We start from the raw sequence: 501,358 nt of genomic DNA, 5'->3' as shown, positions 1-501,358 counted from the left end.
ATCTTGGACAACACTCAACCCACTTTACAAGACAGAAGTTACAAGACATTATTTCATACTTTTGACAAAGAATCAGCTCCATCATAATATGCTGAAAAGAAAGTCAGATGTGTTATGCTCCATCATGATATTCTGAAAGGAAAGTAAGATGTGTTATGCGCTGCGCAAAATGTGGCACTGTTTTTTCCCAATTTGTTCTATTGCCACTACAGTTTCAACCAGGAAATTTAATCAAATTCATCCATGGTCATTATTTTATTGGGCAGAATTTGCCCTGTGGGCCCACATATTCAATTTTCAATACAGCTGTATTGGCAAAATAATTGATTTGCCTCTGTGTCTCTTCAAACACAATCTCTCACACCATTCATACCCAGTCACACACATTGGCCAACACACACTCCTGTGACTGCTGCAGCAGGTTCTGCTCTAAATACGGAACTTATAATTTTAGCTGTGGAATGCCACAAGGTCTGATCAGGTCAGCACAACTATGTCCAATCACTATTGAGAAGTTTCCATGATCATAAGGTTTCTGTTTAACGCCGGTATACAAACCCTTTTTTCTTTTTATAAACTCTAACATCCTCTATATTTTAGAATAATAGGCCTAGTTGGTCTAATTTTTCTTTCATTTTATTTTTGTCTTTGCTCATGAGCTGCTTTTAAGAAGAAATTTGGAGATCTCTGCATAATTTTGGATTCTTGGCCAGTAACATTTCCAACTCATTATCCCAGTTTTGACTTTTGTGATTTTATAATTTTGGACTTTTGGAGTAACTTTTTCCTCCAATCTATCTCTAGAATTTACCAAAACAAGATGGAGTGACCAGTATCATTGCTTTGTCAACAATAATAATCAATAATAATCATGCTTTTACAATAATAATCATGCTTTGACATTTTGTCTATCTTTTTCTTTGCCAGAGAATAATTCTATCATGCTTTTAGCCCTATAGTTGTTTAATCTAATAGCCCTCACTATACCAAATCCAGCCTCCGTTCTAATTATTTGGTGAGTTTGAGCACCCACTTCTGTCTGTCAACATATTTTCTTTTTCTTATAGGGCTGGACTTGTACCTACTGAAAAAGCAGAGAGGGTTAGTTTAGCAGAGAATATAAAGAATTGCTCTTAGACCAGTGAATAATCAAAATGAATAAAGTTAATATAATAATTAACCAACTTTGAAGCAGTCTCTAGAGTGATCATTAGTTGCCACACCTGTGGTGCCCGTAAAGGTCAGTTCTTCTGTTTTCATCAGTCCGTTGAAGCTTCTTGGCTGTCGCTCTGCATATGTCGTCAGCCGATGATGTCACTCAAAGGCCTGGTGTTAGGCTCTGCTGTTTCTCTGCCTCTTCTCAGTTTGGGCTTTGAAGTTGATCCTGCCTGAGTTTTGCATCTCAGGATTTTCTCTTTTTCCTTAGGAAAAGTCTCAAGTGAACGTTTCACCTTTTCCAGCATTAAATCAGTCTTTCTCCTTGAGCTTTCCAGAAAGTCAATTTCAGGAGGGGAGCAGAAAGCCCCTCACCCACTTCTGTCTTCTTCTTTCTGCAGTCGTGTCTTTGACCTTTGGCCTCATTCGAAACTGTCATTGAAGCCATCTGAAATTTGAACACTCAGAGATCTGCATGAATCAAATTTAACTTTTAAAAATACTAGGTCCAATTGTGCCTGAGCTATTAGCTCTTTTAAATTTCACTTTTTAACCATCTTTTTAACTAGTTCTTCTATATAAAAATCTCACTGGTTGACAACAGCAGTTCTTCCATTCTATTTTTAGTAAAGCAAGTTCTTCTTTGCAGGAAAAAGCAAGCTATTTCTGTTCTTCAATATCAGCAATAATCTAACTTTGATAATCTAAGTATAATTAACTTTTCCCTATCATAAAATCAGCTTTCAATCTTTATTCTATTTTTGCATGCTGTGTTCAAATAATCTAGCATGGTGAATAACATTTTTCTCAACCAACATCAAGGAATTCCTCTTATCTTTTCTTTTTAATTATTGAATCAACAATATTTACTACAATTCTAAGATTCCTAATGTTTATGAAACTTAGTCACCCAATCTTGATCACCTAACACTGCACAACTTATTTTTTCTTAACACAAACTTAATAATCTGCAATGGAATAATTTTTCCACTCTGTCTTCAGGGATAATGAGATACAAATTTAGACGTCTTCAGATATAACATATTAAGCACGTGCAATCTTATTTATATTGATCTATTCATATATATATATACAGTGCTATGCATAAGTTTAGGCACCCATGCTAAAGTTGACTAAAAAGAGGAATAAAAAATCATCTTTTGGAAATTGAACTTAATGCCTTAATTTAAAAAAATAGGAAAAATCCAACCTTTAAGGACACCAATTTTCTTTGTGAATGAATAATGTATCGTAAATAAATAAATGTTCTTCCTTAAAATACAGGGTGCATAAGTTTGGACACCACTATGTTAAATTCCCATAGAGGCAGGCAGATTTTTATTTTTAAAGGCCAGTTACTTCATGGATCCAGGATACTCTGCATCCTGATCAAGTTCCCTTGGCCTTTGGGATTAAAATATCCCCACATCATCACACACCCTTCACCATACCTAGAGATTGGCATGGTTTTATTTCAGTTAGCCTAACAGCTAGTTTGATTTGCATTGAGAGATGATCTTATGGAAAGTACTCCATGCCAATCTCCAGGTATGGTGAAGGGTGTGTGATGATGTGGGGATATTTTAATCCCAAAGGCCAAGGGAACTTTATCAGGATGCAGAGTATCCTGGATCCATATAGTAACTGGCCTTTAAAAATAAAAATCTGCCTGCCTCTATGGGAATTTAACATAGGGGTGTCCAAACTTATGCACCCTGTATTTTAAGGAAGAACATTTATTTATTTACGATACATTATTCATTCACAAAGAAAATTGGTGTCCTTAAAGGTTGGATTTTTCCTATTTTTTTAAATTAAGGCATTAAGTTCAATTTCCAAAAGATGATTTTTTATTCCTCTTTTTAGTCAACTTTAGCATGGGTGCCTAAACTTATGCATAGCACTGTATATATATATATATATATATATATATACATATATGTCTTCCTTTACTTTTTGTTAATACACCATTTATTTCATGTCTCTAAATCTCATTCACACATTCTTTGTCCCTTTTCAAGTGACCAGGGTCAGGGGGGGGGTCACTATTTTTACCCACAGGCACAGTCAAGCAAGACACAGGATCCCACAAACACACACACCCTATTCTGTACTCGATTCCCTGTCAGATCTGAATTATTCGCTACTTCTCAAATTTTTTTTTTTTTTTAAAACACTACATTAAATATTCACTGATTCACTTCCTCAACACAGCAAAAACAATACCTCTTTAACTATAAGATTCACTGATTCACTTCCTCCAACACAGTGATACTTTTAAAACGATAACTATACTATAGGATTTAGCCTATCCGAGCAGACCCTTGTTAAACCCATAACAAGGCGGTAACCATAGGCTAAAACTATCCTATTCTACAAGATCTAACCTACCTGAGCAGTCCCTTGTTTAACCTAACAAGGCGGTAACCATAGGCTAAAACTATCCTATTCTACAAGATCAAGCCTACCTGAGCAGTCCCTTGTTTAACCTAACAAGGCGGTAACCATAGGCTAATCTTCATCTGTGCACATGCTATTTACTGTATCCTTCAAGGCCCACTTACAAGTAAAACACAGATCACTAATAACTGATATCCTTATCAGTACGCTTGTCATCCTTCCAGGCCCACTTGACAAGTCCAAAATAAAATTAACTTTTATCCTTATAAATCCTCTGTGTGCATGCTTTTTGCGTAATCATCCATCAAGGCCCTCTTGAAACGCAAAAACACAGATAAATCAACTGATATCCTTATCAGCCACTGATATCCTTATCAGTAAATACAAATCATCTGTATGCATGCTCTTGCCTATTATCCATCGAGGCCCACTTAATAAAGCAAAACACAGATTCTTGCATATTCGTACAACAAAACCTTAGCGCCAAATCAGCAACACCAGTGTTCATAAAATCCACACAGGATCATATAAGCACTGGTAAACACTACTGGGAGCTCCCCCGCGCTATTACAAACTACTTGATATCTACAAGGCCTTCTTATTAGAAATCAAACTGCATGCAATCATTTCTGGAATCAAAGACCCCTTTTTCAATTTTGTTTTGGTTCTTTTAAATTTGAAGAAGCTTTTCTTACCACTTCCGGGCAGCTGGTGACCAACACATACTTTACACAAAAGCAAAAATGCTCACCTCAAAGTACAGTGGCCACTGTTGTTTGTGCCGGTCACCAGAGATGCCCTTTGTGGTTCCTTCAGCTCCTAACAAGTCCCTGTTCGGGCGCCATTTGTTGTGGTTTCAATCTTTCTGTGAAATCACTTCTCAGAGATCTTTGATGCCAGAAATATTTTAGACTTTATTTAACAAAACAAAGCCGAGCAACCTCCCGCAGGGAGGTCCTGCAGGAGATGACTCCCCGCAGGAGATGACTCCGGAACATCGGTTAGTTTTTTTACATATATACATACATCGCCTCCAAAAATGGTCATACATCCTATAGATAGGGTCTTGCACCATGTGACACACTTAAATAGAATCATCTGCTGCATCAGCATTTTGACCTTTCTGTAAGCCCCCCAAAAGTCAAACCAAACAGAGAGGAAATAATGGTGTACAAATATATAGCTGAATTACTTATTTCCTAAATAATAAAATCTTCAACAAATGCTGCAGCTAGAGTGGTCTTCAACGAGCCGAAGAGAGCACGCGTCACTACCTGAACTCATTACTTCAGACTTATGTGCCATCCAGAAACTTGCGCTCTGCAAGCGAGCGGCGTCTTGTGGTGCCATCTCAAAGAGGCACAAAATCTCTTTCTCAGACCTTTACCATGACTGTTCCCTGCTGGTGGAATGATCTGCCTAACTCAACCAGAGCTGCTGAGTCCGTAGCCATTTTTAAGAAACTGCTGAAGATGTATCTTTTTCGGCAGCACTTGATCCAGTAATATGAACACTTTCTTCGCTATCTAACTTATATATATATATATATATATATATATATATATATATATATATATATATATATATATATATATATAGCACTTACATACTGTTGTTACATACTTACATGCTAGTTTAATTGCTTCTATTGTTTCTCATTTGTAAATCGCTTTGGATAAAAGCGTCTGCTAAATGAATAAATGTAAATGATGCACTGATTCTGGATGTACTGGCGCTTGTTGTATATGTGTGTATGCAATGTATCTTTCCCCGCTTTCGGGGCTTGCCGTAGATGTGCATGGGTCATGTGCACTTGGTACTGGAGTGTTGCAGGTTTTCTTTAAAGTTAGTGATCTGACGTGTTCTATAATAAAGTGGAGAAGACTGCTATCATTTATAGTTTTCTTATTTCTGAAGTGTTAGGCAAACCCTGTATGAATGCTTGGTCACATTGGTGGCAGCAGTGTTTTGATTTTTTTTTTGCGTTTACTTGGTCCAGTGTTACGACGGGTGTTTAACTAGTTAGTTTAGTGGAAAGTTCTTAACTGAGTTGGCACGCGCGGGTTCAACGGCCATCATGTGGTGTAAAGGCGATGATGATTTCTATTCGAGACGGGACTGCAACAAGATCCACAGGCACGTGAAAATCAAGCTGCCGCTGTTCCCTGCTGACGAGAAGCAGAGCTTTCTGTGCTGGGCACGGCAGTTCTAGGTCGCCGTCCGAGCGCTCACAGATGGAGATGGCCCTGCGTCGGTTAATTATGAGCTAGTGAGGATTCTGCCGACACGTTTAAGCAACGCGCCATTTCTTCTGTGGGACAGCCTTCCTAAAACTGTTCAGGCTGACTATACAGCTGTAAAGGATAGACTAAAGGAGGCTTTCGGGCAGAGGCAGTTTATGGGTCACTTCAGAGCCAGTTTATCAGCCCGCCCTCGTGCTCTGCGGGAAAGTTTAGAGTGGTATGCGGTGGAGATGAGCAGGTTAGTGGACGAGGCTTTACCTGAATATGGCGACAAGGCCCAATCTCTCTGGAAGAGTTTCGTTGTTTCTTGGCCAGTTTTGGATTCTGTGGTCAGAGCTAAATGCCATGAGCAGGGAGCAACAGATTTGGAGGAGGCCGTGATAATTGGTAATAATGATGGTGGTGCAGTGGCTGCTGTTCACTCTATTACTGATAATGGAGGACTATACAGAGCAGTGGATAGATTGACAGAAGAAATTAGATATATCTAATTTCTTCATCCAAGTGCCTCAGTTCCATTCTTATATCTAATTTCTTCATCCAAGTGCCTCAGTTCCATTCTTATAAGAATGGAACTGAGGCACTTGGATGATTGAAAACCAAAGACTGTAATCCAGTGTGAGTTCTAGAGCAGGGGTTTTCAAAATGTGGGGGGCGCCAGAGCATGCCAGGGGAGGCGCGGAGAGTGGTAAATGATATTAATAATAAATTGATTCTATTGCACAGATGGATGAATGCGAAATATGCTTGATGCTAGCTTTGCGATTATATGTGAAGTTCGCCAAACATCATGATTTTGAGGCGGAGGATGACGAAAAGTGCCATCATTGCAGCCTGCGCATATGCTTCAGTTATTGTGTGCGAGAGAGATCTCAGGACTGGCGGGAGCATATTGTTTAAATAATGGCTTTAACGAGGAGTAGTGGGTCTGAAATTTTGGGTAAGTTGTGTCAAAGGGGACTTTGAAAACCCCTGTCCTAGAGCAATGGATGAGTGGAATGGAGGCCACTCTGTCGAGTGGAATGTGTCTTTGGGGGCCGTGGATGCCAGTCACGTGTCCTTGACTCGATTGCTCCTGTCTGCCTCGCTGTGACTGCTGCTGGCTGTGAGTTTGTTTGCTTCGACTAAGCCTCGTATTAGCTTCGTATTTCCTTCTGTTTTGAACCATCATTTACTATAATTTCTAGTTGTTTATACTACTAAATAGTTTACCCAACATTTCAGATTAAACTGACATTGCTAGCTTCTGTTATTGGTAGCACAACACGCTAGTAACTCACTAGCCTGTTAACGCACCACCCGTGCGCCCAGTTATTTTCTCTCGCGCTCCTTTGAGTTCATATAAGCCCAGGTGAGTAAGAATCAGTCAACAAACACGGTGAATAATGTCTTGTCCTGTTATTGTCACATGCACTTCATGTCACATGTTTACCATAGCCTTCTCTGTCGGCAATATAGGATTTATATGTGATAAATGCAAGGAGACAGTCAGGCTGACGAAGAAGATTTCAGAACTAGAGACACGCATCCAAACTTTAATCGAGAATAGTAAGAAGAGTGCTAGAGCTTTAGATACCATTTTGGATGCGCCTAGCCTAGTGAACTCTTTACATCATTTGGTTCCGGCTGAAGTAGAGCCTGTGCAGCAGGGCAGATGGGTGACAGTGAGGGATCGCTCTAGTCGCGGATCAAAAAAACACTTTTCCGTTCCGATAACAAATCGATTTCCCCCGCTCAGTGAAAAACCCACTGAGAATTATGCTGATTGTGCCCTGGTAATTGGTGATTCAATCACACGGAACGTGAAAATAGACACCAGCCACTAGTCACATGTTTGCCGGGAGCCAGAGCGCCTGACATCAAAGCAAATTTAAAAGTGCTGGCTAATGCTAAACGTAAATTCTCTAGGATTATTATTCACGTCGGCACTAATGATGTTCGACTCCGCCAGTCGGACATCACCAAAATTAATATTAAAGAGGTGTGTGAACTCGCAAGTACGATGTCAAGCACTGTAATTTGCTCTGGCCCCCTTCCTGTTTGCAGGAGTGATGAGATAGTTAGTAGATTGTGTTCACTCAATGGCTGGCTGTCTGGGTGGTGTCCTTGAAATAATATAGAATTCATAGACAATTGGAAAAGTTTTTGGGGCAAACCTGACCTGTTGAAAAGAGATGGTATTCATCCCTCCTGGGATGGTGCTGCTCTTCTCTCTAGTAATTTGGCTCATAGTCTTAAGGCGGGCGTACACAGTGCGATTTTTGCTGTTTTTACGAGCTCGCAGATAATTTTTCACTCGGGAGAAATTGAGTGGAAATCAGTGATGCTCGCATGGTCGCGGCTCGCAGTGTGTGAGAGGAATTACGAACCGAGCCGAGCACGTTACGAGCACCTCTCAACCTCCCGATCATTTTTAAACATGTTTAAAAAATTCGGGGAGTCGGCCCCATTTTTAACCAGTTTATAGGCTGTCCCCTATTGCCAAATCATACTCTCTCTCTCTCTCTCTCTCTTCTCTTCTCTCTCTCTCTCTCTCTCTCTCTCTCTCTCTCTCTCTCTCTCTCTCTCTCTCTCTCTCTCTCTCTCTCTCTCTCTCTCTCTCTCTCTCTCTCTCTCTCTCTCTCTCTCTCTCGTTTTTATGTTGAACGGAATGGCTGCTGTTATCTGCTTTTCAACAAATCATTTGCACACACATTTGTCATTTTTCTATCTTAATCTATTGCCTGCAACATTGAAAGCTTCGGTCTCTGTGTTTAGCGCGAAAGCTCACGTGATTGCCGCCGGCTCGGGATAAAATTTGTGCAGGACAGTTGTGCCGTGTACCAGCTGCTTTGACGCGATTATCAGTTTAACTGACTCGTAACGTGTGCAATATCTCACGACCTCCCGAATGTCCGAACCGTGTATGCCCGCCTTTAGAGATAAAACATGACAATCTGGGGCTCAGGTCAGGAAGCAGACAGACTGGCTTAACCCAACCGTCTGCTAGCGGCCTCACGTCACCAAGGTCAGATAAATCCTATCACATAGAGACTCTTTCACCTAAATATAGAGACTCTGTCTGTTCCCCGAATTTGGAAATCCAAAAAACGTTCAAACCCATCTAAGGTTAAAAATTTAATTGATGTTCAACAAATAAAAGACGGATATAATACAGATGAGCAAATGATAAAGCTTGGGTTGCTGAATATTCGATCTCTTCAAAAGCGCTAATAGTTAATGATATGATTTCAGATTATAACCTAGATGTGCTGTTTGACAGAAACCTGGCTAAAACCAAACGATTACATTACGTTTATAAACATGAACCTCGTCTGAAACGCAATCTTGTGGGGTTGACTAAATTACAGCAACACCTCCTTTGCTTTAAATTATAGTAATATTTTCAAAACCACTAAGAAATCTAGTTTTAAATATAATTCTTTTGAAGTGCTGGTGCTTAATTTAAAAATATATAGTGTAAACAATGAATCACGTTTGAAAATTCTGCTGGCTACTGTATACAGGCCACCAGGGCACCATACAGACTTTATCTGCAGCCAAGACTAATTCTGATAGAAAGTCCACAAATTCTTTGATAAAGTACTAATTGTTGGTGATTTTAATATACACATAGATAATGAAAAAGATGCATTGGGTTTGGCATTTAAATACATTGTAAACTCAATTGGAGTTTGACAACATGTGTCAGGACCTACTCGTTGTAATCATACTCTAGATCTAATACTATCACATGGAATAGATGTTGATGCCGTTGAAATACTGCAGCAGAGCGATGACATCTCAGATCATTATCTAGTCATGTAAATTACATTTAGCCAAGGCTGCAAAGCTGACTCTGTGTTATAAATACGTTAGACCTATAACTTCTGCCACTAAAGATTGCATTATCAATAATCTTCCTAATCAGTTTCATCTCAGCATCCCGGATAGCTTAGAAGAACTTGATATTGCAACAGAAACTTTTAACTCTCTCTTTTACAGCACGTTAAACACAGTTGCTCCGCTGCGCTTAAAGAAGATTAAAGAACATAGTCCAACGCTGTGGCACAACGAGCACACTCAGGCCCTTAAGAGAGCAGCCAGAAAAATGGAGCGAAACTGGAAGAAAGCAAAACTAGAGGTATTTCGCGTTTCATGGAAGGAGAGCTCGATTGCTTACAGAGAGGCTTTAAAAGCTGCTAGATCTGCTTATTTTTCAACCCTATTAGAAGAAAATAAACACAATTCTAGGTATTTATTTGAAACAGTGGCTAAACTAACGAAAAAGAAAGCTTCAAGCCCAGAAGTTTCCAAACAATATAGCAGTAATGACTTTATGAACTTCTTCACTTATAAGATCGATAATAGCAAGGACAAAATTATAACTATGCAACTGTCTAATACTAGCCTGGGAAAACCCAGACCACTTCCGGCAAATTTAGATTTGCTCTGCAAGTGGGTCTGGCAAAGAGCCCATTGAAACCCATTTCCAATCCGTCGAAATCGCAGCACCAATCAGAAACGTTGGGCCGGGCTTTACACGATGACGACAGAGCAGAGACGGTGACGCAGATTTTGTACATTACAAAGATGGATGCCGCCGTGGAACATCACAACATCACTCGTTCGAATCAGCTATCGCGTCTGTTTCAAGCGTTTTAAAATTGTCATTTTCGTTAACACAAACGGAGTATTGCTGAGAGTCTCGATGTTTCTCCGTCGCTCTGCATACGTCATGTCATTCATCGCTCTGATTGGTTTTAGATCTATTCGACGTCCGTTGGTGACGCCCCTGTGGAAATGAATTTTCTATGGAGCTTTGCCAGACCCTAACTCAGTTACAACTGAGAGTGGTCTGGGTTTTCCCAGGCTAGTCTAATACAGTATCGCATCAGGAATTGCATTGTAGTCTCCCTGAGGTAAAATTTGATTCATTTGTTGCTATAGGAGAGGAAGAATTTTGCAAACTCGTCAAACCATCTAAATCGACAACTTGTATGTTAGACCCTATACCGACTAAGCTGCTGAAAGAGATGCTTCCAGATGTCATAGATCCTCTTCTTAATATCATTAATTCGTCTGTGTCTCGATACGTACCAAAAACCTCTATGATTAAACCGATTGTTAAAAAAACGCAACTTGATCCTACAAAATTTGTCAATTACAGGCCGATCTCGAATCTGCCTTTTCTGTCGAAGTTGTGAGGATACTGCTTTTTCTAATATCTGTTTTTTTCTGGGAGACACATCTCTTTGACCTAGCATTCACATAACTGTTAGGCTGCATAGATTAGGTCAGCCGGAACTGGGAACACTTCCCATAAATTCTGATGTACTCGGTACATCATAAGAAGAAGAACATCTACGCTAATTTTAGTGTCTTTGTTTATCCCGAGGTTTTCCCGCAGCCTGGCGGATCCAGGCCGTATCCAGATCTGACGAAGGACCTTCGCCTGGACCCGATGACAACGCAGCACTGAAGTGCCAACTAGCCTCTCCCTATGGAGGATCCCTTTACCACTCTACAGATAAAGCATTGTTGAAAATTTGCGTATCTACCCCGTAGTGATACAATAAAATTCTGTATCAAATGTATAGGCAGGACAAGTGGTTTGTATAGGCTTGGTTTGTAGAGAATTACAAACATGCGCACATATATTCAAACGCACATAACTATAGAATTCATTCTTGATGCGCACGTGAGCGCCATCAGCGTTTCTCACAGATTCGCGTTTAAAGTCTGTAGAGAGAACGGTGTCGTCTTAGCGGCCCCTAATTTAATAACAAATTATCCTTTCGACGGAAGTGAATCAATCAAAACTAACTTTAGCTGGAAAGTAACATTATTCAAGAACCGCTATAAAGCCAAAACAATCTGTTACCTTAAATGATACGTTTATCTCTGTAAAGCAGCTTTGAAACAATTTACATTGTTAAAAGCGCTATATAAATGATGACTTGACTTGACATAAAGCATTGTGGAAAATTTGCGTATCTACCCCGTAGTGATAATAAAATTCTGTATCAAATTTATAGACAGGACAAGTAGTTTGTTTAGGCTTGGTTTGTAGAGAATTACAAACATGCGCACATAACTATAGAATTAATTCTTGATGCGCACGTGAGCGTCATCAGCGTTTCTCACAGATTCGCGTTTAAAGTCTTTGAGAACGGTGTCGTCTTAGCGGCCCCTAATTTAATAACAAATTATCCTTTCGACGGAAGTTAATCAATCAAAACTAACTTTAGTTGGAAAATATCATTATTCAAGAACCGCTATAAAGCCGAAACAATCTGTTACATTAATTTATACGTTTATCTCTGTAAAGCAGCTTTGAAACAGTCTACACTGTTAAAAGCGCTATATAAATGATGACTTGACTTGACTTCCCTACTATATAGTAGGGGAAAAGAGTAGGCGAGTGAAAAAGTATGTACGAATCATAAGAGTAGGCGAGAATTACCTGGGTGACGTACTAATTATCGCGAGATTCGGACGTACATATAGTAGGAGAAAACAGTGCGTAAAAGAATAAGTATAACAGTATGTTCGAAACATCAGTATTCATAAAAGAGTAGGCGAGAAGTTCCCGGATGGCTTACTGCTTCAGCACAGATTCACGAGGGCAGTCCGAGGAGTACTCTTCTATCCCTGGAGGTCACGGGAGAGCATACGTCATTATCAAACATCGCAGAGATCAGCGGTCTCAGGTCGGTTTCAAATGGGAGTAAACGCGGTTCCTTTTGTTAAAATTTCATGTGTTGAACTACTGTAGAGTAAACTGTTGAATTGTTGAAGGTGTGAAGACGTTACACAGTATAGTATAATTGTGATTTTGCTATAAAAATACGTTTTATTATGTATAGCTAACAGGGGAGCTCCAGTAAGGACACGTAAGTTACGTCTCTAAAGTGGATTTACATAAACATATTAAAGACGCTTATTTTAAATGTCTATTTACATCTGACGTGCTCTTCTGCAATACTTATTGAAGATTTTCCTATCACAACATGAAATAGATATCTGAGTGATGTATGTGTGGGGGAGACCGGGGACAGTTGCAACTCTTTTTGCATTTGGCTCTGTTACTCGGAGACGGTTTGGATTAGACAAACCAATTTTTTATACAATAAACTTACATCTGTCGGGGACAATTGCAACACTGTTTGGGGATGGTTGCAACATGTTACAAATAGGAATATATGTCAGTTTTAGCTAAATGATTATTATCAAATATTTATTCATCAGCTTTGATTAATGTCAATTATAGATTTTTCTAGATGAATAGGCCTTATGTGCAGATGTAAATTATTCAAATTGATATCAAATACAGTAGGCTTTTAGTAAAATAAGAAGAATGGAACGATTTGTGAGGCAAATCACTTTTATTTAGCCTGACATGTAAAACGTTTTTTTAAACTATATTTTTTATTATCATTTTTCATTTTAGCAAAACAAAGGTTAACAATGTAATGTCAACAATATAACTGCATCTGGCATCTACTTTAACGATAACTTTACAGCAATAACTCTCATTTTAACAACTGTCAAAACTGTAATATCAACAATAATATAATACTCTGGATTCAGTCAGTCACAGTTGTACAAATTATGAAAGAACTTTTAAAATGTTAAAAATACTGCTATGTGGTCTGTTTTTATATTTATGCATTGTACGGGTTGCAACTGTCCCCTTACCTGTCAGCCATGATAAAACCTCATGTGCTAGCTTAACAAGGTGGCATTGAAACATGTTAACCATATTAGCTTAAAGTTAACATATCACTCATTTAAACCATATAAGTTTGAACTGAATCACAAAAAACAAATTACAGCATTTTAACAAAAACAAAGCTCAAGAAAATAAATACTTTCATACCCCAAAAACAGTTTTTTTTTAATAAATCCTGGAGCAGCTCAGGAATCTCCTTGATGTTTCTCTGCAAGGGAGGGGCATCCAACTGAGCATGTGCAGTGTGAGTGTCATCACTCTAGCTTCTTTCTGATTGAAGAAAAATGACATGTTGCAACTGTCCCCGGTCTCCCCTGGTATTATGTAGAACAAATCTATAAAGTAACTAAACATAAGTTATCTATTTTATTTGTCCATTAGTATTGTTGATAAATTGAGGAACATTTATGTTGGATAAAAAGTTAAAACAACCTCAACATGTAAATGTAGTGTCGAGCTCATAAATCACAGAGGTTACGGGAGTCTTGTCTGGATGTTACAGGGACAGAAGAACAGATGTGTGTTTATCCGGTGGAGAGTGGCTCATGAAGCTGAATGCTGCATCAAAGGCTTTTGAGTGAGTATACTACAGAAATGAATAACTATTTCAATATTAAGTTGTAGTTTATTTTAATTATTGTAATTTCAAACACTCCACCGGCCCTTATTGCCTCAGATTGTGAAGCATAACACATCACGCAACAACTTCAGGCACGAAGGAACGGCTCACCTCTGGCGGTCCGCTGGTTCATCAGAATAAAGCCGCAGAATGGGAACCGCAGTGCTTATGGCAGTAGATGTGGTTCAGTGCCTGTAGCCATGATTGTAGTTTAAATAAAGCTTTGTTTCATGTGTTGACTTGTATATGCATTTGTTCATTGTATGATGGATGGTGACTTTCATTCATTCTTTTACTCATTTATTAATATTTCTCATTGTTGTCAGTAAATAAAATATAGTTATTTAATTAATTAATGCTTTAATTGTTTGAATGAAAATGTAGATATGTACACATCTAGAGTGTATCCATGCATAGCTATGTCATATGACATACATTACATTTTGTTTGTTTTATTGAATTATATCATTGTCAGTAAAAAGTAATACAACCAAGTATTGGTCAGCATTTATTGTTGTTATTATTGTATGTTTTGGGGTGGGATAGCAATGCAATTCATTCTGGGGTAATATTAATTTTTAATATTAATGATACGAGTATAAAATCAAAGGAGAATACACAGCTGCCCAACGTCTCTTTTTCTGAGGATGTTTTTTGTTGTTTTATTGAATCCATTCTTTCCTTTGCCTTTGTGAGTTGGTTTGGGCCCCTTACGCTTAAAAATAAGAACTGGCTGCAATATATAGTTGGAGTGTGTGGCAAAATTTCCCACAACCCTCTGACAGACTTAAATTCTATACATGAGACAAGGACCCTCAAGAAAGCACAATCAGTCTTGGCTGACCCAAGTCACCCCCTGAACAGCTGCTTCATTTTGTTGTCGTCGGGCCGCAGATTTAGTCTGCCTAAATGCAGGACCAACAGATACAAAAACTCTTTTGTCCCTGCTGCTATAGGTTGTTTTAATAAGTCAATGTGAGCTGTGGACTTCTGTGTAGTATATATTTATTATGTTTTGATTGTATGGTTGTTGTTTTGTATAATTTGTGTGTTACTTATGTCTTATGTCTTATGCTGCTGCACAACGAATTACCCCATGGGGATAATAAAGACACCTTGAACCTTTGTGCAGACATTACAAACGCTGAGGAAAACCGTTCTAGGGCTGTTGAGTTACTGATGTTATGAGGTATATTATATATCATGGGTTTGCATACATAATGAGATTTTATACACAGGAAAAAATAACCTACAAGGCTGAATATCTTAATATATATTTTTTTAAACAATTCATTATAATACATTTAAAAAAATGATTTATTTTTTGTTATTTATAGGCCTGAGGGATGAAACGAGAATTAAATTCAACAAGAAAAAACAAAAAGCAGTAAGCCACTTTTGCTTGTGGATGAAAATGTTTGGATATAAAATAAATTAACATATTCAAGAGATGACAGTTTTGGGATTTCGTTATAAAAATAAATAATATCGTTAAGGATAAAACGGTGGGTCACATTAGTAGGGTTAAATATAAGAAAATCAACCCTAAATGTATTCACAAAATAAATGGGCAGCAGTTTCTTCAAAAAGACCATAAAATGAGCAAGTTTAATCAATATCAAGATATTTACAGATAGATGAATTAAACGTGTCATTCAAATCTTTTAAGTTGTTGCACTTGTGATAACGCGTCGTAGGTCACATGATAACGTCAACTGGCAGATGTCCGGTTCGCATTCATACTTAACGAGATCAGGCTATAAAGTACCTACTCTTTTAGCGCTCGTTAAAGTAAGTACTTATTGAAATGAAGTACCTACTCATTGAGTATGCGGTTTCGAACGCAGCATATTGGGTTTCAATTCACTAGAATAATCGAATGTATCCAATGATACAAAAACCCAAGTGTAAACTATTCAGCATGGACTACTATAATAACATCTTCAACACAGTATTTAATTAATGGCAGTTTATTGTCCAAGTAAACAGGGTTGTTGTGATCAGAAACTACCAACACAATGGACAGTGCATGTTATCACGCTCTCTGTACTAAAGTTATAGATAAAATGCATTGTTACAACATGCCTATTTCAAACCTCCCACCCCAAAAAAATAATAATAATTTGACCAATAGAATTCTCTTTGCCCTCTTTATTTGAAGATCCATACATGACCCTCAAAACAGATTTCAAACATCGTGTTAAAACATACAATAAATCAAAGTGTGCACTACCTAGTAAAAAATAAATTACTGAGGAATGTAACAAACACAGAACATGTGTGCACTGTAATTGCTTTTGACTAATAATATCAGCTGGATTAGCTAAAACATCCAGCTCTGCCATAAGCAAAATAAACAGTACAAATGAAAGTAATAATATTTTAAACAAGACAAAGCAACTTTATTATCTGAAAGTGACTAATAGCAGCAGTTGTTGTTCTCTACTGGGGGAAAGAAGGGGGCATGGGGAATGGAACCATGGGCTGTGGTGGCTGCTGGGACGGTTGAGGAGGATTAAATGGGTACTGTGGGTGGTTTATCCCATTCTGGACCTGAGCCAGATTACCCGGGAAGGACTGATTCTGGAAAGTTTGATTCCCAAAGGCAGAAACTGAGTTTGCTGTGTTGTAGCTGGTCTGTCCATTGCCACCATAGCAATTACCATAGCTACTGCTGCTATTGTTACTTTTGTCATAGCTGCTGCCTCCATAGCCACCATTCTGCACTTTTGGTCCACTACCATAACCCCTGTCACAATCCTTATCTCTGTAACTACTGAAATCTCTCCTACCCCCACTAGAATACCTATCTCGACGATCGTCCTTATAGCCACTGCGACCACCACGGGATCGACCTTTAAATTGAGGGGGAAAAAGGGTAATTATTATGTCATTAATCTCAGGTTTCTAAAATGTTCTGTGTTAATTAGCAGCCTCACCTCCTCTGTCCTCTGCCATCTGGATCAGTTTTGGGTTGATGGCCTGGTTTGCCTCTCGGAGGACAGAGATTAGGTCGTTGGCCTGTTTCATGTTGTTGGGAGTAAAGAAGGTGTAGGCTGTGCCTGTTTTTTGACTGCGAGCTGTTCTTCCAATGCGATGAATATAGTCTTCAGATGAGTTAGGGTAGTCATAATTGATGACAAATTTGACATCTTCCACATCTGTAAAATGTTGCAGTGTGGCAAAAAGGATTGCAGCAAGATTTTGCACACCACAACAGCCAGACCAAAAAACAAAAAAAGTTAGCAATGAGTACATTAAACAACTGAATGGAATCTGGGCTGAAAAAAAAGTTAATAAATAAATTTAAACAGATGACACTTTCTGACTCCTTGGGAAGACTACTGTGAGAAGAGAGAAACGATGCACACTCCATTTACAAAAAATAAACAAAAAACAAAATGAACCTAAATGCGTTCCACCCTCCCATTTTTTACTAGGGCTGCACGATAAACCACAATTAACATGAAATCGCTTAGTGCGATTATGAAATCGCAAATGCTGTGATACTTTTTTAAGCACAGCTTGTCAATGAACCAGGGATCTGTGATCAGTACTAAATGCTGCTCCATCTGAAAACACTGCGAGTTTTGAGTTGCTTATAACGTACATATTAAAAAGCAACATGCATCAAATATCTTCCCAAACATATATGAAGCATTTATGAACCTCTTGTCCAACAAGAGACAACATTTACATGTTTCACAAGTTTTTACTCCAAACTCACTTCATAACATCAGTTGAGTGTTTGAAAATATTCTTTAGTGAGATGATGCTTCTTACACAGAATAAGACACACAACATATTTCTATACAGTAATAAAGGCCATGTCGATCAGCATTGAAGTATAAATATACTTTATCATCATGAAAATATGAATCAACTCGGATAAACCATATATTGTCGTAGTTGTGTGTTTATTAGTCATGTTTAATCAAAGCGTTGATTCAGCTACAGCGATAGTATGATCCCAAAAGGGATTTCCTGGAATGGCGTGCGTTATCATACTTCTGCGGTGCATATTTGAAGTTTCTGTGCGAGAGCGCCCTCTGGCTTTAAGATGGAGCATCATTTACTACTGACTACAGAGCAGTGCTTCACTGAGAAATCGCAAAACTAAAAGATTGCAACCTTTGCCAAATCACGTGCGGTTTAGTTTCGATTATTTGTGCAGCCCTATTTTTTTTTTTACAATAAGTTTTTTAGTTTGTTGAACAATGTCTTACCATTAAGGAGTATGCCACAATGTGCACAGTCGCCTCCTCATGTGACGATTGAGGACTGTTGGGTTGGTTTTGGTTCTATAGGTCCTTTCTCAGCAGCACACTCATTAGAAGCTTGCTAATAAAGGCTGCACTGCTTAGTCTTGCCCAGACCCAAAAGACCAGTGCAAATTTCATGGCACCCACAAAACCAAAGTTCAAAAACAAACAAAAACCTAGTGATATCCAACCCATCTGCACAAGCTATCAAAGACGTATCATCATATCCCTCATCACAGTCTCGTCTAGGCAAGATCTTCCCAGAAGCCAGTGTTCACTTGAGAAAATGTCTCTCGTTGGCAGGTCTCGACATGACTTTTTAAAAAACGCAGGCGAGGGAGGAACATCCAGCTTAGAAAATTTAGCTGAGCATTTTGTTTAAAATAAAGCTTTATGCTCCACTGTCTACAGGCGTCCCAGAGCTCCTCACATGTGCCAGTTGTCACCAATTGCGGTAAGAGGAAAATAAACTAGCTTTCTCCATTTCATGAACACCAGTGCTTTGTATAAAGAAAAAAAGCAACTAATTGGAAAAGCTTTTTTTTTTTTTTTTTGCATTTTGCTAACACCCCATGCTTGGACAAGCTCAGAACGAAAGAATCTGCCCAAATCTCAAACAAATGTCTTGCCATTCAGTGCTTTTACAAAATGCATGCGAGGCAAAATGGTAAAACCAGCAATAAGCCTTTTTTTTCATTATTTTTGTAATTTGAGATGGAACATGACTCGAGATGGTACTGGTGAACTTAAAAGGCATAAAATACATGGACAGAGAACAGAAGTATATATAAACGAGTTATAAAAAGGCTTAGCCACACTGCCTTATTGAAGATGATACTGGCACACAGAGCTCAGCTTGGACACAGTCACCTCTCTATGCGACTGGGTGGCAGCCAGTCACCAAGTTCCAATACTCCTCCTTCCTGCTCTGCTGGCCTGGAGTTGTCATGCCTAGGCCCTGCCACAAAGACTCCACCTTTAGGTGAGAAAAACTCAGAGAATGCATAGAGAAGTTAAAGAAAGCAAAGCACTTTCTTTAAAAGTAAAACTTTGTTGGCTCTTAAGAGAGGACGCTAAGAAAGGTGTCATCTTGGAAGGTACTGACCTAATCCACGTGAAGCTACATCTGTTGCAATCAGGATGCAGGCCTTCCCATACTTAAACTCTAGAGAGAAAAAAAAGAGGTAGGAAAAAAGAGAGGAACATTCAGAGGTCAAAGACAGTTTTACTTGATATACAAATTAACCCTTTAATTTCTAAAATTTAACAAAATATAGAGTGTAGCATTCATTGGTGTCGTCAAAAGTACCATTACTCTGGTACCAAGTTGACACCGAATTTGTACAAAAAAAAAAACAATGTCTATCAGCCAGTAAAAGATCCAGACCATAAATGTAGCTGGGGTAGATTCTGGGTTGAGCACTAGCTTAAGCTACATGGTTAATATAATTAATATACAATTATGATTATCCTGAAATAAGACAAAAGACTTATGGTTTTGGAATAACCTGAGGGTGAGTAATTGACAGAATTTCCATTTTTGGGCAAACTAACCCTTTAACTAATACTGACAAGTTTGTTTGTTTCCCATGAATATTTTAAAGGTAAATTGTATAAGGAAAAAGACTACATAAAAAGGTTCAAATTAAAATGAACAAATTCACGCAAGCCGACATTGCAAAAAAATGTCAGCAGCAAGCAGCAATTTTATTTTGAGGCCAAGCACAAACACGATAAGTCATGCTGTAACGCTGTAGATAGACGAAGCAGGATCCACATGCAGCAGCTTTATTAGCTCAACTCAAAACTAGACAGACTTAGACTTGGGAACGGGAACGGGAACAGGAACAGAACGAACAAACAACATTACAAAGTCAAGAACCCACAAACACTGAAACAAGACACAGGGTTTAAATACAGAGACTAACAAGCTAAACAAGATAACAAGGGGGCGTGGCTAATCTGAAACACCTGGGGAAACTAATCAACATGACAGGGAACTGCAAAACATGGGACAAGACAGGGGAACACAGGTTGAAATCATAACATAGCCCCCCACTTAAGGAGCGAATTCCAGACGCTCCTCAACAAAAAAAAACAATAGTCCAGGAGGGTGGTGGAGCGGAGGCGTACCCGGGGGTGGGATGGAGGGCCAGGCCCGTGGAGCGGAAGAGGGCCTGGAGACTGCGGTAGGATGGGAAGCCAGAGCGGAGCAGGCAGTGCAGGCGGCCAGGGAGGAGACGACCCTTCAGGCGGCCAGGGCGGAGACGACCCTTCAGGCGGCCAGGTCGGAGACGACCCTTCAGGCGGCCAGGGCGGAGACGACCCTTCAAAGCGGCCAGGGCGGAGACGACCCTTCAGGCGGCCAGGGCGGAGACGACCCTTCAGGCGGCCAGGGCGGAGACGACCCTTCAGGCGGCCAGGGCGGAGACCACCCTTCAGGCGGCCAGGGCGGAGACGACCCTTCAGGCGGCCAGGGCGGAGACGACGGTTCAGGACTGCAGGGTGGACCAGACAGTTCAGGAGGCCATGGCAGCGCGGCCTCCATGGTCCTGTCAAGGGACCTCCTGCCCCCACCCAAAATTTCCTTGGGGGCGGCTATGGAGTTATGGGCAGGAACAGACACCGGCTCTGGAACAGGAACAGACAGCGTGGCGGTGGCCATCTTGTCCGAAGACTCTGGAACAGGAACAGACAGCGTGGCGGAGGCCATCTTGTCCGAAAACTCTGGATCGGCAGAAGCGACGTGAACAGTCTCTGGATCGGCAGAAGCGACGTGAACAGTCTCTGGATCGGCAGAAGCGACGTGAACAGTCTCTGGATCGGCAGAAGCGGCGTGAACAGTCTCTGGATCGGCAGAAGCGACGTGAACAGTCTCTGGACTTTTCTTGCAGCATGCAGGGCTGAAATGTGCTTAGCAACCCATTCACTCTTGGTAGTCCCCTCTAGACCCGGTGCTTTGTCAATTAACACTGAGGGCAGATTAGGATTTTGCCCAAACACCAGCTGATGTGGACTGTAGCCATGGACACTTTGCATACAGTTCTTTGCCATCAAAGCCCAGTCCATTGCAGTGCTCCAGTCACATTCAGTACTAGCTTTCACTTTCATTATGATCTCAGTTAGGGTTTGATTATGGCGCTCCAACAGCCCATTGCTCCAGGGGCTGTAGGCAGGTGTTGTCTTAACTTCAATATTAAAGTTCTCAGCCATGTCTCTCATTTCTTCATTATTAAACTCGCCACCATTGTCACTGAATAGCTTTTGCGGTGGGCCATGTACACTGATCCAATCGTGGATAAAACGCTTGACAATTTCAGAAGCCCTCTTGGTGGTGAGGACACTACCAGCACTAAAACGAGTAAACTGGTCAATAATGTGTAGGTACCAGACCCCTGGCTCAAGCTCGTGCAAATCTATAGCAACTGTTTCATTATACGTAGATGCCAGTGGTAATCCGACAGCAGGTTTTGGTTTGGTTCTACAGTATTTCTGACACGCTTCACATTGGTTTATGATCTTTTGCAACAGGCTGGGGCATTCTGCATCCTTGTTGCCAGAATTATTCATCAGTCTTAGTAGTTTGTCTGCAGAGGCATGCCCGAACTGTTTATGAAGCTTTTCCAAAACTTTCATCTTCTCACTTGTGTTCATCTTGTCTGTGATTGACAATATTTCATCTTCAACCGTTAATATCTGATCAGAGTGAGCAGGATTTTTATTTTCATTGTCCACAATGTTCACACAATAATGTCCAGAGCTTGTAAAGTCTAGTTTGACCAGCTGGTTGAACATTACTGCACTGTCATTTTCCATGTCCAGAACGGTCCCTGCCCTTTTTAATGATGTCTTACTCAAAAGCAGGGGGATGTTTACAGGTACCACTTCTGTTTCAATATTACACTTCATGTTGCCAATCTTTGCAGAAATCTTGACTCTTTTTCCTGAGTAAACTACTTTTCCATCTCCAAACTTGAAAGGCCTGTGACTTTCTGCTTCTGTTTCTTTCATCATCTTTACACTTTTCTTCTGTAACACAGTACTGTAGTTGTCAAGCCACTCTTGTCCACAGACTGTCCTAGTACAAGCAGTGTCTATTATCGCTGAGCCAAAACATTCGGTCATGAATATTTCTGCATCTGTCGGTGATTCTTTGGTGTACAGAGTAATATTACACTCTTCCATGTCAGTTTTGTCTTCTGTAATCTTAACACTCTCACCTTTATGTGGACAATCTTTGACCCAGTGATATGTACTTTGGCACACTGCACATTTCGATCGCCGTCCGTACTTATCTAGCGGGTTAGTACCGGGCTGTGGAGTTTTCTGATGAGCGCTTTGCTGCCAGGACTTACTTTTTTGCCGTCGCTGCTCTGTCACAAACACGGACTCCTGGCTAATACTTTGTGCTGCCGCGCTCGTTTTTCCGCCAAATATTCTCTTCAGAGCGGACTTCATCGAGGCATAAGTTAAGTCAGTGCATGCAGTTATAGCCAACTGCCTATCCGTCGTATCCAAACACGCAGTGTCCAAAAGCTTAAAAGCTAAAACTGCGTCGGGTAGCTCCATGTTGTACTTTTTCATCCGAGAATAGCGCTGTTCGAAATCAATAATATAGTCCGCCATGGACATGTTCGCTTCTTTCATAATCCGGTCGAAATCTGAGTAAGCATCGTAGATCCTGTCCTTTTCCTCTTTAAGGAACAAAGCAACCAGTTTCGCTAACAAAGTGGTCATTCCAGTGTCTTTATTTAGATCATCTACCGGGATTTCCATCGCCGTATCCCACGCCCTTCCTGATAGCACCAGGGTGACGGCAAGAGCTTGTTTTTTTTACTCCAAATCGGTAACTCTGGTCCAAATGTTGACTTCATTCTTCCAGCTTTCGTAGGATTTTCCTTCTTCAAACGTTGGTGGAACCCTGTAGTTAGCAGCCATCCTCTGCTACCAATGTTAGCTCGAAAGATAACTCCACGTTTAGTTCAATAACATTTTTATTCCATCACCGCCATGGGCACACACTGGTACAAAACAAAACTAAAACCACTCTTCTTCGCTCCCCCGAAGAGGGGAAAACACCCCACACTTCCCCCGCAACAGTGCCCCCTTATGGCGAGATATTCCGTTAACATAACACACAGAAGTAACACCCACCATTCAGAACCCAGTCTCTTTCCTGCTGATTCTTGTCTCCATGAATCCCCATGGCAGGCCAGCTGGAAGACAGAATATTCCATCATAAGATAAAGTGACTAAGGTCATCCACAAACCCTCATAACTCATGCAGTACTGTGGTCTCTTACCCATCTCTCCTCATCCTCCTGGTCAACTCATCACATCTCCTCTTTGTCTCCACAAAAATTATTGTCTTATTCTCCTTCTCACTCATTATCTCCTCCAATAGCCGCAGAAGTCTGGAGAAATAAGTAACACCAATAATATTAATACAGTTGTTTTTGTAGTTTTAAAAAAAATGACACCCAGAATATTACTACAGTAACATTATACTATATTATAGTATATTATAATAATATAATAATAAATAAATGTAGAGCATCAGGCCAACTGCAAAAATTTGTATAAACTGCGGAGTGGAAAATTAAGTATACACCAGGCCTAAAGAGAGAGAGTGTACAGCTAGCAGATTGTTATGCAAAAGAAAACTCTTCAGGGTGATACTGGCGAGCAATGTGTCTCCGGGGTAATGCTGAAACCGACGCTTCACTTCATAGTAGGACTGTGCAAAAATATCGATACAGCTAACTATCCAAAAAAAAATTAACGATAGTGTATCGATATTCCAACCAATTTGTATTGATATTTTTTAATTATGTTTTAAAATGATGATAACATTTCATCAGATGTGTGTCAAACGACCTCCTCAGATCCTGTAGATCGCTGATCTACAAAGCTAACAGTTGCCCGTCATATACATTCAAATGGCCAATGTCTCAGAAGTAAGCGGGAGCGATCATGGCGGAAAATATAAGAGTGCCTCCAGCTTGCTGAGCCGACGTGTGGGTGCACTTTTGGCGCTTTTCCACTGCATGGTACGGTACGGCTCGGTTCGGTACGGCTCACTTATGGCGCATTTCCACTGCATGGTACGGTACGGCACGGCTCGCTTTAAATGGTACCACCTCTGTTGAGGTTCCAAGCGTACCGTACCGATACTAAATGTGACGTGAAAACACTGCAGATCACCGATTGGTCAGACAGAATCGTCACTTCAGCGTCATTGTATTTGCTACACTAAACCCGCTAGATTTAAATAGCCAGACAACAGCCAACGCAGTAGCACCTGTTTTTAGAGTATTTACTTGACAAAAGAAGTAAAAAAAATCAAACAAGAAATGACTGAATCGTGGTCAGTGGACGAGGTGCAGACGTTCCTCTCGTTGGTTGCCGAGGAGCGGATCCAGCGAGAGCTGGATGGGGCAACACGGAATGAAAAAGTGTTTCAAGAAGTAGCACAGCTCTTAGCCGCACACGGCTACCACCGGACCTACAGTGTAGGGACAAATTAAAAAAAACTAAAAAGTGACTACCGAGCCAGTAGAGGCGGCAACTATTAACGATCAGTCCCACCCACTTTGAAGCGGTACTAACTGTAGTGGAAAAGCAACCGAGCTAAAGCGAACCGAACCGTGCCGTACCGAGTCGAGTCGTACCACGCAGTGGAAAAGCGAAGCGAGCCGAACCGTTCCGCGCCGAGACGAACCGTACCGAGCCGAGCCGTATCACGCAGTGGAAAAGCGCCATTAGGTTTTAAAATAAGTCAGGGATTAATGAAATAGATAAAACAAATGTTGTTTGTAAGCTTAGCCAGGCTACACTAAAATATTCAGGAAACAACCAACTATCACTTAACACCACGCATATAAAATGTCGACACTGCAACCTCAGCTAAAATCAGTTGATTCAATGCAAACTACGCTGGATAATAAACACCAACAAGCTTCCGTCTACCTTAGCTCGTGCAAAGATAACGATGGTGCATTTCATTTGTAAGGATTTGTGGCCGTGTAGTGTGGTTGAAGTTACTGCTTTATTTGCTCATTTGTTATGCTGTTCAGTTCTTTGCATTTTGCATTTAAAGGTGGGGTATGTGATTTGCAAAACGGCCGGTAGATTTTGAAAATACACAACTCAAATGGTCCTACCTTCTTTCCTTTGACTCCACCCATTCAAAGAACATGGACCAATCAATGGTACGACCAATTGATTGACGCACTTACTGTCCAATGATTCTAGGTGGTCTTGGAAATGATTGGCTGGAGTTTTTTGAGTCCTGCCTGCTCCACAGATGATTAAATTGCTTAATTTTTATTTCAGTGCTTCTAACTCAGTGGCTGTAAGTGGGTTAGGAATAGGATTTTAAGTGATTTTGAAAAAATGCCCAAAAAAGAGAATTACATACCCCACCTTTAATAAAGTTAGTAACTGAAGTGTAGATTACATTTGTAAAATTATATGAAAAAGAAGATTGAAATAAATAATTAACTCTAAAAACTCAACTTTTATTTTTTTCAGGTTTGATTCTAATCATAATGTAACATTATTTGGGGGGGGGGGGGGGGGGGGGATCAGTACAAAAAATGCTAAACTTTGACAAAAAAATTTTTTTTTATTGTTATAATTGTGATTTCATAATATTTAGATATGAATCCAACTGGAAAAACTTATATTTGAAAGATATATTTCAGGTAGTCAAATAGCATATAGTGGAGCTCTATAGCCATCTAGAGGCTAAAATTATAATTTTTTACTTTTAAAACTACATTTTCCAAAATATGGGCAAAAATGTTACACTAAACCATGTAAAATTATCCATGTTCTCCCCATAAATTAAATTTAGAAATGTGGGTCTTTTATGCTCAAACAGCTCAAAAAGCTGTCCTCAAAAAACTGCACAAATGTGGAGTAAAAACATTAATAAACAGAGTAAAATTACATTTGTAATAAATCCCCCCAATATATCGCAATATGTATCGTGAAACATGTATCGCGACTTATATCGAATTGTGAGGCCCTTGCCAATACCCAACCCTACTTCATAGAGATCAATATATTGTTCAGCGCTGATGACAGTCATCTGAAATCCCCTTAACTGTGAATGGACACTACAATTGGGCTGGTTGATATGTAAAAAACATTGTGATATCCGATTATATTGTCTACCCAAGCCCCACACCCATCACATTATGGCGTTATTTTAATGACAAATGTTGAGAGCACATTGTTGTAATGCGAGAGCACATCCATGTAATGCACAAGCACAAATCTCTCCACTCACACTCGGATTTCCTTCGCTCTGACATAAAACTGGATGGGCGCTCTCAAATATACAGTGCTCTCTTATGAGCTGCCTCTCCTCTCACTCAGATATTGCATGTGCGCACCACTCGAAAATCTCTCCGTGTTCTTGCACTTGTAACACTTTCTATGAATCATGTACTTATAATGCATTATAAGGGAATTCTTAATGCATTTATAATACATGCATAATGCCTTATAAGCAACATTATAATATGTTGTATCATCTGATAAATTGTCATAACAAGTTACAATACATTATAATACTTACCTATTTGTGGTTATAACTTTTAAGAGTATAATGCATTATAACACCAGATGAAGGCCTTTGAAGACGTTTTTTTTATTCTTGAAGCCCTTCTCTCGCAGATGACGTCTTATGGTATTTTGGCTACAGTCAGCATCAGTAAGGGCCTTAATTTGGGTCGAGGATCGACCTGTGTCTTCACGGACAACCCGTCAGATCCTGCGGCTCAGTGCAGGTCAAATTTTTTTGGGTCTACCACTTGACTTTTTTGTCCCATAACTCTCAGGATCTTTTAAGAAATGTAAAATGACCGTCTTACTGCGTCCAACCTTTGCAGTGATGGCGCGTTGCGAGAGGCCTTGCTTGTGCAGCTCAACAATCCTGCCACGTTCAAAGAGAGAAAGCCTTTTTGCCTTTGCCATCAGGAGATCATGACAGTGTGACTGCCTGAAGAACAATGACACGAAAGCCATATTTTTGTGCAGATTTGACCTTTTTATGCCTATGGTCTTAAACTTTTGATCAGCAGATGAACAACCTGTTTAAGTTTAAATGCAGTTTTCAATAAATTGCCTACTCTATATTTTTTTGTGTCTTGCTCCTGTTTCTTCTTTTGGCATTTTGAAGCAGTGCTTACAACCCGGTTATGATCCACCAGCACGAAATGCGAATACTTGCAATGTTTCCCCGGGTCATGATTTGGGTGTTGAGAGGCTTCATGTACAAGAACTCACTCAAGTTTAGTAAAAAGCACAAAACAATTGTGCTTGTTGTATTCTACTAATTGAGACCTTTCAAATGACATATGACACACCACTATCTGAGCTGTATGATGTATTTTACATATTGCATTATAAAGCAAAGTACATACAACAAAGTATTTCATAAATTATGAAAACATTTTTTTCTATTTATCAGCTAATAACTCAGCACTACTTAGGAGCAGAGCCGGACAGTAACGGAGTACATTTACTTGAGTAGAGTACTTAACCCCCTGGGGTCGGCAATCACGCCGGCGTGATTTGCGCGATTTTTTTTACACAGCAGCTAAATAAACTTAAAATACTCCGTCATATATGGTCATACAGACTTAATAAATATGAAAAAATAATCTGTGAGATGTCTACTTTTGTATGTGTCCACTTACAATCAAAACAAAACGTTGTGCTTTTGTAAAATAAAGAAATTAAACAGGGTGTGCTTTCTGTCTCTCCGTCTCGTGAACTTTTTTTTTCTTGAGCACATCTCTAAACATAAACAAAACTCAGCGAATACTTGTCACACATTTGTGAGCTCTATATATTTATAAACATTTAAGTGTGTAGTTTTAAATGATCTGATTCAAAACGAAAACAAATATTCTCTGTTTAAGTAATTTGTATAAAACCAACAAGATATCCAAGTTCTCTAATCCTTCCTCATTAGTTTTAATGTGACCACACCCACACGCGCAAAACATATAGAGATGCAAATCGTCCACGCGTCGCGCGACCGCGCCCATTACATCAACAACAAAGCGCCGCCAAAATTCATCAGTCCTGCAGTCGTCGAGTTTGGAAGACATGCTGTGAGATTATTGGATTTACCGAAGAAGAAGAACGCGATTTGAAGACAAGAAAGATTTTAAGGTAAGAAATAATTCTGAATTATATTAGTTAGTATTGTTGCATAAACTTCACATTGCAGTCGAACTGTTGCTCGATGCTTCAGTGAATGTTCTCAGTCGCGCTGTGTGTTTGAAATAGTTCGACCCGAGCCCACATCAGCGCGCCATTGAACATTTTATCTTATTATGTAGGTAGCCAATGTGCCTGATGCTTTCACTTGATGCAACGTTCGTTTTTGTGATTAAAATACATGTAAAATATTACCATAACATCTGTCTTCCTGTGTGCGGAAATTTGTTTATGTAGCCGTGACAACGAGACACGTGAATGCGCGCCGGTGTTAAGAGCCTTGTTGCTCTGTGCGCTGCTGCGCTCATCTGTTGACATTTCCGAATAATTTCCACACAAACAAACGTACATGTGTAATTAGTATGAGAAAAATATATATTTATGCCTATCGGACGCGGGCCGGGCTCGGACAGAAAAATCCGCAAAACGCCCCAAACATAGGCTTCATGTTTTTACTCCAATCTCATTTCATAACGTCATATCGATGTAACGTCATATCGATGTAAACATTTGAAGTAACATATGATAATAAATATATTTTTCTCTAGTGTAGTGTTTATATATATGTATATGTATATATATGTGTGTGTGTGTGTGTTTATGTGTGTGTGTGTGTATTTTATACATTTTAAAAAGCAATTTTAACCAGAACAAATCTAAAATGTATTCCCAAAATCGTGCAGCCCTAGTTTCTCTTGATATCAGCATGTTCACAGGTTTTTTTTTAATTTTTTTTTTTAGGTATAGTCCTGCTGACTTCAACACGAGCAGAACATGGTAAAGTGAAAAATCAAACATCTGGGATGTACAGGTATGTACTATGTTTCAGGAATGGCACAAAGGTGTGTGACTGGTTAAGTCTCTGTCTTTAGTTCAGTGTGTTAAATAATGTGCTTTTTTGCCATTTGTTGTGTATCTTTGGATTATGTTGTGTTGTAAATAAATCCAAACAATCAAAAAGCCGTTCTTTTTAAAATCTCCTCATTCTTTGTTCACAGTTCCTCATAGGCCCTGAGAGCTCCTAATAGGGCCATTATGGGAGGCTCTTTGTCTCTCTCAAGTGTGAAACACTCAATATTCATGGTGGTTAACGCCTCCTCGCATAAAGCTTTCTTACACAAGTCATGTCATACAAATTTTAAATCAATATATTGTCTTATCTGAATGAGTAGTCAAGGTGATTTTCACATAGTTTTGGAGCAAATATTCTAGGCTACGTGATACAATTTTCAAAAGTCTTGTGAATAAATAATCAGTTTGGGTTTCATAACCTCATTTCAGTGACTTTTTTTTGTGTCATTTTCACAAACCACGCATAAATGTTATTATCTCAAAACTACAAACTTTTACATACATGCTGCTGACATATTATTGTAGCAGAGTTTTTGATGAATGCAGTGTAATAAGACTTTAGCCATGAAAATATCACAAGTAACAGAAATAAGCACAATTATCAGAGCATGTCAGAACACCTCCAGGACCCAGAAAACACCTCAGACCCCAGGGGGTTAAGTACAATTTTGAGGGATCTGTACTTTACTCGAGTATCATTTTTGGGGAGTACTCATGACTTTACTCAAGTACATTTGAGAGGCAAATATTGTACTCTTTACTCCACTACATTTCTATCCATAACCGTGAGTACTGAGTAGAGTACCCGTTACTACTTCCCTCTCAAACGTGACTAGATTGTGCAGGCGCCACTGATTGGGACAGCCTATCAGCAATCAGCTTTCAGAGGTGTGGTTCAGAGGTGTGTCAGAACATTGCTATATTGCCTTCTTTGCTGGTTTAGGTTTATTGATTTGATTGATGAAAAACAGAGAAACTCACATGTACACACAATTGTTAGTTCAAATGTGGGTGCAAAAAATCCATTAAAACTCTAGCAGAGGTTTGTCAGAGCGTTGCTATTGTGCTATTGCCTTGTGGGCAAGTGCGAAATGTTAAATAAAGCAACGTGGTAAAAAGATGAAAATTACTTGATTTTACTTTAAATTCCTTTTACATTCTTTGTATACAAGTAAAAGTACATTCTAGTACTTTTACTTGTACTTGAGTAAAATTTAGCATGGGGTATCTGTACTTTTACTCAAGTAATGAAGCTGTGTACTCTGTCCGCCTCTGCTTAGGAGTTAATTAAATTGGCTACATTCATCGTAAACTTCAGACTCTACGCTTTCAAATTACACCTATTTTGAGTTGATCTATGTAGTAGCTTTGAAAAATATGATTATAATTTTTTTGCAGCTAGGTCTCGCCTGCAGGCGGTACACTCCGTTTTAGAGGGACTACTCAGCACTTGTTAAGAGTTGGTCAAAGTGCTTGGATGTATTAAAAAACTGAGATTCTAAGCTTTAAAATGATACCAATTTTATATATAAAATATATATATATATCATAAAGTTGTGAGGAGAAGTTGAAGCATCAAGAAAAATTAAGTGCCTATGGACCTCTATTGGATATATGTGGTCATTGCACTTTCTTTAACTATAATTAGTATGAAGTTTTTCCATAAACCTGCAGATGGCAGTATTCTATCCCTAACACAGAGCAATGTCCAAAAACAATTGAGATTTTAATTAAAGCAGCTCTAGGTAACTTGTCAACCTTAATAATATATTTCCAAGTCTCTTGTGATGGTACATCGACTTACAATAGGTTGAATGACACGTCTGCCATAGCCTGACGGGGTCTGTAGCGTTTTTAATCGTACTTTTAAACTTTGGGTTTCGGGTAGTAACCGGCGAACAAAGAGAACTACAAAATTCGACTGCTTTACGGCATATACGTCACTTCCACCACCACCCCTACTTCCTTAAAATCGGACGTGCGGGCCAAACTAGCGTTTGTTTGCCAAATGTTATAGTCATGGACGAAGCAGCACAGAAAAGCAAGAAAGCAAAGGTCTTGTCGGAGGAAAGCAAAAAGAGGAAACGAGAAAGTGATCACATTAAAGGCAGAACAAGGATCAACATTGGGCCAGCGTTTCCTTGCTGGCGTGAGCTGAAGGAGGAGGACGGAGGAGGAGTGCCCGATGCCACCCGTCCCGGTTCTCCAGGGATTGTTCTCTTTTTTGAGCAACAGTCCCGGAAAATGTATATTCTTAAATTCCGTTTTTTTGTGAAAATGTACTTCTAAAGTAGAATTTCCTGGTTTCAAATTAAACCGTTTCCGTCTACTGTTACTGTGTTTTCTTCATAGTTGTGTACAGTACATCCAATCCTGTGTCCGTAAACGGGTAAAAACCATGGTAAAAACGGGTAAAACAGTGGATTGGCCAATGCCAGGCGTTTACTTTTATTTGATTGGAAGCTCAACTTATCGCCTAGCAACTGCCTGTGCTGTCGCGCGCATCAACACACATCCAGGATGAAACAGCGTGAGTTTAGTTGCTAGCTATCTTTTTAAAAACTGTCTATTTACATCTAGGGCCCTATCTTGCACCCAGCACAATTGACTTTGAACACTGACGCATGTATCATTCCTATTTTGCACCCGCGCACAGCGGACTTTTCCCTCCACAGACGCACGTCGGTAAATTAGGGAATGAACTTGCGCTCGCGGGGGGCGGTTCAGCGCAAAGAGGAGGCGTGTTTCGGCGCAAAACTTCCATGGTGCTATTTTCCAGTTTTATAAAGCAATTGCGCCACTGACCAGGGAAAAAACAGTCTAAAGACAGTGGCGCGTTGCGCGTTAGTGATATGGTATTTTAAGGGCGCGTGCTTGGCCATAATGTTAACGCGCATCCACTTTGATTCTTTAATATAAACAGAGGCAGCAGTTTTCATTTTTGCAAATCATACATTATTACAAGGAAAAATATTGACACACGAGGGAAATCATTGTTGTGTCCGTGAAGATGTGAAAAAGAATCCGCCGTTATAATAGCGATCCGCCATGGAACAAGCGCGCCGGCTCTTAAAGGGAATGTGAGAGGACGCTCTGATTGGTTTATTTCACGTTAGGCCCAAACCACACCTATGAATAATGAAGCTACTTCAGACCAACCCCTTTTACATTTGTGCCAGGCGCAAGAGTCATTTATCCCGCCGGGAAAATAGCAACAGCGCCGGGATCCGCCCACAAAGTTACTTGCGCTTTGACACTTGCGTTTCAGATCGTTAAAATAGGGCCCCTATTGTGTGAAATGGGGGGAGAGACGGACGAGGAGGATAACACAACAAAATCGGATGAGCCACCAGTGTCAATGAAAATACTATTTACAACCTACAACTCAGACCCCAACAAATAATAATAATCTGAGTGTCCCGTTTTTTCACAAATCAAAGGTGGCAACCCTATGCCCGACCGATGCGGACTTTCAAATGTCAAATGAAAGCCTATGTCTAAAGGGTGTGTACAAGTTTGGTAGAGGCTACATTCTTGCAAGTAAATATATAAGACGTACAAAATCATATTTTAGGATACCTAACATGTCTGTGATATTTGTTTATTTGTCTTGCCTCAAGCTATAATGCGATTTGTAAAATTTGCAGATTTATCTATGGTAGCTTGATATTATAATATTGACGATATATGGTTATTATATCTACCACTCAAACATTGCATTGAATTATCATATAGATTCAGTAAAACGGTAACCAATAGACTAGGCTACTATAATGATGCTGGCTTGTAAACGTGAGCATCGCGATCATTTGTCGTTTGAAAAAAAATAAAACCCATGAAATTATATTCATATCATGACATGCTGAAATATATGCCACTGTACCTGGGATGAAGACATTTCACACGCGACGCAAGCAGAACACCTGCATGTGAACTCCTCCTACAGTGTTCTGGGCTATCATGGTTGTCAACAAATGCACGTGCATGTAGGATGACAGAGTTTACGACAGTAGTAGAGGACAATACTGTTTCCCAACTCTAGGGGGACCCCGAGAGCAAAAGTTACCTGGTGTTACTTTAAGATCATCATTTAAGTGATTTTGTCATAAAAAAAAAAAATTAATGAGCCAATTTATGGCGTAGTTAAGTAATTGTGCAGTAAATGGGTAAAAAAAATATACTAAATATCCACAGAAACACAGCATAAATGTATAGTTGATAAGTCAATAATAAAAAAAAAGGACCCCAAACACGTTATTCTTTTTGAACACTGATTAAGGGTTAAATGAAGACTTTTGTCACTTTCCTTTAAGCAGTAAAAGACCACTAATAAGATGTAGTATGATACTGTGCAGATCTTAAGAAAACAATGTAAAGATATGAGACTTGGGAAAGTAAAAGATATAATTTTATCCTCTTAATTTATAATATATCCCTTAGTTTCATGTTCGTTGTGTGTTATAAATCTCTTCATATCATACTCATAATAGTTATAACCACAAATAGGCAAGTACTATGGCCTCTCGTAACAATTATTGTTGTTACGATTATTCATGAGATGATACAACACATTATAAGGTAATATATAAGGCATTATAATGCATTAAGAATACCCTTGATGCAGTATAAATCCAGACCTCTTCTGGATTAACCCTTAAAGACAGATACAGCTGCCCACACTAAAAATAACTATTGTTCTTAAATGTTTAATAACGTAATTCAATCTGTGGGCGACAATCTGAGAGCCAAAAGAATTTGTCGGCCGAGAGGCTGAGTAGGGGAGACTAATTTGCTAGACACGCTTGCTCAATGATGATGAATCCAAAGACTGCGTTTTGTAGATTTATTTGCGTGAGAAACAAACAAGGTTGTGTATCCAATACATTCCATAATTGTTTCACTTGCATAAGAAATGGTGTCCAAACGACATTGAACAGCGTTAGAAGTGCGTTCTACAGCGGTCAACAAAAATAAGACTTCCCTCGTCACCCCCTCTCTGCCTCACGAACCACACAGGTGAACAGATTATATGCTCTTACTTCCTCTAGCACCACTAGGTGGCTTAATTACCGTGAGTGACCAAAACATTTGTTCAGAATAATAGAACCATACCTGGCTCCTACACAATCTGTATTCTTTAAAAAGTCTCGTCAAGAGGAGATTCCAGCTTTTCAGTGGCATCACGTTTGTCTCAGTCATACATTTAAAGGCTCTGAAGTAAATGTGATTATGTCATCAAGGGCCCTATTTTAACAATCTGAAACGCAAGTAACTTTGTGGGCGGATCCCGGCTGCTGTTGCTATTATACTGGCGGGATAAATGACTCTAAAATGGGTTGGTCTGAAGTAGCTACATTATTCATAGGTGTGGTTTGGGCGTAATGTGTCCATGGCGGATTGCTATTATAACGGCGGATCTGCCAGGCGAACGCCAGGAGCGGTTCACAGCCGAGACCAACGACGTTCTCGTCAGGGCTGTAAAAGACAGAGAAGTGACATTGTATGGGGATGGGAGAAACCCACCCAAATTAGCTTCGGTTAAACAGCCGTATAATAATATGGGTACCGTATTTTTTTCATAATTTAGCTGGTCCTGCGACTTATAGTCAGGTGCGACTTATAGATCAAAATTAATTCATACTGACTGAGATGAACCAAGAGAAAACATTACCGTCTACAGCCGCGAGAGGTTAGCGGAGTTGTTCAGAAGCGACACCGAGGAAGAACTCAATGGATTCAGTGTTGTGGAATGAGATCGCGGGAGCTTGGTGAACTTGCTTACCGGTAACTTGTTGGACTCGCTGGCTTTAGGGTTGTAACGGTATGAGATTTTCACGGTATGATAATCGTCTCAGATAATATATACAGATATACAGTATAGCCAATGTGACATCTAGTGTATATATCTACTTAGGGCTGGGTATCGTTCAAAATCTTTCGATCCGGTGCCAATTTCGATACCTTAGTTTCGATACCGGTTCCTAACGATACTTTTTTCGATACCAATTTTATGAAATCCATTTTAACAAGATTACATAACATTACCTCAGAAAAACTTTGTTTTTTTATTTTAGTTTTAGTTTTTCAGTTTGACTCATGCTCCTTAGCCAGTGCAAAGGAACAAAAAATGTTTTATAAAGCGCTCATGCTCACCAAAGCTGAATTTTTTAATTAAAAAATACAGTAAAACTTTAGTAATATTGTGAAATAGTATTACAATTTAAAATCGTATCTAATATATTTCAAAATGTATGAGTGATGAGTGAGTTCCGCGCGTCTCGTGTGTGTAGAGTTTGCGTGTATGTGATTTGATTTGATTTATTGCACAGCTATATTTTAGATGTATTCATCCATCGATCAAATCGCGCATTTTACGTGACATCTGCGTTATTTTGTAAATTCCCTCAGCAACACGGAAATAATACGGCCTTAAGTTATAAATGGAACTTTTTCTGCAGGGAGGGATGGTGTTCGCGAATATTGGAGAACATGTTCGATGCATTCCCTCCTTTAACAGCCATTCTTCGTCAACATTTCTGGACACAACTGGATATCCATCTTCAAGGTAAAAGATTTTCCTTTTCCTTTTGGCTCATTATAACACATTATAAATGTTAGAAATGTATTGCTAAAACATATTACAAAGACTGTGAACTGCGAAGTACTGAATTGTGGAGTTAGACCGTTAAACAGTTTTTCACCATTGCTATTTTCCGGATTTTTTGGGCGGGGCTAAAACGGGGGCTCGATGACGCACTGGAGCCCCTGAGCTCCTGGACACGCCCCTACTTGATGACGCACCGGAGCCCCTGAGGCTGGCGCTGGCCGCTCTCTAACAATATAAACAGAGCACATTCGCATCAGTTTGGCGCTCAATCGCGAGTTACTGTAGGTACTATTATTACTACAGCCTACAGTTTGCTAGTTAGCTATGCCTTCGTCACGGAAATGCGTACTACCTGGATGCGATCATGTACGAAACAGATCGGTGTCCTTATTTAAATTTCCTAAAAACGATCACATCAAGAAGAGGTGGATTAATTTTGTGAAGAGCCACCTTGATGGAGAGCTGAGGATCACCACCAAAACCCGCCTCTGTAGTGATCATTTTACACGGGATAGTTTTATAAACTTTCGTCGGAGACAACTGGGATTCACTGATAATCCGCTGTTACTGGTGAATGTGGCCGAACCGACTATCTCTCGCCTCGGCCTTCATCCTCCCGTCGCGCCGACACCTGGTGCCATCCTCGGCAGTGCGTGCCCACCAATGAGGGTAGGCTGCCTTGTGTGCTTATGTTATAATTATAGTAGGTAGTCCACAGTAAGTAGGCTACTAAATTCTGCAACACTCTAACGTGATTTTTTTGTTTATTTATATGATCAATATGATTCCTTAGCCAAGTAATTTAAACTATTATCTGTTCACAAAGCAGTCCCTTCCGACCACAAAAGAGACCGAGTCTTTCATGCATAAAGTCACTCGAGAAGTTGGATGTCAGTCAGACAGGTTTCAGCGCAGCCGGCGGACACGCCCCCAGCGTTTGAGAGCAGAGACCACTGCTCATTTTTTCAAGATTTTAATAGCTTATTTTATGTACTTGCCGGCTTTTTTTATCATTCAAATTTGGCTGGGTGGCTAATAACACATTTTTCTGTGATATGACAAACTCAGAACACATACTTAATTTTGACTTTACAGGGACTTTAATAATTCCTAAAAAGCTGACATCAGTTCATCGCGATCTCATACATCTCTGTTATTATCAATGAAGCTGACTGCATAATGAATCTTTCATAATATCTTTTATAATCAGAGGATTTGCCAGCATGCAGAATTCAGCACTGAACAAAAAGTCAGTTTTGAGCGGTGAGGGGATTCTATCTTAAATGCTTCTGATTGGCCATTGCGTTCAAGAAAAACACATATGTCTGTGATTGGCTACATCGCTCAACGCTGCAAACATGTTACAAATAGAAACTCTGGCCTGTAAATCGTTTCTATTTTGTTTTAGTTATTCTTGTTGCTTTTCTGCAACAGATGAATAACAATTTATTCGTTTTTATATGTTTTATTCATAGATATTTCTATTTAATCGTTTTTTTCTCCCGCAGCCCGCACACACAGCGTGAGTGCATTAGGCTACCGCTCGCACTCGGCCATCAAATCTAGTCCCGTGCCGCACGTCTCTATATAGCGGCGGGAAATATTGGGCTCGGGCAGAGAATATAAGCTCTAAACAGGACAGAGTAACATATCGCTCATATACATTTTTTTTGACGACATAGTGAAGGCAGCAGGCGTGTTGCTTAGGCGGCCGCCTTAGTTCCAAAGTGCTGCGGGAAACCCTGATGACTGTTACGTTAACATGCCGGACACCTATTCAGCCTGTTGTTCTGTGTGCTATTGTGTAGTTGAATAACTTGCCTTTCCAGATTAAATGTCTGTTCTTGGATTTTGTGAAATAAATTTCTAAATAATACGACTTATAGTCCAGTGCGACTTATATATGTGTTTTCCTCTTCATGACGCATTTTTTGACTGATGCAACTTATACTATGGAGCTTATAGTCCGGTAAAAAAATTTCACATCTGGACACAATGATTTCCCTCGTGTGTTAATATTTTTCCTTTTAATAATGTATGATTTGCAAAAATGAAAACTGTCTGTTTAGATTTAAAAAAAATCAAAGTGTATGCTGACACTGACTTTAGACTAGGTTTTTCCTGGTCAGTGGCGGAATTGTTTTCTGAAACTGCAAAATAGCACCAGGGAACGTTTGCGCCAGAACACGCCTCCTCTTTTCGCTGAACCGCCCCCCTGGGAGCTTAAGTTCATTCTACCTAAATTTACCGACGTGCGTCTGTGGAGGGAAGTCAGCTGTGCGCGGGTGAAAAATAGGAATGATAAATGCGTCGGTGTACAAAGTCAATTGCACTGGGTGCAAGATAGGGCCCTAAGTGTTGATTAGCATTAATTTGTCAAAGAAACCCATGCAGTTAGTTCCTCTTAGCCAAACAGGAACGGTTGATAATGCGTAGTCCCACCCCTATGCACAGATTGGTTGAGACTATCATCTAATCAACCAATGAACATAGGTTTTGGTCTTTTGAAATTTAAACGCAAAGTGAACGTAGTTGCGTGCATGAAAACAAACACAAAATAACAGATTTGATTCCACAACAAGTGAAATGAATCAGAATGGGGCGTTTGGATGATTTGTACATATAAACTTAACTTATAATGTAATAGGCTATAATGTATAATATAATATATATGTAATATAACTTAACTGCATCACATTACAGGTCAAACCCCTCAGAACGATCTATCTAAACAAACAAACAAAAAAGTATTTGGTTTTGAGTACACTTTTGTGTTCACAAATCTCTTCTGATTTAAGACAGAACTATTTAAATCAAGGTCAGATCATCATTCCCTAAATACTTATAATTCATTATTATTATTTAATTATAATTGTCATTGATCCGGTTGAGAATGCATCACAATGATTTTAAATTCAGTTGAGGTATTTGACATAACAGAATTTTTATATGCCGTGTCTTAAAGGTCCCATGACATGGAGTTATTTTAATATTTTATAATGTTTCCTGGGTTGCCTTTATAATGTTAGTATGTTCTTTAGATCAAAAATAGTCATAATTTAGAAATAAAAGGCATTTTCCTAGCCTGATTTTAGCCTCCGATTTGAACGCCAGAGCGTTCAAAGGGGCGTGTCTGCTGTGAGATTCAGTGTAACTGGCCACTGCTGTGATTGGCTTACATGCTTGCATATGAAATAGCTACGTATTACATGTGAAACTCTCTGGAATACTTTTACTACAGCTATTATACGTTTTTACTATTACAGCTATCGAGATTAACGAAGATTAAGAAGTTTTTAAAGTATTTAGATCTATTCCCATCACATAAAATGTTGCCGTGATGAGCATTGAGCAAGCAGATGACAGTCTGTTGATCGCGAGAATGAAGATCTTATTGCAACGCAGTTTCTGCACTCTCTCTGCTTTCACCAATGCAAACACGATGTAAATACAGTAAGAGCTTCGCTGTGCAGTGTAACGTGCGCCATTGATTTCATAATGAGTTTGGCAAGTGTCCAGATAAACTCGGGATGTGTGGAAAGATTGTTATTTGATCGATTTCTGTATATAATTTATTCACAATTTAAATAAGCTTATTTTCATCCTACTAAAAGAAACTATGTGAAGTTGATATTTTAGTCACTGGCTTGACTTAAAGGTAGGGTAGGTCAGAATTGTCTGTCTTTATATACCAATACATAATTAAAATGCAAGTACTCTGAAATAGAAAGTATAAAAAACTGAGTGACTCTAGTGTATTTAATCTTCAATAAACACAGCTCATTAATTCCATTCACTCCCACCTAAAAACGGGTGCGCGACTGCGCGCACGTGGGCAGAGCCAATAATAGCGGCGGTAGTCATGGCGACGGAGAGTGACAGTCGCGCAAGCCAATCACTTGTTTCGTCCCGAATGGAATTAATGAGCTGTGTTATTTGAAGAATAAATACACTATAGTCACTCAATTTGTATACTCTCTTTTTCAAAGTACTTACATTTTAATTATGTATTGGTATATAAAGACAGTTTAAGCCAATTTGAAAACAAGTTCTTTAGACAATTCTTACCTACACAACCTTTAATGATGCATAAACAGTATTAAACGATTTTGAGAGAAAGATTACCTGTCTGAACTTGAACAATTACACATCAGAAATTGTTGCTTGGTAGCTCGATCGATTTATTTTCAGACGTTCATCGAGGCCAGCTCTGTATTGGCACAAGTTGAGGAAACAGTCGTCTGTGAAATTTTGGACCATACAAAACTTTGGGAAGTTGTGTCGGCGCATTTTCCAGAGAAAATAAAATGAACCCATTGTTCCTTCAGAGGCTGAAAGGAACTAAAAAATACTTTTGTGTTCAGTTGCAGTGTTTCCTCTAGGATTTTTTCCAGCTGTGGTGGCAGGCCCATTTCCCCAGGGGGAGGGGGCGCCGCCCATGAGTGATATTCCCATGGGCCAAGCCCCCTTGCCCCAGGTGTTTAACCCTCTGGGGTCTAAGGTGTTTTTGGGGTCCTTGAGATGTTTTGACATGACCTGATATTTGTATTTTTTTCAGTTGCTTATAAACATATTAATGGCAAAGGTGTAATTACACTCTATTTAGCACGAACATGGCTATCATAATATGTGAGCAACATGTATGTACATGTTTGCATTTTTGAGAGAATATTATTTATGCGTGGTTATTCAAAAAACTCAAACTTAAATTGTCTGATATAAGACCACAAACGACCAACTTCACATATTCCCACAATACTTTTGACTAATGGATGTTGTCGGCTAAAGTGTTTACTTTAAAATGATCTGAAAATCATCCGGGCTAATCGTTCACATTAAACAATAGATTGATTTAACAATAGATTGATCTGTTTTGGGAGCGACCTAGGCTCTACCGTGCAGATGGCCTGCACCCCAGCAGAATCGGAGCGGCTGTTCTGTCGGACAACATCTCAAAGACGTTACGATATGACTAGTAAGTCAAAGTCCTAATCACATTCTTTGCTGTCCCAAATTAATTGATATAAGTACCAGTGTAGAACACTATATAGAAACTGTGTCTATTCCTCGTTTAGTGAGGCCAAACAATAAATCTACTGCAGGATCTAAGAAAAATCTAATTGTGATTAAACCAGAAAATCTCAATATTAGTGAACAAAAACAATTTCTAAAGCTAGGTCTTCTAAACATTAGATCGCTTACACCTAAGGCAGTTATTGTAAATGAAATGGTCACAGATAATAGCTTCGATGTACTCTGCCTTACTGAAACCTGGCTTAAACCAAATGATTATTTCGGTCTTAATGAGTCCACTCCACCAGGATACGGTTATAAGCATGAGCCCCGTCTGATTGGTCGTGGCGGCGGTGTTGCAACAATCTATAGAGATATTCTTAATGTTACTCAGAAAACAGGTCACAGGTTTAATTCGTTTGAAGTACTTGTGCTAAATGTTACGCTCCTAGATGTAAGAAAGAAATCCCTATTATCTCTAGCCTTGGCTACTACTAAGACTAGTAGTCTTACTAACCTTACTAACCTTACTAACTTACTAACCTGGCGGTCTACTATAGACCGCCAGGGCCTTACGCTGATTTCCTAAAAGAGTTTGCAGATTTTCTCTCAGATCTATTGGTCAATGTCGATAAGGCAATAATTGTTGGAGATTTCAACATACACGTTGATAACACAAATGATGCGTTAGGGGCTGCGTTCACAGATCTACTAAACTCCTTTGGGGTCAAGCAAAACGTTAGTGGTCCCACTCATCGTCTTAATCATACTCTAGATTTAATTATATCATATGGAACCGATCCAACCGATATAGATATTATACCGCAAAGTGATGATGTCACTGATCATTACATGGTAACTTGCATACTACGTACGGCTGAAATGTGCCATGTTGCGCCGCGTTATCGACCAGGCAGAACAATCCTTCCAACTACTATAGATAGATTCTTGAATAGCTTACCTGATCTATCTCCGCTCCTCAGTGAACCCAAACTAACAGATGAGCTAGAGGAAATGACTAGCAGTATGAGCACCATTTTTTCTAGTACATTAGAAACTGTTGCACCAATTAGATTAAAAAAGGTTAGAGAGAAAACTAAAGCACCATGGTACAACAGTGCTACGCATGTTATCAAGAGAGAAACTCGTAACTTAGAGCGCAAATGGAAACAAACTAATTTAGAGGTCTTTAGAATCGCGTGGAAAGACAGTATGTCACGTTATAAAAAGGCTCTAAAAGCAGCCAGGGCTGAGCATCTCCGCAAACTAATAGAAAATAACCAAAACAATCCAAGGTTTTTATTTAACACTGTGGCTAGATTAACAAATAAACAGACATCACCTGAACAAAATATTCCGTTACATCTTAATAGTAATGATTTCATGAATTTCTGCATGTTTATTAGATCCAATACCCAGTAAACTACTGAAAGAAGTGTTACCTGTAGTGGATGAGCCTCTTCTCAATATTATTAACTCGTCTCTATCTTTAGGACATGTTCCAAAAACATTCAAGCTGGCAGTTATAAAACCTCTTATTAAGAAACCACAATTAGATCCAAATAACCTAGCAAACTACAGACCCATTTCAAATCTTCCATTTATGTCTAAAATACTAGAAAAAGTTATGTGCGCTCAATTGTGCTCTTTCTTGCAAGAAAACGATATCTATGAAAAATTTCAGTCAGGATTCAGGCCACATCATAGCACAGAAACTGCGCTGGTTAAAATTACAAATGATTTACTTTTAGCTTCTGACCAAGGCTGTATCTCAATACTAGTTTTACTCGATCTTAGTGCTGCGTTTGACACTATAGATCATAAAATACTCTTAGATCGACTTCAAAATTACACTGGTGTACAGGGACAGGCATTAAGCTGGTTTAGATCGTACCTATCAGACCGTTACCATTTTGTCCATTTAAATGGGGAAAAATCAAAGATAACGTCAGTAAATTATGGAGTGCCGCAAGGATCTATGTTAGGCCCTCTGCTATTCTCAATTTATATGCTGCCACTTGGTAATATTATAAGAAAACATGGAATAAGTTTCCACTGTTATGCTGATGACACTCAATTATATATTTCATCACGACCAGATGATAACACTAAATTATCTGAAATGACAGAGTGTGTTAAAGATATAAAATATTGGATGACGTGTAATTTTCTTCTATTAAATTCAGATAAAACGGAGGTATTACTGATTGGTCCAAAAAACTGCCCACAAAACCTCTTACAATACAACCTTAATCTAGAAGGATGTCCTGTTACTTTATCCTCTACAGTAAAAGATCTGGGTGTTATACTAGACCGCAACTTGTCTTTTGAAAATCATATTTCAAATGTCACAAGAACAGCCTTTTTCCACCTTAAAAACATTGCTAAGCTATGTAATATGCTATCAGTTTCTGATGCAGAAAAGTTAGTTCATGCATTCATGACCTCGAGACTAGATTACTGTAATGCTTTATTAGCTGGTTGTCCTGCATCCTCCGTAAACAAGCTACAGTTAGTCCAAAATGCAGCCGCTAGAGTTCTTACTAGGTCAAGAAAATATGATCATATAACCAGGGGTGCACATAACTTTTTCAGTGAGTTACTCAGGTGAGGACCAGAAGATGGTGTTTGGTACTCACCCCATATGTAGCGTGGCCACAGTTGTCAATCATGACGTCACATTTCCATTTTTATAGCATAAAATAACTAACTAAAACCAAACTTATAAAATAAAAATAAACGAACACTTAAATTTACATCAGCGTGAAAAGAACGACCTAAAATGATAGAAAAAAAATTTATTTGAAGTGTTATTTGATTGTTCAGATATATGTATTTGTATAAATTAAATATAATTAATCCTTATTAAAGATATTAAAGAGCAGTGAATTTTCTCTTTTTATTTTGTTGTTTGATCAATATTAAGTGTACAGAAGGCATTAGGTTTATTTCGCACTGTCACTTTAAGAGTGTGCAGATCCAATTGGCACTGATGCACTGTACGTTCTGTAAAGACATAACCGACTGTGTTTACGTGAATACTCTCCAAAACGGACATTTAGACATAATGTTGTGTGTATTTGTCCATTCAGACGCGAAAGAGAGCTCGATTCAGTCCTTGCGCGCAGCGTCTATGTGCGGGGCTGCACGCTTCGGGTCGTGTGTGTGTGTGTGTGTGTTCGCACAGAAAAACATACCGAATGAAGCTGTCTTTCGCGTCGTCACTCTTATTCAGATCTATCCATATGTCTGCTCTTCTCTTTCTCCCAGACGTTTACATTTTTTAACGATTTGAGACATGCATGAAGCGCATGCCGACTCGGTAGATCAGCACGTTACAATTCAAATGTGCGCATCTTCCACAAACGCAAATCAGTTCTGACTGGATCACTTCCCCAATCGTCCCTCCCTTACATTTCCGTCTAGTTTTTATTCGTCATAGTGGTCGTCATTTAAAACAAGGTTTTTATTTAGTTATCGTCTCGTTTTCATCTGTGAAAAAATGTAATTAACACTGCCTAGGTTGCATTTTGGCGACAGTACGCAAAGGCGCGTAGTAACACAAGTGGCATTACGCATTCCTGATTTTTGTCACGCATGCGTACCAGTTATGTGCACCCCTGCATATAACACCAATTTTATCATCTCTACATTGGTTACCTATTAAGTTCCGTATCAACTACAAAGTATTGTTACTGACCTATAAAGCCCTAAATGGTTTAGCTCCTGTGTATTTAAGAGATCTTCTATCGCCATATAATCCATCGCGCTCTTTAAGATCGCTAAATTCGAGGCTTCTGGTCGTACCTAGGATAACTAAGTCCACTAAAGGAGGGAGGGCGTTTTCACATCTAGCTCCTAAACTCTGGAATAGCCTTCCTGATATTGTCCGAGGCTCAGACTCGCTCTCCCAGTTTAAAACTAGACTAAAGACGCATCTCTTTAGCCAAGCATTCACATGATGCATCTCATACCTTTTATACTACAGTTAAATCAGATCAAATGCATTCATATTATGAACAGCAGCTACGCTAATTATTTCCCATCTGCCTTTATTTGTTGTTATCTCGGGACGCCTGTCCCGAGATAACTCAAATAGAGTTCGTCAGCTCCAGTTATGTATCCAGCCTCTCATGGAGACTTCAGATGCCCCAACGCCTGTGATGAGATGACTCGACGCCTGTGAAGAGACGACCCAACGCCGGCAATATGTTATGCCCTAAATTTTATGATTAACTAACTGTATTTTGTGTGTATATTTTTGAAATGCATTTTCTGTAAAGCTGCTTTGAAACAATATGTATTGTGAAAAGCGCTATACAAATAAACTTGAATTGAATTGAATTTAAATTTTGTAAGACACTTTTTGTTTGGAAAGGCAATATGCAGGTGGGCGTGAATGATCCAACAAGGTCATGAATAATGTCCTCATTCACACCTGAAGACAAAGACCTGCTAATGCTGCATACTAATGAGCATTTCATAGGTGTCACTGAGCCACAAGAAAGAATGCAAAGACAACTAGGGATGCGCCGATCCGATATTCAGTATCGGTATCGGCTCCGATACTGACATTTTTGCTGGATCGGGTATCGGTCAGACCAGGCCGATCCAAATCCGATATTGTGCGTATACTATTCTGTGCTATTGTTAAGCCCCACAAAAGGCACAAAAACATTATAAAGCACCATAAAGTTGTCGTGCACTATACGTGTTCTGAAGCCATTATATAGTATAATGTGAGATATAAATTAATATTTAAGTCATTAAATTCAAGATCACGTACACTTTTCCCTCCGCTGCGGCTGTCAGTCATTCTCCATTCAGCATCAAACAGCGCGTCGCGTTCGGTTACGACAGTCAACACGATGAAAAACTTTCTCCAAGATGATTCAATGTTACTATAATTATACTTGATCTGTAGATAAAGGTCTATGGTTTTGCATTAAACAACTTTATCTTGCTGGACTTTATTGCTGTACCTTAACTACTTTCTACCGGGTGTCTGTCTCTCACAACACTGGAGTCAGAGCACTATAGCAGCTAACTGTTCTTCACGCGCACAGTAAATGACATTTAAAACTGTTAAAAGAAAATAATAAATAAACTATTGATTAGATAGATACTGTATAATACTCTACGCATCAATATGTCTTTCCTTCGTGCTTTGAAATCTTCAATGTGGACTCGACGCGCTGCGCGCTGTGACTCGCGTTGCTTCAAGCGCATCATTCTGCGCTCGGGATGCGCATAAGCGCTGTGTGCCGCTTTTCATATCATGTTGCTGCCTCATTAAACCGCTGTGCTATACATTTAAAACATGTCTCAATTTTATAGTAGGCTATAAAATAATTAATCTTTTTGATTTTTGTTATCTTGTTTTTCATGAATGTATTTTACAACAATACAAAGAGCATTGTGTAACGTTTTACCAGATTTAGTGTTACACTTATTCTCACATTTGTTCCCCACTAAATGTTTTTTCATGTTCAGATTTAATACAATTATTGAGCACTTGTGATTTTTCTAGACTAAATTTTACTGCTTAATTATCCACTATTCTAGTTTATAATAGCATTTTTTGTCATAGATTATGGTCATATTTTTTTTGATTTGTTGTTTTTCTTTGTATAATGAATTTGTCTGTATTGAGTAGATTGTGTTTAACACACAAAAGAGTGATTATCAGTTCAACACACATAGTTATAGAAATTCTACTTGATAAAAAAAAAAACTGCCCTGGTATCGGATCGGTACTCGGTATCGGCCGATATTGAATTGCAGGTATCGGAATCGGTATCGGAAACAAAAAAGGTGGATCGGAGCATCCCTAAAGACAACACACACACACATATACACACACACACACACACATATATATATATATATATATATATATACACATACACACACACACATTGGGTCTCATTCATGAAACATTCGTAAATATACGAGTAAATATGTGAGTGATTTGCGCGTAAAGAGACCTTCCCGAAAATTCTTCTCCTGATTCACAAATACTTCGTAAACGTCAGATGTGATAGTGAAACGTGTGTGTGTGTGTTATGAATTCCAATCTGTCGTAAATGGGACGCGCGTTCACGCTCATTCTCAATTACCATAAATCCCGCCCATTAAATCCGACTGACAACTATATATGGGCATCATATTATGACACCAAACGAAGGATTTCAACATGTCTTCTTAAAAGCGAATGAAAAATAAAAATTTCTCATTATCAGATAATATTTTATTATCAGAAGTTCATTCAAAACGCCACGTAACAGGGCCGGATTAACCATTGGGCAATTGCCCAGGGGCCCAGGACATCTAAGGGGCCCTGGGCACCGTCAAATATTATGTCAAATATTATGATTAAAATGTCTCCACGATCTGCTTTTGAATAAATATCGTAGGATCGTGCATTCTATCAGTTTGCAGTTCTGGCGCCTCCGTCTCAACATACTGTACAGCGCGACGTATATTCACATGAAATGCAGAGGAACGGGACACTGTAGTTTATAAAAATTAATTATTTGCATGTGCTTTAAAGCCTTGCCGGTTAAACATGTCATTCGCTGCTGATGTGCTGTTCTAACGGGCGCTTTTCTGAGCGCAATAACGTTACACCCGCCGACGCGCACATGCACTAAAAGCCTACAGCGCCTGTTATTTCAAGCGTACATAGTGGCGTATCAGGTCCTAAAAAAAGCAAGCTTGGCAGATATTACAGATGCAGTTACTGGAGTTTCATCTGTTAATCGAACAGTCCCAGAAGTGAAGAGAAAATGGTTCGACATGAAGCTCGACTGCAAAAAACGAATTAGTTCACTTCGAAAAAATATAGCCCAGCCCTATTGAGCAATTAATTATGTGATTAAAGTGTTCCGTTTGCAGATGCTATTACTGGCTCTTATAATAAAAGTAAAAAGAAAAAACATATGTAATTAATATAATAGCTATTTTTTCAAAATGCTGTGTAAATATGTCCCCGATTAAGGTGAATTAAAATGCAGCCTTATTAATGAGCAAAACGTTCGGAAGTTAAACGCACTATTTACACGTGGTTGGGAGCAGGTGTAGATTTCTTTCGTACCAACTAACATTTGGAAAATACGAACATTTTAATGAATACGAAAATTTACGCCAGAACCACTTTACACACGATTTACACAAGAATTCGTTCTGCTCGTGTTTCATGAATGAGACCCATTGTGTGTATATATATATATATATATACACACACACACATACACATACATATATATATAACTACAGAATTGGTTCAGAGTTGGAAACATCTTGAAAAAAGCCTTGGTTATCTCTAGGCTTGATTACTGCAATGCTCTTCTGGCCGGTCTTCCATCATGTGCAATTAAACCTCTACAAATGATCCAGAATGCTGCAGCCCGTCTTGTCTTCAACGAGCCCAAAAGGGCCCACGTCACTCCTCTGTTCATCTCTCTGCACTGGCTACCACTCGCTGCTCGCATCAAGTTCAAGGCATTGACTCTTGCTTACAGATCGACCACAGGCTCAGCTCCCTCCTACTTTCACTCGCTCCTACGAGTCTACATCCCTACCAGAAGCCTGCGATCGGTCAATGAGCGACGGCTCGTGGTACCATCACAGAGAGCCACAAAATCACTCTCCAGAACATTCTCATTCACGGTTCCTTGCTGGTGGAATGATCTCCCTACCCTCGTCCGGAATGCAGAATCCCTGACTACATTCAAAACACAACTGAAAACTCATCTCTTCCGTGAGCACTTGACATAAAAAAAAAAACAAAAAAAAACCTCTCTTTAACCCTCCCTTGTTTTGGCTTATGCTACTCTGAGCAATGCCATAACTTTGTATTTTGAGCACTTCTTGCGTTATTTTTGCCTCTTCACGATGACTCGCTTGCAGTAGTCCTCAGTTGTAAGTCGCTTTGGATAAAAGCGTCTGCTAAATGACTAAATGTAAAAAAGTGTATTTTTTCCACAAACTGTGTAGGCTTGCAAATTGTATAATATCCAAGGTAAACATTTCTAGTAATTGTGCATTTAATTCTCATTCGTATTTTCAGAAAGTTTTGGATGAAGGCTATCCTCTCCCCAAACTTGTCACTAATAAAACACAAAAATAATTTAAAGAGAAGGCTTATATTGATCTTTTAAGATTTTGTTTGCACCTTGTAAATTAGGTTTTGATGTGGCAGTAAAAACGTTATAATCTATCCAAAACTAAATGTTGTCTTTCATATTTCGTCTGTAACATATTGTCTTTTATAGGCTAATATATATTAGCCTAGGGCATAAATGTTAATTTGAAGTTTAATATGTTGCTTATACAAAGTCATTTTATTTCAACGTATTCAGTCGATTTTTACTCATCTCAGTAGGCAAGATAGTTTCATTCACACACAGACACGCGCGTGCTGTAGTAAACAACATTCAGGCAGCTTGTTCTGCCGTAAATATTTTACTGCTTGCCATCATAAAAGTGCTAAAACAATACAATAATAATGCTATTTAAGTTATTCTGTCTCTCTCTTATATAGATCTCTGTGTGCTCTGTAATACTCCGCTCCATTCGCTATCTGTCTCATTCTCCGTCCACATGACGCTGTTTGTTTGTACATGTCGAAGGCTACAGAGTCCTCTGATTGGCTAGAATACGTCATGGTAACCTTCCTCTGATTGGGTAAAAAAAAAAAAGTTATAATATGAAAGGTTCCAATTTACAGCGGCAAAGCGATTATGCGCATCCCGTGCGCCGAATGATGCACTTGAAGCAACTCGAAGTCACAGCGTGCAGCGCTTCGCATTGAAAAGTTAAAAGCACAAAGCGAAGAGATATTTGATGCTTACTGTATTATATCTATGCAACAGTTTATTGAGCCTTTTCTTTTAACAGTTTTACATTTCAGTTACAGTGCGCATGAAGAACAATTCATAGTGCTCTCTACTCCAGTGCTACAGAACAGAACTAACGCAATAAACTTTTAGATAAGACCTTTGTAGCGGAAATGACTCTGTTTAGGGGATTTATTAACTCAAATGAGATACGATATTCATGAGATATGAATATTTATGTTGCATACATATATTAAATTATTTCCAAATATGGAATGAGTCAAACGTCGCCTTATATTAACAATTAATACGATTACTCGTAATAACCATTAATATAGGTAGGTAAATTTATCTTTAATCAGGGGAATTTGGGTAGAAACACCATTCAGTTATTTTGCACACGTATGTCCAGCAGACGTGCACGCGAAATTTGCATAGGGAATCACCAGTCTGTAACACCGTCAAATATTATTTCTGTGGCCACTAGAAATCACATTTGCGTGTTTTAGACAATTTAAGTATTATATTATAATAGGGTAGAGCTTGGTAACTTGATCTTTTACGCTTTCAGTGACTCAATAATGGAACATAGGCAAATTTTAATTCAAAAGATTAATGGAATTTAATGTAACACAAGCTAACGGTTATAATGTACTAAATCAAAACACACATGAGTAAATATGCATAATAAACAAACAAACTAAAACGAAATTAAAAATGATCGCGATAAGAAAGTCAAGTTAACTTAGGCTTAGGCTGGTATTCTCTTAGGAAAAATACCGCTTTGAGTTAGAGTATCAAGAAAATAAAGACTTAGAATAAAAACGAAATGAAAGTAAACGAAAAAGCTTGCGGTGAGTGAGAAGGGTCTCTCTCTCTGCTGGAACACTGCACACAGAAGAGAGCTCCGCGCGGCATTTTGAAGAGAGTGAAGTCACGCCTCCCTCCGGTGTAAGGACCAATGGCTTTGGGGCAGGCGTGACCAAAACTCTCGTGGTTCGCTAAGAAACGCCTCCTGGGCGGATGCGCGTTGGAGATTTGATCTGTTATAACCTGATATAAATGGCAGAATACATAATTTCGTAATTTGAGTTAAAGATTCGAAATCAGTAGCCTTCCTGGAATAAAAGCATACCAAAGATTGCGTTTCTGTGATTTGCTAGCAAGAAATTACATGATTCTATATGATTACCTGAGGCTAAACATAAACATTTCCATTCTTGATTATACAATACACTTAGTTATAATCGGTGACACACAATACAAATACATTTTAAAATACATTGGAAAGGGTTGATTTTGATCACAATGTCCATGGATCAGATTGTCTGTGTATGTGTGTGTGTGTGTGTTTGTTCAGAGTTCGTTCAGACCACGTGTTTGAACTTTTATGCTGAGCTCCGGGGAAATACAATGTATGTGCGTTTTCTGAAATTGATGTAATTAGCAACTCGTGGACTTTGGGGTCACCATCTGCTAACAATCCAGAGTTTGTGAGGTTTCTCTGTGAGTGTGCGTATGTATGTGTGTCTGAGCTGATGACATCAGCAGTTAGGTACCACAAAACAATGTCCTGTTGTCTTAAAATGGTTAATCATTTGTTAATGATCCCCTGATCGCTGTGGACCCCCCCCCCCCCACCCCCCACCCCACCCCACCCCATAGGGGAGTCGTGAAACAGACTGGGGTTTGTTTATTTCTTACAGAGCGGTCTGTGAGTGGGTCACATGTCCGGCGCCAGGTCTCTTGTGTTGCAATCCAGGAAGGACAGAGTCGTGTGTAAATTAGATTTGATTAAATTAAATCAGAAGCAAAAAGGTTCATCTGACATGGGCTACACCTTTATCTACAAATAAAGTATAATAATGTGAACATTGATCTTGGAGAGTGTCATCGTGTTACTTGTAACCGAACGCGACGCGCTGTTTGAGTTCTGAATGGAGAATGACTGTTTTCATTAACTTTAACTTAACGACTTTTACCTCACATTATGCTATCGAATGACTTTAGAAGTCTTGGAATATAGTGCACGAAAACTTTATGGTGCTTTACAATGTTTTTTATGCCTTTAGTGGGGCTTAACAATAACACAATAGTATGCACAATATCGGACCTCACTGAGAAGCTGCAGCCGTGGCGGGAGGATTTTTGTTGGGCGGCAGTGGCTCAGTGGTTCATGTAGGTTGTCTACAAACCGAAAGGTTGGTGGTTCAATCCCCGTTTCCACCTGACCAAGTGTCGAGGTGTCCCTGAGCAAGACACCTAGCCCCAGCTGCTCCCGACGAGCTGGATGGCGCCTTGTGTGGCTGACACCGTCGTCGGTGTGTGAATGGGTGAATGTGAGGCAATATGTAAAGCGCTTTGGTGGCCATTGGGTCTGTGAAAGCGCTATATAAATGCAATCCATTTACCATTTTGGTGTTGCGGTCCACCACGGCAGAATGAATGTAGCGGAAACACTGAGTTGTACATCCAAACACTGAGCAACTGCCATGCTTCGCTCGTTTGCAAGCCATGATGTCTCTCGAGGAAAAAACAATATCGCGCTCACGTAGCTCATTTTCTCATGGGCGGGCCAAATTCTCTGGGCGGTCAAAGCAGAGAAAGGGGAGGTAACCTTTCCCCTGTATGACATGATATGGGGAAGATTCAAGATCAGGCCGTCTGGCCAACCAGCAGAACGGCTCATGAATATTAAGTAGACAGGCCAAAATCAACCTGTTCTTGGCAGAGCTCCTGAGAAAGGAGCTGTAAAAATATATTGAGATGGTTTTTGGTACTTATACCGCATATATATTCTTAAGGACATCAAAACCTAAAATAAAACTTCAGAAAGGTGTACAATATGGGACCTTTAAGGTAAAAATGCGTATAGGTTGCCAAGTCTGAATATGATGTGTAGGTCAGTCAAAAGTATTTGTAACAAATTCTTACTTGTCATCCTTTTCTCCATCATTGCAGACGTCCACTATCTGCAGGATATTGTGGTTGGCACTAAGCTGCAGCGCACCTATATTGATCTGAACATACTCTTTCAGAAAGTCCTCAGCCAGCTGACGCACCTCTTTAGGCCAGGTAGCACTCCACATCAGCGTCTGTCTGTCAGGCTGTCAAACCAGAAAAAAATAAATAAATTACTTTCCAGATGTACAGCATGATTCACTTGACCTTTATTAAAAATCTGGGGAGTAGGGTTGCAGCACCATACTGGGTAGGGGTGGGCGATATGAGCAAAAATACATATCACAATATTTTTCGATGTCCGGACGATATCGATATTATATTGCGATATGAGAAAAAAAATTCCACCTTAGTTAAATGACAGGCAAAATATGCATTTAAACCCTATATAACTAGAAAAAGGAGAGATTTCATTGGACATAGAAATTAAAACTCTTTTACAATTTCAATGGGGGTAAAATGTTTACATGGTACCTACAATTTCTGGTAAGCTATGGTTTTGTATTATTGCTTGACACAAATTTCACGATTTCAATTCAATTCTTGTGATTTGATAATATTGACTCATTTGGATAAATATTAGGTACACAAGATGGGTGTTAATTTTCACAAGAAAAAAACCCCTCACCTAATGTTGTAAACACAGAGAGCCCTATAACAGCTGGTAGTAGCCTATAATTTAAATATAATGCGTTTATTATAACAACTTTATTTACTGAAGTAAAAAAATAAATAATAAATGTGTAATATAGTGCACATATTTAGCTAAATACTCTATATAGCCGTTTTTTCTAGCCAACTAACATTCTATATATGGTCATTAAATGGTTTTCCTAAAGGTAAATGTTATGTGACATAATTGTTCTCCAGCTGTTATTGACCTCTTACCGTGGTTGAAAAACACTGATTGATCGATATTATGTATGAGTATGAGGAATATACATTTCGGTAAGTTGTATCTCTCAACATTGTTCATTCGTGTTTATTCACTAGTAGCAGAGATGATCGGTTCACGTGTCGCTTGAACTGATGCGCTTCACTATGATGAACTGATAAGTCACGTCACATTTACAAGCGGAAAAAAATGTGTTTGAATTTTGTAATAAAATTGACAGAATCTGAGAGCTGAGACTTTTTATATCATAAGTAACCTGCTCTGTCTTGTCTGTCGGTCTCCGTGTCCTCTTTGCTTCGCGATTTTTCTGTGCGTGAGAAAATGGATGTGTGTGAAAGTGTAATGGTGCGTTCACACCGGACGCGAATAGCACGTCAGGCGCGAGTGATTTCAATGTTATAGTCAATGCAAAGACGCGTTACGCGCGTAAAAAATTCCTGTGGTGCGAGGAATGCGTTGGCAGCTCTGTTAAATCTCACGCGTTTGCAAATATGCGCGCTTTCTTGCTGTTGTGTTTATTAAGGAGGTGGGTTTGTGCTCTATTAACTTGGATGCTCTCGGTGTTTGATTAATGCCTGTGCATCCCGCGAGTTGGACACAGTAGAGGAGAAGGTTAAACGTTCAGTTCAGCCTCGATTCTGTGTCGTCATTAGTAGGCCTAGTGTTAAAAGTTGTAAAAGAGCACCAAATTGAACAAAACAATATAAGTACAAATTTTGAATTCATGAATATCAACGGTATTCTCGGTATCGCAAAATCCATATCATGGCACAACATAATACGTCACGATAATGTCACGTTCATACCGGTATAGCGCCCACCCCTAATACTGGGTTCACTGTATTTCAAGGTATGAAAATGGAGTTGGTGTACAAACTTCCGCCGACACGCACATATGCAGTAAAGAGAAGGTCAAAGTGAGGTTGACTCAACATCACATGAAAAAATAAAGGTGAACTACAATGTATTGGGCATTCAAGGTGAACATAATGGCATCAGTTTACTGATTAAATAGTTTCCAGTGAGGGGGTTCTTTCTGCCAGTCTCTGATCTTCCTACTGAGAGCCAAACTAAGTTTGAATGTTGACAGTCTTAATTCTTATGACCAGGTGGTGCTCAAACCATTGGGGTTTAGGGTTGTGCTGATGGAAGATGATGGCTGACCGACATCACGATGGAGAGCCACCATCGTAATGCCACGCCCCCCGTTGCGAGTGCAACACACTAATTCTAGTCTCTTCTATAGTTAACCTAAAAACTTTGCAGGGATTCCTCTGTAAATTAAATTGAGAATATAAATAATGCAAATATGCTATTTTAAATACTGTAGTCTATGCCAGAGACATGACGTGTTAGTCTGTGAAAATACCGTGTCAGGCAGGCTACACAAATATTGATCTTGACATTATTAGCCTCTTGTCTTTTTTACATGTCTTACACTGTACATTTAACTTAAAATATAAAATTTTGTACAAGAAAACAGCCCTAATTGATGAATTATTAGTAGACTATTGTAGTGTCTCAGGAAATATTACGCATATGTCCAGGGTTTCCCATACATTAATTAATTTGTGGCAGGGTTCACTGTATGGGTAAAATTTAATATGGGTAAAATTGTATTTAATTGTAGAGCTGCGCGCAGCGTGCTCCCTCCCTCTCCCTTTCCCAAACTGACAACGGAGGCGCGAATAGCCCCTCCTCTTCGAGCACGATCTGAATAAAAACATGCTAGCATGCGTTGGAGGCGGAGGACGGATTGTTGCCGGTGCTTATTCCCCCAGCGAAGATTCCAGAATCAATCCGGAGTTGAATGGTTAGTTTAATGAACACATGCTCCGAGGTCTTGATTGTGGCATTTCTTTGAGGTTTAGAATCCAGTATTCCAGTACCTAAACCTACCCATACTAGGGCGTAGACATACACGCGGATAGCTCAAAATGCGTACAGATAACACGCCACGTATGTTTACGCAAAGTCATGATGTCATGTTACGCAGACACGTCTATACGCCGGAGCGCTATCAGGCCTGTACTCACCCTCAAGTTGTTTCAAACCTGTATGAATTTCTTTCTTCTGCTGAACACAAAGGAAGATATTTTGAAGAATGTCAGTAACCAAACAGTTAACTGGACCCATTGACTTCCATAGTATTTTTTTTCACTCGACAAAACGGACGGTAAATGTCCGTTTTGTCGAGTGTCCTCATAAGAGCAGTCTTAAATTATTTAAATAAAGTCTAAAATAGAGATTTGTGAGAAAATAGGACGCGTGTCAGATCGCGTCTCTGTCAGCAGCGGCCGGTCTTAAAGGGGTCATGACATGAGAAACCAAATTTGCCTTGATCTTTTGGTATATAAGAGGTCTTTGTACCATTAAAACGTCCTACAAGTTTCATAGCTTAAGACGTCCTCCCCATTATAAACGAATAATTTATTTAATCAAGCTTTAAATACAGCTCGTTCTGGATCCATGGTAAGAAGTGACGTCACGGTACGAAGTGACGTACCAGCGAGTGCACACGCACTCTCTTGCGCTCACTCACTCACACAAACGCACGCTCACTCAGTAGCGCACACACACTCTCAATTTCGGTAGTGAAAGCTGCATATTTCACTTCATTGTTTACATGGACAGTACCTGAGTATCTGCACTTTATTTCCATGTTTTTTTTTTTTAATTCAAGCTCAGCCCCACATAACCTCAGTGAGTTAACTTACCGTAACTGTGCACTACACTTTCATTTAGTTTTAAATATCTAATGCACTTTATTTTAACGTTTTTAATGTGTCCATTGTTAAAAGTTCAAGTCTATTTTGTTATGGCAGCTAAAAAAATAAATTGGAAAGGAAATTTTGTAATATATTGCTTTGACTCAATTCTTCTGCTGATTTATCAATGTGATCTGATGTAAGACTACTCAGATGGCACACACCGTAACTTGTATTTTATTTTGGTTTTACATTTTTAGTTAACCCTCAGGGGTCTGAGGTGTTTTCTGGGTCCTGGAGGTGTTCTGACATGCTCTAACATTTGTGCTTATTTCTGTTACTTGTGACATTTTCATGGCTAAGGTCTTATTACACTGCATTCAGCACAAACTCTGCTACAATAATATGTCAGCAGCATGTATGTAAAAGTTTGTAGTTTTGAGATAATAACATTTATGCGTGGTTTGTGAAAATGACCAAAAAAAAGTCACTGAAATAATGTCATGAAAGACAAACTAATTATTTCGTCGCAAGGCTTTTGAAAATTGTATCACGTAGCCTAGAATATTTGCTCCAAAACTATGTGAAAATCATCCTGAATACTCATTCAGATAAGACAATATATTGATTTAAAATTTGTATGACATGTTTTGTGTAAGAAAGCTTTATGCGAGGAGGCGTTAACCACCATGAATATTGAGTGTTTCACACCTGAGAGAGACAAAGAGCCTCCCATAATGGCCCTATTAGGAGCTCTCAGGTACTATCATTACATTACCTTGCACAAAGAATGAGGAGATTTAAAAAAGAACGGCTTTTTGATTGTTTGAATTTATTTACAACACAACATCATCCAAAGATACACAACAAATGGCAAAAAGCACATTATTTAACACACTGAACTAAAGACAGAGACTTAACCAGTCACACACCTTTCCTTTCCTGAAACATAGTACATACCTGTAATTTCCAAGGTGTTTGATTTTTCACTTTACCTCCTCATGCTCATGTTGAAGTCAGCAGGACGGGTAGCTACCTAAAAAATATATATATATAAAAAAAAGCTGTGAGCATGCTGATATCAAGAAGAAACCAGGGCTGCATGATTGTGGGAATACATTTTAGATTTCTGGTGAAAATTCCTTTTTAAAATTTACAAAATACACACACACACACACACATATATATATATATATATATATATATACATATATATATATTTGTTGTGCCTTGTAGGCATATACCTGCACTGCAAAAAATGATTTTCTTACTTAGTATTTTTGTTTTGTTTCCAGTCCAAATATCTAAAAATTATTAAAGGGGTCATGACATGGTTTTTTTTATTTTATTATTATGTTCCCTTAGGTGCAAATATAGTATTACTATAGTTTTTTTTACAAAAAACTTTTAAAATGTAGTGATTTATGACCTTTTCCCACCCTGTTTCTCATCCTCTGATTCAAACAGTCTGTTTTGGGGGTGTTTCCCCTTTAAGAGTTCAGTGTTAACGCCCACTGTTATGATTGGCTAACGTCAGTGCCTATGCATCAATTATTAACGCCCCCAGCCAGAACCTGTGCGGATTCGGCGCAACTGTTTAATAGCAGGTGATGCATGCGAAGCGATGGCTCTTGCAATGATAAAACCTTATTATGTTTGAGCCGGAATCAGATGAGGAATCAGAGGAAAATGAACGATCACCACAACAACGAAGACTGGATCAGCCCGTGTCCACATGGAAAGTGAAACTATTTTGAATTAATAAAAAAAAATTAACCCGAGACACTTGAAAACGGATTATTGTTACATAATTTTCCTATAGCTTAATTTGCTAACAGTTTAACATTATTTAACTAATTCCAATGAAATGATAGGGTGTACCACGGACAAAAATGCATGCACAGGCCATATTTGAAGATGCAGCATTGATAAAGGCAACATTTTTAATTTTCTATCACATGTAGGCCTACTAGAAAGGCGACATATTTTCAAGATTCTCTTATACAATTGTGTTTATATTAGCCATGGTAAAAAGTAAGTTTGCGTCGTCGTTGTTGAGCCCAGAATATTCGGCACGGACTTATCTTTGAGCAACAGTTTTCTGGCAAAGCCAAGCATCATATTGGGATTTTTTCCTCAAAACAGTCATCCTTAAATGTATAGAACACTGCCGTGACTGGGACGTCCGCAAAAAATAAAGTGCATCCATTTTCCCCTGACGACTGGATCTTTCAGCGTATTTAAAAAGTAGTTTAAAGTTTTAAATACATTACTTACAGTTTGCGTCGTCGATGTTGAGCCCAGAATAGTCGGCACGGACTTATCTTTGAGCAACAGTTTTCTGGCAAAGCTCAAAACAGTCATCCTTAATGTATAGAACAAACGCTTAAACTAACACTGCCGTGACTGAGACGTCCGCAAAAAATAAAGTGCATCCATTTTTCCCTGACGACTGGATCTTTCGCAGCGTATTCAAAGATGTTGTTTGTCCACAGCCAGGAACAGCACATCTGCGGCGTCGTAATTTCCCTGTACACAGACCCACTCGCTCTCCGTCGACTGAACACTTGTGAGGCGCGCGGCAATACGAAATGAGCGTAGTTGTCTTGCGCTTTAAGCGTAGTTGTCTTGTGCTGGAGGCGGTCATATGCAAACGCTGGTACGTCACTTCGTACCGTGACGTCACTTCTTACCATGGATCCAGAACGAGCTGTATTTAGAGCTTGATTAAATAAATGATTCGTTTATAATGGGGAGTACGTCTTAAGCTATGAAACTTGCAGGACGTTTTAATGGTACAAAGACCTCTTATATACCAAAAGATCAAGGCAAATTTGGTTTCTCATGTCATGACCCCTTTAAATCAAGAAGCATTTACTAGAGAAGTAAAATGACATAAGAAATTCTTTTTTGTTTTAAGATAAAAATAAAGTAATTTAAGTAATTTTTGCTTAAAACGAGCAAAATTATCTGCCAATGGGGTAAGCAAAAAAATCTGAATTCGAATAGAAAACAAGAAAAAAAATCTTAATTCAAATGGAAACCAAGATTCAAATGGAATTTTTTGCTTACCCCATTGGCAGATACTTTTGCTCGTTTTAAGCAAAAATTACTTAAATTACTTTCTTTTTATCTTAAAACAAAATAGAATTTCTTATGTCATTTTACTTCTCTAGTAAACACTTCTTGGTTTAAGAATTTTTAGATATTTGGACTGGAAACAAAACAAAAATACTAACTAAGAAAGTATTTTTTGCAGCAGGGCTGAATCAAATAATAAGAACAGTATAGCAGGCATAGTTAAAAAGGAACACTTCAGTAACACTACACTAGAGAAAAACATATTGATTATCATATGTTACTTCAAATGTTTACATCGATATGACGTTATGAAATGAGATTGGAGTAAAATCATGGTTTGCTTTTCAAACGCACGTCGCGCGACTGCGTTTTCAAACTCTCACAGCGCGTGCAGGGATCATTCACTGAAGCATCGAGCAACAGTTCAATGGCAATATGAAGTTTATGCAACAATAACACTAACTAATATAATTCAGGATTATTTCTTACCTTAAAATCGTTCTTGTCTTCAAATCGCGATCTTCTTCTTCAGATGTAAACCCAATAATCTCACAGCATGTCTTCCAAACTCGACGACTGCAGAGGACTGATAAAGTTTGCCGCTTTGTTGTTGAGGTAATGGGGGCGTTCGCGCGACACATGGACGATTTGCATCTCTATATGTTTTGCGCGTGTGGGTGTGGTCACATTAAAACTAATGAGGAAGGGTTAGAGAAACTGAATATCTTGTTGGTTTTATACAAATTACTTAAACAGAGAATATTTGTTTTCGTTTTGAATCAGATAATTTAAAACTACACACTTAAATGATTATAAATATATAGAGCTCACAAATGTGTGACAAGTATTCGCTGAGTTTTTTAAATGTTTAGAGACGTGCTCAAGAAAAAAAAGTTCACGAGACGGAGAGGCAGAAAGCACACCCTGTTTAATTTCTTTATTTTACAAAAGCACAACGTTTTGTTTTGATTGTAAGTGGACACATACAAAAGTAGACATCTCACAGATTCTTTTTTCATTTTTATTAAGTCTGTATGACCACAAATGACGGAGTATTTTAAGTTTATTCAGCTGCTATGTGAAAAAAAACGCGCAAATCACGCCGGCGTGATTGCCGACCCCAGGGGGTTAACTGTATGGAATATCGCAATATTTATCGTATCGTGATGTATCGTGATGAAATCGTATCGTGATCCATGTATCGTGATGCGTATCGTATCGTGAAGTCCTTGCCAATACCCACCCCTAATGTCATGACCCCTTTAAAGTGTCATCAATGTTAATCAAAGAACAAAGGTAAGAGAGTAAATTACTCACTCAGACCCAGCGCCAGGAGGATTATTATACCAGTAGCCTAATAATCATGAATGCACTCCAATCTTTTAACACATCTCCGGCGAACGCAAAAGAAAAACTCATCATGAAGTGCAGTGAAATTCAGCGACCTATGTGGTGTTTCCTGATGGATCGAGGTTGTTCGTTAACTTAATTTTATATCTGCAATTCACACGAGCTCTAAGCGCATGCGAGACTGCTGCGAGTAGTCAAACTTTATTAATGAAATAGAAAATCAGAGGGAATAATTTCAGTTTTTTTTGTTGTTTTTTTTTATCTTTTTTGGGGGCTGGTCACACGGCTTTCATAGTTTTCAGTTATGTGACTGGTGCGGAGACCTGGAGTGTTACTTACATTTTTTATTTAGTTTTATTCATATTTAAATTTGTATTTTTTTTACATCGCTCCTCCCACTCGATGAAACCGATATTACCGGTGTTGTCACAAGTCGATTAACGGTGGGAGAATATTATCACCGTCACATCTCTAATCCGCACCGCACCTGGAACGGGTCACCGGACCGCATCCGCGTGCAGTGTGAAAGCTCTAACCAGTTAACATGGGTACGGAAAAAAATACGCACTGCAAGAGGAGTATGTGTGAAACGGGTGTAAGGGGAGGCTCACATTCACCCAATTTGAAAACCTGTTCTATAATAAAATCAATTAATCAAAAAGACTAGTGGTTAATGGCATTTTTTAATAAGCCCTTCAGAACGATTAAACTTGATTTTGTCCATGCTCCTGTTAAAATTGAATTCATTTCCGTTTTTTGTTATTGTTACTTAAACCGATTTAGAGTCCTGATAGTAATATACCATACAGTTGGGAATGAAAAATATGGGAACGAAAGTTGGGACATGTTGCTGAAAGAATTTCAAATGAATCAATATGAAATCAAATTATGTAATACTATGAAATTCTGAGGCATAAAAATCTCATACTGTTGCAACCCTACAGGGGAATGACACTTTTAGAAGAACTCACACGAATCTGATCAACAACTTTGCGAATTTGAGGTTCAAAACCCATGTCCAGCATACGATCTGCCTCATCCAGGACCAGGTAGGTGCAGCGGCGTAGGTTAGTTTTCCCCGTCTCCAGGAAATCAATCAATCGACCAGGAGTCGCAATGCAAATTTCAACACCTGTTTAATAAAAGCACACAATGGTTTAGGACTGTACTACCATGGAAGGATTTTTAAACAAGAGTATCTGCAGGCTTTTAAGAACTGAATATAAAATGACAGTAAAAAAAAAACTACTATTTAAAGGGGACATGAATTGAGAAATCAAAAATGTCTTTGATCTTTTGACATATAAGAGGTTATTGTACTATAAAAATATACTGCAAGTTTCAGAACTCAAAACTTCCTCATTAGTCCAAAACCAAGCTGCCCAAATGACTCATTTTGGATTTTAGTTATGTAAATAGACATAATAGTGTGACAAAAATGTTTATACTGTTATAAACATGAACCTCGTCTGAAAGACAAAGGGGGAGGTGTTGCTGTAATTTATAGTAATATTTTCAGAATTACTAAGAAGTCTAGTTTCAAATATAATTATTTTGAATTGTTGGTGCTTAATATAACAATATCTAGTGTAAATGATAAATCACGTTTGAGATTTGTGCTGGCTACTGTATACAGGCCACCATACAGACTTTATCAAATAATTTGGGGACTTTCTATCAGAGTTAGTACTGACTGCAGATAAAGCCCTAATTGTTGTTGATTTTAATATACATGTCGATAACAAAAAAGATGCATTGGGATTGGCATTTAAAGACATTCTTAACTCTATTGGAGTTAGACAACACATGTCAGGACCAACTCATTGTCGTAATCATTCTCAAGATTTAATATTATAGATATTATTAGTTAGAATCAGAATAACCAATTGGACTGAACAATACAGGGCAACATAATTGCATAACATAACAGTATGTACAAACACAGCGTCAGTGGCCTTGGCAACAACGACTGTGAATCTAGACTAGAATAACCACTTGGAATGAAGAATACTGAAGCCATTGAGCAATATAAGTGCATATCAGTGTGTGTGTGTGGGGGGGGGGGGGGGTCAGAAGCTCGTGTCCGCGAGCTGACAGCGTCGAAACTCGTCTTCGGGTGGGGGAGGGCCCACAAGCGGCTCGTTGGCGGCAGTGTGCCTGAGAGCGCGCACTGGGCACGTTGTCGTCCGTGAGTGCCGGCGTGGGCGAGGCCCAGGCAGGTGACACAGAACTGGAAATATTGAACTGGAATTATTAACGGGGGACTGGTTTATGTCGGTGGATCTAAAGGACGCATATTTTCAGATACAAATAGCGCCCCGTCACAGGCCATTCTTGAGATTCGCCTTCGAGGGCCGAGCTTAGCAGTACACTGTCCTGACGTTCGGCCTGTCTTTAGCACCACGTATGCTATTTCTAACGTATGCTAACTGCTATTTCACAAAGTTTTGTTACTCAGTCATTTGGAAGAGCTGGGTCTCAAAATCAATTGGAACAAGAGTTTGTTGTTGCCCAGTCAGAAAATCTCTTTTCTGGGAATAGAAATAGACTCTGTGTCAATTAAAGTGCGGCTTACGTCACAGCGCGCGTGCTCTCTATCCAGCGCCTAGCGGCGTCATTCAGAGCCGGCAACGTCACTCCTCGATATGGTAATTATCTCAAAGCTAAAAGTAGTCTCGACAGATGCATCCAACCTCGGTTGAAAGCGGTCGAACTAGCTCTGTATTTTTTTCTCCCATGCTTGAGGGGTCACCACATCCTAGTCCGATCGGACAACATGTCGGTGGTATCCTACATAAACCACCAGGGCGGTATCAGATCCCGGAGCCTTTTTGCCATGGCCAAACGCCTTCTCGTGTGGGCTCAGCACAACCTGCGCTCGCTGAGAGCGGCGCATGTGCCAGGCATCCTGAACTTGGGTCCAGATATGATATCCAGGGGCAACGTTCCTGCAGGGGAATGGTCCCTTCACCCCCAGGTGGTTCAGTTGATATGGAGCATCTTCGGCAGGGCAGAGGTCGACCTCTTCGCCTCAGAAGACAACGCTCATTGCCTAACATACTTCACAAAGAGCAGGGACGCGTTGGCCCACAACTGGCCCAATCGCCCGCTCTATGCTTTCCCACCGATTTCGTTGTTACCACTGGTCATCAAACGGATCAGGGAGAATGCGTGCGCTGTGCTCCTAGTCGCCCCGCTCTGGAGGAACCAAACGTGGTTCCCGGAGCTGACGCAGCTAGTGGGAACAGCCCCTTGGCCGGTCCCAGTGAGGAAAGACCTCCTTTCTCTCAGGCCAAAGGGACGCTCTGGCATCCCCACCCCGAACTGTGGGCCCTGCACGCATGGGCTCTCAACGGGTACCCGTTAACCTCCCAGAGGGAGAGTTAAACACTATCACAGAGGCTAGAGCACCCTCTACCAGGCGACTTTACGCTTTAAAATGGTACGTTTTCTCTAGCTGGTGCTCAGCACGGAACATGGATCCGAAAAACTGGGGAGTAACGGAGTTACTTTCCTTCCTCCAAGAGCTTTTGGACGCGGGGAGATCCCCCTCCACGCTCAAAGTATATGTGTCGGCCATTGCGGCTTTTCTATTGCCAGCATCTGGTCAGTCACTGGGGGAAAACGACCTAGTCGTCCGTTTCCTCAGAGGAGCGAGGAGATTAAACCCTACTTGACCTCCGTCGGTTCCCGTTTAGGACCTTTCCACGGTCCTAGAGGCCATGAAAGGTGACCCATTTGAACCAATGCAGTCCATAGACTTAAAATATCTTTCCCTCAAAACAGTCTTGTGGGTGACCTGCACGCGCTCTCCGTGAGCGCTACCTGTCTTGAGTTCAGGCCCAATGATTCTAAAGTCATCCTCAAACCGAGACACGGTTATGTTCCCAAGATACTTGCCACTTCGTTCAGGGCGCAAGTCATTTCCCTGTCTGCTCTCCCTGTATCTGACTGTGAGAGGGATGTGAATTTTCTCTGTCCTGTCAGGGCCCTGATCATTTATGTGGAGCGCTCTGCTGTGTTCAGACAAACAGAGCAGCTCTTTGTATCCTTTGGTGGCCGCACTAAAGGGCTGGCTACCACTAAGCAGAGCCTTTCACGTTGGATAGTCGACGCTATTTCACTGGCTTATGCATCCAAAGGCCTCTGCTGCCCTCTGGGTGTCAGAGCTCACTCTACTAGAGGCATGGCCTCGTCCTGGGCTTGGTCCAGTGGGATTTCACTACAGGATATCTGTACGGCGGCAGGCTGGGCCTCTCCATCTACATTTATCAGATTTTATAACCTAGAAGTTCCCGCGCTACAGGCTAGACTGTCTAGCCGCGCTATAGCAGTTATCCTGCCCGACTTAGGTCCAGCATAATTATATTTTAATTTTGCTAAAATATCTGTTGTTGGACGTTAAATTTAGGTTTAAAAGTGAACATTAAAGTATTTGTAATTCAAGTATTTTATGAGAGTGGTAACTGTAAAGGGATAACTGTGTGTAGTTGAATATAAATGTAAGACGTTTTAAACATTTACAAAATAGAGAAATGACAGGTAACAGGTTACTGTGTCCAGAGTGAATGTGTGTGTTCCTGCAGAAAATTCTTCTTATCTGTTAACACAGAGTTTGGTTTTTATTTTTATTTATTATCTTTATTACCATCTTCATTTTTAATGTAATGATTTAAACTCTCCTTTTGCTTTATAGCACTATTGCACATACCAGTGGTCTTCACTATTTTGTTCATGAGAGCCACACTGATATGACAAAGTCAGTAGGAAAGCCACTTCTACCGCAAAGTGTCAAAAGTTACATCCAGACATAAATACCATGTCTGCTTATCAATCTGTCATCCCTGAACATACAATATGCAATGCAATAAATACAAAAGGGTGAAAAAAAATATTCGGTAACACTTTATAATAACTGCACGCTATTAATCATGAGTTAAGCATTAGTAAACAGTTAATTCATAATTTATAAAGCATTAATAAGCAGTTTATACATACAGCTATAAATGCTTTATTATTGCTTTAAAAGCATATATATAATGTGTTTAATAATTGTATTTTCATACTTTATTAATTATAAATGTATCATTTCTAAATGAAGTATCACATTACTTAGACACCAGTTATTTAGGGGTTGTCAGTGGTTCATAAGATCACTTAGAAAGTGTAAGTAAATGATTAATAAACTATTTAAATGTACATTAATACATCTTATTATTCAGACGTATATTAATAGTTACTTAGTGTGTTAATAAATGCTTTATTAACATGAATTTCTACTGTAATTCATGTTTAATTCAGGTAGTTATAAAGCATTTAGTAGTGGTCAGTTAACTATTTATGTGAGCTCATCTAAAGTGAGGACTAGTTATGACTTGTAAAGCATTTATAAAGGAGATTTAAAGGCATTTCATATTTCTATGTTCTGTATTACTGTGTTGTGTTTGTTTATTTTTTCTGTTTAGAAGACAAATGAGCCTTTAAATCTCATTTGTAAATGCTTTACAAGGCATAACTAGTCCTCACTTTAGATGAGCTCACAGAAATAGTTAACTGACCACTACTAAATGCTTTATAACTACATGAATTTACTACATTTACGTACACTTTCTAAGTGATCTTATGAATCACTGACAACTCCTAAATAACTGGTTTGTAAATAATACTATACTTCGTTTAGAAATTATAAATTGATCATTAATAAAGTATAAAAATACACGTATTAAACACATTATAGAAATGCTTTTAAAACAAGAATAAAGCATTTATAGCTGTATTTATAAACCACTTATTAATGTCTATGAATGCTTTATAAATGATGAATTAACTGTTTACTAATGTTTAGTTAATGATTAATAGCGTGCAGTTATTATAAAGTGTTACCCAATATGGTTTATGATTTACCAGTGAAATTTGTAACTGAGACAAGATGCTTCACTTAAAGGATTAGTTCACTTTTAAAATTAAAATTCTGTCATCATATACTCACCCTTAAGTTGTTTTAAACCTGTATGAATTTCTTTCCTCTGCTGAACACAAAGGAAGATATTTAGAAGAATGTCAGTAACCAGACAGTTTCTGGTTCCCATTGACTTCCATAGTATATATTTTTCCTACTATGGAAGTCAATGGGAACCAAAAACTGGTTGGTTACTGACATTCTTCTAAATATCTTCCTTTGTGTTCAGCAGAGGAAAGAAATTCATACAGGTTTGAAACAACTTAACCCCCTGAGGTCGGCAAACGCGCGGGCGCGTTTTGCTCGTTTTTTTTTTACATAGCAGCAAAATAGACCTAAAATACTCCGTCGGTTTTGGTCATACAGACTTAAGAAATATGAAAAAATAAGCTGTTAAATGTCTACTTTTTTATGTAACATCACTTCTCTAAACTCAAACAAAACTCAGCGAATACTATTCACTCAGACATGAGCTATATATCTCTATAATCATTTAAGTGTGTAGTTTTAAATTATCTAATTCAAATCTAAAACAAATATTGTCTGTTTATGTAATCTATATAAAAAGAGCGAGAGATCGACTGTGCTCATTATCGTTCTGGCACCTCATTACTCCGCTAATGTGACACGCCCATCGAGAGCGCGCGCTATTCAAACACAGATAATCTGAAGCAACACATGCAAACCAGTCAACGCCCACAACAGCTGGACAACACACTCGCTGTGAGGAATAGCTCTGCTAATAATATCGTGATTATCCTGGAAATTTTACCTCAAACGTGCTGGAGTAGCCGAACAACGGATCCAGCAGCAGATCATCAGTAAGTGCTTTGTTCTAATCGCGATATAAAATGGTGTCTGTAATCCGCAAAAGACTGTTTAAATTTAAATCGCGTTTCTGTGTTTGAATGAATGAACGGCACATGTGCATGCGTTTGTTTACTAACGTTACAGCTCGCGCGTGTCTGTGTGTGAATGAAATATCTATTGCCTACTGAGATGAGTAAAAATCGACTGAATACGTTGAAATAAAATGTCTTTGTATAAGCAACATTTTAAACTGCAAATTAACATGTATGCCCTAATATAGGCTATATTATAAAAGACGATATGTTACAGACGAAATATGAAAGACAACATTTCGTTTTGGATAGATAGGCCTAGATTATAAAGTTTGTACTGCCACAATAAAACCTAATTTCCAAGGTGCAAACAAAATCTTAAAAGGTCAATATAAGCCTTCTCTTTAAATTATTTTTGTGTTTTATTAGTGACAAATTTGGGGAGAGGATAGCCTACATAATCCAAAACTTTCTGAAAATACGAATGAGAATTAACTGCACAATTACTAGAAATGTTTACCTTGGATATTATACAATTTGCAAGCATAGGCCTACACAGTTTGTGGAAAAATACACTTTTTTTTCAAGATGTTTCCAACTCTGAACCAATTCTGTAGATGTGTGTGTGTATGTATGTGTGTGTGGTTGGCTTCAACCAGGGCGTGTGACGCGTCAGTGCAGCAGTGTTGGAGTAGTAGTGCTTGTAGTTAGGTATGCACGTTGCATGCTGCTTCTGCTTACCACTTTCTGCTTTCAGCTACTGCCACCGGATAGCCCCTTTTTTCTCAGGGGTGAAAAGAGGAGCCGAGTGTGTAAGTCTCCCCAGCCGGTACATAGCCTCTCCACTGCCAAGATCTCGTACACGCCTCCTCGTGGCACACATGGTAACTGGTCCCTTGTGGTTCCAGGCTAAGCTGTACGGGATCTCGGAGCAGCAGTGGGCCCCAGAGACGTGGCATGCAGGCCCATCGGTGAATGGAAATGCCCTGCTGCCCGTCAACCACTGTTCCAGCTATGGGTAAATAGCCCCAGCTATGGGTAAATAGTGAAGACCCCAACGGCGACGCAGGCGGAAGATGGTGGTGTGAGACCCTCCACAACGGCTGGGAAGGCGGAAGAAGGCAACCCCACTGCCACGTGGGCTAACTCGGGAGGGTACAGTGGCTAGGGGAGTAAACCCCGACGACAAATCTGCACTTGGGGACAGGCACAGGCGGAGTCCAACTGACCGGACCACCGGCAGCCCCCTGCAACTTCCTGCCAGACGAAGGTCGTCATGGGTTCCCTCATGCCACTGGAGGTTTATCTGGCAGGAGTGAAGATGGTGGGAGTGAGGTCTGCGCACCCACACCTTCACCTTAATCCTCACCTATGCGCAAGCTTCTTGCTCCCCCCCCCCCCCCATAAAAGTCCTGTGGCGATGTGGAATGGTGGCGGGCACAGGCCAAGGATGTGGCTGGGAGTGTCTAGCCAAACCATGCACACAGGCGGCAATGGAGTGATGGTCGCTAGGACTGCGGGATGGAGCAGCGCGTCCTTTCGGCAGCTTCCACTGCGACTGAGCAGCCCCACACTGCTCACCCCTGTGATGGGGAAGGACCTGGAAAAGGTGGTCCAAAAATTGTCTGCTCCCTACACTCCGGGCGGTAAGCCGCAACCGTCGGAGCATCCCCCTCGCGGTCGAAAAATCAAAGTGAAAAATAAGCTAAGTATTGCTTCGTGGAACGTTCGTACACTGCTGGACCTGGCCGTAACTCCTGACAGGCCCCACCGCAGGACAGCACTGGTGGCCCTGGAGCTCGCAAGATATAATATCGACATTGCAGCTCTCAGCGAGACCAGACTACATGGGGAGGACTCCTTGACAGAGGTTGGTGCTGGGTACACCTTCTTCTGGAAGGGGGTCCCCGAAGGCATTCGTCGCAATCATGGAGTTGGCTTTGCTGTGAAGTCTAAGCTGCTGCAGCGCATTCCGGAAACCCCTATCGGCATCAATGAAAGATTGATGACATGGCGCATTCCCCTGGCAAAGGAATGCTTCGCCACTCTCATCAGTGCATACGCTCCAACTCTTGATGCCGAATACAACATCAAAGAGGATTTCTACAGAGCTCTTGATGCCATCCTACAGAAAACCCCGGCTACGGACAGACTCATACTCATGGGAGATTTCAATGCTAGAGTGGGCTCGGAGCATCTGGTATGGAGTAAAGTCATTGGCCAGCATGGTGTGGGGAAAATGAATCGCAACGGGCTCAGACTCCTCTCCCTCTGTGCAGAGCATCAGCTGGTCATTACTAACACCATCTTCCAGATGAAGAACAGGCTCAAGACCACCTGGCAGCACCCCCGCTCAAAGCATTGGCATCTCCTTGACTACGTGATTGTCCGTCAGAAGGACAGACAAGATGTCCTCACTACCCGTGTCATGCGCGGAGCTGAGTGCTGGACTGACCATCTCATGGTCAGATCCAAACTACTCATGAGTATTCAACCCCGTGGCCCAAGGACAGCCCCAAACAAGAAACTGAACTGTACAGCACTGAACAGCCTCATCACCAAAGACAACCTCCGACGGCTCCTTGCTGAAAACCTCAACATGATCCCGGAGGAATCAGCTGACTGGCCAGCTCTGCGCCAGGCTATTCATAACGCAGCCTCAGAGGCACTTGGCCAATCAAGGAAACATCACCAGGACTGGTTTGACTGTAACTCAGCTGAGATACAGTCACTTCTTAAAACCAAGCATGAAGCCCACAAAGCTCTCCTGTCCTGCCCTGGATCTCCCACCCATATAACCACCTTCACTACTGTAAGAGCGGAAACGCAGCGAGCCCTTCGGACTATGGAGAACACCTGGTGGGTGCAAAAGGCCCAAGAAATCCAGCACCTGGCAGACTGCAACAACACTCAAGGCTTTTACGATGCCATAAAAGCATTGTATGGCCCAAGGAAGCGGGCAATTGCCCCAGTCCGATCAGCTGACGGGTCCACGCTCTTCAAGGACCGCCACGAGATTCTTGCCCGTTGGGAAAATCATTTTGAGAGTCTCTTCAACCACACCAACCCTGTTGACCCACATATCCTGGATAATCTGCCAGACTTGCCACCAATCATGCACTTGGACACTCCACCACTTTACTCAGAACTTCGGCAAGCTATTGCAGGGCTGAAGAACAATAAAAGCGCTGGACCCGATGGAATCCCTGGAGAGGTTTTCAAACATGGAGGATACATCCTCACGCGTCGTCTGCACCTCCTGATCCAAAACATCTGGGAACATGGGACCCTCCCACAGGACTGGAAGGATGCTAACATCGTGGTCATCTACAAGCAGAAAGGAGACAGAGCAGTCTGCAGCAACAGCCGCGGGATATCTCTCCTCTCCATCGCAGGGAAAGTACTGGCCAAGATTATGCTCAGTAGACTGGTTGAGCACATCTCGGAAGCTGTGCTTCCGGAAACGCAATGTGGCTTCCGGAAGACCAGATCAACGACAGACATGGTGTTTGTCTTGAGGCAGCTGCTGGAGAAGAGCCGAGAACATCACAAAGACCTTTACGTAGCCTTCATTGACCTCAGCAAAGCTTTTGACACCATCAACCGTGAGCTGCTCTGGAAATACCTCTCCAAAATTGGGGTACCACCCAAGTTTCTCAGTATCTTACAGCAGCTGCATGAGGGGATGCAAGCCAGAGTGCTCACGGGAGAACTCCAGTCAGAGCCTTTCGAGGTAAATGTTGGGGTGAAGCAAGGCTGTGTCTTGGCTCCGATGCTCTTCAACATCCTCCTCTCTGCCATCACCTGCCTCTTCCATCGGGTCATGGGACATGAAGATGGTGTCCATGTGGAATACCGACTTGACGGAAGCCTTTTCAACATCCGTCGGCTTCAGGCCCGCACAAAGACAAAGACCCGCCAGATCTGTGAGCTTCAGTATGCTGATGACTGTGCAGTCTTAGCCCACAGCCCGGACTCTATGCAGCACGCCCTGAACACAATATCCAACCTGTACCAATCTTTTGGCCTACAGGTTAACACTCAAAAAACCGAGGTCATGTCCCGTCTCACCACCCCCGCCCCCACACCCCCCAGTTTTCACATAAATGGTGTTCCACTTAAATCAGTGGACCACTTCACTTATCTCGGCTCCACTTTATCCTCATGTAGCTCCCTTGACACGGAAATACACACTCGGATAAAAAAAGCCTCATCATCTTTTGGACGCCTACGCAGCAGGGTTTTTGAAAACCGCAACCTGAAGCTCAGTACCAAGGTCGCTGTTTACAACGCTGTATGTCTTTCCACTCTGCTTTATGGGGCAGAGTCATGGACCCCATACCGTCAGCACATCATCAACCTAGAGGCCTTCCATATCCGCTGCCTACAGAAGATCCTCAGCTTGTCCTGGAAAGATCGAATCCCCCATACAGTCATCCTCAGCAACACTGACTCAATCTGTATGGAAGCAGCTGTGGCCAAAAAACACCTGCGTTGGATAGGGCACACCCTACGCATGCCTGAACACCGCCTGCCCCGCCAAGTCCTATATAGTCAACTAATGGGTGCAAAGCGATCTCCCGGAGGGCAAAAGCGCCGTTTTAAGGACTACACCAGGGACCTCCTAAAGCGAGCGAACATTCCTCTTACGCAGCTCGAATTTTTGGCATTCGACAGATCCGCCTGGCAGGGCACCTGTGCCACTGCTGTCTCTCAGATACACCAAACCAACCAAGACCGACGATCTAAGAAGCGAATCCAGAGACACCAGAGGGCGGCTGGCACCCCCCTGGTATCTGGTTTCCCCTGCTCCATCTGCGGTCGAGTGTGCGGCTCACGGATCGGACTCATCGCCCACGTGAAGTGGCACCAGCGGCAAGGTTGCTGAAATTATCCCCCCCCCCAACCCCCATCCCCCATCCCTGGAGCAAGCGTCATCATCGTACACGATGGACAGCTAAGAGATATATATATATATATATATATATATATATATATATATATATATATATATGTGTGTGTGTGTTGTCTTTGCATTCTTTGCATTCTGTGTGGCTCAGTGACACACTCAGTGAAAGGCTCATTAGTATGCAGCATTAGCAGGTCTTCTTTGTCTCCAGGTGTGAATGAGGACATTATTCATGACCTTGTTGGATCATTCACGCCCCCCTGCATATTGCCTTTCCAAACAAAAAGTGTCTTACAAAATTTAAATCAATCTATTGTTTAATGTGAACGATTAGCCCGGATGATTTTCAGATCATTTTGAAGTAAATACTCTAGCCGACAAGATCCATTAGTCAAAAGTATTGTGGGAATATGTGAAGTTGGTCGTTTGTGGTCTTATATCAGAACATTTAAGTTTGAGTTTTTTGAATAACCACGCATAAATAATATTCTCTCAAAAATGCAAACATGTACATACATATTGCTCACATATTATGATAGTCATGTTCGTGCTAAATAGAGTGTAATTACACCTTTGCCATTAATATGTTTATAAGCAACTGAAAAAAATACAAATATCAGGTCATGTCAAAACATCTCAAGGACCCCAAAAACACCTTAGACTCCAGAGGGTTAAGGGTGATGATATGATGACAGAATTTTCACTTTAAAAGTGAACTAATCCTTTAATGATAAAGATACGCACTCAAGAGCACATTCAGCGTTAAAGGCGCTTTTCCACTGCATGGTACGGCACGGCACGCTTTGGCGCTTTTCCACTGCATGGTACGGTACGGCTCGGTTCGGTACGGCTCACTTATGGCACATTTCCACTGCATGGTACGGTACGGCACGGCTCGCTTTAAATGGTACCACCTCTGTTGAGGTTCCAAGCGTACCGTACCGATACTAAATGTGACGTGAAAACACTGCAGATCACTGATTGGTCAGAAAGAATCGTCAATTCAGCGCCATTGTATTTGCGATACGAGACACTAAACCCGCTAGATTTAAATAGCCAGACAACAGCCAACGCGGTAGCACCTGTTTTTAGAGTATTTACTTGACAGAGGAAGTAAAAAGAAATCAAACAAGAAATGGCTGAATCGTGGTCAGTGGACGAGGTGCAGACGTTCCTCTCGTTGGTTGCCGAGGAGCGGATCCAGCGAGAGCTGGATGGGGCAATACGGAATGAAAAAGTGTTCCAAGAAGTAGCACAGCACGGCTACCACCGGACCTACAAACAGTGTAGGGAAGGAACAAATAAAAAAAAACTAAAAAGTGACTACCGAGCCAGTAGAGGCGGCAACTATTAACGATCAGTCCCACCCACTTTGAAGCGGTACTAACTGCAGTGGAAAAGCAACCGAGCTAAAGCGAACCGAACCGTGCCGAGTCGAGTCGTACCACGCAGTGGAAAAGCAAAGCGAGCCGAACCGTTCCACGCCGAGTCAAACTGTACCGAGCCGTACCATGCAGTGGAAAAGCGCCATAAGAGCTGGAAAGACCACCAAAACTGGCAACTCTGCAGGGAGTCACTGGCATGTCCAACTTTTGTTTGCAAAAGTGTTTAACAAGTGTTTACATGAACAATAAACAATCGGGTTGATGTGCGTGTTTTTGTCACAAGCTTCAAATTGGAATTAATTTTTTGACATGTGCACATTGCACAAATATACAAAGTTTCCCGCTGTTTGCGCTTAATAACCATTCTCCTACATTGGTTCTTTATTTGTTTTAAACTGTAGACTTAATTTGTATCCATTTCTGGTCATAATTTAAAGACAATGAGCAAATTAACCATTGTGCCATGCTGCTTACATTTATCAAGCAGTAAAAATACCCAAAACCAGTCGTCTGTGGATGAGAATCCGAAACAAGGACTAGTGCATTGCTCTGCTTCACTTCACAGACACTGAGGGAAAGGAGAATTTTAGAATGACGGGACACTCATTTTTATGACAAGTAACAGGAAGACTAGCTCGTTCCACGCATCATACATCGTCCTTTCAGTTTCGGTTTTCAACCCGATCAAGAGTTGACATGTTCTCTCAATCGGATTAGAAAAGGAATAAACCACACCTTTCAATCCGATCTAAATTATTTGTAATAGAGCAGACCAGACACCAGTTTTTTAATGGGTTATGTTATATAGCCCTATTTGTTTTTAATATTTTTATGAAATATCTGTATTGACTGCATGATCATATCACCGTATTATTTATCGCCATGCAATCTACAAATTGAAGCTTGGCAAACCACAGGAGGCTCGCAAGCCGCGCAATGAGTAGCACTGGTACATAGCATAGATATAAATATATTCACTATGTTTTCATAGCAATCAGTTGGCAAATTTGTTTGAAGGACAGCTTTGGCCAGGACAGGACAGAGTTTTTTGTCAATAAAAAGAAAATTGGGCTTTTTAATGGCCCTAACCCTAACTATTATCAAAATAATCATTAGTGGCAGCTCTACATTTAAGATACTTAGGATTATTTATTATCTTAAATTTGATCAAACTAAAGATATGTTTGATAAAACACAGTACCCCTTTCCAAATCTCGGATCTGAGGTCCTTTGGGTGCTCCGCCATAGATGCAAGTAGACTTCAGCCGGGAAGCTCTTCCATATTCTGCAGCAACCTGCTGCACCTGCTGTGCCAGTTCACGAGTGGGGGCAAGCACTAAGCACTGAGATTATAAGAACGGACAGTCACACATCTGATAAAATTGGGAGAAAATAAAGCAATTAAAAAATAAGGTTAGGGGACGACTTACAATAGGACCATCACCATGTCCCAGGTAAGGCTGGTTGTTAATGTGTACAATGGCTGGCAGGAGATACTGTGGGCACAAATATATGAGAATATTGGACAGCAGCAACACAAATCAAATATGGTAATTCAAGATATTCTGAATAATACATTTATCATAATGTAATAATCATTTAACACTTACAGCCAGGGTTTTCCCAGAACCTGTCTGAGCAATGCCAACCATATCTTTTCCACTGAGGGCTAAAGGCCATCCCTGGGCCTGGATAGGTGTGGGCTCAGACCAGGATTGTTTAGAGATCACATCCATCACATAATCTGGAATGCAACAATATATTGTATTATATACACACACCATATTTATTCAACAGATTTTTTATTAGGGCTGGGCGATGTATCAACTTTATATTGATATACAGTAGGCTTGCTGCGATAGTCGTGTTGATGGTGTTACTGGTGTTCAGAAGCAACACCAGTTACATCATTTAACTTGTGCTTTACAAAGCAACTGTTTGTTTAGTTTTTTTTTTTCCGTTTTTAAAATGTAATGTTTATTTCAAAATGTTTTGCACATAATGTACAGTCTAGCTTACATGGATACAGTCGCAGCATTTGTTTTCATAGCCTTCAATTTGCGCATTGTTTGAAGGACAACATTGGGCAGTATGTGGAATAACTTTATTTTTTTATATATATATATATATATATATATATATATCATTTAACAAAAAGTTTTCTGCCCTGAAACAAAGTGCTTCGCAAGATTTATTTAACCATTATGTTCCTTAAAATAATATTTAACCTTTAGCCCACTAGTAGAAAATATTGAGATATGATTTTTGGTCCATAAAATCCCAGCCCTACATTTGATTATAAAAATGTTTACATACTTGGGAAATTTGCCTCATGAAACTTAATGATGGGTATAGGACAATCTCTGCCTTTCACTGTCACCTCTTTGTCTCTGCGGTAGTGTTCCACTTCTTGCTGTAATTCAAAAACATACCAAAGTGATTTACAAAGAAAAAACCCTACACATTTAAGACATTCACATTCATGTAAATATGTAAATATGTCCACAAATGACCATTGATCTATGTGTGACATCAGAGTGCTCTTTGTAGAAGTTTTTCTCAAACTTGGGGAGCTCATCAAGGTTCCAGTGTCTTTTCCGCAGTCTCTCACCGGGGTTCCCAAACTTCCCTGAAGGAGGAACATTGCAGCCACCGCTAAATCGAGGGGCACTGCTGCCATACCTATAAAAGAACAGTTCACACAGCAGCTTCATTCAATGCGCAGTTCACCAGCTTCTTTCAAGGACAGTAAAATATGAAGATATCTTTAATGAAACCAAAGAGATTAAGCAAGTATAATTGAGCTTGTTTGTTTACCATTTTTGAGCTATTTGTATAAAACTGCTCAATATATAAACCAATCATGTCTCTTCAGAAGTCTCGGATTAACCTGTCCATTAATATGGACACTTTAATTGTCTTTATAAACATTTTGATGTTTCAAGTTGTGGCTATGTGGACTTCCAATGGAAGGACAGAAATCTTTCTAGTTTGATAAAAAAGATATCTTTGTGTTTCAAAAATGAACGAAGGTTTAAAAGGGGTTTGAACTAGGGCTGCAACAACGAATCGATAAAAATCGATGATCAAAATAGTTGGCAACGAATTTCATTATCGATTCGTTGTGTCGCGCGACGCGGATATGTTATATATAAAAAAAAAGTTTTTAGTTGAGCGCAGAGCTATGAGGCGCCAGACTAGACAAAAGCGAACTCCGCGAGCGACACTGCGCTTGAGACACGTGTGTTTGCGCGCAAGTGTGTCTGCACGCGCAAGAGAGAGTGTGTCCGAGAGCGCGCGATATAGTGTGTGAGCAGCACTGAATTTTTCATTCTTTACTCTGTCTAAATGACTCAGAGAAACTTCACTAAATGCTTGGAAAGGATGAGCTGCAAAATACACACCATACGAGGTGGTCAATCCATTGTATTTTTTTGTGAGTGTGTGTGTCTGAGTGTGAGAATTTGTGCGTCTGTGAGTGCAGTGTGGAGAACAAGTTCTGACGTTTAAACAAATCCTGTTATGTTTTCTGATTTGTATTTACTCTTAATTTTTTTTTTTTTTTTTTTAATATCTTTTTGTGCACTTTATTTAAAAAAAAGTTAAGATGTAAAGCACATGTGTATGTTTTTTGTGTAAGTCAATAAAAAATTTTTTTATTACTTTAACAGCTCAGGGATGTTCAAGGAGCTAACCTGTTTGTGAACTTTCTGAAGATTTTTTTTGCACTGTGAATTTGCACTGTCAGTTCTGTTTTTGAATAAAGGGTTGGAAATGAATGCTTTTTTATTTGTATTTTTATCCGATTAATCGAAAAAATAATCGACAGATTAATCGATTATTAAAATAATCGTTAGTTGCAGCCCTAGTTTGAACAACATGAGAGTGAGTAAAGGACAATTACAGAGGTGTAAAGAATACCTGAAAACCAAACTTAAGTAAAAGTAGAGATACCTTGCAGAAAAATGACTCTTTCAAGTCCCTATCGGTAATTACAATACTACTTGAGTAAAAGTCAAAGGCCTGGTTTCACTGACAGTTCAGAATGGGGCACGGTTCGCATTAAAAATTGTTAATGTGAAAGCTGTCATGCGGACCGGGTGCACACTGAGGTACCGAACCCCAGACTACTAGTTCAGTTGCACTCAAACTGTGCCGCAATTCGCGTGAATGTTAAAGCAACACGGACTCGGGTGCACGATTGTTCAGGAAGTAAAGTAGCCTAACCTGCGCATGCGTTTTAGCTGATTACGATGTATTTAGTTCAATATAGGGCTGGACGATATGGCCAAAATTTATATCACAATATATTTCTTAATTTCGGTCGATTTGATATAATTCCGATATCGATATGAACAATATAAAAAACCTCAGGAAAAACTGCCAAGAACGCCCACAATTAATGTCTGTACCTTCTATCTTCTGAACAATTAATTTCCCAAGTCTCTGAAACCTCCTCCTATAAAACTATATAATATTTTAGAAATAAAAATGGTACAAATAAATTGTTAATATTTTATTTGTATTTAACTTCATACAAGAAATGTGAAATCACTGTCAAATAAACATAAGTTAATAACTCAACGTATTAATATACTTTAACTTTAAGCTATAGGCTAACATAGGTTGATTATATTATTCTTATAGATTGAAAAAAGTGCTTCAGCCAGGATAAAGAATATGAAAAGTGCTCAGAGTTGCTGCAGAACACAAACCAAAAAAAAGTGAGCAACAACAAAAACACATGCTGCTGAGGGACATTGAGTGTTGATGACACCCAGAATTAATTTTGATTGATGAGACAATGAACATATGAACCCTTGTGCCGTGCTGCTTATATTTATCATGCAGTAAAAATTAAAACGTAAACGTAGCCCATGCCTGTTAATGTATATCGAAATATCGGAAATGTGTTTAAAAATCATATCACCATTATTGAAAAAAATAATATTGCGATACATATTGATATTGAATTATTGTCCAGCCCTAGTTCAATAGAACACATGTAAGCATGATAGTGGTGATGATTTACTTTAGATACAAGCGAGAGTGAGCCTGCAAGTGTAATCGCGCATAGCGAGTGCAATCATGGCAGCAAATTGGCAATCTACTGTCTCCTCTAAAGAGTCTGTTTGCAACAGACATGCGACACATACAGTTAACCCAAGTGTGAATAACTCAGCTGCACATAATAAATTAATAAAGGATCATTAATAAAGTGACACAAACATAATATATTGACCCACATTCTGTTTTCTATCATGCGGCGTGCACGTTTGTGATGACGTACGATGAACGCAAATGTACCAGGATAGGAGCCTAAGTCCACCATGGGACCTTATTTCGGAAAAATATTGTATGGTAGTCAATGGCGAGAGACAACAAATATTTTGATCTCGTTTGAATTGTGCCCTGAATGACACATATGATGTTTGTCAATTTAAAAGATACATTTTGAAGTCAAGAAAGTCACAGTTTGATGTAAAACTGTTAAGGTGTAAGACTGTGAAAATACGTAATTAATTACAAAGACTACAAACCCAAAAGGCGCATATGTGACGTCATACCTTTTCTCTCAATGAATGAAGCTAACGTCTGTCATTTTTTCTATAGTCTTATGTTATAATCGTAACGTTACGCAGTCATGCCTCAGTGTTTTGTACCAGACTGCACACATACGAGCTAGGGATGCGCCGATCCGATATTCAGTATCGGTATCGGCTCCGATACTGACATTTTTGCCAGATCGGGTATCGGTCAGACCAGGCCGATCCAAATCCGATATTGTGCGTATACTATTCTGTGCTATTGTTAAGCCCCACAAAAGGCACAAAAACATTATAAAGCACTATAAAGTTGTCGTGCACTATAAGTGTTCTGAAGCCATTATATAGTATAATGTGAGATATAAATTAATATTTAAGTCATTAAATTCAAGATCACGTACATTTTTCCCTCCGCTGCGACTGTCAGTCATTCTCCATTCAGCATCAAACAGCACGTCGCGTTCGGTTATGACGGTCAACACGATGAAAAACTCTCTCCAAGATGATTCAATGTTACTATAATTATACTTGATCTGTAGATAAAGCTCTATGGTTTTGCATTAAACAACTTTATCTTGCTGGACTTTATTGCTGTACCTTAACTACTTTCTACCGGGTGTCTGTCTCTCACAACACTGGAGTCAGAGCACTATAGCAGCTAACTGTTCTTCACGCGCACAGTAAATGACATTTAAAACTGTTAAAAGAAAATAATAAATAAACTATTGATTAGATAGATACTGTATAATACTCTACGCATCAATATGTCTTTCCTTCGTGCTTTGAAATCTTCAATAAAACATGTCTCAATTTTATAGTAGGCTATAAAATAATTAATCTTTTTGATTTTTTTTCATGAATGTATTTTACAACAATACAAAGAGCATTGTGTAACGTTTTACCAGATTTAGTGTTACACTTATTCTCATATTTGTTCCCCACTAAATGTTTTTACATGTTCAGATTTAATACAATTATTGAGCACTTGTGATTTTTCTAGACTAAATTTTACTGCTTAATTATCCACTATTCTAGTTTATAATAGCATCTTTTGTCATAGTTTATGGTCATATTTTTTTTGATTTGTTGTTTTTCTTTGTATAATGAAGTTGTCTGTATTGAGTAGATTGTGTTTAACACACAAAAGAGTGATTATCAGTTCAACACACATAGTTATAGAAATTCTACTTGATAAAAAAAAAAAAACTGCCCTGGTATCGGATCGGTAGTCGGTATCGGCCGATATTGAACTGCAGGTATCGGAATCGGTATCGGAAACAAAAAAGGTGGATCGGAGCATCCCTAATACGAGCAACGGATCTTGCTTGTTGTTTCGCTTCCCATGGTGCAAGACGAGAGATGTAGTTCATTGAGCGATTTTCACATAAAACTAAATGTTACTCTTCTGTTTTATGACAAACTGCGACTTTCATAATTATCTTTTAAATTGACAAATATTATGTGTGTAATTCAGGGCACAGTTCAGACGGAATAAAAAGATAAGTTGTCTCTCGCCATTGACTACTAGGGCTGTAACGATACAGCAAACCCACGATTCGGTTCGTATCCCGATTTCTGACCCACGATTCGATACAAACCGCGATTCTTGCGAGGAGGGAGGATTTTAAAAGCCAAATAAATAAATAAATAGCTAAAGCTATAACTCTGTTTTCTTGTAACAAAATACTTTTGAAAAACAAACAGAACTATACTCCATTGTGGAGATGATTCGAGCATGTTAAAAATTCTTCTGAGGTAACCGAGGCTTACTGTCTGTGCTGTAAACCACAAATAATATATTGCCTATTCCGCATGACCCGCATCTCAATCGCAGGAATAACGCTTGCCACAAAGTGAACGCGCCTATATAGAGAAATGCACACTTCCTACGAATTAGCCTAAGCCGCCATTTCTTTATGTTTTGAATTAACGTTAAATCAAGTAAAAGTATTTCAAGCTTTCTAAGTTTCGATTCGTTTATGAGGTCCAGTTCACGCGCGCGCCGGTGCCACACACACACACACACACATACAAGCAAACACCGCGCGCATCACTTGCTCTGGTGTTTGCTTGTGTGTGTGTGTGTGTGTGTGTGTGTGTGTGTGTGTGTGTGTGTGTGTGTGTGTGTGTGTGTGTGTGTGCTCGCTCGCGCGCGCGCGCGCGTGCGTGTGTGCGTGCGTGCGTGTGGGGGAGAGGTGCGATTTTTGAATAATAATCAAATGATACCCAGCGATCTTCGAATATTATTTTTGCTCGAAATTCCCATACCTAATATGTAAAAGACCCCGTCACAGCCCTAGGAGCTATTCTGGATGAGAAAGATAAGTCTGGGAAGGGGTGTGTCGATCGCGATCTGCCTTCTCATACCGCGACACAGGTTCGTGGATCTGAGTGTCGCGATTTCGGTTTAATATCGTAAATCGTTACAGCCCTATTGACTACCATACATATTTTTTTCCGAAATAAGGTTCCATGAGCCGGAAGCGGAGGGGAGGGACCTAGGCTTCTTAGATTAAAACCTTAGTTCAATTAGGACACTTAAGTAGTTTTTAATAAACATCCCTTAAAAAAATTACTATATGTTGTATTCCTTTAATAAAAAGGAGGTCAGAATCTGAGGTTTTCTGCTTGTTACGTACAGTAGTCTAAATAAATGCTTGCGCACTCTCCTTTCAATCATGGAATGTGTTGGGATAACATTTTTATTTGTGTCATCATCATACAAGATTAATGTTGGGAAATTTGGGAAAACCAAACAGGGGAACATTTCACAAATCTGAGTTAGAACATTCAAACATTTGTCATTTTTATTTCAGTAGTATTAGCTTGAGTTAGGATGCAGATTTACTTTATACAATTTATGTTCATTAACAAAAAACAGTAACAACATTATTTTTATTTGGTAAAATGTAATATTCTTTAGTTTTATTAAAATTAACCATTGGTCATCCAGCATCATGCATTTAGATCATGATAACCACAGATAAAATTTAACTCAATGGTTTCTATGGTATTTATGAAAACGTACTCGGTTACTAACGTAACCTCGGTTCTCTCTAGAGAGAGGAACGAGTACTGCGTTGTCGTAGCAACGCATTGGGGAAAATCCTTTTCCACGAGAATACTGAAGCAAAAAATTATCCTTAATTTTGTATCAATGTAAAACGCATTGCCACAGCATACAGACCTAGGCGAGACGGCTCGTGCGCCTATTGGCTGCTGTGCGGCAAATGCTTAAGCCAATGGAGCGAGCCCATGAGTGACGTCACACCCAATGAGGGCACTTCGCGCCCTCCTGCGTCACGTCCCGCCGAAACGGGCGTGGCTTAGGGCTATATATTTCGCTCACAGGCTTATGAACTCTGATTTTTAAAACGAAAGCAACCAGAGCGCATACACGGCAAGAAACGCAGTACTCGTTCCTCTCTCTAGAGAGAACCGAGGTTACGTTAGTAACCGAGTACGTTCTCTTACGAGAGATACTCTCGTACTGCGTTGTCGTAGCAACGCATTGGGGAACACCCTGTAAGACGCCGTGTGTGCAGTGATCCGACACCATAGACCCAGAGCACTGAGCTGGGGTTCATACAGTACATAATCACCTTTAGGACTCACAGAGAATCCTGAAAGAGGTGGGTTCTAACCACCATCTCCCACAAAAGTGACTGCATCCAGCAGATCAGTATATAGATGACTGCACTTAGCAGATCAGTATAAAGTTGACTGCGCTTAGCAGATCAGTACAGAAAAAACTGCGCTCAGCAGCTTCAGCATAATTATGCCATAATAGACGACTGAAAAGTCAGTCTAACAAATACGGCTATTTAAACCGAAAATATCTTGGCCTGTAAGGCGGGTACCTCAAGGTTATAAAACCTGATAAATGTAGACGGTGAGGCCCAGCCTGCCGCCATACAAATATCCTGTAAGGCAATCCCACTCGACCAAGCCCACGAAGAAGCCATACTTCTCGTGGAGTGCGCCCTAACACCCAAAGGGCACTGAATGCCTTTGGATGCGTACGCTAGAGCTATAGCGTCCACTATCCATCTGGATAAGCTCTGTTTCGAAGTGGCCAGTCCCTTGAGACGCCCACTGAATGAAACGAAGAGCTGCTCTGTCTGTCTGAAAGCAGACGAGCGTGACACATAAGCTCTCAACGCCCTAACCGGGCAGATGAGATTTTCGTCCATACTATCCCCGGTGACCGGAAGGGCAGACAGGGAAATAACCTGCGCCCTAAACGGTGTGTTTAGGGATTTCGGAACGTAACCATGCTTAGGTTTGAGCACGACTCTGGAGTCATAAAGCCCAAATTCCATGCACGACGCGCTCACCGAGAGCGCGTGTAAGTCCCCAACGCGCTTCACTGAAGCGAGAGCCAGGAGAAACACCGTCTTGAGCGACAGGTGTTTCATATCAATCTCCTGAAGAGGCTCGAAAGGAGGACCCTTCATGGCGTCCAGCACCGTGGAAAGGTCCCAAATGGGAACTGTGGGAGGTCTGGGTGGATTAAGTCTCCTAGCTCCTTTAAGGAACCGAATGACTAAATCGTTCCTTCCTATGGACTGGCCGTGCGCGGTTTCAGAGAAAGCCGCTATAGCCGCCACGTATACTTTGAGTGTGGAAGGGGATCTCCCGCTATCCAACATCTCTTGTAAGAAGGATAAAACCTCTGTCACTCCGCAGTCTGGGGGTGACACGCCGCGAGACGTGCACCAGCCAGAGAAAACTGACCATTTCGACGCATAGAGCCGTCGCGTAGACGGAGCTCTAGCTTGTGTGATCGTGTTTAACACTCCCTGAGGGAGGTCAGCGGATACCCGTTGATGGCCCACACATGAAGGGACCATAGCGAATAGCCTTCTTTTATGATGTTTATCACCCATTTTGAAACCCCGGGAAGCTTTTCCCATGCATCTGCACGTGTAGCTAGGGGTTGAGTGAAAAGCGCGCTCTGATCGACTCGCGATACAGCGGCTTTCGCGAGCTGCGACATAAGTGTCTTGCTCGTAACATCTGAGGCCGGGGCCGCGCTTATGAGAGCGGGCAGAATGTCCGCGCTCGACCCCTCGACAGCCTTTAGGCGGGAGAGGGAGGGCTGGACGGGTTCCATGGGAACCGTAGTGCTTGTGTGGGAACGCGGGCACTGGGGACCGGGCACGTTTACCACCTTTATAGCATCGCTCGCCAGAGCGGAGCGCCTGCACGCAGGTTTCGTTTTTACAGAAACCGTGCGATGAGCAGGAGGTAGCATTAGTGGGCACTGGGTAGTGGGCACGTGTGCTACTTTTAACGCGCAATCGAACTGTGCCGATTTTATGTGCGCGGGCCCTGCATGTGGAGCCGTGTTTGTGTGTAGGGATGTGCACATTACAGCGTGCAGATTTACTACACAAGAAACACCATCGGCCGTGGCACCAGAAAATGCACTCTTTAATGGATTTATCTGGGTAGCCGTGAAAACGGCTGTTGTGTGCAGGCAAGCGGCCATTGAGACGCGCCTGTTGACTGCAATAATCGCAGGTACAATCACTTCTCTTGGGACTGCACGAGCGGTGAGCTTCGGTGAGGGTCCGGCCGCAGCGGGACTTGAACACCGGCGCTTCCCTAGCAATGCTAGGATGGCTTCGGGGGCTCTGGCTTCAACGCTACCTTCTGTCGCGGGCCACGCGGCGCGGGGCGGCGACCGGAAGAGCGAGAGCGCGGTCTCGAGCTCTGGGTCTGGCGGCGCTGAGATGAGGAGCTGGGCGGCGGTCTCGGCTGTGAGCTCTGAGCGGGCGGTTTCGCACGGCCTGCTGCAGAGCTGGAGCGCTTCGGCAGGAAGTGCTTCATAGCCTGGGTCGCCTTCTGCACCTCCACATACCTGTCGGTGAAGTCCTTCACCGAAGTCCCGAAGAGGCCAGCAGGGGAGAGCGGGGCGTCGAGGAACGCGGTCCGTTCTGCTTCTGGCATGTCTGAGAGCGTTAACCAGAGGTGCCTCTCAGACACGGTGATCGCCGCCATGCTGCGTCCGATGGCTTGGGCCGCAGACTTCGAAGCGCGAAGAGCCAGGTCTGTAGCGCTTCTCAGATCCGCCACGCAGATCGCATCGGGTCCGTTCTCGTCCAGCTTGCGGAGGAGATCGGCCTGGAATATCTGCAGCGTCGCCATGGAGTGCAGCGCTGACGCGGCCTGTCCGTTGGCGGCATAAGCACGACGGAGCAGGGATGACGTCGTGCGGCAAGCCTTTGAAGGCAGCGCCATCTTAGCCCGCCGTCCAGCGGAGGGTGGGCATAAGTGGGCCGCGATAGGCTCTTCGACTGGCGGGAGGGAAAGGTAGCCTCTGTTTTTAGCGTCGTCGACCTCGGAGAACGCTAGGGAAACAGATGACCTCGTCCTCGTAGAAAACGGGGAAGTCCAAGCTCTCGCGACCTCCTCGTGAAGCTCAGGAAGGAAGGGGGCGGGCTTTGAGACAGGTGTCGACTTCTCCCCGGGCAGAAAATAGCCATCCAGTCGGTTTTTAGCGGGCTGCTCGGGCGAAACCCACTCAAGGCCAAGGCTCGCCGTGGCTTGAGTGAGAACGCGCATGAGCTCCGCCTCGATGCTCGCTCTTTTTCCTTTCGGCGTGGGGGCAGGGGGCGCGAGGTCCGCAGAGCTCGCCCAATCCTCGCTGCCGGAAGCCAAAACCGAGCACGAGTCCTCGTCCCTCAGCAGGTCGTCGATAGCGATGTCATCGATGTCGTCGACGGAAGCGGCGGCAATCTGCGGTCGCTGTCCGTCGGGTATCGGCGCTGAGGAAGCCGGAGACACAGTTCGCGGGCGCGCCGGCGAACTTTGACGGCTTGACGGAGGTTCGGGGTTCCGCTGTGCACGGCGCTTTTTACGACGCGGCACAACAGCGGAGAACACGGGCTCCTGGAACGACGCCAGGCGAGTCTGCAGAGTCGCCAGAGGCAGTAGTTCGCAGTGATGGCAGCCGCCATCCGCGAGGGCGATAGCCGCGTGTTCCTCGCCCAGGCAGGAAGAGCAAATCACATGGCGGTCCCCGTCGCTGAGCGTGGTTCGTTTGCACGAACCGCAGAGAGGCATCTCGAAGAAGACGCCGCTCTAGATACAAAAGAGAGAAAAAGTGTGAGTCGCGCCGGCGACCTCACACACACTCAAATACAGTGAAAGGATATTAGCGCCGGAACGCGCAGCTGGAAGGCGACGAAGGCGGCGGTGCCAGCAGCTTGTCGTGACTTCTCCCGCTGATGTGCTCTCTCGACGGCGCCGCTTCTCTGCTCGGATCAGCGATGAGGTGCTCTTCGCTGAAGGATTAAAAATCAGAGTTCATAAGCCTGTGAGCGAAATATATAGCCCTAAGCCACGCCCGTTTCGGCGGGACGTGACGCAGGAGGGCGCGAAGTGCCCTCATTGGGTGTGACGTCACTCATGGGCTCGCTCCATTGGCTTAAGCATTTGCCGCACAGCAGCCAATAGGCGCGCGAGCCGTCTCGCCTAGGTCTGTATGCTGTGGCAATGCGTTTTACATTGATACAAAATTAAGGATAATTTTTTGCTTCAGTATTCTCGTGGAAAAGGATTTTCCCCAATGCGTTGCTACGACAACGCAGTACGAGAGTATCTCTCGTAAGAGAACCAGTAGCCTAAATACATTATTAAAAACTGTAATTATATTCCATTAGTCCTTTAATACATTGTCTACATTAATAATATTATACAATTCAATATATATATCCCACATTTCATGGTGCAGTTAATATTACTAGGCTAACGTTACAGTAACGTTAAATCCGTGGTAAATGATGGGAATGTGTAGACGGAAAGCTTCTGACTGTATCGTTGCGCACAGTGTTTCTCCTGTTCGTCAGCGCTGTTTCATCTGCCTTTAAACTGGTTTAAATCACTGAGACATTAGTGTTCCTCGCTGAATACAAGCGCTTCTCACTGGATCCCGTGACCAAGACCGATCTGAGTAAACGCGTCTGCTCTAGTGAACTCCATAGGTGAACTCGCGCTACGCTGCCGTTTGGACTTTGAGCCGAGCGGATAAACGGTCCGTGTGATGCGCGGTTCAAATGAGATTCGTTCCGCTTTTGGTGCAAAAACATCATCGAAAATTTATCGAACTCTTGATATCGTTTTATCGAGAAAAATTATATCGCGATAATTATCGTTATCGTTTTATCGCCCAGCCCTAGTGTCATGATTGGCTGATGATCCGATCTGCTTGTTTGGATCACAGTGATCGCAAGTTAAAGGCACACTATGTAGAAATTGTACCTTAATATAACAGCTTCAAAGTCATTTCGGTGATAAACAAACTCATAGTTGGGCGAATTATCCTGGTAGTAAAGCTTGGGGGGGACGCCGCTGGAAAAACCAGCAATGCAAGTTTGAGAGGAGCGCCCCCGACAAATCTCGCGAGAATCACGACTTGCTTTACGGCAACAACGTCACACACATCAACAACAACATATAAAGCACAAAGACACTTGCACGCATTTCAGACGTGATACTCGACGATGGAAAAAGCAAAGAAAACGCGGTCGGAAGAGACTAGAAAAAGGAAAAGAGAATCTGACCGCGTGAGGAACCGGACAAGAGTCACTCGGTCAGGCTTTCCCTCGTTGGCGCGAGCTAAAAAGCAGCACTGGGTGCAACAGGGATGCTGACCTGGCAATCTTGTTGATGGACTAGTAAATAAATCTCTTATTTGTAAACTTGCTTGCGTTCTATGTTGTTGCGCTTGCTTGTAGTATGTCATTTTTTTTTACGATGCTGTTCATTCATCCATTATATCAGACGCTGTTGACGTTGATTCCTGCAATTATCATGAGAACAGTTGTCAATATCTCCAGGGAACTACACTGCGACCAAAATGGTCGCATATGCGACCTTTTGAAATGCCATTGCGACCCTAATTTTTAATGGGTCGCAAATGTATCACTGATTATTTTTGTACCTACCTTATGTTTTAGGCAATATGCTATGATTTACTATGAGCATTTATTAAAACAGAAATGTGTATTTTAAGAACACGTTTTATAACGTGCTTGCTCTGAGCATTGAACACAAAGTTGGCTTCAGCCCCGCGACTTATAAAGTAATCGGGTTGATGAGCGCGTTTATGTCACACGTTTCCCGCTGTTCGCGCATAACTATTCTCTATTGGTTCTTTATTTGTTTTAAACAGCAGACGTAATATTAATCCGTATCTGGTCATGATTTGGAGACAATGAGCATTGAACCGTTTTGCCGTGCTGCTTATATTTATCATGCAGTAAAAATGCCCCTCCCCGCGGCCAAAACCAGTCGTCTGTGGATGAGAATCCAAAACAATTAGTGGGACGTTGTCCTGCTTCACTTCACAGGCGCTGAGTGAAATGAGAATTTTAGAATGACGGGACACTCATTTATATGACACTTTATTCAACAGGAAGAACAGCTCGTTCCGCGCGTCTTACGTCAATGTACATGCGCAGTCCTTTCAGTTTCGGTTTTCAATCCGATCAAGTGTTTACATGTTCTCTCGATCGCATTACAAAAGGAATAAACCACCCCTTTCAATCCGATTGAAATTTCATTCGGATCGAGCTCAATCCGATCGATTAAGGTGTTTACATGAAGATTTTTTAGTCCGATTGAGCCGTCAATCCGATTATAAGTGTCCATGTAAACGCAGCTTCATGTAAATTGAAGCTTCACAATGACAGTATGAAGCACGCGAAATGTATAGACAGGTACATATCCCGTGACGCAGCAGCACTCCGCACTGCATTTCGGCGTCAAGCAAACAGAGCAAGTGAGGAATCTGAATTGATAATTAAGTTCAATGTAGCTTATAATATAGCCTTATTTGTGGCTTATTATATTTCACTTAATTGTGAAGTGGACATGCATTGTTTGTTTTTTTTGTATCTCTAATACCGAATAGTCAATACTGAAAATCTATTATTATATTATTTTATGGATTATATTTATTTTATTTTATTTTAAGAGTTCAGGAGTCTGCCCATCTGTGCCAACCATAGCATGTTGAAATCCAAAAGAAATTCATTTTGCACATTATTGTGTACTGTATTTTCTATTACAGTATATCTATCCCAACCAATGTTAAAGAAAACAAGGCGGCATGTGGTTTAAAAGATGGAAAGTAAAATAAAAAGCACATCTGTATGCAATACAGTTCCATTATTGTTCATTATTACCCAGAGCGGCTAGAAAATAGAAAATACAGTACACAATGTGCAAAATGAATTTCTTTTGGATTTCAACATGCTATGGTTGGCACAGATGGGTAGAGTCCTGAACTCTTAAAATAAAATAAATATAATCCATAAAATAATATAATAGATTTTCAGCAGCTATTGACTATTCGGTATTAAAGATACAAAAAAAACAATGCATATCCACTTCACAATTAAGTGAAATATAATAAGCAACAAATAAGGCTATATTATAAGCTACATTGAACTTAATTATCAATTCAGATTCCTCACTTGCTCGGTTTGCTTGACGCCGAAATGCAGTGGGGAGTGCTGCTGCGTCACGGCATATGTTCCTCTCTATACATTTCGCGTGCTTCATACTGTCATTGTGAAGCTTCAATTTACATGAAGCTGCGTTTACATGGACACTTATAATCGGATTGACGGCTCAATCGGACTAAAAAATCTTCATGTAAACACCTTAATCGATCGGATTGAGCTCGATCCGAATGAAATTTCAATCGGATTGAAAGGGGTGGTTTATTCCTTTTGTAATGCGATCGAGAGAACATGTAAACACTTGATCGGATTGAAAACCGAAACTGAAAGGACTGCGCATGTACATTGACGTAAGACGCGCGGAACGAGCTGTTCTTCCTGTTGAATAAAGTGTCATATAAATGAGTGTCCCGTCATTCTAAAATTCTCATTTCACTCAGCGCCTGTGAAGTGAAGCAGGACAACGTCCCACTAATTGTTTTGGATTCTCATCCACAGACGACTGGTTTTGGTCGCGGGGAGGGGCATTTTTACTGCGTGATAAATATAAGCAGCACGGCAAAACGGTTCAATGCTCATTGTCTCCAAATCATGACCAGAGACGGATTAATATTACGTCTGCTGTTTAAAACAAAGAACCAATAGAGGAGACTAGTTATGCGCGAACAGCGGGAAACGTGTGACATATAAACGCGCACATCAACCCGATTACTTTATAAGTCGCGGGGCTGAAGCCAACTTTGTGTTGAATGCTCAGAGCACGTTATAAAGCGTATACTTAAAAAATACACATTTCTGTTTTAATAAATGCTCATAGTAAATCATAGCATATTGCCTAAAACATAAGGTAGGTACAAAAATAATCAGTGATACATTTGCGACCCATTAAAAATTAGGGTCGCAATGGCATTTCAAAAGGTCGCATATGCGACCATTTTGGTCGCAGTGTAGTTCCCTGAATAATCATTTCTAATGACATCATAACAGCCAATGTTATGAAATAATGCAACGTACATTTAACTTTATTGATGTCATCTGGCATTTTGTAATGTTTAAATTACAATCAAAAAACAAATGAAATTATACAGTAGGCCTAGACTATAGGCTATTTACTTGTGATTTAGCTGCAGTGCAATCACGTAAGAATGTCAAACGTGGTAGGCTACTTTATTATTATAAAGTAATCTAATAGGCTACTTGACATTAGTAATGGGCGATATAAACAATATGCGATATAAACGATACAAAATTGTCCTACGATAGAGATTTTAATTCAATTGCACTATCGCGATAATGCATGTTGATGACGCAATCTACCCACGAAATTTAGAGCCACGAGCTGCAACCGGCTGAAACGCATCATATTCGTTGTCATCTTGAGTAAACATGGCTGAAAGCGAAACGGAGGAGCTGGTGAAAAAGATCGATGCAACATCCATTATTTGGACTTGGTTCGGATTTAAGCCGTCCGATGAGCAGCAGCAAACTATACAGAATATACAGAGTGCGTGGGGCAACAGTTCAGTAACACACACGACTAATCTGTTCTACCACCTCAAAACGAAACATGTCACTGAATACCAGCGCGTATTCACAAAATAGTGGTGTAAACACAAAATCTCTGTTACCCCTTTTCCACCAAGGCAGAGCTGGTGCTGGTTCGGAGCCAGAGCCTAGTTTCAAATCGGTTCTTTGTTTTTCCACCGCCAAAGCACCAGCTCCGAACCAGTAAAAGTGGTTCTTAAGTAGCACCAAATCATTGCAGGGTCTAGAACGGAGCCAAGTAAGAACCGCTTGCGTCAGGGGCTGGGGGCGGGGTTACCGTGACCAACAAGACGAATAGAAACTTGTGACCGCCATTTTTAAATAATACCAGCTCGATTATAATACCAGCTCGATTATAATATCCGTCTATGTAAGTTACGGCGCGCTGCACGGACGTGTTGGATTCCGATGTATTTTTGCAATCCCATGAGCATCCATAGTATTGCAATGTCCGTTATTGTTGATGGCTTGTTCGAGATGCATCGGAGCGCGAGGACCGATCGGAGCTGCGGTAGTGTTTGGAGAGCATACGACTCCTTGTGCTTTTAGATCGCTATCGCAGTGCTTTGATGTCATCTGCAAGAAGCCGATGCATCTCGAACAAGCCTAGCGTGTTTGTGTTTGGCGCTACCGCACTAGCGATTGCTGGGCAACATGAGACGTATACAGTGACGTAAGATCTGGCTCTGTTGTGGCTCTCTAGCCGGTGGAAAGGCAAACCGGTTCTCGTCAGTCGAACCAGCTCTGGCTCTGGCTCTGAACCAGCACCCGGTTCTTGTTGGTGGAAAAGGGGTAAGAGTGTGCCCGATGTTAAGATTCGTTGTGGTGTTGCTTTTTAACTGAGAAGATTTTTTATAAGCTGCTAGCCATAATATAAACATTAGGGCTACTTAAAGTCTCTGCAGCTAGTGTACTTGAATTTTATTTATCTGCAACATTATGTTGTATAATTACAGTTTTGCACAATAAATGTTCTCAAAACTACATACACTGTTTATTTCTTTAAAAAAAAAAAAAATTAGCAGTTGTTTGGCTTTCCTCTGTGTAACCTGTTCTGAAATGGTTTTATTATTATTTATATATCGTGATATGGATTTTAGGCCATATCGCCCATTCCTACTTGACATAAACATATTATTATCCTATTACCATGATCAGCAGTAGTTCAGTAGACTATGCAGTAGCCTAATATTTGCATGAAATCGTGAAACATTACCTGGTCAATACCATGCCCGAGGCTTCTATCCTACCGAACAGGCACTAGTGTACAGGTGTAAAATAACAGTGGGTATTTACGACAGTGCAAGTATTCCACAGCGACTCTAGGGGTCGCTGTTTGACAAAAACACAATTTCTACATAGTGTAACTTTAATGCCAGGTGTAAAAGTATCTTTTTTTTCATATTAACAGGATTAAATTAAGCGGAGCAGCCACTGCTGCTTTCTTACAAGTGTACCCTGATAAACCATGATTATAGTGAAACCTGATAGTGGTGTTATACAGAGGAGATTTGCAATAAGCATTTTGTTACATCATTTATTTCAAATATCTAACGTTAGGCCTATATCTACAACAAAATGTGCATGTGTGTCCAAGCATGCTTCGTATCTATTAAGTACTATTGTTCAAGCCTTTCATTCTTTTTTGCATGCGTTTTAACATATTCACAATCATGGATAGTTATGGCATCAGACTGTCAGCCCTACATTTCGGGTTGACCTAGATGGCATGAAGGTCTTAAAATGCTTGAACCCTGATAATTGCTGCTCGCAGCTATATTTTGAAATACGCGCAGTAATCTTATTTTTAATCAATATCTGCAGATTAGTTTGAAGAACCAAATTAGCCAGAGATCAGTTTATCAAGATTAGAAGATCTGGCTTTTGTCAAATCATTTCAGATGTATTAAGCGACGTACGAAGTATGAACCCCTGAAACCCGCACCCATATCGCCTAAAAATCACAACACTAAAATAAATAGGCCTAACGTTACAACAGATTATTTGAAGTGTCCAAGTGCATTTGGATGGATTATTTACTAGTGGTATTCGCATATAGAGTGTGTAGATGCAATAAATGGATGAAGTTTAAAGGTGGTTAACAAAGGTGTGCTGTTTTGTCATCTGCGAGGATTTTAATAACGTTAGCAGCTAACGTTAACCCGAAACAGCACGATTTTACTCAGCGCTGTTTAAATACATTACACGACAAAAGAAAAAATCCGCTTACCCCCTGTCTCTGCCGCGATCTCTATCTGAATATCCAGGCATGTTGTAAATTGTAATGGCAAGTCAGACAATATGAAAAAAAAGATGTTTTCTTATTTAAGGAAAATGAATCCGATGTTGGTCGACAATGCCGGAAGGAAAATGCAAAATGGCCGCTGAAATGCCCCTTGACCGCGTGCTAGAAATATCAATGCGCAGAGGCACTGGTTTTTAGTTAGTATTTGCCCATTTATTAATTTTTATTTTAGGCAGATCAAAGAATAACATACTAAATTAACAGAAACAATACACGAATACTGTATTTTCTCTAAAATACGCAACATAGGAACTTGAGGACCTATTTTCACTGATGCAGCACACGGGTGTAAGGATAAAGAAGATTCTCTTACGAGAGATACTCTCGTACTGCGTTGTCGTAGCAACGCATTGGGGAAAATCCTTTTCCACGAGAATACTGAAGCAAAAAATTATCCTTAATTTTGTATCTATGTAAAACGCTTTGCCACAGCATACAGACCTAGGCGAGACAGCTCGCGCGCCTATTGGCTGCTGTGCGGCAAAAGCTTAAGCCAATCGAGCGAGCCCTTGAGTGACGTCACACCCAATGAGGGCGCTTCGCGCCCTCCCGCGTCACGTCCCGCCGAAACGGGCGTGGCTTAGGGCTATATATTCCGCTCACAGGCTTATGAACTCTGATTTTTTATCCTTCAGCGAGGACAACTCATCGCTGATCCGAGTGAAGAAGCTGCGCCGTCGAGAGAGCACCTCAGCGGGAGAAGTCACGACAAGCTGCTGGCACCGCCGCCTTCGTCGCCTTCCAGCTGCGCGTTCCGGCGCCTATATATCCTTTCACTTATTGAGTGTGTGTGAGGTCGCCGGCGCGACTCACACTTATTTCTCTGTTGTATCTCAAGCGGCGTCTTTCTCAAGATGCCTCTTTGCGGTTCGTGCAAACGGACCACGCTCAGCGACGGGGACCGCCACGTGATATGCGCTTCCTGCCTGGGCGAGGAACACGCGGCTATCGCTCTTGCGGATGGCGGCTGCCATCACTGTGAACTACTGCCTCTGGCGACTCTGCGGACTCGCCTGGCGTCGTTCCAGGAGCCCGTGTTCTCCGCTGTTGTGCCGCGCCGTAAAAAGCGCCGTGCACAGCGGAACCCAGAACCTCCGGCAAGCCACCCAAGTTCGCCGGCGCGCCCGCGAACTGTGTCTCCGGCTTCCTCAGCGTCGATACCCGACGGACAGCGACCGCAGATTGCCGCCGCTTCCGTCGACGACATCGATGACATCGACATCGACGCCATGCTGAGGGACGAGGACTCGTGCTCGGTTTTGGCTTCCGGCAGCGAGGATTGGGCGAGCTCTGCGGATCTCGCGCCCCCTGCCCCCACGCCAAAAGGAAAGAGAGCGAGCATCGAGGCGGAGCTCATGCGCGTTCTCACTCAAGCCACGGCGAGCCTTGGCCTTGAGTGGGTTTCGCCCGAGCAGCCCGCTAAAAACCGGCTGGATGGCTATTTTCTGCCTGGGGAGAAGTCGACGCCTGTCTCAAAGCCCGCCCCCTTCCTTCCTGAGCTTCACGAGGAGGTCGCGAGAGCTTGGACTTCCCCGTATTCTACGAGGACGAGGTCATCTGTTTCTCTAGCGTTCTCCGAGGTCGACGACGCTAAGAACAGAGGTTACCTTTCCCTCCCGCCGGTCGAAGAGCCTATCGCGGCCCACTTATGCCCACCCTCCGCTGGACGGCGGGCTAAGATGGCGCTGCCTTCAAAGGCTTGCCGCACGACGTCATCCCTGCTCCGTCGCGCTTATGCCGCCAACGGACAGGCCGCGTCAGCGCTGCACTCCATGGCGACGCTACAGATCTTCCAGGCCGATCTCCTCCGCAAGCTGGACGAGAACGGACCCGATGCGATCTGCGTGGCGGACCTGAGAAGCGCTACAGACCTGGCTCTTCGTGCTTCGAAGTCTGCAGCCCAAGCCATCGGACGCAGTATGGCGGCGATCACCGTGTCTGAGAGGCACCTCTGGTTAACGCTCTCAGACATGCCAGAAGCAGAACGGACCGCGTTCCTCGACGCCCCGCTCTCCCCTGCTGGCCTCTTCGGGACTTCAGTGAAGGACTTCACCGACAGGTATGCGGAGGTGCAGAAGGCGACCCAGGCTATGAAGCACTTCCTGCCGAAGCGCTCCAGCTCTGCAGCAGGCCGTGCGAAACCGCCCGCTCAGAGCTCACAGCCGAGACCGCCGCCCAGCTCCTCATCTCAACGCCGCCAGACCCAGAGCTCGAGACCGCGCTCTCGCTCTGCCGGTCGCCGCCCCGCGCCGCGTGGCCCGCGACAGAAGGTAGCGTTGAAGCCAGAGCCCCCGAAGACATCCTAGCACTGCTAGGGAAGCGTCGGTGTTCAAGTCCCGCTGCGGCCGGACCCTCACCGAAGCTCACCGCTCGTGCAGTCCCAAGCGAAGCGATTGTACCTGCGATCATTGCAGCCAACAGGCGTGTCTCACTGGCCGCTTGCCTGCACACAACAGCCGTTTTCACGGCTACCCAGATAAATCCATTAAAGAGTGCATTTTCTGGTGTCCCGGCCATGGCCGATGGTGTTTCTTGTGTAGTAAATCTGCCCGCTGTAATGTGCACATCCCTACACACAAACACGGCCCCACACACAGGGCCCGCGCACATAAAATCGACTCGATTGCGCGTTAAAAGTAGCTCACGTGCCCACTACCCAGTGCCCACTAATGCTACCTCCTGCTCATCGCACGGTTTCTGTAAAAACGAAACCTGCGTGCAGGCGCTCCGCTCCGGCGAGCGATGCTATAAAGGTGGTAAACGTGCCCGGTCCCCAGTGCCCGCGTTCCCACACAAGCATCACGGTTCCTACGGAGCCCGTCCAGCCCTCCCTCTCCCGCCTAAGTGCTGTCGAGGGGTCGAGCGCGGACATTCTGCCCGCTTTCATAAGCGCGGCCCCGGCCTCAGATGTTGCGAGCGAGACATTTCTGTCACAGCTCACGAAAGCCGCTGTATCGCGAGTCGATCAGAGCGTGCTTTTCACTCAACCCCTAGCTACACGTGCAGATGCATGGGAGAAGCTTCCCGGGGTTTCAAAATGGGTGATAAACATCATAAAAGAAGGCTATTCGCTACAGTTTCGCAGACGCCCTCGCCGCCACACGGCGCGCGTCGAGACTTCGGTAGATTCGAATGTAGCACACCTACTTCGAGCCGAAATTCAGAAACTTCTGAGAAAAAGGGCTATCGAACCTTTATCTCAGGCTCAGAGCGAAGGGGGGCTTTACAGCAGATACTTCCTGGTACCCAAGAAAGACGGGGGTCTCAGACCCATACTAGATCTGAGGCAACTGAACAGAGCGCTTGTGAAACGCCAGTTCAGAATGCTAACGACCAGAAAAATCCTCGCGCACGTTCGCCAAGGAGACTGGTTCGTGTCAGTAGATCTAAAGGACGCGTATTTTCAAATACAGATTGCGTCACGTCACAGGCGATTTTTTAGATTCGCCTTCGAGGGCCAGGCATACCAGTACAAAGTCCTGCCGTTCGGCTTGTCTCTAGCACCCCGTACATTTACGAAGTGCATGGACGCAGCACTCGCTCCCCTCAAACTGCAGGGTGTTCGAGTGCTGAACTATTTGGACGATTGGCTCATTCTAGCCCAATCTCATTCAGAGATAGTGGCACACAGGGCCCTGCTGCTGAGTCACCTCGAGAGTCTCGGTCTCACAGTAAACTGGGAAAAGAGTTCGCTGTCCCCCAGTCAGAATATTTCTTTTCTGGGACTGGAACTGAACTCGCTGTCGATGACAGCGCAGCTGTCACAACAGCGCGCGCTGCGCATCCAGCGCACAGTCAGCTCATTTCGCTGCGGCGCTGTTCTCCCTCTAAAGAGCTTTCAGAAAATGCTAGGTCTGATGGCCTCAGCATCTGCAGTACTGCAGCTGGGTCTGCTGCGCATGCGCCCGCTGCAGATATGGCTCAAAGGAAGGGTGCCATGCAAAGCATGGGCCATCGGTCGGCTTCGCCTCAAGGTCAATCAAGCTTGCGTTGCAGCTTTGAAACCATGGAGGTCAAAAGACTGGTACCTGTCAGGTGTAAGCCTAGGGACTTCCTCGAGTCTGAGGGTGGTGTCTACGGACGCATCCAACGCAGGATGGGGAGCGCTGCTCGAGGGCAGACCGCTGTTTGGCCTTTGGTCAGAGCGAGAGAAGCTCTTCCACATAAACTGCCTCGAGATGTTAGCGGTGTGCAAAGCGCTCACTCGCTTTCGTCCCCTGATTATGGGCTGCCATGTACTGATACGTTCAGACAACATGTCAGTGGTGTCATACATAAATCGCCAGGGCGGCCTCAGGTCCCTGTCATTATACAGGCTGACCAAACGCCTCCTGATATGGGCGCGCTGCAACCTCCTTTCACTAAGGGCGGCGCACGTGCCGGGGCACCTGAATGTTGGACCAGACGTACTGTCCAGGAACCGCGTTCCGGCAGGAGAATGGTCATTACACCCACACACAGTACAACTGTTGTGGAAGAAATTCGGCAGAGCGGAAGTGGACCTCTTTGCGTCCCCAGAGAACGCTCACTGTCTAGAATTTTTCTCGAAAAGCAAGGACGCGCTGGCTCATCAGTGGCCACGCCGCCCCCTATATGCTTTTCCCCCTGTCTCCCTCCTGACTCAGGTGGTGGAGAGGATCAGGGAGGAAGGATGCTCAGTGCTGCTAGTAGCGCCGCTCTGGTCGAATCAACCCTGGTTCCCAGCTGTGATGCAGTTAGCCAGCACCGCCCCGTGGCCAGTGCCTCTGAGGAGAGATCTACTCTCTCAAGCGAGTGGCTCGATTTGGCATCCTCACCCGGAGCTATGGTCCCTTCATGTGTGGGCCATCAACGGGTATCCGCTGACCTCCCTCAGGGAGTGTTAAACACGATCACACAAGCTAGAGCTCCGTCTACACGGCGGCTCTATGCGTCTAAATGGTCTGTTTTTTCTGGCTGGTGCACGTCTCGCGGCGTGTCACCCCCAGACTGCGGAGTGACAGAGGTTTTGTGACAGAGCGCGTCGTGCATGGAATTTGGGCTTAATGACTCCAGAGTCGTGCTCAAACCTAAGCATGGTTACGTTCCAAAATCCCTAAACACACCGTTTAGGGCGCAGGTTATTTCCCTGTCTGCCCTTCCGGTCATCGGGGATAATATGGACGAAAACTTAATCTGCCCGGTGAGGGCATTGAGAGCTTACGTGTCGCGCTCGTCTGCTTTCAGGCAGACAGAGCAGCTTTTCGTTTTGTTTAGTGGGCGTCTCAAGGGACTAGCCACTGCGAAACAGAGCCTATCCAGATGGATAGTGGACGCTATAGCTCTAGCGTACGCATCCAAGGGCATTCGGTGCCCTTTGGGTGTTAGGGCGCACTCCACGAGAAGTATGGCTTCTTCGTGGGCTTGGTCGAGTGGGATTGCCTTACAGGATATTTGTATGGCGGCAGGCTGGGCCTCACCGTCTACATTTATCAGGTTTTATAACCTCGAGGTACCCGCCTTACAGGCCAAGATATTATCGGTTTAAATAACCGTATTTGTTAGACTGACATTTCAGTCGTCTATTATGGCATTTTTATGCTGAGACTGCTAAGCGCAGTTAATTCTGTACTGATCTGCTATGCGCAGTGTATTCTGTACTGATCTGCTAAGCGCAGTCAATTCTATACTGATCTGTTAAGGCAGTCATTTTTGTGAGAGATGGTGGTTAGAGCCCACCTCTTTCAGGATTCTCTGTGAGTCCTACAGGTGATTATGTACTATATGAACCCCAGCTCAGTGCTCTGGGTCTATGGTGTCGGATCACTGCACACACGGCGTCTTACAGGGTGTTCCCCAATGCGTTGCTACGACAACGCAGTACGAGAGTATCTCTCGTAAGAGAACGTACTCGGTTACTAACGTAACCTCGGTTCTCTCTAGAGAGAGGAACGAGTACTGCGTTTCCTGCCGTGTATGCGCTCTGGTTGTTTCGCTGTTAAAAATCAGAGTTCATAAGCCTGTGAGCGGAATATATAGCCCTAAGCCACGCCCGTTTCGGCGGGACGTGGCGCGGGAGGGCGCGAAGTGCCCTCATTGGGTGTGACGTCACTCAAGGGCTCGCTTGATTGGCTTAAGCTTTTGCCGCACAGCAGCCAATAGGCGCGCGAGCTGTCTCGCCTAGGTCTGTATGCTGTGGCAAAGCGTTTTACATAGATACAAAATTAAGGATAATTTTTTGCTTCAGTATTCTCGTGGAAAAGGATTTTCCCCAATGCGTTGCTACGACAACGCAGTACTCGTTCCTCTCTCTAGAACCGAGGTTACGTTAGTAACCGAGTACGTTTTTTTTATTTTTTATTTTTTTATTTTTTTATTATAACAACAACATTTCAGTCTTTCCAGTTCACATTCGTTATAAAGGATAAAGAAGATTTTAAGAGAGGTTGTTGGTCTTAATTACGTCAGCAACCAACTTTTTGGGAAAAAACAAATATATATAAAAACAAATAAATAGTCAAGTCAAGTCACCTTTATTTATATAGCGCTTTTTACAATACAGATTGTATCAAAGCAGCTTCACAGTGATAACATGAAAATAATACAAAAAACAATTTCATCATCGTCCACCTTTAAAGCAGATCTATAATATTGTTGAATATTAAATGTCCCCAACTAAGCAAGCCAGAAGGCAAGGCAACAGCGGCAAGGAATCAAAACTCCATCAGGTGACAGAATGGAGAAAAAAACCTTGGGAGAACCCAGGCTCAGTCGGGGGCCAGTTCTCCTCTGGCCAATGAGTGAACAGTGTATGAAGTTCAGAATGAATCGGAGTATTTGTCCAGTTCCGGTTTGTTGAAGTTGGAGTGGAGAGGAGGAGAGACCGGTTGACACTTCAGGTCAGCGGCGTCGTCGTGTCCTGGCGCTGGTCCTTCATCAGATCTGGATACGGCCTGGTTCCGGTGGACAGCGGTAAACCTCGGGATAGACAGAGAGACTAATATTAGCGTAGACGCCATCCTTCTTATGATGTACCAAGTACATCAGGATTTACGGGAAGTGTTCCCGGTCCCGGCTGTTCTAAACTATGCAGCCTAACATTGAATTATATAAGTCTATAATGTGTTATGTGTATGCTAGGCCGAAGAGATGTGTTTTTAGTCTAGATTTGAACTGACAGAGTGTGTCTGCTTCCCGGACAATGTTAGGAAGACTGTTCCAAAGTTTTGGTGCTAAATAGGAAAAGGATCTACCGCCAGCAGTCGATTTTGATATTCTAGGTATTATTAACTGGCCGGAATTTTGAGATCGCAGTAGACGTGAAGGACTATAATGCGTTAAAAGCTCGCTCAAGTACTGCGGAGCTAAACCATTTAGTGCTTTGTAAGTGATCAGCAATATTTTAAAATTTATACGATGTTTAATAGGCAGCCAATGCAGTGTTGACAGAACGGGGCTAATATGGTCATACTTCCTGGTTCTAGTAAGAACTCGAGCTGCTGCGTTTTGAACTAGCTGTAGTTTGTTTATTAAGCGTGCAGGGCAACCACCCAGTAGAGCATTACAATAATCTAGCCTTGAGGTCATAAACGCATGAACTAATTGTTCTGTATTATTCATTGAGAGCATATGACGTAATTTAGATATATTTTTAAGATGGAAGAAAGCGGTTTTACAGATACTAGACACATGACTTTCAAATGAAAGATTGGTATCAAAGAGCACACCCAGGTTCCTAACCGACGACGAAGACTTAACAGAGCAGCCATCAAGTGTTAGACAGTACTCTAGGTTATTACGTGTGGAAGTTTTTTGTCCAATAATTAGAATCTCTGTTTTTTCAGAATTTAGTAGTAGGAAATTACTAGTCATCCATTTTTTTATATCAGCTATGCATTCCGTTAATTTTGTGAATTGGTAGGTTTCGTTAGGTTTTGAAGAAATGAGTAGCGGAGTATCGTCGGCATAACAGTGAAAGCTAATTCCATGTTTCCTAATGATATCTCCTAGTGGTAGCATATACAGAGTAAACAGCAGCGGTCCTAGTACTGAGCCTTGTGGTACGCCATACTGAACTTGTGATTGATAAGACATCTCTTCATTTACTGCTACAAACTGATAACGGTCAGATAAGTATGATTTAAACCATGCTAGTGCAATTCCACTAATGCCAACATAATGTTCGAGTCTATTTAAAAGGATGTTGTGGTCAATGGTGTCAAATGCAGCACTAAGATCAAGTAATACTAATAGAGAGATACAACCACGATCGGATGATAAGAGCAAATCATTTGTGACTCTAACGAGAGCTGTCTCGGTACTATGGTACGGTCTAAATCCGGACTGAAAATCCTCGCAGATATCATTTCTTTCAAGAAAGGAACACAGTTGTGAGGATACTGCTTTTTCTAATATCTTTGACAGAAATGGCAGATTAGAGATCGGCCTGTAATTGACTAGTTTTGTAGGATCAAGTTGCTGTTTTTTAACAAGCGGTTTAATCATAGCTAGCTTAAAGGTTTTTGGTACGTATCCTAGAGACAAAGATGAATTAATGATATTAAGAAGAGGATCTATGACATCTGGAAGCATCTCTTTCAGCAGCTTAGTCGGTATAGGGTCTAACATGCAAGTTGTCGATTTAGATGATTTGACGAGTTTGCAAAATTCTTCCTCCCCTATAGCAATGAATGAATGAAATTTTCCCTCAGGGAGACTACAACGCACTCCCTGATGCGATACTGTATTAGACGGTTGCATAGTTATTTTTTTCCCTGATATAATCGATCTTATAAGTGAAGAAGTTCATAAAGTCATTACTGCTGTGTTGCTTGGAAACTTCTGGGCTTGAAGCTTTCTTTTTCGTTAGTTTAGCCACTGTTTCAAATAAATACCTAGGATTATGTTTATTTTCTTCTAATAGGGTTGAAAAATAAGCAGATCTAGCAGCTTTTAAAGCCTCTCTGTAAGCAATCGAGCTCTCCTTCCATGAAATCCGAAATACCTCTAGTTTTGTTTTCTTCCAGTTGCGCTCCATTTTTCTGGCTGCTCTCTTAAGGGCCTGAGTGTGCTCGTTGTGCCACGGCGTTGGACTATGTTCTTTAATCTTCTTTAAGAGCAGCGGAGCAACTGTGTCTAAAGTGCTGGAAAAGAGAGAGTTAAAAGTTTCTGTTGCAATATCAAGTTCTTCTAAGCTATCCGGGATGCTGAGATGATGAAACTGATTAGGAAGATTATTGATAAAGCAATCTTTAGTGGCAGAAGTGATCGGTCTAACATATTTATAACACGGAGTCGGCTTTGCAGCCTTGGCTAAATGTAATTTACACGAGACTAGATAGTGATCTGAGATGTCATCGCTCTGCTGCAGTATTTCAGCGGCATCAACATCTATTCCATGTGATAGTATTAGATCTAGAGTATGATTACGACAATGAGTCGGTCCTGACACGTGTTGTCTAACTCCAATTGAGTTTATAATGTCTTTAAATGCCAATCCTAATGCATCTTTTTCATTATCTATATTTGTATATTAAAGTCACCAACAATTAGTACTTTATCTGCAGCCAATACTAATTCTGATAGAAAGTCCGCAAATTCTTTGATAAAGTCTGTATGGTACCCTGGTGGCCTGTATACAGTAGCCAGCAGAATTTTCAAACGTGATTTATCGTTTACACTATATATTTTTACATTAAGCACCAACACTTCAAAAGAATTATATTTACAACTAGATTTCTTAGTGGTTTTGAAAATATTACTATAAATTACAGCAACACCTCCTCCTTTGCGTTTCAGACGAGGTTCATGTTTATAACCGTAATCTTGTGGGGTTGACTCATTTAAAGCAATGTAATCGTTTGGTTTTAGCCAGGTTTCTGTTAAACACAGCACATCTAGGTTATAATCTGTAATCATATCATTAACTATTAGCGTTTTTGAAGTAAGAGATCGAATATTCAGTAACCCAAGCTTTATCATTTGCTCATCCGTATTATATTTTATTTGTTGAACATCAATTACATTTTTAACCTTAGATGGGTTTGAAAGTTTTTTGGATTTCCAAGTTCGGGGAACAGACACAGTCTCTATATGATGATATCTTGGTGAAAGAGTCTCTATGTGATGGGATTTATCTGACCTTGGTGACGTGAGGCCGCTAGCAGACGGTCGGTTAAGCCAGTCTGTCTGCTTCCTGAGGCCCAGATTGTCATGTTTTATCTCTAAGACTATGAGCCAAATTACTATTACAAATTACTATATACCATCTCTCTTCAACAGGTCAGGTTTGCCCCAAAAACTTTTCCAATTGTCTATGAATTCTATATTATTCTGCGGACACCAATTAGACAGCCAGCCATTGAGTGAACACAATCTGCTAACTATCTCATCACTCCGGCGAACAGGAAGGGGGCCAGAGCAGATTACAGTGCTTGACATCGTACTTGCAAGTTCACACACCTCTTTAATATTAATTTTGATGATCTCCGACTGGCGGAGTCGAACATCATTAGTGCCGACGTGAATAATAATCTTAGAGAATTTACGTTTAGCATTAGCTAAACATATACAAAATAACAAACACAAGGATGTTGAAAAGCTATATACCACTGATTTTTGAGATAAAGGACTAAACATATACGCACAAAAGCCCTCTTTAAGTTAAAAATAAAAGACATTCTTCTAACTAAATAAAAAGTTAAATCTAAAGGAAATCTGCATACTCAGGGCATTCTTTGCTTTTATTTTTTAAATAATTTAGTATTATTTTAGGGCCATTCCACCGAATGGGTGACATTTGCTTGTTGTTACTTTTCAAAATTAAACTTTATTTTTTATCTTGTCAACGCTGAATCTAATACTACACTTAACTATTCAAAATGTGTATTGTTCAATCTCAGGCAATTTTATTTTATTTTTCACAAGGTTTCTAAGCAAAAGATGGACGCATGTTTTCTCAGTCCCGAAACTCATGTGCCAATTAAAAAGCATGCCAATTAATTCCTTTGTTTTCCCCACAAGAAAGTGTTTACTTTAAATAAATTGTTGGTTATGTTAAAATAATTAATATTTGTGACAAAAAAGCACTAGATATTAAGGCTTTTTTAAAAACAAAAGGCATAAGGCATTTTAACAAAAAAAAAAACCAGCCATTTTTTTCTTTTTAAAGGTGCAATGTGTATTATTTCTGAGGATCTATTGATAGAAACCCCCTTCTATGAAGCTCAACATATTGTGACGTCATGTTTCTACAGTAGCCGACAGCGAACAAACAGCGCTACAGAGCGTGTTTCGTCACTAACTTGAATGAGAAGCAGCAGAAAAAGACGCCACAGAATTCCGGGAAAATTAATGACCACAGATATTGTATAGAAAAATAAGGGAGAAATGAAGGCAAAAATCACGGGTCAACATCGGTGTGGCTTTTTGTAATATCCGTTGGTGCATCATAAATGTAGAGACATGGAGATAACTTAATGGAATCTTTATTAACAGGTGCAGCGCGGACAACGTGCCTCTCGACACCGTCTCAGCAGATGACAGACTGACTCTCCACCACTCTACTTCTGTGCATACAGAGAAAAGGTAACTTATGCAAACCCATGCCGCCCTCTACTGGACAACCTTGTCTATAGCATCCCATTTACTACATCCCCTTTCCCCAGATAACATTAGCTTCAAATAGTTATCTTCTTTACTCTTTACAACATATCACATGTTTTATAACTATGTAAATTTAACCCATTTTTTATATATGTAAGAAAACAACGCAAACCCAAAACATCTATGCATTTACAACATAACTAGGGACTTCGGGTGGACTACCTCTGTCCCAGTGAGTTCCAGGACGCATTCTTGCCCTGTGGCTGGGGAACTCACTTCTAACTACTCATAGTCCTGTAAGTAACTCGGAGTCTTCTTCTGTCTCGTCGACCTCCTTAACTCTAAATTGTCTTTCACCAAAGGAGTTTCTGACCTTAACATCTCTTTGGTCGTTTCCTCTGTCTGCTCCACATGATTGTCTTTGGAGAATGTGACACCCGCGATTGATGTTAATGTCACGGGGTGACTTTTCCTGGGGCGGAACCATAGTGGCAGAGATTTGTTCCGCCCGGATCAAACACCACCACTTCCTGTTGACCTTCCCAGCGTCAAAAATCAGGGTTAATCGACGGCAGGTGCGCCAATGAACAGCGCGATCCCCGGATTGGATGAAGGGGAAGCAGGAGGAGTATAAGGAGGGCTTCCAGAAACCAGTTGGGGCGGGTTGTTGCGGCGGTCGCGCACCGCCGCGGCTGTTGGTTCCGGGTCGGGTTCAAGCCAAGCGTGGTGGTAACCGCTTCCAGCCGTCGCGGCGAGAGGATCTGGGCATCTGGGCAAAACACGAAGGACAATACTTGGTGAATATTGTGGACTGAGCGAACAAGGATCTGGAGAACTGCGAAGAAAAAGGAAGAGACGGGGTTGAGTATAATACAGACCGTGTTTTGCATTGCGATTCAAGTGTCAAGTGTGTGTTCGCTGTTGAGAGGTTACCTGCAGGACAGCTTCCCGGAAGTGCCGATAACCGAATCCCTTTGGGAGAGAGAGAGAACGGCGGCCAGGACCCGAGCCGAGCGCTGCAAGAGAGCACAAGACGAGCATACGAGTTGATTCATGTGTGAGTACCCTGAGAAACCTATGCAGTAACAAATTCATCGAAAGTGTATCATCTGTGAGCTATGTGTAGTTGGATCTGGGAACACGAGTGGCCCCACTGTGGTAAGTGAGTGTGGGAGAGCCAGAGGTGGTGGACAGGAAGGACGCCGGAGTGGTGTGGCAGCGACGTCTCTCTTGCTGGTCCTTCGCTAGAACAGCGCTTCAGCGATCCCCCCGAGATAAACGACGTAGGAAAAAATGGTCTCTGGACCTTAAGTGCACTTGGATTACGTGTGAAGTGCCGTGGGTGAGTCAGTGTCTTGACTTTGAAAGTGTACACTTGAAGTTTGCCGTGTTGTGTGCGTGTTGTCACAAAGACCACTTTCCAGACCGGCTCCCTCTCTGGGGAGGATAGGATCCTGGAGTTGGCGGAGCAGCTGGCCCATATATTTATGCCGTGAACATCACACCACTCTCTGTCTCTATAAACTCCTATGATCAGAGCCAAGTAAGAACCCCTTGAGCAACTGTATTAATACGTTAGCTGTGTTGAAGGAACTTGTGTGTGTGTGTGCAGTGCCGGAGTGGAGAAGAGGGGAACGCTCCCGCATGCTCCGAGCAGACGCGTCCCGGGCGGATACACTTACCTGTGTGGAGTCGTCTGGAGAAGCGCTCGATCCAGCACCGCCGCCGTGTTCAAGCCCCCGAGCCATCGCTATCACCGAGCCTGAGACGAAGAGAGAAACGGACGCATCGCGCCTACGAAGTTTGTGAGTGAGACCCATTGAGCGAAGTTATACTTACCTGTGTACCAACCGAAAGACCCAGAGTTGACCAAGATTGGGCACCTCCCATGGATGTAAAGGTGCACAGGGGGATGAATTTCTGTTCTCTTGGCATGTGGCACACGTTTTTACCATGCCTTCTATTTCTGCGTCCATCTGTGGCCACCACGTGTAACTTAGTCCCAACCCTTTCATTCGGGTTATTCCAGGGTGATTGATGTGTAATTGTTTCAATAGAGCTGCGCGGCCCGGCGGGGGAACCACCACACGCGCTCCCCACAGAACACAGCCTCCCTGTACACTGAGTTCCTCTCGTTTCCTAGTATATGCTCCAAAAACGGACTCGTCCGTTCTCTTTGGCCATCCTCTGAGCACATACTCTCGCACTCGAGTCAAAACTGCATCTTTGTCTGTCCATTTTCTCACTTGTTCTGCTTTGACAAGGGGCACATAATTTTCTTCAAGCAGAAGTACTCTCTCTTCCTCCGCTTGAGTCTCAATTCCTTTCTCCGTTAAAGGCAGTCTGCTTAGTCCATCAGCATTTTGATGTTCTTTTCCAGCTTTGTAAACAATGGTGTATTCATATCCACACAATGTCACAGCCCATCTCTGTATCCGTGGCGTTGCCATTTGTGGCACTTCTCTCAGTTCATTGAATAATGATATCAACGGTTTGTGATCCGTTACAATGGTGAACTGCCTCCCATACAAATATGTGTGGAATTTCTTTACACCAAAAATGACAGCTAGACCTTCCTTCTCTAATTGCGAGTAATTCTTCTCAGCTGCATTCAGTGTTCGTGACACAAATCCGATCGGCCGAATGGCTGACGACTGCAGAAGATTTTTTGACTTCTCGAAAGCTTCTTTTTGTTCAGATCCCCATGTCCATTTTGTTTCCTTCCTCAACAGTGCATGTAATGGTGCTAACAAGGTGGATAGACTAGGCAGGAACTTATGATAATAGTTCAATAGACCTAAATAAGCCTTCAGTTCACTCATAGACTGCGGTGTGGGGGCTTCCTGGATCGCTTTGACTTTTTCTGTGACTGGTTGCACACCTGCGGCACTGATTGGCCAATAAATACCACCTCCTCTCCAAGGAAATCACACTTGCTGCGTTTCAACCTCAGCCCACTTCTTTTTAGCCGAGACAATACCTCGTCCAGGTTTCTTAGATGTTCTTCCTCACTCGTCCCTGTGACTTTGAACCATCATTTATTATCATTTCTAGTTGTTTATACTACTAAATACAGCTTACCCAACATCTCAGATTAACCTTACATTGCTAGCTTCCGTTATTGTCAGCACAACACGCTAACTCGCTAGCCTTTTAACGCACCACCTGTGCGCTCAGTTATTTATTTTTCTCTCGCGCGTCCGCGCCTTTGAGTTCATAAAAGCCCAGGTGAGTAAGAATCAGTCAACAAACACGGTGAGTAATGTCTTCTCCTGTTATTGTCAGCTGCACTTCATGTCACATGTTTACCATAGCCTTCTCTGTCGGCAATATAGGATTTATATGTGATAAATGCAAGGAGACAGTCAGGCTGACGGAGAAGATTTCAGAACTAGAGACACGCATCCAAACTTTAATCGAGAATAGTAAGAAGAGTGCTAGAGCTTTAGATACTATTTTGGATGCGCCTAGCCTAGTAAATTCTTTACATGAGTCGGTTCCGGCTGAAGTAGAGCCCGTGCAGCAGGGCAGATGGGTGACAGTGAGAGATCGCTCTAGTCGCGGATCAAAAAACCATTTTTCCGTTCCGATAACAAATCGATTTGCCCCGCTCAGTGAAACACCCACTGAGAATTATTCTGATTGTGCCCTGGTAATTGGCGATTCTATTACACGGAACGTGAAAATAGAGACACCAGCCACCATAGTCACATGTTTGCCGGGAGCCAGAGCGCCTGACATCAAAGCAAATTTGAAAGTGCTGGCTAATGCTAAACGTAAATTCTCTAAGATTATTATTCACGTCGGCACTAATGATGTTCGACTCCGCCAGTCTGAGATCACCAAAACTAATATTAAAGAGGTGTGTGAACTTGCAAGTACGATGTCAAGCACTGTAATTTGCTCTGGCCCACATCCCGTTCGCAGGAGTGATGAGATAGTTAGTAGATTGTGTTCACTCAATGGCTGGCTGTCTAATTGGTGTCCGCAAAATAATATAGAATTCATAGACAATTGGAAAAGTTTTTGGGGCAAACCTGACCTGTTGAAAAGAGATGGTATTCATCCCTCCTGGGATGGTGCTGCTCTTCTCTCTAGTAATTTGGCTCATAGTCTTAGAGATAAAACATGACAATCTGGGGCTCAGGTCGGGAAGCAGACAGACTGGCTTAACCAACCGTCTGCTAGCGGCCTCACGTCACCAAGGTCAGATAAATCCCATCACATAGAGCCTCTTTCACCTAGATATCATCATATAGAGACTGTGTCTGTTTCCCGAACTTGGAAATCCAAAAAACTTTCAAACCCATCTAAGGTTAAAAATTTAATTGATGTTCAACAAATAAAAAACAGATATAATACAAATGAGCAAATGATAAAGCTTGGGTTGCTGAATATTCGATCTCTTACTTCAAAAGTGCTAATAGTTAATGATATAATTATAGATTATAAACTAGATGTGCTGTGTTTGACAGAAACCTGGCTAAAACCAAACGATTACATTGCTTTAAATGAGTCAACCCCACAAGATTACGGTTATAAACATGAACCTCGTCTGAAACGCAAAGGAGGAGGTGTTGCTGTAATTTATAGTAATATTTTCAAAACCACTAAGAAATCTAGTTGTAAATATAATTCTTTTGAAGTGTTGGTGCTTAATGTAAAAATATATAGTGTAAACGATAAATCACGTTTGAAAATTCTACTGGCTAGAGTTCTCAACGGGCCTGAAAATTACAACCCGACCCGACCCGGCCCGTGGCTTTTAAAGCCCGGACCCGAACTAACCCGACACATCAACATGAATTATCTGCCCGAACCCGGCCCGACGGCCGTGTATTTTTTTTTTCTCATACACGTATTGACCAGCAGACGGGAATTCAAATCAACCTTTAATGTCCACGCCTTTTAACAATACAAACAACTGAAACAATAAACTTTAAATATATAAATAGGCTATATAAATATGCCTTAGTCTAAATAAAAATCTTCACACAATAATAAATAAAAAGAACTCAAACATGTACCAAGCCAGTGGGCGGGCTGTACATAACCTGTAGAATTTCCATCAGAATCCAGCACCAGTCCAAACACTTTCCAGACCTCTGATTTCACACTCCTGTAGTAGCGATGGTGAATTCACCTGCAGCAAGTTTACTTTTCACCAACTCCATCTTCTTCTCCCGGCTAAAGGAGACGCAGCGCGCGCACGCAGGCGTCAGGTCTGCACGCACCCCTCTCCATGATGCACGCCACGTTACACGCACACGCAGCAGCCAGACTTTTTACGGTGAACAGCAGCGATGATTAATAAATGTTTTGTTTTTTTCACTGAGCGGAAAAGATTAAGCCCGAGTTCCGACCCGACCCGAGTCATTTGCTTATATTTTCGACCCGAACCCGGCCCGACCCCGCGGGTCCCGTCGGGTTTGTTGGGCCGACCCGACCCGTTGAGAACTCTAAATACTATCACATGGAATAGATGTTGATGCCGTTGAAATACTGCAGCAGAGCGATGACATCTCAGATCATTATCTAGTCTCGTGTAAATTACATTTAGCCAAGGCTGCAAAGCCGACTCCGTGTTATAAATATGTTAGACCGATCACTTCTGCCACTAAAGATTGCTTTATCAATAATCTTCCTAATCAGTTTCATCATCTCAGCATCTAAGCAGATAGCTTAGAAGAACTTGATATTGCAACAGAAACTTTTAACTCTCTCTTTTCCAGCACTTTAGACACAGTTGCTCCGCTGCGCTTAAAGAAGATTAAAGAACATTGTGACGGCCTGCATACATGTCTTTGCTGTCCTTGTGTTGCAGTGGGGTGGGGCCGTAGTCCTGAGCGCGAATGGAGGACACCTGTGTTTTGAGTATCTTCCGGATAAGGGCTTCCTGCTTCCTGCCTAGAGGGAGAGAGAGAGGGTTTCTCTCTCCCGCTTGTCCTTCTCTGTTATGCTTTATGTTTTGTTTGTTTTTGCCGGCATTTTGTGTTTAGTTTGTTAAATAAACTGGTTATCCTTTGATTACGTTCTTGCGTCGTACCTTTTTGTCACAACCTACGAGCCGGGTCGTGACAAATGGGGGCTCGTCCGCTTGTTTATTGTCTTTTCACTACGTATTAAGTCGAGCATTTCGCGGGGATAGAAAGAGAACGCGGATGTTGGCGCAGACGGCAACCAAGGCGGCAATGCTGGCAGACGATTATGTGTTAATGCACAAACGTATCTTTGATCAGTATGAGTACCAGCCAAGTTACAGTGTGCCAAGTGTTAATGTGTCTGACGAGGGTGGTCCGCGCCAGAGTAGAGGATTACAGTCAGAGAATAGAAATAATAGTTTGCGTGACTCAGATAAATTTTGTCAATATTGCCATAGACGGGGTCATTGGAAAGCTGACTGTTATGTGCTTAAATCTAAGCCTACATTTTTTTCAGGTCCTTCGGCTAAAGGTACGGGTTTGGCAGCACCCGTGCGTTCATCTGACGCAAGTTCTCTTGGTGGGAACACTTCTGGACAAATTAAAACCTTGTGCTCGCTCGGCAGTGTTGAATTCGTACCAGCCTTTTGTTCGAACAGGGTTTGTGTCTTTGGTAGGCAGTGATACAAAAGTGCCTGTTAAAATTTTGAGGGATACGGGGGCATTTGATTCCTTTATTCTGGCCGAAGTACTACCCTTTTCTCGGGAGTCGGAACTGGGTAGCTTAGTGCCAGTTCGGGGTATGGGATTAAATGTTCTGCATGTGCCATTGCATAAAGTGATGCTTGAATGTGATCTGTTTCAGGGTGAAGCCGCATTGGCTGTGCGTCCGGCGTTGCCGATGGAAGGAGTTACCGTTATTCTGGGTAACAAACTAGCAGGTGATCGGGTTTGGCCTGATATCCCACCGTCGGTGGCGGTGGAAGATAAACTTTGGTTAGGTCAAGAGCTGGATGAAGGCAGGTTGGATTTTCCTGAAGTTTTTACAGCTTGTGCGGTAACGCGTGCCATGTCGCGTATGAAAACTGATGAGGAGTCTACCGCACGGTCTGTTGCGAATAAGCCTTTGAAAAGAATGTATTGGCCTTTGGCTGATTTTCCTTTGTCTGTGTCTTGCAGTGAGTTGGTCTCAGAGCAACAGGGGGATGCCTCGTTATCGGAGCTGTTTCAGCACGTGAAGTCCGATGCTGAGATAGAGGATAGTGTCAGCGGATATTTTCTCCAGAACTCATTGTTAGTGAGAAAGTGGGTTGATCATAAAGGTAAAATCCTTGGGAATCCTGTTTTTCAGGTTGTGCTGCCATTAAGATTTCGTGAGGCGGTTCTGAAGGTGGCGCATAATGAGTCTGGGCACGCAGGCGTCAATAAAGCGTATGACAGAGTGTTGAGGCATTTTTTTTGGCCTTGTGTAAAAAAGGATGTTTCCATTTATATTAAAACTTGTCATACGTGTCAGCGTACAGATAAACCGAATCAAACGTTAAAACCTGCGCCACTTTTCCCGATTCCTGCAATGGGCCAGCCGTTTGAACATCTTATAATTGACTGTGTAGGTCCGTTGCCAAGATCGAAGTCGGGAGCAAATTATTTACTAACAGTGATGTGTCAGAGCACCCGTTATCCTGCCGCATATCCTTTACGCACGATAACTACTAGGTCTGTGGTTCGTGCACTGTCTCAGTTCATTTCGATTTTCGGCATTCCAAAGGTAGTTCAATCAGATCAAGGATCTAATTTCTCCTCTCATATGTTTGGTCAGGTTTTAAAACAACTTCGTGTCCGTCATGTCCAATCCTCGGCCTATCATGCGCAGAGTCAGGGGGCGTTAGAACGTTTCCATCAAACGTTAAAATCCCTGTTACGGGCGTATTGTACTGAACTAGGTGGGGACTGGGAGGAAGGTCTTTCGTGGCTAATGCTTTCGGCTAGAGAAGTTACACAGGAGAGCTTGGGGTTTTCCCCGAATGAGCTGGTGTTTGCGCATAAAGTGCGGGGTCCGTTAGGAGCATTGGCAGATGTTTGGAAGGATGTTGAACCTCCTGTAAACCTGATAGATTTCTAGATTTCGTTAATGGTTTTCGACATCGCCTTTATACAGCTGGGATGTTAGCGAAAACAAATTTGGTGTCGTCTCAGGAGAAAATGAAATCGTGGTATGATAGGCATGCGGAGTTACGCACGTTTAGCCAGGGGGACCAGGTGTTGGCTCTGTTTCCCTTAACTAATTCTCCGTTTCAGGCAAAGTTCGCAGGCCACTATACGATTGTAAAGCAGGTGTCAGAACAAAACTACATTATTGCAACTCCTGAACGTAGGAAAAGTACACAGCTTTGTCATGTGAATTTACTAAAGCCTTATTTTTCCGGTGTACGTCAGCCTTCTGTGTGTAGTGATCCTCCTACAGTAGTCTAACCTCATGCGGCATGTGTCGCGGTCTCTGCGGGTTCAGTTAAAGCTGACAGTAGAGACATTGAAAAAACATTGGATGAGGTAGAAGAAATGTCTATAGGTGGTTTTAATAACACGCAGACTTTGGCTGAATTGGGAAAATTGGTCGCTCATTTGTCGGCGGCACGTGCGGAGCAGTTGACAGAATTGATTAGTCAATTTTCTTGTTTATTTTCCGATTCACCTACGCGCACTCATCTGATAGAACATGACATTGAGGTGGAGGATGGGAAACCAATAAAGCAGCGATTTTATCGGGTAAATGCGGACAAACAAAAGCAAATGGAGGAGCAGTTAAAATATATGTTGGAAAATGACATTGCTGAACCTAGTTTTTCTAGCTGGGCTTCTCCCTGTATACTTGTTCCTAAGTCGGATGGTACTATGCGTTTTTGCACTGATTTCCGTAGAGTTAATTCTGTTACAAAGCCGGACTCGTTTCCCCTCCCGAGAATGGATGACTGCATCGATCAGGTGGGTGCTGCGAAGTTTGTCAGTAAGTTTGATCTTCTTAAAGGTTACTGGCAGGTGCCCTTGTCGAGACGTGCTCGTGAGATTGCTGCATTTATTACTCCAAAGGGATTATATTCATATAAAGTAATGCCGTTTGGTCTTCGGAATTCGCCTGCGACCTTTCAGCGTCTCATGAATTATGTTGTTGGTGACATGCAGGGTTGCGCGGTATATCTTGACGATGTAGTCATTTATTCAAACACCTGGGATAGTCATTTGGAGCGCATGCGGGAACTTTTTACTCGTTTGGCGGAGGCAAAGCTCACGGTCAACCTTGCAAAGTGTGAGTTTGCGAGGGCGACCGTGACCTATCTTGGCCGAGTGGTTGGGCAGGGTCAGGTGCGTCCGGTGAATGCAAAAATTCAGGCGGTGGAGCAGTTTCCAGTTCCCATAACTAAAAAAGAGTTGATGCGTTTTTTGGGCCTGGTAGGCTATTACAGAGCATTTTGTAGAAATTTTTCTAGTGTCGTGGCACCTCTCACTGATTTGTTGAGGGATAAAGTAAAATTTTTCTGGTCTCCTGTTTGTCAAAGTGCCTTTCAACTCGTCAAAACGCTCCTATGTACCGCTCCGGTGTTAGCGGCGCCGCGTTTGGACAGATCATTTAAATTGTATGTGGATGCGAGCCAGGTAGGGGCTGGGGCAGTCCTCATGCAGGAGGATGACTGTGGTATTGAGAGGCCGGTTAGTTTCTTTTCAAAGAAATTTAATCGTTACCAGGGGAATTATTCTGTCATCGAAAAGGAGACGCTAGCTTTGATTATGGCTCTAAAACATTTTGATGTGTATGTTAGTGGCAGTGCTCCTGTGATGGTCTTTACCGACCATAATCCTTTGACCTTCCTAAATTCCTTGCAGTGTCCGAACCAAAGACTGGTTCGATGGTCATTATTTTTGCAGTCCTATTGCTTGGACATTCGCTATGTGAAGGGAGTTGACAATGTGATTGCAGACGCGCTGTCCCGAGCGCCGCTAGGATAATTGTTTTTGTTCCTGTAGTTGTTTGCCTTTTCTGGATTCTTAACGTTGCTTTCTAGGTACATCGATTGCTGAACCAGAAGTAGGAATGAAAGATGCGGAGGATAGGAATAGTAATTGCTAATGTTAAGTATCCATTTCTTTATTTTTCTGAGTGTTGGTAGGGGATAGTTGTTTTGAGCTTAATTGTCGGGTTTCCTGCTGGGGACCCTTTTCTTATGGGGGGGGAGTGTGACGGCCTGCATACATGTCTTTGCTGTCCTTGTGTTGCAGTGGGGCGGGGCCGTAGTCCTGAGCGCGAATGGAGGACACCTGTGTTTTGAGTATCTTCCGGATAAGGGCTTCCTGCTTCCTGCCTAGAGGGAGAGAGAGAGGGTTTCTCTCTCCCGCTTGTCCTTCTCTGTTATGCTTTATGTTTTGTTTGTTTTTGCCGGCATTTTGTGTTTAGTTTGTTAAATAAACTGGTTATCCTTTGATTACGTTCTTGCGTCGTACCTTTTTGTCACAACCTACGAGCCGGGTCGTGACAACATAGTCCAACGCCGTGGCACAACGAGCACACTCAGGCCCTTAAGAGAGCAGCCAGAAAAATGGAGCGCAACTGGAAGAAAACAAAACTAGAGGTATTTCGGATTTCATGGAAGGAGAGCCTGATTGCTTACAGAGAGGCTTTAAAAGCTGCTAGATCTGCTTATTTTTCAACCCTATTAGAAGAAAATAAACATAATCCTAGGTATTTATTTGAAACAGTGGCTAAACTAACGAAAAAGAAAGCTTCAAGCCCAGAAGTTTCCAAGCAACACAGCAGTAATGACTTTATGAACTTCTTCACTTATAAGATCGATAATATCAGGGACAAAATTATAACTATGCAACTGTCTAATACAGTATTGCATCAGGAAGTGCATTGTAGTCTCCCAGAGGGAAAATTTGATTCATTCGTTGCTATAGGAGAGGAAGAATTTTGCAAACTCGTCAAATCATCTAAATCGACAACGTGTATGTTAGACCCTATACCGACTAAGCTGCTGAAAGAGATGCTTCCAGATGTCATAGATCCTCTTCTTAATATCATTAATTCATCTTTGTCTCTAGGATACGTACCAAAAACCTTTAAGCTAGCTATGATTAAACCGCTTGTTAAAAAACAGCAACTTGATCCTACAAAACTAGTCAATTACAGGCCGATCTCTAATCTGCCATTTTTGTCAAAGATATTAGAAAAAGCAGTATCCTCACAACTGTTCTTTTCTTGAAAGAAATGATATCTGCGAGGATTTTCAATCCGGATTTAGACCGTACCATAGTACCGAGACAGCTCTCGTTAGAGTCACAAATGATTTGCTCTTATCATCCGATCGTGGTTGTATCTCTCTATTAGTATTACTTGATCTTAGTGCTGCATTTGACACCATTGACCACAACATCCTTTTAAATAGACTCGAACATTATTCAATTCAATTCAAGTTTATTTGTATAGCGCTTTTCACAATACATATTGTTTTAAAGCAGCTTTACAGAAAATGCATTTCAAAAATATACATACAAAAATACGGTTAGTTAATCATACAATTTAGGGCATAACATATCGCCGGCGTTGGGTCGTCTCTTCACAGGCGTCTAGTCGTCTCATCACAGGCGTTGGGGCATCTGAAGTCTCCATGAGAGGCTGGATACATAACTGGAACTGACGAACTCTATTTGAGTTATCTCGGGACAGGCGTCCCAAGATAACAACAAAAAAGGTAGATGGGAAATAATTAGCGTAGCTGCTGTTCATAATATGAATGCATTTGATCTGATTTAACTGTAGTATAAAAGGTATGAGATGCATCATGTGAATGCTTGGCTAAAGAGATGCGTCTTTAATCTAGTTTTAAACTGGGAGAGCGAGTCTGAACCTCGGACAATATCAGGAAGGCTATTCCAGAGTTTAGGAGCTAGATGTGAAAACGCCCTCCCTCCTTTAGTGGACTTAGATATCTTAGGTACGACCAGAAGCTTCGAATTTAGCGATCTTAAAGAGCGCGATGGATTACATGGCGATAGAAGATCTCTTAAATACACAGGAGCTAAACCATTTAGGGCTTTATAGGTCAGTAACAATACTTTGTAATTGATACGGAACTTAATAGGTAACCAGTGTAGAGATGATAAAATTGGTGTTATATGATCATATTTTCTTGACCTAGTAAGAACTCTAGCAGCTGCATTTTGGACTAACTGTAGCTTGTTTACGGAGGATGCAGGACAACCAGCTAATAAAGCATTACAGTAATCTAGTCTCGAGGTCATGAATGCATGAACTAACTTTTCTGCATCAGAAACTGATAGCATATTACGTAGCTTAGCAATGTTTCTAAGGTGGAAAAAGGCTGTTCTTGTGACATTTGAAATATGATTTTCAAAAGACAAGTTGCGGTCTAGTATGACACCCAGATCTTTTACTGTAGAGGATAAAGTAACAGGACGTCCATCTAGATTAAGGTTGTATTGTAAGAGGTTTTGTGGGCAGTTTTTTGGACCAATCAGTAATACCTCCGTTTATCTGAATTTAATAGAAGAAAATTAAACGTCATCCAATATTTTATATCTTTAACACACTCTGTCATTTTAGATAATTTAGTGTTATCATCTGGTCTTGATGAAATATATAATTGAGTGTCATCAGCATAACAGTGGAAACTTATTCCATGTTTTCTTATAATATTACCAAGTGGCAGCATATAAATTGAGAATAGCAGGGGGGCTAATACAGATCCCTGCGGCACTCTATAATTTACTGACGTTAACTCTGATTTTTCCCCATTTAAATGGACAAAATGGTAACGGTCTGATAGGTACGATCTAAACCAGCTTAATGCCTGTCCCTGAACACCAGTGTAATTTTGAAGTCGATCTAAGAGTATTTTATGATCTATAGTGTCAAACGCAGCACTAAGATCGAGTAAAACTAGTATTGAGATACAGCCTTGGTCAGAAGCTAAAAGTAAATCATTTGTAATTTTAACCAGCGCAGTTTCTGTGCTATGATGTGGCCTGAATCCAGACTGAAACTTTTCATAGATATCGTTTTCTTGCAAGAAAGAGCACAGTTGAGCGGACACAACTTTTTCTAGTATTTTAGACATAAATGGAAGATTTGAAATGGGTCTGTAATTTGCTAGGTTATTTGGATCTAATTGTGGTTCTCTTACGTAGAGTTCTCTCGTACTGCGTCGAAGAACGCTACGGGAAAGATATTTCTTTGTCGAGATTGAAGCCTAAAATTAATCCTTAATTTTGTAATAATGTAAAACGCTTTTCTGAAGCATACAACCTAGGCGGAGCAATACAGCTCACCCATTGGCTGCTCTGCCAGAAAAGCACAGCCTATGCGAGGCCAGGACGCTGACCAATGAGGACGCTTCGCGCCCTTCTGCGTCACCTCCCGCCCAAACAGGCGTGGCCTAGGCCTATAAATACGAGCATAGCTGTCTAACACGCCGATTTTCTTAAATTCAACGAAGCTACACGCATCGCTGGATTGATTCGAGCCGCCACAGCCGTTTGGAACAAGCACCTCAGCAGGACGAGCCCTTACCTGAAGCCGCTGGTCATCGCCGCCTTCAGCCGCCGTTCCCTGCTGCGCTTCTCCGGCGTGGAATATCCTTTCAGTTTTGTGTGTGTTTTGTGTGTGTGTTCGCCTACCGCGGCACACATTTTTTCCTCACAAAAGAGCAACGAGTGTCTTTTTAAAGATGTCTCGCGTTTCCTGCGGCTCCTGCCGAGCCGTGCTCATCGACGGGGACCACCACGAACTGTGTGTTTCCTGCTTGGGCGAGGAACATGCAGCTCTCGCTCTCGGTGATGGCGGCTGCCATCACTGCGACATGATGCCAATCGCGACTCTGCGGACTCGCCTTGCATCTTTCGCCGAGACTGCTCAACCGCCCCCTGTAGCGCCGCGCCGTAAGAAGCGCCGCGCTCAGCGGGTCCCGGAACCTCCCTCCACGAGGAGCTCGCCGCCGCCACCGCCGCTAGCTCCTCTCAACGTGTCGCTTGAGTCGCTCACCGACGGACAACAGCCGCAGCACGCCGCTTTGTCCGTTATGGAGGACGACCAGCAAGCCGTATCAGAGGGGGATGACGATTGCTGTTCGCTTCTCGCTTCGGAGAGCGAGGGATGGGCGAGCTCTGTGGACCTCCCCTCCCCCGCCGTTCCGGAACGTCGAGGAGGGAAGATCAGCATCGAAGCAGAGCTGATGCGTCTGCTCACACAGGCCGTATCGAGCCTCGGCCTCGAGTGGTCGACGCCCGAACAACCTGCACTCAACCGGCTGGATGGCCGCTTCCTCGCTGGAGACCGCGCTGCGCCCCCCTCCAGACACGCACCCTTTCTTCCTGAGCTTCACGAAGAGGTAGCGAAATCGTGGAAGGCGCCATTTTCAGCCAGAGTACGTACTTCTGCCTCGCCAGCATTCTCCGTAGTGGACGGTGCTCGAGACAGAGGCTACCACGCTCTCCCTCCGGTCGAGGAGGCTGTAGCGACTCACCTTTGCCCACCCTCTGCTGGACGGCGGGCTAAGGGAGTCCTACCATCTAAAGCTTGCCGCACTTCGTCAGCTCTGAACGGCCGCGTGTATTCCGCCGCCGGACAAGCTGCATCGGCGCTGCACACCATGGCGGTGCTCCAAATCCACCAGGCTAACCTCCTCTGCAAGCTAGACGAGGAAGGCCCGGGCGCGATCAGTGTTCCGGACTTACGTAGCGCCACAGACCTCGCTCTTCGCGCTACAAAGTCCGCCGCACACGCCATCGGCAGGATTATGGCCTCAGCTACTGTTTCCGAGAGACATTTGTGGCTGACTCTCTCCGAAATGGCGGAGTCGGAGCGCTCTGCGTTCCTCGACGCTCCCATTTCACCGACTGGCCTCTTCGGATCCTCCGTGAAGGACTTCGCGGACCGATTCGCCGAGGTACAGAAGACTTCGCAGGCCATGAGACATTTTCTGCCAAAGCGCTCCAGTTCCGCAACAGGCCGCCCTAAACAGCCGCCTGCCCGAACTCAGCAGCGCCCCGCGCCCGCCGCACCGGCCCAGCAGCAACAGGCCCGAGAGAGACCACGGTCTCGCTCTGCCGGACGCCGCCCGCCACCGCGTGGTCCTCGGCCCAAGATCTCACTCAAGCCCGAGGCCTCGGCGCCATCCTAGCCCTGCTAGGAAAACGACGGTGTTCGGGTCCCGCTGCGGCCGGACTTCCACCAAAGATTTTCGCTTGTACAGCCCTAAGTTCCGTGTTTGTACCAGTGTATTTAGCAGCCAACAAACCGGCCGTAAAGCCCGTTTGCCTGCACACAAACGCCGTTTTCACGGCGACCCAGATAAATCTAAAAAAGAGTTTAATTTCTGGTGTTCCGGCCAAGGCCGATGGTGTAATGTGTGTAACTGCAATGCCCACCCAGTGCCCATTCATTCACACAAGCACAGCCCCGTTCAACACAGGGTTTGCACACATAAAATCGGCTCATGCCGGTTGTGCTTTACATGTAGTGAGCGTGCCCACTATCCAGTGCCCACAACCACTACACACTGCACGTTCCGCGGTTTCTGTAAAAACGAAACTAACGAACGGTCAGTCAGTACACAAACACAGTGTCCCCGGTGTTATAAATGTGCCCGCCACCAAGCGCCCACGTTTATTCACAAACATAACGAGCCCCGTAGGGCTCGCCCCGCGTGCTCTCTCTCAACTCAGAGAGTCGAGCGCGCGCGGGACGCATACTGTGTTAAACATGTCCCCCGCCTCAGACGCCACGGCGTCCATGTTACAGCACACGGTTGCTCTCGTGTCGCCGCCATTTCGCGACCAGGGCCCAGATTACATTCAACCCCTAGTCACACGTGCACATGCATGGGAAAGACTTCCCGGGGTCTCAGAATGGGTGCTAGAGACTATAAAAAGAGGCTATTCGCTACAGTTTCATCGACGCCCTCCCCGTTTCACGGGAAAAGTCGAAACCACGGTAAAAACAGAAGTAGCACATCTACTTCGAGCCGAAATAGCGAAGCTATTGAGCAAAGGGGCCATAGAGCCTTTATCTCAAGCTCAGAGCGAAGGGGGTCTGTACAGCAGATATTTCCTGGTACCGAAGAAAGACGGGGGTCTCAGACCCATTTTAGATCTAAGGCGTCTGAACAAAACGCTAACAAAGCGGAAGTTCAGAATGCTCACGACCAGAAAAATCCTCGCGCAAATTCGCCGAGGAGACTGGTTTATGGCGATAGATCTGAAAGACGCGTATTTTCACATACAAATTGCGTCACGTCACAGGCGATTTTTGAGATTCGCCTTCGAGGGCCGGGCATATCAGTACACAGTCCTGCCATTCGGCCTATCCCTAGCACCTCGTACATTTACAGTGTGCATGGACGCGGCGCTGGCACCCCTGAGACTCCGAGGCGTTCGAATTCTGAACTATTTGGACGATTGGCTGATTCTAGCTCAATCGTCGTCAGAACTCGCTCACCACAAGACGCTAATACTCGATCACCTCGAGTGCTTAGGTCTGAGAGTCAATTGGGAGAAAAGTTCACTGTTTCCCAGTCAAAGGATCTCCTTTTTAGGACTGGATCTGAACTCACTGTCTATGACAGCACGTCTGTCATCACAGCGCAGGCGAAATACCCTGCAAATGGCGAAATCCTTCCGCAGCGGCCACATAGTGCCGCTCAGGAGATTTCAGAAAATGCTGGGCCTCATGGCCTCAGCCTCTACAGTGCTGCAGTTGGGCCTGCTGCGCATGCGCCCGCTACAGTTCTGGTTGAGAACGCGCGTACCGCGCCGAGCATGGTTACACGGTCGTTATCGCCTCAAGGTCACTCAGGAATGCATTTCAGCCCTGACACCATGGAGAGCGTCAGACTGGTACCGGTCAGGTGTAAGCCTGGGGACTTCCTCGAGCCTGAAGGTGGTGTCCACGGACGCGTCCACCTCAGGCTGGGGAGCACTGCTCGACGGCAGACCGCTCTTTGGCCAATGGGCAGAGCGAGCCAAACTACCGCACATAAACTGCCTGGAAATGATGGCAGTGGACTTTGCGCTGAGGCGTTTCTGTCCCCGGATAAAAGGACACCACGTCCTGGTCCGCTCGGACAACGTGTCGGTAGTAGCCTACATAAACCACCAGGGTGGCCTGAGGTCCCGAAACCTATTCAGGTTAGCGGAACGCATTCTGGTGTGGGCCCAGCACAACCTGCGCTCGTTAAGAGCAATACACGTGCCAGGCCACTTGAACGTAGGCCCGGACAGACTCTCACGGAACAATGTTCCTACGGGAGAGTGGTCCCTACACACACAGACAGTGCGTCTGCTGTGGAAAAGGTTCGGCAGAGCGGAAATAGACCTGTTTGCAAACCAGGAGAACGCTCACTGCCCAGAATTCTTTTCGAAGAGCGCGAACGCGCTGGCCAGAGTCTGGCCCCGCCGTCCGCTCTATGCCTTTCCTCCTGTCTCACTCCTGCCTCAAGTGCTGGAGCGTATCAAGGAGAGCGGATGCTCGGTACTACTGGTTGCTCCATACTGGACGAATCAGACCTGGTTCCCAGCTTTGATGCGACTGAAAAGTACTGCCCCGTGGCCGATTCCAGTGAGGAGAGACCTCCTCTCACAGGCCAAGGGCGCGATTCTGCATCCTCACCCCGAGCTTTGGTCCCTACACGTATGGGCCATAAACGGGTACCCGCTAACCTCCCAAGAGGAGTGTTAGACACGATCGAGCAAGCTAGGGCTCCGTCTACTAGACGGCTCTACGCTTCCAAATGGTCGGTGTTCTCTGGATGGTGTTCAGATCAAGGTCTGTCACCACTTCAGTGTGGAGAACCGGAGATTCTCTCCTTCTTGCAAGAGCTATTGGATAAGGGAAGAACCCCATCCACGCTCAAAGTCTATGTGGCTGCCATATCAGCGTTCGTTAATCCAACGCTTGGCCGTTCACTAGGCAGGAACGACCTGGTGGTCCGCTTCCTGAGAGGCGCCAGGAGGTTAAACCCTCCAAGGCCTCCTTCAGTCCCCGTTTGGGACCTTTCTACAGTGTTGAACGCTATGAAAGGGGCCCCTTTCGAGCCTATTCACTCAGTTGACATGAAACACCTGTCTTTCAAGACCGTGTTTCTTTTGGCTCTCGCTTCAGTGAAGCGTGTGGGAGACTTGCAAGCGCTCTCAGTAAGAGCTTCTTGTATGGAGTTCGGGCCAAACGACTCTGTAGTCGTATTGAAACCGAAGCATGGGTACGTGCCTAAGTCCCTCAACACACCGTTCAGGGCTCAGGTCATCTCCCTGTCGGCCCTGCCGGCTTCAGAGGACGGAAATAGCTCCCTTTGCCCGGTCAGGGCATTAAGAGCTTATGTGTCCCGCTCCGCTGTTTTTCGACAGACGGAGCAGCTCTTTGTTTCGTTCAGCGGACGCTCCAAGGGGCGAGCCGCGACGAAACAGAGTCTGTCTCGATGGGTAGTGGACGCCATTGCGCTAGCCTACGCATCTAGAGGTTTGGAATGCCCTTTGGGCATCAGAGCACACTCCACGAGAGGCATGGCCTCTTCATGGGCTTGGTATAGCGGAATCTCGTTACAAGATATCTGTATGGCGGCAGGCTGGGCCTCCCCGTCTACATTTATTAGGTTCTATAACCTAGAGGTTCCTGCGTTGCAGGCTAAACTGCTCTCGGTCTAGATGACTATGTATTAGTGTCCTGCCCCGCGCTGCGGCCCAGGTCACTTCAGTGTTAATATGTATATGTGTTCCTGCCCCGCTGTGCGGCCCAGGTCACTTCAATGTTTAAGCATCACTCACTGACAATGTGTCCCATGAGCATGCTATTACCCCTCATATATATCTATATTTACATATATATGCTATTATGCCTTAAGAGGCACTACTATAAAGGGATGATGCTAATTTAGCCGCTCTCCCTATACTTCTTGGGGTAGGCACTTGTATACCAGGGCGCGCGCGCCCTTAGGTGTCTGTGTCGGTCCAAGAGCACGCACGGCGTTTTACATGGGGTTCCCGTAGCGTTCTTCGACGCAGTACGAGAGAACTCTACGTAAGAGAACGTACTCGGTTACTAACGTAACCTCGGTTCTCTCTAGAAGAGGGAACGAGTACTGCGTCTCATGGCCGTGCGTGTCCGCGCTGCGTCGCTTCATTGACGAAAATCGGCGTGTTAGACAGCTATGCTCGTATTTATAGGCCTAGGCCACGCCTGTTTGGGCGGGAGGTGACGCAGAAGGGCGCGAAGCGTCCTCATTGGTCAGCGTCCTGGCCTCGCATAGGCTGTGCTTTTCTGGCAGAGCAGCCAATGGGTGAGCTGTATTGCTCCGCCTAGGTTGTATGCTTCAGAAAAGCGTTTTACATTATTACAAAATTAAGGATTAATTTTAGGCTTCAATCTCGACAAAGAAATATCTTTCCCGTAGCGTTCTTCGACGCAGTACTCGTTCCCTCTTCTAGAGAGAACCGAGGTTACGTTAGTAACCGAGTACGTTTCTTAATAAGAGGTTTTATAACTGCCAGCTTGAATGTTTTTGGAACTTGTCCTAAAGATAGAGACGAGTTAATAATATTGAGAAGAGGCTCTTCCACTACAGGTAACACTTCTTTCAGTAGTTTAGTGGGTATTGGATCTAATAAACATGTTGTTGTTTTAGATGCAGTGATAAGTTTATTTAGCTCTTCCTGTCCTATAGTTGTAAAGCGCTGTAGTTGTTCTTGAGGGGCGATAATTGAGGCTGAATCATAAGACGCTGTCAAAGATTGTACATTTACAATTGTGTTTCTGATGCTTTCTATTTTCTCAGTGAAGAAATTCATGAAATCATTACTATTAAAATGTAACGGAATATTTTGTTCAGGTGATGTCTGTTTATTTGTTAATCTAGCCACGGTGTTAAATAAAAACCTTGGATTGTTTTGGTTATTAGGGCCCAAGCCCTGAAAGGGTGCAGAGCCCTATTGTTCTTCTAAGGATTTTTAGGGCCCAAGCCCTGAAAGGGCGCAGAGCCCTATTGTTCTTCTAAGGGTTTTTTGTTATTAGGGCCCAAGCCCTGAAAGGGCGCAGAGCCCTATTGTTCTTCTAAGGGTTTTTTGTTATTAGGGCCCAAGCCCTGAAAGGGCGCAGAGCCCTATTGTTCTTCTAAGGGTTTTTTAGGGCCCAAGCCCTGAAAGGGCGCAGAGCCCTATTGTTCTTCTAAGGATTTTTTGTTATTCTTCTTCTTCTTCTTCTTTGTAATAAATTTTTTTTCAAGGTTTTTGCCACTTTTGGGGGCCTTAACGTGCTCAAAAACTCTTGAAACTTTGCACACTGGTCAGAACCCGCGGCCATTAGAGCCGGACTGAAGCTGGTACCCGGGCGTGGCAGGGGGGCTCGACAGCGCCCCCTGGAACGGGGTCCGAAAACTTGGTCCATAAATCAAACACGCTTGCATGAAATAATATGAAACTCGGTACACTTATAGATCTCATCGGTTCATATATCCTTCATGCTCTGACTTTTTACCCCAGCCCAACAGTAAGTCGGCTATTTGGCGTAGTTTAAAAAACTCCTAGACGATTCAACCAATCACCACGAAACTCGGTGTGCATGAAGTCAAGACATGGAGGATGAAAAGTTGCGAGGGGATTTTTGATATCTCGAACGGTTTGGCCATGGCGAGGAAACGAATTTATGGCGAATATTGGAAACAGGAAGTGTGTTATAACATCCTCATACATTAACTGATCTTGATGAAACTTCAGCAGTGTGTTCGCTGTAAGAGGCCGATCACATGGATGTGACTATTGTGAGTCAAAGTTATAGCACCACCAACTGGCAGCAGGAAGTGTGTCACTTTCAAAATGCTTTGAAATCACCCTCTTATTTTTACCCGATTTGCTTCAAACTTCATCTGTATAATGTAAACACACGGCAGATGTAGACCTGTGAAAGGATTATTGATATCTTTAATACTGTCGCCATGGCAACGCTTTTTGGATGCATTTGAGGCTCTTAACATGCTTCAAATTGCATGAAACTCAACATGCATTTGACATTTATTGCCTAGTACACTTGTGCGAAGTTTCAGAAATGGGCGTGGTAAGGGGCTCAGTAGCGCCACCTTTAGTCAAAAATGGGGTATTAGTTTTACCTACAGTAACCAAACTCGGTACGTATATTCTTCTCTTCGATCCGGACAACTTTCTAATTTACAGTCATTAGCTCCGACCAACAGGAAGTCAGATATTTTGGTTTGAATGTGTACTGTTTGGAGCATTTTCCCTCTGCCCCTCTGTGTGTGTGTGTGTGTGTGTGTGAGGAGGGGGGCTAGTTTAGTTTAACCATTTCTCTGCTGTGTGCAAAATCTCTGGCACTTTTGAGGGCCTTAACGTGTGTAGCGGTGTGTTATCTGCGTTGTGTTAATAATACACTCGTGAAGTCTGGAATTCGTCTCTTCAATCCTCTTTTATTTCATCTGAAGTAACAAACAATTGATGAGGACTCGTGCAGCACTTAAAGCAGCGTGCGGCAGCAATGCACGACGCGCGCTATGAATGCTCATGCAGACTGGGCATAGACTTTTACATAAACATATTTTAAGAACACACAACAATAATTAATGTACCTGAAGTAACAAACAATTGATGAGGACTAGTGCAGCACTTAAAGCAGCGTGCGGCAGCAATGCACGACGCGCTGTGAATGATAAAGAATAAAATTAACTTAAAGAAAGAAAATAATTAATAAAACATACATGTCCATTACAAAGGGACTTAAAGTCACAATTACTCAAGTATAAAACAATAATGTACAATAAATATGGCCTTCTTAAATCAGCACGTAAAATTGCATGACCTACCGCTATGAATGCTCATGCAGACTGGGAAGAAGCAAAGTGCGTCACCACCCCAAATCAGCATGGCGGAAAACCCAAAAATGGTCATGCCAAGTGGAATCACAAAATAAATGTTCTTAATGCACACCTGCTACATTCCCCCCTGCCGACTTCCACTTGCACATGACAAAACAAAAGAACACAAACATAACCCAACAAAATGCTACAAAGTCACCCAAACAAAACAGGTACATTTAACCACAGAATAGAGGACAGTAAGAGAAACAAAATATGTTCCGCAGTACCAAGAGATAATACTGTAAATCACATGACACACCAAACTCCAGTCGTAAGACTATTCTTATAAGAATTAGTAATGTAAGAGGGTTGCAAAGCCTCTAAACACCCAAAGGAATAACATGCCTGTTACATATTACATACATCTAGTGGTCATTTTTGCACAGCATTTCATAAAGAATGTTTTATCTACTTTTAGATCACTCGTACATTCCCTTCCTTCAAGGTACTACAAATCACAGATATGCACATTTTAATCACACTATTCAATCATTCTCATGTGTGATACCTCTACGAACAGGAGAAAAAAAGAAAAAGAAAACTACAACCCAGACATAACTTTCTGATGCATATTCTGGATCAGTCTAATGACTGGTTTAACCACCCTCCCACATCTGGTTTTGACAGATAATGACCCACCCAGAGTTGAAGGGGCTCTGGAACACTGCAGCAAATGGTCAGTGGCTACGGTATCCGTATTTACATCTGCATCAGCCTGATCAATGCTCCTATCAACATCAGGTTCGCATGTCAAAGATCTGCCTTCCGTCTGATCATTGAGACATGTAGCATGAGGTACAGACAGGGCAGTAGACCGTTCATCTGCAATTAGCTGGACAGAATCAAACTCAGAAAGATTAACTTCAGAACCTGGGAGTTCCGACACCCACGCCACAGTTCTCTCGTCTGGGTCATTGACAGGCAATCTCAACTCTGCATTTCCGCTCACAGACAGACTTGACCCACTCGAGGCAGCATTCTCAGAAGAATCATCTCCTGAAATTTTGTCCTGAAGAGGTAGGAAGTTCACTGGCATGATGAGATTTCTATGAACAACCTTCTCAGTTCCAGTCACACAATTTCGGATACGAAACGTATGGACCTCATCGTTCATTCCTGTCACTATGTAGATGTGACTCTCCCATCTATCAGCGGTTTTCCTCTTGCCACGCTCGCTCTTATTGGCCAGTAGCACTCTATCACCGATGTTCACTGGAGCACCTTTCTGCTTTTTGTTGTAGAGATTTGCTTGCCTCTGTTGTTGTTTTGAAGCTGAACATTGTGCCACTTTCATCGCTTGTGCAAGATCATCTCGGAAAGACTGCACATACTGGTTATAGTCGACCACCTGGTCATCAAGCATCACAGAATCAAACATCATATCGACGGGCAACCTTGGGGTTCTTCCAAACATCAACTGGAATGGAGGGAAACTGGTTGTCTCATGGATCGTTGCATTATAGCAAAAGGTGAGAGACTTCAACATTTGAGGCCATTTGTGCTTTGCTTTAGGTGGTAAGGCACGAATCATGTTGCCCAATGTTCGGTTGAATCTCTCAACAGTCCCATTTCCCATTGGATGGTAAGGAGTCGTATGAGATTTCTGAACACCAGCAAGCTGAAGCATTTCAGAAATCAGGCTGCTTTCAAAACTGGCTCCCTGATCTGAATGTATTCGCTCAGGAAAGCCGTATATGCAGAAAAAGTTGTCCCATAGCTGCTTCGCAACTACCTTCGCGGATTGATTAGGACAAAGGTAAGCCTGTGCCAGCTTAGTAAAATGGTCTGTCAAGACTAATACATCCAGAGACTTATTGGACGAGTCTTCAGCTGACCAAAAATCCACACAAACCAGCTCAAGTGGTCTTGATGTTTTGACACTTTCAAGCGGAGCTCTGGCGACTTGCTGACAACGCATCTCTTGCAGCATCTCACATACTCCTATACATCCCTTTCCAACCCTTGCCAGTAGAACCGACGTCTAGTTAGGTAGAGAGTTCTGTGTTGCCCCTGGTGTCCAGCTTCATCATGTACTCCCTTGAGGACTACATCACGGAGAGCAGCAGGCACAATAAACTGAAAAGTCTTCTTCCTTGTGATGCCATCTTTGGAGACTCGATACAATAAACCTGTTCTTACTGACAGTTTGTTCCAGTTTCTCAAAAACCGAAGAACACTAGGTGATTCCTTGTTTCTCTCTCTCCTAGATGGCCTACGTTTGCGCTCCACGAAGAAAAGCACTCTGTTCAAGTCAGGATCAGCATGTTGTAAACCGGTCAGCTCCTGTTTTGACAATACCGGATCCTCAGACAACCGAGATGGAATGATTGACCCAACCAGCTGTGGAAGCAGGTAAGCATATGGCTGAACATGATTTTCCGGTCTACTGCTATGCAGAATGGCAGAAATGTCCTCCTGAGAAATACCAGACTGCCTTGATAAACCAGCATTATTCACCTCAATATCTGAACAGAGCTTGTCTTGTGCTTGCTTCTCAAAAGGATGACATGACCAGCGGAACACATCTTGGACATTCTCCGTGTTCACAGCCCGAGACTCCTCCAAGAGAGCACCATAGGGCACTCTGGTAAGTCGGTGGAACACACTGGGTCGCACGAACGGTTCTCGACTGAGGGCGTCTGCAACTACATTCTTAGGCCCAGGAATGTATTTGATGTTGAAATTATACGGTGCAAGCTTTATGACCCATCTTTGCTCGCAAGCATCCAACTTGGGTTTTGTAAGAATGTAGGTCAGAGGGTTGTTGTCTGTCCATACGGAGAATTGCTGACCCTTGAGCCAGTGACTAAATTTGTCACAGACTGCCCATTTGAGAGCAAAAAACTCTAGCCTGTGTGCTGGATATCTTGATTGGGCATAATTAAGTGACTTGCTAGCAAAGGCTATGGGACGAGCAACCTCTCCACCCGCCACCACTTGAGAAAGGACTGCACCAAGCCCATTACTAGACTGTTACGACCCCTGATAGTCCAGGAATTCAGGGGTCCAACATTTTGAAATTTACATTAAAGAGGAATGTATAATAGTCAATCTGCTGAAAGAAAAACCACCAATCCAAGTCACTGTCCAAAAAGCCAATACCTTTATTCGAAACAAGAACTAAGGTTTTGGGCAAGATTGAAGAAAGACAGTATGTATGAAATATATATACAGTGAATACAGTCGTACTGTATGGTCAAAATGGACAATAAAGGGAAAGAGGGGGACGTGGGCGTCGCCAAAGAAAAGAAAGTAATAAAACAAAACGAAATCTAACTCTTAAATAACCTCTAATCCTAACTAAGAAAATAAAGAAGGAAAACAAATATCTTCAGCGTCTGTGACGCCCTAACTAAACTATCCTGACTACCGTAAACAAAAGTACATGGAGTGGCACTCGCCCCTAACCTACTGTACTAGACAATCCAAAACGCTACGTGTTGCAATGTATGTCACGTGACATTCTTACCTGTCCGCCTCTTTCAGGACTAGTAACAATGAGAACACTATCTCATGTTAAACACAAAAACGAAAGAAACGAAGACCAGAAGAACGTACCATACACTCAAATCAAAGCAACACATAGACATAATGGCAATAACAAAACGGCAGATAGTCTGTATAATGATGACAACACAAGAAAAGCCACGCGGGCTGGAGAACGTCTGGCGTTCTCTTTTGACGGAGGTGGTCTCTTCCCATTGGCGGCAGGAATGATTGATGACGTCAGCGCTGATGATGAGTGACAGGTGGTTGAACCAATCACGGGTGCCTGCAAAAATGAAAGTAAACAAAAGAAACAGGGAGAGAAACGTAGAAAACACACACGCACTACAGAGACGTAACACCCCCACCCATAAGAACAAACATATGATAGAGTTTGTTACAAAAAACAAAACAAAAACACAAATACATATAAACTAACCACACCTAGAGAGGGCATCAGCCACAACATTTTCTGCTCCTTTCTTGTGACGGATTTCCAAATTATAATTCTGCACAATCAGAGACCAGCGCATGAGCCGCTGATTCTGATTGTACATACGAGAGAGGAAAACTAACGGATTGTGATCCGTATAAACAATCACAGGGAGAGAACTGGAGCCTACATAAACTTCAAAGTATTGAAGCGCCAACAGTAATGCCAGAGCCTCCTTCTCAATGGTCGAATAGTTAACCTGGTGTTTATTAAATTTTCGAGAAAAATAACACACAGGGTGTTCGACGCTATTTTTGTCCTCTTGAAGGAGTACCGCACCGGCACCTACGGCACTTGCATCTACCTCAAGTTTAAAAGGCACGGCAAAGTCTGGAGCTGCCAAAACAGGAGTACTGCACAGCAAAGCCTTCACACTCTCAAATGCATGTTGACACTCAATTGACCAAACAAATTGTTTGGATGGACTCAGTAGACTAGTGAGCGGGTGAACCACGCTGGAAAAATTTCGACAGAAACTGCGGTAGTATCCAGCCATGCCCAAAAATCGGCGCAACTCGCGTCTAGTGGTGGGAATGGAAAATTCGGCTATAGCGGAAACCTTAGCTGCTACGGGTCGAACTTGACCTTGTCCAACCTCCTTGCCAAGATAAGTGATCGTTGCTTGGGCAAAGTCACATTTGGCTAGATTGAGTGTTAATGTGGCTTTGGCTAGCCGTTCAAAAACAGTTTGTAACAACGAGACATGTTCTGACCATTCTGAAGAGTACACTACCAAGTCATCCAAATATGCATTACAATTTGGCACACCTGCCAACACCAGATTAACCAACCTTTGAAATGTTGCGGGTGCGTTGCGCAGCCCGAACGCCATAACCTTGTATTGCATAAGGTGATCAGGTGTTACAAATGCAGAAATATGCGATGCACGAGGAGTTAACGGCACCTGCCAGTATCCCTTTAACAAATCCAACTTGGTAACGAAACGTGCTGAACCAAGGTTATCAATGCAATCCTCCATACGAGGAAGAGGAAAGCAATCTGGCATAGTAACAGCGTTGACTTTACGATAATCCGTGCAAAAACGGAACGTTCCGTCTGATTTAGGAACAAGCACACACGGCGAACTCCACGGACTATAACTAGGAATGGCTAAACCATTTTCTACTAAATACTCGACTTCTTCCTTCATAATAGCTCGCTTGTATGCATTAACACGATAGGCATGTTGTTTGATGGGAGGAGAATTGTTAACATTTATGTCATGTTGTAACACCGAAGTTCTAGTAGGTGTGTCATTGAAAAGAGTGGGAAAATTTCGAATTAGCTGTATAATGTCCTGCCTTTGAGATTCAGATAGATGAGTAAGATATGAAGACAGTTCCTTCAACATTTCTGAATTACTCAGTCTAGCACATTGCTGAGGGGCATTACGCAGCACGAGACCATCTTCATCAGCCCCAGCGTTTCCGACTGAAGATGAAACCTTGCCAACTACTGCAACAGACGACACAACAGATACTGCTGTTTCCTCATCAGGTTTTTCCTGTGGATCCTCCCTACAATGATATGCCTTCAACATATTAATGTGACAGACCCGCGACTTGCGTTTCCTATCAGGAGTGCAAACTACATAATCTGTCTCACTCAACTTCTTCTGTAATACATAGGGACCAGAAAACCGGGCAGACAAAGCTGACCCTGAAGTGGGCAGTAACACGAGCACCTGTTCACCAACATGAAAAGAACGAGGGACGGCTTTTACGTCATACCGACGCTTCATGACCTTTTGTGCGGCTGTGAGGGACTCCTTTGCCCGTGCCCAAACATCATGCAAGCGCTCCCGGAAACGACTAACGTAATTCAACACATTAGTCTTAGGACTTGCATCAATCTCCAACATGTTTTCTTTTAGGAGCTTAAGTGGCCCCCTAACATTGTGCCCAAAAACGAGCTCAGCTGGACTGAAACCAAGCGACTCCTGAACAGTTTCGCGCACCGCAAACAACATCAGCGGAACGCCCTCATCCCAATCTTTACTAGTGTCAGCGCAATATTTCCGTAACATAGACTTAAGCGTCTGGTGGAACCGCTCAAGGGAACCCTGACTCTCCGGATGATATGCACTTGAAACTCTGTGGGTTATGGAAAGTGATTGCAAGACCTGATTAAAAATCTTAGACATGAAATTTGTCCCTTGGTCGGTTTGTACAACTTTCGGTAAACCAAATGTAGCAAAGAATTTAACCAATGCTTTGATGATAACAGACGCAGTAATTTTGCGAAGTGGTACTGCCTCCGGAAACCGGGTGGCCGTACACATTATCGTTAACAGGAACTGATTTCCCGACTTTGTTTTAGGCAGTGGCCCTACACAATCGATAATTACATGTTCAAAAGGTTCTCCAATAACCGGAATAGGACAGAGCGGAGCCGGGGGAATTACCTGATTCGGTTTCCCTATGCACTGGCATGTATGACAGGTGCGGCAAAATTGCACAACATCTTTCTTTAACCCAGGCCAAAAGAAATGTTTGAGAATCCTATTGTAGGTCTTTGTGATGCCTAAATGACCTGACAACACATGATCGTGCGCTAAACATAATACATGCTTACGGTAACCAGAGGGAATAACGACCTGGTACACAACATTCCAGTCACCATCTTTTTCCACATTAGGACACCATTTGCGCATCAACAAATTATCCTCCACAAAATAAATAACCTTTCCCTCGCTGCTCTTGTCTGAAGAAACAACAGAGGTAAAGCATTTAACCAAAGACTCATCCTCTTTTTGCGCAGCAATGATCTGCCTACGAGACACAGGCAAATTTAACGTATTACTGTCTAACCTCAAGATTTCTGATTTCATAAGTTCGTTAGAAGGGCTGATATTTTCCATAGGTTGTGGAAACACATTTTCAGCAAATACAGGAGCAATAAACGACTCTGATAAGTCAGCAACATCATCCACTTTCTTTGACTGGGCGCGCGTCAGAACGCACGCAGGGAAAGTATCAGGGTAGCTCAGAGACAGCTCATCGCAAGAGACAAAGTTAGGCTGATCAATAACCTCCAACACAGGCATCACTTTACCGCCAGCCAGATCATTCCCAAGAATAAATGAAACACCTTTAATAGGAAGAGAAGGACGAACACCGACCGACACAAAGCCGGTTACTAGGTCACTCTTTAAATGTACGCGATGTAACGGTGCCTTTACGAACCCCATTTCAATGCCCTGAACTAAAATACTAGAGCCACAAAATGAGTATTCGGACAAAGGTAAAACATTTTCCACCATAAATGAGTGAGCAGCACCGGTATCACGCAACATATTAATTTCCTGCTGATCTTCCAGTTTACCGGTCAGCGAAACTAATCCCTTAAGCACAAATGGACTATAGCCAGGATGACATCCCGGATGACCACTATAGCCAGACTCAATACAGCTCACATCAGATACAATCTCAGTATTCGCGAGAACAGAGTTTACAAACCCCACACTTTTAGAATTAGACGGCTGTTGCTGCTGCTTGCGTTTCAGCGTGAAACAATCTGCAATTACATGCCCTGGCTTATGACAGTAAAAACATTCCCTTACCTCTTTAGATCGCGGGGAATTAGACATCGCACGAGGAAGCTGCAAATGGGTAGACTGAACCTGAGCATCGACAGACAGCAAGAAAGGTTTACTAAAATCTGGGTGTGCCAATGTGACTCTTTCAAGCAAAGCCTGTTTCAGTGAACTCAATGCATCTCGACACTCCTGGGTCCAGTCAGAAGAGGTAAGTTTTCTGCCTGCCATCACACGTTTCTGTCCTTTGCTGTACCTCGGTTTCCTCATGCCTGATGTTAATGCAAATAGGGGTCTACCAATGCGAGAACAGCCTTCAATATACTGCTGGTAGAAAACCACCATCCCCAGAAATGACCTTATTTTTGTTTGTGATTAGGGCTGAAACGATTAGTCGACGTTGTCGACAACGTCGACAAAAAAAAAATGTCGACAAATATCTTTGTTGTCGAGTAGTCGTTTGATCTCACGTGACCTAATGTAAGGGCCTGCAATATCGCGATTTGACCGCTACGACGCTCTAGCGCTAGAGTGTAAAGCAGCCCTTTTATACTATTGCGGTAGAAGAAAACAGCGCGAAATATGCATAGACCGTAGCTACATATGACGGAGTGCAAAAGAATCCGAGTTAGCAAGGTTTGGGAAAGTTTCATAAAACTTCCAACCAAAAATGCGGTTGTGTGCAATATATGCAAGGCAGAACTTGCCTTTCACGGGAGCACAACCTGCATGTTGGAGCATTTAAAGAGGAAACACCCCGGCACAAGAGAAGCTGGTGAGAGGTGAGTGTTTTCCAGCTGGAGCTAACTAACGTTAACTAACTTAATTGTACATCTCTTTATTAGAGAATGCAATACTACTAGTAATAATATCAACAATAATAATATAATTACAGTAATGTGATGATTTATTTAGCATAGAATAAAGCTTGATCGAGCTTAGGAGTCAGGGCTGTTTTTATTATTGTAACACTATTACCGGTAGTTTTTATAGTCTTATCACTTGCCTGTATTTTGTTCTATATTTATGAAGACTTAGAAAAGGAGATGATAGGAAGAATATCATGTCAGCTACTTTTTCATACTGTTAATTAAATGGTGAATGAAAATGTATGTCAGCTCAAATTTAATTATTCTATACTTATAATAATTGTTTGCAGATTCATATTTTACCATTCTTTGTGAATTGTGTCCTGAACTAAATGTCCTTTTTCTGTTTTAGTTCTAAGAAAAGCAGTGGGCGAATTGATGACTTTTTTCTGAGGAGGAATTCTTGTACTCCTCAGCAAGCCACTGCTCTTACAGAGTCCATTCTAAACATGATTGTTAAAGACATGAGACCTCTTTCCCTGGTGGATGGAGAAGGCTTTCGTGAAATGGTTTCTACATTCAATCCTGGATATATCATTCCATCAAGAACCTACTTTACAAGATTAATGGAGCAAAAATATGAAAAAACCTGTCAAAAAGTAAATATACACCTAATGCAAAATTGCAAATACATGTTTCAGGAACAATCTATGATAACACAAAATAAGGTTCAATAGTTAATGTTGGTTAATGAACATGAACTAATAATGAACTGTACTTCTACATCATTTAGGCATCTAATGTTAACTTCATTTACTAAAACATTTATTAACATAAATACACTGAACATAAAAAAAAAATGAACAGCTGTATTTTCATTTACGTTAACAAAAATGAATAAATTCAAATGTACTGTTCATATTAGTTATACATTAATGTTTACAGATGAAACCGTTACCTTAGTCCTCTGAAACTAAACACCAAGTAAAGATGATGATGACTAAACAGTTAATGATGCTGAGTTAAAATTAAAAAGTAAAATGTTCAACTAAAATAATCTGATGTTTTTTTTTAAAGGTTAAGGAAACTATTCAGGAAGGAAGAAGCTTCATTGCACTGACCACTGACATCTGGACTAGCCTCGCAACAGAAGCATACCTAGGTGTCACATGCCACTTTATAACTGAAGACTGGAAAATGACGAGTCTCACTCTTGCAACCATGCCTCTTGAGGAACGACATACTGGTGTCAACATAGCCACATGGCTTGAAGAGGTTGTCACAAAATTCAACATTTCCGTAGACAACATTAAAGCAGTTGTTCATGACAATGGATCAAATGTTGTGGCTGCACTGAAATTGCTGGCAGAGAAACATAAGTGGGTCTCCGTCCGCTGTACTGGACACACACTTCAGCTTGTTGTGAACAATTCCCTAAAAGAGACCAGCATCAGCAAAGCTTTGGGAGCTGCAAGATCCTTGGTTGAACATTTTAGGAGAAGTGAACTGGCCAATAATAAACTGAAAGAAAAGCAGCAACAGATGAACACACCAGAGCATAAGCTGATACAAGATGTCACAACCCGGTGGAATAGCACCTACTTTATGGTGGAGCGACTGCTGGAGCAGCGCTGGCCCGTTACTGCCACGCTTTCGGATCCTGAAGTGACACCAAGGGGCAAACATTACTTTGATTTGAAGCCTGATCAGTGGTCATTGCTTGAGGAGCTGACCCAGGGCCTACAGCCTTTTCAGTGTGCCACTGAATTTCTTAGTGGCCAAGAGTACACAACATTGTCATGCCTTCCTCAGCTTGCAAAAGGCCTACAGAGGTCTGTGCAACAATCCCTGATCTTTGAAACTACTCCTGGAAAAGCTTTTTTAGCCAAAGCTTCTAAAGAGTTAACAGAGAGGTGGGGGGATATCAGCACTTTCTCCAAGGAGAAAGATAACACCGTTCTTCTGTCAGCAGCCCTAGATCCAAGATTTGGAAAACTCAAGTTTATGCCTGCTGAACAGAGGGTAGAGGTTAAAAGCACTGTTGAAGTCCTTGCTATTAAAGCAGGAAAAGAGTTCTGGAAATCTACAGAAGAAGGGCAGCTTCAGTGTCACAGTGTCACTGTTCCTAGGAGAGATGAGTCAGTGCTAGAAAACCTCCTCCAGTCTGACACCGACAGCCTCAGTGAAGAGGAGGAGTCGCATGAGGAACAAAAGATTCAGATGGTGAGAAAGGAAGTACAAATGTACTTCTCAGAATCGCAAATAGCCAAACAAGAAGATCCTTTAGGTTGGTGGAAGGAAAATGAGGGACGCTACCCTAACCTATCAAAGCTGGCAAGATCTTTTCTTTGCATTCCTGCCACATCCACTCCCTCAGAACGGATCTTCTCTGCAGCAGGAAACATTTGCTCACAAAAAAGAGCAAGTTTGTCACGTGAGCATGTGGATATGCTGACCTTTCTTCATTTTAATTCAGCACTTATTTAAAGATCCAAAAAAAGGCCAGTGCAGTCCTTTCATTGTTACTTACTGCCAAGAGATGTTTACATTCAAATATTTTTTTTTCTGTAATGCAGCTGGTTCATTTATGTTTCTTTGTTTTTCTATTGAAAGAGAACAGAATATAAAAAAAAATGCTTAGAGAGCATTTGTGTGTGGTTTAAGTTGGACAAAAATCTGAAAAATGTAAGAGGAATGACCTGTTTAGTTGGCTCATTAAGTTCATTAAAACAAACATTTCAAAAGCTGAAGTGAAATTCTTTTTTAATATTTTAGTTAGAATATGTATAACTCAGTTTTTTTAAGTAATTGAAAAAGCTGAATAATCGTTCCAAGCGTACTGATTAGTCGGCGGAATAATCGGTGATTAGTCGATTAATCGTTCTAATAATCGTTAGATTAATCGATTATCAAAATAATCGTTTGTTGCAGCCCTATTTGTGATGGAATGTCAGTGCCATCCTCCATAAGATCCTGTTCTGTGATGTCAACAACAGCCTTGACCTTTTCAGGATCTGTTGTCACGCCATCACTACTCACAATGTGGCCAAGAAACTTAACGGAAGGCTTCATGAAATGACACTTCTTCTGAGACAGCTTCAGATTGTGAGTTCGAAGTCTGTGGAATACCATCTCTAGTCGTTCCAAAGCAAGCTGTTCATCAGGAGCAAAAACAAGGATGTCATCGAGATAACACAGCATGCTCATGAAGTTCTGATCTCCAAATATGTTCATCATCATCCTCATGAATGTCGCAGGACTATTGCATAGGCCCTGCGGAAGCCTATTATACTCATAAAGACCAAATGGAGTAGTAAATGCTGTTAATTTTCTGTCACTCTCATGCACTTCCACGTTATAATAACCAGATGTTAAGTCCATTGTGGAAAAGAATGCGTTACCACCTAGAGCCGCAAGCACATCCGCTTGATGCGGAAGAGGATGTGCATCTTTGATGGTGCGTGCATTCAGCCAGCGAAAGTCCGTGCACAGTCTCAGATCACCATTCCGTTTCCAGACTAACACCAAAGGTGATGCATAATCACTCATCGACTTTCTGATTATGTCACGCTCCTCCATGTCGTTCAAGGCCTCTCGCAGCTTCTCATAGTGTGACGGTGACAACCTTCTGTAAGGAAGCCTGAAAGGTTTAGTATCACTTAGACTAATTCTGTGAACAAAGCCTTTGGCCCTACCACAGTCCAGTCCATGACGCGAAAATATCGACTCATACTTGATCAACAGTTCAGCCAATCTTGCTCTCCAGTAAGGTGTCAAACAATTTGAGCTTATGTCGACATCATGGAGTCCCAGGCTAGACAGCGTCGAGCCTGCCAGACCATGTGGCGCACAGTGTTGACTCTCAGTACCACACTGCTTAGTACTGCATTTTGTCTGGCTTTCAGTCTCCAAGTCATTACACTGCAAATCTCCCATCTGTTGATAAGACATGCCAAGACAGTCAACATCAAAATCTTCAAGAGCCATGCAGGTGTACACATCAGCCAGCTTGCAGTTGCGTTTTAGACAGACAGGTTTGTTCGATGGGTTGATAACTTTAACTGGTGTACTGCCATCCCCCCATAAGGACACAACTATCCTGCCCACCAACACATTTCTCGGTGCAGTGCGCGCTGTGCTGGGCTCCACAACAATTGTACTGCCTGCAGACAGGATTTTGTCACTAACTAACTTTCCCCAAACTATATGTTCTTTCATGGGCTCCAGAGTGACAGCATGTTTCAGCTTTACAGTTCCGTCCCTTTCCATGACTCAACATTGCACAATAGTTGAATCAAAGCTCTTGTATCAGAATCTTGTCCTTGGGAGTTAGAAACTCTCCCCCAGAAATCACTTGATACCTTCATGTCATGAATGAGATGTTTTATAACATTACTTCCCAAAATTAGGTCAGCATTTTGTCCATCAACAATTAAAGCAGGTACAGAGAAGGTGCAGTCGAACATTTTCATCTGTAGCTCACACACTCCCAGTGGGCTCGTTTTCTGACCACCACAGCCAATCAATGTTATCAGGGTTGGAGATATATCATCTGAGCTAAGCACTTTTGCTTCTATGAGTTTGGACAGAGCCTGTGTACTCATAGTACAGGCCATAGACCCACTGTCAAGCATGGCTTGAAGCAAAACAACATCCTGTACCAAAACATCAGTAAAGAACAGATCATCATTTGTGTTAAGTCTCTGTACATTTTGAAAAATCACATTTTTTTTGTCGTCAACAGTACTGCAAAACTCAGAATAGACAGATGCCAAATCGATATCCTCACTACCAGGGGACATTATGCATGGCCCACCACTAGTCCCCTCCTCATGTGGGCCATCTAGTTTCCCAACTGACCAGAGTCTGGACTGCTCTGCTGAACTTGTTGCGAGGCGCCGGTCCCGGCAGAACAAGCTGATGCTCTGTGGCCAGGGGCATGACAGTTAAAGCACAAGCGGTTTATTCGACAGTGCGAAAAAGTATCATGACTTCCATCGCCATACACTTCGCATGCAACATTTTGTTTGGTCACACCACTCCGTACTTTATGTTGAGGTCTGTTCACTCTTGTTGCCTGCTGGCTAGGACCCTGGTCCAAAACACGTTCCAAAAGCCTGATCATGCGACTCAAAGACTGATCCTGAGTACAGTGCTCTGTATCCTGAGGTGGCGCGACTGCTGTATTTTTCTCCATACCACGACCATGAGCACACAACATGTCTGTTGACTGGGCATGACACGCAATGCCACCTACATGTACATTAGACTTGCGTTGTAGGAGCTTCATCTCCCTCTGATACTCATCCAGTCTAATTTGCACATCAGCTGCAGTCCATTCATCCAGCGGCTTACACTTAAATATTAGAGCCAGCTCTGGATCAGGGCAGTTCCGGATAAACATTACAGTGACCTCACGCAAGGGGTCATCAAGAGTTTTTCCTTGTCTCTTCAGTCCTTCCCCAGCAATGTCAATAGCATTATGCAGCCTAATCCAGTAATCAAATGGTTTCTCATTTTTCAAAGGCAAAGTGGCGTAAAAATCTGCCAAAGGCATGCAAGAATACACAATATCACTGCAGTGTTGTTTGAGCAGGTCAAAAATAGGCTTTGGACCCTCACTGAGGTTAATCAGTGGGTTACTTCTCAGTCCAACCTTCACTACATCACGTGCTTTGCCCTTTAATTTTGTCAGTACTTCATCGGCTTGATCTTTCAAGGGCACTTCACGTTTTCTCAAGCACACTTTTACTGTTTCCACCCACTCGTCAACAGAAATTTTCTCTTCCCCATCACCTCTGAAGAACGGGGGCTCATTAACATCTTGCTTAACAACTAAGCTGACTTTTGACAACTCACTCATACTAATAGTGGAATCACTATGCTTGTTTTGGCCAAACCCCCCAGATTCAAGACAGGTAATGATGTTTTGGCCAATGCTGCTGCCTATCTGTTTTACAATGTCAGTTATCAGATTCACAGGTACAGCATTTAAATCAGAGAACTGCACAGAATCATCAGAAACAGCACAAGACTGAGACACCGTGGATGTCGGCACATTATCATGTCTTGTGTGAATAGGAGTTGAGGAAAGTGGACTAATTCTATCAGCTCCGCCTGTCTGATGTGCTTGAATGAACCTCAGTACACCCCTCCCTCTTCCCATATTCATCTGACCATTAAAACTCTCCATGTCATTATCCGACATTCAAAGTAGAATACCACTTCTGATTTTTTTTTTTTTTTTTATATATGTAAAACAAAAATAAAAAACTAAAATTTAACTTCAATTATCAAAATATTTCAGTCCCTGTAACACTTCGGAAGTTTCCTGGAATCAGAGATCTTTCAGTTCACATCACATTATCAAATGGCGAACCTCTCGTCTCATCCACTCAGTCACGTTCCAGCGGCGCACTCAGTCACGTTGCAGCGGTGCGCTCATTCGCCTATCACCCCGGCAACACCTTCACTCGCGTGAAACGGCCAGGTCCCACGAAGAGTGAAGCAACGATCACGGCACCAGTTGTAGCGGTGTGTTATCTGCGTTGTGTTAATAATACACTCGTGAAGTCTGGAATTCGTCCCTTCAATCCTCTTTTATTTCATCTGAAGTAACAAACAATTGATGAGGACTCGTGCAGCACTTAAAGCAGCGTGCGGCAGCAATGCACGACGCGCTATGAATGCTCATGCAGACTGGGCATAGACTTTTACATAAACACATTTTAAGAACACACAACAATAATTAATGTACCTGAAGTAACAAACAATTGATGAGGACACGTGCAGCACTTAAAGCAGCGTGCGGCAGCAATGCACGACGCGCTGTGAATGATAAAGAATAAAATGAACTTAAAGAAAGAAAATAATTAATAAAACATACATGTCCATTACAAAGGGACTTAAAGTCACAATTACTCAAGTATAAAACAATAATGTACAATAAATATGGCCTTCTTAAATCAGCACGTAAAATTGCATGACCTACCGCTATGAATGCTCATGCAGACTGGGAAGAAGCAAAGTGCGTCACCACCCCAAATCAGCATGGCGGAAAACCCAAAAATGGTCATGCCAAGTGGAATCACAAAATAAATGTTCTTAATGCACACCTGCTACACGTGCTCGAAAACTCTTGAAATTTTGCACACAGGTCAGAACCCGCGGCCATTAGGGCCAGGCTGAAGCTGGTACCCGGGCGTGGCAGGGGGGCTCGACAGCGCCCCCTGGAATGGGATTCGAACACTTGTCCGTATATCAAACACGCTTGCATGAATTAATATGAAACTCGGTACACATATAGATTTAATCGGGCCGAACAACTTTCCCTGGGTCAAGTTTTACGCCAGCCCAACAGGAAGTCGGCTATTACGGGTTGATTGGAGAACGCTTGCTCTCGCATTTGAAACACTTCTCCTAGAGAATTCATCCGATGACCACGAAACTCGGTCAGCATGAAGTCAAGACATGGAAGATGATAAATTGCCAGGGGATTTTTGATATCTCGAACGGTTTGCCCATGGCGAGGAAACAAATTTATGATTAAAAAAGGATGCATAAAGTGTGTTATAACTTAGTTATAGTTTTACCTACAGTAACCAAACTCGGTACGTATATTCTTCTCTTCGATCCGGACAACTTTCTAATTTACAGTCATTAGCTCCGACCAACAGGAAGTCAGATATTGTGGTTTGAATGTGTATTTTCTCTCTCTCTGTCTCTCTGCCATTCTGTGTGTGGGTGTGTCTGTCTGTGTGGGGAGGGGAGGGGGGATGTGTGTGTGTGTGTGTGTGTGTGTGTGTGTGTGTGTGTGTGTGTGTGTGTGTGTGTGTGTGTGTGTGTGTGTGTGTGTGTGTGTGCGCGTGTGTGTGATTTTGGTTGGGTGACAGTTATAGGTTACAGTTTGACAAGAGTTTATAGTTTAACAAAAGCACAATGTTGTGTTTCATTGCGAGTGTACACAAATATAAGGAAACACTTTGCATTTTGAATGATGTTCTGTATGAACAAAATGATGGAGTGTGTTTTTATGTCTCCATTGTTCGATCGAGCCTCACACACACACACACACACACACACACACACACACACACACAGCATTCCAGCATTGCAATCTTGACATCGCAGAATGTTCATTATAGCCTTAATAAAATATAATAATAAAATAGTCAACCTTACATATAAAAATTACACTGCTCTGTTTAAATAGTCATTTGTACAGTTTGTGCCGTTCATAGTAAGCACCGCTCCACTGTGATGTTTCCAAGCACATTTTTGCGCATTTGAAGAGGATCATTTTTTAATTATATATATATAATTAAAGCTGCAAGCAGCACCCGGTGCCACCGGCTTGGGCCCGCAATCGCTGCTTGCAGCTTTAATTAGGGCCCAAGCCCTGAAAGGGCGCAGAGCCCTATTGTTCTTCTAAGGGTTTTTTAGGGCCCAAGCCTTGAAAAGGCGAAGGCCCTATTGTTTTTCTTCGGATTATTATTTATTATTATTCTTCTTTATTATTATTATTTTACTACCTTTTGGGCACTTTTGGGGGCCTTAACGTGCTCAAAAACTCTTGAAACTTTGCACAAATGTCAGAACCTGCGGCCATTAGGGCCGCGCTGAAGCTGGGACCCGGGCGTGGCAGGGGGGCTCGACAGCGCCCCCTGGAATGGGATTCAAAAACATGTCCATATATCAAACACGCTTGCATGTAATAATATGAAACTCGGTACACGTATAGATCTAATCGGGCCGAACAACTTTCGTGCTCTAAGTTTTACGCCAGTCCAACAGGAAGTCGGCTATTATGGGCTGTATGGAAACGCATGTTCTGGCATTTGAAACACTTCTCCAAGAGAATTCATCCGATGACCACGAAACTCGGTGTGCATGAAGTCAAGACATGGAGGATGCTAAATTGCGGATGGATTTTTGATATCTCGAACGGTTTGGCCGTGGCGAGGAAACGAATTTATGATTAAAAAAGGATGCATAAAGTGTGTTATAACTTAGTTATAGTTTTACCTACAGTTACAAAACTCAGCGTGTGTTTTGATCTTATCAAGCCGAACAACTTTCTAATTTACAGTCATTAGCTCCGACCAACAGAAAGTCAGATATTGTGGTTTGAATGTGATTTGATGGGAATTTTGCCAGTCTCTCTCAGTGTCTGTGTGTGAGAGAGGAGGGGGGGCTTTATTTTAACCCTTTCTCTGCTGTGTGGGACTTCTCGGGCACTTTTGGGGCCCTTAACGTGCTCAAAAACTCTTGAAACTTTGCACACAGGTCAGAACCTGCGGCCATCAGGGCCCGACTGAAGCTGGTACCCGGGCGTGGCAGGGGGGCTCAACAGCGCCCCCTTTAACGGGGTCCGAAAACTTGGTCCATATATCAAACTGAATATTGCATGAATTAGTATGAAACTCGGTACACATATAGATCTCATCGGGCCAAACAACTTTCGTGCTCTAAGTTTTACGCCAGCCCAACAGGAAGTCGGCTATTATGGGTTGTAGAGGGAGGGCACACACACAGACAGCCCCCCCCCCCCCTTTTCTGTGTGTGTTTGGAGGGGAGTAGAAAGACTCACACTGATACAAGCTCTAAAGCAGACTTCTTCTCGACAGTTAAAGCGGGGTTACGTTATTGCCCGTCGTGCACAGGAACCCGAAAGGCAACGGGGTGGCGGCTTTTTATATATATATATATATATATATATATATATATAAATATAGCTGCAAGCAGCGATGGAGGGCCCAAGCCGGTGGCAGCGCCAGCCCGGTGCCTTTAGTGTAACTAAAGGCACCAGGGTGGCGGTGCCACCGGCTTGGGCCCGTAATCGCTGCTTGCAGCTATATTTATTTATTAGGGCCCAAGCCTTGAAAAGGCGAAGGCCCTATTGTTTTTCTTCGGATTATTATTAGGGCCCAAGCCTTGAAAAGGCGAAGGCCCTATTGTTTTTCTTAGAATTATTATTTATTATTCTTCTTCTTCTTTATTATTATTATTATTTTACTACCTTTTGGGCACTTTTGGGGGCCTTAACATGCTAAAAAACTCTTGAAACTTTGCACAAATGTCAGAACCTGCGGCCATCAGGGCCCGACTGAAGCTGGGACCCGGGCGTGGCAGGGGGGCTCGGCAGCGCCCCCTGGAATGGGATTCAAAAACATGTCCATATATCAAACACGCTTGCATGTAATAATATGAAACTCGGTACACATATAGATCTCATCGGGCCGAACAACTTTCGTGCTCTAAGTTTTACGCCAGTCCAACAGGAAGTCGCTATTATGGGTTGTATGGAAACGCATGTTCTGGCATTTGAAACACTTCTCTTAGAGAATTCATCAGATGACCACGAAACTCGGTGTGCATGAAGCCAAGACATGGAGGATGATAAATTGCGAGGGGATTTTTGATATCTCGAACGGTTTGGCCATGGCGAGGAAACAAATTTATGGCGAATATTGGAAACAGGAAGTGTGTTATAACATCCTCATACATTAATTGATCTTGATGAAACTTCAGCAGTGTGTTTGTTGTAAGAGGCCGATCACATGGATGTGACTATTGTGAGTCAAAGTTATAGCGCCACCAACTGGCAGCAGGAAGTGTGTCACTTTCAAAATGCTTTGAAATCACCCTCTTATTTTTACCGATTTGCTTCAAACTTCATCTGTATAATGTAAACACACGGCAGATGTAGACCTGTGAAAGGATTGTTGATATCTTAAATACTGTTGCCATGGCAACGCATCAAACTTTAATATTCTTTTTAAAAGTTTTTGAGACTCTTAGCATACTTGAAATTGCATGAAACTCGACAGACACTTTACATTTATTGCCTAGTACACTTGTGCAAAGTTTCAGAAACGGGCGTGGTAAGGGGCTCAGTAGCGCCACCTTTAGTCAAAAATGGGGTATTAGTTTTACCTACAGTAACAAAAATCGTTATCTATATTTATCTCCACGAGCCGGACAACTTTCTAATTTACAGTCATTAGCTCCGACCAACAGGAAGTCAGATATTTTGGTTTGAATGTGATTTGATGGGAATTTTGCCAGTCTCTCTCAGTGTCTGTGTGTGTGAGAGAGGAGGGGGGCTTTATTTTAACCCTTTCTCTGCTGTGTGGGACTTCTCGGGCACTTTTGGGGCCCTTAACGTGCTCGAAAACTCTTGAAACTTTGCACACAGGTCAGAACCTGCGGCCATCAGGGCCGGCCTGAAGCTGGTACCCGGGCGTGGCAGGGGAGCTCAACAGCGCCCCCTTGAACGTGGTCCGAAAACTTGGTCCATATATCAAACACATGCAAACGCATGTAATAATATGAAACTCGGTACACATATAGATTTAATCGGGCCGAACAACTTTCGTGCTCTAAGTTTTACGCCAGTCCAACAGGAAGTCGGCTATTATGGGCTGTATGAAAACGAATCCCCCTGGAATTTTATATACTCCTCCTAGAAAATTATTTCGATCGCCACCAATCTCGGTCAGCATGAAGTCAAGACATTGAGGATGCTAAATTGCGGACGGATTTTTGATATCTCGAACGGTTTGGCCGTGGCGAGGAAACGAATTTATGGCGAGAAAAGAGAAACACGATGTGTTATAACGTCTTCATACATTAACTGATCTTGATGAAACTTCAGTAGCGTGTTTGTTGTAAGAGGCCGATCACATGGATGTAACTAATGTGAGTCAAAGTTATAGCGCCACCAACTGGCAGCAGGAAGGGTGTTACTTTCAAGATGCTTTTGACTAAAGTGGGGGGGTTATTTTTACCTACAGTCACAAAACTCGGTATGTATTTTGTGCACATCGAGCCGGACAACTTTCTCATTTACAGTCATTAGCTCCGACCAACAGGAAGTCAGATATTTTGGTTTGAATGTGGTTTTGTCTCTCTCTCTGACAGAGTTCCCCCTGCCATTCTGTGTGTGTGTGTGTGTGTGTGTGTGTGTGTGTGTGTGTGTGTGTGTGTGTGTGTGTGTGTGCGTGCGTGTGTGTGCGTGTGTGTCCGTCTGTCTGTCTGACACCCCCCCCCCCCCCCGTGTGTGTGTTTGTGTGTGTCTGTCTGTGTGGGGAGGGGAGGGAGGGCACACACACAGACAGCCCCCCCTGTCTCTGTGTGTGTGGGGAGGGGGGCAGAAAGACTCTATTAAAAATAGGTATATTGTGCCATCTAGTGTTTTATACTATGTATACATGTGTTTTTTCTTTTAAACAAGTGTTTTAAAGTACAGTAATTTCAATGAATATATATACCACACTTCATAGGAATTTTCGGTGTTGTGTACTTACAATGGCTGCTGATTTCATGTGTCCGTTAAGTCCATGAGACTGTAGGGTGTCTAATTTGTCATTTTACGTTTCAGAAGGGTGCTCAAGCATACTTTGTGGTTGATATGTGCCCTCGATGCGCACTTTTGCAGAACCCACACTGATGCAAGCTCTAAAGCAGACTTCTTCTCGACAGTCAAAGCGGAGTTACGATATTGCCCGTCGTGCACAGGAACCCTAAAGGCACCGGGGTGGCGGTTTTTATATATATATATATAAATAAATATAGCTGCAAGCAGCGATGGAGGGCCCAAGCCGGTGGCACCGCCACCTCGGTGCCTTTAGTGCAACTAAAGGCACCGGGGTGGCGGTGCCACCGGCTTGGGCCCGTAATCGCTGCTTGCAGCTATATTTTATTATTATTATTATTATTATTTTACTACCTTTTGGGCACGTTTGGGGGCCTTAACGTGCTCAAAAACTCTTGAAACTTTGCACAAATGTCAGAACCTGCGGCCATCAGGGCCCGACTGAAGCTGGGACCCGGGCGTGGCAGGGGGGCTCGCCAGCGCCCCCTGGAATGGGATTCAAAAACATGTCCATATCTCAAACACGCTTGCATGTAATAATATGAAACTCGGTACACATATAGATCTCATCGGGCCGAACAACTTTCGTGCTCTAAGTTTTACGCCAGTCCAACAGGAAGTCGGTTATTATGGGCTGGATGGAAACGCATGTTCTGGCATTTGAAACACTTGTCCTAGAGAATTCATCGGATGACCACGAAACTCGGTGTGCATGAAGTCAAGACATGGAGGATGCTAAATTGCGAGGGGATTTTTGATATCTCGAACGGTTTGGCCGTGGCGAGGAAACGAATTTATGGCGAATATTGGAAACAGGAAGTGTGTTATAACATCCTCATACATTAACTGATCTTGATGAAACTTCAGCAGTGTGTTTGTTGTAAGAGGCCGATCACATGGATGTGACTATTGTGAGTCAAAGTTATAGCGCCACCAACTGGCAGCAGGAAGTGTGTCACTTTCAAAATGCTTTGAAATCACCCTCTTATTTTTACCCGATTTGCTTCAAACTTCATCTGTATAATGTAAACACACGGCAGATGTAGACCTGTGAAAGGATTATTGATATCTTAAATACTGTTGCCATGGCAACGCATCAAACTTTAATATTCTTTTTGGGTGCATTTGAGGCTCTTAACATGCTTCAAATTGCATGAAACTCAACATGCATATCAGATTTATTAGGTACTAGGCATGTGTGAAGTTTCAGAAACGGGCGTGGTAAGGGGCTCAGTAGCGCCACCTTTAGTCAAAAATGGGGTATTAGTTTTACCTACAGTAACAAAAATCTGTATTTATATTTATCTCCCCGAGCCGGACAACTTTCTAATTTACAGTCATTAGCTCCGACCAACAGGAAGTCAGATATTTTGGTTTGAATGTGATTTGATGGGAATTTTGCCAGTCTCTCTCAGTGTCTGTGTGTGTGAGAGAGGAGGGGGGCTTTATTTTAACCCTTTCTCTGCTGTGTGGGACTTCTCGGGCACTTTTGGGGCCCTTAACGTGCTCGAAAACTCTTGAAACTTTGCACACAGGTCAGAACCTGCGGCCATTAGAGCCGGACTGAAGCTGGTACCCGGGCGTGGCAGGGGAGCTCAACAGCGCCCCCTTGAACGTGGTCCGAAAAACTTGGTCCATATATCAAACACGTTTGCATGTAATAATATGAAACTCGGTACACATTTAGATATCATCGGGCCGAACAACTTTCGTGCTCTAAGTTTTACGCCAGTCCAACAGGAAGTCGGCTATTATGGGTTGTATGAAAACGCATGCCCCTGGAATTTGATATACTCCTCCAAGAAAAATTATCCTATCGCCACCAAACTCAGTCAGCATGAAGTAAAGACATTGAGGACGCTAAATTGCGGACGGATTTTTGATATCTCGAACGGTTTGGCCGTGGCGAGGAAACAAAGTTATGGCGAGAAAAGAAAAACACAATGTGTTATAACGTCTTCATACATTTATTGATCTTGATGAAACTTCAGCAGTGTGTTTGTTGTAAGAGGGCGATCACATGGATGTGGCTATTGTGAGTCAAAGTTATAGCGCCACCAACTGCCAGCAGGAAGTGTGTTACTTTCAAGATACTTTTGACTAAAGTGGGGGGGTTATTTTTACCTACAGTCACAAAACTCGGTCTGTATATTGTGCTTATCGATCCGGACATCTTTCTCATTTACAGTCATTAGCTCCGACCAACAGGAAGTCAGATATTTTGGTTTGAATGTGGTTTTGTCTCTCTCTGACAGAGTTCCCCCTGCCATTCTCTCTCTGTGTGTGTGTGTGTGTGTGTTAGTCCAGTGAGATACTGGAGGAGGAGGAGGGGGGGGGGGGGGAGGAGGGAGGGCACACACACAGACAGCCCCCCCCCCCTTTTCTGTGTGTGTTTGTAGGGGAGCAGAAAGACTCACACTGATACAAGCTCTAAAGCAGACTTCTTCTCGACAGTCAAAGCGGGGTTACGTTATTGCCCGTCGTGCACAGAAACCCGAAAGGCAACGGGGTGGCGGCTTTTTATATATATATATATATATATATATATATATATATATATATAAATAAATATAGCTGCAAGCAGCGATGGAGGGCCCAAGCCGGTGGCAGCGCCAGCCCGCTGCCTTTAGTGTAACTAAAGGCACCAGGGTGGCGGTGCCACCGGCTTGGGCCCGTAATCGCTGCTTGCAGCTATATTTATTTATATATATATATATATATATATATTTAGGGCCCAAGCCCTGAAAGGGCGCAGAGCCCTATTGTTCTTCTAAGGATTTTTTTGTTATTCTTCTTCTTCTTCTTCTTCTTCTTCTTCTTCTTCTTCTTTATAATAATTTTTTTTTCAAGGTTTTTGCCACTTTTGGGGGCCTTAACGTGCTCAAAAACTCTTGAAACTTTGCACACTGGTCAGAACCCGCGGCCATTACAGCTGGACTGAAGCTGGTACCCGGGCGTGGCAGGGGGGCTCGACAGCGCCCCCTGGAACGGGGTCCGAAAACTTGGTCCATAAATCAAACACGCTTGCATGAAATGATATGAAACTCGGTACACTTATAGATCTCATCGGTTCATATATCCTTCATGCTCTGACTTTTTACCCCAGCCCAACAGGAAGTCGGCTATTTGGCGTAGTTTAAAAAACACATGCAATGGAATTTAAAATACTCCTCCTAGACGATTCAACCAATCACCACGAAACTCGGTGTGCATGAAGTCAAGACATTGAGGATGAAAAGTTGCGAGGGGATTTTTGATATCTCGAACGGTTTGGCCGTGGCGAGGAAACTAATTTATGGCGAATATTGGAAACAGGAAGTGTGTTATAACATCCTCATACATTAACTGATCTTGATGAAACTTCAGCAGTGTGTTCGCTGTAAGAGGCCGATCACATGGATGTGACTATTGTGAGTCAAAGTTATAGCGCCACCAACTGGCAGCAGGAAGTGTGTCACTTTCGAAATGCTTTGAAATCACCCTCTTATTTTTACCCGATTTGCTTCAAACTTCATCTGTATAATGTAAACACACGACAGATGTAGACCTGTGAAAGGATTATTGATATCTTTAATACTGTCGCCATGGCAACGCTTTAAACTTTTATATTCTTTTTGGATGCATTTGAGGCTCTTAACATGCTTCAAATTGCATGAAACTCAACATGCATTTGACATTTATTGTGTAATAGACATGTGCGAAGTTTCAGAAACGGGCGTGGTAAGGGGCTCAGTAGCGCCACCTTTAGTCAAAAATGGGGTATTAGTTTTACCTACAGTAACCAAACTCGGTACGTATATTCTTCTCTTCGATCCGGACAACTTTCTAATTTACAGTCATTAGCTCCGACCAACAGGAAGTCAGATATTTTGGTTTGAATGTGTACTGTTTGGAGCATTTTCCCTCTGCCCCTCTGTGTGTGTGTGTGTGTGTGAGGAGGGGGGCTAGTTTAGTTTAACCATTTCTCTGCTGTGTGCAAAATCTCTGCCACTTTTGAGGGCCTTAACATGCTCGAAAACTCTTGAAATTTTGCACACAGGTCAGAACCCGCGGCCATTAGGGCCAGGCTGAAGCTGGTACCCGGGCGTGGCAGGGGGGCTCGACAGCGCCCCCTGGAATGGGATTCGAACACTTGTCCGTATATCAAACACGCTTGCATGAATTAATATGAAACTCGGTACACATATACAGATTTAATCGGGCCGAACAACTTTCCCTGGGTCAAGTTTTACGCCAGCCCAACAGGAAGTCGGCTATTACGGGTTGATTGGAGAACGCTTGCTCTCGCATTTGAAATACTTCTCCTAGAGAATTCATCCGATGACCACGAAACTCGGTCAGCATGAAGTCAAGACATGGAAGATGATAAATTGCCAGGGGATTTTTGATATCTCGAACGGTTTGGCTGTGGCGAGGAAACAGATTTATGATTAAAAAAGGATGCATAAAGTGTGTTATAACTTAGTTATAGTTTTACCTACAGTAACCAAACTCGGTACGTATATTCTTCTCTTCGATCCGGACAACTTTCTAATTTACAGTCATTAGCTCCGACCAACAGGAAGTCAGATATTGTGGTTTGAATGTGTATTTTCTCTCTCTCTGTCTCTCTGCCATTCTGTGTGTGTGTGTGTCTGTCTGTGTGGGGAGGGGAGGGGAGGGGGGATGTGTGTGTGTGTGTGTGTGTGTGTGTGTGTGTGTGTGTGATTTTGGTTGGGTGACAGTTATAGGTTACAGTTTGACAAGAGTTTATAGTTTAACAAAAGCACAATGTTGTGTTTCATTGCGAGTGTACACAAATATAAGGAAACACTTTGCATTTTAAAGGATGGTCTGTATGAACAAAATGACGGAGTATGTTTTTATGTCTCCATTGTTCGATCGAGCCTCACACACACACACACACACACACACACACACAGCATTCCAGCATTGCAATCTTGACATCGCTGAATGTTCATTATAGCCTTAATAAAATATAATAATAAAATAGTCAACCTTACATATAAAAATTACACTGCTCTGTTTAAATAGTCATTTGTACAGTTTGTGCCGTTTATAATAATTTTTTTTAATTTTTCTATATTGGAACGTGAGTGTACAAAGTGTACAAAGTACAAAGCCTATAAAAAGAATAGTTTAGCATCCAAAAATGTTAATAATATATATATTATTATTATATAATATATATAATAATATATATGTTAAAAATAGGGGGAAAAAAAGAATTTACATAATATATATATATATATATATATATATATATATATATATATATATATATATATATATATATATATATATATAATTAAAGCTGCAAGCAGCGATGGAGGGCCCAAGCCGGTGGCACCGCCACCCGGTGCCTTTAGTTCCACTAAAGGCACCAGGGTGGCGGTGCCACCGGCTTGGGCCCGCAATCGCTGCTTGCAGCTTTAATTATATATATATATATATATATATATATATATATATATATATATATATATATATATTATGTAAATTCTTTTTTTCCCCCTATTTTTAATATATATTTGTTATTCTTCTTTATAATAAATTTTTTTTCAAGGTTTTTGCCACTTTTGGGGGCCTTAACGTGCTCAAAAACTCTTGAAACTTTGCACACGGGTCAGAACCCGCGGCCATTAGAGCCAGACTGAAGCTGGTACCCGGCCGTGGCAGGGGGGCTCGACAGCGCCCCCTGGAACGGGGTCCAAAAACTTGGTCCATAAATCAAACACGCTTGCATGAAATAATATGAAACTCGGTACACTTATAGATCTCATCGGTTCATATATCCTTCATGCTCTGACTTTTTACCCCAGCCCAACAGGAAGTCGGCTATTTGGCGTAGTTTAAAAAACACATGCAATGGAATTTAAAATACTCCTCCTAGACGATTCAAACAATCACCACGAAACTCGGTGTGCATGAAGTCAAGACATTGAGGATGAAAAGTTGCGAGGGGATTTTTGATATCTCGAACGGTTTGGCCGTGGCGAGGAAACGAATTTATGGCGAATATTGGAAACAGGAAGTGTGTTATAACATCCTCATACATTAACTGATCTTGATGAAACTTCAGCAGTGTGTTCGCTGTAAGAGGCCGATCACATGGATGTGACTATTGTGAGTCAAAGTTATAGCGCCACCAACTGGCAGCAGGAAGTTGTCACGATCGCTAGCTGAGAAATGGGTGGATCCAAACGCAGCAACATGGTAATCAGGGCAATCCAAATCGTCGTCATCCATACAAGAGTCAAAGTCCAAATAATCAGAATCGTAGTCCTCCATGCCAGTGTCGAAAACCATTTAATCAGTGAGATAACAAATAAACAAAACAAGCAGGAACAAAAACGAGAACAGACTTGAAACCAGACCTTAGCGTTGACGAGTGACATACAATAATGACTCCGTGACATGAACTAACACAGACCAAGTATATATGCACAGACACTAACAACATAAATGGGAACAGCTGGGTGCAATCACAGGTGATGGGAACAAACAAGGATTATGGGAAATGTGGTTCCAGGATGAATGGAGACAGGAAAGAAGAGACCTCTAGTGGACACCCAGTGGAAACAACAGACACTGTGACATAACCCTCCCTCTACGGAGCGGCTACCAGACGCTCCAAGACCCACAAAAAACAATCAAAACAAGAGTCCAGGCGGGAGGTGGAATGGTGGAGAATCAGGGGGAGGGATGGAGGGCCAGGACCATGAAGGGGAACAGGAACAAGGGGGAACGGCTTAAGCGACGGCCAGGGCGAAACAGACAATCCATCGGGCGGCCAGGGCGAAGCAGACAGTCCATCGGGTGGCCAGGGCGGTGAAGACCCCTCGGGCGGCCACGGCGGTGAAGACTCCTCGGGTGGCCACGGCGGTGAAGACCCCTCGGGCGGCCACGGCGGTGAAGACCCCTCGGGCGGCCACGGCGGAGACGACCAGGGTGAAGCCGACCACTCGGGCGGCCATGGCGGTGAAGACCAAGGCGGAACAGAGACAGACCCTGGCTCAGGAACTGGAACAGACACCACCGGCTCAGGAACTGGAACAGACACCACCGGCTCAGGAACTGCAACAGCAACAGACACCACCGGCTCAGGAACTGCAACAGCAACAGACACCACCGGCTCAGGAACTGCAACAGCAACAGACACCACTGGCTCAGGAACTGCAACAGCAACAGACACCACCGGCTCAGGAACTGCAACAGCAACAGACACCACCGGCTCAGGAACTGCAACAGCAACAGACACCACCGGCTCAGGCTCTGGAACAGCAGACACTGGCTCCGGCTCTGGAACAGCAGACACTGGCTCCGGCTCTGGAACAGCAGACACTGGCTCCGGCTCTGGAACAGCAGACACTGGCTCCGGCTCTGGAACAGCAGACACTGGCTCCGGCTCTGGAACAGCAGACACTGGCTCCGGCTCTGGAACAGCAGACACTGGCTCCGGCTCTGGAACAGCAGACACTGGCTCCGGCTCTGGAACAGCAGATGTGAAGTGGACAGTCTCTGGAACGGCAGACATCCTGTGCCTCCTCCATGCATGCAGTACCGCCACCGCATAAAAGAGGAAGACCGCTCTCTTGGCCGTGGCAGGACTGATGGTGGGCGGCTCCGAGACAATCTCAGGGATGACAGCGGGCTGCTCGGAGGGGACGGCCTCCGGGACGACAGCGGGCTGCTCGGAGGGGACGGACTGCGGGACGACAGCGGGCTGCTCGGAGGGGACGGACTGCGGGACGACAGCGGGCTGCTCGGAGGGGACGGACTGCGGGACGACAGCGGGCTGCTCGGAGGGGACGGACTGCGGGACGACAGCGGGCTGCTCGGAGGGGAAGGACTGCGGGACGACAGCGGGCTGCTCCGGCACGGCCACTGGGACGACAGCGATCTGCTCAGGGACGGTCTCCGGGTCATTAAGGAGGCAGGAAGTCTTCCTCCTCCTCCGTGTTCGATGGCGAGGAGTAGGCTCCGGGCGGGACAGGAACAACGGTGAAGGGAGCTCTGGGTCGAGCATCACCGAACCATGGTCGAAGGAAGACCGAAATAGAGACTGGGTCCGGGGCTCACCTCTAGTACTTCCTCCTCTGCAAGCTCCACGGGTCCCCGAAAATCTGGCCAGACGCTCTCCTCTAAAAGACTCTCTTTCGTCAAACGAAAGGTCTTTAGGAAAACTGAGCGTCATGGTCTCCTCCCTTTGACGGACCACAAACGCAAAAGTCTGCAAAATGTTCATGCTGCTGGATCCATTTGTTGACGGAGTCATTCTGTCACGATCGCTAGCTGAGAAATGGGTGGATCCAAACGCAGCAACATGGTAATCAGGGCAATCCAAATCGTCGTCATCCATACAAGAGTCAAAGTCCAAATAATCAGAATCGTAGTCCTCCATGCCAGTGTCGAAAACCATTTAATCAGTGAGATAACAAATAAACAAAACAAGCAGGAACAAAAACGAGAACAGACTTGAAACCAGACCTTAGCGTTGACGAGTGACATACAATAATGACTCCGTGACATGAACTAACACAGACCAAGTATATATGCACAGACACTAACAACATAAATGGGAACAGCTGGGTGCAATCACAGGTGATGGGAACAAACAAGGATTATGGGAAATGTGGTTCCAGGATGAATGGAGACAGGAAGGAAGAGACCTCTAGTGGACACCCAGTGGAAACAACAGACACTGTGACAGAAGTGTGTCACTTTCAAAATGCTTTGAAATCACCCTCTTATTTTTACCCGATTTGCTTCAAACTTCATCTGTATAATGTAAACACACGACAGATGTAGACCTGTGAAAGGATGATTGATATCTTTAATACTGTCGCCATGGCAACGCTTTAAACTTTTATATTCTTTTTGGATGCATTTGAGGCTCATAACATGCTTCAAATTGCATGAAACTCAACATGCATATCACATTTATTGCCTAGTACACTTGTGCGAAGTTTCAGAAATGGGCGTGGTAAGGGGCTCATTAGCGCCACCTTTAGTCAAAAATGGGGTATTAGTTTTACCTACAGTAACCAAACTCGGTACGTATATTCTTCTCTTCGATCCGGACAACTTTCTAATTTACAGTCATTAGCTCCGACCAACAGGAAGTCAGATATTTTGGTTTGAATGTGTACTGTTTGGAGCATTTTCCCTCTGCCCCTCTGTGCGTGTGTGTGTGTGTGAGGAGTAGGGCTGTTGGAACGAATTCCGAAATTCGAATATAATTCGAATATTAAAAAAATCAATACTATTCGAATGCTGAAGTTACTATTCGAATATTGCTTTTTTTATTATTATTTTTTTATTTTATTATATGATATCTTGCCTTTCTCGCCAACTTGGCTTACACAGGCATGTGAAAATGAAATGCTTTTGTTTCGTCTGATAAACAATAAAAAAATTGAATCGTAACACAATTGTGCGCGTTATCCACGCTGCATCGTCATAACAATACTGTCAATAATGGCGGCGAGCAATGTCTCCATGGAAACGGAGATCACCACTCTGACAATTTGAGAAGCGATGTGTGGAAGGTGTTTGGATTTAAAATCATAAATGGGAAAATTAAATCACAAATAAAGTCTGAATGAAATATCACTCCTCAACTTGCAACCTTACTGTGCGTTCACACCGGACGCGAATAGCGCGTCAAATTCGCGCCTGCCGCGTCTAGTTATATACACTTGACCACTTTTGTGTCCATTCGCGCCTGACGCGCTATTCGCGTTCGGTGTGAACGCACCATTAGGGCACATCTGACAACGCTACACCATGACAAGCTATAGGCGATCTGTCCAAGGAACCGCTGCAAGAATGACTTATTTTCTTCTCTTCATCACGGGGCTTACCAGCTGTCTGCTGTCCTAGCCGCGCAACAATCACTGACAGAGTTGTGAAACTCTGACACAACATCAGACAACTGATCAGTGGAAAAATGTCCATTCAAGTTGCCAAATTAAAGTCATTAATTTTGTTCCGCTGTTTTATTGTTAATAAAAAAACGCGATCACCCGTTTCTAAATGTTTATTGTAATGTTAGCTGTCACTCTAGTGGACAGAACGTGTAACAACAACCAAATGCTATAGTGGCATTGACGATCCATAAGCCTGTGTAATGTCGCAAATATTAATAATAGGATGAATTTGAGCATTTAATATTCGAATATTATTCGAATATTAAATAAAATAAGGAATGGAATTCGAATAGTATTATAGAGGAAGATTGACAGCCCTAGTGAGGAGGGGGGGGGCTAGTTTTTTAGTTTAACCATTTATCTGCTGTGTGCAAAATCTCTGGCACTTTTGAGGGCCTTAACGTGCTCGAAAACTCTTGAAATTTTGCACACAGGTCAGAACCCGCGGCCATCAGGGCCAGGCTGAAGCTGGTACCCGGGCGTGGCAGGGGGGCTCGACAGCGCCCCCTGGAATGGGATTCGAACACTTGTCCGTATATCAAACACGCTTGCATGAATTAATATGAAACTCGGTACACATATAGATTTAATCGGGCCGAACAACTTTCCCTGGGTCAAGTTTTACGCCAGCCCAACAGGAAGTCGGCTATTACGGGTTGATTGGAGAACGCTTGCTCTCGCATTTGAAACACTTCTCCTAGAGAATTCATCCGATGACCACGAAACTCGGTCAGCATGAAGTCAAGACATGGAAGATGATAAATTGCCTGGGGATTTTTGATATCTCGAACGGTTTGCCCATGGCGAGGAAACAAATTTATGATTAAAAAAGGATGCATAAAGTGTGTTATAACTTAGTTATAGTTTTACCTACAGTAACCAAACTCGGTACGTATATTCTTCTCTTCGATCCGGACAACTTTCTAATTTACAGTCATTAGCTCCGACCAACAGGAAGTCAGATATTGTGGTTTGAATGTGTATTTTCTCTCTCTCTGTCTCTCTGCCATTCTGTGTGTGGGTGTGTCTGTCTGTGTGGGGAGGGGAGGGGAGGGGAGGGGAGGGGAGGGGGGATGTGTGTGTGTGTGTGTGTGTGTGTGTGTGTGTGTGTGTGTGTGTGTGTGTGTGTGATTTTGGTTGGGTGACAGTTGTAGGTTACAGTTTGACAAGAGTTTATAGTTTAACAAAAGCACAATGTTGTGTTTCATTGCGAGTGTACACAAATATAAGGAAACACTTTGCATTTTGAATGATGGTCTGTATGAACAAAATGACGGAGTATGTTTTTATATCTCCATTGTTCGATCGAGCCTCACACACACACACACACACACACACACACACACACACACAGCATTCCAGCATTGCAATCTTGACATCGCAGAATGTTCATTATAGCCTTAATAAAATATAATAATAAAATAGTCAACCTTACATATAAAAATTACACTGCTCTGTTTAAATAGTCATTTGTACAGTTTGTGCCGTTCATAATAATTTTTTTAAATTTTTCTATATTGGAACGTGAGTGTACAAAGTGTACAAAGTACAAAGCCTATAAAAAGAATAGTTTAGCATCCAAAAATGTTAATAATATATATATTATTATTATATATATAATAATATATATGTTAAAAATAGGGGGAAAAAAAGAATTTACATAATATATATATATATTTATATATATATATATATATATATATATATATATATATATATATATATATATATATATATATATATTCTTCTTCTTTATAATAAATTTTTTTTCAAGGTTTTTGCCACTTTTGGGGGCCTTAACGTGCTCAAAAACTCTTGAAACTTTGCACACGGGTCAGAACCCGCGGCCATTAGAGCCGGACTGAAGCTGGTACCTGGGCGTGGCAGGGGGGCTCGACAGCGCCCCCTGGAACGGGGTCCGAAAACTTGGTCCATAAATCAAACACGCTTGCATGAAATAATATGAAACTCGGTACACTTATAGATCTCACCGGTTCATATATCCTTCATGCTCTGACTTTTTACCCCAGCCCAACAGGAAGTCGGCTATTTGGCGTAGTTTAAAAAACACATGCAATGGAATTTAAAATACTCCTCCTAGACGATTCAACCAATCACCACGAAACTCGGTGTGCATGAAGTCAAGACATTGAGGATGAAAAGTTGCGAGGGGATTTTTGATATCTCGAATGGTTTGGCCGTGGCGAGGAAACGAATTTATGGCGAATATTGGAAACAGGAAGTGTGTTATAACTTCTGCATACATTAATTGATCTTGATGAAACTTCAGCAGTGTGTTCGCTGTAAGAGGCCGATCACATGGATGTGACTATTGTGAGTCAAAGTTATAGCGCCACCAACTGGCAGCAGGAAGTGTGTCACTTTTAAAATGCTTTGAAATCACCCTCTTATTTTTACCCGATTTGCTTCAAACTTCATCTGTATAATGTAAACACACGACAGATGTAGACCTGTGAAAGGATTATTGATATCTTAAATACTGTTGCCATGGCAACGCTTTAAACTTTTATATTCTTTTTGGATGCATTTGAGGCTCTTAACATGCTTCAAATTGCATGAAACTCAACATGCATTTGACATTTATTGCCTAGTACACTTGTGCGAAGTTTCAGAAACGGGCGTGGTAAGGGGCTCAGTAGCGCCACCTTTAGTCAAAAATGGGGTATTAGTTTTACCTACAGTAACCAAACTCGGTACGTATATTCTTCTCTTCGATCCGGACAACTTTCTAATTTACAGTCATTAGCTCCGACCAACAGGAAGTCAGATATTTTGGTTTGAATGTGTACTGTTTGGATCATTTTCCCTCTGCCCCTCTGTGTGTGTGTGTGTGTGTGTGTGTGTGTGTGTGTGTGAGGAGGGGGGCTAGTTTAGTTTAACCATTTCTCTGCTGTGTGCAAAATCTCTGAAACTTTTGAGGGCCTTAACGTGCTCGAAAACTTTTGAAATTTTGCACACAGGTCAGAACCCGCGGCCATCAGGGCCGGGCTGAAGCTGGTACCCGGGCGTGGCAGGGGGGCTCGACAGCGCCCCCTGGAATGGGATTCGAACACTTGTCCGTATATCAAACATGCTTGCATGAATTATTATGAAACTCGGTACACATATAGATTTAATCGGGCCGAACAACTTTCCCTGGGTCAAGTTTTACGCCAGCCCAACAGGAAGTCGGCTATTACGGGTTGATTGGAGAACGCTTGCTCTCGCATTTGAAACACTTCTCCTAGAGAATTCATCCGATGACCACAAAACTCGGTCAGCATGAAGTCAAGACATGGAAGATGATAAATTGCCAGGGGATTTTTGATATCTCGAACGGTTTGGCCGTGGCGAGGAAACAAATTTATGATTAAAAAAGGATGCATAAAGTGTGTTATAACTTAGTTATAGTTTTACCTACAGTTACAAAACTCAGCGTGTGTATTGCTCTTATCAAGCCGAACAACTTTCTAATTTACAGTCATTAGCTCCGACCAACAGAAAGTCAGATATTGTGGTTTGAATGTGGATTGTGTCTCTCTCTGTCTCTCTGCCATTCTGTGTGTGTGTGTGTGTGTGTGTGTGTGTGTGTGTGTGTGGTATTTTGGTTGGGTGACAGTTGTAGGTTACAGTTTGACAAGAGTTTATAGTTTAACAAAAGCACAATGTTGTGCTTTATTGCGAGTGTACACACATATAGAGAAACACTTTGAATGATGTCCTGTGTGAACAAAATGACGGAGTATGTTTTTATGTCTCCATTCGATCGAGCCACACACACACACACACACACACACACACACACACACACACACACACACACACACACACACACACACACACACACACAGCATTCCAATCTTGACATCGCAGCATGTTCATTATAGCCTTCATAAAATGTAATAATAAAATAGTCAACCTAACATAAAAAAATTACACTGCTCTGTTTAAATAGTCAGTTGTACAGTTCGTACCGTTCACAGTAAGCACCGCTCCACTGTGATGTTTCCAAGCATATATATATATACAGCGATGGAGGGCCCAAGCCGGTAGCACCGCCACCCGGACTAAACTAAAGGCACCAGGGTGGCGGTGCCACCGGCTTGGGCCCGCAATCGCTGCTTGCAGCTTTAATTATATTTTTTTTTTTTTCTATTAGTTTGCGGAGATGCTCAGCCCTGGCTGCTTTTAGAGCCTTTTTATAACGTGACATACTGTCTTTCCACGCGATTCTAAAGACCTCTAAATTTGTTTGTTTCCATTTGCGCTCTAAGTTACGAGTTTCTCTCTTGATAACATGCGTAGCACTGTTGTACCATGGTGCTTTAGTTTTCTCTCTAACCTTTTTTAATCTAATTGGTGCAACAATTTCTAATGTACTAGAGAAAATGGTGCTCATACTGCTAGTCATTTCCTCTAGCTCATCTGTTTGTTTGGGTTCACTGAGAAGCTGAGATAGATCAGGTAAGCTATTCAAGAATCTATCTATAGTAGTTGGAAGGATTGTTCTGCCTGGTCGATAACGCGGCGCAACATGACACATTTCAGCCGTACGTAGTATGCAAGTTACCATGTAATGATCAGTGACATCATAACTTTGCGGTATAATATCTATATCGGTTGGATCGGTTCCATATGATATAATTAAATCTAGAGTATGATTAAGACGATGAGTGGGACCACTAACGTTTTGCTTGACCCCAAAGGAGTTTAATAAATCTGTAAACGCAGCCCCTAACGCATCATTTGTGTTATCAACGTGTATGTTGAAATCTCCAACAATTATTGCCTTATCGACATTGACCAATAGATCTGAGAGAAAATCTGCAAACTCTTTTAGGAAATCAGCGTAAGGCCCTGGCGGTCTATATACAGTAGCCAAGGCTAGAGATAATAGGGATTTCTTTCTTACATCTAGGAGCGTAACATTTAGCACAAGTACTTCAAACGAATCAAACCTGTGGCCTGTTTTCTGAGTAACATTAAGAATATCTCTATAGATTGTTGCAACACCGCCGCCACGACCAATCAGACGGGGCTCATGCTTATAACCGTATCCTGGTGGAGTGGACTCATTAAGACCGAAATAATCATTCGATTTAAGCCAGGTTTCAGTAAGGCAGAGTACATCGAAGCTATTATCAGTGACCATTTCATTTACAATAACCGCCTTAGGTGTAAGCGATCTAATGTTTAGAAGACCTAGCTTTAGAAATTGTTTTTGTTCACTAATATTGAGATTTTCTTGTTTAATCACAATTAGATTTTTCTTAGATCCTACAGTAGATTTATTGTTTGGCCTCACTAAACGAGGAATAGACAGTTTCTATAAAGTGTTCTACACTGGTACTTATATCAATTAATTTGGGACAGCAAAGAATGTGATTTGGACTTTGACTTACTAGTCATATGGTGTGTAACGTCTTGGAGATGTTGTCCGACAGAACAGCCGCTCCGATTCTGCTGGGGTGCAGGCCATCAGCACGGTAGAGCCTAGGTCGCTCCCAAAACAGATTCCAATTATTTACAAAGAGCAGTCTCTGTTCATTACACCATGACATTAACCATTCATTTAGTGCAAACAATCTACTGAACCTTTCTTGTCCTTGTCGGTACGTGGGAAGCGGTCCAGACACGGCGATCTTTGCTTCAGGCAATGTTCTGCGTACCGTCTCGATCAAGCTCATGTAGTCCCTCTTCAGAACCTCCGTCTGCCGCAGCCTGATGTCATTCACCCCCGCGTGCAGCACGACAGCTCCGACGCGCTCATCACCGTTCAGGATCTCGGGGACCTGCGCAGCGACATCGAGAACACGAGCACCAGGAAAGCAGTGAGTGCGCACCATACCTTTACCTGAGGTAGCGCGGACATGCCGGACCATGGAACTGCCGATGATCACAGCGTCGTCGCGTTCCGTCTCGCGAAGAGGGGAGAAGCGGTTCCGGGTGGAGATCTCGAAGACCGGGAGGGGCGGAGAGGATATTATGGATATTATGTTGGCATTAGTGGAATTGCACTAGCATGGTTTAAAATCATACTTATCTGACCGTTATCAGTTTGTAGCAGTAAATGAAGAGATGTCTTATCAATCACAAGTTCAGTATGGCGTACCACAAGACTCAGTACTAGGACCGCTGCTGTTCACTCTGTACATGCTACCATTAGGAGATATCATTAGGAAACATGGAATTAGCTTTCATTGTTATGCCGACGATACTCAGCTGTATATTTCTTCAAAACCTAACGAAACCTACCAATTCACAAAATTAACGGAATGCATAGCTGATATAAAAAATTGGATGAATAGTAATTTCCTACTACTAAATTCAGAAAAAACAGAGATTCTAATTATTGGACAAAAAACTTCCACACGTAATAACCTAGAATACTGTCTAACACTTGATGGCTGCTCTGTTAACCCTCTGGAGTCTAAGGTGTTTTTGGGGTCCTTGAGATGTTTTGACATGACCTGATATTTGTATTTTTTTCAGTTGCTTATAAACATATTAATGGCAAAGGTGTAATTACACTCTATTTAGCACGAACATGACTATCATAATATGTGAGCAACATGTATGTACATGTTTGCATTTTTGAGAGAATATTATTTATGCGTGGTTATTCAAAAAACTCAAACTTAAATGTTCTGATATAAGACCACAAACAACCAACTTCACATATTTCCACAATACTTTTGACTAATGGATCTTGTCGGCTAGAGTATTTACTTCAAAATGATCTGAAAATCATCCGGGCTAATCGTTCACATTAAACAATAGATTGATTTAAATTTTGTAAGACACTTTTTGTTTGGAAAGGCAATATGCAGGGGGGCGTGAATGATCCAACAAGGTCATGAATAATGTCCTCATTCACACCTGGAGACAAAGAAGACCTGCTAATGCTGCATACTAATGAGCCTTAGGTGTCACTGAACCACACAGAATGCAAAGACAACACACACACATATATACATACATACATACACACACACACACACATATATATATATATATATATATATACATACATACACACACACACATACATACATACACACACAAACAATATTACTACAGAATTGGTTCAGAGTTGGAAACATCTTGAAAAAAAAGTGTATTTTTCCACAAACTGTGTAGGCCTATGCTTGCAAATTGTATAATATCCAAGGTAAACATTTCTAGTAATTGTGCAGTTAATTCTTATTCGTATTTTCAGAAAGTTTTGGATTATGTAGGCTATCCTCTCCCCAAATTTGTCACTAATAAAACACAAAAATAATTTAAAGAGAAGGCTTATATTGACCTTTTAAGATTTTGTTTGCACCTTGGAAATTAGGTTTTGATGTGGCAGTACAAACTTTATAATCTATCCAAAACGAAATGTTGTCTTTCATATTTCGTCTGTAACATCGTCTTTTATAATATAGCCTATATTAGGGCATAAATGTTAATTTGCAGTTTAAAATGTTGCTTATACAAAGACATTTTATTTCAACGTATTCAGTCGATTTTTACTCATCTCAGTAGGCAATATAGATAGTTTCATTCACACACACAGACGCGCGAGCTGTAGGCTAGTAGCTAAACAACAACATGCACATGTGCCGTTCATTCATCAAACACAGAAACGCGCGAGCTGTAGGCTAGTAAACAACAACATGCACATGTGCCATTCATTCATTCAAACACAGAAACGCGCGAACTGGAGTAAACAACAGCATGTGCCGTTCATTCATCAAACACAGAAACGCGCGAGCTGTAGGCTAGTAAACAACAACATGTGCCGTTCATTCATTCAAACACAGAAACGCGGGAACTGGAGTAAACAACAGCATGTGCCGTTCATTCATTCAAACACAGAAACGCGATTCAAATTTAAACAGTCTTTTGCGGTTTACAGACACCATTTCATATCGCGATTAGAACAAAGCACTTACTGATGATCTGCAGCTGGACCCGTTGTTAGGCTACTCCAGCACGTTTGAGGTAAAATTTCCAGGATAATCACGATATTATTATTCCTCACAGCGAGTGTGTTGTCCAGCTGTTGTGGGCGTTGACTGGTTTGCATGTGTTGCTTCAGATAATCTGTGTTTGAATAGCGCGCGCTCTCGATGGGCGTGTCACATTAGCAGATAATGAGGTGCCAGAACGATAATGAGCACGACTGATCTCTCGCTCTTTTTATATAGATTACATAAACAGAGAATATTTGTTTTAGTTTTGAATTATATAATTTAAAACTACACACTTAAATGATTATAGAGATATATAGCTCATGTCTGAGTGAATAGTATTCGCTGAGATTTGTATAAATTTAGAGACGTGCTTCAGAAAAAAAGTTCACGGAGACGGAGAGGCATAAAGCACTCCCTGTTTACTTTCTTTATTTTACAAAAGCACAATGTTTTATTTCGAATGTAAGTGGACACATAAAAAAGTAGACATTTAACAGCTTATTTTTTCATATTTCTTAAGTCTGTATGACCAAAACCGACGGAGTATTTTAGGTCTATTTTGCTGCTATGTAAAAAAAAACGAGCAAAACGCGCCCGCGCGTTTGCCGACCTCAGGGGGTTTTAAGTCTTCGTCGTCGGTTAGGAACCTGGGTGTGCTCTTTGATACCAATCTTTCATTTGAAAGTCATGTGTCTAGTATCTGTAAAACCGCTTTCTTCCATCTTAAAAATATATCTATATTACGTCATATGCTCTCAATGAATAATGCAGAACAATTAGTTAATGCGTTTATGACCTCAAGGCTAGATTATTGTAATGCTCTACTGGGTGGTTGCCCTGCACGCTTAATAAACAAACTACAGCTGGTCCAAATTGCAGCAGCTCGAGTTCTTACCAGAACCAGGAAGTATGACCATATTAGCCCTGTTCTGTCAACACTGCATTGGCTGCCTATTAAACATCGTATACATTTTAAAATATTGCTGATCACTTACAAAGCACTAAATGGTTTAGCTCCGCAGTACTTGAGCGAGCTCTTAACGCTTTATAGTCCTTCACGTCTACTGCGATCTCAAAATTCCGGCCAGTTAATAATACCTAGAATATCAAAATCGACTGCTGGCGGTAGATCCTTTTCCTATTTAGCACCAAAACTTTGAAACAGTCTTCCTAACATTGTCCGGGAAGCAGACACACTCTGTCAGTTCAAATCTAGACTAAAAACACATCTCTTCGGCCTAGCATACACATAACACATTATAGACTTCTATAATTAGGCTGAATAGCTTAGAACAGCCGGGACCGGGAACACTTCCCGTAAATCCTGATGTACTTGGTACATCATAAGAAGGATGGCTGTCCCGAGGTTTACCGCTGTCCACCGGATCCAGGCCGTATCCAGATCTGATGAAGGACCAGCGCCAGGACACGACGACGCCGCTGACCTGAAGTGTCAACCAGTCTCTCCTCCTCTCCACTCCGACTACACCCAACCGGAACTGGACAAATACTCTGATTCATTCTGAACTTCTGATCTGTAATGCTCCTGAATCATAATCATACACTGTTCACTCATTGGCCAGAGGAGAACTGGCCCCCGACTGAGCCTGGGTTCTCCCAAGGTTTTTTCTCTCCATTCTGTCACCTGATGGAGTTTTGGTTCCTTGCCGCTGTTGCCTTACCTTCTGGCTTGCTTAGTTGGGGACATTTAATATTCAACAATATTATAGATCTGCCTTTAAGGTGGACGATGATGAAATTGTTTTTTGTATTATTTTCATGTTATCACTGTGAAGCTGCTTTCATACATTCTGTATTGTAAAAAGCGCTATATAAATAAAGGTGACTTGACTTGACTTGACTAAAATGTCATCCAAATAAACTGTGACGTGTGGCATGTTTTGCAATATTCCTTCCATAGTGCGTTGGAAAATGGCTGGGCTTGACGCTACTCCGAATGGTAGCCTTGTGTGTATTGATAGTGACATATTTCTTTGCACTTTTGTCAAGCATGATCTGCTGATACGCGTGGCTCATGTCCAGCTTTGAGAATTTCTGCTCTCCAGCTAACTGTGCAAACAAATCGTCCACTTTAGGAATCGGATATTGTTCCACACTGGATGCTCTGTTTACCGTGAGTTTATAATCTCCACAAATTCGAATTGAGCCATCTGGCTTCTTCACCGGTACAATGGGTGACGCCCATTCTGAAAACTGTACTGGTTCAATAATTTTCTCTTCCACCAGTCTTTGAAGCTCTGCCTCCACCAAGGGTTTCACTGTAAAGGGTAAACGTCGAGGCTTATAGAATCGTGGCTGAGCTTCGGGGTTAACATGAATGTTCGCTGTGGTGCCTTTAAGCTGTCCCAGCTCTTCTTTGAACACTTCAGTGTGCCGGTCTAAAACCTCTGACAATTTTAGAGCTGGAGTCGTTGTTACTTTATTTACCAGCTGTGGCAGCAGCCCTAAGTCTCTTAGCCAGTCACGGCCCAACAAATTTGGCCCTGCCCCTTCTACTACGACCATCGCCAGTCTTTTTTCTGCTTCCTGGTATGTCACTCTTCCCGTGACTTGTCCCAGCACCCCCATCTTCTCACCTGTATATGTCTTCAAGTTCAGATTGCATGATATCCACTCGGGCATGTCTGTTCTTTTCCATAGCTTGGAGTATTGCTCCTTACTGATGATTGTGACACCACATCCAGTGTCAACTTCAAACTCCACTTCAGAGTCCTGCACGGGTCCATTTTTGGAGACCCGCGCCCGCCCGTGCCCGCAAAGTTTAGCACCAGATCCGACCCGTCACCCGTGATAACATCAAAATTAAATCCGCACCCGCCCAGACCCGTTAATATTTGGCCCGTTACGCGACCCGTGCCCGCTATAAATCACACACGGCACACGCTAAAATCATTCCAATTAAAGTGCTTTATTTTTTATCTCGCACCTCTCAACATCACAATGTGAATGGGCTAATGAAACAGGCTAAAGTGCGCTTTGTTTTGCGCCATTCAAGTAGCCTCATCGTTCAGCACCTAAATAGGCTATGGAACCTGATAGACCTGCAAATAGACATGAAAAAAAAAAAAGAACAAGAAAAAAATACAACCGATCTGAGCCTGTCGCTCACAAACAATAGCTTATGCCTATGCATTTACATTCCCTTAAAGGAGAACTCCGGTCAATTTTAACATTGAGCTCAATTTTTTGTAAATTTGGAGTGCAGTCAATACAGAGAACAATGACAAAAATCGGTGTTGCCTACACCGTGTTATCCTCTTTTTAAAATTTGCACCCTATTGACTTGAATGGTGCAAATTTTAAACCTGCTTTTATTTCTCTTATCATCCTTAATGTTTCATTACAAGTGCCCAGCCATGTGAGTGATTCCTTCAGAGTGAACACGAGTGAATCTGACTGCATTAGATGTGAAAGATATGAATAAAAATGATGTTATATCAGCCAGCGCACATACCTGTATTTAGTTCCTGTTTTCGTCGAAGTCCAAAGTAGCCGATTGTCGAGTTCACGCGCATAGGTTTAGTTACATATGATCACGCGCGTGAACTCAACAATCGACTACTTTGGACTTCGACTGAAAACAGGAACTTAAATACAGGTCTGTGCGCTTGTTGAATTAACATCATTTTTATTCATATCTTTCACATCTAATGCAGTCAGATTCACTCGTGTTCACTCTGAAGGAATCACTCACATGGCTGGGCACTTGTATGACACATCAAGGATGATAAGAGAAATAAAAGCAGGTTTAAAATTTGCCCCATTTAAGTCAATAGGGTGCAAATTTTAAAAATAGGATAACACGGTGTAGGCAACACCGATTTTTGTCGTTGTTCTCTGTATTGACAGCACTCCAAATGTACTAAAAATTGAGCTCAAGGTTAAAATTGACCGGAGTTCTCCTTTAAGGTTACTGTGCAGGAAAAGGATATCGTCCACAGTCCCAGGTTTAAGTTGCGTTCTCCGTTCTTGAATAACAAATCGAGCTGTGGAAAAGTCTCTCTCACTCGCAGCGCTCGATGCTGGGATGGAGAGAACATTCCACGCAATCATTGCCAGGTTGGGAAATGTTTTCGCATGCTCCTTCCACCACAACAAAACATCGAAAGGATCCCCCTTGGGTGGCTTGAACTCGATGTATGCAGAGACCTCGTCCTCGGGCAGCACAGTGTCATCGCTGGAGTCCTCTACGTCTGACAAACAATCAGCTGTTGAAACCAAACGAACTCTCTTCGCAGCTGGGCCCGCCGAGATGCTGTGACCAGGTAGCAGATCTTCGCGTTTCTCCTCGAGTTCTATTTAAAATAAATAGACACATGGATGTATATATTTCACTAAATTATTAATTTGCCCATTAACAATAATTGTTAATTATTAAAGACAAGTAGCATATACGTTTGTGACTGAAGCTTACCTTTCACAAGACGCCGTGCTTCGCTATGAACTCCCATAATTTCACCATGGTCTGCCAGCAGCTTCAGGCTTTTCAACTTTGGATGCAAGAACATTGCCAGCTTGTGCAAGAGATGCAGCTCAAATTTCTCATTTAAAATCTTGAGGCATTTTTCTTTAAGCGATGACAGTGTCAGACTGTCGGTAGAAGACGGCTGAAGGTGCTGTCTGAGGCGCTCCAACCACACAGCTGTCAAGTGAATGGTCGGAGTTTTGAATGCTTCCAGGGCTTCTGTGGCTTCTTTGAATCGTGCCAAAAAATTCACAATGTCATGCAAAGTATCCTTGCTCATGCAGTTTAAACGGTGTTCTTCGTCACGTTCCTCCAGAAGAGCACGGATGGCCTCGTACTGGCTGCTAATGGAGTCCAGTATCGTGTGAAGCGAGTTCCATCGCGTCTCCACGGATGCTTTCAGCGTTTTTTTGCAGACGATTCTGGAGATGTGACTGCTTAAAGTAAGTCACAAGCGACTTAGCAGACTCAATGACACCAGATACCTTTTCGCCAAACAAATCGTCCCCAGCAGGTTTCCCAAGTGTGGTATACAGTACGGTGTTCAGGATATGTGCTGCGCAACTCAATCTCGTGACTGTGTGCGGAGGGCCGCAACAATGTTTGCACCTCTGTCAGTTACGTACACTAGTTTGGGAACTCATCCAGTCCAAATTTGCGGAGTGCTTGGACGATGGCTGGCCTGAGGTTGTCAGCTGTTTTACGTAAATTGCTGTCCCATTCAGCTGTGCAGAGCACCCGCTCCTGCAGTTCCCAATTGCTTTTAATGTAATGTATTGTCACACAGAGATATCCAATTTTTCGGAAATCATCCGTCCACAAATCCAGCGTCACAGCCCCGTTGCTCTCGGTCAATTGTTCCCTCAGCTCCGGAATTATGCCTTGTCTTTTATCCTCGACATATTTAGTGATCCTACGGGAGACAGTAGTTGGATCGGGCAGAAGCTGGCGCGCGTCCACAAGGCCAGCTCGTGCCCCAGTGTCTATTAAGCCCTGTGCCAGTTCCAAAAATCCATCGCCGCACACAGTCTCAAATGATCTAATGTCTCGGCACACAAATTGCACAGCCAATTGTGTTATCGCCTCCTTGTCTTCCCCTCTTGGAGGTTTGTAGCCTTTGGCAAAGTACCTGTCAATTGTCGCACTGGAAACCCCTGCTACTGTGCTCTTGCAAGTCTCGACGTGCTTCCTAAGAGAAGAAGTGCCCAGCTTCCGGCTATCAAACGCCAAAACTTTATGGCATGTTTTGCAAGCCGCAAAGCCGCTTATGATGTTATTTTCCTGATTACGTATTACACCACACTTTCTCCACACATCCGATTTTGCCCTTAAAGACTCGTTGTCAACAATTTTATATACTCCACTCGCCAACTTTACTTTTACATCATCCATAGCTACTCCTGTCTCCTGCAACGCTCCAACTAGGCTATGAGAAGCATCAACGAAAGTCGCACTGTCGCAGTGGTGATGTGATCGTGATGGGTCCAAAGGTCATATCGTTGTTGCGTTCCGTTGCGTATGTGTGCAACGGTAATTTATACACAAATATTGCACATATTTTTCATCCGCTACTTCCCGCCCGCAATGAGTTAATTATCCGCCCGCATCCCCGCCCGTGAATTTTAGGAATGTCACGCAATCCAACTGTTTTAGACACTTTTACGCGGGTGCCCGACCCGTTGCAGGACTCTGCTCCACTTCCATGCCATTCACTTTTAACTTTTGTGTGATAGGAGACTTGCATGCTCGTTTTATGTGTCCACGCTTCCCACATTTATGACAGAGTTCATTCACAAACCTGCATTCCTCAGGCACATGATTTCCTTTGCATCTATAACACACAAAGTCTTTTTCCTGCTGAGTACAATCTATGCACCAATGTTTGTCCTTTCAGCATCCTCGTTGCTTGCGCTGTCTCATCGGTTAACATTCCTTGCAATTCTTTTACATTTTTGTTTGCAGACTCCATTGCTTGACAGATATTAAATGCTTTCTCGAAGTTTAAGTCCACCTCCGACAATAGCCGTCTCTGCATCCTGTCATCATTTACTCCACACACGAGTCTGTCTCGCAGCATTTGCGAAAGCGTTGTCCCGTAGTCACAATGCTGTGCTAACTTTTTCAACTCAGCCACATATTCAGCAACAGTCTCTCCATTCTTCTGTGTGCGGGAATTAAATCTTTGCACGATCTCACTCGGCTTTGGATTATAATGTGCTTTGAGCACGTTTATCAACTCATATGTTTTCTCCCCTGGGACACAGTAAACTTCTCAACAAACTATAAGTGGCTGCACCTACCCCACTTAATAGCACTCCTTTCTTTTTGTCAGCGTCTGTAATCTCGTTTGCTTGAAAGAAAAAGTCCAACATTTCACTGTATTCCTCCCATAATTGTCTCACCATCAAAAGGGCTCACCGTTCCTAACAGCGCTGCCATCGTGTTTATCCAGTCTGCTCTTCCCAGCACGCGGTAAGTACTCCGTGTACAATTTCCAGCCTTGTTCTTTAGTGCCTTTTTATCCTCGTCGCCATTTATGTAATATCCGTTGGTGCATCATAAATGTGGAGACATGGAGAAAACTTAATGGAATCTTTATTAACAGGTGCAGCGCGGACAACGTGCCTCTCGACACCGTCTCAGCAGATGACAGACTGACTCTCCACCACTCTACTTCTGTGCATACAGAGAAAAGGTAACTTATGCAAACCCATGCTGCCCTCTACTGGACAACCTTGTCTATACTTTTCACCGATGGAAGGGTCTTATGACGGGAAAAGGCTTTTAATGTCACCTTTGATAACTTTAATGCATCCTTACTGAAAAAAAATTCTGACTAACCAACACATTTTTGAACGGCAGTGTACATTCAGTAGGTTATTATTTATTGCAATATAAACACTGTCAGAGTGATCAACAAGGTATGTCTTCATTTACCAGTCGAAGACGGAGCAACATTCTGCTCTTATGTTTACTCCGTGCACTGTCAAGGTCTTCATCATATTTGTCGTGGTACCGGTCTTTGCAGCAATACTGCATCGCGCGCTGTTGGCATCGAGTCTGGAGAAATGTACCCACACTTTTGATCGACTTTTCAACATCTTTAAGGTATTATGTGTGTGCGCTCGCGTCTCATATAAATATATGCGCGGAGAGTTTGTGTGTGTGTGTGCTCGCGTCTCATATAAGTATGCGCGTCGAGAATTTGTGCGTGCGCGCGCGTCTCATATCCTATGTGCGCGGAGAGTTCCGCGCGTCTCGTGTGTGTAGAGTTTGCGTGTATGTGCGTGAGCGACTTTATGTGTGTCGTTGTGCATTTCATATGTATTTCTTTGAACACTGACGTTGACGAGTTAACTCCTTAGGTATCGAAATCTGGAACCGAACCACATGTAACTTTTCAATACTCGATAGTATCGAGGCAATTCGGTCGGTACCTAACAAAGTACCGACCGGTACCTAAAAAGTACATTCTTCTTATGATGTAACGAGTACATCAGGATTTAAGGGAAGTGTTCCCAGTTCCGGCTGACCTAATCTATGTAGCCTAACATTGAATTATAGAAGTCTACAATGAGTTATGTGAATGCTAGGTCAAAGAGATGTGTCTTTAATCTAGCTTAACTGACAGAGTGTGTCTGCTTCCCGGACAATGGTAGACTGTTCCAAAGTTTTGGTGCTAAATAGGAAAAGGATCTACCGCCAGCAGTCGATTTTGATATTCTAGGTATTACTAACTGGCCGGAATTTTGAGATCGCAATAGACATGAAGGACTATAATGCGTTAAGAGCTCGCTCAAGTACTGCGGAGCTAAACCATTTAGTGCTTTGTAAGTAATCAGCAATATTTTAAAATTTATACGATGTTTAATAGGCAGCCAATGCAGTGTTGACAGAACGGGGCTAATATGGTGATACTTCCTGGTTCTGGTAAGAACTCGAGCTGCTGCGTTTTGAACTAGCTGTAGTTTGTTTGTTAAACGTGCAGGGCAACCACCCAGTAGAGCATTACAATAATCTAGCCTTGAGGTCATGAACGCATGAACTAATTGTTCTGCATTTGTCAATGAGAGCATATGGCGTAATTTAGATATATTTTTAAGATGGAAAAATGCGGTTTTACAGATACTAGACACGTGACTTTCAAATGAAATATTGGTATCAAAGAGCACACCCAGGTTCCTAACCGACGACGAAGACTTAAGAGAGCAGCCATCAAGTGTTAGACAGTATTCTAGGTTATTACGTGTGGAAGTTTTTTGTCCAATAAGTAGAATCTCTGTTTTTTCAGAATTTAGTAGGAAATTACTAGTCATCCAATTTTTTATATCAGCTATGCATTCCGTTAATTTTGTGAATTGGTAGGTTTCGTTAGGTTTTGAAGAAATATACAGCTGAGTATCGTCGGCATAACAGTGAAAGCTAATTCCATGTTTCCTAATGATATCTCCTAATGGTAACATGTACAGAGTGAACAGCAGCGGTCCTAGTACTGAGCCTTGTGGTACACCATACTGAACTTGTGATCGATAAGACATCTCTTCATTTACTGCTACAAACTGATAACGGTCAGATAAGTATGATTTAAACCATGCTAGTGCAATTCCACTAATGCCAACATAATGTTCGAGTCTATTTAAAAGGATGTTGTGGTCAATGGTGTCAAATGCAGCACTAAGATCAAGTAACACTAATAAAGAGATACAACCACGATCGGATGATAAGAGCAAATCATTTGTGACTCTAACGAGAGCTGTCTCGGTACTATGGTACGGTCTAAATCCGGACTGAAAATCCTCGCAGATATCATTTCTTTCTACAAAGGAACACAGTTGTGAGGATACAGCTTTTTCTAATATCTTTGACAGAAAAGGCAGATTCGAGATCGGCCTGTAATTGACTAGTTTTGTAGGATCAAGTTGCATTTTTTTAACAAGTGGTTTAATCATAGCTATCTTAAAGGTTTTTGGTACGTATCCTAGAGACAAAGATGAATTAATGATATTAAGAAGAGGATCTATGACATCTGGAAGCATCTCTTTCAGCAGCTTAGTCGGTATAGGGTCTAACATACACGTTGTCGATTTAGATGATTTGACGAGTTTGCTAAATTCTTCCTCTCCTATAGCAATGAATGAATCAAAATTTCCCTCAGGGAGACTACAATGCACTTCCTGATGCGATACTGTATTAGACAGTTGCATAGTTATAATTTCGTCCCTGATCTTATAAGTGAAGAAGTTCATAAAGTCATCACTGCTGTGTTTCTTGGAAGCTTCTGGGCTTGAAGTTTCTTTTTCGTTAGTTTAGCCACTGTTTCAAATAAATACCTAGTATTATGTTTATTTTCTTCTAATAGGGTTGAAAAATAAGCAGTTCTAGCAGCTTTTAAAGCCTCTCTGTAAGCAATCGAGCTCTCCTTCCATGAAATCCGAAACACCTCTAGTTTTGTTTTCTTCCAGTTGCGCTCCATTTTTCTGGCTGCTCTCTTAAGGGCCTGAGTGTGCTCGTTGTGCCACGGCGTTGGACTATGTTCTTTAATCTTCTTTAAGCGCAGCGGAGCAACTGTGTCTAAAGTGCTGGAAAAGAAAGAGTTAAAAGTTTCTGTTGCAATATCAAGTTCTTCTAAGCTATCCGGGATGCTGAGATGATGAAACTGATTAGGAAGATTATTGATAAAGCAATCATTAGTGGCAGAAGTTATAGGTCTAACATATTTATAACACGAAGTCGGCTTTGCAGCCTTGGCTAAATGTAATTTACATGAGACTAGATAATGATCTGAGATGTCATTGCTCTGCTGCAGTATTTCAACGGCATCAACATCTATTCCATGTGATAGTATTAGATCTAGAGTATGATTACGGCAATGAGTAGGTCCTGACACATGTTGTCTAACTCCAATTGAGTTTACAATGTCTTTAAATGCCAATCCCAATGCATCTTTTTCATTATCTATGTGTATATTAAAATCACCAACAATTAGTACTTTATCTGCAGCCAATACTAATTCTGATAGGAAGTCCGCAAATTCTTTGATAAAGTCTATATGGTGCCTTGGTGGCCTGTATACAGTAGCCAGCAGAATTTTCAAACGTGATTTATCGTTTACACTATATATTTTTAAATTAAGCACCATCACTTCAAAAGAATTATATTTAAAGCTAGATTTCTTAGTGGTTTTGAAAATATTACTATAAATTACAGCAACACATCCTCCTTTGCGTTTCAGACGAGGTTCATGTTTATAACCGTAATCTTGTTGGGTTGACTCATTTAAAGCAATGTAATTGTTTGGTTTTAGCCAGGTTTCTGTCAAACACAGCACATCTAGGTTATAATCTGAAATCAAATCATTAACTATTAGCGCTTTTGAAGTAAGAGATTGAATATTCAGCAACCCAAGCTTTATCATTTGCTCATCCGTATTATATCTGTTTTTTATTTGTTGAACATCAATTAAATTTTTAACCTTAGATGGGTTTGAACGTTTTTTGGATTTCCAAATTCGGGGAACAGACACAGTCTCTATATGATGATATCTAGGTGAAAGAGTCTCTATGTGATGGGATTTAGCTGACCTTGGTGACGTGACGCCGCTAGCAGACGGTCGGTTAAGCCAGTCTGTCTGCTTCCTGACCTGAGGCCCAGATTGTCATGTTTTATCTCTAAGACTATGAGCCAAATTACTAGAGAGAAGAGCAGCACCATCAATGAATACCATCTCTTTTCAACAGGTCAGGTTTGCCCCAAAAACTTTTCCAATTGTCTATGAATTCTATATTATTTTGCGGACACCACCCAGACAGCCAGCCATTGAGTGAACACAATCTACTAACTATCTCATCACTCCTGCGAACAGGAAGGGGGCCAGAACAAATTACAGTGCTTGACATCGTACGTGCAAGTTCACACACCTCTTTAATATTAATTTTGGTGATCTCCGACTGGCGGAGTCGAACATCATTAGTGCCAACGTGAATAATAATCGTAGAGAATTTACGTTTAGCATTAGCCAGCACTTTTACATTTGCTTTGATGTCAGGCGCTCTGGCTCCCGGCAAACATGTGACTATGGTGGCTGGTGTCTCTATTTTCACGTTCCGTGTGATCGAATCACCAATTACCAGGGCACAATCAGCATAATTCTCAGTGGGTGTTTCACTGAGCGGGGCAAATCAATTTGTTATCGGAACGGAAAAGTGTTTTTTTGATCCGCGACTAGAGCGATCTCTCACTGTCACCCATCTGCCCTGCTGCACAGGCTCTACTTCAGCCGGAACCGACTCATGTAAAGAGTTCACTAGGCTAGGCGCATCCAAAATAGTATCTAAAGCTCTAGCACTCTTCTTACTATTCTCGATTAAAGTTTGGATGCGTGTCTCTAGTTCTGAAATCTTCTCCGTCAGCCTGACTGTCTCCTTGCATTTATCACATATAAATCCTACATTGCCGACAGAGAAGGCTATGGTAAACATGTGACATGAAGTGCAGGTGACAATAACAGGACAAGACATTACTCACCGTGTTTGTTGACTGATTCTTACTCACCTGGGCTTATATGAACTCAAAGGCGTGGGCGCGCGAGAGAAAAATAAATAACTGAGTGCACGGGTGGTGCGTTAACAGGCTAGTGAGTTACTAGCGTGTTGTGTTACCAATAACGGAAGCTAGCAATGTCAGGTTAATCTGAGATTTTGGGTAAGCTGTATTTAGTAGTATAAACAACTAGAAATGATAGTAAATGATGGTTCAAAACAGAAAGAAATACGAAGCGAATAATACGAGGCTTAGACGGCGCTTACAGCCTCGTAGCAAACAGACTCACAGCACAAGTACATGGTAGTTGATGTGGAGTATCCAGCTGAGGTGTTAGGAACCAGTCAGACTGTAACTGTCCTAGTTCTCATGTCCTAACCCCAGGACTGAAGATAAGACGTATGTCATTGTGGGCACCAATGCGAGCCATGTTAGATGCTTAGTGAATCAATGCAAAGACAATGGCATTGATGTCACCCGAACACTAGGTCTTCGTGTTCATGTTGAAGAAGATCAACCTGCTCTAAACGGTGTGTCGGTCCCAGTCCAAGAGGAGGAGGCTGGCCGTGTCCGATGGATGGGTCCAGGACCCTTGGTCTTACCCCCGGATAGTGACACTCAGGTTGTGTGCAAAGTCGAGCTGACGAAGCCTGTTACTCAAGAAATCCTGATGATAGACTCCTCACCAGCAGCTGTCTTACCTGCTGATGTGATTTTTCATCCCATGGTTGTGCCCAGTGGGGCATTGGATGTCAACAGTTTAAGAATACGCCTCAAAAATGATTCTTCAAGAGAAACTTCCATACCTGTGGGAACAGTGATTGGATGTGTGTACCACATTGATTTAGTTGCGATGATTCCCCCTAAGGAGACTGCTTCCTCTGACTTTGATGAGACCATGATCAACTTTGGAGACTCTCCTATCTCAGAACAATGGAAGATCAGATTATGTAAGAAACTGGCTCAGAAGTCTCATGTCTTCTCAATGCACGAGTGGGACGTGGGATTAGCAAGAGGAGTAGAGCACAGAATCCGACCTTCTGATTCCCGGCCTTTCCATCAACGATCACGCCAGCTAGCCCCTGCAGATATCGAAGACGTGAGAAAGCATTTACAAGAACTGCTGCAGAGCCTATGCATCCCAAATAGTTGTAGTCAGAAAGAAGATTAGGGCTATTAGGATGTGCATAGATTACAAACTATTGAATAGCCGAACCATACCCGACCAGTACACAACACCATGCATTGAAGATGTGCTGAATGTCTTAACAGAAAGTCAGTGGTTCTCTGTACTGGATTTGCGTTCAGGCTCCTACCAGATAGCCATGTCCGAAGAGGACAAAGAGAAGACGGCATTCATTTGCCCGTTCGGCACCAGAGAAACAAGAGGGTGTATGATCGTGTATGTGTGTGTGTGTTTTGTAAATTTTAAAAAGCAATTTTAACCAGAACAAATCTAAAATGTAGGCTATTCCCAAAAAGCCCTAGTTTCTCTTGATATCAGCAGGTTCACAGGTTGTTTTTTGTTGTTGTTTTTTTAGGTACCAGTCCTCCTGACTTCAACATGAGTATGGTAAAGTGAAAAATCATACACCTGGGAAATGACAGGTATGCACTATGTTTCAGGAATGGCACAAAGGTGTGTGACTGGTTAAGTCTCTGTCTTTAGTTCAGTGTGTTAAATAATGTGCTTTTTTTGCCATTTGTTGTGTATCTTTGGATTATGTTGTGTTGTAAATAAATCCAAACAATCAAAAAGCCATTCTTTTTTTAAATCTCCTCATTCTTTGTGCAAGGTTCCTCATAGGACCTGAGAGCTCCTAATAGGGCCATTATATGAGGGTCTTTGTCTTTCTCAGGTGTGAAACACTCAATATTCATGGGTGGTTTACGCATACTCGCATAAAGCTTTCTTACACAAGAGATGTCTTACAAATTTTAAATCAATATATTGTCTTATCTGAATGAGTAGTCAGGTTGATTTTCACATAGTTTTGCAGCAAATATTCTAGGCTACGTGATACACTTTTCAAAAGTCTTGTGAAGAAATAATCAGTTTGGTTTCATGACCTTATTTTAGTGACATTTTTTTGTGTCATTTTCACAAACCATGCATAAATGTTATTATCTCAAAACTACAAACTTTTACATACATGCTGCTGACATATTATTTTAGCAGAGTTTGTGCTGAATACAGTTGTAACACTCTGACTTAACACACCAAGGCAGCTTTAGCACACTAATACATAAAATACGAGAGATATAAACAAAATTTTAAGCTGGTTGTGGAGAGCTCGACAAATTCACGTCTTCACATGGCGCCACTCCAACTGGAAGTCCTTACTGAAATCTTAATAATTAGTTATATTACTAGTTACTGCAAAAAGTAATATTACTGTAATGGATTACTAGTAACGCATTACTGCTCAACACTAGATGCCTGAGACAGAATTTTTTAAAGAATCCCCAAATCAGTTACTTGATCCAAATACATTTTATTGATCATACTTCATTCTAAATTTTTCCTTTTTGGGCTAATATTTCCCTTTACATCAGAGATTTTTTTTATTTTATTTAAATTCATTAAATATGAGATTTTATTAATAGGCATGGCATGAATTTACAGGAAATTAACAAAAGTAAAAAATCTAACAAAAACAGAAGGAAATCCCACACACTATCAATACTTGCAAAACCAATGCTAGATGGTCTTGGATAATCAAACATCGTTCAACTGCATAATTCTATATCATAAATCAGCATTATGGCATATACCTGATGAAGGTCATGAGACCGAAACGTTGCTGCTAATAAATATTTTGTGAAACTTTTTGCAAGTATTGATTTCCTTTATTTTTTTATTATCAATTTACAGTAAAAAGATATTCAAGAAAGACCAATTCAACATTTAGTTTGATGTAAATACCAAAACAATCATGATTAGTGTTATTACAAGACACTAGTTCATACACTATATCGAGAAGCACATTTAAGGTTAAAGGTTTCTCAAGATTAAGGTCAATAAAGTGGAAGACTATATCAGCAGTGGAAGTGTAACTAAAAAGTTTAGTGTGAAAAGCAAGACTGCAAATGTTGTCCTATAGACAATAGGACAACATTTACCTTCCACTATAAACTGGTCAAACCTGATACTGACTTCTGTGTGACTTGATGCCAGTACTTCAGGTGCAACATTAGGTGTTCTTAAAAATAATACAAAAAACAAAGCAACAATATTACAGTAATGTTAATGTTTTACAAGAACAATGCAAGTACATCTCAAACGGTTTACACATAAAATTTCATCTACTTTTCGAAGGTACCTTTCTAAAGATTAGTATGTAAGAGAGATGCATTGGGAATCAGTATCCATCACAGCTTAATTGGCTAGCAATCACTGCAGTCATCTGGTAGTGTACTGGAAAGATGCCATATGTACATGTTTCCGTAAGCGTTCCACTTCCAAGTCTCTGAAATAATTATTTTCGTCATTCTGAATAATGATCTTCTGCAACTCGCCGATCTCTTTCTCCATCTTATTCCTTAACTCTCTTTTCATTTTCTGCAGAGCCTGTTGGAAATGCATACGTTTAGAACAAATTATTTAGGAGGAATACATTTACCTGATTTTTTAAATTAAAAGAATTAAAGTCAGCATAATTTGCAAGCAGTATAACAAATACTACCATTCCCATAAATGCCTTATAACAAAAAATCTTAGAGACTTGTATATTTATTATATATATATATATATATATATATATATATATATATATATATATATTTTTTTTTTTTTTTTTTTTTTTACACAGCATTTCTATTTAGGAAACTTCAAGTGTTTATAATACAAAAAATTATAACCAAGAATAAAAAAAAGTCTACTGGTCAAAATTAGCCCTCTGATGTTAATCATCAGTGTGTCCCTTTTTCTCCAGGTTGTTCTGGGCTAACTTCAGTCATGGGATGGAAGACAGAGGGGAATTCCCTTATTCCTCAACTCATGTTACTACCCCCAGTTCCAGATGCCTGTGAGGAGTTAATCACCAGTGCCTGCACCACTGGGTGCAAGACAGCCCGATGCGGCTGCAAGCCTAATCCATGCACTGCATCTTGCAAATGCAGTAAGTCCAATGATACTTGTATGAACAAATAACTTTTGGAATATCTTTGATCACAGTGTTGTTGCTTGATTTTGTTGAAATTTCAGAGTTCCAGCAGCCATTTAAACATTAAAAACTGTCCCTTTCATGTTAATGTTGTTTTTTCATTGTTTACATGTTTAAATATTCTGAGAATGCACAGTTTAGTTCTAATGTTTAATGTTTAAACTGCAATAAATGCATTCAAAAAATTTTTTTTTATTGTTTATGCCAAAACAGTGATGTTTACAACTTGTTATACGGCAGAAATGGATTCAGCACCTAAAAATCATATAGAAACAACACTTGAAGTACTTTTCCTCAGAAATGCCTACTGCATCTTATCCAGGGCTATTTATCTATTTTGGGACTTGACTATCTAGCTTGGAGGCGTCTCCAGAAGTGGAGTTTTTATTGGTCGTTAACCTACAGGTAGCAGTCCATTCCTGTGCAGGGTTCTAGTTGACCGTCTTCATTGAGACATCAATCTCAGACTTGGCTAAATCATTCACTAGTGTCTTGGCAGTTGTTCTTGGGTCTTTAGAAGCCTCTCTCAATAATTTTCTTTCCAAAGTTTTAGTCTGGTTCTCCACTATGTGGATCTCTTCAAACTTCTTGATAATACTTCTCACGGCAGTTCTTGACACTTGAAAACTCTTTGATAAACGCGTATATCCTTCTCCTCCTCTGTGAGCATTAACAATTATTTTTCTCAAGTATAAACTAATTTCTTTCGTCTTTTCCATGATGGCAGTACAAAATATTTTACTAGTTATTTCGCAAGATACTAATCCTAAACTTAAAGTGCAATTTAAAGGCTTACAGGATTAATTAGGTTAATTAAGCAAATCAGTGGATAACAGTGGTTCCATAGCCAATCAAACAGATCATTTCTTAAGGGGGCTAATAAAATTTAGCAGTTTTTTTATTTTATTTTTTAAATAATTATGTTTATTCCAGGCTAATTGAAATAAGGCTTTCTCCAAAATTCCCTTGCTCTGTTAAACATCACTTGGTAAATATTTGAAAAAGAATGGAAATTTCATAGGGGGGGGCTAATCATTTTGTCTTCAACTGTACACACACGCGCACGCACACACGCACACACACACGCACACACACACACACACACACACACACACACACACACACACACACACACACACACACACACACACACACACACACACACACACACACACACACACACACACACACACACACACACACACACACACACACACACACAAACACACAAACACAAACACAAACACACACACACACACACGTAATCAAAATGATTAAACGCCCATTACAAATCAGGTTTATTGGCCAAATTGACAGACTTTTAGCTGTTTACAGTGAACAAATAATTGAATTTGGGCAAACCACTTGAAACATTCGTTGTGTTGAGCTATTTCAATTACTTTTTTTTTATTTGTTCATTGCAAACAGCTGAAAGTCTGTAAATTTAGCAATAAACTTGATCTGCACTAAACTTGATAACAACTGTACATACATGTATATGTTAGGGTTGCCACCCGTCCCGTAAAATATGAGATTGTCCACACATAGTTGAATAAACATCTGGATTTTGCAGTGTGTAGAATACTACCGGTAATAGTAAATATAAAGAAATCAATGTTAAAACAAGTTTTAGAGAAGCTAATTTGTGAGTGATTTCTGGTTATCTCCAACGATCTCGTGTTTTTCTTTGTGGATTTATTGATTAAAACTGTTTTTTTCTACTCTTGCTCATACTCTTGTATACGGTCACCATAATAGTAACAGGCTATTACTATTAATTGGCTAAAAGGTGATAACTGGTTTCAGACAGAATGACTGCTTTAGGCACATGTAAAATTATTTCTTTAGAAATAAATAAAATATAATATAAAAATATATGTTGCATACTTCAAATACTTGTTATCATGTTTTAATGTTGAGATGTCATGACTTAAAATCAAATATGTCCCTTATTTTGCCACATTGAAGGTGGCAACCCTAGTATACTGTATATATGCATGTATGTGTATATACAGATATTATACATACATAAATAGTATACAGTACCAGTCAAACGTTTGTAAACACAAAAAAGTATCTTATGCTCACTGAGGCTGCATTTATTAAAAAAATGCAAACACAGTAATATTACAAGACATACAGACATTTTACAATTTAAATAATTGTTTTCTATTTTCATAAATTTAAATGTTTTATTTATTTCAGTGTCAAGTCAAGTCAAGTCACCTTTATTTATATAGCGCTTTTTACAATACAGATTGTATCAAAGCAGCTTCACAGTGATAACATGAAAAAAAAAAATCATCATTGTCCACCTTTAAGGCAGATCTATATTGTTGAATATTAAATGTCCCCAACTAAGCAAGCCAGAAGCCAAGGCAACAGCGGCAAGGAACCAAAACTCCATCAGGTGACAGAATGGAGAAAAAAACCTTGGGAGAACCCAGGCTCAGTCGGGGGCCAGTTCTCCCCTGGCCAATGAGTGAACAGTGTATGATTATGATTCAGGAGCATTACAGGTCAGAAGTCAGAATGAATCAGAGAATTTGTGTTGACAAAGTGATGACAAAGCTGAATTTTCAACAGTCATTACTCTCAGTCCTCACTGTCACATGATCCTTCAGAAATCGTTCCAATATGCTGATTTGCTGCTAAAGAAACATTTATTATTATCATCAATGTCGAAAACAGTTTTTGCTGCTTCAGATTTCGGAAACAATGATACAATTGAAACACTTGTGGTAAGATAAAAAAGAGAGAGAAATTAATACTTTATTTATCAAGGACGCATTAAATTGATCAAGTGACAGTGAACACATTTATAATGTTACAAAATATTTTTTATTTAATACATGCTTTAATAAATGTAATAAATACATGTAATACAGCAAATAATTGCTGTTAATTGAACTTTCTGTTCATCAAAAAAAGTATCACCATTTTCACAAAAATGTTACGCAGCACAACTACTTAAAAAAATTGATAATACTAATAACAATAATAATAATGATGATGTTACCTGAGCAGCAAGTCATATTACAATGATTTCTGAAAGATCTTGTGACACTGAAGACTGGAGTAATGATGCAGCTTTGCCATCACAGGAATAAATGGCATTTTAAAATATATTAAAGGGGTGGTATAATGGCCTTTTCACAAAATGTAAAATAAGTCTTTGATGGCCCCAGAGTGAGTATGTGAAGTTTTAGCTCAAAATACCCCACAGATATTTTTATATAGCATGTTAAAGTTGTCACTTTTTGAGGGTGAGCAAAAATGCACCGTTGTTGTGTCTGTCCCTTTTAATGCAGAAAAGATGCTGTTAGCGAAAGAAACCGAAAATTCTCGGGACAGCAGCATGTGTCCAAATTTTTATCTTAACCATTCTATTTAATCAGAAACGATCTGAAAACAGGGCTTTAAGTGTAAAATACCAAAATTTTCCTTTAATGATCTATAAATCGTGTTCTGGGGGTCCGTTTTATGTAAATTGTAGGATTGGTGATGTCACTAACCCGAGAGGAATGTCGTGTAGTCCCTACCAGCCGTTTGTTGTAGTCCTTAAAAAGCAATTTCTTTAAAATAAAATATCTCCCTTTGCTTCTTACTCAAACAGCAACATTACACACTAACTAAAGTTATAAAAGTGAAATCATATTCAACCACCCCTTTAAAATAGAAAACAGTTATTTTAATTGTAATAATATTTCACAATAATACTGTTTTTGTATTTTTGATTAAATAAATGCAGCCTTGGTAAGCATAAGACAATTCTTTCAAAAACATTTAAAAAATGGCAATGTTTCAAAACTTTTGACAGGTACTGAATTTATTATTAGATCTTGTTAAACAAGATCACGTGGCATTCTCTACAGTTGTAGTAAAAAGTTGAAGACTCCTAGGCAACTTCTAGGCAGTACTGGTCTGAAACAAATATTACACAAAGGGGTGAACTATTAATTTACAGTTCATGGAGTCAGCAAACACTCACCTTTTCCTGTGCTTTCGTACAAATTTGTATGTCTTGTCTTTCATGGGCTAAGGTTTCGGCCAATAAAGAAAACTGCAAAAGGACAAAAAGTACTTAAAACATTACACAAACTAATGTACAGGGCCAACACAATTTAAATCAAAGCACTAAATTAGTGAAAATTAAACAACAGTGGTTTTTGCAATTGTATATACCTTATATGAAGTCACAGAACTTTAGCTGAAAATATGTATTAATATTTCATACTCTGTGTATTTAAAGGGCACCTATTATGCAAAATTCACTTTTACATGGTGTTTGAACATAAATGTGTGTTGGCAGTGTGTGTACACAACCACCCTATAATGATAAAAATCCAACCAGTGTTTTTTTTTTCAATCCCCATAAATCATAAGCACTGTCTCAGAATCAATGCAATGTGACGTAGAATTGCACAAGCCCTGCCCACGACTGTTGATTGATTGACACTGCAGTTTGAGCATAGACCTGCCCTGAGTGAGCTGGACACAGTCCACCATTGTTTAGACGCTGGAGCAGCTGTAGAATGTCTCCGAAAGCGATCGAGGTGTTTTGTTTTTTTGGATGTTAGAATAAACATATCAGTCTTCATTTACTCTCATTGTTACTCGAGGATTGATCAGTACAACTGCTCTCGTGATCCAGCTTATAGTCTCCGGAGCGACAGGACTAACGTTACTGATCACCGCAGAAATGAAAGTGAGAGCTGTTGAGAATAGATGTTGATGCCGTTGAAATACTGCAGCAGAGCGATGACATCTCAGATCATTATCTAGTCTCATGTAAATTACATTTAGCCAAGGCTGCAAAGCCGACTCCGTGTTATAAATATGTCAGACCTATAACTTCTGCCACTAAAGATTGCTTTCGTTAAAGTCACAAATGATTTGCTCTTATCATCCGATCGTGGTTGTAACTCTCTATTAGTATTACTTGATCTTAGTGCTGCATTTGACACCATTGACCAAAACATCCTTTTAAATAGACTCGAACATTATGTTGGCATTAGTGGAATTGCACTAGCATGGTTTAAATTATACTTATCTGACCGTTATCAGTTTGTAGCAGTAAATGAAGAGATGTCTTATCGATCACAAGTTCAGTATGGCGTACCACAAGGCTCAGTACTAGGACCGCTGCTGTTCACTCTGTACATGCTACCATTAGGAGATATCATTAGGAAACTTGGAATTAGCTTTCACTGTTATGCCGCTGATACTCAGCTGAATATTTCTTCAAAACCTAACGAAACCTACCAATTCACAAAATTAACGGAATGCATAGCTGATATAAAAAATTGGATGACTAGTAATTTCCTACTAATAAATTCAGAAAAAACAGAGATTCTAATTATTGGATAAAAAATTTCCACACGTAATAACCTAGAATACTGTCTAACACTTGATGGCTGCTCTGTTAAGTCTTCGTCGTCGGTTAGGAACCTGGGTGTGCTCTTTGATACCAATCTTTCATTTTAAAGTCACGTGTCTAGTATCTGTAAAACCGCATTTTTCCATCTTAAAAATATATCTAAATTACGCCATATGCTCTCATTGACAAATGCAGAACAATTAGTTCATGCGTTCATGACCTCAAGGCTAGATTATTGTAATGCTCTACTGGGTGGTTGCCCTGCACGCTTAACAAACAAACTACAGCTAGTTCAAAATGCAGCAGCTCGAGTTCTTCCCAGAACCAGGAAGTATGACCATATTAGCCCTGTTCTGTCAACACTGCATTGGCTGCCTATTAAACATCGTATACATTTTAAAATATTGCTGATTACTTACAAAGCACTAAATGGTTTAGCTCCGCAGTACTTGAGCGAGCTCTTAACGCATTATAGTCCTTCACGTCTATTGCGATCTCAAAATTCCGGCCAGTTAATAATACCTAGAATTAGGGATGGGGCCGATCCGATCCAGTATTGGTATCGGGGCCGATACCAGCGTAATTCACGTATCGGATTTTCCCGATCCAACCTGCGGAGATATCTGATATCCATGAGCCATGTCTGCGCTTTAACGTTGTCTGCTGAAATAACTCCAAAAGTGATTCCCGTGGGCGAGTCTGCTAGCTGGTTGCAAACTGTGGAATGGATTTCCTGAACGGGGGCGCGGCTCAATGAGACACAGAGTTATGAGACACGTCCCCGACCAGGAAAGCCATTCCGCAGTTTGCAGCCAGCTAGAGCAGGATAGCATTGTGTGTAGCTGTGTGGAAATACTTCACACTGGAAACACCGCAGAGTGCAATGTTTGCAAAGCTGTAACGTTAATGCATAGAGGCGGAAGCTCCCTCGCATCGTACAACACAACGAACGCCATGAAACATTTAAAAAAGCACCACGTAAACGAGCACGCTGATTTTTTTAGCCAGGGGGCAGAAAGACAACGGGAGCCGTCAGGAATCACTTCTGGAGTCATTCATGATAGAGGCTCACTGATGCCCGCAAATTAGTTAAAATCTCTGGAATCTTGAGCGAGCGCGCCCGCAAGACAGAGACTGTGCTCCAAACCGCGTAGCGCGTGCACGGCAGAGAGGGAGAGAGAGCAAGAGACCGCGCGCATGTAATATCATTTTTATTGATAGTGTGTGTGTGTGTAAGTAAGTAAAATATGTTTACAGTTATTGCACTTTCCTAATATTTATTTTCACAGGGTTCCCACACCTTGGTTAACCTCAAACAGAGACAATCTTCACAAACATGTAACGACAAATAACCAATGCTGTTAAATAAAAGCAAGTCCAAAAAGATGCGTCTTCAAGTGTTTTTTAAAAGAAATGACAGAACTCATAGTTCTCAGTGTTAAAGGAAGAGAATTCCAGAGCCTCGGTGCCACAGAACAAAAAGGACGGTCACCTTTACTCTTAAGACGTGTTTTAGGGACAAGTAAAAGGTCCAGACTAGAAGACCGTAAGAGCCGACCCGATGAATGTTTATGCAAAAGATCCTGAATATAGAGAGGTGCCTGACCGTGCAAGGCTCTATAAGTGATAACTAAAATTTTAAACTGCACTCTGAATTCCACTGGGAGCCAATGAAGGTCCTTAAGAACCGGTCTTATATGAGACCACTTACTGGCACCAGTCAAAAGCCTTGCAGCTGCATTTTGTACAACTTGTAGTCGCTTCATAGAAGACTTATTTAAACAAGTATAAAGAACATTGCAATAGTCCAAGCGTGACGAAATGAAGGCATGAACAAGCATCTCCATCTCTTTTCTTGAGACCACCGATCTAATCTGAGCAATGTTCCTAAGATGGAAAAAACATGAGCGAACTACAGACTTTATATGAGTGTTAAAACATATGGCTCATCCAGAACGACACTGAGATTTCTTATCTCACTACAATCTGAAGTGGCTGAAACCCCCAAAACCTGCTTAATCTTAGGTATAATATTGTCAGGAGCAAAGATCAACATTTCAGTTTTATCCTTATTAAGTTGCAAAAGATTGTTTGCCATCCATTTGTTAATGGAGACTAAGCAATCCTGTAGAACTGACAGTTTATCTAGACTATCAGGTCTAAACGAAATTAATAACTGAATGTCATCTGCATATAAATGATAAGATATTGTTTTAAAACTATTAATAATCTGTCCAAGAGGAAGCATATACAAGTTAAACAACAAAGGACCCAGCACAGAACCTTGTGGCACACCACAGGACAAAAATACAGAATCCGACATAAAGGATCCAACAGATACCGAAAACGTCCTATCGGACAGATAAGATGAAAACCAATCCAAAGCCGAACCCGAAATACCTACTAAACAGCGTAATCTATTAATCAGGGTGCAGTGATCCACCGTGTCAAACGCTGCGCTGAGATCTAACATAACCAACACGGAACATTCCCCCGCATCTGTGGCCATCAAAATGTCATTTGATACCCTGAGTAAGGCGGTTTCAGTAGAATGATTTTTGCGAAAGCCTGATTGAAATTTGTCATAAATATTATGAGTCTCCAAAATATCATTCAACTGCATTGCCACAACCTTTTCCAGGATTTTAGAAATTAAGGGCAACTTAGAGATAGGCCTATAGTTGTTCAACGATGTAACATCAAGATTACACTTTTTTAAGAGCGGTTGAACAACAGCGTGTTTAAAACACCTAGGGACCTGGCCCAACTTTAGCGAAAGGTTAACAATTGAGACCATACATGGACCAATGGATGTAATAGTTTCCATGACCACAGATGCAGGCAAAATATCCGCCGGACTTTGAGAAGGTTTCATCGTACAAACTATCTTTATAAGATCATTAAAGGATATTGACTGAAAAGTGCTTAAAATTGAGGGCCGCTCTGTGATAATTACAGAGGGTATAGCTCAGCCTTTCTCAAAGTGGGTGCCGCGGCACACTGGGGTGCCCCCTGACTGTGTCAGGGGTGCCGCCAAAAAATTACGTAGGCTAAAAAAAAAAAAAAAAAAAATCGGACATTTCATATATAAATATATTTGAATTTACATAAATACATTCTTCTTCTTTTTAAACATATGAACGGACACGTAAGTTTATAATATTATAATTGACCCCACAGTGTGAGTTTTTCAAGGCGACCGTTATTTAGAAACCGTCACTTTATTGTTTCCATGGTGACGCGTCACTGCTTGTCACGACACAGCGCAACCACAACACAGTGCTGAATGAATGATGATCTGCTTTTATGTAATTTTTCCTTTTTTATTCTAAATAGTCACACATTTATTAGCTATAGTATGAAACACTGATATTCCGATTGTCAAATATGTGCATGTGGATGTGTTTTGTTGTATAAACACCTTTATAACGATCGCGTTAGTTGAGCTGAATGCGCGATGGGCGGTGCCATGTTAGTCTGTGCCACAGGTCAGAGAACACGTCAATTCATCCACTTCTCCCGAAATACATGAAAGTAAGTGGCTGGTGAACTGGGAGAAGAATAGGGTAAAATGTAAAACTACTTACACAATGTGTATCTGATATGAATAAAACTTGTCGTCTTTTTATAATATAAATGATTATTATTTCCGCTTTCTTAGACATCAGTGTGTATTTTACAAACTCAAAAAATGTTTTTTTAGTACTTATGTGATTCTTAAATGTCTGAAACCTAAAATAAACATTATGTGGTTGAAAACACTGAATAGTTGTGATATATGACAAGCACTGAGCGCGTCTGTCTCTGGCTCAGCGCCAGCCAACGCGCCAAAGCACATTTGAATTTAACCGCGAAAATACATTTGATTTCACAAAGAGCAAGAAACAAGCAACAGCATCATGGATCGTTTTTTAAAAAGAAAAGCCCCACAAGAACCGGAAAGTTTTTACTGTGAAATGGAGCCTCAGCCTACTACTTCCTCCACCAGCTCTGAGTCGGCACCAAAGATCGAAAAGGTTGACAAGGCTAAAAAGAGAACATACAACGACAATTACCTAAAATTTGGTTTCATCAGTACTGGGGATGCAACATGCCCTCTCCCTTTGTGTCTAATATGTGGGATGAAACTGTCAAACCAAGGGATGGTTCCGAGCAAACTTAAAAGACACCTGACCACCAATCATCCATCACTTGCTGACAAGGATCCTGAATATTTTGTTAGAATGAAAAGTCAACAAAGCCGTCAAGAACAAATGATGATTAAATCCGCTAAAGTCTCGGAGAAGGCACTGGAAGCTAGCTACCTTGTAGCTGAAATAGTAGCTAAAACAAAGACGCCTCACACTATTGCAGAAACTGTAATTATGCCAGCATGTACAGCAATAGTGAACAAAATGCTAGGGCCTCAAGCTGCAAAAGAAATTTCAAAGGTCCCGCTGTCGAATTGTACAATAGGGAGGCGAATCAATGACATGTCTGTGGACATTGAAGATGTCGTTTTGGGGAAAATCAAGACAAGTGGACATTTTTCTTTACAACTTGATGAGTCAACGGACGTGAGTGGGCACGCTCAGCTCTTGGCAAATGTTCGGTTTGTGGATGGGGACCGTATTAGAGAGAATTTTTTATTTTGCAAACCGCTGCCAAACAAAACAACAGGAGAAGAAATTTACCGTGTGACAACTGAGTATATTGAAAAGGGAGGATTGAGTTGGAAGAACTGTATTAGTATCTGTACTGATGGTGCAGCTGCAATGACGGGCTGTGCCAAAGGTTTCATTAGCAGGGCCAAACAGCAAAACCCTGACATCCGAACAACCCACTGCTTCCTTCACAGAGAGGCACTTGCTGCAAAGACGCTCCCAAAAGAACTTTCGGACGTGCTTGACAGAGCAGTGGACATTGTTAATTTCATAAAGGCGCGCCCGTTAAAGAGCCGTCTGTTTTCGATTCTGTGCGAGGAAATGGGGGCAGAGCATCAGAGCTTGTTGCTACACACGGCAGTCCGCTGGCTGTCACGGGGGAAGGTTTTGGGCCTATTGTGCGAGTTAAGAGAAGAACTCAGAGTGTTCTTGACAGAAGAAAAATCTGCATATGCAGAGCTGCTCGCAGATGAGCAATGGTGCCTAAAACTCACGTATTTGGCTGACATCTTTAAGCACCTCAATGAGCTGAACATTAAAATGCAAGGCAAAGAAGAAAACCTCCTCTCCTCGTCTGACAAACTGCGTGGCTTCAGATCTAAGCTCACACTCTGGCGTTCCTTTGTGGGACAGGGCAGGCTGGATATGTTTCCCCTGTGCAATGTGCATGTAAACAGCAGTACACTTTCTGATCTCATAACCCAGCATCTGAAATCTCTCGATGAGCGATTTAATCATTATTTTCCATCGGAGTCTTATGCACAGTTTGACTGGGTCCTTGATCCTTGGAGTTCAAGCGCGCTGGAGAGCGCAAAGGACTGGCCACTGCCAACACAGGAGCAACTGATGGAGATCAGGGAAGACCGCACATTGAAAATGAGATTTGGTGACATGGAATTGGACAGGTTTTGGATTTCAGTGAAAAAAGAGTATCCAGTGGCTTCAAGTAGCGCTGTTGCTATTTTGCTACCCTTCTCCACAACTTATCTGTGCGAACTGAGCTTTTCAAGCCTGATGTACATCAAGAACAAGTAAAGGGAGCGACTGAGGACTGTGGACCAGGAGCTCCGTGTCTGCCTCTCATCCATCCCTGCCAGGATAGGGCGGCTGTGTGCGTCGCACCAGGCTCACGTCTCTCATTGATTGTGGTCACCCCCACCCCCAGCTTGTGTGAGCGCGTATGCGCGCTGCATGCGCGCATCTTTCTCCCTTTCTCGTTGCGGATTATTGTTTGTGTGTGTGGGTGTGTGGGTGTGTGTGCATGCACATATGGCACGGATGAAAACAAGCACTATATGGAAAAACATTCCTGCTTATCTCTTGTGCATTTTTTAACATGCATCTTTTTCTTATCGTATTGTATCTGATTTTATTTATTTTTGTCATGTCTGCCCCTTTTTATTTTATTTTAACTGCATCCAGCACTTAATTTTAGTTCTCCTGGTCTGGATTTGTTGTTGAGTTCTTGTATTGGGCGGTCTACCTCTTACGGTTTTATGGCATTTGTGTCTCTGATTAATTATTTTGTGAATTACTTTGCAAACCTGTGTTTTTAAAGGTGCTATAAAGTTGTTATTATTATTGTTATTTACAGTTCGTATTATGCTCTGTTCATCACTGTCCTGTCTAAATAAACAGGATATTTGCATTTACATTTGGGTTATGCAGTGTTTTTAAATGATATTTTACACTGGGGTCGGGGTGCCTTGAGATTTTATGCACTTTTGAAAGGTGCCCTGACTGAAAAAAAGTTTGAGAAAGGCTGGTATAGCTGATGGTAAAATGCTAGCCCTAACAGCCATAACCTTACCCACAAAATGAGACAAAAAATTATTACAATCATCATTTGAAAAAACAGGTACCAGGAGACACAAGACAGTTAATAGTGTCAAACAAAGTCTTAGGATTCCTTTTACAAGATAAAATCAGATTTTTAAAATACAGCGCTCTGGCCACCTTGATCATCTCATTTAAATCGGACAGTAACTCTTTAAAATACAGACGATGAACATGGAGCCGCGTAGATTTCCACAAGAGCTCAGTCTTCCGACACACACGTCTGAGACTGCGAATGGCATCATTTATCCATGGAGAAGTATTAACCACGGGAATATGCCGAATCCTAAATGGAGCCAATTTATCCAGTAACAAAGTGCAGTGATCATTAAATGACTGTACAGAACTGTCAATGTCATTTAAGATAATAACCGAATTGGAATCAAAAGAGGTCGAGAAATTGTTAACAGCAACTTGGGTAATCATGCGAGAATAAGACACCCGCTTGACCGGCAGTGGTTTTTCATTACACGCAAGATTAAATAAAACACATTTATGATCACTAACATGAACATCCTCTGTACACACATCGTCAATATTTAAACCATGAGAAAACACTAAATCAAGCAAGTGACCTTTATCATGTGTAGAACCAGAGACATGTTGAACAAAATTAAAAGTATCCATTAAAGTTAAAAAATTTAAAACAGTATTACATGCAGCATTATCCACATGAATATTAAAATCACCGACAATAATAACTCTATTCAACTTAATGATAGAGGATAAAAAGTCAGTAAAATCACTTATAAAATGACCCAAAATCCCAGGAGGCCGATAAACAAGAATACAATAAAAAGAATTTGATCGACCAACCTTAGACATCTGTAATTCAAAGGACGGGTACGTGTTGGAGTTCATCAACTGACAAATAAAATGATTTTTATAAACAACAGCAAGTCCACCTCCGCGGCCCACGAACCTTGGTGTGCTGATAAATGAACATTCCGCAGGACAGAGTTCAATCAAGTGGGAAAACTCCATACTCCGTTGCCATGTCTCCGTCAACAACATAAAGTCCAAATTTTTATAAGTAAATAGTTCATTGAGCAGGAATGACTTGTTTCTGATTGATCGAGCATTCAACAAAGCCATCTTAAGCGGAGCAGATCTACCACCAGGAGCAGAGACTGAGGTACGCAGCAGCGGCCTCAAGTGCGCGTCACATACACCGTGACCGGCCGAAAAAAGCCTAAAATTCAAGGACCTAACCCTCTGGTCATCTTCATTTAGGGGTCACACTTGGCTCTGTCGCGGTCAAAAGTGACCGAAGCCTTGACATGCAACTTCTTTTTTCCCCCCAGGAAAACCAATGTAATATATTTTTGTTAAATAATATTTTTTGATTATTTAGAATTTTGAAGGGATTTTATGATACTACGCAATATTTATAAAAATTTTATGAGCTATTTTTTTTCCATTTGAACTATATATATAACAAATATAGGCCTATTTTTTATTTTCACATTTCACACTAAAAGTGGAAGCCTTTAAAAAAAAGTTTGAAGTGAGAAAAGTGCCATTTGGAGGCGTTAAAAAAAATAAAAACTTGTTATGTCCTGTAACCAACTGTATAGCTCCCTATATAACGGCTAGGATGGCTTGAGGAGAAGTAAATCATGGGCTAACTTTCATTTTCAAGTGAACTTCTCTTTTAACAAAAGTAGTAGAAAGTAGGTATACGCATAGACGTGTACCATACGCTGTACCCTGACGCGCACCTCCTCAAAAATGTAACTACACGTCGCGACGACGCAGACCGAAAGATCTGTGATTGGTCGGCTTGGTAGCTTTGCGTTTCCTCCTACACGTTTCCGGCGTGTTCTTCTGCACCGCCTGCCATTTTTAAATTCAGAAGTTCCGTAAATTCAGAAATTTCACTAAAATTGATTGTTTTTCCAACTCGATAAGCTCCAGCTCCAACATGATCCGCTCTCTTTCAGTCGCCATTGCTTGTAGTAGCCAAATCAAAACAGCCACGAGGAATCTATACACAGTGGAACATTAAAACCCGCCCCCGCCAACTAGCGTTTCGGCGGTGTAACTGCAGAGCAACGCAGACATAAACGCAGAAGTATAAATGCTCACGACGGCGTCGCCTACGTGCGTAGCCTACGATGTACACCCGACGCAGAAGTATAAATCAGCCTTAACTAACGTAAATCAAGCAAGCTAGTACGTATAGGCCACAAAGTGTTGCCGAAGTAACACATTAGCGGACCGGAGGAAATAATATGGATTTTTTTCCAGAAAACTTCTTGCACAAAATAAATTCAAGCACTTTCAAGGACTTGTATCTATTATGATCGTTTTCAAAAACTTTCCAGGGCCTTGAAATCTTTTTTTCCGATTCACAAACTTTCAAGGATTTCAAGGACCCGTGGGAACCCTGTTTTCAAATATTTTACATTTTAAAAACATGATTTGTTGATTCTACAAGAGCCAGTGTTCTTGATTTGTGCTGTTCAGATGTAGGCTACTGTTTTATTGATAGTGTGTGTGTTAGATGCTTACACTTGCACTTTTCTTATATTTTCAAGACTTATGAAGTTATGAAATGTAGTTATGAAATGTAATAAATATTGAAATGACAATCAATTTGAAATCCTTAGTTGCATATTTGTTTTCAGAATGGGATGTTTCCTGTTAACAGGATTTCCTGTTTTTCTGACCTTATACATACTTCAAGTTGCCTTTTGGAGTTTATTTCAGCATCATATAAAATCAACAAGAATGATAATAATAAAATTAAAGCAAACACAGCTCTGGTATCGGAATAGTATCGGTATTTGGCCGATATCCAAATTCAGGTATCGGGATCGGATCGGAAGTGAAAAAAATGTGGATCGGTGCATCCCTACCTAGAATATCAAAATCGACTGCTGAAACTTTGGAACAGTCTTCCTACCATTGTCCGGGAAGCAGACACACTAGATCAAAGCTAGTCAGTTCAAAGCTAGATTAAAGACAGATCTCTTTGACCTAGCATTCACATAATGCATTATAGACTTCTATAACTCAATGTTAGGCTGCATAGATTAGGTCAGCCGGAACTGGGAACACTTCCCTTAAATCCTGATGTACTCGTTACATCATAAGAAGAGAGGCATCTACGCTAATTTTAGTGTCTTTGTTTATTGCCGGATCCAGGCCGTATCCAGATCTGATAAAGGACCTTCGCCTGAACCTGATGTCAACGCAGTGCTGAAGTGCCAACTAGCCTCTGCTATGGAGGATCCCTTTATCACTCTACAGATAAAACATTGTGGAAAATTTGCGTATCTACCCCGTAGTGATAAAAAAAAATTCTGTATCAAATTTATAGGCAGGACAAGTAGTTTGTTTAGGCTTGGTTTAAAGACAATTACAAACATGCGCACATATATTCAAACGCACATAACTATACAATTAATTCTTGATGCGAACGTGAGCGCCATCAGTGTTTATCACAGGTTCGCGTTTAAAGTCTGTGTAGAGAGAACGGTGTCGTCTTAGCGACCTAATTTAATAACAAATTATCCTTCAAATCAATCAAAATTTAATCAATCAAAACTAACTTTAGCTGGAAAATAACATTATTCAAGAACCGCTATAAAGCCAAAACAATCTGTTACCTTAAATTATACGTTTATCTCTGTAAAGCAGCTTTGAAACAATGATTCTATTACACGGAACGTGAAAATAGAGACACCAGCCACCATAGACACATGTTTGCCGAGAGCCAGAGCGCCTGACATCAAAACAAATTTAAAAGTGCTGGCTAATGCTAAACGTAAATTCTCTAAGATTATTATTCATCTCGGCACTAATGATGTTCGACTCAGCCAGTCGGAGATCACTAAAATTAACGTTAAAGAGGTGTGTGAACTCGCAAGTACGATGTCAAGCACTGTAATCTGCTCTTGCCCCCTTCCTGTTCGCAGGAGTGATGAGATAGTTAGCAGATTGTCATCACTCAATGGCTGGCTGTCTAATTGGTGTCCGCAAAATAATATAGAATTCATAGACAATTGGAAAAGTTTTTGGGGCAGACCTGACCTGTTGAAAAGTGACGGTATTCATCCCTCCTGGGATGGTGCTGCTCTTCTCTCTAGTAATATGGCATAGTCTAAGAGCTCAACCATGACAATCTGGGGCTCAGGTCAGGAAGCAGACAGACTGGCTAAACCGACCGTCTGCTAGCTGTCTAACGTCACCCAGGTCAGATAAATCTCATCACATACTCTTTCACCTAGATATCATCATATAAAGACTGTACCTGTTCCTCGAATTAGGAAATACAAACAATTTCCAAACCCATCTAAGGGTAAAAATGTAATTGATGTTCAACAAATAAAAAACAGATATAATACAAATTAACAAATGATAAAGCTCGGGCTGCTGAATATTCAATCTCTCACTTCAAAAGCACTTATTGTTAATGATATGATTACAGACCATAACCTAGATGTGCTGTGTTTGACAGAACAAGTACATTACTTTAAATGAGTCCACCCCACAAGATTACGGTTATAAACATGAACCTCATATGAAAGGCAAAGGGGGAGGTGTTGCTGTAATTAATAAACTTGCCTTGCCTTAATGATGTTTACTTGAGGGATTACCACGACAGAGTGAAAAAAGATAAATGCTGGCGAACGATAGAATAGGTGCTTCAGCAACCCGGTGAGTACATTTATTTTTAACTACTGGCTAAAAATGTAAAATATTTTACCTCAAGTTCTCTTTGGAGGATTCCATACTGTTCTTTTCGTGGAACATGTTAACTCTCAGGTTCTCTTTCTTTCTGGGGCTTGTCTGATGACAAGACATCCAGCGCAAAATACAATTGCCATTGTTTGTTTACACTCAATCACAACACCCGTCAGTTGATTGTCCTACCTTCTCGATGACATCACACACGTTGTTAAAGACAGCAAGTGATAATTGGTCGGGAAGGAACTTGGTCTGACATATTTTTTGTCCAAGACATGACGAAAATTTAGGAGTCAAAATCGCATAATATGACACTGTCAAAATGAGGTGGACTGTGCCGAAATTGTAGGGTATAATCATGTTGTATGGTTCATAGAACCCAGCGAGATGCGTTTGGCAGAAGTTGCCATGCTGCCAAAATCTGACTTGGAAGAAAGCCATTGGCCTCTGCACTCATATGAAATATGAGGAGAATAAAACTGTTTAGTGGGTTCGTCGAAGGCAGACTGTCCTAATCGGTTCCCTGAAACGAGTGGCAGGTTAAAGACGATTTAAGACAGAACGGCGAAAAGCCTGATCTGGCATAGGGAGCCACATTTTGTGAAATGACTCCCTTGCTGGACCCCCTGCAGTTTGCTGATTGGGTAAATAGGTCTGTGGATGATGCAGTCAACATGACTACACTACATCCTGCAACATCTTGACAGACCTGGGTTTTATGTGAGGAATCTATTTGTGGACTTCAGCTCGGCTACCAAATCACACCTCATAAGACTACAGCGGATAGTCTCGTACTGCTGGGAGACTCGTCGGTACACCCCTTCCCACTCCCACAACTGTACTCATTACAGGGCTCGACAATAAGGACTGTCCGATGACCCAGGGCCAGTGTGAACGATGCTCGGGAAAGTTGACGGAACTGTTACTTGCCTGATCGGCCAGTACTGTAGGGGTGTGCGCTATAGATCATCTATGATATCATAATTGTTGATTTAACAATCTTACATTATCGAGTCCCTCACTTTACAAAAACCAAACAAAAACACACCCATTGAGTGCACGCATATACTACGCGATGTAGATTAGACTAACGCTCTTGCACATTTAGAGAGAATGCTTTTACTGCGTGATTTAGTCTATTAAAATCCATTTAGAATGGCCCCAGATTCAAGATAAGGGGCAACAATGCCCCCGTATGTCTTTTATATTTATATAATTGAATATGGTAAACCAATATTAAACAAAGAGCACCGTTTGTCTCCAAATATCAGCATGATTACAAAAGTGACATTGATTTTATACAACGTACAGTTTAATAAACAAGTTAATGTTAAGTGACTTACATTTTAGACATCAAATCGCCTGTTTCACACTATTGCGCCAACGAAAATAGTTCCAAACAAAAAAAAAGTCCACAGCACTGTTTTGCGTCTCTGAGCAACACATGATGGTGTATCTTTACTGAATTCAGCTTTTTGAACAAATCAGCTGAATCAATGACTCACTCATTAAGACAGTAAAAATGCTTCCTTCCTGGATGAATCAGCCGTTTGAATGAATCGATTGAATCTCAATGACTCACTGATTAACAGTGACTTGCTGCCAACTTCTGGCAGGTTTAATTTCACATTTAAAGTATCTTAAAAATTTTCAAATAACAGTATTTAACATTTTATATATTTTATTTACCAGTATATATATATATTTCAAAACATTATTTATGCATCTTTAACTGCCCTTCACTGATTAACTTTAATAAAGGTTGATCTATAGTGATACATTACATTACAATTTCTGTACCTGAAAATCTCCCATTTAAACCTACATGAAAACCTGAAAAGCACCGTTTATTTCATTTACGTTTGTTCTGTTGCATTTATTTGTGCTATTGCTCGTAATTTGATTATTTGTTCCTATTTTATTACTTACTGTTAATCTAGTAGCTTTAGGTGTCATAACCTTATTTATTATGGTTACATGTATAAAAAAATTACGAAAGCAATACTAGGCTTATTTTATAGGCCCATTTTCTTTTCTTTTACTTTATTATTTTTTTGTTGTGGGGCCAGATAAATTTTGGCAGGTTAAGTAAAAAATGTTACCTCTGGCCCAACCAGGAAAGTAGAAAAAATACTTAGCGTTGAGGCCAGTATCAAGAGTGAGTAAAAGGGCTGACAAATGGCATGCAATGTGATGAACCATGCTAAACGGCTAAATTGGCTAGTGAGTTAATAGTGTTACCCGCAATGGTTGATTTTCACTCACATTTGGCAGATCGGCGGATTTTAATTTCTAACCCTGGTTGCAAAGAAACACTTATTGATACTTTATTAATATTGGTTTCAGTTGATGTGTGTGATGTTTTTGCACATATTGGGTCTAATTCATGAAACATTCGTAAATATACGAGTAAATATGCGAGTGATCTGCGCGTAAAGAGACCTTCCCGAAAACTCTTCTCCTGATTCACAAATATTTCGTAAACGTCAGATGTGATAGTGAAATGTGTGTGTGTGTGTGTGTTAATGAATTCCAATCAGTCGTAAATGGGACGCGTGTGCACGCTCATTCTCAATTACCATAAATCCCGCCCATTAAATCCGACTGACAACTATATATGGGCATCATATTATGACACCAAACGAAGGATTTCAACATGTCTTCTTAAAAGCGAATGAAAAAGAACAATTTCTCATTATCAGATAATATTTTATTATCAGAAGTTCATTCAAAACGCCACATTTTATTTTCAAGCGTACATAGTGGAGTATCAGGTCCTAAAAAAAAAGGAAGCTTGGCAGATATTACAGACGCAGTTACTGGAGTTTCATCTGTTAATCGAACAGTCCCAGAAGTGAAAAGAAAATGGTTCGACATGAAGCTCGACTGCAAAAAAACAAATTAGTTCACTTCGAAAAAATATAGCCCAGCCCTATTGAAAGCAATTAATTATTTGATTAAAGTGTTCCGTTTGCAGATACAATTACTGGCTCTCATAATAAAAGTAAAAAGAAAAACCGAATGCAATTACTATATCATATTTTTTCAAAATGCTGTGTAAATATGTCCCCGATTAAGGTGAATTAAAATGCAGCCTTATTAATGAGCAAAACGTTCGGATGTTAAACGCATATTTACGCGTGGCTGGGAGCAGGTGGAGATTTCTTTCGTACCAACTAACATTTGGAAAATACGAACATTTTAATGAATCCGAACATTTACGCCAGAACCACTTTACACACGATTTACACAAACATTCGTTCTGCTCGTGTTTCATGAATGAGACCCATTGACTTTTATATATGGGGTTATAAACTATAGTGATTTTTATTTATATAATGTGTGTGTACACCCATAGTTCTAAATTAAAGCAGGGCTATGCAGTTTCGGGAATTTCTTCGCTGTTTTCTCAGTTTTTGCTCACAGGTTTCTCTATAGAGCTCCCCCTACAGCTTCGGAATAGATATTTGACAACACTGTCGAAAAACTTGTTGGCGACTCTCAGATACCAGAGGCTAGTAGATCAACGACATCAAAGCAGATGGGACATTCTTTAAAACGTCTTCATTCGGGTTCGAACAGCGTGAGGCAGCGCAATAATGACGCAATAATGACAGAATTTTAGCAGATTTTTTTTGCCGTAAAGCAATTAATTACATCGCGAGACCTGATATTACGCGATAGTTCCTGACGCTGCAGCCGGGCGTTGGAAGGGCGATAGTGGGGTACGAGACGACCACCATTCTACTCGGAAAAAAGTAATACAACCATTGCAATGACTCTGAAGCGGTTCAGTTAAGGTAAAAAAGCTGCATAGTTCACCTTTAAAAGAAAGTTGAGTTCAAAGTACATTTCAATTGCGAAGCATTTAACTCATTAATACTCCAAAATAAAAGTTATTGTGATCTTGAGCAAACTGATTGCTTCTGAAAAGCAAACATTATACTGTCCATTATCAAATAGTGACCTTGTCCAATTTTTCAATTATCAAATAGTGACCGTGTCCAATTTTAAAGTCGACATAAAACAGAAGTTGCATGAGTAGTTTCTTCTCTTTTGAAAAATATAAGACATGAATTGATTTAGCAAATCTGAAATTAATTGGATAATTGTGGTCTGCTACTGATTTCATGGTGCCATTAAAGACAAGCTGAACGCTACACACACACGCACGCACGCACACAATGGGTTACATGGAAGGAGCCCCACATACTGTTTTTACCTGGTCTCTGTAGTAGTTATCCATGGCCTCAATCTCATCTTGGTATTTGCGGTGGTTCTCCTGAAGCAGTTCTTTACTGTATGCACGCTGCTCTCTCAGATGAGCCTTCTGCCATTCCAATCCTTCTTCAAAGATCTGCTTGAGCTTCTGAATAAACACATTTTTTTTCTGTTCATTAAATGATTTGCAGGACAAGTTTTTATAAAATCAAAAACATTTGCATATATTGTGCATTTGTGCGTGTATTTCACTCAATCCAAGATGGCCAGTGTGTGGCAGGCCGCCGCGTCTAAGTGTGTTTGTGTTTTCTTTGCTTTTAATCATTGTTTAATTTCAAACATCTCAACTAGGCTGACCTTCAAAGAGCTGTCTAGCTTTGACTAGAGATATTTATGCATCAGAGGGGATTTCTTTAAGACTGATTTTTTGCTGATGAGAGTGAGACTGCTGCGGCACTTTCTCATTCTTTATTTGAATGGTTCTAAGCCCGCGATGCGGCTTCTTCTGCCCGTGACAAGCACCCGATGTTTAAAGTAAAAAATAAAGCTGCAACATCAAGGCTTAATAGCGTGATGTGATCCGTGCTGTGGCCAGATGAAAAATCAACAGGCCACATGTTAGACAGGAAGCGCTTAATAAATAACTAAGAAAGGATATGAGAACTTCCTGCAGCAACAATCACAACATCAGTGCCAGAGCTTACCATTTTTATTTATTTATTTTTCCTGACTTGCATAATGAGTTATCTAAGTCATGGGATAAACCCCACTCCTTCCTCTAGAGCCCCTCCCTCGGGAGTTTGGCAACAGAGAAATCTATCTCGCTCTTTTGATCAGAAGGATGACCTGAGGGCTGCCACGCCCCTTAACGCCTGGGAGCGGGTTGCTTCATCGTGAGGCTAATGTGTGTGTGCGCCGGCAACACTTTTATGCATCCGGTTATGCCGTCACATGTTACGTCACGACGCAACACCAATCAGGATTGGATTAGTTTAATTCATACTTCAGAGGCGTACGCTTAGGGAGCGTCCCCAAAGAGTCGTTTTCAACGACGTAGTGTCTCGTTCCCTCCTCAGGGAACAAGGGTTACGACTGTAAGACCGAGACGTTTTCAATTGTGACAAGTGTCTTTAACTATGCCAGGAAACAACACCCTGATTGAGTTTATAGATAAAGAGCTAATGGGAAGGTGCTTTCAAGAGCCAGATGAGACCATGATGTGAATGCAATTATCTGTTGTGGAGACACTAACAAAACATTTTATGATGTTAGTTGCCTCAAGTGCAAGGAATTTACACTCATGCAGGTCCTTGGGCATGACAAAGGACCATTATAAGACATGGTGGTGGTTAAGAGTCTGAAGAACAATGGTCAAAGGTTAGTGTAAGGAATTTACATTCATTCTAAATTACAGTCTTAGGAAGCTGTTGAAAATATTATTTGTTTATAGTGAGAGAGAGAGAGAGTGGAGGAAGGAATGATCCTATGTCTGTCTTTCTGTTATTGGTCAGCCAAAGAAAGCTGAAGCAAAGTAATGATAATGAACCAAAACAACACAGCTGACTTTTCCAAAATCAAATGAATAATGAACAGACATGCTTTGAAACTGGTTAAGAGGCCATAAAGAAATTTGATAAAAGCTACAGGAAAATGTAAGGTTAAAAAACTCATTTAAAATTTTAATCTTTTTAGAGAAAAGATACAAATAAGAAATATAAGCAGTTCATAGTCAGATGTGTGTGTGTTTGATGGTGACTGCACTTTATGTCTTGTATGTGTTAGTTTGGGGTACTAATTCCGCCTGAATAGTGTGTATAAATGTGTCATTAATGTTTTATCATTACAGATGGGTGAAGGCGAATGACAAATTTGAGAGAAGTTGCTAATTCTGAATCAATTTCGTCATCAAGCTCTGTCTGGTAGTAATTAATTTTGTAATTTATGATGTGGATTTGAATTACTTTCACATCGGAAAGTATTTGTGTAAATTGGAATTGTGGAGTTGTAGATCGCCGTCCATCGTGGGTTGAAATAAAATAGGTTATAGATTTGACGCCAACAATATTATAAAACTACATTATAAAACTACCAGCCAAACACCTCTCTGCGTCTCACTCCACCTGCAGCTGGACTGTGGCTGGACAACTATTCTTGCAAGAATAAATATATTTTAAGGACAATTTGAATCTTGCTGTCTCTTTCGCTGTGATGCATGTTTGTTTAATTATTGTTTTTGCCACAACAAGAAGATTAAAGACCAATAGTCCAACACCGTGGTACAACGAGCACACTCGGGCCCTTAAGAGAGCAGCCAAAAAAATGGAGCGCAACTGGAAGAAAACAAAACTAGAGGTATTTTGCATTTCATGGAAAGAGAGCTCAATTGCATATAGAGAGGCTGTAAAAGATGCTAGATCTGCTTATTTTTCAACTCTATTAGAAGAAAATAAACAAAACCATAGGTATTTATTTGAAACTGGCTAAACTAACGAAAAATAAAGCTTCAAGCCCAGAAGTTTTCAAGCAGCACACCAGTAATGACCTCTTCACTTATAAGATTGATAATATCAGGAAGAACATTTTAACTATGCAACCGTCTACTACAGTATCGCATCAGGGAGTGCATTGTAGTCTCCCTAAAGAAAATTTTGATTCATTCATTACTATAGGAGAGAAAGAATTTTCTAAATTCGTTAAATCATCAACATGTATGTTAGACCCTATACAGACTAAGCTACTGAAAGAGATGCTTCCAGAGGTCATAGATCCACTTCTTAATATCATTAAATCATCTTTGTCATTAGGATACGTACCAAAAAGTTTTAAGCTGGCTATGATTAAACCGCTTTTAAAAAAAACACAACTTGATCCTATAGAATTAGTCAATTACAGGCTGATCTCGAATCTACCTTTTCTGTCGAAGATACTAGAAAAGGCAGTATCTTCACAACTATGTTCCTTTATAGAAAGAAATTATATCTGCGAGGATTTTCAATCAGGATTTAGACCGTACCATAGTACTGAGACAGCTCTCATTAGACTGAGTGGTTTTCCTGTTGAGTGGAGAGGACGCTGGCGCACTGTTGGCTGCCGCTACTCCATCAGCGTGTTAAATTGTTTATTCTAAGGCGCTGTTGACTGGTTTTATATCGGCTGATATCTGCCATTATGTGGCTTACCTGGATTTTATCTACGGCAAGATTCACTTCTACCTCCTGGACTGCACTATGATAAAATACTCTGCTACGGAACTTTTACAGCTTTGTCATTTTCTGCTCCCTGCCACTGCTGTTTTGGAGAAACAACTGCGATCGCTACAACTTTTCCGACGGCCAAAGTACATTCATCGTGGCTCCCGCCGTAATCTGCATTCAAGCGGAACAGATATAAACACAGTTTGGTCTCAGAGGCGTTTGGATCGTCGCCATTTATCTTCGCCTCATGTAGGCTCTGCTAATCTTTCCTACCTCCAGAAGTCTACTTCATCCAGCTGTGGTGTTAACCTTGACACAATCAGGTTTGCACATCGGAACACTCGCTCTGTTACCAACAAAGCGGCTTCACTTTGCGACATTGTTTTGGACAAAAAAACTGTATTTCTTCTGCCTTTGTGAAACATGGCATCAGCCTAATGACTATCTTAATTTAAATATGTGCTCTGCCTGGCTACACTTTTCTTGACCGGCCGCGCTCCACCGGCCGCGGTGGCGGTCTTGCTGTCATTTATAGATCTGATGTTGCAGTAACTGATGTTTCATTGCCTTGCTTTTCATCATTTGAATGCTTGGCTTTCAAGCTGACTGGTCTCTCATCAGTTCTTGTGTTGAATATCTATCGTCCTCCCAAACTTAACTCTGCATTTTTCAAGTGTTTGACACTTGCCAGCGCACACTGTCCAGTTACTCTTTTAACGGGTGATCTAAATATTCACGTTGACAACTTGGCTTGCAATAATGCTGTGTGCCTCATGGATGCACTAGAATGTTTTAACTTCACTCAGCATGTTGACTTTCCGACACACAAACACGGACATATATTGGATCTGGTCTGCACTTCAGGAATATTTATTGAACAACTTGAGTGTACTGATGTATGTATAAGTGATCACAAGCTCCTCACGTTCAATCTGACTCCTCCTTCTTTGCAGTCTGTGAAAGAACGTGTTATCTGTTTCAGGAAAATCAGTGATATTGATCTTGATCTTCTAAGCCATACTATGGGTGACCTGCCAGTTGCGGCCTCTATTGACCAGTATAATGCTGCTCTTACATCTATTCTGGATGAGTTTGCTCCTCTGAAAAAAACGTGTTGTGTCTTTTAAGAGATCATCTCCTTGGTACACATCTGAGTTGCGCAAATTGAAGGCGTTAGGCAGGCAGTGGGAGCGGAAATATAAAAAATCTGGTCTAACAGTTCATAGATTAATGTTTAATCAGCATCAGATTGAGTATCAAAATGCTCTCAAAGCTGCAAAAGGGGCTTATTACTCTACTATTATTAGTAGCGACATCTCTAATCCTTGTGTTCTGTTTAGAACAGTCAATAACCTACTTAAACCTCCTAGTGACTTTGACGGTTCCACCATTGAGCAGTGTAATGCATTTCTCAATTATTTTTCAACTAAAATTGAGAATATCTATAATGCTATTGCCTGTGAGGATGCTCCTGAGCTTGTTGAGGTGCATCCTCCTAATCTAACTGGTCTCGCCTTTTCAAGCTTCAGTACTGTTGACTTTGATTTTATTTCTAAACTTGTCTTGTCAATGAACTCTACTACTTGCATACTTGATCCACTCCCTACGACTGTTTTAAAAAATTGTCTGTCTGCCATTTTACCTCACATCACTACTATTGTAAATGCCTCACTCATTACAGGGAAAGTCTCTTCTGCTTTAAAAATGGCTGCAGTTACGCCAGTTCCTAAAAAAGCTGGTATCGATATCACTGACGTCAAATTATCGACCCATTTCAAATTTACCTTTCCTGGCTAAAGTGCTTGAGCACTTTAGTATGGTTGTTGGGCAACTCCATACTCATCTCTGTACGAATAGCCTGTTAGAAAGATTTCAATCTGGGTTTAGATCTGGACACAGTACAGAGACTGCTCTGGTCAGGGTTCTGAATGACCTCATTATAGCTGACTCTGGGGCTTGTGGCATTCTGGTCATGCTAGACCTTACTGCTGCATTTGATACCATATGTCACAGTATATTATTGGACAGATTGCACAAGTGGGCCGGTCTGTCTGGAACGGTGTTAAACTGGTTTGAATCTTACATCTCAGGTCGCTCACAATTTGTCTATCTGGGTTCAAACAGATCTCAGACCGCTTCTCTGTGTCAGGGTGTCCCTCAGGGGTCAGTCTTGGGTCCTATTTTATTTAGTGTTTATATGTTGCCTCTTGGGCAGATCATTCAGAAATTTGGCCTGAGCTATCACTGCTATGCAGACGACACCCAGATTTTTATCAGCTCTCAGCCTGATCTTAATTCTTCCTCTTTAAAACTGTCTGACTGTTTGCTGGAAATTAAATTAAAAAAAATTAAAATTTTCTAAAACTAAACTGTTCGAAAACTGAAGTCTTATTAATTGGCACTCCTTTGAATGTCAGTAAATGTAAGGATTTTAGAATCTCAGTAGACAACACCCAATTGTCCCCTTCTAACCAGGTCCGTAACTTGGGTGTGATTTTTGATGCCCAGCTAACTTTTAATTCTCATTTTAAAAACATAACGAAGGTTGCTTTTTTCCATCTGAGGAACATTGCACGTATTAGACCGTTTCTCTCTAGGCCTGATGCAGAGAGGCTTATCCATGCCTTCATCACGTCAAGGCTTGATTATTGTAACTCTCTCTTTGCGGGTTTACCAGCAAACTCTATTAAGAGGTTGCAATATATACAGAACTCTGCCGCACGTGTTTTGACTCACACATCATCACGCCATCACATTACCCCTGTTCTCCAGCAACTGCATTGGCTTCCAGTTCAGTCACGTATTGATTTTAAAGTTCTGATTTTAACTTATAAAGCAGTGCATGGGTTGGCTCCAGATTACATCTGTGATTTGGTTACTCCATCCATTCCTGCTCGCTCTCTCCGCTCTGCTGGCTCTCTCTCTCTGTTTCAGCCTCGTTGTAAATGAAAAACTATGGGGGGAAGGGCCTTTTCCTGTAATGCGCCAAAGTTATGGAATATATTACCTGCGTCTATCAGGGATGCTGCTTCTGTGGATTGTTTTAAGAAACTTCTTAAGACACATCTTTTCAGTCAAGCTTTTAATTTATAAATTGTGTATTTTTTGATACCTATTTTTACGTCAATGTTTGATTGTTTGACTATTTTGTTCTGTATGTTGTAGCGCTTTGAGTATGAGAAAGGCGCATTATAAATAAAATTATTATTATTATTATTATTAGAGTCGCAAATGATTTGCTCTTATCATCCGATCATGGTTGTATCTCTCTATTAGTTTTACTCGATCTTAGTGCTGCATTTGACACTATCGACCACAACATTCATATCTATTCATATTCATTTCATTCAACAATCATCACATATTTATCTGACCGTTATCAGTTTGTAGCAGTAAATGAAGAGATGTCTTATCGATCACAAGTTCAGTATGGCATACCACAAGGCTCAGTACTAGGACCATTGCTGTTCACTCTGTACATGCTACCCTTACCCCTCATTTACACTGCACACGTGTGCGGCGCATCACGGCTCCGATATGGTTTTATTCCGTCCTCCATGCGGTGACAACTCACACCAAGAGCATTTCAGAAGCGAAGCGACTGGATGCGCGAGACCACGTGATTTGCCTGTCCGACGTGTTTTTTCTTGATTTTGGATTTCTACCTTAAAGTCAATGGTTTCTACCAAGGATATATTGGTGTGCAATACAATTGGAAGTCTGTAAAGGGTGTTTATTTTGAAATGGACAGAGTTTTTAACTTTTATTTTGTATTTCCGTTGCGACTTGGACGCACGTCCGTCAAAAATAGACTAGGCGCCTATATTTAGCGAAGCGGCGCGGAGAAATTAACGGAATGCATAGCTGATATAAAAAACTGGATGACTAGCAACTTCCTACTACTTAATTCTGAAAAAAAAAACTGAGATTATAATTATTGGACAAAAAACTTCCTCACGTAATAATCTAGAATACTGTCTAACACTTGATGGCTGCTCTGTCAAGTCTTCTTCGTCGGTTAGGAACCTGGGTGTGCTCTTTGATACCAACCTTTCATTTGTTGATCACGTGTCTAGCATCTGTAAAACCGCATTTTTTCATCTTAAAAATACACCTAAATTGCGTCATATGCTCTCAATGAAAAATGCAGAACAATAAGTTCATGCCATCAAGGCTAGATTATTGTAATGCTATTATGGGTGGTTGCCCTGCATGCATAATAAGCAAATTACAGCTGGTCCAAAATGCAGCAGCTAGAGCCAGGAAGTATGACCATATTAGCCCGGTTCGGTCAACACTGCATTGGCTCCCTATTAAACATTGTATAAATTTTAAAATATGGCTGAGCACTTATAAAGCACAAAATGGTTTAGCTCCCCAGTACTCGGAGCGAGCTCTTAACGCATTATAGTCCTTCACGTCTATTGCGATCTCAAAATTCCGGCCGGTTGGTAATACCTAGAATATCAAAATTGACTGTTGGCGGTAGATCCTTTTCCTATTTAGCACCAAAACTTTGGAACAATCTTCCTAACATTGTCCAGGAAGCAGACACACTCTGTCAGTTCAAAGCTAGACTAAAAACACATCTCTTTGGCCTAGCATACACATAACACATTATAGACTTCTATAATTCAATTTAGGCTGCATAGTTTAAGTCAGCCGGAACCGGGAACACTCACTGATGTACTTGTTACATCATAAGAAAGATGGCGTCTGCAACGCTAATATTAGTCTCTCTGTTTATCCAAGGTTTACCACAGTCCGCCGGACAAACTAAATAAATTTGTTACTGAATTTTATTTATTTATTAATCATACATAATATAAATAATATTAACATTAGCAGCACGGCACGATTCTGAGCAGCCTCCTGAGTCGTCGCTGGGTGCACAGGTGTGTTTTAGCTAGCATCAGTAATAGTAGGTGTGGATTTGGGACTTACTTGCTCTTCTTGTGTCTTTGCTTGCATCAGTTTGGCACGTAGCTGAACGTGATAGATGCTGTAGTATTTTTTAGCACGAGCAAACTGTTGTCGCTGTTCTCTCAGCTTATTCTGAGCAAACTTCTGCTGTTGGATCCTCTCTCTAAACACTCTCTGAAACATAAGATTCAGATTCATTGAGATCTTTTAATTTTGTGTGATTATGTCTTTATGTGTCTTTGTCTGAGTTTGCTCTAACCAGACGACTGTTGTGTTCCTGTTCTTTGCGGATGATCTGCACCAGCATGTCATGTCTTTTCTGAGCTTCTTCCAGCTAAAAAAAAAAAAAAAGTAAACCCATTGGATTCAGTACTGAAATCTGTGGACCTGGGCACACTGATCAGAAGTGGTTAGCCAAGAGTTTAAAATTGCCATTTTATTGTTTCAGAAGGCCTGAAATATAGTGCACAAGTCTATCCATCTATCTATAATATCTATATTACTTTTAGCCAGTTTTATTTTTGATATTATATAGACAGTGCTTTAATTGGCATGCTGCCCGTATTCTGATCATTCTAAATGTAAATGTGCCAATAAAACTACTGAATTTAAATTTAGCAGCCTAATGGGCAATAAAAACTGTGTTTCTGTGTTAGATCTCTCACTTGGTTTAAACGTTTGGGTAGTGTGTGTCTGCTCTGGTTTTTGGAGGAGTTGAGCTGGTCAATCTGTCTGAGCTGTTGTTTCCACATGCGGGACAGTGTGTGAGGAGAGAGCTGCACCTGCGGAAACTCATCCAGCAGAATGGGAAGAAGATTGTTCTCCTTCACTCTCACTAGGTAAAATGTAAAAAACATGTGAAGCAAATTGTTAAAATGTATTCATATAATAAATCAAATCTGATAAGCACAAGGAAGAATAAGTTGATGCTGTTCTGCAGTGCTGTTTATGTTTGTGTGTGATTTGGCATACATGTTTACAAGGATTACTATTTTTTGACCTTGTAATGGTTAATCAAAATGACATAACTCAATCTTATAGTGAAAACTCCATTCTCAAAACTGGTTATGTATGCTGGACTTCTCCAAACATTTAGTCCGCTTAAACTCTTCCCCTCCACAGTCGACTGCAAGCATGCATTCACTTTGTGCGGGAATGAGAAGGGTTAAATGAAAGAGGTTAATTTTCTCCCTGAAATTGTTCCGCCTAAAAGCTTTCAGCTCTGTGATCGTGGTCCAGCTATAAAATTATAAATTCATAAGTTATTGTAAAAAATTTTTTTTTCATTCTAGCTGCATCCAAAATTGCATACTGTATAGTAAGTTCCACATTTGGATTGAAATGCACTTAATTCATGCCATGACGTAAATACTATAATTAAGAGATGACAACCCTGACATTCAACTCAGAGATGTTTCGCATCCTCAGACTACAAATTATGCATTTCTATGCCATAGTGAATCTGCAAAGGTCATGTGGTACAAATGAAGAAAAAAAAAGAAGAAGTGAAAAACCCAAAAGCAGGCCAATATTGCAATGATTATTTTTAATTAATTGAGAGAATCAGAGATCATTATCACAATTAAAATATGATTAATCATGCAGCCCTAGTGTTCACTATACAGGTCTGGTATAAAACATTTTTTTGCAGTGGCCGGGAGCAGGATTACACCACTAAAGCAAGCTATTTTGACTTAATCATTCACAGGATATGAATTGCATATCAAGAATAACATTTCCAGTTGTAAAAATGTGAATTCTTGATATCAACAATGACGTCGCAGAAATATCAATATTTTCTTATTAGTTTAAATTCCTATTTCACATATCATAAATAAAATGTTTACTACTAAGACAGTATTATTTTTAACAATCTGTAATTACCTTATCATAGGTTCGATGCCCTTTTAGGACCGTGTACTTTTTCCTTTTTTAAGCCAAAAATGTGATATGGAAGATGTGGTTTCTTCTTTTTAACAGTGCTTAATAGAATTAGCAGATGCAAGCAAATTTTCCTTATACAAGATGATTATTTTATTAAAAATAATATAAATAATATACAACTTGTTTTTTAATATGTATATATGCTCAATTTAATTTCTAGAGTTTTTGCATCAATATTCATCAATTCCTCTGCCGTCAATAGAATGACTCACATCAAAATGTCTAAAAAGATGACATTCATTAATTTACATTCCAATTCATTAAATATTTATTTTTTTAAATTTATATTTCAACCTAAACAATACCATTTCTAATTGAACTTGCACCCTGCGCTTTAGATCGTTAAAATAGGGCCCCTTGAATAATTACTATAAAGATAACAATATTAGCATCCACACCAGCGGATTATATCGTTCTGTTCATTCTAAGCAGGTGCTTGTCTGCCGCTTTAAAGGGGAACTGAAACAAACTAAATATAATTTGATAACATTTTGGTTATTAAAATTGTAAACAAATTAATTCAAAAATAATATTAAAAACAAACCATATATTAATTTTTCCCCAATACTGAAATTTACATTTGTTGTTATCAGAGCGCAGCCGTATTCGATGACTTCACTGGCATGGTACCACTGTGGGCTACTAGCGTTATGTCAGGCTACTCTACTGCTACTCAGACTGAACTGACTCATTTTAACAGTATGGACAGGGAACTGTACAAGTTAACACTAAAAACAGCATTTAAGTAAGAAATTTAATCATCAAATGAAATAATAAATGTAATTTAGACGAGCATTATGAGGGGGAAATCTGCGTGCATATGGTGACGCAAAATTGTGTGAAATTCGATGTAGTATGCAGTCCAGGTGGCTAGGTGGCAATGTGAAGCACTGAAAGTGAAAGAGCCGCTGACACAGTTTTTCATGTTTAATGCAGTAAAGCTGCTGATTTAACCCTCGGTGCTCTTTGCGTATCGCTCAGACTTATACAAATTTTTGTCAATGAAATTAATGCTATATTTTAGTTTGATAATGTTTTGTTATTTTCCTGTACTGGTGCATACCTGTGACGTAAACGCGTACGCGACGCCTTCACTGTCTAGCAGACTTTTGCGTTTTTACCCTTTAGAAGGGAACGCGATGGTGGAGCGTTTATAAGATTTCCACTCTGGAGGGTGGTTTCACTTTTTTGCGTTTTTAAGCCCCAAAAACGCCGTCGCTGTGTAAACGATCGGCACATCCGATAAAATATTTTTACGTTTTCACCCGCGAGCGTTCTTGTGTAAACAGGGCCTTAGGCTCTCTATAGAGAGCCTAAGTCCCTCCCCTTCCGGTCGACCACCATGGGACCTTATTTCGGAAAAATATTGTATGGTAGTCAATGGCGAGAGACAACAAATATTTTGATCTCGTTTGAATTGTGCCCTGAATTTACACATATGATGTTTGTCAATTTAAAAGATACATTTTAAAGTCAAGAAAGTCGCAGTTTGATGTAAAACTGTTGAGGTATAAGACTGTGAAAATACGTAATTACAAAGACTACAAACCCAGAAGGCGCACATGCGACGTCATACCTTTTCTCTCAATGAATGAAGCTAACTTTACTGAAGCTAACGTCTGTCATTTTTTCTATAGTCTTACATTATAATCCTAACGTTACGCCGTCATGCCTGACTCGTGTTTTGAGCCAGAATACACACATACGAGCAACGGATCTTGTGACGTAGGCTACATAGTGCGAGACGAGAGATGTAGTTCATCGAGCGATTTTCACATACAACTAAACGTTACTCTTCTGTTTTATGACAAACTGCGACTTTCTTGACTTTCATATTTACCTTTTAAATTGACAAACATCATATGTGTAGTTCAGGGGACAGTTCAGACGGAATAAAAAGATAAGTTATCTCCATAGACAGTATATAAACGGTTATCTCTCGCCATTGACTTCCATACATATTTTTTCCGAAATAAGGTCCCATGAGCCGGAAGCGGAGGGGCGGGACTTAGGCTCTCTATAGCGGTGGGAAATATCGGGCTCGGGCAGAGAATCTAAGCTCTAAACAAGACAGAGTGACACGGCGGATAACGCTCATATAATTTTTTTTGACGATGTAGTTAAAGCGGCAGGCGTGTGTTGCTTAAGCCTTGTTTATACTCGACGCGTCCGCACGAGCGCGAAGGTCTAAATATTTTATTTTGTGTACCATTCATAAGTGTCTTCACAAATAAACAGACTCGCTACAGTACACTGATGGTGACAGACAGTGATTAACCTCATTCTTTTGTCTCTATACACAGAGACATTTGCATTGATGGGCGACCATAAAAGCCTCTCATTTTGTGAATAGGAATACATTTGCATTAAGCACCCAGTTTGCACTTGTCTAAAGTAACTACATTTACAAAACATTTAAAGTAACTACATTTTCCTGTTCGCTCTTTCAGAGGAGATTGCTTGGAGATTGCTCGGAGATCGATTGCTCCTGTCTGCCTCGCTGTGACTGCTGCTGCTGTGAGTTTGTTTGCTGCGTCTAAGCCTCGTATTAGCTTCGTATTTCTTTCTGTTTTGAACCATCATTTATTATAAATTCTAGTTGTTTATACTACTAAATACAGCTTACTCAACATCTCAGATTAACCTGACATTGCTAGCTTCCGTTATTGTCAGCACAACACGCTAACTCGCTAGCCTCGCTAACCACCCGTGCGCTCAGTTATTTATTTTTCTCTCGCGCGCCCGCGCCTTTGAGTTCATAAAAGCCCAGGTGAGTAAGAATCAGTCAACAAACACGGTAAGTAATGTCTTCTCCTGTTATTGTCACCAGCACTTCATGTCACATGTTTACCATAGCCTTCTCTGTCGGCAATATAGGATTTATATGTGATAAATGCAAGGAGACAGTCAGGCTGACAGAGAAGATTTCAGAACTAGAGACACGCATCCAAACTTTAATCGAGAATAGTAAGAAGAGTGCTAGAGCTTTAGATACTATTTTGGATGTGCCTAGCCTAGTGAACTCTTTACATGAGTCGGTTCCGGCTGAAGTAGAGCCCGTGCAGCAGGGCAGATGGGTGACAGTGAGGGATCGCTCTAGTCGCGGATCAAAAAAACACTTTTCCGTTCCGATAACAAATCGATTTGCCCCGCTCAGTGAAACACCCACTGAGAATTATTCTGATTGTGCCCTAGTTATTGGCGATTCTATTACACGGAACGTGAAAATAGAGACACCAGCCACCATAGTCACATGTTTGCCGGGAGCCAGAGCGCCTGACATCAAAGCAAATTTGAAAGTGCTGGCTAATGCTAAACGTAAATTCTCTAATGCCTGGTTCAGATTACACGATTTTAGCCCGATTTTGGCACGATTCGTTTGACGTAGGGTGTCGTGGGGATTCGTAAACGACAACGGGCGTCGGGACGCAAGATTTGATCGTTTCATCTCGTATAGTGTGTCATAGTGTGCGACAACCTACGTCGCGTCTGCGATGCCTCACGACATCACGACAAAAAGACTAGCATGTTTGATTTTTTTTCGGTCCTCCACGACGAGAGTGAGTGAGTGAGTGAGCGAGAGAGAGTGTGTGCTAGTGAGTGTGTGTGCTAGGGTGACCACCTGGCTATATCTGTTGCAGCCAGGTCAGACCTGATTTCGCGGGACACGAGGGAGATAACTTACTATTATTATACCAGGTGAATAAATATTGATTTTAAGATGTCTTTATTGCTAATAGGCTTTATAAAAATGTTAGGCTGTGACGGCGCTGACCGGCGCTGTGAACGTCACTAATAATATAAAACTCATTTTAACAGCACGGGTCTATTTAATCTAAGTAATTAAGTGAAAATAATAATCCAATTGCTAAAAAGCACATTTCCAAATAAGCACATAAATTCCACTAGGAAAGAAGACAGATTAAATGCGTTCTTACCGGATTCAGTAGGCTAGACTATATTTTTGTGTCTTTTCCATGCGTGATGGTGAAACTTCGGTGGCATAACGTACACCGCAATCTCCTTTTTTAGGGTCACCTGTAACTGGTTTTAACCATGTATATTTTTTCTCCCATTCCTTATCATACGAACAAAGACGCTTTTTCTTCTCGGGAGCTCCGGATAGATGCATTTTTCTGTTGCAATTGTTGTTTTTTTTCTCTCTCTCTCAGTGTTTGTTATCCCGCTCTGGAACCAATAATAACGGCTGCGCATGTTCAGTATTTTCTTATTAACATTTTTATTGTAGAATTGTAATTTAAAAGGACGATGAAATAAAATGATGCAGACAAAATTAAAATGCGGGACTGCTTATGACTTGCGGGACAAAGCTTCAAACTTCGGGACTTCCTAGTTAGTGTGTGTGTGTGTGTGTGAGAGAGAGTGAGTGAGTGCGTGCGTGTGTGACATATAGGCTAGGCTACTATATGTGCGAGTGAATGTCTGCGTGTGAGACGGCACGCGATGACTGGTCAGAAAGCAACGTGTAGTCTGACATGTTTCTTGTCCACGACACGACAAGATTTTCGAAGTCAAAATCGTGTAATCTGACACAGTGACTATCGTAACAGACAAAAAAAATCGTGTAATCTGAACCAGGCATAAGATTATTATTCACGTCGGCACTAATGATGTTCGACTCCGCCAGTCGGAGATCACCAAAATTAATATTAAAGAGGTGTGTGAACTTGCAAGTACGATGTCAAGCACTGTAATTTGCTCTGGCCCCCTTCCTGTTCGCCGGAGTGATGAGATAGTTAGTAGATTGTGTTCACTCAATGGCTGGCTGTCTGGGTGGTGTCCACGAAATAATATAGAATTCATAGACAATTGGAAAAGTTTTTGGGGCAAACCTGACCTGTTGAAAAGAGATGGTATTCATCCCTCCTGGCAGTGGCGATTCTAGGGGGTGGCCTGGGGTGGCCAGGGCCACCCCTGAAAGCTCATTGGCCACCCCTGTGGCCACCCCAGATCTGATAGGTAGTTGCATGTTCGTCAACACAACAAGAGATGCTGTCAATGATGACAGCTGATCAACTGATTTAGGGCCAGTACAATGTTCAAAAGTTACTTTTTAAAGAAGCACCTTAATCCTTAAAATATTTTTGGTCTGTTGGCATAGGGGTGGAACGGTACATGTATTCGTATTGAACCGAAACGGTTCGGTGCATGAATTTACACGGAGAATACATGGTATAAAAAATAAATAAAACTCACGTGCAAATTAATGAATTTAATGCTGCGGAACTACTGCTAGATACGCGGGTTATTTGTGGAAACCTAATCTGTAGCCCCGCTTTAAACTAGGTTTGTTTATACTTTCGCCTGCCTCCGCAGCGCGAGCCTCCGATGACTGCGCGCGCGCCTCCCCAAATGGACGAGGCATTTACTTCGCGCTCGCCGGTGTACTATTCTTTGAAACGACAGGATGCGACTCGGTGTTCTCTAAACCACCAGGAATCGGCGGCGAGAAGTAGTAAGGTACATTCGTGAATGTTTATTTAAGTACAACACTTTAGTAGACCAAAACCACACTACAAAAGAGTCGTGTAAAGCAGTAAACCAGATTATTCCGTGACATTAGAGAGAAAAAATGCATATGAGAACGTAACCTACAACTAAATTAACGTTACATATTTTCTAAACATTTTTATTTAGTTTTGTGAACCTTTTTATAAAACATGGCCATTTATTTTTGATTAGGCAATCAGCACGTAAATAAGAGATGCTGTAGCCTATTTTCAGTTTTATGGCTGATTGTCTTATTTTGTTTACAAGTTAATGTTAACTAACTTAATGTTAACAAGATAATGTGGGGTACTTATTGTTTACTGTTTACATATTACTTTACACACTTCAGGCTGTTGTAGCTGCTCATGGGACTGTATGACACTAGGTGGTACAGACTGAGACATGCACAATAAAATAAAAATGCCTTCTGCATTTTTGTTTTGCTTTTCCCTCCATTGTACCGAATTCATACCGAACCGTGACTTCTGTGTACCATTCCACCAGTTGGCATCATTGTCTTGTGGTCTTATGGCCTATGTGAAAGCATTTTGTTGCAGGAGAATGAGCAAAAAGCAAGAACTAGCTACCTCTATTGCACTTTGTTACTATTATTAGAATCCTCTATTGTTCATGCGAGTTTCAAGGTTTACATAACATTACTTTATAGTAGATATGGCCACCCCACACTAGCTTTGTGTCCCATCTTGGCCACCCCAGTAAAAATGTCCTGGATACGCCACTGCCTCCTGGGATGGTGCTGCTCTTCTCTCTAGTAATTTGGCTCATAGTCTTAGAGATAAAACATGACAATCTGGGCCTCAGGTCAGGAAGCAGACAGACTGGCTTAACCGACCGTCTGCTAGCGGCCTCACGTCACCAAGGTCAGATAAATCCCATCACATAGAGCCTCTTTCACCTAGATATCATCATATAGAGACTGTGTCTGTTCCCCGAACTTGGAAATCAAAAACACGTTCAAACCCATCTAAGGTTAAAAATTTAATTGATCTTCAACAAATAAAAAATAGATATAATACAAATGAGCAAATGATAAAGCTTGGGTTGCTGAATATTCGATCTCTTACTTCAAAAGCGCTAATAGTTAATGATATGATTACAGATTATAACCTAGATGTGCTGTGTTTAACAGAAACCTGGCTAAAACCAAACGATTACATTGCTTTAAATGAGTCAACCCCACAAGATTACGGTTATAAACATGAACCTCGTCTGAAACGCAAAGGAGGAGGTGTTGCTGTAATTTATAGTAATATTTTCAAAACCACTAAGAAATCTAGTTGTAAATATAATTCTTTTGAAGTGTTGGTGCTTAATGTAAAAATATATAGTGTAAACGATAAATCACGTTTGAAAATTCTGCTGGCTACTGTATACAGGCCACCAGGGCACCATACAGACTTTATCAAAGAATTTGCGGACTTTCTATCAGAATTAGTATTGGCTGCAGATAAAGTACTACTTGTTGGTGACTTTAATATACACATAGATAATGAAAAAGATGCATTGGGATTGGCATTTAAAGACATTATAAACTCAATTGGAGTTAGACAACACGTGTCAGGACCGACTCATTGTCGTAATCATACTCTAGATCTAATACGATCACATGGAATAGATGTTGATGCCGTTGAAATACTGCAACAGAGCGATGACATCTCAGATCACTATCTAGTCTCGTGTAAATTACATTTAGCCAAGGCTGCAAAGCCGACTCCGTGTTATAAATATGTTAGACCGATTACTTCTGCTACTAAAGATGGCTTTATCAATAATCTTCCTAATCAGTTTCATCATCTCAGCATCCCAGATAGCTTAGAAGAACTCGATATTGCAACAGAAACTTTTAACTCTCTCTTTTCCAGCACTTTAGACACAGTTGCTCCGCTGCGCTTAAAGAAGATTAAAGAACATAGTCCAACGCCGTGGCACAACGAGCACACTCAGGCCCTTAAGAGAGCAGCCAGAAAAATGGAGCGCAACTGGAAGAAAACAAAACTAGAGGTGTTTCGGATTTCATGGAAGGAGAGCTCGATTGCTTACAGAGAGGCTTTAAAAGCTGCTAGATCTGCTTATTTTTCAACCCTATTAGAAGAAAATAAACATAATCCTAGGTATTTATTTGAAACAGTGGCTAAACTAACGAAAAAGAAAGCTTCAAGCCCAGAAGCTTCCAAGAAACACAGCAGTAATGACTTTATGAACTTTTCACTTATAAGATCGATAATATCAGGGACAAAATTATAACTATGCAACCGTCTAATACAGTATCGCATCAGGAAGTGCATTGTAGTCTCCCTGAGGGAAAATTTGATTCATTCATTGCTATAGGAGAGGAAGAATTTTGCAAACTCGTTAAATCATCTAAATCCACAACGTGCATGTTAGACCCTATACCGACTAAGCTGCTGAAAGAGATGCTTCCAGATGTCATAGATCCTCTTCTTAATATCATTAATTCATCTTTGTCTCTAGGATACGTACCAAAAACCTTTAAGCTAGCTATGATTAAACCGCTTGTTAAAAAACAGCAACTTGATCCTACAAAACTAGTCAATTACAGGCCGATCTCTAATCTGCCATTTCTGTCAAAGATATTAGAAAAAGCAGTATCCTCACAACTGTGTTCCTTTCTGGAAAGAAATGATATCTGCGAGGATTTTCAGTCCGGATTTAGACCGTACCATAGTACCGAGACAGCTCTCGTTAGAGTCACAAATGATTTGCTCTTATCATCCGATCGTGGTTGTATCTCTCTATTAGTATTACTGGATCTTAGTGCTGCATTTGACACCATTGACCACAACATCCTTTTAAATAGACTCGAACATTATGTTGGCATTAGTGGAATTGCACTAGCATGGTTTAAATCATACTTATCTGACCGTTATCAGTTTGTAGCAGTAAATGAAGAGATGTCTTATCAATCACAAGTTCAGTATGGCGTACCACAAGGCTCAGTACTAGGACTGCTGCTGTTCACTCTGTATATGCTACCATTAGGAGATATCATTAGGAAACATGGAATTAGCTTTCACTGTTATGCCGACGATACTCAGCTGTATATTTCTTCAAAACCTAACGAAACCTACCAATTCACAAAATTAACGGAATGCATAGCTGATATAAAAAATTGGATGACTAGTAATTTCCTACTACTAAATTCAGAAAAAACAGAGATTCTAATTATTGGACAAAAAACTTCCACACGTAATAACCTAGAGTACTGTCTAACACTTGATGGCTGCTCTGTTAAGTCTTCGTCGTCGGTTAGGAACCTGGGTGTGCTCTTTGATACCAATCTTTCATTTGAAAGTCATGTGTCTAGTATCTGTAAAACCGCTTTCTTCCATCTTAAAAATATATCTAAATTACGTCATATGCTCTCAATGAATAATGCAGAACAATTAGTTCATGCGTTTATGACCTCAAGGCTAGATTATTGTAATGCTCTTCTGGGTGGCTGCCCTGCACGCTTAATAAACAAACTACAGCTAGTTCAAAACGCAGCAGCTCGAGTTCTTACTAGAACCAGGCAGTATGACCATATTAGCCCCGTTCTGTCAACACTGCATTGGCTGCCTATTAAACATCGTATAAATTTTAAAATATTGCTGATCACTTACAAAGCACTAAATGGTTTAGCTCCGCAGTACTTGAGCGAGCTCTTAACTTATTATAGTCCTTCACGTCTACTGCGATCTCAAAATTCCGGCCAGTTAATAATACCTAGAATATCAAAATCGACTGCTGGCGGTAGATCCTTTTCCTACTTAGCACCAAAACTTTGGAACAGTCTTCCTACCATTGTCCGGGAAGCAGACACACTCTGTCAGTTCAAATCTAGACTAAAAACACATCTCTTCGGCCTAGCATACACATAACACATTATAGACTTATATAATTAGGCTGCATAGTTTAGAACAGCCGGGACCGGGAACACTTCCCGTAAATCCTGATGTACTTGGTACATCATAATAAGGATGGCGTCTACGCTAATATTAGTCTCTCTGTCTATCCCGAGGTTTACTGCTGTCCACCGGAACCAGGCCGTATCCAGATCTGATGAAGGACCAGCGCCAGGACATGACGACGACGCCGCTGACCTGAAGTGTCAACCAGTCTCTCCTCCTCTCCACTCCGACTTCAACCAACCGGAACTGGACAAATACTCTGATTCATTCTGAACTTCATACACTGTTCACTCATTGGCCAGAGGAGAACTGGCCCCCGACTGAGCCTGGGTTCTCCCAAGGTTTTTTTCTCCATTCTGTCACCTGATGGAGTTTTGGTTCCTTGCCGCTGTTGCCTTACCTTCTGGCTTGCTTAGTTGGGGACATTTAATATTCAACAATATTATAGATCTGCCTTAAAGGTGGATGATGATGAAATTGTTTTTTTTGTATTATTTTCATGTTATCACTGTGAAGCTGCTTTGATACAATCTGTATTGTAAAAAGCGCTATATAAATAAAGATGACTTGACTTGACTTGACAAAATAAGCCTACAACAGCAGAAGTAAGCCCTGTTGGTGAAATTAAAGTTTAAACACTCTTCAATAAGGCTTCAGTAGTTTACTAGTTTACATGCAGTGAAAGTACAATACACCTATTGCATTTATTACTCTTTTTTAATATATGAATTTCAGCAATTAATAATACAAACTTTTTAAAATAAAAACCTATATTTTCATTAACATTGCCAAAAGTAAAAAGGTAACGCATGTTTTGCTGTTAGTTCATGCTACTTACTACAGTAGTCAACATTTGAAGTGGATCTTAAAACTACTTCTTCACTGCTGATTCCTGGTGGTTTAGAGGAGTATTACTCCGAGTCACCCCCTGTCGTTTCACAGAATAGCACAACGGCGAGCGCGTCAAGTATAAACGCCTCGTCCGTTTGGGGAGGTGCGTGCACAGTCAGCAGAGACTCGCGCTCGTGCGGACGCGTCGAGTATAAACAAGGCTTTAGGCGGCCAAAGTGCTGCGGGAAACCCTGTGTACGTTAACATGCCGGACAGTCGGACACCTATTCAGCCTGTTGTTCTGTGTGCTATTGTGTAGCTGAATAACTTGCCTTTCCAGATTAAATGTCTGTTCTTGGTCTTTGATTTTTTAAAATACATTTCTAAATAAATGCGACTTATAGTCCAGTGCGACTTATATATGTTTTTTTCCTCTTCATGACGCATTTTTTGACTGATGCGACTTATACTACGGAGCGACTTATAGTCTGGAAAATAGTCTGATACACATTAGAGGATGGATACCCGACCCGAGCCCGACGGTACCCGCCGGTACCCGACGGGCCGGGCCGGGTTCGGACAGATATTTAGAAATGATGTTCGGGTTCGGGTCGGGCTCGGTCACATCAGCGCGATAAGGCATTGAACATTTTAAATTTAAAACAGCTTATGTAGGTAGCCGATGTGCCTGATGCTTTCACTTGATGCAAACGTTCGTTTTTGTGATTAAAATACATGTAAAATATTACCATAACATCCGTCTTCCTGTGTGCGGACATTTGTTTATGTAGCCGTGACAACGAAACGCGTGCATAATGTGCGCGCGCCTGTGTCAAGAACGCTTGTTGCTCCGCGCACTGATGCGCTCATTCTGTTGACATTTCCGATTGCCTTCCTACAGTTGCTTAATAAAAGCGGGCTTTCCACACAAACAAACGTACAATTGTCATTAGTATGAGAAAAAAATGGGATTTTAACTGTCGGGCTCGGGTCGGGCTCGAACATAAATATCTTTGTGCCTGTCGGGCTCGGGTCGGGTTCGGTTACTGCTCTGTCGGACGCGGGCCGGGCTCGGACTGAAAAAGTCGGCCCGATCCGCACTCTAATACACATACACGATTTCTTACAGATGTTTACATTAACTTAAAGGGGTCATAATGCAATTTTTGTACAAGTTAATATGATTATTTAGGGTCTAAATGAAAAGTTAGTAATATACTTAAATTAAAAATTCTCAATAGTATTGTAAGAAAACACTAATTTTACCTGGTCAAAAACAGCTGTTTTCAGCACGCCATTTAAGTGCATGTGTCTTTAAATGATAATGAGCTTTGCTCACCCCACCCTCTGTTCTGTGGGGCGTTTTGACACAACACACGTGGAGTGTTGCCTTGACAACAGTTGAGGGTATATTTTGGAGAAAGAATGGCAGTTGGAGTCTCTGAGGACACATCTGTGCAACCGTATCATTTGAACCAGTGTCGGACCCCAAAACAAGATGACGGCCCCGAAGAAGTTCGTCAATTAAGGCTTAAACAGGACGTTTCTGAATGGTTGGTTAAAGTAATATCACTTTGATCTATCTTTGTATGTACTGGCAGGGTAGAGTAGTGAGATACAAACGCTATGTATTTACTGATGTATATACGTTAGTTCATTGACAGATTGATGTTACAGCTAATGGTCATGACAAACTTTTTTTCTGTAAATGTAGGCTTGTCAGTGATGAATAAAACTTTACACTCACTTCTTCTGGAGGAGCAGCAGGAACACGAATAGTTGGTGCCGATTCTTTTTCAGGAGCAGCTTTTTAGCAAAACCAGCTTTATACTGACCCTTGTTTATAAAGCAGTCTGGTGAGAAATGATTCGCGCAAACATGAAAGCATAGACGTTGATCGTGGGGAATATTCCCTTCGAAAACAAAACTCAGCGGTTCGGATTTAGGAACATCAAAATGACTGCTGTGTTCGTTATTACACCCAAGAACAGAACACCACAATCGCTTAGACGTCATTCTGCTCCAGCGTATCAACAATGGCGGACTATGATGACAGCTTGCTCAGGGCGGGTCTGTATTAAAACGCTGCTGTCAATTAACAATCGTGGGAGGGGCGTCCGACCGTGTGACGTCACACAGCTCTATTTGAGACAGGGGAAAACATATAAGGAGATAAAATAAAATAAAACACTGGATGGATTTTTATCATTATATGATGGTTGTGTACAGGCACAGCCAACACACATTTCAGTACAATCAACTTGTAAAAGTGCATGTACCATTATATGACCCCTTTAAGACAAAACCAACTGTTTATGTGAACCTTTTGTTTTTTACACTTTAAATGCAATAAAACGATAAAGAGAATGTAGTTTAGTGCACGCGCTGTGACAGCTGGCTGTCTGTGCATTGCATTTAGGTGTTTGCACTCATCAAATTTAAACTGGCAAGGAGCGCCGCCGCGTCTCTCATACACAGTTTGAAAGCGGCTGAAATCACACTAATGCTGCGTTCACACCAAACGCGAATATGCGTCAAAATTCGCGCCTGCCGCGTCTGGTTATTCGCGTGACCACTTTGTGTTCATTCGCGCGTCAAGAGCGGAATTGACGCGCATAAAAAAAAAAGTTTGAAGCGAAATTTACGCGCGTCACGCGCGTCAAGAGGCGAAAGTCAGTTTCGAGACCCGCTGGCGGCCATCTTTTTACAAGATGTCTGATGAGCGATCATTTACCGAGAGAGTCACCGCACTGTATTTACTCTGGAGAGCAGAACAGCGGCGTAGGGATCATCGTCGCCGTATTTGGGTCCACCAGACCCTTCGGAGGCGAACCCAGTTTGGCGAATTTCACCATTTGCTCCAGGAGCTGTGGCTGGATGACGGCCGGTTTCAGCGGTACTTCCGCCTGTCCCGCGCCCAGTTTGATGACCTGCTGTCCCGCATCTGAGCGAGGATCACCCTCCAGGGCTAAAATTATACGTTCCTCCATTTTGAATGAATGACTCTGGGCGGGCCTGCCGCCACAACATCAAGCAGGCTCCTGATTGGTTAACGCGGCGCGAATTTGACGCAGAAGTTCAGATTTTTCAACTCGGGCGGCAGACGTGAATTCGCGTCAAACGCGTGAATGCACAAAAAGCACAATTCGCGCTTAACGCGCGTATCGCGCCAAACGCTCAATTCGCGTCAGCGCCGCGCCAAACACCTCATTCGCGCCGCAAGAACTCCAGACACGCCTAAACGCGCCTTACCATTGACTTAACATTGAAATCACTCGCGCCTGACGCATATTCGCGCTTGGTGTGAACGAGGAGTAACAAGTATCTTGCCGTGTCGTCGATGGATATTGCTTATATTGGATAGCATCCTCGATGTCGGATTAATTTAGGAACTTGAACTACTGTGACGGTGAACATCACGATAACAACTAAGGGGTGAGTGGAACTTGTTTACAGGACCCGCCGGTCACATTTATGCCACAGTCATTTTACAAACAGGTTACCGGTATTCGGTCCTTGATGGCATCGAAGGTGTTATATTTGCTTGTTGAACAGATCACAATTTTTAAACATGCTTTTGAGATACCATTTTGCTGGAGCTGTCAAGGTAGCCTACCATGCCAGTGACGTCACGGACCGTTGAAGTTCAAGATGGCTGCGCCCTAGTAACAAAACAACAAACTAATATCACTGTTTTCCCCCCTTGTAACTACTTCAACAGTTTTAAGTGTCCTACCACAAATAAAAATGATAACAGATCTGTTATATCACCTTTACTTCCTATTTCGTTTCAGTTCCCCTTTAAATCCTCAAGCTCGTTACAGCAGGATGGATTCTGATTGTCAATGCTTTTATCGTTCATCAACTGGATAAAATTGTTCTGAAAGTGATTCCAATGATATCGTTTCTCAGTGCCGTTATTATTGTAGCTGTGGTGTGGACTCCGCTATTCTTTAATATTGAGAACGATTTTTAGAACTATATCTTTATAGTTCCCGTCCTTGGTGTGCCCTTTAGACCTACATATTGTTGCCCTCTTGTTGGTTTGATTGCTTCTATTGTTCTCATTTGTACAGTATGTCGGTTTGGATAAAGATTAGCTCAGGATAAAAAAAATTGTGCCTATGAAGAGTCCTGGTAAACTATACAGTATATGCCAGTTTGTGTGTGTGTGTGTGTGTGTGTGTGTGTGCTCGCTCACTGGTTGATGTCTTACAGGAATGGGTCTCTCTTCTGGCTGTCTGTTGGAGTCTGGTTCGGCGAGAGCAAGATGACTTGATGCAGGATCTGGGGATCTGGGAATACATTCATATAAAAAAATGCATTCATGAAAGAGAAATGCATTCTGATACACAATACAAAATGAAAAAGCATGCTATCAAAACAATTAAAGAAGAAAAGAGTATAAAATAAAAACAGTTACAAAGTAATCAAAGTGACCCTAAAAAAAGTGAGTTTTAATGGAAGATTTAAAAACACTAAGAGATTCTGCATGCCTAATCTCAGAGGGCAGATATTTCCATAGTTTTGGGGCAAATTAAGAGAAATCTCTATCACCCATTAACAATTTGGCGGAACAGTTATAAGTCAAGCTTCAAAAGAGCAGAGATCACTCATTGGAGTGTAGGGGGTAAAGGGCTCTGACAAATATTGAGGAGCCAAAGCATGGAAAGCCTTGCAGGTAAGCATGAGAATTTTAAATTCAATGAATGACAACATGGGGCATAGTCTGTTTCTAAGATGATTTTTTTTTTTAACAGTATTCTGGACATGAGGATAATATGTTAAATTAGCATCAAATATCACTCCCAAATTGAGTTTTGTTTGGAACTTCAGAATAGAGCCATCCACATTTAAGGTAAAATGCTTTCTGTAGGCTGGTGGAGTGGGCCAATGATCATAACCTCAGGCTGCTCACTGTTAAAACAAAGAAAATTGATACATCCATTTCATTCCTCATAAATACCTTGATATAAAGGCCACAGCCACATTATCAGATATCATATTTTAAATATATGCAAATCTGAATGTTCTGGATAAAAATAAAACTTAAGACTGAGTGATCTTAAAAGTTGACCAAGGTGAAAAAAATATAGTAAAGGGCCCAAAATTGACCCTGAGGAACAACTGATTGCACCAAACAAACCTCAGACCTGCATCTACCCATAATAATCTAAGAGGTAGAACTTAAACCATTTTAGTGCAGTATCAGAAACACAGAAGACCGACTGACAAAAAAAATGAAAGACAGCCATTGTCATCACAACACTCACCTGCATATAAGAATAAACAAACAGCACAACACCATATTAGTTGTATTTAACCACGGCGATAAATGGCTAAATAAAAATAACAGTATGCAAAAAGATGCAAGAAAGAAATATCCCAATTACATCTGTTAGAAAAACATTTGTGGACCTTTTGGAATTACCTTGATTTCTCAATTGATTACTCTTAGATTTAAAATATGTAATAAACTATCTGACTAAATTAATAATATACAAATAGTTCTACTTAAATTGTAATCGAAGACACTAAATAATCATTCACAGTGCAGGCAGGAAAAAGTGAACTTAGTAATTTAGCCACTTGTAAGTCCTCCTTTAGCAGGCACAACCTAATGGTGGCAGTAAATTTAGGAGCATCACAGGTAGTCTTGGGCCAGCTTCTTTCTCTTTTTTTTGATAGTGGTTGTTTCCTCATGGTGTCCTTTCTATGAACATCATTCTTGTTCAGTGTTCTTTTGCAAATTCAAACAAAAAGGAGAAAGTCTAATAATTGTGTTCTGCTCAAATTTGCATTTATATCAAAGTTGCTTTCAGGCAAGTCACTGAAATGCCTCTTTGAAATACCTCTCAGGCAGCTAATTTAGTCATGCAAGTACAGCTCCTATCTCTTTGTATGGGGAAACATCAAATTCTCTGAAGCTCTTCAAAAAGCTTACGATTAGATTTCATATTTGAATTCACCAATGAAATCTTACAACAAGTGTCAAATTGTTTCTAAACACTCAAATCATGACAAAAAAACTGGACAGGCCAATGTGGATGTAGAGTCCTACGTGCGTGTCTCAGAACACTGATTGTTTCTATAGCAACCAGAGCTTCTAATGGCAGCTGCAGTGATGCAATGTCTAACCAATTTACCGACCCGCCCCCTTTAGTTACTGTTGCTATGTCCGACAAGTTACGCCGCTCTCACGCCTCACTATGTTCTCACCCAGTGAAAAATACATTGCAGAGAAGAGAGCACACTGACAACGCGCTGACAGACAGGACAGACCAGGTTGATTTTGATATGAAACAAAGTCTCAACTTTCAACTTTTTATTTTTTAAAGAAATCGAAATAATAAATACCGTTTTGTGGCTCTTTAATGTGTCTGACAGATCGCTTGTAGAGCATCAGTTAAAGCTGCTCGTGAACCGATCATCTCTTCCTTCTAGTAAATTTATAGCAGTGGTCACCAAACTCGGCCCTCCTGCAGAGTTTAGCTCCAACCAGGTCCAACACATCTGCCTGAAAGTTTCTAGTATGCCTAGTGAGACCTTGATTAGCTGGTTCAGGTGTGTTTAATTGGGGTTGGAGCTAAACTCTGCAGGACAGCGGCTCTCCAGGACCGAGTTTGGTGACCCCTGATTTATAGCATCAAATAAACATGAATGAAAATAAGAAGGAATGTTGTTTTAACCGCGGAAAGACGTCAGTACACTCTGTTTTTCAAGGTCAAATCCTCCAACGTTAATCTACTTACCCTCCTGACTGCTTTGTCTGACAAAAAATGGTGATGGTGTATTATGATTGGTCAGATCGCCTGTCAATCAAACTCCCTGGGTCAATTGGTGATTGGCTCTTTTATTTAGAAGGTGGGACATAATCATTTCATTGTAATCTGGTAAATGAGAAATAATTGCTGTCTTCTGGTCAACCGCTATAAAGTCAGAACGGGGAATGCGGTTTACTACAGGTTTCAGAAAGAGAATGATCTTAGCGGCAATGAGCCAAATAAGTCGCTGTAGGAATACTTTAATGGATGTGGACCAAATAGTTTAATACGATATAGGCAACGCAAACACAAAGATGGGAAATAAAACGTCATCATGTTTTAAAGAACACTGGCTTAATTAAATGGTGGAAATAACAGATGATGGGAACACCACGGTAACAAAAAACAGAGACATGGCACTAAGGCCGTGTGTCCACCAAAGCGTTTTTAGCCAGCTGAAAACGCTAGGCGCTCTGCTGAAAACGCCTAGCTGCGGGCGCTTGAGAGCGTTTTGGCAGCGCAGTTTTTTTTTTCAGTTGAGACGCATCGTTGCTATGATACAGAATATCTGTTGGTCCGTGTGGTATTAGTCCCGCCCCTCCTCCACTGTGATTGGACGGTTGGCTAAAAAGTGACAGTGATGAGCGCTGCGTTTTACCCAAAGTTGAACATTCAAAGGCGACCTGTAAAAAACGGCGAGAGCTCAGCACTTGAGCGTTAAATATTCGCTCAGCGCCTCCTTACGCTCCTGGCGTTCTAAAAACACGGCGTTTCCATTGAAAAATAAAGCCAGCCGCGTGAAAAAAAACGCTTTGGTGGTCAATTATTGTTGTGTTTTGGGCTGTTCTAATCGGTCACACCAGGAAAAACATTTCTATAGACTGCCAAAAGTTAAGGTTAAGGCACAGCATCAGCTTATCACCCACATGTGTAAATGAAGTAGTTGACTAAAAGTAAAGTAGTTCACTATGGCTACGTTCACACTGTCAGACCTAATCCGATTGGAATCTGATCTAAAGTTATTGATGTCCACACTATGTATCGCAACTGTTCAGATCCGATTTGTGTGTCCATGCAGCTCTTTCGTTTTCCGGAATATCTGCATTGGTTTCTATGGCAATGACGTTGAGTTGACAAGCATACGACAAAAACAACAACCACAACATAAATAGGGTTTTCATTTGCAATAGACATTGTCTTGTTTAAATTTCACAACATGACAATGTGTAGCCGCGCTGGACCACTGCGTCTGAACGAAGCCCATGTCGGGATAAGAAATAGAAGGAAGAATTGTGGGGTCGTCAGTCCATGACAAAGAAGTACAAAGCTTGTACGTATTTTTTACCACATATTAACTTTGGTTTGTCAAAATTTCACACTCTTTCCTGCTTACTAAGTCATTCTCTATATGATTTAGCAGCTTCCATGTGTTTTTTCCATGGTTTAGACATCATAAATGAGTGTAACAATGTGTTCAGTAGTGCATTAACAGTGCAATCCATGCAAAATTTTAAATCAATTTTGCCGGATGCTCCAAACTTTGTTTTCAATAACTGCGACTTAAAGAAGACTCTTACTGATTTGTATCAGTATGTCAATTGCTATACTTGACATGATAAGATTTTAGACCTATGGATCTATCAAGGGAGCAATGAAAGCCATAGCAGACCCTCCTATCAGTTTTTCAGATCATAATGTTGTGCCTCTTCTTCCTGTCTATATATCTGTTACAGAGCCAAGACCAGGGCTCCAAAGAAATTTAACGATTTTAGGCTGGTAGCTCTTACTTCAATAGTTATGAAGTAGTCAAGGAAAATCCAAAGACACATCCTAGACTATTCTTTATTCATTTTCCTCAGCTTATACAATACGGCCCCATTTAGTGGTGGAGAAACGCATTTCTCTTTTTAACTTTGATCTTAAAGTCCCCCTGTAGTCAATAATTGTATCCCTTTTTTACAGCAAAATTACATATTTAAAAACATTTTCCTTAAACAAAATTATTCATGCCTTAAAATATCTTGAATGTAACTCTTGCCTCATTTAGTATACACGGTTCTATGAATATGCAAATTAGCCCCACCTTCACTCACCCACACCAGCTCAGAAATCCACTCGTTGACCTGATTGGTTACAAGGTAGTTTGTGACGTCAGAAACACCAGCGATATTAAACCGCATTTTGGTTCACTGCAGTTTTAAGGAGAAAAAAAACTCAGCAATGGAGTTGATTTATGATTTTGCACATAGACATATACCGTAAACAACATTAACCCTCTGGGGTCGGTGTCTCACTGTTTTTCTTATCAGTGCGAAAGAGACTAAAATAACTCAATCGATTTTTGTCATACAGGCCAGTGTTATACATCATTCAAAAATGTTAAATGTCTTATTTTATTTGTGTACACTCATAATAAAAACAAAATGTTCTGCTCTTCGTAAAATAAAGAAAATAAACATGATGCACGTTCTGCCGTCTCTCTCAGTGTGAAGTTCATTCTGAAACGCAACATAAAAATTAACTGTAACTCAGTGAATACTTGCCACCCACACGTGAGAGTTATGTCTTTACAAAGCTTGGAGTCTTTGTTTTTAAATGATGTAATTCATATTTAAAACAAATATTCTCTGTTTAAGTAACTTGATGAAAACAATTGACAATTGACAAGAACAATTGACATGCAAATCGTCCATGCGCACATGTAAACGCCCTCATCACCTTTAAACAAAGCATGAAGAGAGAAGAGAAACTTCATATTTTTTCTGCTTTTTATTGAGTTTGGAAGACAAGCTGTGAGTTTACACTGGATTTTACCTCAAAAGAAGAAGAACGCGATTTGAAGATACGATTTTTAAAGAAAGACATGTAGGCTTATTCCCATTTCTTATTTCCCATAAACTTCACATTGTACCAGTTGAACTGGTGCCAGACTAAAATGTATGAAATCAATGGAAATATGTTGAAATATGAACTATAGACAGGTAGGCAACCTTTCAATGATAAATAAATATAGCCTATGTACGACACAAGGATTTTGTGTTCGATAATAAAATACAGCATGATATAAAAGTAGGCTAATATGAAATTTATGATGCATAATGTTTAGACAAGCGTTTACTGTTAAATGCTGTGCTCGTTGATATCTGCTCAAACTTGGATAATGTGCCAATAATGTTTCATAGTTTGGAGTGGCTCGATCGCTTCAATAATGTTCTCTACACGCGCTGTGAGTTTGAGTCACTTGCGCTGTGCCTTTGAAAAGCAAAACGCGCCAAACATTAGGCTTCATGTTTTTACTCCAATCTCATTTCATAAAGTCTAAGGAATATATTTATATATATATTTTTCTCTAGTGTAGTGTACTGAAGTGTTCCTTTTTAACCAATTATAGGCTTGTATCTGGTACTGGTATCAGTATCGGTGCATCCCTTTTTATGTCATTAATATTATCCAGAATATACAGAAAAGCAGTTCTAGGCTTATTCTTGGCTGGATAACTCTTAGCAGGTTTAAAAAGCCCTTTTTAAAATGAATGATGAACGCAGTTTTGGATTAAATAAAAGTACAGTCAAGTCAAATAAAACACGTTTTATCTCCTGTATAGTTTGGTAACACTACAATAAGATACCATTTGTAGTGGCTATCCTTTAAGCCTCAGCATAGATGTCATGGTGTTCTCAATGCGTAGCAGAAAATCCTGAAATTGGGCTTGGTTAGAAATAAAAAAAATCTGTGATTACTCACAATAAAAACGTATAAACATTTTATAATGTCATAATTTCACATTTAATCTCCAAATTAATGTAGAAACAACAAAGACAGTATATTTAAAATATTTGTCTAAAAGGTAGGAAATATACAGAAATTTAATAAAGTTATCAAACAATTTGTACTGCATAAATGTTCAATTATACATAGATTAATCCTTATTAAAGTTACAAATGTTATTTTGTCAAGAGCAGTGAGTTTTTCTCTGTTCCCTTTGTTCTTTGATTAACTTTACTGACAGAAAGCTTTATTTGGCTACTGTCCCTTTAAGAGCAGCCGCTGCTGACAGAGACGCGGATCTTACATAAACTCTTCTTTATGTTCATTTAAAACTATTTAACTAATTTAAGAGTGCTCAGTCTGCTCTTATGAGGATACTCGACAAAACTGACATTTTTGCAGAATTGCGTGTGTTAGTTAGGTCAACTTCAAGCCGAAAGAGAACGTACTCGGTTACCTAACGTAACCTCGGTTCTCTCTAGAAGAGGGAACGAGTACTGCGTAATGTAAAATTATGCACCGGGTAAAGTCTCTTTGCTCGAGATACTGAAGCCAAAATTTATCCTTAAATTTGTATACATTGTCAACGCAGTGCAAGTCTAGCCTGCAGGGCTGGAACTTCTAGGTTGTAAAACCTAACAAATGTAGAGGGGGAGGCCCAGCCTGCCGCCGTACAAATGTCACGAATAGAAATCGCACTGGACCAAGCCCACGAAGAGGCCATGCCTCTGGTGGAGTGAGCCCTAACGCCCAAAGGGCATTGCAGGTCTTTTGACGCGTAAGCCGCAGCAATAGCGTCCACTATCCATCTGGATAGGCTGTGTTTTGAGGCGGCGAGACCCTTGGTGCGTCCACCCAACGAAACAAAAAGCTGCTCCGAGCGCCTGAAGGCGGCGAAGCGCGTGACGTAAATTCTCAGCGCTCTGACAGGGCAAAGGAGGTTCGCGTCGACCTCGCTGCCCGATGCCGGCAAAGCTGAGAGTGAAATGATCTGCGCTCTGAACGGGGTGCCGATCGCTTTGGGGACATAGCCATGTCTCGGTTTAAGGACGACTTTAGAGTCATTAGGTCCGAACTCGAGGCACGCAGCGCTAACAGAAAACACGTGTAAGTCACCCACACGTTTAACTGATGCCAGAGCGATCAGAAACGTGGTTTTGAACGTGAGGTACTTCAGATCCACAGAGTGTAACGGTTCAAAGGGATGTGCTTCCAGGGCCTCTAAGACCAAGGAAAGATCCCAGATAGGAACCGAAGGGGGCCGTGGGGGATTCATCCTCCTGGCTCCTCTAAGGAAGCGGATGATGAGCTCATTCCTTCCTATCGCCTGGCCACGCGTCGACTCGCCGAACGCTGCGATGGCCGCGACATATACTTTGAGCAAGGAGGGGGACCTGCCCATGTCCAACAGCTCTTGAAGAAAGCAAAGCACCCACAAAACTCTGCACGTTTGTGGTTCTAGGCCTTTGCCCGTGCACCATTTAGTAAACACAGACCATTTAGACGCATAAAGCTGCCTGGTAGAGGGGGCTCTAGACTGCGCGATCGTGTTCACAACCCCTTCTGGCAAAGCAACGGGTACCCGTTGATTATCCATGCATGCAGAGACCATCGCTCTGGATGAGGATGCCAAATCGACCCGCCAGCTTGGGAAAGGAGGTCTTTCCTCACCGGGATCGGCCATGGGGCTGAGTCTGACAGCCGCACCAACTCCGAGAACCACGTCTGATTCTCCCATCGGGGGGCTATGAGGAGCACCGAATGACGCATTTCCCTGATTCTCTCGATTACCTGTGGTAACATTGAGACCGGAGGGAACGCGTATAACGGGCATCTGGGCCATATTTGGGCCAGAGCGCCCTCGTTCTTCAAAAAGAACCTTGGGCAGTGGGCGTTGTCTTGACGCAAATAGGTCGACTTTTGCCCTGCCAAACCGGTGCCACAATAACTGGACTGACTGAGGGTGCAGGGACCCGGACCCCCGGGGGAACATTGTTCCTGGACAGTCTGTCCGGTCCGTCGTTCATGCGTCCTGGCACATGCGCGGCTCTGAGCGAGCGCAAGTGGTGCTGAGCCCAGACGAGCAGGCGTTCCGCCAGATCGCAGAGGGTCCTGGATCTGACACCGCCCTGGCAGTTCACGTATGATACCACAGACATGTTGTCCGTTCGAACCAGTACGTGGTGGCCCCGCAGAAATGGGAGGAAGTATTTCACAGTGTACTCGACCGCTATCATCTCCAGACAGTTTATATGGAAGAGATTCTCCGTGTCTGACCAGAGGCCAAAGACCGGTCTGCCCTCGAAAATTCCGCCCCAACCTAGGTTGGAGGCGTCCGTCGAGATAACTTTTCGGTACGAGACAGTTCCCATTGTCACTCCCCGCTGATACCAGTCGGTCACTATCCAGGGCTTCAGAGCTGAAACATAGCAGATATGGATCCCCCGCCTCGTCCCCTATGTCGACGGCAGTGAGGGCCAGAATCAAGGATTTTCGTGTGTGCAGTGCTCACTTCAGCGAAGCCGATTACATCCCCAACCAAGGAGTAAAAATAAAAAAACACATTTTAAAGAGTTTTGCTGTACCAGTAGCATGGGTAAGCTATTTACTAAATTTATGATCCCATGTCTAAACTGTACGGTAAACAAGCTGATGTTTAGACTCCAGTGGAAATCACATGAAAAGAAGTCTAATATAAAAACAGTATATAGGGATATAGGTAGGCCTACAATTTGCTGAGAAAACTATTTGATTGAACACACACACAATTGAGTTCATAAAGGTATCTTTATGAACATGTCTGACGTGTTCCGTCTGACGTTGTGCTAAAATTACTTTCATCATCATCTGTTCCGTCTGACATTGTGCTAAAATTGGTTTCATCATCAGAAGTTTCGTAGTCAGACGTTGTCAGCGAGTCAACAGCTGATCGTAACATGCGCACTGTGGTCGTTGACAGCAGCGTGGATTGATAGAAATGGAAAGAAAATAGTGCCGATTAAAACTGAGGTATGAATTTTGTCTGGCGTGTTTTTTGTGATGTAAATTAATCAAGCTTTGAAATAGGGCTGGGCGATAAAACGATAACGATAATTATCGCGATATAATTTTTCTCGATAAAACGATATCAAGAGTTCGATAAATGTTCGATAATGTTTTTGCGCCAAAAGCGGAACGAATCTCATTTGAACCGCGCGTGCCACACGGACCGTTTATCCGCTCGGAAAGTCCAAACGGCAGCGCGAGCGCGAGCTGAGCTCACTCGAGCAGACGCGTTTACTATGATCGGTCTCGGTCACTAGATCCAGTGAGAGCGCTTGAATTCAGCGAGGAACACAAATGTCTCAGTGATTTAAACCAGTTTAAAGGCAGATGAGACCGCGCTGACGAACAGGAGAAGCACTGTGCGCAACGATACAGTCAGAAGGCTTTTCCGTCTAAGTTACACATTCCCATCATTTACCACGGATTTAACGTTACTGTAACGTTAGCCTAGAAACCATGAAATGTGGGATATATATATATATATTGAATTGTATAATATTATTAATGTAGACAATGTATTAAAGGACTAATGGAATATAATTAGTTTTTAATAATGTATTTAGGCTACTGGTTTTCATAAATACCATAGAAACCATGAAGTTACATTTTATCTTTGGTTATCATGATCTAAATGCATGATGCTGGATGACCAATGGTTAATTTTAATAAAACTAAAGAATATTACATTTGACCAAATAAAAATAATGTTGTTACTTTTTTTTAAACAGATGTTACTGTTTTTGTTAATGAACATAAATTGTATAAAGTAAATCTGCATCCTAACTCAAGCTAATACTACTGAAATAATTTGTGAAATGTTCACCTGTTTGGCAAGTGTTTGTCATGATATGTTCTGACAATAAAGAGTAGTTTAAAAACACAACGCTCTGGTTTCTACAGCTTTCATTTAGGAGTACAAATCTGTCTTTTAACTTAAAATAAATAAAGATTTGACATTTATCGATAATTATCGATATCGACTGATATAAAAAAAAATATCGTGATATTTTTTTTGGCCATATCGCCCAGCCCTACTTTGAAACGCAAATCATTTTTTCACGTAAAAACGCACAGTTTTGTGGCCCCGGAAACTAACCAGGACTACTTTCTTGAAAAACTTCCAGCGGCCAGACAGAGTGGGTCAGAGTGTATGCACTATAGTGCTGGTAAGGATTGCATACAACTTCATGTCTTAAATGGCCGAACTAACCCTTTAAGTTTAAACTTTGGCACTATCGCAGCATATAGGTTTGTTACCAGTGGTGATGGCTAAACGTCAACTTTTACCAGCCTCTCCGGAGAAAAAACGGCTGAAGGATCCTGATAACGATGCAATGCGTGTCATGGTGGCCGACGAGCTGAAACTACAGCTTGGCGTCGTGCGAGAATTCCTATTTAAAGATGAATTTCAACCGATCGCAGAAAGAATTGGTTCCCTGGAGAAAGAGATGAGAATGATTAGCAACAACTTTGATAATATTCAGACGGCAGTTCGGAAAGTTAAGCAAGATTCGGCTGCAGTTAAGTTGGTCGTAGATATGCTTCAAGACAAGATGGCGAGGCTGGAAGACAAGAGTCATCAATGCAATATTCGCCTCGTTGGTCTTAAAGAAGGTGAAGAGGGCAGCGACGCTGTGGGCTTCATGCAGACTCAATTATCCCTGTGGATTCCCTCTCTTAAAGATAGACCGCTAGAGATAGAAAGGGCACATCACATTTATGCCGGGGACAGCAACAGAAAGGGCCCGCGAACATTGATCTTCAAATTGCTACGCTTTCAGGACAGGAACGCGATCCTTAAAGGAAATTCTCCACAGGAGTAGCTCGCTTCTTTTCTTCCCCGATTACAGTAACCAAAACGCCATGAAAAGACGCGAGATGAACCAATCTAGGAAAAAACTCACAAAACTTGGCATCCTTCATGATTTATCCTTCTACGATCAAAGTGATGCACCGCGGATCAACCTCTCTTCTCGAAACGCCGGCTGAAGTGGAATCGTATGCTGTCCAGCAACAGGCATTCGCTACGCCTCTGCCCGTATCTGATGACACACCTGCGGGAATGCTAACGAACGCCGACAGCCCGTAATCTCTAGGAACGGAGTTTAAGGTTCTACTAACGCCGCGATCGTGCCGAGCACTTCATTGGTGAACTGTGATGCCGAGTCGGCCTTTGGACTCGAGTAATCGACTGTTATGTTGGCCACGTATCCGGACGAGGTTTCTGTTTTGGCAGGCAGGAGAGTTCGTTCTAACTCTCTGCTTTCTGCCCTCTCATTCGGTTGCTGTTGTTGTTCCTTTAAAGTTTTAGATGCCATCATTTTTCCATGTAAGTCCACAATTGTTTATTTTATATTCAAAGAGAGGTACTTTATTATTAATGATTTTTGGCTCCTAAAGTAGTATCTTGGAATGTTAATGGTTTAAATGGTGCCATTAAGATAACTAAATGCTTAGATTATTTACGTACTAAGCAAGCATCGGTTGTATTAATACAGGAGTCTCATTTGAAAGCTTGTGATGTACAACGTTTTCAGAATACGCACTATAAATTAGTTTCTTTTTCTTCCTCTACTAAGGCTACGTTTACACGTGGCCGGTTATTTTAATAAACGGACATTTCACCCTCACCGTTTTCAGAAAAGTGTTCGTTTACACGAACACGTGTATATGCCATCAAGAGCATGCCAAACCTATAGGTGGCAGTGTAACGAGAAGCTCAAGCCCACATTAGCCAATCAGAATCCCGAAAATATAGGTCACACTTTTGATGCAGTGCAAGTTCTGTCACATACTGTGACGTTGACTGCCTAAAACTCAGTTTTTCTCAGTTTACATGCAAACGTGCAAACAGAGTTTTCCAAAATCTCCACTCTGGCCGGAGTTTTTAGAAAGAATCGTTTTCAGAGGAGAATTCTCCGTTTGCGTGTAAACGAGGGGCACAACCAAAGGGAAATGTCTCAGTTTTTCAAAATAACCATGTACTTGTAAACGGGGCCTAAGAAAACTAAGGGAGTTTTGATATTGGTAGCTCGGCGCCTTCCCTTTTCCATACAGTGTACAAAGAGTGACGTAGAAGGTCGTATTACTTGTATACTCGGTACATGAAGGTCGTATTACTTGTATACTCGGTACATGGTCCAATATTAAATGCGCTTTTGTTTCAGTTTATGCCCCTAATGAACATGATAGTGAGTTTTATCAACAGCTTGTTCGTATGATACTAAGTTTTAGTGACTATTATCTTGTAATAGGCGGACTTCAATGCTGTGGATAATCCCTGATACCCCAAATATCTCATTCTGATCTAACCTCCTCAAAGTTGTTTAATGATTTTATAAAACAGGTCAATGTGTGTGACATATGGCGACTAAACCATGATAGCACCAAGGACTATACATTCTTTTCAGCTCGCCACAAATCATACTCACTCATTGATTATCTGCTTGTATCTCCTGTCTATATTCCATTTATTGACAATGCTGATATATTACCCCTTCTTCTTTCAGATCATTCCCCGGTTACTTTATGTCTTCTCCCATTTTCCGCTCCCTCTAGATGTAAACGTTGGAGATTTAACACATCCTTACTCCATGACCAAAAATGTATATCACAACTGCATACCTCCTTAGTAGAGTTTATTGATTTGAACAACCCACAATCCTTATGGGAGGTGACAAAATGTTTTATTAGAGGGAAATGCATTTCTTTCTCTTCTTTTCGTCAAAAATCTAGAAATTGCCGCATAAATGAGTTGGAGAAACAAATTCAGACGTTGGAACAAGACCTTAAAAACAAGTATTGTCAACGGAAGGAGGAAGAACTTTGTGCAATTAAATATGAGCTAAAAGGATTACTTTTGTACAGAGCTGAATTCATTATGCATCGAACAAGGCAATCTTATTATTTCCACGGTGAGAGACCAAGTAAATTATTAGCATTGCGAATCAAGCAGATGCAATCTAGAGCAATCATACACGCTATAAAGAATGAAGACACTTTATGCACCCAACCCGAAGATATAAATCAGACTTTTAAAACTTACTATGAACAACTACACACTTCGAATTCTTCAAGTTACCAGCAACATACACCATTTCTTCAACAGCTTCATCTTCCTAAAATTGATAAACATCATCAGGAGATGTTAAACTGTCCCTTGTCGCTGGGAGAATTGAAGTTGGCCTTGGACTCCATGCCAAAGAAAAAATCTCCAGGAATTGACGGAATTCCCCCTGAATTAATCTCTGCTATTTGGGATATAGTATCACCACTTATTTTAAACTCATTTAATTTTGCAGTTGAAAACAGAGCCCTACATAGGGACCAAAACACAGCTCTGATAATTCTTTTACTTAAAAAAGGAAAAGATCCTTTAGAATGTGCTAGCTACCTTCCTATTAGTTTAACCCTCTGGGGACCAAAAAACACGCCGGCGCGTTTTCCTCGGTTTTTTTCACATAGCAGCAAAATAGACTTAAAATACTCCCATCATTTTTTGTCATACAGGCTTAAGAAATATGAAAAAATAAACTGTTAAATGTCTTCTTATTTATGGGTTGACTTAAAATCGAAATAAAACATTGTGCTTTTGTAAAATAAAGAAAGTAAACAGGGTGTGCTTTCTGCCTCTCCGTGAACTTTTTTTCTAGTGCACGTCTCTAAACTTAAACAAAACTCAGCGAATACTATTCACTCAGACATGAGCTATATATCTCTATAATCATTTAAGTGTGTAGTTTTAAATTATCTAATTCAAAACTAAAACAAACATTCTCTGTTTATGTATTTATATAAAAAGAGAGAGAGATCAGCCGTTCTCATTATCGTTTTGGCACCTCATTACTCTGCTAATTTGACACGCCCATGGAGAGCGCGCGCTATTCAAACGCAGATGATCTGAAGCAACACATGCAAACCAGTCAACGCCCACAACAGCTGGAAAACACACTGTAGTGAGGAATAATAATATCGTGATAATCCTGTAAAATTTGACCTCAAACGTGCTGGAGTAGCCTAACAACGGATCCAGCTGCAGATCAGTAAGTGCTTTGTTCTAATCGCGATATGAAATGGTGTCTGTAAACCGCAAAAGACTGTTTAAATTTGAATCACGTTTCTGTATTTGAATGAATGAACGGCACAGATGCATGCTGTTGTTGTTGTTGTTGTTGTTGTTGTTGTTTACTACAGCTCGCGCGTGTCTGTGTGTGATTGAATTAACCTTTAGTTTAGCTTTTAGCAAACTATCTATACAATATTGCCTACTGAGATGAGTAAAAATCGTCTTTGTATAAGCAACATATTAAACTGCAAATTAACATTTATGCCCTAATATATATTATAAAAGACAATATGTTACAGACGAAATATGAAAGACAACATTTCGTTTTGGATAGATTATAAAGTTTTTACTGCCACATCAAAACCTAATTTACAAGGTGCAAACAAAATCTTAAAAGGTCAATATAAGCCTTCTCTTTAAATTATTTTTGTGTTTTATTAGTGACAAATTTGGGGAGAGGATAACCTACATATTCCAAAACTTTCTGAAAATACGAATGAGAATTAACTGCACAATTACTAGAAATGTTTACCTTGGATATTATACAATTTGCAAGCATACACAGTTTGTGGAAAAATACACTTTTTTCAAGATGTTTCCAACTCTGAACCAATTCTGTAGATATATATATATATATATATATATATATATATATATATATATATATATGTGTGTGTATGTGTGTTGTCTTTGCATTCTTTTTTGTGGCTCAGTGACACCTGAATGAAAGGCTCATTAGTATGCAGCATTAGCAAGTTTTTTCTCTTCTCAGGTGTCAATTAGGACTTTATTCATGACCTTGTTGGATCATTCACGCCCACCTGCATATTGCCTTTCCAAACAAAAAGTGTCTTACAAAATTTAAATCAATCTATTGTTTAATGTGAACGATTAGCCCGGATGATTTTCAGATCATTTTGAAGTAAAAACTCTAGCCGACAACATCCATTAGTCAAAAGTATTGTGGGAATATGTGAAGTTGGTCGTATGTGGTCTTATATCAGAAAATGTAAGTTTGAGTTTTTTGAATAACCGGGCATAAATAATATTCTCTCAAAAATGCAAACATGTACATACATGTTGCTCACATATAATGATAGCCATGTTCGTGCTAAATAGAGTGTAATTACACCTTTGCCATTAATATGTTTATAAGCAACTGATAAAAATACAAATATCAGGGCATGTCAAAACATCTCAAGGACCCCAAAAACACCTTGGTCCCCAGAGGGTTAATCACCACCGATGCTAAACTTTTCGCCAAAGCTCTAGCTCTTAAACTGAATAAATGCATAGACAGTATCGTTCACTTTGATCAGTCCGGTTTTCTCATAGGCCGATTGGCGTCTGATAATATCAGGCGACTATTACATATCATTCATAGATCCGATTCTTATCCAGCCTCCTCCGCAGTTCTCTCACTGGACGCGGAGAAGGCCTTTGATAGAATTGAATGGAGCTTTCTCTGGGCGGTCCTTGAATACGTAGGGGTCAGACAAGGATTTATTAAAACGGTTAAAACACCCTACAATAGCTGCTCAGCTCGTGTTCTTACGGGATCCTCAATGTCTTTACCCTTTGCTCTTGGTCGGGGCACTCGCCAAGGCTGTCCATTATCGCCTTTGCTTTTTACTTTATCAGTGGAGCCTTTGGCTCAAGCAGTAAGTCAGTCATCAACTATACAACCCATTATCTGTGTAGACACCTCGCACAAAATATCTCTTTATGCAGACGATAACTTGCTGTATGTTTCCAATATTTCTGAGTCTATTCCTGAATGTTTAAATCTTTTTCATTTGTTTGGTACTCTTTCGGGTTACAAAATGAATTGGAATAAATCAGCATTAATGCCCCTTAATGACGCAGCGAATCAGGAATCCAGTAGCTTACCTCCATTGATCCCCATAGTTAAACAGTTTACATATTTGGGCATCATTATATCCCCTTTAGTTCATCTTATCCCTAAATCTAACTATCAAACGCTCCTGAATAAGATCAAGGAAGATTTAGATAGGTGGTCCCCCTTATGTTTAGCTCTTCATGGAAGAATATCTACTATTAAAATGAATGTACTTCCAAGGGTAAATTTTTTGTTCTCTATGTTACCATTAGCACCACCTGATTTTTAAAGAACTCAATACGGCTATTTCTAGATTTATCTGGATTAAGAAAAAAAACAGAATTCGACTTAAAACGATGCAGCGTAAGAAACTTGAAGGAGGTCTTTCATTCCCTGATTTTAAGATATATAATATAGCCTTCCAAACAAGAACAATCCAAACCTGGGTTAATCCTGATTCCCGGGTTCCATGGCGAGACTTAGAAGTGAATATCACCCATCCGGTTAGGCTACAAGATCTACCCTTTGCACCAATCATTGAGTACTCCCTTGAGGTATGGAAAAAGGTTAAGAAAAGTATGGGAGGCCCCTTCTTATATACCAAAAATAACACCATTGTGGCACAATACTTGTCTGTGTACTGGTAGTAAACCTTTTGTCTTTAAAGCTTGACCTGATGCTGGTATTTATACCTTGAAGGACATTTTCTGTAAAAACGGCATCAAATCATTTCAGGAATTAAGCTCAGAATTTTCTTTACCTGGATTTTCTTTTTTTTTTTATATTTGAGACTGAGATCAGCCCTGAAAGCATATGGCGTTCCTTGGACCACTAACATTTTACCACATCCATTGTGGAAATGGCTGGACCCTAATACTTCCTCTAGTGGCTTAGTTTCTAAGATCTATAATTAAATTCTTGTATTGCAATACTCATATATTCCAGCTGTCCACTCCTGGGAAAGGGATGGTTTAGCTAAACCTGACTGGGATGTGGTATGGGCCAGATGTTTCACTGCATCTAAGAACCTGGCTCACCAGATGATTCATTATAAATGTATTAATAGGGCTTATATTACTCCTAGTGTATTATATAGGATGCGGGTTAGATCTGATCCATACTGTCATCTATACAATACATCTACAGTAGGTTCTTATTTGCACATGTTTTGGGAAGGCCCAACGGTGGTTCCTTTTTGGACCTTTGTAAGTACTGTTCTTTTGGAAATCCTACATTTGGATATACCTCAAGACCCACTGCTATTTCTACTTTTAGATGACTCCGCTCTTCAGTTGAATGCTCATCAAAAAAGGACCTTACTGACAGCAAGTACTGCCGCCAAAAAGACTATTTTAAAGCTATGGATAGAGCCATCCATAACAACCACTTTTGTCTGGCTATCTTATTTCAGAGACATTGTATTGATGGAAGGTACCACTGCCAAGATCAATGGCGCAAAGGACAATACTATTCAGAGCTGGACAAAAATCACGGACATTCTGTAAGATAAACTGAGATTTTGACATCTTACATCTCCCTCTCTCTGTAATCTTATTTTTATTTTATTTATATATGGACAGTTTTCATGGCATCTGTCTGTATATAGTTCAGTGAGCTTTGATATGTTTCTGGTATGATAACTTAAAATAAAAATATTAATCACAAAAAAAAAAAAAAAAAAGTTAATGGTATCCATTCTGATTTACAATATTATTCTACTGGTTCACCACAAGGTTGTTGTCTTTCACAGATTGCCAAAGTAGACATGAGAACAGTCATTGTTAAGTATGAGGATGATTCAGTGATTGTGAATTTTCTCCATGAACATGGTCCTGCAGAGCAGGATTTTGCAACATGGTGAGAACAATTTTCTCTTCTGATGAATGTTAAAAAAACAAAGGATATGGTGATTGACTTTAGTTCAGCTCAATCGCCAGTCAAACATACCTGAAAAACCTAACAAAAGTCTAAAGGATTGCTTGAAAAATGCAGCCAGTTATGTTTGATTAGGGATGGAGCTAAACTCTGCAGGACAGTGTCTCTCCAGGACTCGAGTTGCAGATCCCTGCTTTAGGAGGTCTCCACCTTGTCCTTTGATGACAACAATTCACCTTTGACTAAGCCCCGCCCCCCTTAGTTACTGTTGCTACGTCTGTCAAGTTCATATGGGCTCTGGTTTGTTATCAACATGGCTTAGTGACAGCTCTTCCTGCTGAAATTTTATCAAACTTTTATAAAGCAGCAAATAAAGTGTCCGATAGAAGTAGGCAAAAGTGGCTGCAATATGCGTTCGAAGGCTATATTCAAGACATACAGGTGAAACGCAAGCAACAACAAGGCATCCAAATAGAGGCAAAAGCATAATGGTCAGTCAAAAAATTAACCACCGCATATCCTAATCGAGACGGAGGCTGGGACTAACAATATCAACGAGCAACACTGTTCATGCAAAGCTGGATAGGTCTCTATTCACTTCTATAATCGTTATTACAAAGCAAACGGACTACGCGAGTATAAAGTTGTATTTATTAGCAGCGTGTGCTAGCGTATCAACAATTAGGGTAGAGAACCGAAATCATAACCTAAAACAGCATAAACCTGTCTAACTAGTATAACTTCACAGTAAGGTTAAAAGCAAAATTTATCTTAGAGCACACAAAAGTGTGCTTGTTGATCCTTGAGGGGTTTAGCTGACTGAGAGGACGTCCACACAGTTTAATCCAAAAACGACACTTGTCAGGATTTGACTTCAGTTTTGGGAAGGGAAAAAAACGGACACCCCCCTCCAACCTCTCTGGGAAACGCGTATCTGTGTTACAAATGCCCCAGGCACAACGTTTAACCCTATTTTTGATAAAACTACAGGTAATGGCCTGCCGAGACGAAAAATATGAGAAGCCTGTGTTAAAGTCAATGGAGCGCTGTGAAAAAGTGTCGGACCTCTGTGGGAGCTCGTTCTTGGCTGCGCTGTGATTGGTAAATCTACATTAGGACAATAGGACTTAACTGACAGTAGCCTATGCTTTCACTGGCCTTTAAAAGCTTAATTAAATTAATAATAATAATATAATTAAAAATCTAACAACAATCAGTGTAATGACAATTTTATTCTTTGCATGAATTAGCCTAACTGAATACTGTCTGGGTGTACTAAAACTTCAGAATTATATTCGTATAGACCTGCAACAGTGATAAGGCAAAGCTAAGAGTGGTCCAGACCAAATTTACAAAAGTGTGACTTACAGAAGATATACTTAGCGTACGAACGTGTCGGGAATCGTGCCATAACATTAAAAGAGAGGTTAAGGAATAGGTTAAGAACTACTTAGCGATAAGAACGTTTTGGGGATCCGGGCCCTGGACATTTAAAATTGTCTACACTCATAAATACTTGGATGTGGTGATTGACATCAAGTTGAGTTTTCAATCCAATGGTTTGGCTGTTTGTAAAAGGGTTCAACAAAGATTGTTCTTTCTGATGAAATTAAAATCATTTAGAGTTTGTACTACCATGATGATTTTGTTTTACATACAAAATTGTTGAATCTGGGCTCTCATTCTGTGTTGTGGCATGGTATGGCATTTTAAGTTTGTAAGGTCGGAAATAATCCAAGATTATTTCAAAGGAACAAAGACTTTGCTTTTCACTCAGGCATTTTCAGCACAGCAGTGATTTAGGCCTGTAGGCCAGAGGTTTTGGGACAATAGGGAAGTTGTGATCATCTGATTGATTAGTTTTGAATATCTCACACCTGGGTGTTAGTGACATGGTGAGGCTGGCTACGCTGGAGTCAAAGGTGCTCTGCCTTTGGCTCTCTCTTTCTCTTTCTCTCTCTCAGGTAACATTTTACATTTATGCTGGGTACAAATGGTTTAAATTATCATTACATTACATCCATGTTGTAACTGTTTTAAGTGTAAACATAACCTTATTTCACATTGAACTTTTTTAATTCATGGAGTCAGATTAAAACGAGATAATTGCATGTGAGAACGTGTCTTATTTAACCAAAATACTTTGCCATGAGAAAAGACGGAACACGTAAGAAACCTTCCCTGTATTATTGGAAACCCTCATTGGACCAATGAGGCTTACAAGTTTGACTAATAAAAATAGGTTAAGTAACCTTGTGAAGGTAGCAGGGAAAATTATTGGTGTAGATCAGACTGGTCCTACTGAAATATGAGAGTTTCTGCCGAACCTTAGAATTTTTTTCCACCGAACCGAACCCTGAGCTTGCAATATAATACGCGCGCTACAATGGTCGACGTCACGCCGCCATTGATTACAGGAAGGTGTTTACGTAGTGTAACGCGTTGTGTCAGGAAGAAAAATAGGGATACCGGTAGCTCACAGCTAAAGTTATTGCAGAGGCCAGACAAAATCATGGAGGCGATTGGCATCTTACAACTCGCACTTTATTCCCCAATCGAACTCATGTAACTGTCTGTCACACGTTCTACCATCCACAGCATTACTTAAAGGGCACCTATTATGGAATTTTGAAATTTACCTTTCATGTAGTGTGTAACATAGATCTAAGTGAACAAAAACATCCTGCAAAGTTTGAAATATGAAAGTGCACCGTATATAAAGTTATTGTCTTTCAAAAGTGAGAGTCGACTCTGAGTCATTTTTATGAATCGTTAGAAGACCGAAGCTTTTTCTCTGACTAGATGACGTCAACTTGTCAAGTTATTTGAATACGATACGCCCACTTATTGCGCTCCAAGGCAAACTTGAAAACGTCATGGCGACGAGACGCTGTGTTCTGAAGTGAGGCTCAAAAGACACCTTTTTTCATCTGCCCGAGGAGGAGCATTTGAAGACTAAGTGGCTACAATTCATATATACAACTATACCACAGAAGTATAGTCCGAGCCTTGTGCTTTGATCGCGCCATTTTGAAGACGATTGCTTTACCAACTTAAATGCAATCAAACTGGGATTCGCGAGCCGGCTGATATTGAAGGAAGGTTCAATTCCAAGTGTATTTGCATCAGCTTCCTCCTCCGTATCACAACCTGTAAGTGTTATTAATAATTGTTGCTTTTATGTTTTATGTAGCATGCTTAATAATTATTTTGTTTGTTGTGTAAGCACCGTTTAGCTTCTAGGTCTTCAATGACAATTGTATTGAGATATGTGAAGTGTTTGTCTTGTTTTCGGAGTTGTCTTAAAGAATAGAGTAATACCTCGTAGTAACGTAACTGCATTTTTTTTTTAATTTTTTTTTGTAAAAACGTTATGTTTATGCATCGGGCTAACGCAAACAAAGACTGATTGTGCTTTTACAATATGAACTCTGGGCTATGCTCGCTAACATTAAATTCTTTATCTTATTTTTTGTTTTTTTTTTACTACAAAATAAAGCAGTGGACTATAATCATTATTATAACAAAATTGAATTGATAAAAGCATCATTGCACTCCGTGTTAAAAATAAGTATTATCTCTGTAAACACTGCTGGGTCATCTGACCAATCAACGCAGATTAGCGTCGCGCAAAGGAGGGGTTTGAAAAACGAGTCGTTGAACGAATCATTTGGGAGTCGGTGAGCAAATCAGATAAAAATAAATGCATATTATACGACAACAAAAGTGTTTTTTGTCATTGCATGCATGTAAAACTGTTGTTGGGGACTCCCTAAACAACATTAGGAACATTTTAAATGTCATAATAGGTGCCCTTTAATAAAATAAGATAAAAATGAGCATCAAACTCAAATAACCCGCATACAAACCCGGGTATCGAGGCGCATACAATACAATACAGACTGCCGACATTTCAACAGGGAGCACCCAGCTCTAAAAGGGGCCACACCTTATTTCCACTCGTTACAGTAGGTGGACCGTTCGAATGATGTAGGCTGTGAGAAAGTGAAAATGGATGTGAATTTCACATTAGATGTGAAAGATATTAATAAAAATGATGTTAATTCAACAAGCGCACATACCTGTATTTACTTCCTGTTTTCGGTCGAAGTCCACAGTAGTCGATTGTCGAGTGCACGCACGTGATCATAGGTAACTAAGCAACAGTGGAGACTCAGACTGTCAGCTGTCAGCCGAAGACGGTGCTGTGTGGTGTTTTGAGAATATCAGCTCTGATGGATATTTGTAAAAAAAATCATCTTAGTTACCTATGATCACGCGCGTGAACTCGACAGTCGACTACTGTGAACTTCGACCGAAAACAGGAAGTAAATACAGGTATGTGCGCTTGTTGAATTAACATAATTTTTAACATCATAATGCAGTCAGATTCACCGTGTTCACTCTGAAGGAATCACTCAACATGGCTGGGCACTTGTAATGACCCATCAAGGATGTTAAGAGGATAAAAGCAGGTTTAAAACTTGCCCCATTCAAGTCAATAGGGTGCAAATTTTAAAAAGAGGATAACACGGGGTAGGCAACACCGATTTTTGTTGTTGTTCTCTGTATTGACAGCACTCCAAATTTACAAAAAATTTAGCTCAATGTTAAAATTGACCGGAGTTCTCCTTTAAAAGGTACACTGTGTAGTTTAAGTATATTTGGCTCAAATCAATGTCTTTATTCATAAATATGTCCTCATTGGTGTAAAATTACCTCTGCCAATGATGACTTATCAATAAAAATAACCCGCATACATAAGCGAATACCCGCATACGTAACCCGCATACGTAAGCGAAGAATTTCTTATCTTTATTTACATTGGACGGGTCAGTCCAAGAAGGCTTCCATGTCGTTCCGCCATTTTGAAAAACTATAATAGCAGAGAGGGACAAAAAGCACTAGACTACCTTAACGATTTTCCACAATGCGTTTTCGTTTAGAGCCAGCATCACGTGACTGAAACCAGCTAAAACGGACAAGGAGATCAGTGAGAGGTGCTTGTCACTGTCCCAGCTAATTTGAAAGGCTGCACTGCACGGTACTTCATAATGTTGTGTGTAAAGTTGCAGTTTGTTTGAAATAACGAACCTCATCCTCACCCAAAAGAAAACTCGATGAAGTGCTATTGGAAGACATGTTGTCATAGCTTCTTGGTACATAACGGCTACCGTAGTTGCAACACACATTTGAAAAAGCGAGGCGCTAGAGAGCATTATTCGTTTAAATGCAAAATACAATTTCACCGCTAGATGGGAGAAATTTTAAGGGGACCTATTTTGCCCTTTATTACTAGATGTAATATAAGTCTCGGGTGTCCCCACAATGTGTCTGTGAAGCTTCAGCTCAAACTACCCCACAGATCATTTATCATACCATGTTGTCAATGCTCACTTTTGAGTGGAAGCAAAAACATGCTTTTTTGTGTATTTATCTTTAAATGCAAATTAGAGCTGCTGTTCCCCTCCCCCATCCATAATAGCGCTGTGCCTTTACAGCTTGTGCCTCAGTTGCAAAAATTAAAAAAACCTTTTGGTTCCCTTGAGTGTTAAACTAAGTTCTCTTTTGCGTCTTATTGCGCTTAAACAGTCACATACACACAAGGTTATGTTAAAGGGCACCTATTATGACATTTAAAATGTTCCTAATGTTGTTTAGGGAGTCCCCAACAACAGTTTTATGTGCATGCAATGTCCAAAAACACTTTTGTTTTCGTATAATATGCATTTATTTTTACCTGATTTGCTCACCGACTCCCAAATGATTCGTTCAACGACTCATTTTTCCAAACCCCTCCTTTGCGCGACGCTAATCTGCGTTGATTGGTCAGATGACCCAGCAGTGTTTACAGAGATAATACTTATTGTTTAACACGGAGTACAATGATGCTTTTATCAATTAAATCGTGTTATAATAATGATTATAGTCCACTGCTTTGTAGTTTGTAGTAAAAAACTAAAAATAAGATAAAGAATTTAATGTTATGTTAGCGAGCATAGCCCAGAGTTCATATTGTAAAAGCACAATCAGTCTTTGTTTGCATTAGCCCGATGCATAAACATAACGTTTTTACAAAAAAAAAAATGCAGTTACGTTACTACGAGGTATTATTCTATTCTTTAAGACAACTCCGAAAACAACGACAAACACTTCACATCTCAATACAATTGCCATTGAAGACCTAGAAGCTAAACGGTGCTTACACAACAAACAAAATAATAATTAAGTATGCTACATAAAACATAAAAGCAACAATTATTAATAACACTTACAGGTTGTGATACGGAGGAGGAAGCTGATGCAAATACACTTAGAAATGAACCTTCCTTCAATATCAGCCAAGTTTAAATGCATTTAAAAAGCAATCGTCTTCAAAATGGCGCGAACAAAGCACAAGGCTCGGACTATACTTCTGTGGTATAGTTATATGAATTGTATATAGCCACTTAGTCTTCAAATGCTCTCCTCCTTGGGCAGATGAAAAAAGTTTGCTTTTGAGTCGCACTTCAGAACACAGCGTCTCGTCGCCATGATGTTTTCAAGTTTTCCCTGGCCTTGGAGCGCAATTAGTGGGCGTATCGTATTCAAATAACTTGACAAGTTGACCTCATCTAGTCAGAGAAAAAGCTTCGGTCTTCTAACGATTCATAAAAATGACTCAGAGTCGACTCTTACTTTTGAAAGACAATACCTTTATATACGGTGCACTTTCATATTTCAAACTTTGCAGGATGTTTTTGTTCACTTAGATCTATGTTACACACTACATGAAAGGTACATTTCAAAATTCCATAATAGGTGCCCTTTAAAAACAGTCACAGTTCACATAAACACACTCTGTTATGTCGGTGAATGGTAAAAGTAAATAAGATCTGTCTATCCAGTCATGTGAAAAAGAAAAGAACACCCTATTGAATTCCATGGTTTTCTGTATCAGAACATTATAAACAAATCATCTGGTCCTTGGCAGGTCTTAAAATTTAGAAAATAAAACCTCATATGAACACAAATAAAACCTTTATGAACAACAACATGACATATCACACAGTGTCATTTTTTATTTAACAAAAATAAAACCAAAATGGAAAAGTCATGGGTGACAAACTAAGGACACCCTCTGATAAAATTGCTTGTAGAGCCACTTTTAGCAGGAATAACTTGAAGTAAAAAAAATTCTAAATTACTTTATAAGCCTCTCACATTGTTCTTGAGACATTTTGGTCCACTCTTTTTTTACAAAGTTTCTCCAGTTTATTTAGGTTTGTGGGCATTTGTTTATGCACAGCCTTTGCCACAGCATTTCAGGCAGGATGAGGTCTGGATTTTGACTGGGTCATTGCAACACCTTGATCCTTTTCTTTTTCAGCCGTTGTAGTTTTGTTGGTGTTCTTGGGATCATTGTCCTGTTGTATGACCCAATTTTGGCCAAGCTTTAGCTGTCGGACGGATTGCCTTACATTTGACTCTAGAATACTTAGGTATACAGAGGAGTTCATAGTCGACTCAATGACTGTGAGGTGGCCAGGTCCTGTGTCTACAAAACAAGCCAAAATTCATCACCCCTTCACCAGTTCTTTTGTTTTTTACTAAACATGGTGCTTTGCATTATGACCAAACATCTCCACTTCGTCCCCTTGGAATTATAAGGTTCTATCTGACATTTTTGTCAAAATTGAGTTATTCACATATTCTTATTCTGTGACAACTTATTTACATTATGTGATGTTGTTTTTTTAAGTTGTGTATATTTTGGAACTTTTTATTTAGAAAATAAAAAGGTTCTTTCTACACAGTCGAATGGAATGCAAAAACTTTAAAGCTCAATATCTCAAAACCAGTCAGAATGCAGATAGAACCTTATAATTCCAAGGGGACGACTTTGGTCTTGTCGGTCCTGACATTGTTCTAGAAGTCTAATGTTTGTTCAGATGCAACTTTGCAAACCTAAGCTATCCTGCCATGTTCTTTTTAGAGAGAATAGGAATTATCCTGGCACCCCTTCCAATCATGCCATACTTGTCTGGTCTTTTTATAATTGTTCTGTCATGAACTTTAACATTTAATATGTTAACTGAGGCCTGTAGAGTCTGAGGTGTAGTTATTGGGTGTTTTGTGATTTCTCAGAGCATTGCATGGTCTGACTCCTGTGAAGATTGGTGTCTGATTTGAATGTCTTCCACTTGTAAATAATCTTCCTCACTGTAGAGTCATGGACTTCAAAAGGAGTTTGGAAATGGCCTTGTAACCCTTCCCAGATTGATGGTAGCAACAATTGCTTCTCTAAGATCATCGCTGATGTCTTTGGCATTGTTTTAACACACACCTGAATATTCATGACCAGCAAATTACCAAAAATTCTGCTTTTATTGAGGTGATTACACTTTCTGATGATCAATTAATCAAAGGCATTTGATTAGCAGTGCCTGACCGTTACTTACCCTCTTAATTCCTATGTTAACAGTAAAGGTGATGATACACAGGGCAACTTTTTGAGCAATGTTGCCGTCAACGGGCAACCAGATGAGACACAGGGCCCATGACCAGATATAAATTTACTGCCCATTTTCAATGGGAAAGTGCCCAAGCAATCTCTCGGCAAGATTGCCCAGCAACATTGCTCCAAAACGTTGCTGTGTGTATCATCACCTTAAGGGTGTTGTTAGTTTTTCACCCATGGCTTTACCATTTTGGACTAGTTTTGTTAAATAAATAATGACACGGTGTAGTATGTCATGTGTAGTTGTTCATCTGAGGTTTTAACTTATAAATTTTAAGACCTACCAAGGACCAGATGATTTTTTATTATGTCCTGATACGAAAAAACATGGAATTAAATAGGGTTTCCTTTCTTTTTCATATGATATAGCCTATATTGTGTATATACCAAGTTGTATTTGATTTGGCAATGGGTTTGTTTTTATGTATATAGTTATCACTCTATTGCACTGTGGATTGCAGTGTGTTTTTGTAGAGTTGGGCCATCCTTTCTTACAACAACACGGACACTTAAAGGTACTGTATAGTTCACCCAAAAATTACAATTCCGCCAATTTACTCACCCCCAAGTTGTCCCAAACCTGTATGAATTTCTTTCTTCTGCTGAACACAAAACAAGATATTTTGAAGAATGTTGGTAACTTAACAGTTGATAGGCCCCATTGAATTTCTTCAAAACATCGTAACTTTTGGGTGAACTATTCCGTAGTAGCACGTTTCACGAAGCTTGACTTCACAGTACTTTTCCCACCATCCCTAATTGGCTAGTTGCACGCGGCCGCCATGTTGGATTTCCAAACAGCGAGTGTGCGGATAGACACTTCCGGTTTCGCATTACGCCTGGTGCAGGGAGCCGGAGAAAGCCGAAAATGATCTCTTATAGTTGTTTATAGAATCAATTATATCACTTAAAATATGGCAATGACAATTAAATGCACGGATGCATAGTCAGATTAATGAATGAAATACAACTGTTCAGAACAGAAGATTGTATTGGACTCATGCTGCATACTGTAAATATAGAGTTACAACTACGATTAGAGTTGTTAAATAAAATACCCCGTGATCATTCACACGTTTACCTTGTGATAGGCTACAATTTATCTCCATAAATACTAGGGGTGTAACGGTACGCAAAAATCACGGTTCGGTACGTACCTCGGTTTTAAAGTCACGGTTCGGTTCATTTTCGGTACAGTAAGGGAAAGAAATGCAAAACATTAAACTGCTGGTTGTTTACTATAAACTTTTTTTTAACAATTTGTTTACACTTTTTTAAACACACTTTTTAATAAAATATAACGTTAGGCTAATAAATAAAAAGATATAATAAAAAAAAAGAATAAGAAATAAAATACTGCTGCAAAGTTCTCCACTAAATAAAATACTCTCAAACCAATATTGGCCGTGACGCTAGCTAGCGAGAGGCTGGGCTAAAGCGAGCGTGCGTATGTGGTGATCTTTATTTATGCAATATTTACGTCCGAGCCCGACACGAGAGTTAAAATCCAAAAAAATGTTCTCATATTAATGACACATGTACGTTTGTTTGTGTGGAAAGCCCGCTTTTAAAAGAAAGGCATTTGGAAATGTCCACAGATGAGCGCATCAGCACTCTTAACGCAGGCGCGCTTGCACGTGTTTCGTTGTCACAGCAACATAAACAAATTTCCGCACACAGGAAGACAGATGTTATGGTAATATTTTACATGTATTTGAATCACAAAAACGATTAATCAGATTTAATCAGTGCAACGCGGAGACTTCCGACACTTAATATGTTCGTGTGGAAACTCGGAATTGACGTATGTTCCGCACACAAAACTAGCCTAATTTACGTGAAAGATTGCATTCGGTGCACATGTGCACCGTACCGAAAGTCCTGTACCGAAACGGTCCGGTACGAATACATGTACCGTTACACCCCTAATAAATACTATTTTCTCAATTCTGCGCATATATTCTCACTTACAATTGCTCGATCAATATTATCATCACATATTACATAACATTTACATTTTTAACTGTAGGTACCACAAACAATTTAAGTTTGTGCATATTTTACACGTAGTAAAATACTGTATGTGCTGCTTATAAACACCAAACAGCTAATGATTTATGAAACAGTATGCTCTTTACTCATCTTACTTGCACAAAATAAATGCAGTAATAGAAAGCATAGAAACGCACAGGTGAAATACACTGAAGATGATATGCATTTAAAAATTTGGTAGGGTTGAAGTCATCCGTCCGGATCTTCTGCATCCACTCAGCCCGTACCGCAGCGTCAACGGGGAATGCATGAAAGCTGACTTCTTTGTTGTAACGTGACGAAACAGTACATATAACGGCACACAACAATGAAGTGCTGAGGCTGTCACCCTCTTGAATCCTAAAAATACTCATTGTGAAAAATTATCTCTCAGGTAATGGAACTCGGTCGCTGTTGACTCTTGCTCTCTCTGTCAGATCACCGGAAGTTTTCATCAGAAGTACTGGCCCGCACACTCAGGGTTCGAACGTCAACGGTCGCCATATTGTGCCCGGAGCGAATTGACCATGCTTTTCAGGTATGGTTTAAAAAGGGATTTATACTGATATAGATACAGTGGGGAGAACAAGTATTTGATACACTGCCAATTTTGCAGGTTTTCCCACTTACAAAGCATGTAGAAGTCTGTATTTTTTATCATAGGTACTCTTCAACTGTGAGTGACGGAATATAAAACGAAAATCACATTGTAAGATTTTTAAGTAATTAATTTGCATTTTATTGCATGAAATACTGTATCTAAATGTATGAAGCCTAGTAAAAAAAAAAAAAAAAAACTACAACAACATTTCAGTACTCTTTTCACTTTCCCACTCTCCAAATGATTTTCTCAGGGAAAATGACTTGGGAAATGTAATCTCAGAAGCAGTCTGGCAGTGTCGTAGTGATGACGGGTGTTATTTTGTGACTAATTGACTGAGAATGAGAACGTTTCTATACACACACAAAAAAATGTAAATAAAAGTATACTGCGAATTACCATCCATGGAATGATACTGTGACTTACCATCCATGCAGACGGTGTAATAAACCACGAGATTAGTGCTACTGAATGTAATGTAATTGTTTATGAGAAGACAACATAATTATTGAGCTAGCCTTCTCGGCAGTCAAATTATAAAGCAGCACAAATGAGGAGAAAATGTCACTGACCGTTTGCGGAGCATCAAGTCCCTCAGTGGTCATATCTGTTCGCTCCTGTTCCACTAATCGCTTCAGTTTATCATGTTTACAGATTGAGCCTGCCAACTACACACACAAAAAAAAAATACAAAATAAATACAAATCATCGTTCAGCCCAAATGATCAGGCTGTTGGGCTATAAATATAACACTTTATAATAAGTATACAGTAATAAAATACTTACAAATCATTTGCAAACTATTAGTTAATAGGGCTCAGAACCAGTTCAAGGAATAAATACAAAAACCGCAGGTTAGTTTAGAACAGCTACTATTCATGAAATATATATATATATATATTTTTTTTTTTTTATGACTAAACACCTTGTCAAAGTTAGTATTGTGGCTTTATGTATGTTCAGACACTTGTGTGTGTCATTAGGGGCTTTCGCACCGGGTAGTTCTAGGAACTTAGTTCTAGGAACTAGCCACCATTGTACCCCTAGGAACATTTTCCTGGTTGCATTCGCACCGTCGGTAGGAACCATAGACAGTATATGGACACAGCGACCCCATAGATTTCAACAGAGAAAAGTGAAGCCCATTTGAAGCACTCACTTCCTGATCGCCAGGCGAACTGCGCAGACTCAAACTGAGCTTGATGACGTAGATGTGACAAGAGCAACGTGTCTGACAGTTGTCAGTCTTCTAGTAGCTGTGCCGAGAGAAATCTGAATCATTCCCTTTCGAATCTCGCAGAAACGGAAAGCGTGAGTATTAGCTGTCCATGAGCTAGCAGCAGGATCAACTTTATCACTCTCTATGGGCTTCTCCCTTCACTTTATGCCTCCACGTCCCCCCGATTGCTTGCGAGCTTCTCTGCCGGTCTATACAGTAATTTCTCTCCTGTGCGTGATAGACCTCCAGATAGTCGCGTGGTTATGACGCAATCGTTAGCCTATTTTTACAAAAACGGCTTCTACAGGGCCATAACGTAAGATACAAAGTAATGGAGCATTTTATACACTGTCGTGTTTCTTTAGAAATAAATAATGGTTAATTATTAATAAAGATATAAAGTTATTCGCTGTCAAAGTGACGCCAAAATGAATGGGAGTCAATGGAATGCTAACAGCAGGTGATGTTCTGCTACAATGGCGGCCCCCGGGGAGGCTTCAGTTTCCGGTGAATGGACCGTCACCGGTGTGACTTTTAATTTGACGGCGCGGCGGACATTTATTTTGATGATGCTGAAAACACCAGAGCCTGAGCACACAGTGCTCGCATTCTCAGTGTTCAATAGTTTACGTTTTGTCTAACAGTCCTGTCTAATACATTATCAGATAGAACAGTTATACAAAGAAAGTAGACAGTATATGAAAATATATTGTAGCCTTGTGGTTGATGTCCAGTGTTGCTAGCTGAGCAGAAATACAAAATCATGTTTGGCTTGGTCCCCTCAAGGTTGCGTTGGATTTTTTTCCTAAGTGTAAAGATTAAGAGGCCCATCTATCATGTTCATAGAGTTAGTATGTGGAGTAAATATATAGGCTATAATCTGTGTGTTTAACACAGCTTTTTTTAAAATGGCATGTGCTGGTGTTTCGCGTGCGTTCGGCCAATCAGCGTACACTAGCGTCACTGGTAGTTCCTTTAGTGCTGGTTTAGACCCTACTCTGAAGTAGGAGCTAAATTAAATTAGTTCCTCCAAAAAGAGTTCCTAGAACTAAAATAATTCCTAGTTCCTGTGGACAAAATCCCGTTACTTCCCCCAAAAGTACTAGGAACTATGAAAAGGTTCCTCCAGTGCGAAAGCCCCTATTATATTATTAAAATTTTTCCAAAATTAAGCTTGAATGGAGTCACAAGCTCTTAGTATAAAGTTCAATTCAAGCTCTGGTATAAAGTGTAGACAAAAAAAATAAACAAAATTATATATATATAAACCATTTTCGGAACAATAATAGCCGCTTTCCGACCGGAGGGATTTTTGCAGTTCCTAGAACCTAACGTCCCTTTTTTTCTCGTGTTCAGACTAAGTTGAGGATTTTTTAGTTCCTCAGACCGTAGTTCCTATAACTCTTTCAGTACCTAGTCTAGAGCGAGGACTTTTTTAGTTCCCTTTCCCTAGGTCTACGTTGATTGGTTCAACTTATAAGTCACGCCCACAGTCAACACTTGCAGCGCGCTGTCTGCCATACCGCCTGTGTGTTTTAGCAAACATAACGGATTCAACCAATTGCTAATGCTAGCTTAACTTACCCGTCGTTTTGTTTGCTTCCTGCGCTCTTCTATCTTCTTCCATCATATTACTTAAGATCATATTATGCTGGAGCCTTCGTCTTCTGTGTTTCTCTGTACAGAACTCAAGCATAGTCTTTAAACGCCGCCGTTCGTACTCCGTTATTAAGGTCCCGGTAAGGCAAAACAGGAACATTCCGATAGCCTCCAGTGTTTCCCCTAGAAATTTTTCCAGCTGCGGTGCTGTTACGTGCCGGAGGTTGTTACCAAGCCGCACGCGTGGGGGTCCGGGGGCATGCATCTCCAGAATATATATATATTTTTAATTACCCCTTAAACCAGACTTCTGACAAGTTTTGTGGATAGAAATGGACATTTTGAGACATACAAATATGACATACCACCAACAGATTCAAGGTCTGATTGTTTGTTTTAAACCCAAATAAGTTTCTTCTGTTGAAAATAAAAGTTATTTGGAAGAATCTGGGTAACCAAACTGTTGATGTACCCCAGTGACTTCCATAGTATATGTTTTTTCTACTATGGAAGTCAATGGGGACCAGCAACTATTTGGTTAGCCACATTCTTCAGAATATCTTCTTTTGTGTTCAGCACAAGAAAGAAATTAATACAGGTTTGGAACAACATTAGAGTGAGTAAATAATGACATAATTTTTATTTTTGGGTGAACTATCACTTTAAGGACAAGCGGCAGCATGTTTAATATTACCGGTATATGCTACTGTCTCTTTAAGACCTGAACACGACGCGTCTAATATACACGCATTTAACGAGCAGATTTTCTCTACATTTTCTGTTTTCTTTCACTTTAGACATAACCAACTTTGTTTATGTAAACCTTGTGTGTATTTGACAGTATATTAGCGCAAAAAGACTCGAAAGATAACTTATCCCAGTAACCAGGCGCTGATTTTGTGAACTGCAGTGTCCAGTTCCTCTGTGTTAACATTTGATGTGAATATACGTCGCAACGGTCGCGTGTTGATACGGAGGCGTCTACTTTTACTGTTGTGCTTTTACAGTGTGTAAGTGAATGTCGTATTACTGATCATGTGAAGATTTTGCAGTGGCGCTGAAATTCCAGAGGCGGCGCTGCGTCGCTACTGAATACATTGTAGGGGACACACTGGCCTCCTCCATGTTGGTTTGTTGTTGTTGTATGTGGCCGCGCTACGTCTAGTGATGACGCCATAAAGACCGTCGCCGTGCTTGCATCACTCCCTTACCCCTCCTACCAGTTCCTATGGCCACTTGGCCAGTGCGAATGCAAACAGCAAAACCGAGTTTGGGGGAGAGTAGTTCTTAGAACTGTTTAGAAGTGGACAGTTCCTATAACTAAGTACCTGTAACTACTTGGTCGTAAAGCGTCTATAGTTACAGTGCACGTTGCATGGACAGACACGTTAAAATACTGACTCTGTTCATTAGATTTTTTTTTCCGCTTTAAGCCCTGTTTATGTAATTAATTCATAGTTAATATATTGTAGTCTCTACATTGATAATATATGAATAGGCTATATACAAATAGTGAGTTATTCATTGTCACTCTACATATGAGCTAATTAAACAATAATAATTGTGTTGATTAAAGAGTTAGATCATGCTTTTTATGCTTTGTTGACAACATAACTGTAAATAATTCCCAGAGCTAAAAAAAATGTTAGCATGGAAAGTCCGTAAGCAGCAAATTAAAAGTTCAGTTTTCAAAATTAAAAATCCAGAAACCAATGTAACGTGCTATAAAACAGACGATATATTAAGGTCGTTTGAAATCTACTATAAAAAATTATATTCTCAACCAGAAGCAGCGGACCCTTCCATTAATGAAAATTTTTTGGAGTCTCTAGACTTACCATCAGTAGGACTTACACAAAACAAACTGGTAACACAAGAAATTACAGAAGCTGAAATTGATAAGGCCATATCAAATTTAAAGACAAATAAAGTACCAGGGGGGATGGGTATCCAGCAGAGTGGTAACAAAGAATTTAATCAATTATTAAAACCTATGTTGTTAAAATGTTTTAACCATGTTCTTAAGGGAGGAGAGACTTCCAATATCCTGGAAGCAAGCTATCATATCAGTAATACCAAAAGTTGGAAAAGATAAGACGGAATGTGGGTCATATAGACCTATTTCGGTTTTGAATATAGATTATAGATTATATGTTTACTCCTTTCATTTCAACCATTGGATAGGATTTTAAAAACGGCTGTTGTATTTTCACTTCTGACGAAGCGCTGTTAAATATAAGTGAAAAACTACGCCACAAAAATAAAATGCTTTCTTAAAAAGGCAAAAGATCACATGCACGTTTCCTTAATATGATCGTTAAAAACCAACCATGCGATGGAAATGCGGGACATTTTCTCAATATGCGACGTGCGGGACAAGGGGTGAAAATGCTGTGCGGTACAACGCAAAGCAGGACGGGTGGTCACCCTAACCCCCTGGGGTCGGCAATCACGCCGGCGTGATTTGCGCAATTTTTTTCACACAGCAGCTGAATAGACTTAAAATACTCCGTCAGTTATGGTCATACAGACTTAATAACTATGAAAAAAGAATCTGTGAAATGTCTACTTTTGTATTTGTCCACTTACAATCAAAACAAAACGTTGTGCTTTCTGTCTCTCCGTCTCGTGAACTTTTTTTTCTTGAGCACGTCTCTAAACAAACAAAACTCAGCGAATACTTGTCACATATTTGTGAGCTCTATATATTTATAAACATTTAAGTGTGTAGTTTTAAATGATCTGATTCAAAACTAGGGCTGAACGATACATCGAATTTTCATCGTCATCGCGATATGAACTCCCGCGATGAACACATCGCAACAGACAGCCTGACACGATGAATAATGCCTGGTTCAGATTAGCACTAATTTACACGTTTTTGACTCCTAAAATCTTGTCGTGGACAAGAAACATGTCAGACTACACGTTGCTTTCCGACCAGTCATCGCGTGCCGTCACACACACACATTCACTCGCAAACAGTCACTCGCACGCACAGACACACAAACACACACTCACTGTCCCTCGCTCACTCGCTCACTCACGCACGCACGCACGCACACACACGCTCACACTTTCACTGGCGCACACACACACTCACTGTTGCACTCACTCACGTCTCGCCTCGCTCACATATTCAACCCGTCGTGGAGGACCGTTAAAGAATTAAACATGCTATAGTCTTTCTGTCGTGAAGCATCGCAGACGCGACGTAGGTTGTCGCCCACTATGACACACTATACGATGACACGATCGAATCTTGCGTCCCGACGCCCGTTGTTATTACGAATCTCCACGACACCCATACGCCAAACAGATCGTGCCAAAATCGTGTATTCTGAACCAGGCAGGTAATAAACCTTTGACCTATCACGCAAAGAACCTATTGAAGCACTAAGACATGGGAACAGTATAGTTAACAATCACATTTATCGCAAGTCATATCGTCATCGCAATATTAAACAATATTATCGCACATCGCAGCTTTTTCTCATATCGTGCAGCCCTATTCAAAACAAAAACAAATATTCTCTGTTTAAGTAATTAGTATAAAACCAACAAGATATCCAGTTTCTCTAACCCTTGCTCATTAGTTTTAATGTGACCACACCCACAAAACATATAGAGATGCAAATTGTCCATGCGTCGCGCGAACGCGCCCGTTACCTCAACAACAAAGCACCGCCAAACTTTATCAGTCCTCTGCTGTCGTCGAGTTTGGAAGACACGCTGTGAGATTATTGGATTTACATCAGAAGAAGAACGCGATTTGAAGACAAGAACGATTCTCTTACGAGAGATACTCTCGTACTGCGTTGTCTAGCAACGCATTGGGGAATATCCTTTTCCACGAGAATACTGAAGCCAAAAATGATCCTTAATTTTGTATAAATGTAAAACGCATTGCCGCAGCATACAGACCTAGGCGAGACAGCTCGCGCGCCGATTGGCTGCTATGCGGGCAACTGCTTAAGCCTATCGAGCGAGACCTTGAGTGACGTCACACCCAATGAGGGCACTTCGCGCCCTTCCGCGTCACGTCCTGCCGAAACGGGCGTGGCTTAGGTCTATAAAATGCGCTCACAGGCTTATGTTCTCTGATTTTTAATCCTTCAAGCGAAGACATCACATCGCTGATCCGAGAAGAAGCTGCGCCGTCGAAGAAGCAACTCAGCGGAAAGAGTCGAGAAGCTGCTGGCCTCGCCGCCTTCATCGCCTTCCAGCTGCGCTATCCGGCGCCTATATCCTTTTCTTCAAAACTGCTCTTTGTGTGTGTGTGAGTTCGCCGGCGCGACTCACGCTTTGTTCTAAAAGAGTAGCGTCTTTTTAAAGATGCCTTCCTGCGGCTCGTGTCGAGCCACACTCAGCGACGGGGACCGCCATGTCATCTGCGCTTCCTGCCTGGGTGAACAACACGCGGCTCTCGCTCTCTCTGATGGCGGCTGCCATCACTGCGAACTTTTGCCCTAAGCGACTCTGAGGACTCACTTGGCATCGTTCCAGGAGCCCGTGTTTTCCGCTGTAGTGCCGCGCCGTAAGAAGCGTCGTGCTCAGCGGAACCCCGAACCATCTCCCAGCTGTCAAAGCTCGCCGGTGTGCCCGCGAGCTTCCTCTCCGGCTTCTTCGTCGTCGATTCCGGACGGACAGCGACCGAAGCCTGCCGCCGCTTCCGTCGCCGACGCGGATGAAGTCGACGCTATGCTGCGAGACGGGGATTCCTGCTCTATCCTGGTGTCCGGCAGCGAGGATTAGGCGAGCTCCGTGGACCTCGCGCCCCCTGCCCGTGCTTCGACGGGAAAGAGAGCTAGCATCGAGGCGGAGCTTGTCCGCGTGCTCACTCAAGCCACGGCGAGCCTTGGCCTTGAGTGGTTTTCTTGTGACCTTGCTCTTCGCGCTTCGAATTCTGCGGCGCAGGCCATTGGACGGAGTATGGCGGCGCTCACCGTGTCTGAGAGGCACCTCTGGCTCACGCTCTAAGACATGCCGGATGCGGAGCGAACCGCGTTCCTTGACGCGCCGCTTTCCCCTGCTGGCCTCTTTGGAACCTCGGTCAAGGATTTCACCAACAGGTACGGTGAGGTACAGAAGGCGACTCAGGCGATGAAGCACTTCCTTCCGAAGCGCTCTAACTCTGCAGCAGGCTGTGCGAAACCGTCTGCTCAGAGTGCTCAGCCTAAGTCTCCGCCCAGCGTCTCATCTCAACGCCGCCAGACGCAGAGCTCGAGACCGCGCTCTCGATCTTCCAGCCGCCGCCCCGCGCGGCCCGCGAACGAAGATCGCGTTGAAACCTGAGGCCCCGAAGACATCCTAGCACTCCTAGGAAAACGACGGTGTTCAAGTCCCGCTGCTGCCGGACCTTCACCGAAGTTTGCCGCTCGTCCAGTCCCAAGAGAAGTGACTGGTCCAGTGTATATAGCAGCCAACAAGCCTGTCTCATTGCCCGCTTGCCTGCACACAACAGCCGTTTTCACGGCTACCCAGATAAATCTTTTAAAGAGCATATTTTCTGGTGTCCCGGCCACGGCCGATGGTGTTTCATGTGTAGTAAGACTGCCCACTGTAATGTACCCATCCCTACACACAAACACAGCCCCACACACAGGGCCCGTGCACATAAAATCGACCCAGTTCGATTGCGCGTTACAAGTAGCACACGTGCCTACTACCCAGTGCCCACTAATGCTACCTCCTGCTTATCGCGCGGTTTCTGTAAAAACGAAACCTGCGTGCAGGCGCTCTGCTCCGCAGAGCGATGCTATAAAGGTGGTAAACGTGCCCGCTCCCCCGCGCCCACGTTCCCACACAAGCACCACGGTTCCTACGGAGCCCGTCCAGCCCTCCCTCTCCCGGTTAATTACTGTCGAGGGGTCGAGCGCGGACATTCTGCCCGCTGTCATCAGCGCGGCCCCGGCCTCGGATGTTGCGAGCGCGACATTTCTGTCACAGCTCACAGAAGCCGCTATATCGCGAGTCGATCAGAGCGCGCTTTTCACTCAGCCCCTAGCTGCCCGTGCAGATGCATGGGCGAAGCTTCCCGGGGTCTCAAAATGGGTGCTAAACATCATAAAAGAAGGCTATTCGCTGCAGTTTCGCCGACGCCCTCGCCGCCACGCGGCGCGCGTGGAGACTTCGGTAGATTCGAATGTAGCACACCTACTTCGAGCCGAAATTCAGAAACTTCTGAGAAAAGGGGCTATCGAACCTTTATCTCAGGATCAGAGCGAAGAGGGGCTGTACAGCAGATACTTCCTGGTACCCAAGAAAGACGGGGGTCTGAGACCTATATTAGATCTGAGGCAACTGAACAAAGCGCTTATGAAGTGCCAGTTCAAGATGCTAACGACCAGAAAAATCCTTGCGCATGTTCGCCAGGGAGACTGGTTTGTGTCAATAGATCTAAAAGACGTGTATTTTCAAATACAGATTGCGTCACGTCACAGGCGATTTTTGAGATTCGCCTTTGAGGGTCAGGCATACCAGTACACAGTCCTGCCGTTCAGCTTGTCTCTAGCACCCCGTACATTTACGAAGTGCATGGACGCAGCACTCGTTGCCCTCAAACTTCAGGGCGTTCGAGTGCTGAATTATTTGGACGACTGGCTCATTCTAGCCCAATCTCACTCAGAGATCATGGCGCACAGAGCCCTGTTACTGAGTCACCTCGAGAATCTCGGTCTCACAGTAAACTGGGAAAAGAGTTCGCTATTCCCCAGACAGATTAATTCTTTTCTTGGAATAGAACTGAACTCGCTGTCAGCTCGTTCCGCTGCGGCGCTGTACTCCCTCTAAAGAGCTTTCAAAGGATGCTGGGTCTGATGACCTCAGCATCATCAGTCCTCCAGATGGGCCTGCTGCGCATGCGCCCACTGCAGTTTTGGCTCAAAGTGAGGGTGCCCTGCAACGCGTGGGCCACCGGTCGGCTTCGCCTCAAGGTCAATCAAGCTTGCGTCGCAGCTCTGAAACCTTGGAAGTCTAAAGACTGGTACCTTTCAGATGTAAACCTGGGGACTTCCTCGAGACTGAGGGTGGTGTCTACGGACGCATCCAACGCAGGATGGGGAGCGCTGCTCGAGGGCAGACCGCTGTTTGGCCTATGGTCAGAGCGGGAGAAGCTCTTTCATATAAACTGCCTCGAGATGTTAGCAGTGAGCAAAGCGCTCACGCGCTTTCGTCCCCTAATTGCGGGTTGCCATGTTCTGATACGTTCAGACAACATATCAGTGGTATCCTACATAAATCGCCAAGGCGGCCTCAGGTCCCTGCTGTTATACAGACTGACCAAATGCCTCCTGATATGGGCACGCAGCAACCTCCTTTCGCTGAAAGCAGCGCAAGTGCCAGGGCACCTGAACGTCAGACCAGACGTACTGTCCAGGAACCATGTTCCGACAGGAGAATGGTCGCTGCACCCACACACAGTAAAACTGTTGTGGTAGAAGTTCGGCAGAGTGGAGGTAGACCTGTTTGCGTCTTCAGAGAACGCTCACTGTCCAGAATTTTTCACAAAAAGCAAGGACGCCCTGGCCCACCAGTGGCCTCGCCGTCCTCTTTATGCTTTTCCCCGTCTCCCTCCTGACCCAAGTGGTGGAGCGGATCCGGGAGGAAGGATGCTCAGTGCTGCTAGTAGCGCCGCTCTGGTTGAATCAACCCTGGTTCCCAGCTGTGATGCAGTTAGCCAGCACCGCCCAGTGGCCAGTGCCTCTGAGGAGGGATCTCCTTTCTCAAGCAAATGTTTCGATTTGGCATCCTCACCCGGAGCTATGGTCCCTTCAGGTGTGGGCCATCAACGGGTATCCGCTGACCTCCTACAGGGAGTGCTAAACACGATCACGCAAGCTAGAGCTCCGTCTACGCGACGTCTCTATGCGTCTAAGTGGTCAGTATTTTCTGGTTGGTGCACGTCTCGTTGCGTGTCACCCCCAGACTGTGGAGTGGCAGAGGTTCTATCCTTCTTACAAGAGCTGTTGGACAGAGGGAGGTCCCCTTCCACGCTCAAAGTATATGTGGCAGCCATAGCGGCGTTCTCTGAAACTGCGCATGGCCAGTCCATAGAAAGGAACGATCTAGTCATTCGGTTCCTTAGAGGAGCTAAGAGACTTAATCACCCCAGACCTCCCGCAGTTCCCATTTGGGACCTTTCCACGGTGCTGGACGCCATGAAGGGTCATCCTTTTGAGCCTCTTCAGGAGATTGATATGAAACACATGTCATTCAAGACGGTGTTTCTCCTGGCTCTCGCTTCAGTGAAGCGCATTGGGGACTTACACGCGCTCTCAGCGAGTGCGTCGTGCATGGAATTTGGGCCTAATGACTCGAGGGTCATACTCAAACCTAAACACGGTTATGTTCCAAAATCCCTAAATACACCGTTTAGGGCACAGGTCATTTCCCTGTCTGCCCTTCCGGTCACTGGGGAGAATGTGGATGAGAGTTTTCTCTGCCCGGTGAGGGCGTTGAGAGCTTATGTGTCGCGCTCGTTTGTTTTTAGACAGACGGAGCAGCTTTTTGTTTCATTCAGTGGGCGTTCTAAGGTACTAGCCACTTCAAAACAGAGCCTATCCAGATGGATAGTGGACGCTATAGCTCTGGCGTATGCATCCAAAGGCATCCAATGTCCTTTGGGTGTTAGAGCGCACTCCACGAGAAGCATGGCTTCCTCGTGGGCTTGGTCAAGTGGGATTGCCTTATATGATATTTGTATGGCGGCAGGCTGGGCCTCCCCGTCTACATTTATCAGGTTTTATAACCTTGAGGTTCCCGCCTTACAGGCCAGGATATTATCGGTTTAAACTGACCGAATTTGATTAGACTGAAATCTCAGTCACTGATACATGGCTATGTTAAATAGCTGGACTGCTCTGTGCAGCCAATATTTGGAAGATGGTGGTTGGAGCCCACTTCTTTCTGGATTCCCTGTGAGTCCTGTAGGTGATTATGCACTATATGAACCCCAGCTCAGGGCTCTGGGTCTATGGTGTCGGATCCCTGCATACACGGCGTTTTACATGGTGTTCCCCAATGCGTTGCTACGACAACGCAGTACGAGAGTATCTCTCGTAAGAGAACGTACTCGGTTACTAACGTAACCTCGGTTCTCTCTAGAGAGAGGAACGAGTACTGCGTATCTTGCCGTGTATGCGCTCTGGTTGTTTCGCTTTTAAAAATCAGAGAAGATAAGCCTGTGAGCGCATTTTATAGACCTAAGCCACGCCCTCATTGGGTGTGACGTCACTCAAGGTCTCGCTCGATAGGCTTAAGCAGTTGCCCGCATAGCAGCCAATCGGCGCGCGAGCTGTCTCGCCTAGGTCTGTATGCTGCGGCAATGCGTTTTACATTTATACAAAATTAAGGATAATTTTTGGCTTCAGTATTCTCGTGGAAAAGGATTTTCCCCAATGTGTTGCTAGACAACGCAGTACTCATTCCTCTCTCTAGAGAGAACCGAGGTTACATTAGTAACCGAGTACGTTTTAAGGTAAGAAATAATTCTGAATTATATTAGTGTTATTGTTGCAACTTCACATTGCCATTGAACTGTTGCTCGATGCTTCAGTGAATGTTCCCTGCACGCGCTGTGAGAGTTTGAGTCAGTCTGTTTGAAAAGCAAAACGCACCAAACATAGGCTTCATGGTTTTTACTCCAATCTCATTTCATAACGTCATATCGATTGTAAACATTTGAAGTAACATATGATAATCAATATGTTTTTCTCTACTGTAGTGTTACTGAAGTGTTCCTTTTTAACGATGCCTGCTATACTATTGTTATTATTATTATTATATTCAGCCCTGCAGGTATATGCTAAATATATATATATATATATATATATATATATATACATATATATATATGCGAGTGTGTGTGAGTGTATTTTGGAAATTTTAAAAAGGAATTTTAACCAGAACAAATCTAAAATGTATTCCCAAGATCATGCAGCCCTAGTTTCTCTTGATATCAGCATGTTCACAGGTTTTTTAGATTTTATTTTTTATAGGTACTATTTAATCGAGAATAGTAAGAAGAGTGCTAGAGCTTTAGATACTATTTTGGATGCGCCTAGCCTAGTGAACTCTTTACATGAGTCGGTTCCGGCTGAAGTAGAGCCCGTGCAGCAGGGCAGATGGGTGACAGTGAGGGATCGCTCTAGTCGCAGATAAAAAAAAAAACACTTTTCCATTCCGATAACAAATCGATTTGCCCCGCTAAGTGAAACACCCACTGAGAATTATGCTGATTGTGCCCTGGTAATTGGTGATTTGATCACACGGAACGTGAAAATAGAGACACCAGCCACCATAGTCACATGTTTGCCGGGAGCCAGAGCGCCTGACATCAAAGCAAATTTAAAAGTGCTGGCTAATGCTAAACGTAAATTCTCTAAGATTATTATTCACGTCGGCACTAATGATGTTCGACTCCGCCAGTCGAACACATTAATATTAAATTAATATTAAAGAGGTGTGTGAACTCGCAAGTACGATGTCAAGCACTGTAATTTGCTCTGGCCCCCTTCCTGTTCGCAGGAGTGATGAGATAGTTCGTAGATTGTGTTCACTCAATGGCTGGCTGTCTGGGTGGTGTCCGCGAAATAATATATAATTCATAGACAATTGGAAAAGTTTTTGGGGCAAACCTGACCTGTTGAAAAGAGATGGTATTCATCCCTCCTGGGATGGTGCTGCTCTTCTCTCTAGTAATTTGGCTCATAGTCTTAGAGATAAAACATGACAATCTGGGGCTCAGGTCAGGAAGCAGACAGACTGGCTTAACCGACCGTCTGTTAGCGGCCTCACGTCACCAAGGTCAGATAAACCCCATCACATAGAGACTCTTTCACCTAGATATCATCATATAGAGACTGTGTCTGTTCCCGAATTTGGAAATCCAAAAAATGTTCAAACCCATCTAAGGTTAAAAATGTAATTGATGTTCAACAACTGCAAACTGCTGTGTTTGACAGAAACCTGGCTAAAACCAAACGATTACATTGCTTTAAAGCTAGGATCGGTAATGTTGGAGAGCTAGCCAGATTTGAAAGTGGCACCTCTTCTAAGCTCCGCCCCCTCCTGTCAGTGCTCCGTCCAAAGCTACGCCCCCCCCCCCCACAAACATGAACGCGCATCCACATTTGGAGTCAGCTGCATGTACCTACCAGTGATGCGCGGGTTGATCCAAAATTAGCGGGTGCCTGCGGTCACCCGCGGTTACGAGTCATCCAAAAATATTTTTAATGATATTCGGGTCGCGGTCGGTCGGGTCGTTTACCTTTGTAATTTATATAGTACTAGACACAATGTTCTATGAAATACACAGGTCTACACTTTGGCTGAATGCGCGAGGATGACGCACGAGCAGTCTGCAGATGAAAGTGGGAAATCCTTATTTACCTTTGGAATGTTGAGCGTTATTAACTTTTGAATAAAAGCTGACGCGGGAAAAAATGCCCGATTTCCCAACGCGTTGAACTGAGCAATGCCATTGTGCCATTTTAATAGGCTACTTTTAAACGCATATAGCTCAGTAATGTCAGTTTTATGTATTTGCTGAGAGGGGGCGGGGTTTTTGTTGGGAAAGTCCGGGGAGAGACGCACACTTCGATTAGACTGGATAAACACATGCAGCATCTTAATTGTTAAGAAAATGAAACGAAATAAATGAATAAATCAAGCCTTTATTACAAAACACTAGGCTATATCATACAGCATTCTGAAAAATGCGCACCCCTAGTTCCTCCGTCTATGGCCCATGACGCGATGAGCATTTACTATAGCTACTTTAAAAAACGCGGGTCAGGTACAATATTTTCTTTCTCTTTTTTTGCGGTCCGAGTTGCGGGCGGGTTAGTTGAAAACGTCGGTCGGGTGCGGGTTTGTTTATACACATTGACCCGTGCATCACTGCTGTGCACGCAGTGGTGCTCGGGCACGAGACATGAAGGCATCTGATTGGTTCTTTACATTCGCACCGAATGGCAGTGATTGGTCAGAGTTTTTACTGTCCTACAGCTGCTACAGAGGTCAGATTTTTTTCATTCCTTTTTCTGAACACATAATGTATTGACTACTATCAGAATGGAAGGACCATTTCACCCAGTATAAAAAAAAAATGTTTCTGAACAGGATTACCAACCCTAGCTTTAAATGAGTCCACCCCACAAGATAACAGTTATAAACATGAACCTCGTCTGAAACGCAAAGGAGGAGGTATTGCTGTAATTTATAGTAATATTTACAAAACCACTAAGAAATCTAGTTTTAAATATAATTCTTTTGAAGTATTGGTGCTTAATGTAAAAATAAATAGTGTAAACAATAAATCACGTTTGAAAATTCTGCTGGCTACTGTATACAGGCCACCAGGGTACCATATAGACTTTATCAAAGAATTTGCGTACTTTCTATCAGAATTAGTATTGGCTGCAGATAAAGTGCTAATTGTTGGTGATTTTAATATACACATAGATAATGAAAAATATGCATTGGGATTGGCATTTAAAGACATTGTAAACTCAATTGGAGTTAGACAACACGTGTCAGGACCTACTCATTGCCGTAATCATACTCTAGATCTAATACTATCACATGGAATAGATGTTGATGCCGTTGAAATACTGCAGCAGAGCAGATCATTATCTAGTCTCATGTAAATTACATTTAGCCAAGGCTGCAAAGCCGACTCGTGTTATAAATATGTTAGACCGATCACTTCTGCCACTAAAGATTGCTTTATCAATAATCTTCCTAATCAGTTTCATCATCTCAGCATCCCGGATAGCTTAGAAGAACTTGATATTGCAACAGAAACTTTTAACTCTCTCTTTTCCAGCACTTTAAACACAGTTGCTCCGCTGCGCTTAAAGAAGATTAAAGAACATAGTCCAACGCCGTGGCACAACGAGCACACTCAGGCCCTTAAGAGAGCAGCCAGAAATGGAGCGCAACTGGAAGAAAACAAAACTAGAGGTATTTCGGATTTCATGGAAAGAGAGCTCGATTGCTTACAGAGAGGCTTTAAAAGCTGCTAGATCAGCTTATTTTTCAACCCTATTAGAAGAAAATAAACATAATCCTATGTATTTATTTGAAACAGTGGCTAAACTAACGAAAAAGAAAGCTTCAAGCCTAGAAGTTTCCAAGCAACACAGCAGTAATGACTTTATGAACTTTATTGACAAACTCGTCAAATCATCTAAATCGACAACGTGTATGTTAGACCCTATACCGACTAAGCTGCTGAAAGAGATGCTTCCAGATGTCATAGATCCTCTTCTTAATATCATTAATTCGTCTTTGTCTCTAGGATACGTACCAAAAACCTTTAAGCTAGCTGTGATTAAACCACTTGTTAAAAAAACATACAATCAACAATCAAAACTAACTTTAGCTGGAAAATAACATTATTCAAGAACCGCTATAAAGCCAAAACAATCTGTTACCTTAAATTATACGTTTATCTCTGTAAAGCTGCTTTGAAACAATCTACATTGTTAAAAGCGCTATATAAATGAAGATGAAAAAAAAAAAATGAAATAAGGAGATATTGTGAGTGTATTGCAAATTATTATTATTTTTATTTTATTTATTCTTTTCTCATTTACATTTTATTGGTAATACTATATTGAGAACCTCTTTTTTTTCTTTTTTTCTCTTCAGTATGTAAAATATGAATGAAAACATTCTGGATTTGTATGTTGTATGATGGGACCTTGAACCTTTTAGTGACTTGAAAGGACAATTACAATTGTATAAGGAAGGAAAAGAGGGAAGGAGAGGAAGCAGAAAAAAAGGAAAAAGAAGGGGAAAAGTTCTTTCTCTCTCCTCTCACTCCTTTGAGACTATTGGAAGAGCAACCCTTGATTTGACATTAACAGTTTATGAACAACATAATTGTATGTTATACCCCTAGTGACCTGTTTGTTTGTTCTGTTCTTTAGTGTTCTACTAAAACCCATATAAAACAATAAAAAATTTAAGTTGAAAAAAAAAAAAGAATGGTTCATTAAGGTGGGAATAATAATAGCTGTGGCTGTTATAATTTTTCTTTTGTTGTTCTGCTGTGTTGTGCCTTTTCTCAGATCCCTGCTAGCCAATGCAGATGATCAATGTGTCAGTTAAACGATCGGGAGTCGACATTGAGTGCACAAACTCAGGAGTGTACCCAATTGGGCCAGGTCTGGACGAGCTGGATGACTTCCTGTAAGGGAGTGGATGAAGGAGTAAGGAGTTGGGAGTACCTTATTACTTTTGATTTTAACATTCTTGTTAAATTTTGAGTCTGTTTTGATTAGAAGAGGGAGATAGCCCCACTGTGTATTTTATTTTGGAGTAAAATTAGATAAGAGTAATTAAAACCTGGGTAGAATAGTCAGTTAGTTGGAGGGATTTTCTGTATTTCTTTGATTTTGTATAAGTACCCTTCCTTAATATTTTACTTATATAATCTTACTAAAAGTATTGTTACATATAACCACACCAATTGCTCACCTTTACGAATATATGTGTATGAGAGGGGACGACAAGGTTTAAAGCAGGTCATTGGCCCTGGTACGAGGCAATGCTACCAGACATAAAAGGAATAAGCTAAAGAATGTTTTTATCACTTTTAAATCACTGTACTCACTTTTTAATTTTTATACTGTTGAATATATTTTAATGTAGTTATAAAACAAATCATAAGCCTAGAAATTACATGCATAAGACTGTTGGAACATGTATATATATATGGGGCAAAAGATAAATTATTTGCAAGCGCGTTCGTCAATTGTTGAAACAACAAGGGCAGACTCAACTGGTGGTTTAAAAACCTGCTGTCTGCTCCAACACCAGATAGCCTCCTAGGGCACCTCTGGCAACGATGGAGCAACCCAGATAGCACTCCAGGCCACCGGAAGCGCATGCGCAGTTCCTCTGGCACCGTGGAACAGACCCTGAATTTCAAGCACACACACTGAGATATGTTGAATACACTGAAAATTTGACGTGTGAAGTAATACATCCCTTGAAAGTAATGATACAGGAAGGTGAGATCTTTTACTCCCCTCTAGCCAAGTGAGAGTGGAGATGTTTGGTCTGACCATTCCTCCAGAGTGTACCTTTGTGATGAATGCCTACTGATAAGAAAGAAGGGTGGTCTATATTGGCCATATTTGATAGATAATGGAGAGAGGCCTAATCATGAAGATACATCCTGGGTAAGAAACATCTGAAGGTGGGACTAGAATTAGTCCCAAAGGGTGGATGTGTTGGGAAATTCACCTGTCTCATACATGGGCCTAAGATGCTGTAATGCTAATGTAGAAAAACTAGGTTACAGGGCATGTAAGGATAAGAAAGTACCTGAAAAAACATGAACAATATATCTTATGGTCAGGTGGGTTTGGTGGAAGGTACGAGAAGACACTAAAAAACATGTATGATGTAAAAAAAAATTTAAAGCGCATGCGCAAAGATTTTCCACCAATAAAGAGAAGACTTTGGAGCAGGTGTTTCTAATCGTGGCGAGACTACGAGGAGGAGCAAAAAGAAAAAGATAACTCTACTAGGGCTAATTGGCTACCAGGTGTTAAGAAAATGGTATAAGACATGGATACTGACCATTGTAAGATCAGATGAACAGCTGGCATCTCACTTTATTCTGAGACCTGGAACTTTGACTCTGAAAGATTTCTTTGAGACCTGAAGAAACTTTGAGACCTGAGCCAAAGACTTTAAATCTGCCACAACAGGTTCTCCCAAGGTTTTTTCCTGCATTCTGTCACCTGATGGAGTTTTGGTGCCTTGCCACTATTGCCTAGGCTTTTGGCTTGCTTAGTTGGGGACATTTAATATTCAACAATATTACTGATCTGCCTTACTTAACCCTCTGGGGTCGGCAAACGCGCCGGCGCGTTTTGCTGGGGGTTTTTTTACATAGCAGCAACATAGACTTAAAATACTCATTTTAAGTCATTTATGGTCATACAGACTTAAGAAATATGAAAAAAAAAGAATCTGTGAGATGTCTACTTGTGTATGTGTCCACTTACAATCAAAACAAAACGTTGTGCTTTTGTAAAATAAAAAGAAATTAAACAGGCTGTGCTTTCTGCCTCTCCGTCTCATGAACTTTTTTTCTTGAGCACGTCTCTAAACATAAACAAAACTCAGCAAATACTTGTCACACATTTATGAGCTATATATCTTTATAAACATTTAAGTGTGTACTTTTAAATGACCTGATTCAAAAAGAAAACAAATATTCTCTGTTTAAATAATTTGTATAAAACCAACAAGATATCCAATTTCTCAAACCCTTGCTCATTAGTTTTAATGTGACCACACCCACACAATATATTGACATGCAAATTGTCCACGGGTCACGCGCTCATTACCTCAAAAACAAAGCACCTAACTTCATCAGTCATCTGCTATTCGTCGAGTTTGGAAGACGCGCTAGCTTTGAGCTTATTGGATTTACATCTGAAGAAGAAGAACGCGATTTGAAGACAAAGATTTTAAGGTAAGAAATAATTCTGAATTATATTAGTTAGTGTTATTGTTGCATAAACTTCACATTCAGCGGCTCCATCGCTTCAGTAAATGTTCTCTGCACGCGCTGTGATTCAGTCGCGCTGTCTGTTTGAAAAGCAAAACGCATGTTTTTACTCCAATCTCATTTCATAACGTCATAACGATTGTAAACATTTGCTCCATCGCTTAAGTAAATGTTCTCTGCACGCGCTGTGAGTTTGAGTCAGTCGAGTTAAGTCAATTACATTTATTTATTTATTTTGTATCGCAATTTTAACCCATTTTTAAAAATCAAAACATTTATTCCCAGAATCATGCAGCCCTATAGAACTCAGCATAGATGTTATTTCAGCTGCCGGATTGCATCTGATAACAAATGGGTCAGCAGTGAAATCTGCTGCTTGTGCTTCTGCTTCATCAGATTTACCCTTTAACTCATCATCAGCAGTATCTTTTTCATCAGTATTGAAATTCTGTATAATTATTCCTCCATTTACTTTAGTCTCTTCCTCCATATTTATGGACATAAAAGAAAACAATATAACAAAAAGAAACAGCACGTCCCTGTACGGGCCACAAATATGTAACACTCTCCTAACCGTAGAAGACAGAGTATAACAAAAATATAGAGGAACAATCGTCCCGTTTCTGATATTTTAATGAGGAAGAGAAAAACCTATCAACCCGGACACCAAATCCGTTTACCCAAGTGTATTTACACAAAACAACAACAAAAATCAGAAATAACATACAAAAAAGCAATACAATAATATTATAGTTTAGTGTGTAAAAAGTCTTATTTGTCCAGCGTGCCCCACAACGGAGTTTAGATCAGCCTCAACGGTAAAAAAAAAGTCTAAAAAGTCCTTGGATTTTGAGTAATCCCTCCAACAATTTCCCTGAAATACTCCTCCAAGGAACTGCAGCGAAGCGCTCCCAGACAGTCCACAAAAAAAAGGTAATCCGTAATGATAAAGTTCAGGAAAGAACGCGTGCCTCTCCAAACCGGAATGCCGGTTCCTTATATGAAAAACCCCATATTATCTTCCTGTTTGGGTGACAGAACATCACGTGACGCGAAGACACTAGATATTCTCGCAAGAGTCGGAATCAAAGCCACATCCACAACAGTAAGGAAGAATGCAGAGAATATAGGAAAATAACAAAGCATTAATTGACAACAACTTAATTAACTATGTGGCCACGCTACAGCACATTAAAAACCCCATATAGACATAAAAAAAAAATAAAAGCTTAATTTTCACCACAGGGGGACTTTTAAGAATTTAAGGATCCGCGGACACCCTGGATATTTCAGTACCGATACATTTCGATATTTTTGACAAAACACACACACACACGTATATTAGGGATGTGCATCTCCATAACTGAGGCCGATGTGATACACATCTCGATGCATAGCCAATGATACGATGCAATGCGATCCGATTTCGATTCGATTCAGCAATGTGATTCAATGCAATGGAAAAAACATGATGCTTTGCAATTCAATATGGTACAGATAACTCACTTTTATTTCCTTAGGTCAGACAGACAGCAAATCATATAAAATATTGATCACAAATTATTGGTCACTTTCTAAATAATAAAAGTATAGCGCATCTACTAATAATTATATATAAATAAATATATTGTTTTCCAATGCACGTGAAAAAACGATGCATCACAATACAAATGCCAACTTTTATTCGATGCACACTTTTTTAAATCGATGCATCGCATCATTTAATGCCCACTGAAGTGCATTGGAACGTGCAGCTTAGTATGATGCGTTGACATAATTTCCATTGAAACAGGAAGCTGAGGTAGGACATATTGAATGGCTCCTCCACCTTTTCAAATAGCCAATAGTTTAGTTTTCTCACAGACGGCAAGTCGTACTTGACAGCACCACGGAAGCGAATCCGAGCACTGATGATACGATGGATTCAATAGTAGCGGTGTGAATAAATTCCAGCGCTACTATTGAATCCATCGTATCATCAGTGCTCGGATTTTTCCTCTTCATGACGCATTTTTTGACTGATGCGACTTATACTCCGGTAAATGAAAAAAAAAATACGGTAAATGGATCACTGATTTTTATGAAATCACCGCGGACTTCAGCTTCTTATCACATCTTCTGTCCAATCAAATGTTCTGTAGAATCTAAAGCGTCCTGCTCCCTATGTCATAAATACCACATGGTCAAAGCGACCGTTGATACGTCACGGAGCAATATGGGTTGGAGATGTGTGTTCGGTTTCTCAAATGCGTTTCTCAATTGAGTTTTATTCCGTTTTCCATCCGAGCACTGATGATACGATGGATTCAATAGTAGCGGTGTGAATAAATTCCAGCCATTTCATTCTTAACCAGTGTACAGTTGGAAAACGGAATAAAACTCAATTGAGAAACGCATTTGAGAAACCGAACACACATCTCCAACCCATATTGCTCCGTGACGTATCAACGGTCGCTTTGGCCATGTGGTATTTATGACATAGGGAGCAGGACGCTTTAGATTCTACAGAACATTTGATTGGACAGAAGATGTGATAAGAAGCTGAAGTCCGCGGTGATTTCATAAAAATCAGTGATCCATTTACCGTATTTTTTTTTTCATTTACCGGAGTATAAGTCGCATCAGTCAAAAAATGCGTCATGAAGAGGAAAAAAACATATATAAGTCGCACCGGACTATAAGTCGCATTTATTTAGAAACTTATTTCACTAAATCCAAGACCAAGCAAAGACATTTAATCTGGAAAGGCAAGTTATTCAGCTGCACAACAGCACACAGAACAGCTGAATAGGTGTCCGGCATCGTAACACAGGGTTTCCCGCAGCACTTTGGAACTAAGCAACACACGCCTGCCGCCTTAGATACGTCGTCAACAAAAAGTATATGAGCGATATCCGCAGTGTTACTCTGTCCTGTTTAGAGCTTAGATTCTCCCGAGCCCGATATATCCCCCCGCTATACTCGGGCCGGGCCCGTGATCTAGAGAAGTGCGGCCCGGGACTAGATTTGATGGCCGAGTGCGAGCGCAGGCGGTAATGCACTCACTATGTGTGTGCGGGCTGCGGGAGAATGAAACGATTAAATATAAATATATATATGAATAAAACGTATTAGAAACTAATAAATTGTTATTCATCTGTTGCAGAAACGCAACAAGAAGAACTAAAACAAAATAGAAACGATTTACAGGCCAGATTTTCTATTTGTAACATGTTTGCAGCGTTGAGCGATGAAGCCAATCACAGACGTGTTGATTTCTTGAACGCAATGGCCAATCAGAAGCATTTAAGATATAATCCCCTCACTGCTCAAAACTGACTTTTTGTTCAGTACTGAATTCTGCATGCTGGCAAATCCTCGGATTATAAAAGATATTATGAAAGATTAATTATGCAGTCAGCTTCATTGATAATAACAGAGATGTATGAGATCGCGATGAACTGATGTCAGCTTTTTAAGAATTATTAAGAGAGCGCGCATTTGCGTGCATTCATGGCAAACCACCCTGCTTGCTTTTATGTTAAATTAACATAGGATTGTGAATGGTAATGCTTTAATAACATAATTTATCAGGAGCATTTATGCTGATGTGTATGGCAACACGTAGGCTAACACAAAGTTAAGTTACACAGAGTTATCCGCTGATTAAGGTCTATGTGCGATGCAAGGCGCTGCTGCCGCGAGGCTAGAAAGCTCCAGGCTGTTCTAGAAAGGAGACTGATCCAATGCAGCAAATATATTTAACGGCTAAAGCCCGCAGTACAGCCTATTGGCTATGTTGTATCCCCAGAATTCCGATCGGCGCACAGGGACAAAAATAAATAAATATTTTCACAGAGTAAAGTCTTCTCTACGAAATGCAATGCAAGAGATCGCACGGGCGCCTCCGTGTCCTGATTGTGTGTCTGCTATATTTGCTTCTTATTTATTAATTCCAGGCAATTGGTTGATGAAACATTGATTAAAATTAAGATACAATTTATACAAAACGAAATTCGATTTAAAGAAAGGCTTTTTTACAAAAAAAATCTTAATAAAGTGGTCAAAATAATCTCTGACCCATCTTATGATCCTAGTCATGCTGTTCACTTTTCATATACCGGTAATCAACATAGATTAAATTAAAATAATAAAATAAAATAACATTATATTATATTATGTAAACATAAATATGGAATATAATTTATTACTGCCTGATGATAATTTGACTATTTCAAAGTGTGCTCGTTTTTAGTTTAGTTTTTCTGAGGTAACAACATTTAACTCATTTAAGTCTGTCTAGCAAAAAATGTAAACCATAGCCTAGCTAGCCTATATTTCGTTTTGCCAGCACTTTATTTAGACATTCCATTTCTGTTCTAAATGTGAACTAATAAATGTGATAAACGTGTTCCTTATTATGTTTAATTGCCTTAGCCGTGCGCGCAGGTGTTTGCCTGAAATTCTGTTGTTGGGGGATTTAAAGCGGTTTATTTCTATATGGGGGAATTTCTTGCTTTTCAACCACGGTAAGAAAAAATCCATACGTCCCAGCCCTAGTAGACGGTAATGTTTTCTCTTGGTTCATCTCAGTCAGTATGAATCCGTATTTTCCGGATTCATACCGTATTTTCCGGACTATAAGTCACACTTTTTTCATAGTTTTGCTGGTCCTGCGACTTATAGTCCGGAAAATACGGTAAGCGGAAGTGAGAGACTAAGTTTTGAATGCTTATATCTCCTAAATGCGAATTTTGTAATTGTTTTGGAACACACCAGCTTATTCATAACCTTAAGGCTAACATATTCATACTAAAAGCCAAACCAGCGTAAATATTGATACTTTAATACCGATGCGAATCGGTGAATCTTACCATCCCTGACACACATTTGTGTGTGCTTCATGTATTTGAAAACATTTTTAGGAACACTGAATATGAATGTAATTATTGTCTAATAAAGTTGGTTTAAAGTACTTAATGACATTTTCCGTCACCTAATCTAAAGTGAGAACTATTTACTCCTATTACGGTAACCAATTAACAATTCCTTTACTACAAGCTAATTAAACAATCAAAATTGTGTTAATTACAGAGACAATGAATGAAGAACTCACTATTTGTACATAGCCAATTAATATATTAACATTGTAGAGAATACCATTTATTAACTATGAATTAACAATAAACTAATAGTTTGTTAATGATTTGTAAGTACTTTATTAATGTATACTTATTATAAAGTGTTACCCATTTTGTGTGGGATGTACCTGGGTGTTCTTGTGCCGTAGCTGGCTGTGCTCTTTGATCAGAGCATCTTGCTGGAAGGAGCGCTGTGCAGGAGGGGAGTCCAACGACGACTGTGCATGAGCTCTAGCATGACATAAACCTAGATAGAAACACAGGCATGTTTAGTTACGGTATCTGGGGTACTGTCACATGATGGGAGTGGTGTGAAAGGACCTGACATACCTATGTTTTTGGGAGTGCGTCTTTCCATGATGCTGTTGTTATGATGAGACTGTTTATCTTCCTCTTCTGGCTCACACATCTCTCCAACTTCTCCCAGAGCACGCCTCAACATCTGCACCACAGAGCCAGTTTAACACAAAGCCAGTTTAACACAGTACAGTACATATCATAGCAGCACTAGAATACTAGAGTTTGACATTCTGTTATCATTTACTCACCTCAATGTTGCTCCAAGCCTATGTAATGCAAAATGTAATACAAAACTATACATTTCTATACAACAAAAAGACAGAAAACGACAAAACATACTTATGTCCTTTTCATTCATCAACAACTTTTGAGATTTTGTACATTAAACTGATTCTGGCTTGGTGCACTATGCTTGCATGTTATTTTTCCCTGCAAGAAATACTTGAATAATTTATTTTTACAAATTATAATTATGTGGGTGCTTCTGAGCTGGAGTCAGGTTATGAGAATGCGCTGTCTGTTTGATTACTAGTATGCTTGCAGTTTAGTATGTACACAAGTGTTTGATTTATTATTTATATCACAACATTAAATACAAGTGTCTTTATAAAAATGTATTACTAGGGCTGGGGGAATTAACGCATTAATCTTTGCGATTAATTTGAGCATAGAATTTTTAACGCGTTAAAAAAAATAACGCAATTGACGCAGCACTTTTTTGTCCCGTTTTAATGACTTCCTGTTGCGGCTGCTATTGTGAGTGTGCCGAACCAAGGCCGTTTCTCAATATGCGTTCTTGTCTGTACTTGTGTTCTTGTGGACTTGTGAAACGTCATCAGTCGCTGCCCAAGTACTGTTCCAATTCAAAAGTTCACATCTAGCCAAGTCCAGTTCAAATCCCCGGATGTGTTCTTGATCCGCCCCTTTTACCGAGGATGCATGTAGAGGTGACTTGTGCAGACTTGAGACAGACAGGTATCCCAGAATGCATCTCGTCCCACCAGCAAGCGTCAATGGCAGAGGAGAAAACCCGCGTAATATCAAAATACTACTGTTATCGTGTCACGAAATGTAATTCTAAGAGTGTTTCAGTCGAGAATGTAGTTGTTTAAAGCTTAAATCTGTGGTTTATTTATAAAGATAGCGCCTATTTAAAAAATGTATCTGACGTTTTCGGAGTTGTGAGATCCAGGCGATCACCGGGTGTTCAACGCTCAATAACCCCGACTGGAACAACTTTTCCTCGGCTAGTGCTTCTGATGTTTGCCGCTGGCTCTGGTGTCTCTAGTCTAGCGGTTAAACGTGAGATATAACTCGTCTTGTGTATATCTAACGGGCGATCTTTGGTCTCATTAATCTATCATTTGTTCCATGGCAAATCGTTTTGGCTGAGGGCAAAGTGAAGTTTCATAATTTTATATATTTAGGCTATTTAACTTGAGCTATCTATAGGCTATTTTAAGCTGACTTATGTTTGACTGAATTGTTTGCTTTATTTATTTTTATTTACTTATACTTTTATACTGGATATCAGATCATTAAAACGGACATTTAACAAAAAGAGTCAGGGTTGTGTAATTTTATTTTAGGCTGACAGTTATATATTTTAAAATATATATAATATTTTTTATATTAATTTTATTATAAATTCTCTTCACTGTACATGTATAATAAAATAAAATGACACAACCCCGTCTGTTTTTTAAATGTCAGTTTTAATGTTCAATAATGTTTAATATTTTTTTTAATGAAAGCAAAAAGAAGCAGGGTTGCGTTTTATTTCGTGTTGTTATGCAGTGAAGATAATCAATGTACACGTTGCCTGAACCACATTTGTGTGGCCATTTAATGTGTTTAAGATTTTTTTTTTAAATGAAAAGAGGCAGAGTGTTGTTTTATACCATATTTCGTTTTATTGTTGATTAAATATACATAAAGAGATAACCGGAGTAGCCAGAGCGTGCTGAGTGACGCGATCAAGAACGCCGCTGTCCCAATTGCAGAATAACCGGACTTGCGTCCTCTCGTCCTCGGGAGTTCGTTCTCCTAAGTCGAACTTGGCAAGTCTGAACTACCAAGGACGCAAGTCCGAAGTTTGCGTACTTGGTATTGAGAAACGGCCCAAGTCACCCTGTCATGACGGAGAAGTACAAGGATTGTGTTTTAGGAGGAATGTTTACATTTAACGAGTTGCCTGATGGCGCGTTTAACAAAACAAAGATGCGGTGTACAATTAGCAAAGCTGAATTCAAATACCATAGAAGCCAAAAATCGGCCGCCGAAAATATGCCGTCCCGCCCCTCTGTGTTCGGCAATCAGGTTTCACGAGAGGGTCTTTACCGCTCCGCATGTTCGCCGCGCTCTCCGTTCCGTGTGTTTATGTGTCTGCGCTGCTGCGCTCTCTGCTCAATGCTCCGCGTTTGCGTTGCACGTTCTACTCTGTTCACGGCCCAAACGCTCCAATCATGTACCAATACGCACTGGAAAAGCAAAGTCTGCTCAAATAACGTGAAATTTCTCAGTAGAAGACTTCAGTTTGCAATAGCCCTTCTGAGCTGGTATACTCATGCTGGGCAACAATGGTAAAATTACCTGCTCAGGTCACATGCTCTGGTAATAATAGCTTTGTAGGACTATACTTTATTTTGATTAGTCAAAAAATTATAATAATAATCTGTTAAATCTTGAGTATGTTGCATATAACTGAATGAAGATTAATATTTTGATATATTGATGTTTAATATTATTTGAATATAGGGCTATTTTCTGTTCTTTTTTTTTCTATGTTGTTTAATTAAATTAGGTGATTTTAAATATTGATGATTACAAGCTTGGGGGGAATGCGATTAATTGCAATTAATTACAGCAAATTGTGCAATTAATTTATTAATAGCCCTAAATATAACATGAAATCGTCTCTTCAAAATGGACACATTTAAATGTAACATTATTAGCAGCTGAAATTTGATTGGCATCTGACAGCTATTTCTTGATTAGCACTTGACTTAATGAAGGTACACATTAAATAAAAATGTCCTTGATCAAACGCAGGGCTGGATGATATTGTCACAGTGTCTGGTTTGTGTGTCCCTGGGTCCTACTGAGGACTAGGGGTCCTACTGAGGACTAGAGGTCCTCTTCTCCCACGGTGTCCTACATGTGTTTACTACATTTCCCATCATCCTGTTCTGTCACTCATTGTTTCATTGCACACAGCTGTCTCCCGTCACCTTGTTAGTGTTTGTGTATATATACCCTGTCTGTTCTAGTGTTTGTTACGGAGTCCTTGTATATGTCACCACACTTCCTGAGGTCTGTCTTCTCGTCTTGTTTCTGGTTTGTTTCTTGTTTTGGATTGCTTGTATGGTTTTTGACCCTTGCCTGGACTGGATTTATGATTTACGGATTACCCATTAAATACTGCTATTGGATCTTACCTTCTCCAGTGTGTGTATCGTGACAAATATGGCCAAAATTTATATCACAATATATTTCTTAATTTTGGTCGATATGATATAATTCCGATATCGATATGAATATCAACGCTAAACCCTTATTGTAAATAAAGCTCTTGTTATTGGGCATCTGTCTGGTAGTGTGACTCTTCCTTTTTCCTGTAACGGCTGACCCCTAGCGGTCATGAGAAAGGATTCTCAGTAATGCTCTTAAGAACAGTCTTAAGCTTTGACTTGAGTGTCAAAAAAGTATTAGTAAAAAGTAGGACTTTTCTGAGAGGAGACTTTTTTACAGAAGCTAAAAGCAACTTTCAGCAAAGTCTAAGGCCCTGTCCACACGGAGACGCGTTTAGCTGTATACGGACAAATTTTGTGTCGTATTGGCGTTTCGTCCAGACGGATCCGGCGTTTTGAGAGACTGAAACCGCTATTTTTTGAAACCGGGTCCCAAAGTGGATAAATCTGAAAACGACACGCTTGCGTTTTCGTGTGTACAGCCAATCCGTATATTTTGTGAAACGATGATGTCATGTCGACTAGTCGGACACTGCTAGTCACGTAACAGCAACAACACCTGCCGACTGCTTGTATAAAAATATAATATAATGCTGCAGAAGCTACTGAGCCTCTTTTATTACTTTATATATTATTTACTTAAATGTATTTTTATTGTATTTCTTTATATTTTTATTATGCTATGGTGCTGGTCTGTTGTCTGATTAAGACATTTTGTATTTTGTAGGGATGGGCATTTCAAACTAAAAAAATATTCGACGATCACTGGGAATTATTTTATTATTATTAGGCTGTTCAAAAAACGCACATGCTCGCCGGCACAATGGCGCTCGCTCAAATTCCACTCCGACATTACATTTCTCAGTAAGCCTGTTGTAGCCATTAAAGAAAATGTATTTAGTTTCATATTTATGTTTAAATAATATGTTATTTTTTATTTCATCTATGTTGATTTATGAAAGTGAACAGCATGAGTAATCATAAGATGCGCAATATAGCGGGATACATCATTTTGACCACATTAAGTTTTGTTTTATATAAAGCTGGTTTGTATAAAGCCTTTCTTTAAAGTGAATTTCGTTTTGTATAAATTGTATCTTAATTTTAATCAAAGTTTCATCAACCAATTGCCTGGATTTAATAAATAAGAAGCAAATATAGCTGACAATATAATCATGACATGGACGCGCCGGCGCAATATAACTTGCATTGCTCGTGAACTGGAACTCGTCTCATAAATTAACCGAAACTTAGAAATATATAGAATGCTTGAAATGTCTACTTTTAAACTGTTAAAATGTCTCCTTGCTATATTTGACTCATTCATTACTTTTGCCGGTTCTTTGTGGCAAGCTTTATGAGTCCGATAACTAATTGAATATCGTGATTCGTGACTCATCCCTATTGTACCAGGCCATTTATGGTTGTTCATATTGTTTAATAAAGTTCTTGGTAAAAAAAGAAAAGAAGAAGCTACTGTGTAATATTATTGTATAGGCTACAGCGCGCAAGGTTTATGCGCATGCTCAAAGTCTTCTTCTCCGTTTTTATTGTATCTATATGGCAGAATTACAGCACCACATACTGGTCTGGGATGTATACTACATCGTTTTGAGTCGGTTTCAGTGGTTTCGTGTGTACGCAGATATTTCTTGAGACGACGCCGTGTTTACGGAATTATTTTTTAGAACGAGGCAAAAAAAACATCGGATAGGGAAAGCTCTGGCTTCGTGTGGATGTGGCCTAAGACTGATTCTTAAGTGCTAACTAGCTACAATGATGTCAACCCAAAATGGCCACCCTCAACCTCTGAATCAACCAATAGTGAGCCTGCAAGAATGGTCACAGCACCATGACACTAATCATGTAATGTTGTGTTACGATAAAATATTTTAAGACACCAAAACATTAATTTTAATATTACATTTATTTAAAAATGGATTTGCATTTTGTAAAATTATCAATAATTAGTATTGATGCTATGTAATCCTTTTCTATTGATATATGTCTCCTAATTTGCAGTTGGATCAATGATGGGAACATGCGATCCATCATTGGCTCCAACAACTCCATAAGTCCAAAATCCAATGGTTTGAAGATCAGTTGGAAAGTCAATGAACTGCCATATAGTAGTTGGCCAAAGTGTTGACCAGCCTAGGAAAATTTACATCTTCACCCGTTATCCAAATATTATATAAAATGTTGTAAGCATATTGCATAGTTGTGCTTGTCATTTGCTTTATTTGTGATAATGCAATGAAACATTAAAGCATGCAAAGAAATTATGAACATGCAAAAACAAGAGAGAACCAGTGAAATATTAATAACTGATTTTTCCTGTGAGCTTTTTTGTTTCTCTAAAACATGTAGCTGTGTAGTTTGCTTTTTTGCCAAATAATTTTAAGTCATTAAGTCTACTTAAGTCTAAAATATTACTCTAAATGGCTTTATACATACATTCCCAGATTTTTTATTGTAGCACTCCCTAAGGGTAGATTCTGACGCAACTTGGCTTGCAACCCAATAATGCTCTGTTGTCTATGTGTTTTGTTAAAGGGATAGTTGAAATAAATTCTGACATCATTTACTCACCCTCAAGTTGTTCCAAACCTCTATGAATTTTCTTCTTCTGTTGAACACAAAAGAAGATATTTTAAACAATATTGGTAACTAAACAGTTGATGGACCTCATTGACTTCCATTGTATGGGGAAAATACTATGGAAGTCAATAGGGTCCAATCAACTGTTTGGTATCCAGCATTCTTCAAAATATCTTCTTTTGTGTTCAGCAGATGAAAAGTTTAGAAAAACTTGAGGGTGAGTAAATTTTCATTTTTGGGAGATATAGGTCAATTAGTCAAAATAGGCGACTCTATAGACAGTTTAATTGACATTTCATTGCAATGCTTTGATAGATGCTTGGGATAATGCATGGCAAGTTTCAATTGATTTAACAGCCTAGGAGAAGTTATAAAAAGTGTTTTATTTATTCTAGACCATATGGCTCTAGAGTTTTGAAATAAAACAGCAGATAAACTCACAGATAAAGTTACTGACCAGATCAAGTTCTTCCAGACGTTGAGATAGTTTCTCCGACATATCATGTAGTTCTCGCTCTGCCTCCTTATTCCTCTGGCTGCGCAGAGACAAAGAATTATCTCCATCGCTTTTTTGCCTGAGGGAGAGAAAGAAAAAATATGTAAAGAAATACTAAAACACTTATTTTTTTATGTTGGGAAGCTGTCCCCGTCTCACTGAACTGCATTCGGAGTGACAGGAGTGAGTGATTAATTAGGGCCCAAGCCCTGAAAGGGCGAAGTATTATTAGTATTATTCTTTTTTTTTGTCAACCTTTCGGGCACTTTTGGGGCCCTTAACATGCTCGAAAACTCTTGAAACTTTGCACACAGGTCAGAACCCGCGGCCATCAGGGCCAGGCTGAAGCTGGTACCCGGGCGTGGCAGGGGGGCTCAACAGCGCCCCCTTGAACGGGGTCCGAAAACTTGGTCCATATATCAAACACGCTTGCATGAATTAGTATGAAACTCGGTACACATATAGATCTCATCAGGCCGAACAACTTTCGTGCTCTAAATTTTACGCCAGTCCAACAGGAAGTCGGCTATTATGGGCTGTATGAAAATGCATGCCCCTGGAATTTGATATACTCCTCCTAAAATTATCCTATCGCCACCAAACTCGGTCAGCATGAAGTCAAGACATTGAGGATGCTAAATTGCGGACGGATTTTTGATATCTTGAACGGTTTGGCCGTGGCGAGGAAATGAATTTATGGCGAAAATTGGAAACAGGAAGTGTGTTATAACTTCTGCATACATTAACTGATCTTAATGAAACTTCAGCATTGTGTTCGCTGTAAGAGGCCGATCACATGGATGTGAGTATTGTGAGTCAAAGATATAGCGCCACCAACTGGCAGCAGGAAGTGTGTCTTTTTCAAGATGCTTTGAAATCACCCTCTTATTTTTACCCGATTTGCTTCAAACTGCATCTGCATAATGTAATGAATGAATTTCTGGAGAATTTCCTCCCGCTCTCTCTCTCTGTCTCTGTGTCTCTGTGTGTGTGTGTGTGTGTGGGGTGGGGGGTTTCACTCTTCAGTGAGATTGCATTTTATTCTTGTTTTTCAAGGTTTTGGGGGCTTTTGGGGCCCTTAAAGTGCTTGAAAACTCTTGAAACTTTGCACACAGGTCAGAACCCACGGCCATCAGGGCCGGGCTGAAGCTGGTACCCGGGCGTGGCAGAGGAGCTCAACAGCGCCCCCTTGAACGGAGTCCGAAAACTTGGTCCATATATCAAACACGCTTGCATGTAATAATATGAAACTCGGTACACATCAGAGCATGTGAGCGGAGCGGAGCGCGAGCGGAGCGGTAATACTTCCTCCAGAGCGGAGAGCGCCTTTCTGAAGATTCCGCTCCGCTCGCTCCGTCCGCTCAGCGCCGCTCGCTCAACCCAGAATGCCCTATTGTGATTTGCTAGTTCGAGAATCGGTGAATTAGCTAAAGCAATAGTGGGTTGGTTATGGAGTTGAGTGCTGACTCAAGTTTAAACACATCACAGTGCTGAGCGCGTGTTTTCCGCCGCTGGATAACTGTCCCGGGCACACCGCATGAGCCTGAAACCTAATACATTTACATTTATTCATTTAGCTGACGCTTTTATCCAAAGCGACTTACAAATGAGAGCAATAAGCAATTAAACTAGGACAACAGTATGTAAGTGCTATGACCCTTCGCAGTTCAATCTAACGCATGTTTTTTTTTTTTATATATATAAAGATAGAATAGTGGAGAAAGAGTTAGTGTTACTGGATCAAGTGCTGTCGAAAATATTTCTTTAAAAATAATACTTTGTCCAAGCTAATGTTTCTAAAAGTAAATTCTAAAAGTGATGTAAAGATTGAGACGTTTTAAATAATAATAATAATAATAATAATAATAATAATAATAAGTTTAATTTATATTGCACTTTACACGTGAACAAACATGTCTCAAAGTGCTACAGTTGCACAGGTAAAAACACAGATCATAAAAACAGTAAAAAACAGCAAGAAACAAAATTATATTAAGAAAATGCAGTAAAAAATAAGTAGGTCTTTAGTTTGTTTTTAAAAACCTCTATAGGCTGTGGCGCCCTCAAATTGTTGGGGAGGGCATTCCACAGTCGAGGTGCAGCCACCTGGAAGGCCCTATCTCCCATAGTGCAGAGTTTGGACTTGGGGACCTGGAGTTTGTGGTTGTCAGAGGAACGGAGATGTCGGGTTGGGTTGTGTCTATTTATGAGTTCTTTGAGGTACAATGGTGCGCTGCCATAGACACACTGATAGGCCAGGAGACAGATCTTATACTCAATCCTGAACCTAACAGGAAGCCAGTGAAGTTTATGGAGGATGGGTGTGATGTGCTCAGATTTGCGCACCCCCATCAGGACCCTGGCAGCGCAGTTTTGAATACTCTGCAGTCTCTGCAGGCTCCTGCCAGGGATCCCGATGAGGAGTGCATTACAGTAGTCGAGCCTGGAGGAGACAAAGGCATGAACCAGCTTCTCTGCATCAGAAAGAGAGAGGGAGGGGCGGAGTTTGGAGATGTTCCGGAGGTGAAAGAATGCAGTCTTACAGATAAATTGGATGTGGGTGTTAAATGATAGGTGTGGGTCAAATCGAACTCCCAGGTTTGTTATAGAGGATGTGAGAGGAATTTCGTGGCCAGCAAATGAGTAAACGGTCAAGGGGGAGGATCGGAGTTGGTGTGGGGTCCCAATGAGAAGACCTTCAGTTTTGGAGCTGTTTAACTGAAGGAAGTTGTCAGTCATCCATGCCTTTGTCTCCTCCAAGCAGACAGATAAAGTGGAGAGTGATGATGCGGAAGATGTGGGGTCCAACCTGACATAGAGCTGAGTATCATCAGCATAGCATAGACCGCATTACCCGCAGTTTTGGTCTATTTAAACGTTAGAACGCGCGTTTATTTTACTAATGCCAGTAAATCATCCAGCTGTGCTTTGATAAGATGTTGTTAAGTGCATTTCACCTGTGTTTACTTTTATGAGATAGTCCAGATGTGTATACATGCATTTCATCTTGTTTGTGTGTGTGTGTGTGCGCGCGTTTTAATATGCCTGTTTTGCAACTGCAGTTATGTTCACGGAAATAAAATAACGAAAATCAAATATACCTTTTCAGTTATTGCATTTAATAGGCAAGTTTGCCAAAGGACTAGACATGTTTTTTTAATTAAGTTAATTTAATGCATTTTAATGAATAAAAAGAACAGACTTTTATTCAGAATCACCCCGAAATAACTTCTATTTACAATCCTAGCTACTGTAATTTATACATTTATTCAAGATATTCATGACAAAGTACAAACAGAAAGCAAGTAGAGACATTTTATGTCTGAGCGGGATTTGTTTTACCGGTGAGCATGAGCGATTCATCAGTGGAGCGTGAGCGATTTATCAGTGGAGCGTTCGCTGAGGACGTGAGCGACTGAGTGGAGCGCACGCGCATAGAGCGGAATATTGAGCTGAGCGTCACACTGCTCCGCTTCGCTCACATGCTCTGGTACACATATAGATTTAATCAGGTCGAACAACTTTTGTGCTCTAAGTTTTACGCCAGTCCAACAGGAAGTTGGCTATTATGGGTTGTTTGAAAACGCATGCCCCTGGAATTTAATATACTCCTCCTTGGCAATTAATTAAATTGCCACCAAACGCCGTCAGCATGAAGTCAAGACATTAAGGATGCTAAATTGCGGACATCTTTTTGATATCTCGAACGGTTTGGCCGTGGCGAGGAAACGAATTTATGGCGAAAAAAGATAAACACAATGTGTTATAACGTCTTCATACATTATTGATCTTGATGAAACTTCAGCAGTGTGTTCGTTGTAAGAGGCCGATCACATGGATGTGACTATTGTGAGTAAAAGTTATAGCGCCACTAACTGGCAGCAGGAAGTGTGTCACTTTTAAGATACTTTTGACAAAAGTGTGTGTGTGTGGGGGGGTGGGGGGGTTAGTTTTACATACAGTCACAAAAATCAGTATATCTATTGTTCGCCTCGAGCCGGACAACTTTCAAATTTACAGTCATTAGCTCCGACCAACACAATAGGCCAGAATAGGGCTATTTAATACAAATAAATAAAAATCAAGTCATACATAGGGCAATACTGCCCTCTTGTGTTCAAAATCAGGTAGGCCCATTGTATATTGTATTTATATATAAATATATTAGTGACTGTGAGAATATTTTCCCACTGGTTAATCGATGTGTGACACCAGCGGGGGCTTTTAAATAGCGAACTTAAAAGCGAAAACGTCTAGTAGGACTGAACTAAAAAACATTCACTCTGTTCTGCTCGTTCCTCGCCGTGGTTATTGCCTGTGCAGCCGTGAGCGTTTTAGTTTCATTTTAAAAATAGCGCCATTTCGGGGGTGGGATTGCTTAAATGTTTCTTTACAAAAGGACAATGTTGTGTTTTATTGCGAGTGAACATAAATAGAAGTAGGCTAAACACATTGCAGTTTAAACTATGTCCTGTATGAACAAAATGACGGAGTAGCGTAGCCTATGTTTTTACACACACACACACACACACACACACACACACACACACACACACACACACACACACACACACACACACACACACACACACACACACACACACACACAGCATTGCAATCTTGACATTGCAGCCTGTTCATTATAGCCAGAATAAAATATAATAATACAATAGTGAACCTATTTGCAGCAAATGATAGCCTAGTAGATTTCAGATCCATATATTTGTTTCCCTTAAAATTTTAATTAACACTAACTTTATTATCAGAGACGCAGTACTCGTTCCCTCTCCTAGAGAGAACCGAGGTTACGTTAGTAACCGAGTACGTTCTCTTACGTAGAGTTCTCTCGTACTGCGTCGAAGAACGCTACGGGAACCCTATGCAAACCGCCGTGCGTGTTCTTGGATCGACACAGACACCTAAGGGCGCGCGCGCCCTGGTATACAAGCGCCTACCCCAAGAAGTATAGGGAGAGCGGCTAAAATAGCATCATCCCTTATAGTAGTGCCTCTTAAGGCATAATAGCATATATATGTAAATATAGATATATATGAAGGGTAATAGCATGCTCATGGGACACATTGTCAGTGAGTGATGCTTAAACATTGAAGTGACCTGGGCCGCAGCGCGGGGCAGGAACACTTATACATATTAGGCATTGAAGTGACCTGGGCCGCAGCGCGGGGCAGGAGCACTTGTACATATTACCATTGAAGTGACCTGGGCCGCAGCGCGGGGCAGGAACACTTATACATAGTCTTCTAGACCGAGAGCAGTTTAGCCTGCAACGCAGGAACCTCTAGGTTATAGAACCTAATAAATGTAGACGGGGAGGCCCAGCCTGCCGCCATACAGATATCATGTAACGAGATTCCGCTATACCAAGCCCATGAAGAGGCCATGCCTCTCGTGGAATGTGCTCTGATGCCCAAAGGGCATTCCAAGCCTCTAGATGCGTAGGCTAGCGCAATGGCGTCCACTACCCATCGAGATAGACTCTGTTTCGTTGCGGCTCGTCCCTTGGAGCGCCCGCTGAACGAAACAAAGAGCTGCTCCGTCTGTCGAAAAACAGCGGAGCGGGACGCGTAAGCTCTTAATGCCCTGACCGGGCAAAGGGAGCTATTTCCGTCCTCTGAGGCCGGCATGGCCGACAGGGAGATGACCTGAGCCCTGAACGGTGTGTTGAGGGACTTAGGCACGTACCCATGCTTCGGTTTCAATACGACTATAGAGTCGTTTGGCCCGAACTCCATACAAGAAGCTCTCACTGAGAGCGCTTGCAAGTCTCCCACACGCTTCACTGAAGCGAGAGCCAAAAGAAACACGGTCTTGAGAGACAGGTGTTTCATGTCAACTGAGTGAATAGGCTCGAAAGGGGCCCCTTTCATAGCGTTCAACACTGTAGAAAGGTCCCAAACGGGGACTGAAGGAGGCCTTGGAGGGTTTAACCTCCTGGCGCCTCTCAGGAAGCGGACCACCAGGTCGTTCCTGCCTAGTGAACGGCCAAGCGTTGGATTAACGAACGCTGATATGGCAGCCACATAGACTTTGAGCGTGGATGGGGTTCTTCCCTTATCCAATAGCTCTTGCAAGAAGGAGAGAATCTCCGGTTCTCCACACTGAAGTGGTGACAGACCTTGATCTGAACACCATCCAGAGAACACCGACCATTTGGAAGCGTAGAGCCGTCTAGTAGACGGAGCCCTAGCTTGTTCGATCGTGTCTAACACTCCTCTTGGGAGGTTAGCGGGTACCCGTTTATGGCCCATACGTGTAGGGACCAAAGCTCGGGGTGAGGATGCAGAATCGAGCCCTTGGCCTGTGAGAGGAGGTCTCTCCTCACTGGAATCGGCCACGGGGCAGTACTTTTCAGTCGCATCAAAGCTGGGAACCAGGTTTGATTCGTCCAGAATGGAGCAACTAGCAGTACTGAGCATCCGCTCTCCTTGATACGCTCCAGCACTTGAGGCAGGAGTGAGACAGGAGGAAAAGCATAGAGCGGGCGGCGGGGCCAGACTCTGGCCAGCGCGTTCGCGCTCTTCGAAAAGAATTCTGGGCAATGAGCGTTTTCCTGGTTTGCAAACAGGTCTATTTCCGCTCTGCCGAACGTTTTCCACAGCAGACGCACTGTCTGTGTGTGTAGGGACCACTCTCCCGTAGGAACGTTGTTCCGTGAGAGTCTGTCCGGGCCTACGTTCAAGTGACCTGGCACGTGCATTGCTCTTAACGAGCGCAGGTTGTGCTGGGCCCACACCAGTATGCGTTCCGCTAACCTGAATAGGTTCCGGGATCTCACGCCACCCTGGCGGTTTATGTAGGCTACTACCGACATGTTGTCCGAGCGGACCAGGACGTGGTGTCCTTTTATCCGGGGACAGAAGCGCCTCAGCGCAAAGTCCACTGCCATCATTTCCAGGCAGTTTATGTGCGGTAGTTCGGCTCGCTCTGACCACTGGCCAAAGAGCGGACTGCCGTCGAGCAGTGCTCCCCAGCCTGAGGTGGACGCGTCCGTGGACACCACCTTCAGGCTCGAGGAAGTCCCCAGGCTTACACCTGACCGGTACCAGTCTGACGCTCTCCATGGTGTCAGGGCTGAAATGCATTCCTGAGTGACCTTGAGGCGATAACGACCGTGTAACCATGCTCGGCGCGGTACGCGCGCTCTCAACCAGAACTGTAGTGGGCGCATGCGCAGCAGGCCCAACTGCAGCACTGTTGAGGCTGAGGCCATGAGGCCCAGCATTTTCTGAAATCTCCTGAGTGGCACTATGTGGCCGCTGAGGAAGGATTTCGCCATTGCAGGGTATTTTGCCTGCGCTGTGATGACAGCTGTGCTGTCATAGACAGTGAGTTCAGATCCAGTCCTAAAAAGGAGATCCTTTGACTGGGAAACAGTGAACTTTTCTCCCAATTGACTCTCAGACCTAAGCACTCGAGGTGATCGAGAATTAGGGTCCTGTGGCGGATGCGTTCTGAAGGTGATTGAGCTAGAATCAGCCAATCGTCCAAATAATTCAGAATTCGAATGCCGCGGAGTCTCAGGGGTGCCAGCGCCGCGTCCATGCACACTGTAAATGTACGAGGTGCTAGAGACAGGCCGAATGGCAGGACTGTGTACTGATATGCCTGGCCCCCGAAGGCGAATCTCAAAAATCGCCTGTGACGTGACGCAATTTGTATGAAAATACGCGTCTTTCAGATCTATTGCCATAAACCAGTCTCCTCGGCGAATCTGCGCGAGGATAGCTCTGGTCGTGAGCATTCTGAACTTTCGCTTTGTCAGCGCTTTGTTCAGATGCCTGAGATCTAAAATGGGTCTGAGACCCCCGTCTTTTTTCGGTTCCAGAAAATATCTGCTGTACAGACCCCCTTCGCTCTGAGCTTGAGATAAAGGCTCTATGGCCCCTTTGCTCAATAGCTTCGCTATTTCGGCTCGAAGTAGATGTGCTACTTCTGTTTTCACCGTAGTTTCGACTTTCTCCGTGAAACGGGGAGGGCGTCGATGAAACTGTAGCGAATAGCCTCTTTTTATAGTCTCTAGCACCCATTCTGAGACCCCGGGAAGTCATTCCCATGCATCTGCACGTGTGACTAGGGGTTGAATGTAATCTGGGCCCTGGTCGCGAAATGGCGGCGACACGAGAGCAACCGTGTGCTGTGACATGGACGCCGTGGCGTGTGAGGCGGGGGGCATGTTTAACACAGTATGCATCCCGCGCGCGCTCAGCTCTCTGTGTCGAGAGAGAGCGCGCGGGACGAGTCCCGTAGGGCTCGTGATGTTTGTGAATAAACGTGGGCGCTTGGTGGCGGGCACATTTATAACACCGGGAACACTGTTTTTGTGTACTGACTGACCGTTCGTTAGTTTCGTTTTTACAGAAAACCGCGGAACGTGCAGTGTGTAGTGGTTGTGGGCACTTGGCAGTGGGTCACGCTCACTACATGTAAAACACAATCGGCATGAGCCGATTTTATGTGTGCAGACCCTGTGTTGTTCAGGGCTGTGCTTGCACGGGTTGAAAAACCGGGCTCTGGTCGCGAAATGGCGGCGACACGAGAGCAGTCGTGTGCTGTAACATGGGCGCCATTGCAGCGTGATGCGGGGGCGCACTTAATCGAGCGGGCAGCCCGCGCGCGCTCTCAGCTGAAAGAGGGAGCGCGCGGTGCGAGCCCCGTACGGCTCGGCATGTTTGAGAATAAATGTGGGTGCGTGAACGCGGGTACATTTATAGCACTGGGAAGTACTGTCTATTAGAACTGACTGACCGTGCATAGGTTTCGTTTCATAGAAACCGTGTGACATGTAGCTTGTAGTGATTGTGGGCGCTTGAAAACGGGCACGCTCACTACATATAATGCACAATCGAAATGAGTCGATTTATGTGTGCAAGCCCTGTATTGTGCGGGGCTGTGCTTGTGTGTACAGATGGGCACTGGGTCGTGGGCATACAGTTACACACATTACATCATCGGCCATGGCCGGGACACCGTGTAGCACAGAGAGTACTGTCTATCAGAACCGACTGACCGTACATTCGTTTCGTTTTTACAGAAACCACGGGACATGCAGTGTGTAGTGATTGTGGGCACTGAAAAGCGGGCACGTTCACTAGCTTACATGTGAAGCACAACCGACACGAGTCGATTTTATGTGTGCAAGCCCTGTTGTGTAGGGCTGTGCTTGTGTGTACGAATGGGCACTAGGTCGTGGGCATTACGGATACACACATTACACCATCGGCCGTGGCCGGGACACCAGTAAATACATTTTCAGATTTACCTGGGGCGTCGTGAAAACGGCGTCTGTGTGCAGGCAAACGGGCATTGATGCCGATTTGGTGACTGCAAAATACACTGGCACGGTCGCGAATGTTGGGACTGTGCGAGCGAGACATTTTAGTGAAATCCGGCCGCGGCGGGATTTTAACACTGTAGCTTTCCTCGAAGCAGAAATGCGCATCCTGGCTGAAAACGGGGCTTTCCGGGACTCCGCGATTTCTTCGTGAATTCAGGAAGAAAAAGGCGCGGGTCGTGAGGACGGTAACGTACGTTCCTCTGCAGAAAAGCAACCATCCAGCCGGTAAGCGCATCGATGCTGGTCTTTCTCCGTCGACGCTCACGAGCGGCGGGGGAGGGGAGATCCTCGGAGCTCGCCCATCCCTCGCTACCCGAAGCGAGGAGAGAACAGCAGTCGTCCTTCACAGACACGGCTTCATCTTCCTCATCCATGACGGACGCGGCGGCACACAGCGGCCCTTGTCCGTCGGTCAGAGAGTCCAGCGAAGCGGGCGGAGGAGCTAGCGGCAGCAGCGGCGAGCACCTCGTGGTGAAGGGAGGTTCCGGGCTCCGCTGAGCACGGCGCTTTTCACGGCGCGGCACTACAGCGGGCGGAAAAGGGTGCAGCTTCAGTAAATGAACGCCAGGTGAGTCCGCAGAGTCACCGTAGGCATCAAATCACAGTGATGGCAGCCGCCATCGACGAGAGCTGAAGCTGCGTGATACTCACAGGCAGGAAACACAAGCACGTGGTCCCCGTCGCTGAGCGGGGCTCTACACGAGCCACAGGAGGTGCGAGACATCTTGAAAAAGACGCTCGGCTCTTTTAGTGTGGAAAAACTGTGTGACGCGACGGCGAACACACACACAAAACACACACACATAATGTAAAGGATATTCCACGCCGGAGAAGCGCAGCAGGGAACGGCGGCTGAAGGCGGCGATGACCAGCGGCTTCAGGTAAGAGGCGCGTCCTGCTGAGGTGCTTGTATCCAAACGGCTGTGGCGGCTCGAATCCAATCCAACGATGCGTGCAGCTTCGTGAATTTAAGAAAATCGGCGTGTTAGACAGCTATGCTCGTATTATAGGCCTAGGCCACGCCTGTTTGGGCGGGAGGTGACGCAGAAGGGCGCGAAGCGTCCTCATTGGTCAGCGTCCTGGCCTCGCATAGGCTGTGCTTTTCTGGCAGAGCAGCCAATGGGTGAGCTGTATTGCTCCGCCTAGGTTGTATGCTTCAGAAAAGCGTTTTACAATATTACAAAATTAAGGATTAATTTTTGGCTTCAATCTCGACAAAGAAATATCTTTCCCGTAGCGTTCTTCGACGCAGTACGAGAGAACTCTACGTAAGAGAACCCTAAAGGCACCGGGGTGGCGGTTTTAAATATATATATTAGGGGTGGAGCCGAACCCGAATACGGTATTCGGAAAGGCACAAATAACGTGTTTTTTACAAATACTTATTTCGAACAAATGCTTTGTATTCGGGAACAAAAAAAACTTTATATCAAAAAGCTGCGTTTCCTCATGAGACCGCAGTGCATGCCCGGATGAGTGAGTGAGTGACGGACACAGGCTGCTCAACACAGCAATAGAAAGTGCTTGGCTGAGCGAAAAAAACACTTAACTGAATCACTATTTTTGTTGAATACAGTTTATAACTTTCGAGAAGCGGAGTTTGATCGGGAAATTATTCCATTACGCTGCATTATTGACGTCTGCAGTCGGGTGCTCTCATGTTCGCTCTGTTTACGTAGCTGTTTAGCGCGGTAATTTAGACAATATAGGCTGTTGACAGAGTAACGTTAAAGTTCGGTTAAAAAGGTTAAAAATGCTTGTGTAGTTGTGTCGAATTGTATGCACGTGTGGGAGTTATGGTACGTTTAAAGTTACTCTGTCTTTTGCAGACAGCAAGATGTAGGCTGTAGGCTTCATAATGTTCACAATGGTATTTTATTAGTTGTTGGTTTAACCATGGATGAGGTAGGCTAATGGCTGTTATGTTATTTTCTTTTCAATTATGTTCCTTGTTTCATTGCTGGATTTATGGAAAAACATCAACCAATATTGCATATCCATAATTATTATAATGGATATAATTAAAGAATACTTACACTATAACGTAAATTAGAAGTGTAACGCAAAAAAAAAAATGTTTACGCCTATTTTGAATTTTACTCGAATACAAATTCAAATACTTTTCCCCCCTCAACAAATACAAATACAGATACAAATATGGGCTGCTTTGCACACCCCTAATATATATATATATATATATATATATATATATATATATATATATATATATATATATATATATTTATATATATATAAATATAGCGGCAACTAAAGGCACCGGGGTGGCGGTGCCACCGGCTTGGGCCCGTAATCGCTGCTTGCAGCTATATTTGTATTTGAGTGCCATATCAGTTTCAAAGGCTATTTGATGGCAGGTACAGGTAATCCGACAATTGACCTATGGCTAAGCCACACCCCCTCCACTCACTCGGACAAACAGTCAACATTCGGTGACAGGCGCTATGGCAGCTGTCACAGTAGGAGACATTTCACAGGAGCCAATTGATGATTTTTGGAGACAGAAAGATTATATATCATCTCAAAGTCATTTTAGTTTGTCCACGAGAGATATCATGGCTTTTGAGCGAGCAAAGCATAATAATTGCTCAATAATTGGATGTACAAATGAACACCGATGCCTTTTTTTAGTTCCTTCATCCAAGCCCCAGAAGAACCAGTGGATTCATTTAATTTTCTCTGGAAATGCGCCGACACTATGGAAGCTTATGGTTAGCAATATTCCATTTGAATATGAATATGTAATATGGAAAATGACAATGCATTTCTGTATTTACATTTTCCATTACATTTGTGCAATGTTGGTGCAAAATGAAAAAACAATTATATAATTTACATTTGCCATTTCATAGACTACTTTTAATGTAAATTAATGTTTTATGTAAATTGAATACATATTTTAACGCTTTATAAGTTGCAAAATTAAAATGAAATTATTAGATATGTCTAACATTTACATTAACATTACATTTACACTCACATTTAAGATGCTTGCAATTGCATTTTCATTAAAGCTAGGGTAGGTAATCCTGTTCAGAAAAAAAAAAAAATTATACTGGGTGAAATGGTCCTTCCATTCTGATAGTAGTCAATACATTATGTGTTCAGAAAAAGGAACAGGGAACTACACTAGAGTGCGGATCGGGCCAAATTTTTCAGTCCGAGCCCGGCCCGCGTCCGACAGAGCAGTAACCGAACCCGACCCGAGCCCGACAGGCATAAAGATATTTATGTTCCGAGCCCGACCCGAGACCGGCAGTTAAAATCCCATTTTTTTCTCATACTAATGACAATTGTACGTTTGTTTGTGTGGAAAGCCCGCTTTTATTAAGCAATTGTAGGAAGGCAATCGGAAATGTCAACAGGACAAGCGCATCAGCGCGCGGAGCAACAAGCGCTCTTAACACCTGGCGCGCGCACATTATGCACGTGTTTCGTTGTCACGGCTACATAAACAAATGTCCGCACACAGGAAGACGGATGTTATGGTAATATTTTACATGTATTTTAATCACAAAAACGAACGTTTGCATCAAGTGAAAGCATCAGGCACATCGGCTACCTACATAATAAGCTGTTTTAAATTTAAAATGTTCAATGCCTTATCGCGCTGATGTGACCGAGCCCGACCCGAACCCGAACATCATTTCTAAATATCTGTCCGAACCCGGCCCGGCCCGTCGGGTACCGGCGGGTCCCGTCGGGCTAGGGTCGGGTATCCATCCTCTAAACTACACTGCGACCAAAATGGTCGCATATGCGACCTTTTGAAATGCCATTGCGACCCTAATTTTTAATGGGTCGCAAATGTATCACTGATTATTTTTGTACCTACCTTATGTTTTAGGCAATATGCTATGATTTACTATGAGCATTTATTAAAACAGAAATGTGTATTTTAAGAATACGTTTTATAACGTGCTCTGAGCATTCAACACAAAGTTGGCTTCAGCCCCGCGACTTATAAAGTAATCGGGTTGATGAGCGCGTTTATGTCACACGTTTCCCGCTGTTCGCGCATAACAATTCTCTATTGGTTCTTTATTTGTTTTAAACAGCAGACGTAATATTAATCCGTCTCTGGTCATGATTTGGAGACAATGAGCATTGAACCGTTTTGCCGTGCTGCTTATATTTATCACGCAGTAAAAATGCCCCTCCCCGCGGCCAAAACCAGTCGTCTGTGGATGAGAATCCAAAACAATTAGTGGGACGTTGTCCTGCTTCACTTCACAGACGCTGAGTGAAATGAGAATTTTAGAATGACGGGACACTCATTTATATGACACTTTATTCAACAGGAAGAACAGCTCGTTCCGCGCGTCATACGTCATTGTACATGCGCAGTCCTTTCAGTTTCGGTTTTCAATCCGATCAAGTGTTGACATGTTCTCTCGATCACATTACAAAAGGAATAAACAAACCCTTTCAATCCGATCGAAATTGCATTCGGATCGAGCTCAATCCGATCGATTAAGGTGTTTACATGAAGATCTTTTTAGTCCGATTATAAGTGTCCATGTAAATTGAAGCTTCACAATGACAGTATGAAGCACGCAAAGTGTAGAGACCGGTACATATCCCGTGACGCAGCAGCACTCCGCACTGCATTTCGGCGTCAAGCAAACAGAGCAAGTGAGGAATCTGAATTGATAATTAAGTTCAATCTAGCTTATAATATAGCCTTATTTGTGGCTTATTATATTTCACTTAATTGTGAAGTGGACATGCATTGTTTTTTTTTTGTTTTTTTTATCTCTAATACCGAATAGTCAATACTGAAAATCTATTATTATATTATTTTATGGATTATATTTATTTTATTTTAAGAGTTCAGGAGTCTGCCCATCTGTGCCAACCATAGCATTTTGAAATCCAAAAGAAATTCATTTTGCACATTATTGTGTACTGTATTTTCTATTGCAGTAAATCTATCCCAACCAATGTTAAAGAAAACAAGGCGGCATGTGGTTTAAAAGATGGAAAGTAAAATAAAAAGCACATCTGTATGCAATACAGTTCCATTATTGTTCATTATTACCCAGAGCGGCTTACTATAAATAATTTGTGCGACCAAATCATGTTTTGCGCCAGTAACTGAAAAAGTTAGTAGCGCAAGTGCCACCAGTGGAAAAGATTAGTGTAGTTCCCTGAGGAATTAAAAAAATCTGACCTCTGTAGCAGCTGTAGGACAGTAAAAACTCTGACCAATCACTGCCATTCGGTGCGAATGTAAAGAACCAATCAGATGCCTTCATGTCTTGTGCCCAAGCACCACTGCGTGCGCAGCAGTGATGCGCGGGTCAATGTATAAACAATCCGCACCCGACCGACGTTTTCAACTAACCCGCCCGCAACTCAGACCGCAAAAAAAAAAGAAAGAAAATATTGTACTCAACCCGCTTCCTGACCCGCGTTTTTTAAAGTAGCTATAGTAAATGCTCATCGCGTCATGGACCATAGACGGAGGAACTAGGGGTGCGCATTTTTCAGAATGCTGTATGATATAGCCTAGTGTTTTGTAATAAAGGTTTATTCATTTATTTCGTTTCATTTTCTTAACAATTAAGATGCTGCATGTGTTTATCCAGTCTAATCGAAGTGTGCGTCTCTCCCCGGACTTTCCCAACAAAAATCCCGCCCCCTCTCAAAAAAATCCCAATGCTAACAGCTTCTCTGTCTGTGTAAGCTATGGGTGTAAGCCAGTTGCGTTACAGGTCGTAGGTACATGCAGCTGACTCCAAATGTGGATGCGCGTTCATGTTTGTGGGGGGGCGTAGCTTTGGACGGAGCACTGACAGAAGGGGGCGGAGCTTAGAAGAGGTGCCACTTTCAAATCTGGCTAGCTCTCCAACATTACCTACCCTAGCTTTAAATGTCCCGCAATGAATGTAGCAAAATTCAATGTGCAAATTGAGAATGCATTCTGAGCCAATCACGTGCCCGCCCCCTCCCTGTCAATCACTGTGTGTACACACAGGCTATGTTACGTGTTTTGAGGTGTTGGAATGAAACATGAAGGCGGCAGAGCTGACACGAGCGTTAAATTCACTAGCAGATGAAGTGGAGCGTGAACAGAGAAATGGTAGTGTTTCCGAAGATTATTACGCGTCTGAAGGTGATAGAACCAGTACGATGTTGGACCGTCTGGGATCAGGCGTCGACACCCGTTTGTTGTGAACATTATGCTGCGCTGTCTGATGCTGGACTGTGTTAATGATGGTTTCGTTTTGTATAAAATATTGTCTTTGTCTGATACACATGCTTATCTTTAATCTTATTACTATTAATTACCCAATAATGTTGGAGATCATACAGTTTTTCCTTAAAAATGCATAGGCCTATTACTCTGAGATTACAGAATATGACAGGTCAAATTCATAGCTACCGAAAATTGTGACCGCTCGGCGCTCTTTATTTCTTCATAACTGACTGTAATGTTAAATAAAGTGACTCATGTGATGTACGACCATCTCCCAATTCTATTTTATTAAGCATATTGATCAGATATTGATAAATCTATACAGTAGGTTCACGGAATCTGACGGGTCAAATTCATAGGAGATTTGCCTTTTCTGGGTGAATGTGGAGCAGATCGGGGTCTGGTGACGCCATCGTCTACAATTCAGTGTCTAATATTTAAAAAAACGAAGCAGCACAAACAAATTTCTGATTATTTTGAAATTTTGTTTACCGGAACAAAACAGCACAAACAAACGAGACTATTTTGGGTGAATGGTTCTAGCTTGCCTGTCTGTGTTTATGTGAAATCCATGGTTGGCTTTTTGATAACAGACTGCACACTAGTCATCTTTATTCCTTGTGTTGTGAGGACTTTGTGGACTTTAATAAATCTCACATTTGGCCCCACCTTGAACTACCACCTTACCGTGGTGGAGGGGTTTGAGTACCCGAATGATCCTAGGAGCTATGTTGTCCGGGGCTATATACCCCTGGTAGGGTCTCCCAAGGCAAACAGGCGATGGGACAGACTAAGAGCAGTTCAAAAACCCTTTATGCTAGAATAAAAAACGAGGATCGTGAAGTCGCCCGGAATAGAGCAGCCGGGGCCCTACCCTGGAGCCAAGAGTCCCCTGTCAGAGAGATCTTCAACTTTCACCTTCGTGGAACACTGGACCAGCTCTATACCCTCTCCAGGGTGCTGGAGGGTTCATTGGAGTTTGACTCCAATGAACATGTGCTTTGTGGATTTGGAGAAGGCATTCGACTGTGTCCATCACCGCGTCCTGTGGAGGGTGCTCTGTGAGTATGGGGTCCGGGGCCCTTTGCTAAGGGCTGTCCTGTCCCTGTACGACTGGAGCGGGAGCTTGGAACGCATTGCCGGCAGTAAGTCAGACTTGTTCCCGGTGCATGTTTGACTTTGTCACCGGTTCTGTTCATAACTTTTATGGACATAATTTCTAGGCGCAGCCAGGGGCCGGAGGGGGGCCGGTTTGGGTACCACACAATTTCGTCTCTGCTTTTTGTGGATGAATTTGTCGTGTTGGCCCCATCAGACCAGGACCTTCAGCATGCACTGGGACGGTTTACAGCCAAGCGTGAAGCTGCTGGGATGAGAATCAGCACCTCCAAATCCGAGGCCGCCTTGGTTTTCAGTCGGAAAAGGGTGGCTTGCCAACTTCAGGTTGGTGGAGAGTTCCTGCCTCAAGTGGAGGAGTTCAAGTATCTTGGGGTCTTGTTCACGAGTGAGGGAAGGATGGAACGGGAGATTGACAGACGGATCAGTGCAGCTTCTGCAGTAATGCGGTCGATGTACCGGTCTGTCGTGGTGAAGAAGGAGCTGAGCTGCAAGGCAAAGCTCTCGATTTACCGGTCAATCTACGTTCCTACTCTCACCTATGGTCTTGAGCTGTGGGTCATGACCGAAAGGAGAAGATCACGGATACAGGCGGCCGAAATGAGCTTTCTCCGCAGAGTGGCTGGGCGATCCCTTAGAGATAAGGTAAGGAGCCCGGTCACTCGGGAGGAGCTCAAAGTAGAGCTGCTGCTCCTCTACATCGAGAGGGGCCAGCTGAGGTGGCTCTGGCATCTGTTCCGGATGCCTCCTGGACGATTTCCCGGGTGTTCTGACTACTGTTCCACCGGGAGTAGACCCCGGGGAAGACCTAGGACACGCTGGAGAGACTATGTCTCCTGGCTGGCCTGGGAACGCCTCGGTGTCCCCCCGGACGAGCTGGAGGAAGTGTCTAGGGAGAGGGAAGTCTGGGCATCTTTGCTTAGACTGCTGCCCCCGCGACCCGGCACCGGATAAGCGGAAGATGGATGGATGGACATTTGGTTAATTGATTTTGTGTGATTGTACCCTATGTTGCACCCTGACCCCAGTCCACCTAGGGGCATAACATTACTGAATAAACATCATGTAATTCACTTCATATAGTATAGCAGTACGCAAGTCAAGTCTCAACTCTTTTTAGAAGTATTGTTCATATGCAACAAATAAGCTTAACCCCTTAAGCGGTACCCCCCTTTTTTTAATAGACATGAAAATGCACATTCCGAACTTAAAGTTAGGGTTGGTAATCCTGTTCAGAAACATTTGTTTTTATACTGGGTGAAATGGTCCTTCCATTCTGATAGTAGTCAATACATTATGAGTTCAGAAAAAGGAATAAAAAAAATCTGACCTCTGTAGCAGCTCTAGGACAGTAAAAACTCTGACCAATCACTGCCATTCGGTGCGAATGTAAAGAACCAATCAGATGCCTTCATGTCTCGTGCCCGAGCACCACTGCGTGCACAGCAGTGATGCGTGGGTCAATGTATAAACAACCCGCACCCGACCGACGTTTTCAACTAACCCGCCCGCAACTCGGACCGCAAAAAAAAGAAAGAAAATATTGTACCCGACCCGCTTCCTGACCCGCGTTTTTTAAAGTAGCTATAGTTTATGCTCATCGCGTCATGGGCCATAGACGGAGGAACTAGGGGTGCGCATTTTTCAGAATGCTGTATATAGCCTAGTGTTTTGTAATAAAGGCTTGATTTATTCATTTATTTCGTTTCATTTTCTTAACAATTAAGATGCTGCATGTGTTTATCCAGTCTAATCGACGTGTGCGTCTCTCCCCTGACTTTCCCAACAAACCCCCCCCCCCCCCCCCCCCTCTCAGCAAATACATAAAACTGACATTACTGAGCTGTATGCGTTTAAAAGTAGCCTATTAAAATGGCACAATGGCATTGCTCAGTTCAATCTCAGGAAATCTGGCATTTTGTCCCGCGTAAGCTTTTACTCAAAAGTTAATAACGCGCTCAACATTCAAAAGGTAAATAAGGATTTCCCACGTTCATCTCTGCAGACTGCTCGTGCGTCATCCTCGCGCATTCAGCCAATAAAGTGTAGACCTATGTATTTCATAGAACATTGTGTCTAGTACTATAGAAATTACAAAGGTAAACGACCCGACCGACCGCGACCCAAATATCATAAAAAATATTTTTGGATGACTCGTAACCGCGGGTAACCGCAGGGACCCGCTCATTTTGGATCAACCCGCGCATCACTGGTAGGTACATGCAGCTGACTCCAAATGTGGATGCGCGTTCATGTTTGTGGGGGGGGGCGTAGCTTTGGACGGAGCAGTGAGAGGAGGGGGCGGAGCTTAGAAGAGGTGCCACTTTCAAATCTGGCTAGCTCTCCAACATTACCTACTCTAGCTTTAAATGGTTGTAATTCAAGAATGCTTTACATCTGAATATAGATGTAAGATTGGTCTTGTTTTAAAGAAGACATTTGGCAGATTTTTGTAGAAGTAAAAAAAATTAAGAAAGTTAAACAGAAACAAAGTTATAGAAGTTTGAGTTTATGAAAATGTACAATATAAAAAAATAATTATTCATATTTTATATAAAATATATATTTTCAAAACCTGGTGGACTCTAAAAATGCAAAAAAAAAAAAAAAAAAAATCAAAGCCAAAAATCTGAACATGTTGTGTTTCAAATTGAAGGTTGATATCTCAAAAAATAAGCTTTCAGTAAGATTTTGTTTGGGTGCAGTAACAAACTTTTTCACTAGTTGACATTACTGCCCATATAAGGGCGCCTCCATTTCCATATGTTGTTTGAGTGATCTGAACCATTATTTTAAAATGAAACTAAAATGCTCACGGCTGCACGGGCATTCATAACGGTGCGTGTCCACGGAGAGGAACGAGCAGACCAGAGTCAACGTTTTTTTAGTTCATTCCTACTTCCATAGGAATTCATTGATAATGCCTGCTCTGCTCCGCACCATTTTCAAACATATTTTACTTTCGTTTTTAAGTTGGCGATCACACATTTATTAACCGGTGGTAAAATATTCAGTGTCACATACCTAGTATATTTTTATATAGATACAATAAGCCAACCTATTACTGTTTTAAATATGTAATGGCTGATGCCAATATAAGAGGTTAATCCCATATCTGGAATGGTAATGCTTGAAAGTTCTGTTTTCTCCGATTTGGGGTACAGGGGAGAACTTTGGTTATACCAGGTGTAATCCACTAGACAGAAAGGTCATCTTGGTCTTAAATTGAAGCTTATAAACTTGAAAATGATCACTTTTGATGACAATTTGTCAGGCGGACAGACATTTTTTGGTCTTTTGGGGTATGTTGAGGGCGATATTTGACAGCAAAAAGGCAGAAATCCCCAGAATCTTTTTCTGCTACTTTCCTCTATGTGTCAGGATACACCATGCAAAATTGTAGGGTTATATGACCATTTATGCAGCTGCAGTACCTTAATATTCATAATTACATAATTCCGTCAAAAGCTTTTCCCAAAAAGGGAGCTTTTTGGCCCCTGAGACCAAACGGGGCCGAGTTGGGGGTGGTTATTATTAACTTGTGATGGCCCAAGGTATAAGATAATAGGAAATAATAGTGAAAAAAAGGTAGCAAAAAACATCCTGAGTAGTGGACCTGGCTCCCGGCCTAATATATATCACTCCGTGGCCACCAGCAGGAAACAACCGAACTGGCAGCACTGCGACCCTCCTCAGAGAGGAGGTTTCTCGAAACCGTCCCTCTCCGGTATAATTTGTCTGTTGCGCGACGCAATTCTCGAATAGCGTCAGTGCTGACATCCTCACATTCATCCATGTCCTTATATAGTTTACCCACCAATGCTGCCTAATAATATGTATCTATTATTTATGATGACTGCTGGATAACGTCGGGGTAATGATGGGGTAACAACTCAGGAGAGAGATTTGTGTTTACATAATATATGTGTGTGTATTATGTATAATTATTTTGTATATATAAATACACACACATGCATGTATATATTTGAGAAATATTTGCATTTATATACTGCATATATATTTTTATATGATTTATATTATATATAAATATAACCATTTTATATATAAATAAAAAAAAATTCTTAAATATATACATGCATGTGTGTGTATTTATATATACAAAATAATTATACACAATACACACACATTTATTATGTAAACACAAACTTTTATTTTGGATTCAATTAATCGCGATTAATCGTTTACAGCCCTAGTAAGCGTCTCTTTAACCCGAGGCACTGTCATACCATGATATTTAATACCCATAACATTACTATAATAGAAGTTTTGGGGATATACACATAAAATAGAAACCGGTTTATACCACGATCTCAACTCCTCAGTGTGCCGTGTGCCAGGGTTCCTACAGGTTTCTTCAAGTTAAATTCAAGTCTTTTTAAGACCTTTTTAAGACCATTTATGTAAAAAAATAATACCTATTTCACGTCCCTACCATCGAAGAAAAACAAAATCCTTGAACTTGTGTTCATTTATTTTTCAAATGTGGAATGGGTAAAAGATGATAAGCCAAGCAGGTGTGAAAAATAAAAACATTTCAGTTGGCCACAAGAAAGTTTGCCGAACAATGTTAAGTTGTTTTTTAACATTAGCTAGCTACTTATTCCATGCTGGGAATATGGGGAACTGAGAGACCCCTGAACAATAAACATCGAAAATCAGAACTCAACAATAAATTAAATTGTCTGTGAAAAATACAATATGGAGAAGTTACATACAGCACAATTTTTAAGACCCAGACATCAAAATTCAAGACTTTTTAAGGTATTATTTCCAAATTAATAAATTCAATGCTTTTAAGGCTTTTTAAGACCCCGCGGGAACCCTGTCAATCCCCGACGAGGAGGCTGAGATATAGAGATTTCCTTAAATTCTCACTCTCATAATGTTCGGCTGGCCAGAAAACATTTAACTTGGCAACAGGACAGAATATATAGCTCTTTATACAACAGAGCTATGAGCTGACTTATTTATTCATTGAAAACTCACAAACATCTGCCTTATTCATAATATATACACATATATCCTTTTTTTTCTTTCTTTTTTTTTAAACACTAATGATACCAATTCAGGGTATATGCAGGAATCCTGAAGTTAATTTCAATACCTTTTTAAGACTTTTTGAAGACCTTCTCAAAATATTTTAAGACCTCATCGCCAGTTCAAGTTCAAATCAGCAACAAACCTTTAACTTAATAAACAGTTGTAGTTTGTGCCATGTAGAGGACGACGGCACATCACCTTTTTTTTTTTTTTACATCACCAAACCACGCATTTCGCAAAATACGTGACATCACCTGTATGCGGCGATCTGATCTCACTGACCGACTACGCCGTTGTTTTTTATTAGTAATGGGGAGGAAAATAAATATATTCATGCATACTTTTTGGACTCAAAATCGGGATTAGGACTTTTTAATACCTTCAATGTATTGCTTGTTTTTTCTGTTCACATTTCATGTTGTGACACTTCTCTTCTCCCACGATCGAACATAAAATACTGCTACGTAAGAGCGGCCAAACAAGCTTCCCCATACTTTTTGACAAGCGTCCTTGACAGGGCGGCCAGAGCTTCTTTGCAGTCGTTATCTTTGGAAGAGTCAAAGAGTCTTCTTTGCTTCTTTCAAGTCGGCGGCGGTGTGTACGTACAGTATCAGTATTTGCTTTCTACCATGCACAAATAAAAATGTCACTGATATTTTGCTGTGTAATTGTAACACTGATTTTGCACGGGCACTTTGCATTATTTTCAACTACTGGTATGGGAATGTCTCAGTTGAGCATTATTTATTTGTTCGGTACATTTAACTGTGGATTCTTTGGTAAATCAGTCGCAACTCAGGTGCAGGTTTTGCAAACAGACTTCTATGATATGGACTCGACAGTAATGCCACAACATGTAAGCAACTGTAAATTCTAATGCCTGATCCGTGATCAGTCATTTTTGATATATAATGATTCATGTACAGTCGGACTTTCTGTCATCTCAAAATAATTTATAGCAGTTTGTCAGAATTCAAACCAGTGACTAAATGGTCCACTTCACATTGTTTTTCTTAGAAGGATGTAAATAATCTTATTTAAACTGTGATTAAATTATACATAGTAAGTGATCAACGAACGCTCACTTTACAAATTCAACGCAGTGCTGAAGTGCCAACTAGCCTCTCCCTATGGATGATCGCTTTACCACTCTACAGATAAAGCGTTGTGGAAAATTCACGTATCTACCCCGTAGTGATAAAATAAAATAAAATTCTGTATCAAATTTATAGGCAGGACAAGTAGTTTAAGGCTTGGTTTGTAGAGAATTACAAACCTGTGCACATATATTCAAACACACATAACTATAGCATTAATTCTTGATGCGCACGTGAGCGTCATCAGCGTTTCTCACAGGTTTGCATTTAAAGTCTGTGTAGAGAGAACAGTGTCGTCTTAGCGGCCCCTAATTTAATAACAAATTATCCTTTCGACAGAAGTGAATCAATCAAAACTAACTTTAGCTGGAAAATAACATTATTCAAGAACCGCTATAAAGCCAAAACAATCTGTTACCTTAAATTATACGTTTATCTCTGTAAAGCAGCTTTGAAACAATCTACATTGTTAAAAGCGCTATATAAATTAAGATGACTTGACTACAATCGCTGGAGCGGTCAATCAAACAGTGCAAGTTTATCAGTGACAGTTCTGGACAGTTTTAAAAACTCCCGTTTTAATCAATGAATCGTGTTTGCACCATGGTTTGCACTGTTAGTTATGATGAAAGCATTCGTTAGAGTATCGAGTTTCTAGGGCTGGTCAGTATACCATTTTTGAGCTTCGAAGCTTCGGTAGTAATGAACATCGAATATTCAAAGTTTCGGAGAGAGGGGGCTGAACATATTCTTATCTGTAATAAAGGCAGGAATCTCTACATGTCTGTCTGTCCGTTTGTATTTTATGCCAAGAAGCGTTCATCCAAATGACTTCACAAGGGAGTGCAGTGTCGTATTTGGTGCAATATAGATAGACAGGCGAGACACGACACGTTCAGAATTAATAAACTTTTAATAAACTACAGAACAGCGCGAGAGGGAAGTGGCGCGCCTCACGCGAGTAGAGCTTATATGCTCCGAGAACGGACACTGCACTAGTGATATAAAACACACACACAGGTCTTTTAACTTAGGTAGTCTTATAATATCTTCTCACTGACAAAGTAGGGTAGATTAAAATAAATAAAAACGAAATTTAAATAAAGAAAAACTAAATTAACATAAAGAAAAACGAAATTTAAAGAAAAACGAAAAATAAATGAACGAATTTAGGGGTGTCCCCGACTAAGGATTTTCATAGTCGAATCAGAATCGTCAAATCTTGCCTATAGTCGACTAATAGTCGAATCACGTTTGTGGTGTTGAGGAGGGGGCGGGGCTTTAACATTTTAAAGCTGCGATGTACAGAACATCATCCAAAAATATTTTATAGCCTACAAGAAAATGTATATATATAAAAAACATTTCAGATCAATAAAACATAGAAAGAACATAAATAACTGCAGAAAGGCCACACTGCAGATAGGATTTGCATTTCACATGCAAATCAAATTAAATCGGCTAAATTGCCTGTGCGAGCACGCTCTAAGCAGGCCTACAGCGCAACATCGATGTAGCCTACTGATGATAATCAACAATTAATTTACAGAATTAAATTAGTACACAAAATACATTTCTAATAAATAAAAATAAAAAACGAAATAAGTCAGAATCAAGTCACAATATATGCAGAACAAATGTGTGCAAAATGCCTTAAGTGCAGGGGAACAAAATATTCAAAACACAAGCCACAAATAGTTAAATTAGACAACCCCGAGTGATCAATTAATACAATAAAAATAAAGAAATTATTAAAATAACGAAATTATGGCCAGAAATGTCAAATTTGTCTTTTTAACTGCATAAAAGACTATAAACGCTAAACTGAAGTGGCAGTCTTTTTAGCTAAACATGTTCAGAGCATCCAAAAATCAATTTAGAACTGGCTGAAATGTTATGAAATCACTTGTACCCTTCCTGATGGCGAAAAAAAGCCAGTATTTCTGTCAGTCTGTGTCTGTTTGAGTCTTTTCAAATTGTGTGCGCGGATTAAATGCATTCTAAAACGCTTAACGTGAAAATCGTTTAACGGCTGTAATGTCCTAAAACTGTTATATTAAAATATCATATGCATTATTAATAAAGCATACTATATAGCGAAAAGCAGATGAGCCTATAATATGAATGCAACACGTTTTATTATAGGCTACGGTTAAGCATGTTCCTCCCATTGAAACCCATTAAAGAAAACGCTTTGTGGCATTTTATAGGAGGAATGCGTCGCGTTCATATTCTGGTTTTCCTGATGCTAAATCCAGGCTTGTAGAATATCCTATCTGACGGTGTGCATCCACACTTTCGATTTTCTTATCCCAGACATTTTTAAAGATGTAAATCCCTGCCGCCAAAACGCTCCTCTGTTGGTCACGGATCGAAAGTGAAACTGAAATCTGTCACGGGGAGTTTGGATTTATTCACGCTGCACGCATGTTAAAAATATTTATTAAACGCTTCTTTCTTTGCACATTTTTATTGACAGCTTTTTCATAATAGCCTGTATATTAACAGAAAACCGGTAGTTCTATGTGAACTCTTACATTGAGCACCTTCATATTATAGCCAAAATGACATGAGCTCGTTTAATAACACCACTGCGAATATTCGACCGTGAGATTGATAGTCGAATCAGGCTCCTCCTATCGATGTATCGACTATTCGGGGTCACCCCTAAAAATTGTAATAGCCTAAATAAAGAACACGGTAGCAATAACAATAACAATTTCAATAACATCATCACACATTTCAATTAACAGTTTAAATAAAATAAAATAAATTATTATTTTCAACAATGTCAAAGCAACGCAGCTTAACCCAAAATACAAGCTCAGGCATGCACTTCTGTCCATACAAACTCCGCTGTTCTGCGCTCTAGCCAGAGAATACTCCCGTTGTAGGAACACTTTAGTAGTCCAAGAAGAAGCATATATATGTATTAAGTAGCTATAACGAAGTTATATGTTAAGTATTATATTTCACCAGATTTTATAGTGTAAAACATTTTGAGGGGGATGCCAGGTGTGCAAAAAAACAAAAAACTAATTATTCGAATGTCAAATTTTCAAATCGAATACCAACCCACTGAACGAATATTCGGGTCCAGCCCTAAGAGTTTCAATGATGAGATCACTGCATTCACGCGCTCAACATGTCTGTGATCAGCTACAATGCTCAACAATGCAACCTTTCATGCCACAATTCAAATATAATGCTATAGATATAAATATAATGCTATAATCAACACTTCTCGGGGTCCCCCTACAGTTAGGAAACAGGATTGTCTTCTACTACTGTCGCAAAATCTGTCATGGTTACACCAGGGGATATACGTGCATTTGTTGACAAGCCGATACCCCCCGAACTCTGCAGAAGGAGTTCTCACGTCTCTTGCACTAGCATGGTTTAAATCGTACTTATCTGACCGTTATCAGTTTGTAGCAGTAAATGAAGAGATGTCTTATTGATCACAAGTTCAGTATGGCGTACCACAAGGCTCAGTACTAGGACCGCTGATGTTCACTCTGTACATGCTACCATTAGGAGATATCCTTAGGAAACATGGAATTAGCTTTCACTGTTATGCCGACGATACTCAGCTGTATATTTCTTCATAACCAAACAAAACCTACCAATTCACAAAATTAACGGAATGCATAGCTGATATAACAAATTGGATGACTAGTAATGTCCTACTACTAAATTCAGAAAAAACAGAGATTCTAATTATTGGACAAAAAACTTCCACACGAAATAACCTAGAGTACTGTCTAACACTTGATGGCTGCTCTGTTAAGTCTTCGTCGTCGGTTAGGAACCTGGGTGTGCTCTTTGACGCCAATCTTTCATTTGAAAGTCACGTGTCTAGTATCTGTAAAACGGCATTTTTCCATCTTAAAAATAGATCTAAATTACGCCATATTTTTTTAATGTTTTTTTTTTATCCTTTATTTAACCAGGAAAAGCCCATTGAGATTAAAAATCTCTTCTGCAAGGGAGACCTGGCCAAGATAGGCAGCAAAATTACATCACATCATTTCATACAAAGACACACAAGAAACATAAAAATAAAAATCATGACCTCATGGCTAGATTATTGTAATGCTCTACTGGGTGGTTGCCCTCCACGCTTAATAAACAAACTACAGCTAGTTCAAAACGCAGCAGCTCGAGTTCTTACTAGAACCAGGAAGTATGACCATATTAGCCCCGTTCTGTCAACACTGCATTGGCTGCCTATTAAACATCGTATAAATTTTAAAATATTGCTGATTACTTACAAAGCACTAAATGGTTTAGCTCCGCAGTACTTGAGCGAGCTCTTAACGCATTATAGTCCTTCGCGTCTATTGCGATCTCAAAATTCCGGCCAGTAAATAATAATACCTAGAATATCAAAATCGACTGCTGGCGGTAGATCCTTTTCCTATTTAGCACCAAAACTTTGGAACAGTCTTCCTACCATTGTCCGGGAAGCAGACACACTCTGTCAGTTCAAAGCTAGATTAAAGACACATCTCTTTGACCTAGCATTCACATAATGCATTATAGGCTTTTATAACTCAATCTTAGGCTGCATAGATTAGGTCAGCCGGAACTGGGAACACTTCCCTTAAATCCTGATGTACTCGCTACATCATAAGAAGAATGGCATCTACGCTAATTTTAGTGTCTTTGTTTATCCCAAGGTTTTCCCGCAGCCTGCCGGATCCGGGCCGTATCCAGATCTGACGAAGGACCTTCACCTGGACCCGATGCCAAAGCAGTGCTGAAGTGCCAACTAGCCTCTCCCTATGGAGGATCCCTTTACCACTCTACAGATAAAGCATTCTGGAAATTTCGCGTATCTCCCCCATAGTGATAAAATAAAATAAAATTCTGTATCAAATTTATAGGCACGACAAGTAGTTTAAGGCTTGGTTTGTAGAGAATTACAAACATGCGCACATATATTCAAACGCACATAACTATAGAATTTATTCTTGATGCGCACGTGAGCGCCATCAGTGTTTCTCACAGGTTCGTGTTTAAAGTCTGTGTAGAGAGAACGGTGTCGTCTTAGCGGCCCCTAATTTAATAACAAATTATCCTTTCGACGGAAGTGAATCAATCGAAACTAACTTTAGCTGGAAAATAACATTATTCAAGAACCGCTATAAAGCCAAAACAATCTGTTACTTTAAATTATACGTTTATCTCTGTAAAGCAGATTTGAAACAATCTACATTGTTAAAAGCGCTATATAAATGAAGATGACTTGACTTGGGCAGACTGCCTGCGTTGCGTGTGAAACTTCTTCATCCCAGGTACAGTGGCATATATGTCAGCATGTCATATGAATATAATTTCATGGGTTTTATTTTTTTTCAAACGCCAAAAGATCGCGTAGCTCACGTTTACAAGCCAGCGTCATTATAGTAGCCTATTGGCTACTGTTTTACATAATGGATATGCTAATTAAATTCAAAGTTTGTGTGGTAGGTAATAGCCATATATCGTCAATATTATAATATCAAGCAACCATAGATAAATCTGCAAATTTGAAAAATCGATTTGCATTATAGCCTGAGGCAAGACACTTTCACCAGAAAAATAAATAAATAAACAAACATGACTATCAGCCTGCAGTTATTAGGATAGTTATCCTAAAAGATGATTTTGTCCGTCTAATCATGTAGCTATTACTAGTCCGGCCAAGTCAGCATCGGTCGGGCACCCCTCATTCCCCTTTAGCTCACTGCTCACGCCAGCGAGCGAACACTGGACCAATATTGATCCTCGTCCGGCCTTTGATTTTATCACACTCTCCCTTTTTTTCTTCCAAGTCTCCTCCGACAAAACCTTTGCCTCCTTCGGTTAAGTTGTTGCTTCGGCCGTGACAACAACATACAGACGCTATACCAGCCGGCAAACAAACGCTATTTGGGCTCTCACGTCCGAATTTGAGGAAGTGGGGGAAGTGAGGTATGCTGTAAAGCAGTTGAATATTGTAGTTCTTTTTGTGCTCGGGTTACTACCCAAACCCCGAAGGTCCGTAGTGCCAGTAAAAGCGATACAGACTCTGTCAGGCTATGGCAGACGTGTCATTCAACCTATTGTAAGTCGATGTACCATCACAAGGGTCTTGGAAATATATTATTAAGGTTGAAAAACTACTTGGTGTTGCTTTAACCTTATGAGCTGTAATAGTAAAAAATGTGCTAAAATTTTAGAGACTCTCTCTCCACATGTAATACTTATTTCTTATGCAAAGATGATAGCCAATCAAAGCAGTGGGCAAATACTGAATTCTGACAGCAGATACGCCACTTCAAATCGAACGTTCAAATCAGAGGGCTAAAATCAGGGTAGAAAAAATGCCTTTTATTTCTAAATTATGACAATTTTCAATGTAAAAATCATACTAACATTATAAACGTCGTTGTGGCAAAAATTATATTAAACAATTATCACTGCGTAAGAGACACTCTGATTCAAACTGTGTTTTAAAAGTATTTATTCTTGCAAGAATAGGACTTAGTCAATTACACAGTCGAGCTGCAGGATGAGTAAAGACGCCGAGGAAGAGTTGGCTGGCAGTCTTATAGTGTTCTTTTCAAAGCTATCTCCTGTCACCCACTTGTTTAGACAAGAGGAACAAAAGGAACTTTATGGCTACCCTTAAGACCTCCTCAGCCCAGGGGTCTTCTTTGTTTCCTCTCACCAATTTATTTTAATGTGATTACATTTCTTACCCAGCACATTGGCTCTCGTCTGTATGCATCACCCAAATTTCTTTTTTCTCCACCTCTATGTGCCTGCCTGGCTGGGTGCAGAACAGGATCGGTCTTGTGTCCACCTGTTCCCAAAGAACAGACAACACATCGATAAATCTGGTTGCATAATTCACAAATAAATTAGAAGACAGCTTTTCTGGATAAATTCCACTCCATCAAGGTAAGATGATATTAAAAGAATCAACCTCTAAATCAATTAAACCTGGAATTGATTGACATATATTTTAAAGGCCAACATGCCAAATGAAGAGAGAAGTGTTGAGAATAAAAAATTATGACCTCAACAAGCAGTACTAACATGAGCAGAAACGTCTCTGATATGTTTATATTACATTGTTTCAGGAGGACAATGCTGTTTTAATACTCAAGCAAAGAGTAAAGTGAGTAGCCCACCTTTCCCTGATCCTCAGATTCTTCTGAATGGACTACCCTCTGACAGAATTCAAATTTCTCTGTCTCCACTACAGAAAAACACAAAATTAGCATTTCCATTTTTTTAATTAACAACAGGGGAAAGCACTGGATTAAAAAAAATTAAGGATGGATTAATAATAACTCATAAAATAATTCATAAAAAACTTGAGGATTACACAAGAACTTGTGATGAAATGCCATTTAAAACTTTTAGACTAATTACTGCATGTCACTCTACATGCATGTCAGAAAACTTTTGTAACATGTAATGTCATCTGCCCACATAGCAGTTTGCAGAGAATGTGGCATAAATCTTTCAGTAATGTCTGACAAAGAAATGTAAGGTAACCCAAGGGAATTACAGGAAACAGCAGTGTTCAACTCTCCATTGATCTGAACCCATTCAGATGAGTGACCAATCTGCAAGACAAAGATGAAAAGTAGAATAAGAGATGGGGCCAGAGATGAGCTTCATGAGAACTGGAAATATTAGCAGAAAAGTTCACACATTTAACTGCATTCTACTTGCAAAATGGAACCGTTTCCGAACTGTATTATTGTGCCTCTCAAATGCATACAACTCACATAACAAACATAATAATTAGATTCAGATACACAAATGATTACGTTTTTACATCACTACCAGGAATAACCCAGGTTTCCTTGCTTTGCCGCTTTTTACTGATTTGCATGTAAACCAGGACAATGGGTTAATTAAATAAGCTGAGTTTTGAGAGTTATCAGCTTATTAGTGTGCATGTAAACATGCTTAATTCACTGAGTACAAACACCTGCCAATACACCAACAAGAATTCTTCAATTTAAAGTGGATAATCAACAATTATCAATCATCTAGCTTTTGCTCACTGTCATTTACTATGATGAATACATTATGATGCAGTAGTTCTGCATGAAATCAAGTGCTGAATTAAAAATGTTAACCTTGTGACATGAGTTTTCTGGTTGCTGTATGGTCTGGTCTTCAGAAAACAGGACCATGTCAGTGGAGGAAGGGGGTCTCTGGGTCGTGGTCTGGTAGGGAGGCTGGAGAGGAATGGTGGGCCAGAGAGATTCTCTCAAGAGTGTGGTCTGCGTGCTCACCGGATTCTCTAAGGTTTCCATTTGAGGAAGGACAGCAGGCAACACTACATTTGAAAAGGTTATATAGTGTTAGCTCAACATCAGTTTTTGGAAAAAGGCTGAAATATGAATTCAAGAGAAATGAGAATGTTAATGGTAGCGGATTTCTCTCCTCTATAGAAATATGATGTGATTGTCAGTAGTGTACAGTAAAGAAGTATTCTTCATAACTGTACTCTTCGCAATAAACTATATTGTTTTGCTAAATATTATTAGCACTAAAGCATTAAAAGCGTCAAGGACCTGATTGTTTTTCTAAGGATTAAGCTCTATTGTTTTCAAAACACCTGTTTTACACACAATCCGTTTGCAGTGCATATGCAGTAAATACTTTTATCATTGCCCATGCTCAGTGCCAAGACAGCATTCACACTGCTCCAGAGGTGAAGCAGCAATGCATTTTTGAGACACTTGCATCTCAGCAGAAAGCGACAATCATGTGATAGCCTGGAGGTTGGAGAACAAAGTTTGTATTTCTGGTGTAAAGATTAAAAGGGATCTAAAAATAAAAGGGATTTTTTTTTTTAAAGGGGTGATATGGTTTTTAATGTTTTCCTTTTCCTTTAGTGTGTAATGCATCTGCGTGTGCGCATGTATAAGATTGTAAAGTTACAAATCTCTAAGGCCGTGTGTCCACCAAAGCGTTTTTTAATGCGGCTGGCGTGTTAAAAAAAAAATAGTTTTCAATGGGAGCGCCACATTTTTGAAACGAGGCACTGAGCGTCTTTTTCACGCGGAGCGTTCGCCATTTTTTACAGGTCGCCGAGAGTTGAAGAATGTTCAACTTTGGCCGCGCTCATCACTGTCACTTTTTACCCAACCGACCAATCACACTGGAGGAGGGGCGGGACGGGGCGTCACTGTTAATACCACACCGACCAACGGGTATTCTGTATCATAGCAAAGAAGCGTCTCAACTGGAAAAAAAAAAACTGCGCTGCCAAAACGCTCTCAAGCGCACATAGCTCGGCGTTTTCAGCAGAGTGTCTAGCATTTTCAGCTGGCTAAAAACACTTTGGTGGACACACAGCCTAAGTCTCCTACAAAAGAGAATTATAATATCTAATAGAGAACACTGCACCAAACCTGTCTAAAAAGTTCGGTTGTTGCCATTTTGTGGAGGCGCTGTGTGTTTGGATGAATCTTGGGCTCCAACTGATATAGTAATCAGTCGGAAGTCACTGGCTCAGCTGGCCAATCAGATCACTCTGGGCTTTTTGGAAGGTGGGCTTTGTAGAAATCAGAGCTGGTCAGCTCAGTCAGGTCCCCAGTACAGTAGTCACGCAAGCTAACTCAATACGCATCATGACATCATTAGATGTTTTGAAAAAAGCTAAACGTTATTTAAATATATTAGCTGATGAGGCACACCCAGCATTTAAGGCAAAACGGAAATACTGCAGGTAAATGGACTGCATATAGCGCTTTCACAGACCCAATGGCCACCAAAGCGCTTTGCATGTTGCACATTCATACACCGACAGCAGTGTCAGCCATGCAAGGCGCCATCCAGTTCGTCGGGAGCAGTTAGGGTTAGGTGTCTTGCTCATAGACACCTCGACACTTGGTCAGGTGGAACCGGGGATAGAACCACCAACCTTCCGGTTTGTAGACAACCTACATAAACCACTGAGCTACTGCCACCCCAGGTACCGCAATAATGTACAGTATGAGAACAATAATGTTTGTGAACATTAAAAGCATGTTAAGCTGTTCTATTACACCCAACAACTAACAGATATTCACATTCAGACTGGATTAGATTTCTCAGAGGAGTGAGAAAAACAGACATAGAAAATTCGGACAGCTTTATAATCTCCAACTAGGCCTGTGAAACACAAATTTCTCTAACGTCCTCCATGAAAACTAGTCCTGTTCGAATAGGCTTTATAGTCCAGGTGATATGTGAAAAAATTATGTTCACTTCTTCATAAAAGCATGAACTTGGTACACATGTAGTTTGCGGCCCTGAACATTTTCAGAAATGGAGCCATCGTGAGATGCTGACGTCTGGGATCGCGCCACCAATCGCCTGTTACCGAGCCACTTATGAATGGCGACAGTCATCGTCAGAGAGACAGACTCTGGGTTGGGAGATTGCACGCTCTGTGAAGACGGTTTTCTCGTTCGAGAGACCAGTCTGAGAGACTGATCGATGTCCGTTTTGTCTGTTGTTCGTGTTCGCTGCTTTTATGATCTGGTAGTCGGATCAGTTCTCTTTGTTTGTGCTCTTGCGTGTTTGTTTGTGCGCTTGATGTGCAATGTTATTTATCTGTGACCACTGCTCTCGCTAATTGTCATCTCAGTCATCATTCAACAATGTGTAAACTGGCGTGAGAGGTTGTGAGACAGGTAAGAAGGTCGCGACCTACATTTGCATGTAGATTCTATTAATGTATTAGACACACTAGGCTAGAAGTGGTGCTAAGGTTGTATGTTTTGTTTGTGTTAGTTAGTATAGTTTAGTTATGGCGTCTTGTACGCTGAAGAGGTTTCTTTTTGCATCTTTTGTTGTTAGTTAGTTTATGTCCTTTAACTTCAGTTAGAAGGGTTTTGTTATATTTTGTTTTTTGATTTAAGCACCATTCTTTTGCTCCTTCCTCTCCATCAGACTGTTTGTTGATTCACTTACTCTTCAGTTGTATATATTGTAAATTATTCCTTATATTCCTTATTTTCGTTTTTGAGCGATGTAGAAAAGACAACTTGTTGCAGATAGCTGAACACTATCGCATTCCTGTGGTGAGGCAATCTCTGAAGCGTATTATTAAGAATGAGATTTGGAAGCACTTGGTCGAATTAAAAGTGTTTATTTTCAGATGCGGATAGTGGGAAGAATGGCATGTCAGCTGTGGAAAGGCGTCTGACTAGCGTGAGGAGTTCTGAAGAGTGTTGTGGAAAAATTTATATTTTACTTTCTTTCATTAATAATAATAATAATAATAAATTGAATTTGTATAGCGCTTTTCTCGAACTCAAAGTCGCTTTACAGTTTATAAAAAATAAAATAAAAAAAAAGGGCTACGGAGAGGCGGAGGTGAAGAGATGGGTCTTGAGGCGGGACTGGAAGATGGTGAGGGACTCAGAGGTGCGGATCTCATGGGGGAGGGAGTTCCAGAGCCTGGGAGCTGCCCTGGAAAAGGCTCTGTCCCCAAAACTGCGGAGCTTAGATTTGTGGATGCGGAGGAGACCGGCTGAGGTGGATCTGAGGGACCGTGACGGTTGGTAGGGGGAGAGGAGGTCAGTGAGGTATGAGGGGGCCAGGTGGTGGATGGCTTTGTAGGTAAGGACCAGGGTTTTGTATGTGATCCGGTGGGAAATGGGAAGCCAGTGTAGTTATTTTAGTACTGGAGTGATGTGGTGCCAATATTTGGAGCGAGTGATGAGTCGGGCGGCTGCGTTCTGGACCAGTTGGAGTCTTTTTATGTAGGTCGAGCTGATACCAAGGAGTAGTGAGTTGACTTTAACTTCCTTAGACATTGTGTGGTATTAAGCATTTGCTTCTCTACTGGAATATATGTACCGGTATGTTTTTTTCAAGGCACACAGCAAAACAAATGGTTCAGTATATCTGCTGGGAAACATTTAACACTTTAGGCTGGGAAACCTTTGTATTCAGGAAAGACAGAGGCGTTATTTAGCCATAAAAAAATTACCTTTGACCTCACGGTGTGCAGACAGTAAAGCCCAGGGGGGGTAGAAGGGCCATTGTCTAAACCAGCTTGAGTCATACTGGAGTAAGTGGAAAATTACAGGAGAAGGGACCTTGGGGCAGACTATAAGAAGGCTGTTGTTGAAGCTATGTGTTAGGTCTATTCCTATCACAGGGTAGCTGCTGTGGTATTTTTGTGAACAGGCCTCATGGAGGAGAATACATTTCTTTTGAAATACAATTTGAATCTTGATGTCTCTTATGCTGTGACGCTGTTTGTTTAATTATTGTTTTTGCCACAACAATTGGTGTCAGAAGTCGGATCTCGTAGAAGTCTCTCCTGGTCCTGAGACAGTGGGTTGTAGACTGATCATTTCAAAGCACCAGGCTTTGATCTTACCTCGAATATTGAGAGAGAAGAGCCAAACTGCTATCAGGGCCAGGAGTGACTCGACTGAGATCAGGAAGAACCCGGTGGCAGTAAAAGCATCTCGGGTAAGAGACAGTAAAATTATTTTATTTTGTGTGGTGTAAATTATATGACTGAGTGAACCAGGGCGGCTGAAGCCATTTCCATGGTACGAGTACTAGAAAACCTGATTTCATGTAGGCATTGAACCCTCGTTTTGCTAAACTAATTGCAGATCAAGTAGTTTCAAACTGATTGGTTGAACTAATTGGTAAAAAGTGACTGGTACAGATTACTAGTCGACATTGGTCAGATACTACCGTATTTTCCGGACTATAAGTCACACTTTTTTTCATAGGTTTGCTGGTCCTGCGACTTATAGTCAGGTGCAACTAATATATCAAAATTAATTTATACTGACTGGAGATGAACCAAGAGAAAACATTACCGTCTACAGCCGCAAGAGGGCGCTCTAGATAACGGAGTTGTTCAGAAGCGATACTGAGGAAGAATTCAGTGTTGTGGAATGAGAGCAGGGGAGCTTGGTGAACTTGCTTACCGGTAACTTGTTGGACTCGCTGGCTTATGTTAATTAAGCCTATTCAGCCTCCCGGGTATATTTTCTTTATGCTGCTGTGTAGGGTTTCCCGCAGAAAATGTGTTAGTTAAGGTGTAACTTAACTTTGTGTTAGCCTACGTGTCGCCACCATAAACATCAGCATAAATGCTCCTGATAAATGATTTGCTAAAGCATTAACATTCACAAACCACTGTTAATTTAACATAAAAGCAAGCAGGCTGCGTGCATGGTTTTCCATGACTGAATGCGCGCGAATGCACGCAAATGCACTCCCTTAAAGATGAACTAAACTGAAAATAATCAACGTTGATAACTTGTTGTTTATGACAGTTAAAAGTAAATTACACTAAAAAAAATATTACAAATATCAATATAGCTTTTTTTAAGCTACACAAAAACTGCGTTTGTTAGTATAAGAACGCTAGCAATTTCGATGACGTCACTGGCATGGAAGGACCTGCGGTCCTGTATATTCACTAGTTGCACAGAGCGAATACACAGGAAAATTAGTAATTTTAATGGCATGGGTTACGCATTTGTGCCTGTGAGGGACAGGCCAGTAGTATGACTACACAATTACGAACTAATCAGTGGCGTAACTTTGTTTTAAAAAGTGGGTGGGACAGGGGTTGCTAATACAATGCTAAATCAGATATATGTATAATAACATGGCGATGTCCAGCAATCATTCTAAATAGTACATGGGGTTTAATTTGTTGTTAAATGAGATCTAATATATGTTGTCAGTGCCGAGAACTTTCGCGTGAGTAAATACACAGATCCGCCTAATTTAACATGTGCCGTAATGGTCCAGTGGTAGAACTTTCGCCAAGCGTGTCAGAGGTTTTGAGATCAAATCCGCAGTCCTATAGTTTTTTTTTCCTTTTTTTCTTTCATCAAAACCGAATATGTTCATCAGTGGTTGTATATCAAGCAGGGACACATTTGTGTGCATTATGTTTTCTAATTTCACCGGAACGAATAGAGTCTATGCGCGTCCGAGTGAAGACTGCGGCGTGTGCGCGAGACACTGTATCCACGCCACTGATCGCAGCAGCAATGAGCACTTTGATCACTTGATTTAATATTATTATGTACCAATTAATTTTGTCTCAAAATATTGCATACAATACAACATTTTGTCTAAAATATGCATTAGATTGTATTTGCAATGTACATAGTCAATTATGAATGGAGCAATAGTGGTTCACGGTGTTATAAGAGGGAATTGTGGTGGGAGGTTGGAGGGCTGTAGCCTGTCACTGTCATGCACTCTCATTTATTGTATCCACGCACATTATGCATTTTAGGAAATAGAAACTGCTTATATATGTCGTGTGCATTTAGAGAAAATACAAAAACATGCTTGAGGTCCTGTGCGTTTTAGAAACGAGGCAGATAAATGGAAATTTGATATATTTTTTATATATTTGATATAGATCTTCCGTGAGCACTTGACATAAAAAAATAAAATAAAAACTCTTCCTTTAATCCTCCCTTGTTTGGCTTATGCTACTCTGAGCAATGCCTGAACTTATTATTTTGAGCACTTCTTGCGTTATTTTTGCCTCTTCACAATGACTCGCTTGCTGTAGTCCTCAGTTGTAAGTCGCTTTGGATAAAAGTGTCTGCTAAATGACTAAATGTATTTTTAAGATGGAAATTTGATTGGACAAATTCCATCCAATGGGATTGCTTGTCAAGTTAGCTGCACACAACGTGTTAAAACCTAAATAAATAAAGTTGGGGGGGGGGGGGGGGGGGGCAAAAAAGTTAGCTGCGCGTAGGAGTTTCAGTCAACCCTCACCAGTGAACGGAGTAGCTATACCATGCCAGTGATGTAGTCAAATGTTGAAATCCAATATGGCGGCGCCCGTGCAACAACAACATTTTCAATGTACCATTTTATCCCTCTTAACAAATTCTGCCATTTTTATAATTGTACCAATGAGAATAAATAAAATATATCTGTTATATCACCTTTACTCAAATTCCAGTTCAGTTCATCTTTAATATTTCCTAAAAAGCTGACATCAGTTCATCACGATCTCATACATGTGTTATTATTAATGAAGCTGACTGCATAATGAATCTTTCATAATATATTTTATAATCAGGGGATTTTCCAGCATGCAGAATTTAGCACTGAACAAAAAGTCAGTTTTGAGCGGTGAGAGGATTCTATCTTAAATGCTTCTGATTGGCCATTGCGTTGAAGAAATCAACACATATCTATTTCTATTTCTATCTATTTCGAATTCTATCTATTCTACACATATCTATTTCTACATCTATTGCATTGGCCTTATACATGCACTCAGTGCTCTGCAGTAAAACTGAATGCAACTGAATTCCTTGATCGATTGCTCCTGTCTGCCTCGCTGTGACTGCTGCTGCTGTGAGTTTGTTTGCTGCATCTTAGCCTCGTATTAGCTTCGTATTTCTTTCTGTTTTGAACCATCATTTATTATCGTTTCTAGTTGTTTATACTACTAAGTACAGCTTACCCAATATCTCAGATTAACCTGACATTGCTAGCTTCCGTTATTGTCAGCACAACACGCTAACTCGCTAGCCTTTTAATGCACCACCCGTGCGCTCAGTTATTTATTTTTCTCTCGCACGCCCGCGCCTTTGAGTTCATAAAAGCCTAGGTGAGTAAGAATCAGTCATCAAACACGGTGAGTAATGTCTTCTCCTGTTATTGTCACCTGCACTTCATGTCACATGTTTACCATAGCCTTCTCTGTCGGCAATATAGGATTTATATGTGATAAATGCAAGGAGACAGTCAGGCTGACGGAGAAGATTTCAGAACTAGAGACACGCATCCAAACTTTAATCGAGAATAGTAAGAAGAGTGCTAGAGCTTTAGATACTATTTTGGATGCGCCTAGCCTAGTAAATTCTTTACATGAGTCGGTTCCGGCTGAAGTAGAGCCCGTGCAGCAGGGCAGATGGGTAACAGTGAGAGATCGCTCTAGTCGAGGATCAAAAAACCACTTTTCCGTTCCGATAACAAATCGATTTGCCCCGCTCAGTGAAACACCCACTGAGAATTATTCTGATTGTGCCCTAGTTATTGGCGATTCTATTACACGGAACGTGAAAATAGAGACACCAGCCACCATAGTCACATGTTTGCCGGGAGCCAGAGCGCCTGACATCAAAGCAAATTTAAAAGTGCTGGCTAATGCTAAACGTAAATTCTCTAAGATTATTATTCACGTCGTAATCTGCTCTGGCCCCCTTTCTGTTCGCAGGAGTGATGAGATAGTTAGTAGATTGTGTTCACTCAATGGCTGGCTGTCTGGGTGGTGTCCGCAGAATAATATAGAATTCATAGACAATTGGAAAAGTTTTTGGGGCAAACCTGACCTGTTGAAAAGAGATGGTATTTATCCCTCCTGGGATGGTGCTGCTCTTCTCTCTAGTAATTTGGCTCATAGTCTTAGAGATAAAACATGACAATCTGGGGCTCAGGTCAGGAAGCAGACAGACTGGCTTAACCGACCGTCTGCTAGCGGCCTCACGTCACCAAGGTCAGATAAATCCCATCACATAGAGACTCTTTCACCTAGATATCATCATATAGAGACTGTGTCTGTTCCCCGAACTTGGAAATCCAAAAAACGTTCAAACCCATCTAAGGTTAAAAATGTAATTGATGTTCAACAAATAAAAAACAGATATAATACGGATGAGCAAATGATAAAGCTTGGGTTGCTGAATATTCGATCTCTTACTTCAAAAGCGCTAATAGTTAATGATATGATTACAGATTATAACCTAGATGTGCTGTGTTTAACAGAAACCTGGCTAAAACCAAACGATTACATTGCTTTAAATGAGTCAACCCCACAAGATTACGGTTATAAATATGAACCTCGTCTGAAACGCAAAGGAAGAGGTGTTGCTGTAATTTATAGTAATATTTTCAAAACCACTAAGAAATCTAGTTGTAAATATAATTATTTTGAAGTGTTGGTGCTTAATGTAAAAATATCTAGTGTAAACGATAAATCACGTTTGAAAATTCTGCTGGCTACTGTATACAGGCCACCAGGGCACCATACAGACTTTATCAAAGAATTTGCGGACTTTCTATCAGAATTATTATTGGCTGCAGATAAAGTACTAATTGTTGGTGACTTTAATATACACATAGATAATGAAAAAGATGCATTGGGATTGGCATTTAAAGACATTATAAACTCAATTGGAGTTAGACAACACGTGTCAGGACCTACTCATTGTCGTAATCATACTCTAGATCTAATACTATCACATGGAATAGATGTTGATGCCGTTGAAATACTGCAGCAGAGCGATGACATCTCAGATCACTATCTAGTCTCGTGTAAATTACATTTAGCCAAGGCTGCAAAGCCGACTCCGTGTTATAAATATGTTAGACCGATCACTTCTGTCACTAAAGATTGCTTTATCAATAATCTTCCTAATCAGTTTCATCATCTCAGCATCCCGGATAGCTTAGAAGAACTTGATATTGCAACAGAAACTTTTAACTCTCTCTTTTCCAGCACTTTAGACACAGTTGCTCCGCTGCGCTTAAAGAAGATTAAAGAACATAGTCCAACGCCGTGGCACAACGAGCACACTCAGGCCCTTAACCCCCTGGGGTCGGCAATCACGCCGGCGTGATTTGCGCGATTTTTTTTACACAGCAGCTAAATAAACTTAAAATACTCCGTCATATATGGTCATACAGACTTAATAAATATGAAAAAATAATCTGTGAGATGTCTACTTTTGTATGTGTCCACTTACAATCAAAACAAAACGTTGTGCTTTTGTAAAATAAAGAAATTAAACAGGGTGTGCTTTCTGTCTCTCCGTCTCGTGAACTTTTTTTTTCTTGAGCACATCTCTAAACATAAACAAAACTCAGCGAATACTTGTCACACATTTGTGAGCTCTATATATTTATAAACATTTAACCCTAAAACCGTATTGTGGACAAATGTGGGCAAAATAATTTTGATTTATTGTTTAAAAATACTTCCCTTGATCTGACCGGTACAAGACTTGGCTACTTTTCCTAAGTTTGCCACCTGAAAAAACACACAAAAAAAATTACTCGATTCTACAATGTTAAGTGGGTGAAAAAAAAAACTCCTTAATTTTGTATTTGTGGACAAAAATGGGCACCCATAGGAATGAATGGGAAAAACTGAAATTCAGAGTATTCTTGTTGTACTTTTGTAAAAAAAAAAATCAATAAATCCAATACAATGTATATCTAACATACACACAAATGAGGGGCTGATCCTGTACAACATTCTCAACATGGCAAAAACTCTCACTCATACACACACACACACACAAACACAAACAATGCATTCAATGAGCCTATGACAGAGCTGGGCTTTTTTTTTATTTTTTTTATAAAAACTCACTCACACATACAAAAATTATCCAATCAATGATGACAACCAATGGAATGATCCAATAAACCACCTGGCTCATCACCCTCTCTCCCACACACACACACACACACACACACACACAAACAATGCATTCAATGAGCCTATGACAGAGCTGGGCTTTTTTTTTTTTTTTTTTTTTTAAATAAAAACTCTCACGCATACAAAAATTATCCAATCAATGATGACAACCAATGGAATGATCCAATCAACCACCTGGCTCATCACCCTCTCTCTCTCTCACACACACACACACATGCAGGCACACTTCAGAGTCAGATCAAAGTGCTACTGCAAGGTTTGTTTCTACTTCAAAACAAAATGTTTATTCAGCATATTATGACAACTTTGTATAGTCTCACCTAACACAGATATATTGTTTTAAAATAACAATTTTAACTTGTGATAGTTAAAAACTTAAGAGGTCAAATTCATTTGATACAGTGGTACATAGAGTTCAGCCCATATGCACCCATTGAGTACTATTATCCATCTAGTGGCTATTGATATTATTGCTGTTTTTCTTAATTTAATACCAACATAAGACACCAGATGCCAGCAAAGACACTTCATCTTTAGGTTTTAACTCTCAGAACTTAGTGGAATGATATTTTTAATGTAGTTAAAAAAATATAAAATATAACATAAAAATAAGCATAATTTACATAGAAAATGTGGTACTTTTAGGGGTAAATAAATTCAAAAATACCCCCAAAATAAAAAAAAACACCATAAATGGATAGTATAAATTTTATCGAACACAGTGATATATAATTTATAATACATAAAAAATTGGATCACACGTGAGACCTCTGTGCCCACATTTGTCCACAATTACGGGATTAAGGGCTGTAATGTAAATACGGTTTTTAAGTGTGTAGTTTTAAATGATCTGATTCAAAACGAAAACAAATATTCTCTGTTTAAGTAATTTGTATAAAACCAACAAGATATCCAAGTTCTCTAATCCTTCCTCATTAGTTTTAATGTTACCACACCCACACGCGCAAAACATATAGAGATGCAAATCGTCCACGCGTCGCGCGACCGCGCCCATTACATCAACAACAAAGCGCCGCCAAAATTCATCAGTCCTGCAGTCGTCGAGTTTGGAAGACATGCTGTGAGATTATTGGATTTACCGAAGAAGAAGAACGCGATTTGAAGACAAGAAAGATTTTAAGGTAAGAAATAATTCTGAATTATATTAGTTAGTATTGTTGCATAAACTTCACATTGCAGTCGAACTGTTGCTCAATGCTTCAGTGAATGTTCTCAGTCGCGCTGTGTGTTTGAAATAGTTCGACCCGAGCCCACATCAGCGCGGCATTGAACATTTTATCTTATTATGTAGGTAGCCAATGTGCCTGATGCTTTCACTTGATGCAACGTTCGTTTTTGTGATTAAAATACATGTAAAATATTACCATAACATCTGTCTTCCTGTGTGCAGAAATTTGTTTATGTAGCCGTGACAACGAGAGCGTGCATGCGCGCCGGTGTTAAGAGCCTTGTTGCTCTGTGCGCTGCTGCGCTCATCTGTTGACATTTCCGAATAATTTCCACACAAACAAACGTACATGTGTAATTAGTATGAAAAAATATATATATTTATGCCTATCGGACGCGGACAGAAAAATCCGCAAAACGCCCCAAACATAGGCTTCATTTTTTTTTTTTTTTTTTTTTTTTTTAATTATTATTATTATTTTCAAAATTATACATGAAAAAAAAACAGTAGATACAAATATTTCACATATAATGTTCTTAATGATTCCAAAGCATCATAAGATGTAAGGAACATTAAAATCATAATCATCTCAAAGATATTACAGAACATTCGATTTACATATTAAAGAAAAGAAAAAAAAAAAGAAAACATAAAAGAAAGGAGGTATACGTGTATAATTAAAGCAAGTAAGAGGAATTTAATTCTTTGTAGATGTCCATAGTTCTGGTTGCTTTGCGGTTTGAAAGTCCTTGCAGTGTTTCAAAGTAGATCTTCATGTCGGCCTTAAAATGGTAGATGTTGGGTATCCTATCAGACCATTTACATTTATGTATGTAAAACTTACCAAGTAATAAGATAAGATTCAACATAAAAACGTGACTCTTATCCATATCTTTTTTGTCATAATAAAAAAAAACATCCCTTTTCTCTATGATAATTTTAATTCCACTTAACATATTAAATAAATATTCCACATCAATCCAAAAGAATTTTACATACATACATTCAAAGAAAAGATGTAAAATAGTTTCAGTATCCTTTTTACAAAATACACAGGATTCAGAAAGATCATTTCTATATCTTTTTAGGAGCTGGTTTGTTGGATAAATTTTATGTATAATTTTAAAGTAGGCTATATTTCATAAACTTTATTATTAATACAGTATTTGTTATTATAAGTCCAAATCAATCTCCAATTAATATTTTCAAAATGTTCATTCCAAAAATATTTATTTCGAGGTGTTGCAGGGCAATGAATCAGGCATCTGAAGAATTTGTTATTACATTTACTATCTTTAATATCAACACCGTTTAACAAAACCTGTTTTGTAAACATTGATTGCTTATGAGGTTCACTACTGCCTCTCAAAAGTCTCAAAAAACCTACTGGTATTGCATCAAAAACAATGCTATATTCTCGTGGAGATACTGGGATCCCAAATGTATTTAAAAATTCAGTATATGTAAATAAGTAGCCTTCGTTATTTATCAGTTGTGAGACCTTTAGAATATCATTTTTTACCCAATTGTCGTAGAAGATTGATTTATTCTTATATTTAACCATTTTATTATTCCAAATTAACTGTTTGTGGGGGGAAAAGTTATGTTTGTATATAAGAAGCCAACATAAAAGAGCCTGTCTATGAAAATTGGATAGCTGAATAGGGAGCTTGTTAACCTCAAAGTCACATTTTAAAAGGAACTCTATACCACCAACTTTTCCAAAAATAAGATTAGGAATTATATACCATAGTTTATCAGTATGCTTAATATAATGTTTAATCCAGTTCAACTTGAAAATTGTATTAGAAGTACCAAAATCAAGCACATTCAAACCTCCTTGATTATAAGAATTACATAAAATATTTTTATTTAAATAGTGTGACTTGTTTTTCCATATAAAGTTGAATAAAGTTGAATCAATTTTTTTAGTAAAAGATTTTGGTACATCTAACACTTTTGCAGGATAGACTAAACGAGAAAGCCCCTCCGTTTTGGATAAAAGAACTCTACCTTTGAGTGATAAATCCCTCATGAGCCACATATCAAATCTCTTTTTCGTTTTCACCATAAGGGGTTGGAAATTGGATTGCACTCTGTCTGATTGATTTTTACAGATATTGATACCCAGATATGTAACTTCCTCTCTAACTGGAATACCTTCAAATTCGGTTAAAGATATATCATTGTCTTTAAGAGGAAAGAGAGTACATTTTTTAACATTTAAATATAAACCTGAAGCTTTAGAAAATATATTAAGACACTCTATAACTTTTTTAACCTGTGATATGTCTTTTAAAAAAATAGCTGTATCATCAGCTAGCTGACAGCATTTAATTTCTTTTTCCAAAATTTTGATGCCTTGAAAAGAGTCATTATGTATATAGAGAGCCATTGTTTGCATTACCAGAAGAAATAGGAACGGAGCCGCCGGATCTCCTTGTTTTATGCCCCGGGAGATGCTAAATCTACGAGTAGATCCCCATGGAAGTTTAACCGAACTATTGCAGTCACTATATAAAGTTTGTATTGCCCTTTTAAAATATTGGCCAAAACCAAAAAAATCCAATACTTCAAATAAAAAATCATGCTTCACAGTATCAAAGGCTTTGTATATATCTATAAATAGAATGTAACTGTTATCGGTTATGTAATCCTTATAATCAATTAAATCTAAGATTAATCGAATATTGTTACTAATATGCCGTCCTTGCATAAAGCCAGACTGACTATCATCTATTATAGTATCTAAGCACAACTTTAATCTTTGCGCAAAAATATGAGCCAACAATTTTGCATCATTATTAATTAAGGTTATAGGCCTCCAATTGTCAAGAAGCAAACAATCCTTATTGGGTTTAGGTAACAGTGTAATTAAGCCTTGACACATAGTTGGGGGAAGCCTACAGGTTTCTATAGCCTCCTTAAAAACTAACAATAAGAATTCAGAAATGTAATCTTGAAATGCTTTATAAAATTCACCTGTTAGGCCATCATTTCCTGGGGATTTATTATCTTTTAACTTACTAATGTTTTTTTTTAGTTCTTCTAGGGATATGTCTTGATCACAAATGTCCTTCTGAGATTCATCAATACCTTGAGCCACACTTTTTATGGAAGAGAGGAAATATGAGCTCTGACCACTGTTGTGTTCGGAATATAGTTTTTTATAAAATTCTTCCACACAATTAGAAATTTGGGGGGGGGTCTTCAGAGATCTGATCATTGATTTTAAGTTTATATATACTGTTAACACTAACATTCCTTTTTTCTAAATTATGAAAATATTTCGTATTCTTTTCACCATGCTCTAACCATTTTCGCCTAGAACGAATAAAAGCTCCCTGTGCCAAATTTTGATAGATATTGTCCAATTCAGCTTGTAATTCAAACAACAAATTGATGTCAGCTTGTGATTGCTCATTCTTTTCATAGATAGAAATTATTCCCTTAAGTATTCTATCTTGTCTCATTCTTTTTTCCTTAGATAATTCTTTTGCCCTTTTGATGGCCATATTTCGTATCTGAAATTTTGTATATTCCCAATGTTTGCCATACACTTTGTCTTTTTTTGCTTCTATAAAATTTTCATTTATGATTTTTTTGGCTTTTTCTTTGAAGATTTTATCACTCAAAAGTGTATTATTTAATTTCCAATAATTTGGTTTAAATTGTATTGATTTATCCCTTATACATAGTACTAGAGTAATCATATTATGATCAGAAAATACTGAGGGCTCTATTTTGGTTTCTTCCACACTGTCTAGTAACTCATTTGAAATAAGCCAAAAGTCAATCCTGGATCTCTTAGATAGATCTTTGTTATTCCAAGTGAACTGGATTTGCTGTGGATTTTTCAATCTCCATATGTCGCAACAGTTTAAATGCATGCATAGATTTTTAAACTCTCCATAATTGCCTCTTAAGGATCTTTGAGGTTGACAGTCTTTTATGGGGTCACTTATGCAATTCCAGTCACCCCCTAAAATTAATTTAGCATTGATGAAGGAATTCAATAAGACATTTATTTGTTCATCAAATTCTGCAAAAAGGTGTGTGTTTCTATGACTATTATTATGACCATATATATTACCCATAATGAAAATATTCTCCATAAATTCAATAACTAAAATAACCCATCTTCCTGAATCATGAACAACATTTTTAAGGATTTTTCCCTGAAAGGAGCCCTTTAATATGGCAACGCCAGCAGATTTACTGTTTCCATAAGCCATCCAGATATTGTCTCCCCACTGATTTTTCCAGAACTTAAAATCTGAATCTAAGGCATGTGTTTCTTGTAGAAAATAGAAATCCGCCTTGAAAGTTTTACAAAATAAAAATACAGCTTTCCTCTTAATCTGTTCTCGTATACCCCTCACATTAAGTGAATAAAATGACAAAGACAAATTGAAAAGTAGAACAAGTTAACTCAACAACAACAAAAAACCTGAGTTTTTAGTAACAAAGAAGGAAAATGATTTTCTTCACCCTTTGAATACTGATTAGAGCAAACAAACTTGGGATTATAAATCTGACCTTTTAACTGTCAAACAATATAACAGCACATCACTAGATGTATATTACAGAATACAACTGAACTTCTCAACAAAAGTACACTTAACTTTTAGATCACATCAGAGCGATCATTACATTCTTATTTCTTTACCCTCAATGATGGCTTTGGCTCCGACGAAGAAGGCTCGCTTCCCTTGCTTCCGTGCCTCTTCAATCTGTGGCCACAGTTTAGTGCGTGTCTCTTTGTCTTTTGTGGTCAAGTCTTCGCCGAATTTTAACTTCTTTATTTTGAGGAATTCCGAATTCTTCGCACATTTCCATACCTTTTCTTTGGTCGATCTTGATAAAAATCTTGTTATCACCGGTCGAGTTTTGCCATCCTCTCTCCTCCCGATCCTATGGCTTACATCAATTTGGGAGCGAAGATCCTATTCAGGGTCTTGAATGACAGCCTTACAGATGTCAATCACGCGCTGTTTAACGTCTTCTCCTTCCTGCTCTGGCAGACCATACAACCGCAGGTTCCATCTCCTGTGATAGCCTTCCATTTCATTCAATCTGTCTTCCAGGCCTGTAATTCTCTTCTGATGGTCATCACTTGCATTTTTTACCGTTTTTATTTCTGTTTTCATGTCTTGAACTTCGTTGAAGAGAAACTCTGATGATTCCTTTAAAGCTTCGATGGTGTCTGCATTCTTCTTTATCAGGCCTGCAAGATTGTCCGCGTTCTCTTTAATTTTTTCAGCCACAAGCCTCACGATGTTATCTTGCAACTCGGAGAGTGTAGGTTCAACTTTACCTTTCTTTGCAACTGGTGTGCACGGAGCTGACTCGGGAAGAGGGATAATTCCGCCATCGGAATTAACGTTAGTATAGGAATGTACATCCCCTGCTTTGACAACTTCCATTACATCCTCAGTCACATCTCTGTTCTCAGTGGTGAATGAAAGCGTCTTGTTTGACTTTTTACCTTGATCTCTTGGTCTTTTGTCCGTCATCTTTGATTTTTTTTTTTTTTTTTTTTTACAACTGAGCTAGATATTCTGTTTTAATCAAACTCACGCTGAAAATTGAGTCCAAATCGTCCTCTTAAGACAACAATATAAAGATATTTTTCCCGTTGTTTGCACTGATCGAATTTGACGTTTAAGGTGAGAAAATCATTTGTCTTTCTTTAGCCTTGAATATCACCAACTGTCTCGGCCGCCATCTTGTAGGCCCCAAACATAGGCTTCATGTTTTTACTCCAATCTCATTTCATAACGTCATATCGATGTAACGTCATATCGATGTAAACATTTGAAGTAACATATGATAATAAATATATTTTTCTCTAGTGTAGTGTTACTGAAGTGTTCCTTTTTAACGATGCCTGCTATAGCCTACTAATTGTTATTATTTTATGCAGTCCTGCACGTATGCCTGGTGTTCAAATATATATATATATATGTATATGTATATATATATGTATATGTATATATATGTGTGTGTGTGTGTATATATGTGTGTGTGTATTTTATACATTTTAAAAAGCAATTTTAACCAGAACAAATCTAAAATGTATTCCCAAAATCGTGCAGCCCTAGTTTCTCTTGATATCAGCATGTTCACAGGTTTTTTTTTATTTTTTTTTAGGTATAGTCCAGCTGACTTCAACACGAGCAGAACATGGTAAAGTGAAAAATCAAACATCTGGGAAATTACAGGTATGTACTATGTTTCAGGAATGGCACAAAGGTGTGTGACTGGTTAAGTCTCTGTCTTTAGTTCAGTGTGTTAAATAATGTGCTTTTTTGCCATTTGTTGTGTATCTTTGGATTATGTTGTGTTGTAAATAAATCCAAACAATCAAAAAGCCGTTCTTTTTAAAATCTCCTCATTCTTTGTTCACAGTTCCTCATAGGCCCTGAGAGCTCCTAATAGGGCCATTATGGGAGGCTCTTTGTCTCTCTCAGGTGTGAAACACTCAATATTCATGGTGGTTAACGCCTCCTCGCATAAAGCTTTCTTACACAAGTCATGTCATACAAATTTTAAATCAATATATTGTCTTATCTGAATGAGTAGTCAAGGTGATTTTCACATAGTTTTGGAGCAAATATTCTAGGCTACGTGATACAATTTTCAAAAGTCTCGTGAATAAATAATCAGTTTGGGTTTCATAACCTCATTTCAGTGACTTTTTTTTGTGTCATTTTCACAAACCACGCATAAATGTTATTATCTCAAAACTACAAACTTTTACATACATGCTGCTGACATATTATTGTAGCAGAGTTTTTGATGAATGCAGTGTAATAAGACTTTAGCCATGAAAATATCACAAGTAACAGAAATAAGCACAATTATCAGAGCATGTCAGAACACCTCCAGGACCCAGAAAACACCTCAGACCCCAGGGGGTTAAGAGAGCAGCCAGAAAAATGGAGCGCAACTGGAAGAAAACAAAACTAGAGGTGTTTCGGATTTCATGGAAGGAGAGCTCGATTGCTTACAGAGAGGCTTTAAAAGCTGCTAGATCTGCTTATTTGTCAACCCTATTAGAAGAAAATAAACAATCCTAGGTATTTATTTGAAACAGTGGCTAAACTAATGAAAAAGAAAGCTTCAAGCCCAGAAGTTTCCAAGCAACACAGCAGTAATGACTTTATGAACTTCTTCACTTATAAGATCGATAATATCAGGGACAAAATTATAACTATGCAACCGTCTAATACAGTATCGCATCAGGAAGTGCATTGTAGTCTCCCTGAGGGAAAATTTGATTCATTCATTGCTATAGGAGAGGAAGAATTTTGCAAACTCGTCAAATCATCTAAATCGACAACATGCATGTTAGACCCTATACCAACTAAGCTGCTGAAAGAGATGCTTCCATATGTCATAGATCCTCTTCTTAATATCATTAATTCATCTTTGTCTCTAGGATACGTACCAAAAACCTTTAAGCTAGCTATGATTAAACCGCTTGTTAAAAAACAGCAACTTGATCCTACAAAACTAGTCAATTACAGGCCGATCTCTAATCTGCCATTTCTGTCAAAGATATTAGAAAAAGCAGTATCCTCACAACCGTGTTCCTTTCTTGAAAGAAATGATATCTGCGAGGATTTTCAGTCCGGATTTAGACCGTACCATAGTACCGAGACAGCTCTCGTTAGAGTCACAAATGATTTGCTCTTATCATCCGATCGTGGTTGTATCTCTCTATTAGTATTACTTGATCTTAGTGCTGCATTTGACACCATTGACCACAACATCCTTTTAAATAGACTTGAACATTATGTTGGCATTAGTGGAATTGCACTAGCATGGTTTAAATCATACTTATCTGACCGTTATCAGTTTGTAGAGGTAAATGAAGAGATGTCTTCTCAATCACAAGTTCAGTATGGCGTACCACAAGGCTCAGTACTAGGACCGCTGCTGTTCACTCTGTACATGCTACCATTAGGAGATATCATTAGGAAACATGGAATTAGCTTTCACTGTTATGCCGACGATACTCAGCTGTATATTTCTTCAAAACCTAACGAAACCTACCAATTCACAAAATTAACGGAATGCATAGCTGATATAAAAAATTGGATGACTAGTAATTTCCTACTACTAAATTCAGAAAAAACAGAGATTCTAATTATTGGACAAAAAACTTCCACACGTAATAACCTAGAGTACTGTTTAACACTTGATGGCTGCTCTGTTAAGTCTTCGTCGTCGGTTAGGAACCTGGGTGTGCTCTTTGATACCAATCTTTCATTTGAAAGTCATGTGTCTAGTATCTGTAAAACTGCTTTCTTCCATCTTAAAAATATATCTAAATTACGTCATATGCTCTCAATGAATAATGCAGAACAATTAGTTAATGCGTTTATGACCTCAAGGCTAGATTATTGTAATGCTCTACTGGGTGGTTGCCCTGCACGCTTAATAAACAAACTACAGCTAGTTCAAAACGCAGCAGCTCAAGTTCTTACTAGAACCAGGAAGTATGACCATATTAGCCCCGTTCTGTCAACACTGCATTGGCTGCCTATTAAACATCGTATAAATTTTAAAATATTGCTGATCACTTACAAAGCACTAAATGGTTTAGCTCCGCAGTACTTGAGTGAGCTCTTAACGCATTATAGTCCTTCCCGTCTACTGCGATCTCAAAATTCCGGCCAGTTAATAATACCTAGAATATCAAAATCGACTGCTGGCGGTAGATCCTTTTCCTACTTAGCACCAAAACTTTGGAACAGTCTTCCAACCATTGTCCGGGAAGCAGACACACTCTGTCAGTTCAAATCTAGACTAAAAACACATCTCTTCGGCCTAGCATACACATAACACATTATAGACTTATATAATTCAATGTTAGGCTGCATAGTTTAGAACAGCCGGGACTGGGAACACTTCCCGTAAATCCTGATGTACTTGGTACATCATAAGAAGGATGGCGTCTACGCTAATATTAGTCTCTGTCTATCCCGAGGTTTACCGCTGTCCACCGGAACCAGGCCGTATCCAGATCTGATGAAGGACCAGCGCCAGGACACGACGACGCCGCTGACCTGAAGTGTCAACCAGTCTCTCCTCCTCTCCACTTCGACTTCAACCAACCGGAACTGGACAAATACTCTGATTCATTCTGAACTTCATACACTGTTCACTCATTGGCCAGAGGAGAACTGGCCCCCGACTGAGCCTGGGTTCTCCCAAGGTTTTTTTCTCCATTCTGTCACCTGATGGAGTTTTGGTTCCTTGCCACTGTTGCCTTGCCTTCTGGCTTGTTTAGTTGGGACATTTAATATTCAACAATATTATAGATCTGCCTTAAAGGTGGACGATGATGAAATTGTTTTTTGTATTATTTTCATGTTATCACTGTGAAGCTGCTTTGATACAATCTGTATTGTAAAAAGCGCTATATAAATAAAGGTGACTTGACTTGACATATGTCTGTGATTGGCTACATCGCTCAATGCTGCAAACATGGTACAAATAGAAACTGGCCTGTAAATCGTTTCTATTTTGTTTTAGTTGTTCTTGTTGCTTTTCTGCAACAGATGAATAACAATTTATTAGTTTTTATATGTTTTATTCATAGATATTTCTATTTAATAGTTTTATTCTCCCGGAGCCCGCACACAAGTCAAGTCAAGTCAAGTCATCTTCATTTATATAGCGCTTTTAACAATGTAGATTGTATCAAAGCTGCTTTACAGAGATAAACATATAATTTAAGGTAACAGATTGTTTTGGCTTTATAGCGGTTCTTGAATAATGTTATTTTCCAGCTAAAGTTAGTTTGGGATTGATTCACTTCCGTCAAAAGGATAATTTGTTGTTAAATTAGGGGCCGCTAAAATGACACCGTTCTCTCTACACAAACTTTAAACATGAACCTGTGATAAACACTGATGGCGCTCACGTGCGCATTAAGAATTAATTCGTCACCATCACTTTGTCTCATAGGCGACTTCTCTGATATCTATATCCCAAAAAAATATAGGAATCCGTTGCTCATCTCGCTAGCTGTCGCTAAGAAAGTAGTTCTCCAAAATTGGAAATCAAAGAAATCTTGCCATATCAATCACTGGAAAAAATTAATCTCAGAACACATTTCAATGGAGAAACACAATGCACACAGAAGGAGGCAGATATCAGCCTTTGAAGACACCTGGTCCCTTTTTTTTTTTTTTTTTTTTTGACATCTTGGACATTTCATAATATCACGTAAATATAACTACAAGCCAAGTACATTTCCAGACACATACCACCCCCCTTTCCGTTATATAAGTTTATACTTTTTTTTCTCTTCTTTCATTCTTTTTTCTTCTTCTTGCTTTTGTCCCTGCAGCTATTACTTCATACATACACATAGGCATACACTATCGAAACCTATGCATAACATCTCTAAACCTTTTTTCCCCTCAAATACCCTTTTTTATTTTATTTAAAAAATTTTTTAGGAGAATTTGCTCAAGACCATTCTATTCAATAATAATTATACGTTCTTGTTTCCCAGTTGTGTTGTCTCCTTGTTGTTTGTCTGTCACTTTGTCGTGTCTTATATGTTACGTGTTACACTTTGTACGTGGTGCTATAATCCCCCCCCCCCCCCCCTATGTACCCAGGGACTCACAAATCTGGGTGAATGGTTATGCACCGTATATACATGTATTGTCTGTATTATAATATATTGTGTATACAGTTTGCTGTATTAAAAATAAAGTTGTCCTCCTAAGAGGGTGGTGGGCCAAAAAAAAAAGAAAAAAAAAAAGAATTAATTCTATAGTTCTCTTACGAGAGATAAAATCCTTTTCCACGAGAATACTGAAGCAAAAAATTATCCTTAATTTTGTATCAATGTAAAACGCATTGCCACAGCATACAGACCTAGGCGAGACAGCTCGCACGCCTATTGGCTGCTGTGCGGCAAATGCTTAAGCCCTTGAGTGACGTCACACCCAATGAGGGCGCTTCGCGCCCTCCTGCGTCACGTACCGCCGAAACGAGCACTTCAGCGGGAGAGTTGTGAAGCTGCTGGCACCGCCGCCTTCTTCGCCTTCCAGTTGTGCGTTCCGGCACCTATATCCTTTCCTTCTTTATTGAGTGTGTGTGTGAGTTTGCCGGCGCGACTCACACTTTTTTGTATCTAAAAGAGCGCGTCTTTTTCAAGATGCCTACCTGCGGCTCGTGCCGAGCCACACTCAGCGACGGGGACCGCCACGTGATTTGCGCTTCCTGCCTGGCTCTCGCTCTTGCGGATGGCGGCTGCCATCACTGTGAACTTCTGCCTCTGGCGACTCTGCGGACTCGCCTTGTCGTCGTTCCAGGAGCCTGTGTTCTCCGCTGTTGTGCCGCGCCGTAAAAAGCCCGTCCAGCCCTCCCTCTCCCGCCTAAGCGCTGTCGAGAGGTCGAGCGCGGACATTCTGCCCGCTGTCATCAGCGCGGCCCCGGCCTCAGATGTTGCGAGCGAGACATTTCTGTCGAAGCTCACGAAAGCCGCTGTATCGCGAGTCGATCAGAGCGCGCTTTTCACTCAGCCCCTAGCTACACGTGCAGATGCATGGGAGAAGCTTCCCGGGGTCTCAAAATGGGTGATAAACATCATAAAAGAAGGCTATTCGCTGCAGTTTCGCAGACGCCCTCGCCGCCACGCGGCGCGCGTCGAGACTTCGGTAGATTCGAATGTACCACACCTACTTCGAGCCGAAATTCAGAAACTTCTGAGAAAAAGGTCTATCGAACCTTTATCTCAGGTTCAGAGCGAAGGGGGGCTATACAGCAGATACTTCCTGGTACCCAAAAAAGACGGGGGTCTCAGACCCATACTAGATCTGAGGCAACTGAACAGAACGCTTGTGAAACGTCAGTTCAGGATGCTAACGACCAGAAAAATCCTCGCGCATGTTCGCCGAGTAGATCTTTTATGTTCGTGTCAGTAGATCTAAAGGACGCGTATTTTCAAATACAGATTGCGTCACGTCACAGGCGATTTTTGAGATTCGCCTTCGAGGGCCAGGCATACCAGTACAAAGTCCTGCCGTTCGGCTTGTCTCTAGCACCCCGTACATTTACGAAGTGCATGGACGCAGCACTCGCTCCCCTCAAACTGCAGGGTGTTCGAGTGCTGAACTATTTGGACGATTTGCTCTTTCTAGCCCAATCTCATTCAGAGATAGTGGCGCACAGAGCCCTGCTGCTGAGTCACCTCGAGAATCTCGGTCTGACAGTAAACTGGTAAAATAGTTCGCTATCCCCCAGACAGAATATTTCTTTTCTGGGACTGGAACTGAACTCGCTGTCCATGACAGTGCAGCTGTCACAACAGCGCGCGCTGCGTATTCAGCGCACAGTCAGCTCATTCCGCTGCGGCGCTGTTCTCCCTCTAAAGAGCTTTCAAAAGATGCTAGGTCTGATGGCCTCAGCATCATCAGTACTCCAGCTGGGCCTGCTATGCATGCGCCCACTGCAGATCTGGCTCAAAGGGAGGGTGCCCTGCAAAGCATGGACCACCGGTCGGCTTCGCCTCAAGGTCGATCAAGCTTGCGTTGCAGCTTTGAAACCTTGGAAGTCAAAAGACTGGTACCTTTCAGGTGTAAGCCTGGGGACTTCCTCGAGTCTGAGGGTGGTGTCTACGGACGCATCCAACGCAGGATGGGGAGCGCTGCTCGAGGGCAGACTGCTGTTTGGCCTTTGGTCAGAGCGAGAGAAGCTCTTCCACATAAACTGCCTCGAGATGTTAGCAGTGTGCAAAGCACTCACTCGCTTTCGTCCCCTGATTATGGGCTGCCATGTACTGATACGTTCAGACAGCATGTCAGTGGTGTCATACATAAATCGCCAGGGCGGCCTCAGGTCCCTGTCGTTATACAGGCTGACCAAACGCCTTCTGATATGGGCGCGCTGCAATCTCCTTTCACCAAGGGCGGCGCACGTGCCGGGGCACCTGAATGTTGGACCAGATGTACTGTCCAGGAACCGCGTTCCGGCATGAGAATGGTCGTTACACCCACACACAGTACAACTGTTGTGGAAGAAATTTGGCAGAGCGGAAGTAGACCTCTTTGCGTCTCCAGAGAACGCTCACTGTCCAGAATTTTTCTCAAAAAGCAGGGACGCCCTGGCTCATCAGTGGCCACGCCGTCCTCTATATGCTTTTCCCCCTGTCTCCCTCCTGACCCAAGTGGGGGAGAGGATCAGGGAGGAAGGATGCTCAGTGCTGCTGATAGCACCGCTATGGTTGAATCAACCCTGGTTCCCAGCTGTGATGCAGTTAGCCAGCACCGCCCCGTGGCCAGTGCCTCTGAGGAGGGATCTCCTTTCTCAAGCAAATGGTTCGATTTGGCATCCTCACCCGGAACTATGGTCCCTTCATGTGTGGGCCATCAACGGGTATCCGCTGACCTCCCCCAGGGAGTGTTAAACACGATCACACAAGCTAGAGCTCCGTCTACGCGACGGCTCTATGCGTCTAAATGGTCAGTTTTTTCTGGCTGGTGCACGTCTCGTGGCGTGTCACCCCCAGACTGCGGAGTAACAGAGGTTTTGTCCTTCTTACAGGAGCTGTTGGATAACGGGAGATCCCCTTCCACGCTCAAAGTATATGTGGCAGCTATAGCGGCTTTTTCTGAAACCGCGCACGGCCAGTCCATAGGAAGGAACGATTTAGTCATTCGGTTCCTTAAAGGAGCTAGGAGACTTAATCCACCCAGACCTCCCACAGTTCCCATTTGGGACCTTTCCACGGTGCTGGACGCCATGAAGGGTCCTCCTTTTGAGCCTCTTCAGGAGATTGATATGAAACACTTGTCGCTCAAGACGGTGTTTCTCCTGGCTCTTGCTTCAGTGAAGCGCGTTGGGGACTTACACGCGCTCTCAGTGAGCGCGTCGTGCATGGAGTTTGGGCCTAATGACTCCAGAGTCGTGCTCAAACCTAAGCATGGTTATGTTCCAAAATCCCTAAACACACCGTTTAGGGCACAGGTTATTTCCCTGTCTGCCCTTCCGGTCACCGGGGACAATATGGACGAAAATTTTCTCTGCCCAGTGAGGGCGTTGAGAGCTTACGTGTCGCGCTCATCTGTTTTCAGACAGACGGAGCAGCTTTTTGTTTCGTTTAGTGGGTGTCTCAAGGGATTGGCCACTTCGAAGCAGAGCCTATCCAGATGGATAGTGGACGCTATAGCTCTAGCGTACGCATCCAAAGGCATTCAGTGCCCTTTGGGTGTTAGAGCGCACTCCACGAGAAGTATGGCTTCTTCGTGGGCTTGGTCGAGTGGGATTGCCTTACAGGATATTTGTATGGCGGCAGGCTGGGCCTCACCGTCTACATTTATCAGGTTTTATAACCTCGAGGTGCCCGCCTTACAGGCCAGGATATTATCGGTTTAATAAACCATATTTGTTTAGACTGAGATTTCAGTCGTCGTTTTATGGCATTATTATGATGAACTGCTGAGTGCAATCAATTTTGTGCTGATCTGCTAAGTGCAGTCAATTTTGTGAGAGATGGTGGTTAGAACCCACCTCTTTCAGGATTCTCTGTGAGTCCTACAGGTGATTATGTACTATATGAACCCCAGCTCAGTGCTCTGGGTCTATGGTGTCGGATCACTGCATACACGGCGTCTTACAGTTACTAACGTAACCTCGGTTCTCTCTAGAGAGAGGAACGAGTACTGCGTTTCTTGCCGTGTATGCGCTCTGGTTGTTTTCGCTTTAAAAATCAGAGTTCATAAGCCTGTGAGCGAAATATATAGCCCTAAGCCACGCCCGTTTCGGCGGGACGTGACGCAGGAGGGCTTAAGCATTTGCCGCACAGCAGCCAATAGGCGCGCGAGCTGTCTCGCCTAGGTCTGTATGCTGTGGCAATGCGTTTTACATTGATACAAAATTAAGGATAATTTTTTGCTTCAGTATTCTCGTGGAAAAGGATTTTCCCCAAATGCGTTGCTACGACAACGCAGTACTAGTTCCTCTCTCTAGAGAGAACCGAGGTTACGTTAGTAACCGAGTACGTTATGCGTGTTAGAATATATGTGCGCATGTTTGTAATTCTCTACAAACCAAGCCTATACAAACTACTTGTCCTAGGGCTCCAGACTAACTTTTTTCACTAGGAGCACAGTGGCCCCCAACTGAAAATTTTAGGGGCACAACAAGAAAATTTAGGAGCACACAAATGTAAATCAACATACTAACCAAATATTCACATTTCTACTAATTTCCAGTGTATTACTAATAAATACTTTGATGATAGATGCAGAAATTACAATGCCTTTGCGCTCTGATTTAACGTTACAGCCTCTTGTCTTCTAAAAGCAACCGGCAGTTGATTTATTAACATGTCACGGCATACTCTATGCTTGAGGCTAAGATTGTGTTTAAATATAGTATTGTGTTTAAACTGTGAAGTGCCTGCACTGTCGGCAAACTTCGTGTTCCCCGCAGTTATGGGGAAGCGACTGCAACATTCGCAGTTTATGGAATTTGTCTTCTTACAGTACTACCTCAACCAGTCTTCCCGAAAATGGTGGGTACGGCCTTTTTCGCCACTAAAACCTCTCACTCAGAATCATCATCCGACTGTGACACTGTACTAGTCAAGTCAAGTCACCTTTATTTATATAGCGCTTTTTACAATACAGATTGTACTAGGGCTGCAACGTTTCAAATAGCTCACGGTTCAGTTTGTATCACGGTTTTAGGTTCACAGTTTCGGTATGATTCGGTATGTGTTCAGAGGAAAAAAAGACTACTGTCAAAAAAAATTAAGAAAATAAGAACAAATAATCTAACCAAGCAAAAGCACAAATAAATACAATAGAGCAAAGATAGCCTACTAATAATATAAACTATGCTTTTCAGGTCTAAGATTAGTTTTCAGGTACAGAAATTGAATAAAATAATCAAATGTAAAATAACATTGCATATTTGACTGTATAAATGAAAGATTAATCCTTATTAAAGTTACAAAAGCTATTCAATTCAGAGCTTAAGGCATAACAGATACTATATCTGCTAGGATACTCATCAAGATGGCCATGTTTTGTGTGAATTTGTCCATTCAAGTGCAAATGAAAGTTTGCACTTTCGACTTGAAAGATAACTCAATATTTGCGCGCTGTCTGAGATGAGTAGCCTACGAATACAGACAGATACGCGCGCGCGCACACACACACGCACAAATCTAGACGCAAGTTCTCTTTCACAATTGCTCTTGAATGTTTACATTGGCAAAACATAAATGAGTTTAGTTTAAACACCGATGGTAACGTCTGCAGTTCAGGTCTCGCCTGCGCTCGTGCGCTATCAACTCCCTGTAAATGACAGGTCATGTACGAGCATTTGGCACACGCATTGAAGAATGTTTACAAAAAGTAATCGTTTTGATTATCGCTGTTGTAATGTATTATTTTGTAAGCCAGCAAGTGAATTTAACTGGCACAGTAGCCGCAGGTCGGAAGAACGAGTCAATAGTTTGCTTGCTCGTTGATCAGACGCACATAGCAGGTTGTGATATTTGTCTCCGTCTCCTTCCCACAGACGTTTAAACGCGCACTCGATTATCTCTAAGACCCACCCCCTCCACACATTAGCCACTTAGAGTGGCCATTCCCTATTCTTCTCGCACTCATTGGCCTGCCACACATTCCGGATTCATTGATAAGCCCCTTCGTTTAACGTGTAAAAAATTACTGGTCGCACATGTGCGACTGGATGTAAAATTCGGTCGCACACTTTCAAATTTTGGTCGCAAAATACAACCATTTGGTCGCAGTCTGGAGCCCTGTGCCTATAAATTTGATACAGAATTTCATTTTATCACTACGGGGGAGATACGCGAAATTTCCACAATGCTTTATCTGTAGAGTGGTAAAGGGATCCTCCATAGGGAGAGGCTAGTTGGCACTTCAGCACTGCGTTGGCATCGGGTCCAGGCAAAGGTCCTGTTATGGAATTTTTCAGTATTACTCTGTATTTCAGTGATTTCTAATGATGGCCTTTGTGTGATAATTTACTGTGTTTTGGGAGTTAGTGAAGGTATGGACAAGCAGGTTTGGTCCAATGGCGCCACCCCTGGCCGACTCCTGGCCACCCCACTACCCACCCCAATGGCCAGTAAAAAATTTAGTAGCATCAGTTATGCATTTCATCCCTAATGCACAGCCAGGCAGGCAAGCTGATCTAGACTTTCGATCGCACACAGTAGCCCGCCCCTCCCCCGCCCCTCCGAACATGCCGCTGTTGCGCGCTCAGACAGCAACAGCTCAGCGCGTGCCCGTCGGTCAACAATTTTAAAAGAAGTTAAGAAAGAAGACGAAGACTACCGGTAAGTAAATAAGTAAAAAATATTCTTTAGTAAAAGAAGACGGGGAATTATGTGTCGTGACTTGCTTTTTAAGTGCCAAATGGTTACAGTATACTGTTACAACAGCTTTTTGATGCGTCTTTGACATGTTTTGACAAGAGTTACCTAGCTAACGTCGTTAGCTGGTGCATGTATATGTGTAACAGAGTTTAAATAATGCTGTTAAATTCATGCATTAATTGGGAAAACTCGACATTGGCTGTTGCATCACTCGCATTTGTGTGCGTGATATTGCGGGCGGAGCTACGTCACCACCAGCAGAGTCACATCTCTCGCTGCTGGTAAGTCGCATCAATAAGAGCTGCGTCATAAAAACAGAGTTTAGATTGTTTTCAACAAGTGCAAGGTTGGACTTTATAAACTACACACAAGTTTACTTCATGTGTCTGTTAGTTCCTAGTTTTGTCAGTCGAGTCATAGGCTATGTGTTATTTGCAATGATGAAATGGAGTGTGTGTATTATTATTAACCTGCTTGTGAACTCTGTTTATTTCATTTAAGAAATTCATGCAACGTGATGCACTGTCCGTTAAATATAACACAATAAACCAAAGTATATCAGTAGGAGTTTCCTTAAGTCTTTCTGATAGTTTTCTTCAGGCCGGTTTACCCATACGGAAATGTAATATATGTACATAGCCTAGGTATATGAAATATACATATATGAAATATATCCACATATATAAAATATATATACCCATATATAAAACCTATTAGAAAATGGAACAATTGACATATAAAACCAGCCCATATATTTGATGTATGTATAATAGTGTTTTTTTTACATACATGTCACATATATAATTATCAGTTTTCAAATAGAATTTGTGTAGTATTTGTTTTGTTTTTATGAGCTGGTCAAGAAGAGGTAAAATAATAATAAATAATACATTTTATTTATAAAAGATTTGAAAATGAGATTGAAATGTAGATATGTAGACTTGATCTGTAGACTTGAAATAAATAGTAAATAGTTTGGCATATATAAATTAAACATATCGGTGACATATATGGTCAAAACATACAGTATTATATAAATAATAATCATATACATCATATTAATATATGTCAATATACTCATTTAATATGGCAAATTTATATATGTTAAAAACCTATATCAACATATATGTAGAGATATGTATATGTGATAGCAATATATTGTCTTATATTTAACATATATGACGGCGTCACTAGCGATATAGGGATATGTCATATATTACATTTCCGTATGGGTTACTACACAACAGTAGAATACAATTCTGAAATTATGGTTTATAGTTTTGGTGTGCCACCCCAAGATTTTAAGTGGCCCCATCTGGCCACCCCTATGAAAAATTTCTGGAGGCGCCACTGGTTTGGTCAAGGGGTCATCTTGAGTGCATTTGTACTTTATAGCCTAAAGGGTTAAGAGGGCATTTACCTCTCAGGGCCAGAGGAGGAATAGAGAAGACAAACTGGTATCTCTCCCCTGGGGAGGAGGGAAGCAAGGGCCTTGAGGGGGATAAGATATAAAACAGACAGGCACTGCTTGCTCCTTATCTCTCCTCACTGACTCGCGTATGTGTATTGGTGACGAGGATCTCTCTTGCAAGAGAATAAATACTTTATAACCTTTTAATTTGATTCTAAGTGTCCCTTATTCAGTGATGATGTTTGTTTGAAAGAATTTGCCACAACAGTCCTTCGTCAGATCTGGATACGGCCTGGATCCGGCAGGCCGCGGGAAAACCTCGGGATAAACAAAGACACTAAAATTAGCGTAGATGCCATTCTTCTTATGATGTAACGAGTACATCAGGATTTAAGGGAAGTGTTCCCAGTTCCGGCTGACCTAATCTATGCAGCCTAACATTGAGTTATAGAAGTCTATAATGCATTATGTGAATGCTAGGTTAAAGAGATGTGTCTTTAATCTAGCTTTGAACTGACAGAGTGTGTCTGTTTCCCGGACAATGGTAGGAAGACTGTTCCAAAGTTTTGGTGCTAAGTAGGAAAAGGATCTACCGCCAGCAGTCGATTTTGATATTCTAGCTAGGTATTATTAACTGGCCGGAATTTTGAGATCGCAATAGACGTGAAAGACTATAATGCGTTAAGAGCTCGCTCAAGTACTGCGGAGCTAAACCATTTAGTGCTTTGTAAGTAATCAGCAATATTTTAAAATGTATACGATGTTTAATAGGCAGCCAATGCAGTGTTGACAGAACGGGGCTAATATGGTCATACTTCCTGGTTCTGGTAAGAACTCGAGCTGCTGCGTTTTGAACTAGCTGTAGTTTGTTTGTTAAATGTGCAGGGCAACCACCCAGTAGAGCATTACAATAATCTAGCCTTGAGGTCATGAACGCATGAACTAATTGTTCCGCATTTGTCAATGAGAGCATATGGCGTAATTTAGATATATTTTTAAGATGGAAAAATGCGGTTTTACAGATACTAGACACGTGACTTTCAAATGAAAGATTGGTATCAAAGAGCACACCCAGGTTCCTAACCGACGACGAAGATTTAACCCCCTGAGGTCGGCAAACGCGCGGGCGCGTTTTGCTCGTTTTTTTTTACATAGCAGCAAAATAGACCTAAAATACTCCGTCGGTTTTGGTCATACAGACTTAAGAAATATGAAAAAATTAGCTGTTAAATGTCTACTTTTTTATGTGTCCACTTACAATCGAAATAAAACATTGTGCTTTTGTAAAATAAAGAAAGTAAACAGGGAGTGCTTTATGCCTCTCCGTCTCCGTGAACTTTTTTTCTGAAGCACTTCTCTAAACTCAAATAAAACTCAGCGAATACTATTCACTCAGACATGAGCTATATATCTCTATAATCATTTAAGTGTGTAGTTTTAAATTATCTAATTCAAATCTAAAACAAATATTCTCTGTTTATGTAATCTATATAAAAAGAGCGAGAGATCAGCTGTGCTCATTATCTTTCTGGCACCTCATTACTCCGCTAATGTGACACGCCCATCGAGAGCGCGCGCGCTATTCAAACACAGATAATCTGGAGCAACACATGCAAACCAGTCAACGCCCACAACAGCTGGACAACACACTCGCTGTGAGGAATAGCTCTGCTAATAATATCGTGATTATCCTGGAAATTTTACCTCAAACGTGCTGGAGTAGCCGAACAACGGACCCAGCTGCAGATCATCAGTAAGTGCTTTGTTCTAATCGCGATATGAACTGGTGTCTGTAATCCGCAAAAGACTGTTTAAATTTGAATCGCGTTTCTGTGTTTGAATGAATGAACGGCACATGTGCATGCGTTTGTTTACTAACGTTACAGCTCGCGCGTGTCTGTGTGTGTGAATGAAATATCTATTGCCTACTGAGATGAGTAAAAATCGACTGAATACGTTGAAATAAAATGTCTTTGTATAAGCAACGTTTTAAACTGCAAATTAACATTTATGCCCTAATATAGGCTATATTATAAAAGACGATATGTTACAGACGAAATATGAAAGAAGTTTGTACTGCCACATCAAAACCTAATTTCCAAGGTGCAAACAAAATCTTAAAAGGTCAATATAAGCCTTCTCTTTAAATTATTTTTGTGTTTTATTAGTGACAAATTTGGGGAGAGGATAGCCTACATAATCCAAAACTTTCTGAAAATACGAATGAGAATTAACTGCACAATTACTAGAAATGTTTACCTTGGATATTATACAATTTGCAAGCATAGAGTTTGTGGAAAAATACACTTTTTTTTCAAGATGTTTCCAACTCTGAACCAATTCTGTAGATGTGTGTGTGTGTGTATGTATGTATGTGTATATATATATATATATATATATATATATATATATATATATATATATATATATATATATATATATATATATGTGTGTGTGTTGTCTTTGCATTCTGTGTGGCTCAGTGACACACTCAGTGAAAGGCTCATTAGTATGCACTGTGCAGCATTAGCAGCTCTTCTTTGTCTTCTCCAGGTGTGAATGAGGACATTATTCATGACCTTCTTGGATCATTCACGCCCACCTGCATATTGCCTTTCCAAACAAAAAGTGTCTTACAAAATTTAAATCAATCTATTGTTTAATGTGAACGATTAGCCCGGATGATTTTCAGATCATTTTGAAGTAAATACTCTAGCCGACAACATCCATTAGTCAACAGTATTGTGGGAATATGTGAAGTTGGTCGTTTGTGGTCTTATATCAGAACATTTAAGTTTGAGTTTTTTGAATAACCACGCATAAATAATATTCTCTCAAAAATGCAAACATGTACATACATGTTGCTCACATATTATGATAGACATGTTCGTGCTAAATAGAGTGTAATTACACCTTTGCCATTAATATGTTTATAAGCAACTGAAAAAAATAAAAATATCAGGGCATTTCAAAACATCTCAAGGACCCCAAAAACACCTTAGACTCCAGAGGGTTAACAGAGCAGCCATCAAGTGTTAGACAGTACTCTAGGTTATTACGTGTAGAAGTTTTGTCCAATAATTAGAATCTCTGTTTTTTTCAGAATTTAGTAGTAGGGAATAACTAGTCCTCCAATTTTTTATATCAGCTATGCCTTCCTTTCATTTTGTGAATTGGTAAGTTTCGTTAGGTTTTGAAGAAATATACAGCTCAGTATCGTCGGCATAACAGTGAAAGCTAATTCCATGTTTCCTAATGATATCTCCTAATTAGAGCCCTGCATTTCAGCGCGAGCCCGACGGGCCCCGAATTATTTACGCCCCTAGGGCCGGGCTTCGGGCCAATTTTCACGTCATAGTTCACACGCGGGCCAGGCCTCTGGCCTGTTTTAGGCTTATTTTTATTATGGCGGCAAATCAATGACAATAATAAACGAGCGCACAGCTGATGCTGGCGCGCGCGGTAAATGACTTTCGCGAGCGAATAACAGATCTACACGCGAGGAAACGGGAACTCGCAAGCTCATTCAAGCCCTGCGCGCGCGCAGACATCTCCTCTGCACGCAATTCAAGCCCTCGCGCGCGCGCAGACATCTCCTCTGCACGCAATACAAGCCATCGCGCGCGCGCATGATCATTCCCCACGCTCTCGCGCTCGATCTGCTCTCGCCTGCTGCTTTTGCTCGCTCGAACACTTTTATTTTTGGCAGTCGAGGGGCGGGGCTTACTGTTTTAATAACCTCAAATGTCATTGGTTACATCCCTTTTCCCGGAAGTCACTTGTGATTGGACGCCTGTGATTGTCAATCATCACGGGGCTGCTCAGTCTGTTCGCGCTCGTGCACACACACACGCACGCACGCACACAGGTTTCCCGGCGGCACGACCCAAGATTCGCGCGGCCGGCTCGCTCTGTTTTTAGTGTCCCCGCCAGCAGCAGAAGTATAGCGAGCGTGACTTCAGCGCAGCTGGAATAGTTAAATAAAAAAGTACGACTGGATTAAAACCTTACACTGTGGATGCTGTGATTTTTCTTCATGATGCTCTGTAAGAAACTGTTCTTAGCCATGTTAGGGGGCTGTCTTGTTGGTTTTCGTTTGAAAACAACTATTTTCATTAGTCTGTTGGAAACTATTGGACATACTTGGTGACTTTTAAGGCATTATGTATGTGAACACACAAAAAAAGGTCATGATCCGAGCATGCTAAGTGGTCGTAAAAAAATTGTCACACTTGTGGTCTTTGGTCAAAAATGACCCCCATGGGAAATGAATGGGAAATTGACAAAAACACAATTTTAAGTACACAGCAGTAAAGGGGGGACACTAAAACATCAAGAGAGAGAAAAAAAATATATATTTTTTTTAAATAAAATAAAAAATAATCATTTTATTTGTATTTTTATATATATATATTAAAATATATATATATATATATATATATTTAACATCATTATATCACTAAGCCATGATGACATATTAGGTGGCTTTTCCAGTTCCTTTTAACACAGAAGAGAGAGTAGCAAACAACTCTACCTCACAAAGAGGTCGTAGAGCTAAATATTCTTCACATTTCTCAACATAAGAAATGGGATCATCAGCCTCATCTTCACCAAAATGTGGAAACTCAATATCAACAGGAGGATGGTGTGAGATGGATGTAGATGAGAATGGATAATGACTTCTTTGCACATTGTAAGTTTTATTGGAGATATGAGAGACTGCAGGATCAGAAAGTGAACTTGGGTTTAGATTTACTGGAGTAGATGTTGAGGGTATGCAAGCGTTGATCTTCCTGTCCATCTGGATATAGCGTCTAGCAAGGCAATCAACCATCGACTTCCCCAGGCCTTGTATGTCTAACTCTAACTCCTTCCTGACCCTCTCACAAGCTCTTTCAACACGATAGGACAGTTTATCCTCTACTGCTCTGCATCTACATTCTAATTGGTCCCTGGTAACACCCTCACTCACCTTCTGCATACACTTTGTCAACTGCTCTTCCAAAGAAACGACTCTTCTAAGATTTTCCACCAAGTCTTGGTCAATTATCTCAGTTTCTGGTGGTGGTGGAAGAAGAAGGTTTATATCATCATCCTCGGCTTCACAGTTATCACTCTCTGCCCCAGGATCACCATCAGAATCTATATAGAGGCCACTAAATGTAGTAATAAGTTCTCTCATAGGCTCTCTTCTAGCAAAGAATGGTCCGGCAGTGAAATCTGGATTAAACTCAAACTCACCTTCTGTACCAGAACAGAGGTCAGCCATGGCAGTAGAAACTCTTTGTATTTACTAAACAACAACCTACAAATAATTCCCTGTATGTGCCACCACTATGTAACTATCTCGCCTTTTTGTTCACAGACTATAAGTTACATAAAAAGGATAATTCATTTTTATCAATAGTTGTGTTCAAAATAACTAAGTCTCAATACGGGAGTGAAAATGAATGATGCCAATAACAATAAACATACTGAGGAAACCCAAGACAACATTGCATATTCAAACTCATTACTGAAAACAAACAAATAAACCAATCAAACTCCAACCCAACATAATATAACAGGACTATCAAAACACTGCAACACAAATAAACAAAAACAAGCAAAATGAGATATGGAAGGTGTAACTGCAATATGAGGAAAGAAATACAGTCTGTTTATCTGAATCGTGTCGAAAGTCCGTCTTTTCAATGTCCCAGCGAGCAGTGAAGATGTGCACCAAATTCAAATAATTCCGTAATCCAACACAGGTAACGTAATCCAACATAGGTAAGAAGTAGATATCATTACACCTTTTGTTTTTCTCCTAAAGCCCCATTTTACAGAGTCCTCTATGAGCTTCTATGCAATCATCATTAAACCCCCATGAGATTCCACTCTTTCTTCACCCTCTTCAACCCTTTCCATCACCATGCTTTCATCTCGCTTCCTCTATGCTACCTGCAACATTAAAGACATTTCCTCTCTTTGTTGCCCTCTTGAGGCCAGGATGAACAATTTCTCACGCTGCTCACGCACCGCTGATGCTTGCGGTCTGAAACGGCCGTTAGAGTCAAACTCTGGCCCTCCAGGATTAGAGTTGAAGAACCCTACACTATATCGTTATTCATTGTAATTTGCATATTGTGTTCCACTGAGAGAAAAACATGAAAGCATCATGTATATTGTGTAATGAATGAAAACTTGGTTACCGGAATGCAATGATTAATGCTGATAGGTACCTTCTTGTTTGGCCATGAACATCCAGCCAGGATCCCTCAGTTTGATGAGCTCTGTGGTTGACTTCAATTCATCCCCATTCCAGGAACAGATGGAACGTTCGCTGGACTGGAGTGCAGATCTGGAGACAGAGAGAAAAAAAAATTCTGGCTTAGCTCTCAGTTTACTGATGGTGTAGCTATGAGTTCATGTACAGAAGGTAGTCAACCAAAATGCCTACTACCGCCGCTGTGGCATTAAAAGCAATCCAGTCACATGCGACACTCATTTGCAAAATTTGCAAAGGGACGGTTTGCAACATTGTTCAGTAAAGCTGTGATTGTGACGTTTTTACTTGTAAATGAAGATAAAATAATGAAATCAATTACTGGTAATACCGTATTGTTCCGAATACAAGACATTGTCTTTTTCTTGGAAATACATCTGAAAAAACGGGGTCGTTTTATTTTCGGGGCCTAAACTTTTACATGTCAATAACACACCCGCAACAATAGGGAGCGCCAAATACGAGTAAAACGAGTGTTCTGTCCAGGACTGAGGAACGCAGCAAAGTCATCCAAAAACTCTCATTAGACAGCCAAGAAATACAGTGTATCAGTGTAATGCTTAAAAATGCTAACAGTCAAAGAAACGCGTATCGCTGTAAAAGTAGACTCTTCGAAAAAACTGACAGGCAAGCGTCTGATTACGTACCCGAAAAAATTTATGAGGGGCTGCCCAATCCAGAGCCGTCAATTAACTGCAGGCACTGGATATCGCCAAAGAGCTGAACTTATCCACCAGAGGCCCATCATTTCTTATTTCGGCTACTTAGACACACTAGCCTGTCAACATCCTAGAAGAGGCCACTTTGATGCAGCGTAATGGTGCGTTCACACCGGACGCGAATAGCGCGCCAGGCGCGAGTGATTTCAATGTTAAGTCAATGCAAAGACGCGTTACGCCCGTAAAAAATTTGCGCGAATGGCGCGAATTGAGCGTCTGGCGCGTTAAGCGCGAATGATTTATGTAGTGCTTTTTGTGCATTCACGCACTTGACGCGAATTTGCGTCTGCCGCCCGAGTTGAAAAATCTGTAAACTTCTGCGTCAATTTGCGGCGCGTTAACCAATTAGGAGCCTGCTTGCTTCACGTGGCATGAAGTGACATAGCATAACAAACTCCAGCTCGAAGTCACTCATTCAAAATGGAGGAGAAACTAATTTTAGCTGTGGTCACCCGGAATTATATGACTCAAGTTCATACTTTTATAGAGACAGGAACAAAAAGGACTTCGCTTGGAAGATGATAAGTGAGGAGATAACCTGGTAAGTTGTAAGATATACAAATTTCACTTTTGTGTCACGTTACTGACCTACTAACTCGCTATCAAGCTGCCGTGCTGCTAGTTTACAACTATTTAAATGATCTATCAACATCAAACATCTTGTAAAAAGATGGCCGCCAACGGGTTTCGAAACTTTTGAAACTTTCGCCTCTGACGTGCGTAAATTCCGCTTCAAATTGATGTTTTTACGCGCGTCAAGAGCGAAATTGACGCGCGTAAAAACATCAATTTGAAGCGGAATTTACGCACGTCAGAGGCGAAAGTTTCAAAAGTTTCGAAAAAGTTTATCTGCAGGCAGTACTAACTCTGATAGATAATCAGCAAATTCTTTGATAAAATCTGATTTGTGCCCTGGTGGCCTGATTACAGTAGCCAGCACAAAAGTCGAACAGGATTTATCACTTGCACCACAGAACCTTACAGAAAGCACCATCACTTCAAATGAATTTGAAACTAGATTTCTGAGTAATACTGAAGATATTGCTATAAAATTACAGCAATACCTCCCCCTTTTCCTTTTAAACGAGCCTCATGTTTATAGTAGTAATCTTGCGTGGTGGACTTATTTAAAGTAATGTAATTGTCTGGTTTTACCCACGTTTCTGTCAAACACAGCACATCTAGGTTGTGGTCTGTAATCATATCATTAACAAAACGTGCTTTTGAAGAAAGGGATTGAATATTCAGCAACCTCAGATATATTTGTTTTTTATTTGTTGAACATCAATACCCTTAAATGGGTTTGCGAGATTTTTGTATTTCCTAGTTCGGGGAACAGACACAGTCTCTAATTAAAGCTGCAAGCAGCCTTACAGGGGCCAAGCCTTCCAATGGTCCCATGGGTTCAAAAAGTAGTTAAAAATACTTTGCCTTCAAAACTTTAAAATAAACTTTAATAACCAAAGTATTCTTAAGTCACAGAACAATTAGAAGCAACTTTTCCACCACTTAAGGCCACAGTCCTTCTTGCGGTCTGTTCATGTGCCACACAGGATTCGAACCCACAAACGGAACAGTTCAGGATTCATGACACGTGGTTTAGCAACTTGCGCCACTCAGAGGACGTAAACTTCAAAGCTGCATAGGAGAGGCTTTAGTGTAAGAATAAGCACACAAAATCATGTTAACGAGATTAGCATGCTAAGCTAGCTTAATGCTAATGAAGCTTATGGTTATCCTGATAGCTGAAGAGCCACATTAGAAAGAATGGCATCTGGTTAGCATGCTAACCAATTATTATGCTAAGCTAACTAGCATAAGGCAACAAACACAGGCTAAGTCAACTTTAGAGATGAATATCTCGAGAACGGTGGCAACTATCAAAAATCTGTTCAGTCATTTCTGTGCCGCTCGGTCCAAATATAATATGATCTAATTTCAGACAAAATTGAGCAAGATTTGAACAAAGAGTTGCGAAAAAAATGTTTTTCATTTGCTCCAATATGGCGGACAGTCACATTGTTGGAAATTGACAAATGCGATATCATTGGAATCAGCATAAGCCAAGGAACATAATGACATAAATCAATCAAAATTTGAACAATGTTTTCAAAAGTTATACGCGTTTTTGCAAAAGACCTTATATCTCTGGAACACTAGGTGGCGCTGTGTTCAATGTTCTCATGTACCTTCAGAACATTGTGTCGATGATCCATACTAAATTTTGTGAAGATATGTCAAATAGTTTAAAAGTTATTGCAAATTATGACAAAATTCAAAATGGCGGACACGTGGTACCTCCCATCCTGACAAGATTGGTATCCTCGGATTCGGCATGACCCAAGGAATCCATAGATATCACATTTATGATTTTAACACAAACTGTACAAAAGTTATTGGCCAAAATATTAATTTTCCATATCTCATGACCTGTAGGTGGCGCTGTTCTCGAATTTGGCATGGACCCTGAGATCATGGTTCCGATGAAGCATAGCAAATTTCGTTTTGATTGATCAAACTTTGGCCGAGATAGAGCCTCTGAACCAATATTGGGTCGACCTTGTTAAGTTTGCAACACCATAACTTTTGATCAAAGATGAATAAAAAAAATCTGTTCAGTCATTTCTGTGCGGTTCAGTCCAAAGATCATCTGAGCCAATTTTCGTAAGAATTGAACAAAGTTTGAATGAGTAACAAAAAAACTTAAAACTGTACTTTTCAAAATGGCCACTACTGTAATGGGCGGAGTCTTAATGTACGATATTGATTGCAATCACCATAATGAGTGGATTCAGGAGTACTAAGATTAATTTTTCTAGATCAAAGGGTTCAAAAGTTATAACTATTTAAATGTTACATTTTTGAACTGGTGGTGGCGCTATAGAGTTGGACTTAGAGTCTCAAAAATTGGTCCAATTACTATTCATTACCATCAATACAAGTGTACCAAATTTCATCATTTTCCTACTTACGGTTCATAGGGCTGCCATAGACTTACAGAGGAGGAAGAATAATAATAATAATAATTAAAGCTGCAAGCAGCCTTTCCGGGGCCAAGCCTTCCAATGGTCCCATGGGTTCAAAAAGTAGTTAAATATACTTTGCTTTCAAAACTTTAAAAGAAACTTTAATAACCAAACCATTCTTAAGTCACAGAACAATTAGAAGCAACTTTTCCACCACTTAAGGCCACAATACTTCTTGCAGTCTGTTCATGTGCCACACAGGATTCGAACCCACAAACGGAACGGTTTAGGATTCATGACACGTGGTTTAGCAACTTGCGCCACTCAGAGGACGTATACTACAAAGCTGCAGAGGAGAGGCTTCAGTGTAAGAATGAGCACACAAAAGCAGGTTAACCAGATTAGCATGCTAAGCTAGCTTAATGCTAAAGTAGCTTATGACGTGGTACATCCAATCCTGGCAAAATAGATATCCTCGGATTCGACATGACGCAAGGAATCGATAGACACCAATTTTATGATTTTGCGACAAACTGTTCACAAGTTACAGCCTCTGAACCAATGTTGGGTCGAACTTGTTAAATTTGTGACATCATAACTTTTTTTTTTCCAGTATAGCAAAAAAATCGGGAACAGTACTTCTGTGCAGCTCGGTCCGAAGATCATTTGAGCAAATTTTGGAAAATTTTGGACAAATTTTGAAGGAGGAGTAGTGAAAAAACTGTTTTAAATTCGCTCCAATATGGCGGCCAGTCACATTGTTGAAAAATAGCATATGAGATATCGTTGAAATCGGCATAAGCCAAGGAATATATTGACATAAAGAAATCAAATTTCAAGCAATGTTAGCAAAAGTTATAAGCGTTTTTTCAAAAAACAATGATATCTCAGAACACTAGGTGGCGCTGTGATCAAACTTCTCAGGTACTTTCGGGCCATGCTAATGATGATCCATACCAAATTTTATGAAGATATGTCAAATAGTTTAAAAGTTATAGCAAATTATGACAAAATTCAAAATGGCGGACACATGGTACATCCCATCATGGCAAAATCGATATCTACGGATTCGGCATGATGCAAGGAATCCATAGATATGATTTTATGATTTTCAGACAAACTGTTCAAAAGTTATTGGCCAAAATAGCAATTTGTCATATCTCATCACCTGTAGGTGGCGCTATTCCCAACTTTGGCATTGGACCTCAGAACATGCTTCCAATAAAGTGTACCAATTTTCGTTTCGATTGATCAAACTTTGGCCGAGATACAGCCTCTTAGCCAATTTTGGGTGGACCTCGTTAAGTTTGCGACATCATAACTTTTTTTTCCCAGTATAACAAAAAAATCGGGAACAGTACTTCTATGCGGCTCAGTCCGAAGATCATTTGAGCACATGTTTGGAGAAAATTGGACAAAATTTGAAGGAGGAGTAGCAAAAAAACTGAATACTGTACATTTCAAAATGGCCACTACTGTAATGGGCGGGTTCTTAATGTAAGATATTGGTTGTGATCAGCATGATGAGTGGAATCAGGTGTACTAAGGTTCATGTCTCTAGATCAAAGGGTTCAAAAGTTATAACCATTTCAATGTTAAAATTTTGAACTGGTGGTGGCGCTATAGAGTTGGTCCCAGAGGGTCAAAAATTGGTCCAATTACTATTCATTAGCATCACTACAAGTGTGCCAAATTTCATCATTTTCCTATGTACGGTTCATAGGGCTGCCATAGACTTCCACCGGGAAGAATAATAATAATAAATATAGCTGCAGGCAGCAACACGGGGCCATGCCCTGCAGGCCAGAGCAAGCAGACCAAGCATGGCGCACATATAGCACAGCCAGCACATCATGTACAGCAGCACAGCAAGTACTGCAAGCACAGCAGCACAGTAACAATTTAATCACCTAGAGCAGTGCGGAGCCATAAGAGCAAAACATCTTAAATGTTATGAACATGTTAATGTACATAGAGCACAGCAAGTACTGTAAGCACAGCAGTGCAGCACACATTAAAGCACCAAGAGCAGTGCGGAGCCGTAAGAGCAAAAAAAACTGAAATTTAATGTACATGTCAATGTACATCAAGCACAGCAAGTACTGTAAGCACAGCAGTGCAGCAAGCATTTAAGCACAAAGAGCAGTGCGGAGCCATAAGAGCAAAAGATTAGAACAACACAGGAATAGACATTACATAATATACAATTTGACAAAGTCACCCCAAGAGGGATTTGTACCCACGACCAGAATGGTTCGGGATTCATAGCACATGGTTTAGCAGCTTGCGCCACTCGGAGGATGCTGGTTTAGGAAGCTGCAGAGAGGTTTCAGTGTAAGAATGAGCACACGAAAGCAAGTTAACAAGATTAGCATGCTAAGCTAGCTTAATGCTAATGTAGCTAATTACTTATGATGTGGTACATGGTACAAATTATATATCCACGGATTCGTCATGACGCAAGGAGTCGATAGACACCAATTTTATAATTTTCACTTCAATTGTTTACAAGTTACAGCCTCTGAACCAATTTAGGGTCATCCTCGTTAACTTTGTGACATCATAACTTTTGAACAGAGATGAATATGAAAAATCGGGGACAATACTTCTGTGCGGCTTTGTCCAAAGATCAAGTGAGCAAATTTTGGACAGTTTTGAACCAATTTTGAAAGAGAAGTAGCAAAATAACTGTTTTGCATTGGTTCCAATATGGCGGCCAGTCACATTGTTGGAAAATGACAAATGAGACATCGTTGGAATCGGCATAAGCCAAGGAATATAATGGCATAAAGAAATCAAATTTCAAGCAATGTTTGCAAAAGTTATAAGCGTATTTGCAAAAAAACATTATATCTCTGGAACACTAGGTGGCGCTGTGATAAAACTTATCAGGTACCTTCAGGTCATGCTAATGATGATCCATACCAAATTTGGTGAACAAATTTCAAATAGTTTAAAAGATATTGCAAATTACGACAAAATTCAAAATGGAGGACACATGGTACCGCCCACCATGGCAGAATCTATATCGACAGATTCGGCATGATCCAAGGAATCGATTGACATCAAGTTTATAATTTTCTGACAATCCGTTCACGAGTTATTGGCCAAAATAGCCATTTTCCGTATCTAATGACCAGTAGGTGGCACTGTTTCCAACTTTGGTATGGACCCTCAGATCAAGCTTCCGATGAAGCTTACCAATTTTCATTTCAATGCATTAAAGTTTGGCCGAGATACAGCCTCTGAACCAATTTTGGGTCGACCTCATTAACTTTGTGATGTCATAACTTTTGAACAATGACGAATAAAATAAATCGGGCACAATACTTTTATGCAACTTTGTCCAAAGATCATTTGAGCAAAATGTGGGCCAATTTGGATCAATTTTGAATGAGTAGTAGCGATCAGACTGATTACTGTACTTTTCAAAATGGCTGCTACTGTAATGGGCGTGGTCTTAATGTATTATATTGGTTCAGATCAATATGATGAGAGCAATCAGGTGTACTATGTCTCATTTTTGTGGATCAAATGGTTCAAAAGTTACAGCCATTTCAATGTTGAATTTTTGAACTGGTGGTGGCGCTACAGAGTGTGTCCAACAGACTCCAAATTTGGTCCAATTACTATTCATGGTCAAATCTATAACTGTGCCAAATTTCATAATTTTCCTATGTACGGTTCATAGGGCTGCCATAGACTTACAGAGGAGGAAGAATAATAATAATAAGAAGAAAACTAACGGATACAATAGGTGCCTTGCCCTTCGGGCATGGCCCCTAATAAGAAAACTAACGGATACAATAGGTGCCTTGCCCTACGGGCATGGCCCCTAATAAAACTAACGGATACAATAGGTGCCTCGGCCCCTTCGGGGCTTGGCCCCTAATTAAAGCTGCAAGCAGCCTTTCCGGTGCCAAGCCTTCCAATGGTCCCATGGGTTCAAAAAGTAGTTCAATATACTTTGCTTTCAAAACTTTAAAAGAAACTTTAATAACCAAACCATTCTTAAGTCACAGAACAATTAGAAGCAACTTTTCCACCACTTAAGGCCACAATACTTCTTGCAGTCTGTTCATGTGCCACACAGGATTCGAACCCACAAACGGAACGGTTTAGGATTCATGACACGTGGTTTAGCAACTTGCGCCACTCAGAGGACGTATACTACAAAGCTGCAGAGGAGAGGCTTCAGTGTAAGAATGAGCACACAAAAGCAGGTTAACCAGATTAGCATGCTAAGCCAGGGTTCTTGCAGGTTTCAGTAAGTCAAATTTAAGACATTTTTAAGACATTTTAAGACCATAAAGATTTAAATTTAAGACCTACATGACGCATTAACCAGTAAATAACAAATACAATTAGCATTAATATGCACTTTTTGTTTACATAAACATTAAAATACTAACGTAAAAAATGATGGCTAGATTTTAAAAGTGTCTTGCAACATGTTATCTACTAACATGTACAAGTTCAAATAAAGTTGACAAAAAAGGTTTTATAAAAAGATAAACCTCACGTATTTCAGCCTTTAAATAATCTTTAATATAATTAATGTGTCAAAAAAAGATAAATGACTGACATTTACAATGCAAATTAGCTTATCTTTTATTATTAATAGTAAGATTTGGTCCGATTTTCCCGTTGCGTCTGTCGTTGCTATGCAACCATGCACTGCGCTCTCCACAACGACAAAGAAGTTTTAGTAGCTAATGGATTTCCACCACCGATAAACGCTTGCTGTAGCCATTATTTATTGACGGAGAAGAGAAAAACACCTGTAGTGTTTGGGTGCACCCCCATCCTTCATGTTGACTGCGCTTTCAATGTTGTTACGGAAAGGGTGAAGCTGATTGGTTGGTTCTTGTCACATGACCTGCGGTGCGCTTGCAGAATTCTGAAAAGTTGAGCTTTTTTTTATTTTATCTCGCTCCGCCTGGAAAAACGGCCGCATTGCTTCTAATATGAGTGCGCTTGGCGCGCGGCTAAAAAAAAAAAAAAAAAACGAACTTGAGCGCGCAAAAGACGCAATATGTGAACGGCCTCTTGGCGAGCTACCGCAAATCAGGCCACGAGCTGCTGGTAGCTCGCGAGCGACGTGTCAGAGACCCCCTGCTACAGCTCCGCTTTGAAGGCTACGGCTCGATACTTTTTTTGCTACTTTGTAATAACTTTCTGTGGCCAGCATTTCAGGAAATGAACGAGGGTAAAACCTTTTTAAGACCTGACTAAATTAAATTTAAGACCTCGGCTGAAAATCTGGCCGTTTTTAAGACGTTTTAAGGCCTTAAATTTAAAGTTCAGAATTTTAGACTTTTTAAGACTTTTCAAGACCCCGCGGGAACCCTGAACTTAATGCTAAAGTAGCTTATGACGTGGTACATCCAATCCTGGCAAAATAGATATCCTCGGATTCGACATGACGCAAGGAATCGATAGACACCAATTTTATGATTTTGCGACAAACTGTTCACAAGTTACAGCCTCTGAACCAATGTTGGGTCGAACTTGTTAAATTTGCGACATCATAACTTTTTTTTTTCCAGTTTGGAAAAAAAATCGGGAACAGTACTTCTGTGCGGCTCGGTCCGAAGATCATTTGAGCAAATTTTGGAAAATTTTGGACAAATTTTGAAGGAGGAGTAGTGAAAAAACTGTTTTACATTCTCTCCAATATGGCGGCCAGTCACATTGTTGAAAAATAGCATATGAGATATCGTTGAAATCGGCATAAGCCAAGAAATATATTGACATAAAGAAATCAAATTTCAAGCAATGTTAGCAAAAGTTATAAGCGTTTTTTCAAAAAACAATGATATCTCTGGAACACTAGGTGGCGCTGTGATCAAACTTCTCAGGTACTTTCGGGCCATGCTAATGATGATCCATACCAAATTTTATGAAGATATGTCAAATAGTTTAAAAGTTATAGCAAATTATGACAAAATTCAAAATGGCAGACACGTGGTACATCCCATCATGGCAAAATCGATATCTACGGATTCGGCATGATGCAAGGAATCCATAGATATGATTTTATGATTTTCAGACAAACTGTTCAAAAGTTATTGGCCAAAATAGCAATTTGTCATATCTCATCACCTGTAGGTGGCGCTATTCCCAACTTTGGCATTGGACCTCAGAACATGCTTCCAATAAAGTGTACCAATTTTCGTTTCGATTGATCAAACTTTGGCCGAGATACAGCCTCTTAGCCAATTTTGGGTGGACCTCGTTAAGTTTGCGACATCATAACTTTTTTTTCCCAGTATAACAAAAAAATCAGGATCAGTACTTCTATGCGGCTCAGTTCGAAGATCATTTGAGCACATGTTTGGAGAAAATTGGACAAAATTTGAAGGAGGAGTAGCAAAAAAACTGAATACTGTACATTTCAAAATGGCCACTACTGTAATGGGCGGGTTCTTAATGTAAGATATTGGTTGTGATCAGCATGATGAGTGGAATCAGTTGTACTAAGGTTCATGTCTCTAGATCAAAGGGTTCAAAAGTTATAACCATTTCAATGTTAAAATTTTGAACTGGTGGTGGCGCTATAGAGTTGGTCCTAGAGGGTCAAAAATTGGTCCAATTACTATTCATTAGCATCACTACAAGTGTGCCAAATTTCATCATTTTCCTATGTACGGTTCATAGGGCTGCCATAGACTTCCACCGGGAAGAATAATAATAATAATAATAATAAAACTAACGGATACAATAGGTGCCTCAGCCCCTTCGGGGCTTGGCCCCTAATAAGAAAACTAACGGATACAATAGGGTCTATCCCCTTCGGGGCTTGGCCCCTAAAAACTAACGGATACAATAGGGTCTATTCCCCTTCGGGGCTTGGCCCCTAATAATTGAAAAACTAACGGATACAATCCTTGGCAAAGAAGTAATGACTTTTACCATTTGAACCACTCTGTTCCTCCTGGATATGCCTTTATCTGTAAACCACGCACTGTTAGTCGGGGCGGGGGGCTTGCAGTACTATATAAGGAAAAATGGAAAGTTACAACTCTTCCTGAAACTGATTATACTTCCTTATACTTCATTTGAATGCTTTGCAAATCAATGGATTCGTACCAACTATCATTGCTATTGTATACAGGCCTCCGAAGGCCAATTCTGTATTTTCAACATTTTTAACTTCTCTTTGTTCATTGTCTCCAAACGTGGTTTTGTTTGGTGATTTTAATACCCATGTGGATAATACAGAAAATGCATGTTCTAGAGAATTTTTATCATGCCTAGATAGTTTTAGACTACAGCAATTTATCAATGTCCCAACTCATTCAAGAGGTCATACTCTTGATTTGGTCTAATGTTTAGGTGTGATTCCTGAAAGTTGCACTACTTCTCACTGTCAGACCACTTGCTGGTGTCTTTTAATGTTTCTTTTTCTGTGTTTAAGCCTAATTTGAGACGCACAATCACATTTCGTGATATTAAGAATATTGATCCCTCAATTTTTAGGGAATGTTTGTCCACACTTCCCTACAAAGACCATTCATGGAATCTTGATGAATCAATCCAGCATTACAATGAGAATCTTAGAATGATCCTCGACACTTGTGCCCCACTGAGAACCAGGAATGTTTAGTTTTTCAACTCTGCACCCTGGTTTACATCGGATCTTCGTCTGCTTAAAGTCAAGGGCGCCGACTAGAACGCTTGTATTCCAAGACTGGACTTGTAGTTCATAAAGATTTGTATGCTGATCACATGCAAGTTTATACATTTACATTTATTACTGAGGACTACAGCAAGCGAGTCATCGTGAAGAGGCAAAAATAACGCAAGTGCTCAAAATACAAAGTTCAGGCATTGCTCAGAGTAGTCTAAGCCAAACAAGGGAGGATTTAAAGGAAAAGGTTGTCCTGCATTACGGACAAGGGTAGGGAGATCATTCCACCAGCATGGAATCGTGAATGAGAATGTTCTGGAGAGTGATTTTGTGGCTCTCTGTGATGGTACCACGAGCCGTCACTCATTGACCGATCGCAGGCTTCTGGTAGGAATGTAGACTCGTAGGATCGAGTGAAAGTAGGAGGGAGCTGAGCCTGTGGTCGATCTGTGAGCAAGCGTCAATGCCTTGAACTTGATGCAAAAGCGGTAGCCAGTGCAGAGGAGTGTTTATAAGACTGCACTTTCCACAGCGAAATCAGATTTTTATGCAGGTTTAATTGGATCTGGTGTAGGAAACCAAAAATCTCTGTTCTCTGTGGTTAACACTATTTTAAAGCCACCTGAGTGTTCTGACTGGCATAAAAACTCGACAGAACTGTATGAAGCATTTATGCTCTTTTTTAATAAGAAAATTTAACACATCCACCAGCAATTGGTTCCACCAAACCATGATTGTAACATAACTTATCCTAGCTTTCGGCCATCTCCCTTATTTTTATTTTCTGCTTTTATAAAACAGGAGAGAGGCCGCACTATGCATAAATTGTTTTATTTGCACAAACGCGTTTTGGCGCGTGCCTTCTTCAGTGTGCAACAAGATCACAATGTAACCAATCTTATATGTCCACACCCATTGACACACCCATATTAACATCAACCAATAAATTTAAAATAATACACAGTCCAATGGTGTCACCAATGTTTCAATTAGTCCATTAATAGGGATGGGAACCGAGATCCGATTCTTCTTCAGAACCGGTGCCCAGTGAATCAATTCCTTGGAATCGTTAGCATGCCTGCTTAACAATTCCGCTTATCGGTTCCGCTCGTTGCAAATGTGTCATGACGTCACACACGCGCTGCGTTGTTTTGATTCAGAACGCGGCAAACATGGCAGAGGCAGAAGTTTGATGCAAAAGTATAATGAGGCCTTTAACGTAGGGCTGTAATCAACCAAAGGAAATCTTGGTCGACTGAAGTCCAGAAATTTTCGACTAAAAATGACGTTAGAAAAAAAAAAACTTTAAATTAATTAGCTGCGCACTGTGCGCAGTACTTGGTAGCCTTGTTGTCCGCCTAAATGAATTATAAATAAACCTAAAAAAATAGTAGGCTATTTGCAGTATATTAAATAGTTTTTGACCTAATTATTTTGCACTGAAATGAGTCTGACACACGAGTCTGTCGGCTCTGACAGCGTTGCATCACGTACACCTACGCAATATCATATGATTTTTTCCGAAAATAGTGCTGTTGTCAACTAGTGATATCATCACAAGAACTTTTGAGGAATATGCAACATAATTTAGACAATTGTTTTTATATGTATTATAATAACTGACAGGCACTATCATTTCAGCCGTGCAGCTCGCACAGAGTGAGGCTGAACACAGGAGCGCAGCTTCGCGGCTGAGACACGAATAGACTATTAACTTAAAGCTTTACTCTTAAACACAAAAGGCACGTCCATTTTAATAAAAAAATAATATTTATTAAACAAAAAACCAGATCAAGAGCAAAAACGAAATAAAGTGCATAACTGAAAATAAAGCATAGGCTCAAAACTAATACATTAGGCTCCAATAATTTTTTCCCGTTTTCTATAAATAAATAAAAAATGCTGCCACACTGCCGATGTTTTTCTTGACATGGTAGAAAAGGACTGACTATGAATTAAACGCTCTCACAATTAAATAAATAATATTCAGCAAACCTTCTAGTAGCCTACTTTCTTCAATCTGTCTCTCTTCTCCGGTGATTGGGCTAATCCAAAAGAAGTGAAAACAAGGGGGGTGTTCTGAAGACAGACTGTTACCTGTGAAACAGGGGTGCTCTGAAAACACCCCCATTAGCAATTAGTGCTTTCCACCTGATGAAACGAACGCGGCAAAACTGATGAAACGAACGCGGCAAAACTGATGAAACGAAAGCGGGAAAACTGATGAAATGAACGCGGCAAAACTAATGAAATGAACGCTCCAAAAAATCGACCAAACAGAATTTTGGTCGAACCAGAACGTATCGACCAACAATCGACTAATCGACTGGGAGATTACAGCCCTAATTTTAAAGGGACGCCACGTTGCTTTCCGACCAGCCATCGCGTGCCGTCTCACACACATTCACTCGCACACATACATACGCACTCACTCACTCTCATGCGCGCGCGCGCACACACACACACACTTGCGCACACACACTCTCTCGCGCTCACTCACTCACACAAACGCACACATGCTCACTCACACACACGCGCGCGCGCACATACACACTACCTCGCGCTCACGCACACACTCTCGCTCACTCACTAATCAAATCAAATCAAATCAAGCTTTATTTCTATAGCACTTTACAGCAGCCACCAGGTGTCCAAAGTGCTTCACATGGTGTAAATATCACAACATCCAACACAACACAACATTCAAAGAAAAAGAAATGTAAAAAAGAGAACATGAAGCATAAATGTTACACAACTACTGCGTAGAAAAAGCCTTTTTAAACAAATAAGTTTTAAGTTTTGCTTTAAAAAGGACAACATTTGTTATAGTACGCATATCAGGTGGGAGCTTGTTCCAAAGTTTAGGGCCAGCTACAGCAAAGGCCCTGTCACCCCACTTTGTATACCTCGACTTAGGAACCTGCAAAATGCGTTGATCCGAAGACCGCAGCCGCCGATTTTGTCCGCCCAAAGTTAAAAGCTCAGATAAGTACTCGGGGGCTAGCCCATTCAGAGCTTTAAAAACAAACAATAAAATCTTAAAATCAATTCTAAAACGCACTGGAAGCCAGTGCAGAGTAAATAAGACTGGAGTAATATGTGCTCTTCTAGGTGTACTTGTTAAAAAGCGTGCAGCAGAATTTTGTACAAGTTGCAGGCGTGAAAGGCATGTTTGACTCAGACCGACATAAAGAGCATTGCAATAATCAAGCCTCGAACTAATAAAAGCATGCACCGCTTTTTCCAAATCGCAGCTGCTAAGAAAAGGCTTCACTTTACTCAACAGACGGAGTTGGAAAAAAACCATTTTTACCACATTGCTAATCTGTTTTTCAAATTTCATGCTGCAGTCAAAAAACACGCCCAGATTTCTCACAGATTGCTTAACGCATGAAGTAAACGCTCCCAAGCTTAAGTTCGATTTTACTGATCCGAATTTTGTATTGAAAACAATACATTCAGTCTTGTCCTCATTTAGCGTAAGGAAGTTTTGAGAAAGCCACTGCTTGATATGGTTAATGCAATTTTGCAAGCGGTTTAATGCGATACTATCGTTTGATTTCATAGGTAGATAAATCTGCAGATCATCTGCATAACAGTGAAATTAAAAATTATGCTCATTTATTATAGCCCCTAGTGGCAACATATATAAAGAAAACAGTGTGGGGCCCAGAATTGAACCTTGAGGCACGCCACAATAAAGGGGAGCAGATGATGATGAGTAATCTCCTATACTGACAGAGAAACTCCTATTTGTCCACTAGCGCATACACACTCTCTCGCGCTCACACACGCAATCTCTCGCTCACTCACTCACACACAAACGCACACATGCTCACTCACACACACACTCACTTTGAGAAGTAGCTCACCTATACTTTTAGATTTGTTCTGAGGTTGCTACACATAATTTGTGTATAGGTGCTCTGTGCTGTGTCTGATACGCTATTAAAGCGAGTTAATACAAACAAACAAATTTGTACTTATTCCCTCATCCAATGAGAATCGATAAGAGAATCGATAAGGAATCGGATCGATAAGCAATATCGATAATGGAATCGGAATCGTTAAATCCTTATCAATTCCCATCTCTATCCATTAATGAAAAACAATGACTGTTATACATATACAGAATGAACATAAAATACACATGCTAGTGTTACATTTACAAGAAACAACTTAGTGACAGATCTTCATTCATCCCATTAGGGATACATGCGTTTAAGCTAAAAATGTACCAAGCCTCTCGCTGAAGGAGGCGGTTCTCACGGTCTCCCCCTCTTGGGGACCGATTGACAAACTCCAAGCCTATAAATTTGAGCATTTTAACATCATGTCCCGCAGAGTTAACACCCCTTCCTCAGCAAGGACCACTGGTGATCCTGAATTTTTTTTTTGTTAATTTCATTACTAGTTAAAAACATCACACTCTTACTTAATCTGGACAATATTAGCTTTATTAGGATGGTTTAAAACTCCAGCTTCGATATTTGACCACTGTTTATAATTAAACTGGTTTTCAGTGACATTAATTTCTTAATTTATCCCAGGAGTGCAAAATAATTCATCTGTAACGTTCGTTATTTGGAATAGAAATCATCACTTATACAGCAGCCATTCATCTCATCTCCGGTTTATTTTGTGTTCATATACATACAATATCCACGATCCGCGAGGGATATTAGTCCAATGGTGCGCACATTTGGAGAAATAATGAATTATTATGACATTTTTTTTAAATATTTTATAATGCAGAAACACATTTCTATTCAAATATACTTGAAATAAGCGATCAAAAATGCTAAAAACAGCTAACAGAGCTAGCGATGACTCTACTCTTCTTGACTCCAGTAAACCATGACATCAGCGCGATATGATTCGTTTCTAAATCTGTCAGTCATCTCTCACGTGTTCAACGTGACCAAAAGGCTGTCCTACTCGCTGTCTGTTTACTTCCTCATTCTGAGCTACGAGACAAACGCAACTAAACATCTCTTCGTGTGATTAAAACAAGCTTATAAAAGCAGGATTCAAGTATATCTGGTTTGTGTATGTGCTTTCTGTTCGATTTTGGTTATTGTATAGGAACAAAGAATGTTTACAGTATGCATGCTAGTAAAGATAGCCCCTAGCTTCGTATAAAATGCTAAATAAAACATATTTCAAAATATTTTTTTCACTTGAAACCATTTTAAACCGCGACCGGAATATGATTCAAATACTCGATGGTGTTTTAAAGTGAGCTTTAAGTAAAACTGTAATATTAATAAATTATATTGTGCCATTTAGCTTGAGGCTACATGTTGAGCTAAATGCACCTGCTACATGAGCTTGACTAACGTTATTCCATACAATATTTTTTTTTAAAGAATTTTCAAGAACAGTTATTTTTTTGTTCGTAGACTGAAGATAATATATGTATTACTTGTATTAGTGGGATGACAGAGATTTAGATGACCAAGCAAATAACACAGGAATGCAGGCTATTATGGCTGATCTCAAACAAAAGAATAAGAATAAAAGAATAATGGAAGATTAAGTCTCTCACTGGCAGAAGTGTTAAATGTTGGTCAATTTACACTAATGGGCCATTTCTCCTCGCCAGACATTAGTCAAAGACTGTAAATGGGTATTTATAGGGCAATACACATATCTGATAAGCATCTCTAAAGCCTCCCATGAAAACTTCTCCAAAGCCTCCCATGATAAGACCTTATAATAGGCTTCATAAAATGCATACTTTTAGTGATATCATCCTCAGATTTAAAATGAAGCATGACCACACTTGTAGCTACACTTTAGTTGTGGTTATAAGTTGATATCCTACATTTAAAAAAATATTTTATACATTTAATAAATATATCCTTAATATTTGTTGTTTTTGTTTTATGTTTGACCTTATATATCTCAATATTTATAACAGTTTGATGAATTTTGAGTCTTGAACTGTAAACTCTCAAGGGTTGGCTTTCTAAATATATGTTGGTTATGTGTCTATTCAGAATGAGTTCTGAGCAGAAATCTTTTTATTTTGGCTATGTCATGAATGCATCACTTGCCAAAATTGAGGGTGCCGAGGAAGGGGTTTTAAAATGCCTCGCGACTGATGATTTGTCATCATTTTTTCTGATAGCACATTTATGCTCAAAAATTTTAGTTTTTAGTTGTCGCTTCGTTTTACCCACATAGAACAACCCACAAGACACGTCAGTAAATACACAATAAAAGTGGATAAACATGTGATTCTGCCCTTTACTTTGTATGTTCTGCCTGTTTTTGGATGTGTAAACATATTATCTGTGAGCATAAAATTACATGCCGCACAGTTCCAACACTTAAAATTACCGTGTGGAATTTTAAATAGAAAAGGCGACTGGGTAGATGCAGGAAGGTGCGAACGCACTAATCGATCTCTAAGATTGGGTGCTCATTTATAACAATTACGCGGAAGATCTTGGAAAGTGTTCCCTATGTACGGGTCGCTACTGAGAATGTGCCAATGGCGTTGCACAATGTTCTTTAAACTATTTGAAATCTGACCATAAGTCGATACAAAAGTAACTGAAGTGTTGTTACATTGTTGTTAGAACTTTTCTGATCGATACGTTTGGTCATCAAATCAGCGCGCTGAAGACTGCGCGCACGCTCTAGACAATCACGCACTAAGTTACATGTATAACCCCTGTCGATAAATCTTTGACATAGTTCCCCCGCTTGTCGCTCAAAATCCTCATCATCACTACAGATACGGCGCACTCTCAACAGTTGACTGTAAGGCAGACTACGTTTGAGAGAGGGTGGATGGAAACTCTGGTAGTGCAAAAAGGAGTTACGATCCGTTTGTTTACGATAAATTTCAGTGTGTAACGTTATCTACCTTCCTCACTAAAACATCCAAAAAGGGCAGGGCCTTGTAATCATGAGTCAGTGTGAATTTGATAGAGGGCGATCTAGTGTTTACATATCCATGAAACGCAAAGAATATGTCATCTATATATCTGTATGGGCTGTATGGGCAAACCCATGGCAGTACCTTGGGTTTGTAAAAATAATTTGTTTTGAAACATGAAATAATTTTTTGTTAGAACTTCCTTAGCTAATGATAATAGGAACTCAGTATGTGGCACTTGATTTATCTGTAAATAATAACCTAAGGCCGCTATCCCTGCATCATGCGGGATATTGGTATACAAGCTGGTCACATCCATAGAGCACAAGACATCAGTTGTGTTAACCTCTGCAATACATGACAGTTTCATCAGAAAGTCAGTGGTATTTTTTAAAAAGGATGGCAGGTTATACACTAAATCCTTTATATGATGATCAACAAATTTAGACAACGGCTCAGTTACGGATTGATTCCCAGATACAATTGGACGGCCAGGTGGATTATCCAACCTTTTATGAATTTTAGACAAAGTATAAATCACTGGTCTTAATGGGTCAGTCTGTAACAAGAACTTGTATTCTTTTTCATTAATTATTGCGTCAGATACAGCTCTCTTTAGTATAGTTTTTATCTCTTCACTAAAGTTCATAGTGGGATCACCATGTAAACGGATAACTGAATAACTGAATAACAATGGAACCTCCTTTGTCTGCAGATTTAATAACTATATCATCATCAGTTATTAATGTATGCAATGCTTCTTTCTCGGAGGTCAAAAGGTTGTGTCTAATATAATAGTCATCAGGCTTTAAGCAGGAAAAAACGTCTTGTTCTACCAACCAGCAGAACGTTTCCACTGACGAATCGTTCATGGGAGGGAGAAAAGTGCTCTTAGGTTTAAACAGAGTCTTTTCAGATTCAAGGGAGGAAAATTCCTCAGAAGGAGTATTCGTATGTTGACTGTATTGTCTTACAATGCCTTTTGAATAGAAAGCCTTGAGACGGATAGATTTAAAAAACTTAAACATTTCTATTTTAGTCACAAACGGGTCAATTCCCCTTCACGGGTACAAATGAAAGACCTTTGGATAAAACAGAAAGTTATCTCACAGATCGCATTCAATTTGTACAACTTAAACAGTTTAAATCAAAACCCACTTTTGTTGTTACTGGTGTTCCCCAGGGTTCTGTTTTAGCACCTCTTCTGTTTATTATTTATCTTTTACCTATTGGCAGCATTTTTAGGAAATATGATCTCCATTTTCATTATGCCGACGACACCTAACTTTACCTGTCTTCTAAACCTTCTTCAAAGTTTCCCTCTTCTGCTCTTGGTGAGTGCTTAAGGGAGATAAAAAATTGGTTTTCAAGTAATTTTCTAAAATTGAACAGCAGTAAAACAGAGATTCTTCTTGTTGGATCAAAAAATACAATAAGTAAGTTGAATATTTCTTCTATGGAAATAGATAACTGTTCTGATCAAACCAGGTCAAAAGTTTGGGTGTCATTCTTGACACAACTCTGTCTTTTGAATCTCACATTAATAGAGTTACCCGTTCTGCATTCTTGCATATCCGCAATATAAATCGTCTGCGTCCTATCCTTTCACTCAAGAGTACTGCTACACTTGTGCATGCTCTTGTAACATCTAGAATCAACTATTGTAATGCTTTTTTTTATGGGATTCCTTCCAAATCTCTTCAAAAATTACAGTTAGTACAAAATGCTGCAGCTCGAGTCATTACCAAAACTTCCACTTTTGAACACATTTCAACTGTTTTACAGAAGTTGCATTGGCTCCCAGTTAACCCTCTGAGGTCGGCAAACGCGCAGGCGCGTTTTGCTCGGTTTTTTTTTACATAGCAGCAAAATAGACCTAAAATACTCCGTCAGTTTTGGTCATACAGACTTAAGAAATATGAAAAAATAAGCTGTTAAATGTCTACTTTTTTATGTGTCCACTTAAAATCGAAATAAAACATTGTGCTTTTGTAAAATAAAGAAAATATACAGGATGTGATTTCTGCCAGTCCGTCTCCGTGAACTTTTTTTCTGAAGCACGTCTCTAAACTTAAACAAAACTCAGCGAATACTATTCACTCAGACATGAGCTATATATCTCTATAATCATATAAGTGTGTAGTTTTAAATTATCTAATTCAAAACTAAAAGAAATATTCTCTGTTTATGTAATCTATATAAAAAGAGAGAGAGATCAGCGGTTCTCATTATCGTTCTCTCACCTCATTACTCTGCTAATGTGACACGCCCATGGTGAGCGCGCGCTATTCAGACGCAGATTATCTGGAGCAACACATGCAAACCAGTAAATGCCCACAACAGCTGGAAAACACACTCGCTGTGAGGAATAATAATATCGTGATAATCCTGGAAATTTTACCTCAAACGTGCTGGAGTAGCCTAACAACGGATCCAGTTGCAGATCAGTAAGTGCTTAGTTCTAATCGCGATATGAAATGGTGTCTGTAAACCGCAAAAGACTGTTTAAATTCGAATCCCGTTTCTGTGTTTGAATGAATGCACGGCACAGACGCATGTTGTTGTTTACTACAGCTCGCGCGTGTCTGTGTGAATGAATTTAGCTTTTAGCAAACTATCTATATTGCCAACTGAGATTAGTAAAAATCGACTGAATACGTTGAAATAAAATGTCTTTGTATAAGCAACATATTAAACTGCAAATCAACATTTATGCCCTAGGCTAATATATATTAGCCTATAAAAGACTATGTTATAGACGAAATATGAAAGACAACATTTCGTTTTGGATAGATTATAAAGTTTTTACTGCCACATCAAAACCTAATTTACAAGGTGCAAACAAAATCTTAAAAGATCAATATAAGCCTTCTCTTTAAATTATTTTTGTGTTTTATTAGTGACAAATTTGGGGAGATGTATGTATGTATGTATGTATGTATGTATGTATGTATGTATGTATGTATGTATGTGTGTGTGTGTGTGTGTGTGTGTGTGTGTGTGTGTATATATATATGTGTGTGTGTGTGTGTGTTTGTGTGTGTTGTCTTTGCATTCTTTCTTGTGGCTCAGTGACACCTATGAAAGGCTCATTAGTATGCAGCATTAGCAGGTCTTTGTCTTCTCTCAGGTGTGAATGAGGGCATTATTCATGACCTTGTTGGATCATTCACGCCCACCTGCATATTGCCTTTCCAAACAAAAAGTGTCTTACAAAATTTAAATCAATCTATTGTTTAATGTGAACGATTAGCCCGGATGATTTTCAGATCATTTTAAAGTAAAAACTCTAGCCGACAACATCCATTAGTCAAAAGTATTGTGGGAATATGTGAAGTTGGACGTTTGTGGTCTTATATCAGAAAATTTAAGTTTGAGTTTTTTGAATAACCATGCATAAATAATATTCTCATGCATAAATAATAATAAAAAATGCAAACATGTACATGTTGCTCACATATTAAGATAGCCATGTTCGTGCTAAATAGAGTGTAATTACACCTTTGCCATTAATATGTTTATAAGCTACTGAAAAAAATACAAATATCAGGGCATGTCAAAACATCTCAAGGACCCCAAAAACACCTTAGACCCCAGAGGGTTGAATTCCGTGTAAATTTTAAAATCTTACTTTTAACTTACAAAGCACTTAACAACTTGGCTCCTTCCTATCTTCAAGATCTTCTTCATATACACATTCCTTCCCGCACTCTAAGATCTGCTTCTGCACTTATTCAGCCATGCACTCGGACAACTTCTATGGGATCACGAGCTTTTGGCTATGCTGCTCCCCATTTATGTAACTCTCTTCTTGTAGAGGTTCACAACAGTTCTAGTCTCTCAGATTTTAAATCTCGTCTTAAAACGTATTTGTACAGGCAGTTTTTTATGTGATTTAATGTTTGTTGCTATACTGGTTTGATTGTTTAATGTCTTTTTTTAATGAATTTTGTAAGGTGTCCTTGAGTGCCATGAAAGGCGCCGTTAAATAAAATGTATTATTATTTTGCAAACACCACTTTCACAACCAGCAATTGAGTGATGATAATCTGCTAACTATCTCATCACTCCTGCGAACAGGAAGGGGGCCAGAACAAATTACAGTGCCTGACATTATACTTGCGAGTTTACACACCTCTTCAACGTTCATTTTAGTGATCTCCGACTGGCGAAGTCGAACATCATTAGTGCAGACGTGAATAATAATCTTAGAGAATTTACGATTAGCATTAGCCAGCACTTTTAAATTTGCTCTGGCTCCCGGCACACGTGACTATTGTGGCTGGTGTCTCTATTTTCACGTTCCGTGTAATAGAATCGCCAATAACTAGGGCACATTCAGCAGGATTCTCAGTGGGTGTTTCACTGAGTGGGGAGAACCGGTTTAATGTTGTAATCGGAACGTAAGAGCGGGGTTTTGTCCCGCGAATACACAGTCTCACAGTCACCCAGTTGCCCTGCTGCGCAGGCTCTACAGCCGGAACTGAACAATGTACAGAGTTCACTAAACTAGTCGCATCCAAAATAGTATCTAAAGCCCTTGCACTCTTACTATCCTCAATTAAAGTTTGGATGAGCGTCTCTGGTTCTGAAATCTTCTCCGTCAGCCTGACTGTCTCCCTGCATTTATCACATGTAAATTCTATATTGCTGACAGAGAATGCTTTACTATACATGTGACATGAAGTGCAAGTGACAATAACAGGAGAAGACATTACTCACCGTGTTTGTTGACTGATCCTATATTTACCACAGTTATTTGATGGATTGGTAAAAGGCGCGTGAGAAAAATACAAATAAAATAAAGACGGCAGGCACGGATGGCGCTGTGGTGGCAATTTTATGATATTCATTGATCTTTAGTAAAATATAGATGATTCAAAGAATGGCACATGTGTGTCTCTCACTTGTAGTGAGAGAAGATTATGTTTATGTACCTGGGGAGGCAGAAGGGAGAGACACTCCAGAGAACAGACGAACAAGGACCTCTGACCTAGATGTCAGAAGGCCATTTGGTGCAGGGGGGCTAGTGGGCCAACTAATGTTATGGTTTCCTTGTCTATGGAAAACTACTGGATGGAAAACTACTGGAAGGAAGGCTCTGGCGGAAGAAGGCCTTGAAACTGAGATAAAAGCTAGTTAAGTCTGTCTGGGGGTGTGTCACTCTTCTGCACAGGGTAACAACTATGTATTAGACTGCTCCTATTCTTGCAAGAATAAATACTTCTATTTTATAATTTGACTCTGAGTGTCTCTTACGCAGTGATCTTTGTTTGATGAATTTTTGCCACAACAATTTGGTGTCAGAATAGTGGGATTCCTTGGACGTGCCTCCTGGACCTGAGATCGGACGGTGTTTGGCCACCTGGACTGAGTAAGTTCCAGCTCTACCTCGTAAACTTGAGAGAGATGGGGCCGACCGATTTCAGAGCCAGGAGAATCGACCACTGGGATCTAAAGAACCCGCATGGTGGCATGAAATGGCATCTCTGGGTAAGGTAATTCAATTCAGTTTAATTGGGGGAAAGAGTGAAATTGAACCATATTGGCTGAGAACTGTTTCTGTGGTACGTAATCTGAGATTAATTGAGATCTATGTACAGATCAAGACATTTCAAACAGATACGAGAGAAAATAATCTGAGATTAATAGAGGTCTGTGACAGATCAAGATATTTCAAGCAGATAAATAATCTGGGATTAATTGAGAACTGTGACAGATCAAGAAATTTCAAACCTGAAAATTAATTGTTCCACCACGGAGCGAATTATTTTTGGGTGCTGAGGCTAATTAGGGGGAGCCAAGACAATCGTAACAGATTTTTTGGTAAATCATAATTAGGAGGGCACTGATAGTGCAACCCGACCGATTTGGGTTAACAGAAAAATCGGATTTGTCGAGAGACGTCTGACAAATCAGGAGAACGTGCGTAAAAGAGAAATCCACAGAGAACAGAGAAGCAGCCAATATGGGGATGTCTCAAAAGCAAGCTTGCGAAATTTTGTACACCGGTGTTTTGTCAAATGAGATAAAAATTAAGGGCAGAAATGTATGATATTGAGCGCCACAAGATTAAAGATGGTGCGGGAAGCAGTTGAACAGGGCAGTGAGAAACAGAAAGGTTGTTGTGTCTGCGTTCAACGTGTGTAAAAAATGTGAAAAGACAATGAGTTGTTGGCTTGAAGCAGATAAAAGAGAATGGAGTCGATGTAGAATGTATTTCCATATAGTAAGATTGAATATAATGGATAAAAGGGTTTTTATTTTTCATCCATTAGATGGATGCATGACATTAGATGTCAAAAGATTTTTTTTTGTAACAAGAGTTGAAGTAGCAAGCAGCAATAAGGCTGTCTTTGTGAAGGATTGAGATTTGAGTAATATGATATTTTGGTTTCTGTAAAAACAGTAGAGATAAGTGGGACAGAGACAGTAATGATAATACTTGTTGAATCTGCAGACTAACCATTTTGAGAAGAAAACAACTGAAAATGTAGGTTATGAAAATAACATTTCTGATAAAATGTATGGAACTATTTATGAACGCCTGTTAAGTCAGATTAAGAAATGGTATGAAAAGGGAGGTTCAGATTAAAAATAATAATAATAAGGTATTGAGTATGATTAACAGGGATTAACATGATATAAAGATAATGAATGTTTCATTAAGCAAAATGGGGAACAATTCTATATTTTAGTGGTAAAATAATGATTGAAATTATGTTTATTTTTGGTTTGACAACCATTATCTTTTGAACCTGAAGACTCCAGCTATGCTGGGAGTACAGCAACAGCGCGTGCTTATTCAGCCCGGCTTCCGGATGTTAAATGTGTACTTGCTATTATAATCAGTGTTGTTGATGATAATACCGAATTAGAGAGATGTAAAGACAGATTTTGGAATTCAATAATGTAAAATGTCGGATATTTTGTTGATATTAAGTCATTGAGGGAAAAAGACATTGTCGGTTTTATAAAGGAAATTATGGGTCGGGGATAGTTTTCCCTGGACAAGTGTTAAAGTTAAACAGAAACTTTGTTAAAACAATTTATGCATTTCCGTGCAGAAAATGAATGTTCTGCCAATAATAATGATGAAGATTATGATTTGGCTAGTGTGATTGAATCCGCCACTGGTGGACTGTAAGAGAATACAGAGAACTGCTTATCAGCTCTGTTTACATTCCTGATTGGGACACACACTGCTTCAAGAGTGTGCAGTAGGGGTGTGACGAGACCGTTATCTCACGAGACAAGACAAAGACGAGATTGGGTTCACGAGAACGAGACGAGATGAGATTTGTGCGCAATATTTGATAGAACTCCTCAATGACAAAATTCATGACTGGAAAAATAGTCTGCAGGTGCATTTTGAAATGTTGTAACTAAATCATCTTGTAATGAATGTCATTTCAGTTCTACTTTGAGTATGAATTATCAAATACATTAAAATTCAACAATATAGAAGCACTGTAAAGGTTTTACCACAAACTCAACTGACTAGCTTCTCTCAAGTATGATTTCACACGAGTCTCTTCAGACCTTACTGTACATTATGAGCTTCCAGAACTTCTGAGGCTGTGTGTGAACTCCAAATAAAACTACTTTTCACAAATTAAAAATAGAAATAAAAACTGTATAAAACAACAGTTTTTCTTAGTCTTATTAGTGCAAACGATAATTAAGTGCAAGTGCAACCATAATCAAAGTAGGCCAACTCTCTCTGTATTCAAAGTGCAAGCAGAGACCAAAACAGAGACCAGAGCCACAACTATAACGTCCAGAGATAGGTTTGATATTGGGAGATGGGCTATTGTATGCAGTATAATTTGCGCGCATCGTGTTTTACTTTCATTTTCACTCCGTAGTGGCGGTGCTGAACGCGTGTTCTACAAGATAAGGGGGCCATTCACACAGAATGCATTTTTGCTGTGTAAAATGCGATACGCTGGCAGTAGAATGGGGGAACTGATTTTAACTTGAGCGCCGCGTTTTTAGAATGCTGTGTCATGCGCGAGACGCTGCAAAAGATGCAAGACGCGAGCGCAAGGTTACACATCCGTCTAGCGCGTTTACATAGAAAAACAATGGAAAAGTACCGCACTGGAATGGAAAAACACGTTCTGTGTGAACCGCCATCTCAGACATATCAAGACATCTCATTCTCAGAAGACATCTCAGATCGACTCTCTGTTGCGCAACAAATCCTCCGCCATCGTAACGCGATCAGTGAACTGTGATTCCTTCAGCACTGTCACAGTCTGTGTGCGACTGCAACTCGTGCTGGATGAGCAGAGTAGATGTTTACAATACAATAGCAAAAACGACAGTGGAGGCGGTGCCGCGGTGTACACCGTAATGTAATGTGAACGTGGCAAATTCTTTGCTAATCATGGCGATATCGCGACACAGCTTTTCACTCGACGAGAAATCTCGTCACATTTTAGTCTCGCGAGATCTTGTGGCACGAGATCTCGTCACACCCCTAGTGTGCAGTAAGTTGGAGCTGTTTGAAAGCTCACGGTGAGGGGAGCAAGGGGACAGAGAGTGTTTTAATTGGGTCATTTAGATTGTCTTTTAATGAAACGCTTAAAAAAGGTTTTGGAAGATCCTAATTGCAGATTGTAATTGAGAATCTGACAACTAAAATTGAGATGAAATTTGAAACGTTATTGAGAAATAGAATAACTATTTGTATTTAAGATCAAATAAGCAGAAGCACTGGGTTTAACAGTTGCTAAATGTAAAAATGTGTAGAAAGGGATCTGATTAAACACACAGCTTGGTAGTAGACATACTTCTAGGAACTAGAAGCTGATGTTTTGGTTTCAAAAGATAAGCTTGGGACTTGGCTGAAACTGCCAGTGTGACAGTCTCAATCTGAGTGGAAATTTGTAATGTCTAAATTCCCTGATGTATGGGTAAAAGACAACTATACAATTATTTTAATATTGAAAAAGTATGTAATTTCTGGCAAAGGTGCCTTAAGCTGGGCTAGAGTTAAAAGATAAAGTAGATAAAGTTGAGAATGTTTAGTATGAGAAACAGTGTACCAGTCCTGAAGGCCACAGAGTCTCTCTCTCATTCAATGTCAGAAGGCTGTTATCTTAGCCTGTCATGACAATAAGCTATTTATAGTAAAGCACAGTGTTTCAGTTGAAAATTATAGACACAGAGGTGTTAAAAGAAATCATGTTAAAGGAAATCATTGCCATTCAGAGGGCAATTTGTACTTCAATATTTTAGATTGTAAAACTGAATGACTTTAAAGAAGACCTTAATAATGTAGACCTTAAATGACAGAAGTGACATTTTTGTATTTGTTATTTTAGGACCAGTAACGTCTCTGTCTGATCTTAGCCTTCACCATGACACAGGACCTATGACCATGGCTATAGATGTACACTGAATAGACGGATGTGAATAAAGTTCACTGAGATTTTGTTGATTTGGACAGGTCTAACAGATTTGAGTGATTAGATACTGTTGTTATTAACCTGTCTCCCTTAACACTATTAGGCAGATGGAGGTGACTCTTGAATGTGCCTTTCCTAAGCTCCAGAAAAACAGCTGAGTTCTGTGGAAGAAACTGATTGTGTGATGGGAAAGAGCAGGTCACCAGTGGGTACGTGACTACTCAATGACGGGATGATTTTCCTGGCCAGGAGACAGCCTAACGCAGGGGGTCCGAACACTGGGCACCTCCGGATGGAGGTGTTATGTGAGAAAGGTATGAGAGTTGAGCACTGATTACTGGAGGCCACTGGGGTCAGCAGAGCATTGAGAGGTGAGATGCGCTGTGAGGAGTCACGGCAGTCTGACCGAGAAAATGTGAGTTCCTCTACTATACCACTCATGAGAAAAAAAACCCGCAATTCACTGTATGGCTTGTTTCAATTGTGACAAGTCTGATGGAAATTATAGATAAAGAGCTAATGGGAAATGCTTTCAAGAGCCAGCTGAGACCATGAGGTGATTGTCATTATTTGTTGGGAAGACAGTAACAAAACGTATTAATTTATATCAGGAATATGATGTTTGTTGCCTTATGGGCAAGGAAAATTATAGAAGTGTTGATTTTGAACTAATATGTCTATAAGATGATTTTAGCTCCTGAAGGTTAGACATTGTGGTGACTAAAGATTAAGACAGTTTTGTAGAGTTTGGATAACAAAGGTTAGGGGAATTACCTAAAAGGTTAGGCTACAAGTATTCAAACTAAAGATAACCTTAGGAATGCTCATAGCATAATGTATTTTAGATTGTTGTAATGGTTCTAATTTGAGTTAAACATTTGTATATTAACATTTGTGAACTATTAAGGGTTTGAGACTGATTAATTAAGTTTCAGTCTTAGGAGGCTGTTGAAAAGATTATTTGTGTGTAGTGAGAGAGACTGCTTGAGGGATTGGTATTCTGTCTGTCTTTCTGTTATCAGGCCTGGCAAGCTTAAACAAAATAATGATAATGAACCAAAACAACCCAGCTGACTTTTCTAAAGACAAAATAATGAACATTTGAAACGGTTTGAAAGGCCATGTAAAATTATATAAAAGCTACAGGAAAATGTGAAGTTTAAATCTTATTTAAACCTTAACTCTAAAAGTATAATATTTAACCTGTTAGCCTGCAGCGCCACTTTTGAAAAATCCCCAGAAATGGCATACCCAAACTAAAACAGATAGTGTTTATGAACCCTTTGTACTAAACGCACAAGTATGGCCTCATTTGAAAGCTGACACCTGGCACTTTATTGGAAATGTAGAATTAATTATTGTCATAATGAAAAAAAAATTGTATGAATAGCTTCAAAGTTGTGTAAGTTATTAGAAATTTATTTTTATGAAACATCTTCATGAAAATTAAATTGAAGTTGGCACTGGAGCAATCTAGAATTGCACTCCAGCTAAAGCCACAAGTCTGACCATGTTATATTTAAAATTTGAAGGTGATAAGTCTAAAACTCTGCATTTAGTTAAATGTTTTTCAAGATCATGTCATATGACTTTAATTTGATTAGAATTTAAAATGCAAACTTGTGTTTATTGTCATCTATAAGCATCTATTCAGTCTATTGTCTCTGTTGTTTTGTGGTGCAAACGAGCCCCATTCAGTGTCAGTCTCTCCTGCTCACATTCACACATCTCCAGCCTGGTTATGGCCCTGGTAATATGCATTTCTTTTGTTTGCATTACAATGGCTAACGACTGGCTATTCACGCTGTTTCACCCCCTAATTTGTTGTATCAAAGTTCTCACTTCACATTGAAACTGTATCAAATGCCTTTCTTGAATAAAGAAACAGTTCAGTAAGCATTCCTATTTAGAAAAATTCATAAAAATAACAGCTAACGTTAGATGGCAGGTGCACCTGAGCTAGCTAACGTTAGCATGTTAGCTTAGCACACCATCAATACACGACATTTATGAGATTAAAACCATGTTTGTGCTCCAAACTTACTTTATAGCTCAAGTCGAGTGTTTTAAATAACCTTCTGCAAACTTATTTGGCTTCAGATAAAAAAATCAGACAGAAAATGTATTATTTTATTAGTATTATTAGTATTCTGCAAGATTGTAAAGTCTATATCGATTAGCATTACATTATAAATATAATCTATTATTATAAAAATACCTGACATGGCTCGAAGAACACAGGTAAATCAAATATCATTGCAATCATGTTTATTGTCTCCAAAACATCTTTATCTGCATGTTACAGCGATCTCTGTTAGCTCTGTTTATGTGAGTGACGTACTGGAATGTCACTTGTTGGTTCTTCTTCGTGAGCTCCCATATTTGGACAAAACATGTGCATAGAGCGCCCTCCGGCTGCTGGTATGGATTGAAAACACAGTACATCAGAGTATCCAGCGCTCTTTATGTTTACATCGACGCATTTTGATATAAATTCAATAAATATTATTCCTGTCTATAGAAATCTGATGTAAACCTATGAGAATCTATCAATATTTCTCCAAATCTGCACATTTTTGAGCCAAAAGCCCTGAGGGACGTTGTTTTCTCAAGCGTTCTCATGACAACAGCACGGGAGTTTTTTTATGAATGGAGCAGCTGACGCTCATAATTCATATTAAAAGTATCGACTAATTTTTTCATTACATAAATCCTGACACAAATTAACCTGTTAGCCTTCACCAGAGCGAGGACGCACTGAAGCGTTTTTTTTTTTATATAGTTCAAAGTTACTATCAGATTTAATGTTATTACCTTGACAAACTATACATCATTAAAAAGATATAAGTCTCACGTTTCAGTATTTGACCACTATTGTATTCTGAGAAACGTATAGTGACAGTTATGTCTTAATTTGTGTCAGGATTTATGTATTGAAAAAATGAGTCGATACCTTTAATATGAATTATGAGCATCAGCCGCGTCCATTCAAAAAAAACTCCTGTGTTGTCATGAGAACGCGTGACAAAACAACGTCCCTCAGGGCTTTTGGCTCAAAAATGTGCAGATTTGGAGAAATATTGATAGATTCTCATAGGTTTACATCATATTTCTATAGACAGGAATAATATTTATTGAATTTATATCCAAATGCGTCGATCTAAACATAAAGAGCGCTGGATACTCTGATGTACTGTGTTTTCAATTCATACAGCAGACTGAGGGCGCCATTTGCACAGAATTTTTCCAAATATGGTGCACAGTGCACTCACGAAGAAGAACCATAACCTGTGACCTTCCAGGACGTCACTCACATAAACAACGCTATCAGAGATCGCTGTAACATGCAGATAAAGATGTTTTGAAGACAATAAACATGATTGCAATGATATTTGATTTACCTGTGTTCTTCGAGTCATGTCAGGTATTTTTATAATAGATTATATTTATAATGTAATGCTAATCGTTATAGACTTTAGCATTGTGCAGAATACCATAAAGTAATATATATTCTGTCTGATTTTCTTTTCTGAAGCCAAATAAGATCATAGAAGATTATTTAAAACACTCGACTTGCACTATAAAGTAAGTTTGGAGCACACACATGGTTTTAATCTCATAAATTGTCGTGTATTGATGGTGTGCTAAGCTAACATGCTAGCTAGCTCTCTAGTTGCACCTGCCATCTAGCTGTTATTTTTTATGATTTTTTTCTAAATCGGAATGCTTACTGAAATATTTCTTTATTTAAGAAAGGCATTTGATACAGTTTCAAATGTGAAGTGAAGATTATGAAAGAAATTAGGGGGTGAAAAACCGTGAATAGCCAGTCGTTAGGCATTATAATGGAGACAAAGGAAAAGCATATTTATGGCCATAAGCAGGCTGGAGAGGTGTAAATGTGAGCAGGAGAGAGACTGTCACTGAATGGGTCTCGTTTGCACCACAAAACAATAGAGACAATAGACTGAATAGATGCTAATAGATGACAATAAACACAAGTTTGCATTTTAGAGTCAATTCAACATAAAGTCATTTGAGATGATCTTGAAAAACATTTAACAAAATACAGAGTTTTAGACTTATCACCTTCAAATTTTAAATATAACATGGTCAGACATGTGTCTTTAGCTGGAGTGCATTTCTAGAGTGCTGACGGGCCAACTTCAATTTAATTTTCATGAAGATGTTTCATAAAAATAAATTTCTAATAACTTACACAATTTTGAAGCTATTCATAATTTTTTTTTTCATTATGACAATAATTCATTCTACATTTCCAATAAAGTGCCAGGTGTCAGCTTTCAAATGAGATCATGCTTGTGCTTTAAGGACAAAGCGTCAATGAACTGAATCTGTTTTCGGTTGAGAATGCAATTTCTGGGGATTTTTCAAAAGTGGCGCTGAAGGCTAACAGGTTAAGACATAACTGTCACTAAAAGTTTCTCAGAATACAATAGTGGTCAAATACTGAAACGTGAGACTTATATCTTTTTAATGATGTATAGTTTGTCAAGGTAATAACATTAAATCTGATAGTAACTTTGAACTATTAAAAAAAAAACGCTTCAGTGCGTCCTCGCTCTGGCTGAACGCTAACAGGTTGATATAAAAAAAGCGAACATTGGAAATGAGCAGTTAACATAATGTGTGTCTAGCATTAGTGTGTGTGATGGGGGCAGCACTTTATGTCTTGTAGGTGTTAGTTTAGGGCAGCTATTCCGCCTGAATAGTGTGTATATTGTGTCTTTAACCTCTGGAGAGTGTTTTATCATTACAGATGGGTTAAGGCAAATTACAAGTTTTAAAGAAGGCAAATGCTGAGTGAATCTGATGAAAAGATGATAGAGAACATGGGACGAGCTTTAAGTTGATTGGTCAACAAGATCTGTCCGGTAGTAATTACTTTTGTCATTTATGATGTGGATTTGAATTACTTTCTGGATCAGTTTAGGTATTTATGTAAATTGAATTGTGAAGTTGTAGATCGTTGTCCATCGTGGGTTGAAATAAAAGAAGATGTTATAGATTTGACGGCAACAACAAAGTGACACATTGGCTAAGTCAATATCGAATTATCCAGAGAGCCATTTATGATTATCGTAAACAGGAGGAGAATGTTTTTTTTTTACTGACATTGACCAAGTCTGTACAGCACAAACTGACGGTGATAGAAACTATTGATGACTTTAAAAATGGTTGTAGAGGACTGAGTTGCGAGACAAAACAACAGACCTGAAAAGCAGGATAAGCGGTGAGACTGAGGGCCGTTGCCCTTCAAATACTTCGATAAGAAAATAAAATTGTGGCTTTAAGTGAAGAATGTAATATTTTTGTTTCAGAGGCAGAGAAAGATGTCTGGAGGAAATTTGTCTGAAGGACAACGTTTGGGTTAGTGTTGATGGCAAACTTTATCGAAAACACTATGTTAAATGTTATGTTAAATTGATGCTTGAGTTGTGTCGCGCATCAAGAGGAGGATGGTATAACAATACAGCCAACTATGGTTTATTAAGGGGTTCACATTTGCTGAATAAATGTTGGGAGAACACTAGGGGTAATTGGGTAAAAGCCCTGAAAGAAGCCATTCTTCTGCATAACAAAATTGCTGTCTGGATTGTTTCAACAGGAAATGCCAGGGCATCGAAGGCCACGGGAGAACAGTAAGACAAAAGAAAATACGTACTTTACTGATCTGACAATAACCTCGAAATTTGTTTTTCTTTACAGAAAGCATGCAGGAGGGGGAGACACAGCAAAATGTGCCCAATGAAATAATGGCTATGGATGAATTTTGCTAACTGTCCTGGCCTGGGTTATTATTGTGGCAGAAAGGTGCTACACCTTGTACAGTGCATAACTAAAAATTTTCCTTTTGCAGAATGTCAGGATGGATTGCATCAAGCTGAACTGATTCTGTTTCCAAATGTATGAATACTGACTTGTTAACGTAAGCAAAGTGGATATGTGTTTTTCAGGGGAAAAGGACTCTGACTCTAATAAGCAAGAAATGTCTAATGATAATTGAAAATGAAATGAAAAATAATGATTTTGAAAATTCCACAGGTCACACCAAAAGGGACGAGGGAAAGACAAGCGGTCACTAACAAAATACTTAAGGTCTCCATTCACAGGTGACAGCAACCAGGAAATGGTCCATTCCAGTGGGGGTGCGATGGTGATCTCAGGAGATCAGTGTGACACCTGGGTCCAAGCCTCTCACCTACACCAACAGGCCGCAACCATCCCATAGTCCATGGGGCGAACGAGATGATCAACAAGCCTGGAGGAGGATGTGGACCAACTAATGGTTTAAGAATATGTTTTGTGATGATTTTGAGGATTTTATCTGATTATATTGAAATAGGGCTTAGTATTGATATTGGTATATGACAAATGATTTGATTGGTTACTGATTCATACAGAAAATATTTAAGGAATATGAGCAGGAAGAGAAGATCCATTAATTAATTTAAATTATAAGGATTATTGTTGAAGCTTATTACGTAGAACCACTGCCTGATTGAATTAAAAGTTAAAGGTAAAAGAACAAAATATGGTTAGGAAGATGGAAATGGATATGGGGAAAATGTTGAATGTGTATGAGTTATGATTGTATGTGTTATTCTGATAATTTTGTTATTCATGGGTCAATATGAGAAAACTGGAATGTCTGTTCAATTGGTGAAAATGACAGTCTATCCGAATGATGATGGGGATGAACAAAATTATGCAGACAATTCAAGTTGAGATTACAGTTAAATGTGTTGATGTTTTTTTTTCTGGTCTGAGAACGAGTGATATGTCACGAGATGGCGTACAAGGACAGGGGTGGAAACTGAGGGATTTTTATTACAATTTTATGATTTGAATTGTATGTTTGTTTTCCTACTTTGCTATAACTATTTATTCCTTACTAGTGTGACTGCGGTTTAGCCCGGCATTAGTAAATTGTTTACTTGCTTGCTAAATAATTATGGGGCTTTCTCCCACAAAAACAGCCTTATGCTTCTTCATTCTAAACTTTTTCTTCACAGGTTCAAGGAGAGTGATCTTTTATGTGTGATGCAATGACTTGAACTTGCATTATTATTATTATTATGTTTGATTAATCAGTTATCAGAGAATGATAAACAGAGAGGAGTGTGGTGGCAATTTTATGATATCCATTGATCTTTAGTAAAATATAGATGATTCAAAGAATGGCACATGTGTGTCTCTCACTTGTAGTGAGAGAATATTATGTTTATGTACCTGGGGAGGCAGAAGGGAGAGACACTCCCGAGAACAGACGAACAAGGACCTCTGACCTAGATGTCAGAAGGCCATTTGGTGCAGGGGGGCTAGTGGGCCAACTAATGTTATGGCTTCCTTGTCTATGGAAAACTACTGGATGGAAAACTACTGGAAGGAAGGCTCTGGCGGAAGAAGGCCTTGAAACTGAGATAAAAGCTAGTTAAGTCTGTCTGGGGGTGTGTCACTCTTCTGCACAGGGTAACAACTGTGTATTAGACTGCTCCTATTCTTGCAAGAATAAATACTTCTATTTTATAATTTGACTCTGAGTGTCTCTTACGCAGTGATGTTTGTTTGATGAATTTTTGCCACAACAGCGCGCATTAAAAAATAAAAATAAAGACGACAGGCACAGATGGCGCATTAACAGGCTAGTGAGTTACTAGCGTGTTGTGCAGGCTAGCGAAATTAGTAGCGTGTTGTGCTAGTTATAACGATTTAGATAGAAGCTAGCGATGTCAGATTAATGTGTGGTGATGAGTAAGATATAATTAGCAATATAAACAACACAGAATGATTGTAAATAAAGATTCAAAACAAAAAGCAATATGGAGCTAACAGATGCAAACCACTCAGCAGCAGGCAGACAGGAGCAATCCTGTTGAAGGATTTAAAGTAGATACTGGTAAAATGTACCAACAACAATCACATTCAGAAATAAACACTTTATGGCATAGATACCATAAAAATAACCTGAAGTTCTCATTACCAGTATATTTTACTATGACTGATTGCTCACCTTTTTATGTACATTGACAGATGTTGGCATGTCAAAAAACACAGGTATTTGATCTGGTGGTCGAAAGATATTGTTTTTTTGATGGCCGATATCTTCGAGCGTGTGGTGGCTGATATAAAGCCGTATATATATATATATATATATATATATATATATATATATATATATATATATATATATATATATATGTATATATATATAATAATTCATTACATTTATATAGCGCTTTTCTGGACACTCTCGCTTTACATAGAAGGGTGGAATCTCCTCAACCAACACCAATGTGCAGCATCCACCTGGATGATACGACGGCAGCCATATTGCGCCAGAGCGACCACCGCACACCAGCTTACTGGTGGAGAGGAGACAGTGATGAAGCCAATTAGTATATATAGGAGGATGATTAGGAGGCCATGATGGACAGAGGCCACTGGGCAAATTTGGCTAGGATGCCGGGGTTACACCCCTACTCTTTCGAAAGACATCCTGGGATTTTTAATGACCACAGAGAGGCAGGACCTCGGTTTAACGTCTCATCCGAAGGACGCCCCGTCACTACACTGGGGCGTTAGGACCCACACAGACCACAGGGTGAGCGCCCCCTGCTGGCCACACTAACACCTCTTCCAGCAGCAACCTGGTTTTCTCAGGAGGTCTCCCATCCAAGTACTAACCAGGCTCAGCCCCGCTTAGCTTCAGTGGGAAACCAGTCTTGGGCTACAGGGTGATATGGCTGCTATATATATATATATATATATATTTATTAGGGGTGGAACGGTACACAGAAGTCACAGTTCGGTTCATACCTCGGTTCAGACATCACGGTTCGGTACGAGTTCGGTACAATGGAGGGAAAAGCAAAACAAAAATGCAGAAGGCAATTATTTTTATTGTGCATGTCTCAGGCTGTACCACCTATACAGTCTTAGTTTAGTTTAGTTTTATTTGTTTAGCACATGTTTAGTACAAGTACAAAACTATGCAAGGAGGGAACGAAGCCACTCTAGGCTTGTACAGAGTTCCACTCCTACTCATATTAACTCATGAGACATGCAGACTAAACACTCAAAAAATCAAAAATAAGAAACAAACAACAAACTAAACAAAGCGAAAGCAGAAGCAGAAGAAATCATTTAAAAAAAAAATAAAAAAACAATGCAAAACAAAACAACAATTCAATAACATACAAGATGATCAATCTAGATAATAATGCAGAAAAAGCAGCAATACCTAGAAAGGACTACATAAAGGCGTCAGGCTAACAATAGTAGTCTCTTCAAATACTTTTTGAAAGCAGAATAAGAGGACATTGATCGCAACGATGGACTTAATTCACTCCAGAGCTTAGGACCTCTAAAATAAATATTAAATTGATGTCTTGTAGTTCGTGTGTATGGTAAGAGTAAAGTATTATTGCTATGTCTAGTTTGATATGAATGTACATGTGAAATAGGGATAAATAAACTCTGAAAAGAGTCTGGTATATCTTGTTTCCTATATATAAACTTATGCATAAGTAGACATGTTTGATAAATATTTACCTTATCAATAGGGAGAACTTTGAATTTATTATAAAGGGGTGCCGAGGGTGCATATCTATTTGAATGAGAGATAAATCTAAGATATTTCAGTCTATACCCTGAGCTAGCTGCAACAGCCTGCCCTGAAGTGTGTAAAGTAAGATGTAAACAAAATAAGACAATCAGCTATAAAACTGAAAATACAGCATGTGCGGACGATGATCGTTTTTTTTTCTAATGTCACACAAGTAATAATCTGGTTTACTGCTTTGCACGATTCTTTTGTAGTGTGGTTTTAGTGTTCTAAAGTGTAGCCTACTAAAATAAACATTCACGAGTGTACCTTCTTGTCACCGCTGTTTCCTGATGGTTTAGAGGACAATTACACCGAGTCGCACCCTGTCGTTTCAAAGAATAGTACTCCGGCGAGCGTGAAGTATAAATGCCTTGTCCATTTAGGGAGGCGCGCGCGCGCAGTCAGCTGAGGCTCGCACGCAGTCAGACCAATTTTTTTACTGTCTATGATTTAGACTTGGTCAGACTCAGCGGAGGCTCGCAAACCCATAGACAGTGCAAACCTAGCTCAAGGCAGGGCTACAGAACCCGCGTTTCTAACAGTAGTTCCGCATTACATTAATTTGCATGCATTTATTTCTTTTTATAACGTGTATTCTCCGTGTAAATTCATGCACCAAACCGTGACGCCTGTACCGTGACGCCCGATTCGGTTCAATATGAATACATATACCGTTCCACCTTTAAAGGAACACTCCGACTTTTTGGGACTTTAGCCTATTCAACTTATTAGATAACTTAGTTCAACTTACTTAGATAAGTCAATACATACCTTTTTCATCTCCGTGCGTGCTATAAGTCTGTTTGACGCACCCACCGCTAGCCTAGCTTAGCACAAAGACTGGATGTAAATGGTTGCAGCTAGCATACTAATCCAAATAAGTGACAAAATAACGCAAACATTTTCCTATTTACATGTTGTGATTCGTATAGTCACAGAGTGTACAAAAAACAAAGTCACATGAGACACAGACATATTTTAAGCATATAAATACTGGGAACTATATTCTATGAAGGCGAAGCACTGCTACTTGGGCGGAGTGATAACCGCAGCACCTGAGACGCGCTCTGAACGAACTCTCTGCTCCTCACCACGGCGCGTTTCAGGTGCTGCGGTTATCACTCCGCCCAAGTGCTTCGCCTTCAGAGAATATAGTTCCCAGTATTTATATGGTTAAAATATGACTTTGTTTTTTGTACACTCTGTGAATATACGAATCACAACATGTAAATAGGAAAATGTTTGCGTTATTTTGTCACTTATTTGGATTAGTATGCTAGCTGCAACCATTTACATCCAGTCTTTGTGCTAAGCTAGGCTAGCGGTGGGTGCGTCAAACAGACTTATAGCACACACGGAGATGAAAAAGGTATGTATGGACTTATCTAACTCTGGGGGATAAGTTGAATAGGCTAAAGTCCCAAAAAGTCGGAGTGTTCCTTTAATATATATATATATAGATAGATAGATAGATAGATAGATAGAGAGAGAGAGAGAGAGAGAGAGAGAGAGAGAGAGAGAGAGAGAGAGAGAGAGAGAGAGAGAGAGAGAGAGAGAGAGAGAGAGAGAGAAAGAGAAAGAGAAAGAGAAAGAGAAAGAGAAAGAGAGGGAGAGAGAGAGAGAGAGAGAGAGAGAGAGAGAGAGAGAGAGAGAGAGAGAGAGAGAGAGAGAGAGAGAGAGAGAGAGAGAGAGAGAGAGAGAGAGAGAGAGAGAGAGAGAGAGAGAGAGAGAGAGAGAGAGAGAGAGAGAGAGAGGTGTGCGATATATCGTTTAGACGATAATATCCAAATTGTTGTCTGGACGATATGCAAAATTGGGATATCGAATATTTCATCATTTGTACAATCCGACCCCCCAAACATGAAAAGAGCTGAAGGAAGTTAAAGAGAAAACAAATAACACACACTATAACCTTCTAAACTATGATATGTAGCGATTTTAATACTGTATGGGGTTTGTTTGACTGTATTTTATGGGTTTTTTGTACAAAATCACGATCGTTCCTCAATTGCACGAGAGTAATTGCTGCTACTAATTTGCAATACAACTACGGAGTTCTTACCTGTGTGTTATGACGTTTCTTAGGTTGAAGCAACAATCCAAAAACGTTAAGAGTAAAGCCGATGAACGATTAATGAAATGACTGATAGAAAAGGCAACGTATGCGTTATTTGCGGAAAACTGAAGTCTGAAGTTAAAAAGTTTTTCTTAAATGTCTGTGGCGTCCTCAAGTGGCGAGTTTCGTGATTGCATCATTAGAAAATTGCGTTGCATAATGATGAGTCCAAAAGATGGAATACATTTTCCCAAGAGATCCACCGTAATAGCCTCCGAACAGGGCTTCTTTTAACTTCTAGTAAATGGGTAGTCACATTGTTGTTAGTCTACTAATAGAAGTACTGTTTGCAAATAGGGGTGTACACGTATTCGTATTGAACCGTTCTGTACGAGGCTTTCGGTTCGGTACGCATACAAACAGAACGATTCGTTGGACCATTTTTTCCTGCCGACCAAAATCCGCGCTGGCGCGACCAACATAACGTTGCACAACATCAATGGCAAACCTCTGGGCAAACGTAATAAAAGCGGAACGAAACTGCGCTATTATTTTGTGCTTCACGGACACTTTATCAGTTCGGACCATGTCAGTATGTCAGTGCAGCGCGAGCCGAATCGTGATGAAGCGACACTGTTATACACAGCGCTAAGAGATCCAGAGAAAACATTTTAATTCGCCACTGAAGTAATAACATCACTGCGAGATCTAGTGAGAAGCATTCACATTTCTCTGTTATTAACGGATCAAACGTTGAAACCAGGAGAATCATTTTGCCATGAATGAACTAGTTATAGGCTTTAAGTTCACAGATCAGCAACATTCACCATGGAGTTAATATAGTAACACTAACTGTAACCATGGAAGTTTGGCAGAAATGGTAAAATGCCTTCAGGTAACGTTAGGCCTACATCACACATCTTTTTCCAGCACTTCAAAACTCAAATATTATCATATTTAAATGTTATTTTTAATGTGATGATGACCAAAACATTATTTGTTCATCCTTCAAAGATGACCCATTTATAAAACTAAAAATTCCAAGAAAGTTCCAAAAAAACTTCCCAAAAAAATGAATTTTAATAAATAGGAAATTTATCTGGCATTTCTTTCATTTTGCTGTATCGAAAATGTACATCACTGTATCATATCGAAACAAACCGTGAATTTTGTGAACCGCCTATTTGCAAAGCACAAAGTTAATTTGCTACGTACATTTATTGTACTGAAAAAGCACTGTTCTTGTATTACAATAAATATTTAGTACACTAACTGGGTTCATGTTTAAATCAATAATGTCTCATATCTTTATGTACTAGTAATTCTATACAATGATAAGTCAAAAGACCAACTGGACCTTCTTTGCCTGTTTGCACACATTTCTTTGAAGGATTGCAAAAATATCGTCTGAATATCGATATCGATTAATTAAAATTCATATTAATTTTTGTCAATATCTCCCACCCCTATATATATATATATACATACACACACACATATATATATATATATATATATATATATATATATATATATATATATATATATATATATATATACATATATATATATATACACAGTGGGGAGAACAAGTATTTGATACACAGCCGTTTTGCAGGTTTTCCCACTTACAAGGAATGTAGAAGTTTGTCATTTTTATCATCGGTACTCTTCAACTGTGAGTGACGGAATCTAAAGCAAAAATCCAGAAAAATCACATTGTATGATTTTTAAGTAATTAATTTGCATTGTATTGCATGACATAAGTATTTGATGCATCAGAAAAGCAGAACTTAATATTTGGTACAGAAACCTTTGTTTGCAATTACAGAGATCATACGTTTCCTGTAGTTCTTGACCAGGTTTGCACACACTGCAGCAGGGATTTTGGCCCACTCCTCCATACAGACCTTCTCCAGATCCTTCAGGTTTTGGGGCTGTCGCTGGGCAATACGGACTTTCAGCTCCCTCCAAAGATTTTCTATTGGGTTCAGGTCTGGAGACTGGCTATGCCACTCCAGGACCTTGAGATGCTTCTTACGGAGCCACTCCTTAGTTGCCCTGGCTGTGTGTTTCGGGTCGTTGTCATGCTGGAAGACCCAGCCACGACCCATCTTCAATGCTCTTACTGAGGGAAGGCTGTTGGCCAAAATCTCGCGATACATGGCCCCATCCATCCTCCCCTCAATACGGTGCAGTCGTCCTGTTCCCTTTGCAGAAAAGCATCCCCAAAGAATGATGTTTCCACCTCCATGCTTCACGGTTGGGATATTCTTGGGGTTGTACTCATCCTTCTTCTTCCTCCAAACACAGCGAGTGGAGTTAGGACCAAAAAGCTCTATTTTTGTCTCATCAGACCACATGACCTTCTCCCATTCCTCCTCTGGATCATCCAGATGGTCATTGGCAAACTTCAGACAGTCCTGGACATGCGCTGGCTTGAGCAGGGGGACCTTGGGTGCGCAGCAGGATTTTAATCCATGACGGCGTAGTGTGTTACTAATGGTTTTCTTTCAGACTGTGGTCCCAGCTCTCTTCTAGGGATGGCGAAAACTAAAAAAATTATTGACCGACCACCGAGCCTCATTAGCCGGTTGAAACCGGTTAACCGATGAGTTTAAAATATGCTACGCTATTTAAAATAACAGCCATTTCGAGCCGTGCCTGCAATTTCACAACTCTGTCGCATCTCTCCGCCGCTCTGCCTCCCGCTCACACACACACACACACACGGCGCCGGCGCCGCCCTTCCACTCTCGTCACTTTTTAAAAATCCCCTACACCGCGAAACATGAGTCCCGCAAACGCGGCGCCGAGGAGCTTGTATGTAATCGGCGGACAAATGGCTCCTTTCTAAATGGTTTGGGTACAAGGTGATCGCGTTGAAAATAAAGGCGTTTGTCTAGCGTTAGAAGCTCATTTGAAACATTGCCGCGACTCATTTCAGAAAATGACAGCTCCGAACCGAAGAGACGCCGCTTTAGTTTGAGGTAGTGCTAACAATAATAAAGAAAGATGATGATCATCATCACCTTATCTGTTACCACTGAAATGTAGATGTAATGTATTTTCATATGTAAGCGCTGTATCACACAAGTTGCAACTTACGTTACATCTGTGTCATTCTGTTTGGTGAAATGGTCCCACACACTACTATTTTCTGCACGCTTCCTCCTGTCGTCTGCCCTGCTCTAACCTCGAGTGTGTTAGCCTGTAGCCTTTACTTTCTGCAAACCTTGTCAGCGCGCGAACCCAACGCTGTGACCTCGCGCCGAATGTTTTTATTGGTTTATTAAGTACAAACGGGCGAGTTATGAAAGATTGAGTGAGAGGGATTTGTTCACTTCACACAAAAATATATTGGAATGAGATGCTAACTGTAGTAGCGTTTAGTCCACTGTCTATAATAGACAGACTAATTTAGAGATCACTTTTTTTTTTTTTTTTTTTACCGACTGCCGAAAACTTTGATCGGTTAACATTGATACGGTCAACCATCGGTCAAACGGTCATCGGTTAACATCCCTACTCTCTTCAGGTCATTGACCAGGTCCTGCCGTGTAGTTCTGGGCTGATCCCTCACCTTCCTCATGATCATTGATGCCCCACGAGTTGCTGCCTTCTCACCAAGCTGCTTGCCTATTGTCCTGTAGCCCATCCCAGCCTTGTGCAGGTCTACAATTTTATCCCTTATGTCCTTACACAGCTCTCTGGTCTTGGCCATTGTGGAGAGGTTGGAGTCTGTTTGATTGAGTGTGTGGACAGGTGTCATTTATACAGATAACGAGTTCAAACAGGTGCAGTTAATACAGGTAATGAGTGGAGAACAGGAAGGCTTCTTAAACAAAAACTAACAGGTCTGTGAGAGCCGGAATTCTTTCTGGTTGGTAGGTGATCAAATACTTATGTCATGCAATAAAATGCTAAATGAATAAATGTAATTGTCAGGCAATAAAATGCAAATTAATTATTTAAAAATCATACAATGTGATTTTCTGGATTTTTGTTTTAGATTCAGTCTCTCACAGTTGAAGTGTACCTATGATAAAAAATTACAGACCTCTACATGCTTTGTAAGTAGGAAAACCTGCAAAATCGGCAGTGTATCAAATACTTGTTCTCCCCACTGTATGTGAGCAACATGCATGTACATGTTTGTATTTTTGAGAGAATAATGTTTATGCATGGTTATTGAAAAAAAATGTAAGTTTCTGAAATAAGGTCACAAAACACATACTAAATATGTGTCCATAAGACTTTTGACTAATGGAAGTTGTCGCCTAGAGTTTTTGCTTCAAAATGATCTGAAAATCATCCTGCCTAATCATTCACATAAAACAATACATTGATTTAAACTTGTAATACTTTTTTGTTTGGAAATGTAATAAGACTACCGACTAGCTTTGTATCTAATTTACTACCTGCAACACAGTAGCAGGAGTCAGATTTTACCTCACTTTCACCTCACTCTTCTGACTGACAAAACAATGACGGAAGATTTGGTTTCAAAGCAAAATGTAGTGTAAAAGCGGCTATTTAACCGATGTTGTTGGAGTTTGATTTGTTGCTGTGTTTTCATTTAACAATGAACCCACCACCATTCAAGCAATTGCCGCCTCTGAATTGTCGGTAATTCGAAATGGTGCAAATGTAAGGTTCAGCTTTCATTGGAATTAATTGAAAATGCATCCCTACTATGCTAACATTGTTTTTGATTACTACATTTGGTTATGTGAATGTGATTTTTTAAAATCTTATTGATTATTTCAATAAGATTATTTTTTGTAATCTCCACATAGCGCCATTTAGCAGGCAAGAGCAGAAATGCATTTCCTGTGGTGCAAAAACACATTCTGGTTGAGTACCATATGTACAGTAGGTAGTCAACCAGAATGCCTATTACCACCGCGGCAAAAATAATCCAGTCGCATTTCAAAGTCATTCGCGAAATGACCGCCAGGTGGCGCAAAGGGACATTATGCAAAACAGCAGCAATTGCCGTATTTTGAAATGTAAGTGGGGTTAATGTCAATTAACAGTAAGGATGAAATACTATAGAATTTTTTTAGGACAGAATAATAGAATCATAATTTAAAAATAGAGACAAGAACAATATAGCCTTTATTTCATATTGTACGCCTAGACCTCGGTGGGCGACATAAGCCTATTGCCCGTTGGGAGCAGTGTGATAAAAAAAATACTACTAATAATAACAAAAACAACAAACAAAAATAAATTAGGTGCAATGAAGCTGATTATTTTTTTTACAATTCTATTGAGGAATGAGACGAAAGAGTGCTTCTCTGGAGAGCACTGGAATAACCGGGCATATCTCAGTGAGTAAATTCATGGCAGAGTGGTAGAACTTACGTATCGGTCATTTGGATGACACGGGTTCAAATCCCGAACAAACATGGACTGTTGTACATTTTTATATTAGCCTATTAATGCATGTCATAGCCTATTATTAATACAGACAAACAAACAAAAAACATTTTTTATATAGGATAGTCTTATTTTTATTTATTTTCCTATAGCCTATATATATAAAGAGTTTGTAAAAACATGGTTTTAAGCAAGGTGCGATTTGCCAGGGGGGACGGGGATTTCCTTCTGGTCTAAACATCCCTGCTTCTGCTGAATTATTTTAATCCCCCCTCCCTCCACAGTAATCAATGCTGTAAATTACTTCACCAATAGACCATATAAAATATATAAAATAAAGATATGCAACAGGCACGTTTAAACGACTAACAATAAAATCAGAACCAGTTTCAGTTACATTTATCGTATGTTGCGCTTGGCTTCACCGTGACTACGGTGAGAGACGAAGAAAGACCAGTATGTTTACTGTGTCTAAAAATATTGGCAGCGGACAGCATGAAGCCAAATAAATTAAGGCGTCACTTAAAGACATTACACCCCAATCACGCTGATAAGCCACTTGAGTTTTTTCAGCGAAAACGTGCCGAATATTGCCAACAATCGTCTCGCTTTGTGAATGCTACTTCAGTAAACCAGCGAGCACTGTTAGCATCATATAAGGTGGCGTACCAAATTGCTCAGTGCAAAAAACCCCACTCCATAGCAGAGGAGCTGATACTGCCTGCAGCATTAGACATGGTCTCTGTCATGCTGGATGATGCAAGTGCTGTAAAAATAAAAACTATCCCTCTGTCCAATGACACTGTCGCCAGACGTATAAATGACATTGCTAACGATCTTAAAGAACAGCTGGTAGATAAACTCAAAGACAAACGTTTTGCCTTACAGTTCGATGAAGCAACTGACAGCAACAAAGACTGTTTGTTTATTGCTTATGTGCGTTTTGACGTTACAAACTCCCTGTGTGAGGATCTACTTTTTTGTAAATATGTCAGAGACAGAGCCACAGCTGAAGAGCTATACAAAATGCTGGACTGCTTCCTGACTGAAAATGGGCTAAAGTGGGAGAACTGCATTGGTGTTTGCAGTGATGGTGCACAGACCATGGCAGGGATGAGAAAAGGACTTCGGGCACTCATCAAGAAGGTCTCACCTAATGCTGAGTGGACACACTGTGTTATACACAGAGAAGCACTGGCATCAAGGCACCTTTCCTCTGAATTAAGTGAGGTTATGACTGACATTGTAGGTGTAGTCAATTTTATAAAGACCAGACCACTAAAAACAAGAGTCTTCTCTGCTATCTGTGAGGAGATGGGAGCTGAACATCAAGCTGTGCTGTTTCACAGTGAAGCAAGGTGGCTGTCACGAGGAAAAGTCTTGTCCCGAGTTTTTGAGCTCAGAGAGCAGATAAGAATGTTTTTGGAGCAGGAGCACAAGTACGACCTCGCAGAAAAATTTTGTGATGAGAACTTCCTGGCAAAACTTGCGTACATGAGTGACATATTTGGAAAGCTAAATGAACTAAATCTACAACTTCAAGGGAAAGATAAACACCTGCCTCAGGTCACAGACAAGATCAGCTCTTTCACTCGAAAGCTTACAATGTGGGGCAGGCGACTTGATGAAGGAAAAACTGATTCATTCGAGAACCTGCATGAATTTGTTGACACTACTGACTATGATGCCACCTCAGTGATTCCATATATTAAGGAGCATATTTCATCACTTATAGGATTCTTTAAAAAGTACTTCCCTGAAAACAGTTCCCAATATGACTGGGTGAGAGATCCTTTCAATGCACCAGCTCCAACTGGTTTCAGCTCTGCAGAGGAGGACCAGTTCATTGATATGTCGTCTGACTCGACATTGAGACTGAGGTTCACATCACAGACACTGAGTGAATTCTGGCTGAGTGTAGAGAGGCAGTATCCTCTCTTAGGGCAGAGGGCCATGGGCATTCTCCTTCCTTTTGCAACGTCGTATCTTTGTGAGATTGGCTTCTCTGCTGTTGCTGCACTGAAGACCAAGTACAGGTCCCAGCTAAACATTGAACAGGAGCTGAGAGTTGCAGTATCATGCTTCAAACCCCGCTTCGAAAAGCTGTGTGCTGCAAAACGTGCTCATTGTAGCCATTAATCCTGACTTCCTCATTTTGATATTAAAAAAAAAAAAATCTGCACAAATTGTTTTATTCATTTTTGTTTTATAGGTCAAAGTGTTTTAAATATTGTGTTCCTGAGTTAATGTTGCTGATCAATTTGAATGTATTATTATTTATTGATTATATTTAATTTTATTTTCAAAAATGGTTTTATTTATTTTTGTTTTATAGGTCAAAGTGTTTTAAATATTGTGTTCCTGAGTTAATGTTGCTGATCAATTTGAATGTATTATTATTTATTGATTATATTTAATTTTATTTTCAAAAATGGTTTTATTTATTTTTGTTTTATAGGTCAAAGTGTTTTAAATATTGTGTTCCTGAGTTAATGTTGCTGATCAATTTGAATGTATTATTATTTATTGATTATATTTAATTTTATTTTCAAAAATGGTTTTATTTATTTTTGTTTTATAGGTCAAAGTGTTTGAGAGTTAATGTTGCTGATCAATTTGATTTTTTTTAAATTTATTTATTGATTATATATTTTAATTTCTGGCAAATTTATGCACTTTAAGCCTTTCTTTGTTACAGACTAAAAAAAAATGTTAATAAAGTTATTCTTTGTTTTAAGTTGATCTATATTTCTTTCTTTTTTCTTTTTTGTTTTCTTTAATGTTAATAAGGATACAATGTTATGCAGAGGTGTACTTATAACAATTTTATAGACAAATTATACTATTTACAGTCGCGGCGGAGAGTTGGGGGGCGCGAAATGTTTACTTCTTCCTGGGGGGGGCGTAACAGAAAATAATTGAGAAGCACTGCCTTAATGCATGCACGGCTTTCAAAATGTCACAAAGCATTTTGAGATTATTTTGAATGAAATATTGAAGTTTATAATTAAGTATTTTGGCACACCACGCCGAGTGGCGCTATCCATGTTCTAAATTCGGGTTTTATTCTGGCATGTTGAATTAGTCGTGTTCGACAGACGTTGCGGCGCGTTCATTTGGATTTATTTTTCTCATAACAGCTAAAATAACTAAGGCCCTAATAGGCTACTCTGTAATTTTTTAGTCATACAGATAAGAGTAGAGTAGCCTACATCGTTCAAAACTGTAAACTTTTATTCATATTAGGCTAATGAAGTTTATCTGTCGCCTCTGTCTCCGGGAACTGCGCGTCACAAAGATGAACCGAAAGCCATTTGCCTCCGCTCAGTCACGATAAGAAATCGGCTATGTCTAAAGCCTTTAAATGTCCAAATATTTAATAAATGTTATCCGATTAGGTAATCCGTATGAAACCGAGATGTGCAGAGGATCTACTCAGACATGTTTTAGTTATCACGTGAGTGCTTCCCAATGAGGAACGGACAAGGGTGAAAATCTTGCTATAAATGTAGTCTAGGCTAAATCGCCCTGAATTAAATTGTAAACACAGTTCAGATAATTTATTTGTCGAAATGTTGCGCTATTTTTTCATTTAAGTTCATCATTATTCTATAAATGTTATTTAGTTTAGCAGCAGCACAACGAAGCACTGTGGTTCGAGATTTATATAAACAAAATAATAATAATTCGCGCACAGAAATCGCGAACCCTGGTTGTAAGGATCCAAAGATCCCCGTGGAATTTAACATTGAGTTAAACATTTTGTTCATGACAACAAATGAATATGCGTTTGAAGATTGTATTTAGTTTTGCTTGGAAAAAGCTGGCCCAAACCGAGGTAGCGTTTTATTTCTTCAATTATTGAAATAATGAAATGTTTAGTAATAAACTTGTGACAGAAATATATGTAGCCTAAATAATTAAATTCCTTCACTATCAACACTTTAATAGCCTAATGCCAATAATTAAGTGTGAATTGCGACTTCTCTTTGTTTTAAGTCGGTCTCAAACTCAGATTGGGGGTTGGGGGTTCAGGAGGTGTTAAATGTTCTGTCTTTCATATGGAGAGTGAGCCTGATAACTAGGGAAAGGCAAAATACTTTTAAAGATAAATCTCTCGCTGTGTTCAAATGTAGGCCCTATTAAATTATAAATATTGTAGTTTTATGTATTGTATTTAAAGGTTTTTCACACACAATTTCAGTTGACGAGTTCAATCCATTTGTTTCAACTGGTTTTGTAGAGTTTTAAAATGTTTGAGCAGTGTGTTTGTCAACAACAAAAAACAATCTGGCATTATCTAAACATGAACTATTGACGAAACGCGTTCTTGCCAACTAAACGAATGCGAGTGAGCAGCAGATGCAGAGCTCTTTTATTCGCGATCCACCTCGTTTTATTGTCCGATGAATTCAACCAGACATCCTGTGTCTTTGAAAGAAAAACAAAGGCTAAATCATTTGTTACAGTTTTTTTTTCGTGATTTGTATGGATGACACAGCGACATACAGTATTATCAGCTGTATGATGTGTCTTAAAACTGAAATGTTTAGACCCGGCGCGCGCAGTGCAGGGAGACTAAATAAACTAAAATAAAAGAGATCCAGCGCGAGAGAGAGGCAAAGAAAAATGCATGATCAATGTTGCTTTGAACTATTTTCGTTTTGTAGACTAGCCTACTGTTTTAATTGTTTATTTAGCTGCAATTTTTTGGCAATACAAATTTAAAATGTCGCAAGAATAAGATTGTGTTTCTTACTTAGAAAATAAACTCTAACTTGATGCAACCCTGTTTTAAATAAATAAACTGCCCTCGACACTTTATTTAAACCTTGAAATGTCCAGGATCTGTTTTTAAACATTTCTTCCTTTGCTATGGCGGGTATCAATGTCAGTCATCTCAATTTCGTGAATGATTCACAAAACAATAATTAAGCAGATTAAAGACTAGCTTCATTATTTTCATTTTCTGACGCGATCGGCTGACAATCTTTCTTCATCAGTTTTGTCGTCTGTGCAGCGGCTCTACTGGAATGTAGCAAATTTATGTTGCAATGTGCCATTGATAATTAAACAAATTGCTTGACTTTAATAAACAGTTACCTATCTAAGCATCAAGAATGGTAAAACATAAACGCTGTCAGCCAACAGCATGTAGGCTATAATGAGATTTGATCTCGGATCGCTTGAAGCTCCGTGAAGCTCATGTTGTTGCGTTGTCCACAGAGCTATCCTTTCTCATTCATAGAATTGAGAAAGTGTATTGTATTGATGCTTCATTTGTATTAGATACAACTGCTTTTAAAAAGTGGTGGAGATATGTCCACACTGCAAATTACACCCATGGCTGCAGTTCATGAAGCCTGGACTTTTAAGTCTCATCCGAAGGATGGTGCTCTTTGACAGTATAGTGTCCCCGTCACTATACTGGGGCGTTAGGACTAGGGTTGGGAAATGAAAATCGGTTCCACTCGAGAACCGGTTCTAAGTTTTATGAACCATCAATATTGTATGCCCTTGACGTTAACGAGTCCTGTTATCGATGCTCCTGCTCCGAGTCAGCCATAGTATACAGACCGTGAACTCACAACTGTCCCTTTTGTCCTTTATCGAGCACAATAGCATGGCGTCCAAAGTGAATTTTTGTCCCGCCAAAGTCTTATTTGATCGGTGAGTAATGTAGATGAACTGCTGGGCTTGTGAGGGCGCATGTTTAACTGAACGAGCAGAGAGAACGAGCATAGAGAGAGACAGTAAGTCGCTTTGGATAAAAGTGTCTGCTAAATGAATAAAATGTAAAGAGCCCCGGTTGTGCACTCTTTCTCTTCGGTGCCACCGTCTCCAAACTAAGCGCTGTTTTGCTCTCTCCCTCGCACATATTTTTTTTTAAAAATCGACACGATGGTAAAAGGTCGGAAGACCAAAGTTTCATGTGGAGCATTCTGAGATTTTTTTTTTTTTTTCTGAATTTGCGCTGGGTGTGAATTGTGCTAAAATACGTTGCCTTATCTTCTCTGAAAAGCGTTCCGCACATTCAGCTGACATAAACCACACTTTAAATAAATGAAAAAAACTATCCAGTGATGAAATGTTTTCTGTGGTGACAAATCTTGTGGGATGTTCTAACTGCCGGGATAATCACACAACGTGTACACGTCGGATAATGACACGTCCAATTCACAAACTAATGACTCCTCTGAACCGATTAATTTTAATGAATGGTTAAAACAACTGATCTTTCCAACACTGAACTCACAAGACTTCTGAATCGGTGTATAACTAATCGGTAATACCATTCCATTTATTACATAAAAAGTAGCCTACAGTTTGCTTAAAGTGTAAGCTTTAAAGGAACACTCCACCGTTTTTTGAAATGGGGCTAATTCACCGTCTTTCCTACATTTAGATAGGTTGGCAAATGTATTTTTGTCTCAGTGCATGCATTGTTTTAGTTTGGCAGGGTCGCCGCTAGCTTAGCTTAGTATAATTAATGGAATATCTTGTTGCCAGCTAGCATGTCCTGAATAAAAGTGATTTAAAAAAAAAAGAAAACCCACCCAATTACTACTTGTGGCCTGCGTATTGACAACGAGTACAAATAGTGATGCAGATTAAGACTAGGCGATTTCCTAGGCAGATATTGACTTGGGACTATATTAGGGTGAAGCACAGGCGAAGCACTGCTACTTGGGCGCAGAGATATCACGCAACACGTGAAATCCGTCAACATACCGGCGTGACCTGCTTTTAGTATCTTCGCTTTTGGATTACCTAGGTAATCCTGGCTCGCACTGGGCAGACAGTGGAAAACTGCTAGTGCAACAGAGAAAGTGAACCTCTACAATTATCTGTGTATATACCACTTACTGAATGCTGAAGGCCCGCCACCGTGTATTGTCTCTGTCCTGATTCCGTGATGCAGTGGCAGCACTGTTTTCATTAAGCCCTGCATGTGTGCATAAGGAGAATTTATACAAATTGTTTAGCTGCAAATTAAATTTTGCATCATCAGCATCTTACAAATTTGGAACACTTGGTAATCTCAGTCCTTTGGTTCAGATGATGAGCACTAACAAATGTGCGATATACATCACCTTTAAATTGGGGCTCCTCATCACTCTGCTGTTCTATGAGGTAGTCCAGCAGACCATCAAAAATCTCCAACAGGTTTCTTATGGATTCTTTTTCTCCTCTGACTATATTCTCACCTAAAGAGAGAAAGCATGCGTTACACACTGTACATGAAGCTACAAACTACATTAAGACCAGAAACCATGCTCTTCACAGGCATTTTTCAAATTCTCACAGTGTTTGGGAAGATACTTTTTAGATAATATGGCATCATAATTCTTCTCCAATGACAAGTGATTAGAGACCATGAAAAGTGAGACAGAGACAGTGAAACATGCCTAACCTGTGATGTGAGATAAACTTATCTGGAGGTAATCTAAGGCCAGCGAGTCAATTACAGATTGCACATTGTGGATGTCATCTTCCTGACGTTCAGCAGCTACACAATCTGAGGAAGAAAAGGCCCCAAAAATGAGTATCACAATCATTACTAAGTTCCATGGCATCTTACACACATAAGACAGGGTTGCCAACTCTCCCGCATCTGGCGTGACACTCAGGCTTTCAGCGTCAATCTCACTCACAAGCAAGAAATGTCACGCCAAAATTCATTTTTTTGAATCCGTTAATTTTCTGTTGATGACTAGACTAGACCACAGCGTATTAATGACAGGAGAGGAGTTTAAGACCTGTAACATCTGCCTACAACGTTCTCACTGCAGTAATCTCGCATCGTTGATTCGCTGAAAACCTTGCACCTGATACGCAGAGGTGGAAATTCCAGGGGTCAGAAAGTAAAAGTCCTGCCATATGTTTATTCCACCCATGAACTCAGTCAGCTGATTTCACTAATTAGTTCTATCTCCTGGCTGAAAAACTGTGCTAATTAGCAAATCCAGGTGATTGGAACAAAATACTGAGGAGGACTTTTACTTTCTGAACCTGGACGTTCCACCTCTGCTGATACGACAGTTGCGTGTGAAAAGTTCAAAGAGAGTTCAGAGCATATCGGAGTCGGAGCCCACTGATGCGCTTGAACGCATCCTTGAACCCTGCTTCAGATACGAACCTCCTGCAGAGGTAGTAGTGAAGCAGGCCAAAACTGCCACTGTGGCATACAACAGAGCTAATTTGTGAAACTTGTGTGTTGTGGTTGTCTGGGGAGGTGGAGTAACTATTATTTGTCCCTTTTGTTTTGAGATTTCTTATTGTTTTGATGTTGTTGTTTTACATGTTTGTTATTTAATCCTCTCTATCACTGTTGTTGTTTTACATGATTGTTATTTAATCATCTTTATCTTTTTCTTTTTTTTTTTTTAATTAAGCACACAATACAAATACAGATAAGTACATAAAAGAAGCAACAACAAAAAACAACAACAAATATAAACAAATATAAATGTGAAAAAAGCAAGTATCGGACAAGTAAACTAGTTAATGACAAACAAGAGTGCATAATAAAAGAAAAAAACAAATGAGCCAACAAATAAACAAATATCTAAACAACATAAAACAGAGGGCAATACGGATGAACCTGTCTCTATTACATACACATACTCACATACTCATACATCCACATACATATAGACACATTGGGTCTCATTCATGAAACACGAGCAGAACGAATTTTTGTGTAAATCGTTTGTAAAGTGGTTCTGGCGTAAATTTTCGGATTCATTAAAATGTTCGTATTTTCCAAATGTTAGTTGGTACGAAAGAAATCTACACCTGCTCCCAGCCACGCGTAAATAGTGCGTTTAACATCCGAACGTTTTGCTCATTAATAAGGCTGCATTTTAATTCACCTTAATCGGGTACATATTTACACAGCATTTTGAAAAAATATTATATATATAGTAATTACATACGGTTTTTCTTTTTACTTTTATTTTGAGAGCCAGTAATAACATCTGCAAACGGAACACTTTAATCAAATAATTAATTGCTTTCAATAGGGCTGGGCTATATTTTTTAGAAGTGAACTAATTCATTTTGTTGCAGTCGAGCTTCACGTCGAACCATTTTCTTTTCATTTCTGGGACTGTTCGATTAACAGATGAAACTCCATTAACTGCATCTGTAATATGCTGCCAAGCTTCCTTTTTTTTAGGACCTGATAAGCCACTATGTACGCTTGAAAATAAAATGTGGCGTTCTTATAATAAAATATTATCTGATAATGAAAATTTTTCTTTTTCAATTGCTTTTGAGAAGACATGTTGAAATCCTTCGTTTGGTGTCATAATATGATGCCCATATAGTTGTCAGTCGGATTTAATGGGTGGGATTTATGGTAATTGAGAATGAGCGTGCACGCGCGACCCATTTACGACTGATTGGAACACGAACACGAACACACACACACACACACACACACACACACACACACACACACACACACACACACACACACACACACACACACACACACACACACACACACACACACACACACACACACACACACACACACACACACACACACACACACACACACACACACACACACACACACACACACACACACACACACACACACACACACACACACACACACACACACACACACACACACACACACACACACACACACACACACACACACACACACACACACACACACACACACACACACACACACACACACACACACACACACACACACACACACACACACACACACACACACACACACACACACACACACACACACACACACACACACACACACACACACACACACACACACACACACACACACACACACACACACACACACACACACACACACACACACACACACACACACACACACACACACACACACACACACACACACACACACACACACACACACACACACACACACACACACACACACACACACACACACACACACACACACACACACACACACACACACACACACACACACACACACACACACACACACACACACACACACACACACACACACACACACACACACACACACACACACACACACACACACACACACACACACACACACACACACACACACACACAATTTGTGAATCAGGAGAAGAGTTTTCGGGGAGGTCTCTACGCGCAAATCACTCACATATTTACTCGTATATTTGCGAATGTTTCATGAATGAGACCCATTGTATATCTCCCCAACCAGAATGTATAGTATTGTAATTTAAGTAGTGAATGTGTGATGGTATTGTTATCACTTATTACTCACTGTTTGAGAGGAAGAAAAGAAAAAAAAAGATAGGCTATATATATTACATATATACATATACACATACCCATACATATATACATACATACATACACACACACCAAAAAAAGGCTAGTAATAAAAATAAATAACATAAAATAAAAAATACAAGGCATATACAGAGTAAAAGGGATATAGATGGGGATAGATAAAAAAGAAAAACAGGAAAAACTAGAGATTAAAACTGGGGAGGGTGGAGAGATAAAATGGCTATTGCATGTTTGATTGATTTCCTGCTGTTTATGCACATTCCAGTGGAACGTGGACATGCACCTCCCACTCCAAGATGTCTTGTAAGGACTCACCAACGCATACTGGCCAGACCTTCCGGGTCATTAATACATGACCCGGTCACGTCTCTGCCTGCACTTGGATAAGACTGTTTTTTAAGTGGTATCTTAGAGGGGGTCACCAAAACACATTGGCTGGACCTTCCGGATCATTGGAGCCTGATCCGGTCACGTCTCTGCCTGCGCTTGGATATTATTATTATTATTTTTTTTTTTAAATGACCATCAGTAGTAGTCATAAGGTATGCATTTTAAGCCAGGCGTCATATATTGTCCCATCCCTTCTTGGTCTACAGACCCGTTGGCCATGTGGACTTAGTCGAGATGGAAGAAGAGGGGGTGGACAGGAAACCAAAGTAAAATGAGAAGAATGGAAAGGAGAAGGAAAAAAAAATAAGAAAAGGGAAAAAAAAAAGAGGGGAAAAAAACTAATAATAGGAAAAACAAAAACAACAAAAGAAAGAAAGAGAAAAAAAAATTAATAGGGAAATAGGGAAAGTGTGTACATGTGTATATATATATATATATATATATATATGTATATATATATATATATATATATATATATATATATATATATATATATATATGTATATATATATATATATATATATATATATATATACACACCCATATATAAACATATATACATACATTCACACATATACAATAATAATAATTGATGATATACTTATAAACTAGATATGTGTGTAGTTCATGCCTTTCAAGCCCCTCACACAAATAATATAGCGACAGTTAAAGGTAATTCAAAGTAATTGCGATATATATAGGCCCATATACATATACATATATAAACCTACAAACATACACAAACATTCATGCACATATAGACCATCACTTACACACACCTACATAGTTATATATACTCATATACATAATAAAAATATTAGTAACACTAATAATGTATTAGGCATACGCACATGCCCTACCCATACATAATGTACTAACTACTAAAATGCAGGATTAAAATGCAAAACAATACCACAAATATATCAGATGTCTTTATCCATCTATCCAAATACATTTCCTGATATATCAATACAAGTTGTATATTCACGGTATTCAATAGCATTAGTATGCATGGTATGCGTCTTTGACGTAACATAGATAATTGGTGAGGCACCAATTCACCTCTCAGGGCACATTAATGTTTAGTGATTCTGTAATGGTACCAAATATTTGTTTAAAATTAGTTAATTTGTATTTGAGGGTAGCCGTCTGTTTTTCTTTGATAATATGATCTATTAATAGCTGTTCCCATTGTGTAATACTGATTTTATTTTTATTTTTCCAATTAATTAAAATTATTTTCTTGGCGATAACTAGAGACAGAAGTAAGGGTGATGCATGTTCCAGTGGAGGGTTTATTTTTAATGTATCTCCTAGAAGACATAATGACGGATTTGCCGGGATATTACGTTTAAGATAAACTGATAATTTACCTGTAATCTCTTTCCAAAATTTAGTAACTGGGGGGCATGACCAGATGGCATGAAAGTAATCATCTTGTAAATTAAGATTGCAATGTTCGAATTTGTTTGATTTTGATAATCCCATTTTAAACAGTTTATGTTGGGTTAAGTGTGTTCTGTGTATTACTTTAAATTGAATTAATTGTACATTGGTATTTCTGCTCAAACTAAATGTATTTAAGCAGACTTGTTTCCAGAAATTGGCGTCTGTGATTATGTTAAGATCATTTTCCCATTGTTTAATAGGTATGTTGTATCTGTATTTATTAGTATAGTGTATAATTTGGATAATAATTTTTTTGTGTTGCTGATTTGTTTTATTTTTTCAATAAGAGGTGGAGTTTTAGGAAGAGAGTTGCCAATCTTAATTCTAATAGCATGATTAATTTGTATGTAAAAAAAATACTGATCTTTCCCTAAGTTATATTTTTCTATTAATTCTGAGAAATGTTTGAAATTATTATCTAAGAACAGATTATACAAATGTGTGATGCCTGCAGTTTTCCATTTTTCATTGATAAGTGTAGATTTATTAATAGTAAAATCTGGGATATAGGAGAAAAGGAGTGTAGTGTTATTGGATTATGAGTTAGTTGATTACTTTTCCACCATGCTAATAATGTTGTACGAATTGTCATTATTGTATAGATCAGCCTTAATAACATCAGTAATATATGGTAAATCAGATAATGAAATCTTTTTACAATTTGCCTGTTCTAAATCTAACCATGAGTTGTGAGTATGATTGCCATTTATCCATTTGCAGAAGTATTATAATTGTGCATCTAGATGATAATGGTGAAAGTTGGGTGCCCCTAATCCTCCCCTATCTTTGTTTTTATGTAATGTAGCAATGCTTATTCTTGTTTTTTTATTTTTCCAGTAGAATTTATTTATCTTACTATTTAATGTGTCAAACCATTTCTTAGTGGGTTGAATTGGTATCATTGTAAATAGGTAATAGGACCATTTTTATTGTAGAGATTCTTCCTATAAGTGATAAATGGCAAATTCATCCAACGTTTCAAATCATCTTCTATATATTTAAGTAATGGAATGAAATTGAGCTTAAATAAGTCTGATAAGTTGGGAGAGATGTGTATTCCCAGGTATGTTATATTGCCTATATTAAATGGAGTATTTAGTTGTTCTATACACTGCAATGTTTTATTTATTGGTAGAATTGTAGATTTCGACCAGTTTATAGAATAATCTGATATTTCCGAAAAATTATTAATGACATTGATAACTTCTATGAGACTTTTCTGGTTTTTGTAAGTACAATAAAATATCATTCGCATATAGTGAGATTTTATGATTGATTTTATTTGTTGGATAGCCCGTGATATTATAATTTTGTCTAATTGCGGCTGCTAAGGGCTCTATGAATAATGCAAATAGGAGTGGAGAGAGTGGACATCCTTGTCCCTCGTTGTAACTGGAATGATGGTGATATGATGTCGTTAGTGATAACTCAAGCCTTAGGTGTACTATACAATGTTCTAATCCAGTGAGTGAATGATTCTCCAAAACCAAATTTTTCTAACGCGGCAAAAAGAAAATTCCAATTGACTTTGTCAAATGCTTTTTACGCGTCTAATGATACAATAATTGTAGTATTTTGTGGTTTGTTGATATTCATGATATTAAATAAACGACGTATGTTGTCTGATGAATGACGTCCTTTAAAGGATAATTCCGGTATTTAACACCTTGAGTCTATATTGTAGTTTGTTTTGGATGAACAAGAGTGGTGGACAACATTTTTTTGACAATGGTTCCTCTCTCGAGTTTTTGACTATAATAGAATTGGCCATGGACCCATTTAACATTGGAGTCAATGGGCATGTCCGAAAATGTCATTAAAACAGCCAATAATGTTCGTTTACAAAACTGTTAAACTCACCGAGTGATTAGTGGTGTTAGTTGATGTTCCAGAAACAAAAAGTGTTGCGAAATACAGTTTCTGTCGTGTTTTATTTGTCATTTTGTAAAATCCCATTGAATTGTGTTGAAGGACTGAGTGCTCGTTAATATAAATGTGCTACCGGAAACGGAAAGGGGGCTGTTTACATTTGGTCGATGTAATCTATTTGCTCGCTTCCGTTTCTCATAAGGCTAGCGAGCAGAGCAACTGTGCTCCGGGAGAGTAAGCGAAATAAACAAACAAAACCTTCATTAATTGTTACTTGTAATATGAAGTTGAACTCGACTGTGACCGTGAGTGTCCCGCGAGACATAAACATCGGTTATCGCCATCAAGTGGTCGGGTGTGTGCTAACGCTTCAGATTCAAATATTGAGCGGAAGTTACACAGTTGTGAAGTGTCTGAAAAAATAGTTCCACTATAGCAAAATAAACAGATTGGAATCATATATTGCGACGATATATTGTTTATAATCATCAACGAACACCACTAACCACTCGGTGAGTTGCACAGTTTTGTAAACGAACATTATTGGCTGTTTTAATGACATTTTCGGACATGCCCATTGACTCCCATGTTAAATGGGTCCATGGCCAATTCTATTATAGTCAAAAACTCGAGAGAGGAACCATTGTCAAAAAAATGTTGTCCACCACTCTTGTTCATCCAAAACAAACTACAATATAGACTCAAGGTGTTAAATACCAGAATTATCCTTTAATAAAAACCTGTTTGATCTGGATGAATAAGACTTGAGATAACTGTTTCTAATCGTGAGGCTAAGGTTTTACTAATTATTTTCATGTCAGTATTGATAAGGGATATGGGTCTGTAACTTGTGCATAATGTCAGATCTTTGGTTTGAGTAAAACAGAGATTAATGCTGTGTTCATATGCTGTGGGATAGATGAGCTGTTTTTAATTTCTGCTGACATGTCTAAAAACTGTGGTGAAATAGTTGACCAAAAATGTTTGTAAAATTCTGGGGGGAAGCCGTCTAAACCTGGTGATTTATTGTTTGGTAACGCAAAGAGAGCTTTCTTAAATTCATCCTCTGTTATTGTTTTTTCTAATTCTTTCTGTATTAGGCTTAATTGGGAGAGTGTTATGTTTAAATTTAATTAATTATAGATATATGAGTTTTTTCCTTATTACGTTTAAGCAAGTTGGCTAAATATTTTCCTGATTAATCCTTATATTCAAAATGTATTAACCGTAAGCGTTGTTTTTGAAATTCTAATTTTTTATTTGTAATACCTTCAAGTTGATTCTTTGTTTGATTTATCTCATTTAATATTTGTTCATTTTGGTTTTGTGAGTAAGTTTGGTGTAATATTTTTATTTTATCTTCAAGGTCTTTTTCTAATTTTTGCTCTTTTTTATGTTTAAATGTAGAGTATGATATAATACTTCCTCTCATTACCACTTTGGCTGTCTCCCATAGTGTTGTAGCGGATATATCAGGGGTGTTGTTTATGCTAATGAAGGATGTTCACTCTCTTTTAAAATATTCATTAAATTTTTGGTCTTGAAGTAGTGATATGTTCATACTATGTTAGGTTTTTACGTTTCTGTTGTTATAAAGAGTGAGAGTAATTGGTGCATGATCTGAGATGATAATGGGTTCAATTGTTGTGTTTGAAATATCAGAGATAAGGGAATTACTTGTTAAGAAAAAATCTATATGGGAGTATGATTTATGCACTGGAGCGAAGTATGTATATTCTCTTACTGTAGGATTTTTCTGTCTCCAGTTATCGCCAAGTCCAAAATCCGTCATATATTGTTTTATCATTTCTGTAGAGTGCCAAGTTTTCATATTATTTGAGACGTTAGATTTATCTAGTATTGGATTAATAACTGTGTTGAAGTCTCCCCCTATAACTAAAGCTGATTGTGAAAAACCAGATAATTTTGAAAAAAAAGTGTGGAAAAAATGTTCATCATCAGTGTTTGGTCCATAAATGTTGGCAATAGTAATATTGTTATTGTTAATGGTAGAATTAATGATGATATATTTGCCCTCCGTGTCAGCTATTATTTTATTGATGGTAAATGTTAAGTTCTTTCATATAAGAATGGCTACTCCTCTCTTCTTTGAGCTATAAGACGAAAAGAAGATATGTGAGAATTGTGATGTTTGAAGTTTCTTGTGTTCAGAATCTAACAGATGGGTCTGGGATCTAACAGATCTTTTTTTTAATATAGTGCAATCAATAAATTGTACATTTTGAAAAAGCGTTTCCATTCTATTAGTTTTGTTTGTTTGTTTTTCTTTGCATAAATCAGGGTTTATACTAAGTGAACAAGTCAAGTCAAGTCAACTCATCTTCAAATAGAGCTTTTAACAATGTGGATTGTTACAAAGCGGCTTTACAGTAGTAAACGGAAAATTTTAGGTAACAGAGATTGTTTTGTCTTTATAGCGGTTCTTAAATAAAGACATTTTCCAGCTAAAGTTAGTTTTGATTGATTCACTTCCGTTGCAAGGATCATTAGTTGTTAAATTAGAGGCCGCTTAGACAACATCCTTCTCTCTACACAGACTTTAAACGCGAACCTGTGAGAAATGCTGATGGCGCTCACGTGCGCATTAAGAATTAATTCTATAGTTATGCGCATTTAAATATATGTGCGGAGGTTTGTAATTCCCTACAAACCAAGCCTTAAACTACTTGTCTGGCCTTAAAAAATTGTATCACTTCGGAGTAGATACGCAAACCGAAATTATCCCGACAACGCTTTATCTGTAGAGTGTACAGGGGAGAGACTAGTTGGCACTTCAGCACTGCGTTGTCCTCGGGTCCAGGCGAAGGTCCTTCGTCAGATCTGGATACGGCCTGGATCCGGCAGGCTGCAGGAAAACCTCGGGATAAACAAAGACACTAAAATTAGCGTAGATGCCATTCTTCTTATGATGTAACAAGTACATCAGGATTTATGGGAAGTGTTCGCAAGTTCCAGCTGACCTAATCTATGCAGCCTAACATTGAATTATAGAATTCTATAATGTATTATGTGAATGCTAGGTCAAAGAGATGTGTCTTTAATCTAGCTTTGAACTGACAGAGTGTGTGCTTCCCGGAAAATGGTAGGAAGACTGTTCCAAAGTTTTGGTGCTAAATAGGAAAAGGATCTACCGCCAGCAGTCGATTTTGATATTCTAGGTATTATTAACTGGCCGGAATTTTGACATCTCTTCATTTACTGCTACAAACCAATGTCAGCTGCCTCGCTGTGACTGCTGCTGCTGTGAGTTGGTTTGCTTTGAGGCTGTAAGCTCCGTCTAAGCCTCGTATTTCTTTCTGTTTTGAACCATCATTTACTATCATTTCTAGTTGTTTATACTACTAAATACAGTTTACCCAACATCTCAGATTAACCCGACATTGCTAGCTTCCTTTATTGTTAGCACAACACGCTAGTAACTCACTAGCCTGTTAACGCACCACCCGTGCTCTTAAATAATTATTTATTTTTCTCTCGCGCGCCCGCGCCTTTGAGTTCATAAAAGCCCAGGTGAGTAAGAATCAGTCAACAAACACGGTGAGTAATGTCTTGTCCTGTTATTGTCACCTGCACGTCATGTCACATGTTTACCATAGCCTTCTCTGTCAGCAATATAGGATTTATATGTGATAAATGCAAGGAGACAGTCAGGCTGACAGAGAAGATTTCAGAACTAGAGACACGCATGCAAACTTTAATTGAGAATAGTAAGAAGAGTGCTAGAGCTTTAGATACTATTTTGAATGCGCCTAGCCCAATGAACTCTTTACATGAGTCGGTTCCGGCTGAAGTAAAGCCTGTGCAGCAGGGCAGATGGGTGACAGTGAGGGATCGCTCTAGTCGCAGATAAAAAAAACACTTTTTCGTTCCAATAACAAATCGATTTGCCCCGCTCAGTGAAACACCCACTGAGAATTATGCTGATTTTGCCCTGGTAATTGGTGATTCGATCACACGGAACTAGGGATGTCAACGATTAATCGACGATCGATTAATTGTCGATAATACATTTAATCGATACAACTTCTCGATCATCAATTAAGCAGGTTCAAGCGCGTGCGTGCTGCTCAACCGTGAAACAAAGTGAGTGCATTTTGTTTGGGACCATTTTACACCTTCGTTATGACTATAAGTGTGCGTGTTCATTCGCAGCCTTTTGTTTTGTGCAAATGTAAGTTGTAATATTGTGTTTATTTTGTGTATGCCTATCTATATCTGATTTATCATATTGGATGCATCCCTTGAATGAACGCTGTAGTAAAGCGTGATCAGCTTCAGCGCGCGGCTCTAACGGCACTGCACGACTAATAATGAGTATTGGGAGGACTGTCATATTACATAACATTAAAAAGAGAACAATATTGTAATAAAACTGTGCATTATTTGAGTTTAGTTGCCGTGTCGCGTTGCTCCAGGAAGAGCGCGTCCACAACATGATCATTCTGAATGGATGGCACGTAACTTAACATAGTTCAAGTTCACTTGTGCATTCGTGTCATTTTCTGCAGAAATAATTTGTAATATTATGTTTATTTTGAATATATCTGATGAATCTCATATAGGATGCGTTTCTTTGAGTTAAATAACGCGCTAGGGTGCTCCAGTTTAACGGTAGCCTATTCATTCAATGCGCGCAGCTCAAGCAGAAATGCACGACTAATAATAACGATGAATAATTTGGGACTGACATATTACATAACATGAGAACACTATTGTATTAAATGGTTGTGAATGCATTGGGTTTAGTTGCCGTGTTCAGTGCGGTGTTCAGGGAGAGCACGTCCACAGTCACACATTCTGCATCTGAGGTGGGGCTGGTGACGCGTTGTATTAGTAGTCATTATATTTGATAATTAAATAATCAATGACATCGAAACATTCATCCATCGATCATGGGAATTTGTGAAAATTGACATCCCTAAACAACTGTTACAATAAAACATCAATTGAGCAATATAACATGCATTTTTATTCAGTATATAAGCAATATTTTGCTTTTTATGTTAAAGACACTATTGATATGGTGAGAAATTTACATTCTCAGGAAAATAGCCGCTTATCAGTTAATCGTTAATCGATCGATAAGGTACATCAACTAATGATTAATTAATTAATCGATCATTTGCATCCCTACACGGAACGTGAAAATAGAGACACCAGCCACCATAGACATGTTTGCCGGGAGCCAGAGCGCCTGACATCAAAGCAAAATTTAAAAGTGCTGGCTAATGCTAAACGTAAATTCTCTAAGCTTATTATTCACGTCGGCACTAATGATGTTCGACTGCGCCAGTCAGAGATCACCAAAATTAATATTAAAGAGGTGTGTGAACTCGCAAGTACGATGTCAAGCACTGTAATTTGCTCTGGCCCCCTTCCTGTTCGCAGGAGTGATGAGATAGTTAGTAGATTGTGTTCACTCAATGGCTGGCTGTCTGGATGGTGTCCGTTAAATAATATAGAATTCATAGACAATTGGAAAAGTTTTTGGGGCAAACCTGACTTGTTGAAAAGAGATGGTATTCATCCCTCCTGGGATGGTGCTGCTCTTCTCTCTAGTAATTTGGCTCATAGTCTTAGAGATAAAACATGACAATCTGGGGCTCAGGTCAGGAAGCAGAGAGACTGGCTTAACCGACCGTCTGCTAGCGGCGTCACGTCACCAAGGTCAGATAATTCCCATCACAGAGAATATTTCACCTAGATATTATCACATAGCGATTGTGTCTGTTCCCCGAATTTGGAAATCAAAAAAACTTTCAAACCCATCTAAGGTTAAAAATTGAATTGATGTTCAACAAATAAAAAACGGATATAATTCCGATGAGCAAATGATAAAGCTTGGGTTGCTGAATATTCGATCTCTTACTTCAAAAACGCTAGCCTAATAGTTAATATGATTACAGATTCTAACCTAGTTGTGCTGTGTTTAACAGAAACCTGGCTAAAACCAAACGATTACATTGCTTTAAATGAGTCAACCCCACAAGATTACAGTTATAAACATGAACCTCATCTGAAACGCAAAGGAGGAGGTGTTGCTGTAATTTATAGTAATATTTTCAAAACCACTAAGAAATTTAGTTTTAAATATAATTCTTTTGAAGTGTTGGTGCTTAATGTAAAAATATATAGTGTAAACGATAAATCACGTTTGAAAATTCTGCTGGCTACTGTATACAGGCCACCAGGGCACCATATAGACTTTATCAAAGAATTTGCGGACTTTCTATCAGAATTAGTATTGGCTGCAGAGAAAGTACTAATTGTTGGTGATTTTAATAAACGCATAGATAATGAAAAAGATGCATTGGGATTGACATTTAAAGACATTGTAAACTCAATTGGAGTTTGACAACACGTGTCAGGACCTACTCATTGCCGTAATCATACTCTAGATCAGGGGTCGGCAACTGGCAACAGCAGTATTTTCTGGCCCGCCGGATTATTTTGGAAGTCCGTTTTTTTTTTTTTTTACTATAACGGTTTACAAATAGGCCCCGTGAATCAGTGATGCGCGGGATGATCCAAAATGAGCGACGAGTGCCTGCGGTCACCCGCGGTTACGAGTCATCCAAAAATATTTTTAATGATATTCGGGTCACGGTCGGTCGGGTCGTTTGAAATAATGCCAATTAAACCATTGTAATTTATATAGTACTAGACATAATGTTCTATGAAATACATAGGTCTACACTTTATTGGCTGAATGCGCGAGGATGACGCACGAGCTCAGTCTGCAGAGATGACAGTGGGAAATCCTTATTTACCTGAATGTTGAGCGCGTTATTAACTTTTGAATAAGAGCTGAAGCGGGACAAAATGCCCGATTTCCCAAAACGTTGAACTGAGCAATGCCATTGTGCTATTTTAATAGGCTACTTTTAAACGCATATAGCTCAGTAATGTGAGTTTTATGTATTTTCTGAGAGGGGCGGGATTTTTGTTGGGAAATTCGGAGGAGAGACGCACGCTTCGATTAGACTGGATAAACACATGCAGCATCTTAATTGTTAAGAAAATAAAACGAAATAAATGAATAAATCAAGCCTTTATTAAAACACAGCATTCAGAAAAATGCGCACCCCTAGTTCCTACGTCTATGGCCCAATTTGCGGGCCAGGAAGTGGGTCGGGTACAATATTTTCTTTCTTTTGTTTGCGGGCGGGCGGGTTGAAAACGTCGGTCGGGTGCGGGTTGTTTATACATTGACCCGCGCATCACTGCCGTGTATCATTCGTTCAATCGTTTTTTTCCCCCAAAATTAAAACCAAAAATAAAAAAATGATAAACGACTTGTTTTTGAGATTTGAGATTCTGAAAACGAGATCTAAATTTTTAAAGCAGGTGAACACTTTTAAGCTTTTACTTTTAAGTATTTTAAGCGGTTGCTGAATTGAACCTTGTGGGAGCGGGACGGAAAAAAACAGTCCCGCGCAGACCTCTTGTGTCCCGAATAAATAATAATTTAAAAAAAGGAATAAAGTTCAAAAGTTGTACAGTCCATTGGTAATACAATACTAAATCAGATATATGTACAATAACATGTCCAACAATCGATTTAAATAGTACATGGGGTTTAATTTATCGTTAATGAGATGTATCCGCGGCATTTTCTCGTGTGCTTAAATGGTCCAGTGGTAGAACTTTCGTCAAGTGTGTAAAAGGTTCTGGGTTCTAATCTGCATTTGTATAGTTTTTTTTTTTTTTTTTTTCTTCTTCATCAAAACCGATTATGCTCATCAGTGGTTGTATATAAGTAGTAGGGACACGTTTGTGTGCATTATATTTTGTGATTTCACCGTAACGAATAGGCCTATTCCATGTAGCTGGCCCGCCATCTACTGGATAAAAAAAATATTGGCCCGCGGCCAAAGTTACTTGCCGACCCCTGCTCTAGATCTAATACTATCACATGGAATAGATGTTGATGCCATTGAAATACTGCAGCAGAGCGATGACATCTCAGATCATTTTCTAGTCTCATGTAAATTACATTTAGCCAAGGCTGCAAAGCCGACTCCGTGTTATAAATATGTTAGACCTTCTGCCACTAAAGATTGCTTTATCAATAATCTTCCTAATCAGTTTCATCATCTCAGCATCCCGGATAGCTTAGAAGAACTTTATATTGCAACAGAAACTTTTAACACTCTCTTTTCCAGCACTTTAGACACAGTTGCTCCGCTGCGCTTAAAGAAGATTAAAGAACATAGTCCAACACCGTGGCACAACGAGCAAATTCAGGCCCTTAAGAGAGCAGCCAGAAAAATGGAGCGCAACTGGAAGAAAACTAAACTAGAGGTATTTCAGATTTCATGGAAGGAGAGCTCGATTGCTCAGAGAGGTGCTTTAAAAGCTGCTAAATCTGCTTATTTTTCAACCCTATTAGAAGAAAATAAACATAATACTAGGTATTTATTTGAAACAGCGGCTAAACTAACGAAAAAGAAAGCTTCAAGCCCAGAAGTTTCCAAGCAACACAGCAGTAATGACAGTAATGAACTTCTTCACTTATAAGATCGATAATATGAGGGACAAAATTATAACTATGCAACCGTCTAATACAGTATCGCATCAGGAAGTGCATTGTAGTCTCCCTGAGGGAAAATTTTATTCATTCATTGCTATAGGAGAGGAAGAATTTTGCAAACTCGTCAAATCATCTAAATCGACAACTTGTATGTTAGACCCTATACCGACTAAGCTACTGAAAGAGATGCTTCCAGATGTCATAGATCCTCTTCCTAATATCATTAATTTGTCTTTGTCTCTAGGATACGTACCAAAAACCTTTAAGCTAGCTATGATTAAACCGCTTGTTAAAAAAACGCAACTTGATCCTACAAAATTAGTCAATTCGCCCTTTGGCTAAGCCACGCCCTAGAATGTAGATTGACCAATCACAGCGCAGCCAAGAACGAGCTCCCACAGAGGTCCGACAATTTTTCACAGCGCTCCACTGACTTTAACACAGGCATATTTTTGGTCTCGGCAGGCTATTACCGTCGTAGTTTTATCAAAAATATGGTTAAACGTTGTGCCTGGGGCATTTGTAACACAGATACGCGTTTCCCAAAGAGGTTGGAGGGGGTGTCCTGTGTGGACGTCCTCATGGTCAGCTAAACCCCTCAAGGATCAACAAGCACACTTTTGTGTGCTCTAAGATAAATTTTGCTTTTAACCTTACTGTGAAGTTATACTAGTTAGACAGTTTTATGTTGTTTTAGGTTATGATTTCGGTTCTCTACCCTAATTGTTGATACGCTAGAACATGCTGCTAATAAATACAACTTTATACTCGCGTAGTCCATTTGCTTTGTAATAACGATTATAGAAGTGAATAGAGACCTACCCAGCTTTGCATGAACAGTGTTGCTCCTTGATATTGTTAGTCCCAGCCTCCGTCTCGATTAGTAGGATATTATGCGGTGGTTCATTTTTTGACTGTGACCCTTATGCTTTTGCCTCTATTTGGATGCCTTGTTGTTGCTTGCGTTTCACCGGTATGTCTTGAATATAGCCTTCGAACGCATATTGCAGCCCCTTTTGCCTACTTCTATTGGACAGTTTATTTGCTGCTTTATAAAAGTTTGATAAAATTTCAGCAGGAAGAGCTGTCACAGCATAAGCCATGTTGATACCAAACCAGAGCCCAGATGAAGTTGACGGACGTAGCAACAGTAACTAAGGGGGGCGGGGCTTAGCCAAAGGTGAATTACAGGCTGATCTCGATTCTGCCTTTTCTGTCAAAGATATTAGAAAAAGCAGTATCCTCACAACTGTGTTCCTTTCTTGAAAGAAATTATATCTGCGAGGATTTTCAGTCCGGATTTAGACCGTACCATAGTACCGAGACCGCTCTCGTTAGAGTCACAAATGATTTGATCTTATCATCCGATCGTGGTTGTATCTCTATATTAGTGTTATTTGATCTTAGTGCTGCATTTGACACCATTGACTACAACATCCTTTTAAATAGACTCGAACATCATATTGGCATTAGTGGAATTGCACTAGCATGGTTTAAATCATACTTATCTGACCGTTACCAGTTTGTAGCAGTAAATGAAGAGATGTCTTATCAATCACAAGTTCAGTATGGCGTACCACAAGGCTCAGTACTAGGACCGCTACCATTCACTCTGTATATGCTAGTGCTACTAGGGGTGTGCGATATTACGATTTTTGATCGTGGACGATTAAAATGTCTCCACGATCTGCTTTTGAAGAAATATCGTAGGATCGTCCATTTGATCAGTTTGCATTTCTGGCGTCTCCGTCTCAGCATACTGTACAGCGCGACGTATATCCACATGAAATGCAGAGGAACGGGACACTGTAGTTCATAAAAATTAATTATTTGCATGTGCTTTAAAGCCTTGCCGGTTAAACATGTCATTCACTGCTGATGCGCTGTTCTAACGGGCGCTTTTCTGAACGCAAACAGCCGACGCGCACATGCACTAAAAGCCTGTCTAACAGCGTCTGATTACTGGACTAAGTTATCTTTCGAGTCTTATTGCGCTAATACTGTCAAATACACACAAGGTTTACATAAACAAAGTTGGTTATGTCTAAAGTGAAAGAACAATAGAAAGAATTAAGAAAAAAATCTGCTTGTCAAATGCGTGTAGACTCGTTGCGCGCAGATCTTAAAGTGACAGTAGCCCTAATAGTAAACATGCTGCCGCTTGTCCTTAAAGGGACAGTTACCCCCCCAAAAAAAATCTGTCATTATTTACTCACTCTAATGTTGTTCCAAACCTGTATTAATTTCTTTCTTGTGCTGAACACAAAAGAAGATATTTTGAGGAGTGTGGCTAACCGGGCGGTTGCTGGTCCCCATTGACTTCCATAGTAGGAAAAAAACTATTATGGAAGTCACTGGGGTACATCAACTGTTTGGTTATCCAGATTCCTCCAAATAACTTTTATTTTCAACAGAAGACGGAGACTTATTCGGGTTTAAAGCGGCTTGAGAGAATTTAATTTTTTGGGAGAACTATCCCTGTTAATAAAACAACAAAATACAAAGAGCATCTCACTCACTCTTGACTGAGAACTTTAATAGTAGCTTTAATTAGAATCAATGTAAAATTTATACAGTGAAGTCCATTTTGTGTTTTATTTTCATATTTGTTCATTTAATTACTTTCTTCAATGCTGTTAAATACACCTGTAGCTGAAAAAATAAAGCATTGTTTATTTAATTTGTATATTAAGTTGTGTATGTATGTGTATCTTTGTTATTAATTTTTAATAAAGAAAATTACAAAGATTTTTTATCTTCGCCACTTTGGCCTAAATGTCTGCCATTCTTTTTTATTTTATATTTTGTTACCTAAGGCTTTGTTTTTAAAATAGGGACATTAGTTTGGCTGTGATGCTCAGTCACTTGCAAAATAGTAAAACCAACATGAAAAGGAATCGTGATAAAATCGTGAATCGTGATTTTCCTGAAAAAAATCGTGATATGATATTTTTGCCATATCGCCCACCCCTAAGTGCTACCATTAGGAGATATCATTAGGAAACATGGAAATAGCTTTCACTGTTATGCCGACGATACTCCGCTGTAAGGGTGTCACGATTTCGATTTTTCATCGAAATCGATCGAAATGAAGTCACAATCTCGATCATCAAATTAAAAAATGGAATCGTCGATGCTGCCACGCCCCCATGTCACGTTCGGTCGGCTTGTCAAGCAGAAAAAAACACGCGTGTTGAATCATACAGACTGTAAAAAAATAGGTTGAAATGCTGCGAGTCAACCTCTGGGGGCCGCACACCCAACGAGAAGTGCCGCGTCTATAACAACTCGAGGTATCGCACACACCGAACGAAAAGCGGCGCGTCTATAACAATTCGAGGTATCGAACTGTTCGCACACACCGGACGAGAAGCGCCGCGTCTTTGACAACTCGAGGTATCGCACTGTTCGCACACACCGGACGAGAAGCACAGAGTCTTTGACAACTCGAGGTATCGCACTGTTCGCACACACCGGACGAGAAGCGCCGCGTCGCGTCTATGACAACTCGAGGTATCGCACACCGGACGCGCACTTTCTTTTTTTTTATGACCTGCAATATTATGTTTAAGGACATTATGGAATTAAGATCATGTCTATGTTATGAGGCTATTGTACAATTAAATACGTTGCTTAGTCTGCAGTCTGAAGCACTTTATCTCAGAGTGAGTTAACTGAATGTATCCTGACAATCCGATAACATCAGCTAATTTCATTCAACCAGCTGATTTCTGTAAATTAATGTAAAACATGTACATTGCAGCACAGTGTGAATTCATAACAACGATTTGAGACAAATAGATGTATATAAAATGTATTAATTTAAAATAAATGTAATATAAAACTATGTAAATGGCACTCCGTGGCGCGGCAGGATTAATTTTGAACAAGGTCCTGAGCCGTTGCTGGGCGCCGCGGACAGACGCCGAATGGCGCCGCCGGTGTGTGTGTAGTGTGTACACTCAGAGAATAAACTGTTTGAATTTTAAAGACGTGGCTCTGCGCGATGCATAGATTTATCTGTTAAACTGTTTGTTTGTTTGTTTTGTTGTGAACTTGAATGTCATCTTCTGAAGACTGCAGTTACAAAAGAGAAACTAATCTCGCAGGTTATTTTGCTTAAGTTTCCAAATGACTGAAGATATAAGTTATTGTTACATTATGTTCTTATTAAATGTTTTAAATTTGACAATGTAGTGTGGTACATTGCGAACAAAGGTCAGATATTATGCATAAAAGTCTGGTCTAAAAATGGCATAGCAACCTGTGCTTTAAAGCCACACCGTGGACTTTGTGACCTAAAGAGTTGACGCATACGAGTTATTTTAAATGATTCCTCAGGCCAATATACAGCGTTTGACACTATTAGTGCTCTGAGCGGGGCTGCCCTCTTGAAATACCACCTATGTAAGTTTGGAGGAGACGGACCGTCGTTGGCCAGGTCATGTGACATGGAGAACGTATTGCTTTACGGGCGTCCATTTATTAAGTGGATGTCTTCTAGACTTTTGCGACAGTGCTGCGGCGCTTGTGGCCTCTAGGGGCGCTAGACGTGAAAGTTCCGCAAAAGTTCCGCGGTGTGGCTTTAAAAAAAAAAAAAAAAAAAAACGAGAATCGAATCAAACTGTGACCTTAGAATCGAAAATGTTATCGAATCGAGGATTTGGAGAATCGTGACACCCATACTCAACAGTATATTTCTTCAAAACCTAACGAAACTTAACAATTCACAAAATTAACGGAATGCATAGCTGATATAAAAAATTTAATGACTAGTAATTTCCTACATCTAAATTCAGAAAAAACAGAGATTCTAATTATTGGACAAAAAACTTCCACACGTAATAACCTAGAATACTGTCTAACACTTGATGGCTGCTCTATTAAGTCTTCGTCGTCGGTTAGGAACCTGGGTGTGCTCTTTGATACCAATCTTTCATTTGATACGCAGCAGCTCGAGTTCTTGACAGAACAGGGCTAATATGGTCATACTCCTGGTTCTGGTAACACTGCATTGGCTGCCTATTAAACATTGTATACATTTTTAAATATTGCTGATTACTTACAAAGCACTAAATGGTTTAGCTCCGCAGTACTTGAGCGAGCTCTTAACGCATTATAGTCCTTCACGTCTATCGATCTCAAAATTCCGGCCAATTAATAATACCTAGAATATCAAAATCGACTACTGGTGGTAGATCCTTTTCCTATTTAGCACCAAAACTTTGGAACAGTCTTCCTACCATTGTCCGGGAGGCAGACACACTCTGTCAGTTCAAATCTAGACTAAAGACACATCTCTTTGACCTAGCATTCACATAATACATTATAGACTTCTATAACTTAATGTTAGGCTGCATAGATTACGTCAACCGGAACTGGGAACACTTCCCTTAAATCCTGATGTACTCGTTACATCATAAGAAGAATGGCATCTACGCTAATTTTAGTGTCTTCGTTTATCCCAAAGTTTTCCCACAGCCTGCCGGATCCAGGCCGTATCCAGATCTGACGAAGGACCTTCGTCTGGACCCGATGTCAACACAGTGCTGAAGTGCCAACTAGCCTATCCCTATGGAGGATCCCTTTACCACTCTACAGATAAAGCATTGTAGAAAATTTGCGTATCTACCCCGTAGTGATAAAATAAAATAAACATGCGCACATATTCAAACGCACATAACTATATAATTAATTCTTGATGCACACGTGAGCGCCATCAGCGTTTCTCACAAGTTTGCGTTTAAAGTCTGTTTAGAGAGAACGGTGTCGTCTTAGCGGCCCCTAATTTAATAACAAATTATCCTTTCGACGGAAGTGAATCAATCAAAACTAACTTTAGCTGGAAAATAACATTATTCAAGAACCGCTATAAAGCCAAAACAATCTGTTACCTTAAATTATAAGTTTATCTCTGTAAAGCTGCTTTGAAACAATCTACATTGTTAAAAGTGCTATATCAATGAAGATTACTTGACTTTAGGCCGTGTGTTCCACCAAAGCAAACTCGTTCTGAGACCATGCTTATGATTTATGGGGATTTAAAAAAAAAAAACACTTGGATTTTTATCATTATAGGGTGGTTGTGTACACACGCTGCCAACACACATTTAAGTTCAAACACCATGTAAAAGTGAATTTTGCATAATAGGTGCCCTTTAAATCCTGATGTACTCGTTACATCATAAGAAGAATGGCATCTACGCTAATTTTAATGTCTGTTTATCCAGAAGTTTTCCCGCAGCCTGCCGTATCCAGGCCGTATCCAGATCTGACGAAGGACCTTTGCCTGGATCCGATGACAACGCAGTGCTGAAGTGCCAACTACCCTCTCCCTATGGAGGATCCCTTTACCACTCTATAGATAAAGTGTTGTGGGGAAATTCAGCGTACCAACCCCGAAGTGATAAAATAAAATTCTGTATCAAAATTTAAGACAAGTAGGGCTGGTCCGAATACCATTTTTTGAGCTTCGAAGCTTCGGTAGTAATGAACAATGAATTAGAGATGGCGAAAACTAAAACATTTCTTGACCAACCACCGAGCCTCATTAGCCGGTTGAAACCGGTTAACCGATTAGTTTAAAATATGCTACGCTATTTGAAATAACAGCCATTTCGAGACAACAGGAGTCCCGCAAACACGGCGCCGAGGAGCTTTTACGTATGTAATCGGAGGACAAATGGCTCCTTAGTTTCGAAATGGTTTGGGTACAAGGTGATCGCGTTGAAAAAGGCATTTGTCTAGCGTTAGAAGCTCATTTGAAACATTGTCACGGTTCATTTAAGAAAATGACAGCTCCGAAGAGGCTTGCGGGTGTAGCGTTTTCAGGTGATACATCATAGATGATGTGCTACTGTATTTAAGCACTGTACATAGGCGTCGATTTCGGGGGGGACGGTGGGGACGCGTACCCACCAGATTTCGTCATGAGTCATTTTGTACCCACCACTTTTTAGGGTTGCTAGTAGGGCTGTAACGATACACCAAAGCCACGATTCGATTCGTATCACAATGTTTGACCCACGATTCAGTTCGTGTCACGATTTTCGACCCACGATTCAGTTCGTATCACGATTTTTTGGGGGATAAAAAAAAAAAAAAAAAAATCGGTGCTGATGCAGTGGTGACCCGTTCATGTAACATAAGGGTGGCGCTGCCAATAAATCACATAAAAGCTGTCACAAAGAACTGGCAAAAGTAATCTGAATATGTCAAATATAGCAAGGAGACATTTATTAGCCTAATAAACAAGTGTTTTCGGTCTCGCTGCAAAGATGAAGTTGACGATGCTAGTGAACGCGCCGGAGAGAAATGCACATTTCATACTGATTACATAATTTTCTTTCGTTTTGAATGGTTCTGTTTAAAAGTATGATTTAAAGCGTTCTGTAGATAATATATATATTTCTCAGGTCTGTAAGGCATAGGCTGTGCTGAGTTTCGGTTCATTTATGAGACGAGCTCCACTTCATGCGCCGACGCCTCCGTGTCGTCGTGATATCTATTATCTGCTTTACTTATTATTTATTAAATCCAGCCAATTGGTTGATGAAACATTGATTAAAATTAAGATACAATTAATACAAAACGAAATTCACTTTAAAGAAAGGCTTTGTGCTTTCTGATTGAGGTCTGTGAATGTTTTAAAGCAGACGTTTGACGATTTCAGAGCAGTCACGTCCGTAACCGAGAACTGTCACGTCCGTAACATCGTTTTTTCCTCATAAATGCGAACACGAAAAATAAAATAAAATGAATATTTTATGTTCTGTGGAGCTCGTTTTATTTTTTTCTCACGTTTATATTAATTTCTGCTTAAATACTGAGTGCATGGAGGAATATAGCCTATTCCTATTCCACATGCATAAATCTTGCCGCAAAGCACCGGCAAAAGCAGACCAATGATAACATGTCTGAAAAAATAATGAGGCATTTTTATTGTTTATTAATAAAAATATATATTTCTAAATCAGTGTCGGCTCCAAACATAAAGTGGATGCGCCTTTAGAGAGAAATGCACCTTTCATATGGATGACAGCCTAATCAGCCGGTATTTGCTTTCGATTCAAATTTTTTCGTTTAAAAGTGAACATTTCGAGCTTTATATAAAAATATTCATAATGTTTTTGAGGCTATACACTGTATTTCAGTTCATTATTGAGACGCGCTCCAGTTCACGCCATGGAGATAATTATAGCGCGCCCTGTTTGTTTTATTTTATTTAACAAAAGCACAACGTTTTCTTGTTATTGTAAGTTTACCCAAATAAAAGTAGGCTACTTGCGACAGATGCATTATTCCTTTCTGTATGACCAGAAAAGATCGAGTATTTAATGTTGTTTCCACTGTTGATAGGAAAATGCAAGTGTTCGCGCCGACGCCTGCCGCAGTGCGCGCTCCACGTCTCCGCACACACACTTTGAATATGCACCTAATATCCATTTAATAGCGAACATTTATCTAGGTTAAAGTTAGAGCGAGCTGCCATGCCAGATGGATAAGTCATTTTCATGTTTAACAAATCAAATCATGCATTTTTGCCTATACCGCGAGTAAGCGCTGCACCAGTTTGAAAAAGGTAAAAGCATAACGAGCGTAGCGAGGGGCCCCACTGATGTTGCTGCGTCTTTATATTAATATTTCTGATTGTTTAAATGATCAACCCTCTGGGGCCCCCTTAAAATGCGGGGCCCTAGCCAATTGTCTGCCCTATTGCGGCGCCTCTGCCAGACGGAATGCCATAGACTACTCTAGGTTTTTGTGAAACGCCGCCACTGCATAGTAGCTTGCAGAGCTTACATTAGTAAGCTACATGACGTCGTCTTTCAAAACATGACCTGCGCTAAAGAGAAAAAAAAATGAATGCGTCATTGTACCCAGCACTTCTGAAAATGCACTTCCGAATGCGTCTCTGTCCCCAGCACATTTCAAACCAAACTGACGCCCATGGCACTGTATCACACAAGTTGCAACTTGCATCCGTGTCATTCTTTTTGGTGAAATGGTCCCACACACTACTTTTCTTTGCACGCTTCATCCTGTCGTCTGCCCTGGCTCTAACCTGGAGTGTTTTAGCCTGTAGCCTTTACTTTTCGCAAACCTTGTGATCTACATTGTTTGCGAACCCAAATCGCAAACCCAAACACTGTGACCTTGCGCCAAATGTTTTTATTGGAAAACAGGCGAGTTATGAAAAATTGAGTGTGAGGGATTTGTTCACTTCACACAAAAAGATCTTGGAATGAGATGGCTAACTATAGTAGCCTATAATAGCTGTCTATAATAGCCAAATTTAGAGATCACTTTTTTTTTTTTTACCGACTACCGATAACTTTGATCGGTTAACGTTGATACAGTCAACCATCGGTCAAACGGTCATCGGTTAACATCCCTACATCGAATATTCGAAGCTTCGGAGAGAGGGGGCTGAACATATTCTTATCTCTAATAAAGGCAGGAATCTCATCTGTCTGTCCGTTTAAATTTTGATTATTTCGAGAACCGTTCATCCAAACGACTTCACAAGGGAGTGCAGTGTCGTATGGTGTGTTATGGAAATTTTACATTTAGATGTGTTTCTTTTGCTTTTGTATGGGTACAACTTGTATTAACGTTGAACTTTCATTTACTCATAAGCATTTAAAGGAATATAATCATATAAGCTAAAGCACAATAATAAAATATGTAACCAGACATGCATAAGTTGGAATAGGCTTGCAGGAACAATATGTTCTAAGAAGAACTAAGTAGCAAGTGACTTTTTGTTCTCCAAGTGTGAAAAATATGTGCGCAGCTTTGATCGAACTAAAGATAGACGAGATGTGTGAAAAAGAGCAGCAGCAAAGAACAGGAAACTTTTGCAGACATGACGTTGCTCAGACCAGTTAGAATTTGGGTTGGACATGAGATAATGAGCTAAGACATCTCCATTTAAGGTAACAAAGGATTTTTACACAGGGTGTGTTAGGGTATATAACATTGGCGAAAGGGACTAGCCTTCGCCTTCTCATGTCAGATGCTCTCTGCGTGAGAATGCCATGGGCCTTCTCATACTTAGACACTGTCTGTATGTTGAACGTCTTATTTCATGCATGAAATAAAATACTTTGTTTAATCTCTTGAGAATCGACTTTGTCTCCTTCATCCAGGTCTTAATATTGAGTAATTTTCCACAACAAATGGCGACGAGGATGCGATTGCAAAACCGATGATCGTCGTGAGGGGAACAGTTGACTGGCCATCCCGAGAGAACACTCTACGGCTCGATATCCTCAAGCTTGAGGAAAGAGAATTGTTCAACTCCTCACGACGACCTAGGTGGACGCAATTAAAGAACTCACAGACAGTGAGACTCACAAGACGGTGAGAGAAAATTTAAATTATTCACATGGTGGATAAGAGAATTATTTGCGTATTGAATATTTTTTCTAAAAGGGTCAGAGTTTTGGAATAAGCGTTTCCAAACAGGGTTTGAGAATAAGCCTAAAAGTAAGTTCTCAAATGCCATGTGTTAATTCTTCTCTAAAAGGGCCAGAGTTTTGAGAATAGGTCTGATAGAAAATTTCTCAAACACCAGACAAGGTGCTCGTTCGAAATAAGCTGATAGTAAGGTTCGGACATTAGAGGAGGCACTTGTTTGGGAAAGACCTGCATCGACGGAGGCAGGCAATTTTGAAAGTCCTAGATTGACGAATTTAGGCAGGTCGTGGTGGCCACGCTGAGAGGAGAATTAACACAGTAAATATAGTGCGTGGTGACCACGCGGGGGAAGATATTTAAATACGCAAATATAAATACTGTTGATTAAGAAGAAGGAAAGAGGAAAATTTATAGGTAAATATAAAGTAATAAAATAATTAATAAAAATACGCAAATATGGATTAATAAAATTAATTAATATAGGGAAATTGAACAAACAAAATTGTCTAAGTAAAAATGGGTAACGGAAATTCAAAAAAGAAGGATGGAGAACAGGTTGATTTCTCGAAGGGTTCATACAAAATAATGGACAAAATAATGGACAAAGCAATAGGAATTTGGTATCATGAATATGTGCCGTATTTAAAAGAGCAATATGGGTTCAATGGGGGTTTCAGGCATGAAAACAGGTCAGGGGTAAAAAAGGTGAGAAGGATGCGGCATATATCCCCCCCCCCCCCCTCTGGGTCCTCTGCCACTCTAGGGGGGTTCGGGGGCATGGTCCCCCGTAAGAAAATTTTGTGCTTTTTAATGAGAAATTCATCAATCTGGTGCAAATTAAACAAAGAAAATTTCAAAACTCTTTTAGTTACAGTGTCTGTCTACATTACTACTACAATAATAGTTATAATATTAATCCCATGATAGTAATAGCCATATAGCCTATTGTAAAACAAATGCACTGAAAAATAAAGGAAACTTTCATAATTAGTTTTGTACTAATTTCTATACTTGAAAGAGTATATTTCTATACTTCACATTAAAGATGTGATTGGGCTAGCCCAGTGTCAATCAAGAAAAGAACCAATGGGCCGCTGATCTACGTATTTCATCGGGTCTCAGAGAAAAAAAACTATTTACTACTACTATTTATCCCAAAAATGCCCCAAACCAGTCGTCTGTATGATAATCTGAAACAAGCACTGGTGAGCCGTTGTCCTGCTTCACTTCACAGATGCTGAGTGAAAGGAGAATTATAGAATGAAAGGATATTCATTTATATGACACTTTATTAATCAGGAGAACAGCTTGTTCAGCGCGTCATACGTCGTCCTTTCAGTTTCGGTTTTCAATCGATCAAGTTTTTTCACGTTCTCTCGATAAACCACCCCTTTCAATCCGATCGAAATAATTTGTAATAGAGCTGACACTTTGAGTTTTTAACGGGTTATGTTAAAGCCCTACTTGTTATGTTTTTATAAAATATCTATAGTGAATGCATTATCATATCACCGTATTATTTACCGCCATGCAACTGCGAGCCACAAATTAAAGCTTGGCGAGCCGCATGAGGCTCGCGAGCCGCGCAATGAATACTTGTTCCTGCTCGCTCAGCGCTCACGGCGCCCGCGCCCACTCGCGATATTATCTCGCCCACTTCTATGTCAAAATAAAAAATAATGACATTGGCAACATCGCTGTCTGTATCTGACAGGACAGTTAACATTGTAAGCTAACTTACCTCAGGCTTGCTTTCCGACGTGCGGTTCTTTGTTCGGCAGTGTGTCCAGTTCTCAGACTCGCGGTGTAAAAGACTTTGAAAACATTTCTGCCCTAACGTTACTCTGACTCGTATTGGCTGTCATGTTTCGGCATTCGGAATGATGATTGTTTTTTAAAGCTTATAGTTTTGTAAAGTTTATGGTAACTTTATAGGGGATAAATGCTGGCCTCGACCTCGAACACCCCCCCCCCCCCCCCCTCCCTAAAATATTTTCTCATCGGATCTGCACAAATCACGTAGGTGACCCTTTTAGGTTTTAAAACGGCGAATTTCGCCGAAAGGTGAGGAGTTTTCATGCCTGGGGTTTAAGCGTGTCACATTTGACAAAAACAAAAGCAAAATTGGTCTACTCACGTTGTCAAGAGCAAAGACAAGACACATAGAGAAACGCATTATGCAATCTTAAAAATGACGTATCTTTGAAAAATGACGTCTGACATTGTTTCTTCTTCTCCCTATTATGGCATTGTTTTTTTTGTTTGTTTTTGTTTTGTGAGAATAAAATAGGAGGACAGGATGTATCCGGCTCATCTTCCACCTCCTCGCAATCCTAACCAGATTCCAGCAGCCGCAGAAGGACGGGGTCACGCAGTTCCTAACGCACCACACAAAGAACCATGCCACCGCTCTGCAGCCCTCCAGAAAATGAAAGTAAAGACTTTGTTCTTGGATGGATTGGACAGTGACATTTCAAAAGCAATTCAAGAGAGCTGTGTCGGATGGCAACTGGCCTCGACAGCAGAAATGAGACGACACGCAAGACATCATGAAAGTGCAGCGAAAAATCAACGCAGCCAAGCAAGACAAAGACCTCATGTTGGCCCTGGTGACAATGCAAGGTGTGTATATGGGCAACAACAACTCCAACCATCACCAAATGAACCAGAGAGGCAATGGCAGAGGAAGAGGCAGAGGACGTGGTCGTGGAAAAGGACCAAACTGTCAACAACAACGCCAAGAGCCCTATGATCCAGACAAATGTTTCAAATGTGGACTTAAAGGACATTGGTATAATGATTGCCCACACGGCAAAGGCAGGAATCAGGCGGATTGAAAGGAGGAGGAGGGGGTGAGCGACGGGGTTCCTGTCTCTCCAACTGATGAGTATAATTTACCTTTATTTTCTGATTTCTGCTCTATGCAATGAAGACTTGCTTGCTAGGGTTTTCTATAAGACTCATATTTCTTTACCCTTGATAGAAATGACGGTTAATGACGTATCTTTACTATTTCTGCTTGACACGGGAGCTTCCAATTTTGTAATTAAAGCCACAGAGTTTGAAAAACCAATTCCACTCTCTAGTAAGACGACTTCTTCCAGAGGTGCAACTGGTCATGTGGTCATAGAACAATATTCGAAAACCCTTGAGTGTTCAATTGAAGGGGAAAAATAAAATAAAAAATTAAGCATTGTTTTTTAATTACTAAGTTATGCCCAGTGAATTTAATGCGAAGGGATTTACTTTGTAAGTAGGGTGTTTTTGTTTACTGTGGTGATCGGGGCTTATCAGCTGACATGAGAATGACGCATGAAACTGAAAGCACAGAGGATTTTTCTCTGTTTGTATATGAATGGCAAATTTCTGACACATGTCTGACCACAAAGCGGCTCATGACAGAGTGTTGCCATCTTCTGAATCTATGAGAGACTCAGATTTACATTGCACTTCTCATGTAAGCACTGATCATGATGATGAATATGCGCAGCAATGATTTAATGTTGACATAGAAATTGGGACGACTGACTATGTGTATTGGACTGACCAATGGTGTGTTTTGAATGTGAAATTGACTGACAAACAGACAGTGTTTTATGACATGGAAAATGCACAAGCCTCATATCGCTGGCCAAACCAGTGAAGGCTGAATGGCGTGACGCGGGTCCCTTCATGGCCAGGTGCCATGAACTGACCGACTGGGTCATAATAGATCAAAAAAAAAAAAAAGATCTGCCAAAATGAAGGTACCAAAAACAGCCATGGCATGAAAACACAGAGGTTTGAGAGCAGTCACAGTGTTGGATGAGGAAGTGAAACTGAACAGACTGAGTTTAACACAACTCCCTGTCATAACAGACGGGTTGGAGAGAGTTTCCAAAATGTTTATGGGCTACTGATAAAAAATGATGTCTGATTGCAGATTGTGAGCCGATTCAAATAAAGACCAAATCCGACTATAGACCAAAAATAAAATGCAGTATCCACTAAAAAGGAAGTGGCAGTTTGTAAGTGCCAGGCTCATACTTCGGGTAGTGATGACGTTTCTAAGGAAAACAGGGTGTCAGAGTTTAGCAGCGAAGGCTGTAGCTCGACTTCCTGTTCAGATAACCATAGCAATACAGCTGAATGAGGAACTAGGTGACAGAAGCGATGCAACAACAACACGCTTCTGCCTATGATAAAGAGAAATGGAAGAAGGCAGGCCGTGAATATAAAAATGGACAATGGGGCCCCAGAAACAAATGGAGATGTTTACTATTATGCAAAATAACTGATTTACCAAAGTTTTTTTCCACAGTGGCAGCAGATTTTTGCAGCAGATGTTTTGATTTGTGGTATTAACAATGTGGGGAGGGGTCAGGCAATGAGACAGAGGGGCATCCCAGGCCGCAGAGACCATTCTCAAATGTAATGCTCGATTATATTGAATTATCAAAATCTGACAAAAAGAGATACTGCATAGTGGCAGTCGACATGTTTTCAGAATGGGTAGAAGCCATGCCAACAACAAAGGCAGATTAAAAAAGGAATGGCAAAACTATTCCTACAAGAAATTATCCCACCATGGGAATTTCAAATCCTGAAAAATTATTAAGTGACAATGGTTCACATTTTGTAAACAGTGCAATTTCAGCAGTTGAAGCATTCCTGGGTACATCCGGAAGCGGGAGGAGCTAACTTACATGAGAATGAGAAAGAGGGGACGCGCACAGCTCTCACCATTTGAGATTCTGTTTGCTCGCCCACCTCAGATGGACTGGGAGGCACGAAATCCTCGAACATTGCCTGACACCACTATTTGTGAGCATGACATGTTGCAATATTGTGTTGAGCTGGATAAGGTGTTCTGTGATATCTCAAAACAGGTCCAGGCAGCAGTTCCAGAGCCAGCTGAGACGGCCCTGCACAGCTTCCGAGGAGAGTTCGTGTTGATAAAGGATCTGAGACGAAAGCATTGGAAGGCGAAAAGGTGACAGGGACCATTCCAGGTATTGCTGACAACTCAAAATGCGGTGAAAGTCGAGAAGCATCAGCTCATGCGGCTAGCTGCAACGGAAGAAGAATCCCACTCAAAGCTAACGAGTGCCAAACAGAGATCAGACTAACCAGAGACGTGTCATCCCGTAGGTTACCAATTTGAAAACCACCGTCACTGGAGAGCAGACGAATCAATAGTAAGAGACGATTGTGCAATTTCAGGAGTGGTCAGAACTGTATCAAGGACTTTGTGGAACTTTAACGGCGTGGGCATTGAAATAACCTGTCTGATCATATCAACTAGACATGCCCTGAGACCAAAAATACATCGAGAAACGGGACTGATATCGTCCAAACAAGAACATTTTCTCGCCTGACAAGGTTGTAATGTGTGGCAATAGGTCACTAAATCTTATCCTCTTAATTAGTGTGGCTGTAAGCCTAGCACGAGATGATAGCATATAGAGGTGAAAATGACAAAGGGAAAATGGGGTAAGACCATGTATTTTTGTAAGGATCCATGTCAAGGGCAATATGTGTACGGAGGTAATCAGGATGCTATCAGAGAGGGTCTATTGACCAAGGCGGGGTATGTCTCACTTCAGGGTGATTAAATTAGAATATTAGAGTGATGCCAGAGTTTTTGGAATTAGAAGAAATCACTGAAAATTTAGGAGAATTAATAGGGTTAATTCCATGTACTATGTAGAAATTACTGAATGTGAAAATTCTATAGAAATCAAATTATCTCCAAAGAAAGTCAAAAGTCAGAACCCATCAGAACACAGCACTAGAGACTTTGACAATGTATGGGCAGTGAAACCACAATTAGGCGACGTATGTTTATGTAAATTAGGGACCCAACAAGGGGCAATAATGGCTGGTACAGCACACTGTAAAACCACGATAATCATGAATAATAACAAATGTATAACATCTAATGGTACAAATATCACATGTCCAGGTGACGACGATGACCTCGGAGAGACAACAGCTTGAACAGTATGGGCACACCCTTCCTAAGAAATGGATGGGGTGCTATTATCCAGGACTTTTAGATGTAGGAACGGAGGTTTATTTGAAAATATGCAAAATGTTAGTAACCTCTTGTTGTTTTAATTTGACTGACGTCTTTCAAAAAGTATCAGACATAATAGAACACATGAAAATGGCCGTAGCTACTCCAGATGAAATGTCATCTTCACTAGATAATTGGTTCTTGGGCCTGCAGGGGTGGACGAAATTGTTAATAAGTACGATTATGCCAATCGGATGTTTGATTTTCATTTTGATTTTTCTTTTAATGATTCCATGTTTAATGAATTGTATTTCTAGAATCACTGCTAAGGCAGTGACTGCCACAATGGTGAGAATGAGTCCAGGGGAATACACAACAGTGATAAGTAGAGCACCAGAGGTGAAGTTAAGGTGTTAGTGGCTGATGATGATGAGGATTATGAGAGCAAGAGCGAACATGAGTTTGACTAGGAAATTAAGTAACCATGGAAAAATTTACCTGTTGTGAATTACTATGATTATGGAAGAGTAAATGTAAAATTGTGTGTATGTTCTTTGAATGAACATATGGGGGATTGTTATGGAAATTTTACATTTAGATGTGTTTCTTTTGCTTTTGTATGGGTACAACTTGTATTAACGTTGAACTTTCATTTACTCATAAGCATTTAAAGGAATATAATCATATAAGCTAAAGCACAATAATAAAATATGTAACCAGACATGCATAAGTTGGAATAGGCTTGCAGGAACAATATGTTCTAAGAAGAACTAAGTAGCAAGTGACTTTTTGTTCTCCAAGTGTGAAAAATATGTGCGCAGCTTTGATCGAACTAAAGATAGACGAGATGTGTGAAAAAGAGCAGCAGCAAAGAACAGGAAACTTTTGCAGACATGACGTTGCTCAGACCAGTTAGAATTTGGGTTGGACATGAGATAATGAGCTAAGACATCTCCATTTAAGGTAACAAAGGATTTTTACACAGGGTGTGTTAGGGTATATAACATTGGCGAAAGGGACTAGCCTTCGCCTTCTCATGTCAGATGCTCTCTGCGTGAGAATGCCATGGGCCTTCTCATACTTAGACACTGTCTGTATGTTGAACGTCTTATTTCATGCATGAAATAAAATACTTTGTTTAATCTCTTGAGAATCGACTTTGTCTCCTTCATCCAGGTCTTAATATTGAGTAATTTTCCACAACAGGTGCAATATAGATAGACAGGCGAGACGCAACGCGACACGTTCAGAATTAATAAACTTTTAATAAACTACAGAACAGCGCGAGCGGGAAGCGGTGGCCTCACGCGAGCAGAGCTTATATGCTCCGAGATGCTTCAGCAATACTTTTAATAAGGTAGTCTTATAATATTTTTATCACTGACAAAGAAGGGTAGATTTAAATAAATAAAAACTAAATTTAAATAAAGAAAAACTAAATTTAAATAAAGAAAAACGAAAAATAAATGAACGACCTGTAATAGCCTAAATAAAGAACACGGTAGCAATAACAATAACAATTTCAATAACATTTCAATTAACAAACAGTTTAAATAAAATATAATAAGTTCCCTTATATAGAATTAAAAAAACTGTAAACAGAACAAAGTAATTTAAAATTATTAATGCGATTGCGAAAAAAAATTTAGGCTGGCTAGCGTAATTAGCGCAGCTCACATTTCAATAAACAGAAAAGGTCAAACTTTCAAATAAATCACAATCAGGACAGGTTGCAGTCTACCTACACTCTCTTCATGTTGTGTGCGAGGAAGATGAGTTTGTCCACATTTTCAGTAAAAGGGAACTTCGGGTCTTATTAAAGGAGAACTCCGGTCAATTTTAACATTGAGCAAATTTTTTTGTAAATTTGGAGTGCTGTCAATACAGAGAACAACGACAAAAATCAGCGTTGCCTACACCGTGTTATCCTCTTTTTAAAATTTGCACCCTATTGACTTCAATGGGGCAAGTTGTTTTAAACCTGCTTTTAGCCTCTTAAAGGGGTCATGACATGTTTTTTTTTATTTTATTATTATGTTCCCTTAGGTGCAATTATAGTATTACTATAGTTTTTTTTACCAAAAACTTTTAAAATGTAGTGATTTATGACCTTTTCCCACCCTGTTTCTCATCCTCTGATTCACACAGTCTGTTTTGGGGGTGTTTCCCCTTTAAGAGTTCAGTGTTAACGCCCACTGTTATGATTGGCTAACGTCAGTGCCTATGCATCAATTATTAACGCCCCCAGCCAGAACGTTTGCGGATTCTGCGTATCGTTAACTGTTTAATAGCGGGTGATGCATGAGAAGCGATGGCTCTGGCAATGATAAAACCTTATTATGTTTGAGCCAGAATCAGAGGAAAATGAACCATCACCACAACAACGAAGACTGGATCAGCCCGTGTCCACATGGAAAGTGAAACTATTTTGAATTAATAAAAAAAAATTAACCCGAGACACTTGAAAACGGATTATTGTTGCATAATTATCCAATAGCTTCATTTGCTAACAGTTTAACATTATTTAACTAATTCCAATGAAATGATAGGGTGTACCACGGACAAAAATGCATGCACAGACAGGCCATCTTAGAAGATGCAGCATTGATAAAGGCAACATTTTTAATTTTCTATCACATGTAGGCCTACTAGAAAGGCGACATATTTGCAAGATTCTCTTATACAAATATGTTTATATTAGCCATGGTAAAAAGTAAGTTTGCGTCGTCGTTATTGAGCCCATAGTCGGCACGGACTTATCTTTGAGCAACCGTTTTCTGGCAAAGCCAAGCATCATATTGGGATTTTTTCCTCAAAACAGTCATCCTTAAATGTATAGAACACTGCCGTGACTGGGACGTCCGCAAAAAATAAAGTGCATCCATTTTTCCCTGACGACTGGATCTTTCAGCGTATTTAAAAAGTAGTTTAAAGTTTTAAATACATTACTTACAGTTTGCGTCGTCGTTGTTGAGCCCAGAATAGACGGCACGGACTTATCTTTGAGCAACAGTTTTCTGGCAAAGCTCAAAACAGTCATCCTTCAGAACAAACGCTTAAACTAACACTGCCGTGACTGAGACGTCCGCAAAAAATAAAGTGCATCCATTTTCCCCTGACGACTGGATCTTTCGCAGCGTATTCACAGATGTTGTTTGTCCACAGCCAGGAACAGCACATCTGCGTGGCATCGTAATTTCCCTGTACACAGACCCACTCGCTGTCCGTCGACTGAACACTTGTGAGGCGCGCGGGCGCGACAACGATATACGAAGTGAGCGTAGTTGTCTTGCGCTTTAAGCGTAACTGTCTTCTGCTGGAGGCGGTCTATATGCAAACGCTGGTACGTCACTTCGTACCGTGACGTCACTTCTTACCATGGATCCAGAACGAGCTGTATTTAGAGCTTGATTAAATAAATGATTCGTTTATAATGGGGTGGACGTCTTAAGCTATGAAACTTGCAGGACGTTTTAATGGTACAAAGACCTCTTATATACCAAAAGATCAAGGCAAATTTGGTTTCTCATGTCATGACCCCTTTAACATCCTTAATGTTTCATTACAAGTGCCCAGCCATGTTAGATGATAACTTCACAGTGAACACGAGTGAATCTGACTGCAGTAGATGTGAAAGATATGAATAAAAATGATGTTATTTCAGCCAGCGCACATACCTGTATTTAGTTCCTGTTTTCGGTCGAAGTCCAAAGTAGTCGATTGTCGAGTTCACGCGCGTGATCATAGGTAACTAAACTAAACCTATGCGCGTGAACTCGACAATCGACTACTTTGGACTTCGACTGAAAACAGAAAATGTTCAGTCCCCGTCTGGGACCTTTCTACGTTACTGGATGCCATGAAGGGTGCCCCGTTTGAGCCTGTGCACTCAGTTGACATGAAGCACCTGTCTTTCAAGACAGCGTTCCTTCTGGCTCTCGCTTCAGTGAAGCGCGTGGGGGATTTACAAGCGTGTATGGAGTTCGGGCCTAATGACTCTAAAGTCCCTCAAAACACCGTTCAGGGCTCAGGTTATCTCCCTGTCGGCTCCGCCGACCTCTGAAGGAAGGGATGACGTTAGCTTTCTTTGCCCAGTTAGGGCGTTAAGAGCTTACGTGTCCCGCTCCGCTGTTTTTAGACAGACGGAGCAGCTCTTTGTTTCGTTCAGCGGACGTTCCAAAGGACGAGCTGCGTCGAAACAGAGCCTGTCCAGATGGGTAGTGGATGCCATTGCGCTAGCCTACGCAAAAAAGGACTGCAATGTCCGTTGGGCATCAGAGCACATTCTATGAGGGGCATGGCCTCCTCATGGGCTTGGACTAGTGGAATCTCGTTGCAAGATATCTGTATGGCGGCAGGCTGGGCCTCCCAGTCTACATTTATAAGGTTTTATAACCTAGAGCAGGGTTCCTCAATAGGCGGCCCGCGGGCCAAATCCGGCCCGTGGGAGGAAAATGTTTGGCCCTCGCTTATTTTAAGATTGTCATGGTAACATCAGCGTAAGCACGTCACTGGCATTACAATTCAAACGCGCAGTATCTGACAGCATTCGCGCACAACGAAAATATGCCAAGTGTTAAGAAAAGAAAAGTGGACACAGAAAATAGACAATTCAAATCTGAATGGACTGAACAATTTTGTTTTATGTTGCCTGACCACCACAACGCAAAGCCAACGCGTTTGTTATGCACGCAGATCGTGCTGCCTGTAAGGCTGATAATATCAAACGCCATTTCATCAGAGCTATTGCTTCAGCCTAGTGTTGCTTTCGTCAACAAAAATTATGCCGAAATATCTTCGTCAACGAACCTTTATCGCCTGACGAAAATGAGACGACACGAGACGCAACGTATGCAAGTTTAATAGTAAGTTAGGCTAAAGCGCGTATCACACGCGCGGGTTATTTTTAGTTTCACTTTCTCTAGCAGCGCAATATCAAACATAGCCTAAATGTCTCGCCCCTGTGGAGGATAAAATTCGCTCTTAAGACCATTTTACATCAAGTAGAAAACATGAAGATATCAGAAAAGAGATCGATGGTCTCTTTCCTGCTCGTGTCCCACATCCCTCTCAAAGCTCTCACATAGTGGTAGGCTATATCACGCGTCTTTGTGTGGTAATATAAAACAAGTTTTTTTTTTGTTTTTTTTAACAACCCCCCCAGGTGGTAAAAAAAAGACTGCCACCGCCACAGCCCTAAATATAATAAGATAACCTTGTTTGAAATACTATATTGACTGGGTTGCATTACTTAAAAGAGACTAAAATACAATTTTCAATTACTAAAACTAGACTAAATGTCATCAGTTTTCGTCGACTAAAACTTGACTAGACTAAAAAAAAAAAGAGTATGAACGGGTCTAAAACTAACAAAAACTAAAATGACAGCTTGACACAAAGACTAGACTAAAACTAAAATTTTGGCAGGCGGTGTTTTGTGGTCGGTGGCCCTTGGCTTTATATTGTCGACAGAATTTGGCCCTTGGTAAAAACTAATTGAGGAACCCTGACCTAGAGGTTCCCACCCTACAGGCCGGACTGCTCTCGTTTATTACGGCCCAGATTGCCAATATGTTTTAAACATCACTCACTGACTGTTATGTCCTATGAGTGTAATGACCCACCATATATATTATACACATTATATATATGTTGAATATGCCCTTCGGGGCACTAATTATAAAGGATTGATGCTATTCTAGCCTCTCTTTCCTGAAACTCTGTGTGAGTTTTTCTGATGATTATGCACTTGTGTGCCCCGGGCGCGCGCGCCTTTGGGTGTCTGTTGTCAGGATCTCAGCATGCACGGCGTTTTACACTGGGTTCCTTCAGCGTCTTCGACGCAGTACGAGAGAACTCTCGTAAGAGAACGTTCTCGGTTACTAACGTAACCTCGGTTCTCTCTAGAAGAGGAACGAGTAGTGCGTCTCTGTGCCATGCCTGCATCCAGCTCTGGTTCGCTTCGGCAATGAAAATCAGAGGTATGCAGCAGTGTTCGCTTATTTATAAGCCTAGGCCACGCCTATTCTGGCGGGACGTGGGGTAGAGGGTGGGAGGCGTCCTCATTGGGTCAAGCGTCATGGAGGCCTCGCATAGGCTTTTGCCGCAGAGCAGCCAATGGGCGTGCAAGCTGTTCCACCTAAGGCTGTATGCTGCTGCTGCAAAGCGTTTTACATTATTACAAAAATTTTTAGGCTTCAATATCTCGAGAAAGAATCTTTCCCGCAGCGTCTTCGACGCAGTACTCGTTCCTCTTCTAGAGAGAACCGAGGTTACTTTAGTAACCGAGAACATTTTAAACTACTCTATATTGTCAGAACATCATGACTAACACTTGCCAAACAGGTGAACAATCACAAATCTGAGTTGGAACATTCAAACATTTGAAATTTTTCCTTAACAAAATAAATATCTTAATAGAAAAAAAATAGGACTATTTCTTAGTTTCTGTGCTAATTTTTATTTGGTAAAATGTAATATTCTGACTGTTTGAGTTTTATTAAAATTAACTATTGATCATCCAGCATCATGCATTTAGATCATGATAACCACAGATAAAACCGGGCATCGCCTACAGCACCTCACTATCATGGCAACATGTTACTTTATGGTTTCTATGGTATTTGTATGAAAACCAGTAGCCTAAATACATTATTATTAATGTAGACAGTGTATTAAAGGACTAATGGAATATAATTACATTATTTAATATAGTACAATTCAATATGTACATTTCATGGTGCATTTAATATTACTAGGCTAACGTTACAGTAAATCAGTGGTAAATGATGGGAATTTGTAGACGGTAAATTCTTATGACTGTAATGCTGCGCACAGTGTTTCTCCTGTTCGTCAGCGCCGTTTCATCTGCCTTTAAACTGGTTTAAATCACTGAGACGTGTGTTCTTAGCTGAATTCAAGCGCTTCTCACTGGATCTCGTGACCGAGACGGATCAGACAGAGTAAACGCGTCTGCTCTAGTGAGCTCGCGCTGCGCTGCCGTTTGGACTTTGAGCCGAGCGGATAAACGGTCCGTGTGGCGCGATTCAAATGAGTTTCGTTCCGCTTTTGGCGCATAAATATTATCGAACATTTATCGAACTCTTGATATCGTTTTATCGAGAAAAATTATATCGCGATAATTATCGTTATCGTTTTATCGCCTAGCCCTAGTTGCAACATCTCATAAAGTACCTCAAACTGAGTAGTGCATCACTGAGAAACGTCCTGCTCGAGTTGTCCTTGCGATGGAGGTTGGGGTTGAATGACTAGTTCGAGGTTTGTCGCGAAGCACTCAGCATCTCGAAAACACCACGCCGATATTGATCGTCGTTTTATTTCTCCTTTCGTCCCCAAGTCTCCTTGCCAAGGTCCATGTTTTAAACGAATCAACAACGGCGTGCCGCTAGACGTTACGCAGTTGTCCCCATCTGTTGCCATGGTTACTATGGCAGTACAAGCGGAAACCAGGGATAATGCAGATATTACATCATTGACAGGGGACAAGTGATTGGAATAGGGCTGGACGATATGGCCAAAATGTATATCACGATATAATTCTTAATTTCGGTTGATACGATATACTTCCGATATCGATATGAACAATATAAAAGCCTCAGGAAAAACTGCCAAGAACACCCACAATTAATGTCTGTACCTACAAACTTCTGAAAAATGTATTTGCCAAGTCTCTGAAACCTCCTCCTATAAAACTATATCATATTTTAGAAATAAAAATGGTACTAATTAAATATTGTTAATATTTTATTTCTATTTAGCCTTCATACAAGAAATGTGAAATCACTGTCAAATAAACATACGTTAATAAGTTAACGTATTAATATCTTTAACTTTAAGCTATAGGCTAACATAGGTTGATTATATTATTCTTATAGATTGAAAAAAGTGCTTCAGCCAGGATAAAGAATATGAAAAGTGCTCAGAGTTGCTGCAGAAAACAAACCAAAAGCACATGTTGCTGAGGGACATTGAGTGTTGATGACACCCTGAATTCATTTTGATTGATGAATCTGAATGTAGTGTTTACATGAACGCTGAACGAGTGATCGGGTTGTTGTGCGCATTTATGTCACAAGCTTCAAATCAACCAGAATAGATATTTTGACATGCGCACACGGCACAAATATAGTTTCCAGCTGTTTGCACATAATAACTCCATTCGCCGAATCCGCCATTTTTGTCCGATAAAGCAGTCAGGAGAGTTAATTTAGTAGATTAACGTTGGAGGATTTGAACTTGAGAAGCGCAGTGTAAGAAGATTACTTCTTATGTTCATTCATGTTTATTTGATGCTATAAATTAACTAGAAGGAAGAGATGATCGGTTCACGAGCAGCTTTAACTGAGGCGACAGCGATCTGTCCGACACATTAAAGAGCCACAAAACGGTATTTATTGTTTACATTTCATGACAAAATTGCCAAATTTGAAAGTTGAGATTTTGTTTCACATCTAAAGTAACCTGTTCTGTCCTATCTGTCGGCGCGTTGTCAGTCTCCTCTCTGCTCTGCGATGTATTTTTCACTGCGTGAGAACAGTGTGGCGTGAGAGCGCCGTGGCTTGTTGGACATAGCAACAGTAACTAAAGGGGCGGGTATTTGCGAACGGTCAATTTGGAGACAATGAACATATGAACCGTTGTGCCGTGCTGCTTATATTTATCACGCAGTAAAAATTAAAACGTAAACATAGCCCATGCCTGCAATGTATATAGAAATATCGGAAATGTGTTTAAAAATCATATCACCGTTATTGAAAAAAAAAAATATTGCGATACATATTGATATTGAATTATTGTCCAGCCCTAGATGAATTTACTAATTATTCAAAACATTTAGGATAATGTAGGTAGACAATTGAACTAAAATAACACTGTGCAAGTGGTTTTTGGATATTACAAATTGTACCTTTAAGATGTTCTGTGAATAATAACGGTTAATCAGCAACACTAAAATGGCAAGAGGATATCAATAACTATCCTTTTTAGTAAGAGTTTTAATGTGATTGGTTAATTACAAACAAAGTACCATGCCCCATTATGAAAGGGTGTGCACATTTATGTAACAAGATAATTGTAGATTTTAAATTTTTCTTCTTAAAAGTTTCTATTTGCTTTAGGCTATATGTGGAAAAATATGACAATTTTAGATGGATACATTTTTTACCTCTCAAAAAGTTGTAATTTTAACAGGTGTGTGTAGACTTTTTATACCCACACTGTAGAACATAACTTCATGACAGGAGAGAAGAGAGACAGCAGACTTATGCTGCCTTTACGTAATATCGGAATTATAGTAGATACTACTTTCTTTATAAATTTTTTAAATGGACATGAACAACCTCTGAAGTCCAAATTTGAAGGCGATAATGAGATCGCAAACACGAATTCAGAAGTGGAAGGACATTTCCGATGGCACGTGAATGCAGCATTATTACTAGAGGGCAAAAACGCAAAACCTGCCAGAAATGTTTTGCATAGGGCTGAAGCAACGGGAATACCTGGAACTTTCTCTCCCAAGATCGCCTCATACAAAGCCACAAACACATTTGCATCACACTCCGAGATCCGTTCCAGCCTCAGGTTAATGTGACATTTCAACAAAACGTTGTTTGCCACGTCCACCCAATCTATACAAAAAAAGTACATAAAACATTTCAAACATAGTATTTTATCAACACTTATTCTAAACATGGTTTTAAGCAAACATACAGCATAGTATAGTTTTTTTTTTTTTTCTTGTAATTTTTGGTCAGAGGAAGGAGTTTGCTGCATCAATACAGAGACAAAGGCCTCATCCACACTACTGCATTTTAGTTTAGAAACGGAGAATTACAAAGAATACGATCTCCGTCCACACCAGCGTTTTAGCTGCGTATTAGAATTGATCACCGTCCACATTAAAATGACTGAAAACGCGGATCACGTGACCATTCACCAACACTGAGCATGCCCGTGTAGGGCGCATGTAGGCAGTTATAGCATTGTAAAATGCAGAATTTACTTGCACAACAGCTGCTAGCAAAGACATCAACGTCAGTAACGCTTGTAATTCGTTATCCATGTTGCAGTCAATAACGTTACATAGTCCAGGCTGTTTTTGTATGTTTTATTCCCGGGGACGGGTCATGTAATGGGTGTCTGACGAATCAGGGAAGGATACGCCATGACTGATGACACCCAATCATAGAGCCGAGCGTGAGCCTCTGCGTCATCGTTTGTAAAGTCCTCCGTTTTGACCGTCTTCACTAAAACGCCCTCCGGAGATTCAAAACGGGGTCGGAGCATTTCTAAACTTCTCCGTTTTAGGTCTTCGTTTTTGCCGTTGTAGACTGGACGGGAGGTGCAAACGTAGCAAAAGGTCTCCGTTTCTAAACGAAAACGCAGTAGTGTGGATGGGGCCAAAGAAAGATCATCAATCATGAAGTTTGAAGTGCAAAAGTTAATTTCAGTAATTCAACTTAAAAGGTGAAACTAATAGGTATATTGTATAAACTCATTACATGCAAAGTGAGATATTTCAAGCCTTTAGCCGCGTTTCCACCGAAATTACCCGGAACAATTTGTACCAGGAACTTTTTTCCCAGGAACTTTTTTTGCCCCAGACCAGTTGCTTTCTGCGTTTACACCGCGGCCTAAAGTACCGGTAAGATTACAAACTGCGCGCAACTGCTCCTCCCAGTCTGCGACGGACAGTAATCAGTTTTGAGCGCCACATTTATAATAAATATGGAGGAGATTCAAACTGTGCTGCAGTTGTTTGTGATGTATTGGTTTACTAACGAGGTAATTAACAAAACGGCAGAAAAGAGACGAGCACTGATACTAAAGCGTGTTCAGAAAGCTCGTAATGCTATAAAATTAGACGATACGGACATTGACCGTGAGATGGCTGGGACGAACGCGCAGAAAATTTCCTGTTACACAAATACGCTTAATAAAGCCTGAACCTCGTCGTCGGTCCAGCTGTGTGTTTTTTTTATTAAATTCCATATTTGCAGACAGACAACTCTTACTGTATGAAGCCACGAACCACAATAGATTTTTAAAAATGCCGGTTAAAATAGAATGCTGCGTGGAGTCATCCAATCAAAATGCGGCGTGAACACAACCAATCGTTCAGCGCACAAGTCCCGCCCCCGAAAGTTCCTGAACTTTGGAAAAGTACTACCTCGCCAGCAGGAACTTTCAGAGGGGGAAATATTTACCCGGAACTTCATTTAGACCCTGGTTCCTGCGGTGTAAACACACCGAGTACCAGCGCAAAGTTCCTAGTTCCTGGGGAAAGTTCCTGCGGTGGAAACGCGGCTTTTGTTTCAAGCCTTTAAAACCCCAAATTCAAAATCTCAGAAAATTTGAATATTACATGAAATCAATTTTAAAAAAGGATTTTAAATACAGAAATGTCAGCCCTCTGAAAAGTATTATCATGCATATGAACTCCGTACTTAGTTTGGGCCCAATGGGGTAATCTAGCAGCCGGAAACCGAAGCTTCCCCGGGCGCCGCCAATTGATTAGCAGACCATCTGCTGTTAACATTCCATTGACTCCCATTCATTTTGGTGTCACTTTGACAGCGAATACCTTTACATCTGAGGTGTTTAAAGACTCCATTTGTCCATTATATATTTCTAAAGATACACGACAATGTATAAAAGGCTCCATTACCTTTTATTTTACGTTATGGCGCCATAGAAGCAGTTTTTATAAAAATAGGCTAACGATTGCATAACCACTCGCCTCTTTCGCACAGTCGAGAAATTACCGTATAGACAGTCGGAGAACCTCGCAAGCAATCGGGGGGATGTGGAGGCATATTCTTCTGCATTTTTCGGGCTCATGTCTCTCATCTTTCTCTTGGCAATGCCCATAGATTCTCTATGGGGTTCAGGTCAGACGAGTTTGCAGGCCAATCAAGCACAGTAATCCCATGGTCATTGAACCAGGTTTTCGCTCTTTTGGCAGTGTGAGCAGGTGCCAAGTCCTGCTGGAAACTGAAGTCAGCATCTCCATAAAGCTTGTCAGCTGAAGGAAGCATGAAGTGCTCTAAAATGTCCTGGTAGACGCCGGCTGCGTTGACTCTGGACTTAAAGTCTGGACAGCCGATGACATAGCTCCCAAAACCAACACAGACTGTGGAAACATCACACTGGACTTCAAGCATCTTGGATTGTGTGCCTCTCCATTCTTCCTCCAGACTCTGGGACCTTGGTTTCCAAATGAGATGCAAAATTTGCTTTCATCAGAAAAGAGGACTTTGGTCCCATGCGCTTTATTAAGTCCAGAGTAGAGCCCGACCGATATATCGGCAGGCCGATATTATCGGCCGATATTAGGCATTTTCCAAACTATCGGTATCTGCATTTATAATGGCCGATAAATGAATATATAAAAAAAAACGGACAAAACTGCCTTCATAGCCTTCAGGGATATATTACATGTGCTTCATGAGGCACACGCATCTCTTGCTCTCTTGCTCTCTCTCCCTCTATGCCGTGCACGCGCTGCGCGGTTTGGAGCACAGTCTCTGTCTCGCGGGCGCGCTCGCTCTAGATTCCGGAGATTAACTAATTCGCGGGCATCAGTGAGCCGCTATCAATATGTGGGAGACTTCCAGAACTTCCGTGAGGCTATTTTTTTGGTGCTCCCTCAGCTCTTGGTGCCCTACGCACAGCGCGTGATGCGCGTGGTAGGAGCGGCGGCACTGGTTAAGTGAGTTCATGGTGAGTTGGTCACGATACATTGCTATATTGAAAATGTATGTTTTACAATTTGCAGTATGACGTTATCCATTGCTAAATTATGGCTCATCATAGACTAGCTAATGCCAGTATCAGTGGAAGGCCGCTAACGTTAACGAGCTTGGAAACCACAACAAACTTATTCTGCCTAAATAAAGTAATGATTACTGTTTATAACTAGCCAGGGCTCCAGACTGCGACCAAATGGTCGCATTTTGCGACCAAAATTTTAGAGTGTGCGACTGAATTTTACATCCAGTCGCACATGTGCGACCAGTAGGCTAAATTTGTCCGTTTTTTTTTTTTTTTTTTTTTTTTTTTTTTTTTTTTTTACACGTTAAACGTGGAAGGGGCTTATCAATGAATCCGGAATGTGTGGCAGTGCGAGAAGAATAGGGAATGGCCACTGTAAGTGGCTAATGTGTGGAGGGGGAGGGTCCTAGAGATAATCGAGCGCGCGTTTAAACGTCTATGGGAAGGAGACGGAGACAAATATCACAGCCAGCCTGCTGTGAGCGTCTGAGCAACGAGCAAGCGAACTATTGACTCGTTCTTCCGATCTGCGGCTAGTATGCCTGTTAAATTCACTTGCTGGCTTCTCAAATAAAACATTACAACAGCAATAATAATAAAAAAACGTGAAGAAAACGATTACTCTTTGTGCATTGTACAATGTGAGTGCCAAATGCTCGAACATGACCTGTCATTTACGCCGTCATCACCCGGGAGTAGAGGTCTTCACGGGTCCAAAAATTTCGTACCCGAACCGGAAGGGACCCGTAATTTGCTACACCGAACCGACCCGGACCCGACTATTATTTCAAAAGCTGGACCCGGACCCGTGCAGACCCGATAAATTTTTTGTAAGCTGGACCCGAAACTGCCGGGAAGACACAGACCCGACTGGACCCGATTGTCACATTTTCCACCTTAAACTGCTATTACAAGTCAATAAACCTGTTGCGAAAAATTACAACTTTTTGTCTTACCTAATTTAAGGAGCCGTAGCAGCGTAAAGTTAGTAGTCTCTCCATCCTTTCCTTGTAACGTTACGTTACGTTACCTGACTGGCTGTGATGCATTACAATCCTTCGGCTCCGACAAGAAAGTTATCCATGTTATTCCTCTCGTTATTCCACCAAGTCCAAGCTTAATCCTTGTTATTTCAGCTTCAAAAGTCCACATGATGTCACGGACTCACGGTGACGGATGACAAATTAAACGAGTTAGCTGCTAACTCGCACAATAACTTTTGGCTGTTTGCCTTTTTGAACTATAATAACGATTGCTCGTTCAGTGCCATGGCCGCTGCGCTGACGTTATTTATCATCTCCGTGCTCTCTGCTCTGCATCATCGAGTCTGAATCTGACCACTAAAACTTTAAGATCGAACAAAACGATTAATTGACATTGTAAAATCTAAAGCGCGGTTTGGCTGTCCCTCACTGAAGCTCTGCTTCTGGTAACTGGTTGCCATAGAAACATGACACGCGCTTGACTGCAAATGCGCGCTAGCTGGATGGATCAACCTAAAATATGCTTTTTAACGCAATTTATTTTGAGTGTCAAAGTAAACATTCATGTGACAGTTCACCTCAGATTATGTTACTGATTTAAAATATATTAAATATGAGTGTGACAAGACGCATTTTTGAGATTTGATGACTCGCACGGGTATTACACACAATGTTAAACAGACCCGGGACCCGAAGTAATAGATTCGACCCGACCCGGACCCGGCTGATCATTTAAAATATAGACCCGAACCCGTACGGGTCCCGGGTCGGGTCCCGGGTCAACGGGTTCACCTGAAGACCTCTACCCGGGAGTTGATAGCGCACGAGCGCAGGCGAGACCTGAACTGCAGATGTTACCATCGGTGTTTAAACTAAACTCATTTATTTTGCCAATGCAAACATTCAAGAGCAAGACGCGAAAGAGAACTCGCGTGTTGCGTCTAGATTTGTGCGCGCGTGTGTGTGTGTGTGTGTGCGCGCGCGCGTGTCTGTGTGTATGCGTATGGTTAGCCTACTCATCTCGGACAGCGCGCAAATATTATCTTTCAAGTTATCTTTCAAGTCTTGCTCTTGAATGGACAAATTCACACAAAAAGTATGTCAACATGTCCGTCTTGATGAGCTCGTATCCTAGCAGACATAGTAGCCTATCTGTTATGCATGCCTTAAGTGAACATGTATGAAGAAAGACACTCACAGTATCGGTGTAGTAGGCCTACTGAATCAGCTCTAAATGAAATAGCTTTTGTAACTTTAATAAGGATTCATCCTTAATTTATACAGTCAAATATGCAATGTTATTTTACATTTGATTATTTTATTCAATGTCTGTACCTGAAAACTAATGTTAGACCTACCTGAAAAGCATAGTTTATTTTATTAGTAGGCTATCTTTGCTCTATTGTATTTATTTGTGCTTTTGCTTGTGGTTAGATTACTTCTGAATTTTTTTGACAGTAGTCTTTTTTTCCCCTGAACATAACACATACCGAATCATACCGAAACCGTGAACCTAAAACCGTGATACAAACTGAACTGTGAGCTATTTGAAATGTTGCAGCCCTAGTAGCCTACAGTGTCACAGTCGGATGATGATTCAGAGTGAGAGGTTTTAGTGGTGAAAAAGGCCGAACCCACCATTTTCGGGCTGCGAGAATTCAGCTGGTTGAGGTAGTACTGTAAGGAGACGAATTCCATGAACAATGTCAGCTTGCTGTTGCAGCTAGCTTGCATGTTGCAGTCGCTACCCCATAACTGCGGGGAACACGAAGTTTGCCGACATTGCAGGCACTTTACAGTTTAAACACAATACTCTATTTAATAACAATCTTATCCTCAAGCATAGAGTATGCGGTGTTAATAAATCAACTGCCGGTTGCTTTTAGAAGACAAGAGGCTGTAACGTTAAATCAGAGTGCAAAGGCATTGTAATTTCTGCATCTATTATCAAAGTATTTATTAGTAATACACTGGAAATGACTAGAAATGTGAATATTTGGTTAGTATGTTGATTTACAGTGTGTGCTCCTAAATTTCCTGGTTGTGCTCCTAAAATTTTCAGTTAGGGGCCACTGTGCTCCTAGGGAAAAAAGTTAGTCTGGAGCCCTGCTAGCATAGTCCCTGCATTGTAAAATGTAAGTTAGACTTGCGAGGTGTGAACATTTAGACATAGAGAAAAAGTATCAAACGTAGCTTGTGCATAAAAGTTCGCTTTTTTTTTACACGTTTGTGAAATCCAATGACGCCAAGTGTGTGCGTTGCAGACTGTCGTTCAGCCGCAGCATTAACGAGTCACATAATGGATTTAGATCGCTAAATAGTAGGTTTTAGAAGGCAGGCAGCAACTGATGATTCAAAATGGTTTGATGTAGCTTGATGGAAAGAATTTAAAAAGTGCAGGTAAAGGGATAAGCAAGCTGACATTGTAGTATAATGTAGACAGTAGACATTGTAATAATTTTGTGTCGTTTGGTCCACGGTGGTCCACAGCCCTCTCACAGCCTGTTGTTAAACAGATGTGTCGCCTTAGTGGCGCGAAAATTTTCACGTAATCGTGGTGCTCGTATGAGGAGGTTTGCAAGGTACCAGCTGAAGTGCAGCAAGGACTTTGCAGCTTTGATTACGGACTACAGTTCCCGTACACGCGTCCTGTTCCGTGCTCCAGCACGGTTAGCGCTCACACTGCATGCGAACCGCGCCCGAGTCCAACTGAACCGTGCTCTGGCCCACCTCTTCCAAGCGGGCCAGGGCCGGCTAATCGAGCCGCGCCCGGGCACGGTTCGGAGCACTCACACTAGTCAAACGAACCGCGCTTTGGTGGTCAAACGCACTCGGGCACGGTTCAAACTGGCTAGTGTGAGTACACCCTAAGACAAGGTTTTTTGTCCTTTTTTAGGTTGATAAAAACCTTTATCTTGTTTAATGATAATATAGGCTAAATGTCATGATGATGATAGTAATAATGTCATTTTTATTTATTTTTTGTAATTATTACTGTCAATAATAATAATAATAATGCTGGTAGTAATAGTTGTGGCTGTAGCAGCAATCATTTTATTTGTATGTTTATTACTACAAATAACTAATGTTAGGGAAATCTGTTAATGTTTTGTTGCGTGTTCTGAAATTTTGTTCTGAAAATTAAAAAAATATATCGGAATATCGGATTTTAAAACCAACAGCTTTTTATTGATTTCATGTAATATTCTAATTTTTTGAGATTTTGAATTTGGGGTTTTCATAAGCTGTAAGCCATAATCAAAATTAATAATCTTAATCTTGAAATATCTCACTTTGCTTTTAATGCGTCTATATAATATATTAGTTTCACCTTTTAAGTTGAATTACTGAAATAAATGAACTTTTGCACGATATTCACATTTTTCGAGTTTCACCTGTATTATGAACACACATAAGTTAAAGGACTATGTTTGGCGCTCTACAGCGCGCCGTCCAGCCTCGTCAGTTGAATTAAGCTTTATGACTTCAATTTATGATTATACTGTCCGACACCATCGGATTTAACATTTGTTCGACTAAGTTACAAGTATTAAAAAAATCCCATATTTTAACTAACATATGTCCTGTAGATTGACAGGTTGATATGAGTTAGCATCACTAACACAGGGTCTATTACTACATTACAGTTTACATACTGCCTTTTGAAAATGTTTTTATTTGAAGATGATTTTGATCATTAAATTACACAGACATAACAAATAAATAATGTGGCACTTCAAACCAGAACGTTAAGTTAGCATGCGGCTAACGTAAACAAATGATTAACGTTATCATCAGGCAGCAGCACAAACTCACCCTTCTCATCGGATCCCATTGAGGAGATGTTACGCTTAAAGTAATAAAGATGTTAATACACAGTCCATCGGCACTGACTAACGTTAAACCGCTTCAGCTGATCAAAAAAATAATAAAAGATGATGTTTGAAATAGAATAAAACAGCAACAGCGGTTTAAAACCTTACCGCGCTCTAATTGGCTGAGACTCCAGTGACGTATAAGGGTCTTCTTCTTCTTGTGATTTCTGGCAGGCTAGACGCATCTATGGCGTATTGCTGCCCTCCTCTGTTCTCTAATCGCTATTTAACACTTATTTAACACTACTTATTTATATATTTTTATATACTCCCATGTTTCGCAGATACTCCATCAGTTTTTTTCAATTTATTCCAACTATCTAAATTTAATAAAGAACATAAATTAAAAACAGTTTCTCCAGTTGTTCCCAGTTCCCTGAACAATTTCTTCCTTTGATTAGAGTACCTCTTACACTGCACTAATACATGCATCACTGTTTCCTTATCTCCACATTCACACTGTCCATCAGGATGTTTACCAATCAGAGCCAGCCCACTCCTCAGCCCACAATGCCCAAGCCTCAATCTAGATAAAACTACTGCATCTCTTCTCTTACACCTATATTTACATCTGTCTTTCTCTACCATTCTTTGTACAGAATAATAAGCTCTCCCATTCATTTTACAATCCCATGACTTTTGCCACATTTCTTTTACTGACCTATTTATTATTTCTGAGTAATCTGGTGACCCAAACTGCAAATTAATTTGAACCCTTTCCTCCTGCACTGCTTTCTTTGCCACCTCATCTGCCTCCTCATTACCCTCCACATTACCCTCCACACCCATATGCGCCGGAACCCACAAAAACGTACTCGGTTACTAACTCTAGAGAGAGGAACGAGTACTGCGTTGTCGTAGCAACGCATTCGGGAAAATCCTTTTCCACGAGAATACTGAAGCAAAAAATTATCCTTAATTTTGTATCAATGTAAAACGCATTGCCACAGCATAAAGACCTAGGCGAGACGGCTCGCGCGCCTATTGGCTGCTGTGCGGCAAATGCTTAAGCCAATGGAGCGAGCCCATGAGTGACGTCACACCCAATGAGGGCACTTCGCGCCCTCCTGCGTCACGTCCCGCCGAAACGGGCGTGGCTTAGGGCTATATATTTCGCTGACAGGCTTATGAACTCTGATTTTTAAAGCGAAAGCAACCAGAGCGCATACACGGCAAGAAACGCAGTACTCGTTCCTCTCTCTAGAGAGAACCGAGGTTACGTTAGTAACCGAGTACGTTCTCTTACGAGAGATACTCTCGTACTGCGTTGTCGTAGCAATGCATTGGGGAACACCCTGTAAGACGCCGTGTGTGCAGTGATCCGACACCATAGACCCAGAGCACTGAGCTGGGGTTCATACAGTACATAATCACCTTTAGGACTCACAGAGAATCCTGAAAGAGGTGGGTTCTAACCACCATCTCCCACAAAAGTGACTGCATCCAGCAGATCAGTATATAGATGACTGCGCTTAGCAGATCAGTATAACGTTGACTGCGCTTAGCAGATCAGTACAGAAAAAACTGCGCTCAGCAGCTTCAGCATAATTATGCCATAATAGACGACTGAAAAGTCAGTCTAACAAATACGGCTATTTAAACCGAAAATATCTTGGCCTGTAAGGCGGGTACCTCAAGGTTATAAAACCTGATAAATGTAGACGGTGAGGCCCAGCCTGCCGCCATACAAATATCCTGTAAGGCAATCCCACTCGACCAAGCCCACGAAGAAGCCATACTTCTCGTGGAGTGCGCCCTAACACCCAAAGGGCACTGAATGCCTTTGGATGCGTACGCTAGACTTCCATGGTTTCAAAGCTGCAACGCAAGCTTGATTGACCTTGAGGCGAAGCCGACCGGTGGCCCATGCTTTGCATGGCACCCTCCCCTTGAGCCATATCTGCAGCGGGCGCATGCGTAGCAGGCCCAGCTGCAGTACTGCAGATGCTGAGGCCATCAGACCTAGCATTATTCTGACTGGGAGATAGCGAACTCTTTTCCCAGTTTACTGTGAGACCGAGATTCTCGAGGTGACTCAGCAGCAGTGCTCTGTGCGCCACTATCTCTGAATGAGATTGGGCTAGAATGAGCCAATCGTCCAAATAGTTTGAGGGGAGCGAGTGCTGCGTCCATGCACTTCGTAAATGTACGGGGAGCTAGAGACAAGCCGAATGGCAGGACTTTGTACTGGTATGCCTGGCCCTCGAAGGCGAATCTCAAAAATCGCCTGTGACGTGACGCAATTTGTATTTGAAAATACGCGTCTTTTAGATCTACTGACACGAACCAGTCTCCTTGGCGAACATGCGCGAGGATTTTTCTGGTCGTTAGCATTCTGAACTGGCGTTTCACAAGCGCTTTGTTCAGCTGCCTCAGATCTAGTATGGGTCTGAGACCCCCGTCTTTCTTGGGTACCAGGAAGTATCTGCTGTAAAGCCCCCCTTCGCTCTGAGCCTGAGATAAAGGTTCGATAGCCCTTTTTCTCAGAAGTTTCTGAATTTCGGCTCGAAGTAGATGTGCTACGTTCGAATCTACCGAAGTCTCGACGCGCGCCGCGTGGCGGCGAGGGCGTCTGCGAAACTGTAGCGAATAGCCTTCTTTTATGATGTTTATCACCCATTTTGAAACCCCGGCTTTTCCCATGCATCTGCACGTGTAGCTAGGGGTTGAGTGAAAAGCGCGCTCTGATCGACTCGCGATACAGCGGCTTTCGCGAGCTGCGACATAAGTGCCTTGCTCGTAACATCTGAGGCCGGGGCCGCGCTTATGAGAGCGGGCAGAATGTCCGCGCTCGACCCCTCGACAGCCTTTAGGCGGGAGAGGGAGAGCTGGACAGGTTCCATGGGAACCGTAGTGCTTGTGTGGGAACGCGGGCACTGGGGACCGGGCACGTTTACCACCTTTATAGCATCGCTCGCCGGAGCGGAGCGCCTGCACGCAGGTTTCGTTTTTACAGAAACCGTGCGATGAGCAGGAGGTAGCATTAGTGGGCACTGGGTAGTGGGCACGTGTGCTACTTTTAACGCGCAATCGAACTGTGTCGATTTTATGTGCGCGGGCCGTGTTTGTGTGTAGGGATGTGCACATTACAGCGGGCAGATTTACTACACAAGAAACACCATCGGCCGTGGCCGGGACACCAGAAAATGCACTCTTTAATGGATTTATCTGGGTAGCCGTGAAAACGGCTGTTGTGTGCAGGCAAGCGGCCATTGAGCGGCCTGTTGACTGCAATAATCTTAGGTACAATCACTTCTCTTGGGACTGCACGAGCGGTGAGCTTCGGTGAGGGTCCGGCCGCAGCAGGACTTGAACACTGGCGCTTCCCTAGCAATGCTAGGATGTCTTCGGGGGCTCTGGCTTCAACGCTACCTTCTGTCGCGGGCCACGCGGCGCGGGGCGGCGACCGGAAGAGCGAGAGCGCGGTCTCGAGCTCTGGGTCTGGCGGCGCTGAGATGAGGAGCTGGGCGGCGGTCTCGGCTGTGAGCCCTGAGCGGGCGGTTTCGCACGGCCTGCTGCAGAGCTGGAGCGCTTCGGCAGGAAGTGCTTCATAGCCTGGGTCGCCTTCTGCACCTCCGCATACCTGTCGGTGAAGTCCTTCACCAAAGTCCCGAAGAGGCCAGCAGGGGAGAGCGGGGCGTCGAGGAACGCGGTCCGTTCTGCTTCTGGCATGTCTGAGAGCGTCAACCAGAGGTGCCTCTCAGACACGGTGATCGCCGCCATGCTGCGTCCGATGGCTTGGGCCGCAGACTTCGAAGCGCGAAGAGCCAGGTCTGTAGCGCTTCTCAGATCCGCCACGCAGATCGCATCGGGTCCGTTCTCGTCCATCTTGCGGAGGAGATCGGCCTGGAATATCTGCAGCGTCGCCATGGAGTGCAGCGCTGACGCGGCCTGTCCGTTGGCGGCATAAGCGCGACGGAGCAGGGATGACATCGTGCGGCAAGCCTTTGAAGGCAGCGCCATCTTAGCCCGCCGTCCAGCGGAGGGTGGGCATAAGTGGGCCGCGATAGGCTCTTCGACCGGCGGGAGGGAAAGGTAGCCTCTGTTTTTAGCGTCGTCGACCTCGGAGAACGCTAGGGAAACAGATGACCTCGTCCTCGTAGAAAACGGGGAAGTCCAAGCTCTCGCGACCTCCTCGTGAAGCTCAGGAAGGAAGGGGGCGGGCTTTGAGACAGGTGTCGACTTCTCCCCGGGCAGAAAATAGCCATCCAGTCGGTTTTTAGCGGGCTGCTCGGGCGAAACCCACTCAAGGCCAAGGCTCGCCGTGGCTTGAGTGAGAACGCGCATGAGCTCCGCCTCGATGCTCGCTCTTTTTCCTTTCGGCGTGGGGGCAGGGGGCGCGAGGTCCGCAGAGCTCGCCCAATCCTCGCTGCCGGAAGCCAAAACCGAGCACGAGTCCTCGTCCCTCAGCAGGTCGTCGATAGCGATGTCATCGATGTCGTCGACGGAAGCGGCGGCAATCTGCGGTCGCTGTCCGTCGGGTATCGACGCTGAGGAAGCCGGAGACACAGTTCGCGGGCACGCCGGCGAACTTTGACGGCTTGACGGAGGTTCGGGGTTCCGCTGTGCACGGCGCTTTTTACGGCGCGGCACAACAGCGGAGAACACGGGCTCCTGGAACGACGCCAGGCGAGTCCGCAGAGTCGCCAGAGGCAGTAGTTCGCAGTGATGGCAGCCGCCATCCGCGAGGGCGATAGCCGCGTGTTCCTCGCCCAGGCAGGAAGTGCAAATCACGTGGCGGTCCCCGTCGCTGAGCGTGGTTCGTTTGCACGAACCGCAGAGAGGCATCTCGAAGAAGACGCCGCTCTAGATACAAAAGAGAGAAAAAGTGTGAGTCGCGCCGGCGACCTCACACACACTCAACACAGTGAAAGGATATTAGCGCCGGAACGCGCAGCTGGAAGGCGACGAAGGCGGCGGTGCCAGCAGCTTGTCGTGACTTCTCCCGCTGATGTGCTCTCTCGACGGCGCCGCTTCTCTGCTCGGATCAGCGATGAGGTGCTCTTCGCTGAAGGATTAAAAATCAGAGTTCATAAGCCTGTGAGCGAAATATATAGCCCTAAGCCACGCCCGTTTCGGCGGGACGTGACGCAGGAGGGCGCGAAGTGCCCTCATTGGGTGTGACGTCACTCATGGGCTCGCTCCATTGGCTTAAGCATTTGCCGCACAGCAGCCAATAGGCGCGCGAGCCGTCTCGCCTAGGTCTGTATGCTGTGGCAATGCGTTTTACATTGATACAAAATTAAGGATAATTTTTTGCTTCAGTATTCTCGTGGAAAAGGATTTTCCCGAATGCGTTGCTACGACAACGCAGTACAAGAGTATCTCTCGTAAGAGAACCCCACCTCATACCCTGCTTTGTGAATTCTATACAACACCTGCAAAATTTCCACAAGTAAGTCAGGTCTGGACTTGACGTATAAGGATTGCCGGTGTTGCAATATATTCGGTTCCTGAGATATTTGGTTCCAGTGGGAGGTCTTTTTGTGGCTTCAAAATCTCAGTTACTATACACTCCCATAATAAAGCTTGGAAGAGCCAAGATATTTTTTAATATAATCCCGATTGTTTTTGGATGAAATAATAAAGTTATACAGGGGGAGTACGTTATGGGATAATTTTCCTTTTTGGGTGAACTAACCCTTTAATGATCCATAGTGGTGTGCACTGTAAAAAATATTTTATGACAACATATGTTTTTACATTACTTTAACTCATCAAAATAATGCTAAGCAAAACACAAGAGGTGTTTAAAACATGGTAAACAAAGGCATGTTGCACAATTTCTGATCTTGGGGATTGCCAAACTTTTTTTTGTCAGCCAAACTCAGTTGACCAAAAAAAAATGTTTGTAGTTTCCTGAGATTTTAAAGGGGTGGTTGATTATGATTTCACTTTTCTACTTTTAGTTAGTGTGTAATGTTGCTGTTTGAGCATAAACAACATGTGCAAAGTTGCAATACTCAAAGTTCAAAGCAAATGGAGATTTTATTTTTTTTAAATTGCTTTTTAAGGACTACAACTAACGGCTGGTTGGGACTACACAACATTCCTCCCGGGTTAGTGACATCACCAACCATAGAATTTACATAAACCCCGCACCCTGAACACGATTTATGTAGAATGCAGAATAGTGTCATGTCAAGTCATGTCTAATCAATGACTAGAAGATAACTACACATAAGCTACATAAATTCATAAACATTCAGAAATGTCCTTTCCTGACTCAAGAAGAAGTGGACAACATGTAGAATGCAACATAGTTGGGAGCCTTAAAGCTACACTGTGTAACTTTTTTAGTTTATTCTTAGCTAAAAACACTTAGTTCTTTCAAAAATATATGTGCTCATTAATGTATATTTACTTCGTTCAAGTAATAAAGTATTCTCGTGAGTGTATAATATGCCATTGAAAATACATACGGGTGAGGGGTTCGAATGTTGGTCGCCATGTTGCCCCCACATGGAAAGAACCTATATAAACATATATGTTTTAATATAGGTTTTTAATTATGTGACATAAAATTGGCCGTTTTCCTATATTATATGTACATATATATATGCACACATATATATGTGCATTAGGGGTGTGCAAAGCAGCCGCTATTTGTATCTGTATTTGTATTTGTTGAGGGGGGAAAAGTATTTGTATTTGTATTCGAGTAAAATTCAAAATAGGCGTAAAAAACGTAATCGTAAAAAAAAAATTTGCGTTACACTTCTAATTTACGTTATGTGTAAGTATTCTTTAATTATATCCATTATAATAATTATGGATATGCAATATTGGTTGATGTTTTTCCATAAATCCAGCAATGAAACAAGGAATGTCATTGAAAAGAAAATAACAACAGCCTTTACCTCATCCATGGTTAAACCAACAACTAATACCATTGTGAACATTATGAAGCCTACAGCCTACATCTTGCTGTCTGCAACAGACAGAGTAACTTACGTACCATATAACTCCCACACGTGCATACAATTCGACAAAACTACACAAGCTTTTTAACCGAACTGTAAGGCGCGCTATATTGGTCCAATGAGGGTTTCCAATAGCACGGGGAAGGTTTCTTGCGCGTTCCGTCTTTCCAGCATCTCAAAGTAATTTGGGTTAAATGCAATACATTTCTCATATGCATTTACTCGTTATTTCATCTGACTCCATAAATGAAAGGTTTTGATAATATCTATGCATCACTAAAAGTGAGCGAATGTTTGATTATTACTTTTAGACTATTAAATGAACAAGGTCAAAATCAGTTTGAATAATCAAATGTAACAATTTATTAAATCAGGTCAATTGTATAATCAATTCAAAGATAATCAATATAAAGCATGAATAAAAAGAAGAGATGCGAACCCAACCTGATGCAAATTACATGAGGCTGGAAGTCTCGGTCACTTCCAGCTATCACGGGCCAGTCTAGATACAGAAAAGCCCAGATTCCTCTGCCGCATTCCATTAAATAGCCAAAACCTCTTTCATATGTTAACAATGGGAATTTACATTCAGAGTTGACACCTTTTGGGGGTAGGAGACCATTTGCCAGAGACAACCTTCCTTTGTGTGTCAGTTTCTCTAAACTTCTCAAAACCTGATTTCTTTTTGTTTAATCTAGTTGGAAATGAGACATTTGTACCACTCACTCTGAGACATTTTAAATGATACTAAACATAATAATCATTCACATTAAACCACATATATATTCTTGTGTGAGTCTTTGGTGTGAGAGGGAGTGAAACTGTATGGGGTAGGTCAGATGGTAATTTCCAGCAAGGTCCTTTGTCCAGACCAGTCTATCTCTCTAACCAGTTTCTCCAGTCTTACAGAACGTTAACGTTACTCTGTCAACAGCCTATTGTCTAAATTACCGCGCTAAACAGCTGACGTTACGTAAACAGAGCGAACATGAGAGCACCCGACTGCAGACGTCAATAATGCCGCGTAATGGAATAATCTCCCGATCAAACTCCGCTTCTCGAAAGTTATAAACTGCCTCAGGAACACAGTTAAGGTACAAACATCTATTCAACAAAAATAGTGATGGAGTTAAGTGTTTTTTTTGCTGAGCCGAGCCCTCTCTGTTGCTGTGTGGAGCAGCCTGTGTCCGTCACTCACTCATCCGGGCGTGCACTGCGGTCTCATGAGGAAACGCAGCTTTTTGATATAAAGTTTTTCTTGTTCCCGAATACAAATATTTTTTAAAGTATTTGTTCGAAATAAGTATTTGTAAAAAACACGTTATTTGTGCCTTTCCGAATACCGGATTCGGGTTCGGCTCCACCCCTAATGTGCATACATGTACCTATATAGGTACATATATGCATGCATATATGTACGTATATGTTCACCTATACGTTTACCTATATATTAGTAAAATTATTAATGTATATATGTGTGCATATGTCACAGGTCGGGGGGGGGTCAAGCCAGACTGCACCCACCCCTGAAACCCAGGACCACCTCGAGGAGCGTGCCAAAGACCAAGCAGACAAATAAGTAAAAGTTAACAAGGTTTATTGAATAAAATTAATTTTAAAAAGTCTTGATTATGCTTCTGTGTCCCCCAACCAGAGCGGGACCAGACCTCGGACCCCCGGGAAGGCGTGGAGTTTTCTTCACGGCAACTCGTGCCCGGACGTGACAACTAGGGGAGGAGGAAGTCGGCCACCGGCCCGATGAACAGTTAAGTATCCTGGTGAGCCAACCTTCTTGGTCCGTCGAACGATCAGGACGTGGCCGGTGCGGGAGCTGGTGACCAGAAAGGAACCTTCTACCAGGCAGGTGAGTATCCAAGCACGTACACCTTTGTTTGGGTGCAGAGCGGGACGGAGTCTCGTGATCGTGGAGGATCTTGCACTGGACAGGCAGGCAAGTATCCAGGTGAGCCAACCTTCTTGGGCCGTCGAACGATCAGGACGTGGCCGGTGCGGGAGCTGGTGACCAGAAAGGAACCTTCTACCAGACAGATGTGTATTCAAGCATGTATACCTTTGGTTGGGCGCAGAGCGGGACAGGGTCTCGTGGTCACAGAGGATCTTGCGCTGGGCGGACAGGTAAGTATCCAGGTAAGCCAACCTTCTTGGACCGTCGAACGATCAGGACGTGGCCGGTGCGGGAGCTGATGGCCAGAAATAATCTTCTACCAGACAGGTGAATATCCCAGCGTGTATACCTTTGGTTGGGCGCAGAGCGGGACAGGGTCTCGTGATCGCGGAGGATCTTGCGCTGGACAACGGATAAGTATCCAGGTAAGCCAACCTTCTTGGACCGTCGAACGATCAGGACGTGGCCGGTGCGGGAGCTGGTGCCCAGGAAAGAACCTTCTACCAGACAGGTGAATATCCAAGCATGTGTACCTTTGTGTGGGCGCAGAGCGGGACAGAGTCTCGTGGTCGCGGAGGATCTTGCGCTGGACAGACGGGTAAGTATCCAGGTAAGCCAACCTTCTTGGACCATCGAACGATCAGGACGTGGCCGGTGCGGGAGCTGGTGACCAGAAGGGAACCTTCTACCAAACAGGTGAATATCCAAGCACGTATGACTTTACTTAAGCGCGGAGGATCTTCCTTCAAGCAGACCTCCCATACAGGACCTCGGCGGAGGACGGCTTCTACTACACAGACGGAGTGAACAATTCAATTTCATGCATATTCTCTTCAATGAAGTAACGAGAGCTTACGGCTGGGGGGTGCTTCGGTCAAGCCGACAAGAGGACACTTCTAATGTCCTTCTCTCCTTCCAGCAGACATCACATAAAGGAACCTGGTTGGAGGGATTCTTCTATTTGCACAGACAGAGTAAGTTATACGAGTACACGCAGTCTTCCAACATGTAAGGATAATTTTCACATTAAACACCTGGAGTCCATCTTCAGTGACAGCGATGAAATTTCGAGATGGTGAGTACACGGCGGTTAGTATATATATATATATATATATATATAAGAGAACAGGAGTTCAATGATCACTCAATCCACCCACGCTCAAGTGACACGACACTCGTGATCAATACACTTCACAACTTTACATCCGTCTCGGTGCAGGTGCATACATTCAATAAGATCCAAGATCATACTACTTATCTCCCTTCCAATGATGATGGCGTTCTCCAGTCTTCACTCGATTCCCATAACTCACTCTTTCCATCCCTTGACATCTTCACTCGTGTTCACTCGATCGCCGTTGCACCCTTCACACAGCCGAACAGCCGAGCCCCCGCAACACTCTTCAGATACCTCCACACATCAGCAACACCGCCAAAGAAACCGACTTCTCTCGGGGGAACACCCCAAAGGAAAGAACAACACAGGAAGACCAACCCCGGGAAGAACAACACTTCACTGCCTCTGCACTTCCCTTTTATGTGGTCCGTCTGCCTCCACAGCCCTATCACAGATCCCAGCGTAAATCCCCCGCACCTGATGTTGATCTGTCATTAGCGTTGTTATGGTGACAGATACACAACCGAGACCGGGCCGGTGTTACAGTGACACCATCCCGGGGGGGGGGGAACACAAATTCCACGGGACTTAGTTCCGCTTTCACTTTGTCACCTTGTGACACATATGCACCTAGGTTTACCTATATATTAGTAAAATTATGATAATCCATAGCTACTAGGCAACATAAATAAAAGCCCAAAATGTAGAAATTTACATTATTTATTTACTTAAGAACAATCAAATAGTACAAGAACAAAAATAAGTTAAAAAAACAACAGAAAAAAAAATGTATCTTGTTGATCTTCTCAGCTCCGTGAGCTTCGAATTGATAGATGTGCCCATCTGCCTTCGGCTGGCTGCCGGCCACTTCAAGCATCTAGAAAAGACAAAAATAATAAGACCGTATAATAATAATAATATAGTGCTTCATCAAGAACCCAAAGTGCTTACAGTACAGCTGCGATTGGACACATATTTTGGATAAAGGGCTGATCATAATAAAAAATGCGTCATGTAAACACGTCAATTGGAAGATTCCGATTGGATTCTGCTAAATCTGAAAGAAACTCTGATTGAAAACATCACCCGCATTTTCCTGCACCCAACAGTACCCAAAATACTTTACAATGGCCAAGGAAATACAAAAATGGCAAGTAAAAAAGCGATGGTATGCCGGCACACAAACATAATTTATTCCACAGAATATGACTGACATGACAAGGACAGAAGAGATTAGGAACATGTTGTTTTGTACCATTCAGGTTGCTTTTCAGCAAAGTCTCCAAATCAAAGGTGCCCAGCAGCAGATTCCACACCATGGCAGTAGCAGAGGTGGCAAGGCGGGCTGCTTTCCATGCATCTGCCTGGCAACACCCCAGAGCCCTTTATAACTTCAATCTGAAAAATTATTTCACGTCACAATATTAATTTATTGGCAACTTTTAGAAACTTTTTCATGTTTCATATTGATTCTTATGTTTAGCTTCCCAATAGTTAATAGGTTTTTATGTATAAATGCAGATTAATTATATGTATAAATGCAGATTAATTATATGTATAAATGCAGATTAACGATAAAGATATGAAACAAATTAAAGGGATAGTTCACTTTGAAATTAAATTTTGGTATGTTTTAGCTTGTGTCTTTGTTTCCGCAGTAGTTTCAATTTTGATATTTGTCTGTCAGTCACATAATGCAGGTCTATGGTCACCTCCTCAAAGAGAGCATGCACAGAGAAGTACAAATTAAACAATTCCCCATCGTAAGTACACATTGATGGCCTAAGACACAAAACGAGCGGTTTGTGTGAGAAAACGAACAGTATTTATATCGTGTTTACCTCTTGTACACAACCGTCCAATCTGAGGGCGCGCGTCACACACCAGGAAGCGCGCGCGCCCTCAGATCACTTGGACGGTTGTGTACAAGAGGTAAACACAATATAAATACTGTTCGTTTTCTCACACTAACCGCTTTAATTAAAATTAGGAATACTTACGATTGATGATAATGTCTTTCAGAAGGTTAGAAGGCGGCCTTTTCGCCATTCCACCAGCTTCTCAGTTTTTTCAGTCCTTTCAAGAAAGTCTTTAACTGAAAAATTCCGGACACAGTCAATGGCCAAAATACTATGGGACCCTGTATCCTCACCCTCAGTCCATTCAAGTACATAACGGAACTCCAATGCTGATATCGCCATTTTTACTCCCAGCCGCTATCTTTCGGCGCGAATAACATGCCAATTACATGTGATACCAATTTCACGTGTTTGCTAAGTTACACAAGTTCTTGCATTTTTAAAAAAAAAGTTAGTTCTTAGTTATTGCCTTGATAAAAGAAAATGTCATATTTTGCCAAAGAGCTAAAAAATGACCAGATCCTGCCATGAGCTATATAGGAGACATATCTTGTATATAGGGCTTATATGTGGATATAAAGAAGCAATACAGGAGACCTATATGGCCTGTACATATATGCACCTCTATTTTGCCTATATGTGGCATATACGCATATATGCAGCATATTTATTATTATATATGTGCATATATGCTGTATATATGCAGCATATGTGCATATAAACTGCATATAGGTTTCATATATGTGCATATATGCTGTATATATGCAGCATATATGTACATATAAACTGCATATAGGTTTCATATATGCACATATATCCTCATATAGGTTTTTCCATGTGGGTCCATCTTGAAAGTACATTAGCCAAAGAGGGACATACCCATTGATTCAAGCTAGCCTTTCGCGTCTCCGCTATTCACTGGCACCGGCCCTGTTTTTATTTTTTCCTTTCCCTCTACCTCTCCCTCGCACCTCCGTCACATCAACTGATCTCTGCTCACGGAGAAAATTATATAGCCTACAATGTAAACTTTGCCTTACGCTAGTGATGTCGTACAATATACAGAATAGCGATAACACTGATAAAAGTTACTTTACTAAGATTAGCTTGCATTCGTCTTGGAACCTGATAGCTGATGTTAGCAATGAAATGGTAAAAAAATAACGAAAACAGAAAACTATTATTCATTTTACATAGATGGCATAACCTATATGTTAACTGACAAATTAAATTACTGCAAATTATAATAGTTTTCTAAAGTAACCTCATCACTTGAAGGAATGATTATTGTTGTTGGTCAGACACACCTGGATTAATCAGTTTGGCCAATCCTGGCAGACAGGAAACAAAGAACCCTGCTTAAGTTCAGGAAGTAGTGCAGCTGTGCATTGGGCCTATACTCATGGACGAGGTCGAACTGGAAGCTATGTTAATCTTGGACTACATTGGCCACCGTAGGAGTTAAAACGAAATCGGAATTGAGAGGAACAGAAACTAATATTAACTGGATGGTCATATACCTTTTTACCGCTAGATGGGGGTAAACATCACACAGTGTAGCTTTAAGAACATAAATAGGTAATTTCGCGCAAATTCATCTAAAAGCGCCAAATTTGGCACAGATGTAGCTCAGGTCACACTGAAATGATTTAGCTAGGGTGCCAGAGCCAGCAACCCTCGGGGCCAACATGGCGGCCTAATCCAATATGGCCGCTGCCCGAAAAGGGTTCCGGCTATAACTTTTGAACCACATGAGTTACAAATACAAACTTGATATCTTTTTCAGCTTAATTGATCATGGGAAACATATAGGAATGTTAATATTTATGACCTGGTCTATCTGGACCCCCTATTCCTCCAATTCCAATATGGCCGCTGTCAAAAAAAAGCAGTTTTGACTCTAGTATGGGGCCTTACACCCCATTGTTCACACAAATTCATCTACAAGCACCAAATTTGGCACAGATGTAGCTGAGGGCATACTGAAATTATTTAGCCAGTGCGCCCGAGCCAATGGTCCCTGAGACCAAGATGGCGGCCAAATCCAATATGGCCGCCGCCTGAAAGGCATTCAGCTATTGCTTTTGAGCCAGATGAGATACAAATACAAACTTGATGTCTATTTTACCTTTTTTGACCATTGGAAACCAATAGGAATACTTACATTTATGATTGGGTATATCAGAACCCCCAAATTTCCTAAATTCAATATGGCCGCTGTCCAAAAAATGGTTGGATAAGGATGTGGTGTCTATTTTATGTTTATTGACCACAGGAACTCCATTGGCATATTTATATGTATGCTTGTGTAAGTCTTGAACCTTTATTCTTTTCAAGACTGTGGTTGAAATTCCTTTTTTTTACCACAACTTTGAAAGTTATTCTCAATGTTGATTCATTTCCTTATAAAAGTGAAATGCTTTCAGTGTACCAGGTGAATACATTTAAAAATGTAATCATATAAGAAAGAATAAGACACAATTATTATTGAAAGGCAATATGTATATTATGTCAAATTGTTAAAACAATAATATAGTCAATTTGTCCAAAACTCTTAAAGGTTTGCTTAGCATAACAAAAAAACAGCATTATCATTATCAATTATCATTATCACTCACAATCACTGGATCTCTTATCGTCTCCACCATCATTGTTTGTACAAGCACCCTCACATGCACATATAGAAGTGCAACGAACTCTGGCTTTATAGCACTTGCAGTGCCCTCTACATGGTCACAAAGCCTGTATCAGATATGATCCCTCGGACAAATATACTGACATTTGCCAATCGACCTGACACAAAAGGTCGATTGCTCCTGTCTGCCTCGCTGTGACTGCTGCTGCTGTGAGTTTGTTTGCTGCGTCTAAGCCTCGTATTAGCTTCGTATTTCTTTCTGTTTTGAACCATCATTTATTATCGTTTCTAGTTGTTTATACTACTAAATACAGCTTACCCAACATCTCAGATTAACCTGACATTGCTAGCTTCCGTTATTGTCAGCACAACACGCTAACTCGCTAGCCTTTTAACGCACCACCCGTGCGCTCAGTTATTTATTTTTCTCTCGCGCGCCCGCGCCTTTGAGTTCATAAAAGCCCAGGTGAGTAAGAATCAGTCAACAAACACGGTGAGTAATGTCTTCTCCTGTTATTGTCACCTGCACTTCATGTCACATGTTTACCATAGCCTTCTCTGTCGGCAATATAGGATTTATATGTGATAAATGCAAGGAGACAGTCAGGCTGACGGAGAAGATTTCAGAACTAGAGACACGCATCCAAACTTTAATCGAGAATAGTAAGAAGAGTGCTAGAGCTATAGATACTATTTTGGATGCGCCTAGCCTAGTGAACTCTTTACATGAGTCGGTTCCGGCTGAAGTAGAGCCCGTGCAGCAGGGCAGATGGGTGACAGTGAGAGATCACTCTAGTCGCGGATCAAAAAACCACTTTTCCGTTCCGATAACAAATCGATTTGCCCCGCTCAGTGAAACACCCACTGAGAATTATTCTGATTGTGCCCTAGTTATTGGCGATTCTATTACACGGAACGTGAAAATAGAGACACCAGCCACCATAGTCACATGTTTGCCGGGAGCCAGAACACCTGACATCAAAGCAAATTTAAAAGTGCTGGCTAATGCTAAACGTAAATTCTCTAAGATATTATTCACGTCGGCACTAATGATGTTCGACTCCGCCAGTCGGAGATCACCAAAATTAATATTAAAGAGGTGTGTGAACTTGCAAGTACGATGTCAAGCAATGCAATTTGCTCTGGCCCCCTTCCTGTTCACAGGAGTGATGAGATATTTAGTAGATTGTGTTCACTCAATGGCTGGCTGTCTGGGTGGTGTCCACGAAATAATATAGAATTCATAGACAATTGGAAAAGTTTTTGGGGCAAACCTGACCTGTTGAAAAGAGATGGTATTCATCCCTCCTGGGATGGTGCTGCTCTTCTCTCTAGTAATTTGGCTCATAGTCTTAGAGATAAAACATGACAATCTGGGCCTCAGGTCAGGAAGCAGACAGACTGGCTTAACCGACCGTCTGCTAGCGGCCTCACGTCACCAAGGTCAGATAAATCAGATCTGAAATGCAAAGGAGGAGGTGTTGCTGTAATTTATAGTAATATTTTCAAAACCACTAAGAAATCTAGTTGTAAATATAATTATTTTGAAGTGTTGGTGCTTAATGTAAAAATATCTAGTGTAAACGATAAATCACGTTTGAAAATTCTGCTGGCTACTGTATACAGGCCACCAGGGTACCATACAGACTTTATCAAAGAATTTGCGGACTTTCTATCAGAATTAGTATTGGCTGCAGATAAAGTACTAATTGTTGGTGACTTTAATATACACATAGATAATGAAAAAGATGCATTGGGATTGGCATTTAAAGACATTATAAACTCAATTGGAGTTAGACAACACGTGTCAGGACCTACTCATTGCCGTAATCATACTCTAGATCTAATACTATCACATGGAATAGATGTTGATGCCGTTGAAATACTGCAGCAGAGCGATGACATCTCAGATCACTATCTAGTCTCGTGTAAATTACATTTAGCCAAGGCTGCAAAGCCGACTCCGTGTTATAAATATGTTAGACCGATCACTTCTGCCACTAAAGATTGCTTTATCAATAATCTTCCTAATCAGTTTCATCATCTCAGCATCCCGGATAGCTTAGAAGAACTTGATATTGCAACAGAAACTTTTAACTCTCTCTTTTCCAGCACTTTAGACACAGTTGCTCCGCTGCGCTTAAAGAAGATTAAAGAACATAGTCCAACGCCGTAGCACAACGAGCACACTCGGGCCCTTAAGAGAGCAGCCAGAAAAATGGAGCGCAACTGGAAGAAAACAAAACTAAAGGTGTTTCGGATTTCATGGAAGGAGAGCTCGATTGCTTACAGAGAGGCTGTAAAAGCTGCTAGATCTGCTTATTTTTCAACCCTATTAGAAGAAAATAAACATAATCCTTGGTATTTATTTGAAACAGTGGCTAAACTAACGAAAAAGAAAGCACAAAGCCCAGAAGTTTCCAAGCAACACAGCAGTAATGACTTTATGAACTTCTTCACTTATAAGATCGATAAAATCAGGGACAAAATTATAACTATGCAACCGTCTAATACAGTATCGCATCAGGAAGTGCGTTGTAGTCTCCCTGAGGGAAAATTTGATTCATTCATTGCTATAGGAGAGGAAGAATTTTGCAAACTCGTCAAATCATCTAAATCGACAACGTGTATGTTAGACCCTATACCAACTAAGCTGCTGAAAGAGATGCTTCCAGATGTCATAGATCCTCTTCTTAATATCATTAATTCATCTTTGTCTCTAGGATACGCACCAAAAACCAAAGCTAGCTATGATTAAACCGCTTGTTAAAAAACAGCAACTTGATCCTACAAAACTAGTCAATTACAGGCGGATCTCTAATCTGCCATTTCTGTCAAAGATATTAGAAAAAGCAGTATCCTCACAACTGTGTTCCTTTCTTGAAAGAAATGATATCTGCGAGGATTTTCAGTCCGGATTTAGACAGTACCATAGTACCGAGACAGCTCTCGTTAGAGTCACAAATTATTTGCTCTTATCATCCGATCGTGGTTGTATCTCTCTATTAGTATTACTGGATCTTAGTGCTGCATTTGACACCATTGACCACAACATCCTTTTAAATAGACTCGAACATTATGTTGGCATTAGTGGAATTGCACTAGCATGGTTTAAATCATACTTATCTGACCGTTATAAGTTTGTAGCAATAAATGAAGAGATGTCTTATCAATCACAAGTTCGGTATGGCGTACCACAAGGCTCAGTACTAGGACCGCTGCTGTTCACTCTGTATATGCTACCATTAGGAGATATCATTAGGAAACATGGAATTAGCTTTCACTGTTATGCCGACGATACTCAGCTGTATATTTCTTCAAAACCTAACGAAACCTACCAATTCACAAAATTAACGGAATGCATAGCTGATATAAAAAATTGGATGACTAGTAATTTCCTACTACTAAATTCAGAAAAAACAGAGATTCTAATTATTGGACAAAAAACTTCCACACGTAATAACCTAGAGTACTGTCTAACACTTGATGGCTGCTCTGTTAAGTCTTCGTCGTCGGTTAGGAACCTGGGTGTGCTCTTTGATACCAATCTTTCATTTGAAAGTCATGTGTCTAGTATCTGTAAAACCGCTTTCTTCCATCTTAAAAATATATCTAAATTACGTCATATGCTCTCAATGAATAATGCAGAACAATTAGTTCATGCGTTTATGACCTCAAGGCTAGATTATTGTAATGCTCTACTGGGTGGTTGCCCTGCACGCTTAATAAACAAACTACAGCTAGTTCAAAACGCAGCAGCTCGAGTTCTTACTAGAACCAGGAAGTATGACCATATTAGCCCTGTTCTGTCAACACTGCATTGGCTGCCTATTAAACATCGTATAAATTTTAAAATATTGCTGATCACTTACAAAGCACTAAATGGTTTAGCTCCGCAGTACTTGAGCGAGCTCTTAACGCATTATAGTCCTTCACGTCTACTGCGATCTCAAAATTCCGGCCAGTTAATAATACCTAGAATATCAAAATCGACTGCTGGCGGTAGATCCTTTTCCTACTTAGCACCAAAACTTTGGAACAGTCTTCCTACCATTGTCCGGGAAGCAGACACACTCTGTCAGTTCAAATCTAGACTAAAAACACATCTCTTCGGCCTAGCATACACATAACACATTATAGTTTTCCGTTTCAGAATGGGAGGTAAATCAAACCTGAGAAAGCAGAGTAAGTCAAGCCCGTTTCTGAAAGAGAGGTAACTTATACTCAGAGTCAGTTACCATGGTAACTTACTCTGTGAACCTAACCTGGTCGGGAGCAGGTTTTCTTCAGTAAACCCAGAGTTTCTTGCGGCCTCCTCCCCTTTTTTAAAGAGGAAGCGGTGTTTAAACACTTAATTTATTCATTCTGTACATTTATTTATTGCTGTTTTTTATTTTTTTATTAATAAGATGAAGTCTATATACTTAGATATAAACTTAGATTCTATAGGCTACTCCACATACAAATGATAATGTGTAGATTGTCTGATCTGTAGACACATAATATTAACATTACCTCTGTAGGCCTCTCTATGGCAGCAGAAACTGTTTCATCCCCATCGTCCGGTGAAGATGAGCATTTGGTCGAGTGCACTTTATAATAGGCCTACTATTTGTCATAATTTCTGGTGTATTGAGTAGGCACTTACAACTGCCTGGGGTTGTGTTGGGACAGGAGGCTCCAAAAGACAGATATTACCATCCGAATCTTTTGGGACCAGCGACATATACTGACGCTTTTGACAAATCGTCTACATCCAACGCACATGGCACCCTTTAGCGTCAATATGAGACGCAGATAGAAATGGGCCAGTAGGCGCCTCCTAGCGGTCTAACCCTAACCCTACCCCAGACCTAAACCCAACCATAACCGAACAAATCTCTGTGCGTGTCATATTGACGCTAAAGGGTGCCATGTGCGTTGGATGTAGACGATTTGTCAGTGGTGGGCCGTCAGGGCCAGCAAGGCCTTCTCTGCTGGCCTAAACATTATCAGAATCACTGACTTGAACTTTAATATATTTTATGAATGAGTATTACATGATTCCCAATAGTCCATTCTCGTAATGTCATAGCTTTTCTCTTGGTTGCGCTGCTTCCAGTAGTGTATGTTTATTTTAGCGCTTTTATCCAATCATATTTCAGTCATCATGTGTTGCCAGGGTCATATATATCTGCCTCGAGGCCTTCAGAATCGATAGTGCGGGCGCCTGTAGCTTAAAATGAATGGCAATGAAACTGTTGCTTTAACCAATCAGATAATCAGTCAGATTTAATAAGCCAATCAGATTTCGAGTTGACTGCACCGGGGCCATCTAGCAGGCATACAATAACGTAAGCATTTTCACGCCCTTTGATTGGATGGTCAGAGCGCGTATTATTACTGGTAGTCAGAGATAGCTAACCGCATCTGTAGCGAACTGTGTAAACTAAAATATATTCCTGTCGATTTAATAGTTTTTCAACCCACAAATTAATGTTTCTTTCCTTCCTCGACCACCAGCAGGTTCAAACCTACCGGAAAAAATCCCTTATTCAGCTTACGCAGAGTCTCGGATCTCTATCGATCTGTCCCGGGTAAAAACAGAACTGACTGCAATGTATGCCATGACTGATTTTGAAGCCAAAAGTCGCGCTGATCTCATTGATATCGTTCAAAAATCTGTGTGAGAGCTTGTGTCGGCTGTAACGTTACACATCGTCATGTTTTGCGGTGTTTTCCCGGTTTACTGCTTCTGTCGAGCAGACACTTGCAGCACTAAAGCCAATTAAAACTTATGCCAGAAATACGTCGGGACAGACTCGACTTTCAGCACTTTATAGCCTCGATGGCAATAGAAAAGGTTGTTGGGACTGAAACGCACAGACAACCTGTACATCCAAGTAATTTAAGTCTTTTTGAGGAAAGAAATTAGAATGGATTTTGTATTTAAAAAAATAGGCAGTAGTTTTGGTGAGTATAATGCATTTTTTGCCCCCGTTTTTGTCCGTGCATAATATTTTCTTCCTAATTTTTCTTGTAAATTTATGATCGAAGCAACTTCTTTTTTCGAACATTAATACTATTGTAACCATTGAAGGACAAGACAAGGGAGTTTCCTTTTCTGAATTTATAATCAGAACGCAAGAACCACTGTAGCCTACACTTTAAAGCCGAACGCACTCGCTCGTTTCTCTCTACCCAGCCTTTCCCGAACTCACCGCATTAACCCTATAACTGCCGGTGCAAAATAAAAACAGGAATTTCACTGTTTTTCGTTATTAATTCAGGTTGGACATCACTGAAGGCCTAGGTGTGAAATGCACGGCCCGCCACTGCGATTTGTCAAAAGTGTCAGTATATGACGCCCTAGGATGAGAATGCGTTGCAAAAACCCAACCCAAAGTCAAATAAATGGAAATATTTAAAATACCCTATATAAAAAATAACACATATGTAGACGTCTTACATTTTATGAAGGCCCTTGGATCTCCGGGAGTGACTGACTCTGATGAAGGAATTCCCTCAGCCAAAAATGCTGCTGCACTGCTAGACACTGGATGCTATTTAGTTATTTAATATGTCAAATGTTTATAAAGTCAGGTAGCCTACACCCATGATATTCTCAAGCCTTACCTGATTTAATTATGTTTTTATATATTTTATTTTCAACTGCTGCCACATTCTTTTAATGCCTGCAGGATTGCACATAGCCTATATGAAAATTAAAATTAGGTTGAATAACTGTTCTTCCAGTTTCACCTCTGATATAACAGTTACTCTAAAATAGTAATTAATTACTAAGTGCAAATGACATCTTCAACAGTGTAATTAGATTAATGTAATTACTATCTTTAGAAAGTATTGATCTACTTATTATTAATTACTAAATCCCATATCAACCTCAACCACCTGAAAAACACAAGGAGAGACAAGAAATTGCACTTTTAATGCTTTCAAATTAACAATACAATTGCACGAATTATTCTTGAATTGACCAAAGTGTGTAGAGGGAGAAGGTTACATTAAAAATATACCTTTTAAAAATGTATGTTTGTCACGGTTGTTGGAGACATTTTTTCCTTCTTGTCTCGTGTCTATGTTTGTTTATGTGTGAGTGGGCGTTGTCCCGCTCACGTGTCCGTCAGCGCTCCAGCTGATAATCATTATCATCATCATGCTCACCGTTCACAGCTGCTGTTCATTTCCGTGCCCTATATATGCTCACTCCATTCTCTGTTCCAGTGTCGGATTGTTTGTTGAGGTCCTGTCTGTTGCCGTGTCTGTTCCCGTGGAGTTGCCGTGTCTTTGTTCGCCTTGCCTTGTCTTCCTGCCGTTCGTGTCTTCGTCACTGGGTTCACCGCACTCCAGCTCCGGATGGGATTCGTCACTCTCACTGCACCAGCGCACTTCTGACCATCTAGTCCCTGCACGAGCCTGAGTCGCCGCCCTTACCTTCTGTTGGATTCTTGTCTATTTATCTTAATAAACACTTTGAGCACCTGCTATTGTTTCCTGTTTTGTTCGCCCATGACAGAACAATCCGACCGTTCCATGGAAGCAGCAGGTGGTGCCGCAGTTACGATGGACGATTTCATACGTGCAAGTATCCAAAGGATGGACGCTCAGGACCGTCATCAGGGAGAAGCGGTGCGTGCGATTCAGGCTCTCGTCTCGCAGGTGTCCGAGCTGACCCAGCGTTTTCAACATTTGCAACCTCCCGCTGTGCCAGCCGCACCGCCCGTCCCTCCCACACCACCGATGCCCGCCTCCCAGTTTGAACCTCGCCTTCCGACTCCTGAGCCATACGCGGGTGAGTCTAACCTTTGCCGGCCGTTTTTGACTCGATGCGGCATGCATTTCGCCCTCCAGCCCCGCACCTTCGAGAGAGAAGAAACTAAGGTGGCGTTTGTACTGACATTACTGACTGGGAGAGCGGCACTATGGGGGACGGCGGTGTGGGAGAACCAGAAATCGTGCTGTTCCTCGTTCCAGGAGCTCTCCTCGGAGATGAGACGAGTTTTCGACCGTGCGGTCGCGGGGAGAGAGGCTGCCAGGGTTTTGTCTGAACTTAATCAGCGGGAGCGATTTGTTTCGGATTATGCCATCGAGTTCAAGACCCTGGCGGCCGAGTGTCGCTGGAATGAGGAAGCACAGTGGGATAGGTTCCTGCATGGGCTGGCCGACCGCGTCCAGAGGGAGATTTACGCCCTGGACCTGCCTCCCTCACTGGATGGACTGATCGACCTGGCTCTGAGGGTGGACGCCCGACTAGCTCGTGTCGGACCACGCGCTCCATCCAGCCTGCGTCGTGGGGGAGGAGAAGTCCTCATCTTCATCCACCATCCTCCCGGGAAGACTTAGATGGTCTGTCCACGATCACCTCTGCACGGCACTGGTGGATTCCGGAGCTGAAGGTAATTTCATGGACCGCACCTTCGCACTTCAGCTTCAAGTCCCACTTAGAGCACTTCCCCAGAGAATCACCGTACATGCACTCAATGGACAGTCACTACCTACCATCTCCCAGACCACCGAGAACATCACGCTCATCACCTCAGGGAATCATGCAGAGACAATATCATTCTTCATCATAGACTCACACCACACACCCGTTGTCTTGGGTCACCCCTGGCTCCATCAACACAACCCCCGCATTGACTGGAAACAAGGAACTATATCAGCCTGGAGCACTGAATGTCATAGGTCTTGTCTTGTGTCTGCCTGTTCTGTTGTCTCTGTTCCTGTGTTGCAGGAGGAAGCAGTGGATTTATCAAACGTGCCCGCGGAGTATCGTGACCTGAGGGAAGTGTTCAGGAAATGTCAAGGGCTGCTTCTCTACCTCCGCACCGTCCCTATGACTGTGCTATAGAGTTAATGTCAGGTAAGTCTCCGCCTAAGGGCAAGATTTATTCTCTCTCGGTTCCGGAGAGAGAGGCTATGGAGAAATATATTTCTGATTCTCTAGCATCCGGGTTCATCCAACCTTCCTCATCTCCAGCGGGGGCGGGGTTCTTTTTTGTGGGGAAGAAGGATGGATCGCTGCGACCTTGCATTGATTACCGGGGGCTGAACAACATCACGGTAAAGAATACTTATCCTTTGCCGCTGATGTCTTCAGCCTTTGAGAGGTTGCAGGGAGCATCCATCTTCACAAAACTGGATTTACGCAATGCTTATCATTTGGTCCGCATCAGGAAGGGGGATGAATGGAAGACTGCTTTCAACACCCTTAGGGGGCACTTTGAATACTTGGTCATGCCTTTCGGGTTGTCCAACAGTCCCGCAGTCTTCCAGGCGCTCGTCAATGACGTGCTGCGAGACATGATCGATCAGTTTATTTATGTTTACCTGGATGACATTCTGATCTTTTCCTCGTCTCTCCAGGAGCACGTGCAGCATGTCCGACGTGTTCTCCAAAGGTTGCTAGAGAATGGGCTTTTTGTCAAGGCGGAGAAATGCGCTTTTCATGCACAGTCGGTCCCTTTCTTAGGACACATCGTGTCGGCTGAAGGTATGCGTGTGGATCCTGACAAAGTTAAGGCTGTGGTGGAGTGGCCAAACCCAGATTCCCGTAAGGCCCTACAGAGGTTTTTGGGGTTCGCCAATTTCTACCGGCGTTTTATTCACAACTTTAGCCAACTAGCCGCACCTCTGACTGCCTTGACCTCTCCCAGAACTGCGTTCAGGTGGTCGGAAGCAGCCGAAACTGCTTTTTCCAACCTCAAGAGCCGCTTTGTTTCGGCTCCCATTTTAATCGCCCCTGATTCCTCACGTCAGTTTGTGGTAGAGGTCGACGCGTCAGAGGTGGGGGTAGGTGCAGTTCTCTCACAACGCTTACCTTCAGACAACAAGATGCATCCGTGCGCGTTTTTATCTCATCGCTTATCACCAGCTGAACGAAATTACGACATTGGCAACAGGGAGTTGTTGGCGGTCAAGTTAGCCTTGGAAGAATGGCGTCATTGGTTAGAGGGGTCCGGGGTACCCTTTATCGTCTGGACGGATCATAAGAATCTGGAGTACATTAGATCCGCCAAAAGGTTGAACTCCAGGCAGGCTCGGTGGGCACTTTTTTTCGGCCGTTTTGATTTTACCCTCTCGTATCGTCCGGGTTCCAAAAACATCAAACCCGATTCTTTGTCGCGTATTTTTGATAGATCCGAACACGCACCTACTCCCGAGCGGATTTTTCCTGAGACCCTAATTATCTCTACGCTCACATGGGAGGTCGAATCGAGAGTCAAGAGGGCTCTAGAAGGGGTAACACCTCCGATCTGGTGTCCACCGAACCGCTTATTTGTGCCGGAGGAACTACGGCCAGACGTTATTCGGTGGGGCCATTCTTCTAGTCTAGCCTGTCATCCAGGAGTTAGTCGCACCCTCTATTTGGTCAAGCAACGATTCTGGTGGCCGCTTATGGCTCGCGACGTTCACGATTTTGTTTTGGCTTGCTCAGTTTGTGCTATTGGCAAGGCGTCCAATCGACCCCCAGATGGGTTACTCCAACCGCTGCCGGTGCCTTCGAGACCCTGGTCCCATATCGCTCTAGATTTTGTTACCGCCCTCCCACCCTCCCAGGGTAACACGGTAGTTTTAACCGTGGTGGACCGATTCTCGAAGGCAGCCCACTTTGTTCCCTTGCCCAAATTACCCTCAGCCAAGGAGACAGCGGTTGCAGTCGTTAATCACGTCTTTCGGTTACATGGCCTCCCGACAGACGTGGTTTCCGACAGGGGTCCCCAATTTGTGTCCAAATTTTGGTGAGAGTTTTGTAGGTTGCTGGGGGCGACGGTCAGCCTGTCTTCTGGGTTTCACCCCCAGAGCAATGGTCAAACTGAGAGAGCCAACCAAGACCTGGAGAGAACCTTGCGATGTACGGTTGCCAGGAATCCTTCCTCCTGGAGCCAACAACTGCCTATGGTGGAGTACGCCCACAATTCATTGCCAGTGTCAGCAACGGGCCTATCTCCTTTTGAGTGTAGTATAGGGTACCAGCCACCTGTTTTCCCTAGTCTGGAATCCGAAGTCGCGGTCCCCTCCGCCCACGCCTTCGTCCAAAGGTGTCACCGCACTTGGACTAGAGCCCGTGAGACTTTACTCCAAGTGGGGGCGCGCACCAAGGCCAAAGCCGATCGCCACCGGCGTAGGCCTCCCGTATATGTCGTCGGTTCCAAAGTGTGGCTTTCTACAAAGAACGTTCCGCTCCGCTCCGTATCCAATAAGTTGGCTCCTAAATTCATTGGCCCGTTTTCTGTCACCAAAATTGTTAGTCCGGTGGCAGTCCGCCTCAATCTTCCTCCAGTGTACAGGAGAATTCATCCGGTATTCCATGTGTCCAAAATTAAACCCGTTTTTTTTTCTCGCATTAATCCGCCTGCCCCGGTTCCCCCACCGCCGCGACTCGTAGATGGGGAACCATCCTATTCGGTCCGTCGCATCCTGGACTCTAGGCGGAGGGGACGCGGATTCCAGTACCTGGTGGACTGGGAAGGTTACGGTCCGGAGGAGAGAAGTTGGGTTCCGGCTCGTGACATCCTGGATCACTCTCTTATCGATGATTACAATCGACAGGTAAGGGAGTCTGGGAACGCCGTGAGGCGTTCCTAGAGGAGGGGGTACTGTCACGGTTGTTGGAGACATCGTTTCCTTCTTGTCTCGTGTCTATGTTTGTTTATGTGTGAGTGGGCGTTGTCCCGCTCACGTGTCCGTCAGCGCTCCAGCTGATAATCATTATCATCATCATGCTCACCGTTCACAGCTGCTGTTCATTTCCGTGCCCTATATATGCTCACTCCATTCTCTGTTCCAGTGTCGGAGTGTTTGTTGAGGTCCTGTCTGTTGCCGTGTCTGTTCCCGTGGAGTTGCCGTGTCTTTGTTCGCCTTGCCTTGTCTTCCTGCCGTTCGTGACTTCGTCACTGGGTTCACCGCACTCCAGCTCCGGATGGGATTCGTCACTCTCACTGCACCAGCGCACTTCTGACCATCTAGTCCCTGCACGAGCCTGAGTCGCCGCCCTTACCTTCTGTTGGATTCTTGTCTATTTATCTTAATAAACACTTTGAGCACCTGCTATTGTTTCCTGTTTTGTTCGCCCATGACAATGTTAAATCCACTATAGTTTTACACAGAATTGTGTATATGCAATAGTCTATGCAGCATTTAATGTAATTACATCATATTTTATTTTAAATTACAGTAGAATTAAGAGTAATCCCTTTAATTAAATTACAATATTTAAATTACTTGGTAATTAATTTCACCCAACACTGTATAACAGTAATTCCTCTCTTTGTCTGGCGCTGTTGCCATGGTTACTCATAGTATCTGCGCTCCATTGATAATGGCTTTCTATAGTTGTGGTGCACGCGCTTAACTCTGAGTCAGTCAACTTAGAGTTGATTGAACTAACTAATTTCAGCTGATCTGTAACCGAAAACTCAGAGTTTCCCATCTCAGGGTAAGTCAACTCAGAGTTCAAGTTTTAACTCAGAGTTGGTTGAACCTCCTTATTGAAACAGGCCCCTGGACAAATACTCTGATTCATTCTGAACTTCATACACTGTTTACTCATTGGCCAGAGGAGAACTGGCCCCCGACTGAGCCTGGGTTCTCCCAAGGTTTTTTTCTCCATTCTGTCACCTGATGGAGTTTTGGTTCCTTGCCGCTGTTGCCTTACCTTCTGGCTTGCTTAGTTGGGGACATTTAATATTCAACAATATTATAGATCTGCCTTCAAGGTGGACGATGATGAAATTGTTTTTTGTATTGTTTTCATGTTATCACTGTGAAGCTGCTTTGATACAATCTGTATTGTAAAAAGCGCTATATAAATAAAGGTGACTTGACTTGACTAGTGACTTGTAGCTGAAATGAGTCTGCAAGAGCACAGGGACCTCACCATACAGTTATTACAAAGACAGCCAGGTCTGGTGTTTGATGCATTGATGATGCATCAGCGCAGACATGGCCTCCCCCCTCCTGTGCAAGATATACCATGGTGTACCTGTAAACATTGCCGGGACATGCCAACTGATCGTGAAAAAAATGCTGTGGACAAAACCCAGCCAACTGTGTGAGCCTACTAATACAATTCAATCAGTACTGCCTTGATGAAGGTGTTCTCCGGATTCATAGGCAGTACAGGGAGGACATCACAGCATTAGGCCATTTAAGAGAGCCAGGCGATGACAATCGTGAATTCAGATATGCTGCCTACAGGCATTTCATCTTCTGGCAGCATGGGTCTCTAGGGCAGGGTAATAGAAGAGTGATCCCTAGTTGCTGTGTGTGTAAGATAAGGGATAAATTCCCTGACCCTCAGGGACAGTACACCGGTTTCAACCCTGGAATTTAAATCATCTACCTAAAATGTGTGATTGTAAATAGTTATTTATTGGTGTTCTTGTATTTAATTGTTTAAATTAAATTTATTTTTCCACCTTTCATAATGTAATCTAATAAAAATAAACAGTTATTTATAATTGATAAGAAATTGTTTATGCTGTCTTTCTTATACATTACATAAATTCATAAACGTATTAAAAAAAATTGTGCTGTAGCAATTTTTTGATTATGAAACTCAAATTGACAGTGCCATGGTCAATAATGTTATTTGAAATATCTTTATTATTTACAGTATTTATCATTAATGCTATTTACACACAAACCAAAAAATTTTCATGCTGATTTTGAAGTAACAGTCTAGATCAGCAATATCATTAAAAATTGGCAGCCTCCATGAAAGCTGATCCTGTGGAAAAAATGCAGTGTCATTTTAAATGCACACTATTTTATTGTTCAAAAATCATTCCACCTCGACTAAATTACAGACAAAGGTAATGAGATTCAAATTTATGGCATGCACATGTGCATCACATACCGAGACCTCTGCTGACTTGTGTCTGCATCAGCTCTGATATGGGTGGTGGAGGTACAGGGGGAACGACACCACGTGTTCTTGGGTCATTGGGCCGAAGGCTCCTCCTTCGAGGCATCCCAACTCCACTGGTGAGTCTCTGGTTTAAAATTTTCGCCTGCAGTTCCGATATGTATTTGTACGTTTTTTCCGATTTCAGGGCGTACAAGCTGTATCTTCTTGCATGTTTGTTGTATAGTCGTCGTAAACTGTAATGGAAAAATGGTCAACTATTAAAAGCCAATTACTCATTACTACAACTGACAAACTTGATAGCACTTATCAATCCCAAACCACTGTGTGCCTGTGTGTTTACAATACTGCATATATTAAACTTACATTTGTTTGCCTTCACACGTAGCACTTGTTGGTCTGTTGCGGTGAAAATTGTAATCAAGAGCTGCCAGCAGAACTCTTGCCTCATAGACTGGTGGAGTGAAAGCAAAGCGCTTGCTGGCATACATCAGTATATGATTCTGGAATGACTCCAGGTCTGCTGTTGATCTGGTTGGATATAAAAGAAGTCACACACACATTAGTATAAATAAATAAATATATATATTAACACATAGACAAATATATATTTGTCTATATATGCGTGTGTGTCTTACCTAAAACGCAGGTATTTGTGGACATCCTTCAGCCAACGTTTGTTGAAAACGATGCCCACTAATGCTTTGTGCGACTTGGAATCTCTCTGGATCCACTGCTTCCCAAGCCCTTCACCCAGATCGCTGTGTTGGCAGCTTCCCATTTCCCATGTGTGGATGTTGCAAACATGGTGGCAAATGCCTATCCAAAGTGCCTGTGAAAATAAAAAAATAAAAAATTATATATATATATTTATATATATATATATATATATATATATATATATATATATATATATATATATATATATATATATATATATATATATATATATATTATAATAATAATAATTATTATATATATATATATACAAATTACAAAATATTTAATAAATAAGAGTCAACATAGTACACATACACACATATATATACATTTTTTTTTTTAAAGACAGATATAGTATAAGCTAGCAGCTACAATCTTTTCTAAATTCAAAATAATGCTTACAAGAAAATGGTCTTTGGTGTCAGCCGTCTTGCAACACCACCAAAAATGATTGACGATGTCCTTCAACCAGTGTAGGAGGATGGACTGTCCCTTCACCTTCGCTGCCTTTTGAAAATAAAAACAAATTACTGAGGTATTCCGTTTCATACATTGTCCATGTAGAGTTATGAAAATGCTTATTTTATCTCAATAATAGACTACAGCTATTGATTCCCGTGAGTCTACAGAACTGAAGTTTCAAATTTTTGATTGTAAAGATAACAATTATTATTGAACAATTAAATAGTGTTAATACGACCCCTAATGTATTATCTATTTACAGAAACTATATACACAGGAAAAATTAACCTCTTAAACTTACAGCAGCAATTTTTTTTTCCAGATTCTTGGCACCGTGCCACATGTCCAGACTGTGATGAATCCCAAGGTCCTTGTATCGGCCTTTGTCTGGGTCTGTGGAGTTGGAAATCATTACATTTCCAAACATCTCTTGTTGCACTATTTGTATTCAAACATTTTTTCAGAGTAGAACTTACTCATAAGGGCTCCAATCTGTATATGAGCATCTGTGCATCACCAGCTTTAGCTCTCTGGAAAGCTTGTCCACAGTCTGGATAAATGCCTCCTTCTCCATGATGTTGGAGTTCCACGATGTCTGCCGCTTGTCTATTGTAGCTACATGAATTATCTCCTTGGTGTCGAGCTCCATCGTGGTGTAGCTGCAGTACTGGGCACAATGTCCTGGTGAATCATTTCTGCCATCCCCTATAAAACACATGGTTATTATTATTATAAAATATGTAATTGCTGCAAATAATTTGTGCATGTGCCATGTACAATTTTACAATACAAACCTAGCAACACAACGTCTTTCCCTTGAAGGCGACAGATGGACTCGGAATTCCTTTCTTCCCAGTATTCCTTTACTGCGTCAACACAGTATGTGTTCTGGATTGTGAAAAATGTGTTTTGGTTCACCATGCCCATGTTCATGAATTTAAATAAGAGTGAAACCTTCCCATAGTTATTCCCCGACAATCAAATGTTGGTTGACAGAAGGAAATCCCCAGCTTGCATCCCAAACTTCATTACAGGCTGGGAATTCCATTTCCACAGGCTATGTCCGTTTGAACAAATCTAAAAATCATAGAAGATGGATAAATGGATTTGAAATATGCAACACTGGTTGTAACAAGACATTTGCATTGGTATTATGTTGTTACTTCAAAGACTTACCCATTCAGCACTCATTGCTGTGCCCTTAGAAGTGATGTTAATGTGAAAGGGGGCAACACTGTCACACACCAGACCAGTCCTGAGAACACCTGTACATCTGTCCTCCGGCAGCTTCATTATCGAGAGAAGCTGCCTCAAGCAGGTCTCATACAACACTGCTGCTCGGACACTGATGATGTCATCTACACATTGGACCTTCAAAGGGTCTGGGGAATTGGGCAACTCAAGATTGGGCAAGGGCTCATCAGTGGGGTCTTCATGGGCAGAAAGGTCATGCACAGTTTCATCAACCCCAATGACAGGAAGATGGTCAACAGACTGCGCTGTCTTTAATGATCCACCCATTCTGTGGAGCCAGAACACACAGGCACAATTAAAAAATTTATGCAAAAACACAACAAATAATACAACAAAGTAACAACAGATACACACCGTATAGATATTGGTGGAAGATACTCTTCATCCGAGCTGTCATCCCTCTCTCCATCATCTCTTTGATGTAATGCCGATCTTTCATCTATCCAGTCAATTCTGTAAGAAATAAAATATTGAGAAAACAATAACTTCCACACAATACAAAATACTAAGATGTCCAAAGGGTTATTATAATACTTACACACTGTTCATTGGGTCATTGAACTCTTTTTCGTCCACATCCTCCTCACCAATGCTCATATCATGTAGACTGTGTTAAAAATTATATTAATATTTATATCATAAAAACAGACAATAGATGACACGTGTAAGGTTAAGTTATATATATTATGAGTATTGATGAGTTACCTATGTTGAAGGCTTGCTATTTCAGGGGCTTCAGCAATTGTACAAAGATACTCATCCCTGAAATGAATAACCAGAGTGTTCCAAAACACAATAGACATATGTAGATAAAAGCATAAACACCATTTTATAAAAAATAATATATATATACATTTTAACTTATCAAACAATAATATCACATAGAATACACAAAATATTTTTCATGCAATCAGTTACCTGTCTGTCTCACTAGAAATGCTGGACACTGCTGGAGCAGTTAGTACTTGAGAGGGTTTTCCCTTCATTGGAGTTGATGTGACTGCTCTCAGTTCTCTCTCATAGCTGGACAAACAAGAGCAGTACATGTTAGAATGGCAGACAAAACCACAAACAATAAACTGCATTCCTTTTTATGACAATAAAGAAAATAGATATTTTTGGTAGAAGCATCTCCTAAGCAGTATATAATTTACCTATAGTTCAATGAAAACAGTTCTGTCTGTATTTTATAATTGTAATTGATAATTACTTATGATCATTCTCAATGTACTGGTACCCTTCCTCTATAATAAGTCTAGGCTAATCATAGTAAGGTGTCATAGTGTGAAAAATATTTACATCGTACAATAATACGTCTTAAATGAATAAGATTACAGGACAGATGTGAAAGTGAAGGTGAAAGTCTCGCTTAGAAACAGCTAACTAATGCTGCGTTCCAGGCAGCCTGTAACCCGTGTTTTTCCAACCTTATAGGCTGACTTACCCGTGAAAGTGCACTGGAACGGCAGTCAAACCCTTGACTTTCCCACCCGTGAACTCGTACTAGATCGATGTAACGTTACTCCCAGTTACATGTTGTAAAAACACGGGTTACAGGTTGTCTTCAACGCAGCATTACAACTGCATTATCACATGAGACTACATTAATTGTAGCATTACAACTGCATTATCACATTAGACTAATTGTGTATTAAAGTAAAATAAATAAAAAATACATAAAATTTAAAGTGCCTACATTTATAGCCTACAAATTACATTATAATATTAATCACATGTTATCCGTCATAGAACACGGATTTATGTTACAAGGTAAACAATACTTTTCATCATTGACGCGAGGAAAACTATCCTAGATGCATGAAACATCTAGCGTTCTCTTACGTAGAGTTCTCTCGTACTGCGTCGAAGAACGCTACGGGAAAGATATTTCTTTGTCGAGATTGAAGCCAAAAATTAATCCTTAATTTTGTAATATTGTAAAACGCTTTTCTGAAGCATACAACCTAGGCGGAGCAATACAGCTCACCCATTGGCTGCTCTGCCAGAAAAGCACAGCCTATGCGAGGCCAGGACGCTGACCAATGAGTAGCGCCGCGCCGTAAAAAGCGCCGTGCTCAGCGGGTCCCGGAACCTCCCTCCACGAGGAGCTCGCCGCCGCCGCCGCTAGCTCCTCTCAACGTTTCGCTCGAGTCGCTCACCGACGGACAACAGCCGCAGCACGCCGCTTTGTCCGTTATGGAAGACGACCAGCAAGCTGTATCAGAGGGAGATGATGATTGCTGTTCGCTTCTCGCTTCGGAGAGCGAGGGTTGGGCGAGCTCCGTGGACCTCCCCTCCCCCGCTGTTCGAGAGCGCAGAGGAGGGAAGATCAGCATCGAGGCAGAACTGATGCGTCTGCTCACACAGGCCGTGTCGAGCCTCGGCCTCGATTGGTCGACGCCCGAACAACCTGCACTCAACCGGCTGGATGGACGCTTCCTCTCTGGAGACCGCGCTGCGCCCCCCTCCAGACACGCACCGTTTCTTCCTGAGCTTCACGAAGAGGTAGCGAAATCGTGGAAGGCGCCATTTTCAGCCAGAGTACGTACTTCTGCCTCGCCAGCATTCTCCGTAGTGGACGGTGCTCGAGACAGAGGCTACCACGCTCTCCCTCCGGTCGAGGAGGCGGTAGCGACTCACCTTTGCCCACCCTCTGCTGGACGGCGGGCTAAGGGAGTCCTACCATCCAAAGCTTGCCGCACGTCGTCAGCTCTGAACGGTCGCGTGTATTCCGCCGCCGGACAAGCTGCATCGGCGCTGCACACCATGGCGGTGCTCCAAATCCACCAGGCCAACCTCCTCTGCAAGCTAGACGAGGAAGGCCTGGGCGCGATCAGTGTTCCGGACTTGCGTAGCGCCACAGACCTAGCTCTTCGCGCTACAAAGTCCGCCGCACACGCCATCGGCAGGATTATGGCCACAGCTACTGTTTCCGAGAGACATTTATGGCTGACTCTCTCTGAAATGGCGGAATCCGAGCGCTCTGCGTTTCTCGACGCCCCCATTTCACCGGCTGGCCTCTTCGGATCCTCCGTGAAGGACTTCGCGGACCGATTCGCCGAGGTACAGAAAACTTCGCAGGCCATGAGACATTTCCTGCCAAAGCGCTCCAGTTCCGCAACAGGCCGCCCTAAACAGCCGCCTGCCCGAACTCAGCAGCGCCCCGCGCCCGCCGCACCGGCCCAGCAGCAACAGGCCCGAGAGAGACCACGGTCTCGCTCCGCCGGACGCCGCCCGCCACCGCGTGGTCCTCGGCCCAAGATCTCAATCAAGCCCGAGGCCTCGGCGCCATCCTAGCCCTGCTAGGAAAAAGACGGTGTTCGGGTCCCGCTGCGGCCGGACTTCCACCAAAGATTCCCGCTTGTACAGCCCTAAGTTCCGCGTTTGTACCAGTGTACTCAGCAGCCAACAAACCGGCCGTAAAGCCCGTTTGCCTGCACACAAACGCCGTTTTCACGGCGACCCAGATAAATCTAAAAAAGAGTTTAATTTCTGGTGTTCCGGCCAAGGCCGATGGTGTAATGTGTGTAACTGCAATGCCCACCCAGTGCCCATTCATTCACACAAGCACAGCCCCGTTCAACACAGGGTTTGCACACATAAAATCGGCTCACACCGATTGTGCTTTACGTGTAGTGAGCGTGCCCACTGTCCAGTGCCCACAACCACTACACACTGCACGTTCCGCGGTTTCTGTAAAAACGAAACTAACGAACGGTCAGTCAGTACACAAACACAGTGTCCCCGGTGTTATAAATGTGCCCGCCACCAAGCGCCCACGTTTATTCACAAACATAACGAGCCCCGTAGGGCTCGCCCCGCGTGCTCTCTCTCAACTCAGAGAGTCGAGCGCGCGCGGGACGCATACTGTGTTAAACATGTCCCCCGCCTCAGACGCCACGGCGTCCATGTCACAGCACATGGTTGCTCTCGTGTCGCCGCCATTTCGCGACCAGAGCCCAGATTACATTCAACCCCTAGTCACACGTGCAGATGCATGGGAAGGACTACCCGGGGTTTCAGAATGGGTGCTAGAGACTATAAAAAGAGGCTATTCGCTACAGTTTTATCGACGCCCTCCCCGTTTCACGGGAAAAGTCGAAACCACGGTAAAAACAGAAGTAGCACATCTACTTCGAGCCGAAATAGCGAAGCTATTGAGCAAAGGGGCCATAGAGCCTTTATCTCAAGCTCAGAGCGAAGGGGGCCTGTACAGCAGATATTTCCTGGTACCGAAGAAAGACGGGGGTCTCAGACCCATTTTAGATCTAAGGCGTCTGAACAAAACGCTTGCAAAGCGGAAGTTCAGAATGCTCACGACCAGAAGTATCCTCGCGCAAATTCGCCGAGGAGACTGGTTTATGGCAATAGATCTGAAAGACGCGTATTTTCACATACAAATTGCGTCACGTCACAGGCGATTTTTGAGATTCGCCTTCGAGGGCCGGGCATATCAGTACACAGTCCTGCCATTCGGCCTATCCCTAGCACCTCGTACATTTACAGTGTGCATGGACGCGGCGCTGGCACCCCTGAGACTCCGGGGCGTTCGAATTCTGAACTATTTGGACGATTGGCTAATTCTGGCTCAATCGCCGTCAGAACTCGCTCACCACAAGACACTAATACTCGATCACCTCGAGTGCTTAGGTCTGAGAGTCAATTGGGAGAAAAGTTCACTGTTTCCCAGTCAAAGGATCTCCTTTTTAGGACTGGATCTGAACTCACTGTCTATGACAGCACAGCTGTCATCACAGCGCAGGCGAAATACCCTGCAAATGGCAAAATCCTTCCTCAGCGGCCACATAGTGCCACTGAGGAGATTTCAGAAAATGCTGGGCCTCATGGCCTCAGCCTCAACAGTGCTGCAGTTGGGCCTGCTGCGCATGCGCCCACTACAGTTCTGGTTGAGAGCGCGCGTACCGCGCCGAGCATGGCTACACGGTCGCTATCGCCTCAAGGTCACTCAGGAATGCATTTCAGCCCTGACACCATGGAGAGCGTCAGACTGGTACCGGTCAGGTGTAAGCCTGGGGACTTCCTCGAGCCTGAAGGTGGTGTCCACGGACGCGTCCACCTCAGGCTGGGGAGCACTGCTCGACGGCAGTCCGCTCTTTGGCCAGTGGTCAGAGCGAGCCGAACTACCGCACATAAACTGCCTGGAAATGATGGCAGTGGACTTTGCGCTGAGGCGCTTCTGTCCCCGGATAAAAGGACACCACGTCCTGGTCCGCTCGGACAACATGTCGGTAGTAGCCTACATAAACCGCCAGGGTGGCGTGAGATCCCGGAACCTATTCAGGTTAGCGGAACGCATACTGGTGTGGGCCCAGCACAACCTGCGCTCGTTAAGAGCAATGCACGTGCCAGGCCACTTGAACGTAGGCCCGGACAGACTCTCACGGAACAATGTTCCCACGGGAGAGTGGTCCCTACACACACAGACAGTGCGTCTGCTGTGGAAAACGTTCGGCAGAGCGGAAATAGACCTGTTTGCAAACCAGGAAAACGCTCATTGCCCAGAATTCTTTTCGAAGAGCGCGAACGCGCTGGCCAGAGTCTGGCCCCGCCGCCCGCTCTATGCTTTTCCTCCTGTCTCACTCCTGCCTCAAGTGCTGGAGCGTATCAAGGAGAGCGGATGCTCAGTACTGCTAGTTGCTCCATTCTGGACGAATCAGACCTGGTTCCCAGCTTTGATGCGACTGAAAAGTACTGCCCCGTGGCCGATTCCAGTGAGGAGAGACCTCCTCTCACAGGCCAAGGGCTCGATTCTGCATCCTCACCCCGAGCTTTGGTCCCTACACGTATGGGCCATAAACGGGTACCCGCTAACCTCCCAAGAGGAGTGTTAGACACGATCGAACAAGCTAGGGCTCCGTCTACTAGACGGCTCTACGCTTCCAAATGGTCGGTGTTCTCTGGATGGTGTTCAGATCAAGGTCTGTCACCACTTCAGTGTGGAGAACCGGAGATTCTCTCCTTCTTGCAAGAGCTATTGGATAAGGGAAGAACCCCATCCACGCTCAAAGTCTATGTGGCTGCCATATCAGCGTTCGTTAATCCAACGCTTGGCCGTTCACTAGGCAGGAACGACCTGGTGGTCCGCTTCCTGAGAGGCGCCAGGAGGTTAAACCCTCCAAGGCCTCCTTCAGTCCCCGTTTGGGACCTTTCTACAGTGTTGAACGCTATGAAAGGGGCCCCTTTCGAGCCTATTCACTCAGTTGACATGAAACACCTGTCTCTCAAGACCGTGTTTCTTTTGGCTCTCGCTTCAGTGAAGCGTGTGGGAGACTTGCAAGCGCTCTCAGTGAGAGCTTCTTGTATGGAGTTCGGGCCAAACGACTCTATAGTCGTATTGAAACCGAAGCATGGGTACGTGCCTAAGTCCCTCAACACACCGTTCAGGGCTCAGGTCATCTCCCTGTCGGCCCTGCCGGCCTCAGAGGACGGAAATAGCTCCCTTTGCCCGGTCAGGGCATTAAGAGCTTACGTGTCCCGCTCCGCTGTTTTTCGACAGACGGAGCAGCTCTTCGTTTCGTTCAGCGGGCGCTCCAAGGGACGAGCCGCAACGAAACAGAGTCTGGGCTTGGTATAGCGGAATCTCGTTACATGATATCTGTATGGCGGCAGGCTGGGCCTCCCCGTCTACATTTATTAGGTTCTATAACCTAGAGGTTCCTGCGTTGCAGGCTAAACTGCTCTCGGTCTAGAAGACTATGTATAAGTGTTCCTGCCCCGCACTGCGGCCCAGGTCACTTCAATGGTAATATGTACAAGTGCTCCTGCCCCGCGCTGCGGCCCAGGTCACTTCAATGTCTAATATGTATAAGTGTTCCTGCCCCGCGCTGCGGCCCAGGTCACTTCAATGTTTAAGCATCACTCACTGACAATGTGTCCCATGAGCATGCTATTACCCTTCATATATATCTATATTTACATATATATGCTATTATGCCTTAAGAGGCACTACTATAAGGGATGATGCTATTTTAGCCGCTCTCCCTATACTTCTTGGGGTAGGCGCTTGTATACCAGGGCGCGCGCGCCCTTAGGTGTCTGTGTCGATCCAAGAAAACGCACGGCGGTTTGCATAGGGTTCCCGTAGCGTTCTTCGACGCAGTACGAGAGAACTCTACGTAAGAGAACGTACTCGGTTACTAACGTAACCTCGGTTCTCTCTAGGAGAGGGAACGAGTACTGCGTCTCATGCCGTGCGTGTCCACGCTGCGTCGCTTCATTGACGAAAATCGGCGTGTTAGACAGCTATGCTCGTATTTATAGGCCTAGGCCACGCCTGTTTGGGCGGGAGGTGACGCAGAAGGGCGCGAAGCGCCCTCATTGGTCAGCGTCCTGGCCTCGCATAGGCTGTGCTTTTCTGGCAGAGCAGCCAATGGGTGAGCTGTATTGCTCCGCCTAGGTTGTATGCTTCAGAAAAGCGTTTTACAATATTACAAAATTAAGGATTAATTTTTGGCTTCAATCTCGACAAAGAAATATCTTTCCCGTAGCGTTCTTCGACGCAGTACTCGTTCCCTCTCCTAGAGAGAACCGAGGTTACGTTAGTAACCGAGTACGTTATGCACAGCACACCATGATATAATTAGCCAAGCAACAATAAAACTTCCAATATACACAAATAGGCTTAATTAACGTTACCTGTCGAGAAGAAAGCAGGCAACGTCCGCGTCCTTTTTTAAATCGTTGCTCGTCATGAGCTCTTTCCATCTTGGAAATGCCACTCCAATATTCACTTTTGTCTTTTTTGATTTGCCTGTTGCATTGCCGTCTTAATTCTCTTTTTCGCTTCCTTGGCGACTCTGATACATATCCTCGAGAATAAGAGTGATCCTCCATCAGCAACAGACTTTCAATCAAGCAATCCCCCTCTTCACATTCGCGCCGGTGCCATCGAGTGTTAAAACGCGAAAGGCGAAGCTTGAATTACGGGTATGTCCCTCTTTGGCCAATGTACTTTCAAGATGGAGGGGCAACATGGCGACCAACATTCGAACCCCTCACCCGTATGTATTTTCAATGGCATATTATACACTCACGAGAATACTTTATTACTTGAACGAAGTAAATATACATTAATGAACACATATATTTTTGAAAGAACTAAGTGTTTTTAGCTAAGAATAAACTAAAAAAGTTACACAGTGTAGCTTTAAAGGGATACTCCACTTTTTTCGGAAATAGGCTCAGTTTTACCGTTTTCGAATCCATTCAGCCGAACTCCGGTTCTGACGGTACCAGTTTTAGCATAGCTTAGCATAGATAATTGATTCTGATGGGACCAGTAGCATTTCTTAAAAAAAAAACTATTTAAAACTTGACTCTTCTGTAGTTAACCCGTATACTAAGATCGACGGAAAATGAAAAGCTGCGATTTTCCAAGCCTATATGGCTAGGTACTACTCTCATTCCGGCGTAAGAATCAAGGAACTGTGCGGCCGTACCATGGGTGCAGCAGCGTAATGATATGACGAAGCACTTGCCGTCAACAAACCAACGTGACAACCTACTTGCACAGGGAGCGTGCCTTGAAGCATGGAGACATTTGTGAGAGACGATTTAGATAACATCTAAACAGACCCGAACACCATACAAGGGTTAATTAAACTATACGCTACCTCACCAGTCCAGAACTCTACAACAAAACTACTAACGTTATATACTGTACAAGACGAATGATCGAGGAAACCTAGCACTCACTGATTGCATTTCACAGGAAGATAACAACGGCAGTGCTTTTACAAAAAGTAAAATTGTTATACAGTAGCCTACTTCCAGTGGTGCGCGGGTTGATCCAAAATCAGCGGGTGCCTGCGGTTACCCGCGGTTGAGTCATCCAAAAATATTTGTAATGATAATGATATTCGGGTCGCGGTCGGTCGGGTCGTTTGAAATAAAGATGCCAATTAAACCTTTGTAATTTATATAGTAGACTCAATGTTCTATGAAATACATAGGTGTACACTACACTTTATTGGCTGAATAACTGCGTGAGGAACTGAGGATGACGCACGAGCTCAGTCAGAGATGACAGTGGGAAATCCTTATTTACCTTTTGAATGTTGAGCGCGTTATTAACTTTTGAAGAAAAGCTGACACGGGACAAAATGCCCGATTTCCCAACACGTTGAACTGAGCAATGACATTGTGCCAATTTAATAGGCTACTTTTTAAAACGCATATAGCTAATGTAATGTCAGTTTTATGTATTTGCTGAGAGGGGGCGGGGTTTTTGTTGGGAAAGTCAGGGGAGAGACGCACACTTCGATTAGACTGGATAAACACATGCAGCATCTTAATTGTTAAGAAAATTTAACAAAATAAATGAATAAATCAAGCCTTTATTACAAAACACTAGGCGATATCATACAGCATTCAGAAAAATGCGCACCCCTAGTTCCTCCATCTATGGCCCATGACGCTACGATGAGCATTTACTAGCTACTTAAAAAAAACGCGGGTCAGGAAGCGGGTCGGACTCGGGTAACTTACAATATTTTCTTTCTTTTTTTGCGGTCCGAGTACGCATCGCTGGTACTTACAGCCATGGGTGATGATGATGCACTTGGACCTGTCTGTAGCCTACATTGAAGATTGTTGGGATGGCTGTATCCTTTAGACGCTGTACCGTACTGTCCGTGTTTTTTTTATAGTCATCTGGTCCAAAATGCTTTGAGCAAACACGCCATTTTTTGATCGATTCTATCGGTGTTTTTAAATCAATGTTCAGTCAACCATTGATTTTTTAGTTTCTTTTTGTTCGTTGGTATTCGGTGTAACATTACGGTAGAATATACCCTCGCCTTACTATCACATCCCTTTACTACGCACAGAACCATGCGCACAGTAATTTGCCACCTAAAAACTACACAAACTTAGTCCCGGTCATGTTGGAAGTTACCGAGCTGGGGACTATTTTCAGGTGCTTCGTCATATCATTACGCTGCTGCACCCATGGTACGGCCGCACAGTTCCTTGATTCTTACGCCGGAATGAGAGTAGTTCCTAGCCATATAGGCTTGGAAAATCGCAGCTTTTCATTTTCCGTCGATCTTAGTACACGGTTTAACTACAGAAGAGTCAAGTTTTAAATAGGAAAAATATTGAAACTCGTTGGTCATTTTGAAAGAAATGCTACTGGTCCCATCAGAATCAATTATCTATGCTAAGCTATGCTAAAACTGGTACCGTCAGAACCGGAGTTCGGCTGAATGGATTCGAAAACGGTAAAACTCAACTGTTTAACTCTGGGGGAGTTGTAAAATAAGCCTATTTCCAAAAAGAGTGGAGTATCCCTTTAACAAGCGGTTTAATCATAGCCAGTAGGGGTGGAACGGTACATGTATTCGTATCGAACCGAAACAGTACGGGTGTCCCGGTTCGGTGCATGAATTTACACGGAGAATACACGGTATAAAAATAAATAAAACTCACGTGCAAATTAATGAATGTAATGCGGAACTACTGTTAGGTACGCGGGTTCTTTATGGACACCTAATTGTCACGGTTGTTGGAGACATCGTTTCCTTCTTGTCTCGTGTCTATGTTTGTTTATGTGTGAGTGGGCGTTGTCCCGCTCACGTGTCCGTCAGCGCTCCAGCTGATAATCATTATCATCATCATGCTCACCGTTCACAGCTGCTGTTCATTTCCGTGCCCTATATATGCTCACTCCATTCTCTGTTCCAGTGTCGGATTATTTGTTGAGGTCCTGTCTGTTGCCGTGTCTGTTCCCGTGGAGTTGCCGTGTCTTTGTTCGCCTTGCCTTGTCTTCCTGCCGTTCGTGTCTTCGTCACTGGGTTCACCGCACTCCAGCTCCGGATGGGATTCGTCACTCTCACTGCACCAGCGCACTTTTGACCATCTAGTCCCTGCACGAGCCTGAGTCGCCGCCCTTACCTTCTGTTGGATTCTTGTCTATTTATCTTAATAAACACTTTGAGCACCTGCTATTGTTTCCTGTTTTGTTCGCCCAAGACAGAACAATCCGACCGTTCCATGGAAGCAGCAGGTGGTGCCGCAGTTACGATGGACGATTTCTTACGTGCAAGTATCCAAAGGATGGACGCTCAGGACCGTCATCAGGGAGAAGCGGCACGTGCGATTCAGGCTCTCGTCTCGCAGGTGTCCGAGCTGACCCAGCGTTTTCAACATCTGCAACCTCCCGCTGTGCCAGCCGCACCGCCCGTCCCTCCCACACCACCGATGCCCGCCTCCCAGTTTGAACCTCGCCTTCCGACTCCTGAGCCATACGCGGGTGAGTCTAACCTTTGCCGGCCGTTTTTGACTCGATGCGGCATGCATTTCGCCCTCCAGCCTTCGAGAGAGAAGAAACTAAGGTGGCGTTTGTACTGACATTACTGACTGGGAGAGCGGCACTATGGGGGACGGCGGTGTGGGAGAACCAGGAATCGTGCTGTTCCTCGTTCCAGGAGCTCTCCTCGGAGATGAGACGAGTTTTCGACCGTGCGGTCGCGGGGAGAGAGGCTGCCAGGGTTTTGTCTGAACTTCATCAGCGGGAGCGATCTGTTTCGGATTATGCCATCGAGTTCAAGACCCTGGCGGCCGAGTGTCGCTGGAACGAGGAAGCACAGTGGGATAGGTTCCTGCATGGGCTGGCCGACCGCGTCCAGAGGGAGATTTACGCCCTGGACCTGCCTCCCTCACTGGATGGACTGATCGACCTGGCTCTGAGGGTGGACGCCCGACTAGCTCGTGTCGGACCACGCGCTCCATCCAGCCTGCGTCGTGGGGGAGGAGAACATCAGTGGTCCAGCGGTATGGGCGCGGCCGGTCCCTCCGATCCCGAGCCCATGCAGGTGGGTCGAGCCCGGCTTTCCCGGGAGGAGAAGGAGAGGCGGAGGTCCCTTGGCCTTTGCCTGTACTGCGGGGAAGCGGGACACTTTGCTAACAACTGCCCGGTAAAAGGCCAAGCCCGATAGTAAGCATGAGGCTACTATCGGGTGGGATCTCCGCCGCTAAGTCCTCATCTTCATCCACCATCCTCCCGGGAAGACTTAGATGGTCTGTCCACGATCACCTCTGCACGGCACTGGTGGATTCCGGAGCTGAAGGTAATTTCATGGACCGCACCTTCGCACTTCAGCTTCAAGTCCCACTTAGAGCACTTCCCCAGAGAATCACCGTACATGCACTCAATGGACAGTCACTACCTACCATCTCCCAGACCACCGAGAACATCACGCTCATCACCTCAGGGAATCATGCAGAGACAATATCATTCTTCATCATAGACTCACACCACACACCCGTTGTCTTGGGTCACCCCTGGCTCCATCAACACAACCCCCGCATTGACTGGAAACAAGGAACTATATCAGCCTGGAGCACTGAATGTCATAGGTCTTGTCTTGTGTCTGCCTGTTCTGTTGTCTCTGTTCCTGTGTTGCAGGAGGAAGCAGTGGATTTATCAAACGTGCCCGCGGAGTATCGTGACCTGAGGGAAGTGTTCAGTAAGTCAAGGGCTGCTTCTCTACCTCCGCACCGTCCCTATGACTGTGCTATAGAGTTAACCCTCTGGAGTCTAAGGTGTTTTTGGGGTCCTTGAGATGTTTTGACATGACCTGATATTTGTATTTTTTTCAGTTGCTTATAAACATATTAATGGCAAAGGTGTAATTACACTCTATTTAGCACGAACATGACTATCATAATATGTGAGCAACATGTATGTACATGTTTGCATTTTTGAGAGAATATTATTTATGCGTGGTTATTCAAAAAACTCAAACTTAAATGTTCTGATATAAGACCACAAACGACCAACTTCACATATTCCCACAATACTTTTGACTAATGGATGTTGTCGGCTAGAGTATTTACTTCAAAATGATCTGAAAATCATCCGGGCTAATCGTTCACATTAAACAATAGATTGATTTAAATTTTGTAAGACACTTTTTGTTTGGAAAGGCAATATGCAGGGGGGCGTGAATGATCCAACAAGGTCATGAATAATGTCCTCATTCACACCTGGAGACAAAGAAGACCTGCTAATGCTGCATACTAATGAGCCTTTCACTGAGTGTGTCACTGAGCCACACAGAATGCAAATACAACACACACACACATATATATATATTGTGACGTCATGAGAGGCTACACAGCTCTCAGCGGGACAGTTCAAGTAGTGCAGGGACACAAAGTTCAAATATAAACAAGGACTTTATTAAAGGTCTTGGGAATTAACAGAAACAGTCTTCCACACTCAAGAGTGTAACTAAGGATCAGGTTGGTCTTCAACAGTCAAAACTTAAATGATGCCTCTTCTGGTGGTGAAATCATAATCCTGATTCCCTCAGGTAAATAAACAGTCTTTTCCAACCTTTTCCAATCGGTGCTGCAGCCCGTGGCCAATCCAGCAGTAAGTCCTTCAAAGGTCTGATGTTTCCAATGATAAGTATTTCCAACCTTTCTTGTTCTTTGTGGAAATGACTGTGGGCTGGTCCGGTCCTCCACAGAAAGCACAGCCTGAAGCTTCTCTCCCAAAACTCACACACTCACTCACTGTGTCTCTAACCCTTAAAAAGCCCTTCATCTCATCAGACCCTGATCAGTTTCAGGTGTGCGGGAATGTTGTGTATTGAGGGGTGGAGTTCCCGACTCCACCAGCAGATGGAGCCATAGCT

The 501,358-nt window shown here is 41.1% G+C and overlaps 2 protein-coding genes and 1 long non-coding RNA gene across 9 annotated transcripts; all 3 read right to left on the bottom strand.

The window, feature by feature from the left end:
- Window positions 1-16,267: 16,267 nt before the first annotated feature.
- On the bottom strand, window positions 16,268-93,986 carry LOC307007294 (putative ATP-dependent RNA helicase DDX5). The gene is made up of 13 exons (XM_079629115.1): window positions 93,831-93,986; window positions 76,548-76,716; window positions 76,351-76,447; window positions 75,645-75,778; window positions 75,465-75,530; window positions 75,236-75,377; window positions 61,911-62,071; window positions 52,879-53,051; window positions 23,697-23,807; window positions 23,548-23,609; window positions 19,499-19,558; window positions 17,071-17,292; window positions 16,268-16,986 (listed from the first exon to the last, which is right to left on the bottom strand). Exons 1-13 carry the CDS (start codon window positions 93,869-93,871, stop codon window positions 16,574-16,576), a joined length of 1,851 nt encoding a protein of 616 aa, XP_079485241.1. The 5' UTR covers window positions 93,872-93,986; the 3' UTR covers window positions 16,268-16,573.
- Window positions 93,987-162,096: 68,110 nt separating this feature from the next.
- On the bottom strand, window positions 162,097-166,512 carry LOC307007298. Its single transcript, XR_013799612.1, has 3 exons — window positions 165,883-166,512; window positions 163,991-164,098; window positions 162,097-163,896 (listed from the first exon to the last, which is right to left on the bottom strand). It is a non-coding gene; the product is annotated as an uncharacterized lncRNA (long non-coding RNA).
- A 13,893-nt stretch (window positions 166,513-180,405) lies between these two features.
- LOC307007292 (centrosomal protein of 95 kDa-like) lies at window positions 180,406-457,100 on the bottom strand. Of its 7 annotated transcripts, none has more exons than XM_079629107.1 (21): window positions 456,890-457,100; window positions 448,817-448,945; window positions 407,702-407,806; window positions 407,382-407,495; window positions 407,155-407,233; window positions 355,549-355,667; window positions 319,011-319,213; window positions 318,431-318,488; window positions 318,048-318,115; window positions 317,613-317,716; window positions 287,997-288,114; window positions 281,499-281,610; window positions 281,297-281,415; window positions 257,266-257,361; window positions 227,406-227,499; window positions 211,652-211,821; window positions 211,246-211,320; window positions 211,008-211,160; window positions 202,871-203,017; window positions 186,086-186,157; window positions 180,406-181,499 (listed from the first exon to the last, which is right to left on the bottom strand). In XM_079629107.1, the coding sequence occupies exons 1-21, from the start codon at window positions 456,906-456,908 to the stop codon at window positions 181,332-181,334; spliced, it is 2,322 nt and encodes a 773-aa protein (XP_079485233.1). In that variant the 5' UTR covers window positions 456,909-457,100; the 3' UTR covers window positions 180,406-181,331. The 7 variants fall into 7 exon arrangements, with proteins under 7 accessions (XP_079485233.1, XP_079485234.1, XP_079485235.1 ...); XM_079629108.1 differs by having other exon boundaries at window positions 227,421-227,499; XM_079629109.1 differs by lacking the exon at window positions 257,266-257,361.
- Window positions 457,101-501,358: the final 44,258 nt, after the last annotated feature.

This window comes from Phoxinus phoxinus (genome assembly GCF_949152265.1).
Source record: "Phoxinus phoxinus genome assembly, chromosome: 11".
Taxonomy (NCBI): Eukaryota; Metazoa; Chordata; class Actinopteri; order Cypriniformes; family Leuciscidae; genus Phoxinus; species Phoxinus phoxinus.
This window is presented reverse-complemented; position numbering and strand designations above follow the sequence as displayed.

Coding starts and splice junctions, on each gene's coding strand:
- LOC307007294 (XM_079629115.1), bottom strand. CDS start 93,871: ATGCCTGGATATTCAGATAGAGATCGCGGCAGAGACAGGGG. Junction 76,717..93,830: donor GATCGCGGCAGAGACAGGGG/GTAAGCGGATTT, acceptor GTTCTTTTATAG/GTATGGCAGCAGTGCCCCTC. Junction 75,779..76,350: donor TCATGAGGCAAATTTCCCAA/GTATGTAAACAT, acceptor GTTGCATTCCAG/ATTATGTGATGGATGTGATC.
- LOC307007292 (XM_079629107.1), bottom strand. Junction 317,717..318,047: donor AATCTGAGGATCAGGGAAAG/GTGGGCTACTCA, acceptor CTTTGGGAACAG/GTGGACACAAGACCGATCCT. Junction 288,115..317,612: donor GACGAGAGCCAATGTGCTGG/GTAAGAAATGTA, acceptor TCTCTCCCTCAG/GCAAAAAAGCGATGGAGATA.